Source organism: Rattus norvegicus, chromosome 5 (assembly GCF_021556685.1).
Source record: "Rattus norvegicus strain SHRSP/BbbUtx chromosome 5, alternate assembly SHRSP_T2T, whole genome shotgun sequence".
Lineage (NCBI taxonomy): Eukaryota > Metazoa > Chordata > Mammalia > Rodentia > Muridae > Rattus > Rattus norvegicus.
The window spans coordinates 37,934,037-38,510,752 of NC_141538.1; the positions used below are offsets into that span (position 1 = coordinate 37,934,037).

Consider the following 576,716-nt stretch of genomic DNA (forward strand, 5'->3'; position numbering starts at 1 on the left):
AAATAATAGTTGGTCCAGAATGTCTTGGCCAGAAATTTAGACATTATAATTTAGGATAGAGAGTAGCTGAGCTGATGGAATTAGACAAATGGTCAAATTTATGTCGAAGGATAGCTGCTTTTACTCCCATTGGCTTCTTCTGCTCTGTCATTGAGGGAAAAATTGGACAAAAATAAAAAAGAGTGTTACAACTGTTGGCTGTTAGTACAAGTTGTCAGCCAGTGCTACCCAAAGCACTTGCCCTTCCCCCCATTCTTGGAGGAAAAAAAATCACAGAATTTAAAATTAGAAGAAAATTTAAACATCTTGTTAAGGCAAAAGAGTTACTCCTATGATTCACATACACAGTCCCGATAATCAAAATTCATGTTCATTATCTCAGACCTCTTCAGAAAAGTTGTTTGTGTGTGTGTGTGTGTGTGTGTGTGTGTGTGTGTGTGTGTGTGTGTAGCAGATAGAAATTCACAATTTATCAAGACCCAAAGAGTAAGTATCTGTGGAGTGCTCAGTCACAAATGAGGTATCTATAATCCTCTCTTCCCTAGGCCTAGTTATCATGTCCTGAACAAGATTTGCACAAGGTCAAGCCAGTCAAAGTTCCAACATGGAGAGAGGGTGGACTCACGAGTTCCTTTACCTTAACTAAGAGGCTATTAACAGCTGATAGCTTCTGGAAAGAAAAGTCTGTTTTCTATAATGATGGGTTCAGTGCTATGTTGCCCACTCTCCAGTGGATGGCCTCACAATTGTGAATATATGGCCAGCAAAAACTGGAATCAATAATCAGTGGGCTATAAAAACAGGGAAAATGTTTCAGCAGACAAAATGCCTACTGCACAAGAATAAAGATCCTAGATTAGAGTCACACACAAAATAACCAAGCACATCAGCACATATCTGCCCTGTAACCCCAGTGCTAGGGAGGTAGAGACAAAATGGTTGCTGTGGCTTGCTTAATAGCTCCCAGCCTTGGTGAACCAAGGAGCTGCAGGTTCAGTGAGAAATCATAACTGAAAAAAAAAGATGAAGAGTGATTTGTGGAAGATACCCAAAGTAAATCTCCAGGCTACACATACTCGCATGCACACACACACACACACACACACGCACACGCACACACACACGCACACACACACAGGCATAGGCACAGAGAGAGGAGTAGGGGAGAGGGAGGGGGAGATAGAGAGAGAGAACAATTTTTACTCAAAAAGTAAGTGCTGACACAGGTTTGTAACATTCAATGGCACAAAACATCAAAGAACTTTGGGCTCTTGGTGGATAAAGTTTTTCTAACAATTCTTGATCATGAACTTGTGACTCTCAAAGGGTGGAGACCCCAGTCTACATCCAAACAGAGACTGGATTGCACAGATTTTCCAGCCAGTGATATGGAATCAAACTCTGGGTGAACAGATAACGGAAGTGTAATGGTAAAGTCGTGTTTCATCACTAGAGATGGGCACTTTGGCAAAGGAGACTACTTGCTTTAAATTACAACCTTCCTGCATGTTTCACTAGTTAATCATTCACATATATCCCTTTGTTTAAAATTGGGCACAGATAAGAAGGCGAGCAATTAGAAAGGAAGGAAACAAGTCAACAAGTCAACGGGCAGCATGATTGTTTTTTAAACAATTCGATTCAACTTGTTTAATCCTCTCATCTTAAATTATTCACAGGGGCATTTTGATTCTCAAAAGTTCATAAACAGAGTGCAAATCACCCAAGCAGAAGTAATTTACTGCTTTTAAGCCAAAGCCCTGTCTAGCTGGGGAGTCAGCTGTAGGAATTAACCAGAACAAAATCCTGATTAAACAACTAATTGGTTTGTCTACTAATGGAAAGAAAAACAAAGCACATCTCTCCTGCCCGAGATACAGGGTCATAGAATCGGAAGTCTTTCAGACCTGCCTCAGAGAAGATGTTAAAATCTCTGACAGTAAAATGCAACAAAGTGAAGCCCATGGAAGGGAGGACCGAGAAGCAACCCTGCCCCCACCTGAGCAGTGGGTCTCAGCCATCCATAGCACAGGTATGTTCTTTATGTTCCTTGTCAGTTACTCTTGAGTCTCATCCTTTGTCTGCTAATAAATGCTAATGCATGCTGCTGTATAGAAGATTGCTCAGTAATTTTAGACAGCAACATCTAGATTGGGTACTGCTAAGTTATGTTCTTACTAATTTATATATTCTGCATATGCATATTTAAAGGGAGCATAATAATGTCAGGAGATATATTTGGACTTGAAAGAGTTTTTGTTGCTAATTTTGTTTTCTCACAGGCCACACAGAAATTGCTAATAGGTCTTTTTCTTGAAGAGCATGAGATTTTTCAGCGCTCACTGTGCACTACGAAGTGTCAAAGTGTGCTGAGTCCTTTGCAAGTATTGACATCTGTGAAACAGAATCCTACTCTAACACTGCTAACACATAGCTAGAACATGACTGAGGCTGTATTAGATCCCACTTCATAAGCATTACAGCAGAAACCTCATCACCAGCCAGGCTGCATGGTGACAGAGGAGAGGGAACTATGAGTCACCCCTTCCAGATGAGTGGCCCACAGACTACAGGACACTTAAAGGCAAAGCAGAACAGATGCTTTTCAAGACCCATCTACCCCTGAAGCAGCCATGCTGGAAGAGAGTTTAGACTATGCCCAGGTAGGACAGCTCTTGGGTACTGCCAGTACCCTGTGGCAGCTGTGATACTGGGGTGTTAATTATGAGAAGACCGGCTGGCAACAAAGACTCTTAGCAGTTCTATCTGGGAATGCTTGGTACCTTTCCTTTCTAAGTACATGTGGGAAATAGGTGAAACAGGTTGTTTTTAATTTTTTTTATTTACATTTCAAATGTTATCCACCTTTTCAGTTCTTCCCTCTCCCATACTCCTCCCCCTGCTTCTATGAGGATGATCCCCCTCCCATCCACCCACCCACTCTCACTTCAACACCCTGGCATTCCCCTACACTGGAAAAAAGAGAGCCTTCACAGGACCAAGAGCTTCTCCTCCTACTGACACCAGACAATGCCATCCTCTGCTACATATGCATCTGGAGCCATGAGTTTCTCCATGTGTACTCTTTGGGGAGTGGTTTATTCCCCAGGCTCAAAGAGTTCCTGTGAAATTTCTGTTCATCAACATCAGATAGCTAAAGAAATACAAAGCCACCCCAATACAAACATGTTCCTTTTCTTCTGAACATGACATTAATCATATGAACAGATACAACATATATTTAGATGTTATATAAATATATAAATATATAAATATATTCACACAACATATAAAGACAAGGATGGAAATTTTTACAAATAACATCAAAACATGGTGCAAAAGAGTTGTTTTTATTATTATTTATAGATGGCCTTGATTCACTCCGCCTCTATGTACACATAGTTAGCCATTCAAGCAACTTTATAGTCTAGAGGAAATAACACCAGACTTGCCTAATACATGCGGTCACTGTGAATCTTAAATGAAGTCATCTGATAGTTAGTCTTCAGTGCTCGTACATAATGCCAAAGACTCCATGTTATAGCACACAAGTACTCAGAGTCCTTGCCCTCTTTCTCATCTACCATCACATCTACACCTTGGACCTTTGTTCATCTTCCACCCCGTTCCAATCCCACCTTGGGCTTCTGTTCTGCACCTTTTAATTTTGTCCCTTCCCCTTCCTTTCTACTGCCGAGCAATTTACTTTCAAGCACCATTTCTATTCCCTACAGGTATTTTCTCATCACCTACACTTCCTTTTGAGGGATGGAGGTTAGAGGTCAGCATTCAGGTGCATGTGTACGATCTTATGTATGCGTGCATGAAAGTCAGAGGCTAACCACAGGTGCCATTCTTCAGAAACTGTCCGCCACATGCTGAGACTTATGAACCACCACTTCAGCTAGGTCGCTGTCCTGGAACTCCAGGAATCCTGTGGAATGTAATCCCAGCATTAGTGTTACCCATGCCTGTCACCACACCTGGTTTTTTATGCCAGGTCCTCATCCTTGGGAACCAAGTGCTTTACCAACTATCTCCCCATCCTATTCTTTATACTCAGTTTTTTGTTCCCTCTACTAAAGTTTTCAGTCGACCTTCCTGCTCTGTAACCTTGGTTTTGTGTCAGTGGATCCCTATAGGAACACCATCATAACTGATCCATATCCAGTGTGACATAATTTCATCTCAAAGAAAAGGTTAGGAAAATGTTGATATGCAGACAAGAACAAACTCATGAAGAGAACAAAGTTAGTAATGATAGAATGGAACTGCTATCTTCTTTCTATTGTTTTCAATTCCATGTCTAAGGATACTGATAGGCCAATGCTAGGGCATCAGAAAGACTAAAAGTAAGAGCACCATGGATCAGGGTTACATTGACAAAAATATTTTGTGAATAGTGGGAGGAAGGTTATCAAAGCTAATTTAATAGTCAGTTCTTCAACAGTCAGGTTGAAAATATCTATTTAGGTACAAGTTAAGCATTTTAAGGAAATCGTAGATAGATGTTCAGCTTTACTGACTCAGAACAGTGATATTGCACATTCAACTTTATGTTGAAAAAGCTACAATCTCTATTTTGTTTCTCAAAGGGAGAAAACCAAAGTGAAAACGAATCTCTGATGAGCAGGACACCAGCCACAGTTGAAAAATCACACAGCAAAGAAGGTCAGAATGTTACCTATGATGGTGGTAATTGGAGGGTGGGGTAAAATACCAAGACAAAGGAAAGAATATCTATGACTGATGGGAATCAAATATGTCTTTGTCTAAACTATAGTATTTGATAAAATATGTGTCCTTGGCCCAGCAGATTGTCTAAACTATAGGCAGTTTGAAGAACTGAATTATTTGTGAAAATAATGTTTCTTCATTCAATCTCTCATTCATGCTTTCAGTACACTAGACACTGTATCTTTTATGAGATATGTGAATGCATTTGTACGTGTGTGTGTGTGTGTGTGTGTGTGTGTGCACATGCGCACTTATGTGGTATGTGTGTGTGTGTGTGTTGCATGTATTTGTTCAAGTGCACTTGACTGTATAGATGGTCACCAGTGGTGACCATCAGGTGTCTTCCTCAATTGTTCTCCATCTTATTTTGTGAGACTGGGTCCCTCACTGAACCTGTAACTCACCACTTACAGCTACACTGGCTGGAGAGCAGCCATAGGAACACACCTCTGACCCCCAGTTCTGGGATTCCAGCCTGACACCACCACGCCCACAGCTTTTATATAGGCGCTGGGGATCACAACTCAGAACCTCTTGCTTTCTTTTTTTTTTTTGTTTGTTTGTTTGTTTTTGTTTTGTTTTGGTTTGTTTTGTTCTATTAATTGAGTATTTCTTATTTACATTTCGAGTGTTATTCCCTTTCCCGGTTTCCGGAACAACATCCCCCTAACCCCTCCCCTTCTTTATGGGTGTTCCCCTCCCTATCCTCCGCCCATTGCCACCCTCCCCCCAACAATCACGTTCACTGGGGGTTCAATCTTAGCAGGACCCAGGCTTCCCCTTACACTGGTGATCTTACTAGGATATTCATTGCTACCTATGAGGTCAGAGTCCAGGGTCAGTCCATGTATAGTCTTTAGGTAGTGGCTTAGTCCCTGGAAGCTCTGGTTCCTTGGCATTGTTGGTCATATGGGGTCTCGAGACCCTTCAAGCTCTTCCAGTTCTTTCTCTGATTCCTTCAACGGGGGTCCTATTCTCAGTTCAGTGGTTTGCTGCTGGCATACGCCTCTGTGTTTGCTGTATTCTGGCTGGGTCTCTCGGGAGAGATCTACATCCTGCTCCTGTCGGCCTGCACTTCTTTGCTTCATCCTTCTTGTCTAATTGGATGGCTGTATATGTATGGGCCACATGTGGGGCAGGCTCTGAATGGGAGTTCCTTCTGTGTCTGTTTAATCTTTGCCTCTCTATTCCCTGCCAAGGGTATTCTTCTTCCCCCTTTTAAAGAAGGAGTGAAGCATTCACATTTTGATCATCCGTCTTGAGTTTCATGTGTTCTATACATCTAGGGTAATTCAAGCATTTGGGCTAATAGCCACTTATCAATGAGTGCATACCATGTGTGTTTTTCTGTGATTGGGTTACCTCACTCAAGATGATATTTTCCAGTTCCAACCATTTGCCTATGAATTTCATAAAGGCATTGTTTTTGGCAGCTGAGTAATATTTCATTGTGTGGATGTACCACATTTTCTGTATCCATTCCTCTGTTGAAGGGCATCTGGGTTCTTTCCAGCTTCTGGCTATTATAAATAAGGCTGCTATGAACATAGTGGAGTACGTGTCCTTTTTATATGTTGGGGCGTCTTTTGGGTATATGCCCAAGAGAGGTATAGCTGGATCCTCAGGCAGTTCAATGTCCAATTTTCTGAGGAAAGCCTCGTGCTTTCATAACCAGTCCTTTACCACCCAGTCTTTTTTTTTTTATTAACTTGAGTATTTTTTATATACATTTTGAGTGTTATTCCCTTTCCCAGTTTCCAGGCAAACATCCCCCTCCCCCCTTCCCTTCCTTATGGGTGCTCCCCTCCCCATCCTCCCCCCCATTGCCGCCCTCCCCCCAACAATCTAGTTCACTGGGGGTTCAGTCTTAGCAGGACCAAGGGCTTCCCCTTCCACTGGTGCTCTTACTAGGATATTCATTGCTACCTATGAGGTCAGAGTCCAGGGTCAGTCCATGGATAGTGTTTGGGTAGTGGCTTAGTCCCTGGAAGCTCTGGTTGCTTGGCATTGTTGTACATATGGGGTCTCGAGCCCCTTCAAGCTCTTCCAGTTCTTTCTCTGATTCCTTCAACAGGGGTCCTATTCTCAATTCAGTGGTTTGCTGCTGGCTTACCACCCAGTCTTATTTCAGGCCTCTCACTAGACAGTTCTTGACTCCCTACCATGCATCAGGTACCATTCCTGGGCCTTGAGGTATAGAGGTATACGATAGAATCCTAATCTTTGTTCATGGTGAAGTTCTGTTAGAGAAAACTTAAGCAGGTAGTGAAGAAGCTCATGATGAGCCCTTCAGGCACTGAGGAGTTATTAAGACAATAAGGCAGGTGCGGCAGCACGTGTTTGAAGCTTCATCGCCCCTGTCTTCTGCACCCTGTCAGCTGGAAAGCTCATCCGCCTAAGGCTGCACACTCGGTTCTACATGGATAACTCTGAATCCATATCAGGACGATTTCTTTTGTGAAACACAACCCAGTATTTTTCCATTGGCACTGCACATATATACCTGCGTGTTTTGAAAAAAATATTTAAAATTATAGCTGAATTAATCATATTCTTATTCAAATAAACTATCTTTCTTCATTGTCTTGCTACTACTATCATCATTTTGGTAAATTCTTCAAGCTTGCAACCTCACTCGTTTTAGTTCTCTACCATGAGTCCTCTAAGGGCTGAACCTTATCTGCCTGAGTAATACCATAGAACCTTGCTGACTTCCTTGCACCCTCTCCAACAGCGTCCAGAGCCAGGCCTTTACTAGTTAAGTCATACCTACACTGCACTCAGGCACAAGTGGCCTCTTCTCTTTAGGAGTCTGTTTCATTCAATTTCTCTCCTTTTCCCTCAAGCACAAATACTATGGGCATATTGCTTACCTGTAACTACCACTTTGACCGCACACCTCAGCTCAAGAGTTGTGAATGCCTCAGTACTGCCTACAGGACAAACATAAATACTTTCACTTGGCTTAATAGCACCCAGAGCATTCTGTCCTCAGCTCCTCTTGCCAACACAGCTTTCCCTGTATGAAACCCACATTCTAATGAAAAAAAAAGCAGCAGTGGCAAGGGGATCATTAGAGTGGAATACAGTATTGTTTAATAGAACAGCACAAAAGTTGTGACATAAATGAAGAAAAAAGGTTTATTTTACATCTATCAGACAATCTTTATAGTGATTTGAATCAAACCAAATATTTGAAGAGAAGTTTATTCAGTTTCTATTTCCTTAGACTTTCTGTCTCTGTGAAGAAAATAGATACATGCAAATCACAGACAGGGCTGCAAATAAAGGATTTGCAGGCTAAGGGCACAGTAGAGCGTCACAGGACTTGCCTAACATGTACAATGTCCTAGGTTCAATCCTTAGCAGTAAAGGAGAAAAGATAATATAAAGAAAGAAAGAAATCACAAAAAGAGTCATAAGTAAATAAATTCCTAGCAATGAATGCTGCTGCTGTCAGAAGCATCTCTTTGAAAACATGGCCCTATTCTTATATATGCAGATGTTCTTCTTTAAGAGAATCTGAAAGAAGCTAAGTAGAAAAAACTAATTTAGCAGATAAATATGCAACAATAATTGAAATGAAATAAGATGTTCCATCCAGAAGAATAACGTTATAAAGATACTGGATCTTTTCTGCTGGGTCAGTGTTACACTGTTACATTTTTACACTCTTCTCTCCATTTACTTTCATCATATATTTTTCAAAAATAAGGAGAAAGTCTCTCCAGATCTCTGAGCATGCTTATTTACTTATTTTTCTTGTTTTTTTATTGCTCAACTCAGACTATAGAGGATGTTTGTGGTTTTAAGCAAATGAGGTGTTTCCATCACTGACTTCCTTCTGGGTTTTCATCCCAGTCAAGTAAACAGGAATAATAGTCTGCATTCCTTACCTGAAGGCAAGCCAAGAAGCATTCCACAGGAAGTTATCCCTCTTGGATGTGATACACACTCAGTTCCTGTAGCCTATCTGACTCGAATGCTTAGATGATGTATTGACAAAAGGAGAAGGCTTCATTATGGATAAAAATTCACATAAAAACTGTCAAAAGTGAGAGTTATATTCTAGAAGATACAGTTAAAATGGAGAAGACATGATCTCACTGTTCTAAAATTGTGTCTGGTGTGATATGGTGGTGGGGGAGGTTTGGGAGGTGTGGTGTGTATGTGTATGCATGTGCTTGTCTGTGTGCGTGTGTCTGCATGTGTATGTGTTCATGCATGTGTATGCATTGTTTGTACTGTGATTTTATATATATGTATATATGTATATATATATATATATATATTCTATGTGAAGGGCAGTAGGCAAAATTTTAATTATGTGTTTGTTCTCTTCTTCCGCCTTTCATTCTGGAATCAAACTCAAGATCTGCTTGTGGAGAAGCTATCCATGCTGCTCCGTTTCACAAACCCACTCTCACTTTTAAATTTTTATGTGCATGCAATGAAATATGATCATATCAACCTCATTTCCCACTTCTCACACCCCACATCCCCCCAAGAATTCCTCCTCCTCACAATGTTTTATAAACCCACTAAGTCCCAATAGTCCTGCCCTTATGGGCCACTTGCTTTTTCTTTAATCAATTTTATGTCATTATTCAATGATCAAAATTCATGCGTGACATATGTGTTTGTATGGTTGTATGTGTATATGTGGGTGTTCATGCATGCATATGAGCGATGTCAGTGTGTGTGTGTGTGTGTGTACACACACCTAGAGGTTAGAGGCCTCTTCTTCAATTGTCTTCCACCCTATACATTGTGATGAGGTTTCTCACTGAACATGAAGCTCATGGATTTTTCTAGGTTAGCTGGTCAGTGACCTCCTGGATTCTGCTTGTCTCTGCTAACCCTCCTCCCTGACAGTGTTGGGGTTACAGATGCAGACAGACCAATTTTGTATTGGATGCTGAGGATACAAACTTAGGTCCTACGCTTGTCTAACAACCACTTTAACCACAAGTCCTTTCACCAACCCCTTCAATTCTCAAACTTTTAAAAATATGTAGGCTTTATTTGTCAGAATGAAAAGATTTGCCATGATAGTTATACATTGTAGTCTATTGTGAGGCCTCCAAAGAGGGAAAAATATTCTACTGCCTATCTGGAATAAAGAAAGTATCAAGAGCAATAAGCAGCATAGGACTTCATAGGAGAACAAGTCACTCCAAAGCCTACAACTATCCTTTCTTTAACAAAATTACAAAACATCAGAGAAAGACATGTACATGGTCTTATGTGCTTGGTCAGCTATAAAGCTTTCAATAATGTTTACCTCAAAACAGAAGGGAGGGAGGGAGGGAGGGAGGGAGAGAGAGAGAGAGAGAGAGAGAGTCCTCTACAGATAATAATACAAAGCAAAACATGATAGCAAGTATACAGACGAAAGTAGGAATATGGCAAAGCCTTCACGAACAAGGGAAGACAAGAAAATACAGACCAACACTGTAGAATTATCAAGGTAATTCAAAGGACACTTGTTTTACAAGAAGTAGTTAGAAGGTGTAGATTGTTTTAAACTAAAACTTCACACACAAAAAATGTATAAAATTTAGTAACATAAAGACAAGAATTGAAGCTTTAGGATAACAAATCCATTCTTGTCCTTGTTATGTGTGTATTTATAGGAAGAAACCTTTCATGGCTGGTACTGAAAACTCTTTGATGGAGTTTTATTCAACAGAGAAGCTATTTAACTGTTTCAGTTAAACAGGCAAACTTAGTAGAACTTCAAATTTTCTTTTTTTAAAGATATTTTTATCATTAAGAAGCAAATTTATTAGTATTTAAAGGTAACATATGATATCTTGTTGGTCTTTTTATTTTCTTCACTCAAAAAACACAGGTGCAAAATCTGCAGGTGTTGGTTTCTGATTTTAGAATTCTTATCTTCTGCAGAACATGATTCAGTTAATATCTACCAGGGAAATGAAGAATGCAATATATTTTGGAATCAAATAAACATAGCTTGCTAATGTCCTCCCTTGAGTACAAACATCTGTTTTAAGGCTTCTTATATTTATTTATATTAATTGCTTCTTTAAAATATATGTATTTTCACCCATAAAATATGTATATGACTTACCTAATAGTGATTTATCATTATTATTGTTTATATATTACATATATGCTTTAATGGAACCTTTTTGTGTAGTAATAGATCAAAATCTGGTGCTTATAATAGGTAGTGTGGTAGGTTGGATAATGGCTATTCAAAGATCATTACATCATCATACTCTAAACCTATCAATCTGGTTTTATGCATTGAATTTTGTTTCTTAGGCTGTTAAAATTTTTGAGATGGGAAAATCATTGCTAATCTGATATCCTCAATATAAGTAAGGGGTAATTGTGAGTAGACAGTGAGAAGGATAAATAGAGATAGAAGAAAGAGGTGATACAGTGAAAAACTCAGATTGAATGGATATATCCTGGGAGTGGAGTGAAGGACTACAGAGGACTGGGGAGAGCTCCAGGCTAAAAATGAGTAGGACTCTTTCCTGGAAGCCTCAGCGCCAAACAATACATCCTTTCACACATGCTTTAGACTTCTGACCTCTAGAACTAAAAGAAAATAAACTTGTTTTCCAAGCCATTGAATTTGTGGTAGTTGCTCCTACATCTGTATAAATCTTGTATAGAAAAAAGTAAGAATTCAAAAGCAAAATTAAATTGTGTTACGACCAATCATGAAAAGTAAGGAAAGCATGTGACAAAGAGCAGTTCAGGGTCTGACTCTCTGCTGCTTTCTAAATCCCAAGTGCAGATATTTAAGATATTTGAGTTCTGTTTGCTTGTGTGCAAAATAAAAGGAGAATATTAACATCAGCTGGCCATGAATGAGAATTATATGAGGTACTATACCTTCATCATTTTGCACTGTGGTTGATAAATTTTTATATTGATAGAAAGCAGATGAAAAAGACTAGCGAGGTCATAGACGTCCTGTATACAGTGGCAACTCCACTACTCTTGCCAATTGATAGGCATTGTGGGAGATGGAGACTATAGAGACAGTTTTTAAAATAAAATTTCTTAATTTTTCAATGACAATTTATTATTATTTTACACATTTAATTAAAATCACCACGTCTACCCTTCCCTTTTCTCCCTTCAAATTCCAATAACCTCTACTCACAAATTGGTAGCCTCTTTGATTCTTGTTATGTCTATGTGCAAATACATGCACAAATATATAAATACAACCTGCTGAATTAATTTTTCTTGTTTGTGTGTATATGGTTTCAAGAATGATGACTTCATATTAGATAACCAATTAGAGGAGGCTTAGTCCTGGAAGAGTCTAACTCTCTTTCAGCATTCATTGTTTCCTCTAGTTTTTGGCTATTGGTTGGACCCTGTGAGATTTTTCACCTTTCTGTGTTAGCCTGTCTGTTGACTTTGTTATTGTTCAGTTCTTCTTTACGTGGCCATTTCTAAGAGTCACAGTCTCACAGCAGACTTCTTGGTATTACAGATCTTAGCATCTTTCTGTCCTTCTGTGACATTCTCTTGAGCCATAGATGTGAGAGCTGTGTTGCAGAGTATCTACAAGTACTAGACTCTCCAAAATGCAGTGATCTTTGTGGTTTTCTGTAGCAAGAAAAGTGGAGACATTTGCTGGAGAGATGGACGCTTCTTTGATGAGAGGCAATAGCAGCACTTATCTGTAAATATAAGATTTTAAATGTAGCAAGGAACTACGCTGACTTAACAATGTAGTAATAGTAGTAGTACATTATTGTCTTCACTCTATGACTTCACTATCCCTAGAAACTGTTAGGTTCCTAAAACTAGTAGTGATTTCATTCCTGTTGAGTGGACCTCAAGTCCTATTAGAAAGCTGTTTGTTATCACCAAAACATAAGTATCACTACTGAACTTTCTTGTATATCCTACCACACTTGTCATTGTGGTGATTCACGGGTGTCACAGTTGGGTAGAACTATTCATTGCTTTGCTCCCTTGGCTGATTGCATAATACTTTCTCTGGAGGAACTATGGAAGCTAGATGCAGGAAAGAGACTTTCCGATTGTGTCTAGCTCAAATCACCCAAGTCTTATGTGTGGTGTCTTCAGCAATACAAGCTAAACTTCGACTTTTAAAAGACAAACAAGGATGAGAAGTATAGTCTATATTGTTTTGGGAGTCCTTTGGATTTCCCTGAGCATCCACACAAAAGAAGGTTCCTTATACCTGGTACTAGGTGTTTTATTGTCTGTAGTGGGGCATTCTTATCTCAAATGTCATAGTTTCACCATGTCTGCAAAATATACTATGACTCCTTGAGGCTTTAAACAAACAACCTTGCTGGGGTTTTTTACCCCTACTTCTCTCTCCTTCTGTATTTGCTTTCTTTGCCTTTCCCAGTTAGAACCCTCCTCCCTGTTTTTTCTGTTTACGCCCTTCGCATCACCTGTATCCTTCTAACCCCTGCTCCGTAGCCTTTTTATGTTTTCCTTGTTTCTGTGGTTACTCCATGTTGTATACTCACATCGTGAGGACACTTAGGTTGTTTGCATTCCTAACAGCAATTAACACAACTGAACCGGAATCTGTGGGGTGATGAATCCTTTGGGGATATACCCAGGGGAGGGATAACTGGGTCATATGGTAGATTTACTTTCAGCCTTTTGAGAACTCTCCACACCAATTTCCAGAGCGGTGGCAGCATTTTGCATTACTACCAAGAGTAAATTTGGGTTGCCCTCTGTACAACAACCAGTTTGTTGTCTGTGGTTTTTGTGGATAGTTAGACATACTGGCTGGTGAGATAAAATCTCAGTTGTTTTATTTTGAATTTCCTTAATCACTGAGGATGATAAACACTTCTTGATGTATTTCTTAGCCATTCTTATTTCTTCTGTTGAGAACTCTCTCTTTAGAACTATAGCCCATTTTTTAGTGGTTCATCTGTTTGTTTTACATTTTTATAATTTATCTGTATATTCTGGTTATTAACATCATCAGATGTATATGTAGCCATGATTTTCTCCTATATTCTGGGTCTCTACTGAATTGTTGTTTCCTTAGCTATACAGAAGGTTGTTGGCCTTTGTTCCTGAGCAAAGAGAGTCCTATTCAGAAGTTCCTTTTCTAAGCCTATACTCTGTAGAGAATAGCCTGTTTATCCTGTAGCAGCTTTAGTATTCCAGGTTCGAGTTGAGGTCTCTGATCCACTTAGAGTTAAAACTTTTGTTCAGGGAAATAGATATGGGTCAAATTTCATTAATTATAGTTTTGTCATTTTCTTTCCAGAGTCTCATAACTATGCTTATTCCTCTCTTAAGTTCTAAGCACTGCTTACAGTATTCTGTTTACTGCTTTGTCATTACTAACAAATAACTTTGGGTTTAGAGCTGTATTTTTGATTGTTTGTTTGTTTTGTTTTGTTTTGTTGTTTTGTTTTGTTTTGCCCTGAACTTTTTAGGCTAATTGAATCATGAAGTTTTTCTTTTCCTTTCAAAGACGGCAGATAGAGAAGCTGGGAAGAGTGATCTATGTTGGCAGTTATGGTTTTACAACTGGGAGTGCAGTATTCTGGGCCCTTTTGGCTTCTAAAGTTTCCATTGACAAATCAAGTGTTACTCTGATGGGTTTCCCTTTCAGCTCCTTTAGTCCTTCTCCTAACTCTTCCATTGGGGTCCCCAAGGCTCAGTCCAATGTTTGGCTGTATTTGCATCTGTATTCAGGTGCTTGTGTGTTTCTATTGTGACTTAGTTATTGTGATTTGGGTTTTTTCTCTTGCAGCTTTTAATACTTTTCTTTGTTCTGAATATTTAGGGTTTTAACTGTTTTAAGACTTCAGGAGATGCTTTTCTGGTCTGTCTACTTAAGATTCTGTATGTGTACAGTTATATCTTTAATTAGGAGATTGTTTTTTCTTCAATTGTCCTGAATTCTTCTCCCTCATCTCTACATGTAATTTGAAGATTTGTGACTTTGATGGTATCCCCTTTTCCTGCATCTTACTTTCTTGTATTTTTCGTATGTATTTTTTCATAGACTTTGCTTCTTTGGTCCCTTTTATCTTTGGTATCCGATATTCTGCCTTGTGCTTGGTTCATCCTACTTGGAATCTGAGTTTTCTAATAGAAACAGTAAGGTTTGTCGTTGTCGTTGTTGTTTTTACTTCTATCTTCATTTACACTTGCGTTTAGTTCAATGTTAATATCTTTTAGGGTTTTTTTCTTTTTCATTGGTTATTTTATTTATTTATATTTAAATATTGTCCTCCTTCCTGGTTTCCCTCCCATAAAACTCCCATTCCATTCTCCTCACTTTGCCTCTAGGAGGGTGTTCCTACACACACACACACACACACACACACACACACACACACACACACACACACACCGTTCCTGCCTCACCACTCTAGCATTCCCTTACACTGGGATATCAAGCCTCCATAGGACCAAGGACCTCCACTCCCATGGATGCCATATAAAGCTATCCTCTGCTATACATGTAGCTGGAGCCATGGGTCCCTTTATGTGTACTCTTTGGTTAGTGATTTAGTCCCTGGGAGCTCTGGGTTGTTGTTCTTCCTATGGGGTTGCAATCCCTTTCAGCTCCTTCAGTCCTTCTCCTAACTCTTCCATTGGGGTCCCCAGGCTCAGTCCAATGGTTGTCTGTATTTGCATTTGTATTGGTCAGGTGCTTGAGGAACCTCTCAGGAGACAGCTATACTAGACTCCTGTCAGCAAACACTTCTTGGTATCAGCAATAGTGTCTAGGTTTGGTGTCTGCAAGTGGATTGGATCCTTAGGTGGGGTGGTCTCTGGATGGCCTTTCCTTCAATCTCTGCTTCATTTTTTTTGTCTTTGCATTTCCTTTCACTGATAAGTAGATATTAGCCCAAAAGCTCATAATACCCATGATACAACTCACAGATCATATGAAGCTTAAGAAGGAAGACCAAAGTACGGATGCTTCAACACTTAGAAGGAGGAACAAAATAATCACTTGAGACAGAGGAAAAAAGAAACCTGGGAGAGAGGAAGGGGAGGGAAAAGAGGACGGTTGGATCCGGTATGGAAGAAACAGAAGAGAAGTACAGAGGGTCAAGAAATTGAACCGAAATATGTAGCAATGGGAGATGGGGAACTGGGGGTAGCCACTAGAAAGTCCCAGTACCACGGAAGTACGAGGTTCCCAGGACCCAACAGGGGTGACTTTAGCCCAAATACCCAATAAAAGGGAGATAGAACCTGTAGAGACCATCTCCAGTAGATAAGCACGGCCCCCAGTTGAGGATTGGGGCCACCCATCTCAACATTTCTACCTTATTATTGATTTTAGTCTTCAAATTGTAAATTAGCTCTGTCATTTCATTCAACCCCATAGTTCTACTTTCTTGGGTATGACTAAGGCTTTCATTGTTAGCCTCTTGGAGTTCAATGAAGTATTTGTTCATGTGTCCTTTAAATTCCTTGAATTATTTTTGGATCAAAATATTAATCAATTAATTAATTGACTAATTAATTTTACACCAGATTTTATTTGCCTCCCGGTCCACTCCCCGAGGGTTCCACATCCCATACCTTCTCTCCCAACACCCCACTCCACCCCGTACTCCATCTCCCCTGTCTTCACGAGTATGTCCCCACCTACCAGACCTCTAAACTTCCTGGGGCCTCCAGTCTCTTGAGGATTAGGTACATCTTCCCTAACTGAACTCAGAGCCAGGTAGTCTCTCCTGTATATATGTTGGAGGTCTCATCTCAGCTGGTGTATGCTGCCTAGTAGGTGATCCAGTGTCTAAGAGATCTCAGGGTTCCAGGTTAATTGAGACTGCTAGTCCTCTTACAGGGTTGCCCTCCTCCTCAGCTTCCTCCAGCTTTTCCTTAATTCAACCAAAGGGCTCAGCAGCTTCTGTTCATTGGTTGGGTGCACAGATCTGCATCTGACTCTTTCAGCTGCTTCTTGGGTCTTTTGGAAAGCAGTCATGGTAGGTCACGTTTTGTGAACACCCCATAGCTTCAGTAATGGTGTCAGGTCTTGCGGCCTCCCCTTGAGCTGGATTCTTGATAAAAATTTATTAGAGCTCTTTTAAATTCTGTGCTTTTGAGCTAATTTGGTAATTCTTGTTAGAGAACACCTCTGTAAAACTGGTAGATTTGATAGAAAACACGCTGTCTTGGCTATTCATGTTGCTTTCAGTCTTATGATTTGATCCAGGTTCTTTCTTTGATGGTGGATTTGGCATGAGAATTTGTCCTGCCTTAGACTGGGCAGTTCAGGAGCAATATAACTGGAGCTAAGGCAGATAACGCTGGTGGATGAGATGCTTAATTGGAGCAGGCAAATATGGCTGCAAAACCACACCCATTCAGAGTCTGCCCCAAATGTGGCCCATGCATATACAGCCATCCAATTAGACAAGATGGATGAAGCAAAGAAGTGCAGACCGACAGGAGCCGGATGTAGATCACTCCTGAGAGACACAGCCAGAATACAGCAAATACAGAGGCGAATACCAGCAGCAAACCACTGAACTGAGAATAGGACCCCCGTTGAAGGAATCAGAGAAAGAACTGGAAGAGCTTGAAGGGGCTCGAGACCCCAAAAGTACAACAATGCCAAGCAACCAGAGCTTCCAGGGACTAAGCCACTACCTAAAGACTATACATGGACTGACCCTGGACTCTGACCTCATAGGTAGCAATGAATATCCTAGTAAGAGCACCAGTGGAAGGGGAAGCCCTTGGTCCTGCTAAGACTGAACCCCCAGTGAACTAGACTGTTGGGGGGAGGGGGACAATGAGGGGAGGGTGGTGAGGGGAACACCGATAAGAAAGGGGAGGGGGGAGGGGGATGTTTGCCCGGAAACCGGGAAAGGGAATAACACTCGAAATGTATATAAGAAATACTCGGGAAGTCCCACACCCGCGGATACCGGCCCGCAGCAGCTCTCTGCTCCCAGACCCGGTGAGAGAGAGACCCAACCGCCTGGTCAGGTGGGCACTCCTGAGGCTGCAGAGCAGAAGAGACCACCAACACTGCTCACCCCTGCCCACATCCCTGGCCCAAGAGGAAACTGTATAAGGCCTCCGGGCTCCCGTGGGGGAGGGCCCAGGAGCGGCAGGACCCCTGCCAGAGACACCGCCGGAACCTGAAAGAAACAGACCGGATAAACAGTTCTCTGCACCCAAATCCCGTGGGAGGGAGAGCTAAACCTTCAGAGAGGCAGACAAGCCTGGGAAACCAGAAGTGACTGCTCCCTGCACACACATCTCGGACGCCAGAGGAAAAAGCCAAAGACCATCTGGAACCCTGGTGCACTGAAGTTCCCGGAAGGGGCGGCACAGGTCTTCCTGGTTGCTGCCGCTGCAGAGAGCCCGTGGGGAGCACCCCACGAGCGAACCTGAGCCTCGGGACCACAGATAAGACCAAATTTTCTGCTGCAAGAAAGCTGCCTGGTGAACTCAAGACACAGGCCCACAGGAACAGCTGAAGACCTGTAGAGAGGAAAAACTACACGCCAGAAAGCAGAACACTCTGTCCCCATAACTGACTGAAAGAGAGGAAAACAGGTCTACAGCACTCCTGTCACACAGGCTTATAGGACAGTCTAGCCACTGTCAGAAATAGCAGAACAAAGTAACACTAGAGATAATCTGATGGCGAGAGGCAAGCACAGGAACCCAAGCAACAGAAACCAAGACTACATGCCATCATCGGAGCCCAATTCTCCCACCAAAACAAACATGGAATATCCAAACACACCAGAAAAGCAAGATCTAGTTTCAAAATCATATTTGATCATGATGCTGGAGGACTTCAAGAAAGACATGAACACACTTAGGGAAGCACAGGAAAACATTAATAAACAAGTAAAAGCCTACAGAGAGGAATCGCAAAAATCCCTGAAAGAATTCCAGGAAAACACAATCAAACAGTTGAAGGAATTAAAAATGGAAATAGAAGCAATCAAGAAAGAACAAATGGAAACAACCCTGGATATAGAAAACCAATAGAAGAGACAAGGAGCTGTAGATACAAGCCTCACCAACAGAATTCAAGAGATGGAAGAGAGAATCTCAGGAGCAGAAGATTCCATAGAAATCATTGACTCAACTGTCAAAGATAATGTAAAGCGGAAAAAGCTACTGGTCCAAAACATACAGGAAATCCAGGACTCAATGAGAAGATCAAACCTAAGGATAATAGGTATAGAAGAGAGTGAAGACTCCCAGCTCAAAGGACCAGTAAATATCTTCAACAAAATCATAGAAGAAAACTTCCCTAACCTAAAAAAAGAGATACCCATAGACATACAAGAAGCCTACAGAACTCCAAATAGATTGGACCAGAAAAGAAACACCTCCCGTCACATAATTGTCAAAACACCAAACGCACAAAATAAAGAAAGAATATTAAAAGCAGTAAGGGAAAAAGGTCAAGTAACATATAAAGGGAGACCTATCAGAATCACACCAGACTTCTCGCCAGAAACTATGAAGGCCAGAAGATCCTGGACTGATGTCATACAGACCCTAAGAGAACACAAATGCCAGCCCAGGTTACTGTATCCAGCAAAACTCTCAATTAACATTGATGGAGAAACCAAGATATTCCATGACAAAACCAAATTTACACAATATCTTTCTACAAATCCAGCACTACAAAGGATAATAAATGGTAAAGCCCAACATAAGGAGGCAAGCTATACCCTAGAAGCAAGAAACTAATCGTCCTGGCAACAAAACAAAGAGAATGAAAGCACACAAACATAACCTCACATCCAAATATGAATATAAAGGGAAGCAATAATCACTATTCCTTAATATCTCTCAATATCAATGGCCTCAACTCCCCAATAAAAAGACATAGATTAACAAACTGGATACGCAATGAGGACCCTGCATTCTGCTGCCTACAGGAAACACACCTCAGAGACAAAGACAGACACTACCTCAGAGTGAAAGGCTGGAAAACAACTTTCCAAGCAAATGGTCAGAAGAAGCAAGCTGGAGTAGCCATTCTAATATCAAATAAAATCAATTTCCAACTAAAAGTCATCAAAAAAGATAAGGAAGGACACTTCATATTCATCAAAGGAAAAATCCACCAAGATGAACTCTCAATCCTAAATATCTATGCCCCAAATACAAGGGCACCTACATACGTAAAAGAAACCTTACTAAAGCTCAAAACACACATTGCACCTCACACAATAATAGTGGGAGATTTCAACACACCACTCTCATCAATGGACAGATCATGGAAACAGAAATTAAACAGTGATGTCGACAGACTAAGAGAAGTCATGAGCCAAATGGACTTAACGGATATTTATAGAACATTCTATCCTAAAGCAAAAGGATATACCTTCTTCTCAGCTCCTCATGGTACTTTCTCCAAAATTGACCATATAATTGGTCAAAAAACGGGCCTCAACAGGTACAGAAAGATAGAGATAATCCCATGCGTGCTATCGGACCACCACGGCCTAAAACTGGTCTTCAATAACAATAAGGGAAGAATGCCCACATATAGGTGGAAATTGAACAATGCTCTACTCAATGATAACCTGGTCAAGGAAGAAATAAAGAAAGAAATTAAAAACTTTTTAGAATTTAATGAAAATGAAGGTACAACATACCCAAACTTATGGGACACAATGAAAGCTGTGCTAAGAGGAAAACTCATAGCGCTGAGTGCCTGCAGAAAGAAACAGGAAAGAGCATATGTCAGCAGCTTGACAGCACACCTAAAAGCTCTAGAACAAAAAGAAGCAAATACACCCAGGAGGAGTAGAAGGCAGGAAATAATCAAACTCAGAGCTGAAATCAACCAAGTAGAAACAAAAAGGACCATAGAAAGAATCAACAGAACCAAAAGTTGGTTCTTTGAGAAAATCAACAAGATAGATAAACCCTTAGCCAGACTAACGAGAGGACACAGAGAGTGCGTCCAAATTAGCAAAATTAGAAATGAAAAGGGAGACATAACTACAGATTCAGAGGAAATTCAAAAAATCATCAGATCTTACTATAAAAACCTATATTCAACAAAATTTGAAAATCTTCAGGAAATGGACAATTTCCTAGACAGATACCAGGTATCGAAGTTAAATCAGGAACAGATAAACCAGTTAAACAACCCCATAACTCCTAAGGAAATAGAAGCAGTCATTAAAGGTCTTCCAACCAAAAACAGCCCAGGTCCAGACGGGTTTAGTGCAGAATTCTATCAAACCTTCATAGAAGACCTCATACCAATATTATCCAAACTATTCCACAAAATTGAAACAGATGGAGCACTACCGAATTCCTTCTACGAAGCCACAATTACTCTTATACCTAAACCACACAAAGACACAACAAAGAAAGAGAACTTCAGACCAATTTCCCTTATGAATATCGACGCAAAAATACTCAATAAAATTCTGGCAAACCGAATTCAAGAGCACATCAAAACAATCATCCACCATGATCAAGTAGGCTTCATCCCAGGCATGCAGGGATGGTTTAATATACGGAAAACCATCAACGTGATCCATCATATAAACAAACTGAAAGAACAAAACCACATGATCATTTCATTAGATGCTGAGAAAGCATTTGACAAAATTCAACACCCCTTCATGATAAAAGTCCTGGAAAGAATAGGAATTCAAGGCCCATACCTAAACATAGTAAAAGCCATATACAGCAAACCAGTTGCTAACATTAAACTAAATGGAGAGAAACTTGAAGCAATCCCACTAAAATCAGGGACTAGACAAGGCTGCCCACTCTCTCCCTACTTATTCAATATAGTTCTTGAAGTTCTAGCCAGAGCAATCAGACAACAAAAGGAGATCAAGGGGATACAGATCGGAAAAGAAGAAGTCAAAATATCACTATTTGCAGATGACATGATAGTATATTTAAGTGATCCCAAAAGTTCCACCAGAGAACTACTAAAGCTGATAAACAACTTCAGCAAAGTGGCTGGGTATAAAATTAACTCAAATAAATCAGTAGCCTTCCTCTATACAAAAGAGAAACAAGCCGAGAGAGAAATTAGGGAAACGACACCCTTCATAATAGACCCAAATAATATAAAGTACCTCGGTGTGACTTTAACCAAGCAAGTAAAAGATCTGTACAATAAGAACTTCAAGACACTGAGGAAAGAAATTGAAGAAGACCTCAGAAGATGGAAAGATGTCCCATGCTCATGGATTGGCAGGATTAATATAGTAAAAATGGCCATTTTACCAAAAGCAATCTACAGATTCAATGCAATCCCCATCAAAATACCAATCCAATTCTTCAAAGAGTTAGACAGAACAATTTGCAAATTCATCTGGAATAACAAAAAACCCAGGATAGCTAAAGCTATCCTCAACAATAAAAGCACTTCAGGGGGAATCACTATCCCTGAACTCAAGCAGTATTACAGAGCAATAGTGATAAAAACTGCATGGTATTGGTACAGAGACAGACAGATAGACCAATGGAATAGAATTGAAGACCCAGAAATGAACCCACACACCTATGGTCACTTGATTTTTGACAAAGGAGCCAAAACCATCCAATGGAAAAAAGATAGCATTTTCAGCAAATGGTGCTGGTTCAACTGGAGGGCAACATGTAGAAGAATGCAGTTCGATCCATGCTTATCACCCTGTACAAAGCTTAAGTCCAAGTGGATCAAGGACCTCCACATCAAACCAGACACACTCAAACTAATAGAAGAAAAACTAGGGAAGCATCTGGAACACATGGGCACTGGAAAAAATTTCCTGAACAAAACACCAATGGCTTATGCTCTAAGATCAAGAATCGACAAATGGGATCTCATAAAACTGCAAAGCTTCTGTAAGGCAAAGGACACGGTGGTTAGGACAAAACGGCAACCAACAGATTGGGAAAAGATCTTTACCAATCCTACAACAGATAGAGGCCTTATATCCAAAATATACAAAGAACTCAAGAAGTTAGACCGCAGGGAAACAAATAACCCTATTAAAAAATGGGGTTCAGAGCTAAACAAAGAATTCACAGCTGAGGAATGCCGAATGGCTGAGAAACACCTAAAGAAATGTTCAACATCTTTAGTCATAAGGGAAATGCAAATCAAAACAACCCTGAGATTTCACCTCACACCAGTGAGAATGGCTAAGATCAAAAACTCAGGTGACAGCAGATGCTGGCGAGGATGTGGAGAAAGAGGAACACTCCTCCATTGTTGGTGGGATTGCAGACTGGTAAAACCATTCTGGAAATCAGTCTGGAGGTTCCTCAGAAAATTGGACATTGAACTGCCTGAGGATCCAGCTATACCTCTCTTGGGCATATACCCAAAAGATGCCTCAACATATAAAAGAGACACGTGCTCCACTATGTTCATCGCAGCCTTATTTATAATAGCCAGAAAATGGAAAGAACCGAGATGCCCTTCAACAGAGGAATGGATACAGAAAATGTGGTACATCTACACAATGGAATATTACTCAGCTATCAAAAACAACGAGTCTATGAAATTCGTAGGCAAATGGTTGGAACTGGAAAATATCATCCTGAGTGAGCTAACCCAATCACAGAAAGACATACATGGTATGCACTCATTGATAAGTGGCTATTAGCCCAAATGCTTGAATTACCCTAGATCCCTAGAACAAACGAAACTCAAGACGGATGATCAAAATGTGAATGCTTCACTCCTTCTTTAAATGAGGAAAAAGAATACCCTTGGCTGGGAAGGGAGAGGCCAAGATTAAAACAGAGACTGAAGGAACACCCATTCAGAGCCTGCCCCACAGGTGGCCCATACATATACAGCCACCCAATTGGACAAGATGGATGAAGCAAAGAAGTGCAGACCGACAGGAGCCGGATGTAGATCGCTCCTGAGAGACACAGCCAGAATACAGCAAATACAGAGGCGAATGCCAGCAGCAAACCACTGAACTGAGAATAGGTCCCCCGTTGAAGGAATCAGAGAAAGAACTGGAAGAGCTTGAAGGGGCTCGAGACCCCAAAAGTACAACAATGTCAAGCAACCAGAGCTTCCAGGGACTAAGCCACTACCTAAAGACTATATATGGACTGACCCTGGACTCTGACCCCATAGGTAGCAATGAATATCCTAGTAAGAGCACCAGTGGAAGGGGAAGCCCTGGGTCCTGCTAAGACTGAACCCCCAGTGAACTAGACTATGGGGGGAGGGCGGCAATGGGGGGAGGGTTGGGAGGGGAACACCCATAAGGAAGGGGAGGGGGGAGGGGGATTTTGCCCGGAAACCGGGAAAGGGAATAACACTTGAAATGTATATAAGAAATACTCAAGTTAATAAAAAAAAAAAAGAAAAAAAAAAGAAATACTCAAGTTAATAATAAAAAAAATAAAATAAAATAAAAGAAAAGAAAAAGAAAAGACAATTAGACAATACTATAGTATGACTCTAACAAGTGCTGAAACAAGTTGATTTTTTTTTCACAAGATGCTTTTGTACCATTCTAAGTACCTGCAAAGAATAGGGCCAGTTCTAAGCTATAAACAAAGTAGTCAATGAACAAACATGGCATAAACAAAGGAGTAAAGAAATAAACAAAAAAAAAAAAACCACAGATCTGGAATGAGGTCAGATTGTAGAGGAGGCAATGCGTGGAAAGAAAAAGGGAAGAGAAAGAAGTTTTTTGCCAGTCACAAGTAGCTTATGAACAGTCCCATAAATGTAAGTAAGGACTATGGGTATAGCCACAGAGGGAGGATGGACCACAGAAGATGGGATAGCAAATTGCAACTTACTCTGCAAAGGTGGCTCAAAAATGATTAACATTCAAAGGCATGTCTGTGATGATGCTGGCAGCCTGCAGTGACAGGAAAATTTTAAACTTTTTCTTTTTTTAACTTGATTTTTTATTGAAAATAAAGATACTTTCACACAATACATTTTGATTGTGGTTCCAGTCTCTCGTTTATTCCCAGATCTTGCCCACCTCCCCACTCTCTTGCCTTGCCCCTTCTTTTATAAGAAAACAAACAGATAAAAGAAGAAAAACCAAATAAACAAAGAAGAAAAACGAAAGAAAGTATAAGAAATGCATATGGACACACACACACACACACACACACACACACACACACACACACACACACACCATCAAAGCTGTAAAGATTCAAAATGTAAAACAATAATGTTCAAATAAAAAACCAGTAAGGAGGGGGAAAGTCCAAACAAACCCAATGCTAATTTTGTTTTTTTCTTTGTATGTTTTATTGTATTGTTTTACAGTCCAGTCATTACCCGCCTCCTGGTCCACCCTCCCACAGTTCTCCATCCCAATCCTCCTCCTCCCTGTGTCTAAGAGGATGTCCACACACCCCCAGCCAACGCTAATTTTTTAAGGTTCAAATTCTTTTTTTTTTAAACCACTGAGACAACATTCTAGTTCTTGCCTGATTTAGTGTAAATGTCAATATAGTGAGCTCTTACCAAACACGTGGTAGGTTCTCAGTGTTGTTCAAAAGGGAAAATTGTCTATAGACAAAATTATGAGTCTGCCAATGTTGTCAGTTCACCTCTTATTGCCCCCTTCCTCTTTGCTAATGATGCCCACTCTGACTCTTGTGTTTTGTTTTGTTTTTTAGGAAATATGATTTATTTTATGTATTTTATTTTGGTTTGGTTTGGTTCCTTTACTCAAAATAGGTTTTTCTTCACCTAATGCATCCTGATTATGGTTTTCATTCCTTATATTCTTCTAAGTTATTTTTCCATTTCCCCCAATCCAGATCCACTTCCTTTCTCTTTCCAAGAAAACAGGCTTCTAAGGGATAATTAAATAAAGTAAGATAAAATAAAATTGGTAGGAGTAGAGAGAGGAGAAACCATAATCAATGTATTCTATGCAAGAAATTAATCTATTGTTAATAAAATGTTGAAAGAGAGGGAGGAAAAGAGATAGCAATCTTCAATATTAGCAATGATTAATACACACAATTTTATTTTACTTCTGTGTAATATAAAAATAAACTGACTACATTAAAATTTACAAACTCAGAAAAGCTTCCAACCAATCTGCCTGGAATCCATGAAGAACATTAAGGCTAATTTTAATAGTATGCCCACGTTAGTTATTTTCATCAACTAAGCAATAATATGTGACTGTATTTTTAACTATAAATTTTTTATTTGAACTGTCCCAGTATCTCATTGCTTCACCAAGCAAAGTTTAGTCTTACATAGAAAACAATTCCATTTACAGAACTTTCAAAATGGTATCAGATACAATGATAAACAAAATAATCTAGAAACAAAGAACCTGGCCTGTGAAATTTCTGAAAATAGTGAAACACAAATATGAGTGGTTTTTCTAGTTTTAAATGATGCAATTTGTTCTGAGTTCACTTTTAGACAGAGAAAAGATGTGGCATCCCAGGGTCAGGAGGTCATCCTAAGGAATTTATGAGTTAGTGACACGATGAGACATTTACAGATAAGAGCTAGCTGTGTCTTTCCCTTTCGCTCACAGTGAGTGTGGCTTTATTTCTAGTAAGCAGCTCCCTCTACCTCTTCACTCTTCACCTCCCTCATTTCCATGTACTTACCTCCAAGTCCCAATTGCAGTAAGAGCACTCCCAATCTTAGATAACATGAGAGCCCCTCATACCACCGTGGCTATTACCAACCGGCTAGAGGCAGGCCATACTCTTAAGGTCAAGTGTCCGGACACATGCACCATCTTTGGGTGTTCCTGCATGGGGCACAGAAGGAGATGCCTCACTGAAGAGGAAGAAGCAAACAAGGCGACATTCTGCTTGGAAAACAACGTGCTAGAAATAGTCACTGGAAGATGGCACTCTAAGTTGTATAATGACTATTACTACTAATCTCATCAACTCAAGAGAGCCTAACCCAAAGAAGTGGGATGTTTCATTTTCTTTTACATATTTTTGATAATTTTATATGATTTAAATATACTTGCAATTGAATTAAATTGTTGCCTTTTGTATTTTTTTTCTGCTAAGGAGCACAGCTGAGTCACGAGAAACTCCATGATGTTTTCTTGAGTCTGAAGCAGTTATTAACTAAGTGGAAACTCATGTGCGATCCACATATAAAACTGCTGAGCAGACCTGAAAAAGTTAATATAAGCTTTTTAAAGACAATTATTCACTCTGACTGATAGAACACTTTGTGTTTATATTGGATTTTTCTCAAATGGAGTCTTTATCTAATCCTCACAGAAATCCCCAAGACAAAAATATTTCTCATTTTATGGATGAAGAAACTGTTACAGAAAAAAATGACTTACCCAGCATCAGCCACAGAATTTGCGATGCAAGGATTAGAGTTCTTTATTCAATAGCTGGTGCTAGTAACTCACAGTGTTCCTTCATATCTACTCATAAAATGTGTTTTCTAGATGAATTAATTTCAAGAAAAGGCCAAGTGTGGCACTGAGACAAGATCCCATGATTCTTGTGTTACCAGAGCTACCTTACACTGAGTCAGCCACCTTTACCCTTGATTTGCTCTGTTTTGTACTTGAGACAATATGTTCCACAGGTTTAAAAAATTGGTTAAATATCCCTTTATATCTTGATGCTACTTTACCACTTTAAGACTTTTGAGAGGATGTGAGAGCTCTATTCTGCACTACCTCCTATAGCATAGTGTCCAGCTTCCTCCTAAATACCTCCAGGCCAGGATGCACATGGCCTCCCAAAGGAACATGCTATCGGTAGTCAAAAGAGTTACTAGAATGCTTTGTAAATCCATGGATAGATCCGTGTTCTGCCTTCACAAGAATTAAATCTTTTGTTTTTCTTTGTAAAAACATCTCGATGAATTTGAAATGATTCAGATCATTCATATATGAGTCACACACACACACACACACACACACACACACACATCCATATGTGGGGGGGGGACATGTATGTGTACTGAACTCATTTATAGGTGTATTTCTATGTCTTGTGTGTGTGTGTGTGTGTGTGTGTGTGTGTGTGTGTGTGTGTGTGTGTGTCTATACACCTGAATTAATCATCTCTAGTGTAGCTCCACGGCACCCCAGCTCTAACTGTAAACACAGACATCGTGGCTAGCTTTCAGTTGAATGCTGGAAATCTAAACTCAGCTCCTCATACTTGGAAGGCAGACACTTACCCGCCAAGTTACCTTAGATTTTAACTAAAGACCCCAAGTTTCTCAAACCATTTCCTTTTTTTTATTTAATCGTTTTTTACACTCCAGACCTCATCCCCATCCCAGTCCACCCTCCAACTGTTCCACATCCCATACCTCCTCCCTCTGTCTCCATGAGGATGACCCCACCGCCAACCCCTACCCCACCAGACCGCCCAACTCCCTGGGGCCTCCAGTCTCATGAAGGTTAGGTGCATCGTCTCTGACTGAGTTCAGACCCAGCAGTCCTCTGCTATATGTGTGTCGGGGGCCTCACATAAGTTGGTGTACACTGCCTGGTTGGTTTCTCAGTGTTCAAGAGTGTGGTGTCCAGGCCAGCTGAGACTGTTGGTCTTCTCATAGGGTCGTCCTCCCCTTGAGCCTCCTCCAGCTTCTCCCCAATTCAACCACAGGGGTCAGCAGTTTCTGTCCATTGGTGGGGTGTAAATATCTGCATCTGACTCTTTCAGCTACCTTCTGGGTCTTTCAGAGGGCAGTCATGATAGGCCCCATTTTGTAAGCACACAATAGCATCAGCAATAGTGTCAGGCCCTGGGGCCTCTCCTTGAGCTGGATCCCAATCTTGGCCTGTGGCTGGACATTCTTCTCGGGCTCGTCTCCATTTTTATCCCTGCAGAAGGACAGGAACAATTCTGGGTCAGAGCTCCTGACTGTGGGATGGCAACCTTATCCCTCCTCTTGATGCCCTGTCCTTCCACTGAAGGTGGGCTCTACAAGGTCCCTCTCCCTACGGCAGGGCACTTCATCCAGGGTCCCTTTCCTTGTGTTCCAAGAGACTCTAACCTCCCAGGTCTCTGGTACATTCTTGAGGGTCCTCCCATCTCCTACCTCCAGAGGTTGCCTGTCTCCACCCTTTCTGCTGCCCCCCAGGGCCTCAGTCCAGCTCCCTGCTCCCAATATCTGATCTACCTCTTCCACCCCTTTCCCCCTTCCCACCCAGGTCCCTTCCTACCCACTCTTGTGATTGCTTTCTTCTCCCTCCCTAGTGGGATTTAGGCATCAATGGATTGGTTCCCAGAATACTTACTGAGGCTCAGCCATTTAGATTTTCAAGACTTGCTTCTCTAGAGCTTGTATTTTACTTGTATATTTATGAATATCAGAAATGGCATTTTCCTCTTCCTGAGAATATTTTAGGGCACATTAAGTTTCCATTTTGTGTGCCTTGCTGTCATGTTTTTTCATCTTCTCTCCTGTCCTTTGACAGTAAGAAATTGTTCTAAGAATGTGATACAATTGAGAATCTATAACTGGCCACATGCTGAATAAACTACACAATCCTGGGTGCTGTAAAATAGAGAGTAGTTATGTGCTTTGTGAAACTGTTACTCATTACGGCAATTCCAAATGTCTGTTCACTGAGTAGAGGTAAAAGTATCATTCATGCATCTAATGACTTTATCTCTCTTGACTCACTCATTCACTCAACATAGTCACTCAAGTGCTAATAGTATATTTGTAATTTTTTCATTTTTTATTTTATTTTTTTATTAACTTGAGTATTTCTTATTTACATTTCGAATATTATTCCCTTTCCCGGTTTCCGGGCAAACATCCCCCTAATCCCTCCCCCTCCCCTTCTTTATGGGTGTTCCCCTCTCCACCCTCCCCCCCATTGCCGCCCTCCCCCCAACAATCACGTTCACTGGGGGTTCAGTCTTAGCAGGACCCAGGGCTTCCCCTTCCACTGGTGCTCTTACTAGGCTATTCATTGCTACCTATGAGGTCAGAGTCCAGGGTCAGTCCATGTATAGTCTTTGGGTAGTGGCTTAGTCCCTGGAAGGCCTAGTTGCTTGGCATTATTGTTCACAAGGGGACTCGAGACCCTTCAAGCTCTTCCAGTTCTTTCTCTGATTCCTTCAACGGGGGTCCTATTCTGACTTCAGTGGTTTGCTGCTGGTATTCGCCTCTGTATTTGCTGTATTCTGGCTGTGTCTCTCAGGAGCGATCTACATCTGGCTCCTGTCGGCCTGCACTTGTTTGCTTCATCCATCTTGTCTAATTGGGTGGCTGTATATGTATGGGCCACATGTGGGGCAGGCTCTGAGTGGGTGTTCCTTCTGTCTATGTTTCAATCTTTGCCTCTCTATTCCCTGCCAAGGGTATTCTTGTTCCCCCTTCAAAAGAAGGAGTGAAGCATTCACATTTTGATCATCCGTCTTGAGTTTCGTTTGTTCTAGGCATCTAGGGTAATTCAACCATTTGGGCTAATAGCCACTTACCAATGAGTGCATACCATGTCTGTTTCTCTGTGATTGGGTTACCTCACTCAGGATGATATTTTCCAGTTCCAACCATTTGTCTATGAATTTCATAAAGGCATTGTTTTTGATAGCTGAGTAATATTCCATTGTGTAGATGTACCACATTTTCTGTATCCATTCTTCTGTTGAAGGGCATCTTGGTTCTTTCAGGCTTCTAGCTATTATAAATAAGGCTGCTATGAACATAGTGGAGCACGTGTCTTTTTTATATGTTGGGGCATCTTGTGGGTATATGCCCAAGAGAGGTTCAGCTGGATCCTCAGGTAGTTCAATGTCCAATTTTCTGAGGAACCTCCAGACTGATTTCCAGAATGGCTGTACCAGTCTGCAATCCCACAAACAATGGAGGAGTGTTCCTCTTTCTCCACATCCTCATCAGCATTTGTTGTCACCTGAGTTTTTGATCTTAGCCATTCTCACTGGTGTGAGGTAAAGTCTCAGGGTTGTTTTGATTTGCATTTCACTTATGACTAAAGATGTTGAACATTTCTTTAGGTGTTTCTCAGCCATTCAGCATTCCTATGCTGTGAATTCTTTGTTTAGTTCTGAACCCCATTTTTAATAGGGTTATTTGTCTCCCTGCAGTCTAACTTCTTGAGTTCTTTGTATATTTTGGATATAAGGCCTCTATCTGTTGTAGGATTGGTAAAGATCTTTTCCCAATCTGTTGGTTGCCGTTTTGTCCTAACCACAGTGTCCTTTGCCTTACACAAGCTTTGCAGTTTTTTTTTTCCTTTACATTTTTTCGAGGCTGGGGAACGAACCCAGGGCCTTGCGCTTGCTAGCCAAGCGCTCTACCACTGAGCTAAATCCCCAACCCCAGGTTTGCAGTTTTATGAGATCCCATTTGTCAATTCTGGATCTTAGAGCATAAGCCATTGGTGTTTTGTTCAGGAAATTTTTTCCAGTGCCCATGTGTTCCAGATGCTGACCTAGTTTTTCTTCTATTAGTCTGAGTGTATATGGTTTGATGTGGAGGTCCTTGATCCACTTGGACTTAAGCTTTGTACAAGGTGATAAGCATGGATCAATTTGCATTCTTCTACATGTTGACCGCCAGTTGAACCAGCACCATTTGCTGATAATGCTATCTTTTTTCCATTGAATGTTTTGGCTCCTTTGTCAAAAATCAGGTGCCCATAGGGGTGTGGGTTCATTTCTGGGTCTTCAATTCTGTTCCATTGGTCTATTTGTCTGTCTCTATACCAATACCATGCAGTTTTTATCACTATTGCTCTGTAATATTGCTTGAGTTCAGGGATAGTGCTTCCCCCTGAAGTCCTTTTATTGTTGAGGATAGTTTTAGCTATCCTGGGTTTTTTGTTATTCCAGATGAATTTGCAAATTGTTCTGTCTAACTCTTTGAAGAATTGGATTGGTATTTTCATGGGGATTGCATTGAATCTGTAGATCGCTTTTGGTAAAATGGCCATTTTTACTATATTAATCCTGCCAATCAATGAGCATGGGAGATCTTTCCATCTTCTGAGGTCTTCTTCAATTTCTTTCTTCAGAGTCTTGAAGTTCTTATTGTACAGATCTTTTATTGCTTGGTTAAAGTCACACTGAGGTACTTTATATTGTTTGGGTCTATTATGAAGGGTGTCGTTTCCCTAATTTCTTTCTCGGCTTGTTTCTCTTTTGTGTAGAGGAAGGCTACTGATTTATTTGAGTTAATTTTATACTCAGCCACTTTGCTGAAGTTGTTTAGCAGCTTTAGTAGTTCTTTAGCATCACTTAAATATACTATCATATCATCTGCAAATAGTGATATTTTGACTTCTTCTTTATCAATCTGAATCCCCTTGATTTCCTTTTGTTGTCTAATTGCTCTGGCTAGAAATTCAAGAACTATATTGAATAAGTAGGGAGAGAGTGGGCAGCCTTGTTTAGTCCCTGATTTTAGTGGCATTGCTTCAAGTTTCTCTCCATTTAGTTTAATGTTAGCAACTGGTTTGCTGTATATGGCTTTTACTATGTTTAGGTATAGGCCTTGAATTCCTATTCTTTCCAGGACTTTTATCATGTAGGGGTGTTGAATATTGTCAAATGCTTTCTCAGCATCTAATGAAATGATCATGTGGTTTTGTTCTTTCAGTTTGTTTATATGATGGATCACGTTGATGGTTTTCCATATATTAAACCATCCCTGCATGCCTGGGATGAAGCCTACTTGATCATGGTGGATGATTATTTTGATGTGCTCTTGGATTCGGTTTGCCAGAATTTTATTGAGTATTTTTGCATCAGTATTCATAAGGGAAATTGGTCTGAAGTTCTCTTTCTTTGTTGGGTCTTTGTGTGGTTTAGGTATAAGAGTAATTGTGGCTTCATAGAAGGAATTCTGTAGTGCTCCATCTGTTTCAATTTTGTGGAATAGTTTGGATAGTATTGGTATGAGGTATTCTATGAAGGTCTGATAGAATTCTGCACTAAACCCATCTGGACCTGGGCTCTTTTTGGTTGGGAGACCTTTAATGACTGCTTCTAATTCCTTAGGAGTTATGGGGATTTTTAACTGGTTTATCTGTTCCTGATTTAACTTCGGAACCTGGTATCTGTCTAGGAAATTGTCCATTTCCTGCAGATTTTCAAGTTTTGTTGAATATAGGCTTTTATAGCAAGATCAGATGATTTTTTTGAATTTCCTCTGAATCTTTAGTTATGTCTCCCTTTTCATTTCTTATTTTGTTAATTTGGTAACACTCTCTGTGTCCTCTTGTTAGTGTGGCTAAGGGTTTATCTATCTTGTTGATTTTCTCAAAGAACCAACTTTTGGTTCTGTTGATTCTTTCTGTGTTCCTTTTTGTTTCTACTTGGCTGATTTCACCTCTGAGTTTGATTATTTCCTGTCTTCTACTCCTCCTGGGTGTATTTGCTTCTTTTTGTTCTAGAGCTTTTAGGTGTGCTGTCAAGCTGCTGACATATGCTCTCTCCTGTTTCTTTCTGCAGGCACTCAGAGCTATGAGTTTTCCTCTTAGCACAGCTTTCATTGTGTCCCATAAGTTTGGGTATGTTGTACCTTCATTTTCATTAAATTCTAAGAAGTCTTTAATTTGTTTCTTTATTTCTTCCCTGACCAGGTTATCATTGAGTCAAGCATTGTTCAACTTTCATGTATATGTGGGCGTTCTTCCCTTATTGTTATTGAAGACCAGCTTTAGGCCATGGTGGTCTGATAGCACGCATGGGATTATTTCTATCTTTCTATACCTGTTGAGACCCGTTTTTTGATCAATTATATGGTCAATTTTGGAGAAAGTACCAAGAGGAGCTGAGAAGAATGTATATATTTTTGCTTTAGGATAAAATGTTCTATAAATATCTGTTAAGTCCATTTGGTTCATGACTTCTCTTATTCTGTCTACGTCTCTGTTTAATTTCTGTTTCCATGATCTGTCCATTGATGAGAGTGGGGTTTTGAAATCTGCTACTATTATTGTGTGAAGTTCAATGTGTGTTTTGAGCTTTAGTAAGGTTTCTTTTATGTATGTAGGTGCCCTTTATTTGGGGCATAGATATTTAGGATTGAGAGTTCATCTTGGTGGATTTTTCCTTTGATGAATATGAAGTGTCCTTCCTTATCTTTTTTGATGACTTTTAGTTGAAAATTGATTTTATTTGATATTAGAATGGTTACTCCAGCTTGCTTCTTCCAACCATTTGCTTGGAAAGTTGTTTTCCAGCCTTTCACTCTGAGGTAGTGTCTGTCTTTGTCTCTGAGGTGTGTTTCCTGTAGGCAGCAGAATGCAGGATCCTCATTGCATATCCAGTTTGTTAATCTATGTCTTTTTATTGGGGAGTTGAGACCATTGATGTAGAGAGATATTAAGGAGTAGTGATTATTTCTTCCTGTTATATTCATATTTGGATGTGAGGTTATGTTTGTGTGCTTTTCTTCTCTTTGTTTTGTTGCCAAGACGATTAGTTTCTTGCTTTTTCTAGGGTGTAGCTTGCCTCCTTATGTTGGGCTTTACCATTTGTTATTCTTTGTAGTGCTGGATTTGTAGAAAGATATTGTGTAAATTTGGTTTTGTCATGGAATATCTTGGTTTCTCCATCTATGTTAATTGAGAGTTTTGCAGGATACAGTAACCTGGGCTGGCATTTGTGTTCTCTTAGGGTCTGTATGGCATCTGTCCAGGATCTTCTGGTTTTCATAGTCTCTGGCGAAAAGTCTGGTGTGATTCTGATAGGTCTGCCTTTATATGTTCCTTGACCTTTTTCCCTTACTGCTTTAATATTCTTTCTTTATTTTGTGCGTTTGGTGTTTTGACTATTATGTGACGGGAGGTGTTTCTTTTCTGGTCCAATGTATTTGGAGTTCTGTAGGCTTCTTGTATGCTTATGGGTATCTCTTTTTTTAGGTAAGGGAAGTTTTCTTCTATGATTTTGTTGAAGATATTTACTGGTCCTTTGAGCTGGGAGTCTTCACTCTCTTCTATACCTATTATCCTTAGGTTTGATCTTCTCATTGAGTCCTGGATTTCCTGTATGTTTTGGAGCAGTAGCTTTTTCTGCTTTACATTTTCTTTGACTGTTGAGTTGATTATTTCTATGGAATCTTCTACTCCTGAGATTCTGTCTTCTATCTCTTGTATTCTGTTGGTGATGCTTGTATCTACGGCTCCTTGTCTCTTCCTTTGTTTTTCTATATCCAGGGTTGTTTCCATGTGTTCTTTCTTGATTGCTTCTATTTCCATTTTTAATTCCTTCAATTGTTTGATTGTGTTTTCCTGGAATTCTTTCAGGGATTTTTTGTGATTCCTCTCTCTAGGCTTCTACTTGTTTATTTACATTTTCCTGTGTTTCTCTAAGGGAGTTCTTCATGTCTTTCTTGAAGTCCTCCAGCATCATGATCAAATATGATTTTGAAACTAGATCTTGCTTTTCTGGTGTGTTTGGATATTCTGTGTTTGCTTTGGTGGGAGAATTGGGCTCCGATGATGCCATGTAGTCTTGATTTCTGTTGCTTGGGTTCCTGCGCTTGCCTCTTGCCATCAGATTATCTCTAGTGTTACTTTGTTCTGCTATTTCTGACAGTGGCTAGACTGTCCTATAAGCCTGTGTGTCAGGAGTGCTGTAGACCTGTTTTTCTGTTTTCTTTCAGCCAGTTATGGGGACAGAGTGTTCTGCTTTCAGACGTGTAGTTTTTCCTATCTACAGGTCTTCAGCTGTTCCTGTGGGCCTGTGTCTTGAGTTCTGGTTTCCCAGGCGTGTCTGCCTCTCTAAAGGTTTAGCTCTCCCTCCCACGGGATTTGGGTACAGAGAACTGTTTATCCAGTCAGTCCCTTCAGGTTCTGGCGGTGTCTCAGACGCAGCGGATTTCCTGCTCCTGTGCCCTTATCCAAGGGAACCCAGAGGTCGTATACAGTTTCCTCTTGGGCCAGGGATGTGGGCAGGGGTGGGCAGTGTTGGTGGTCTCTTCCACTCTGCAGTCTCAGGAGTGCCCACCTGTCTTGGTGGTGAGCTCTCTCTCCCACGGGGTTTGGGAGCAGTGAGCTAGAGGCAGGGAGCTCGAGATTGGAACTCCTGCTAAAAACCGGAAGTGTCCGGTCCTAGAGGAATTTTGCCTCTGTGTGTCCCAAGGCCACCAGTCAGGTCGCTTGCAGCAGAAAAGTTGGTCTTACCTGCGGTCCCGAGGCTCAAGTTTGCTCGTGGGGTGTTGCTTATGAGCTCTCCGCAGCGGCAACAACCAGGAAGATCTGCGCCACCCTTTCCGCGAGCTTCCATGCACCAGGGTTCCATATGTCGTTTGGTGTTTTCCTCTGGAGTCAGAGGTGTGGGCCGAGTGTAGACTCTTCTGGTTTCCCAGGCGTGTCTGCCTCTCTGAATGTTTAGCTCTCCCTCCTGTAATGTTTTTTCTTTATGCAAGTGTTTTCTTTATTTTAAAAAACTATATAATACATTCTCAAAATGGTTTCCTAACTTCCACCAGATCCTCCCCAATTTCCAACCCACTAAACTGCATTCCCTTTTTTCTTTCTTTCATTTTAAAATTAGTTTTGTTGTTGTTGTTTTAAATATATGGCTATATGTGTGTGCGTGTATGTAGGAGCAAATACAAGTATGCACTCAAGGAGGTCAGAAAAGGGCATCAGATTTCCTGGACCTGGGATACCAGGAAGTTATCAGTGCCTGATATGAATACTGGGAATAAAACTAAAGTCCTCTACAAGACCAACAAGCACTCAACTTCTGAGCCATTTCTTCAGACCTTATCCTTACTTCTCAAGTCTTTGAAACAGAATCCACAATATGTTTGGTATTGTTGTAAGACCCCCAAAGTGCCCTACCTCAAGAGTGCCACCCACAGAGCACAAATTGACAAAGTGACCGCTGGAATAGCAAGAAGGTATAAGTTTTTTAATCCACATATGTGGGGTTGCTCATCCATGCAGGGAGAGGCAACCCTGAAACTGAAAAACACACAACTTTTATTCCTTACAGAGGGCAGACTTCAGCAAAAGGGTTAGCTGGCCTATTCTCACTAGTGGTACACAGGACAAAGGATCTGGTCAGGTATTGGCTGTCCTGCTCAAGGGTCTGTTCTAGGCTCAGATACTTTCCTCGTCCAGCCCTACCCCTGGCCTTGGAGAATCACTGGGAAAGGGCTAAGTTGTCAGTCTCTTAGAGGGGGTGTGAACTGGATGGTCAGGCAGGGTCAGGATGACATCTTGCAGTTGTTCTGGGAATTTACCACGGGGAGGGGTAGAGAGAACAGTTGTTATTGTTTTGTCTTAATTAGCTTAGTCAGAATTGCCTCAATATCTTGATCACCAAAACTTTATCATATCACTGGGCATCCTGACGTCAGATGTATCTCTCAGAAAGGTTACAACTTTGTCATAGGCATCCTGACCACCAGATGTGTTTCTCAAAACCTTGCTTTTATTACTTTGTTTCTCATATCTATGAAACTATATTTCTTCAGTATCATCCAATTAGAAATTCAAGCATGAGAAACCATCCCATGGTAAACCTTCGACTAAGGAAAGCATTTCAATTTTTCTGTTTTTATAAGCATCCAAAAGAAAACCAGTTGAGTACATTTATAATTGAAATCTTATTCCAAAAGAGGTTTTCCCATGAATCCTTTTCCAGCATCTAATTAATGCTACTGATAAAATGCAGTAGGTTAATGTCTTTTCACATCACATACTCCCTGACTTGAAAAGACAAGCAGATGTTTGACATCTTCTCTGATCTCCATGATGCACTGCTGTACTAAGCCCAGTAAAACTGGAAGCATATTATTACACTAGTCCCATGTGACATGCTGCCAGATTGGTGACAGGTGTTTGGAGGGGAAACCCAATAGCACTAACTTTTACACATTCAGAAAAGGCAGCCATGTCACATCACTTTGATTTTAAGTTTTGGTATCTGCTATGGACACACATTTAGAGTCAGAATTTGTGCAATTGCACTGATAAACAATAGGCAGATTTATACTATCCATATGACTTTGATGACCAGAGGGGAAGTTGAGGACAAGCTCACTGTGTAACTGACAAACTTCCCCTGGTTTTTGGAAGCAAGATTTACATTATATTTTATATTTCTCTTTCACGGGGATGATGAACCCCTTACCATCTGTTCCCACAAAATAGCATGCTGTGTGGATAAAAAGAGACCCTCCATGAACCACAGTTGATGAGCATCTTCTTGTTTTGATCCTCTTGATATTTCTCCTTTAAATCCAAGAACAGGCAATATTAGTGTCTCATCTCCATCAAAAAACTATTATGTACTTATTTTATAATTAATGGCCTAACCACAAATCAAATTAGGCTGTAATTAAATTCATGAATCCCTTAGAATTGTCACAAAATCAGTGTCATTTTAGAAGGGTGTGGTAATGACCCTGGAAAAATATGCCTAGGTGCTCGGATTTTCTGAGGAGTAAGCCAACATGGAATGGAGATAAATTTTAAAGGTCTCATTGAAAGAAAAGAACAGTCATGTATTTGCTACCAGCATAAGGCCATTCTGCAAATGCACATGCACTATAAAAGTGTGCGATGCAGCACATGTCTTTATAAAAAAAGAGTTAGAAGCAGATGAGATGGTTTACTGGTTAACAGTGCTTATTGCTCTTCCTGAGGATGCAAGTTCAATTTCCAGTATCCACGTCAGACTCAAAAATACATGTAATTCTAGCTCCAGGGGATCCAAAGCTCTCTTCTGCTTCTTTAGGCACCTACACACTTGTGGCATACAATCACAAGGACACATATACACATAACAAAAATAAAAATAAATCTTTAATTAAGACAAAATAGTCTATACACGTCATGATGCTTTACCAATTCTACCTGGTTAGTATATTAGGAACTTCTTAAAGTCATTTTTATGATCATTTTAAACATATTTTTCTTTTAAAAGTAATGTTCCTATACCCCATAGTCAATATGGTCCATTGACTATTACAGCCCATGACAACTATACGTCATGTGTGTGTGTGTGTGTGTGTGTGTGTGTGTGTGTGTGTGTGTGTGTGTTTTCAGTCTCCAGAACCCTGAGAACTCTACTTTGAAATAAGCAGTGATTGTGTCAGTGTGTATGGATGTAAGAAAGGATAGGCCACCACATTTTAAATACCTAGAATAAAATGACATTGCATTGGAGATAAGAGGGAAAAATTCATCCTTTTTTTGGATAAAGAAAAACAGTAAAATTCATAATGTCCTCGTTTTTAATAGCAGAACAGTTCTCCATTGTGTAAATGAATCACATTTTCTGTATCCATTCTTTACTTGAGGGACGTCTGGGTTGTTTCCAGCTTCTAGTTATTATGAAGAAGCCTGCTCTGAACATACTGAAGCACATGTCCTTGTAGTATAGTGGGGCATATCTTGGGTATATGACCAGGAATGGTATGGCTGGGTCTTCAGGTAGAACTATTTCTAATTTTCTGAGGTAGTTCCAGATTGGTTTCCAGAGTGGTTGTGCAAATTTGCACTCACATCAATAATGGAAGAGTGTGTTTTTCCTCCACATCCTCACCAGCATGTGCTGTCACTTGAGTTTTTATCTTAACCATTCTGACTGGTGTAAAGTGGGAGGGATCTTAGGGTCATTTTGATTTGCATTTCCCTGATGACTAAGAATATTGAACTTTTGTTTAAATGTTTCCGGGTTCCAGTGGGAGAGGGTACACCTAATCCTGTAAAGAATCCATGCCCCGGAGAAGAGGAAAACTTGGAGGACACCTCTAAGAGGGGAAAGTAAAGAACTCTAGGAGGGAAGACTGGGGAGGAGCAACAATTGAGATATAAATAAATAAAATAATTAATAAAAAGGCATAGTTGAAAACAAATAAAAATAAAATTACCCCCCCCCCAGAGAAAAATGGTAAAAACAGAAGATGCCTTGCCACAAGCACATAGGGAGCACAGATCCTTCTTTTGTGTTTCTATCAGAGCAATCACATGCCATGGAAAGTGCTGTTCCTTTACTCTGGAAGCTATTGGCTAGTGATAAACTAATTAATATTCCATACACATGTGGCAGGACCAAGAACATGCTGCACTGCAGTTAAAATATGTTTCAGCATCTCCTCGAGAAGACGGTCCTTAGGCAGACTTCAGCGTTGTAATTACACTGGTGCTCTTTAGCACTCAAAACAGTGTAAACACTTGAGGGAGTCCATTTAAACATAATGAGAATATATTTAGTACTATGTTTTCTATCTTGTAGAAAAGTACTTTAAAGCCAGAAGGAAAGTAATCTCCTGGGAAAACCAGGATTTCAGGCTTTCTGAGCCACAAACATTTTAGAAACAGTAAACAGTGACTCAGTTTTTACTCCCGTAATGTACTTCTGAAGGCATATTGTATTGAAAGAGTTTGAGGAATTTTTGAGAAAAATTTCGCGTTAAAGGTCTTATATAATGAAAACTTTTACAGTGTGATTTCTCCTGTTTTATCAATTTTGTACATCTAAATTTCCAATATTAAGTTGGTCTGCTTCTTTTCATTTGTTTTTGCCTTTTATTGAAAAGAGATTCTTTTCTCATACAGCAAATGCTGGTTATATTTTCCCCTACCCCCATTTCTCCCAGTTCCTTCCATCTCCCCTCTCATCCAAGTCTACTCCGTTTCTCTCTCTTATTAGAAAAGATCAGGCTTCTAAGATATATTAAGTCATAACAAAATAAGATATAATAAGATAAAACAAAAGCCATCATATGGAAGTTGGATGAGGAAGACCAACAGAAGGAAAAGAGCCCAAGAGAAGTAAAGTACAAGAATCAGAGACTCAGTTGTTCATACACTAGGCAAGCTGTACAAATATGAAACTGGAAAATGTAATATATACACAGAGGACCTGCAGAAGACCTATGTAGACCCTATGCTTACTGCTTCAGTTTCTGTCAGTTGATATGAACTTTGTCTGGGTAATTTAGAGACACTTAGTTTCTTTTGGTGTCTTCCATTTCCCCTTACACTCTTCCTGATTCTTCTTCTGCAGGGTTCCCTGAACTCTGAGGAGAGGTATTTGGTGGAAACATCTCATTTAGAACTATGTGTTCTAAGCACTCAATGAGTAAAAGCATTGAACAGAAACAAGGCATTGCTCTATGAGTATACCAGAATATATCACTACTATTTTTTTAAGACCAAGTAGTACTTGGCTTTACCTTTGATCTCTGGGCTATGTAGTCTCTTGAGTCTCTGAGTCTTTTGGCCACCCAAGTCGTATCAGAAATGGATTCTATCTCATGGAGTGGGGCTTAAGACAAATCAGACGCCATTATTCCCACGAACATTGTACCACCATTGCTCTAGCATGCCTGGCAGTGAGCATGCCACTGCAGGTTTGTGGCTAAGTTGATATTTACATTTCTGTCTTGTTAAGCTGCAGAGTACCTTCCCATACCAAACATACTAAAAGGTAGGATCTATATTGGGACAAGCTCTGCCTCTACATGGCCTCTACATGGCCTCTCCAAGAGATGGCCAGTAAGAACTCTCTATCCCCATTATTTGGAGACTTCTTCAGGATCACCTTCCTAATTTTAGGACCTTTCAACTGCCCTAGGCTTCCATACCACCTGTCAAGTGCCCATTAATTCTAACTGTCCCCCCCGCATTACCTACCTCAACATTTATCCCATACCTACCATACCTGATCCTTGCAGTACAATGATATTGATGATTTTGTCTTGTTTTAAATTTCCTAAGTATAGTATATATGCTTAAAAATATGTGGGATACTGTGGATAATAATCACTCAAATATGTATTACCCCTTTTATCTTTTATAAGTTTTAATATTCAATTATTTACTTTCTATAAAGCATTCTCTATCATTCAACTATGTAGCAATGAGTTGATTATTCTCTAATCAAATAGCAATTCTTAATCTTAATTAGAAATTATATTTGTAAGTCTGATGGAAAACTATTTCTGAATTGAAATTAGAACTATTCTGTACTAGTAGCTGGTGTAATTTCTATAGAAAGAATTCTCTCCAAAGCTACAAATAATCAAATCAAACTGAGAAATTTGATATCATAAAAATTAGAGTGTGGATTCTAAACTAATATCAAGGACAAAGAATGTCTGCCTTTTTCACTTGGCTGAAACTATCATGCATTAATCGTAGTCATAAATTGTGAGTATAGCAAAACCAACAATGACATTTGGATGCTGAGCGTTCATCCTGCGTTTTGCTAGCGTTATAAGGTAAATATATATGAAAATTTTGTCATGTAATAAACAAACTTTCAGTACACTTTTTTCTTGGCCTGACAGTATCTCCAAGTTAGTCCTCCTGTGTGAGGAATTCTACTGGAAGATTTTTCTAGAAGAGAATCAGCATCTCTGTAGATAATGTTTCCACATAAAACTGTGTCAAGAGTGGTGTGTGTTCTTCTATTTAGTGTCATTTCTTTGCCCTAGACAACAGCACTGGGGAGAACTCCCTCAGGGGTTCTACCACAAATCCTGACACTGAATGTCCTGCAGAACTCACGGGAACAATATCGGAGATGGAGCAAACTAGGACTAGGAAAGAAAAGCCAGCCAGGTAAGAACATGAGGCACATAGCACAGGTGGGAGACTTCATACAGACAGTTCGGGGAGGGGGGAGTAAATTTCCCTCCTGAAGTTAAGCAAAAGTTTAAGCAAGCAATCCACAGACGAATCTTAGCCAGGAAACTGGACCAGAAAAGGAAAATTCACTTCATCCAGCAGTTCATCATACATTATTGAACAGCCATGATACTAACCAATGTCCAGGCAGCCATTGGCTAAATGACAAATTCCATTCATACAAACACTACAGCCACATGTGTGAGTCACTGTATCATCATGGAAACAACCCACATACTTATGAGACATGTTTTTTTAAGACAATTTTCCATGTACAGGAAGAAATCACCATTTCAATTCTGTAAACATTATAATATTCCAAAAGACAGATTATGGTTTTCTTTGTTAGAGAAAGAGCTACATAACCAATGACAGTCAGAGAAGCAGGCAATCTATCAGTCACTGAAGGAACAGTTTTATAAATGCTGTGGCATAAATGACTTGAACTATCCCAAAGAAATGCCAAATTAAATGTAAATCTATGAATTCACATACACAGGGGTGGAGGAATGAGGGGAGCTGAGAAGATCTTCATTTTGCTGCCTGTCATGGTGTTACACGCCTGCTAACACAATTTGAATTGCTTAGCTATGATTAAGGTAATTGCAATGGGTGTATGAAACAATAAAACATAAACTTCTGTATCAGGCAAGAAGAATTGTTATTTAAAGAGAAGTAGGAATAATCTCTGTAACCTCATCTCTACTTTTCTTCTGTGTCCATTGCCCCAGGACATTGTTGTACCATCTACTTTACATGGGCATCCTTAGAATTATCTAAGATCAGAGTCCTGATTGAACTCTGAACTACACTGGCTGAACAATAGCTATTAGAGAATGTATTGTAGGTGAGAACAAACTTAGCTGTACATGAAGATAAACGCAATCTCACTCTCTCTCACACACAAACCAAGGTAAAAACAAAATCTGAAATATCACGTAAGCAGAGAAAATATGCTAAATTCTGAGTTTAGGGCTAGATTTTTACAATAAAATACATACGTGTTTATACTAGTTATTTAATTACTGATGTTTATAGAAGGATTTTCATTGCCATTAGTGCCCCCTCCTTATCTTCACCCTGCAAATAAGCAACCTAAGGTTAATTGGTTTCCTAAAGGAAAGGGGGTCAGTTCAGAATAAAATCACATTAAAGAAGACATGAATTCCTGAGTGGAATTTTTTCTTTCCACCAAACACTCTTCCCTTTAATCAGCACTTTAACCTCTGAACTAACTTTCCTTGTTAGCATTTATTTTTAGCATATTTAAGCTTTTTCAATAAGCTATGGTAACTTTGGAAGAATTTTAATCCAGCAACATGGCCGCTCTGGCAAGGGATCCCATGCAAAGACCTCGTAGGTCTTTGTGACCTGACTGGAATGGCATATCTCTAAGACCAAACAATGAAGCAGTCATGTTGAAAGTGACATTTAATTGAGGGGCAGACAGAAAGATTTGACAGAATGAGTAAGATATAGGATATGCCCAACTCTCATGAGAACAGGAAAGAGAGGCTGCTTAAGAGCAATGCAGAGTGAGCCAAAAGTAGACCGCAGGCAGTTCATTTGAGATCAGGCAATGCAGTGGAGTTAAATTAAGCTCAGTTGGGTGCAGTTAAGTTCAGGTGAGTTCATGAAGTTCCAGTCAGTTTGTGTAGTCAGTGCAGTCTCATTTTGGAATTCAGAGACAGTTTTTCCAAGCAGAGCAATTCAGTGAGAAACCAAAAGAAGCCAGATTGAGTAAGTTAGTTCTTGGAAGACAAGATTGTACATGGTTAAATGCTTCAAGGTCTAGGTCTAGGAATAGTTACAAAAATGAAAGAAGTGCTCTGGGTTCATCCTAAGCTATATATTTGCACAGCTTGAGTACAGTTCTCATCTCATCCCTCCATCTGAAGAAATATCTGTGATATTTACAAGTAACAGGGTCTCAGAAGGCTATATTTAACTCCACACTGCCTTTTCTGCTCATACAACTGTCTCTTCCTCTGTCAGTCCTAACAAACTCCTTACCCATTCCTCAAGTACCATCACATCCTCATGTCGCTGGAGGACCTTGCCTGAATGAGGTCACATTCTCACATGAGAGCTCTTCCTTGGTACATATCTCTGCAGATGTTCATGTGATTATCTGAAATCATCAGTCTTCTCCTCTTCCTCCTCCTCCTCATCTTCCTCCTCCTCTTCTCCTTCCTCCTCTTCTTCTTCCTCTTCCTCCATGCTTCATGAAGTTAGGAACAATATCCTCAGTACCCAGCTCAATAGCTGGCACAATATTGATTAAATTAATCATTAAATGCACACAAGAATACTTAATTCATTTCTCCAAAAATCCTAAATTTTCAAAACTATACAGCTCATCAGTAGGAGTAGGCTAAATATGAACAACACCCAAGATTCCCCAATCAACATCCTTGGAGAGTGTAAGCGTGACCATTACCCCACAAAGGTCTAGAGGGAGCGATGCTGTACTCAAAGGGCTCAATTCTTTACTCTTTACTAGACTTTAGTCAACTTAACTATTCTGAGCTGACAAAACTGTTTAATTCTAGATGACTTTTTTGCTGTCTTCCCGACAGCTCTCTCTGAACTGTAGGTAGCAGTGCAGCTTGGGAATTATTAACAAGCTATGTACTGTATCCAAGCTAACAGGATGCTTCTGCTTTCTTAGGGAAAGGCTGTCATGTATTTTCTCAGAATTAAGGGAAAATGAAGCTAAAAGTGACATACTTGATTAAAGCTAAGGGAACTAGTGTGATGATACCTGGGAGTTACAGAATCTCTCTGTCGACCTTGTGTGAACCAGTGCTACCTAACAAGAATCCTATAGAGCTAGTGTCTTGCACAACATCAAAGATAACTATTAAAGGGAAACATTACGTCACAATATTCCCAGTGAATCAAGAATCTTTAGTACCTATAGTAAATACAAAACAGTATCTTCAGCTTTGGGCAATATAAAGTTTAAAAAATTCTCCCTAGTTGAAAAATTAAGGGATTAGTTGATTATAGGCTAAAGTAGATCTATGAATGCCTAGTTCTTGCCTCAGTTTTTATGTTTGGAGGAAACATACTATTAATAAAATCTAAATATAAGATTTTTATTCGAAGTAGATTCACTTCATTGTCTGACCGAAACTTTGGGTCAAAAGGAGATTATTGGGTCTGAAAGAGTTAACAGGTATTTGGGGATGTTGTGCAATGTATATTCGAAATTTTCCTGTAAAAATTGCAGGGTGATATTACTGGTTGGATATTGATTTCCATTGTGTGCAGAAGATGGAAAGAGAAATATAGAGAGAAAACATGAACATAGACACTGCCATTGCATCAGTCACCAGAATAGAACCAACAACATGTACACATAGATGGAAACAGTTATTAAGGATTGACTCATGAAATAATAGAAGCTGAAGTTCCCAGTCCTTTTAGTCAGCAACCAGGTAACCTGGACAGTCAACCATGTAGTTCTTGTCCAAGGGAGACTCATGTAAGTTCCACTGTAAAAGCAACAAGCACAAAACTCAGCAAGTCAATTTTCAGTGTCCTGGGAGAAGACAAGAGAAAATAAATGTTAAAGCTCAAAATGTGAGGCTCCAGAGACCTTCTGCTGCTTCTGTGACCCACTGCTATTGAGAGAGGCAATCTGCTTTGCTTGGTCTTAAGATATCCTTGTACTTTTCAACCAAAACACACCAAAAAAGTCTTTCCATGTACTAAGGTCCCAATGGCCCTGTCAAGTGGATATATAGTGTGAATTTTCTCTCTCCATCTCCATCTCATTTATACATATAAAGGAATCGAAACTACACAGATACCTATTTTTCTGATTCTAACATAAGAGTCTTCTCACTACTTCACATTCTTCTCCTCTTGCTAATCTCATGCCTACTCAAAATTCTTCAACATAAAATTTTCATTCATTTGAACATACAGGCTAATGATCTCCATTCGGTCATAGAGAGAATTGCAAAGATAACTATTCAAAGAAGCAATTGTTCAATTAACAAAATAATCCATTGTGTCTTGGCCTCAAATACTGTTTTGTGAGGATAAAAAATATGGTTATGAATTTAAGTACAGTATATCTGCTTTCTAATTTATATAAAAACAAAAAACATGATAGCATATATTATATAAATTTGATTTTTATAAAACAAAAAATTTCTATGATATTTTTAACTTGTCTTGCATGTAATTTTAAGGGTAGCCAAATTAATTTTCACCAACATGATAACATTTATCTCAAATGTATGTCATCCAAGGAAGAGACTTTTTTAAAGATATCTCAGTATTACATGTTCACATTTCTGATTGGAATCTATTTGTATTAAAGTAACGTTCAGATATCTTTCCCCTTTTTTCTATATCTTTTCACAACATTTTCTAAATTGTCCATTTGAGGAAGAAATTCTCTGTAAATCTTCCTTCAAAAGAATCAACCAATTTGTTATCTTGTCAGAGAATCATTTAGCTTCTGAAAGACAGAGTTCGCCCTAGGAAGACCCATTGAAGCCATTTGTCCATTACCAAGAAAAAAAGGGTTTGTTTCTAGCATTCTATCTCAGCACATCCTTATTTTTTAATATAAAAAAGGTACCGTTTGATGGACACTAATGAATACCAAGCAAAAGATGTGTTTTGCCTGGAAATGTCAGATAGCTACATCTGAAAGAGAAGCCAGAGCTGGGTGCTGATAGGTTAAGTGGTTAAATGGCAAACGAGGAAGTGAGTAAAGTATTCATTGCCTGAGCCAGGGTGGAGCTGCTGCAAGCCTGACTTCTCCAGAACAGGATTCAGCCATCACTGCTACCCAGGATGCTGAGAAAGAAGGTTATTTCTATGAATAGCCTGCTCTGTTCATAATAGCAATCAGTCTCTATTTGGGTGGCTTTAAAATAAGCAATCACTTCACAGCAGGAACAATGAGAGGAGAGGAGAATTCAGAATCTCGTCAGCACTCATAAACACTGATGTTTATTGTTCTGTAACTAGCAAAAGCAAGAATCGCTGCAGGAAAGATGCTTTAACAATCCATATGTGACTTTATAGCTGAAATAGGAAGGGAATGTCAGCTATCAAGTTTATAAAAATAAAACGCAATTCATAGTGCAATGAGATGTAAGCTTGTGATTTAAAAAATAAATAAATAAATAAACATAGAGAAACCAGCCATGCTAGTTTAGCTTTGGGAAATATTTGGGGAAGTATTGTGAAAATTGCGGGCTATCACTTTTAGTCCTAAATTAAAACGGTAAACACCGCTTTTGTGGTTAAATATTAAAAACACTCAGGAGTGGTTGTAGTAGCCTATGCCTGTAATCCCAGCATTATGCAGGTAGTGCCAGAAGGATCCACAGTTGGGGAACACCTTCTGCGACATTGCAATTTGAAGGCCAACCTGGATTACATGAGATGCTGTGGCAGAAAACAAATGAAAAAAAAAAAAAACCGTAAAACACTTTGAACAACAGATTACTAATCCATTCTCAATAATGACTGCTGAGTTCTCTTACTAACCATATGACATTAAATATCTGTAAAGAAAATCCTTCAACGAGAATATAATTTAAATCACTAGCTAATCTGTAAGGCAAAGGACACTGCCATTAGGACAAAACAGCAACCAACAGATTGGCAAAAGATCTTTAACAATCCTACATCTGATAGAGGGCTAATATCAAAATATATGAAGAACTCAAGAAATTAGACTCCAGAGAGCCAAATAACACTATTAAAAAATGGGTACAGAGCTAAACAAAGAATTCACGGCTGAGGAATATCGAAAGTCTGGGAAGCACCTAATGAAATGTTCAACATCCTTAGTCATCAGGGAAATGCAAATCAAGACAACCCTGAGATTCCACTTCACACCAGTCAGAATGGCTAAGATCAAAAACTCAGGTGACAACAGGTGCTGGTGAGGATGTGGAGAAAGGGGAACACTCCTCCATTGTTAGTGGGATTGCAAACTGGTACAACCACTCTAGAAACCAGTCTGGAGGTTTCCCAGAAAATTGGACATTCCACTACCTGAGGATCCAGCTATACCTCTTCTGTACATATACCCAAAAGATGCCCCAACATATAAAAAAGACACATGCTCCACTATGTTCATAGAAGCCTTATTTATAATAGCCAGAAGCTAGAAAGAACCCAGATGCCCTTCAACAGAGGAATGGATACAGAAAATGTGGTACATCTACACGATGGAGTACTACTCAGCTATCAAAAACAATGAATTCATGAAATTCATAGGCAAATGGATGGGACTAGAAAATATCACCCTGAGTGAGGTAACCCAATCACAGAAATACACTCACTGATAAGTGGATATTAGCTCAAAAGCTCAAACTACCCAAGACCACACAAATATCCACAAACTACATGAGGCTCAAGAAGAAGGACAACGAAAGTGCAGATATTTCAGTCCTTCTTAAAAGGGGGAATAAAAATATTCATAAGAGGGGATATGAAGGCAAGTTTGGAGCAGAGACTGAAGGAATGGTCATTCAAAGCCAGTCCCACCTGGGGATCCAGACCACCAATATTCATCCACAAACCTAGACAATATTGATGAAGCCAAGAAGTGCATGCTGACAGGAGCCTGATCTAGCTGTCCCCTCAGAGTTACAGCCAGAGCATGTCAAATACAGAGGCAAATGCTAGCAGCAAACCATTGAACTGAGAATGAGATCCCCATTGGAAGGGTTAGAGAAAGGATTGAAGGAGCTGAAGGGGCTTGCAATCCCTTAAGAACAACAACACCAACTAACCGGAGCTCACAGGGACTAAAGCACTACCCAAAGACTACACAGGGACAGACCCATGGCTCCAGCTGCATATGTAGCAGAGGATCGCCTTGTTGGGCACCAATGGGAGGAGAGGCCCTTGGTCCTGCCAAGGCTGGACCATCCCAGTGTAGGGGAATGTCGGAGGGGTGGAGAGGTGGGAAGGGGAGTGGATGGGGAGGATGAACACCCTTATAGAAGAAGGGCAAGTGGATGGGATAGGGAGCGTATGGCCAGGAAACCAGGAAATGGGATAACATTTGAAATGTAAATAAAAAATATCCAATAAAAAAAGAAAAAAGAATAAAATTTTTAAAATTTTAAAAATGTAAAAAATAAAATAAAATTCTAAATGAACAAATATAGATGAAATAGGATTTGAACCATACACCTTATAGGAGTCAGAAAAAAATGAGAAGGCAAACACACAACTAAAAATAAAAATTACACTTTAATATACTAATTACATTTTAAACAAATAATGTAGTAAGCCAAGATAGAGATTCTTAGAGTAGATTACAGATCTCACTCACTAATATGATATTGAAATTCACTTCAAATTTAGTGGTATAGGAAGGCTAAAGTGAGAAGCTGGGGAAAATATATAATACAAATATTAATAAACAGAAAACATACAGAATTCAGATCAAAGCGACTTACAAAAGACAAAAAAAATGCATAGAGAGATGCAAGATTCAAGAAATGTCTTTAAAAATACAAAAATGAAAATAAGAGAGCCAGTTTTTTTTTTTTTTCAAATACGGTCCCTGATAGGCTCCCCATGCAGGGTAGCTGAACCTACACTTATTTATGCAGCAGTAGGTGGTCCTATGCTGAGTCGATCCATGTACATTACTGGGAGCATTAAGCCAACTTGGTACATTTTAAAATATTATTTCTTTTATTTTTGTGATTATAGTATAATTAGATCATTATCATTATCTCTTTTCTTCCATCCCTACAAATCTTCCTATAAACCTCACCTTGCTCCCTTTCAAATCCATAGTCTTCTTTTTCCATTACTACTACTCCTATATATTTACATTTCTAAATACATAAGTGCCGTTTGTTCAGTCTGTATACTGTTACTTGTGTGTATGTTTTCAAGTTGGAAGGAAAAGTTGGTAGGGTATGATAGGAGAAGTTAGAGGTAAGGGAGTCAACATGAATTTTATTAAAATATGTCACATTCACATATGAAATTAAGGAAATATAAATTTAAAAATAAGTAAATCACTAGCTAAAACGTACTTATGGCATAGCTAAACTGATAGAAAATAAATGAAATGGATGTGAATTTTTAAGAATCAAGGTTTGTTCTTTTGATTTTTGTCTTTGATTTCTATGGCATGGATGTGGATAAAACATGATAGTGGTGACGCATAGCACAAGGGATAAACTGGACCGGAGGGTAACCTGGAGACTCGTCTATACACTTGGACCCTGAAAAGCAAACCATTGAAAAGTAAGCTATCCCTCAAAACACACAGTGAAAAGAGAACTTGAGAGAGGCGGGCGCGCCTGGGAGGCCAGAAGAGACTGCACTCTGCACATGTCCAGACGCCAGAGGAAAACACCAAATGCCATCTGGAACCCTGGTGCACGGAGGCTCCCGGAAAGAGCGGCGCAGATCTTCCCGGTTGCTGCCACCGCGGAGAGGACTTAGGCAGTACCCCACGAGCAAACTTGAGCCTTGGAGCCACAGGTAGGACCAACTTTTCCCCTGCAAGAAACCTGCCTGGTGAACTCAGGACACACAGAGGCAGAGTTCCTCTGGGACCGTGCACTTCCTGTGTTTACCGGAAGTCCCACACCCGCGGATCCCGGCCCGCAGCAGCTCTCTGCTCCCAGGCCCCGTGGGAGAGAGACCTCACCGCCTGGTCAGGGGAGGGCCCTGGAGCAGCAGGACCCCTGCGCCTGGGACACCGCCGGAACCTGAAGGAAACAGACCAGATAAACAGTTCTCTGCACCCAAATCCCGTGGGAGGGAGAGCTGAACCTTCAGAGAGGCGGGCGCGCCTGGGAGGCCAGAAGAGACTGCACTCTGCGCACGTCCAGACGCCAGAGGAAAACACCAAACACCATCTGGAACCCTGGTGCACGGAGGCTCCCGGAAAGAGCGGCGCAGATCTTCCCGGTTGCTGCCGCCTCGGAGAGGACTTAGGCAGTACCCCACGAGCAAACTTGAGCCTTGGAACCACGGGTGGGACCAACTTTTCCCCTGCAAGAAACCTGCCTGGTGAACTCAAGACACAGGCCCACAGGAACAGCTGAAGACCTGTAGAGAGGAAAAACTACACGCCCGAAAGCAGAACACTCTGTCCCCATAACTGGCTGAAAGAAAACAGGAAAACAGGTCTACAGCACTCCTGACACACAGGCTTATAGGACAGTCTAGCCACTGTCAGAAATAGCAGAACAAAGTAACACTAGAGATAATCTGATGGCAAGAGCCAAGCGCAGGAACCCAAGCAACAGAAACCAAGACTACATGGCATCATTGGAGCCCAATTCTCCCACCAAAATAAACATGGAATATCCAAACACACCAGAAAAGCAAGATCTAGTTTCAAAATCGTATTTGATCATGATGCTGGAGGACTTCAAGAAAGACGTGGAGAACTCCCTTAGAGAACAAGTAGAAGCCTACAGAGAGGAATCGCAAAAATCCCTGAAAGAATTCCAGGAAAACACAATCAAACAGTTGAAGGAATTAAAAATGGAAATAGAAGCAATCAAGAAAGAACACATGGAAACAACCCTGGACATAGAAAATCAAAAGAAAAGACAAGGAGCTGTAGATACAAGCTTCACCAACAGAATACAAGAGATGGAAGAGAGAATCTCGGGAGCAGAAGATTCCATAGAAATCATTGACTCAACTGTCAAAGATAATGTAAAGCAGAAAAAGCTACTGGTCCAAAACATACAGGAAATCCAGGACTCAATGAGAAGATCAAACCTAAGGATAATAGGTATAGAAGAGAGTGAAGACTCCCAGCTCAAAGGACCAGTAAATATCTTCAACAAAATCATAGAAGAAAACTTCCCTAACCTAAAAAAAGAGATACCCATAGGCATACAAGAAGCCTACAGAACTCCAAATAGATTGGACCAGAAAAGAAACACCTCCCGTCACATAATTGTCAAAACACCAAACGCACAAAATAAAGAGAGAATATTAAAAGCAGTAAGGGAAAAAGGTCAAGTAACATATAAAGGCAGACCTATCAGAATCACACCAGACTTTTCGCCAGAAACTATGAAGGCCAGAAGATCCTGGACAGATGCCATACAGACCCTAAGAGAACACAAATGCCAGCCCAGGTTACTGTATCCTGCAAAACTCTCAATTAACATAGATGGAGAAACCAAGATATTCCATGACAAAACCAAATTTACACAATATCTTTCTACAAATCCAGCACTACAAAGGATAATAAAGGGTAAAGCCCAACATAAGGAGGTAAGCTATACCCTAGAAGAAGCAAGAAACTAATCGTCTTGGCAACAAAACAAAGAGAAGGAAAGCACACAAACATAACCTCACATCCAAATATGAATATAACAGGAAGCAATAATCACTATTCCTTAATATCTCTCAACATCAATGGCCTCAACTCCCCAATAAAAAGACATAGATTAACAAACTGGATACGCAATGAGGACCCTGCATTCTGCTGCCTGGAAATCAACCTTCCAAGGAAATGGAGGGAAGAAGCAAGCTGGAGTAGCCATTCTAATATCAAATAAAATCAATTTTCAATTAAAAGTCATCAAAAAAGATAAGGAAGGACACTTCATATTCATCAAAGGAAAAATCCACCAAGATGAACTCTCAATCCTCATCTTCGGTTGGTTTATATACAAGTGTGCAATTTCTAGGCTTGAAAGTAAAATGATGCTATCTGGTGCTGGATAGAGGAGCCTTATTTTTATTATGGCAGCTTGCTATTTTTGTAACATGGTGATTTGGTTGAACACAATAAAGTACAGTAGTAACTGATCTCCCCTTCTTCCTGGATGAGTGAGCAGATGATTAAATGTTGATGTCAACATCCTTGAGCATATTCAGATGAGCTTCTGCTTCTGTTGAAAATGATGCTGTGTTTGATTGTGGTCCGAAACTTTGATGCACTACTTGGCATCTCCTTCCTTGGAGGTCTCACTGTTTAAACATAACAGATTTGATAGCTTGTTGGTAAGGTGAGGTCCAGCTTGTCTCCACTAGGTCATCTTCATGTGAATCCGGTGGTTATACGGTTTTGTTTTAGGGATATTTCATTTTTTTAATAACGGTTTTAGCTGACATTCATGGAGAGAATGAATCCTTAGAACTGTGCCACTAGTGAAAGAAATCCTGTCTATAGTATGTTTCTTTACAAAGCTGTGTCACACCATCCTTTGGGCCCTCTGCTGGAAAAGTAGAATCAAGTCTCAAATAATGCCTTTTAAATTGTATCCTCTAGTATTATAGATGTAGGACAGTACTGTATCATACCTCTGTGGATATAAAATAGCTTGTACCTGCTTTATGATACGTAGTAGTGACCGTGCTTTATCAGAGCTGTTTTTAATGATGTTGCTCAGAATGTTTTCTTTCCAGATGATGATTGAGAAGCTAATTTAAAAAAAAAAAATGGTGCCAGGTACCACAAGAGTAACAGAACTGTGCTGTTTTCTCGGGTTTTGTTTTTTTACTTTTTTTTTTTAATGGAGTGTGCTGGATGTCTCTACAGTTTTGTTCAGATGACTGCAGAACCTGGAAAAGCTGTTGCTGCTGCTGATGCATAACACACTGCTATTATTGGTCTTTTTATATAAATATAAATATACATATACAGATAAAAAATTAAAATAAAAATATTAAACTTGTCTTTAAAACCTGCAAAAAAAAAAAAAAAACTCCATTAGGCTGGGCAGTGGATGTGGTTCAGGGTAAGAGTGCCTGTTTAGCATGTGTGAAGCCCTCAGTTCAATTCTCGGCACCCTTAAAATTCTGCTAGACTAGTTTTAGTACCATGTGAATTATTAGAGAAATCTCTCATTGCTGTTGTAATTAAACTGTGCGATTAAAATGTACCTTTCCAATAAGAGTCACCACCTCATCCACTTTTAAGTAAGCAGTTCGATTCTTCCAAATGTTTGCTATTACGGCATGAGACTATAGCAATAAGGAAAATATTTGCACAAATAATTTCTCTAAATTTTTAGGCAACAAAGATCTTTGTCAGACAATGTTGGTAATGTTGACTTAATGGGCTAAGTCAAAGGTTTTGGGTAGTAGCTGGGGGGCAGAGTCAGGCTGAATCAACAGTCAGACACCCTAATACCAGTCAGTCCGCTCATATATGCATCCAAGACTGCCCAAAAGAATAAGCAAGAGCTTCTATGTTAAAGAGGTGGTTGCAGGGGTGGAGGGTAGGCATGAGGGGAGAGGAGATAAGTGGGATTGGGATGCATGGTGTGAAATTCATGAAGAACCAATAAAACATTTTAAAAAAATAAAAAAATAAAAAAAAGAAAAGAGAACTTACGTTTGCTCTAGTTCTAACTCAAGGAAGGAGAGGGAAGAGGGGAGACAAGATGGGACTAGACAAGATGAAAAGAGGAAAAAATAAGATAGGCGTGGAGAGTCAAGAAAGTGACAAGGAAAAACCTACCTCCCTGGAGATTGTGTGCTGTGAGTCAGTATTCAAACCGACCTACAATAAAAACTCTGGATATCTATATCTTACCAAAAAAAACTAGTCTAGTTTAAAACACACATTTAGAATTATTCAATGGGAATATGCAAACATTGTCTCTATTTGGTGGGACTGGGGGGGGATCAAATTTTAAAACCAGTTTTCAAAGTATTCCAACAGGCAAAATCACAGTGAATATTGTAATTAATAATAAAAAAATTACTAAATGAGACCTTAGAGAGATGGCTCAACAGTTGAGAGCTCATAGTATTCTTACATGGGACTCAAAATGATTGGATCAAAAACTGGTATAAGTCTGGCCCCAGAAAACTCAGTACTCTCTTCTGACTTCACAGGCCACTGCGGTCACATGTACAAACCCACACATGAAGACATAAACAACATGAACTTTTGCAAATATGACAATAGAAACAGAATCTTGTGGTTAATGGAAATAATAAAATTATCAGGCAACATATAACATAAGTATATTTAAAGTCCCAGGATGGGGTGATAACCAAGGGGGCTCCCCCTTTTCTCAAGAGAGGAAAAAAAGTGTAAGAGTCATCCTGGGAAAAGAAGAGTCAGGAATGTTCTAATAGAAATATAAAAAATTAATTATTGAAAAAAAGAAATCAAGAGATGGTTGAAAATAAAACAAATATAGAAAATAATGAATACACCCATTTTTCACAAAAGAATGAAGCAGAATTTCTACAATGAAAGTATAGTCAGTAAACTTGTAACAGAGAAGATTACACAGTTGAAGAACCCACACAGTGGATGATGGGTCTGAAACATGGAGTACAGTGAGAGAAAACACCACACGCGTAGAATCAGAATTTCAGAAGATGAGCCAAGAGAGGAAAGAGATGAAAGGGACAATGAGACTTGGAACCTCAAATAAATGCAAATCAATGAAAATAATTTACCTTAAATGCATTCTAGTGAAACTTGAAAGTACAAAAGACAAAATTCTGATCTTCAAGCTAGCCAGGAAGTAAGCATAAAACAAGTATTTGATTCTCAACAAAATCTACGGACACCAGCAGACAGGAGAATGGCATGATTCAGATTTCATGATTCAGGCTAAAATTCTATACCTGGGAAAATTGTTTTTCAAAAATAAAGGGGAAGCTTGGCCAACAAGAACTGTGAATGAAAACCTCTGAAAAGAACAGAGACTCCCCCACATGTGGCCCATACATATACAGCCACCCAATTAGACAAGATGGATGAAGCAAAGAAGTGCAGACCGACAGGAGCCGGATGTAGATCGCTCCTGAGAGACACAGCCAGAATACAGCAAATATAGAGGCGAATGCCAGCAGCAAACCACTGAACTGAGAATAGGTCCCCTATTGAAGGAATCAGAGAAAGAACTGGAAGAGCTTGAAGGGGCTCGAGACCCCAAAAGTACAACAATGCCAAGCAACCAGAGCTTCCAGGGACTAAGCCACTACCTAAAGACTATACATGGACTGACCCTGGACTCTGACCCCATAGGTAGCAATGAATATCCTAGTAAGAGCACCAGTGGAAGGGGAAGCCCTGGGTCCTGCTAAGACTGAACCCACAGTGAACTAGTCTATGGGGGGAGGGCGGCAATGGGGGGAGGGTTGGGAGGGGAACACCCATAAGGAAGGGGAGGGGGGAGGGGGATGTTTGCCCGGAAACCGGGAAAGGGAATAACACTCGAAATGTATATAAGAAATACTCAAGTTAATAATAAAAAAAAAAAAAAAAAAAAAAAAAAAAAAAAAAGAACAGAGACTCATTGACTATCACAAGTGTCCAATCGATGTGATGTCTTTCATCTGGATCAGATGCTAATTAGATGCCCCATTGCCTAGCCTTTGACTAGCATTCTAGCCTTTTTTGGGCCCCTCTAACAACATCCCAATGCCAGTAGGAAGCAGTTACACAAAAAAAATATGACATCCATTAACCCACCTTACAGGCTAAGAGACTAAGTCAAGAGGCCCACATTTTGGCAATAACTCATGATTCTTAGATCCCAACTGACCCCATAGCCAACGACTCAGATCTTGTGAAAAAGAAAAGACGAATCAAAGGTTTGATTCAGTTAGAAATCAGAGAGGGGAGTAAGAGGACTCAGCCAGAGCCAGACTGACTCCATGACAGGCTGCAAACTGACAGTTTGGGAGACTAGGCCTAAGTTTCTGTTTCCCAGAAATAAGAACCCGGATCCAGGAATCTGAGGTCAGCCAACCACAGCTGCAAGCAGCTAATCTGGGGATGCCTTGCCCCGCTCGAACGTCCCCAGAGCCCTAACCAATCACAAAGGCACCCATAACCCCGGAGATAGAAGTCAACCAGTCCTATCCTACCGGGCTTTAAACTGACCCTTAAGAAGGCACGAACAGGATGACTCCTATATGCAGGAAATAAAGCTGAATAAATGCTCTGCTTTTGCAGGCTATTTGGGTCTAGCAATTCTTTCAGCCATTCTTGGACAAACACTGTGAAGATATTGGAATGTTGAGGGTTCACAGGCAAATTACTTTCTTCTAGACTAGTTCTAGCACTGTAGAGCAGCCCTTCCTCACCTACCTCTGTGTGTGAACTAACATCATGTGACTAATACATCAAGAACTTTACCAACTGAGTCATCTCCCCAACCCTTCTCTTATTTTCCTTCTATTGTTTTCAAAATTGAGACAGACATTTTATGGATTTGAGAGAGTAGAGAATGGTATAAAAACAGTACTCATATGTGAAATTCTCAATAAATAAAATATAGAGAAACAATTCCATTACAAAATAAAGATGTCTATCTATAGGAAAATAAGATTACTTGATGTTGCTCTAGATATAAAGCATTTATAGACAATAGAATCAAAATAAAAGAAGAAAAATTCATATCATTATGTCACATAATACATTTATATGTATTTTAGTAATTGTATTACATTTCATTTTTGTTGTTTTCAAAGTTTTCATTATCAGTATTTGTGCTTGTAGATATTTTATCTGGCTCTGTATGATAAGCAGTTCTGTGCTGTATTATTTATATGATCCGAATAGTTTCATTAGGGTTGCTTACAAACAGAAGGGCTTTTAAAATACACACAATTATAATAGTGTGTGTGTGTGTGTGTGTGTGTGTGAGAGAGAGAGAGAGACAGAGACAGAGACAGAGACAGAGACAGAGAGACAGAGAGAGACAGAGACAGAGAGAACAGAGGGAAGGAGGGGAGAGAGATAAAGAAAGAGGGAAGATTGAGAGAGAGAAAAGAAAAAGAAAGCATGTATGCATGATGCTCAGAGGACTACTTATTGGAGTTGGTTCTCTCCCTCCCAGAGATAGAAGTCAAGAGGTTTGGTAGCAAGCCTCCTTATCTGGTGAGCCATCTTCCCAGGTCCTAGAAGGGTTTCTAGTCACCTTCTTTAAAGAATTCATAATAATTTAAACAGAAATCAATATCAAGAGCCTATAAAAAGCATTTGGTTGATTTTATTTGAAGGTTAATTAATTGGTGAGAGTTGGAACAATATGGGTGAAATGGGCCCAAAAGATTCTTATGGGCTTAAGAATGCGAAAGAATAAATGAATGATGTATGTGTTCCTTAAAATCTACTTGAAAGGGGAGTGTTGCTCAAGCATAGAGATGGGGGAAGTGTGGGGAAACTTCCCTGTGAGAGTAGCAGCCAAGAGGCAGATCCTGTGCAAAGGAATGGGGATTTCTACACAATGAGTGGTGGTTTCTAGCAAGGCAGATGGCAGAACTGGTACACTGATTTACAGCATTTAGATTTTCAAGAAAACAATGAAGATGTCAAAGTAAGCTAGACCAGGGCATCAGGGTGAAACATGTCAGCTTGTAATTCACTATTTTCATCTCTTAATGAGCATAATTAGGACTTGAACATTTTGTCATTCAGCACCCAAGGTATTGGGAATTCGGTACTTGCTGGTGTGAGTGGATTGCCAGGCCATTCCATTTCAGACCTTTAGCACCAGGCCTGATACTGAGTACATGTAGTCAAAGACACCCACTGTATAAATAATGCATCACTTGTTTGGTACTAGATTCTTAAAGAAGTGATGACAATGTTAAGTGTGTGTTTGTGTGTGTGTGTGTGTGTGTGTGTGTGTGTGTGTGTTTAAAACTTCATGAGTACAGCTTTAGACTTAAATGTTGTTCTCATTTTAAATAAAGTATTTCTTTTTGTGTAAGACTCTTTTCATTCCCCCATGAAATGCCTCAGCTGTTCTTTTCTCACATGAAAGGTAATGTTTGTGGAGTCTTTGTTTGGTTTTGTCATTGTTGGATGTGAGGGCGATCTGACTGCGACATCTGTCACCCCATTGATAGCCAGGGTTGATTTGGCTGATCTGGCTGGCTAGGCGGGTGTCCCCTTCCTCCCTCACCGCTCCATGTGCGTCCCTCCCTGCCCCCTCAGTCGAAGAGGACGACCTTCCCCGAATAGAGGAGGACCCGTCTTCCGTCAAGGGTATACGAGTAGCTGCGCTCCCCTGCTAGAACCTCCAAACAAGCTCTCAAGGTTTTGTCATTGTTAGTTATTGGTTTGGTTTGGTTTGGTTTGGTTTTATTTTGTTTTTCAGAGTTCCATGATTCAATACAGTTCTGCTGTATAACGTGGTTAAAACATAAAACTGAAGCTTAAATACATAATAATTCTGAACCAGTGAGTGCCCAAATGGTGCTCAGACAGTAATAATCTATCAATTAGCTTATATGCCAATGATCAGCTTGATGAATGGCTTTACCTGGCTTAATGGTTCATTTCATTGTAACTGCATATTCCAGTATTCAGTAGTGCCCAAATGTGTGTGGCCAATTCACAGAATTGGGCTATTTGCACTGTTTACTGTAATATAGAAACAGACAATAGAGTCATTACTCTGCTACTCTGCAGTGTAGAAGAAGGCAGTAAGAAGGAATGTAGACACAATGGGAGCCTTTGGAAGAGAAGGACCACATGATTCGACCACAAGATGTACTATATGCATGTCTGCATGTCGTGTAGCAGTTTCCCCCAGCTGAATCCCTCCACCCTGGAGTGAAACTCAAGACTCAGCATGTCCTAAAGACAAGTTCCTTGAGCCTCGGGAATAAAGAGCTTGTAAGTCTCAGGGACGCAATGAAACTGACTGAATGCACAAGGCCTTTCCATTCCAAAGTTAACAGAAATATTAAGGACTGCTCATTAGATGTGGAGCAGCTGAACTTCCTAGGAGCCCTTTGACCTATCAGTATGCCAGTATGTCATGCAAAGAGTTTTGGGCTCTAACTTTCATCCATTCTGAGGTGGGCTTTTGGTGATGCAGCTGTCTTTGTGTCATTTTTGGACCTATAGATAGCCCCTCACATATACTCCTGTAAACAACCCCAATAAATGTATAGACTCTTTAAGTTTAACTTTGGTGCTCTCATTATTTTGGTCTGATCTTGATTCCTATCAAGAGTGAGTAGATGTTTGCTCCTGTCTCCCTAACAACAGTGCCACACAGCACTGTATTACAGTCTTCTCATCTGTGTTTACTTCTTGTTCTCTAAATAAGCTGAAATTAGTGTGTCTAAGTCTGACTCTCCCCTGGCTATGTCCATCCCAACAATCTTTCCTAATCTTTTATAATAACTAGATCTTTTTCTCTCCTTTGGATTTTTATAAGCATACAGCATTTCCTACACTTTAATCATGGTAGCAAAATGCCTCCCTTGGCACTATGCAAGTGGGTCATTTACTGCGCCATTTCTCTCTCCTGTCTCACAGAAAATTTCTTCAAACTATCTACCTATATTTACTTTTTCAAGTTACTCTCAAGCCATGCTCTCTTGAACTTTCTTAAACCAAGATTTTAACTGCTTCATGCAACCTTTGAAGAAAATATTTTTCAGGCACTCTTCCTAAAATCAAAGGTGTGGTCTACTCCAAGAGATCCAATGAGCTTAAGCCCTACAATGTTTCACCTATCAGCAGAGATCTATCAATCCCTGTCCTCCATTCCAAGGTGTCATTCTATTGGGTCGATACATTACTGGGTTCACTTTCTCACTGTTTACTAATGGCTCATCCTCAATTCCCAATCTCTAAATCATTCCAATTTGTTTTTATCATTTGACAACTACAACTCTCTCTCTCTCTCTCTCTCTCCCTCTCTCTCTCCCTCTCTCTCTCCCTCTCTCTCTCCCTCTCTCTCTCTCCCTCTCTCTCTCTCCCTCTCTCTCTCTCCCTCTCTCTCTCCCTCTCCCTCTTCCTCTCTCTCTCTCTCTCTCTCTCTCTCTCTCTCTCTCTCTCTCTGTCTCTCCCTCTTCCTCTCTCTCTCTCTCTCTCTCTCTCTCTCTCTCTCTCTCTCTCTCTGTCTCTCTCTCTCTCTCTCTCTCTCTCTCTCACACACACACACACACACACACACACACACACACACACACACACACACGTTTGTAATACCACCATTACCCTCTCCCATCTCTCCTCTCTCCTGAGGAAATTCTTCTCAGCAAGCCCCTTCCTAATTTAACGGACTTTTTCTGCTTTAACGTTCTGAGTTCACTTATTGATGTTTGCATGAATATGAGAGTGTTTTCTACCGGAACATGGACATCATAACAGTGGGGAATGACACTGAAGAGAATTACAACCCTTCTCTTAGCACTTATTAATGACCCATAGTCCCTCAATGAGAGTTGGGTCCTGATTAACCCTAAGGCTGTATATGATGAAATGGGGGTGAATCTAACCTTGTGCAAGTAAACACAGCTCTGTTGAGTGTATGAGTGTCATGCTGTGCCCTGAATAGAGCACCCTATTTCACATCATCCTCTCCATCCCTGGTCCTTACTCTTTCCACTCCCTCTAATGCTTCCTGAGCCTTGAAAGAGGTTTTTTACTTTCTTTATTAATCATGCATTCTCTCAATATATGGTTTAATCCAGTCCACCAGCATAAAGCCACACTGACGCACAAGAACTGGCACATGTGGGTATCAAACTGGATTTCTCACCAAAACACATTATTGGTTGAATTACCAACAGCCTATGTACTGTCTTCATGTTTCTATCAGACATATCAAAATGAGTGCATCCCAAACCAATCTTAATTTTTCTCAGATCTTCCAAACTTTTGCTTTGTATGAAACTTCCCATCCCATTACAAGACATCTTTATTCAGCCTTTGGTAAGGACAAAAATTTATGTTCTTTCTCCCATACTCTCTAGTCAAACTAAGTTATTTCTTTGGGATATATGAATAATCTATTGTGTTCTCCTTAGCTTTATCACTGCTATTACCCTGGCCTATCCTCTGCCACACAGCCATTGTTGTAACCTAGTAATGGGTCTAGCTTTCACTTTTCACCCTCCTATGGTCTATGGATAGGGCTGTCAGTAAAAAATCTATAAATCAACCTTATTCTCTCCAGATTCTCTGGTGGCTTCTCATCCTATGCTGAGTAGAAGTTATGCGGAGAAGTCTTTATGATGTCCCCCAGAGATCAATTATCATCTGCCCAACAGCTCACGACCTTTACTGTTTCTATGACCTAAGGTCCTTTCTCTCCTCCCCTTTCTCTCTGACCCAGCCACATTTCCACAGTCTTCCTGGAATGCCTTGCTCCTTTCAAAGTCTGCTCAAATGTCACCTTGTTGGAAGAGCCTTCTCTGAACTCTGTGAAAAATAAACAGCTGGACCTCTCTCGCCTTCCTCCTTCTGACCTGGTTTTCATTATAGCTTTTGTAATAACCTGTGTTCTGTGTTTCTGTAAATGTGGACATCATCTCTCTCCCTCCACTAGAAAGCAGAGTATTGAAGAATGAGATATTATTATGTTTATTTTTATATTCCTAGTTCTATGACTAGGGTAAGTAAATCCTACATGGATGAATGAATGAGATCCCCAAATTGCATAATTTTACATGGAAGATAACATGGTTTCTATACATCTTTGACAATTCTTAAATCATTCAAGTTAAGATATTGTCATATTAGTTTCCCTTAAATAACTTCATACACACACACACACACACACACATAAATAAATAATCTGATCAAGCTGTCTGTTTTAATAACATTTTGATCATAAATACCACTAAATGTTTCCCAATAAAGTACATCAAATTCACAGTTTAATGTACTTCTAAGCTATTTGGGGTCAAGAACCAAGTTGGACCCATGTGTTTTAACTGACTACACGAGAACAAAAAGAAGATATGTGATTGATTTCCTCTCTGCGACTGTTGGCTTCAGCCGTGGGTATTTTAATGACTCCGGTGCCAGCCAGGTTTAGAGGCAGCTCTGCAATCATCGGTGATCACACTAGGTGTTCTCCTCCAAAATCTAGGACATGATTTAGAACTGGAATGAAAGGAAAGCAATGGTTAAAGCATTATTACATACCACAAGGACACCGGCTGGTGCCAAACAGTGAGCCTTCTATTCAGGGCGAAGCTAATTGAAGGAAGATTTTGCTTCCCCCAGGATTAAGATACAAGTGTGGCCACATGAAAGAGTTCTGCAGGCCGCTCGACTTCTGCCTACCTAGGAGCTCAAGGCTGTGTTTTTCTCACACTAACGAGCAAGACCTTTACTCATGCTTTTAAAATTAGAAGCAGAGGGTATTACTTAGAGTAATGAATGTTTTGTCTGAGCCATACCAACATGTGTTTTGAGAGAAACTGAAAAAGTAACATATAGGTCATGTAGACTTAAATAGGTCTTGTTATCTGGTGAGAAGGACTATGCACCTCGCCTACCTCATTAGGAAATACAATCTTTATTCAACCATTAATATTTTCTGCTTAGATCAGATTTTTTTTATTTCAGCACCCTGAGAAAATGTACTTCACTTCCTACATTGAAAGATAATATTCACAGAATATTCTAAATATTCGCTGAAGAATATAATAAGAAAAATTATATTCTGCTTATCGATTAAGTACAAAAAAACTACAGTTGAGTTACCATAATTAGCTCACTACCAGTAGGAGGTACCAATAATAAATAAATAAATAAATAAATAAATAAATAAATAAATAAATAAAATTTTTTGAGCTAACAATCCTTATAATCACCAACCTGGTAAAAACCTAAGCAGATAAATAATATCAACAACCAAAGTGTTTTGTCTACTCAGTGTCTGAGTCTGCACTTCCTCGAGCCTGAGTCTCACTAGGACCAGAAACATTTGGACGAACTTCATGGGTTGGGACAGACCCAAATTTAGCATACTTAATGAGTACCAACTCCCGGCTCACCAGGCTATACAGTAAAGCATCTGCAGTGCTAGTCAGGAAGGATGAGACTGCTCTCCCAACTCAGGAAGGACGGGACTACTCTCTAACCCTCATCTTCCTGTCAGCTCTATCTATCCTTGAAATCTCCTCTACCCTGGGTATTCAGTTTTGGAGAGAAAAAAAATGTATGCAATTTCTCTTCTGCTTGCAGCCACATAAGGTTTTCTACTTTGGGGGGTTTACATGATTAGCTTGAACCCAGGCAGATAATCCAAGATAATCCCCCATTTGGAACACTGTGGCCCCCAGGTAATTTTCGCTGTGTATTCACAGACTGCATGGGTGAAAATGTGGACTTTGGGAACATCCTGCCGGTGTCTTCATTTTCCTCAGACCCCAGAGTGATTTGCTGTTAACAGTTTAGTCTGCTGACCCATATTACAGTGTGGGCTGGTAAGCATGGAGAAAGACTGGAAACAAATCTTAAAAGTGCTGAAAACTTTTCCAGACTGTAGGTTTAATTAGCCAAACGGAAAGGCTGCCTCCTCGCTAACAGAAATACATAGGAGAATTCTCCTCACTGTGAAATATTGGCAAAGGACTTGGACAGATAATTAGAAATCCTAGACAATGTGGTTCTTCCAAGGCAGTTTTGGGAAATCAGAGGGAACAGCTTATTGTCTGTGGACAGCTTTTAAATGCTTGGATGTGAGCTAGTTTACACTGATTTCAAGTCCAATATTTATCCCCAATCTGTTTCTTAAGTGACATTTCCAGTCCTGTATTTCTAACTCTCCCAAATAAAAGAAACACTCTAGCACTTCCCCAGTGTGTGCATGCGGATGATGCTTTTAAAAGATAGTAAGAGGAGGGTGGCCTTTTGAAAGTCACTAATTCGTTGAAACACCTAATGTATTTGATTTCTTGTTTATGCATGTTACAAGTGACAGATGCCAAAGTAGGTCTGCAAAAGTCAGCTTGGATTATAATTTTCTTAGGACCTGTGCTGCACACAAAGACCCATAGAATTAACTTCTTAGAAACTGTATTAAGTGCTAGCTTGAAGCACATCAATGCTACCCCAGATAGAATTCCTTGTCTCACTGAGCTCTCCCCTTCCTTGAACAATCAACAGAGAAAGTTCCAGGTCTAGGATGAATCTCCCAGGCAGAAAGTCCTTCAGAGCCTGGTTTCCGAAAAATGTCCAAGTCCACACGGCTTTTGTGAATATGGACCCACGTAAGTCAGAGCTTCCCCCGTAGGAATCCCATGGGACCCTGTCCCTGACCCTTTTCCTCTCCACTGACACTTGGAATAGCTCAAGTTTCTTTGTTTTTATTGGTTATTTTATTTATTTTCATTTCAAATGTTACCCCCCCTTCCCAGTTTCCCCTCCACAAGCTCCCATCCCTTCCTCCCTCCCACTGCCTCTATGAGGGTGCTCCTCCACCCACCCACCTACTCCTGCCTCAGCGGCCTAGCAATCTCCTATCCTGGGCCATCGAGCCTCCTCAGGACCAAGGGGCTGCCCTCCCAGTGATGCCAGACAATGCCACCCTCTGTTACATATGCAGGTGGAGCCACCTACCCCCTGTGTACTCTTTGGCTGGTGCTTTAGTCCCTGGGAGCATTGGTGGGGCCTGGTTGGTTTGCAGATTGTTGTTCACCATCCCTAATTAACGCCGTAGGAAAAGGCAGCCCCATACATTGCTTTATATCTCTTCGTCCCTATAATGAGCACTTTTTTTTTAATAATTTGCTGTAAACTTGGCTGCTAGAAACAATGAAATCGGACGCTATTCAGCCATAGTACTGCCCTCGTTTTTGATAGCTAGTTTGTATAATTCCACATAAACTCCAGACATCACAGTTATCTTTCCTGGTATACTTAATGACGACTTGTTTCATTATGTTGAGATTGAGCAAACAGTGGAGGGAGCCACTGGCTATAAAGATTGCAGCCTATTGGCTCCTGTCACCTCATACATGCCTGGGGCACATGTTCTGAGTGAGGCTCTCAATGTCAGTAACATACATTAGGGTAGCCGAGTTTTAGAGAGAAATGTAGAAGACCTGTAGACCCGACCTGTCCTTGGCATGGCTCTCCTGCTTTCCACTCTTTCACGTAAACACGTGATAACGAATCCGTGAAAACTCGTGCCCCAAAAAGAAGCAATGCAATTTTAAAGTTTTATCCTATTCATTGTTTCTAGTGGTGTAATTTCGCTCACGTACACTATCATAGGAAGTCTGAAAACACCACAGAATGAAAGTGAACATGCCTCATAATCCAAACAGCTCTCATTCTTTGCGGAAATGTACAAATAAGTTCACACCACAAGACCCAAACAAGGCTTAACTTGCTTGTAGTACTCTCTGGCAGCATTCAACCATCCGCCCAGCGCTGCTCACACTACACAGGGGGCTCCTGAACCAAAGCATGGATTAAGCTAAGAACCAGGCACAGTAGAAATCAGGCACAACAAAGCTGGAGTTTGGCTCAAAACCACCTCTAAGAGTCTCGCTTCCTTAAGTGCGCTTTTACTGCCCTCTAGCGTTCTTCCTCTAGATTCTATGCAGAACCGGAAAAGCTGGCGATCAAAGGGAAATAATGACTAAGGGGCAGGAAAGAGTGATTACAATAGAAATTAAATTCTCTGATCTTAGAGAACCATTATTCAGAAAAAAAAATGTATCCTGAAGCTGTTAAATTCTTGTTCTTCTCCTCAACTCCAAATTTCGTGATTTACAAAACATCGTCTTTATTTCTCTCCGACGGTGTTTTTCCCTGAAAGAAATGGTTACAGTGATGAACTATGAATAAACAGTTACAGGTTTGCTTTACATATTTGGGATTGTGAAAAATGCTCAAATAGTCTAATGGGAAGTAAAAATATAATAAATAAAAAGAGAACAAACTCATTAAAGAAAAACAAAGATGACATATCACAAATTATAAGGAAGATTATTCAAAAGAAAATAAAAAGCTCAGTGGTTCACCAATATTTTACCATCTTGCCTCACACAGAAGAGTCGAAAGGATCTCAGGAGAAGCTAAAAGTAAAATCAATTTGGCTATTTTCAAATTAAAGTGAATTTTCATCAAATACTCGAAGTTTTGAAGCCCAAAGAAATGACGAGAATTTTTGTGAATAATTAGCTTATCTGAGAACAATACTGTTTTAGCACCTACGTGACACATAAAAGACCTGTGAACAGATGAAAACAGCAGACAGCTTCAAAAGCAGCAGTTAGAAGGTGAGAATGAGTAAATGTGCTCGCTTTGGCCTCAGAGTAACCGAACACTCTCACCAATATTACTCCATGTTTTGGACAGCTCACATTAACAGAAAGGAGTCTATAACGCTAGAAAAAAAGAAGATATAAGGTCAATTTTTGCATGTTAATGGTTATTCTTTTATAAAAAATCAGATGATAGCAATTTTTTTAGAAATAGCCATACCCCAAAATAGACAATGTTTTTGTATTTAATAGTCTAAAAGAATACTCTGAAATTTATAAAATGTTCATTGTCAACGGTGTTTCAATGTATTATTAATGGTATAGGTTTGTATTTTAAATGCCAGTACTAGACAAATGTAGCAGAGTTGCAAGAGGAAACACACACACATACACACACACACACACACACACACACACACACACACACACACACCACTGGAACTAGGTCTCATTGTACTACAGATAGGAGAATCATTGATCCTCTCAACATTCAGAGGTGGTAATAGGATCTGCTTGTGCAGACAGAGCCCCAGGACACTTGCCTTTGGCCTCAAGCACTTTCTTCTATTCACCTCCAAAGCACCTTTAAAACAGCTACTTCCTAAAATCCATAAACTAAAAAGGGGGAAAGAAGCATTTTTCAGAATAATATTGACTTTTTCTTGTACTGAAAATATTCTTTACACAAATATCCTGATAATAGTTTCCACTTCCTCCAACTCCTCTCCTATATAAATCCATGCCCATGGTTACAAAACACACAAGTATATAAAAATAATAATAAAATAAGTAAAGTAAAAACAGGCAAATTGGAGTAGGACAAAACAAACAGAAAAAGAGGAGCCTAAGAAAAGCTCAAGAAACACATGTGGACACAGACACACACATAGACACACACACACACACACACACACACACACACACACACACACACACACACTACCACATACAGAAATCCAATGAAAACACAGACCAAAAACTATAGCATATAAGCAAAAGCCCTGTAAGGTTAAAAAAGGAAGGAAGGAAGGAGGGAGGGGGAAGGGAGGGGGGAAGAGGAGAGGAGGGGAGGGAAGGGAGGAAGGATTCGTCTGTTATTTTCTTTGATAGGCTTTTTTGTGGTTTAGGTGTCAGGGGAATTGCCTCCTCATAAAAAGAATCGGGCACTGTTTTTTCTGTCTTTTATTTTGTGGACTAATTTAAGAGTATTGACATTAATTCTTCTCTGAAAGTCTGATAAAAATCTGTGTTAAAGCCATCTCCCAATCTGTTGTTTGCTTGCTTGCTTTTCCTTTTATTGCTTGTTAGTGGGATTTGGGGGTGGGTGTTTGAAAAATTTTCATTACTGGTTCTATTTCATTAGGGGTTATGGGTTTAAGTGGCTTATATGGTTTTAACTTAACTTTGGTAGGTGGTATATATCCTGAAAAATATCTCTTGGATTCAGATTGGAAGCTGAGAAAACTCACTTCAGAGACAAGAGACAGTAGCTTAAAAACAAAAGCATGTCTGTGGATTGTCAAGCCTTCATGTTTAAGCTACAATCCTCAGATCACATAAAGTTCAAGAAAAAAGACGACCAAAGTGCAGATGCTTCAGTCCTTCTTAAAAGAGAGAACAAAAATATTCAGAGGAGATAGGGAGACGGAGTGTGGAGCAGAGGCTGAAGGAATGGCCATTCAGAGCCTGCCCCACCTAATGATCTAGCCCATATACATACAGTCACCAAACCCAGAAAATATTGCTAAGCAGTAAGTGCATGCTGACAGGAGCCTGATGTAGCTGTCTCCTGAGAGGCTCTGCTAGAGCATGACAAATACAGAGGCAAATGCTAGCAACAAACCACTGAACTGAGAACAGGGTCCCCACTGGAGGAGTTAGAGAAAGAATTGAAGGAGCTGAAGGGGCTTGCAACCCCTTAAGAACAATACCAGCCAGAGCTCACAGGGACTAAACCACCATCCAAAGAGTTCACATGGACAGACCCATGGCTCCAGCTGCATATGTAGCAGAGGATGGCCTTGTTGGGCACCAATGGGAGGAGAAGCCCTTGGTCCTGCCAAGGTTGGATCTCCCAGTGTAGGGGAGTGTCAGGGCGGGGAGGCAGGAAGGGGTGGGTGGTTGGGTAAGGAAACATAGAAGAAGGAGAAGGGAGGATGGGATAGGGGGTGTATGGACCGGAAACCGGGAAAGGTGATAACATTTGAAATATAAATAAAATAATATCCAATAAAATAAAATAAATTTTAAAATGAAAGCAGTGCAAGAAGGCGGCCAGTTCAGGATCGGAACCAGGATGCTGAAGCGAGATCATACGTCTTTATAGTATAGGAACACAAAGTAAGGGGGAGGAGGGTGGACTGTTGCATTGGCCGATCATATTTTTGGAATAAAGGGTTAAGCTTAACGTTGGTGACTGAGCCTTTTCCACGTCACCTGGTTTCAGGGTCCTTGATTCAGCTTTTGCAGTCAGGTCTCCTCCTGGACTCTGGTCCGGAGTTTAAAATGATACGGGGAACAAAGGATGGGCAAGCCGCACATGATGGATAGAGTCAAGACAGGCAACTTGGTGTCTCAGTTTAGATTATCGGCCACTTCCCTCTTTACATTGTCTACCAATTACACGAAACACCTGACGAACCAGGCTAGGCATTATTTCTGGGTCCTGGGAACATAATCTCAGTTTTGGCCCTGCCAGCAAGATGCAACTTGTACATCCTTTTGCTTGGTGCATAGATATTTAGAATTGCCATTTTCTCTTGGTAGATTTTTCTATCAAAGAAAACCCAAAGAGTATAGTTTCCTTATCTGTCTCTTCTGATTAGTTTTAGTTTGAAGATTATTTTGTTAGTTATTAAAATGGCTACACTATCTTGCTTCTTAGGTCCATTTGCTTGGAATATCTTCTTCCAGGCTTTTACCATGAGGTGGAGACTGTTCTTGATATTAAGGTGTGTGATGTGTCTATAAGAAGATAAAAAGAGGAAGGAATGTGTTTTGGTGGTGAAGTGTGGGGAAGGGAGTGCCTCAGCGGGCCCATGTTGAGGCTCCCTTCCCCCTGATGACCAGCCACATGATGGTATGCTATAGAATAGAGTTTATTCAGGGCATGGGACAGGGAGTTGAGAGAGTAATGGAGGCAGAGAAAGGCAGAAAAAGAGGGGGGGAGGTAGAGGACTAGAAAAGGGGGGAAGGGGAATGGGGAGAGAATGAAAGCTAGAAGGCAAGAGAGAGCAAGGGAGAAAGGAGGGGGCAAACAGCTCCTTTTATGCGAGTCTCACAGACCTGGCTGTTGCCAGGTAACTGTGGGGTGGAGCTTAGACAAAAAGCTGTGTTTTTTGTTTTTTTTTTTAATTTATTTAATACTTAATAATAATTCTTTGGTTTCCGGGCAAACATCCCCCTCTCCCCTCCCCTTCCTTATGGGTGTTCCCCTCCCAACCCTCCCCCCATTGCCGCCCTCCCCCCAACAGTCTAGTTCACTGGGGGTTCAGTCTTAGCAGGACCCAGGGCTTCCCCTTCCACTGGTGCTCTTACTAGGATATTCATTGCTACCTATGAGGTCAGAGTCCAGGGTCAGTCCATGTATAGTAAAAAGCTGTGTTTTTAAAACATGCAGCAGAAAATGGATCTTCTTCTCTTATGCAACCTTTTTGTCTGTGTCCTTTGTGTGTGTATGGGAGGGGTGTTGAGATGACTGATTAGTAACATTATGAATAAGTAGTATTTCGATACCCTATGTTATGATGATGTAAATTACTTTTACTTTCTTTCTGATATGAGGGGTTTTTTTTTGGTTTTGGTTTTTGGGTTTTGGGCTTTATTTTTGTTTTGGTTTTGTTTTCCTTCTGTTTTCTTGACTGTGGTTAACCTCTTGGGATAAAGTTATCCTTCTATTCCCTTCTGTAAATTTGAATTTGTAGATAAATACTGCTGAAAATTGGTTTTATCATGATGCCTCTCTCTTTCTATAATGATTAGAAGTTTTGCTAGAAATAGAGTCCAGGGTAGCCTATCTGTGAGCATTCAGAATCTCTAAAACATCCATACAAAGTCTTGTGGCTTTTAAAATCTCCAGTGAAAAATCATGTGCTATTCTAACAGGCCTACCTGTATATGTTACTTGTTCTTTTCCCTTGTAGCTTTTAATATTATCATTGTTCTGTACATTTACTTTTTTGATTATTATGTGCCAAGGGGATGATTTTCTGCTCCAGTCTGTTTAATGTCTGTATGTTTATTTCGTTTTGATAGGCACTCCCTTCTTTAGATTGAGAAAACTTTCTTCTAGATTTTTTTTAAAAAAGAATTTATGCTTTTGACCTAGATTTCTTCTCCCTCCTCTGTTCCTATTATTCATAGATTTGATCTTTTAATAGTTTTTCTGATTCTCTACTCCACAGGAGGGAGTCATGTTAGTCTTCCCTGGGGAGTGGGGGGGAAAGGTAGAGATAAAACTGAGGAATTGGACTTGGAGGACAGGAAAGAGTAAAGATTTCCCACCTGGTTCTGAGGCCAGCAGTTCTCCAGGTATAGTGTGCCTCATAAACATTTTACAAGAAGTAAAGCACCATTTTTAAAAATTAAAAACAAAAACTTTTTAAGGTCTGTAGTAGTAAAATCCTTAACAAAATAGTATAAAATATTAAAAGGAAAGTAGTGACTTCCCAGGGATTATGTGTTGGAATTTTTTTAAATAAAATTAAATAAAATGAGATGGCAGAATAGTGACTGGGCAGTGCTGCTCTCACCTGCTCCCTAACCTCTGAACTGTTTCACACAGCCAGCAGACGTCCCGCATTTAGAAATGGTACAGCTCTCTAAACTGGATACAGGGAGGATTCAGACATTCAAGAGTTTGTATTAAGAAATGTATGAGATATACTCTAAAAGTCACTGTGTGAGGTACAATTCATTAACACTGTGCATTGTTGTTTGTGTTAGAGTCTTACATATTTCGGGAAATACTTCAACATTGGAAGTAGTTAAAGCTCATGAATTTACTAGCACTATCAATGTTGATACATTTTACCAATTTACACTTAAAATCCTGGGGTCCCGATCCATGTTCTCTCTTTAGTTTGCCAAAGATGTGTTTCCATCATCACGGAGCAGCTGAATCTAAAGATGATGAGATGGGGGCTGGGTAGCATGTGAGCAGTATGAGCTCACAGAAACTGAAGCAGAAAAAAGCGATGTCTATTTTCACACATGCAAAAGTATTTTCATTTTAATAAAGTCCTTATTCTAGGCTAAGGAAGCAGAGGATTTAATGGGGCCTCCAGATGCTATTTGTGATATTACATATTTAAATGACATTCAACATAATTATGTTAAATTCAGAAACTACTGATCAAGATTGGAGATGATTCAAAAATTTTCCTTCTTGCCATTCTACTAATTCATTCAGTTGTGGACCTCTGGTTTTGATTCATATCATAAATTGGAAGTATTGAAGATAGGAGGAGAAAAGGGATGAGCCTACTTTTTATTGCTCCTGAAAGAGCTTGTTAATAGAAAATATCTGACAGAAAGAAATTTTACTTCAAGAAAAATATAAAGATGTTTTTTCGTTCTTTGTTGTTGTTGTTGTTATTGTTATTGTTGTTATTGTTGTTGTTTTATTTTGTCCTGTTACAGTTTTGTTTTTAAACATAACTACCCATTTAAAGGCAACTAGCTAAAAATGTGCATTACAGAAAAATGTACTAATTTCTTTTTGGTAAACTTATATATATATTTAAGCAAACAAATGGAAGACAATATTCTTTCTTTTAGAATGATTTCTAATAGGTTGCACCTATAAGAATAAAAGAAAGATGAGGGAGTAGCATCATAGCAGTGGGAACAAGTGTGTTTAGAAACAGATTTGAGAAGGACTGACGTCAGAGGTGAGAGTATGGAGAGGAAGGGTGAGAACACACTTGCCTCTGTGGCCTGCCATGTTCTCCCAGCATCAATGCCTTATAGTTGAGTTCATTCCTAACTAACAGCACAGCAAAGCAAAAAGCCAGGTTTACATCTTATTTAAATGATGAAACCAGTATAAATATTTCTGAAACATGGCAATTTAATGCCTTTGCAACACTAAATCAAGTTAGCATGTTTAAGCTTTGTGGAGACTTTTTCTGTTTCATTTGACTTGACAGAAAAGTGGTCAGAAGAAAGAGGAGGGAAGCAGGGAGGGGAGTGTTAGAGTTTGGGTTGAACTTCTCTGCTTATGTACTTGATCCCCAGCTCTTGGCACCGTTTGGGAAGTTACTGCAACATAGCTTGCAGATAGAGGACAATAGGGCAGGTCTTGAAGGCTATTTCCTACTCCTAAGTCCAGTCTAGCTCTCTGCTTCCAGGTCTACCATGAGGTGAAGAAAGCACCAATTACTGCATTAATTACTTGAAGAGCGCCAAAAGGTCATACCTAACCACCAGAATGCACTGCAGTCCCTGAAATCTTGAGCCAAAATAAATTCTCCCTCCCTAACAATGCCCGCACCACCACAGTACCAAGAACCAGGCATAGGCCTGCAAGGTTTAAGAGAAAACACATACTCCGGTCATTTGTGTTACAAAAATGCCAAAGCTTTTACTAAGGTTCACAGGATATATACCCCAACCACGGAGTGGAAGCACAATGGAGTTTACATTCTCAGCAGGAAAACAGAAACTGAAACTAAAGGCTGAAATCAAAGATATAGTGCCCAGGTGTTACCCCAGAAAGGCCAGGATGTTCCTTCAAAAGAACAAAGGCTTTCACATGCATCAGCAAGGCTCAGCAGGGGGCAAACACTGCCGGGGCCCAGGAAGGTCAGACAAATCCCCTTCTATTAATTTTTTTAAGTAGTGCCTGTCTTAGGCCACGTTGTGGGGGATAAACCCTTGCCCATCTTTGGGACTATTTGCCAATCTCAAAGCCCCTGTCTTAGGCAGAAATTGGTCCCAAAGAGTTGCCCGACTTTGGCTAACTACTTTTCATAAAGGCTAAGCCAGATTTGGGCAGAGGGATTGTCTCCTGCCAAGGAGAGCAACACCTGCTTAGTCACTGCCTGAGACTGGGAGACAGAGATGTGCTGTTTGCCCATGTGATAAGAATCAAAAGGCCAACTACTATGGCTTGAGGGGCATAAAACCAGGGGCCATAAGAGAACAAGCTGTTTCTGTAAAAGCACTGACTGTTGCTTTAAATTTAGAATTCCCAATTGTCAGCAAAGTCCTGAAAGTTTATTCACTGTGCTTGCTTTAACATCAGATTGGGAGAGGGCAATCTCAGACACTGTTGCCACAGTGACCACAGTAGCAATGGCTGCTACAATAGAAGTGATGATGTCTAAGTCTCTCTTATAACAGTTCAGGAGCAGCTGACCCTTTCCTGAATGACCAGCAGGCAATGGAACCATGCCAGAGGTCCGCACAACCAGGGCAGAGTTCCCCTGTCCCTAGCAGCTTCACATAGATAGCATTCCTGCGAAGAATAGTCAACACTATCTCCAGCATTAGCACCATTTGGGTAACATAAAGATCATCAATCCATTATTACTAATGCATAAATCTTCTTGAATACTCAAAACATTAACATTTTTGCTAAATGATTAACAAAAGTCAAAGCAATAGTGTTATTGATTAAATAGCTATACCACTATACCAGCAATAATCAAACCCACTATCCTATAGCTTCTGCTTAAAGACTGACTCACTTTTTCCAATATTTGTAAGCCTTTTTCAGAATATCAAAGACCAATAATATAAGCAATAAAACAAAACTGGTATATGCAAGATTTCAATACAGTAACAAAATTAGAAAGTGTACAATCGGGGAGAGAGACCTCACCGCCTGATCAGGTGGGCACTCCTGAGGCTGCAGAGCGGAGGAGACCACCAACACTGCCCACCCCTGCCCACATCCCTGGCCTAAGAGGCAACTGTATAAGGCCTCTGGGTTCCCGTAGGGGAGGGCCCAGGAGCGGCAGGACCCCTGCACCTGAGACACCTCCGGAACCTGAAGGAAACAGACCGGATAAACAGTTCTCTGCACCCAAATCCCGTGGGAGGGAAAGCTAAACCTTCAGAGAGGCAGACACGCCTGGGAAACCAGAAGAGACTGCACTCTGTGCACATCCAGACGCCAGAGGAAAACACCAAACGTCATCTGGAACCCTGGTGCACGGAGGCTCCCAGAAAGAGCAGCGCAGATCTTCCTGGTGCTGCCGCCGCAGAGAGGACTTAGGCAGTACCCCACGAGCAAACTTGAGCCTTGGAACCACAGGTAGGACCAACTTTTCCCCTGCAAGAAACTTGCCTGGTGAACTCAAGACACTGGCCCACAGGAACAGCTGAAGACCTGTAGAGAGGAAAAACTACACGCCCGAAAGCAGAACACTCTGTCCCCATAACTGGCTGAAAGAAAACAGGAAAACAGGTCTACAGCACTCCTGAAACACACGCTTATAGGACAGTCTAGCCACGGTCAGAAATAGCAGAACAAAGTAACACTAGAGATAATCTGATGGCGAGAGGCAAGCGCAGGAACCCAAGCAACAGAGACCAAGACTACATGGCATCATGGGAGCCCAATTCTCCCACCAAAGCAAACACGGAATATCCAAACAAACCAGAAAAGCAAGATCTAGTTTCAAAATCATATTTGATCATGATGCTGGAGGACTTCAAGAAAGACATAAAGAACTCCCTTAGAGAACAAGTAGAAGCCTACAGAGAGGAATCGCAAAAATCCCTGAAAGAATTCCAGGAAAACACAATCAAACAGTTGAAGGAATTAAAAATGGAAATAGAAGCAATCAAGAAAGAACACATGGAAACAACCCTGGACATAGAAAATCAAAAGAAAAGACAAGGAGCTGTAGATACAAGCTTCACCACAGGATACAAGAGATGGAAGAGAGAATCTCGGGAGCAGAAGATTCCATAGAAATCATTGACTCAACTGTCAAAGATAATGTAAAGCAGAAAAAGCTACTGGTCCAAAACATACAGGAAATCCAGGACTCAATGAGAAGATCAAACCTAAGGATAATAGGTATAGAAGAGAGTGAAGACTCCCAGCTCAAAAGACCAGTAAATATCTTCAACAAAATCATAGAAGAAAGCTTCCCTAACCTAAAAAAAAAGAGATACCCAAAGGCATACAAGAAGCCTACAGAACTCCAAATAGATTGGACCAGAAAAGAAACACCTCCCGTCACATAATAGTCAAAACACCAAACGCACAAAATAAAGAAAGAATATTAAAAGCAGTAAGGGAAAAAGGTCAAGTAACATATAAAGGCAGACCTATCAGAATCACACCAGACTTTTCGCCAGAAACTATGAAGGCCAGAAGATCCTGGACAGATGTCATACAGACCCTAAGAGAACACAAATGCCAGCCCAGGTTACTGTATCCTGCAAAACTCTCAATTAACATAGATGGAGAAACCAAGATATTCCATGACAAAACCAAATTTACACAATATCTTTCTACAAATCCAGCACTACAAAGGATAATAAATGGTAAAGCCCAACATAAGCAGGCAAGCTATAACCTAGAAGAAGCAAGAAACTAATCGTCTTGGCAACAAAACAAAGAGAATGAAAGCACACAAACATAACCTCACATCCAAATATGAATATAACGGGAAGCAATAATCACTATTCCTTAATATCTCTCAACATCAATGGCCTCAACTCCCCAATAAAAAGACATAGATTAACAAACTGGATACGCAATGAGGACCCTGCATTCTGCTGCCTACAGGAAACACACCTCAGAGACAAAGACAGACATTACCTCAGAGTGAAAGGCTGGAAAACAACTTTCCAAGCAAATGGTCAGAAGAAGCAAGCTGGAGTAGCCATTCTAATATCAAATAAAATCAATTTTCAATTAAAAGTCATCAAAAAAGATAAGGAAGGACACTTCATATTCATCAAAGGAAAAATCCACCAAGATGAACTCTCAATCCTCATCTTCGGTTGGTTTATATACAAGTGTGCAATTTCTAGGCTTGAAAGTAAAATGATGCTATCTGGTGCTGGATAGAGGAGCCTTATTTTTTATTATGGCAGCTTGCTATTTTTGTAACATGGTGATTTGGTTGAACACAATAAAGTACAGTAGTAACTAAAAAAAAAGTGTACAATCAATATAATTTATATTAAATAATGTAGAAGAAACAAAAGCAATTTTAACATGACCAATAAATAAAAGATTAGGAGTTTTAATACATGTACTAACATTTGTTCAAAATCTAGATCCTGTATCAATTTTTTCCGCTCCAAATGTAACTTCATACAAGACAAATGTGAATTTTTATATGTCTCTGAAAACGTTCAGAACCAATCTTCCAAATGAAAATTGTTATTTCTAATATTATATTGACCGGTCTATTATTTGGTCAGAATAACTTGTCACATAAAAGGAAAGAGAAGAGTCATAACTTTTCTTTGTTTTTCTGAAGGCATTTTCCACACTCTCTATGTTCTCTGTCCTACAAGGTCTAAAGGCTTGAAGCAAGGCAGCTTGTACAATCTGGGATATAGGCAAGTAAAGATGGGTCAGGAACATACGTCCAAAACAGCTTTCCAGTCACCATTGTCAGGGCACTCAGCAAGCTCACAGTCAGCATCATCCTTTGTCCCAGCATCAGCATGCTCACCAGCCACTCTGGCAGATAGCACACTCTTGTAGCATCCTGTATTAAAAAACACAAATATGCCCTCTTCCCCATATTAAATACCTGAACAGGATCATGCCATATGCCAAGATGTGGATTCTTCCATTTCACCTAGGCATAAGTATGCCTAGTTGTAGGGTGCCATAAACATTCAGAGAGTTCCCTGGCATCCAAATTTTAAAATTTAAAATATAAAGAGCATTATTTAAATAATTGTATGGCATACAGGTATATAAGTCCCCCCTTTTTATTTTTTAACATAATGTTTTAAAGTTTTATAACATCTTGTCCTTGAGAATTATAAGGAATCTCAATAATATGGGTAACATCTATTTGTCAAATATCATTAGGTTGTAACCCTCTTGTGTTAACTCTCAACTTGGGAAAGGAAAATAAATGAGGCACACTGGGGACATTGACTGACTATTTGGGCTGTTTGTTCTTTATTGTGAAACTTCAAAGAATTAGTATTAATATGAAGTTTTCTATGTATCTGTAAAGCTTTATCATAGGCAGTACTATTTATCTATTAGAAGAACCATCAGTATTATTATACTTCCACCTCAAAGACTTTAGAGCAGAGGCTATATACACCTGACACATAGTAGGACTATTGGCCATCCCCTGAGGTAACACAACCCAATGACAGTGGGGAGAAGGCTCCTGAAAATTTATGGAAGGAAGGTTAAAAGCAAATCTCTTACAATCTTTAGGATCTAGTAGAATAGTAAAGAGACAATCTTTTAAATCAGTAATTATCATATGTCAATTTTTTTCCTACAGGAGAAGGAAGACCAGGCTGAATAGGTCTCTTGGCATCATAGTTTTCTTAATTTCCCTTAAATCTTGTAGTAATCTCCACTTTCTAGACTCTTTTTTAATCACAAAAGTGGGCGTATTTTAAGGGAAAGTGGAAGGCACAATATCCTGTGTTAATTGATGAGCTGCCTCCAATTTTTCCTAGGACAGGGGACACTGTGGAATCCACACCTGATCATTTAACGTCCAGGTGATGAGCAAAGGTTTAACAGAAGGAGGCTTATTTTCTCAAGCCTGTTTTATCATGAGGATGTTTAATTACTTTTATCACTTCACTTACACTATAAGGTTTGCCTTGTAAATTTTTGCCCAATCTTCTTTCTGGGATGAAGCCTTGTTTCCTCATCATGTTTAGCATGAGCTGAGTTGTTGGCACAGCTCTCATATCATTGAGTATAGCTTGTCTCCACGAGTTGGTAGGTATTTGTTCTAAAACAAAAGGCTAATACCATCCCTCATGTCTTTCCTCGTCTCTCCATTTAAGAATCTTGCTGCTTTTTTGAGGAGCTGTAGCTGTCCCCACTCCTTGTAAAGTATGTAATGACTAATTACATTTTTAGTTGCTTCTCCTGTTAAAGCAGTGGCAACCAGAAAATTTGAAATAGTCACAAATAAATCTAGAAATATCAAATTATTGTCTCTGGCTATTACTATTTTGATTATATAAAAAATGAGATTGTCTAATTGTTCCTATGTAAGGCCCAAAATCTGCCTGGTATATAAATCTATTGTGATATTGCCATTGCTAAGGGGTCCAGGCAATCCAGTTTGAGTTCTTAAATGGCTTATAAAGGAACAGATTCTCTTAAATCAGTTGCATTAGCATAAATAATTGTAAAATTTGAGGGTTAGCAGTATCTATAAAAGAAAAAATTTTAATTAATTGCAAACAATAAGCTACACATTGGCTTGATTTTATTTAGCATTTTAAAAACAGTGGCTACAGCAAGTTATTCAATAATTTGTGCTGAAGCAGGGAGAAACTCAAGAGAATAAACATGTGATCCAAGTATATATGTTGCCTTTTCATTAGATGAGCCATCTATAAATACAGTAAGCACATTTTCAATGGGCTACATGCATAAATTTACAGGAAATACAAAAGCATGTATAGAGGAAAATTATCAATTTTGCTTGAAAAGTTTATATATATATATATATATATATATATATATATATATATATATATATATATATATATATAACAGGCCAAATATCAATATTCTGTAATAATCAATTTAATTGCTGTTTGGAAAAAGGTATGTTTCATCAGGTTCTTTTTCAAAATATTTCCATGATTCAATCTTACAATTCTGTATTAACACAATAACAGCTTCATAATAGGACGTTAAAACTTTTACTGGGAGAGGAAAAATGAGTCCATATTAATGGTTCCTTTTGCTAAAGGACTACTGTGGGTATAAACAACCAACAATTGATCATAGTCTATATAATTAATGTATCTGTTGTTGACACCTAGCTTTCTTTACTTTCTGTAAAGCTATTCAGTCCCTCCTCAGTTAATTGTCTAGGGGAATAGAATTTGCATCTCCCTTGGGGATATCAAACAAAGGCTTAAGTCCTCCTGTGGTGAACTTAAGGTGAGGTCTCAGCCAATTGACATATTCTAGAAGCTTTTAAAAATAATTTAAAGTAAGCTATCTTTTCTTACTTGAATTTTTTGTGTCACATTTTACCTAGGATATAACTGATATCTCAAATATTATAAAGAATATTGCCTTTGACTCTTTTCTGGAGCAATAACTACTCCCCAGATTTTAAAAGCTTGTTGCATAAGAACAAAGGCTTATAGTAAAACTCCTTTGGAGGGATCAGCCAATAAAATATCTGTATAATGAATAACGTGTACTAACTTCTTGTATTGAAGCAACGATATTTTTTTTACACAATGTAGGACTATTAGCCATTCCTTTGTAAACCTTTTCAATGATATCATTTCATGGGATCTCCAAAATTATAAGCAAGCTCACTAAATGAATGCCTTTTACAATCACCAGGATACAAAGAAATGGCATAAAAACAATATTTTAAATCTATAATAATTCTACTTGTATTTCTTGAAATGGCAGTTGGAGTGAGCAAACAGGCTGTAATGCTTTTATAAGTTCCATAGCCTCATCAACCCTTCATAAATCCTGTAACAATCTCCACCTGTTTGATTTTTTTTCTTAATATCAAATATGTGTGAGTTAGAATCCTGAACCTGTCTGTGATGGAACCGTAAACTGTGACCAATGTAACACAGGCAATCTTTAACCATAATCTTCAAGTTTTCCTTGTAACCCCAGAGCACAGCCTGTGAGTAGCCTGTCAGAAACAGCAAGTGGCCAGCCTGCCTGGGGTAAGGACAGATGAGAGGGAAGTGACTGGGGGTTGGGGGAGGGGGAGACAATGCCAGGAAATACCACAAATACCACAAGTACCTGGCAGGTCAGGGCCAAATAAAGGAGACAACCTTCCCGTATGAGTTGAACAATAATTTTAAACGTTGTTCAGGGTAACCAATCACAGTCATCTAACTCAGGCAAGCACTGAATTCCCTGCCAAAATGTTTATAAAAAGTGTGTGCTTTGTGAGCTTGGGGGTCTCCTCTTGCCTGCATGCTGGGGAACCCTAACGTACTTTGGAACAATAAACCTCTTGCGGATTGCAGCGATTCCAGTCTCTGTGGCCTAATTGAGTTAGGGTCTTCCGACGGACTCTTACAAACCACGACTTTGGAAAGCAAAATTCAACCTCCAACAAACAATCTAGTCTCCAAAATCTAGTCTTTCCAAAACACCAAGTCCATCCTTCATGCTATAAAGTTTGACTGCCAATTCCTGTATACGAATGCATGATGGTGCAGGCTCTAATACCTCAACAGAGAGACACTGCCCCAAATCCTTTTATAAGTCCGGTTTCTAGGATAAGAATTAAATAAAAATATTATCCTAATTTAGACCTGTTTCCCTGGGTTGGCTCATGCCACAAGTTGTCTAGAATGACTCCAATTTTAAGCCAAGTTTCTGTTACCAATGTTACAAATTTTTAACCATACCCAATAACTTAAAAGACAGTAATCTATAACCAAGACATGTGGAGCATATTTATATACTTAAAACCAATCTGAAACAAAAAAATGAAGTGACTACACATATCTTTAATATTTAAACACCATTTTTACTTTTTCTAGCTGTAATTTTAAGAGAAGCACCTTGTCACCTGTTGAATCCAATAATCACAATCAAAGATTTTTCTAAGAGAAACAGCCATCAGCTCCCTTACCATAGAGGCTGAGAAGCTGCTGGTGCCTTTAAGATCTGCTCGTGCAAACATTCAGCTCCCAGGGACCTCTCCAGCTGACCTAGGTTCCAGATGCAGGGCTCCAAAGGACAATTTAAACTGCTTTTTATTTATTTATTCTTTTTTTTGAAATGAGTTAAAATTAAATCAAGGGGTGAACAACCAGAACTTAAAGTTTTAACCATTTTTTTTCTTTTAAACATGAAACACAAAACATTCAAGCAATGAGAAGCAAGAACCAGCCATAAAATGACATACATAGACAGCTTGATGCACCAAGGACAGACAATAGACATAAAGGGAGAGAACTAGATGGTGCCCCACAAAGGGACTCAGATATCCTACCTAAAGGACCCAGAACCAGAAATAAGCATTTCTCCAATAGGAGCCAGCAAGGAGGCAGGATGTCTCTGACCTCCTTCTTTCCTAAGAAAAGCTCCAAAAAAGCTTAAGCTCATTTTCAAACCCATTCTCTCTCATGTCTAGGATGTATACTGTCTCTAGTCAGGGTCCAAAGACTAAAAGCAGCTGTGAGAATTGACTTCAGTTTTCTAGACTTTAGCAAAACTCTAAAAGAACACATTCACAAAAACACTTTATCATTACCTTGACTTTTTTTTTAACAAGGTTTACTCACCTCTAGCCCAAATCTTTATTTTTCTTTGCACGTGCTTTCAATTCCCACAGTGTCCTTCTGTATCCCACTTTCTGGGGCTCTTCGTGGCCCATTTACCCAATTCGTTCCTTCACTTCATCGGTGGGCTTCCTGGAATGACCTCGTCAGGTACTCCTCTCTACCTGATCTCAGTGGGAACTCCATTTGAGGACACCTGTGTGGCCACAGTACTGAGAAGCGGGCATAGACTTTCGAGGTTTAAAAGAAAACACATACTTGGGTCATTCCTGTTACTTAAATGCCAAAGCTTTTATTAAGGATCACAGAATATATACCCCAACCACTGAGTGGAAGCACAGTGGAGAAAGGAGTTTACATTCTCGGCAGGAAAACAGAAACTGAAACTAAAAGCTGAAATCAAAGATATAGTGCCCAGGTGTTACCCCAGAAAGACCAGGCTTTCACATGCATCAGCAAGGCTCAGCATGGGGCAAACACTGCGGGGGGGGGGGAGGGGGGTGGGGGGGGGGGAGGATTGGCTGGGTGGGAGGGTGATCCTACACCGACCATTGTTCCTGCCAGCATTTTATCACCTCAAGGAGAAAGAAAATAATGCAAAATGTGAGGTACAATGGAGTGCCTAGTTAAGAGGAGAGGAAGAATGAAAGCACACAAGGAGATAAATGGAATTTTTGGCTCTATTTAACTCCTGTCTTAGGGAGTCTGAGAAGAAAAATTAAGGATTAGCCACCTGCTGCTATGAGAAGACTATGTTTAGGTAAAATATTCTGACAGTCTTGTAAATTTAACCAATAGAAGCTAACACATTGAAAGGATAGGAAATTGAATTTTCACACAAACTAATTACAGTAATCCAACAATAAAAAGTTTGATCACTCTCAGCACCCTTTTTTTTCCATTTATTGATTGCTGGAAATATCTACATTTTTGTCTTGGACCAAGATCACATATAATGTCTGACATTAATCCATAAATACTAATGAGTAATTCACTGGAAATAGTATCTACAGTATGGTAACATCCTGCAATCTTGATTCATTTTTATCTATAAAATTAGGTCAATTTATTCATATTTAAAGTAGTAATCATTAAAGCAACATAACAGAATAATTTTTAAATGCTACCATAATTTCATATATATATATGAAATTATATATATATATATATATATATATATATATAATGCTTTTATAATAGACAAGTTTTTTAATGATTCAAGTTTGGTGAAACCTAAAAATTATGCTTTCAGAACAAAAATTGAATTGTGGGGCTACTCCATTAATCTTCTGAATATAAACATGAATTTAAATAGTCACCCAGACTGTCAGTAACTAATCACAATAGGAAAAGTGTTATTACGAAGCAAAACTTAAAGTAGAACCCAGGATAAGGAATTATACAGCCAAATAGATTGGCCTTGTGTTTGTTCTCTGTCTTTGGGTGCTTTACAAGGTAGAGGCGAACAGTAAAAAAGAGAAGAAAGCTAGACTGAAGAGTGCAGAACATGAGCATTCAGAAAATGAAGAGAAAGAAGAAATATTTCCCCCTGTCTATCTTCAGATCCTTAATTTTAACCACTCTGTGGTCTAGCCTAACCCACTAATGAATCATGAGTAGTCACAATTCATTGCCTTATCTCATGCATCCTTGGTTTCTCCCTGCTAATACTTTTCTTTCTTGTTTTCAGACCTTCTTTCTGCTCTTTAGTGAAATCCCACCTTCTTGTCATGCCCTCAGTCATCTCACCCCTGACCTACCAAACACCACTCCTTAGCCCAGTATCTAAGTCTGCAGCAGGAAATAAAAGCTCGTCAATATGTATCTTAATACCAATTACCTACTGCTTCTCCAAAACCTAGGTAAGCCTAATTCTATTTATAAAATAAAAGGCTTTTCTTCTCTAAGGGAATTTTAAATGTCACCACACACCTGAGAAAGTGCTGGAAGGGCTAGAATGGAATCAAACTCCACAGATAATTGTTTCCTTCTATTTGTAAAAACGATTTATTGCCCTAGTCAGAGCCTCCAACAGGAACAAGCTTGAAATGTAGTTTCTATTTCATTCCTGAAAGATAATTACCTTAGACTATAAAAGCACAATGGTGCTTGCTCACTTCCAGGTACAGCCAAGTGTACCTTTTTCCACGCTCCTAGAAATAATATTTATATTTGATTCCCAAAGAAGATTTAAACAATAAATAACATTTTTTGTTTGCAAGTAAATTTGAATCTCATGCATAAAATGAACAAATGCACTTTCAAAGAGGGAGATGATAAGTCTAGAAATTCTACATCATATAGTTTATGTTAATCCCTGGAACAACACGAGTCTGGATTATCAAACATGGATTTTGAAAATGTAAATAATAAAACAGTATCTCTACATGACAAACAGATTTTACAGATAGGTAATCCCTACTAACTTCATTTTTAAAAGATTTTTCAAACTTCTTTTGATACTTTTTAAACAAGATGAATAAGTAGGGTCAATAAACGAACAAGTATTAGATCTGAAAATCTAATTACAGACTCCATATTTCATAATGTAGGTCTCAATTTCTTCTAGTGACCAGGATAAAGTCCTAAACAACACAATTTAAATGCCCAACAGTAGAGACAGGGAACTGAAGAACCTACCTCTAGTAGAAAGATAGGGCATCAAGTGGAGGGATCCAGCTGCCATCCCATAGTCAAATTTTCTGACCCAAGTCTTTCTGTCTAAAAGAACTGCAGGGACAAAAATGGAGAAGGGACTGAGAAAAAGGAGATCCAGTGAATGGCCCAACATGGGATCCATCTCAAGAAGAGGTGTCAAAGCCTGGCACTATTACTGATGCTATGGCGTGTTTAGAGACATGAGTCCCCATTGCTACCCTCCAAGGCCCAACCAGCAGCTGACTGAGACAGATGCAGATACTTACACCCAAACATTGGACTGAAGTCTGGGACCCCTGTGGCTGAATTAGAGGAAGAGTGGATGAAGCTGAGGAGGAGGATGACCTCATAGAAAGACCAGCAGTCTCAATTAATCCTGACCGCAGGGAGCTCCCAGAGACTGAGCCACCAGCCAGGCAGCATACATAAGCTGGGCTAAGGCCCCTGACACATACACAACAGAAGACTGCCTAGTCTGGCCTCCTTGGGAGAAGATGCACCTAACTCTGGAGAGACTTGAGGCCCCAAGAGGGAGGAGGAACTTCATCTTGGAGGCAAGGAGGAGGGAAAATAGGAAGAGGAACTGTAGGAAGGAGGACAGGGAGGGGAACAATGGCTAGATTGTAGATAAATAAAACAAAACAAAACACAAACAAAAAAACTAATTGATCAAAAAAAAACCATTAGATAAGACAATACATATCTACTTGAAAGGTAAAGAACACAGACTGAACTAGTACATTGAAACAGATCAGCTATAGAACTTGACCCTATTAATCTCCTTCCTTTGATTGTTGGCTTTTCAAGCTTCAATAGATCTGTTATTCTACTAAAAGGTCAGTTTCCTCATTTGAAGTGTAAATAATCATGCACAAGCATCCAATTCATGGGTTCCTGTGATAATCAAAAGAAAAAAATTCCAACGAATAAATATACATCTTCAATGGTCATAATGATTCCAATAGTATTCAAAATTCACCACGAATAAAAGCTTAAATTAAAATTTAAAATATTCAATCACTTGACTATAAACTGAGAATGAGCTAGAAGGCTTTTTCTGGGTGGCTAAAGATTAACCAACATTGGAGCTTAACAAATTTAAAACATGATGATGAGGATGATGATGAGGATAATGGTGATGATGATGATTATGATGATATCAGAATATATAGTATATTTGTTATTTGGGTCCTAAACTTTATGCAACTAACTTCAAATTCTTGGTCCTCTTGCCTCCACCTTCCAAATACTGAGATTTGCAAGTGTTTTGCCATCATGGTCAGCCTCAAATATACGTTTATTAACTCTTCAAATATCAAATTTAAAATAATAGATCTATAGTATCTCTTTAATAGTTTGAAGATATGTTTCATGTACCCTGTTTCTATAGTTTGTTTGAGGCCGATAGGAAGATCCTATCATTTTTAACTAAGATGAATCAAAATGCATCAAAACTTACATGACTATAGATGTCCCTAATTTGCATAAAAATCTATGATGCCATCCATAATCTTTACTGGTGGGTTCCCTCAGCCATGCACACGTGATTTATATGCCAATTCTACAGCTATGACTGTTCTGCTCCTCAGAAATTAGGCTATTAGAATTGACTATCCCACGTACTACAGTGTGTGACAGACTATAAAAATTATTTTCACAAGACTTTGTAAGTAATTTTGACTGTAAAATTTGATGACAGCATTGATCAGGAAAGCAATCCACAGCTCTGAAAACACTTTGAAAATTTGTGTGAAGTACCATATGGTGTTCTAGGTTTCCTACATTTTCCACTCCAAAATGTTCTTTAAAGATGAACAAACACTGAGTCCTAAATATTTCTCCCTATTATTATTTGTTTATAACCTTTTAACACCTATTTTTATGTCTGGCTTCTAAATCAGATACACTCAATGGGAAGTCAATCCATTTCAAAAGGACATCGTAAAGCCCAGCTCATTGAGTTTTGTGAGACTCGTGTATCACACTGACAAAGCTAGTGTAAGAAAAAAAGTCAGGACTTCTGACTTCACAAAAAGATTCAGTGCTTCAACTTACAGAAAAGTGGAGCTCCTGACTAAGGTCTAAACTTATCTTACTACTATTTATTATTCATCTTATAATAAACTTTGTTGTTAATAAATCTTGCAAATAAATTAAAAACATCACACATCAAAATTAACCAGGCCCAAGTTCTATAGTACTTAACAAGCTTGCAAACAGTTAGAACTGGCCTTCGAACAGAAAGTCATGAAGCTTCACATTCAATTTTATACTCTTAGTATTGAATATATGTTATGTCTTATCCAAAAAATGAAAACAAGGTCTATGACAGAATTAGAAACAATTAGTTTCATGTTCTTCTTCATAACTCGTGTCCATTACCTGGATTCACTCCTCCCTCATCCCTAATATTTAGTCTTACTTGTTTTATGTTTTCATGTTGTTCTGTGTTCATAGGCACATTTGCTTACATATATACATGTATTGTTGGATAGATTCCACTTTTCAGAAAGAAAATGTCATTTATTACTTTCTGAGATTGTGTGACCAACCTAAATACATTGTAAGTTCATCCAGTTTTCTACAAATTTATTTAACTCCATTTTTCTTAAGCTGAAAAAATTTGTCTTATCAAACATTGTTCTTCAGCCTCTCATAAACATAGAAACCATTTTGAGGAGCTTCAGCAATAGAGATTCTCCTTCCACTTCTGTAACTAATGACAACAGCAATAGCCTCTGATGATTGGGGATCTCTTGGACAACCCTAATCAATAACTCAGCAATAGAGACTCTCCTTCCATATTCTGATTCAATAAGCAAAGGAGAAAGGGGTGCTGGTGCTGCAAGAAACAGATATCTCTAAGTTATAAAGTTACAGAATTCTATGTTCCCATTTAAGTATATTAGAAATGACTAAGGCAGTCCGACATTGGGTTAATACTGGTATCTGTTAACTGGATAATAATCTAGGAGAATGAAGTAATCTAGGAAAGATTGTATACTCTTTGCTCAATTTTCCCCAATGAGTACATCTTGCAAAACTATAGTTCCGGTGTCACAGCCTAAATATTGACATTAATAATTTAACACCCTAATTCCAATTTTCTTTATTTTATTTGTACTAATATATAAGTGTGTGTATTTAATGTGTGTTTGCTTGTTTTTGAAGTGCTGAGGATCAAGCCTGGGACATACTATGCAAGCACACTAAGTTACATCCTCAGAACTACTTTACACAATATTACCACAAATTCAGGTCCACATATCCACAGCAATGAACAGACAAGCAATCTCTTCCGTGTGCCCTTTTCTAACCAAGATCCTTCCCTATGTTTACAATCCACCCAAGCCTGACCTGACCAATGTAAACCTGTTATCCATGAGAGCATTTTGTCGCTTAAAAATAGTTTATAAATAGAAGCATGTGTTTGTACCCCTTAGATTATAATTAGATTAATTATAGTTTTAACTTTTAAGATTGTATAATATGGAATACTATTCAGCTGTGAAGAAAAATTGAAATCTTGAAATCTGAGGATAAATGGATGGAACTAAAGAAGATTATATTGATCCAAGTAACCAAACATAGAAAAAAACAAGTGTTAAATGTCTTTTCTCATCTGAGGTTCCTAATACAAATCTTCAGATGTGAGTATATAACCATGAGTACACAGAAACCAGAAAACTAAAAAAGAGGCTACTGTAACGAGTAGAGTGTGTAAACAATAGAAAAGAGAAAATCAGGATACACATGAAAGGGGTCAGGAAATAAATACAGAAGAAAGGAGACAGTAAAATAACAATAAGATGTCTAAGCAATCAAAAATACCTACAATACATGTAAGTCTATATATGCAGACATATATAATTGAAGTTAAAATTTCTCATTTGTGCTGACAGTGCCCCTCTCCAAGAACCATACACTGTCTAACAAAAACTTCAGCACCACGTATTCGAGTCCCTCTTTTCAGTTGATGGTTAGGGCCTCCAAGGGACTCCCAAACATTAGAGGCTATTGCTGTTGTTGTTGGTTATAGAGGTGGAAGAAGAATCTCTATTGCTGAAGACACCATGTACTCCATGCAAAGAACCCAGAGGGACAGACCTGGACCCAACCTGAAAGCTTCCTATTGAATGACTAGTTTTCATGATTTCAGAAGGATCCATGGAGATTTCCAAGGGAAGAAAGAAACGATAGTCCTACAGAACTAGACTGGTGTGTGTGTGTGTGTGTGTGTGTGTGTGTGTGTGTGTGTGTGTGTGTGTGTGTGTGTGTGTGTGTGTGTGTGTGTTTGTGCTTGTGTGTTTGTGCTTGTGTGTTACATGTGGGACCATAAATGTTGCCAGTGTCTACGAGAAGGTCAGAGAATAACTTGAGAGTGATAGTTCTCTCCTTCCACCATATGGGTCTAGGAGTGGAACTCAGGTTATTCTTGACACAAACACCTATATTCTTTGAGTCATCTTGCTGGCCCTAGACTTTTCACTTCTTCTTGTTAGAACACTAATTTTCTTTGCTGATTTGGGGTTAGATTTTGTTTCTCTGTTTGCTTGCTTGATTTTGGTTGTTTGGCTAAAAAAGGATTCTCTGGCATGAGTGTACAAATTTCCTCAAGCATTCACGAAGTGAAGAGCATCTGCATTACTCTCTCTTTTTCTTTTATTGCATATTTTTTATTTATATTTCAAATGTTAATCCTTTTCCTAAGCCCCCTATCCCATCCCCCACTGTTTCTTCTATAAGGTGTTCCCCTGCCCAACCATCCCCCCCTTGCCACCCTGCCCTGCACTGGGGGATCCAGTCTTGGCAGGACCAAAGATTTCTCCTCCCATTGGTGCCCAACATGGCCATCCACTGCTACCTATGCAGCTGGAGCCATGGGTCTGTCCATGCGTAGTCTTTGGGTAGTGGTTTAGTCCCTGGGAGCTCTGGTTCGTTGGTATTGTTGTTCTTTTGGAGTTGCAAGCCCCTTCAGCTCCTCAACCCTTTCTCTAATTTCCTCCAACAGGGAAACCATTCTCAGTTCAATGGTTTGCTGCTAGCATTTGCCTCTGTATTTGACAATAACTGTATTTGGAAATAATTATATCAGGCTCCTGTCAGCATGCACTTCCAGGCTTCATCAATATTATCTAAGTTTGGTGGCTGTATATGCCTATATAGCCATGTGGGGCAGACTCTGAATGGCCATTCCTTCAGTCTCTGCTCCAAATGTTGTCTCTATATTTTTCCCTTGAATATTTGTGTTCCTTCTTTTAAGAGGACTGAACCATCTTCAGTTTGGTCAACCTTCTTCTTGAGTTTCATGAGATCTGTGGATTGTGTCTTGGGTAATTCGAGACTTTGGGCTAATATCCACTTATCAGTGGGTGCATACTATGTATGTTTTTTGTGATTGGGTTGCCTAACTCAGGATGATATTTTCTAATTCCATTCATTTGCCTATGAATTTCATGAAGACACTGTTTTTGAGAGCTGAGTAGTACTCCATTGTGCAATTGTACCACATTTCCTGTATCCATTCCTCTGTTAAAGGGCATCTGGATTCTTTACAGCTTCTAGCTATTATAAATAAGGCTGCCATGAACAAGTGGAGTATGTGTCTTTGTTGTATGTTGGAGCATCTTTTGGGTATATGCCCAGGAGTGGTATAGCTGGATACTCCTGGCAGTAAGTACAGTGTTTTCTGAGGAATCTCCAGATACATTTCCAGAGTGGTTGTACCAGTTTGCAATCCCACCAACAAGGGAGGAGGAGTGTTCCTTTTTCTCCACATCGTCACCAGCATCTGTTGTCACCTGAGTTTTTGATCTTTACCATTCTAAATGATGTGAGATGGAATCTCAGGGTTGTTTTGATTTGCATTCCCTTATGACTAAAGATGTTGAACATTTCTTTAGGTACTTTTTAGCCATTTGATATTCCTCAGCTGAGAATTCATTGTTTAACTCTATACCCCACTTTTAATAGGATTATTTGAGTCTCTGCAGTCTAACTTCTTGAATTCTTTGAATATTTTAGATATTAGTCCTCTATCAGATGTAGGACTGGTAAAGATCTTTTGCCAATCTGTTGGTTGACATTTTGTGCTAATGACAGTGTCCTTTGCCTTACAGAAGCTTTGCAGTTTTATGAGGTCCCAACTTTCAATTCTTGGTCTTAGAACATAAACCATTGGTGTTTTGTTAAGGAAAATTTCCCCAGTGCCCATGTGTTCGAGGCTCTTCTTGACTTTCTCTTCTATAGTTTGAGTGTATCTGATTTTCTGTGGAGGTCCTTGATCCACTTGGACTTAAGCTTTGTACAGGGAGATAAGAATGGTTCAATTTGCATTCTTCTACATGCTGACCTCCAGTTGAACCAGCACTCTTTGTTGAAAATGCTATCTTCTTTATATTGGATGGTTTTAACTCCTTTTTCAAAGATCAAGTGAACATAGGTGAGTGGGGTCATTTCTGGGTCTTCAATTCTATTCCACTGATCTAACTGCCTCTCTCTGTACCTATACCATACAGTTTTTATCACTACTGTTCTGTAATACTGCTTGATGTCAGGGATGGTGATTTCCCCGGAAGTTCTTTTGTTGAGTATAATTTTTGTTATCATGGGGTTTTTTTTATTCCAAATGAATTTGCAAATTGCTTTCTAACTCTATGAAGAATTGAGTAGGAATTTGGATGGGGATTACATTGAATCTGTGGATTGTTTTTAGTAAAATGGCTATTTTTACAATATTAATCCTGCCAATCCATGAGCATGGGAGGTCATTCCATCTTCTGAGATCTTCTTCAGTTTCTTTCTTCAGAGACATAAAGTTCTTGTCATACAGATCTTTGACTTGCTTGGTTAGAGTCACACGGAGGTATTTTATATTATTTGGGACTATGGTGAAGGGTGTCATTTCTCTGATTTCTTTCTCAGCTTGTTTATCCTTTGAGTAAAGGAAGGCTACTGATTTGTTTGAGTTAATATCCAGCCACTTTGCTGAAGTTGTTTATCAGACTTAGTAGTTCTCTGGTGTAACTTTTGGGGCCACTTAAGTATACTATCATATCATATGCAAATAGTGATATTTTGACATCTTCCTTTCCAATTTGTATCCCTTTGACCTCCTTTTGTTTTCTGATTGCTCTGGGTAGGACTTCAAGTAGTATATTGAGTAAGTAGGGAGAGAGTGGGCAGCCTTGTCTAGTCCCTGATTTTAGTGGGATTGCTTCAAGTTTCTCTCCATTTAGTTTAGTGCTGGTTACTGGTTTGCTGTATATATATATATATATATATATATATATATATATATATATATACATATATATATTACTATGTTTAGATATTGGCCTTGAATTCCTGATCCTTCTCGTACTTTTATCATGAAGGAGTGTTGGGTTTTGTCAAATGCTTTCTCAGTATCTAGTGAAATGATCGTGTCTTTTTTTTTTCTGTGAGTGTGTTAACATAGTGGATTATATTGATGGATTGCAGTACACTGAACCATCCCTGTATCTCTGGGATGAAGCCTTCTTGATCAGGATGGATGACTGTTTTGATGTGTTCTTAGATTTGGCTTTCAAGAATTTTATTGAGTATTTTTGCATTGATATTCATAAATGAAATTGGTCTGAAGTTCTCTTTCTTTGTTGGGTCCCTGTGTGGTTTAGGTATAAGTGTAATTGTGGCTCCATAGAAAGATAGTGCTCCTTCTGTTTCTATTTTGTGGAATAGTTTGGACAGTATTGGTATGAGATCTTCTATGAAGGTCAGATAGAATCCTGCACTAAACCCATCTGGTTCTGGGCACTTTTTGGTTGGGAGACTTTTAATAACTGCTTCTGTTTCTTTAGGAGTTATGGGATTGTTTAGATGGTTTATCTGATCCTGATTTAACTTTAGTACCTGGTATTTGTCTAGAAAACTGTCCATTTCCTCCAGATTTTCCATTTTTGTTGTATATAGACTTTTGAGGTAAGATCTGTTGATTTTTAGAATTTCTTCAGATTCTGTTTTTATGTCTTCCTTTTCATTTCTGATTTTTGTTAATTTGGATACTGTCTCTGTGCCCTCTGGTTAGTCTGGCTAAGGGTTTTTTTTTTTTTATCTTGTTGATTTTCTCAAAGAACCAGCTCCTGGTTCTTTGTATAGTCCTTTGAAAATCTTGGTTGATTTCAGTCCTAAGTTTGATTATTTTCTGTCTTCTACTCTTCTTGGCTGTATTTGTTTTTTTTTTCTAGAGCTTTTAAATATGCCATCAACGTACTAATGTATGCTCTCTCCAGTTTCTTTTTGGAGGCACTCAGAGCTATGAGTTTTTTTCTTAGCACTGCTTTCATTGTGTCCCATATGTTTGGGTATGTTGTGCCTTCATTTTCATTAAATTCTAAAGTCTTTAGTTTCTTTATTTTTTACTTGACCAAATTATCATTGAGTACATCATTATTCAACTTCCATGTATATGTGGGCTTTCTGTCGTTATTGTTGTTATTAAAGACCAGCCTTAGTCTGTGGTAATCTGATAGGATGCATGGGATTATTTCAATCTTCTTGTATCTGTTGAAGCCTGTTTTGTGACCAATTATATGGTCACTTTTTGAAAATGTACCATGAGTTGCTGAGAAGAAGGTATATTCTTCTGTTTTAGGATGAAATGTTCTATAAATATCTGTTAAATCCCTTTGTTCATAACTTCTGTTAGTTTCTCTGTCTCTGTTTAGTTTCTGTTTCCATGATCTGTTCATTGATGAGAGTGGGGTGTTGAAATTTCCTACTATTATTGTATGAGGTACAATGTGTGCTCTGAGCTTTAGTAAGGTTTCTTTTACGTATGTAGGTGCCCTTGTATTTGGGGCATAGATATTTAGGATTGAGAATTCATCTTGGTGGATTTTTCCTTTGATGAATATGAAGTGTCCTTCCTTATCTTTTTTGACAGCTTTTGGTTGAAAGTCAATTTTATTTGATATTTGAATGGCTACTCCAGCTTATTTCTTTGGACCATTTTCTTGGAAAGTTGTTTTCCAGCCTTTTACTCTTAGGTAGTGTCTGTCTTTGTCTCTGAGGTGTGTTTCCTGTATGTTAGTCTATGTCTTTTTATTGGGGAATTGAGTCCATTGATGTTACGAGATATTAAATGATAGTGATTGTTCCTGTTATTTTTATTGTTAGAGGTGGAATTATGTGTGTGTCTCTCTTCTTTTGGTTTCATTGCAAGATTACTTTCTTGCTTTTTCTAGGGTGCAGTTTCCCTCCCTAGGTTGGAGTTTTCTCTCTTCTATCTCTTGTGTTCTGTTGGTGATGCTTGCATGTATGACTCCTGATCTCTTTCCTAGGTTTTCTATCTCCAGGGTTGTCTCCCTTTGTCCTTCATTTATTATTTCTATTTCCATTTTTAAATCCTAGATGGTTTTGTTCAATTCTTTCACCTGTTTGGTTGTGTTTTCCTATAATTCCTTACAGGATTTTTGTGTTTCCTCTTTAAGGGCTTCTACTTGTTTACCTGTGTTGTCATGTATTTCTTTAAGGGAGTTATTTTTGGTCCTTCCTAGAGTCCTCTATAATCATCATGAGATGCAATTTTAAATTCAAATCTTGCTTTACTGGTGTATTTGGATATCCAGTATTTGCCTTGGTGGGAGAACTGGGCTCTGATAAATCCAAGTAGTTTTGGTTCCTGTTGCTTAGGTTCCTGTGCTTGCCTCTCACCATCAGGTTGTCTCTGATGTTAGCTTGTCTTGCTATCTTTGACAGTAGCTTTACCCTCCTATAAGCCTGTGTGTCAGCACTTGTGTACAGCTGGATCTGGGTACAGAGGGCTGTGGGACTAGTTCAGCTCCAGGCAGAGGCAGAAACAGGAAGGATCCTGTCCCAGACTGCTCCTGGGTTTGTGTGTCTTGAGGTCTCCAGGTAGGTTGCTCAGAGCAGAAGAGTTAGTCTTACCTCTGTTCTCTGGTGTGTCAGCCTTCCTGGGGATTGGCTTTCAGCTCCAGACACAGGCTGAAACCAGAAATCCCTGACTGCTCCCAGTTTCTTGTGCCCAGAGGGCACTAGGCAGGTTCCTCTTTGGCCAGGAATGTGAGGAGAAGTGATGGTCTCCCCTGAGCTCTCAGGAATGTCTGCATTTCTAAGAGTCCATCTCTCTCCCCCATGGGATTTGGGTACAGAGAGCTATAGGTGACATTCATTCATTTACCTCTGAATATACAGAGAATACTTCAAAGTGTGCCATATGTCATATGAGCTATATTTACTTCTTTAAACTGTTTACACACACACACACACACACACACACACACACACACACACACACACACAGAGTCAACTAGTAGTTTTTTAGTGGTGACTTGAGTATCCTGCTTCAGATAAATGACAATAATCAAGAGTATGGCAGTGAATTAGTCAGGACAGATGTCTTCATGGAAACAGGACTACTAAAAAGAGAAAGTTATTACCAGCTGCTTGAATCTTTAGCAGAGTTTCAATACAGAGAGACAGACTTCCAGTAAAATTCTATCATTGAGCTTCAGCACTTAGCAGTAACTACCATAATTCCATCTTGCCTATTACTAACTCCTTTCAATAAAAGTTAGATGCTTCACCCTTTCACCAGTTAAAAGTCAAGAGTTGAAAGAAAGAAAGAAAGAAAGAAAGACAGGAAGAAAGACAGAAAGAAAGACAGACAGGAAAGAAAGAAGGGGGAGAGAGGGAAAGAAGAAAGAAAGACAAAAATTACTTAAGCTCTGCCATCAGGTACAGTTACCATCACCAATATTTGCACTTTTGTCCTTATGCTTCAGATTGACTCAGTGCCTCCTCTCAACTCTATTTAAAATAAGAAAAAGTGCAACCATGAATGGCTCTCTCCTTCGAATACACGCACCACTCTCTCCTTTATTCAGTATAAAATGGGATATTCATACCACATTCTTTATTGTCATTCACTCTCTATCTGGCATATAAATTATGTCTCTTATTCATCCTTTCAGAAAAAGAAACCGCAGGTATTCTCAAGCCAAATGAAGTCTACCACTGAAAACTATTTGCTACCCTCTTGCTTTTAAAGAAGAACCTGTCATAAAGCAAAACCCTCTGACTCCTATTGATCAGGCGCTGACAGACAGCCTGATTCTCCAGGAACCCAAAAGGTGACCACAACCACCAGTGTCAAATTCTCTCCAGCAGTCCTGCCCCAGTGTGCAGACTCGTGGCCTTATCTGCATGGCTGATTATCAACCACCTCGCTTCTTTTTCTTCACGGGTCTGATTTCCTTCTGTGCTATTTCTGGTTACTCTGAGGCTTACATGTGATTTTACTTCATTGACTCACACAGTCCTTGATTTCCTTCTTACTGCAAATTGCCTTCATTTGCATTTAGATTATTCAATTGCTCTGAATGGGTCCCCTCCCTGCCGGAAGCTCTTCATACATCTCCACTGGAAACCCTATGAATGAAGCCAATCTCAGCACGCTCAGCTCTGTTCCCATTCCCCAGACCTCAGTCCCACATACTGCTGCCAAGGCAATGGCAAACATGGCTTCAAGGCAATTCACATTTGGTTCAGGAGTTGAAGTTATTTTAAAATCCTCATGAGACCTATTTCTTGCCTCACTCCAGTTTACTCTCAAGCGTGGGTGGGGGGAACTTGAGTCAGAATTCAAGACAACTTCCATCATGTTTTAGCAACATTGGGGATTTCTGTGCCTTAACAACAGGAAAAAGGAGCCTTATCTTGTCTTTGACTGTTTCTTCCTCTGTGTAGTACGGGTTTCTGAACAGAGATTAGCTCTCAAGGAAAGTCGTGTAATAAAGGAAGGAGTAGACTCACAGCCTGAGATGACTCCATTAAGATCAGCTCCTACTCATGCTCTTCTGTGCTATCAAAATGCCAAGGTCTTCCATTGGCCTCCCATCCTGTTACAAGGCATTGCCTTTAAATCATTTTCATGCTGTAGTAGGTTTCTGTCACTGCAGTAACATCTGGAAAGATCAACGAAAGGGGAGAAAAGATTTATTCAGCTAATGGTTTCAGAGGTTCACCATATGACTGGTGGGACATTTATTTAGGGCCTTCAAGAAACATGCAGAGAAGCCACTCAGTTCATGACAGTGTGGAAGCAAAGAGAGCAGGAAAGGGCTAATGTTTCAAATGTCTCCTCTAGTGTATACCTCCAATGATCTAACTTCCTTCTATCAAACTTCTGTGCCTGAAGACTACACCACTTCCCAGCACTGCCTTAGGCCGGAGATCAAACCTTTGACAATGAGCCTTTGAAGGACACTTAAGATCCAAACCATAATACTCAGGGTCAATGAAAGAAGTTGCCCTATTCCCCTCCTGGAGGTTTTAGGGGTTTTCTTTTCCATTGTAATCTTCTGAGATTTATGGCACAGATTAGATTGTTTGAACAACAAAAATCTATAGTAGTACAGGTAGCAGGAAGGCTGAAAGCAAGGTATCGGGTTGGTTTCTGGTGAGGACTGTTCTCTGACTTAGAGATATTACCTTCTTGTTGTGGCTCAAGATGTCACTCTGTGTGTATAGAGAAAACATGCATTCTGCTGACTCTGCTCTTCCTATAAGATTGTCAATCTTGACACACTCGGGATGCCCCATTTAGGACTTTCCTTTTAGTTTCCTAAAGGCTTCACCTACACATAGAGTCACATTATGGGAAGGGGCTTCGATGCATGAATTTTTTTGGCACAACTTTCAGGCTGTAGCATATTCTAGTAGAACGAGGTTTAAAATTTATTTTTAGGTTGGCATGTAAAACATAGGGTTTAATCATAACATCTTTAGTCACATGTCACCAAAGCTACTTTAAAGAAAACATCAGGATACTTTTCACAAGTATATAAGAAAATCAAGATTTAGAGTGTATAAAATGGAAGAGAATAATATTAACTGAAGAAATAAAGTAAATATAGAGTGTTATACTTCTTGAACCAATGAAAGTATATAATTAATCTGTTTAATATATGCATAAGAAAGGCACCTCAGAACCTCTCTAAGACAGCACTTCTGAACACATTCAGAAATGTTTGTGAATACATTCTTTGGCTCTTTAAAGCAGGAAAAACAAATTTTAGTCACCTATGTGCCTCCTAATAGGCCACCCATGTTCCAGTAAGTGTACTTACACCCACATACATAAGACAGTACTAAATAAACTTAGTAGCTTTTATTCTTTGATTATTTTGTTTTATTCTATTTTATTTTTGGGGGGGGGGGTTCTTCTTTTTTCGGAGCTGGGGACCGAACCCAGAGCCTTGTGCTTGCTAGGCAAGCGCTCTACCACTGAGCTAAATCCCCAGCCCCTTATTCTATTTTATTTTGAATGTGCATGTGTGAGTGTTTTACCTGTATGTATCTATTTATGTGCACATGTGTGTGTCTGATGTCTATGGAAGACAAAAGTGGACTTTGGATACCCTGACACTGGAGATAGGGACCATTGTGGAAATGCCTTGAAAGAGCAACAAGTGCTCTAAACTGCTGAGCCATCTCTCCAGACCCCTCCAGTGGGTTTGGAAAAGAAAAGAACACAAAAGGAAAATTGGTAGGTAGCTAGAGGAAAGTTGAAAGGGAGGTGATGGGAGAGGGTATTTGATCAAAACACATTATATTCATGTATAAAATTCTCCATAATGATAAACAAATGGATTTTAAATTTTTATTGGATATTTTATGTGTTTACATTTCAAATGTTATCCAGGTTCCCCCCTCTCCTTTGTTTCCCCTCTCACCCATTCACTCTCACTTCAACATCCTGGCATTCCCCTACACTAGGGAAACAAGCCTTCACAGGGTCAAGGGCTTCTCCTCCTATTGATGCCAGACAATGCCATCCTCTGCTATATATGTGACTGCAGCCATGGGTCTTCCATGTGTACTTTTGGTTGGCAGTTTAGTCCTTGAGAACTATATTTTAAGTAAAATTTAAAATTAAAAAAACACCTACTTTTTTCTTGCCACTATCTGAAATTTAGCATATATCAAAATAAACTGTATCAGTAGGAACAATCTATGTGGCCATGTTCTTAATTGTCTTGTTACTTGGAAAGAGTTATATAACTTTTAATATGGTTAATCACATTCATGGGCCATTACTAATTGATTCACAAACAAAAATGACATCACAACCATAAAGCTCAGCAATTACAGTGTAATAGAAGGAATACTCTAAAATAGAGATAATTAATAAGGAGACAGGAGACAAGTCTTGAGGACATAAAAGTATCATGGTATGTTACAGATAGATCAAGAATCACTTAAGCTAAGAAATGATATGTCATCATATACATATGTATATGAGCATATGTACAAACCAATGTGTACCAACAGTATCATATGCAGATATGAAATGTGATTAAGAATCCAGAATCGTATAGCACTTAGGGTGAATGTGGAAAGAGATGGCTGTTACATTTATAGTCACAAAAATTGCTAAAAAACTTGAAGGTTTTATGGTAGACAGCCAGATCTTCTAGTAAAAAATCAGAGACTTGTGTCACTTCTAACTACTTTCATTTATAAGCATAATCTTTTCAAAGCAGGTGTTTTTAATCCAAATATAGCTTTTGAGGATGGCTATTTGAATTTATCTTATTACTCAAATAGTGAAAATGAAAAAAGATCTGTTCCTTTCTTTCCAAAATGCTTCCAAGTAGAGTATAATTCTGTTTGCCTAATTCCTATATGCAAATCCACAAGATAGAAATAGCAGGTTTAAAGGGAATTTAACCACATGGGTAATTTTTTTTTTAAATTTTTGATAAGTGAATTACTCTTGAGCAGAATTTAGCAAAAGTCAAAGTTTAGTCAAGATTTCATTGAAGAAAATAAATATTACTGTTAAATAAATCTCAGATATCAAAAATCCAAAATATTACTGAAAGAGCAAAGGCATGGGGAGAAAGTGACAAAACTTGGTGGCCTTACCATTTTTCTTAAATATCACCAATAAGAGCTTCCTTGATAGCAACTAAAGGTCTCCTCTCCCTGATTTGTATGCAGTGTAATACACCACTGACCCCCTTTTTCAAACTCTTTCTGTCTCCAATTTTGGTGACATATTTTTCTCTTAGACCTAGCTGCTTCCAAGTTACTTCTTTTTATGCTATTTTTAAAATGTCAACAAATTTCAAGGTGATAAATCCAATTATGTCTTGTTCCATGTATGTTCTTACAAGTAGTCTTACCCACAGATTAACTTCTATCATCTCTTCTAGCCAGTGACTCCCACATCAACATCTCTGGCTCAGCTCCCGTATCTGATAGTCAGATTCAAATTCTCAGATACCTGTATACTGAATGCACTTAAACAGCTCTTCATTCTAAATCCATGCCTCCAGTGCAACATACATTGAGTATATTTCTCTCTAACTCCATTCTACATGCCTATGTGGGGTCACAATGATCCCTCCTCCCAACTCAGTTTCCTAGAGCAGCCATAACAAATGAGCACCGAATGAGAGGGTTAAGATAACAGAACGAGGGGTTGGGGATTTAGCTCAGTGGTAGAGTGCTTGCCTAGGAAGCGCAAGGCCCTGGGTTCTGTCCCCAGCTCTGAAAAAAAAAAAAAAAGAACCAAAAAAAAAAAAAAGATAACAGAACGTGACAGTTCAGGATATAGAAATTGCAAACCACATATAATGGAAAGGGTTGTCTTCTTGGATGAAGCACTTGTAGGCTGTTCTGTATGTGTGTGTATGTAAGCTCCCCCTGCTTGTGGTGCTTCTTGGTTTGAAGACGCATCTCTCCAACTCCTGCTCCTGTCATCACATGTAAACATGGACTGTCAAGCCACACTCTTTTTCTCAACCATAGTTTCCTTTTATTTTCTTTCCATTTTTAATTGGATAGTTTATGTATTTACATCTCAAATGTTACCCCATTTCCTGAATCCCCCCTCTCCCATTCCCCTTCCCCCTGCTTCTATGAGGATGAGTCCCCCTCCTACCCACTCACTCCTACCTCAATACCCTGGCATTCCCCTGGACTGGGGAAAAGAGCTTTCATGGGACCAAGGGCTTTTCCTCTCAAGCATAATTTCTAACACAGCTGATGATGCCCTCTCTCCTTAGAATTCTGATATGATTCCCACACATGTCTATGGGCCTTTCAGTTATCTATAATTTGAAAACCAAGATTTAAATTTTTCTTTCACTCTACAAGACTACAACTATGTGTGCTCATGTTTTATTTGCCTGCCCTTTCTATAATGAAGTGGTATTTGTCTTCTAAAGTTCAATTTAAATATCTCCTCTAAGAACTTATTTGCGGGATTAAAGAAATGTTAAGGGCACTGGCTCTTCCATAGATCCAGAGTTCAACTCCCACCACATGATAGCTCACAACTGTCTATAATGAGTTCTGATGGCATACAGGCATACATGCACATGAATACTGTATACATTGTAAATAATTAAATCGAGAGAGAGAGAGAGAGAGAGAGAGAGAGAGAGAGAGAGAGAGAGAACTGACATGAGGTCAACCCATTTCATCTCCCCATAACACTGGTAATATTAAATAAAATGTATGTAGATAATATATATAGATATAGATATAGATAGATGCACATGTATGTATGTATATATATAACTTAGAATATTATTCTGCCATTTAAAACAAAATATTTTCATTTGTGACTATGTAGATGAAAAGCAAAACATAATGTTAAATAAAATCAGTGAAGTACATAAGGATGAATGCCACATGTTCTCACTCATGTGGAGAGTTCAGGAATTAATCTTATAGAAGTAGACAGAAGAGTGATCATTGAGTAAGTGACACGTGGATAGAGAGAAACTGGATGACAGATACCCAGACATAGTTATATCAGTTACAGTGGGAGAAACAAATCCTAATGATCTATACATAGTAGGACAACTACAGTATATAGCAATCTATTAACATTGCTATGAAAAATTAGATGTTTGAAAATTCTAAACAGAAGACATTAGAAGTGTTTAAAGGAGTTATAGTGAAAACCCTCTCATTTTAATCATTGCAAATTATATACACGCACTTTGTCATCGGTGTTCTCCATTATATGTACGATTTTACCTGGTAAAATTAAAACAAATAAATGAAACAAAAACAGATCTGAAAATACACCTTTAATCATTATTTTGTGATAAGCTACAACAGCAGCCTTAAACTGGAGACCTTTTTTAGATTTTATTTTATGTATAGATGTATGTGTGCATCTGAGCATGAGTAAGTACACATGTGATCAGACACTCAGAGGCTAGAAGGCAGCATCAGATGCCCTGAAGCTGCAGTTATAGGTGCTTGTGAACCACCCAAATCTGGTCCTCTGGAAGAGCAGCTAGTACTCTTAATAGCTGAGCCATCTCCCAGGCCTGTCTTAAATGTACCCACATCATCGACACATGTACCCACATATAAATGATAAGTGTTTATTTCCTATCTCATTTTTCACAGTTAGCTACTTCCTACATTTCAGTATTGAAAGCCTACATCCAACACACCCAGGTATTGTTATGATCCACTACCCAGAAGGCAAGGGCCTTACAAACCATGAAACAAGTGTCATTTGCTCAATTTTAAGCTATAAGTACACCTCTGATTGAATTATAACTAAAGAGGTAGTATAACTAAGACGGTGGTGAAGAGGGGTAAAATTATACTCCTGTAGCAATTCCACAGTCAGCTAGAGCTTAGAGATATTCACAAAATGAGAAATATTCTCCTCAGACATCAGGGTTTGAATTGGACATTTTGACAATTTAAGTTCCTGACTTTGTAATTAATGACCCAACAGCACTCAGCTTTGCTTCTTTATAGATCTTTAATGCATTGAAGTAAATCAAATAAGGTCAAGCAAAAGGTAAGAAGAAGCAGTTTTATTGAATACGCTAAAAGTCTGACTTGTCCTCAGTCCTCTGGGTTATAAAGAAAAGACTCTGCCCTTGACTTTGAGGTTGCATAGTCTATGATGATGTTATCCACATAAGTTCTCTAATATCCCTTTAAGGGATGACCATCAAGTTCTTGCCTTCAGAACATTATCTTCAATGTCTTCAGGGTAACATAAACATGACCCTATTACTTACCCGAGACACTTTGAAATGAATACATACACCAAAATAAAACCTCTTTTTATTCCCATGCACCCACTACAAACGAACATCTTTATTATGGTTTAAGTCTTAATGTGCCTGTGCTGGTTTGAATGAAAATGGCCCTGGTAGGCTCACAGAGAGTGTGCTTGTTGGAGAATGTGTGTCACTGGGGTTGGGCTTTGAAGTTGCAACTGCTCAAACCAGGCCTGCTCTCTACTGATCCAGATATAGAAATCCTGACTCCTTCTCTAGCACCATGTCTTCCTGAACACCACCATGTTTCCTACCATGTTAATAATGGACTGAATGTCTGAACCTATTAGCCACACCCAATTAAATAATTTTATTGTCTCTCTTCACGACATTAGAAACCCTAAGTAAAACAGTCCACCTCCCCATAGGTTCTTATGTGAAACCCGGGTCTCCAACTGGTGGCGTAGTTTTGGGAAGTTGTGGAACGTTTAGGATATGGAACATGGCTGGAAGAATTAGGTTGCGATCAGTAAGCCTTGAAGGTTACACTCTCCTTTAGTTTTAGTGTGAACTCTTTTTCTCTTGGTTACAGATACTTGAAAAAGTACTCAACGCTTTGATCTCTTGGGGGCTAGGGGGTATGAGTTGTAATCATAAGGAAGGAAGGAAAATAAACTGGGTATAGTGGCATATGCCACTATACCAGGACTCAGGAGGCAGAGCGAGCAGATCTCTGTGAGTTGAAGCTAGCTTGGACTGCATAGTGAATTCCAGGCCTACATAAAGAGACCCTGTATCAGAATTACCACTGAAGGAACAAGCTTGAGACAACCCTCAGCCCAGTGCCGCGTGGCACTGTGGGGGACATAGCACTCCTAAAACAACCCCAAACAGCCAGAGGACAGGGTACCACTAAGATGAGAGAGTATGTGGCGAGAGATGGAAGGGAAAGAAACACAGAAGGATGTATGAATAATGAAAAGAGGTGGGCTGGAGAGATGGCTCAGTGGTTAAGAGCACCCAACTACTCTTCCAGAGGTCCTGAGTTCAATTCCCAGCAACCACATGGTGGCTCACAACCATCTGTAAAGGGATTCGATGCCATCTTCTGGTATATCTGAAGACAGCTACAGTATATATATATATATTAAATGAATAAATCTTAAAAAGAAAAGAAAAAGAAAAGAAAAGAGGTGACTACACCACCTGAGATCCTGGCTTGGGCAGCTATTGAGGTCTGGATCCCAGCAGCAGAGGTCTGTTACCACCGAAGGCCAGGCAGACATCCCTGGTCTGGACTACTGCCTAGAGCCATGTTGATTCTTCTAAGACCTAGGCAGAGCTAGCCCCACCCCTTACCTGAGTATCCTGGGACATCTGGCCCTGAAGTCATGAGAGCATGAGAGCTATCCCTACCACGTGCCTGCTCTGAAGTGACGAGGGCACAGGAATATGCTTTCTCTCCCTCTCCACCTGAAGCACTGGGAAAAGCTAGCCCAGGAGTGGGGGGTGGGGGTCATGAGAGCTAGGGAGCTGTCCCTGCCCCTCAGTGGTCGCAGTATTTGGGACAGCATGCACTGCACCTTGCCTATGCAGTACAGTTGAAGTGGTCCGGGTGGCAAAGGCGAAGATGAGCTGTCTCAAAGAGCTTGAGAGGGACAGAGCTGGCCCTGCACCTCGCAGATGGAAAGCCACAAGATCTCCATGACACGGGGCAACAACAGGAGATCCAAGAGGAGTGCCCGTAAGGATCCAGGATTGATAGTGTAGCAGAAGCCAGAGGCCTGGAACTCGATCACTGGCTCACAATGGCTCACTGCAATGAACATTTGCAAGTAAAGATGTGTGGACAAACTGTGTACACACTACAACTTCTACAACAAATCTTCTTTCTTTTGTGGAGGAGGTTGCAAGGACAGAGGGTGGATATAAAGGAACAGTGAGCTTCTTCCTGCTTACTGCCACCACGGAGAGCTCATAGGCAACACCCCACGAGCAGACTTGAGCCTCGGGACCACAGGTAGGACCAACTTTTCTGCTACAAGCGACCTGACTGGTGGCCTCCGGACGCACAGAGGCAAGGTTCCTCTGGGACCGGACACTTCCGGTTTTTAGCGGGAGTCCCAATCTCGCGCTCCCTGCCTCCAGCTCACTGCTCCCAGACCCCGTGGGAGAGAGAGCTCACCGCCGAGACAGGTGGGCACTCCTGAGACTGCAGAGCAGAGGAGACCACCAACACTGCCCACCCCTGCCCACATCCCTGGCCCAAGAGGAAACTACATATGGCCTCTGGGTTCCCTTGGATAAGGGCACAGGAGCAGGAAATCAGTTGCATCTGAGACACTGCCGGAACCTGAAGGGACCAACCTGATAAACAATTCTCTGCACCCAAATCCCGTGGAGGGGAGAGCTGGGCCTTCAGAGAGGCAGACACGCCTGGGAAACCAGAAGAGACAACACTCTGCCCACATCTCTGACTCCAGAGGAAAACACCAAATGCCATCTGGAACCCTGGTGCACAGAAGCTCCCGGAAGAGGCGGCACAGATCTTCCTGGTTGCTGCCACCACGGAGAGCTCATAAGCAACACCCCACGAGCAAACTTGATCCTCGGAACCACAGGTAAGACAAACCTTCCATCTCCAAGCGACCTGCCTGGTGAACTCAAGACACAGGTCCACAGGAACAGCTGAAGAACTGTAGATAGGAAAAACTACATGCCTGAAAGCAGAACACTCTGTCCCCATAACTGGCTGAAAGAAAACAGGAAAACAGATCTACAGCACTCCTGACACACAGGCTTATAGGACAGTCTAGCCACTGTCAGAAATAGCAGAACAAAGTAACACTAGAGATAATCTGATGGCGAGAGGCAAGCACAGGAACCCAAGCAACAGAAACCAAGACTACATGGCACCATCGGAGCCCAATTCTCCCACCAAAGCAAACATGGAATATCCAAACACACCAGAAAAGCAAGATCTAGTTTAAAAATCATATTTGATCATGATGCTGGAGGACTTCAAGAAAGACATGAAGAACTCCCTTAGAGAAACACAGGAAAACATAAATAAACAAGTAGAAGCCTACAGAGAGGAATCACAAAAATCCCTGAAAGAATTCTAGGAAAACATAAATAAACAAGTAGAAGCCCATAGAGAGGAGACACAAAAATCCCTGAAAGAATTCCAGGAAAACACAATCAAACAATTGAAGGAATTAAAAATGGAAAGAGAAGCAATCAAGAAAGAGACATGGGGGAGTCACACACCTGCGGATACCGGCCCGCAGCAGCTCTCTGCTCCCAGACCCCAAGGGAGAGAGACCTCACAGCCCGGTCAGGTGTGTACTCCTGAGGCTGCAGAGCGGAAGAGACCACCAACACTGCCCACCCCTGCCCACATCCCTGGCCCAAGAGGAAACTGTATAAGGCCTCTGGGTTCCCGTGGGGGAGTGCCCAGGAGCAGCAGGACCCCTGCCTGAGACACCGCTGGAACCTGAAGGAACAGACCGGATAAACAGTTCTCTGCACCCAAATCCCATGGGAGGGAGAGCTAAACCTTAAGAGAGGCAGACACGCCTGGGAAACCAGAAGAGAATGCACTTTGCACACATCTCTGACACCAGAGGAAAACACCAAACGCCATCTGGAACCCTGGTGCACTGAAGCTCCCGGAAATGGGGGCACAAATCTTCCTGGTTGCTGCCGCCGCAGAGAACTCGTGGGCAGCACCCTGAGAGCAAACTTGAGCCTCGGGACCACAGGTAAGACCAACTTTTCTGCTGCAAGAGACCTGCCTGGTGAACTCAAGACACAGGCCCACAGGAACAGCTGAAGACCTGTAGAGAGGAAAAACTACATGCCTGAAAGCAGAAAACTCTGTCCCCATAACTGGCTGAAAGAAAACAGGAAAACAGGTCTACAGCACTCCTCACACACAGGCTTATAGGACAGTCTAGCCACTGTCAGAAATAGCAGAACAAAGTAACACTAGAGATAATCTGATGGCGAGAGGCAAGCACAGGAACCCAAGCAACAGAAACCAAGACTACATGGCACCATCGGAGCCCAATTCTCCCATCAAAACAAACATGGACTATCCAAACACACAAGAAAAGCAAGATCTAGTTTCAAAATCATATTTGATCATGATGCTGGAGGACTTCAAGAAAGACGTGAAGAACTCCCTTAGAGAACAAGTAGAAGCCTACAGAGAGGAATCGCACAAATCCCTGAAAGAATTCCAGGAAATCATAAATAAACAAGTAGAAGCCCATAGAGAGGAGTCACAAAAATCCCTGAAAGAATTCCAGGAAAACACAATCAAACAGTTGAAGGAATTAAAAATGGAAACAGAAGCAATCAAGAAAGAACACATGGAAACAACCCTGGATATAGAAAACCAAAAGAAGAGACAATGAGCTGTAGATACGAGCTTCACCAACAGAATACAAGAGATAGAAGAGAGAATCTCAGGAGCAGAAGATTCCATAGAAATCATTGACTCAACTGTAAAAGATAATGTAAAGCGGAAAAAGCTACTGGTCCAAAACATACAGGAAATCCAGGACTCAATGAGAAGATCAAACCTAAGGATAATAGGTATAGAAGAGAGTGAAGACTCCCAGCTCAAAGGACCAGTAAATATCTTCAACAAAATCATAGAACAAAACTTCCCTAACCTAAAAAAAGAGATACCCATAGGCATACAAGAAGCCTACAGAACTCCAAATGGATTGGACGAGAAAAGAAACACCTCTCGTCACATAATAGTCAAAGCACCAAACGCAAAAAATAAAGAAAGAATATTAAAAGCAGTAAGGGAAAAAGGTCAAGTAACATATAAAGGCAGACCTATCAGAATCACACCAGAATTTTCGCTAGAAACTATGAAGGCCAGAAGATCCTAGACTGATGTCATACAGACCCTAAGAGAACACAAATGCCAGCCCAGGTTACTGTATCCTGCAAAACTCTCAATTAACATAGATGGAGAAACCAAGATATTCCATGACAAAACCAAATTTACACAATATCTTTCTACAAATCCAGCACTACAAAGGATAATAAATGGTAAAGCACAACATAAGGAGGCAAGCTATACCCTAGAAGAAGCAAGAAACTAATCGTCTTGGCAACAAAACAAAGAGAAGAAAAGCACACAAACATAGCCTCACATCCAAATATGAATATAACGGGAAGCAATAATCACTATTCCTTAATATCTCTCAACATCAATGGCCTCAACTCCCCAATAAAAAAACATAGATTAACAAACTGGATATGCAACGAGGACCCTGCATTCTGCTGCCTACAGGAAACACACCTCAGAGACAAAGACAGACACTACCTCAGAGTGAAAGGTTGGAAAACAACTTTCCAAGCAAATAGTCGGAAGAATCAAGCTGGAGTAGCCATTCTAATATCAAATAAAATCAATTTTCAACTAAAAGTCATCAAAAAAGATAAGGAAGGACACTTCATATTCATCAAAGGAAAAATCAACCAAGATGAACTCTATGAATATCTATGCCCCAAATACAAGGGCACCTACATACGTAAAAGAAACCTTACTAAAGCTCAAAACACACATTGCACCTCACACAATAATAGTAGGAGATTTCAACACAACACTCTCATCAATGGACAGATCATGGAAACAGAAATTACACAGAGACGTAGACAGGCTAAGAGAAGTCATGAGCCAAATGGACTTAACAGATATTTATAGAACATTCTATACTAAAGCAAAAGGATGTACCTTCTTCTCAGCTCCTCGTCTTACTTTCTCCAAAATTGACCATGTAATTGGTCAAAAAACGGGCCTCAACAGGTACAAAAGACAGAAATAATCCCATTCGTGCTATCAGACCACCTCGGCCTAAAGCTGGTCTTCAATTACAATAAGGGAAGAACACTCACAGGTACATAGAAGTTGAACAATGCTCTACTCAATGATAAGCTGGTCAAGGAAGAAATAAAGAAAGAAATTAAAGACTTCTTAGAATTTAATGAAAATGAAGGTACAACATACCCAAACTTACGGGACACAATGAAAGCTGTGCTAAGAGGAAAACTCATAGCACTGAGTGCCTGCAGAAAGAAACAGGAAAGAGCATATGTCAGCAGCTTGACAGCACACCTAAAAGCTCTAGAGCAAAAAGAAGCAAATACACCCAGGAGGAGTAGAAGGCAGGAAATAATCAAACTCAGAGCTGAAATCAACCAAGTAGAAACAAAAAGGACCATAGAAAGAATCAACAGAACCAAAAGTTGGTTCTTTGAGAAAATCAACAAGATAGATAAACCCTTAGCCAGACTAACGAAAGGACACAGAGAGTGTGTCCAAATTAACAAAATCAGAAATGAAAAGGGAGACATAACTACAGATTCAGAGGAAATTCAAAAAATCATCAGATCTTACTATCAAAGCCTATATTCAACAAAACTTGAAAATCTTCAGGAAATAGACAATTTCCTAGACAGATACCAGGTACTGAAGTTAAATCAGGAACAGATAAACCAGTTAAACAACCCCATAACTCCTAAGGAAATAGAAGCAGTCATTAAAGGTCTCCCAACCAAAAAGAACCCAGGTCCAGACAGGTTGAGTGCAGAATTCTATCAGACCTTCATAGAAGACCTCATACCAATATTATCCAAACTATTCCACAAAATTGAAACAGATGGAGCACTACCGAATTCCTTCTAAGAAGCCACAATTACTCTTATACCTAAACCACACAAAGACACAACAAAGAAAGAGAACTTCAGACCAATTTCCCTTATGAATATCAACGCAAAACTACTCAATAAAATTTTGGCAAACCGAATCCAAGAGCACATCAAAACATGTTTTGATGATCAAGTAGGCTTCATCCCAGGCATACAGGGATGGTTTAATATACGGAAAACCATCACCATGGTCCATTATATAAAAAAACTGAAAGAACAAAACCACATGATCATTTCATTAGATGCCGAGAAAGCATTTGACAAAATTCAACACCCCTTCATGATAAAAGTCCTGGAAAGAATAGGAATTCAAGGCCCATACCTAAACATAGTAAAAGCCATATACAGCAAACCAGTTGCTAACATTAAACTAAATGGAGAGAAACTTTAAGCAATCCCACTAAAATCAGGGACTACACAAGGTTGCCCACTATCTCCCTACTTATTCAATATAGTTCTTGAAGTTCTAGCCAGAGCAATCAGACAACAAAAGGAGATCAAACGGATATAGATTAGAAAAGAAGAAGTCAAAATATCACTATTTGCAGATGACATGATAGTATATTTAAGTGATCCCAAAAGTTCCACCAGAGAAATACTAAAGCTGATAAGGAACTTCAGCAAAGTGGCTGGGTATAAAATTAACTCAAATAAATCAGTAGCTTTCCTCTACACAAAAGAGAAACAAGCTGAGAAAGAAATTAGGGAAATGACACCCTTCATTATAGATCCAAATAATATAAAGTACCTCGGTGTGACTTTAACCAAGCAAGTAAAAGATCTGTACAATAAGAACTTCAAGACTCTGAAGGAAGAAATTGAAGAAGACCTCAGAAGATGGAAAGATCTCCCATGCTCATGGATTGGCAGGATTAATATAGTAAAAATGGCCATTTTACAAAAAGCGATCTACAGATTCAATGCAATCCCCATCAAAATACCAATCCAATTCCTCAAAGAGTTAGACAGAACAATTTGCAAATTCATCTGGAATAAAAAAAACCCAGGATAGCTAAAACTATTCTCAACAATAAAAGGACTTCGGGGGGAATCACTATCCCTGAACTCAAGGAATATTACAGAGCAATGGTGATAAAAAAACTGCATGGTATTGGTACAGAGACAGACAGATAGACCAATGGAACAGAATTGAAGACCCAGAAATGAACCCACACACCTATGGGCACTTGATTTTTGACAAAGGAGCCAAAACCATCCAATGGAAAAAAAGATAGCATTTTCAGCACATGGTGCTGGTTCAACTGGAGGTCAACATGTAGAAGAATGCAAATCGATCCATGCTTATCACCCTGTACAAAGCTTAAATCCAAGTGGATCAAGGACCTCCACATCAAACCAGATACACTCAAACTAATAGAAGAAAAACTAGGGCAGCATCTCGAACACATGGGCACTGGAAAAAATTTCCTGAACAAAACACCAATGGCTTATGCTCTAAGATCAAGAATTGACAAATGGGATCTCATAAAACTGCAAAGCTTCTGTAAGGCAAAGGACACTGTGGTTAGGACAAAACGGCAACCAACAGATTGGGAAAAGATCTTTACCAATCCTACAACAGATAGAGGCCTTATATAAAAAATATACAAAGAACTCACGAAGTTAGACCGCAGGGAAACAAATAACCCTATTAAAAAATGGGGTTCAGAGCTAAACAAAGAATTCACAGCTGAGGAATGCCGAATGGCTGAGAAACACCTAAAGAAATGTTCAACATCTTTAGTCATAAGGGAAATGCAAATCAAAACAACCCTGAGATTTCACCTCACACCAGTGAGAATGGCTAAGATCAAAAACTCAGGTGACAGCAGATGCTGGTGAGGATGTGGAGAAAGAGGAACACTCCTCCATTGTTGGTGGGATTGCAGACTGGTAAAACCATTCTGGAAATCAGTCTGGAGGTTCCTCAGAAAATTGGACATTGAACTACCTGAGGATCCAGCTATACCTCTCTTGGGCATATACCCAAAAGATGCCACAACATATAAAAAAGACACGTGCTCCACTATGTTCATAGCAGCCTTATTTATAATAGCCAGAAGCTGGAAAGAACCCAGATGCCCTTCAACAGAGGAATGGATACAGAATTTGTGGTACATCTACACAATGGAATATTACTCAGCTATCAAAAACAATGCCTTTATGAAATTCATAGACAAATGGTTGGAACTGGAAAATATCATCCTGAGTGAGGTAACCCAATCACAGAAAAACAGACATGGTATGCACTCATTGATAAGTGGCTATTAGCCCAAATGCTTGAATTACCCTAGATGCCTAGAACACATGAAACTCAAGACGGATGATCAAAATGTGAATGCTTCACTCCTTCTTTAAAAGGGGGAACAAGAATACCCTTGGCAGGGAATAGAGAGGCAAAGATTAAAACAGAGACAGAAGGAACACCCATTCAGAGCCTGCCCCACATGTGGCCCATACATATACAGCCATCCAATTAGACAAGATGGATGAAGCAAAAAATGCAGGCCGACAGGAGCCAGATGTAGATCTCTCCTGAGAGACACAGCCAGAATACAGCAAATACAGAGGCGAATGCCAGCAGTAAACCACTGAACTGAGAACAGGACCCCTGTTGAAGGAATCAGAGAAAGAACTGGAATTGCTTGAAGGGGATCGTGACCCCTTATGAACAACAATGCCAAGCAACCAGGGTTTCCAGGGACTAAGCCACTACCCAAAGACTATACATGGACTGACCCTGGACTCTGACCTCATAGGTAGCAATGAATATCCTAGTAAGATCACCGGTGGAAGGGGAAGCCCTGGGTCCTGCTAAGACTGAACCCCCAGTGAATGTGATTGTTGGGGGGCGGGCAGCAATGGGGGGAGGATGGGGAGGGGAACACCCACAAAGAAGGGGAGGGGAGGGATTAGGGGGATGTTTGCCTGGAAACCACGAAAGGGAATAACATTCAAAATGTAAATAAGAAATACTCAAGTTAATAAAAAAAATAAATAAAAAATAAAGGGACAGTGAGATAAGTGGGGTTGGGGTACATGATGGGAAACTCACAATGAATCAATAAAAAGTTAAATGAATAAATAAATACACCAAAGAAGAAGGAAGGAAGGAAGGAAGGAAGGAAGGAAAGAAGGAAGGAGGGAAGGAAGGAAGGAGGGTGGGAGAGAAAGAGAGAGAGAGAGAGAGAGAGAGAACAGTAATCCTGGGATCTCGAGCTTTTACAGATACATACTTTCTCTCTCTCTCCATGATATTCATCATCCCTAGGGTTATGAAGTCATGGTATGTCATTTTAGATCCTGCCTGTCATACCAACTTTGCTTGTTGTGACATGGATTAATTGTAAAACCACATCCTAAGGTTCCATGGAGCAAGTAGGAGATAAAAATTCACAAGTGTGGGCTTACTAGAAGATTACTTAGAGGCTGTAAGAAGCCTGTACAGGTGTCCCAGTAGCAATGTGAAACCCATTGCCACACAACACAGGAGGATGGCACCTAAGCAGATAGTTACAAAATGGAGTTACTTAACAACTTTTACTCAGTAGTCATATGCTTGTGCTTTTTCAGAATAGAAGTTACTTAAGAGATGTCAGTTGGATTATTTTTCTTTTGTTGTAAAACAAATCACCACACACCTAGAGGCTTATACCATCACCTCTCCAGGTTTCCTGGATCAAAAGTCTAGACTCTCTACAGAAACTCTCACGTGGCTAAAATCAAGGGATCAGTCTGTCCAGGCAAGGACCTCATAAGGAGGTTTTGGGAAGAATCTACTTTCATATTATGGTCAAAACTCAAATCCTTGTAGTTAGAGGACTAAATCTTGTTTTCTTATTATCAGCTGTTCAGAAGTCACTGTCAGCCTAGTGGCAATCTCCTGAAATTCATTTTTTAAAAAAATTGGTATTTCTTTATTTACATTTCAAATGTTATTCCCTTTCCCGGTTTCTGTCCATAAACCCCTTATCCCTCCCTCCCCTTCTTCTATAAGGGTGTTCCCCTCCCAAATCACCCCCCTCTGTTACTGTTCCCCCTCTTATCAGTGACCATCTTTTTCTCTGAAGACACCATGGGATGGGGAATTTCTAGCCAATAACCTCCTCCCTACACTTCAAATCGCTGACTTCCTGTCTCTCCAGTCAGAGAATCTGTGCTTTTTTTTTTTTTTATGAGATTTTTTTTTATTAACTTGAGTATTTCTTTTTTTTTTTTTTTTTTAATAAGGAAGGATCATAAATTTGGTTTTATTCAAGTAATCATGGACGTTTTTATAATTATTCAAGGTGATAACTAATTTTCTCTTACTTCTTTTTTTTTTTTTTTTTTTTATTAACTTGAGTATTTCTTATATACATTTCGAGTGTTATTCCCTTTCCCGGTTTCCGGGCAAACATCCCCCACCCCCCTCCCCTTCCTTATGGGTGTTCCCCTCCCAACCCTCCCACCATTGCCGCCCTCCCCCCATAGACTAGTTCACTGGGGGTTCAGTCTTAGCAGGACCCAGGGCTTCCCCTTCCACTGGTGCTCTTACTAGGATATTCATTGCTACCTATGGGGTCAGAGTCCAGGGTCAGTCCATGTATAGTCTTTAGGTAGTGGCTTATTCCCTGGAAGCTCTGGTTGCTTGGCATTGTTGTACTTTTGGGGTCTCGAGCCCCTTCAAGCTCTTCCAGTTCTTTCTCTGATTCCTTCAATAGGGGACCTATTCTCAGTTCAGTGGTTTGCTGCTGGCATTCGCCTCTGTATTTGCTGTATTCTGGCTGTGTCTCTCAGGAGCGATCTACATCCGGCTCCTGTCGGTCTGCACTTCTTTGCTTCATCCATCTAGTCCAATTGGGTGGCTGTATATGTATGGGCCAAATGTGGGGCAGGCTCTGAATGGGTGTTCCTTCAGTCTCTGTTTTAATCTTTGCGTCTCCCTTCCCTGCCAAGGGTATTCTTTTTCCTCATTTAAAGAAGGAGTGAAGCATTCACATTTTGATCATCCGTCTTGAGTTTCGTTTGTTCTAGGGATCTAGGGTAATTCAAGCATTTGGGCTAATAGCCACTTATCAATGAGTGCATACCATGTATGTCTTTCTGTGATTGGGTTAGTTCACTCAGGATGATATTTTCCAGTTCCAACCATTTGCCTACGAATTTCATAAACTCGTTGTTTTTGATAGCTGAGTAGTATTCCATTGTGTAGATGTACCACATTTTCTGTATCCATTCCTCTGTTGAAGGGCATCTGGGTTCTTTCCATTTTCTGGCTATTATAAATAAGGCTGCGATGAACATAGTGGAGCACGTGTCTCTTTTATATGTTGAGGCATCTTTTGGGTATATGCCCAAGAGAGGTATAGCTGGATCCTCAGGCAGTTCAATGTCCAATTTTCTGAGGAACCTCCAGACTGATTTCCAGAATGGTTTTACCAGTCTGCAATCCCACCAACAATGGAGGAGTGTTCCTCTTTCTCCACAACCTCGCCAGCATCTGCTGTCACCTGAGTTTTTGATCTTAGCCAATCGCACTGGTGTGAGGTGAAATCTCAGGGTTGTTTTGATTTGCATTTCCCTTATGACTAAAGATGTTGAACATTTCTTTAGGTGTTTCTCAGCCATTCGGTATTCCTCAGCTGTGAATTCTTTGTTTAGCTCTGAACCCCATTTTTTAATAGGGTTATTTGTTTCCCTGCGGTCTAACTTCTTGAGTTCTTTGTATATTTTGGATATAAGGCCTCTATCTGTTGTAGGGTTGGTAAAGATCTTTTCCCAATCTGTTGGTTGCCGTTTTGTCCTAACCACAGTGTCCTTTGCCTTACAGAAGCTTTGCAGTTTTATGAGATCCCATTTGTCAATTCTTGATCTTAGAGCATAAGCCATTGGTGTTTTGTTCAGGAAATTTTTTCCAGTGCCCATGTGTTCCAGATGCTTCCCTAGTTTTTCTTCTATTAGTTTGAGTGTGTCTGGTTTGATGTGGAGGTCCTTGATCCACTTGGACTTAAGCTTTGTACAGGGTGATAAGCATGGATCGATCTGCATTCTTCTACATGTTGCCCTCCAGTTGAACCAGCACCATTTGCTGAAAATGCTATCTTTTTTCCATTGGATGGTTTTGGCTCCTTTGTCAAAAATCAAGTGACCAAAGGTGTGTGGGTTCATTTCTGGGTCTTCAATTCTATTCCATTGGTCTATCTGTCTGTCTCTGTACCAATACCATGCAGTTTTTATCACTATTGCACTGTAATACTGCTTGAGTTCAGGGATAGTGATTCCCCCTGAAGTCCTTTTATTGTTGAGGATAGCTTTAGCTATCCTGGGTTTTTTGTTATTCCAGATGAATTTGCAAATTGTTCTGTCTAACTCTTTGAAGAATTGGATTGGTATTTTGATGGGGATTGCATTGAATCTGTAGATTGCTTTTGGTAAAATGGCCATTTTTACTATATTAATCCTGCCAATCCATGAGCATGGGAGATCTTTCCATCTTCTGAGGTCTTCTTCAATTTCTTTCTTCAGTGTCTTGAAGTTCTTATTGTACAGATCTTTTACTTGCTTGGTTAAAGTCACACCGAGGTACTTTATATTATTTGGGTCTATTATGAAGGGTGTCGTTTCCCTAATTTCTTTCTCGGCTTGTTTCTCTTTTGTATAGAGGAAGGCAACTGATTTATTTGAGTTAATTTTATACCCAGCCACTTTGCTGAAGTTGTTTATCAGCTTTAGTAGTTCTCTGGTGGAACTTTTGGGATCACTTAAATATACTATCATATCATCTGCAAATAGTGATATTTTGACCTCTTCTTTTCCGATCTGTATCCCTTTGATCTCCTTTTGTTGTCTGATTGCTCTGGCTAGAACTTCAAGAACTATATTGAATAAGTAGGGAGAGAGTGGGCAGCCTTGTCTAGTCCCTGATTTTAGTGGGATTGCTTCAAGTTTCTCTCCATTTAATTTAATGTTAGCAACTGGTTTGCTGTATATGGCTTTTACTATGTTTAGGTATGGGCCTTGAATTCCTATTCTTTCCAGGACTTTTATCATGAAGGGGTGTTGAATTTTGTCAAATGCTTTCTCAGCATCTAATGAAATGATCATGTGGTTCTGTTCTTTCAGTTTGTTTATATAATGGATCACGTTGATGGTTTTCCGTATATTAAACCATCCCTGCATGCCTGGGATGAAGCCTACTTGATCATGGTGGATGATTGTTTTGATGTGCTCTTGAATTCGGTTTGCCAGAATTTTATTGAGTATTTTTGCGTCGATATTCATAAGGGAAATTGGTCTGAAGTTCTCTTTCTTTGTTGTGTCTTTGTGTGGTTTAGGTATAAGAGTAATTGTAGATTCGTAGAAGGAATTCGGTAGGGCTCCATCTGTTTCAATTTTGTGGAATAGTTTGGATAATATTGGTATGAGGTCTTCTATGAAGGTTTGATAGAATTCTGCACTAAACCCATCTGGACCTGGGCTCTTTTTGGTTGGGAGACATTTAATGACTGCTTCTATTTCCTTAGGAGTTATGGGGTTGTTTAACTGGTTTATCTGTTCCTGATTTAACTTCGATACCTGGTATCTGTCTAGGAAATTGTCCATTTCCTGAAGATTTTCAAATTTTGTTGAATATAGGTTTTTATAGTAAGATCTGATGATTTTTTGAATTTCCTCTGAATCTGTAGTTATGTCTCCCTTTTCATTTCTAATTTTGTTAATTTGGACGCACTCTCTGTGTCCTCTCGTTAGTCTGGCTAAGGGTTTATCTATCTTGTTGATTTTCTCAAAGAACCAACTTTTGGTCCTGTTGATTCTTTCTATGGTCCTTTTTGTTTCTACTTGGTTGATTTCAGCTCTGAGTTTGATTATTTCCTGCCTTCTACTCCTCCTGGGTGTATTTGCTTCTTTTTGTTCTAGAGCTTTTAGGTGTGCTGTCAAGCTGCTGACATATGCTCTTTCCTGTTTCTTTCTGCAGGCACTCAGCGCTATGAGTTTTCCTCTTAGCACAGCTTTCATTGTGTCCCATAAGTTTGAGTATGTTGTATCTTCATTTTCATTAAATTCTAAAAAGTTTTTAATTTCTTTCTTTATTTCTTCCTTGACCAGGTTATCATTGAGTAGAGCATTGTTCAATTTCCACGTATATGTGGGCATTCTTCCCTTATTGTTATTGAAGACCAGTTTTAGGCCGTGGTGGTCCGATAGCACGCATGGGATTATTTCTATCTTTCTGTACCTGTTGAGGCCCGTTTTTTGACCAATTATATGGTCAATTTTGGAGAAAGTACCATGAGGAGCTGAGAAGAAGGTATATCCTTTTGCTTTAGGATAGAATGTTCTATAAATATCCGTTAAGTCCATTTCGCTCATGACTTCTCTTAGTCTGTCGACATCACTGTTTAATTTCTGTTTCCATGATCTGTCCACTGATGAGAGTGGGGTGTTGAAATCTCCCACTATTATTGTGTGAGGTGCAATGTGTGTTTTGAGCTTTAGTAAGGTTTCTTTTACGTATGTAGGTGCCCTTGTATTTGGGGCATAGATATTTAGGATTGAGAGTTCATCTTGGTGGATTTTTCCTTTGATGAATATGAAGTGTCCTTCCTTATCTTTTTTGATGACTTTTAGTTGGAAATTGATTTTATTTGATATTAGAATGGCTACTCCAGCTTGCTTCTTCTGACCATTTGCTTGGAAAGTTGTTTTCCAGCCTTTCACTCTGAGGTAGTGTCTGTCTTTGTCTCTGAGGTGTGTTTCCTGTAGGCAGCAGAATGCAGGGTCCTCGTTGCGTATCCAGTTTGTTAATCTATGTCTTTTTATTGGGGAGTTGAGGCCATTGATATTGAGAGATATTAAGGAATAGTGATTATTGTTTCCCTTTATATTCATATTTGGATGTGAGGTTATGTTTGTGTGCTTTCATTCTCTTTGTTTTGTTGCCAAGACGATTAGTTTCTTGCTTCTTCTAGGGTATAGCTTGCCTCCTTATGTTGGGCTTTACCATTTATTATCCTTTGTAGTGCTGGATTTGTAGAAAGATATTGTGTAAATTTGGTTTTGTCATGGAATATCTTGGTTTCTCCATCAATGTTAATTGAGAGTTTTGCTGGATACAGTAACCTGGGCTGGCATTTGTGTTCTCTTAGGGTCTGTATGACATCAGTCCAGGATCTTCTGGCCTTCATAGTTTCTGGCGAGAAGTCTGGTGTGATTCTGATAGGTCTCCCTTTATATGTTACTTGACCTTTTTCCCTTACTGCTTTTAATATTCTTTCTTTATTTTGTGCGTTTGGTGTTTTGACAATTATGTGACGGGAGGTGTTTCTTTTCTGGTCCAATCTATTTGGAGTTCTGTAGGCTTCTTGTATGCCTATGGGTATCTCTTTTTTTAGGTTAGGGAAGTTTTCTTCTATGATTTTGTTGAAGATATTTACTGGTCCTTTGAGCTGGGAGTCTTCACTCTCTTCTATACCTATTATCCTTAGGTTTGATCTTCTCATTGAGTCCTGGATTTCCTGTATGTTTTGGACCAGTAGCTTTTTCCGCTTTACATTATCTTTGACAGTTGAGTCAATGATTTCTATGGAATCTTCTGCTCCTGAGATTCTCTCTTCCATCTCTTGTATTCTGTTGGTGAAGCTTGTATCTACAGCTCCTTGTCTCTTCTTTTGGTTTTCTATATCCAGGGTTGTTTCCATGTGTTCTTTCTTGATTGCTTCTATTTCTATTTTTAATTCCTTCATCTGTTTGATTGTGTTTTCCTGGAATTCTTTCAGGGATTTTTGCCATTCCTCTCTGTAGGCTTCTACTTGTTTATTAATGATTTCCTGTGTTTCCCTAAGTGTGTTCATGTCTTTCTTGAAGTCCTCCAGCATCATGATCAAATATGATTTTGAAACTAGATCTTGCTTTTCTGGTGTGTTTGGATATTCCATGTTTGTTTTGGTGGGAGAATTGGGCTCCGAGGATGGCATGCAGTCTTGGTTTCTGTTGCTTGGGTTCCTGCGCTTGCCTCTCGCCATCAGATTATCTCTAGTGTTACTTTGTTCTGCTATTTCTGACAGTGGCTAGACTGACCTATAAGCCTGTGTGTCAGGAGTGCTGTAGACCTGTTTTCCTCTCTTTCAGTCAGTTATGGGGACAGTGTGTTCTGCTTTCGGGCGTGTAGTTTTTCCTCTCTACAGGTCTTCAACTGTTCCTGTGGGCCTGTGTCTTGAGTTCACCAGGCAGCTTTCTTGCAGCAGAAAATTTGGTCTTACCTGTGGTCCCGAGGCTCAGGTTCGCTCGTGGGGTGCTGCCCAGGGGCTCTCTGCAGCAGCAGCAACCAGGAAGACCTGTGCCGCCCCTTCCGGGAGCTTCAGTGCACCAGGGTTCCAGATGGTCTTTGGCTTTTTCCTCTGGCGTCCGAGATGTGTGTGCAGGGAGCAGTCTCTTCTGGTTTCCCAGGCTTGTCTGCCTCTCTGAAGGTTTAGCTCTCCCTCCCACGGGATTTGGGTGCAGAGAACTGTTTATCCGGTCTGTTTCCTTCAGGGTCCGGCGGTGTCTCCGGCAGGGGTCCTGCCGCTCCTGGGCCCTCCCCCACGGGAGCCCAGAGGCCTTATACAGTTTCCTCTTGGGCCAGGGATGTGGGCAGGGGTGAGCAGTGTTGGTGGTCTCTTCCGCTCTGCAGCCTCAGGAGTGCCCACCTGACCAGGCGGTTGGGTCTCTCTCTCACCGGGTCTGGGAGCAGAGAGCTGCTGCAGGCTGGGATCCGCGGGTGTGGGACTTCCGGTAAACACAGACCGTGCCTCCTAGAGAAATTCTGCTTCCGTGTCCCAAGCTCACCAGGCAGCTTTCTTGCAGCAGAAAATTTGGTCTTACCTGTGGTCCCGAGGCTCAGGTTCGCTCGTGGGGTGCTGCCCAGGGGCTCTCTGCAGCGGCAGCAACCAGGAAGACCTGTGCCGCCCCTTCCGGGAGCTTCAGTGCCGAGTATTTCTTATATACATTTCAAGTGTTATTCCCTTTCCCGGTTTCCGGGCAAAATCCCCCTCCCCCCTCCCCTACCTTATGGGTGTTCCCCTCCCAACCCTCCCCCCATTGCCGCCCTCCCCCCATAGTCTAGTTCACTGGGGGTTCAGTCTTAGCAGGACCCAGGGCTTCCCCTTCCACTGGTGCTCTTACTAGGATATTCATTGCTACCTATGGGGTCAGAGTCCAGGGTCAGTCCATATATAGTCTTTAGGTAGTGGCTTAGTCCCTGGAAGCTCTGGTTGCTTGACATTGTTGTACTTTTGGGGTCTCGAGCCCCTTCAAGCTCTTCCAGTTCTTTCTCTGATTCCTTCAACGGGGGACCTATTCTCAGTTCAGTGGTTTGCTGCTGGCATTCGCCTCTGTATTTGCTGTATTCTGGCTGTGTCTCTCAGGAGCGATCTACATTCGGCTCCTGTCGGTCTGCACTTCTTTGCTTCATCCATCTTGTCTAATTGGGTGGCTGTATATGTATGGGCCACCTGTGGGGCAGGCTCTGAATGGGTGTTCCTTCAGTCTCTGTTTTAATCTTTGCCTCTCCCTTCCCAGCCAAGGGTATTCTTTTTCCTCATTTAAAGAAGGAGTGAAGCATTCACATTTGGATCATCCGTCTTGAGTTTCGTTTGTTCTAGGGATCTAGGGTAATTCAAGCATTTGGGCTAATAGCCACTTATCAATGAGTGCATACCATGTATGTCTTTCTGTGATTGGGTTAGCTCACTCAGGATGATATTTTCCAGTTCCAACCATTTGCCTACGAATTTCATAGACTCGTTGTTTTTGATAGCTGAGTAATATTCCATTGTGTAGATGTACCACATTTTCTGTATCCATTCCTCTGTTGAATGGCATCTCGGTTCTTTCCATTTTCTGGCTATTATAAATAAGGCTGCGATGAACATAGTGGAGCACGTGTCTCTTTTATATGTTGAGGCATCTTTTGGGTATATGCCCAAGAGAGGTATAGCTGGATCCTCAGGCAGTTCAATGTCCAATTTTCTGAGGAACCTCCAGACTGATTTCCAGAATGGTTTTACCAGTCTGCAATCCCACCAACAATGGAGGAGTGTTCCTCTTTCTCCACATCCTCACCAGCATCTGCTGTCACCTGAGTTTTTGATCTTAGCCATTCTCACTGGTGTGAGGTGAAATCTCAGGGTTGTTTTGATTTGCATTTCCCTTATGACTAAAGATGTTGAACATTTCTTTAGGTGTTTCTCAGCCATTCGGCATTCCTCAGCTGTGAATTCTTTGTTTAGCTCTGAACCCCATTTTTTAATAGGGTTATTTGTTTCCCTGCGGTCTAACTTCTTGAGTTCTTTGTATATTTTGGATATAAGGCCTCTATCTGTTGTAGGATTGGTAAAGATCTTTTCCCAATCTGTTGGTTGCCGTTTTGTCCTAACCACCGTGTCCTTTACCTTACAGAAGCTTTGCAGTTTTATGAGATCCCATTTGTCGATTCTTGATCTTAGAGCATAAGCCATTGGTGTTTTGTTCAGGAAATTTTTTCCAGTGCCCATGTGTTCCAGATGCTTCCCTAGTTTTTCTTCTATTAGTTTGAGTGTGTCTGGTTTGATGTGGAGGTCCTTGATCCACTTGGACTTAAGCTTTGTACAGGGTGATAAGCATGGATCGATCTGCATTCTTCTACATGTTGCCCTCCAGTTGAACCAGCACCATTTGCTGAAAATGCTATCTTTTTTCCATTGGATGGTTTTGGCTCCTTTGTCAAAAATCAAGTGACCATAGGTGTGTGGGTTCATTTCTGGGTCTTCAATTCTATTCCATTGGTCTATCTGTCTGTCTCTGTACCAATACCATGCAGTTTTTATCACTATTGCTGTGTAATACTGCTTGAGTTCAGGGATAGTGATTCCCCCTGAAGTCCTTTTATTGTTGAGGATAGCTTTAGCTATCCTGGGTTTTTTGTTATTCCAGATGAATTTGCAAATTGTTCTGTCTAACTCTTTGAAGAATTGGATTGGTATTTTGATGGGGATTGCATTGAATCTGTAGATTGCTTTTGGTAAAATGACCATTTTTACTATATTAATCCTGCCAATCCATGAGCATGGGAGATCTTTCCATCTTCTGAGGTCTTCTTCAATTTCTTTCCTCAGTGTCTTGAAGTTCTTATTGTACAGATCTTTTACTTGCTTGGTTAAAGTCACACCGAGGTACTTTATATTATTTGGGTCTATTATGAAGGGTGTCGTTTCCCTAATTTCTTTCTCGGCTTGTTTCTCTTTTGTATAGAGGAAGGCAACTGATTTATTTGAGTTAATTTTATACCCAGCCACTTTGCTGAAGTTGTTTATCAGCTTTAGTAGTTCTCTGGTGGAACTTTTGGGATCACTTAAATATACTATCATGTCATCTGCAAATAGTGATATTTTGACTTCTTCTTTTCCGATCTGTATCCCCTTGATCTCCTTTTGTTGTCTGATTGCTCTGGCTAGAACTTCAAGAACTATATTGAATAAGTAGGGAGAGAGTGGGCAGCCTTGTCTAGTCCCTGATTTTAGTGGGATTGCTTCAAGTTTCTCTCCATTTAGTTTAATGTTAGCAACTGGTTTGCTGTATATGGCTTTTACTATGTTTAGGTATGGGCCTTGAATTCCTATTCTTTCCAGGACTTTTATCATGAAGGGGTGTTGAATTTTGTCAAATGCTTTCTCAGCATCTAATGAAATGATCATGTGGTTTTGTTCTTTCAGTTTGTTTATATGATGGATCACGTTGATGGTTTTCCGTATATTAAACCATCCCTGCATGCCTGGGATGAAGCCTACTTGATCATGGTGGATGATTGTTTTGATGTGCTCTTGAATTCGGTTTGCCAGAATTTTATTGAGTATTTTTGCGTCGATATTCATAAGGGAAATTGGTCTGAAGTTCTCTTTCTTTGTTGTGTCTTTGTGTGGTTTAGGTATAAGAGTAATTGTGGCTTCGTAGAAGGAATTCGGTAGTGCTCCATCTGTTTCAATTTTGTGGAATAGTTTGGATAATATTGGTATGAGGTCTTCTATGAAGGTTTGATAGAATTCTGCACTAAACCCGTCTGGACCTGGGCTCTTTTTGGTTGGAAGACCTTTAATGACTGCTTCTATTTCCTTAGCAGTTATGGGGTTGTTTAACTGGTTTATCTGTTCCTGATTTAACTTCGATACCTGGTATCTGTCTAGGAAATTGTCCATTTCCTGAAGATTTTCAAATTTTGTTGAATATAGGCTTTTATAGTAAGATCTGATGATTTTTTGAATTTCCTCTGAATCTGTAGTTATGTCTCCCTTTTCATTTCTAATTTTGTTAATTTGGACGCACTCTCTGTGTCCTCTCGTTAGTCTGGCTAAGGGTTTATCTATGTTGTTGATTTTCTCAAAGAACCAACTTTTGGTTCTGTTGATTCTTTCTATGGTCCTTTTTGTTTCTACTTGGTTGATTTCAGCTCTGAGTTTGATTATTTCCTGCCTTCTACTCCTCCTGGGTGTATTTGCTTCTTTTTGTTCTAGAGCTTTTAGGTGTGCTGTCAAGCTGCTGACATATGCTCTTTCCTGTTTCTTTCTGCAGGCACTCAGCGCTATGAGTTTTCCTCTTAGCACAGCTTTCATTGTGTCCCATAAGTTTGGGTATGTTTTATCTTCATTTTCATTAAATTCTAAAAAGTTTTTAATTTCTTTCTTTATTTCTTCCTTGACCAGGTTATCATTGATTAGAGCATTGTTCAATTTCCACGTATATGTGGGCATTCTTCCCTTATTGTTATTGAAGACCAGTTTTAGGCCGTGGTGGTCCAATAGCACGCATGGGATTATCTCTATCTTTCTGTACCTGTTGAGGCCCGTTTTTTGACCAATTATATGGTCAATTTTGGAGAAAGTACCATGAGGAGCTGAGAAGAAGGTATATCCTTTTGCTTTAGGATAGAATGTTCTATAAATATCCGTTAAGTCCATTTGGCTCATGACTTCTCTTAGTCTGTCGACATCACTGTTTAATTTCTGTTTCCATGATCTGTCCATTGATGAGAGTGGGGTGTTGAAGTCTCCCACTATTATTGTGTGAGGTGCAATGTGTGTTTTGAGCTTTAGTAAGGTTTCTTTTACGTATGTAGGTGCCCTTGTATTTGGGGCATAGATATTTAGGATTGAGAGTTCATCTTGGTGGATTTTTCCTTTGATGAATATGAAGTGTCCTTCTTTATCTTTTTTGATGACTTTTAGTTGGAAATTGATTTTATTTGATATTAGAATGGCTACTCCAGCTTGCTTCTTCTGACCATTTGCTTGGAAAGTTGTTTTCCAGCCTTTCACTCTGAGGTAGTGTCTGTCTTTGTCTCTGAGGTGTGTTTCCTGTAGGCAGCAGAATGCAGGGTCCTCATTGCGTATCCAGTTTGTTAATCTATGTCTTTTTATTGGGGAGTTGAGGCCATTGATATTGAGAGATATTAAGGAATAGTGATTATTGCTTCCCTTTATATTCATATTTGGATGTGAGGTTATGTTTGTGTGCTTTCATTCTCTTTGTTTTGTTGCCAAGACGATTAGTTTCTTGCTTCTTCTAGGGTATAGTTTGCCTCCTTATGTTGGGCTTTACCATTTATTATCCTTTGTAGTGCTGGATTTGTAGAAAGATATTGTGTAAATTTGGTTTTGTCATGGAATATCTTGGTTTCTCCATCAATGTTAATTGAGAGTTTTGCTGGATACAGTAACCTGGGCTGGCATTTGTGTTCTCTTAGGGTCTGTATGACCTCAGTCCAGGATCTTCTGGCCTTCATAGTTTCTGGCGAGAAGTCTGGTGTGATTCTGATAGGTCTCCCTTTATATGTTACTTGACCTTTTTCCCTTACTGCTTTTAATATTCTTTCTTTATTTTGTGCGTTTGGTGTTTTGACAATTATGTGACGGGAGGTGTTTCTTTTCTGGTCCAATCTATTTGGAGTTCTGTAGGCTTCTTGTATGTCTATGGGTATCTCTTTTTTTAGGTTAGGGAAGTTTTGTTCTATGATTTTGTTGAAGATATTTACTGGTCCTTTGAGCTGGGAGTCTTCACTCTCTTCTATACCTATTATCCTTAGGTTTGATCTTCTCATTGAGTCCTGGATTTCCTGTATGTTTTGGACCAGTAGCTTTTTCCGCTTTACATTATCTTTGACAGTTGAGTCAATGATTTCTATGGAATCTTCTGCTCCTGAGATTCTCTCTTCCATCTCTTGAATTCTGTTGGTGAGGCTTGTATCTACAGCTCCTTGTCTCTTCTTTTGGTTTTCTATATCCAGGGTTGTTTCCATGTGTTCTTTCTTGATTGCTTCTATTTCCATTTTTAATTCCTTCAACTGTTTGATTGTGTTTTCCTGGAATTCTTTCAGGGATTTTTGCGATTCCTCTCTGTAGGCTTTTACTTGTTTCTTAATGTTTTCCTGTGCTTCCCTAAGTGTGTTCATGTCTTTCTTGAAGTCCTCCAGCATCATGATCAAATATGATTTTGAAACTAGATCTTGCTTTTCTGGTGTGTTTGGATATTCCATGTTTGTTTTGGTGGGAGAATTGGGCTCCGATGATGGCATGTAGTCTTGGTTTCTGTTGCTTGGGTTCCTGCGCTTGCCTCTCGCCATCAGATTATCTCTAGTGTTACTTTGTTCTGCTATTTCTGACCGTGGCTAGACTGTCCTATAAGCCTGTGTGACAGGAGTGCTGTAGACCTGTTTTCCTCTCTTTCAGTCAGTTATGGGGACAGAGTGTTCTGCTTTCTGACGTGTAGTTTTTCCTCTCTACAGGTCTTCAGCTGTTCCTGTGGGCCTGTGTCTTGAGTTCACCAGGCAGCTTTCTTGCAGCAGAAAATTTGGTCTTACCTGTGGTCCCGAGGCTCAGGTTCGCTCGTGGGGTGCTCCCCACGGGCTCTCTGCAACGGCAGCAACCAGGAAGACCTGTGCCGCCCCTTCCGGGAACTTCAGTGCACCAGGGTTCCAGATGGTCTTTGGCTTTTTCCTCTGGCGTCTGAGATGTGTGTGCAGGGAGCAGTCACTTCTGGTTTCCCAGGCTTGTCTGCCTCTCTGAAGGTTTAGCTCTCCCTCCCATGGGATTTGGGTGCAGAGAACTATTTATCCGGTCTGTTTCTTTCAGGTTCCGGCGGTGTCTCAGGCACAGGGTCCTGCCGCTCCTGGGCCCTTCCCCATGGGAGCCCAGAGGCCTTATACAGTTTCCTCTTGGGCCAGGGATGTGGGCAGGGGTGAGCAGAGTTGGTGGTCTCTTCCACTCTGCAGCCTCAGGAGTGCCCACCTGACCAGGCGGTTGGGTCTCTCTCTCACCGGGTCTGGGAGCAGAGAGCTGCTGCGGGCCGGGATCCGCGGGTGTGGGACTTCCGGTAAACACAGAACGTGCCCGGTCCTAGAGAAATTCTGCTTTCCTGTGTCCCAAGCTCACCAGGCAGCTTTCTTGCAGCAGAAAATTTGGTCTTACCTGTGGTCCCGAGGCTCAGGTTCGCTCGTGGGGATCTCCCCACGGGCTCTCTGCAGCGGCAGCAACCAGGAAGCAGAATCTGTGCTTTTGTGAATTTTACATAATTATATCAGCCTGACATACCATTTCATCTTGACATAAATCATGCCATATACTATTTGCTAACTCCAGGAGCAAAACACACATATTCATCATCCCTGGGGTTATAAAGTCATAGTGTCATCTTAGATCCTGCCTGTCATACTAACTTTCTTTATAGTGACAGGGATTATAGAACCAAATCCTAGGGTCCCATTTTCTCAAGAATGACCATTTGCTATTTATAGAACTGTAATTTTTCCAGTAGCCTATGTGCCACTGAAACAAGTACCTACTGTCTAATTTTTCAATGTCAATCTATGTTACACCAGAACTATTCCATTTTATTTTTGGATTTTTGTTGTTTTATTCTATTGCAAAACAGAGATATTAATAATCTTGAATACATAAAGGAAAAAACTATATGTATCTCCTCAGGGACTTATTATCATTTTTTCCTCGTTTAGCATTAAGACCAAAGTATTTGAAACTTCAATTATAAATGAATATACTGATGCCCATCTACACAACCTAGTGGAGAGAATGCGTGAAAGGACTGCTTTCTACAAGAGAACACTGACAGAGGGAGAGAACTCCCCCGAATTAGAAGCCAGCTCTCATACTGGTAAGCATTATTCCCTCAAAGTACTAGCAAGAAGGAAGTTATAAAGGAGCGAGTGTTTAGCCAATTATTCAGCTTAGAATGAGAAAGACAGCTTCTGAGAAAATAATTCTCGATAAATTATATTACTTTATTTTGAGAAAGATTTAGAAATCTGAGAATAGCAAGAGACAAATAAGGAAATTAAGGTGAGGGTGCATTAGTGTGTCCCTGTATGGCTGGATCTAGCAGAAAAATAAGTTACCCCAAGAAGAGAAAGAAACTGGCTGTGTGTGTGTGTGTCAGTAGTGATTTGAGTTCAATCAGCAGAACCCACATCATTTTTAAAAAAGCATTGTTTGGAGCATGCTCAAGAAAAATTGAGCTGGAGAAAAACATAGGGATTGCCCAGCAATCCTGCTATGAGGTCTATTGTTAATATCAAATTATACAAAATGCATTGTATGAGCATTCAAGAATAATTAGTGAAGAGAAAGAGATTTAAAAACATCACATAAAGGAGGGACAATTATTAACATTTTTAATAATAACAGAAATGTGGGTATGATAAAATAATAAGAACAAATGACCAAAAATAAAACATATGATTGATCCTTGTTTAGTATAAATCATAAAGAAGAGAAATGACTGCTTAAGAGCAGATGAACATCTTCAAGTCTAATTATAATGAAATGGCATAGATTGGAGGGAAGCTGTATTTTCAAAGGATACTGTGCATTATACAGTAGTTAATGTTTGAAAACATAAGGTTGAAATAAATCATAGTATGATATATATACTAAAAAATAATATTTTGAACTTTGATTATCCATAACTTAAAAGATATGTATGAAATAATTTTATTCAGTGTTTTTATACATAAGCCACTGTTTAATTTAATTTTTGTATATATTTAGGAAGCACAAGGTGATGTCTTATAGTACTTATAGAAAAACAAAGGTCATTAGTTTAAACATGACAGTTTTGTCTTGCTTGTCTAGATGGAAAGGAGAAGATTTTCATATATTCTAATTTCATCAAAACCAAATGTTTTCCTCATCAAGCCAACTTATTTAACCTAATAAACACATTTCTTTTTTTTTCATAAAGCAACGTCTACAGATATATCACCAAGACAAGAGATCAATTCTAAGCCAAAAGAACACCACCACAAACTCCAGAGAGTACCTGTGAAAGAGTACCTAAGAAGCATGAGACTTCCGAGAAGCATAGATTCCTACACAGGTACCATCGAAGGGGATCCCACTAGGATGGCCAGCAGTCACCAGAACCCCTTTGGCCCAGACATATGGAGACAGCTTCAGTTTTTCTCCAGTGTTTTCCATCTTAAAAGCCTAATTTAAAATGTATGATCTACAAAGGCTTTTCTTTCTCTGCTGAAGACAGATAAAATGCTCATTGCTGTTTTAAAACGCAGGCTAGGACTTTTTCTGGCCCAAATAATCTTTGAAAAGAAAGTCTCAAGGAATTTGGCAATATGTGTACACACACACACACAAACACACAGACACATACACACCATCCATATGTATGTATGTATGTGTATATATATGTTTACATTACATAAATAATTTAATATATATGTGTATATATATATATATATCCATAGCTTTACTAAGTTAATTACTCAAATCTAGCAAATTCTCTCCTAAGTCCTCCCAGAGGCAAATAAAAGCAACATGTGAAGGGACTCTGGTTCCCTCAAGAAACTGGTTCCCTCTTCTTTCAGAGCCAATTCTCTTCTAGTAGGATGAGCCCTTTCTCCCACTAGCCATGGGCAGACTTCATAACTAGATGGGAAACCAACGATCTTTTGCTTCAGGAAGACCTCGCCAATGACGCATCTAAATTTTCCAGTATTCCATTATCCTGAATCCAAACAGTGAAGGTGCACCCTGGAATAGACTCAGTCTAGCCAGAGAACTGTGTTAAATATTTAACAGAGGTTCTTCCTGACGTGCTTATCTCCTAAGTACCAGGGTTAGGGAGATGTTTCAGTCTACACCATGCCCACCTGCCCTGTAAGAATGGGAACCTGAGTCTGGATTCTCAGCATCCATGTAAAAGCTGCTCTTGATGCTTCATAGTTAATCCTAGCAACTGAATGGAAGAAGACAGATCCCCAAAGCTTGGTAGCCAGTCAGTCTAGCCAGTGGATGAACGAAGACATGAAATGAAAGTTATAAAAATATGGCAGAAACTGCAAGAGTTAGACACCCAGTGTCAGTCTCTATTCTCTCCACACCACTGCACACATGAACACGCCACACATACACTCAAAGAGAGTGCCTTAGTTTCATCAACCTAAGAAAGAAACACTTTAGAATGCTTCTGTAAAGCCATTGGCATGATATCAATTCTGTTTTGCTAGATCGGATTTATCTCCTGTGGCTCCTGCTTGTCACCATTGCCTACAACTGGAACTGTTGGCTGCTACCGGTACGCCTTGTCTTTCCATGCCAAACACCAGACAACAGGAACTACTGGATCATTACTGACATCATATGTGATATCATCTACCTTGGTGATATATTATTGATCCAACCAAGACTTCAATTCGTAAGAGGAGGAGAAATTATCGTAAGTAGGGTTTGGGGAAAGAAATTGATAAATGAACCATGGCTAATTGAACTACAAAGACATCTAAGTTTCCAAGAATGTTTCATTTAATATTTGACTGCCTTTCTGTGAATAGAGCTTTGTCTCGGTCTGAACATTCTAAGTCATCTATCTTGTCATCTCTATCTCAAACCGTCTTCCACTTGATCCATTCTATTGGTAAATCATTCTGCTGGGTTTCTGAATGACTAAATGAGCTTTACATTTCTTTTTTTTTTACATTTTATTTTTTTTTATTAACTTGAGTATTTCTTATATACATTTCGAGTGTTATTCCCTTTCCCGGTATCTGGGCAAACATCCCCCTCCACCCTCCCCTTCCTTATGGGTGTTCCCCTCCCCACCCTCCCCCCATTGCCGCCCTCCCCCCACCAGTCTAGTTCACTGGGGGTTCAGTCTTAGCAGGACCCAGGGCTTCCCCTTCCATTGGTGCTCTTACTAGGATATTCATTGCTACCTATGAGGTCAGAGTCCAGGGTCAGTCCATGTATAGTCTTTAGATAGTGGCTTAGTCCCTGGAAGCTCTGGTTGCTTGGCATTGTTGTTCATAAGGGGTCTCGAGCCCCTTCAGAGTTTTACATTTCTAAAACATTTTTTCAGTATTACTCTTTACTGAATTCTTCTTTCATATCCGCTATTGATTTATGTTTTGTTTCAACTGGTTCTTTGTATTCTCTTTGAATTAATTTATGAGTTAATTTTCTTTGATTTCATTTAAACAGTCTTATGATTATCTTTTTTAATTTTGTATGACATTTTACCTAACTCCCTTTCATTGGAATCCTCTTCTAAGGAGTTATTTTTAAGGGCTCATATTATCTTGTTTATACATATATACTTCTAGATTAGAATGTGTTCATCTAGAGTTATTTTGATGGTTGCCTTTTTACTATACATTTTCTTTCAGTTAAAGGGTTTCAATGTTCCAATGAGACTAGGTTGTGATAAAATCTAAGAACTGTTCATCTCCACTGGACTAGTAATGTTATCCAGTAGCTTCATTTACTCAAGGAACCTGGTAGAATGCCCTGTAACAGAGTGTTTACTGCAGAAACCGTAAGTGCTAGATACTCCCATTGTGTAAATATCCTAACATCTGACTTAAAACAGCATCTCTTTATCTTCAATAACTATTGGGAGACAGTGGAAGACGAGTGGTGTAGAATATGCTGAGATAAGGCTAGAGAGGGGAGGAAAATGTGGTAAGGACAGAGATTAGTGTTACGATAATTGAGGGAGAAAAGAAGAAAAGTAGATACAAGTGGAGAGTTGAGGTAGTATTAGGATGCAGAGTTTAAAGGTTGTTAATGCTATGGAATGCTAAGGTAAATAAGTAAAAAGAGGAAGAGATGAGAACAGAAGAAGTAGAGATGAGGTAAGAATGAAAAGGAAAACATACACGATGTTTCTGGGACGGCTAGAGGACTGTACACAGTCTGCCCTCACCCTTTCATAGCTGTAATTTCACTGCACTACCAGTATGTGTGGCTGCTGATCATAAGTGTATTCAAATTTTACAATTAAATAATATGAAAATGCAAAATTCCCAGCTGTACTTTATCCATATTTCTAGCGTTCAATATCATGGAGCTACTGTGCTGTATTGCCATGATTTGAAGCACTGTTCTAAGCTTTGCTTGTGGAAAGCCATGGAAAGCACTGAGAGGCCTTGGGCTCTCCTTCAGGAGTCCAGCCACAGGGAAGAAAACACATGCCTCACCATGAACAAATGAAAAGCCCATGGTTGTCTGACTTTGTAGTGAATGTCTTCCAATCTACTTCTTTTTGACTTTCCAAACCCATCACTTCCCATTTCTCAGGATCAAATGCAGCAGCCTACTTCAAAAGCCAAAATTCCTACCTTTGAGAAAGTATCTTCTTCTAGATTTATTTCCCATTTTGCACTTTCATAATCCATCTGCTTTTCAGACCCTTCTGAAAAAGGCCAGGAGGAAGGGTTTCCCCCACATGTCCCCTGTGACTCCCTTGTCACAAATTCCTACGAGGACTACATAAAATGTGCTTTCTAAGATCAGAGTATGGAGGGTCAACTGCCATAATGCCGAGCAACTCAGAATCATATGTATTACTGAATAAGAGACCAGGCTTCTTTAATTCTAAATATTTTCTTTTGAGTCTTCAGAAACTCTTATGTTTTCAAAATTATGAAAAGAGTACATTTATTAATTCTTATTTTTAACTTTTGGTTTTCTGGGACATGTGCCCTATATTTAATATTTTTTCACTGAAAAAGTTCTAATGGTAATAATAGCCAAAGCTGCAGCAGACATCTATTTATAATATTCTCAGTGAAGATTTCAGAACATGAGTTCACTCACTCCCCAAGCCTGGACCTCACAGCAGCTTGATAGATGATGATGATGGTGGTGGTGGTGGTGTACAAATAAGAAGTGACAACACCAAAAGAAATTTAAAACCCACTAATTTCAGCCTCTATTAGATGCACAAAATCAATGTTTGACAAGTGGAAAATGACAAAATCACTAAAAGGAGACTTTTATTTTCAATTTCCTAAGAGATGTTTGCACATGATAGAGTGTTAAAACCATGAAAAATAATCAATAAAAACACACTCGATGGGCTCTATTTAAAATGCATTACCACCAGCGACAAACACAGAGCAGGAACTAATTGCTGTGTTTGTTCAAAAGAAGCTTAATGGCTCCTTTAATTTGGAGTAAGTAGTTTTAGCCTTTGAAAGTTGATTACATTTGGTACAAAGTCTATGTACACTGGGTTCCCAACCTGAAGGTCTCACTATGCTCCCCTTAAGTGATACCACAGAAGTGTTCATCCATCTATTGAACAAATGTTTAATGCCTACATAGACTGGGTAGATATGCCTACCTGCCTTCTGTATACATATTGTATTTAGTTAACATATGTGGCACCAGAGCTGGAACATGGCAATATTAATTCTGCAAGTCTTTTAGGAAAAAGCCACCAGGAAGTTTACACATGTTCTATATTTATTAACATCTTCTGAAAATGATGCTACATAGAGAATGAAATGCCGACACTATAAAAATTCCCTTATATGTAGCTGAAACCAAGTTGGCAGTGGATTTAATGTTATTTACATGCTCATTTATTGTGTGTGCCTATGACTGTGTGCAGGTGCATGCACACAGGTACCTCGGTGTGTGTGGGAAGGTAAAAGGACAACTTGCAGGAGTCAGTTCTACCCTTCTGTCATATGTTCTAGCTTTTGTGAATGTGCCCTTACTGCTGAGCAAGCTCACGGGCCTAGCTCTGGGTATTGGATATGAGACATTACTATAACTTTTGATTGATAAAGTTCACACAAAGGGTCTATGGAAATGTTTAGTGCCAACTAACGGCCATGTCAGTTAGGTCCAGGAAACTGCTCGGCACACTCAACCTTCACAATTACTGTTTATAGAAGTGACCTGAAATTCCTTTGCACTCTAGACATTTTAATGATATTTATTTTATTTAACTTTGATAAATAAAACCTAGGCTAACTATAACACCTAGAAACAAACAGACCAGGATCAAATTTTACTACTAAAATTTACTAAAGGTATTATTTGAAGAAACTAGATTAACTCTTCTACTAAATTAAAAATAGTTTCAATTGTATAAGTCTATGGTAAAGGTTAAATAAGATGATATGTATCCCAAGATATGGCTGGCAGGAGTAAACTATCAGGTGAATTCAGTGAATAAACACATTTACTATTCCCTTGCTGTCTCCTTGGCTGCCTTTATTCAATAAGTAAGCATCCACACATTTCCCATTATATCTTTTCTGTGTCTTTAGCTGTCTTTCTCACCTGACAGTCAGTTCCTGAAAGGTGAGATCAGTGTTCTATCTCATTTTCTTATCTATCCTTAGAATTCAAGGATATTCAAGACATGTTTGTAGGAGTGAATACACAAAAGATTTTCGTTCTTTGAGTAATTCACTGCATGTGATATTCTTTTTTAAGTACTCTTCTTGGTTCTATATAAAATTGCAGAATTGTTGATCAGAGGAGGTAAATAATGACTAAATGTACTAGCATCTGAGAAGAGCATCCTCTAAGACTATTAGGATAGGATTTAGATGTAATTAGCATATCCTTCCTAAGGTAAGCCTCCCCTGAAGAAATGCCTTCTGCATAGTAAGCAGGCTTGAATGAGAGAAGGAATTAAATAGGGTGACATTTTAAAAAGCAAGGGCCTAATTGTCACTAGTAAACAGACTGATCCTCATAAGGCTGATGGTGCCAAATTTATTTAGCCCTCAAAAGAACAGGGATTTTAAAATTGCTAAATGCTACTTTCCTTTAATCAAGCATTTTTAGCTGTGTTCCCATTTATTCAATCACAGAATTATAGACTCTGAAAGGAAAGGTATAAATGTGAAAAGAAACTTCCTAGTTAGTGGGAGAATGCAGAGTTTTAACTTAACAGCTTGGCACGTGACTTGTGTCCATCTGTCTGCATTAGGGCTTTGATGGGGCTGACTGATTTTACTCAATCTTTCTTGGCACAAAGTTTATAAGATTACCAATGAAACCTGTCTATGTCTACCTGTGGATCAGTAATCCTTTTATCTTCATCATAGAAATTATTAAATTATCATATCATGCACATATTTCAATATATTTCTATAAAATTTACTGCGTCTATGTGGGTAAAGGGCATAACCAAAGTAGGAGGAGAGGGACTAGGAACTGAGCTGACTGGAAATTTGGGGGAAATGATGTGGTACATATGTGATGTATATGTGTGCTTGTGTTCATATGTGACCATGAGTGTATCTGTATGTGTCTATATGTGTGTGTATGCATGTCTATAATGTGTATCTTTGTGTATCTGTGTGTGTGTGTGTGTGTCTTTTTGTGTCTGTATATGTATATGGATACCAGAGGTTAATGTCATATGTTTTTCTTCAGTTGCTTTCCACCTTTATTTTGTAAAACAGGGTCTCTCACTAAATAGGAAGACCATAGATTTGGCCACAATGGCTAGCCACTGGGTGTTAGAGATTTGCCCATCTCTACTCACACCCACACATAGCACTTATTCTATAGATACGTTATTGTGACCACCAACTCAGGTTTTCCTGCTTGTGTGGCAGGTGTTTTAACAAATGGGCCATCTAACGAGCCCCAACTAATTGATCTTTAACATTAGTTGGGGGCAATTAAAAACTTCCATATTAAAGATCATGGATAATTGATGATAAATATTATTAGACAATGATGCTGCTTCAGTATGCCCAAGTTCCGATATTTAAATCAATTAAGAGTTTATAAGAAATCTCGTCCTAACAATATCAACCAACCAGAGCTCCCGGGGACTAAACCACCAACCAATGAGTAAACATGGAAGGAACCATGGCTCCAGCTGCATATGTAGCAGAGGATGGGCCTTGTCAGGCATCAGTATGAGGAAAATCCCTTGGTCCTGTGAAGCCTTGTTTCCCCAGTGTAGTATAATGCCAGTGCGTTGAGGTTGGAGTGGGTGGGTGAGAGTGAGAACATCCACATAGAAGCACGGGATGGAGGAGAGGGTATGGGAGAGGGCGGAAAGGGGATAGCATTTGAAATGTAAATACATAAAATATAAAAGAAAAATAAATTTTTTAAAAAAGATCTCTCCCGGCAAAGATTAAAACAGAGACTGAAGGAACACCCATTCAGAGCCTGCCCCACATGTGCCCCACATATACAGCCACCCAATTAGACAAGATGGATGAAGCAAAGAAGTGCAGACCGACAGGAGCCGGATGTAGATCGCTCCTGAGAGACACAGCCAGAATACAGCAAATACAGAGGCGAATGCCAGCAGCAAACCACTGAACTGAGAACAGGACCCCCATTGAAGGAATCAGAGAAAGAACTGGAAGATCTTGAAGGGGCTCGAGACCCCATATGTACAACAATGCCAAGCAACCAGAGCTTCCAGGGACTAAGCCACTACCTAAAGACTATACATGGACTGACCCTGGACTCTGACCTCATAGGTAGCAATGAATATCCTAGTAAGAGCACCAGTGGAAGGGGAAGCCCTGGGTCCTGCTAAGACTGAACCCCCAGTGAACTAGACTGGTGGGGGGAGGGCGGCAATGGGGGGAGGGTTGGGAGGGGAACACCCATAAGGAAGGGGAGGGGGAAGGGGGATGTTTGCCCGGATACTGGGAAAGGGAATAACACCCGAAATGTATATAAGAAATACTCAAGTTAATAAAAAAAAAATCTCTCCCATTGGGAGAATAATGGTAAGTTCAGCTTTACTGAACACAGCTCCTGGATGTGATGCTAGGGGAAGGGACAGAGATTTGGTGTGGTGGTCTTTGAAACTACAAACATGGATGAGATTTTTCAAGAGGTAAATATAATGAGAAGAGAACATAATGAAATTTTGAGATATGCTGCATTTTCAAATGCCAGCTGATAGGTTCAAAATAGACACGCAAATGCTAGACCTTAAGCAACTCAAGCAGGTAAACCAAAAGTGACATTTCTCCTTCCTTGAAGAAGAAAGTCTTAAAAAGAGTAGTCCAGAAAAATGCCAAATGCCAAATGTTATAAAAATCTCTTACCCTTCTCTTCATGCTCCTCTATATATATATCCACTCAATAATTACTAAGTTCTTAGACACTCGTTTACCCAAATGTCAAAGTCAGTCCTGTCCTCAAGAAGATTACAGTTTAACCAAGTGAAATGGCAAGATGGCGTTCCTGCACAAGCCTGGTGATGTGATTTTGACCCTCCAACCCAGGTAAGATGGTAAAGGAACACTAACCTCACAACCTTGTCCTATGATGTACACATACACACATATGCATACAGGTACACACACGTACACACATATTATATAACTATATATAAAATGATAAATAAAGATTTAAAAAAGACCCAGGAAATATATGCACTATATCAAAATCCCTTGAGTTTCACAACACAAATGTTAAGTGTGGAAGGAGTCCTGTGTGGACTTTGCACTGTTAGTTTTGTCAGGATGAAAGAAATAGGAAGACAAACTATAACCAAACACTTGTAGATGAGGGACGACTATGAAGAGAGTAGGTAGGGTAAAGAAGTGTGGCTGACTCTCCTGCAACTTCTATGTTAAAAAAAAGGACGACAACAAAAAGGAAGCAAAACAGCTTCCATGTTTGTTTGTGTGTCTGTGCCTGTATAGGTCTGTGTCTGTGTCTGTGTCTGTGTCTGTGTCTGTGTCTGTGTCTGTGTCTGTGTCTGTGTCTGTGTCTGTGTCTGTGTCTGTGTCTGTGTCTGTGTCTGTGTCTATGTGTGCATGTGCTTGTGCACACACTTTTGGTTTTGTGTGGTTTTTGTCTTACAGATTTTTATTTATTTTTTTGTCTATTTGTACTTTCATATTTGATTTTTGTTTCCTTAGTTTGGAGGGAGAAGAACATAAAATTAGGTGTGTAGAGAAACAAGTTGGATCTAGAAGGAACTTGGGGAGAGGAAAGAATATGATCAAAATATACTATATAAAACATTTTAGTGAGAGGTAAATAAATAAGTAGAGTTAGTGAAAAGGATAAAAGCATGGTGGACATCTGTGTGTTTTTAAAATGCAAAAGGCTGAAGCATGATTATAAGCTGGGGTTGAAGAAAACGAGTAGAGAGAAATAACTGTGAACATTCCAAAGAAAAAAATGATAAATAAATTTTCTGATCATAATCAAAAGTACAAATGTATTACAGGTAGATTCAAATGAGCTGAAGAGGCACTACAGGAGTTCTACAAAATTTCAGGTAGGTGACTCACAAGTAAGTCCAGAACGGCTTAAGCAGAACCAGCTTCATTTTAAGTCTCATTGCTACAAATATGATGCCTTCCTGTAACAAGCATCACCCAGACCCGAGAGTGTTTTATTCAGCAGCAGCAAGTCCTGCTAATACTTATCCTCCATACTTCATACTACATCCATTCCCCGTCTATGCAAATTTGGTGTTAAATATGTACAAGCCAAAGTCAGGGAATTCTAAGTTGGGGAAAATGGTGTGTACCTTTTATTCTCTACAGAATTCTAGTTTCCAATTCTTGCACTGTGGTGGTGTAAAGTCTGCAATTATTTCTATTCCGTCCTGAACTTCATAGAAGCAAAGTAAAGAAACCGAGAGAAGCAGTTACTTAGACAATAAAGCATCTTTCTTTTCTAAGATAAAAACGTGATCTTACCTCATACGCTTTTCTCTCAATCCAGCTACAAATCGAAAAGTAGGCAGATATGAGATAACCTAAGGTTACTTAAATCCATTTCGGTTATTTAGTTCCTCAAAATATGCTAGTAAATGTACTGCCAGCACACTCAAATATTGTTAACCCCTCCCTCTCTCATCCTCCTTCCCTCATCCTCCCCCTCTCTCTTACACACACACAGACACACACACACACAGACACACACACACACACACACACACACACACACACACAGACACACACAGGCTATAGGCCCCAAATCCCGTTCAATTTTTTTTATTTCCGATGAAATTTTTTTCACTTTGACATTTATATAACAGATCGATAATGCTTTAACAAATTGAACAAACATGAAGTTTATTCTTTGTAAAATCCATAGAACTCTGAATAACTTTTATGGAATTTGGAGATATGTAAAATCCATTTGTGCTTATAAATATAAAACTGTACATTTATTTAATTATGGTGACTCCTTTTGATTTCCCTTAGCACAATCCTAGAGCACTGCAATATAGTTAATTTTTATTACATTTATTTTGGTTTGTTCAGTGTATGTATGTACATATACAGAGACATAAGTGTGGAGGACAGAGGACAACTTAGAGGATTTAAAACTTTCCTTCCAGCCTTTGGGCCCCAGGTATCAAAGTCTGATCTTCAGATTTTGTGACAAGTACCTTTACCTACTGAGTCATCTCACAAGGCTGACAATATAGTTATTTTTGTCCTTGATTTTTATATCATTAGATTAATCCTTAGAAGTGGAAATAATCTTACTCTTTCAATACAAAAATGTCTTACAAAGCCCTAGGTACAGAATTTAAAGTTAATCCATACTTAATTCAATTTCCTACAATTCAGCAAGAAATAAATTATCTGTGTCTACACAAATCTACATGGGGAAGGTAAGATTATGAATGACTGAGAATTACATAGAAAAACCAAGTGGTAAGTTGAACAAACGGGGAGCATGCAAATAAAACTATAATTAGTATTTGAGGTGAAAACTGTGGGTTCTACGGTAGCACTAGACAAGTGCAAAAACTGTGTTCCTGCTTCCTTGTTTAAGACATTATTTTAATTAATGTCCTATACACGTCTCAACTTATAATGAGGATCAGTATGTACAGGGTAAAGGGGTGAAGGTATGTGAAATTTCTGAGCCAACACATTGAGAGAATCATTTGGTTATGACAACTAATCTGGTTAAGTAAGTGATATTTCTACTCAATGGTTGTTGGCTTTGAAATTGTTACTCACTTCCCAAAGCTTTTTATCTCATGTATGTGGTCTTACAACATGTTCCTATAACATATAGTTTTGTCTACTCCACTTTGTGTTCCCACATGCACACATGCACACACCTGCCCAGGAGCTATCTCATACCCACAGATGAAATACACACAAACACATTAGTTTATTTTTAGTACGCTTTTTAGTTTAATGGCTGGACACTTCTAAACAGATTCCTGACCAAAGCATCACAACCACCTCCCTACATGACCCTAACTGCTATTTATTATTTCTAGATAGTTTAGATTTTTTTAACGTATTGGTTAATAGGCTACTTATGAAAACAATTATTTTATTGTAATATCTTATTATTATCGCAGTCAAGGAAGTCTATAAGGGATTAGAGAGACAGACAAGTGGTAAAGAGCACTTGCTTCTCTTACAGAGGACCAAAGATCGGTTTCCAGGACTCATGTCCGGAAACCTCTTATAACTCCAGCTTCAGGGTAAATAGTGCTCTCTTGTATACATATGTGCGCGTGCGCGCGCGTGCACACACACACACACACACACACACACACAGAGGGGAGAGGCAAATATATAAGCACAAAATATACAAAAGTAGACAAAATTATGTTGATTCCTAAGGAATGCCATTTGATTATCAAGGTCTGAGAATAATGTAAATGTATGGAAAGTTTTAAAATGAATATTTTAGTGATATCATGGTGCTTCTCTGTACTTTTTCATCTGAGTTAATGATCTATTGTAAACAGAATTTATTTCTTTCTGTCTTTTAGCCTGTGTAGACTCTAATAGAAGCCTTCATAGCACGTTGTTGGTAGCACCACAACCCAAAGATAGTGGTGGAAATCACCAAGGAACCTAGATGAACAAGAACTATGTAATCCATGCTGAGCACTGAAGGAATAGATGGATCATAGAGCAATGTCATTGCGGTGAATTTACAAGAGTTTCAAACAAAATTAAAACTAGATTTGATTTGTACTCCACAACCTCATGGTCCAGACTATAAAAATATGTTAGCATCTGCTTCATCACTGAACTATACGGGACATGAAAAATCTGATCAAAGGTGATGAGTAAGGAGAAGTCAGACACATGAAAGTGAAAGAGAAATGTGTAGACTAGACTAGAGTACTAGTTTGTAAACTAGTACCCCTGGTTTTTTTTAAGTTTTTTTATTTATTTATATTTATTAACTTAACTTGGGTATTTCTTATTTACATTTCGATTATTATTCCCTTTCCCGGTTTCCGGGCCAACATCCCTCTAACCCCTCCCCCCTTCTCTATGGGTGTTCCCCTCCCCATCCTCCCCCCATTACCACCCGCCCCCCCAACAATCACGTTCACTGGGGTTCAATCTTGGCAGGGCCAAGGGCTTCCCCTTCCACTGGTGCTCTTACTAGGATATTCATTGCTACCTATGAGGTCAGAGTCCAGGGTCAGTCCATGTATAGTCTTTGGGTAGTGGCTTAGTCCCTGGAAGCTCTGGTTGGTTGGCATTGTTGTTTATATTGGGTCTCAAGTCCTTTCAAGCTCTTTCAGTCCTTTCTAAGATTCCTTCAACAGGGGTCCCATTCTCAGTCCAGTGGTTTAATGATGGCATTCGCCTCTGTATTTGCTGTATTCTGGCTGTGTCTCTCAGGAGAGATCTACATCCAGTTCCTGTCGGCCTGCACTTCTTTGCTTCATCCATCTTATCTAGTTTGGTGGCTGTATATGTATCAGCCACATGTGGGGCAGGCTCTGAATGTAGTACCCCTGTTTTAATGATAGGCCTTTACATGGCATCGTGTAAGTGAAAGCAATTTGGATTAAATAGTAAATAATTAATTATAGCATGACAACTTTCACATACTGTTGTAGTTTGAATGTGAACTATCTCCTGTAGACACATACGTGGTCCCGAGATGGTATGAGAAGATTGTATAGCCTTTAAAAGGTGAAACCTTGCTACAGAAATTATCTCACTGAAGTCAAATTTGAGGCGTTATAGCCCTCAGGCCACTACCTCCTATTCACTCTAGACATCCTGAGTTGGAATGCAGTTGACCGGCCATCTTCCTGCTTCTCCCCATCTCTTCCCTGCCTCGACCATGTCCTCTCCACTATGATAAACTGCATCCCCCTCGATCCATGAGCTAAAATGAATTCTTTCGTCCTTAGGTTACCTGGCAGGATATTTTATCACAGCAATAGAAAAGTAGCTTGCACATATGTTGGCATGTATGGGTTCAAATCCTAGCGTAGAGAGGCAGGCAAGCTCCACATGAATGTGAATATGCTCTGTCAATAGATGGATGTGGCATCTCTACTGCCATTTGAAGTTCTCTACATCTTCTTCGGAGTCAATCCAATATTCAGAACAAATCGGATATTAAAGGTAAAGAAACCGTATTCAGCTGCTTCTTTTTCTCCTGATGGAAATCTTGAAGTAAGTTTAGACATCCTAAAATTCACAGTGCTCAATTTATTCTAAACAGTGCTCCATTTCTCTGCCTTCATCATTGCTATTTTTGAATGGATAATGCCATAGATTCTACAGATGGAAATGGCTACTAACTGCCTATCTTACAAACAAGTACTTTTTTATAATCCAAAGTGGAATGTTTTTATACTTCTAAAGATGACGAGAATTACAAGTAAATATTTTTTCTCTGCAACCTATTTTATCAGAGATTTCCTGAATGTCTAAAATATCAGGTGATCAAACAAAGCAACAAATAAACTAAAAAAAATAAGAGGTTAAATTTCCTGAAGCCCTCAGACACATCTACAATTTACCTGGAAGGCAAAGAAAGTTTTCTGTGTAATAATATGGAAAGAGGTTCAAGATAGATTGTTAAGGAATATGGGAAAAGCTAAATAAAAAACACTTTACAGAACAATATTAATTTATATAAGCCATAAAAACTGTTAAATTTTCTAAATTGAAGTAAGTTACTAAATACTACAAATGTTTTTTCAAAAACTATTTAAAGCAGTTGCCTAAGATGGAAAGAAAAATCAAGATGAATAGAGGCAAGAAGAAGGACAAAATGTTGAAGTGATGTATTTAATATTGATTTAGAAATACATATTGCCTACATATATCCTAAGACATACATATTTTATAAACTTAGATTTGTTGGGTAACTTGTACAAGTGAGAGGCAAATCTGAATGAATTTTTTACATACATCTTTAAGAATAGCAGGAGTTAAGAGTACTGACTGCTTTTGCAGGATCCAGTTTCAATTCTCTGCATCCACATGCCAGCTAACCATGGTTTGTACCCCTATTTCCTGGGGATCTGGCACCCTCTCCTGTCAGCTGTCAACATCTTATGTAGAGCAAATAGACATACAGGCAAAACACCTATACACACATTTTTAAAGGTATTTTTTAGCTTTTTTTAAAAAATTGGTTATTTTATTAATTTACATTTCAAATGTTATCCCCCTTCCCTGTTTCCACTCCGCAAATCCCCTGTCCCCTCCCTCCTCACCCTCACTTACTCAAATTTTTGGAAGAATGCCAATGATACTTCTACTTCAAAAGCAATACTCTTAAAAGAAACTCAAAATATGTTATAAATTTGAATTGTGTATCTTTTGCATCCTGGGAAAACAAGTTGATTATATCTCCAGCAGGATCTAGCCACCATGATGGATCGTACAATGGCAATGATTACTGGGGCTAACTTTGCTACACACGTTGTTAAAGCTCAACTTCCTTTATCTATTTTATTCCTCCCAACAGTTTCATGCTACCACTGAGGAAGACGAGAGTCAGCATAGTGGGAAGTCTGTCTACCCTCACTGATAATGTTGACATTACTTATCTTACTGCAGATTATTTGCTATAATATTGGCAGATAGAGATCAGGCACAAAAATCTTTCTTTCTATGCTTATGATTTTTCTAAGTTTAAAGAATCCTGACCCTGTATTCCCATATGCCCAAGAAAACTCTAGAGTGTCCTGGTGTGATGTTGGAATATGAGTGTTAATCGAGGCAGAGCACTATACCCTATCTCTGAATCCATACTAGAGAGCTTTCTAGAGGCAGCATTTAATACAGAATATTATGTAAGTCAACACTGAATTTTTTTTCTTAGCTGAGTAGTCCTATCTTTCAGTTATTTATAAAGGTGTTATTGGGAGAGACAATTCTCTAGGGTAAATATTATCATGTACCTGTCTCCAGATTATAAATGGAAAAAAATGCTATGAACACAAATTTTCTCTTTGAACACATTAGTTTTAAAACATTGTCCTTTCAGCAAACTTCTAGTAAAGGCCAAATAAAGAAGTTATCAAAAATTGTACTTAACATTATCTGAGCTTTTGAAGGATATTTTCAGGAATTCCAGGGAAAGAAACGTTTGTGTATATTTCTACCTTAAGAGGAAACATTTCTATTTCACATATAAGATGAATGTATTGCACATAACAGTATTCTATTACATATACTATTTTTTAATCCAAAGGCTCGGCAGTCACATACAGATTGGGCGATAATTTGGAGTGGCTGAGGACTCTTCTCTGTGAGATCTTCCCTTTCTAAACACATTCAGTATGTCAATGCACACCTTCACACACTCTTTTCACTACATCATTTTTAGGTAAGGAGCCAAAGGATGACATAGACAATTTTTCCAGAACCACATCAACAATAGTGCTGGCGGTTAGTTCTGGGATCTATGGTGATTCCATGGTCCTATTCTGTGCCCTGTGTCCTATAGAAATGAAGGAAGAAGGAGAGGATGAGGTAGGAGTACCCCAAGGAACTGAGAGCTGAGAAAAAACTAGAAATGAAAGAGAATGTACAGCGTTTGTCATCCTGGGCCTGGGTTACTTCACTTGGTATTTTTCTCTAGTTCCATTCATTTACCTGAAAATGTCATGATTTCATTTTTCCTTACAGCTGAGGAAATATTCTTTGTGTACATCTGCACATTTAAGAACCTTGAGGGAAAGAGCAACTCTGTTTCAATTAGATCACATGAAGCCATTGAACCTTCAGATAGCACAGAACACAAGCCTCTAATAATGTTTAGTGGACTCTACATTTTGAAAAAAATATAGATTTACTGCCTCTTCCTTAAAAACAAAGTTAACAACAATTTTTTCTTCTTTTATTTATATTTGGAAGTATGATTTTAACCATTGCAGAGTAGAAATTTACTATATGCGTTAGAAAGAAACCCATTATTGATTATCCACATGCATCACAAATAAGACTGTAATAAATGGATAAAAATAAAACAAGACAATCATTTCTGTAGGCTTGGTACCGTGTTAAAATACTGTTTCAAGAAAATATCATTAAATATGACAGACATGGGATTTTTTAAAGGTGTGAACAAAATCATTTCTAATAAAACCTGTGTTGTATAGTTTTAACTAAATAAGCATACAGTTAACTTATTTTTTATTTCTTTTGCTTATTTCTTATACAGTACACTTCATTCTTTGAGTTTAACCATCACCTGGAGTCTATAATGGACAGAGCATATGTCTACAGGTGAGCTTCATTGGTAAATTTGGGGGAAGCAGAGAAAGTGGTGGCAGGACATTTTAAAAGGCATTTAGGAGACAATGACCACCCTGCTCAAAAACATGGGACGTTTTCTATCTTGCTATATAAAATGAGTGCATATTCTAAAGCCAATTGGGCTGTTTTGAGTACTAAAGTAAGGAAGAGAACCCATCATGTTACAGTTTAAACAATAAGAGAGGAGTACACTCTTGCAAGTCAGCTTTCCAACTCTCATGGCAATTTATGCATAGCCTAAATTTCACTCATTTGCCATTCTGAATTTCCTGAGTAGAAACCTTCGATCACAGTTCATCACAGCGTGAAGTCCTGTGAGCCTTTACGATATCCAGGTAAATCAGTGCGGCGTATTTTATGGGACTCAAAATGAAGAAGCGACCCTTGAGGCGTGTCTTTCACAGAGTTGACTCACACCATCTGTGCAAAGAAATGAAGACTTTCTTTACACTCCGTCAAGCCCACTCAAGACTCTGCAGGCAGACAACATGTGGTGTCACCTTCGCTTTCTACTGCACAAATGAGAGTTGACACTTAGCAAATCTAAAGCGAGAGAGCTCATTGGAAGCATAGAGAAAAAGAAAACGTTGAAATCAGCTGCTTTCCAGAAACAATGTTGAGCCTTACTTTCCATTTATTCTCTCTGACAGGATAATCCGAACAACTGGCTACTTGCTGTTTCTTCTGCACATTAACGCCTGTGTTTATTACTGGGCTTCAGACTATGAAGGAATTGGCTCAACTAAATGGGTCTATAATGGGGAAGGAAACAAGTGAGTTCTAATTTTGAAAGAGACTTTTCTTTCTCTTCTAAATTTTCAGTTTTAGTATGAGAATTTTCATAAGCCCCCATTTCTCCAAGCTTTTATAAGTATGTTAGTGGTACCTTGTGGGGCTCTGGTACTGTGAGCGGGGGTGGAGCTCTCCACGATGATCTCTCACACAGCTAGGTGCATGGATTCCGGCGAGGGGGAGAGAACTTAGGCAGAGAGGGGGAACAGCTTTTGCTAGTTCTGTTCCTTTCCACCACTGCTGCTTCAGTTGCTCCCCGGGGTAAGGGGTGAAGGAGAGCTTCTGGCTGCGATTTCAGTGAGAGCAGATCTCTTCCCCAAGAGACAGTGTTACAGCTCTTATGATAGAAGCTCTCAGACCATGGAATAATTCCTGCAGTTTTAATTCAGGACACAACATTTAAATACAGTTTTTGGATGGCTCAGTGTCTGACAGCAGGTACTTCCTATTTACTGGTTGGGCCTCAGAGCTTGGGAAGACCTCATCTACGTACTTGGGGTCGTGGTCCTGCTTCTACATCTGATCTGTCTTGAGCCTAAGTTAACTGTGGTCACTGTCTTCACCTCTGGAGGAGGGGTTTGGGGCATTGTCCTCTGTGCCTGATCTGTCTTGAGCCTATGTAACCTGTGGTCACATCCTCATCTGTGGAGGCAGGGCTTGAGGCATTGCTCTAAGTAACTGATCTGTCTCAAACCTCTCTACAGGGGTTGGGGGTGTGGAGCTAGCGAGGCCTTGATCTGGGAGGCTGAGAATGTACCTGCCTTCCCTATTAGGGTCAATTCTTGGGATTTGCCTTGTCTCAACCAGGAACCAGGGTACCTTTCACAGCTCACCGCCCCACAGTACATGAGTTTTATTGTGATATTTTTTCATGAGGGTACATAATCTATTTTAGCCATATTGACACCTCTCAATACCCTTGCTCATGCCCTTCCTACTCCCATTGGTTGCCTTCCTCTTCCCAAATTCCTCTTCTACTTTTAGTGTGTATGTATGTGTATGTGTGTGTATGTGTGTTTGTGTGTGTGTGTGTGTAAGCATGTGTATGTTTGTGTGTGGGTGTGTGCATGTGTGTATATTAATTTGTACTATTTACAGGAGCATAAATAGGAGGATATGGAAAAATAAGCAGTCTACCAGTAGCTACATCACTAAAGACAACTGTTAGTCACTGTTCAGCCATAAGTAGTAAAACCTCTCTTGTGGGTTAGCATGCTTTTAAGTGAAAAAGTATAAGAGAAAATAGAAACTGTCAGAGCAGGGTGTGGGGGAGGGGGCGTTGTGGGTGTATGCCTGTGTGTGTCTATGTGTGCATCTATGCATGGGGGTATATGTGTGTGTATGAATGTGTGTATCTATGTGTGAGTGTGTGCATGTGTGTGTGTGAATGTGTCAGTGTGTCATGTGTGGTGTATGTCTATGTCTGTGTGTGAGTCTGTTTGTGTATGTTTGTGAGGGGGTACGTGTGTGTGCATATGCATATGTGTATGTGTCTGTCTGTCTATGTGTGAGTGTGTACATGCATGGTATATGTGTGGTTGTGTATATTTGTAGATGTGTGCATGTGTATGTCTCCATGTGTGTGCAAATATGTAGATGTGTGGTGTGTAGATGTGTACATGTGTGTGTGTCTGCATGTGTATATGAGTATGTGCATGTGTGTGTAAATGGGTGCATGTCTGTGTATGAATGTATGTGTGTATCTGTTTCTGTCTGTGTGTATTATGTACGTGTGTGTGTAGTCGTGTGTGTGTGCGCGTGTGTGTGTGTGTATGTGTGTGTATCTAGGTGTGTGAATGTGTATGTGATGTGGGTGGTGTTTGTGTCTATCTGCATGTGTATGTGTGCATGTTGGTAAAGGTGTGGGTGTGTTTGTATGTATGTATGTGTAATGGTTTGTATATGCTTAGACCAGGGTGTGGCACTATTAGAAGTTATGGCCCTGTTGGAGTAGGTGTGTCACTGTGACTGTGGACTTTAAGACCCTTATCCTAGCTGCCTGAAAGTGAGAATTCTGCTAGCAGCCTTCAGATGGAGACGTAGAACTTTCAGCTCTGTTGCACCATGTCTGTCTGGACTTTACCATGTTCCTGCCTTCACATGGAGAGCAAAGAGAGTAAAAATATCTCAAACATTATATACTACCATAAGCAAGTCAGTTATGTGTAAAGAATTATAATTATCTTTTTTTTAACCAGCACTGATTTTCTAAATATTTTTGATAGTACACTAACTACATCATTGCCCCCTTCCCTTTTCTCCACCCAAACAATCTCACGTACTCCTCCTTTCTTTCTTCCAAATCATGGCCTCTTTTCACATTCATTCACTTTAGACCTGATTTTTTAAAAATCTTACAGTCAAAGACCACTGATTGTAAAACACACATGCACACACAGTAAACAGGGTCTTAGAAATCTAAAAATCGATCCTGTATAAACAAAATGAACTTAGAATGTGAATATTTACTTTAATATGAATAATTTTATGGAAAATTAAGATGCCAACTATATTTAGTACATTAATACCACAGTAGCTAATGGTGAAAGACTGGCGGTGCAAGTGTTATGTTAAAGTGAGTAGTATGTGTTAGTCAGGTTTCATTTCTCTGGAAAATGTCTGAATGAGGCAACTTATTAGGGAAAGAGGTAGTTTCGGCTCATAGCTTCAGAGGTTTCAGTCCAGTGTAAGCAGGCTCCCTTACAGTGGACCTGAGATGAGGTGGATCACCAGGAACAGCAACATCAGAACAGCAGGAAGCCTTTAGGACAGCAGATATCACATCATGGTTGGTACCCAGGAAGCAGAAAGAGAGCAAGCCTCTGAAGTTAGTGGACTTTCTCCTTTATCTGTCTCTTTCCTATCTGGGTTACAGTTCATGGGATAGTGCCATGAACATTCAGGAAAGATCCCCAACTTCTTTAATTCTCTCTGGAAATGCCACCCCAAGGGGTGTGCTTTGAATACTCTTCTAGATCCTTCCCAGTCTTGTAATGTAGACAATTACAACTTTCCATCATAAGTTACAGTAACAAGTTCTAACACTTGAGTGTTAGAATAAATTGGAACTTCATGGCATGGAAGGAAAATGATATAATGATTTTGAGACAGGGTCTCTATACATAGTTCTGACTCCCTGGAACTTTTTATATGGACCAGGCTGTCTTTGGATTCTTAGAGATTTGCCTGTTCCTGCCTTCCCAGTGCAGGGATTAAAAGTATGTGGCACTACACCCGAAGAATATAGCAGTTTTAAGAAAAGACCCGTTAATTATGCAATTACCCTGCAACTTAAATTTTGCACACATTTTTATTGAATAGAAATTAAAATATATATCAAAGTGGTAGGAATACATAAGAATTTTCAGAGAAAATAGATTCACAATAATCAGAAACTTTATATAGCCAAGGAATGTTTTTGATATTTTTGAAAGCTGTACTTATATACATACAATGGAGACTACTTAGGAATTTGTATAGATAAATTACATGTACACAAATAGCTCTCAATAGACTACACAAAGCATATGTACTTTGTGATGCCATTTGTATAAACCAATGGATTAAATGATTCTATTTACAACACCGTCAAGTGGAATAAAAAAACTAAGACGTTCAACAGAGGTACCCTGAAAGCTACATCAGGCAAATGAAAGCCTGTGAAACAGAAGTGATTCAACAGAATGACATCTGGGTTCATGGATTAGGTGAGTGATTATTGCTCAAATGTAACCAACTCAGGGCAAACTGTCAAAATCCCGGTGGAATCTTTCCCTGCCTTACATCACCCACAAAAGTCAAATAATTAGATTGAAGACTCAACTGTGAGACTCCCAGTTATGAAACTGCTAGAAGAAAACAGAGCGCGATAGCTCCATGACTGTCTTGAACAACAATAAGTTTAATGTGGCCCCTCAAACACAAAAGCAAAGGTCAATCCACGGGTTTCCCCCACACTAAAAATATTCTATACCAGAAACAAACATTGGTTTCCATCACACTAAAAATTGCTTATACTAGAAACAAAATGATCAACAAATCAAAGCTGGACAGAATATTTTCAAACCATACCTGCGATAATGGGCTAATGTCCCAAATATGAGAAATTCCGACAATTTAATAGCAAAATCTTTTAATGAACAAGGTTTGAAATGAGACTTCTTGAATACAGAGAAATGGCTGATAAAAACATCAAGGGTGCTCATCATTAATCACCAGAAAATATATATCAAATCTACAACATGTGAAGGAATCAGAGAAAGAACTGGAAGAGCTTGAAGGGGCTCAAGACCCCATATGTACAACAATGTCAAGCAACCAGAGCTTCCAGGGACTAAGTCACTACCTAAAGACTATACATGGACTGACCCTGGACTCTGACCTCATAGGTAGCAATGAATATCCTCGTAAGAGTACCAGTGGAAGGGGAAGCCCTGGGTCCTGCTAAGACTGAACCCCCAGTGAACTAGATTGTTCGGGGGAGGGCAGCAATGGGGGAAGGATGGGGAGGGGAATACCCATAAAGAAGGGGAGGGGGAGGGATTAGGGGGATGTTTGCCCGGAAACCGGGAAAGGGAATAACACTCGAAATGTATATAAGAAATACTCAAGTTAATAAAAAAAATGGAGGTTCTCTGGCAAAAAAAAAAAAAAAAAAAAAAAAATCTACAACATGGTTTCTTATTGCCACAGCTAGGATTACAATAATCAGAAAAGGAAAACAGGTATTGTGAAAAACACAGGGAAGGAGGCAGTGCAATGAGTGTCTCTATATGGCCAGGGACTTGGAAATCAATATAGGAAACAGAACATTGACATCTCACATTTTTTAAATGTCTTTTTAATTACGAATATTCTAATGAGTAAGATCGTAACAATATAGCTTTGATTTGCACTTCCCTGATGATCAATGATATTGAGAGATTTTTTTAATACTTTTTGTTTAGATTATTTTGAGTTTCTTACATGTTTACAGAAGCAAAATTTCCAGTTCACTTTTTCACGTCCAATGTTAAATTTTACCTTATTGTTTTAACTGGGAGTTATGTGTTGTCATGCATTAAAATTTTATAGAGAGTCTATGTATTAAATCAGTCCAATGGACTCTCCTTGAAAAGATTTATCTGCCTGGAGTGTAGATATTAGAGATAAGACACCCTTGACTAATTAAGCTAATCCTAGAAAATCAATATGATGCCATCTAATTAAATTACAAATCTTACCTTTGGTTGGGAATGTCTTGGTGTGTAAGACATGTCTGAGAAAAGAATCCAAAAATAAACCACAAAGCATCAGGGCAGAAAATTTTCCAATTACCATAGCATACTATTTAATTTTTTAAAAGTTCAAGGCTAACCCTTGAGACTTGGGAAATCAATGCCAACATTTCAGATTCAGCTGTCATTTTTAGCATTTATAAATAGGAAGGTGAATGAAGGTAATACTGTGTTTGTTCAAAAGTGATGTATAATAGAGCCAACCAATAGGAAAAAAATTAGCCTTTTCCCACTCTTTGGAGGTATTAAATTTTAAAAGCTTCCTTATTTTAAAGAAACCCAGAGGTGAGAACTTGTAACCAAAATAAATTAAGTGACAGTGTCCTTAAAATTTGGACATGAAAAGTTGAGATTTGCCCATAAATTTACTTTTGTTATTTGTTTCTTTGAAATCAAGTCTACTATTATAAGCCAAAGCATTCTGGACACTCAGTGACCGATTTACTATTTTGACACCATGATTCTAAACTCTCCTGAAAGTTAGTGGACTCTTTGTTACTAGTTTTGTTGTGGTGGCTAGTCCTTTATCTACCAGGTTAAAGATATCCCCACGTCCTGTGAGCCCTGCTTAGTTGATTCTGTGGACACATAGAGACTGGAGTGACCATCAGGGAGCCTGTATGATCTGAGCTAGGCCATTTACAGATGTGTTACAGTTGGGTAGTTTGGTGTTCCTGTGGAACTCCTAACAGAGGAGGGGTTGTCTCTGACTCTTTGCCTGCTTTGAGACTCCTTCTCCTTACTGGGTTACCTCATCTAGTCTTGATATGAGGCTATGTCCTTGGTCTTATTGTAACTTGACGTGCCATGCTCCATGGATATCCCTGTTCTTTCTGAAGGAAAATGGAGGGGGAATAGGTCTGGGGGAGAGTGTAGGTGGGAAAGGAGCTGGGAAAAGTGGAGGGAAGGGAAACTGCTGTTGGAATATAAGAGGAGAATTTTTTAAATTTCATATCCTTTAAAACATATTGAACTTGAAATTTATTACTTATAGATTTTACTTTAATAAATAAGACACCAGCATGTTTCGTTCTTTCTTAAACTCCATTTCTTGGTATTTGAAAATGGTTACCTTTGTTCAAAGACTAATACAGTCATAAAGTTCTAAAGTGTCCCTGCTCTGTGTGACCTGCCAGAACAAGAAATAGAGCCTGTTTTTAACTTATTGTTACTAGGAGCTGTGCTTCCACACATACGGAGGTCAGAGCACAACTTTGTGGAGTTACTTCTCTCCTTCTATCTTTACATGAAACCCAAGGCTTGAACTCAGGTTGTCAGACCTGTGAAACAAGGACTTTTCCCATTGATCAATCTCCTGAGCCCCACCTCTCAAAATGTTTTAATTTAACATTTTAATTGGCCTATTAAGGAGCAGTTTTCCTTGTGGGACTTTGGAACATACTTCAGTTTGGTTGGTTTCACAACCGCCCTCCTCATCATCATCTTTCTGTCCCTCCTCCTCACTGAACCTTGATGTCCCCAATATTTCCACTTTATTATCTCATGTGTTCTATTGACTTCTAAATGCTCTCCTTAAAGACTCTTTTCCATTTCATCGATGCCTTTCTAGTATCCCAGTATTTACCATCATTTATGCTATGTAGATCTGCATATAAGGGAGAACATACAGTATTTGTCTTTATGATTCTGAGTTGCCTCTTGACTAATTTAATATTTTCCAGTTCAACTCACTTTTTTAAAAATTTCGTGACTAATTTTTCTTTATGGTTAAATAAAATTTAACTCTATGTTATATATTTTTCTTAGCCATTCATCGACTAATAGAAATCCAACCTAATTTCATTTCCTGTCTGTTGCATATAATGCAGCAGTGAGCATGTGTATGACAGCCTCTGCAGTAGGATACAAAATTCTTTGGGAATTTACCCAGGAGTAGTATGACTAAGACATTTAGAACTTCTATTTTAAAAGTAAAAGCTTGACTAAGGCAGAATTCTGTAGAAAGTTTTAATCTACCATGAACACAAGAATGAAAGAAGAAAAAACAAATTGAGACCACTGAGTTCATTCCCTATCTAAAAATTATTTGGATTTTTAAAGTTTAATTTTATTAAGTCCTTGAGAATCTTATACAATTTGCAGTGGTCACTACTAATCTGTCACTCCTCTCTCTAAATCCTCACATATCTGCCTGACCTCCCTACCACCCCAAACTTAATGTCTTAAAAAGAAATTAGAAATCTGATTTGTGTTACCTGTACATTCCTGGGTGTGAGGCCATCCGTTGAACCATGGTGCACCCCCTTAAGCAAAAGTGACAATCTTTCCCCAAGAAGCTATCCACTGTCCACAGCTCTTGAGTCAGGAGTGGGTCTCTCTATGCCTTCTTACTCTCTGCTAAAGTAGTAACTGTCTTGATCTTGTGCAGCTGTTGTGAGGGCATCCACAGCTGCTGAGAGCACGAGAACTTAGCCATCTGGGTATTATAGCATGGTTATCCTGTACTTTATATATAATATTCATTTATAAGTTAATACATACATGTCCTTTCAAGACTGGTTACCTCACTCAGGATGATATTTTCTAGTTCGATTCATTTGTCTGAAAAATGCATTATGTTTTTATTTTAATAGCGATAGTATTGAGATAATACCCAGGGGGCTCCCCCTTCTCAGAAGAAAAGTAGAGGGGATAATGGGGGAAGATTTGTGTGAGGGGGAACTGGAAGGATGGGGGGCTGATATTGGGATATAAAGTGAATAAAAAATAAATGAAAAAATATTTAGAAAAGGTAGTGAACATATTTATGTGCTCTATTCTTCATATCTGGAAACAATTGAATCTAAATTATAAAGAGTTATCAACATGCTCCACATATTGCTGGTTTGATAACTAAAATTTTTGTTACATTTATTTGTTTTAGAGAGATTGAGGATAGCACAGTATGCATGCGTGATTCTCCTTTTCCAATAGTGACTCCTAGTTATTGGACACAGGTTATCAGGCTTGTTAGCAAGTAACTTTACCTGGTGAGCCATCTCAGCACCACTGGGTTGGCAAGTTAAAGATAGCCTCAAATTCTTTGCTATCCATTGAGAGATGGAGCCTAATATATCTTCTAATTAATTCAAGCTAGTCCTAGGGATTTGCTTGACAAATAGAACAAGGCAAGAGATTATGATATTATGGGGTTTCAGGATTATATCTTAAGCTACATATTGGGCTATGATCTAGAGGAAGTAGTTGCTATTAAGAAGTCCATAAACTTATATATTATAGTTTGATTTTATGTTCTTATGGTGTGTGTGTCTTTTCCTTTGTTTTTGTTTTGTTTTGTTTTGTGGTTTTGTTTTTTATCTGTCTCTTTCCTTGGGTTTCTTCTGGTTTGTTTCTTGGTTGGTCTGTTAATTTCTAAAAAAGACAGAGAGAAAAGGTATGGAGTTAGGTGGGTGAAGATGTGGGGAAGATCTCTAATGAGACAAAAGGAACGTGTATAGGGAAATATTTTGCAATTGAAAAAAAAGTCTACATACCTTGAGGCAGGCAGAGTATGAGGAAACGCAATCAAGTCTCATTAGGAAGTAAATAGGAAGGCTTTCTTCTGGCATCTGTTACCAACCAGACCAGACTTAGATTTGTAAGGCAAGAAGATAACCTGGGCATTTCAAGAAGAGATTATATGGAGAAAAACATGCATACCAAGCCAAGAGTAAGATTCAAGAGACAAAGCAGATGACCTCAAACTCATCTTCCCAGAAGTCTTCAAACATCCAAGTTGTTCCACGTTACCCATTCACTGTGAAACATAGAGAGTGCGTCCTTGTTAAATTTTGTACAAGTCTTTCACTCAAGAAATAGAAGCCTGATAAAGCAGTCTACTGATTTTTGGAAATAGCTAGTAAATACCCTCCTTGTGTTTAAGTGTTTAGTCATTTCCTAATGTTTGTTAAGAAGTATACTGTATTTCCTCACGTGAGTATTTTGTTCTCCCTTCTAAGAAGGAATGAAGTATCCATATTTTGGTCTTCATTCTTCTTGGGCTTCATATGATCTGTGAATTTTTTTAGGTATTCCAAGCTTTAGGGCTAATATCCATTTATCAGTGAATGCATACCATGTGTGTTCTTTTGTGGCTGGGTTAGCTCACTCGGGATATTTTCTAGTTCCATTCATTAGACTAAGAATTCTATGTAGTCACTGTTTTTGATAGCTGAGTAATATTCCATTGTGTAGATGTACCACATTTTCTGTATCCATTCCTCTGTTGAAGGACATCTGGATTCTTTCCAGCTTCTAGATATTATAAATAAAGCTGTTATGAGCATAGTGGAGCATGTGTCCTTGTTAAATGTTAGAGCATCTTTTGGATGTATGCCCAGACTGCCCCACCTGGGGATTCATCCCATATGCAGTCACCAAACCCAGTCACTATTGCTGATGCCAAGAAGTGCTTGCTGACAGGGGCATTGAGGTGGGAGTGGGTGGGTGGGAGTGGGAGCATCCTCATAGAAGTAGGGGGAGGAGTGAAGGGGTATGGGAGAGGGCGGAAAGGGTATAACATTTGAAATGTAAATACACAAAATATCAAAAAATAAAATTTAAAAGACTTTACAGTAGCACACATAGTGTTTGCCAGTTCCTGCATATACAAACTGTGCGTGGGAGCAAATTGTGTTACAGTGGTATGTACACGAGAATCTATGCATCTTTTTTTTACAGGTATCTGCGATGTTTTTATTGGGCAGTTCGAACTTTAATTACAATTGGGGGCCTTCCAGAGCCACAGACTTCATTTGAAATTGTTTTTCAACTCTTGAATTTCTTTTCGGGAGTTTTTGTGTTCTCCAGCTTAATTGGTCAGGTAAGCTGACAGTGAATCCCTATGTACAAAGTATGTCCATTTTTAAAAGGTGAACAAATATTTATAAATTTTATGGAGGAAATATTGAAATCTGTGGTTCTTTTGTTCCTATCTCTTCCTTGTTTTGCTAACTTTCATCTATTGAATGGTGTGGAATAGAATATTCTTGGATCAACATTTCAACATTTACTTTCGGTGATGTAACAGTCTTGCTATTTAGTCTAGGCTAGCCCCAAACTTACGGTTTTCTTTCATCTCATTGGAAAATGGATTCAAATTCTTAGTGCTAGAATTAAATATAAGTGCTGCCTTGCCCAGATGGTTTCCCTTTTTAGGAACTAAATCTTCCAACGACCTGCCAGCTAATTTTGTTAAGATAAAAACCCTATGAATTTACAGTAAAAACATTATAATTCACAATACACAATGGGGTCTAAAATTTGAGCCAGGTGTTTCAAGCATGTATTCTTGTGTAATGTGTTGCAAAGTACACAATTCAAAGTGGGCCTGTAGTGTGTCAGAACCAGGGCTACAGTGAAGCCATGTAGGACAGCCTGGGCAAACTCTATCAGAGACACCTCAGACTCATTAAATGTTTATTTAATTATTTTTTGGTTGTAAAGCATCAGAAAATGTTTATTATCTCGATTTTGCAGCCCCCACATTCGGTTATGCATGTCCATATAAGGCTGTAATGCATGATTTAAGAACCCAAACTAGGAAGTCCCACACCCGCGGATCGCGGCCCGCAGCAGCTCTCTGCTCCCAAACCCCGTGGGAGAGAGACCTCACCGCCTGATCAGGTGGGCACTCCTGAGGCTGCAGAGCGGAGGAGACCACCAACACTGCCCACCCTGCCCACATCCCTGGCCCAAGAGGCAAATGTATAAGGCCTCTGGGTTCCCGTAGGGGAGGGCCCAGGAGCGGCAGGACCCCTGCGCCTGAGACACCGCCAGAACCTGAAGGAAACAGACCGGATAAACAGTTCTCTGCACCCAAATCCCGTGGGAGGAAGAGATAAACCTTCAGAGAGGCACACACACCTGGGAAACCAGAAGAGACTGCACTCTGTGCACATCCAGACGCCAGAGGAAAACACCAAACGTCATCTGGAACCCTGGTGCACGAAGGCTCCCGGAAAGAGCAGCGCAGATCTTCCCGGTTGCTGCCGCCACGGAGAGGACTTAGGCAGTACCCCACGAGCAAACTTGAGCCTTGGAACCACAGGTACAACCAACTTTTCCCCTGCAAGAAACCTGCCTGGTGAACTCAAGACACAGGCCCACAGGAACAGCTGAAGACCTGTAGAGAGGAAAAACTACACGCCCAAAAGCAGAACACTCTGTCCCCATAACTGGCTGAAAGAAAACAGGAAAACAGGTCTACAGCACTCCTGAAACACAGGCTTATAGGACAGTCTAGCCACGGTCAGAAATAGCAGAACAAAGTAACACTAGAGATAATCTGATGGCGAGAGGCAAGCGCAGGAACCCAAGCAACAGAGACCAAGACTACATGGCATCATGGGAGCCCAATTCTCCCACCAAAGCAAACACGGAATATCCAAACAAACCAGAAAAGCAAGATCTAGTTTCAAAATCATATTTGATCATGATGCTGGAGGACTTCAAGAAAGACATAAAGAACTCCCTTAGAGAACAAGTAGAAGCCTACAGAGAGGAATCGCAAAAATCCCTGAAAGAATTCCAGGAAAACACAATCAAACAGTTGAAGGAATTAAAAATGGAAATAGAAGCAATCAAGAAAGAACACATGGAAACAACCCTGGACATAGAAAATCAAAAGAAAAGACAAGGAGCTGTAGATACAAGCTTCACCACAGGATACAAGAGATGGAAGAGAGAATCTCGGGAGCAGAAGATTCCATAGAAATCATTGACTCAACTGTCAAAGATAATGTAAAGCAGAAAAAGCTACTGGTCCAAAACATACAGGAAATCCAGGACTCAATGAGAAGATCAAACCTAAGGATAATAGGTATAGAAGAGAGTGAAGACTCCCAGCTCAAAAGACCAGTAAATATCTTCAACAAAATCATAGAAGAAAACTTCCCTAACCTAAAAAAAGAGATACCCATAGGCATACAAGAAGCCTACAGAACTCCAAATAGATTTGGAGTGTTTCAGAAAAGAAACACCTCCCGTCACATAATTGTCAAAACACCAAACGCACAAAATAAAGAAAGAATATTAAAAGCAGTAAGGGAAAAAGGTCAAGTAACATATAAAGGCAGACCTATCAGAATCACACCAGACTTTTCGCCAGAAACTATGAAGGCCAGAAGATCCTGGACTGATGTCATACAGACCCTAAGAGAACACAAATGCCAGCCCAGGTTACTCTATCCTGCAAAACTCTCAATTAACATAGATGGAGAAACCAAGATATTCCATGACAAAACCAAATTTACACAATATCTTTCTACAAATCCAGCACTACAAAGGATAATAAATGGTAAAGCCCAACATAAGGAGGCAAGTTATACCCTAGAAGAAGCAAGAAACTTATCATCTTGGCAACAAAACAAAGAGAAGAAAAGCACACAAACATAACCTCACATCCAAATATGAATATAATAGGAAGCAATAATCACTATTCCTTAATATCTCTCAACATCAATGGCCTCAACTCCCCAATAAAAAGACATAGATTAACAAACTGGATACGCAATGAGGACCCTGCAATCTGCTGCCTACAGGAAACACACCTCAGAGACAAAGACAGACACTACCTCAGAGTGAAAGGCTGGAAAACAACTTTCCAAGCAAATGGTCAGAAGAAGCAAGCTGGAGTAGCCATTCTAATATCAAATAAAATCAATTTTCAATTAAAAGTGATCAAAAAAGATAAGGAAGGACACTTCATATTCATCAAAGGAAAAATCCACCAAGATGAACTCTCAATCCTCATCTTCGGTTGGTTTATATACAAGTGTGCAATTTCTAGGCTTGAAAGTAAAATGATGTTATCTGGTGCTGGATAGAGGAGCCTTATTTTTTATTATGGCAGCTTGCTAGTTTTGTAACATGGTGATTTGGTTGAACACAATAAAGTACAGTAGTAACTGATCTCCCCTTCTTCCTGGATGAGTGAGGAGATGATTAAATGTTGATGTCAGCATCCTTGAGCATATTCAGATTAGCTTCTGCTTCTGTTGAAAAGGATGCTGTGTTTGATTGTGGTCCGAAGCTTTGAAGCACTACTTGGCATCTCCTTCCTTGGAGGTCTCACTGTTTAAACATAACAGATTTGATAGCTTGTTGGTAAGGTGAGGTCCAGCTTGTCTCCACTAGGTCATCTTCATGTGAATCCGGTGGTTATACAGTTTTGTTCTAGGGATATTTCATTTTTTTAATAACGGTTTTAGCTGACATTCATGGAGAGAATGAATCCTTAGAAGTGTGCCACTAGTGAAAGGAAATCCTGTCTAGAGTATGTTTCTTTACAAAGCTGTGTCACACCATCCTTTGGGCCCTCTGCTGGAAAAGTAGAATCAAGTCTCAAATAATGCCTTTTAAATTGTATCCTCTAGTATTATAAATGTAGGACAGTACTGTATCATACCTCTGTGGATGTAAAATAGCTTGTACCTGCTTTATGATACGTAGTAGTGACCGTGCTTTATCAGAGCTGTTTTTAATGATGTTGCTCAGAATGTTTTCTTTCCAGATGATGATTGAGAAGCTAATTTAAAAAAAAATGGTGCCAGGTACCACAAGAGTAACAGAACTGTGCTGTTTTCTCGGGTTTTGTTTTTTTACTTTTTTTTTTAATGGAGTGTGCTGGATGTCTCTACAGTTTTGTTCAGATGACTGCAAAACCTGGAAAAGCTGTTGCTGCTGTTGATGCATAACACACTGCTATTATTGGTCTTTTTATATAAATATAAATATATATATACAGATATATAATTTGAATTTTTTGAAACTTTACCTGTGCTGTCAACTTTCGAAAAAAGTATCCCCGTTTACTGTGTTGAGTTGGCACTGTACAGAAATTAACAGCCATATTGGTCTAGTAATGTTGAACTTAAGTTTTTTCCATTTGTACAGGGGTAACACACTGTATTAAATATGTAAGGTCTTATCTATGTGGGTTTGATTACAAAAACTAATAAAGTATTCTCTAAATTTAAAAAAAAAAGAAAAAAATAGAACAGAAAAAAAAAAGAACCCAAACTATATCACAAAATCAATAAACCCACTAGAAAAGCTATTGATTCCTAAAGACATTCACTGCAGTATAGATAAAATTCATTCTGTAACAATAAGAAATACTTACCATGATATTCGATACTGCTCAGAAATTGTCAGAACTCAAATAGTTCATCTATTAATGTTAAGTGTGTCTGCTAAATATGGCATATGGCAGAGAAGTTCAGACGCCATCTGCTACTCAGAAAAGGGAAGCTGCTCAGGTTCTATGGAACAGAATCAAGTGAGGCATTTTCAAGAGTCAGGTAGTATTTAGTTAGCACCAACAGGCAATTCCATTGATCATAATGAGTTTTGAAAAGATGTCAGTGGTAAAGCAGGAAATGTGTTTGAGATCCAAATAGCAGTGATGAGACAAAGGGCTTTTGAAAGTAAGAAACAAAGTCAAGAATAAAATACTTTAAGAATTTTGAATATTAAATCTGAGTTTTGCTTTGAGAGCAATGGGAAGCCAGTCAGGGAAGAGCACTGAACAAGATTATTCAATGTTAATTCTAATATAAACCAAATAGGACCTGCATTTTTTTTAATTTATTTAATACTTAATAATAATTCTTCGGTTTCCGGGCAAACATCCCCCTCCCCCCTCCCCTTCTTTATGGGTGTTCCCCTCCCAACCCTCCCCCCATGGCCGCCCTCCCCCCAACAGTCTAGTTCACTGGGGGTTCAGTCTTAGCAGGACCCAGGGCTTCCCCTTCCACTGGTGCTCTTACTAGGATATTAATTGCTATCTATGAGGTCAGAGTCCAGGGTCAGTCCATGTATAGTCTTTAGGTAGTGGCTTAGTCCCTGGAAGCTCTGGTTGCTTGGCATTATTGTACATATGGGGTCTCGAGCCCCTTCAAGCTCTTCCAGTTCTTTCTCTGATTCCTTCAACGGGGTCCTATTCTCAGTTCAGTGGTTTCCTGCTGGCATTCACCTCTGTATTTGCTGTATTCTGGCTGTGTCTCTCAGGAGCGATCTACATCCGGCTCCTGTCAGTCTGCACTTCTTTGCTTCATCCATCTTGTCTAATTGGGTGGCTGTATATGTATGGGCCACATGTGGGGCAGGCTCTGAATGGGTGTTCCTTCAGTCTCTGTTTTAATCTTTGCCTCTCTCTTCCCTGCCAAGGGTATTCTTGTTCCCCTTTTAAAGAAGAAGTGAAGCATTCACATTTTGATCATCTGTCTTGAGTTTCATTTGTTCTAGGCATCTAGGGTAATTCAAGCATTTGGGCTAATAGCCACTTATCAGTGAGTGCATACCATGTATGTCTTTCTGTGATTGGGTTAGCTCACTCAGGATGATATTTTCCAGTTCCAACCATTTGCCTACGAATTTCATAAAGCCGTTGTTTTGATAGCTGAGTAATATTCCATTGTGTAGATGTACCACATTTTCTGTATCCATTCCTCTGTTGAAGGGCATCTGGGTTCCTTCCAGCTTCTGGCTATTATAAATAAGGCTGCGATGAACATAGTGGAGCACGTGTCTTTTTTATATGTTGGGGCATCTTGTGGGTATATGCCCAAGAAAGGTATAGCTGGATCCTCAGGCAGTTCAATGTCCAATTTTCTGAGGAACCTCCAGACTGATTTCCAGAATGGTTGTACCAGTCTGCAATCCCACCAAAAATGGAGGAGTGTTCCTCCTTCTCTGCATCCTCGCCAGCATCTGCTGTCACCTGAGTTTTTGATCTTAGCCATTCTCACTGGTGTGAGGTGAAATCTCAGGGTTGTTTTGATTTGCATTTCCCTGATGACTAAATATGTTGAACATTTCTTTAGGTGTTTCTCAGCCATTCGGCATTCCTCAGTTGTGAATTCTTTGTTTAGCTCTGAACCCCATTTTTAATAGGGTTATTTGTCTCCCTGTGGTCTAACTTCTTGAGTTCTTTGTATATTTTGGATATAAGGCCTCTATCTGTTGTAGGATTGGTAAAGATCTTTTCCCAATCTGTTGGTTGCCGTTTTGTCCTAACCACAGTGTCCTTTGCCTTACAGAAGCTTTGCAGTTTTATGAGATCCCATTTGTCGATTCTTGATCTTAGAGCATAAGCCCTTGGTGTTTTGTTCAGGAAATTTTTTCCAGTGCCCATGTGTTCCAGATGCTTCCCTAGTTTTTCTTCTATTAGTTCTATTATATGTCTGGTTTGATGTGGAGGTCCTTGATCCACTTGGACTTAAGCTTTGTACAGGGTGATAAGCGTGGATCAATCTGCATTCTTCTACATGTTGACCTCCAGTTGAACCAGCACCATTTGCTGAAGATGCTATCTTTTTTCCATTGGATGGTTTTGGCTCCTTTGTCAAAAATCAAGTGACCATAGGTGTGTGGGTTCATTACTGGGTCTTCAATTCTATTCCATTGGTCTATCTGTCTGTCTCTGTACCAATACCATGCAGTTTTTATCACTATTGCTCTATAATACTGCTTGAGTTCAGGGATAGTGATTCCCCCTGAAGTCCTTTTATTGTTGAGGATAGTTTTAGCTATCCTGGGTTTTTTGTTATTCCAGATGAATTTGCAAATTGTTCTGTCTAACTCTTTGAAGAATTGGATTGGTATTTTCATGGGGATTGCATTGAATCTGTAGATTGGTTTTGGTAAAATGGCCATTTTTACTATATTAATCCTGCCAATCCATGAGGGACCTGCATTTTTAAATGTGTTTTTTAAGATGTATTTATTTTATGTATATGAGTACATTCTAGCTGTATTTACACACACCAGAAGATGGCATCAGATCCCGTTACAGATGGTTGTGAGCTACCATGTGGTTGCTGGGAATTGAACTCAGGACCTCTGGAAAGGCATCCAGTGATTTTAACAGTTGAGCTATTCCTCCAGCCCTAAATATATATTTTACTGTCACTTATGTGTGGTGACTAGTGAATTAAGGACACTTGCTATTGAAAAGTGGTCATGAATCTTAAGAGAAGGGCACACTCCACATCATGAAGATGTGGATATTGAACAAAATAATGAATTACTAGTGGTAGAGGTACTTCAGCTAGCTAAGCATCAAAGTTAGCTAATTCAGGTAATTTTATCAAGCTTTAAGATGTAGGTCTAGGGCTGCGTCTGGCTCCCGCTCTCACAGCCATTGCAGTACATTGACCTCCATAGAGACAGCGCCGGGGCAAGCGAGAGCCGGACGGGCACTGGGCGACTCTGTGCCTCGCGGAGGAAAATCAACTAAACATGGGCAAAGGAGATCCTAAGAAGCTGAGAGGCAAAATGTCCTCATATGCATTCTTTGTGCAAACCTGCCGGGAGGAGCACAAGAAGAAGCACCCGGATGCTTCTGTCAACTTCTCAGAGTTCTCCAAGAAGTGCTCAGAGAGGTGGAAGACTATGTCTGCTAAAGAAAAGGGGAAATTTGAAGATATGGCAAAGGCTGACAAGGCTCGTTATGAAAGAGAAATGAAAACCTACATCCCCCCCAAAGGGGAGACCAAAAAGAAGTTCAAGGACCCCAATGCTCCCAAGAGGCCTCCTTCGGCCTTCTTCTTGTTCTGTTCTGAGTACCGCCCAAAAATCAAAGGCGAGCATCCTGGTTTATCCATTGGTGATGTTGCGAAGAAACTAGGAGAGATGTGGAACAACACTGCTGCGGATGACAAGCAGCCCTGTGAGAAGAAGGCCGCCAAGCTGAAGGAGAAGTATGAGAAGGATATTGCTGCCTACAGAGCTAAAGGAAAACCTGATGCAGCGAAAAAGGGGGTGGTCAAGGCTGAGAAGAGCAAGAAAAAGAAGGAAGAGGAAGACGACGAGGAGGATGAAGAGGATGAGGAAGAGGAGGAAGAAGAGGAAGACGAAGATGAAGAAGATGATGATGATGAATAAGTTGGTTCTAGCGCAGTTTTTTTTCTTGTCTATAAAGCATTTAACCCCCCTGTACACATCTCACTCCTTTTAAAGAAAAAAATTGAAATGTAAGGCTGTGTAAGATTTGTTTTTAAACTGTACAGTGTCTTTTTTGTATAGTTAACACACTACCGAATGTGTCTTTAGCTAGCCCTGTCCTGGTGGTATTTTCAATAGCCACTAACCTTGCCTGGTACAGTCTGGGGGTTGTAAATTGGCATGGTAATTAAAGCAGGTTCTTGTTGGTGCACAGCACAAATTAATTATATATGGGGACAGTAGTTTGGTTTTTGGTTTCTTTCTTTTTTTTGTTTTTGTTTTTGTTTTTTTTCCTTTTGGTTTTTTTTCCCATCTTCAGTTGTCTCTGATGCAGCTTATAAGAAGGTAATTGTTGTTCTGTTAACTGAATACCACTCTGTAATTGCAAAAAAATGGCGGCTGTTTTGTTGACATTCTGAATGCTTCTAAGTAAATACAATTTTTTTTATTAAAAAGAAAAGATGTAGGTCTATTGTTCTGGTGCCTAGTACTATCTTATAAAACAGATAGATGGAGAGAGAATATGGTATCTATATAAAGGGTATGAATTATGGATTAGTTAATGTGAATTATGAAAAACACTCTCAGGAGACAGTCTCAGAGACTACATGACTATCCCTCAGAAACTGGCTACAGCTAGGAGGAGCAAGCAAGTCTCCAAGTACAAACATAACAATACGGACAATAGATAGGCAGCTATTGTCAATGCACGGGGGCAGGTCAGCTTCAGCTTAGACATGTTATTAGATTAGAAAGGGAAGTTGCAAAGACAACTCCATTGAGAAAACATTTAGGTATTAGAAAATGAGCTTCAAGAAGTTGAGCATTGTAGGTATAAATATCGTATTAATGGATAGGTAAATTTACTAACAGTTGAAATATAAAACGATTGGATATTTTTTATTGGACTTTTTAATTTACATTTCAAATGTTATTCCCTTTCCCAGTTTCCCATCCATAAGCCCCCATCCCATCTCCCATCCCCCTTCTTCTATGAGAGTGTTCCCTCTCCCCAACCACCACTCTTTTCCACCTTGACATTCCCCAAAACTGGGGGGGGGCGAGGTGTGCCAATATCCAATAAAAATTTTCCATTTTAAATGTTTATATATAGATAATTTAATATCTAATACCAGCAAAATAAGCTATAAAATAATTTAAATCAACCCTAGCTTATGCTTTGGAAACAATTCTAAATTTAGCACAACTTTTTTCCTTTAAAATGGAAAATGTACAATATGTCTAAACATTTTATACTTTACTTTGAAGGTCAAACAATATCTGTAATATCTAATTTGTCATCAAATTTCCAAAACAAATGTTCTTTTCCTTCAACATAGGGTGCCAATTCATCTTATATTTTGAAGAAAATATAAATGGATATGTAAATGATATGAAAAAGAGAAATATAAAAGTAATTGGAAAAGTTTCTCCATTTAAACTTAAAAGCAGTGAAGCAGTATACATAAATATATGTATACGTTATGTCATAATATACTATAAATTCACATGGGGTGCATTCACTGCTTTCCAACTTTTACAGATAAAGAGACTCAAGTTTAAAGAGATTAAGAGGTTAAGTAGTATATGATGGCATACATCTTTAATCCCAGAATATGGAAGGCAGAGACAAGAAAATCTCTATAAGTTTGAGGCCACCTTGGTCTACATAGTGAGTTCCAGGACAGCCAGAGTGATATAGTAACTCTCTGTCTCAAAAAGAGACAAGATGAAGAGCCATTGCAATTAATATTTTAAATTCATACTGAATCAAAATAGAATATGTGATTAAATGGACAGTTAAACTAAAATTCAATAATATAAGAACTTGGTGTGTGCAAAGCAATTTTGAAAAGACTAGAAACTGATGTCTGTGTCCTGTAATCTGAGCCCTTGGGAAGCAGAAGTAAGAGGAAGAGGAAAAATCAAAGCCAGCCTAGTCTATGTCGCAAATTCGAGCTCAGCCTCGACTGCATTGCTAGAATCTGTCTCAAAATCAATAAAGAGAGAAAAAATGAAAAAGATGGCTGCACAGCCTGAGTGCAATGTTTCCCTGGACAGCCACCGCTACATCACCTGAGACAGTCTAAACCTGGACTCTACTTTAGACCTACTGAATCTACAGCACATATCTTAAAAAATGTTTTTGTAGTTCTCTGCACCCAAATCCCGTGGGAGGGAGAGCTAAACCTTCAGAGAGGCACACACGCCTGGGAAACCAGAAGAGTGTACACTCTGCCGACATCTCTGACTCCAGAGGAAAAACCCAAATGCCATCCAGGACTCTGGTGCACGGGGGCTCCTGGAAAGGGTGGCGCAGGTCCTCCTGGTTGCTACCCCCATAAAGAGTTCATAAGAAACACCCCAAGAGCAAACTTGAGCCTCGAGACCACAGGTAAGACCAACTTTTCTGCTCCAAGCAGCCTGCCTGGTGAATTCAGGGCACAGGCCCACAGGAACAGCTGAAGACCTGTATGTAGATAGGAAAAACTACACGCCCGAAAGAGGAACACTCTGTTCCCATAACTGGCTGAAAGAAAACAGGAAAACAGGTCTACAGCACTCCTGACACACAGGCGTATAGGACAGTCTAGCCACTGTCAGAAATATCAGAACAAAGTAACACTAGAGATAATCTGATGGGGAGAGGCAAGCGCAGGAACCCAAGCAACAGAAACCAAGACTACATGGCATCATGGGAGCCCAATTCTCCCACCAAAGCAAACATGGAATATCCAAACACACCAGAAAAGCAAGATCTAGTTTCAAAATCATATTTGATCATGATGCTGGAGGACTTCAAGAAAGACATGAAGAACTCCCTTAAAGAAATGCAGGAAAACATAAATAAATAAGTAGAAGCCTACAGAGAGGAATCACAAAAATCCCTGAAAGAATTCCAGGAAAACACAATCAAACAGTTGACAGAATTAAAAATGGAAATAGAAGCAATCAAGAAAGAACACATGGAAACATCCCTGGATATAGAAAACCAAAGGAAGAGACAAGGAGCCGTAGATACAAGCATCACCAACAGAATACAAGAGATAGAAGAGAGAATCTCAGGAGCAGAAGATTCCATAGAAATCATTGACTCAACTGTCAAAGATAATGTAAAGCAGAAAAAGCTACTGGTCCAAAACATACAGGAAATCCAGGACTCAATGAGAAGATCAAACCTAAGGATAATAGGTATAGAAGAGAGTGAAGACTCCCAGCTCAAAGGACCAGTAAATATCTTCAACAAAATCCTGGAAGAAAACTTCCCTAACCTAAAGAAAGAGATACCCATAAGCATACAAGAAGCATACAGAACTCCAAATAGATTGGACCAGAAAAGAAACACCTCCCGTCACATAATAATCAAAACACCAAAGGCACAAAATAAAGAAAGAATATTAAAAGCAGTAAGGGAAAAAGGTCAAGTAATATATAAAGGCAGACCTATCAGAATCACACCAGACTTTTCGCCAGAGACTATGAAAGCCAGAAGATCCTGGACAGATGTCATACAGACCCTAAGAGAACACAAATGCCAGCCCAGGTTACTCTATCCTGCAAAACTCTCAATTAACATAAATGGAGAAACCAAGATATTCCATGACAAAACCAAATTTACACAATATCTTTCTACAAATCCAGCACTACAAAGGATAATAAATGGTAAAGCCCAACATAAGGAGGCAAGCTACACCCTAGAAAAAGCAAGAAACTAATCGTCATGGCAATAAAACAAAGAAAAGAAAAGCACACAAACATAACCTCACATCCAAATATGAAAATAACAGGAAGCAATAATCACTATTCCTTAATATCTCTCAACATCAATGGCCTCAACTCCCCAATAAAAAGACATAGATTAACAAACTGAATACGCAACGAGGACCCTGCATTCTGCTTCCTGCAGGAAACACACCTCAGAGATGAAGACAGACACTACTTCAGAGTGGATGGCTGGAAAACAACTTTCCAAGCAAATGGTCAGAAGAAGCAAGCTGGAGTAGCCATTCTAATATCAAATAAAATCAATTTTCAACTAAAACTCATCAAAAAAGATAAGGAAGGACACTTCATATTCATCAAAGGAAAAATCTGCCAGGATGAACTCTCAATCCTAAATATCTATGCCCCAAATACAAGGGCACATACATACGTAAAAGAAACCTTACTAAAGCTCAAAACACACATTGCACCTCACACAATAATAGTAGGAGATTTCAACACCCCACTCTCATCAATGCACAGATCATGGAAACAGAAATTAAACAGAGACGTAGACAGACTAAGAGAAGTCATGAACCAAATGGACTTAACAGATATTTATTGAACATTCTATCCTAAAGCAAAAGGATATACATTCTTCTCAGCTCCTCATGGTACTTTCTCTAAAATTGACCATATAATTGGTCAAAAAACGGGCCTCAACAGACACAGAAAGATAGAAATAATCCCATGCGTGCTATCAGACCACCACGGCCTAAAGCTGGTCTTCAATAACAATAAGGGAAGAACGCCCACATATATGTGGAAGTTGAACAATGCTGTACTCAATGATAACCTGGTCAAGGAAGAAATAAAGAAAGAAATTAAAGACTTCTTAGAATTTAATGAAAATGAAGTTACAACATCCCCAAACATATGGGACACAATGAAAGCTATGCTAAGAGGAAAACTCATGGCTCTGAGTGCCTGCAGAAAGAAACAGGAAAGAGCATATGTCACCAGCTTGACAGCACACCTAAAAGCTCTAGAACAAAAAGGAACAAATACACCCAGGAGGAGTAGAAGGCAGTAAATAATCAAACTCAGAGCTGAAATCAGCCAAGTAGAAACAAAAAGCACCATAGAAAGAATCAATAGAACCAAAAGTTGGTTCTTTGAGAAAATCAACAAGATAGATAAACACTTAGCCGGACTAACGAGAGGACACAGAGAGTGTGTCCAAATTAACAAAATCAGAAATGAAAAGGGAGACATAACTACAGATTCAGAGGAAATTCAAAAAATCATCAGATCCTACTATAAAAGCCTATATTCAACAAAACTTGAAAATCTTCAGGAAATGGACAATTTCCTAGACAGATACCAGGTACCGAAGTTAAATCAGGAACAGATAAACCAGTGAAACAACCCCATAACTCCGAAGGAAATAGAAGCAGTCATTAAAGGTCTCCCAACCAAAAAGAGCCCAGGTCCAGATGGGTTTAGTGCAGAATTCTATCAGACCTTCATAGAAGACCTCATACCAATACTATCCAAACTATTCCACAAAATTGAAACAGATGGAGCACTACTGAATTCCTTCTATGAAGCCAAAATTACTCTTATACCTAAACCACACAAAGACCCAAAAAAGAAAGAGAACTTCAGACCAATTTCCCTTATGAATATCGACGCAAAAACACTCAATAAAATTCTGGAAAACCGAATTGAAGAGCACATCAAAATAATCATCCACCATGATCAAGTAGGCTTCATCCCAGGCATGCAGGGATAGTTTAATATACGGAAAACCATCAACGTGATCCATTATATAAACAAACTGAAAGAACAAAACCACATGATCATTTCATTAGATGCTGAGAAAGCATTTGACAAAATTCAACACCCCTTCATGATAAAAGTCCTGGAAAGAATAGGAATTCAAGGCCCATACCTGAACATAGTAAAAGCCGTATACAGCAAACCAGTTGCTAACATTAAACTAAATGGAGAGAAACTTGAAGCAATCCCACTAAAATCAGGGACTAGACAAGGCTGCCCACTCTCTCCCTACTTATTCAATATAGTTTTTGACGTTCTAGCCAGAGCAATCAGACAACAAAAGGAGGTCAAGGGGATACAGATCGGAAAAGAAGAAGTCAAAATATCACTATTTGCAGATGATATGATAGTGTATTTAAGTGATCCCAAAAGTTCCACCAGAGAACTACTAAAGCTGATAAACAACTTCAGCAAAGTGGCTGGGTATAAAATTAACTCAAATAAATCAGTAGCCTTCCTCTACACAAAAGAGAAACAAGACGAGAAAGAAATTAGGGAAATGACACCCTTCATAATAGACCCAAACAATATAAAGAACCTCGGTGTGACTTTAACCAAGCAAGTAAAAGATCTGTACAATAAGAACTTCAAGACTCTGAAGAAAGAAATTGAAGGAGACCTCAGAAGATGGAAAGATCTCCCATGCTCATGGATTGGCAGGATTAACATAGTAAAAATGGCCATTTTACCAAAACCAATCTACAGATTCAATGCAATCCCCATCAAAATACCAATCCAATTCCTCAAAGAGTTAGACAAAACAAGTTGCAAATTCATCTGGAAGAGCAAAAAACCCAGGATAGCTACAACTATTCTCAACAATAAAAGGACTTCAGGGGGAATCACTATCCCTGAACTCAAGCAGTATTACAGAACAATAGTGATAAAAAAACTGCATGGTATTGGTACAGAGACAGACAGATAGACCAATGGAACAGAATTGAAGACCCAGAAATGAACCCATACACCTATGGGCACTTGATTTTTGACAAAGGAGCCAAAACCATCCAATGGAAAAAAGATAGCATTTTCAGCAAATGGTGCTGGTTCAACTGGAGGTCAACATGTAGAAGAATGTAGATCGATCCATTCTTATCACGCTGTACAAAGCTTAAATCCAAGTGGATCAAGGATCTCCACATCAACCCAGATACACTCAAACTAATAGAAGAAAAAGTGCGGAAGAACCTTGAACACATGGGCACTGGAGAAAATTTCCTGAACAAAACACCAAGGGCTTATACTCTAAGATCAAGAATCGACAAATGGGATCTCATAAAACTGCAAAGCTTCTGTAAGGCAAAGGACACTGTGGTTAGGACAAAACGGCAACCAACAGATTGGGAAAAGATCTTTACCAATCCTACAACAGATAGAGGCCTTATATCCAAAATATACAAAGAACTCAAGAAGTTAGACCACAGGGAGAAAAATAACCCTATTAAGAAATAGGGTTCAGAACTAAACAAAGAATTCACAGCTGAGGAATGCCGAATGGCTGAGAAACACCTAAAGAAATGTTCAACATCTTTAGTCATCAGGGAAATGCAAATCAAAACAACCCTGAGATTTCACCTCACACCAGTGAGAATGGCTAAGATCAAAAACTCAGGTGACAGCAGATGCTGGAGAGGATGTGGAGAAAGAGGAACACTCCTCCATTTTTGGTGGGATTGCAGACTGGTACAACCATTCTGGAAATCAGTCTGGAGGTTCCTCAGAAAATTGGACATTGAACTGCCTGAGGATCCAGCTATACCTTTCTTGGGCATATACCCACAAGATGCCCCAACATATAAAAAAGACACGTGCTCCACTATGTTCATCGCAGCCTTATTTATAATAGCCAGAAACTGGAAAGAACCCAGATGCCCTTCAACAGAGGAATGGATACAGAAAATGTGGTACATCTACACAATGGAATATTACTCAGCTATCAAAAACAACGGCTTTATGAAATTCGTAGGCAAATGGTTGGAACTGGAAAATATCATCCTGAGTGAGCTAACCCAATCACAGAAAGACATACATGGTATGCACTCACTGATAAGTGGCTATTAGCCCAAATGCTTGAATTACCCTAGATGCCTAGAACAAATGAAACTCAAGACGGATGATCAAAATGTGAATGCTTCACTCCTTCTTTAAAAGGGGAACAAGAATACCCTTGGCAGGGAAGAGAGAGGCAAAGATTAAAACAGAGACTTAAGGAACACCCATTCAGAGCCTGCCCCACATGTGGTCCATACATATACAGCCACCCAATTAGACAAGATGGATGAAGCAAAGAAGTGCAGACCGACAGGAGCCGGATGTAGATCGCTCTGAGAGACACAGCCAGAATACAGCAAATACAGAGGCGAATGCCAGCAGCAAACCACTGAACTGAGAATAGGACCCCGTTGAAGGAATCAGAGAAAGAACTGGAAGAGCTTCAAGGGGCTAGAGACAGCATATGAACAACAATGCCAAGCAACCAGAGCTTCCAGGGACTAAGCCACTACCTAAAGACTATACATGGACTGACCCTGGACTCTGACCTCATAGGTAGCAATGAATATCCTAGTAAGAGCACCAGTGGAAGGGGAAGCCCTGGGTCCTGCTAAGACTGAACCCCCAGTGAACTAGACTGTTGGGGGGAGGGCGGCCATGGGGGGAGGGTTGGGAGGGGAACACCCATAAAGAAGGGGAGGGGGAGGGGTTAGGGGGATGTTGGCCCGGAAACCAGGAAAGGGAATAACACTCGAAATGTAAATAAGAAATACTTAAGTTAATAAAAAAAAGTAATAATAAAAAATGTTTTCGTCATGGTATGCACTCACTGATAAGTGGCTATTAGCCCAAATGCTTGAATTACCCTAGATGCCTAGAACAAATGAAACTCAAGACAGATGATCAAAATGTGAATGCTTCACTCCTTCTCTAAAAGGGGAACAAGACTACCCTTGGCAGGGAAGAGAGAGGCAAAGATTAAAACAGAGACTGAAGGAACACCCATTAAGAGCCTGCCCCACATGTGGCCCATACATATACAGCCACCCAATTAGACAAGATGGATGAAGCAAAGAAGTGCAGACTGACAGGAGCCGGATGTAGATCGCTCCTGAGAGACACAGCCAGAATACAGCAAATACAGAGGCGAATGCCAGCAGCAAACCACTGAACTGAGAACAGGACCCCCGTTGAAGGAATCAGAGAAAGGACTGAAAGAGCTTGAAGGGGCTCGAGACGCCATATGTACAACAATGCCAAGCAACCAGAGCTTCCAGGGACTAAGCCACTACCTAAAGACTATACATGGACTGACCCTGGACTCTGACCTCATCGGTTGCAGTGAATATCCTAGTAAGAGCACCAGTGGAAGGGGAAGCCCTGGGTCCTGCTAAGACTGAACCCCCAGTGAACTAGACTGTTGGGGGGAGGGCGGCAATGGGGGGAGGGTTGGGAGGGGAACACCCATAAGGAAGGGGAGGGGGAGGGGGATGTTTGCCCGGAAACCAAAGAATTATTATTAAGTATTAAATAAATTAAAAAAAAGTTTTCGTGACTCTTCTATTTAATTATTATTAATTAATAATTAATTAATTTTATGTATGTATTTACATTCTAAATACTGCTCTCCTCCATCCCCCTTCTCCTTCTCCTCTCATAGGGTGGCCCTCCCGCTGGGTATCACTCTACTCCGGTGCATCAAGTCTCCGCAGGTTTAGGTTCATTCTCTCCCATTAAAGCTAGGCAAGGCATTCCTGTTACATATATTCTGGAGCTTGTGACCAGTCCACATATGCACTTTTGTTGGTGGCTCAGTCTCTGGGAGCTCCCAGGAATCCCAGTTAGTTGACCCTGATGGTCTTCCTGTGGGGTTGCCATGCCCTTCAGAGCCTTCAATCCTTCCCCTAACTCTTCCATAGGGGTCGCTGACCTCCAACCAATGACTGTATGTGGTTATCTGCAGTCTCAGTCATTTGCTGCGTAGAGCCTCTCAGGGGACAGCTATGGTTGTAGGCTCCAGTCTACATGCACAACATAGCATCACTAATGATGCCAGGAATTGGTGCCTGCCCATGAGATGGGACTCAAGTTACACTAGTCACTAGTCAGCCATCTCTTCAGCATCTGCTCCAATTTTGTTCCTTCATTTTTGTTTTTGTTTTTGTATATTTGTATTGGATATTTTTAAATTTAAATTTCAAATGTTATTCCCTTTCCCGGTTTCCTGTCCATAAGTCCCCTATCCACCCCTCTCCCCCTTCTTCTTTAAGGGTGTTACCCCTCCCCAACCACCCCTCTCCCATTCCCACCTCCCTGCCCTGATATTCCCCTACACCGGGAGGGGGCGGTGTCCAGCCTTGGAAGGACCAAAGGCTTCTCCTCTCATTGGTGCCCAACAAGGCCACCTTCATTTCTTTTAGACAGGACCAATTTGGGGTAGAAAGTTTTGTTTTTGTATGTGTATTGATGTACCCATCCCTTCACTGAGAGTCCTCTGTCTGGCTACTGGGGATGGTTTCTTCAAATGCCCATATCCTGTTGGGCATTTTGGCTAAGGTCATCCACACTGACTCCTGGAGGCCTCCCCCATCCCAGGTCTCTGAGACTTCCTAGATATTCCGTTATGCCCCCATCTCAACCCCAGCAGCTGTATCCATTCATTTTCCTGGCCCTCCGGCCCTCTCTCCTGTCTGTCCCCATACCTGATTCTGCTCACCTATTCCCCTTGCACTCTGCTCTCCCACCCAGGTTCCTCCTTCCCTCTGCTTTCTAGGACTATTTTGCTCCCCCTTCTAAGTGGGATTCATGCATTCTCACTTGTGCCTTCTTTCTTGTTTAAGTGTTTTGAACCTGTAGAATACCATGGGTATTCTGTATTTTTTTGGCTAATATCCTTTTATCAGTGAGTATATACCATGCATGTCTTTTTGGGTCTGGGTTACCTAATTACTTCAATCAGGATGATATTTTCTAGTTCCCTTCATTTGTCTACAAAATCATGATGCCCTTGTTTTTTACTGAATGGAATACTGAATAGTATTCCATTGTGTAAATGAACCACATTTTCTTTTTTTCTTTTTTTTTTTTGGATTTTTTTTTTGGTATTATTTGGTTTTTTATTATTCTTTAATTTTTTCTTTTTTCTTCTTTTTTTTTATTAACTTGAGTATTTCTTATTTACATTTCGAGTGTTATTCCCTTTCCCGGTTTCCGGGCAAACATCCTCCTAATCCCTCCCCCTCCCCTTCTTTATGGGTGTTCCCCTCCCCATCCTCCCCCCATTGCTGCCCTCCCCCCAACAGTCTAGTTCACTGGGGGTTCAGTCTTAGCAGGATCCAGAGCTTCCCCTTACACTGGTGCTCTTACTAGGATATTCAATGCTACCTATGAGGTCAGAGTTCAGGGTCAGTCCATGTATAGTCTTTAGGTAGTGGCTTAGTCCCTGGAAGCTCTGGTTGCTTGGCATTGTTGTACATATGGGGTCTCGAGCCCCTTCAAGCTCTTCCAGTCCTTTCTCTGATTCCTTCAATGGGGGTCCCACTCTCAGTTCAGTGGTGTGCTGCTGGCATTCGCCTCTGTATTTGCTGTATTCTGGCTGTGTCTCTCAGGAGAGATCTACATCTGGTTCCTGTCGGCCTGCACTTCCCTGCTTCATCCATCCTGTCCAATTCGGTGGCTGTATATTTATGGACCACATGTGGGGCAGGCTCTGAATGGGTGTTCCTTAAGTCTCTGTTTTAATCTTTGCCTCTCTCTTCCCTGCCAAGGGTATTCTTGTTCCCCTTTTAGAGAAGGAGTGAAGCATTCACATTTTGATCATCCGTCTTGAGTTTCATTTGTTCTAGGCATCTAGGGTAATTCAAGCATTTGGGCTAATAGCCACTTACCAATGAGTGCATACCATGTGTGTTTTTCTGTGATTGGGTTAGCTCACTCAGGATGATATTTTCCAGTTCCATCCATTTGCCTATGAATTTCATAAAGGCATTGTTTTTGATAGCTGAGTAATATTCCATTGTGTAGATGTACCACATTTTCTGTATCCATTCCTCTGTTGAAGGGCATCTGGGTTCTTTCCAGCTTCTGGCTATTATAAATAAGGCTGCTAAGAACATAGTGGAGCACGTGTCTTTTTTATATGTTGGGGCATCTTGTGGGTATATGCCCAAGAGGGGTATAGCTGGGTCCTCAGGCAATGAACCACATTTTTCGTCAACATTCTTTGGCTGCGGGACATCTGGGTTGCTTCCATTTCTGGCTATTTCAAATAAAGCTGCCATGAACATAGTGCAGCACATATCCTTGTGGTATGGTGGAATATATTTTGGGCATATGCCCTGGAATTGTATAGCTGGGTCCTTAGGTAGAACCATTTCCAATTTTCTGAGGAACTGATATACTGTTTTCCAAAATGGTTGCACAAGTTTCCCTCACTCTACATCCTCTCCAACATGGTGTTGTTGATTGGGTATTTTATCTTAGACATTGTGATTGAGTAAGGGTCATTTTGATTTGCACTTTCCTGATGACTAAGGCTGTTGAACATTTCTTTAAGTGTTTATCAGTCATTAGAGACTCCTCTGTTGAGAATACTCTGTTTAGATCTGTATCCTGTTTTTAAATGGGTCATTTGGTTTGTTAATGTCTAATTTCTTGAATTCTTTATATGTTTTGGATATTAGCCCTCTTTCAAATGTATAGTTAGTGAAGATCTTTTCCCAATCTGTAGTCTGCCATTTTGTCCTATTAGCAGTGTCCTTTGTCTTACAGAAGCTTTATAGTTTCATGAGGTACCATTTATCAATTGTTAATGTTAGAGCCTGAGCCATTGGTGTTCTGTTCAGGAAACTTTCTCCTCTGCCAATGTGTTAAAGGCTTTTTATTGTTTTCTCTTCTATTAGATTCAGTGCATTCTGTTTTATGTTTGGGTCTTTGACCACTTGGACTTGAGTTTTATGCAGGGTGATATATATGGATCTATTTGTATATTCTTCTGCATGCAGATCAACAGACCAACATAATTTGTAGAAATCGCTTTCTTTTTTCCATTGTATAGTTGTGACTTCTCTGTCAAAAATCAAGAATCCATAGGTGTTGGGGTTTGTTTCTATGTCTTTGAATCTATTCCATTAATCAACTGTTTCTGTGCCAATATTATGCAGTTTTATTACTATTGCTCTGTAGTACAGCTTGAAGTCAGGGATGGTGATTTCTCTAGTTCTCTTATCAGGATTCTTTTGGCTATCCTGGGTTTTGTGCTATTCCATATGAAGTTGAGAATTGTTCTTTTAAGATCTGTAAAAAGATGTGCTGGAATTTTGATGGGAATTGCATTGGATCTGTAGATTGCTTTCAGTAACATGGCCATGTGTACTATGTTAATCCTACTGACTCATGACCATAGGAGTCTCCTTCAATTTCTTTCTTCAGGGGCTTGAAGTTTTTTCATACAGATCTTTCACTTGCTTGGTTAGTTACACCAAGACATTTTATATTATTTGTGGCTATTGTAAAAAGTGCTATTTCCCTAATTTCTTTATCAGGCTGTTTTTCATTTGTATACAGGAGGTCTAATGATTTTTTTTGAGTTAAGTTTGTATTCCATCACCATCCTGAAGGGGTTTACAGTTTATCAGCCATAGAAGTTCTCTGGTAGAATTTTTGGGTCACTTATGTACACTATTGTATCATCTACCAATAGCTATACCTTGTCTTATCCCTCTCAAATGTGTATCCCTTTGATCTCCTTTAGTTGTCTTATTGCTCTAGCTAGAACTTCAAGTTTATATTCAGGCACTTTGCTGAAATTTTATCGACTATAACAGTCCCCTTCATGTTAAAATCTTTGGAGAAATAAGGGATTCAAGACACATGCTTAAACACAATAAAAGTAATATGCAGCAAGCCAATAGACAGTAGCAAGTTTAATGGAAAGAAACTTGAAGCAATCCTACTAAAATCAGGGACAAGACAAGGCTGCCCACTCTTTTCCTATCTATTCAATATAGTACTTGAAGTTCTAGCTAGAGTAATAAGGAGAGTAAGGGGATGGAAATTGATAAGGGAGAATTCAAGGTATCACTATTTGCAGATGATATGACAATACGTAAGCAACCCCCACAAGTCTACCAGAGAACTCCTACAGTTGACGAATAACTTCAGCAAAATTAATTCAAAGAAATCAGTAGCCCTCCTTGTGGTGGTTCTTATGCATTTGAAAATCTAATAAGTATAGTGTACTCGCCTTTCAAATTGCATTTGAAGCTGTAACCTGGGCAAGCAACACCTGAAACTGTGGTACTGATATACAAGACTGCAGATAAAGACTTGTACCTTAAGCTCTCAGAATGACTAAAAGATGCTAGGAAGGAAAACAGAAACAAAAGTAAGAGAGCCTCAAACAAAATTGCCATGTATTTAAAATACCAGTGACTGTGCCTCAAATTAATGATCATTGTTTACTCCTGAATTCTATTTTCTGATATAATCCCCAAACCCTGATACTTTCTAACTCTCTAACCATCACATGCTTCCCTAGACGAACTCCTGTGGAGTACAGATTGCCCTCAATTCCTACATGAGTGAAGCCCAACCCTGGTGAAGGATAGCACATAACATGATCAGATGAATACACTACACATTCTCGGACCCTCAAAACCACTTAATAATGTTTAACTTTGTCCTTGAGTCCCAGCTAACACCTTGTTAGATCTCTTAATCCAATCTCTAATAAATCATGCCTGACAGCCTTCAAAAACTGAATAATGCTCTTTGTGGCATGTGAAGATGGGAAGAGATGATCTAGGTATTGAGACCATAGAAAAAAGATTTGGAAAGCTGTTGAAGAGTAAGCCCTCTAAAAGATGGACAGAAAAGGACTGTCTGTAGAGCTCTTTGCAAATACTTTGAAGAAGTAGTATATTCTATTACCTCTAAAACTGTAAATTTAGGAGGCCATCACAAGGTAAAGTATTTGAGTTATATTTTTTAAAAAATCAAGAGGTTTTTTTCCCATAAGCAGAAAAGACTCCGCAGCTACTAGAATGAAGCAAAGTATTAGTGAGACCTGGCTTTCTTCCTATAATAAACTCACAGTCAAAGCAAATTTATAACCACTTGCTTCTCTCTATGTGAGAGGAAGAGCCGAGCAATATATCTTTTTTGTGCTGAGACCTTAAAGATCAGCTTTTAACCTAGAGTGGGTTTTTATGGCTGAGTTATAAACATCTGAGAACTAAACCTGACAGTTCCTTAAGGACTGTCACAGCGGCAGACAATGCTTCAGTAATTTCAGCACATTTCAACTTCTGCTGAATACTATGCCTTGAGCATGGGACGGTTTGATTTAATCTGTCTAAACAACACAAAGGGAAGAACAGAGGCTGAAATTGCATGACGAGTTGAGCTGATAGAGGTAACCACCCTGGCTGATCCATGAAAGGTACTTTAGCAAAGAGACTCTCAAAGCCGACTAGCCATTCTGCGGGATAATTGCTCATCTCTCTTTACACTTCCCTTGCATCTGCGCAGGGATTGCTTTAAAATGTCAACTATCATTTTCACAGTAATTCATAAGCATATGAAGATTGTGTGCAGTCACCTGCATTATGAGACCAAAGCCTCACAAAAATCTCACATTATTGGTCTAATGGGCCTTATTATCGTCAGCGAAATAATCTCATTTCCAACCTTTTATTAGGACCTGATGTCGGTGTGTTAAAATCAAGCAATCAGGGCAATAGACGGGAAATACTGTGTAAGGACAAGCAATTCAGATGGAATTTCTCTCCTGGGTGAGGATGACCGTATTTATGGTTTTAGATGCGTGATGTAATTGGGGCAGCAACAGCCAATCAGAACAACTTCCATGTCTGCATGGACCATATCATTGCCTACATGAACAAATACTCCATTCCTCAGAGTACGCAGCATCGAGTTCGGACTTGGCTGGAATATACGTGGCATTCTCAGAGAATCCTAGGTGAGCGTGACCAGTGATTGCTTATATTCCTCTAAACTTAACCACGTGATACAAATTGTGTAAGATAAAAGAGGAGATCTTTGGATTTGAATAACAGGTTGAAAAATGATCTCTTCAGCATTAATTTTTTTTATTAACTTGAGTATTTCTTATATACATTTCGAGTGTTATTCCCTTTCCCGGTTTCCGGGAAAACATCCCCCTCCCCCCTTCCCTTTCTTATCGGTGTTCCCCTCCCCATCCTCCCCCCCATTGCCGCCCTTCAGCATTAATTTAACATGAAGAAATTTTTCTTAAATGTAATTGCCAAATTCCCAGGCATGTCTTGGGAGAAAATGGAGAAATCTTACTCAGTGACTACCAGATGCTAGAAATTAGTTACACACACACACACACTGATACACACAAGCCACACACAGGCAAACACAGGCAACACACGTACATACTTACAGACATATAGGTGCACACATTTTACACACAGACCCAAACACATACACACACCTGAACACATGACATATAGACAACACACACATATGCACATACATGCACATCACACACACACACACACACACACACACACACACAAATTGGAGAAATAAGATGCCATTGACCCCTTTTCAGAAGCAAAGAAACAATTGAGGCTCCAACTGCAAAATTTGGCCAAGGACTCATAACTGGAACTGAGCTATGAATTTGTTATCCAAACTCTTATTCTGCCTCCGACAGCTCCTCTCCTCAGGATCACAGTGTGCATTGAAAGCTTAAGCCCCTGGCCATTCTCACTACACAGCATGGTTTGCAATTAGTTCTAAGAGACCATTATTTATCAATATTGCTCTGCAACTCCAGTACTTGAGCTCAAAAAATAATTTTTACTAAAGTACATAAACAAAGTTACGACTTGGTTGACAATAAATTCAATTTTATGTTTTTTTTCTGTAAAAAAAATAAGAATTAATATTACTGAGAAGTCAACAAAAAGCTACTTCCTTTAGTGAAAAAAGATTTTCAAATCACAATGTTTCCTAAGAGAAAAGGGTGTCTACTGGTTCTGGTTATAGGACTTTCCTTCACCAGTCTGCCACTGGTAAGGAACTACAACCCCAGAATCCTCAAAGCACTATGGATCTCCTTTTTACATCTACAGCTACTCAGGAGAGCAATTCTAGGGGCAAAGAAACTGCAAGGAGTGGCTCCTGGTAGCAGCTGTAGACACTGATTCAACTCTGACTGATTCAAATAAATAGCCCTCAGAAATAAAAAAAAAACTATTTTATATGTGAGGGCCTACATGCATTTATTATGTATGTGTGTATGCCTGTTGTGTGCATTTGCCAAAAGAAAATGGCTTTAAGCCCCCTGCAACTGGATTGACAGAAGGTTTTAGGGACCAATATATGGGTCCTGGGCATTGAACTTAGGTCCTCTGCAAGAGCAGCAAGTGCACTTTACAAATCAATCACCTCTCTAGCCCCTAAATTATGATTTTATGTGAAAGATGGTTATATTCATTATCTTTGTTGAAATCAAGTTAACAATATAGCACAGTAATTTTTCCTACTTAAGTAGATATAAGAAGATATCCAAAATAAAACTGAATCTAGTGAGATACACACACACACACACACACACACACACACACACACACACACATATATATACATACATATACATATATCTCACATCCTAGCACTTTGAAGACAGAGGCAAGTGAGTCTGTGAGTTGAAAGCTAGCTGGTCCACATTGCCAGTTCCAGGCCAGACAGAGCTATATAATGAGACTCTGTCTCAAAAGTTGCAAATTAAATTTTGAGAGAGAGAGAAAGAGAGAGAGAGAGAGAGAGAGAGAGAGAGAGAGAGAGAGAATAATCTAGATAATGCAACTTCATGAACCCCAAGTATAATTCATAGTAAGAGTGGGCGTTTTTGTTTGTTAAATATTTTGTCAGTCTGCTGGTCCATCATTTAATTCACATGTAAAAAAAAATCCACAATGTATTCAGGTTCATTACTGAAGTTAATAAGCAACTAAATAACAATAATTTAAATTTACTCACTTAGCACATTTCTTCATTAGATTATATTCCCAGCTGAGATGCCTACTAATTATGCTTAACCCAGCAAGTCATTTACAGCCTCTCTGAGTTTAAATTCTTTTATTCTTCTTCTATCTGCAAAGTAGAAACAAATTCCTGGTCCCTAGATTATTATAAAGGTCAAATAAAAATAATGGACATGACGGATCTCCATATGCCTTCAAACACCCCACCACTCATCATTGGCCATCCTTAAGCTGACAGGGCTGGCAGAAACAAGACCTAGATCATTTTTCCATCTAAGCCTCTTCACTAACCTTTGTCTCACAGGCATTAAATTTAATATCTTAAAACTTCTAAAGATGATGCTCCAGAATATTCAGTTTGCCATTTATAGTTAAAATACGTCTTTCCTCTCATGAGCAGAAGAGCACCATTGCGATGTGTGGCGGGCTGGGTAGGCTACTGCCTGTGATTCCAGCATCAGGGAGGCCCCAGAAGGAAAATAAATTGCGTAAAACCAACCTAGGCTACACTGCAAGGTCTTGAGTCTCAAAACAAGAAAGGGACACATCTGAAACCCCAGTGCATTAAAGGTAAAGAAGGATCTCTAGAATCTATTGGTGAACCAACCTAGATGAGAGTTCCAAGGTCAGTGAGAGCCTTTATGTCAAAAATCAGAGTGGAGAGTAATCAAGGAAGAGCCCAGATGTCCTCCTCTCACGTCCGTACAAGCACACATGGCACATGCACACATATGAGTTAAACACATACATGCACATGAGCGTACACACATATACACACATGCATACATACACACATAGCCTTGATGGTAGTTATCTAGATCTAATACTTAGACACACTGATTATTCAGATATATTTGTTCATACAACATTTGAATGTTGTTCATTTTCAATTATTTTTCTACTTACGCTTTGGTGAATTGTTTTCCTAATTGTTCATCTTTGGACATTGATATATTTATTTTTACAAAGATGAGTCCAACTTGCTTGAGACCCTCCCAACAGCAATGCAGTTGTCTGTTGCCATTGACATAAACTTCAATATCATCGACAAAGTGGAGCTGTTCAAGGCAAGTACTTTTATAATTAATAGAAAGATGCAGTATCAATTTCTCAAAACCAACCTAACTTCTTGCATTATACGGAATTCATGAGTTTTTTCTTATCTTTCCATTTTTATTGCATTTTATTAATTTGTTTTGTCTGTGCATGTGGACGATTTAGAATACGCATGTGCCAAGGTACGCATGTGGTTATCAGAGGGAAATTTATAAGAGTCCGTGGGTCGAGCTGAGGTCAACAGATTTGGCAGCAGTTGCCTTTACCTGCTGAGGCATCTCACAGGCCCTGCCTTATGCTTTAACAAAGTCAAAATAACCTGGACAATTTACAAGAATCAAAAGGATTATGGGTCCCTGCTCAACAGACAATTTGCTCTTTAGAAGCCTCTCTTTTCTAATTAGTGTCAAGGAAGAGGAGTTATTCAGACAAGTTCTTCAGACTCTCCTTGCATAAATTTAAATTTAATTAAACTCCACTGCTCTGTCTTTGCTAACAAGAGCATCACCTTCCATTATGAACGTGCCTTAGCAACGTATGATGAATCAAGTTCCAAGATCGGCTCTGCTTTGACCTATTCATGTAATTATTACTAATGCTTTAGATGTAGCTTTTTTACTTTAAGGAAAAGTCTTTCAATATAGCATTGGTCTGCCTAGAGTCTGCCATAATAAAAATAAACCAACTTTAACATGGTTCAGGTGATGACATCATCACCAAAATTAATGCTGAAATTCAATTCCTGTATTAAGAGACTTAGGGCTAGTGACTAAGTTATTAAAACTCTATCTTCTTGCTGTATGTCTTTTTCTAGGGAGACATGGATGTCTATTCACTTGAGACAGAGCAATAATGACAAAATAATTCTGCTCAAGTAAAGCAGTGAGTGTGTAGGGTTTGATTACAGAAGCATAGGTCAGGAGTTACCTACAGCAGCATGGGTAACTCAAAGACATGGTAGGAAAGCCCATCCCAGCATCAGTGATGTCTCACACAAGCTGCACCTCTGAAACTCTCTGCTCAACTTTGAAGCAGCTCCCCTTCCCCAGCAACTACTTACTGCTTACGTAACCTTACAGACAGCCCTGTGAAATTGGAACCTTTCTGAGCTTCCTGGGTCTTAAAAGTTCTGTGAATCTCATAAGTTTCATTACCTTCTTATGAGTTCCCTCCTCTCTCAAGGAGAGACTGTCTGAATTCAGACGAAAGAGCTACACCTCTCCTGAATACAAACACACAAACAGACTAAGATGTGTTAGCTTAGAGTGATAAAACTACTGCATGGACATGTCATGTAAACAACTTGATTCCAAATCTTCTGTTCCTGGGAGAGGTTTATGTTAGAACTATAATTTAGACCCCTCCATATATCGATGTATTTTAAGCCATAGCAACCATGTGAACACTGAGTTCCAGGAAAGACTGAAAAGAAAATGTAATCCATTAAGGAGCACATGACATAAAATACATAATTACCACCTGTGAACTGTAGATTGAAAAACAGAAGCTGTGTGCTGGATTGTTAGGCAAAGTTCCTTCAAATCCTGGGCCAACTGCTGGCTGACTCCGTATACTACTAGAAGCAAGACAATATCCAAAAACCCTTAATTGTTTTCTGATCTAGTTTTCCACCAGGATTTTGATAAAAGTATAACAGGTATGATATTAATTTGCTAGATGACATAAAACAGAAAAAATAATCTTGATTGTGCTGATTGTAAATTATAAATATTCAAAGTAAACATTTTTAAACAGTGAATAAAGCCAAATTGACAGCAACAAGCAGGAAAATAAGACATTTCAATGTTTAGAAGAATGCTACCTCTTTAAGAGTTCTTTTTTAGACCTAGGATCTTTACTGTCTTCAAACTCTGCAAATCACAGTTATAGATGAGATTTCTCTAAATTTTTACCTAATATAGGTTTTTCTGATTACGTAAACTACATGAAGTCTAACATACCATGTCATGAATAGTAAGTTTTAAGAGCGGCACTGAATTTGAATATTTTTTCAGCTAACATGAGAATGGGGATTGAGTAATAGGCCAACTGACAAGACAGAAATATGATCAACAATTGCTTCTAGGGGGGAGTTATGAATGGAGATATCAAAGAGGAATACGTCTGTAGGACAGAGTACACAGCACAGTTTCTGCCACAGAACAGCTGTGAGATCTCTCTCCCTCCCCACAGTATTTAAGCAGTTAACAACTGCTGTAGGGAGGAAGGCTACTTACTTAGAATTGATATATTTGATCCTATGCAATGACTCCCCTAAATAGGACAGTTAAATTCTGGACCTGAGATCTATGTGTCCTCCCTAGACCCCTCCCTCCTTTTTACCTAACCTCTCTGCATCTAACTATTATAGCTTGGCTATCATCTTCTTAATGGTTAATATCTACTTAGCAAGTGAGAACATACCATGTGTGTCTTTCTGCGTTTGGGTTATCTCAACTCAGGATGATGTTTTCTAGTTCCATCCCTTTGTTGCAAGTTTCATAAAGTTATTTTTTTTGAAACAGCAAAGTAACATTTCATTGTATAAATATGTAAATGTGTAAATATACCACAGTTTCTTTATCCATTTTTCTGTTAAGAGACATCTAAGTTACTTGTTTCTAGCTATTGTGAATTAAGCTACAAAGAACACAGTGGGAAGTGTTCTTATGGTAAAATGGAGCATCCTTTGGATGTAATGCCTGGGTTTTGATGTAAATCGATTCCCAATTTTCAGAGAAATGTGATATTGATTTCCATAGTGGCCATACAAGTTTGCACTCCCACCAGTAATGGAGGGGTGTTCTTTTTGTTCCATATCCTTGCCAGCGTGAGGTGTTACTTGTGCTATTGATCACTGCCATTCTGACAGGAGTAAATGGAATCTCAAAGTAGTTTTCATTTGCATTTCCCTGGTGGCTAGGGTTGTTGAACATTCCTTTAAGTGTTTCTAAGCCATTTGAGATTCCTCTATAGAGATTAAATCTCTACCCCATTTTGAGTAAATTTATTTAGTTTTTTGACATCTAGCAGTTGAGTTCTTTATATATTTTGCATATTAGATGTCTATCAGATGTGGAGTTGGTAAAAAATCTTTTCCCATTCTGCTACTTTGTCCAATTGATAGTTTCCTTTGCCTTACAGAAGCTTCTCAGTTACATAATGTCTCATTGGTTAACTGTTGATTTTAGGGCCTATGCTTTCAATGTGCTCTTCAAAAAGTCATCTCTTGTGACAATGCGTTAAAGGCTATTCCCCCACTTTCTCTTCTATCGGGTTCAGTACATCTGGATTTATATTTAGGTCTTTGATGCATGTGTTCTTGAGTTTTGTGAAGGGTGATAAATATGGTTCTTCTACAAGTAGGCATTCAGTTTTACCAGAACTATTTTTAAAGATGCTGTCTTTTGTCCCAGTGTGTGTTTCTCACTTATTTTAATCAGAAGTTAGGTGTCCACATGTATGTAGATTTGTGTCCTGAGACTTCAAAATTGGTTTCACGTCCCCAGCTCCGAAAAAAAAAGAACAAAAAAAAAATTGGTTTCACTAATCAATATGTCTGGTCTGCTTTTATGTCAAAACCATGCAATTTTTATTACTCTATTTCTGGGTACAAATTGAAATCAGGAATGGTGATACTTACAGCAGTTATCTTATTTTTTGGGTTATTTTAACTCCTCTGGCTTTTGTCGTTGTTGTTGTTTGTTTGTTTGTTTGTTTGTTTGTTTTGTTTTATGAGGTTGACAATTCCCCTTTTGAGATCTGTAAAGAATTGTGTTGAGATGTTTATATTACTTGAGGCTATATAAAAAGTGTTGTTACCTGGTTTCTTCTCCAATTTGTTTGTCATTTGTATATAATTTTTTAAATTAATCTTGAATCCAGCCACTTTGTTAAAAGTGTTTATCAACTATACGACTTCCCTGGCAAAATATTTTGGGTGACTTATGTATACTATCATATCATCTACAAATAATGATACTTTGGCTTCTTCCTCATAATTTATATCCCCATTGGGCTCCTTCAGTTGACTTATTGCTCATGCTAATACTTAAAGTACTATACTGAATAGATATGGAGTGTATAACCTTGTTTCCCTGATTATAGTGAAATTGCTTTAATTTTTTCTTTACTTAATTTAATGTTGGCTATAGGCTAGCTGTAAATTGCCTTTATTATATTTAGTATGTTTTTGTATCCCAAATCTCTACAGGACATTTATCATGAAGGGGTGTTGAATTTTTTCAAAGGCCTTTTTTTACATGAGAAGATTATATTTTTTCTTTTGTATGGTGGGATACATTTATTGATGTTGAGCCATCCCTGAATATCTGTGATGAAGCTTACTTGATAATAATGATCTTTTTCATATGTTCTTGGATTCAGTTTACAAGTATTTTTATTTTTTATTCAGTTTGCAAGTGTTATTGAATATTTTTGTGTCTATGTTCATAAGGGAAACTGGTCTCTAATTTGCTTTGTGAGTCTTTATGTGGCTTGAATATCAGGGCGACTGTAGCCTTATAAAAGGAATTTGTCAATGTTCCTTCTGTTTCTATTTTGTGAAATCATTTGAGCAATGAGCTATTAATTTTTCTTTGAAACTTTGGTAGCATTCTACACTAAAACTGGGCTTCTTGTTGTTGTTGTTGTTGTTGTTGTTTTTGTTGTTTTTGTTGTTGTTGTTGCTGCTGCTGCTGCTGCTGCTGCTGCTGCTGCTGCTGTTCAGTTTGCAAGCCTTCTGTTGGACCTATTGTTATTGGCAAACAGATTTACTCTGTGGTGGCCTGATAGGGTGCAGAATGGTATTTCAATTGCCTTGTATCTGTTGAGACTTGCTCTGTGTCTAAGTATGGAGTCAATTTTGGAGATGAGGTGCTCAGAAGAATGTGTTTGGAAGAGACATTTTATGAATATCTGTTAGGTTCACTTAGTTTATAATATCTGTTAGCTCCAATATTTCTCTGGATGACCTACCTCCCCACTATCAGTGTGTCAGGGTCTATATGTGATTTAAACCATAGTAGTGTTTCTTTTATAGACTTGGTTGTGCTTATGTTTGGGGCACCAATGTTAAGAATTGAGATGTCCTCTTGGTAGATTTTTTTCCTTCGATGAGTATATAGTGTCCTTCCCTATCTCTTTGGAATAATTTTGTTTGAAGTCTATTTTGTTAGCTATTAAAATGGCTATACCAGCTTGCTTTAAGTCCATCTACTTTGCATATCTTTTTCTAACACTTAATCTGAGGTAATATCTATCTTTGAAGTGTCTTTCTTGGATATAGCAGAAGGATGAATCCTGTTTTCGGATAAATTCTGTTAGTCTGTGACATTTTATTAGAGAATTGAGACCACTGATATTGAGAGATTGTCAATGACCAATGATTGTTGATTCCTGTTATTTTGTAGTTGGTGGCAGTGATAGTGATGGTATTGGTGTGTGTGTGTGTATTTCCCTTCTTTTAGTCTTGCTTGTGAGATTACTCATTTCCTGTGTTTCCACGGGTTTAAGTACCATCTTGAGGTTTGGGTTTTCCTTCTAGCTTCTTCTGTGGGGCTGGATTTGTAGATGGCTATTGTTTAAACTTTATTTTTATCATGGAATATTATAAAAATCTTCTCCATGTATGGTGGTCAAAACTTTTGCTGGGTATAGTAGTCTATGCTGACATCTGTGTTCTCTTAGAGTCTATAGCACATCTGCCCAAGTTCTTCTGACATTTAGAATCTCCACTGAGAAGTTGCGTGTAATTCTAACAGGTCTGCCTATATATGTTTCTTGACCCTTTTTCTTTACAGATTTAATGTTATTTATTTTTTGGCATGTTTTGTGTTTTGATTATTATGTGGTAAGGGAATTTTTCTTTTCTGGTTCAATCTATTTGGTTCTGTATCCTCCTTTTATCTTTATAGGAATCTCTTTCTTTAGGTTAGGAAAACTTTGTCTACGATTTTGTTGAAAAAACTTTGGGGCCTTTCATCTAGGATTCTTCTCCTTCCTCTAAATCTATTATATTTAGATTTGGTCTTTTGATACTGTCCCAAATTTCAAAATGCTTTGTGTCAGGAATATTGTAGACTTACCATTTTCTTTGACCGATGTATCTATTTCTTCTGTTGTAACTTCAGTGCCTGAGACTTTGTCTTGCAAGCTTCATATTCTGTTGGTGAAGCTTGCCTCTGAAGTTCTTGTTTGAGTTCCTAAATTTTTCATTTCCAGTTTGTGGTTTCTTTATTGCTTCTATTTCCATCTCTGGGTCTTGACAGTTTTATTTACTTCCTTCAACTGCTTATTTGTATTTTCTTGACTTTATTTAAGGTATTTGTCATTCTTTTTCTCCAATAATTTGTTTGTGCTTTCCAGGATTTCCTTAAAGTATTTATTCATTTTCTCTTTAAGGACTTCTATTTTCTTCATATAATTGGCTATCAGGTCTTTTTTTTTCTTGTGCTATTCAAGGTCTGCTCTGGTAAGATAGCTGGGGTATAGTGGGCACATGTTGTCCTCGCTGTTATTGATTATATTTGTACGCTGGCTTCTAGACATCTGGGTTCAGGATGATGATAGGTCTAGGTGCTGGCTTCTGGATTTCACTTTGTTGGATGAGTGTTTTGTGCCTTGGTGACTTTTGCTTCTCTGAGTTTTCCTAGCCTGCTCAGCTGGTGCATTCACAGAGAATGCCTGCTGCTGATAGAGGTACACGTTGGGGGAGGAGTGTTAGGAGAGGATGGTCTGTGGGATCCACAGGGAATATGGGCAGTGGAGGTGGAGGCTACAGCTGGTGATCTTCTCTTGCAGCATTTGGTTTACGACTGAGGGATGAGGTGTAGGTGAACAGACACCAAAGAGGACTGTGAGCAGCCTACCTGGTTTTCAGTCAGATGTGACCTGTTGCTAACTAATACACTTTGAAAGAAAGCTCAGTAGGCACTATCTCTGTTTTATCAGGCAGTAAACAATGTAGCCAACCAGGGTAAGGCCCAGAACTCTAAGCAATGCAGTAGAGTTTAAGCACGGGTCGTTCACATCACAGACTGGATTTAAGCACTGTGGGATGGTACATTTTGGTTTCCCACCAACCTCATCCTAGTAATTGATTGGACAATGAGTGCACCAGTCTGCCCTCAGTCAATGAGATAATCACCTTAAAAGACATACTTGTGCTTCATGTTTCAATAGTGTGACTGTTTGGCACTGTTACTCTGCACTTCTGTCAGTCAGTACAATACATGATGGTGGGTGGGAAGACTCAGGAGAGAGAGTGATCACCTCATGGTAGCTAGAAAACAAAGAGTTGAAGAGTCAGAGCTTGGGTCACAATATTCCCTTCAAGGACACATCCCAAATCATCGAATTTCCTTCCATTAAGCACTAATTACTATAGAGTCCAGCAACTCGGATCTCTCTGGCATGCTATCAACTGGGGTCCAGCTTTTAATATGTGAGCCTTTGAATGCATTTACTATTCAAACAGTAGCAGTTAGGATCGAGGAGAAGTTCCCTGAGAGTGCAAGCATTAAAGTGATCCTTTCTCAGCATTCTCCCGCTTAGATGGAGTGTACCAGTCAGAGACAAAGCCACACACACTTTTCCAATAGCTTAGTCACACATCTGTTATTCCAGAATGTGGGAGGTAAAAGCAGAAGGATCAGGAGTTAAGACCAGCCTCGGCTACACGGTGAGTTTTACACTATTCTAATACACAAGACTCTGTCTCAAAAATAAATTCAATAAATAAATAGATACCAAAATGCTATGTACTTTTTTCCCTCGTAAAGGTAGAAAAAAATTAAACTCACAAGTGTTTCTAAAACTTTGCTTCATTCAATCTGTGTTAGCCAGTAACTTTTGCTACACTTACAAGGAACTATTGGTTTTAACACAGCTTAATCATAAATTGTGCATTTTTTCCATTATAATGGCTCCTTGAAGATTCTTTGTTACTTCAGGCCCAAAAATGATTATTAATCTTATCAAGTGTGATTCATTTTCATTGTTTTGGGTAATTAATGTTCCCTATTTTGTGATGACTTATTATTCTTATTTTGATGTTTAAACGTATATATTTTTATTAAATTAAGCTGGGGAAATCACACTAGGCCATGAAATTACCAGAAATGGAATGAAATTTAATAAAAGTTCTGCCATGCCACCTAGTGGCTAGTATTAGAACCTCATTCCTAAAAAATCAAAATGACTGGGAGACCTTGAGACACCAAAAATGAAATCTGAGTATCTACTATGTGCCAATCAAAGGAAACATAATAAATCTGAGCATTTTCCTACTCTGGAAAAAGTGCAGACTCCATCCCGTGCAGAAGACTGTACTGTGACAAGTGACTCACTTATGACTAAAAGCTTCTCAAAAATCTGTGGCTTCCTCTGTAGGAAATAACAGGAGGAATTATTTGCATGTGAGTGACAGTCACACCAGGAATAGAATAGGAAAGGCAAAGTGACAGCCACACTCACACTGAGATCCCAGCAATGGGGGCCAATTCAAAGATACCTTCCCGCATTGCCTCACCAGGGCCTGAAATCTGACTACCCAGCATTTACACCACCTTTGCTATTACAGCAGGAGTGTCAGTTATGAGGTGCTGTGACTAAGCTTTTCTCAAAGCCTTTGAAAAGTCAGCTTTTAACTTAGATGAATCCCACACTTTCTGAGTGAGCCAGAAGTTGGGCAGTAGGGGACACCTCCTGTAGGGGTCCTTCCTGTAGCTGTACTCTAACTGTCTGCTCATTAAGGTCCCCTAGGGGGAATAGATTCTAAGTAAATATAACATTGTGTATGTGCGTGCGTGTGTGTGTGTGTGTGTGTGTGTGTGTGTGTGTGTGTGTGTGTGTACTCTATATACTCTATATCAATATTTAACACCTAGGAAAGTAGAGCTGTCTACCACTGAGAAACAAAGGGATGCACTAGCCAGGGAACTTTCACACTGCTAAATGCAAGTTCTTTACATGGCCATGACTTATCCTAGAAGGATGAGTTAGCTTTATCCACAGGTTTCCATCTAGCTAATAAGAACTTCTCACTTGGACCACATAAGGTTCCTGGAAAAACATACACTTATATTCCTAGAGTTATTGACAGCTCTCAAAGAAAGTTGATGAAGAAACCTATTTCTAGTGTTTGCAAATATTGAGTCTATGGCTAGGTCTGATGGGATTTAAGACAGTATTGATAAGCTATGAACCTATAACTCAACATTTCCTTTTTTCATGGGAATGAAGTTTAAGATAGAACAAAGTATTTCCCTTTACAGTAAGCAAAACCAAGTTGATAGAAGCCCTGAAGACCATTGTTAGTACTTAGGAGTTGTAGGATGATGTCATTATGCAGCAAGGCGAGTCCAGGATAAGCCATAGCCTTATGAGAAGAAATGGTAGGCGGGAAAAAATCTAGGAAGGAGGGAAGAGAAGAAGAAGCTGAGAGAACATGGCGGCAGATATTAAGATTCTTCTCTGTGCATAGTTACAAGTTGTTATGACTAATTTTAAGAGATGGGTGTGTACAGGATTTTGTGTTGTCTAGATGGGCAAATTATATCTTATCAATTGGATCAGAGGATATTGTGTGGTGTGTTCTTTCATGTGGCAACTTAATTGAGTTCAAAAGAGTGCATGGTGGCAGGATGCACTGGGCCCACCATGGAATTGGGATGTGTACGCATGGCAGGGTAATAACCCACCAAAGGGAAAGTGTGCTCCCAAGGGTCTATGCTGAGTGACAACGTGGTGAACCAGGTCCACCACTTTTTTATTTTTACTGCAACAAGGAGTCACAGTGAATTATAAATCACTGATATCTTAAGGTCTCTTTCAAAGAAGTCATAAGAAAAAAGGTGGGTGGGGAGCCTAGAAATAGACATGGATAAGTCCCACGAAGCAAAAAATGTAGAGATACTAAAGATAAACTTTATCAGCTTCACAATTGTGTTCCAGATTTGTAGATGCTTTTTTAAAAAATGAGTTTCCTGGAACCAGCACTCATCAATTTGGTTATGTTTTGAATAAAAATGGAATTTCCCACAACTCAATTCAGATCTCCAGAATCTTTACACAAACATTTAATACAATTTTTAAGCAGCACAGGATTTCTCATCATCTAAAGTGAAACGATTTGTATCAGTTTTATTTCATACATCAGCCCATAATCATTGAGGGTCTAGCATGTCCAGAGCCCTGGTGAGGAGAAGAGAGTGAATCTCACAGGCACATTAACCTGAGAATGCTCAGGAGGTGACGCCATCTGTATGGGTGACCTATGAAGGAGTGAAGAGGCTTCCTGAACTTCTATATCTTTGTCTAAAATACAACATTAGCTCCTAGTCTCATAGGGATGTTGGAAGACAAACAAAATGATAAAATGTAATATAAGTGCTATGTATTTCTACAATAGTCCTGTCTATGTCTCAGAAGTCATTCAATTCTCACTGTCTTATAGAAAATGAGAAAATTCCTGCCTGCTTCCCATTAATCTATACACTTGGCAACTTAGTTCCCACATAGTGATAGAGATAGATATGCCAATATTCCTAAGAGAGGTGCTCACTGGGGTTTCCCTGTGAGAATGTGGCTGTCTGATCAGGCAGGTTGCTTTAGTTCCTCTGCTTTCTCCTGTGAACCATGACAGATCTGACCCACATCCTTCACTGGTGCTCAGGTCAATGTGTAAAGGAGACAGGTAATCTTGACCTCTGCCCAGTAACACTGTTTGCCAAGTTTAACCAGTACAGCCATGCTGGAAATCTTGTGGATCAAGGAAATGGGAATCAAAGCAGACGACTCTGTTGGGGTGAACGCCGTAGTAGCAACATTCATGATCCCCTCTGTTTCCTGGAGATGCTTCAAGGAAATCTAGGAGACATTATCTGGATGACATAGGGCTTAAAATTTTAGATGCTTTTTTAAAGTTACCACATGTGCTTCATAGTTGTTTTGTCAAGTCGACACAAGTTAGAGTCATCTGAGAAAACAGAACCATAATGGAGAAAATGTCCTCCTCCTTCAGATTGGCATGTAGGAAAATCTATGTGCAATTTTCTTAACTAATTATTGATATGAAAGGGTCCAGCACACTGGGGGCAGTAGCGCCCCTGGTGAGATGTTTTAAATATGAATAGTCCCCATGGGCCCAGGTATTTGAGTACCTAGCCATCAGGGAGTAAGCACTATTTGAAAAGGATTCAGGGGTGTGGCCTTATTGGAGGAGGTATGTGACTAGAAGTGTGCTTTGAGGTTTCAAAAGCCCATGCCATGCCCAAGCTCAGCCTCTCTCTCTCTCTCTCTCTCTCTCTCTCTCTCTCTCTCTCTCTCTCTCTCTCTCTCTCTTCCCCCTGCACCCACAGGTATCTCAAACTGTAAGCATGCTTCCCAATTAGGTAACTTCTTTTATATGAGTTGCTTGGTCATGGCGTCTCTTCATGCCTAGGTAGGTGGTCCTGGATGGTAGGAAAGGTAGGAAAGCAAACCATGGTGAGCAAATCAGTGTGCTGTGTTCCTCCACAATCTCTGCTTCAGTTCCCACTCTGATTCCTGTCCTTCCTCAGCAACTGACTTGGCTTCCCTCAGTTACAGACTGTGATTATCACGAGAACACCAAATGAACACTTTCCTTCCTACCTTGCTTTTGCTCCTTGTCTTTACCAAAGCAACGGAAAGCAAAGTGGGACCCTGTGACATGGCACAGCAGTGGAGCTATGAGTCCACTTCCAAACTTGGATTCAATGGAGACTGACTCAGAAGCACCTAACCCCTGTGATGTTGACTGTCAGGTTCCCTAAATGATTGACTTACTCCATTTACTATTCAATAATACACGGGGGGGAAAGCCCATACATAGATCCACTGCAAGGCAGATGGAAATTGTAAGGTATTACGTCAGTGAGCAGTAACCTGAGCTACACAGAGGAAAAATCGCACAAAATTGTAAAAAAAAAAAACAAACAAAAAAAGACTGTGGTTTTAAAGGCCACATGAAGCATCCTCCTGGTTCCTCTGTCCTCCAAGTCCATGAAAACTGCCCTGATATGCCAATGGTATTTCTTATAGCCTTTGGAAACACATTGGTTCTACCCTGAAATTATCCATAAGTGAAAACAAGAATACACATACCGGCAAATGCCTGTTTTGACACCTGAGGGAATAAATGTGAATGTCCTTGATAGGTTATGTATGTCCCTGTTATTTCAAGAGTTTTTTTTTTAAATCTGTGTGTAGTATGTTTTCTTCAACCCTACTTTACAAATCTCAATGCTATTTAAAATAGAGGAATTTCGACAGTTTGTCACCGGTAATGAAAGACATCTGCTTTATGGATGCCTAAAGCAACCTCCTAAAAGCTACAAATGCATGTCTAATATGACCCATGGCTACACACAAAGGTTTTGTACTGCTGCCCAAATTGCCAAGTAACCTAAATAAAATTTAATTTGAGTACACATACAAAAAAAGAAAAAGAAAAGAAAAGAAAAAAAGAAAGGAAAAGGGGAAACGAACAGAAGAGTAGCTTCTCTTTAAATTTCTGTAACATCAAAACATCTAATGACTTTTATCAAAGAAAGTTACACATAAAAAGGAAAATAAGTTAATCCAAGATGCTACTCCTTTTAACCATAAAATAATGGAATGGAATAGGTAAATATGCTTGCCACAAAGCTACAGGACTGAAGCTTCATTCCCAGAACACATGTGACAGAACACTGAGTCTTGCAAGTTGTCCTCTGACCTCCACACACCTGTGAACACACTCGCATAAATAAATGAATAAATCCATGTGGAAGAAATAATTTTGTGGAGAAAAATAAAGTGTAGTAGTTCTCGGACACATCGTAAAACAGAATGAATTCTCCATGTAGGTATCATTTCCCTAGGCTGAAGTCTAGATGGGAAGGGTTGACCTCTAATGCACAGCAGCCAGACCCCGGGTACGTGACCATAAACAATCTGTCAGAGGCAGCAGTGCTTGGTTGGTAAAGCAAAGCTAATGTTTATTCTCTTTAGATTTTATGTTGAGTGTGCATGATCTGATTCAAGTTGTGTCCGAATGTGTTAATAGAAAGTCATATTTCAAACTGTCCAAATGCCCCTCTCTGGGGAAACCTAAGCAAGACCTTGTAAACTATTGATGGAAGTGCTCTGTGCCTTCCTGATGAGAAGAGGGCTAATTATCTGCTTATCTATTTTAGGGCTTATCTCCTAGGTTGGTCTAACAGCACCCCATTGATTTGTTCTCCTTTATTAGTGCTTTCTGTCAGTGAGCTCACCTGATGGCTAGAAGAGGAATAGTGAAATGCCTGTCTCCACCCAGAGAGAAATTCTTACTTTTATTAACATTTTAAATAAGAACAATTACTGATGTCTCATGTGTTCTCACAGCTAGGCTCCTTCCTCCTTCCCCAGACAGCACCACTAAAATAAATACTTCTAAGATATCTTTACAGAGATCATTTTCTAATAATTTTATTTGTTACACATGAATCTTAAAAGGTATTATTTTATATGCTTATTTTTATAATCTAATAGTATATTTAATTTATTTCATCGTGCTTTAGTGAAAAACCACATAATTTAAATAATTATATATAATCATACATGTACTTTATTTCAATTCTTTTTTATACTCAAGTCTAAAAACACATGTTATTTTGTTTGTATTATTTTATCCACAATATGGTGTTGCCTTTCTATTCAATAATGAAAACAATAGTCCCTATTTATCAACAGGGGAAATAGTCTGTGACCTTAAGCAGATGCTTAACATTATATAACTAATGCCTTTTCCATAAGTACTGTAAATTTTACACTTTTACGTACAACCGAAGAATTACCATTACACACACACATGCACATACACTTGCACACATACCACACAGAGAGAGAGAGAGAGAGAGAGAGAGAGAGAATGAGAGAATGAGAGAATGAAAGAATGGATGGCGGGAGGGAGGGAGGAAGGGAAGGAGGGAGAGAAAGGGAGAGAGAGTGCTGATATACTCACACGTATCTGTAAAGAGGGTAGTTCCAGGTCTGTGAAACATAGAGAAGAGTAAAAAAAAAAGAGGGAGAGCACTTAAAACAATGGAAGCAGCTGCATTACTTACAAATCCCAAAGTGAAGGGAGAACAGCTTACAGGAGCGGCCCTGTCCTCCAGCTCTGATCAGTTAGTGCAAAAGGAATCATGAAGGAGGAAGGCCAATGAGCCAAAGTGCAATCCAGAATTTACCAGGAAGGTTTCTTACAAGATGTTCTAACTGGTTGTTTTGTAGCAAGCAACTATGAGTTTCTTACAGTCACATTTTAAATGAAAAGTCATAATTCAAGACCTTCCCTTGTCGCCCTGTTATGCCAAATCCAGTCCTTGAGTCTTATCCCTAGTCCTACAACAGAATGCCAGCCTCAGCCTCAGCTCAACCCCTGCAACCCCGACCACATATCCTTTGAATCTCAAGAGATCACCTTTAGATCTGCTGTGGTCTCCTTATGCATTCAGACCTCATTCTCAATGAATCACAAAGATCTCCAAACTTTCTTCTCCCAACTACCCAACTTCCAAAAACACAGCTATTTCCTATGAACACACATTCCTGGCTGAATGGGCCAGGAAAACAGGCAGCATACAAACATCACACTCTCTGAAAATCTAGAAACCTAGAGAAATAGAAACCAAGGTAAAAATCACCCATACTACCAAAGTCAAATTCAGAGATTAGCATCTAGACCTATCATCGACCTATCATCGTCTGAACCCAAATGCCATTGCCAGCCTAAAGGCAACCGCCATGGCAATTTGTATCCACTAGAGCCCAGCTATCCTACCACAGCAGGCCTTGAATAGTTTAACCTACCTATAAAAACAGCTGATATGAATATGATAGAGGTCCTTAAAGAGGAAATTAATAAATCCCTTAAGAAAATAAAGAAAAACATGAACGGTGTAAGGAAATAAAATCATTCCCTAAAATTGGAACTAGAAGCAATGAAAGAAATCTGGAAAAAAATTTAGGAATTCAAAGTTACAAAGGCAAGCTTCACGAGCAGAATATACAGCATGGAAGAGAGAATCTCAGGCATTCAAGATATAATAGAATAAATGGACAAATCAGTCAAAGAAAATGGTAAATCTTAAGAAACAAAAAACAAAACAAACAAAAAAACTCCTGGCACAAAAAAATCCAGGAAATCTGGGACACTAGGAAAAGATCAAACCTAAGAATAATAGGTATAGAGGAGAAAGAAGAATCCCAGATCAAAGACCCAGAAAATGTTTTCAATAAAATCATAGAAGAAAAATTTTCTAACTGAAAGAGATGCCTATAAAAGTAAAAGGAGTGTACAGAACAACGAATAGATTTGACCAAAAAGAAAGCCCCATCACCACACAATAATCAAAACACATAGAAATAAAGAATATTAAAAGCTGCAAAAAATCAAGTAATATATAAAGGCAGACCTGTTTGAAATACTCCTGAGTTCTCAATGGAGACTCTATAAACCAGAAGGGCTTGGACAGTTGTGCTATAGACAATAAAAGGCCATAGAACTCAGCCCAGGCTACTATACCAGGAAAACTTTCAAACATCATAGGTGGAGAAAATAAGATATTCCATGAAAAAGACAGCTATAAATAATACCTATCTATAAATACAGTCTCATACCTAGAAGGAAAAACCCAACTTCTAGATGGTACCTATACCATAAAAGCATGGGAAGTGAATAATCTCACAAGCAAAACCAAAAGAAGGGATGCACATACACACACACACACACACACACACACACACACACACACACAATACCATCACTATCACCAACAACAAAATAACAGGAATCAACCATCGTTGGTCATTGAAATCTCTTAATATGAATGGTCTCAATTCTCCAAGAAAGTGTCATGGACTGACAGAATGGATTAGAAAAAATATCCCTCCTCTGCTATATCCAAGAAAGTATTTCAACATCAAAGAAGATGTTACCTCAGGTAAAGAGTTGGAAAAAGATATACCAAACAGATGGATCTCAGAACCAAACTGGTGTAGCCATTTTAATACCTAACAAAATAGAATTCAAACTAAGTCTGTTCAAAAGAGATAAGTAAAGACACTACATACCCATCGAAGGAAAAATCTACCAAGGGGACATTCTAATTCTTAACATTCTTAACATCATTGCCCCAAATATAAGCTCAACCAAGTCTGTAAAAGAAACACTACTATAGTTTAAATCAATTATTGATCATCACACACCAATAGTATGAGACATCAACATCCCACTGTCATCAATGGACAAGTTACCCAGACCCCCCCAAAAAAGTGTCTAACAGAGAAATACTGGACATACAGATGTTATAAACCAAATGGACATAACAGGTATTTATAGATGATTTCTCCCAGACACAAAAGAATATTCCTTCTTTCCAGAATCTCATGGAACTTATTTGCAGATGCTGTGATAGTATACATAAGTTACCACCCCCCCCAAAAAAATGCCACCAGGGAATTTTTTACAGCTGATAAATATGTTTAGCAAAGTGAATGGATGCAAAATTAACCAAAAAAATCAAATTAGTAGCCCTTCTATGTACAAAACACAGACTGAGAAAGAAATCAGGGAAATAATATCCACCTTCCACAAATGTCTCAAATAATATAAAGTATCTTGGAATAAAACTAGCCAAGTAAGTGAAAGACCTGTATGACAATACCTCCAGGTCACTGAAGAAAGTAATTAAAGAAGATCTCAGAAGATGAAAAGCTCTCACATGCCCATGGATGAGTAGGACTAACATCATAAAAACGTGCAATCTTTCAAAAGCAATCTACAGATTCAGTGCAATCCCCATTAAAATCACAACACAATTCTTTACAAACATTGAAAGGACAACTCTTAATTTTGTATGGAAAAAAAGAGTAGCTGAAACAATTCTGAATATTAATTTAAAAAAAACCTGCTAGAAGTATGAACATCCTTGATTTTAAGTTGTACTTCAAAGGTATAGTAATGAAAACTACATGTATTGGCATAAAAAGAGACAAGAGATTAATGGAATAAAGTAAAGTCCTTGACATAACTTACATCCACACGGACACCTGATTTTTTTAATACAGAAGTTAGAAATATGCATTGGGAAAAAGAGAGCATCAACAAATGGTGCTCATCTAATAATGATGAGCATGTAGAAGAGTGTAAATAGAACCATAGCTTTCACCCTGCACAAAACAAGTCCAGGTGGATCAAAGACCTCAACATAAAATGAGAGTCACTGAACCTGACAGAAGAGAATGTGGGGAATAGACATGAACACATAGGAGATGACTTTTTGAACAAGAAACTGGTCGCTCAGGCTTTAAGATAAACAATGGGTTTCATGAAACTGAAAAGCTTCTGTAAGGATGTCATCAGTCAAAAACAGTTGTAGCCTACAGAATGGGAAAATATTTATACCAAATCCTCACATGACAGAGGGCTCATATCCAAAATACATAAAGAACTCAAGAAATTAGATATCAAAAAAACCAAATAATCTAATTTAAAATGGGGCTTAGAGATCTAAACAGAGAATTCTCAACACAGGAATCTAAAAATGACTTAGAAACATTTTTAGGCTCAAAATCCATCAGGGAAATGCAAATCAAAACTACTTTGAAATTCCAATTTACAGCTGTCAGAATGGTAAAGATCAATAACACAAGTGACAGCTCATGCTGATGAGGATATGGAGCAAGGGGAGCTCTCCTTCATTGCAAACGCATACAGCCACTATGAAAATCAACATAGAATTCCCTCAGAAAATTGGGAATTGATTTCCCTCAAGATCCAGGTTTAACACTCTTGAGCATATACCCAAAAGGTGCTCCATCCTACCACCAAGATACTCACATGTTAATTGTGCCTTTACAGTAATCAGAAACTAGAAATGACCTAGAAGTCCCTCACTGTTGATAAATGTTGATTGATATTTTAAAAGTATACATTTACACAATGTATTATTCAGCTGTTTAGAAAAATAACTTTATGAAATTCGCAAGCAAATGTATAGAGCTAGAAAAATATCATCTTGAGTGAGGTAATCCAGACACTGAAAGACAAATATGGTATGTGTTCACTTATAAGTGGATATTAGTCACTAATTAAATGATAATCAACTACAATCTGTAAATGCAGAGAGGTTAGGTAAAGAGAAGGGGGGGTGTAGGAATATCCCTGGGAAGAGGAAATTGAGTAGATCTTACAGGTGTACTGGGGATGGCTGGGGATGGATTGGGAGATACCAGTCTGAGGAGGAAGGGAGAATGGATGGAGTGGTAGAGTACAGAGAGAACTGACTGGGACTAGGAAGTATTTATGGGGTGGTGTGGAAACAGTGCAGTGGAAACTTCCTGGACTCTATGAAGGCAGTCCTAATGACAACTCCTGGAATAGGGATAAGTATCTTAGAGTAAAGCAAGGCTTCCAATGGAGAGACTAAGTTGCATTCAATTGAGTTCTTAGCCAACAGAGTACAGTGGAAAGCTCAAAAAAACCCAGAATGGGGGCTGGGGATCTAGCTCAGTGGTAGAGCGCTTACCTAGGAAGCGCAAGGCCCTGGGTTCGGTTCCCAGCTCCGAAAAAAAAGAAAAAAAACCAGAATGGGGTTAAAACAAAGGGTTACTCTCAGAGAATTGACAGTGAGACCCCCATTATCAAGAGCAACTCCCACACAACTCACTGAACATGGAAACATCAAACTGGTGAAAACATGGAGCCTTCACTCCTAAGTTCTAGTCTCTTTGGTATAGGAAGATACTGTGCAGGCTACTGAAAGAGAAACATAAACACAAACACAGCCACAGAAACTTTGACCTACAATTTATCCTGCTTGCAAAATATGCTAGGGCAATAATGCCTCAGAACTTGTGGAAATAGCCAGCCTATGTCTGATTTGACTTAAGTCCCACTCTACATGAGTTGGAACTCGTATCCAACCCTGCTTGGAAAACTAGGAACCAAAGACTGAATACCCCAGAAACCTATGGTAAAACCAAACAGGACTGGTCAAATTAAAAAAAAATCAATAAAATGATTCCTAATGATATTCTATTATACTCATAAATCAGTGCCTTATCCAGTCATAATCAGAGAAGCTTCCTTCAGCAGCAGAGGGGATCAGATGCAGAGAGCCACAGGCAGAGAGTATAGGGGGTCTAAAGTAGAAATCTGGATCAAATCCCTCCCCTCTGAGCTCAGAGAATCCAGTGAAATTGGTGGAAAATATAAAGTTCTAGGAGAGATAGAGGACACCAGGAGAACAGGACCCTCTGAATTAACTAAGCAAGGCACACATGAGTTCAGAAAGACTGAAGAAACAAGCACAGGGCCCACAGGGTGTCTGCAACAGATACTCTGCATAAATAGATAGGTGATAGATAGATAGATAGATAGATAGATAGATAGATAGATAGATAGATAGATAGATAGATGAGAGATAGATAGATAGATAGATAGACAGTAGATAGATAGTAGATAGATAGATAGATAGATAGATAGATAGATAGATAGATAGATAGATAGATAGATGATAGATAGATAGATAGATAGATAGATAGATAGATAGATAGATAGATAATTAGATTAGTATTTTTATTAGATTCCTGACTTTGAGAACAACTGGGTCTCTGACTCTTGTGGCTGCTCTTAGAACTCTTCTCATGTTGGGTTCTTGTGTCCAACTTCAATTGATAGTTTTTGCTCTACCATATTGTATTTTGTCATGTTTGGTTGTCATCTCTTAGAAGTCTGTTATTCTTTAGTTAGAGATAGAAAGGGAAGATATCCAGAATGGAGGGGAGGTGTGGAAGAATTGGAAGAAATAGAGGTAGGAGAAATATAATTAGGATAAATTGTATGATACAAAAAATCTTAGAATCTATCTTCAGTGAAAGAAAAAATGTCATAGGTCATAGAAGGTATAAGCTTGAGTGAGGCAAATCGATTGTATTTATAGTCACCTGATAGACAAGAGATCACTAAAAGGTGACTATTTGAAGGAAACTGTCCCACCTCATACCTTAAATACTGCAGATACAGCCTTTATGTGTATTTTCCTACCTTTATGAAGGTAATAATTATGTTGGAGAGGAAAAACACATATAAGTTTAAAGAGTTATGTGATATCAAAGTTTTGATTAATGATGCTTTACAAAAGAAAACTCTTTATCAAATGCTGTAAATCATGTTAATCCAAACAAGTCTAAACATTGTCACTAATAGTTGTCATTAAGCACTATGTAAAGTTTCATTTATGAATACTTTTTCATAACAATTTCATAGTTTAGAAGAACGGGAACACGATTGAATGATAACAGGTGGGAGAGACGGGACTCAGTCCACGTATTTCTTTATTGAGTTCCAAGCTCCTAATATTGCTATCATTTTCTTATACAGTTTAGGTCACGGCAAGTTCACAACTGTTGTAAGTTAGCAGTTGGAGATGAGGACAGGTGTCTATTAAGTATCTTTATTGCTTTGCTGTGTCTGTAAAATTATTGTTCTCCTTATCAAGGGCTGTGACACCCAGATGATTTATGACCTGCTACTAAGACTGAAATCCACTATTTATTTACCTGGTGACTTTGTCTGCAAAAAGGTGAGTAAATACTATTTTCAAGTGCACAGTTAATAATGCATTGGAAGAATTTGTTCATAGGTCAATAATGCATTTTAAATAAAATCTGTCCAGTTTGACTTCCATATTATAAAATACTATGACATATACTTAGTTCTACAAAATGACAATGAATGCTTAGAGTGCAAAATGGAACAAGATAATATAAGTTCAACTGCATAGATCATTGAATAGACATGTAGGAGGTCCAAAAGGTCTTTGTACAAATGTAAATTACCAATCACAATTAACTATTTTAAATGAAAGATAAAATGTAAATGTGACTTGTGCTTTTGCCTTTTCTGTACCAGCTATCTGTTGCTTCTATTGTGTTCACAGTTAATAAATAATCAATGCCAAATTTTTTAAATATTGTGAATTTGATGACTACAAAAGTATTACATTTTATAATTTCTTAAATAGAAAACATGTAAATGACAAACATGAAAATAGTAACTATTCAAATATTGTCCCTGTCTCCTTTTTTTATTGGATATATTGCTTTATTTACATTTCAAATGTTATTCCCTTTCCCAGCTTCCTATCCATAAGTCCCCTATCCTCTTTGCCCTCCCACTCCCCCATAAGGGTGTTCCCCCCAACACTCCCCCTTACCGCCCCCAACATTCTCCTGCACTGGGTCCAACCTTGGCAGTACCAAGGGTTTCTTCTTCCACTGGTGTCCAAAAAGGCCATCCTCTGTTACGTGTGCAGTTGGAGCCATGGGTCAACCCATATATAGTCTTTGAGTAGTGGTTTAGTTCCGGGAAGCTCTGGTTGGTTGATATTGTTCTTACGGGATTGCAAGCCCCTTCAGCTCTTTCAATCATTTCTCTAATTCCTCCAACAGCGGTCCCGTTCTCAGTTCAATGGTTTGCAGCTAGCGTTTGCCTATGTATTTGACATGCCCTGGTTGTGTCTCCCAGGAGACATGTATATCCAGTTCCTGTCAGCATGCCCTTCTCAGCTTCATCGATTTTAATCTACTTTTGGTGACTATATACATATGCGTTACATGTGGGGCAGGCGCTGATTGGCTGTTCCTTCAGTCTCTGCTCTAAACATTGCCTAGATATCACCTCCTATGGATATTTTTGTTCCCCCTTTTAAGAAGGAGTGGAAGCATCCACATTTTGGTCATCCTTCTTCTTGAGCTTCCTGTGGTTTGTGGACTGCATCTTGGGTAATTCAAACTTTTGGGCTAATATCCACTTATCAGTGAGTGTATACCATGTATGCGTATCTGTGATTGGGTTACCTCACTCAGGATGATATTTTGTAGTGCAATACATTTGCCTATGAATTTCATGAAGTCATTGTTTTTGAGAGCTGAGTATTACTCCATTGGGTAGAGGTACCACATTTTCTGGATCCATTCCTCTGTTGAGTTACATCTGGGTTCTTTCCAGCTTCTAGCTATTATAAATAAGATTGCTATGAACATAGGGGAGCATGTGTCTTTGTTGTATGTTGGAGCATCTTTTGGGTATATGCCCAGGAGTGGTATAGATGAGTCCTCAGGTAGTACAAGGTCCAATTTCCAGAGGAACCTCGAGAATGATTTCAGAGTGGTTGTACCAGTTTGCAATCCCACGAACAGTGGGGGAGTGTTCGTCCTTCTCCACATCCTCATCAGCATTTGCTATCACCTGAATTTTTTATCTTAGCCATTCTGACTTGTGTGAGGTGGAATCTCAGGGTTGTTTTGATTTGCATTTCCCTGATGACTAAGGATGTTGAACATTTCATTAGGTGCTTCTCAGACATTCAATATTCCTCAGCTGAGAATTCTTTGTTTAGCACTGTACTTATTTTTAATAGGGTTATTTGGCTCTCTGGAGTATAACTTCTTCAGTTTTTTGTGTATTTGGATATTAGTCCTCTATCAGATGTAGGATTGATTGGTAAAGATCTTTTCCCAGTCTGTTGGTTCCCGGTTTTGTCCTAATGACAGTGTTCTTTGCCCTACAGAAACTTTGCAGTTTTATGAGATCCCATTTGTTGATTCTTGATCTTAGAGCATAAGCCATTGGTGCTTTGTTCAGAAAAATTTCCCCGGTGCCCATGGGTTCAAGACACTTCTCCACTTTTTCATCAATTAGTTTGAGTGTATCTGGTTTGAGGTGGAGGTCCTTGATTCACTTGAACTTAAGCTTTGTACAGGGCAATAAGAATGGTTCAATTTGCATTCTTCTGCATCTGACCTATAGTTGAACCAGCACCATTTGTTGAAAATGCTATCTTTTTTCCATTGGATGGTTTTAGCTCCTCTGTCAAAGAACAAGTGACCGCAGGTGTGTGGGTTTATTTCTGGGTCTTCAGTGCTATTCCACCGATTTATCTGCCTGTCTCTGTAACAATGCCTTACAGTTTTTATTACTATTGCTCTGAATTACTGCTTGAGGTCAGGGATGGTGACTCCCCCAGAAGTTCTTTTATTGTTGAGTATATTTTTCGATATCCTGGGGTTTTTTGTTATTCCAAATGAATTTGCAAATTGCTCTTTCTATCTCTATGAAGAGTTGAGTTGGAATTTTGATGAGGATTGCATTGAATCTGTAGATTGCTTTTGGTAGTGAGCATTTTTACTATATTAATGCTGTCAATCCATGAACATGGGATGTCTTTCCATCTTATGAGATCTTCTTCAAATTCTTTCTTCAGAGGCTTGAAGTTCTTGTCATACAGATCATTCACTTGCTTGGTTAGCGTCACACCAAGGTATTTTATATTATTCGGGACTACTATGAAGGGTGCCATTTCCCTAATTTCTTTCTAAGCCTGTATATCCTTTGAGTAGAGGAAGGCTACTGATTTGTTTGAATTAATTTTATACCCAGACACTTTACTGAAGTTGTTTATCAGGTTTAGTAGTTCTCTGGTATAAGTTTTGGGGTCACTTAAGTATACTATCATATCATCTGAAAATAGTGATATTTTGACTTCTTCTTTTCTTCTTCTTTCCAACTTGTATCCCTTTGACCTCCTTTTGTTGTCTTATTGCTCGAGCTAGGATTTCAAGAACTATATTGAATAAGTAGGGAGAGAGTGGGTAGCCTTGTCTAGTCCCTAATTTTAGTGGGATTGTTTCAATTTTATCTCCATTTAGTTTGATGTTTGCTTTTATTATGCTTAGGTATGGGCCTTGAATTCCCGATCTTTTTGGGACTTTTATCATGAACAGGTGTGAATTTTGTCGAATGATTGCTTAGCATCTAATGAAATGATCATGTGGTTTTTATCTTTGAGTTTGTTTATATAGTGAATTATGTTGAAGGATTTCCATATCCTCGAGCTAGGATCCCTGCATCCCTGCATCCCTGCATCCCTGTGATGAAGCCTACTTAATCATTGTGGATGACAGTTTGGTTGTGTTGGTGGATTCAGTTTGCGAGAATTTTATAGAGTATTTTTGCATCGATATTCATAAGAGAAATTTATATGAGATCTCTTTGTTGGGTCTTTGTGTGGTTTAGGTATAAGAGTAATTGTGACTTCATAGAAGGAGTTTGGTAGTGATCCATCTGTTTTTATTTTGTGGAATAGTTTGGACAATATTGGTATGAGTCTTCTTTGAAGGTCTGATAGAATTCTGGACTAAACACATCTGGTCCTGGGGACTTTTTGCTTGGAAGACTTTTAATAACTGGTTCTATTTCTTTAGAAGTTCTGGGGCTGTTTAGATGGTTTATCTGTTCCTGATTTAACTTTGCTTCATGATATTTGTCTAGAAAAGTGTGCATTTCCTCCAGATTTTCTAGTTTTGTTGAATATAGGCTTTTGTAGTAGGATCTGCTAACTTTGAATTTCCTCAGATTCTGCTGTACTTCAGATTCTCCCTTTTCATTTCTGATTTTGTTCATTTGTATATACTCTCTGTGTCCTCTACTTTGTCTGACTAAGGGTTTATCTATCTTGTTGATTTTCTCAAAGAACCTGTTCTTGGTTTTGTGGATTCTTTGTATAGTTTTTTGTTTCTACATGGTTGATTTCAGCCCTGAGTTTGATTATTTCCTGCCTTCTACTCATCTTGTGTATATTTGTTTCTTTTTGTTCTAGAACTTTTAGGCATGCTGTGCTGTCAAGCTGCTGATGTATGCTCTCTCCTGTTTCTTTTTGCAAGCACTCAGAGCTATGAGTTTTCCTTTTAGCACTGCTTTTACTGTGTCCCATAAGTTTGGGTATGTTGTGCCTTCATTTTCATTAAATTCTAAGAATTCTTTAATTTCTTTCTTTATTTCTTCCTTAACCAAGTTGTCATTGAGTAGAGCATTGTTCAACTTCCATGTATATGTGGGTGTTTTGTAGTTATCGTTGTTACTGAAGACCAGCCTTAGTCTGTGGTGGTCTGATAGGATGCATGGGATTATATCTTCCTCCCTGTATTTGTTGAGGCTGTTTTGTGACCAATTATATGGTCAGTTTTAGAGAAGGAACCTTGAGGTGCTGAGAAGAAGGTATATCCTTTTGTTTTTGGATGTAATGTTCTATAAATATCTGTTAAGTCCATTTGGTTCATAACTCCTGTTACTTTCTTATGTCTCTATTTAATTTCTATTTCCATGATCTGTCCATTGATGAGAGTAGGGTGTTGAAATCTCCTACTATTATTGTGTTAGGTGCAATGTGTGCTTTGAGCTTTAGTAAGGTTTCTTTTATGAATGTAGGTGTCCTTCCATTGGAATATAAATATTTAGTATTGAGAGTTCATCTTGGTGCATTTTTCCTTTGATGAATATGAAGTGTCCTTCCTTATCTTTTTTGATGACTTTTGGTTGAAAGTAGATTTTATTCAATATTAGAATGGCTACTCCAGCTTGTTTCTTCAGACTATTTGTTTGGAAAGTTGTTTTCCAGCCTTTTGTTCTGCGGTAGTGTCTGTCTTTGTCGCTGAGGTGTGTTTCCTGTATGCAGCAAAATGCTGGGTCCTCTTTACATATCCAGTCTGTATATCTTTTTGTAGGGGAATTGAATCCATTGCTGTTGAGAGATATTAAGGAATAGTGATTGTTGCTTCCTGTTATTTTCATATTTAGAGGTGGGATTATATTTTTGTGTCTCTCTTATTTTGGTTTCATTGCAAGTACTGGGTAGTTTCTCTCCTTGTGTTGGAGTTTTGTATCTATTATCCTTTGCTTGGCTGGATTTGTAGAAAGATATTTTGTAAGTTTTGTTTTGTCACGGAATATCTTGGTTTCTCCATCTATGTTAATTGAGAGTTTTGCTGGATATAGTAGCCTGGGCTGGCATTTGTGTTCTCTTAGAGTCTGAATGACGTCTGCCCAGGATCTTCTGGCTTTCATTGTCTCTGGTGAGAAGCATGGTATAATTCTTATATGTCTGCCTTTATATGACACTTGACACTTTTCCCTTGCTGCTTTTAATATTCTCTCTTTGTTTTGTGCTTTGGTGTTTTCACGATTATGTGACAGGAGGAATTTCTATTTTGGTCCAATCTATTTGGAGTTCTGTAAGCTTCTTATATGTTTCTCTTTCTTTAGGTTAGGGAAATTTTCTTCTCTAATTTTGTTGAAGATATTTACTGGCCCTTTAAGTTAGGAGTCTTCATTCTCTTCAAAGTTTATTATTCTTAGGTTTGATCTTCTCATTATGTCCTGGATTTCCTGGATGTTTTGGGCTGGGAGCTTTTTGCATTTTACATTATCTTTGAAGGTTGTGTCAATGTTTTCTATGGTAACTTCTGCCCCTGAAATTCTCTCTGTTGGTGATGCTTGCATTGATGACTCCTGATCTCTTTCCTAGGTTTTCTATCTCCAAGGTTGTCTCCCTTTTGCTTTCTTTATTGTTTCTATTTCCATTTTTAAATCTTGGACTATTTTGTTCAATTCCTTCACCTGATTGGCTGTGTTTTCCTGTAATTCTTTAAGAGATTTTAGTGTTTCCTCTTTAAGGTCTTCTACTTGTTTGCTTGTGTTGTCGTGTATTTCTTTAAGGGAGTTATTTATGTCCTTCTTAAAGTCCTCCATCATCATCATAAAATGTGATTTAAATCTAAATCTTGCTTTTCCAGTATGTTTACATATCCAGTATTTGCTTTGGTGGGAGAACTGGGCTCTGATGATGCCAAGTACTCCTTGTTTCTGTTGCTTAGTTTCCTGTGCTTGCCTCTTGCCATCAGGTTGTCTCTGGCATTAGCTTGACTTGCTGTTTCTGACAGTGGCTTGACCCTCCTGTAGGCCTCTGTGTCAGCACTCCTGTAGACCTGTTTTCATGTTTTCTTTCAGCTGTTTTTGAGAACAGAGTCCTCTGCTCTCAAGTGTGTAAGTGCTCCTGGCAACTGCCTTTCAGCTCTCAGAGCAGGCAGGAATAGGAAGGGTCCTGCCCATGACTGCTTCTAGGTCCCTGTGCCCAGAGGACACAGATGGCACTAGGCGATTCCCTCTTGGGTCGGGAATATGGGCAGAGGATAGTCTCCTCTGATTTCACAGAAGTGTCTGCACTTCTGAGAGTACAGCTCTCTCCTCCATGGGATTTGGGTGCAGGGAGCTGTTTGACCAGTTCAGTTCAGTTCTGGGCACAGATCAGAACCACAAGTACCTGCTGCTGTCTTGTCCTATATTCCTGAATTCAGAGGCACCATGCAGTTTCCTCCTGGGCCTGGGATGTGGGCAGAGGTGGGCAGAAGTGGCAGTCTGTCCTGTGGTCTCAGGATAGTCCACAGTTCTGGGTGTTCAGCTCTTTCCCCCATGGGATTTGGGCAGGGAGCTGTGAGACGGGATAAGTTCAATTCTGGGCACAGCCAGAAACCACTGCCTGTCTTTCTCTACAGATTAATGGGTCTCATTATGTAGTCCTGACTGCCCTGGCATCCACTATATAGACCTGGTTGCTCTGCAACTCATAGAGATCTGCCTATCTCTGCTTCTCAAATGTTGGGATTAGAGGTGTTTGTCATCACACCCAGCTCTGATGACTATCTTAAACATAATTAAAAGTATGCCTCTCAGGATGATCACAAAGTCACAACCAGCAAGAACTACATAGGGAGTTCTACACCACCTAATTTGCACAGCAAGTTCTTGCTTCCCAAAAAGAGAGAATGAGACTCTGTAGCTTTTATATCAAACTAACTCAACGATAAAGCTAATAATCAAAATTATTGTTAAAGTAACAAATTATAAAATTATGTGTTTATGTAACATTTAAAGAAGAAGTAAAAATATCTAGGAGAACAAAGGAAACTAACAAGTGAGACTTTAAAAAAGGGAAATTAGAAGGGTGTAGTTGGATATCAGCATACAATATACGCTTGTATGGCTATCTAAAGAGAAAATAAAAGTTTAAAATAAAGGAAAATGTACAATGCAAAAACATGAAGATGATATGAGGAATTGAGGAGTTCACAAATGAGTGTGCATGAGAAACACACGCTTCATCCCAAAACAGTGTGGAATAATCACCATGTTATAGGACATAAAGCAAGGCCAGCAGCTAGAAGACTTCCTGAAGAGGAAGGCTGTAGTAAGTCTTGGGAAATAAACTGAAGTGAACTCACTGTTATCTAAGTATGGAAAAGAACTAGCTTGAGCCAGGACAGATAGGAAGGAATTGTGACCACAGCAAGAATGTAGAGAACTACAGTAAATGGTGTTAAGGGTTGGAGAGATGGCTCAATGGTTAAGTTAAGAGCACCAACTGTTCTTGCAGAGGTCCTGAGTTCAATTCCCAATAACCACATGGTGGCTCACAACAATCTGTAATGGTGTCCGATGCCCTCTTCTGGTGTATCTGAAGACAGCTACAGTAGGCTCATTTACATAAAATAAATAATTTTTAAAGCGTTAAAATAGTGTTAACTTATTTCATAAACGAAAGGTGGTTTTGAATACTCTAGGACAATACTAGCCAAAAGACAAATGCCTATCCTTCAGTAGTTTTACAGTCTAGTGCTAAATTTGACAACTCACACCATGTCACCATCATACGAACACAGGAGACTGGGATCCACACCTAGTCCTGATGAAGCCCACATATTAGCATTCAAAGAAAACACATATGATTCTAAAATACAGCCATAAGAAGGGTAGATCTGATGGAAGAGAAAGAAAACAATTTTAAACAAATTACATAACTGTAAAATGTACAGTTATATAAGTAGAGGCAGAAGTTGTTAGTGGAAGGCAGGGTAGTAAAAGTACATATTCATATTAGAAGAGGAGAGAGAAGTTGTCAGTTTGACAGGAATGACCTTTTTAAAATCTAAAGATAAGTAGTCCTTCAGTAAAGAACAAAAGTAAAAGAAAATCAATAGGATAATACTTTTTATGAGAAGTTGCAGCAATGATCCAAGAAGCAAAACAGAGCCTGTCATATTCAAGTAATGGAGCAAAGGAGTGAGCAAAAGATGGGGAAAAGAAAATCACATGAGATATGAGACACAACAGATACATCAGATGGAGACACTGGCTTATAGGTGAAACCAATCAAATGAAACAAGGGGAAAGGGCAAGTAAAGGGTTTGTAACTGGAATGTAATGAAAGCCAGCTTTAAGAGATCAAGGCACAGTATGAGAAGAAAGGCTGAGGCTGTAACTCTGAAGACACCAATGGTATGAAGGAGATCAGTGAAGCCTATTATGAAAAGAGACAATTGAGAAGGATCTGGCAAAGACAAGAGAGGATTCTGGAATTCTAGAAAGCAAGCATACACATCCCACATAAAATGATCCTGGCAAAATACGGGATGTTCATAAGTGAAGTCAAACCATGCTCATTAAAATGGAACAAAAGAAAGAAACAGTGCTTGGGAGCTAATATCCACTTATCAGTGAATGCATACCACGTGTGTTCTTTTGTGACTGGGTAACCTCACTCAAGATAATATTTTCTACTTCCATCCATTTGCCTAAGAATTCATGAAGTCATGGTTTTTAAGAGCTGAGTAGTACTCCATTGTGTAGATGTAGCACATTTTCTGTATCTGTTCCTCTGTTGAGTTACATCTGGATTGTTTCCAGCTTCTGGCTATTATAAACAAGGCTGCTATGCACATAGTGGAGCATGTGCCCTTGTTATATATTAGAGCATCTTTTGGGTATATGCCCAGGAGTGGTATAGCTGGGTCCTCAGGTAGTACTACGTCCGGTTTTCTGAGGAACTGCCAGACTGATTTCCAGAGTGGTTGTACCAGTTCGCAATCCCACCAACAATGGAGGAGTGTTCCTCTTTTTCTACATCCTCACCAGCATCTGCTGTCACCTGAGTGTTTAATCTTAGCCATTCTGACTGGTGTGAGGTAGAATCTCAGGGTTGTTTTGATTTGCATTTCCCTGATGACTAAGGATATTGAACAGTTCTTTAGGTGCTTCTTGTCCATTCGATATGCTTCAGGTGATAATTCTTTGTTTAACTCTACCCCATTTGTAAAAGGGTTATTTGGCTCTCTGGAGTCTAATTTCTTGTGTTCTTTGTATATATTAGATATTAGCCCTCTATCGAATGTAGGATTGGCAAAGATCTTTTCCCAATCTGTTGGTTGCGATTTTGTCCTATTGACAAAACACAATTCACAGACCACATGAAGCTCAAGAAGAGAAGGGAGAACAAAATACTTATATGATGTAGAGGATGGGAGGGACTTAGAAGGAAGGGGAGAGGGAAGGGGGCCAGGACCAGGTATGGGAGGAGATAGGGATGATACACAGAGTCAGGAATTTAAACAGAGGTTTGTGGCAATAAGAGATGAGGAACTGGGGGCAGCCACCAGCAAGTCCCAGATGCCAGGACCCCGGGACCCAACAAGGATGAGATTAGCTGAAATGGCCAACAAAGCAGAGAGAGAACCTAGAGTCCATATCCAGAGTTATGCAAGGCCCCAGCTTGCGGGATGGGGTCACCCACTCATCTACCAACATTTAACCCAGAATGGCTCCTGTCTAAAGGAAATATGGAGACTAACTGTGGAGCAGAGGCTTAAGTAAAGGCCATTCAGAGATTGCCCCAGTGGGGGTCCATTCCATATACAGACACCAAACCCAGACACTATTGCTGTTGCCCAGAAGTGCTTGCTAACAGGAGTCTTGGAAATAGATGACACTAGAATGCTAATACTTTCTACATATATAATCATGCAGAGTTACCTTGTTCTACCTGAAGTGCTTGCCTTTCAACACTTTCTCCAAATTAGCACATGAAGCAGTCCTAAGTTAGGTTCAGTCTTGTTTTGCACATGCTGTCAGCCACTATTCTCTTAGAGTGATGTCTACTACATCTGAAAGTTAATTAAGCTTGCAGAAAAGGCTTAAATTAACCCAGAAATATGCAAGACATAGTGGAAGTTTGGGTTCGTTGATTATGCCTGATCTCCTTGGGAAATTATCAAAATGATCATTAAGAAATAATTAGAAGTGCGGAACTATATTTATGTACCCATCATGCACTTCTCCTTCCAGTCAGGTGTAATAACTACCTTTGAAACATCATTCCAGCTCCTTGAAATTTACTTCATGCTTAAAAAGTAATAATAATAGGAATATGACCCTTACCTAATGATCACTTCCTAGAATAAAAGAAACACGCTAATTTTCAAATGAGTTACATTATTTTTGATTCATTTATATTAGCTCATTCATTATGAAGATATCAGTCTTGCTAGCATATTCATTGTTAGATGTAGAATATGTATATATATACATGTCAGGTGACAAAGGTGCTGGGATTTTTTTTTTTTGGTTTTTATAGTATAATCTTTAATCATATATTGATAAGAGAGGAGAATAAAAATGTAAGAGGATGGGAGATAAGAATCTAAAACAAATATAACCTTCCCTAGTTATGTCTGTAGGGTCATGTCTGAGAGAAACTACATTCTTTGTACATTATACATATACAAATGATCTTTTCTAAGTGCATACTAACCATACCCACCAAGCTTAACAACAATCCTCACAAGTTTTCTTAGAGTAAAACAATTGGATGGTTCATTACTTTTTTTTTCATTTCCTTCTCTTTTTTTATTTATTTTTTTTACTCTTTTTTAAATTTATTTAATACTTAATAATAATTCTTTGGTTTCCGGGCAAACATCCCCCTCACCCCTCCCCTTCCTTATGGGTGTTCCCCTCCCAACGCTCCCCCCATTGCCGCCCTCCCCCCAACAGTCTAGTTCACTGGGGGTTCAGTCTTAGCAGGACCCAGGGCTTCCCCTTCCACTGGTGCTCTTACTAGGATATTCATTGCTACCAATTAGGTCAGAGTCCAGGGTCAGTCCATGTATAGTCTTTAGGTAGTGGCTTAGTCCCTGGAAGCTCTGGTTGCTTGGCATTGTTGTACATATGGGGTCTCGAGCCCCTTCAAGCTCTTCCAGTTCTTTCTCTGATTCCTTCAACGGGGGTCCTATTCTCAGTTCAGTGGTTTGCTACTGGCATTCGCCTCTGTATTTGCTGTATTCTGGCTGTGTCTCTCAGGAGCGATCTACATCCGGCTCCTGTCGGTCTGCACTTCTTTGCTTCATCCATCTTGTCTAATTGGGTGGCTGTATATGTATGGGCCACATGTGGACCAGGCTCTGAATGGGTGTTCCTTCAGTCTCTGTTTTAATCTTTGCCTCTCTCTTCCCTGCCAAGGGTATTCTTGATCCCCTTTTAGAGAAGGAGTGAAGCATTCACATTTTGATCGTCCGTCTTGAGTTTCATTTGTTCTAGGCATCTAGGGTAATTCAAGCATTTGGGCTAATAGCCACTTATCAGTGAGTGCATACCATGTATGTCTTTCTGTGATTGGGTTAGCTCACTCAGGATGATATTTTCCAGTTCCAACCATTTGCCTACGAATTTCATAAAGCCGTTGTTTTTGATAGCTGAGTAATATTCCATTGTGTAGATGTACCACATTTTCTGTATCCATTCCTCTGTTGAAGGGCATCTGGGTTCTTTCCAGGTTCTGGCAATTATAAATAAGGCTGCGATGAACATAGTGGAGCACGTTTCTTTTTTATATGTTCGGGCATATTTTGGGTATATGCCCAAGAGAGGTATAGTGGGATCCTCAGGCAGTTCAATGTCCAATTTTCTGAGGAACCTCCAGACTGATTTCCAGAATGGTTGTACCAGTCTGCAATCCCACCAACAATGGAGGAGTGTTCCTCTTTCTCCGCATCCTCGCCAGCATCTGCTGTCACCTGAGTTTTTGATCTTAGTCATTCTCACTGGTGTGAGGTGAAATCTCAGGGTTGTTTTGATTTGCATTTCCCTTATGACTAAAGATGTTGAACATTTCTTTAGGTGTTACTCAGCCATTCGGCATTCCTCAGCTGTGAATTCTTTGTTTAGCTCTGAACCCCATTTTTTAATAGGGTTATTTGTCTCCCTGCGGTCTAACTTCTTGAGTTCTTTGTATATTTTGGATATAAGGCCTCTATCTGTTGTAGGATTGGAAAGATCTTTTCCCAATCTGTTGGTTGCCGTTTTGTCCTAACCACAGTGTCCTTTGCCTTACAGAAGCTTTGCAGTTTTATGAGATCCCATTTGTCGATTCTTGATCTTAGAGCATAAGCCATTTGTGTTTTGCTCAGGAAATTTTTTCGAGTGCCCATGTGTTCCAGATGCTTCCCTAGTTTTTCTTCTATTAGTTTGAGTGTGTCTGGTTTGATGTGGAGGTCCTTGATCCACTTGGACTTAAGCTTTGTACAGGGTGATAAGCATGGGTCAATCTTCATTTTTCTACATGTTGACCTCCAGTTGAACCAGCACCATTTGCTGAAAATGCTATCTTTTTTCCATTTGATGGTTTTGGCTCCTTTGTCAAAAATCAAGTGACCATAGGTGTGTGGGTTCATTTCTGGGTTTTCAATTCTATTCCATTGGTCTATCTGTCTGTCTCTGTACCAATACCACGCAGTTTTTATCACTATTGCTCTGTAATACTGCTTGAGTTCAGGGATAGTGATTCCCCCTGAAGTCCTTTTATTGTTGAGGATAGTTTTAGCTATCCTGGGTTTTTTGTTATTCCAGATGAATTTGCAAATTGTTCTGTCTAACTCTTTGAAGAATGGGCTCGGTTGGGGATTTAGCTCAGTGATAGAGCGCTTGCCTAGGAAGCGCAAGGCCCTGGGTTCGGTCCCCAGCTCCGAAAAAAAATAACCAAAAAAAAAAAAAAAAAAAAAAGAATGGGATCGGTATTTTGATGGGGATTGCATTGAATCTGTAGATCGCTTTTGGTAAAATGGCCATTTTTACTATATTAATCCTGCCAATCCATGAGCATGGGAGATCTTTCCATCTTCTGAGGACTTCTTCAATTTCCTTCTTCAGTGTCTTGAAGTTCTTATTGTACAGATCTTTTACTTGCTTGGTTAAAGTCACACCGAGGTACTTTATATTATTTGGGTCTCTTATGAAGGGTGTCGTTTCCCTAATTTCTTTCTCTGCTTGTTTCTCTTTTGTGTAGAGGAAGGCTACTGATTTATTTGAGTTAATTTTATACCCAGCCACTTTGCTGAAGTTGTTTATCAGCTTTTGTAGTTCTCTGGTGGAACTTTTGGGATCACTTAAATGAACTATCATATCATCTGCAAATAGTGATATTTTGACTTCTTCTTTTCCGATTTGTATCCCCTTGACCTCCTTTTGTTGTCTGATAGCTCTGGCTAGAACTTCAAGAACTATATTGAATAAGTAGGGAGAGAGTGGGCAGCCTTGTCTAGTCCCTGATTTTAGTGGGATTGCTTCAAGTTTCTCTCCATTTAGTTTAATGTTAGCAACTGGTTTGCTGTATATGGCTTTTACTATGTTTAGGTATGGGCCTTGAATTCCTATTCTTTCCAGGACTTTTATCATGAAGGGGTGTTGAATTTTGTCAAATGCTTTCTCAGCATCTAATGAAATGATCATGTGGTTCTGTTCTTTCAGTTTGTTTATATAATGGATCACGTTGATGGTTTTCCGTATATTAAACCATCCCTGCATGCCTGGGATGAAGCCTACTTGATCATGGTGGATGATGATTTTGATGTGCTCTTTGATTCGGTTTGCCACAATTTTATTGAGTATTTTTGCATCGATATTCATAAGGGAAATTGGTCTGAAGTTCTCTTTCTTTGTTGGGTCTTTGTGTGGTTTAGGTATAAGAGTAATTGTGGCTTCATAGAAGGAATTCGGTAGTGCTCCATCTGTTTCAATTTTGTGGAATAGTTTGGATAATATTGGTATGAGGTCTTCTATGAAGGTCTGATAGAATTATGCACTAAACCCGTCTGGACCTGGGCTCTTTTTGGTTGGGAGACCTTTAATGACTGCTTCTATTTCCTTAGGAGTTATGGGGTTGTTTAACTGGTTTATCTGTTCCTGATTTAACTTCGGTAGCTGGTATCTGTCTAGGAAATTGTCCATTTCCTGAAGATTTTCAAGTTTTGTTGAATATAGGCTTTTATAGTAAGATCTGATGATTTTTTGAATTTCCTCTGAATCTGTAGTTATATCTCCCTTTTCATTTCTGATTTTATTAATTTGGACACACTCTCTGTGTCCTCTCGTTAGTCTGGCTAAGGGTTTATCTATCTTGTTGATTTTCTCAAAGAACCAACTTTTGGTTCTGTTGATTATTTCTATGGTCCTTTTTGTTTCTACTTGGTTGATTTCAGCTCTGAGTTTGATTATTTCCTGCCTTCTACTCCTCCTGGGTGTATTTGCTTCTTTTTGTTCTAGAGCTTTTAGGTGTGCTGTCAAGCTGCTGACATATGCTCTTTCCTGTTCCTTTCTGCAGGCACTCAGCGCTATGAGTTTTCCTCTTAGCACAGCTTTCATTGTGTCCCATAAGTTTGGGTATGTTGTACCTTCATTTTCATTAAATTCTAAAAAGTCTTTAATTTCTTTCTTTATTTCTTCCTTGACCAGGTTATCATTGAGTAGAGCATTGTTCAATTTCCACGTATATGTGGGCATTCTTCGCTTATTGTTATTGAAGACCAGTTTTAGGCCGTGGTGTTCTGATAGCACGCATGGGATTATTTCTATCTTTCTGTACCTGTTGAGGCCCTTTTTTTGACCAATTATATGGTCAATTTTGGAGAAAGTACCATGAGGAGCTGAGAAGAAGGTATATCCTTTTGCTTTAGGATACAATGTTCTATAAATATCCATTAAGTCCATTTGGCTCATGACTTCTCTTAGTCTGTCTACGTCTCTGTTTAATTTCTGTTTCCATGATCTGTCCATTGATGAGAGTGGGGTGTTGAAATCTCCCACTATTATTGTATGAGGTGCAATGTGTGTTTTGAGCTTTAGTAAGGTTTCTTTTACGTATGTAGGTGCCCTTGTATTTGGGGCATAGATATTTAGGATTGAGAGTTCATCTTGGTGGATTTTTCCTTTGATGAATATGAAGTGTCCTTCCTTATCTTTTTTGATGACTTTTAGTTGAAAATTGATTTTATCTGATATTAGAATGGCAACTCCAGCTTGCTTCTTCCAACCATTTGCTTGGAAAGTTGTTTTCCAGCCTTTCACTCTGAGGTAGTGTCTGTCTTTGTCTCTGAGGTGTGTTTCCTGTAGGCAGCAGAATGCAAGGTCCTCGTTGAGTATCCAGTTTGTTAATCTATGTCTCTTTATTGGGGAGTTGAGGCCATTGATGTTGAGAGATATTAAGGAATAGTGATTATTGCTTCCTGTCGTATTCATATTTGGATGTGAGGTTATGTTTGTGTGCTTTTCTTCTCTTTGTTTTGTTGCCAAGACGATTAGTTTCTTGCTTCTTCCAGGGTATAGCTTGCCTCCTTATGTTGGGCTTTACCATTTATTATCCTTTGTAGTGCTGGATTTGTAGAAAGATATTGTGTAAATTTGGTATTGTCATGGAATATCTTGGTTTCTCCATCTATGTTAATTGAGATTTTTGCAGGATACAGTAACCTGGGCTGGCATTTGTGTTCTCTTAGGGTCTGTATGACATCAGTCCTGGATCTTCTGGCCTTCATAGTTTCTGGCGAGAAGTCTGGTTTGATTCTGATAGGTCTGCCTTTATATGTTACTTGACCTTTTTCCCTTACTGCTTTTAATATTCTTTCTTTATTTTGTGCGTTTGCCGTTTTGACAATTATGTGACAGGAGGTGTTTCTTTTCTGGTCCAATCTATTTGAAGTTCTGTAGGCTTTTTGTATGCCTATGGGTATCTCTTTTTTTAGGTTAGGGAAGTTTTCTTCTATGATTTTGTTGAAGATATTTACTGGTCCTTTGAGCTGGGAGTCTTCACTCTCTTCTATATCTATTATCCTTAGGTTTGATCTTCTCATTGAGTCCTGGATTTCCTGTATGTTTTGGACCAGTAGCTTTTTCTGCTTTACATTATCTTTGACAGTTGAGTCAATGATTTCTATGGAATCTTCTGCTCCTGAGATTCTCTCTTCCATCTCCTGTATTCTGTTGGTGAAGCTTGTATCTACAGCTCCTTGTCTCTTCTTTTGGTTTTCTATATCCAGGGTTGTTTCCATGTGTTCTTTCTTGATTGCTTCTATTTCCATTTTTAATTCCTTCAACTGTTTGATTGTGTTTTCCTGGAATTCTTTCAGGGATTTTTGTGACTCCTCTCTATGGGCTTCTATTTGTTTATTTATGATTTCCTGAATTCTTTCAGGGATTTTTGTGACTCCTCTCTATGGGCTTCTACTTGTTTAATTATGTTTTCCTGGAATTCTTTCAGGCATTTTTGTGATTCCTCTCTGTAGGCTTCTACTTGTTCTCTAAGGGAGTTCTTCACGTCTTTCTTGAAGTCCTCCAGCATCATGATCAAATATGATTTTGAAACTAGATCTTGCTTTTCTGGTGTGTTTGGATATTCCATGTTTGTTTTGGTGGGAGAATTGGGCTCCGATGGTGCCATGTAGTCTTGGTTTCTGTTGCTTGGGTTCCTGTGGTTGCCTCTCGCCATCAGATTATCTCTAGTGTTACTTTGTTCTGTTATTTCTGACAGTGGCTAGACTGCCCTATAAGCGTGTGTGTCAGGAGTGCTGTAGACCTGTTTTCCTGTTTTCTTTCAGCCTGTTATGGCGACAGAGTGTTCTGCTTTCGGGCGTGTAGTTTTCCCTCTCTACAGGTCTTCAGCTGTTCCTGTGGGCCTGTGTCTTGAGTTTACCAGACAGGTCACTTGCAGCAGAAAAGTTGGTCTTACCTGTGGTCCCGAGGCTCAAGTTTGCTCGCAGGGTGCTGCCCACGGGCTCTCTGCGGCGGCAGCAACCAGGAAGATGTGCGCCGCCCTTTCCGGGAGCTTCCGTGCACTAGGGTTCCAGATGGCGTTTGGTGTTTTCCTCTGGCGTCAGAGATGTGTGCAGAGTGCAGTCTCTTCTGGTTTCCCAGCCGTGTCTGCCTCTCTGAAGATTTAGCTCTCCCTCCCACGGGATTTGGGTGCAGAGAACTGTTTAACCGGTCCGTTTCCTTCAGGTTCCAGCGGTGTCTCAGAGGCAGCGGTCCTGCCGCTCCTGGGCCCTCCCCCACGGGAACCCAGAGGCCTTATACAGTTTCCTCTTGGGCCAGGGATGTGGGCAGGGGTGGGCAGTGTTGGTGGTCTCTTCCGCTCTGCAGCCTCAGGAGTGCCCACCTGACCAGGCGGTCGGGTCTCTCTCCCACGGTGTCTGGGAACAGAGAGCTGCTGTGGGCCGGGATCCCCCTAATTTCTTGAGTAGAGTAAGGCTACTGATTTGGCTGATGCTGTTTATCAGGCTTAGTAATTCTCTAGTTCCAATCTCTTTAAAGGGGGAAATAAAAAGACACCTCTAGCTGGGATATTTGCAAGAATTAAATTAATTAATGTATACAAAATATTGTCCAGATAAAAGGTAATACACTCTGATTATGACTTAAAACAAAGAGTTATGTATCTGTTCCCTTGAAGATTTTTAAAGATTTATTTTTGTTTCTGTATATGTGTATGTTTCTGTTTGAATATATGTTATATGCATGCAGATGCTTCAAGAGACCAAAAGAGAGCATTAGATCCCCTAAAACTGGAATTACAAGGAATTGTGAGCCACCTGTTGCGGGAGCTAAGAATTAACTGCTGACCCATTTCTCCAGCACCCTATTTTGATGAATTTTCAAAATACTACACAAAGGCAAAGTATTATTGGCACTGATGTTATATAAGTAACTATTATAAAAATCTATATATATTACAATTTTTGCTTCAATCTACATTCTATATAAATATATGTTTAGTATAAATTTTTTCATTTTTTCAAGTATTGAAAGGAAAAAAGTTTAAAATTGCCCCCTAGATAAAAGTTGAAGCCAAAAGCGGGCCCTGTAACTGCCTGTTCCAGAAACTAGCTGATCACAAAAAGAGTAATTGCACCAACTGGTTCAGCCACTTTGTTCCAGAAACTAGCTAACCATAATAGCAGCTGACCATAACAGCAGCTGACCATAGTAGCAAGAACTGGTTAACCATAAAGTTAGATTAAAATCTTAAAGAACAATCATGAGAAACAGGAGGTTCTTCCTTGTGATTCAGTAACAATCATGAGAAACAGGAGGTTCTTCCCTGTGATTCAGTATGGTTTTTCCTTTAAATACCCCTTCTTCCAACCATTCGAGGTCGAACTCCTCTACCCCCTATCAATAAACCTCTTGTTGATTGCATCAAGATCGGTCTCTCGTGAGTTCTTGGGGGGTTGCGTCATCCCATGACTTGAGTGAGGGTCTCCCCGCTCTGGGGGTCTTTCAGTATGAATTAAGAAGTAAAAATTTATAATTGTATACTCCAACCTGATAGACAATTGTAAGCATTTGAAGTTCAGGAAAATAACCCTACATATCAATGGACTTTAGATTGTCCCTGAGACAGTAAATTATATTTCCATTATTCATAAATGAATGCCTTTTATACATCACACTTTTTACTCAGCACTGAAACACAGTAAACATTTCCAAAAAGCTTCTAAGGCAAAGGACACTGTAATAGGACAAAATGGCAACATACAGATTGAGCAGAAGAGCTTCAGTAATCCTGCATCCAATAGAGGGCTAATATGAAAAGTACATAAAGAACTCAAGAAATTAGACTCCAAATGACCAAATAACCCAATTAGAAATGGAGTACCGAGCTAAACAGAGAATTCTCAACAGAGGAATCTCAAGTAACCAAGAAGCACTTAAATGTCCAACATCCTTAGTTATCAGAAAAATGCAAATCCAAATCATCTTACACACATCAGAATGGCCAAGATAAAATAGCTCAAATGATAGCACCTGCTGGTGAGGATGTGGAGCACTCCTCCATTGCTGGTGGGAGTGCCTTCTTGCACAACCACTTTGAAAATCAATGTAGTGGTTTCTCAGAAAACTGAGAATAATTCTACTTCAAGATCCATATATACCACTCCAGGCATATATCCAAAAGATTCCCCACTATACCACAGAAACACTTGCTCAACTATGTTCATTGCAACTTTATTCATAATAGCCAGAAATTGGAAGCTGCCTAAATGCTCCTCAGTTAAATAATACAGTTAAAAGGTACATCCACTCAATGAAATACTATTCAGTCATTAAAAACAAATTCATTGTGAATTTTGATGGCAAATAGATGGAACCTGTGACTATCATCTTGAATGAGGTAACCTAGACCCCTCCTAAAAAAACATGCATGGTATGCACTCATTTATAAGTATATACTAGCCATAAAATATAGAATATCCACTCTACACTCCACAGACCCAAAGAAGCTAAAAAAGAAGGCCCAAGGTTGTTTCTCAGCTGTAGCAATTTTCTGTTATAAATTTTGGAGTAGCTTACATACTATTATATTATCTACAAATCATAATGCTCTGACTTCTTTCTTTCTAATTTGTATCCCCTTGTTCTCATTTTGCTGTCTTATTGCTCTAACTAAAACTTCAAGTACTATACTGAATAGATATGGGTAGAGTGGGCAGCCTTGTCTTGTCCCTGATTTTAATGGAATTGTTTTAAGTTTCTCTGAATTTATTTTGATGTTGACTATTGACTTGCTATATATTGCTTTTATCATGTTTACGTATGCATTTTGTACCCTGATCTCTCTATGATTTTTAACATGAAGTGATTACTTTTTGTCAACGGCTTTTTCAGCATCTAATGAGATAATCATGTGATTTTTTTCTTTCAGTTTGTTTATATGGTGGATGATATTGGTGGATTTTTATATATTGAACTATATACCTGCATCCCTGGGATGAAGCCTACTTGATCATGGTGGATGATGTTTTTGATGATGTTATTCTTGTATTCAGTTTGGGAATATTTTATTGAGTATATATACAACAATGTTCATAAGAGAACTTGGTCTGAAATTCTCTTTTTTTGTTGAGTCTTTGTGTGGTTTAGATATAAGGGTAACTGTGTCTTCATAGAATGAGTTTGGCAGTGTTCTTTCTGTTTCTATTTTGTGCAGTACTTTGAGGACTGTTAGTATTAGCTCTTCTGTGGAGGCCTGATAGAATTCTGCACTAAAGCCATCTGACCCTGGGATTTTTTTGGTCTGAAGACTATTAGTGGCTATTAGTGATTGTAACTTCCTGTTATGTTGATGTTGGTAGCATTAGTGTGTGTGTGTGTGTGTGTGTGTGTGTGTGTGTGTGTGTGCGCGCGCGCATGAGCTTCCCTTGTTTTTGCTGTTATGGAATTACTGATTCCCTGTGCTTTCTTGGTTAGTTTTCCTTCTTGTATTTTCTGTGGGAAGATACTGTTTAAACTTGACCTTGTCTTTAAATATCATATTTTCTCCATCTATAATGACTGAGAGTTTTGCTGGAAATAGTAGTCTGGGTTGTCATCTGTAGTCCTTTAGAGTTTGCAAAGTCCAGGCCTTTGGAACTTTTAGAATCTCTGTTGATAGGTCTGCTTTTGTCTGTTGCCTGGCCTTTTTCCTTTGCCTCTTTTAATATTCTTTGTTCTATAGATTTTGTGTTTTCCTTATTACATGGCAAGAGGCTGTTCTTTTCTGGTCCAGTTTAGTTGATGTTCTGTAAGCTTCTTGCATATTTGTATGCATCTTTTTCTTTAGGTTGGGAAAGCTTTCTTCTTTGAGTTTGTTGAATATACTTTCTAGGACTTGTCACTTTCTGCTATTTCTATTATTCTTAGCTTACGACTTTTCATGGTATCCCAGATTTTCTGGATGTTTTATGTCAGGAATTTTTTAGATTTAACTTTTTCTTGACTGATGTATCCACTTCTATTATATTTTCTACACCTGAGATTCTTTCTTCCAACTCCTGTATTCTTTTGGTGATATTTGGATCTGTTGTTCCTGTTTTCTCTCCAAAGTTTTCCATCTCCAGGATTCCCTCAGTTTGTGTTTTCTTTATTGCTTCCATTTGCTCTTTTAAGTCTTGAATAGTTTTATCTATTTCCTTCACCTGATTAATTGTATTTAAAGGAGTCTATTCTTTGGGGGAATTATGTGTCTTTAAAGGCATCTACCTATTTGATTGTATTTTCTTGTATTTCTTTTAAGTGATCTATTCATTTCCTCTTTAAAGGCCTCTATCATCTTTATAGAATTGGATTTAAGTTCATTTTCTTGTGCTTTGGTTGTGTTAGGATAACCAGGGCTTGCTGTAGTAGGGTAGCTGTCTCCGAAGGTGTCATATTGCTCTGGTTTTTGTTGATTGTGTCCTTTAGATGGCCTTTCACCATCTGGATGGGTTTAGTCCCTGGATGTTTCTGTTGTGGTAGGTATTAGGAGAGTGCCTGACCTCAATGATCCTGGTGTGGCAGTCCTCTGAAGTGTATCCTTGGGCTGTATGTTTCCAGACCTTTAGGTCTGATGATGGTGGCCTGAGAAGTAGTGGAAGAATAGGGGTCCAGTGGGGATAGCAGGTGGCACAAGGCAACTGGGGTGCCCCAGAGGTCTCAGTGAGCAGGGAAGATGGGTGCGGGAAGGGAATCTAACCTGTGTGCTTTCAGGCCAGCAGGTCTGATGGATGTGAACAGAGATGTGACAGGATAATGGAGAAAAGATTAAATTCTTAACAATTAAAATTTGAGAGAGATATTTAAACGACTGCAATAGCTCAGAAAATTATTAAAACCCTACTTATTTAGACTATTACCCAAATTATGCCAGTGTTATGCTAACTGGCCTATTTAGAATTTAACAACTTGTGCTAAAGGGGTGGCTTAGCAGTTAAGAATGTTTGTTGCACAATCATAAAGAATGGAGTTCAGATTTAAGCACCCATGGCTTTATCTCCAGCCCTGAGTGGAGGTGGAGACAAGTGAACTTCTTGGACTTGCTAATTTCCAGAAGAACAGAGAAAAGCCTGAGCCCCAGTTTCAGGAAGAGACCTTGCTTCAAAGGAATGCATGGGGAACAAAGATACTCAAACCCTTTTCTTGCATGAGCGTGTGCATGCACACACACACACACACACACACACACACACACACTTATATAAATAAACAGACAAACAAATAAATAGTAGAATTTAACAACCTACTTTGACTTAAAATGTCAGTGATGTTCTTGTATGGCATTTTTTAGGGAGTAGAGATTGGAATTATTTAACATTATTTAATATAACACTATATTTATAACAATGTTTTTTATTCAATAGCAAAGAATACAGAGAGGGATGGTGACAAAAAATATACATGTGAAAGAGGAAAGGAATCAAATACAGTCCACATCTCAAGGATTATGTGGATACATTTTAGTCAACCCCAAAGACAAGAACAAAGTATCTCCATAAGTCCAACTGTAACTTCAGTCTAGTGTTGGTTTCAGGTTGGTTTGGTTGGGAAGAGGAAGCTGGGAGAGCAGAAAAAAGATATATATGTGTGGCATACATTCATGTGTGTATGCATGCTGCTGGGTGTGGTTTCATGTTTGCAGGTGAGTCTGCATGTACGTATGCATGTATGGACACCAAAGGTTGGCATCAAGGCTTTTCATACATTATTCCCCATTCATTTAGTCAAACAAAGTCTCTTAGTGAACTTGGAGCTAACCTAGTCAGCTTCTCTAGTTAGCCAGGTTGCCGAGGGAACCTCCTGTCTCTGCTTGCTGAACTGGCTGATTCTAATGAAGCCATCATGTTCGTCTGGCTTTTATGTGAGTGTTGGGGATCTGAACTTCAGTTTTTATGCTTTCACAAAGAGCACTTGATTCACTTGAGTCAGCTTCCCAGCCTGTTTACAGAATTCTTAAATGGGATTGGACATATAAGTACATAAACAGCTGTAGCTCAGATTCTAATTTAAACAGTAGAAACTTATCTGAAAATCATTATACTTGCATTAAACATTTAAATTAGGTACCTATGTTTCTGTGAACTTCCCCACTTTATTTTATTCTATTCACATTTGAATATCCATACTGCCTCAGGAGTACAAAATAGCATCATTGATCGGAAACTATGTGAACATTCTAAGAGGTGAATCGTTAGTTGTTGCTCTGACCTTGAGACTCATCAAATACAAACAAGAACTTAATGAGAACTGTACGGGCATGGTGTTTCAATATGGTATAAGCACTTCAGAGTCTCCTGTTTCCTGGATCATACCTCAGGGACAAAGGCAGAAGATAGATTTGACATTAAATGGCTGACACTCAGGCTCTTTTGTGACACAAAGCACCTTCTTTAGACCAGAACAGTGGAGACCAAATTCATAAGACTCAGCCATCCATGTGGTCAGTTACTTCTTTGTCCATACCCATTCCTGAAATAATACACTGACTGTTGTATCTTCTCATGTCTCATGATGGTTTTCAGGGCTCCTATGTCTTCTCAGTCATTTTGCTTTATGTAAGATGTCTAAACAACATTCTAAAACTACCTATGATCTTAAAATAATTACTTTTGCAATGACATTCCCTGCTTTCTTTATTTGTATTTGCCCCTGTAGAAGACTTTAGATTTCTTCATGTGGGTTATAATCATTTTTTTAAAAAAATAACTATAGTTCCCTTTCTTCTGTATGGCATTTAGGGAGAAATTGGAAAAGAAATGTACATCATCAAGCATGGAGAAGTCCAAGTTCTTGGAGGCCCTGATGGTGCTCAAGTTCTGGTTACTCTGAAAGCTGGGGCAGTGTTTGGAGAAATAAGGTATCTGAAAGACACCTTGTAAATGTCTAAGCCCATTATTTGTCATAAAGTGACAATTGTAGGTTACAAAATATATCAGTTTCTACTCAAGCTTATCAAATGCCTGATATTCTGCTGAGACCATTGGAAAAATAAAGATGTTCACATTTCTTTCATTTTTTTTATCCTTTCCCTCAAAAGAGTAGAAAAAGAACAAGTTGTTATATTCTTTAGTACTAGAACCTAGGTCAGTACCTAGTTTGTAATTAATGTTCAGCATATGGTGAATTAACATGCACATGCCTAAATAAATAGGAAGAAGAAAGAGTAGAAGTGTTATCTAGTGGTCAGAAAAGGTTTGTTAGGCTAACAAAGTGGTTTTGAATAGGTAGTAATGCCATTATGAACAGGTACCAAATTAAACCCTAGTTCATACACTTGTTTTCCTTGTTCCTTACTTGACCCTATTTATTCTTCTTTGGTCTCATCACCTTAATAATTAGAGTTACAATAGCACAGATCAAAGAGGTTGGTAAATTAGCTTAATTTCTTTAAAATATTTTATGTCTTTCATTTAATATTTACTGACAAAGTATCAACTATTGTCTTTATTTCCTACAGGTGAGGAGAATGGGATGGGATAGGGTAGGGTAGGGTAGGGTAGGGTAGGGTAGAGTAGAACAGAACAGAACAGAACAGAACAGATAAAATGGAGCAGTCCCCAAGAGCAAGAATATAAACAGCAAATTTAAACACAATATGCACTAACACTTCCATGAATTATTGCATTTAAATTTATTTATTACTCATCAAGTGTTTACTAAGTGCCTAGCACATGCTAGTTTTGAGATCCCTCAAAACTCTGGGAATGCACTCTAGAAAGAATAGACAAATTATTGGCCTTCATTGAGCTTATGGTGAAGTAGGAAGAAACAGAATAGTCACATGATTAGCTAACAGGGTAAGTTCACACTGTGATATGTTATAAATGCATGAGATTGTAAGAAACTGATAAGGGCTGCTACAGTGGATCCAGTAGTGAGGATGAGCACTCATTATAAAATATTTGCACTGAGCTTTAAGGCAGTAAATAAACATGGAGTCATTCAGAAATAGGCAAAAGTCTAAATATAGAACAAACTCGTCTAGTGTAGGAATAGGTAAGTCACCACAGCTGGTAAGCAGTGGACAAAGACAAACATGTTGCAAGACGATTAAATGCAATAATGCGTGGACATGTTCGTGCATATTGCGTTTCAATTTGCCAAAGACTGATCAAGGGCCAGTTTAGTCTAGGCTTTTAGACCATGGTAGGAAATGTATATTTCATTCTCCCATATAAGTACTAACCTGACCATGCTTAGTTTCCAATATGAAACAAGATCAGACAGATGCAGAGAAGTATGGATATAAATGTATCAGTTTCAATATGAATGGATATCAGTTTAGGTTAAAAAAAACTGTATAGTTTGTCTGATTTAAAAGACTACTCCAATGGAGACAAGAGGGGCTGAGGATGCAACAGAGAAAACCAAGTGCACATAAGATGCAGTGACCCCAGTAGAAGATGGCAGTGTCTTGAACTACAAAGCTAATGCTTAAAGGCAGAGAATAACACACCGACAAGAGCTATTAATTTTTTTTACATTGAGATAACTGTTATTTCAAATTATCAAAGTTTTTCCTTTTACTTTTTTATTTTTTTTTAAATTTTGGGCATTGTTTTTCTTCATGTATGTTTGTGTGATTGTGTTGGATCCCCTGGAACTGTAGTTATAGATAGTTATAAGCTGCCATGTGCTTACTGGGAATTGAACCCAAGTCCTCTGCAAGGACAGCTAGTGCTCCTGATCACTGACTCATCTCTCCACCCCCAATTACCTAGTATCTTGACCATAATAATAACAAATATGAGTGAGAAAAAACCCCTCCAACCCAAGTCTTTGTGGTTAAGGGTTCGGAGATCTCATCAGACCACTGAAAGCATTTAACCAATCAGACTTCACAGCAACTTACACGCGTTTCAGAGATACAAACTGACTTCATATTAACATAAGAGTTTCCTTAGAATGTTGAAGCATATTACTTTTCTGTTGATACAACTGCTCTGTTTTTAAATATCCTCTTCCTTCTTAACAACTAGATGTGCATACCACTGACCTGTACTGCAGTAGTGGTAGGGAAAAACTTCTTAGAATGTCCAAGACCTGTATTCTTAGTCTATCTCCTGTTAGCTCCTTATGGGAAGCGCTTTCAAAAGTAATTTAATATTTCTGTGATTTAATGATCTCTGTTATTATCAAGGTAATAAAATATACAACAAATCTAATCTAAAACATTACAGAAATTAATTAGCTGACCTTCCCAAGGGCTTTATTCCCTGAAAAGTAAGGTCTATAAATACAAGCACATTAATTGCTGATATTATCATCACAGGAGGAAATAGCCTAAGAATAGAATGCAGGTGTTGCTGAGTTAGCACTAAAAGGAACCATGCACCCCAGACTTCAGTACCTTAAGTAAATCCCCTCTTTCGGATTTGGGTTAAAACAGTAAAGTCCTCATTCCCTAAGCCTGCAACAGTCTCCCTAATTCAAGCAGAGATTTTTGCCTTAATTCACTTCTTGGCTGTAGCTGAAAAAAGAAAGAAGAAAAAAAAAAGGATGTGTTTGCCTTTCCCAGATGCTCATGGACTTCACAGATCCACATCTGTCTCCCAGACCTAGGCTCCAGTCATTTCTTCCAAATGGAGGCACATCTGCCAAACGTCCAGACACTGGAAAGATCTTGTAATAGTGTTTACTACTCAGAAATGCTGTGACCTTTGTTAGAATGAGCTAAATCTAGCACTGTCACGTAGCTTTTTACAGATTTCTTTTTTTTCTTAGAAAAAACATAAGAAAGAAAATGGTGAAGAGATTTCAAGGACAATATATATTAAAGCAATAATACACAGCTTAAATGTAGATGTACAGCCTGTCATAGAGAAAGCAAGACCACATTCCCAATTAACATGTAAAAAGTACTAACACCTTATTCTAAAGAAGAGGAGGAGGAGGAGAACAGGAGGAGCAGAAAAAGGCCAATGCCTGTTCTGACTCTATTCTTCTCACAAGGGCAGAAACTTAAACTTCATACCACTCATACTTCAAAAACTAAAAAGCCACCTTTTCACCAACCCCAAACAGAGAGTAGCTCATTGTTCCTTGCTTCTAAGGTATTTCATGCACTGTGTTACAATTACTACTAATTTATAGTTAATTTGTTTATATGGGTTTTCAAGAGACTGTATACCATTAAAACACAAAAATTAGCAGTTATTCATGTGTACATTACCAACAACTATATGTAAATTATACAGTAATAATAGTTTTATTTATATCCTGTCTACATTAAAAATAATGACAGCTCCAGCTGAGTGATTAAATGTTCAAGTTCAGCTATAAGATTATTCACAGGAGGGTATGGAATACAAGTATAACACAGGGCCAATATGTCTTTCAGATCTGTCAAGTGTTTGAGGATAAACTTTGTGTTAACAAATACTTCACTTTAACAATGACAGGGGTAATTAACTTATAACAAGAAAAGATTGGCTTAGCCTCATGGTTTAGGAGTTCTGCTCCATGATGAATCACCCCATGTTGAGACAACACAACATATCAGAATCATATGACAAAGAAACATTATTCACTTTGTGGCCAAGGTCAAAAGAAAAAAAGAGAAGGAAGGGGTTACAGCCTGAAATCTCCTTCAAAAATACAACCTTAATGATCTGAAGAAGTCTATCCTGCTGCCTCTTAAAAAGTCTACAGCCCTCATAATAGTCATCTAGAAGTCAGGCCTTTATTGCGTGGACTTCTGGGGGACACTTAGGATCCAAACTACCAAGGACTGAACTTGACTTCTCAGCAGAGTATACAATTATGTGTACAATTGGTCAGTCCTGCAGTTCCTACTGTGGGGTATAACTGTGGCAGTTATAGTATGGTAAAGTATACTCCATAAAGTATGTTCATGTGTTAACCATCAAAATATTTGAGTACATCCTTACTTGGAAAAGGTATGTTTGCAGATATCCTAGAGGTAAGAAGCTTGCTGGGCACAGTGGTGTATTATATTAATCTCGGTATTTGAGAAACAAAGGGAGGCAGACCTTTATGAGCTCTTGTCTAGATAGTGAGTTCTAGGATAGCTAGGGCTATTTAATACAAAGACTCTGTTTGCAGAGAGAGGGGAGAGGGAGGAAGAGAGGGAGAGGAAGGGAGGGAGAGAGAGAGAGAGGTTGTCATCAATGGAGAGGAGGGAGCCACAGTTGAGTAAATGTCTTAATAAATCAGGCTATAGGCAAGCCTATATGAAATTGTCTTAATTAGTAATTGATGTGGGAGGGCCTAGACCATTAGGAGTAGTGACATCCCTGGGATGGTGGTCCTAGGTTCTATAACAAAGCAAGCTGAGGAGGTTGGGGATTTAGCTCAGAGGTAGAGCGCTTGCCTAGCAAGCGCAAGGCCCTGTGTTCGGTCCCCAGCTCCGGAAAAAAAGAAAGAAAGAAAGAAAGAAAGAAAGAAAGAAAGAAAGGAAGGAAGGAAGGAAGGAAGGAAGAAAGAAAGAAAGAAAGAAAGAAAGAAAGAAAGAAAGAAAGAAAGAAAAAAGGAAGAAAGAAAGAAAGCTGAGCAAGCCATAAGGAGCAAGCCAGTAAGCAGCACTCTCCTTGGCCTCTGCATCAGTTCCTGCCTCCATGTTCCTCCCCTTGAGCTCCTATTCTGACTTCCTTCAGTGATTGACTATAATTTGGAAGCATAAGCCAAATAAATCCTATCCTCTTAAGTTGCTTTCGTCATGGTTTTTCATCATATTGATAGAAACCATATCTAACACAGTTTCCAATCCAGTAACAAATATCTTTATGAAAGACAGGAAGAGAGACTGTCCTTAGACTGTGGCAAGAACTGCAGACGTGCAGTCACAGGCAAGAAATGCATATACATTGATATACACAAGAAATAATATCCCAGTAGCGTCACTGGCTAGAGCTCAGCCTAGCTGGCATAACTTTGACCATAAATTTGACCTTACTTTGTAAAGTAAGTTTTTATGGCTGTAGGGTGCTTTTTGGTGATAATTTATTACAGTATCTGTAGGAACTTAATATAATACCCAAACATTTATAATTTAATATTGGAAAGTTTGGTGGAAACAGAGAAAAGGTGTACCTGAAATATCCTTGTGCTTTCCCTGCCACGACTATTCCACATCCAAGACCTATCCACGTTTCCTTCTAAGTGTGCCTTAAATCACTGACATCTTACCTTCAGCACTGCCGCCATTTTGGGTAGTCCAAACCACCTCCACATCTGACTAGACATCGCCTAACCCCATTCTCCACAGTCCAGCCTCTAATCCGCAGTTGAATGATTGTGGAAAGCACTGATCTGATCAGATCTGCGTCTTCCTGCCCTAATGTGTCCCTGCTATTCTTAAGAATAAGTGCAGAGGTCTTAGAAGAAATCTTGCAGCATCTGACCTGTCTAGCTGTCTACTTCAGGTTTGATGTTTAATCCATATGTCTTGCTGATCTCTTCTAGTCCCTTGACTGCCCTGCACTCTGTTTAGCCACAGGGATTTTTTTTTTTTGTACTTGTTATTACTTCTGCCTGTATACCGTACCTGTCCACCTCCACCACCACCTCCCTTCTCTACACACCTCCAGGTGTGCAGTCTTTATGGATTCTCCACTGTAAGAACATCCCAAGTTTTCTTGCTATATTTTCTGTCCAACTATACTCACTTTTTGGACCACTTATCTTTGTAATTGGATGTTCATTGGTATATTTATTACTTCATCACTCCCTCCAATCAGGGCAACCACTCATGACTGCTCCAAATGTGTGCCCTACCTCACAAGTCCTGAAGGAGCTAGGAGAGCTAGAATCCAGCACACACTCCTGGAACCTCCTGGGTCATGAGCTCTGGCTTCCATGCTCAGTCATGCCTATGCTTTTACCTTGTAAAAAAGTCACTCTTCCACCTAAGGTTTCTACCCACTGTACTACCTTTCCCAGAAACATTGCATTTCTGTAGTTTATGCACACTGCGCAAACCCCCCCCCCCCAAGGTCCTACTAGACACCACATGTAGTTTGTCCTACATTTCTTCTGTGGCTGTTAAGACAATGTTTGGCCATAAGTGTATCAAAAATAGTTATTAAAGTCAACAAACCTTGACCCCTGGGAGCTCTCAGAATCTGAACCACCAACCAAAGAACATATAACAGCTGAAACAAGGTCCTCAGACACATATTTAGCTGACAGACAGAACAGTCTTCATGGTTGTCCTATCTGGCCTCAGTGGAAGAGAATGTGCCTAATCTGGCAGAACCAAAGGTGTCCACCTCTCAGAGAAGGGGATGGAGGATGGGGAATGGACATGTTTTTTTTTGTTTGTTTGTTTTGTTTTGTTTTTTATCTACTAAACTTACGTTTTTTTTGTTTTTTTTTTGTTTTTTTTTTATTATTAACTTGAGTATTTCTTATATACATTTCGAGTGTTATTCCCTTTCCCAGTTTCCGGGCAAACATCCCCCTCCCCCCTCCCCTTTCTTATCGGTGTTCCCCTCCCCACCCTCCCCCCATTGTCCCCCTCCCCCCAACAGTCTAGTTCACTGGGGGTTCAGTCGTAGCAGGACCCAGGGCTTCCCCTTCCACTGGTGCTCTTACTAGGATGGGAATGGACATGTTGAGGGAGGGACCATGAGGGGGAACAGTGTGATAAATAAATAAATAATAAAAAAGAAATAGTTGTTAAATAAGTAAGTGCATAATCTTTGTTTACAGTGACAGTTCAAATACTCATTATTTTGGTTGTGACTATTCATAGTCAGCCTTGTGGCCTTTGTCATTACTAAAAATAGCACTGCTGGATTTGTCTTTGTAAAATTACTTCATTGTTCTTTTGAACTCATTTCTTTCAGGTTTATTCCCCAAAGCGAAATAAGTAGGTCAAAAAAAGTAGAAGAATTTCTGTAATGCCTCATGTATATGAGCAGATAATTTTCAAAAACAATGAGCACATGTACAATCCAATTAACATTGTATAGCCCTTTTCTCTCAGCGTTGCTGACCTCGCTTTATTTTTCCAATTGTTTTGCATTTTAATAGATTGTTCCAATTTGCATTCCTCTAAATAGTATGGTGAAGAGAACAGGTAGTCAATAAATACTTGCTAAGTGAATTCCTTTCCTAGGAGCCATTCCATGTTCATAAATATGGTCATTTACCTTCCATATTTTGCTCACTCTCCACTCCTCTTGACAGCCACAATACGAGTTATTCAATAGACTGCATGGCCTAAATTGCTTAGGTCTCAGTCAAAATATTTAAGAACTGACTTTTCTGGCTGAACTGCACATTCTGATGAATTCTTTTTATTTATATTAACTTTATATCACTGTGAAAAGGTCAAACATTTCGAAAGCTAATATTGAGTTTGTCTCTTCCCTTTGTTTTTATTTTTCTGGAACAGTTTCTAAACACATACCAGAGAAACAACTAGTTCTTCAGACAATTCTCATTTATGTTCTTAGACTTAGTCCTGTTACTCTCTTTTGTAATTTTGTCTTCCTTTTATTAAAGACTGAAATAGTGAGTATATGAATTAGCAAGAATAGGAATACTTGATACTATGGAATAAAGCCCTACATTTCTAATTTTCTCTTATCTCAAATGTGAACAAACCCTGAATTTAAAATTTAAAGTAGTAAAATTACTTACTACTTTCACTATGTCCTCTATAGTGTGGTCTCTGTCTGTAGAGATCCGTTTGACCTCATCATAGACTTATGAACAATTATACAATCAATATCATTTTTACATGTGTTCAAATATTCTCAAGATCCCTTTTGAAATAACTCAATGTAATACTAAAGTAGGCTCTTTACTGCCATATGAAATACCGTACAGGCAGTATAATTTTTTATTTGGTGTGTCTGTGTGTGTGTGTGTGTGTGTGTGTGTGTGTGTGTGTGTGTGTGTGTGTGTGTGTTGTATAATGGATGACACAGATGCACAAGCGCATGCCCAGGTGTTATCAAACAGAGCCCAGAACAGGTCATTAAGTATCTTCCTTAGTCAGTTTCCCCCTGACTGCCTTGAGACAAAGTCTTTCATTTTCAGCTAGACTAGTTGGCCAGTGAGCTCTCGGGATCTCCCTATCTCTGAACCTCAGTGCCAGTGTTGCAGTCATTCCCAGCCATGCCTGTTCTTGCCTTGGGGTTTTTGGTTTTTAATGTGGATGCTGGGAATTTGAACTCAAGTCCTTATGTTTGCAGAATAAGCCACCTTCCTAGCCCAACTCCCTTTACAAATCCTAGCCATGGTTAGAAACCACTGAGACAAATATGATATAATTAAGCAAGAAAACATCGTGGCTTAGTTTTGAAAAGAAAAACACTTTTAAAATGAAAAGCTTTATATGAATAAATGAAATTGTTAACCACTGTGATTCCAAAGAAACAGACAAATGTACTCTCATTTGATAAGTATTTTCTTATCAAAGTACTTGTAAAGTATTCCTTTGACACTCGAAACGAGATTAATATTCAAGACATAAAGTGATGCGTGCATCTTGCTGTTTCCCTCCGCTCCTCCTTAGACCTTCACCCAGATTCCTCATTGCTCGTCCTCTTGTCTATGGCCAATTCCACTCTGAAACCAAGACCTGACCGAAAAAATAGAACCGGATATTTGACAGCTGTGAAATCTAAACTCAGACTTTGTTAAAAATTCAAGTGTACAGAAGTTCTTCAAATATTTAAAAAAAAATCTAGGCTACTATGTGCTTGCTATTTAGCATGTCCTTGATGAATATCAAAGCTTCTGCAAAGAGCAAGACACCCAGGCAGAGGTGACCCCAGAACATCCTCTGATGTTTGCTCACCAGCAAAAGTTTTGTGAGAATGTATTCTTAGTCAAGTTGGAAAGTTGTCAGGGAACAAAGTGTTTCCTGACAAGATTAACAACATCTCGGGAAAAGTCCAGAGGTGATCAGAGCTCCTGTCCCCAAATATAGCTCAGCTGGAAATTTGCTTAATGAGAACAAATATTTGAAAGTTTTAGTCACTCAACAATGGAGATGATGCTTTCTCACACATGACATTTAGAATTAGTTTTATTTCTATTGTAGGAAATACATGAGAAAATACATTTAAGACTAGGAAAGTCTTTATTTTAGAAACATTTCTGTTTCCTGTAGTTATCAAAGCTGATATATTTCTGAGTTGTGTAAGAGAGCCGACTAATTTTACACCTCATGCCAAGACTTGTGGGTAAGTTTTGTTTGAAAGTACTTGTCTGAAACTGCTCCTTTTTCCTCCACCAAATATGGCCACAGTGGTGCACAAGTGCCATACAGGACTCTAAAGCATTGATTGGATTAATTCACAGAACAACTCGTGAAGTTCTCTGACTCACAGTAAGCATTGGATAATGTTAACTAGGAATGCTCCTGCCATCAACAGTATTAACATTTGCTAGTCCCACTGTCTTCAAACACACTTGCTCTTCTCCTAGCTACAAAGAGCTTGAGGCTGCTGTTGATCCTCTTTGTACCTTTGCAACCAGCTCATTATGGTGTATGTCATGTCTACGTGTTCTTTTAGGGTTTTTCCCTTTTTGATTTTATACTGAGTTCTGTATCTTTTCCTGAAGGATTCCATGCAATAGAATATTTATTTATATGTGATCTCATACACCACAACCTACTTATCAAAGCTCAGTAGTGAGTTGGATCTGTAGTTCAGAGGTAGATTTCTTACTTAGCAAACTCCTTTAAGGTCCTGGATTCAATCTCCAGAATTGGACTAATAAAGAGATAATCCCATCAAAGGAAGTGCTTGAAAATTATTAGTTCTCAAAATATTGTAAGTGGTCTCAGGAATAATTGCAGAGCAACATGAATAGAGTTGGGTTTCTAGAATGCTCTGTTCTGAGTGATTGTGCTCTACCTAGCATAGTACTCTTACTGAATTGTGTTTGAAATATCGTGCTACCACTGATATTCTATTCTACACACCCTTGTATCTGATTCAGAGAATATGGCTCCATCTATCACTTCACAGGGTGGACGTTTTATTAAGTCCTTCGGGAGATAACTCTGCTTCTCTACAAAAAAAAAAATAATAATTATAGTATAAACGATTTAATGTGAAATTTTTAAAAACATGTGGCAAAGTTTAACCTTTACATAACTTTGACTTGTTCCTACTGTTTTCCTTATGTTTCTACATTCAGTGTCTGCTCTTTGTAGTATGTTTCCCCTATGAGTACTCCTAAATACAGCTATTCTGCAAGAGAGAGCTGGGTAGGTTGTATACTGCACAAATTCAGGGATCTCCAACCACACTGGACTTTGTTCAGCACACAATTTGTAATTTCATGTGTGGCATTCCTGATACAAAGCTTGAAATAAGTAAACGACTAATGACTATCTACATATTATCGCGCTTACTCAAAAACATATACTTGCACACACATACATGTGCACAGTGTATATGCCAAGACCTCTTACAATTTTTCTACCCTTTAGCCTATGACTCTTTTACACCACCAAATGTATGTAGGTATACAAAATAAGTATAAACATGAAATGTTTACTGGAAATCATAAAATATTATTTATTTAGACAGGGTCTCACTTTGCAATCCTTGCAGGCATAGGATTCTCTGTGTTGATCAAGTTGGCCTCAAACTCACAAAGATCCACTTGCCTTTAGTCTCTAACTGCTAAGATTACCAGCATGCACTACCATTCACAGTTTTGAATTGAAAAACAAACAAAACTGAATGTCTTTATACTTAGTATATTAATTCATCATCTTTTTGGTTATCTGCAATTAGACTTTTTGGTAAGAATGTCTTGAGAAAGCCCAAATAAGTAAATAATGTGGTCTAGTTATATGAATATATCTTTGGTCTACGTTTTCAGTTTCCCTGAACCTCAGTTACCTACTGTTTAAATATTGTAAAATATCACCTATGCTAAAACAAACAGTTCTTTGTTATACATATAATGTTTACTATTTATGAAAGTAGAGGCACATTTTCATATTTGTGAAGTAAATGTTCTTGTTCTTGTTTATTCCAAAGTAACATTAAATCCTGGCTGAATATTTGATACCATAACACAGAGAGCCTCTACACTGGTTTCAGAGTTGATAAATATTGTAACTCTATATTCATAAGTGCTTGAGAGTGAAGATTTACAGCAATACATAACATAAAATGACAAAATGTGTTTATGAATATTCTAAGAATTCTTGAAAATTCTGTCCAATTCCATATTCATTGAACAATTTTTATACAACTCAAACAGCAATTTTTAATCAAATATTCCAATGTAATTCAAAGATACTACTAATTTGATTCTTAAATACTTAGAAATGATGGTAGTAATGATGTTTTCTGGTTTTTAATTCTTATATTTTGATAGGCGCATAAAACTTCAAGCAGTTAAAACATGCCATTTCAGAACATACAATTTTGCTTTGAATCCAACAGAGATGTTGCTGGCAAGCACTTGTCAGTATTGCATGGCCTGACCAGTAAAGTTATGTGATTGATATATTTTCTGTTTGGTTTTCAATTAATTGGTGTTGTGTGATAAGAAAACATTTTTGGCTATCAAATTTTCACAACCATTCAATTCAGTCATGGGACCAAATATAGGGTCATAGGCCACAGTTTAAGATGTTAGGATATATACCAAATGTAAATGTGAATGTGAACATAGTTACATACGGTGTAATGACGAATCTTAGTCTTTTTTTTTTTTTATTGTAACAAAATTCCCAAACCTGGAATACTTGCAAGGAACAGAAATTCATTTTGCCTCTTAGTTCTCTAAAGCTCTTCCCAAGCAGTGAAGTCTTAGTAGTAGCATCTGCTGAGAGCTCTAATCATACGATGGCCAAGGTATCACATGATGAGAGAGCAAGCATGTTGGTGCTCATTAGAAAGCACTTTTTTTTCTAATTTTCTTTTGAGACAAGCTCTCACTATGTAGTGATGGCTAACCTTGAACTCACTGTGTACAGCAGGCTACTTTGCAACTCACAATACTCTATCTCCCTGGTGCTATTTAAATGTGTGATATCACACCCTACTGGAAGCTTCTTATTCTAATGGATGCCCCGCCCTGGTGACCTCATTAGCTCACCAAGGTTCCACTTCCAAATACTATTAATGTATCAATTTAGGGGTGTTTTCCTAATACATGAATGTCAAAAAATGGGCAACAGGTGTGTGTGTGTGTGTGTGTGTGTGTGTGTGTGTGTGTGTGTTTATGTATGTGTTTAAGTTAGTTGCAGACTGATAGACTCACAGAACTACTTCAGTTCCTGAACCTACCTCTGAATGTGTAATCACATATAACAAACGAGGGTTAAGAATTCATAGGCAGGGGCTGGGGATTTAGCTCAGTGGTAGAGCGCTTACCTAGGAAGCGCAAGGCCCTGGGTTCGATCCCCAGCTCCGAAAAAAAGAACCAAAAAAAAAAAAAAAAAGAATTCATAGGCAAATGGATGGAACTGGAAAATATCATCCTGAGTGAGGTAACCCAATCACAGAAAAACACACATGGTATGCACTCATTGATAAGTGGATATTAACAAATGCTTGAATTACCCTAGATGCACAGAACACATGAAACTCAAGACGGATGATCAAAATGTGAATGCTTCACTCCTTCTTTAAAAGGGGAACAAGAACACCCTTGCAGGGAATAGGGAGGCAAAGTTTAGAACAGAGGCAGAAGGAACACCCATTCAGAGCCTGCCCCACATGTGGTCCATACATATACAGCCACCAAACTAGATAAGATGGATGAAGCAAAGAAGTGCAGGCCAACAGGAACCGGATGCAGATCTCTCCTGAGAGACACAGCCAGAATACAGCAAATACAGAGGCGAATGCCATCATTAAACCACTGAACTGAGAACGGTACCCCCGTTGAAGAAATCTTAGAAAGGTCTGAAAGAGCTTGAAGGGGCTTGAAACCCCATATGAACAACAATGCCAAGCAACCAGAGCTTCCAGGGACTAAGCCACTACCCAAAGACTATAGGGAGCGGCGCGGCGAAACAAAGATGGCGCCGACATCCAGCCTCGTCTGGATGCCAACAACTTACCACGCATGTGCAGGCTTGTCCCCTTGCTAGGGCGGCCTACGATAATGAGATGTAGGGCGCCCTCCAGTGGTGAACAACGGTACTGCACATGTGTGGTTTTTGCACCTGGTGTCAGTTGGCTGTTAATATGCTAATGAGGGGCGGTACCATGCTAGTGAGGTGATTCATTCTCCGCCAATCCCTGGAGGACAAGTAGTGGGGTGATAGTGGGGTGACCCGTGCCCCACCAATCCCTGAGAGGTTATTAGCATACTGTTGTGTATATAAGGCAAGCGACTTTGCTGCTCTTGGTCCCCTGTCCCTGTTCAAGAGAGCTGTACAGTAAAGGCTTGTTCGCAGAAGAATCCTGTTGCTGCGCGTCGTTCTTACTGGCGAGACGTTGGGCGTGTGACAAAAGACTATACATGTACTGACCCTGGACTCCAACTGCATAGGTAGCAATGAATAGCCTAGTAAGAGCACCAGTGGAAGGGGAAGCCCTTAGTCCTGCCAAGACTGAACCCCCCAGTGAATGTGATTGTTCTGGGGAGGGTGGTAATGGGGGAAGGATGGGGAGGGTAACACCCATAGAGAAGGGGATGGGGAAGGTTAAGGGGATGTTGGCCCAGAAACCGGGAAGGGGAATAATAATCGAAATGTAAATGAGAAATACTCAAGTTAATAAAGATGAAAAAAAAGAATTCATTAAGGAGGTGAGAGGGAGGGACTGAGAGGACAGGAGAGGGAGGGGGAAGCTGTGATCAGGATGTAAAATAAATAAGTTAAATCATTTTTAAAAAAATCAAGAATCTCCCTGGTTGAAACTTCTTCATAACTGATTGCCATAGTCAGTTTCCCACACAGAAAAAAAGAGGTTTCTGTTTTCAGCAAAAGTGATTAGTAATATTTCATAAATGGATATATGAAGTGGTGATTTGGTTCTTAATCCTGCACCCTTTTCACATAATGGTCATAGGCCATTATGACCTATGATGGTGTGTCTCTTCCATTCTCTCTCATTGTCTGAATACACTGTGGGGTTTAATAGTTCCATGGATGAACAGAAGATCAAAAAAAAGTCCTTGAGCTATCTAAGGTAACGGCAATGAACAGTCCAGGATTAGAATGAATTCCTTTATTTCCTCAAGTATTACTCAGTGCAAGCTTCTTTTTAACCCGGAGACATTTAACTGTAGCATCAACTCTTTGTCCTCTGGTATGGAGTCTTTAGGAAACTCTACATGAAACTGTGGCTATTAAGGGAGGAGCCTTCTTACTAAGCAATTTAGTGAGTAAAACTTTCCACCCATGGACTGCTGGGGAAGCATTTTGTGGATAAGAGGGAAAAAAGATGCTATTTAAAACATTGCTGAGAGAGTTTGGGCAAAATCCATCTGGCAGACATACTATTTCTTCCGTTCAGAAACTCATCAAGCACTCCAAACGTGCAACCTGTAGGCAAGTTTAATTAAAGCTTGAGAACTCTCAAAATAGCCTGACATTTAAATATGTTATTTCCGCTCTTGCATAGTCTGGCATGCTCACAGAGGTTCTCTGGGTGTAGATTAAGCTCCCCAATGACATCCTGCCCTGCCTAACTACTTGATTACTCTGTATTAAAAACCACAGGAGTGTGAATGAAAACTACCTTATTGAACCCATGTTCTTCCACTTAATAGACAAGCAGGAAGGCAGATAGAAACCTGGGAAGATGAGTTAGTAAAATGATAGATGATAGCTAGCTAACTGGGTAGATAGATCATACATACAAATGTTAATGCATGGAATGCTACATAGACATATAGAGGGATGCAATCAAATGTGTTCCTTTTGTATTCTCTGGCAAAAGCAGTCACTGACTAAAGTAACCATGCACTAACCCAGTCACAATGAAGGATTCTAAATATGCATATCTTGTCCTGAAGGAGTAGTTTAGCTTTACAGTGGTTTGGAGAACCCTAGCCTTCCTTTCCCAGCCCCCAGCTTCACTGTTAGGTGGAGTTAAGTGGCCAACTTAACATTAGGTCCTCTTCCTCGCCTTTTTCCTTTTGCTTTGGTGTTTGTTTCTTGCTTTACTTTTGAGGTTGTTTGGAGACAATGTACTGTTATGTACAGTACTGATCTGGCTGACCTAGAACTCGTGGTCCTGCGGAAGCATCCCAAATGCTTAGATTATATGCCAAGTACCCAATCCAACTCAGCTTCAGCTGAGCATTTCCCATGATTCCTGTTTCTCTCCTTTCTTAACATAAGAATTATTCTTAGCCTGTGCATATCTCTAACCCTAGTTACCCATTCATAGTGTAGGAGTCAAAGCCAGCCACAGGTACCCAGTAATGCCCAACCTCAAAAATGAAAACACAAAGAATCATTAAAAAACAAACAAACAAATTCTTTCCCTAAAGTGTTCATGTATATTTTAAGCTAGGCCTAAGCTTGCCTTCAGTTAATACTTGATGTGTACAGTCCCCCTTATCACAGTTCCTCCTTGCCCACCTTGAGACACTACCATTCACTTGCCCATATTCTGTTATTAAACACACACGCACTGCTAGTTTGTCTCTCAAGTAATCGTCTCTTACATAAGAAGAGAAATACGTTTTCTTTCCCTTCATTTATTCCTCTCCCAGTGTGCTCTCTTTTTCTATGGAGACGTGAGTTTCTGATCTATGTTTTGTTTTTGCTTTTGATTTTTTTTTTTCTCCTTGGGAATTCTTTGAGCATTTCCTGCAGGGTATGTCTCTTAGGAAAGAATCCCCTCAGTTTTTGTTCATTTGAGGAAACTTTTATTTCTCCTTTACTTCTGAAGAATACTTTCACTAAACATAGAACTGCAGACCATAGACTTTTCTTTCACCATTGAATATTTCACTCCACTGTCTAGAGATGAGATTGCTTTGGGGTAAATCTACAGTGGTGAAATCTACAGTGGTCCTGGTCTACATGTAGCTCAAAGTATTTCCTGTTTTACATTCTTTCGCGATTTATTCTTTGTCTTTGGTTTCTTGTTGTTTGAATATGACATGCTACGAGTAGTTGAGGAGTATTTATTCGCTCATTTCCTTTGTTATATTTATCATTTATTTTACCTTTTTATTGTTTACATGTTCATACATGCACATAATTTATTGACCAAATTAACCTCCATCCAGGCCCCTTCCTACAGCCCTCCCCATTTTCCACTCCCAACTTCATGTGCTTTGTTTTAAACCTGCTGAGTCTTCTTACTGCTGCCTGTATGTGCATGAGTATGGGGCCATCTACTGGAGACTGAATAACATCTCAGAGACCACATACCTAAAAGAACCTGACTCTTCCTCTGCCGCTAGGCAGCAGTTGCCTTTAAGTCCTCATCTATGAGTGGGAGTTCATGAACTCCTCCTCATCCAAGCTGGGATTTTTGCTGGCTTATGCATCCAGTCATAGCCACTGAGAGGTCATGTATGCACTGGTCCTGTCATGTCCTCCAAACACTGTTTTACTAAAAATATTCACTACATTTGCCCCTTCTTAATTCCTAAACTTAGGGGGTATATATTTATAGCTGTGTGCTCCATAATCTCTTAGTCCCTGCACACTGACCAATTATGAATCTTCGTATCAATAGCAATCTACTACAGAAGAGAGTGTCTCTGGTGAGGGCTGAGAAATGCACTAATTATTTATCCCTATCGATGTTATCCAAGCTCTCAGCTTCTGTAGTTTGGGTGTTTGGCATTAGTTTTGGAAAGTTCTTGAATATTATGCCTGAAATGTTTTTGCTCCCCCTTTCTTTTGTCTCCTTCTGGTCTTCCAGTTAGGTATATGTCTCATATTTCAAAGTGATCCCTTGTTCTCTGTGTATGTAGTATAGTTCTACTTGTTCCTTTTGTGTGCCAGTCTGGAAGGCTTCTATTTAAGTTCACTGCTTCTTCCCTGGGCAACGTGGTGCTGGATCCATCAGAAGCATTCTTCCTCTCTGTTACAGCATTTTTTATGTCTTGCATTTCTTTTATAGTCTTTGACTTTTCATCTGTCTATATTATATACTTGTTCGTGCATGATTCCCCTTTTCGTTATATTCCTTACTGTATCAATTCCAGTTTTTAAACTTTTCTGTCTGTGAATTCTAACACCTGCGTCATCTCTTCTGTTTCTCGTATGTGCTTAGGTATGTAATTTGTAACTGCTTTAATTGTCTCTGCTGGAAGCTAGAAATGGGGTAATGAGAAGTGAGGTAGATGAACACTTAACATTAGGTTTCAAGCAGCTCTGGCAGGGAGCTGTGGTATGGCTGTTTGTCAGAGCTGCAGGTGACAAAGGTTCCACACTCTTGCGCTCTCTCCTTTTTCTCTCTTCATGACCACACTTCCTTAAGTATTCTTCCTCAGAGGGGTTATCTGTTTCCATTGCAATCACGCTATTGCATAGGAGTCCTATTGGGACAAAGAACAGAGGGGAGGAAATCATCGACAGTCACAGGATCGAGTCTCCACCTTTTGAAGTATGTGTGAGCTAAGGCCTTACAGGATTTGTTTTGCTTTCCATCCCTGAGATAAATGAAAAGGGCCGGAAGGGCTGCACTAGGGAAAACCTCCTTCCTCAGCAGGGCTAAGTTTCTAGCGAAGTGTTTTCCCCTAAATAGTAGACCAGATAAACACTGGGCATGAAGGATTGTAATCGTTGTTACCTATTTAAAAATATTTTTGAAGTATAGTTCTCAGTAGAAGAAGTATGTAACACAGCTATCTTCCAAAATTTCTTTGGGGAGAGGGCTTTTAAAATATTTGCAGTGGATGACTCTATCTTTAAGGTGTCTTTAGTGTGCAGAGTGCTTAAAGTGAAATGTTTTCTTAGTTTTGCTTCCTGCTGTCATGAGATATGTGTGTGTGTGTGTGTGTGTGTGTGTGTGTGTGTGTGTGTGTGTGTATCTTGTCAACAGCACTCAAGGAAGAAAGGGTATGGTTTGGTTCACATTCCATACAGCAGCCCATCATTGCAGGGAAGTCCAGGCAGCAGAAACTTAAAGCAACTAGTTATGCCAAAGCTGAGGTCAAGACTAGAGAGCAATAAACACATGCCTGCGAGTGTTCAGGTCTCTTAATAAAATGGAGGATCCGATGCTCAGAGAATGATGCCGCCCACAAAGAGCAAGTCTTCTGATCTCTATAGTCAAGATAATTCATCACTAGACAACGTCTCACTAAGATTCCCTTTCCCAAGTGATTCTAGATTGTGTCGTAATTTAAGATGAACCATGTGACAGCAAACACACACAGTTTGCTGAAGATTCTGTATTTCCCATTGGGAAGGACTTACTATGTTGACAGTAAATCGACATCTTACAAACTAGCCTTGTGATACCAAGTCTAAAATCTATAACTGAATAATTAAATTTGTAGTTCTGTTTGAGATTTTTAAAAAGAGTGAAATGAATGGAGGGTGAGTGAAACCAGTGACTGAAAACCTGCTTTCATGTCTCACAGCCTTCTGGCAAAAGGAGGAGGAAACCGCCGGACAGCGGATGTGGTGGCCCACGGGTTTGCCAATCTTTTAACTCTGGACAAAAAGACTCTCCAGGAAATTTTGCTGCATTATCCAACTTCTAAAAAGCTTCTCATGAAGAAAGCCAAGTATGACCTTTCAAGCCCTCACAGAAGCAGGTGTAATAGTGCGTGCATAGTGTCCCAGCACTTAGAAGGCTGAGGCAGGAGGATTGGAGTAAGTCCCAGGCCAAATGGAACTACAGAGTGAGGTGCTATATGTAGAGATTAAGGTGGAGAAAGTTAGATTTTTCTCTATAAAATCTAAGATGAAGGTAATTGTGTTATATGAAATAACAGCTTTCCCCAATGCCTAGCAACATAAAGACTTGAAGTGCCAAGGTGGGGCGGATACCTAGGGTGGCCCACACTGGCTCTGAGGAGAAGGGGAAGGGAAATGGGGATGGATTGTGTGATGGGTGACCTGCAGGGGCCATTGAGCAGGATGTAAAGTGAATAACTAAAAAACAATAAAATAAAATTTTAAAAATTTAATATTATTTAAAAGAAAAAAGAAAAATATACCCCAAAGTGAAAGTGAGTGCCCACTGAAAACTCAGGGGCAAAAAATTTAGCGCTTTTCAGGGAGACTCTTGAAGCTGTCACAGAACTACCAAAACAATGTTCTTCCTGTCACCAGAGTTCTTTTAAGCCAGAAGGGAAAGAACACACAGGCAATCCCTCCAAGAACAAGACCTGCCTTTCTTTTCCCACCAAAAGAAGAGACACCACGAATGCTTAAAGTCCTCCTGGGAAACACAGGAAAGGTGGACCTTGGAAGACTCCTTAAAGGAAAGAGAAAACAAACCACTCAGGTAACAAGGCTGACCTGAGGCAGGGACAGGGAGGCTCACAGGAGGAGTGGAGAGTGCCACAAGGCACACATCCAGGCCAGCTTTAGTTCAGAAACGGAGGAAATTTGGATGAATCTAACACTAACAATTGTGCTTTAGATTGCCATTTATTATTTAAATGTTATTATCATTACATGAAATCACCACTGGTTCAATTTAGATTCACGTATGTATTCATAAATATACTCAAACTTAACTGCTCATGAACTCTATATGTGTAAATAACCTTACTATAACTTATTGGTACCCCCCCCCCCAAATCAACGCATTTTTTGTGTCAGTCGTGACATACAAAATATGAAAGAAAAAATAAAAGGAGGAAATCTGGTAGGTGTTCTATCTCCTAAGTTCACCTCAAGTTTATGTCTCTTTCTTCTTCCAGCTCTTATGCAAACAAACGACCCAAAGCCTTCTGTTTGTCCTTATGGTGTTTTGTTTTGTTTTGTTTGTTTGTTTTAGCTTGTAGTTCTGAATTTTTAAATTATTTTTACTTCGTTGTACTAAGTTCAATACTCTAGTACTGTCCAGACTTCTTAAGTACAAAATTTTACGGTGTCACTGAGAGAGGAAGTAGAGTATTATATAATCTTCACACAGGCTAGTTGTTACAGTCAAATTATATATGAGCTCAGTGTGGGAATGCATAATTCATTGGGTTAATTTGTTACATTAAATCATGTATTTCTAAAGAAAAACATACAATTAATAAAGTTATATATTGATCAGCTGATAAAAACAAAAAAGGTCTGGTCTAAGACTCACAGGAAGTTGGCCTGGTATTTCTCCTAGAAGCCATGATTTTATTTGCTAGTCTGGTGTAACTTGATAAAGTAGTTCCAGTAGGGAAGTCACAGTGGCAAGAGAAGGAGACCAAATGGTCACAGCAATATCCCCAATCAGGAAGCAGAGAGTAAACTGGAGGAGGAACCAAGCTACAAAACCTCAGGGCCCACATCTAGAGACTTTTTTCCCCCAAACAAGGCTCAACACTACTTCGTAAAAGTTTCTACAACAGTCCCAAAAGGGGACTTTTCACAATACATGGTAACAAATACATACACATAAAAAGGTAAATATATAAACCATGTCAAAAACATGCCAGGAAACAATACGCTCACATTTAAGAAAACATGTAAAGACAAAAATAACCCTACAGATTTCATCAAGGCATCTGTGGCATAAATAGACCCAGTCAATGATGTTAGATTAGATCCCAGTGAACTAGGGTGCAGACTGTTAATCAACATTCGGAATTACACCTAGTCACCTGGTAATTCCATTGAATGTAAAGACAGGGAAAGCATGCTGCTTCCCCTCCTTCCACTGTTTCTGGCTTTCTTTGACGATCATAGTAAATCTGTGTGCACAGGAATTGAGAAATTGAAGAGGTATTCAGGCTCCTGAAGTTAGTTGTCATGCTGTCTCCAACACTGTTAGAAATGAGTAACCATGAACCTCTCAGCAAGAAAATGGGAAAAACAAATGTTGCAAAAAAAAAATCATCTTTTGAAGATTCTAAAAGTCAGATCTTTAGGTATTCTACACAGAACCACCATGGTGAATATTAAGGGTACAATGTAAACCAAGTGCCTCATTTACAGCAACCTAAAAATAATAATTTTGCCCAAGAAGCACATGTGCTAAATATGTGATATTTCTACAGTAATACTAATAAACAGGACTCGTTTCAAACCAATAGCATGGGGCTGGAGAGATGGCTAAACGCACCTGCTGCCCAGTCTGCCAACCTGAGTTCAATCTAATATCTATATGGTGGAAGATGAATCCATACAGTCAAATTCTCCTCCACCTTCCACATGGATGCCGTGGCATATGAACCTACACACGCACACACACGCACACAAACACGTACATACAAACACACACACACACAAACACATGCATACAAACACACACAAGCACACATAAACACACAAACACACACACACACACACATATACCAACACATACACAGGTAAATTAAGAAACAATAGCTCAAGTGCTTATGAACAAGATTAAGCAAGAAAAGAAATATGAGTTTCTTCCTAAGGTTCCACCATGACTGGAAAGGATGCCAAACTTTCCTTACTACATATCATATATATTTTTATTAAAATTAAACATTTAAAAAGTCAACTCCATAAAAATAAGCATAAAACAAACATTTAAACGCAAGAAACTTGGTAAAGAATGGCAGTGAGCAGAAAGGTAGACACGATTCCTGTATTCATTAATTCATTCATTTATTCATTTAGACCGTGTCTGTTTGGTGATGGTTCTAGTATCACAGTTATGATTACAACACTATTTCTTTATCGTGTCTTCTTCTAGAAATAAAGGTGAAAGCTCCAAAGGAAGAAAAAGAAGAGGAAAAGAATATGAAGATAAAGGAACAGAGCCAGCAGAAAGATAAAAACCATTGGACAGGTCAAAAGGCACAACAAGTTTCATTACAGTGGAGGAAATTCCCCAGTCAATTAAAAAGGCAGTTTTTCCCAACCGACCTGCCTATCAATCATTCTTCAGCAACATAGCCCCTGATGCTGGGACTGGGGGAGAGATTCTGATTATCAAAGTCAAAGAAAGGCTAAGCAATAAGTGATTGTCTTTTAAATATAATCTAGCTTATTCCCAAAGAGATTCCTGGAAATTGTAGCTTAAATTAATGAGGGAAACTCACCTCACTGGGACCCTGGGAAACTCCAGGCAAATCCTTAGCTTCACTTCCAGGACTTTGAATTCATCAATAAGATTATTAAAAACTGTCCTCTTACTCACTGTCAGCAGATTTGAGCAATTGCTATTTCTTTTAAATGTCTGCAGGAGGTAATTTTTTTTCTTCTTTCCTGGTGAATTTCCATGGTCCACCTTAGTAAACTTGATTTTAATGCTCCTGTGATTTACTGTCCTTTCTGCTTACAATTTTGTGGTACATAATTTCTGGCAAAACACTTTGGTCAAATGTCTAAAATAGACTCATCTGTCCAGGGTAGACTCATCTTACTTCTTGTGTATAGTGAAAGAGTGTGAATTTTTTAATAAAATAGGTCATAAATCAAGTGGTTTCTATTTAAATAAGAAAGTTGGGTCACTAAATCCAGCACCTGATGTTGACACAGGCTGACGTCATGGATGAAACCTTCTGAATGAGAACTGTGATTTTCACTCAAGGCCAATGCCAGTTAGCAAGATTAGCTAGCATGTAGACAAAAGGCCGAATCAAAAACAAAGTTCCCTCACTAACAACTGTGCCGCCAGCTTCTTAGAGCCTCACCCCTGTGACATCCAACATCTTACCGGAACCTTTCAAGCCTCACTCTGCCAACTGACGATTTCCTTTTCAATCGGCCCATTGCAAGAAAAAAAACTTGATCCAAAACATATCACAATTTAACAATTTATCCAGAATAAGACCCCATACAGATAGCACATGAGGTAAAATATAAATCCCCCTTAACTATTATAAAAAGAAGTCTCACTCCCTTATGGAGTCACCATCCTTTTGCACTTGAACAAATTGTCACTCGGGCTTTATATTCCCGTCACAGATTATTTTTATTTGCCTATGTCACTGGCACTGCAAACGCTATTTCGCATGGCAAAACCAGTTGGCAGCATCACATTGTGGCAAAAATCAGATTGCAGCAACATGCTGGGAAAAAAATGGATCATTTTCCAAATAAAATTTAAATGTTTCCCTCATAGTAACTTAAAGGACATCAGACTGACTCTGATGGCCCAACAGACACACAGCAGAGGCAGACTGTCTTCATTTTAATAGAGGCTAATGTGACATAAACAAGGCCATCCTCTGCTACATATGCAGCTGGAGCCATGAGTCCCTGCCACATGTACTCTTTGGTTGGTAGTTCTTAAACATTTCCTTAAACATTTGCTTTCTTCAAAAGATAGCAGATTGGAATTTCTATTGCTGCTTATAACTTTAGGATAAAATGGTAAGATTAGGAATGCATAGTGTATATGTCAGATTGACATATCGTCACAGTTATCAGAACTATATGCGCAGCAGTTTACAAAACCTTCAAGTTAGTTAAGTGCACTTCAGGAAGTTGTCCTGGGGCTTCACTCAGCACTGAGACAATTACTGAAATTGCATGCTGGGAAGAGGCCAATACCGCTAGACTGGTATTGAAAGTACTCATGATCCCAAAATTTCCTTCGAAAGAATGCCTTTAGGATGTAATGTCGAATTCTGTGTAATATGGCTGTTTTCAAGTCCCAGAAGAAGGCTATTGTAATATCATGTTGTGAAGAGGATTTTAACAAATTAAATTAACTCAAAACTGTACAACACCGGCGGATCCCGGACCGCAGCAGCTCTCTGCTCCCAAACCCCGTGGGAGAGAGACCTCACCGCCTGATCAGGTGGGCACTCCTGAGGCTGCAGAGCAGAGGAGACCACCAACACTGCCCACCCCTGCCCACATCCCTGGCCCAAGAGGCAACTGTATAAGGCCTCTGGGTTCCCGTAGGGGAGGGCCCGGGAGCGGCAGGACCCCTGCGCCTGAGACACTGCCGGAACCTGAAGGAAACAGACCGGATAAACAGTTCTCTGCACCCAAATCCCGTGGGAGGGAGAGCTGAACCTTCAGAGAGGCGGACACGCCTGGGAAACCAGAAGAGACTGCACTCTGTGCACATCCAGGCGCCAGAGGAAAACACCAAACGTCATCTGAAACCCTGGTGCACGGAGGCTCCCGGAAGGAGCGGCACAGATTTTCCCGGTTGCTGCCACAGCGGAGAGGACTTAGGCAGTACCCCACGAGCAAACTTGAGCCTTGGAACCACAGGTAGGACCAATTTTTCCCCTGCAAGAAACCTGCCTGGTGAACTCAAGACACAGGCCCACAGGAACAGCTGAAGACCTGTAGAGAGGAAAAACTACACGCCCGAAAGCAGAACACTCTGTCCCCATAACTGGCTGAAAGAAAACAGGAAAACAGGTCTACAGCACTCCTGACACACAGGTTATAGGACAGTCTAGCCACTGTCAGAAATAGCAGAACAAAGTAACACTAGAGATAATCTGATGGCGAGAGGCAAGCACAGGAACCCAAGCAACAGAAACCAAGACTACATGGCATCATCGGAGCCCAATTCTCCCACCAAAGCAAACACGGAATATCCAAACACACCAGAAAAGCAAGACCTAGTTTCAAAATCATATTTGATCATGATGCTGGAGGACTTCAAGAAAGACATAAAGAACTCCCTTAGAGAACAAGTAGAAGCCTACAGAGAGGAATCGCAAAAATCCCTGAAAGAATTCCAGGAAAACACAATCAAACAGTTGAGGGAATTAAAAATGGAAATAGAAGCAATCAAGAAAGAACACATGGAAACAACCCTGGACATAGAAAATCAAAAGAAAAGACAGGGAGCTGTAGATACAAGCTTCACCAACAGAATTCAAGAGATGGAAGAGAGAATCTCGGGAGCAGAAGATTCCATAGAAATCATTGACTCAACTGTCAAAGATAATGTAAAGCGGAAAAAGCTACTGGTCCAAAACATACAGGAAATCCAGGACTCAATGAGAAGATCAAACCTAAGGATAATAGGTATAGAAGAGAGTGAAGACTCCCAGCTCAAAGGACCAGTAAATATCTTCAACAAAATCATAGAAGAAAACTTCCCTAACCTAAAAAAAGAGATACCCATAGGCATACAAGAAGCCTACAGAACTCCAAATAGATTGGACCAGAAAAGAAACACCTCCCGTCACATAATTGTCAAAACACCAAACGCACAAAATAAAGAAAGAATATTAAAAGCAGTAAGGGAAAAAGGTCAAGTAACATATAAAGGCAGACCTATCAGAATCACACCAGACTTTTCGCCAGAAACTATAAAGACCAGAAGATCCTGGACAGATGTCATACAGACCCTAAGAGAACACAAATGCCAGCCCAGGTTACTGTATCCTGCAAAACTCTCAATTAACATAGATGGAGAAACCAAGATATTCCATGACAAAACCAAATTTACACAATATCTTTCTACAAATCCAGCACTACAAAGGATAATAAAGGGTAAAGCCCAACATAAGGAGGCAAGCTATACCCTAGAAGCAAGAAACTAATCATCTTGGCAACAAAACAAAGAGAATGAAAGCACACAATCATAACCTCACTTCCAAATATGAATATAACGGGAAGCAATAATCACTATTCCTTAATATCTCTCAATATCAATGGCCTCAACTCCCCAATAAAAAGACATAGATTAACAAACTGGATACGGAACGAGGACCCTGCATTTTGCTGCCTACAGGAAACACACCTCAGAGACAAAGACAGACATTACCTCAGAGTGAAAGGCTGGAAAACAATTTTCCAAGCAAATGGTCAGAAGAAGCAAGCTGGAGTAGCCATTCTAATATCAAATAAAATCAATTTTCAACTAAAAGTCATCAAAAAAGATAAGGAAGGACACTTCATATTCATCAAAGGAAAAATCCACCAAGATGAAGTCTCAATCCTAAATATCTATGCCCCAAATACAAGGGCACCTACATATGTAAAAGAAACCTTACTAAAGCTCAAAACACACATTGCACCTCACACAATAATAGTGGGAGATTTCAACACCCCACTCTCATCAATGGACAGATCATGGAAACAGAAATTAAACAGAGATGTAGACAGACTAAGAGAAGTCATGAGCCAAATGGACTTAACGGATATTTATAGAACATTCTATCCTAAAGCAAAAGGATATACCTTCTTCTCAGCTCCTCATGGTACTTTCTCCAAAATTGACCATATAATTGGTCAAAAAACGGGCCTCAACAGGTACAGAAAGATAGAAATAATCCCATGCGTGCTATCGGACCACCACGGCCTAAAACTGGTCTTCAATAACAATAAGGGAAGAATGCCCACATATACGTGGAAATTGAACAATGCTCTACTCAATGATAACCTGGTCAAGGAAGAAATAAAGAAAGAAATTAAAAACTTTTTAGAATTTAATGAAAATGAAGGTACAACATACCCAAACTTATGGGACACAATGAAAGCTGTGCTAAGAGGAAAACTCATAGCGCTGAGTGCCTGCAGAAAGAAACAGGAAAGAGCATATGTCAGAAGCTTGACAGCACACCTAAAAGCTCTAGAACAAAAAGAAGCACATACACCCAGGAGGAGTAGAAGGCAGGAAATAATCAAACTCAGAGCTGAAATCAACCAAGTAGAAACAAAAAGGACCATAGAAAGAATCAACAGAACCAAAAGTTGGTTCTTTGAGAAAATCAACAAGATAGATAAACCCTTAGCCAGACTAACGAGAGGACACAGAGAGTGCGTCCAAATTAACAAAATCAGAAATGAAAAGGGAGACATAACTACAGATTCAGAGGAAATTCAAAAAATCATCAGATCTTACTATAAAAACCTATATTCAACAAAACTTGAAAATCTTCAGGAAATGGACAATTTCCTAGACAGATACCAGGTATCGAAGTTAAATCAGGAACAGATAAACCAGTTAAACAACCCCATAACTCCTAAGGAAATAGAAGCAGTCATTAAAGGTCTCCCAACCAAAAAGAGCCCAGGTCCAGACGGGTTTAGTGCAGAATTCTATCAAACCTTCATAGAAGACCTTATACCAATATTATCCAAACTATTCCACAAAATTGAAACAGATGGAGCCCTACCGAATTCCTTCTATGAAGCCACAATTACTCTTATACCTAAACCACACAAAGACCCAACAAAGAAAGAGAACTTCAGACCAATTTCCCTTATGAATATCGACGCAAAAATACTCAATAAAATTCTGGCAAACCGAATTCAAGAGCACATCAAAACAATCATCCACCATGATCAAGTAGGCTTCATCCCAGGCATGCAGGGATGGTTTAATATAAGGAAAACCATCAACGTGATCCATCATATAAACAAACTGAAAGAACAGAACCACATGATCATTTCATTAGATGCTGAGAAAGCATTTGACAAAATTCAACACCCCTTCATGATAAAGTCCTGGAAAGAATAGGTATTCAAGGCCCATACCTAAACATAGTAAAAGCCATATACAGCAAACCAGTTGCTAACATTAAACTAAATGGAGAGAAACTTGAAGCAATCCCACTAAAATCAGGGACTAGACAAGGCTGCCCACTCTCTCCCTACTTATTCAATATAGTTCTTGAAGTTCTAGCCAGAGCAATCAGACAACAAAAGGAGATCAAGTGGATACAGATCGGAAAAGAAGAGGTCAAAATATCACTATTTGCAGACGACATGATAGTATATTTAAGTGATCCCAAAAGTTCCACCAGAGAACTACTAAAGCTGATAAACAACTTCAGCAAAGTGGCTGGGTATAAAATTAACTCAAATAAATCAGTTGCCTTCCTCTATACAAAAGAGAAACAAGCCGAGAAAGAAATTAGGGAAACGACACCCTTCATAATAGACCCAAATAATATAAAGTACCTCGGTGTGACTTTAACCAAGCAAGTAAAAGATCTGTACAATAAGAACTTCAAGACACTGAGGAAAGAAATTGAAGAAGACCTCAGAAGATGGAAAGATCTCCCATGCTCATGGATTGGCAGGATTAATATAGTAAAAATGGCCATTTTACCAAAAGCAATCTACAGATTCAATGCAATCCCCATCAAAATACCAATCCAATTCTTCAAAGAGTTAGACAGAACAACTTGCAAATTCATCTGGAATAACAAAAAACCCAGGATAGCTAAAGCTATCCTCAACAATAAGAGGACTTCAGGGGGAATCACTATCCCTGAACTCAAGCAGTATTACAGAGCAATAGTGATAAAAACTGCATGGTATTGGTACAGAGACAGACAGATAGACCAATGGAATAGAATTGAAGACCCAGAAATGAACCCACACACCTATGGTCACTTGATTTTTGACAAAGGAGCCAAAACCATCCAATGGAAAAAAGATAGCATTTTCAGCAAATGGTGCTGGTTCAACTGGAGGGCAACATGTAGAAGAATGCAGATCGATCCATGCTTATCACCCTGTACAAAGCTTAAGTCCAAGTGGATCAAGGACCTCCACATCAAACCAGACACACTCAAACTAATAGAAGAAAAACTAGGGAAGCATCTGGAACACATGGGCACTGGAAAAAATTTCCTGAACAAAACACCAATGGCTTATGCTCTAAGATCAAGAATCAACAAATGGGATCTCATAAAACTGCAAAGCTTCTGTAAGGCAAAGGACACTGTGGTTAGGACAAAACGGCAACCAACAGATTGGGAAAAGATCTTTACCAATCCTATAACAGATAGAGGCCTTATATCCAAAATATACAAAGAACTCAAGAAGTTAGACCGCAGGGAAACAAATAACCCTATTAAAAAATGGGGTTCAGAGCTAAACAAAGAATTCACAGCTGAGGAATGCCGAATGGCTGAGAAACACCTAAAGAAATGTTCAACATCTTTAGTCATAAGGGAAATGCAAATCAAAACAACCCTGAGATTTCACCTCACACCAGTGAGAATGGCTAAGATCAAAAACTCAGGTGACAGCAGATGCTGGCGAGGATGTGGAGAAAGAGGAACACTCCTCCATTGTTGGTGGGATTGCAGACTGGTAAAACCATTCTGGAAATCAGTCTGGAGGTTCCTCAGAAAATTGGACATTGAACTGCCTGATGATCCAGCCATACCTCTCTTGGGCATATACCCAAAAGATGCCTCAACATATAAAAGAGACACGTGCTCCACTATGTTCATCGCAGCCTTATTTATAATAGCCAGAAACTGGAAAGAACCCAGATGCCCTTCAACAGAGGAATGGATACAGAAAATGTGGTACATCTACACAATGGAATATTACTCAGCTATCAAAAACAACGAGTTTATGAAATTCGTAGGCAAATGGTTGGAACTGGAAATTATCATCCTGAGTGAGCTAACCCACTCACAGAAAGACATACATGGTATGCACTCATTGATAAGTGGCTATTAGCCCAAATGCTTGAATTACCCTAGATCCCTAGAACAAAGGAAACTCAAGACGGATGATCAAAATGTGAATGCTTCACTCCTTCTTTAAATGAGGAAAAAGAATACCCTTGGCAGGGAAGGGAGAGGCAAAGATTAAAACAGAGACTGAAGGAACACCCATTCAGAGCCTGCCCCACAGGTGGCCCATACATATACAGCCACCCAATTAGACAAGATGGATGAAGCAAAGAAGTGCAGACCGACAGGAGCCGGATGTAGATCGCTCCTGAGAGACACAGCCAGAATACAGCAAATACAGAGGCGAATGCCAGCAGCAAACCACTGAACTGAGAATAGGTCCCCCGTTGAAGGAATCAGAGAAAGAACTGGAAGAGCTTGAAGGTGCTCGAGACCCCAAAAGTACAACAATGTCAAGCAACCAGAGCTTCCAGGGACTAAGCCACTACCTAAAGACTATACATGGACTGACCCTGGACTCTGTCCCCATAGGTAGCAATGAATATCCTAGTAAGAGCACCAGTGGAAGGGGAAGCCCTGGGTCCTGCTAAGACTGAACCCCCAGTGAACTAGACTATGCGGGGAGGGTGGCAATGGGGGGAGGTTTGGGAGGGGAACACCCATAAGGAAGGGGAGGGGGGAGGGTGATGTTTGTCCGGAAACCGGGAAAGGGAATAACACTTGAAATGTATATAAGAAATACTCAAGTTAATAAAAAAAAAAAAAAGAAAAATAAAAAAAAAAACTGTACAACAAGGATGCAATCAACTTGCTTTGTAAAAATCAGAAATCACCCATCTCAAAAATATTAATCCAGGATTGCTCCTGTCAAAAGGAAATGCAGGAACAAAGAGTAGAGCAGAGACTGAAGGAAAGGCCATCCAGAGACTGCCCCACCTGAAAATTCATCCTATCTGCAGATACCAAACCCAGACACTATTGCTAATGCCAAGAAACACTTGCTGACAGGAGCCTGAAACAGCTGTCTCAAGAGGCACTGCCAGAGCATGACCAATAGAGGTGGATGCTTGCAGCCAATCATTGGACTAAGTATGGAGAAGTTAGAGGAAGGAGTGAAGGAGCTGAAGGGGTTTGTAAGCCCATAGAAAGAACTGCAATAACAAACAACCAGACCGCCCCCCAAAGCTCCCAGGAATTAAAACACCAACCAGAGTACATGTGGCAGGGACCCATGGCTCCAGCTGCATATGTAGCAGAGGATTACCTTGTCTGGCATTAATGGGAGGGGAGCCCCTTGGTCCTATGGAGGCTAGATGCCCCAGCACAGGAGAATGATAGAGCATGGAGGTAGGAGGAGGTGGGTGGGTGGGTGGGAGAGCACCCTCCTAGAAGCAGGAGGAACAAGGGAAAGGATAGGGGGTTTAGCTGGAAAGGAGGATAACATTTGAAATGTAAATAAATAAAATAACTAATACAATTTTTAAAATGTTGAAAAAAAGGGGTAAAAGGTATGGTCTAATAGAGTCAACATTTAAGTTTTAGAAAAGGTTGGTTGATACTTTTCAGACTTGAAAAGAATACGAACAAATTTTAAATAACAGTAAATATTATGAACTGGAAATATTGAGGTCCTGGAAAGAAGCGTGTCTATAAAAACTAAACAATTCAATAACTGTGGAGTGGTTGGAATGGCGTACATCCAGATCCTAATCACAAACTTTCTGAGCTATCTTACCTCCGTGATACCCACTCATTACCTACTACTGGGTCTGACCTAATATCCTTAGGAGTATTAGTTAAATCCCTTTGATTTGTTGGAATAAGTTCTTTTGCTTCTACGAGCCCCAAAGCCAAGAATGTCTTTTGATACCACCTAGGAACTCAACAGAGATTTCCCACTTCTGTTGTAATCAACATACCTTTCATGCTCAGCAATATATGTAAAAAGTTTGTTGGGGTTGAGGATTTAGCTCAGTGGTAGAGCGCTTGCCTAGCAAGCACAAGGCCCTGGGTTCAGTCCCCAGCTCCGAAAAAAAGAAAAAAAAAAGAAAAAAAAAGAAAAAAAAAAAGCTTGTTGATTTACAACTTTCTTCGTTCTGTCACTATAAAAACTTCATAAACTGCTGCCACCTTGGAAAATAGATTTGAGATTGAAAGAGCATACCCCTAAACAGGGAGCCGAGTCTCTCGCTCCAATCGCGGGGTGGGGTGCCCCCAGGAATCACGAGTAGCCAGTCTGTCTTGATGTAACAGCAAGAGGTAACTTTTATTAACGAGATCCCTATTAGCAGGATCCCGGGTGGATACGTATCCCACACAGGAGACAGTGGAATGGACCCCGAGCTTCCAAACTCAGGGCTTTATATACGGGAGGTTAGGGGCATTCGCGCGATTCACATGATTGGTCAATTCAAATGGTGCAGTTACTTTCGGCGCGAAATTACATCAGCAAGGAGTACGTGCTCTCTAGCAGCTCGGCAGGCAGGTAGGGTGGCTCATCTCACTCAGGGGGGTGAAGGAAGGGGAGGGGAGGGGGTGGCTACAGATGGTCAATGTCCTTGGGGCTGATAGCTGGTTTGGCAAGTCCTATCTCTGGCTCTCCCTCAGGCACGTCCGGCCCTGCACATCCGGACTCTGACAATGAGTAACCTTTTTAAAACTCTAGTTCTACAAGATGACCTATATCTGTGGCCTGGGACTCATATTTCCCCCCAGAATGTTGTTGTAAAAATATAAAAAATTAAAAATGTAATGTTGTCTTTTACCTTGCTTGGTCCGGCACCGCAGTGCCCCAAGATATCTGCTAGATATCTTGGCGGAAACACATCCCAACTCTGTGCGACCGAGTGTCTCCTACCGCTGCACACTTTCCTACACTCAAACTGTCACACAAAAGAACACACAACACAATAATCTTTGACCCAATTGGTAAGCTATAATTGCCCACCTAAACATACAAAGCCCAGTACTATCCATCCCTTAAGAACATTAATAACAACCTGTAAATACCCAAAGCGGAATCTTAACATCACCTGCCATGGCTTCTCGCCCTCTCCCTCCTGTCTCTTCCTCCTTTCCGTTCCAGTCTCCTCCTCTTCCTTCAAACTTTTCTCCCGCCCATCCTTCCTTCTCCTCCAATGACAGGCTTTCTTCTCTCCTGTACCTGCCCCTCACCTGTATTTTACAAGTTCAATGGGGAGAAGGTTCTGGTGAAGCCACCTGAGTCCTGAGCACATGACTATGCAGCAGTCCTTGGGGAAGTGGAATTAGAATCAAAATACAGATAACTCCAGGGCAAACCACAACACCAGAATAAACCCATCTCTTAACCTTTTAACCCAAGACTTGTGTTTTTGCACTGACAATATGTAGGAATTAGGGTATGTAAAAATCATATCAGAAAGAGTCTGCTAACAGGAAAAGAAAGAAGAAATGGTGATATTGCATACACTTTAACTCTTTGACTCTTTCAAATGAAAATTCAAATGCCACTGAAACTTATGCCATTCATTTGTGCACACCTTTAATCCTAGAACTCAGGAGTCAAAGATCTCTATGAGTTTGAGGCCAACCTGGTGTACATAGCATGTTCTAGGACAGAACTGTTATACAGAGAAACTCGGTCTTCTGTGATAGTCTCTAAGCCTTGGAAGGGATGGTATATAAGTCCCGTTTAGGAATAAGCATTGAACAGTCATTGATTCTCTGAGTTTTGATCAAAGCTGAGCATAATAATAAGGGAGTGGTTGGTTACCCCCATAACAGGCCTGCCACAGTTGTACCAGTGGGCACACATTTCCTAGCCAGTTGTTAGTATAGCATGCATAATTCACAGTGAGTAACACTGGTGGTAGGTATTCTAATCCAGTAGCTTGGTTAGCAATTTCAGACACTATGAGAGTTCACAGTAAGGGAAGAATCTTCTCTTTCAGTTCCAACCTGATTTCTCTATGTCCTAAAATCAGAGACTACAGTGTTCTGTTGGGAAAACAGCCACAGTGGCAATTACGTGAATAGTTTTGAGAGCCTCAAGGGTTACCTGATAAAAACTCATAGGAAGTAGCCCACCCTGGCACTGAGACTTTCATCTGATAGGGCCATTAAAAAAGTGTATCAAGAGGAAGAACCCTGGATGGCATCGCAGGTCCAACTCATACCTCTGAACTGCTCAAATCTCAAACTCACACAAGGATCAAGCACTCTATCTTGGGATTCAACCACCAAAATCTGTGCAAGGAATTTAGACATTAAGAGCCCATGGACGACAGCTATATGAGATGGACTAACAAACCATCTAGTTCAACCACCAGTTCTGAAACTGATCCTGGAGCCTCCCACCCATTTTGGCACCTCGAAAATGACACCATAAATCCCACACTCGACCTGGCCAAGAGTCAAAATCCAGACATCCAAATTCCCCAAAGATTTTTCTGTCTTTCTTCCTTTACCACTAACCCACATGCCTGTATTTTCTGAACACCTGTAGTCTGTGTTCATTAATTATTTGTCGAATTAATAAGTAGCCTGCTGACTCGCTGAATAACTGAGAATATATGAACTTACAGATATGTGATTGGCCTTCCCCACCTGCACCCAGACCCTACCTCAGAACAATGCAGAATGGGCTAGTTAACGGAAAGTTATAAAAGGATTTTCAGAGAGAAAAGAAAGCAATGGTGCCTTTAGCAGATTTTAAACATGAAAAGACTATAGAGGCAAAATAATGCTTTTTATTATTAAGTTTTGACTTATTTTATATGTATGTATGTGAGTGTATGTATGTATACTATGTGCATGTAGGTGCCCATGGAGGCTAGAAGAGAGTGTCAATGCCCTGGAACTGGAGTGGCAGGCAGGAATGATGTCGGTGACAGTACTAGAACCTCTGAAAGAACAGCAAGTGTTCTTAGCTGCTGAGCCATATCTCCAGCCCCTATACTTTTTTTTCTTTTACTTTGGATACAAATGTCTATCGTAACAAGCGATTTTGATTTACAGATGTTATTTCCATGTTCTTTGTTCAAACTTATAATAAAGAGTCATCCCCTATATTATGTTCATCTGCACCCCTTAACAAGATAGCATAACCTATAAATTGTTCTCTAGCCTTTGGCAATACCCAGATCAAGGCTAGGAATGTAACTCAGTAGCTGTGTGTTTTCCTAGTCTGAGTAAAGCCCTGGGTTCAATCCCCAGAACATCATAAAAATCCTCACTCTACCCTATGTTGTCATGTCTTCAGTCACTTTGGATAATTCAACCACCCTATCTTGGGCTTAAGGGAATTGGCTGGGGTGGGCTGAACTAGAACCATTTCAGATGAGAGGGCTTCTTTTTCTAATCTAAACAGTTTCTCATATATTCTCCAAAAGGTTGGCCTTGGTGTGGCAGTTGTACGGGGCACCGAAAGCACAAAAAAAGCAGAAATGAGAACAGTAGCCTACACTCAAAGTTGGTACACCAATCCTCTACCACAGGCTAGGGTAGTAAGTCACCAGTGTAGATCAAAACAATGAGCTCAGATTCAAAAAGGTAAAAAATAGTGATGTCTTCCTCGTAGGATAACTGAAGGACCCCATTGCAAAACAACTACATCTAGAGGGCCTGAGAGCACTTTTGCCCCTCTGGCACAGTTGTCATCAAACATAGAATCCCTACTTGATGAATAGTTTGGGCTGCAAACATGCCTGTGACACATTAGAGACAGGCCTACTTTTATAGGTTTATTTATGAAATTTAAATTTAATTTATGTCCTGTACTATTGTTTGCTAAGTTTTGCAATCATATATATATATATATATATATATATATATATATATATATATACACACACATACATACAGACCATATTGGGGAAAAAAAAGAAAACTCTGCATCTAAGAACAAAGGAACTTTGTCCTAGAAATTACTTTCTAGAATACTTCACATAAGTTAAGGTTAAAGAGGCCCAAATCTCTGAATTCTAATGGGAGGAGTAACATGGTCCCTGCTCTGTAGTCTATAGATTACTTCTGGATTAATACTTACATTAAATAATCCTAAACTAATATGCAACAGATTGATTCATCTTGGCTATATATTAGATAAAAAAGAATTGTTACACAGAACTTGTCACTTTCTATAATTTGAACCTATTCTACATCTGCAATAATCTGTTGTATTCCTAGGAGAATTCTTTGTAAATCTTTACCAGCTATTAATCACTACTCCACTCTGTGATTTATTATAGCTAATCAAACCAATGACACTTGAGATTCATGTTTTAAGCACCTTATCCATAACACTGTAGTAAAATTTGATGTTTTCCTCTGTGAAGTTTTATGACTGACCGTATTTTTCATACTATAACTTTTGTAACTAGAACAGATGGTAGAAAGGTAAATTAAATGAACATCATTAAGCAATACGAGCAGACATTTCTAGACAGAACCTCCCTGAAATGAGGAAAGGGGGAAATACCCAAAAGGTCACAACCCCTCTCTGTCCCTTCCCAGCTCCAGACATCTCTGCTCATTTTACCTGACAATGCTCTCTTACCTGTGTGAGAACTCTCCTCTTTGAAAAGTGTAGGAATGCAGGAAGCACATGATGCTCCCTAAGGGTTTTTAATCCGACCTGGGATGTGCTTTCTCACATCCAGTCTTAAATACACTCACCTGTGGCTTCTTTTAGACTCTGAAACTTGAAACGAATTTCAGATTCCTACTTGTATTCTCCTTTAATAAAATACGGAGTGAGATCCTGTGATCCTGTGATCCTGTGCTCTGGGTTTAAAAGAATATGGTAGGCTCCAAGGACAAAGGTACCCAATTCTCCTCAAACCTAAAGACTGAGGCTGGTAAAAGTAGCCCATTCTAAAAGAATTCTTTCTAGTAAAAACTTAGGAATATGTGTTTTTTGAATTCCAATAATAAAGCTTGCTGGGCTATGACTTCTTATTTTGTCCCATAGAAAAGAAATAACCATAGATTTCACCAAAATATTGGACTATATGAAAGACTTAATATACTTCTTAAATGTCAGATTTGTAAGAGTTAGTAGAGAGATTTGGTTCTTAAATAACAATTGTTATTACAGCACACACTTATCTTGTTATCTTGACAATGCCTAATCTATTCACCTACTGTCCTTTGGCACTGATAACTCTCTGAATGCTTCCCTTATATTTTCCACACTATAAAACCTTATACAATTGCCCACCCCCAGATGAAATGCCAAACACCAATGCAACTCTACCATACCTCCCTCTGTCTTCAGAGTTCCTGCATGAGAACTGGTTTGGAGATCCTAGAAAAAAGGATTTAAGATCATATACCCAGTGCAAGGAAGAGTCCTTTTGTATCAGGAGAAGTCATCCTCTTCTACCAAGGGCGCAGCTTCAGGAGGGACACACTGAATAATGAGGGAGGGTGGAGACAGTCACCTATCTGCTGATCAATGGGCTGACAGGCATTATGGCCAGACAACTTTCACATTAGGTTCCTGGGATTGAATTCAAAAGATGTTCATATTTTAAGACGTTAGGTTTCCTGGAAACAATAACTCATATCATTATTTATGTACAAGTCCCTGATGCCATTATTTTCTTTCTTTAAATATTTTGTCTATCAACCCTCAGCCCCTCTCTGTCTTTCATGAGACAGGCTCTTGTTATATAGTCTATGCTGTCTTGATAAGCTTAGAGGATCCAGACAACCCTGACAACTAGGTGGACAGACCAAAAGTTTTTCCATACAATGTGAGAGAAGACCTCTATTGATTTGTTAACAGAGTAATAGTTTCTTTCCACCCTTACCTAAATTTGTGAGAACAAGGTCTCAGTGCAGCAACACTGGAGGCAATGAGAAGGTATGGGGAGCTACATGGGTACTTTGGCATTTCCCCTAGGGGGTAGAAGGTTGTATAGGGTAATGTAGAAAAAACAAAATAGGCTTTCAGAGGGTTATCTGTGTCAAAGGCACAGGAGCCAAATCTGGGGGTCTCTACAAACACCAGGTCTGGCAAAAGAGCAATCCATATGAGACAAGATGGAAATATGGTTCACCATGACTCAGTAGCTGGTCTAGATTCGAACTTCTAGAGGCTGACACTGTACAGTCTATTTTTTAAATTTTTTGTATTAGATATTTGTTTTACTTACATTTCAAACGTTATTCCCCTTCCCGGCTTCCTGTCCACAAGCCCTCATTTCCTCCCCTCCTAGGGTACTCCCCATATTCATCCCCCTTATTGTCCCCCATATTCCCCTGCACTGGGGGTCCAACCTTGGCAGGACCAAGGGCTTCCCCTTCCCCTGGTGCCTCAACAAGGCTATTCTCTGCTACATATGCAGTTGGAGCCCTGGGTCAGTCCATGTATAGTCTTTCAGTAGTGGTTTAGTGAACAGTCTATTTTAGGCATATTTAAGCACAGCACAAAGTTTCCTCATAATAATTAACTCAGTTCTCCATGTACAACAAGACTTATAATATGAGTGCAAACACACATGACCCCTTCCATAAGGATGGGATGCTCCAGATAAAGTGTAGGGAGAATGACTGGGATAACTTAAAAGCCTTAGGGAGTCACATATGGCCTGGCCTCATACATAGCACAGAAGTCCACTGACTATCTCTACTCCATATGTAAAATACATATGACACTTTCCATAAAGATGGGTTCTATTGAGTAAGAAACAATGCTGAAGCTATAGGCCTAGAGAAGAAGAGTCTAAGGTAAATATGAAAATGTGAGGGAGTCAGGTATGGCCTGGCTCCTATAGATAGCACTGGTCCTCACATTATTAACTACATCCATTCCCGGCCTTCTGTGTGGAATACAGGTTACACATCTCTTCCTTCGAGGAGACAAGCCTGTGTGCATCATATTCTTGGTTTCCCTCGCACTTATCTGTGAGCACAAGGACCTCATGTTCTCTATAGGCAAATAGATTGGGCATTGTTAGGATAAGAAGGTGCTCTCAGGATCCTCCTGCCTCAGCATTCAGAGGGCTAGGATTAAATAAAAAAATCTAAACAAAGCAGGGTGGTGGTAAGGGTGGCGGTGGTGAAGAGGAGGAAGAGGGGGAGAAGGAACTGGAAGACTGTGATTTCAACAAGGTAATCAGCAGAGGTCTCAGTTGGTGATGGTAAATAAAGACTTGCAGAAAGAGAGGAAAGCAAGGCACTCATAATCACATGACTATCGAAGTTTGGAGGAAGGGGCAACAGCAAGCTGGGCACAGCCAAGTGGGAGGAAGGTTGGAACAGAAGTGCCAAGGGAATGGCTATTTGTACGTGAATTTAGAAGAGTAAGAGGCAGGAAGGCATTTTGTCTAGGCTCCGCCCCACAGTTACCTGGCAACAGTCAGGTATGCCTGACATTATAACGAGGGGCTGCTTGTCCCCTCCTCACTCTTTTGCTTTCTTGCTCTTGCTCTGTCCCCTTTCTCCTGCTCCCCCTTTCCCCATTCACCTCAGAGGGAAGGGATGCCTTAGCATGGGCCTGCTGAGACACCCCTTCCCCCCACACCTAGGTGAACATCCACCAAAACATTTTCCTTCACCTTTATTTTTATAATGCAACAGTCATACCAAGAGAAATGATGAAAATGAAAGCTGTGAAGGGATTAGTATACCGAAGGCCCAGATGGATGAGGATTCAGAAGAGTTGTGGCAGCAGAAGGAGTGCAAGGGGAAAGTAGGTTGGTGTTGGAAAATGGGATAGTTAACTTAAAAATAAGATTATTTTCCTTGGATGTGGGTGTTTGGGAATGGGGATTGGAGCGATAATCCCATGGTCAAGGGTGTGTGCAGCTCTTGCAGGGGACCTGAATTTAGTTCAAGCACCCATATCCAGCTCATAACAGGGCAACTCCATGTCAAGGGTCTTGACATCCCCTTCTAGCCTTGCAGGCACCTTTATTCACACAAACATACCCACAAGCAGACACGCATACGTACATGTAATTTTAAAATAAAAAAAATTTAAAAATATAGAGGGGGGCTACTGAATACTTTAGGTGAACTATAGAATAAGCGTATACTAGAAGAAGAGCTATACATACCTTGTGATTGTTGTTAAAGTTGGAGGCCTTAGAGAGGAGGGAAAAGCATGTCAGAGCAGAAGGGACAGCTAGAGGTCACACCACCAGTGGCAGAAACTCAGGGAGATAAACCCACACTTGACAGAACTACAGAAAATTTAACATAATGTTCTTTATGAAAGACGGGTTTTACTTTGGACGAAAAATGGGGGATTCAGAAAAACATCAATAGAAGGATTTTTACCAAGAAAGGACCTGGTTCTTGAGAGAGCAGGCATTTGGGGCACTGCAGAGAAGTGGGCTACTAGAATCAGAATGTAAAGTGTAAGAACTATCATTTGGGGGTGGAGGGAATGAGTCGTTAATCATCTGAGATCTGTGTGAAGGAATGTGTCAACAGTCTAGACGGTGCAAAGGATGTGCCCTGTCTTTCAGAGGCCATTAGTGGTCTTCATAAATGCCCGAAGGTGTGAAGAAACAGCCTTCCCCCTACTCAGAGAACCTCACTTATTCCTGCTGTTTTCCCATGCCACCATTTCTTGTTAGATCATAAGTCTGTGGATAATCAGAATTCCTTAAAGAAATCTTGTTGATTGCCAGTAGTAAGCTACTCAGTAACTATCTATGCAAGGGGAACTTTTTACAGGATGGTGGTTTGAATGAAAATTGTGTGTGTGTGTGTGTGTGTGTGTGTGTGTGTGTGTGTGTGTGTGTGTGTTTTCAGTTTTTAGTTTGTGAAAATGTTTGGGCGCTGGGCTTTTTTTTTTTTTATCTTTATTAACTTGAGTATTTCTTATTTACATTTCGATTGTTATTCCCTTTCCCAGTTTCCGGGCCAACATTCCCCTAACCCCTCCCCCTTTGAGGTCTGAAAAGCCCATGACGTTTTCCCATTATGCCTATGGATCAGGATGTAAGCTCTCAGCTCCTTCTCCAGTGCTTTGCCTGACTTCAGGCTGCCACCATGGACTCTAACTCACGGAACCCCGAGCCCTAAGAAACATTTTCTTTTATAAATTGCTTTGGTCATGGTGTCTATTTCCAGCAATAGAAAAAGTAACTAGGGCAGGGATGGTGGTTGAAGAAAAGAGATTATTTCCTACCCACTCATCCTCTTGATAGCCCAAGAGCTCCCCAACTCCTAGAATTCTGAGTCTGGCTCTGAAGGCCAGATGCTTTCTACACCTGGCGCCTTGTGAGTCTGCCAATGAATCCAAGATCCAACTCGCCTAGCCCAAGCAGTACAAAGTCAAAACTGCTTGAAATGCCTCATACAACATTTCTTTGGTGGGGGCGGAGGGTAGCTAAGCCTGTCACCAAGGTAATTTGCAAACTCCTGTGATTTTTCTGTGGAATTTGGCAAAACAGTGATGATTAGTGACAAGTGACAAGGGCAAAGATCTTGTCGTAAACAAAATTGATATTCTAAATAGAGATCGAGTAATTACCAGGCATGTGCCAGGCTCTCAGCCATTAAGAAACTGAGGAGATGGGTTTCAGCTGATGATCTGATACAGGTTTATAGCAAGACAAAAAAAAAATCTGAAAACAAACTCAGAATGAACTGTGTGATCTAACAGCTGAGTCGCACCAGAAGGCGACTGTAGGGAGCCATTCTGAGCTATACAGTCACAAAGGATGTGGGGTGTGGGTGTGGTGGCAGTCCCAAGATGGACTGCAGCTAAGTCTCATGACTAGCACCTGACTTCTTCACACACCTGAAATTAGCCACGTCCATTATGAGAACTGCGCAGGCGCACCATGACGAAAGATCAGGCCATGTGACGTGGACCTATGAACTGAGATTACGCAGTCTGGACCGAGGAGGCGGAGTTGAGGGAGGATATAAGGGAGTGTGCTGGGGGCTGGAGGGAGAATGAAGGGAAGAAAAGAGAGATTGCTGCTTGTATGCAGAAAGAAAGGTTCCTGAATAAACTGCTTTGAGAAGAACGTCGTGGTGTCACTCCTTTCTGTGGGACGAAGACAGAAGTGACAGGGGACACTGCTAAACCCCTGGCTTGTGTGTCACCATGGCCTGGATTGAGCTTGGCAGTAGGGTTCTTTAAAGTCCTTGAGCCTCGGACCTGTGTCAATGACTAAAATGTAAGTTCCTCTAAGTCCTCCAAAATCACAAATAAGCCACTCTGAAGCTAATTCAACACTACTCCGTTACCCTTCCCCGAAGACCAAACCCTCTGCTGTCCAGAGGGCCCCTAGGGTGAAATCCCACCAATCACTCCCCTTCTCTCCACTTCCTGACTACCTCCTCTCACACCTTATATTCAACAAATGCGTTTTTTTTTTTTTTTTTCGTTTTGCACACTTAAAACCTTACTTACCGCTTAACCTTTATCAGCTACCATTCGGTTCTTAGCACTCTTGAATGGGTAACAGTTGTAGGTCGGCTGCTGTGTCAGGCTCCTGATGCAAAGGGTGATCTCAGCCCAGTTTTGTCTCGAATGTGTCTCTGCCCTTCCCGCCACGTTGTGAAATAGCAGAGGCCTCTCTAGATGCCTGCATCTGGCTCTTGAAAGCCCAGGTATTAACTACTGAACTGTGGTTGTTTTTAATGTCACCCCAAATAAGACTAATTCCCTATTTATCTCTAACTTTCCTTCTTTCATGCATATGGTAATATAAGTTTGTGAACATGTGTGTGCATGATGCACACAGCGGAGAAAACCACGTCCTTCGGCTCTCGCCAGCAAGGCCCAGCAAGCCCCAGCAAGCTCCCATCTGTTCCCTCCAGTGCTGAGGTTAAGCCTGTGTGGCCATGCTTGGCTTTTATATGGGTACAGGGGTCTGAACTCGGGGCCCTCAAGCTTACATAGCAAGTGGCCTTACCCACTGAGCCACTTCCCAGCTCCACTTTCTACTGTTTTGTTAAGGTGTAGATGAAAACAAAACACAGTCATGTTACATCAAGAGTAACTTTATTTAAAGGGAACTCACACGAGACAATGTATTTAATATAAACTTAAGTATTTAGTAAGTTATGCACATACTGTGCTGTCCTCCAGAAGACAACTGCTCACAATTTCCACCCAGCTGCTAACTTACCTTACATCACCTCTAAGAAAATCAGCCTAGAGAGCCCTCTTGAAGATGGCTTTCTAATATGAAATGAAAAGGGCAAGGCACGTAAAAGGCAGCCCAACATCAGTGAGGCCCTGGGCCTATTCTGGAAAAGCTAACAAAGCGCTGTCTAAAGTGAACACTCGTAAATATCCCGCAGGTGATTTACAGGGTTAATGGTCTCAGACAAATCAATCTTCTACAGAAGATGAGGTGACTAGGCCAGTACAAAAACCATTCCTGAATATATGCATGAGAGAAATTGTGTGTCAATGCACAAGATGGCCATGTGCATACAAATTACAGAGACATGAAGGTCACTTCTGTGATTTTTATTTTAGATGTTCTTTAAGAGTGAACGGCATTTGTTGAAATCGAGGCACAACAGGAAAAAATAAACATTTGAGTACAAACCACTATAAAATAATATGGAATGAAGGTGAGTGCCGAGACGAAGAATTTCATAGCATAATAATCTAGAAGTTGGAAATGCTTTTATTTCAAACTGCAGACAGCTATGGATTATTTTAATTTGCCAGAATCACAGTTTCTATAAAACTGGATCAAGACGAGTCATTTAAAGAAAAGTTATCTCATCAGGAAAAAGTGATGGTAAACCAGAATAGAAAACTGTTCAAGACCAAGTGGCAGAAGCAAGATGGCTACCGGATGAAGAAGGGCCTTCAGTCCTGCGTACTCTCAGGGGCTGAGCAAGCCTAGTGAGCCTTGCTTCAGAGTCAAAAGCCACTCTCCTACCGAGTAACCTACAGAGAACCTGTAAGCCATTTCTGACCTGGCTCCCTCGTATGCAAAAGAAAGTCCTGAAAGCCACTGTGACATCTTCCCATCACAGAGAACTGATACTGAGACCGTGGAATAATAATGGTTTCAAAAGAGAGAAAAAAAGGGGGGGAGGGGATCAGATGTTGTCACCTCTACTGATAACTGAGTTGTTACTACTGAGTCATCCCACAAAGCTCACATTCTTCAACTGCAGGCCCTGGTCCCATAGGCAGTCATGTAACTGACTGGAAAAACCAGACAACAGTAAGGCTTTCTAATGAACGATGGCCAAAAATGGATTCAAAACGAAATGTGTAATGACTCTGAGGTGTTTCTGGCAGGGCTTGTCCACCTTGTATCGCTCAACTTCACTGCAGCCTTGGCTGTCAATAGACAGCAGGTGCATTCTGCACTACACGGCTGCCATGTCACCCAACAACAGTGAACACTGCCTGAACACCTCAGCTCAGACTCAAGGTTACTTTGTGCGTTTTATGTATACAGTGATTTTATTGTCCATACTCAGCTTTAGCATAAATGCTTAGTTACAGAAAAGAAAGACATCAATATTTTCCTGCCAGCCTGAATCAAGTCAATATCAAATCAATTTATGTCTAGATTGTATTGTGCTAGAAAGTTTGATTTTAAAAACTGTCAACATAAGCTTCATTAAAAAAAACTTTATATTTTGGCTTAGGATGAGGACAGAATTTGCAGCTTCTGAAATACCTCTAAACACTGATGGCATTTTGTACTATGTATTTATGTGAAAAGGGGTTCAAAGTATTGGCAATCACAAAATCAAAATATCAGTCAACTCTGCAGTACATTAAAGATGCTCTGTGTACTACAATACCAAATAGCTGAGAGTGTGTGCGTACACACACACACACACACACACACACACACACACATACACATGCGCACACGCACACGCACACACACACATACAAAAGTAGGTCCTCGTGGAGGGCAGAGGAGACCACCAGACCCCCTGAAGCTAGAGTTACAGTCAAGTAGTAGAGCTGCCTGACATACATGCTGGAAAGCAACAGAAACCAGCTGCAAGAGTGAATGTATTATTAACCCAGAGCCATCTCTCCAGGCTCCTGAAATAATTTGGTTTACTGGCAATGTTTGATTTGTATACCTATCTTAAGTATAACTTTGTATACCTATAAAAACTGGGGTTACATAAAATTTCTTGGGTGAAAGGACTCAAAATGAAAATAAATTTTAAGAAACTCTGCTATTCAGAGGTACACTGTTTCAGGTTAACAGCACAATCCAGATGCCAATTACCCATGTGGGAAGGAGGCGCCACTGCTCACTGAGCCAGGCAAACAAGACAAGTGGATCTTCTGCTGACAGAAGCTGTTCCTGAGAAGCCTGCAGGAAACAAAGACAGGCAGTGGCAGAAGGATTCGGTAACGCTGGCATGGATGCTCTCTGTGGATATATACTTGAGGATATGTGGTGGATACACAATGCTACTTGTTAAACTGTTAACAATAATTGGCCACTGCATAGATAGGCAAATATTTGACATCCAGATGCTCAGGCAAATGTTACAAAATCTATTCCAAAAATGTGTACTCACTGAACAGTATGTCCTACAGGATAAAGTTAAAATAATTCAATTCTTCAAAATAAGAATACTAAGTCCACTCTATGTAAATATAGCAGCTAGAACAGGGTATGTATATGTTGTTCTTTCTTCTCTTTTTTTATGTATGGGAGTTCACTGTAGCTGTTCTCAGACACACCAGAAGAGGGCATCGGATCCCATTACAGATGGTTCTGAGTAATCATGTGGTTGCTGGGATTTGAACTCAGTTCCTCTGGAAGAGCAGTCAGTGCTCTTAACCACTGAGCCATCTCTCCAGCTCTCTTCTCTTTTTTTAAATGTTATATCAGGTTTTGTGCTTAACAGAATACATTCTGGACTTTGGAAATAGTACGTTATTGAAATGAAAAAATGGAATTTTGATTAATAAATAACTAGAATTAGAAGTTTAAAGAAAAATACTATTTTTTAAAAAGACAAAAAAAATCTAAATAACTCTATAAAAATCAATACACAGGACCTTAGCAAGAAAAAAATACTAATGACCTTTTGCAATTATTCCATTAGATAGAAGAAATGTATTTCTCAATTACTTATTTTTCTTTGTTGTACTGAACCACACTCTCACTGGATAGCTGTCAGACCTGGAATTAACTATGCAGGTGGGTTGGCTCGTGCTGGCCTCATGCCTCTTCCTTCCAAGTGCTCACATGATGTGTCACCATGCCTGGCCTGCAACTGGTTTGAATTTTCATCTTAAATGTTTGGCCCTCAAAGCTTTAGTGAACACAGTTCCAGTTAAGTCGACAATGCTGATCTAATAATGTGGCCTCCGGGATGACCTATCATTGTGTGTCCACAGAAGTTTGAGTGTCTTGTTTGCTCAGTAAAGCAAAGACACGCTGTGTGCAAGAGTTCACAGTGAAGGGATTTCAAAAGGCAAAGAAAAATGTCTTGTCTACAAGGAGCTCTCCATAGGTTGATTGTACATTTTCAAAACGAAGTTAAGTCCACTGGTTTTCATAAGCAACCACATGAAAACAGTTTTATACACTGTAGCACTGCAGCACAGAAAGGGACAGAGTATAGAGTAACAGGTATGAACTCTGTGACTGACCTAAGCAGCTCTCTCCATCACAGTACCGACACTGGCTTGCAAAATATTTACTAAAACAGAAGAGCAAAACTTGTATACCACTTCATCCTGTAATGCCTCATTCACTCTACTGGCAACACTTAAGAATGGCATTTTCATTATAGAAAATATACAACAAACCAATTTTTCCCAAATTAAAATCAATTCCAAACCGCACTCTTGTAATTTCTATAAATCACTAACAGCCACTGAGTTCATTGGGCAGAAATGGACTTGCTACTGTCCTCTTCAGAAAGTATAAAATGTATGTTTTAAACTGATAGAATATATACAAAAAGCTGGGTTTGCATCAGAAACCCTGGGGGGTAAAAAGCGCAGATGGCGATACATCATTCTGTGTAAGAGATGGCGCTGCTCCACATGGCTTTGGACGTCCTGTAGCTCCCGGCTCCTTCTACTTCACAGCTGGGTTTTTGGGAGGAAGGAGTCTGTATGTGTTGAAGTAACCCACCACCTGCTGGGGGATCTCTGCCAAGACACACTGCGCAAGTGCTTCCTTTGGAGCCTTGAGGACAAACAAAATCTTAGTTACTATTACAAAATGGACATCCGCTGGCTTGCTTGTTTGCTGTTTGTCTCATGTAGCTCAAGCTGGCCTTGAACTCACGATGCAGTCGAATATAACCCTGAACTATCCATCCCCCTACCTCTACCTACGAAGTGCTGGACTGCAGACACACACAACTCATTTGCCTGTTTGATAAAAGACTAGAATAACTCAGCAGTCATTAAAAGATTAGTCTGTTTGTGCTTGATGACTTTATATGAGACACAGGAAAAGTTCCTAGTTATTCTCATGACTCCTAAACTTAATCCCCATTTTAATGACCTATAAGCTCTAGTAATATAAAACAGTTTTAGAAGAAGTTCTGGTTATCAGTCAACATTCTAAAAGTAGCATACAAAAAACAGTGGGCAGCATGGCCTGAGATTATATAAGTGACATAGGTTTAAACAAAATTGCTTCTGAATGCTTCTTTTCCTAAGCAATGTTCACATAAGTCTATCAGCCTTCAGAGAAGCACCAGAACTGCTTTTAAAGTCTGTCATCAAGTATCTCGTCATACCGATATACCATAGTTTTCTTAATCATTTACCTGTTACCTTAATCATTTACCTGGGTTATTTCCAGCTCTTATCTATTATACATAGACCTGCTAAAACATTTGCATATAGGTTTTTAATTTTTTGACTTTCTATAAGTGATTATAAGACTGCATTTCATACAGCAGTATACATTAAATTCTTCTATGCTCCTCTCAAAACAATTATCTTGTTTTAGCTACACTAGGAATTCCTGAGACAGCATCTAAACAACACATAAACTCTTTCTTCCCCGTGTTGCCATAGGTCATGGCATTCTATCACAGCAAGAATAAAACAAAACCCCAAACCCCTAACCCAGTACCCACATCCATCCCCTGTGCTTGACTGCAGATGTACTGTGACCAGATACCATAAACTCCTGCTGCCACGCCTTTCCCAGTGTAATGGGCTACTAACCAAAGTAAACTTTCCCTTCCTCAAGTTGCCTTTGCCAGATTATCTTTTACAACCACAAGAAAAGTAATTAATACAAAAGTAACAAAAAATCTTACATATGCATAACCATATCATTTTAATAGTTTGTCATACAAGTACAGCAAAAGCACAAAAGATGCCAAACCAAATTAGAACTTTCAATCAAAAACAATCTGTGTTTAAGTCAGAAAAAAGTGGTACTCACATTCTGGAACTGTCTGAAAGGCACAAACTGAACAATATCTCTTATGGCCACCTCCCCGGATGGGGCGCGGAGGCTTCCATTGTCACCGTCTAGAAATTCCATGGCACTGAAGTCAGCTCCCCCAACCCCCACAATGATGATCGACATGGGCAGCTTGGCCGCACTGACGATTGCCTGTCTGGTTTGATCAAGGTCTGTGATCACGCCATCCGTGATGATGAGGAGCACAAAGTATTGCTATCAAGAAAGAAGGCACATCTGCTCAGCAGGCCAAGGTCAGACAGTAAGAGGAATCATCTTATCAAGAAAGAAGCCACATCTGCTCAGCAGGCCAAGGTCAGACAGTAAGAGGAATCATCTAGGTTAATGAGCCACCTGACTCTTTCATTTTCCTTAAACCCTTCTTAGAATATCATCTGCATATAATATTTTGAATTCTCTGATGAAAAGGATCAACTCTTAAAAGCTGAAGATTCATTAGAAGTGCAGCACATCACAGAATACGTTGAAAAACTACACAGGAGACATCTAACTATTAGAGACAAACCTTTCAAGGAAGGAGAGGAGCAAACATTCATTAAACGGAACCACTAAACACGTCAAAGAGCAAGCAGCTACTCAGGTCTCAACAGATGCCAAACTTCTGAATGCTTATCCGCCCAGCTAACACACGTGCTTTATAATATTGTCTTCTTTGACGAAATTTCCAGAGTGGTAAAATGCCACCTAAAATTGTGACTTCATTCTTTGGGGGCCAGTGAACTGTAGGACAGGAATACGACTTCTGACAGTAACTTACAGATATGACGGTGTTTTCCCGGACCTGGGCACTGTGTACTTTATATGAATTATGTTGTTTAACCTTTTCAACACCTGCACAGGGCAGCTCCCCACAATGCCTATCTCTACTTCTGAGTATATTACAGCTTGAGAGATTCAATACCCAACATCTGACTAGGAGTATAGTAAGTGTTACATCACCAGCAACCGGTAAAAGTATTCAAAGGCCTTCATGTGAAAAGTGTTTCTAAAAAGACCGTCTTTTTTAATTTTTATTAGAATCTAAGCAAATTACTTCCAAGTCAGAGAATCGATTAGTAAAAGCAAGCATTCTTTTGTTTTGGTGATCATTAATAGCAACAGATACTGTTCCTAATTCAATGCTGAACACAGCATACTCCTTACTCTGGACAAACTCAATAAACAACAGTATGGGAACCAGGAAGAGATAGCACCCATTCCCTTCCAGCCCCCGTGCCTAAGCACTTACAGAAGCTGTCTGCTGTTGCGTGGCTGCAGCGGCAAACCTGGCCACATGATTTATAATCGGAGAAAAATTAGTTGGTCCATAGAGTCTTATCTGAGGAAGGCAGGTCCGATAAGCCTCTATAATGCCTTGGATCCCTAGATCAAAGAAAGCAGTATTAAAAACCCCAAGTATCATTTGTTAAGCCATAGTCCTGGGAAACACAGTCATGTACACCTCAGGTCTGGTGAATAATGGCTATCATCCCAGCTTGAGAGGGACTGAGCTGGAAGGACTGAATCACCTTGACTGCGCTGCGTCCATATTGTAAACCCAAAACAAAACAAAGAAACAACAGTAACAACAAAATCAAAATCCAAACAAGACAAAACAACACTTTGACTAGCTAAAAGTTTTAGTCAAGAGTTCTTCATGGCTGTGCTTCTTTATAAAGAGCTACAAACATAGCCTCTCCAAACAGAAAGCATTCATTCTCATCTCAGATAGGACTGCTATATTTGTTTAATTTTGATGCATTTTTGATGGGAAAAAGGTGCAGCAGCTTACAACAGATAACCAGAAAAAAAAATCACTGCTGAGAGAAACACTTATCTATACATGTGGTCAACATTCTATAAAAATATATGGTTATAAGACTGATTAATTCTAATTAGATGATAAATTACCTATTAATTAGGTCAGACAGCATGAATTAGTTAGCAGCATTAATTCTAAATATTCACACATAGGTAGTCTCCTGAATTTTGCCATTGAATTGTAAACAGTTTATGACGTACTGGACTTGGGCCTGTCAGTCTTATTAGTAGCAAGTTGGACAGGCTAAGAAACTTGGGCAGCTGGGTGCAGTGTTACATCACTAGTCCCAGCACTCAGGAGACTGAGGTAGGAAGATGTCAAGTTCATAGCCTGGGCCCTCGGGAGGGAGGGAGGGAGGGAGGGAAGGAGGGAGGGAGGGAGGGAGGGAGGGAGGGAGGGAGGGAGAGGGAGGATCTAACACAAGTCAAATGAGAAAGGAACAAATGTGCCATTCTAAGGCACTGAGGTGTAGAGACATTTCTGTGAAAACAGTACGGCCTGGTGAACTGACTAGTACCCAGGTGGAAAGCACTCTCTACGACCAAGTATCCTAGGCATACGTGTTGATTCTGTACACAGTGACAGTTTGGGATGCAGGCAAATGCTAGAAATCTTAAAAGAATTGCCTGCACTGCACTCTGAAACGACAGAAACTTTTCTATAGTGCCTTTTTAAAAGTTTTAAAAGTTTTCTTACTTAAGCATATTTTAACTTTTATTTACTTATGTTTGTGTGGTGTATACGTGTGGTACATGCCAAGTGAGTATGAGAGAATTTTGTGCAAGCAGCAAGACTGTGAAGGCCGACACGTTTTATCTGAGAGGAGTCACTGCCTCTCTGAAAGCTCTCTCCAGACTTTAATACAAAACTACTCACTTCATGGAGAGTTTACTTACAGTCAAGTTACATGTGGAAATCCCTTTACTTTTATGCTGATCTTTAGTGACACACTCCTAAGATGGTGAAGGGTTTGGGTCTACTGAGATTCCTAAGGTAGAAGGTTTACTTTTCATCTGCATGCTCCCCTCCCCACCCCCGTAATTATCTTCACCACTGCAGTCACCAACCTGGGCTGACTTTGGCACTGTTTATAGCAGAAGTAAAAAATGTCACACACTGGTATTTAAAAATGAACTATAGTTCTAAGCTGCAAGAAGGCAGGCTTACCATTACAGTACCATTTACTTACCATTACAGTAGGGGTTCGAGGGGTTAAAGTTCATTGGAAATTCATGAGACACCTGTCAAGAGGAGAAAGGGTAATAAGGCCTGTTTGCCAGTCCACAATAAAGCTTTCAAAGGAGCTTTCCTCTTACCTGCCACTGAGGAGGAACCTGAGCTCCAAAGCCAAAAGCTGGAAACATTTTATCACTAAAAAAGAAAAAAGAAAACAAGTCAAACAATGTTTGTTAAAGAAAGCACTTTATATTTTTTTCACAATAAAAGTAGTATGAGCTTATATTTAAAGGAATTCAAAGTCATAGAAAATTATAACAAAAATTACCTAGCACTACCTATACTAAATACCAATGCCATCACCGGAAAACTTTAAAGTTGAAAACTCACTTTAAAGGCTTTTCTGTGCATTAAAAGAAGAAATCTACACTAACTGTTTTGGGTGTGTGGAAGTGGTATGCCTGTATGATATCCGCCTGAGTGTGTGCCCCTGTATAAAAGCCTATGAAAACCAGAAGGAAGCTAGACAACGTCTTCCTCTACCACACTCCACCTTACTGTCTTGAGAGTGGGTCTCTTGCTGAACTAGAAGTCTGCAAATCTGGTCTCTGCCTGTCTCTGCTCCCTCATAGTATTGTTATCGCATGAGTAGCTACAGCCAGCTTTTTAGACGAATGCTAGGGATTTGAACTCAGGTCCTCATGCTTTCACAGCAGGAGGTCTTACTGGAGGTCTCACACTCTGAACAATCTCCCCATAGCCCTTTATATACATTTTATAAAAATAGAATTTATGGGGCAAGAGATGGCTCAGTGATTGAGAGAACTTGCTCTTGCAGAGGCCCTGAGTTGAGTTCCCAGCACCTACCCATCTGGAGGCTAGAAGCATCTACAAGTCAAGTTCCAGGGAACCTGATGCCTCTTTTGATGTCCATAAGCTCCTGCATACGTGTAGTGCACATATACACTAATGCACAGATATACACACTAAATAAATGAATGAGATAAAATTCATGTCTCATAACCTACTATTTTCTATTTAAACACTGTGTATTACTTCTTGTCAGATATGAACCACCACCATTCCCTGCAACAAAAAGAAAACCCAGTTTTCCTTTTCTTTTTTTAAAGATAGAAAGTACCAGAAACCTGAAAGGTGAGAGACTCAAAGGGTAGAACCTTAGATTAAATGCCCTACAGGGGGAAGAGGGAACTTTAGAGTCCACCTCCAGTAGAAAGACAGGACATCAAGTAGAGGGATGGGGTTGGATCCCACAGTCAAAAACTCTGACCCAGAATTGTTCCTGTCTACAACAACTGCAGGAACAAAAATAAAGAAGAGACTGAGGGGAAAGGTGGCCCAACTGGGGATCCATCTCAAGGGGAGGATCCAAGGCCTGACACTATTACTGATGCTATGGTGTGTTTACAGACAGGAGCCTAGCATGACTGTCCTCTGAGAGGCCCAACAAGCAGCTAACTGAGACAGAAGAACCTAACCCTTGGAAGGACTTGAGGCCCCAGGGAGGGTGGAGTCTTGGCCGAGGGAGCAGGGAGGGGAGAGAACATCCTCTTAGAGATAGCGGGGAGGCGAAATGGGATGAGGAATTATGGGAGGGTAGACCGGAGGCAGGTAATGACTGGACTGTAAAAAAAATAAAATACATTTTTAAAAATATTTTTAAAAATTTTTGATTTATATGAGCACACTGTACCTGTCCTCAGACACACCAGAAGAGGGTATTAGATCCCATTACAGATGGCTGTGAACCAACATGTGGTTGCTGAGAATTGAACTCATGACCTGTGGAAGAGCAGTAAGTGCTCTTAACCACTGAGCCATTTCTCTAGTCACATGTTTTTTGTTTTTTAAACAATATACTATTAGGCATAAAACTTGGATTCAAATAATAAGGTTATTTATAGCATTTACTTATGTCACTTGATGTAAATATGCATGCATCTGACCATAGAAACATTGCACAAAAAGTCAAATTGTAAAATTCTAAAGTTTCTGCAAGAAAACATATGTCCATGTGGGCCTATGGTTTTTGAACAGAGTATGAGCTGGATTATAGAACACGTGAGATAGCACTGAATAGTTCAGCGTTGGGGTATTCTCCATAGGCACACTGACGGATGGCCAACACAAACACCACTGAATCACTGAATGCACTGCTTTCTACTGGAGCAGTCTTTGTATGCTCACTCTTACTGATTACATTTATTATTTATTTACTTACTTACTTATTTATTATGTGTTTATAGTGGTTACATGCTTGCTGTGACATGTATGGGGAGAACAGAGGGAAACTCAGGTTTGGCAGCTGTGATGGTCTTTAAATGCTCAGCCCAGGGAGTGGCACTATTGGCGTAGATGTGGCCTTGTTGGAATAGGCATGCCATTGTGGGCACGGGTTTAAGACCCTCACCCTAGCTGCCTGGAAGTCAACACTCTGCTAGCAGCCTTCAGATTACTATGTAGACCTCTCAGCTTCTCCTGCACCATGCCCGTCTGGATGCTCCCTTGAGGATAATAGACTGAACCTCTGAAACTGTAAGCCAGTCCCAATTAAAGTTGCCCTTTATAAGAGTTGTCTTGGTCATGGTGTATGTTCGTATGCTGTTCCTAAGACAGCAGCAGGCACCTTAATATGTATCCAGTGCATCCATCCTGAATTAATTTTAATATTTAGGGTTTATTTTCTGTTAAAGATAGAATACATGTCATGTCAGAAATACTTTTCCTAGTCAGCAGTCTGTCTAATGCTGTTTAAAAACATTCAAAGGGTTTTTAATCACTATTGCTCTATAATATAGCTTGAGATCAGGGATGGTGATTCTCCTAGAAGTTCTTTTATTGTTGAAAATGGTTTTTGGTATCCTGGGATTTTGTTATTCCAGATAAAATTTCTCTTTCTATCTCTGTGAAGAATTGAGTTGGAATTTTAATGGTGACAACAGATGCTGGTGAGGATGTGGAGAAAGAGGAACACTCCTCCATTGCTGGTGGGATTGTAAGCTGGTACAACCACTCTAGAAATCAGTCTCGCAGTTTCTCAGAAAAGTGGACATAGTACTACCTGGGGACCCAGCTATGCCACTCCTGGGCATATACCCAAAAGATGCCCCAACATATAACAAGGACACGTGCTCCACTGTGTTCATAGCAGCCTCATTTATAATAGCCAGAAGCTGGAAAGAACCTAAATGTCCTTAAACAGAGGAATGGATACTGAAAACGTGGTACATCTACACAATGGAATACTACTCAGCTATCAAGAACAATGACTTCATGAAAATTGTAGACAAATGGATGGAAATTGAAAATATCCTAAGTGAGGTAACCCAGTCACAACAGAACACACATGGTATGTACTCACTGATAAGTGGATATTAGACAAAAAGAAGCTTGGAATACCCCCAATACAACTCACAGACCATAGGAAACCCAAGAAGAAAGAAGATCACACCAAAGTGTGAATACTACAGTTCAACTCAGAAGGGTTCAACTCAAAAGAAAATAATCTCTAGGAAGTAGAGGGAGAGAGGGACATGGGAGGAAAACAGGAGGTGGAGGAAAAAAGGGAGGCCAATTCAGATACGGGAGGAAATGGGGGAGAAGTACAGAGGGTCAGGAATTTGAAAGTAGGTATGGAGTAGTTGGGGAGGGGGAACTGAGGGTAGCCACTAGAAAGTCTCAGATGCCAGGGACCTAAGAGGTTCCCAGGACTCAGCAGGAAGGATATTAGGTAAAATACCCAACAAAGAGGAAATGGAACTTGTAGAGACCATATCCAGTGGATAGACAGCTCCCAGTTGAGGGATGGGGTCGCCCAGCCACATCGAAAATATTAATCCAGAACTGCTCCTATCAAAAGGAAATGCAGGGACAAAGAGTGGAGCAAAGACTGCTCCACCTAGGGATCCATCCCATCTGCAGACACCAAACCCAGACACTATTGCTGATGCCAGGAAGTGCATGCTGACAGGAGTCCAGTATAGCTGTCCTCTGAAAGGCTCTGCTAGAGCTGTACCAATACAGATGTGGATATACACAGAAAAACATTGGACTGAGTGTGGGGATCCCAATGAAGAAGTTAGGGCAAGGACTGTAAGAGCTGAAGGGGTTTGCAACCCTTCAGGAAGAACAACAATATCAACCAACCAGACCCCACAAAGCTCCCAAGGACTAAACCACCAAATGAAGAATACATAGAGGGGACCCATGGCTCCAGCTGGATTTGTAGCAGAGGATGGTCTTATCTGGCATCACTGGGAGGGGAGCCCCTCGGTTCTGTGGAGGCTTGATGATCCAGGGTAGGGGAGGCAAGAGTGGGTAGGTGGGTGGGGGAGCACCCTCATAGAGTCAGGGGGAGGGGACAGGGGTTTGTCGAGGGAAACTAGGAAGGGGGATAACATTTGAAATGTAAATAAATAAAATAACGAATAAAAGAAAAAGAAAAAAAAATTACTTTTCAACAGAATGTGGTGATGTGCTTCCTTAATTCCAGCATTTGCGAGGGGAAAGTAGACAGACCTCTGGGATTTCAAGGCCTGGCTAGTGTACGTACTAAGTTCTAAGCCTCGGAGGGATACAGTAAGACCCTTTGTCATCATGAATAAATAAAATTTCATTATCAAAGAGGACATGTATATATATGCTAGGAAACAATTCCTACCATTACAATATGACATCTAGATTTCAGTCACATATACAACTTACTCTAATGACTAAAACTCCAAGGAATCGGATCAAACAAATGAGTCTTGCTGAATTCTCTCAACCATAAATGAAGACGTCATATACAACACATCATAACTAGTTACAGCAAGAACGATGACACCGAAGGGAGATACAAAGAGATAAATAAAAAGGAAATCTGAGAAAGAACGCTATTCTCTCCTTCACATCCTTGAACATCTATTAGAACGCTAGCTGATGAACAGAAAGTGCCCTCTCTAAGGAATCCTGAAATGTGTACTTCAGTATTTCCAGTCATACTCACGCATCATAATCTTGAACTACCAATCCCACAGACCAGATGGCAGTCAGATACTCATTAACACCATTTGGGCTGATGTAATGCAGGGAGTCTGGAGAACTGGGGTCACCGTTGGAGCCAGTGAAGTCCACTCCCACCTACCAAGAAACGACAGCAGTTCTTACCAAAGAGAGGGCAGGGCTACCTATCTGAACTAGAGGTCCAAGAAAACTATAGGAGACAAGTCCCAAAATCATCCCAGAACCGCTACTACCATCTCCTAACAAATGCCTGCAGCCTTTCTACCAACAACTGAACAGGACTCATCATGAGAACAACCTGTTCTTCTAGACAGAAGACTCATGAATCATTTGTCAATGTATGACCCATTTAGGGGCTGTTCTTATATGTTTGTTTTCTATTCCTTAAACTACTGTAGGATAACCATTAGTTTATACACACCTATTTTCTCTAAAGAGGAGATCACTCATCAACTCACTAACTAAGTCAAACTTCCATGGTGAACCTAGATGATCCACAAGGAAGTCATACGAAACAGACTGTGTAAATTGCATTACAAAGTCAGTTTGGCAGTAAAGGAATGCTGCAAAACAGAGTGGGGAGGCACCATCTAACATCTGGTTAGAAAATTCAGTGTTACTTACAGTAAAATTCAGCTGGCACCCTCCCATGATGTAGTCAAGAAATGTGCATTCTACAGTAATCTAAAAACAAAAAGACACTGTTAAAACCAACCAACCTCACCACCTACACAAGAGAAATAAAAGGCCCCTTGGCATATGCATTTCAGAGTCTGTAAGCTGAATAGTACATGACATAAATATGTGGAAATCAACCTCACATGTGAGCATACAAAACTCCTCCCCTAAATGTCAGGACTCAAAGATTTTACTACAGCTTCACTACAGCAGTATTAAGGTTGACATATCAGGGTAAGGGCTCATAAGGTGAGGTCCCCCCCTGAGAATTCACAGGCTGCTAATGATTGCTGAGAAAGTGAGAGACATTTTCTTCAGGTGTCACTACTAGTATGCTGCCTGTGCATAACACTAATCAAACTTATTGAGACTCACAGACATACGCACACACACAAACTCACACACACCCCAGGGGAGGGACATGAAAGTAAAAGGAGACGAGTTGGGAAGAGGAAGGACAAACAGGAGTGGGAAGACAAGAAAAGGTAGTAGGGGAAGGTGAGCATGTACAAAATATATACATTATGAGAATATCATAATAAGAACTCATTATGATAAAACAATATGTACAAATAAAAACATCAAAAAATGCAGGTGACTAAAAACAAAAGGATTAGATATCAATGGCAAAAGAGGATATGTAGTCACTGTAGATTTTATATAGTCAGTGTAATATACTGACAGTTTTAACAAGCATTTAATAATCAAGATTTAGAAGAATTAAAAGTTTGGCCAGTCACTGGGTAGCCTTTCCTTCTGTCTCTGCTCCATTTTTGTCCCTGCATTTCCTTTAGACTGGAACAATTCTGGTTAAAAATTTTGAAGACTGGTGGGTGGCTCCATGCCTCAAATGGGCCCTATCTATGTACTATTTGTGGTCCCTGCAGGCTCCACTTCCCCACTATTGGGCATTTCAGTTAAGGTCAAAGTCATTGCATCCTGAGAGCCTCTCACATCCATGGTGGAGCAGGGACTGAAGGAAAGGCCATCCAAAGACCAGCCCAATCTGGGATCCATTCCATGTACAGGCACCAAACTCCGACACTATTACTGATGCCATGTTGTGCTGGCAGACAGGATTCTGGCGTGGCTGTCCTCTGAGAGGTTCTACCAGCAGCTGACTGAGACAGACGTAAACACTTACAGTCAACTATTGGACTAAGGTCGGGGACCCCTGTGGAAGAGTTAGGGGAAAGACTGAAGGAGTTGAAGGGGATTACAACCCTATAGAAAGAACAACAGTATCAACTAACCAGACAGGTCCCTCAGAGCTCCCGGGGACTAATCCACCGACTGAAGACCATGGGATGGTCTGCGTCCCCAGCTACATGCATAGCAGATGACTGCTCTGTCTGGCCTCAGTGGGAAAGGAAGTGCTGAATCCTGCAGAAACTTAATGTCCCAGAGAAGAGGGATGCTATGGGGATGAGGTTGGACTGGGTGGGTGGTTGAGGGAGCACCCTCTCAGAAGCAAAGAGGTGGGAGATGTGTTGAAGAACTCATGGAAGGGGCATAGGAAGAGGGGGCAACAGCTGGAGTATAAATAAATAAAATAAGAATAAAGAATAAATAAAAGAATTAAAACAAAAACCAAACATGTTTTCAGTGGGAGAAACCTGGCCTTTCCTCATCATTTGTAACAGCATATGAAGAAAATATAGCCAGGATAGATGTACTTGGTCAGATCATTTCCATCTCCGTTCCCTAAGACAATAGAGGATGATATTATTCTTTATCCTTTGCTAAGCAGTTAGCAATGAGCACACTCTACTCTTGCAGAAGATGTGGGCTGACTCCCAGCACCCACACAATGCTAATAACCATCTCTAAGTCCAGATCCAGGGAACCTAACACCCTCTTCTGGCCTCCAGACACTGTACATGCATGCACGCATCTCCCATACTGTACACATACCTACATACAGGCAAACATTCGTTCATAAATTTAAAAATATTTTTAAAAAGTTGTCAAACCTTTGAGGCAGCATTAGTTGAAAGATTTATTTACTATTTCATACCCTATTCTTTCCCCCAAGATAGTGTCAGCTCGTGTCATTTCCAGCTGCTAGAGCAAGTACTTACTTGATATAAAAGTATACTGGTACAAGAACTCACAAAGTAAACTCATTACAAGTGGCCAAGACCAACTGACCTCACAATGCTTCACAACGATAACACCTGAATTCTTGTAGCTTTTTTTCTTCTGTCTCTTTTTTTCATTTATGCATTCAAATTCAACCTGTTGGAGAAGAAGATGATTTAAATAAACAAACTTTTCCTTTAAAAACAAATCTTAAAAGAAAAAAAACTATGTTACATCTTTATTAGCAACATAAAATAAAAACTTGCTATAAAAAAATGAACAGAACAAAACAGAAATACAAGAAGCCCAATCCTAAGGCCACAAAACATTAAATAAACTTCTACTATAAATATAAACTTGACACGAATGGCAATTTCATGTACATGAATCTTGAATCTAAAATATTTTTTTTAGCAAAAACACACTCCGCACAGCATGTGGATGGTTTTGTTGTTTCTGTGGAAGTGTGGCAGGCCCCAGACCTTAGCACAACTGACTCCATGATAGAAGTACCATTTAGGCCATAAAACTTACCATGCAGACAGCACCATCAGCCAAAATGAAAACAGAGACCTAATCCATCACTCCACAGTTCTGAGAAAGTCTCTAAATATACTAACCTTGCTTTTTGGCTTCTGAAGTTTCATTTCTGACTAATCGTTCTTGTTACCTTAAGTATGTCAACCCAGGACATGTATTTTGGAGATTAAAAGTTCATCCCGAGAAAGGCTCATAGCTACATTGGGCTCCTGAACACGCACTGTAGTTCCCAGCTACCTACTAAAGACCTTCTATTGGTTTAAACACGTGTGCAATCAGTCTTCTCTGGTGGATACTCCACAAGAGAAAACCCTTCCAAGTTTCAGGATATCCTATGGTTCTACTTAAACTGTGCATCAGTGACCCTTGGGCTTACCCCTAAATTTCAGCATTTTAGACTTGCAGGGAGGGGTGAAGTCCTATGAAAACACAAGAAGGGTAAACATGTAGATCACAGGACATCTGCCCTGCTTAGTTAACCCTGGGGGACTCACATGCACTACCGGAGCTGATCGTTCTGTTTTCCCTATGCGGGCAAAGCACTGCTCCATCCAGTACTGGAGTATGATGTGTTCTCTTCCAAGACATGGGAAGGACGAGCTACTTTCTATTCCTAGAGATGATCTTTGCTTTCTCCCTGTAGTCTAAAATCCTCACCTGGTGCTGATTACTATTACATCGTGTCCACTCAGTAATACACATATCCTACGCAAGAAATTTTACTACATGAAATTTGTAGGTTATAGGGCTTTAAGCAATAAACAATAAAAACATGATAAACCAATTGCTAAACCAAAGAAAAACATATAATGATAAACAACCATATTGAATATATTCTCATAGCTGCAAAGATATAACTTACAGGTGAGCTCCTGGAGGCTTCTTTGAGTTTTGTCATGGTGGTTTGAAATGTTCCAATGAGATCATGTGATCCATCATTGTCATAATCATAACACTCTACCTAGAATTAAATATACGGAAAATCAATATCATCTTATTAAAAAGTATTGGCTACAATAAGCATACCTTTTTAATTAAAATAAGAAAAATCTCTGATATCAGTATCTAATTGGAGGAAGAAGAGCTAACTAACTAGAGAAGTAATACGGAAGCATATTCAAGTCAGAGCGATCCTGAGAACAGGCTCTGCAGCATGGACGATGAAAACCACAAATATGGAGTCTATTTCACACAGGAAGCAATTCGTTGCTCCTCTACTGTGCTCTCTGGAGATGCTGATAGAAGGCTATGTGCAACCATTTCTAGTCTTTCATTTGCTTTACTTAATTATCACTGTGTAAGAGCTAGAAGCCAGTACCCCAGCAGCTAATAATGATGTAACTAAGTCCTAGATAATTTAGTTACAGGAAACATGTCTCAACAGATGCAACCCAAGGAGGCTGGGCCTGTAATTATGAGTTAGACATGACAGTCAGATCTGCTCTAACAATTGGAAATCTTACAGCATGAAGGAAAACCAGTTTCTGTGAAATTTCCATGCTAGGTTGTTCTTAGCAGGGTGTTGTGGGTTTTATTTTGTTTTTGTTTTGTGTATGTGTTAGATGACAGAAAAGTAAGTATTTACCAGAACGCCTGTTCTAGTGGGAAGATGAGGTGCTGTGAACTATTATTAGCTGATGTATTCAAGGCAGCTGACAGATCGGTGACAGGGAGGTGAACTTCCAAGACAGTCTTAATCAGACTACAGAATCTCAACACATCATTTCATCTACATGGATATTTTACACATACATAGTTCATATATGTTCTTAAATAGACCCGAGAGGCACACAGAAGGGAAAGGAATGGTATTATTCCTATTTTGAAGATGAAACTTGAGGTAATTAAGAACAAGGCCAACAGATGTTGCATCTCCTGTGATGAGCAGCAGGGATAAAGTGAAATCCCAATGATACTTCTGGAGCCTGCTTCAAGACAGAAGCTTCTTTTTTTGTGTTTTCTTCATTTTGGGGATGGGGGTGTGGTTATTGTTTTGTTTTGATGGTGAGGTTTTTTTGTTTTGTTTTGTTTTGTTTGGTTTGGTTTGGTTTGGTTTGTATGTTTGTTGATTTTTGAGACGGGTTTCTGTGTATAGTCATGGCTGTCCTGGAACTCACTATGTAGATCAGCATGGCCTCAAACTCAGAGATCTGCCGGCCTCTACCTCTCAAATGCTGGACAAAGCACAGGCTTCTAATTCTAACAAGAAGCATTTTGCATTTGCCTCTGTGAGGGCTCCAACAGGCTTCCAGCTTTCATGAAAATGGAGTGACCACCAAGGTACAATACTCAGGACATGTTCATTTGGCAGAATGTCTGTTTTCTTCTCAGTTCTACATACTGATTGTCCTTACCTAACTGGATGTCTTAGGATTCCTATGCTGTGAATAAATACCAGGGCCAAAAAAAAAAAAAAAAAATTCATTGTGGGGGGAAAAGGTTCATCTCACGTCTACCCCCACAGCATTGTTCATAACCAAAGGAAGTCAGGACAGGAATGGAACAAGGCAGGAACCTGAAGGCAGGAGCTGATGCAGAAGCCATGGAAAAGTGCCCCTTACAGTCTGCTCCTCCTGCCTTGCTTAGCCTGCTTTCTTACAGAATCTAGGACCACCTGCTGAGGGATGGCGCCCTCTACAAGGACCTGAGCCATACGCCCTACCACACCATTCATCAATTGAGAATATGAGGCTAATCTAACAGGGGCATTTTCTCAAGTGAGATTCCTTCTTCCAAAATGACTCTAGTTTGTGTCAAGTTGATGTAAAACTAGCTAGTACACTGGAAGTCTTTCATCCATTACTTGTATTTTCCTTATCTTTCAGGAACACTTAAAAGTCAATCAATCAATCACTCAATCACTCAATCAATCAAAACAGGAACATTCAAGAACAGCAATGTACTTTATTTAAAGGGCCTTACATTTTTGTCTATGCAAGTCTGACATTTTGACTCCTGCCCAACAGATTCAATACCCAATCGTAAACCAATGGCCTTAATATATTAAGGGGAAAAATTAGGAATTCTTTTCTTAAAGGAAACAAAGTTTCAAGAAGGCAGAAAACAACCCATCTTAATGCTTAAATGAGATCACTTTTAGCAGACATTCCTAAATTATGGCAAATGAAGCTACTTTACATTTAGATTCCGTGGAAAGAACATCAATTTATATGTAAGTCAAATAAGCTTCAGTATGGCTAAGGCTAAGTTAGACCTTCGTAAGAACTAAAATGTTTAAGACTAAGTTTGGATCAATTAAAGGGTTAAAAAATAGAAAATACATCTTAACAGTCCAAGTTCTGATTACTCACTACAGGAAATAAAGGGAAAAGCTCCCTCTTGTCCTCTCAAAGGCAGACACAACATCTTTAATGCCAGAATATGGTCGGACCAAGGCTGAGGGAGGAGGATTCATACCATTTTCCTTTCTTTTCAAGATTTAAACACCAGTACTATTCACCAGCATTATTTAAACACCAGCAAGCATATCTAAAGAACTTGTGAAATTTAAATGTATGCATATACACATAAGAGCACATGTACACATGTCAAGGATTGTACACACCACACAATGCACCCCCACTTTAGGCAAGGTGGTAGCATGCATGATATTTCTCTTTTTCTCTTCATCTTATAAAAATAACACATGCTAGAGTGACAACACAATGAAGGAACCACAGAAGATTCTGACTTTATTCTCTGCTCTGTAATTCTTTCCCATGCCTTTATGTAATTTCCACATGGGAGGTGAACTGCAGATGTGTGACTGATACTGCAAAGAAGTACAGAACTAGAGAACTAAAGTGAGCAATGGTGTGGAAAACCAAGTGTGTATATCAAAAACAAACCGAAAGATTTAGTAATGGAAGACATTCATCAGAAAATCAGTTTACTTACTAGAACAAATTGGCCCTGCAAGCATGCCACTGTGAGTAAAAATGTTTTAGAAAGATGTTTTGTTGTTAATTTGTCAGAAACAATCAAACAGTCAAGGCATAGGCTTCTCTCTGTGTATTTGTCTTAAAATGAGAATTTGTAGCTACTTCTATAACATCTTTACAGAATTCATAGTATAGACATCTAAGTATATTTTCACTGCTTTTTGACACACCGTACAAATCACACTGAACATTGGTCTTTATTTCTTAAGTTCTCGATAAACCAAGGACAACTTCTTCCCAAGCTTCGAAATTAAGTGGCTTGCATCTCTGCTGCTGTTTCATCAGTTTACAATGCCTTCACCTTCAATATTCTATTTTTACCCTCTTGTACAGTAGAAATTACTATCTGCATTATTAGCTAAGAGATGAGGTGACCTTCTCAACTTCCTTTACCTGGCTAAAGAGCTAAACCAAAATAAAAACTATAGTCTGACTCTAAACCATGATGCTTCCTATCATCTTTCCTCGTTTTATTATATTAACTATAACAAGAAACATCAACAAACAAAACCCCTGCATTTGCCGAGCTGCAAACCTGAGAAAGCCTTCTATACAGAGTTGTCTTGAGACGTATTTTACTGCTGAGGAGACAGTTCAGTCAGAAGGACCTGAACTTGGCTCTGAGACAGACGTCACCGTAAAAGGTGAGTGTGTTTTGGAGTGATACACAAAATACACACACACAAAGTCTGTGTGTGTTTACTGGCTGGCTGGTTGGGGTTTTGTTTTATTCAGTAAATACCTGCACATGAAAACATGCACAGTAACTGTGGAGACTTATCTGCTTTCCCTTGCTCTTACAATGCCTCCACTGTTCTTCTGTACAATAAAAGCCAGGAAGACTCTGAGATATCAGAAGAACTAACATCTGCTTTCCAAAAGGTACCCTCTAGACAAAGAACATGGTCAATGTCTGTATTTGCCTAGCAAATGAACTATATTAAAATGATGACATTTAAATTGGATGTCTTATTTTTTAAAACCAGTTAAAATGAAAATTATGCTGTAGCCTTCAGCATTAAGTCAACATATTAGACAGCATAGTCTAACATGAATGCCTATAGTGTCATTTACTTTAAAAAATTCTTAGATATTAACTTTAGATGATAGGTAAACATGTATTAGTCTGTAGGAGTTACATACAGTGTCTGAGTTGTTTATAGGATGACTTAAGTTTTTTACTTTACAATGTTGTAAAGGTGACACCATTCAGTAGACACTGCATGGATTTTACTTTTTAATGTCACCTTGTGCTAGCAACATGCGACAATTCTCTTTTAAAGTTATACAGTGTGGCAAGCCAAACCACCCACAAGACCACCACGAATACCAACACTTAACTGTGTACTAGGGTGCTGTATTTGGTAAGCTACGTATATTAAATGTATGCTAACATCCTTTCTTCCCTCCCGTACTCCCTTTTCCTCTTTTCTTTCCTTTCTTCCTGTCTCTCCCCCAAATAAACACAGGGCCTCAAGATCACTACGCAGTGTTCTAACAAAGCTACACATCTAGCCTAACTTATGAGGATTTCTATTTATGACCGGTTTATCTGGTCATAATCCCACAGCAAACTACAGAGCACATGTGTGACAAGTTCGGATTACCTTAATGGTCTTGTCCATATCTCCATAGCACAGAGAGTTGAGAGAGATTTTAAAAGGCTTCCACATGGGATTCAGGTTGTTTTTTATAACCTGTAAAGAACAAAGCATCTATCAGAACATGCAGTTCATCAGTATCTTGTTCTTGCCTCTCCTGGGTTCCTGCTACATTTTCACCACTCATCCCTCAACTTCTCTCTCGAATATTTCCAAGAAAAGTTAGTAGAATAATGAATTACAGTCATCTGAAAAGTGTAATAAACTGTCTAACTGCAGTACATTCTGACTAAAGAAAAAGCTGATGGGAAAACAGCTGCTAACAATGGCGAATTACAATGGTAGTTTACAGATTCTTGGAAACCAGCACGTCAACATGGTCCCAAAGTACTAAAAGATGGAGCGGGTAAGAATGAGAGCTATGGATACTGGGGAAATAGCTCAGCAGTTAGGAGCACTGGCTGTTCTTCCATAGGACCCAGGTTCGATTCCTAACATTCCCATGGTGGCTGACAACTGTCTATAGCTCCTGTTCCAGGGCATCCAGTGCCTTCTTTCTGGCCTCCATGGGCATTGCATGCACATGGGGCCCAGACGTACAAGTAAATAAAACATCCATATAAATTTAAAAAGATGGTTCTTGCTCTGTTGAACAAGAATTGAAAACTTAAATATAATTTTGAATTTTTAGGTTTCTATTACATAGACAGACATATATAAATATTTTTTGAAATATTTATGAATATATTTTTCATCTATGACCACTGAAAAAGACGGAAAAGTATGATATCGTAATATAGATTAACACATCTAGCACTCGGATCTTGGTCTCTAAATACTTTGTATTGTAAAACTTATTTCGGAGAAATTGTTTCTTGTAACTCTGAAATAGAAGAAAATAGAAACATATTCTACCAATACTGAAAATCCCAGGGTTCATCTGAAGAATCACTCCCTCATCAAGTCTGATTTGAACTGTATAAATGATATTAATGTATCATAACAATTTGTGAGTTTACAATGATAAAGAAGAGTGCTTACTAATGTAGGCATAAGGGTGTGGTGGTTTATACATGATGTCTCCCAAAGTCAAGGGCATCTGAATCCGTATTTTCCTCTTGGTAGTACTGATTAAGTAGGTTTAAGAGGTGCAGCTTGCTAAAGGAAGTTTGTCACTGGGGGGTGGGCTTTGAAATTTCAAGGACACTCAACATTGCTAGTTCATTCTACTTCCTGTGAGATTCAATTGTAAGCTCTCAGCTTCCAGTTCCAGTGACCACACCTCCAGTCTTCCACAAGGATCTCTTATCCCTCTGAAGCTGTAAACCCCAATAAACCCTTCCTTTAATAAGCTGCCATTACCATGGTGCTTTATTGCAGAACTAAAAAAGTAATTAATCCAGTGGTAATTTGAGGAAAACAAAATCACTATTTTTTAGATAATAATCAAACTGACTCAAGCAAGGATCATCACTGGTTGATGAAATCACTGGGCAAAAGCCTAGAGAAAGTAATTCATTCAGTCTCAAAGTATTACACCATAAAGAACTTATAAATTACAAATAGAGAACATAGGACTTTATGATTCACAGGTCTTATGGTCACCAGCTTAAACAAATTGCCTGATATCACTGGAACTGTGCAGTCTGAGAATCATGATTACAGAATATGTGGAGTGTTCTTGACATGTGGAGTAAACACAAGAATCTCCTCTAGTCTCCATAATTTGAACCATTCCATGGCATGGGCAGGTAAAAAGAAGTGGGTAACTACCTGGAAGCCTATCAGGAAAAAGGAAAACAAGAGGCCTCACAGAAACCTAGACAAAATACAATCTATATAAAATGTATTTGACACTGAGGAAATCTGAGCATGAGTGGTACACGGAATGGCATTAGTAAATCAATGATAACTTCCTTAGGTAATTTCCCAGTGATGCAGCATGCCCTTTACTCTTTTGAGACAGGGTGTTGCAATATAGGTCTGGCTGGCCTAGAATTTACTATGTAGACAATGCTGGCTCACAGAGATCTGTCTGTCTCCAGAGTGCTGAGATTAAAGGTATGCATTCCTTTTCCTGGCTGCCTTTACTTACTCCTGAAAACTGCCTGATGTAATATTTGAAGGGAATCTAGATGCTTGTAGTTTACATAAGGATGGTTTTCCAAATGAAAAATAAATTGGCTTTGGCTTCACTACTGTGGTATGTGAGTGGGTGTGTGTAGGGGTGTGTGTGTGTGTGTGTGTGTGTGTGTGTGTGTGTGTGAGAGAGAGAGCGAGAGAGTGCAATGAAGAACATTTAGTATTTTTTATATAATTTAAAGTTTTTTTAAATGTAAATAATTAAGCATGGCAGTGTCTCTTTTTTAAGAGAAAAAAATCAAATAAATGAGCATTGTTTATAACTGACTGCATAGAAATCTGAATTAAAATGATTATTTTCTGTGTATTCAAGGCCAACATGGCTTATACAGTAAGTTCCAGGACAGTCAGTGCTCTATATAGAGTGTGTCTTAAAAAATTTTTGGATGTATGTGTGTATTAATTATTATTATAATATTGCCAAAGAAAACTATCATTCTACTTTCAGATTCAAGAACTTACCTCTGTTCGGTGAACCATCAGCCAGTGGCCATCTGATGTCTGCTTGTGAAACTCCAGGTATGGATCTGACTTCCCAAAGAGATCCTGCATTTGAACAGCATCTTTCATTATCTTAAACCCTATGTAAACACACCTTAAACATGTTATACATGTATATATTTTTATACAAGCACATAGGTCCAACTCCACAGTAATGATACACTGGTTGCAAATATCAATCCCATTTTCTCTATCACTAACTTTTATGTGTGAAAGTCTACCAGGGAGAACTATTAAAAGGCACTGTGATGAACAACCCTATGTTTCAAACCATGGTACTTTAAAATGTTAAGATGTGTTTTGGCTCCATGTCAGCATTTTAACTTTCCACTCACCTAGTATTTAGTACACAGATGATACCCCAAACATTAGTCATACCAACTCTATGAAAACAGGACAGTTAGCTAAAGGGAAAAGACTGCAGGCTTTAATAACTCCTGAAGTCATATACATTATCAACTGAGAGATATGGGCTTTAACTTGTATCTCAGAAAAAAACAAAACAAAACAACTTTTCCTATCTGGCACAGGGGCTCACACCTATAATCTCAGTACTCGGGAGGCAGAGACAGGAGGACTGTCATGAGTATAAGGTTAAAAACATAAGAATATTATCTTTAAAAGAGAAAGGGAGTTGGCGACATCTATAGCTCAGAAGTTACAAGTGCCGGCTGCTTGACATGGACTAATTCAGATCCCAGCATACACGTCTTACAGACATCTGCAACTCTGGCTCTGAGGGATCCAATGCTCTCCTCTTGCTTCTGTGTACACAATCACAAGTGCACAGGCACATAAATTCTCACACACACACACACACACACACACACACTCTTAACCTTTAAAAGAAAAGTTTTCTGTGTCTGTATATATACTAAAAAGACCCAGAAACAAACCCTGAGTAAGAGCAAGAGCAAATGGTAACACACAGCCACTAAAATGACACCCGGCTCCTTTTAATGTGTCAGTCTAGGATGGAGATTAGAAAACAATTAACACGGAGCATCATGTCAAGTGACAGAACTGGAACGAGGGGACTAACTACAGATACTTGTTACTGGTCTGCTTCAAACCTGAGACTGAGGCTGGGAATAATTTGAATATCAGCCAAAATTTGCCCATTGTAGCTAGCAGTTGTTAATGTTAAACATAAGCTTATAGATATTTAAAGACTGACATAGGACAACAAAAAATTCTTAGTGGTCACATCTAGAAGATGGTAGGGAATCAACTTATTCAGAAAAAAAAGAGGTATGCAGAGAATATCAAAGGCTTAGTACTTCCTGTCGAGAAGACCCTGTGAAACAGAGAAATGTGGGCATGAGATGCTCCAGTACTTGCTGCTCTTCCAGAGGACCCAGGTCAACTTCCAGGATCCACACAGTGATCCGAGCACCTCCAAAGGCTTCATGCGCACACATACACATAGGGAAAACATTAACATGCATAACAACCGCATGCATAAAATAAAATAAAAAAATCTAATAACACCCCTCTCAAATAAAAATGGAGAAATAGAGCCAGGCATGGTGGCACATGCACACCTGGGAGGCAGAGATAGGTAGATCTCTTTGAGTTTGAGGCTAGTGAGTTCCATTACAGCCAGGGCTGTTACATAGAGAAACCCTGCCTCAAGACACCAAAAACCAATCAATCAATCAATCAATCAATCAATCAGAGAGATTCAGTTTGGGGAAACATCTTTCTGTGGAAGCATTTCTTACTAAGAACATCACTGTTTTGCAGACCCGCAAGAATATAACATGTGCAGATAGCTATCATCAGTAGTCATTAAAATTACCAAAAAATACAGCACAGTATTAACTCCCTGATGGAGTTACATATCACAGCTGATGAAACTGTTTTGCCAACACTTTAAAATACCATCAGATCAGCTTACTAGAGTTAGGAAACAGAAAATAAAGCAAGAGAAGTGATGCCACCGGGATTTTATTAGCTACCTGCAGAATGTACAAACTTCCACAGAACAGAGGAATCTGTTTCCTAAATGTACAGACAGACAAATGAATAGACGTGGGTGGGGAAGGAAGAAGAGAGGGAGTGAGGGACAGATGGCAAGACAGACACAACAAAGAAGAATTTATAGATCAAATAGCATCTTAAGAGGCGTTTAAAATATTACACTTTAAATGGTCTTTAGAAACATCCCAAAATATTTGCATGCAAAATGACATGGTGTCTGGGAAGAGGGAAAGTGGCTATAGAGAAACAAAATTCACCACGAATCACAAGTGTTAGGATGGGTGATAGAACACGGTATTTCTTGGGTGATTTTTTTTTTTTTTTTGCTTTGTTCTGTTTTTTGTTTGTTTGTTTGAGATGGCTTATCATTATGTATTATAGGCTGGCCTGGAACTCACTTTGTAGACCAGGCTGCCTTTGTCTCCCACATGCTTAGATTTAAGGTGTACATCACCACATATGGCAATACAGTATTTTAAAAAATGTTATTGTATTAATGTATCTATGTTAATTTTTAAAGACTAGAAACTAGTCTTAAGATACTTTGAAACTAAGTTTTAAGGAAAACAAAAATTGTGAAGAACACTGTACACTGATGTGTATTCAAGTAGTGCAATGCAAGAGCGTTAGCTAATTTATACTTAATAAGCCACAGGCGTTTTACTTTTCCCCTAAAGGTTACTAAAATACTTTCTTAAACTTTACCATAATATTAATGCTTGTATTCTTTTAATCTTTAATTGCATCTTATTGAAAAGCTGAAGGGAACTGGGTTCTGTTTAAGCATAGTCAGAAAAGGAATAAGGGAGCAGGAGAAAGGGAATGGGGAGGGAGGAAGGGGGGAACAGCACTCTGCTCAGATGAACAGTTCATGCTAACTACATTGTGTTTTGTGGTGAGGGATTTGTTTTTTATTTACATTTAAAATGTTATCCCCTTTCTGGTTTTCCATCCATAACCCCCATCTCATCCTCCCTCACCCTGCTTCTATGAGGGTATTCCCCCACCTACCCATACCTTCCTGACCCCCTGTCCTGACATTCCCTTACTCTGGGGGTTTGAACCTTGGCAGGACAAAGGGCTTCTCCTCCCATTGGTGCCCAACAAGGCCATCCTCTGCTATAAATGAAGCTGGAGCCATGGGCCAGTCCATGGTTACTCTTTGGATGGTGGTTTATAGTCCCTGGGAGCTTTGATTGGTTGGTACTGTTGTTCTTATGGGGTCGCAAACCCCTTCAGCTCCTTCAATCCTTTCTCTAACTCCTCCAATAGGGACCCTGTTCTTTAGTTCAATGGTTGGCTGTGAGCGTCTGCCTCTGTATTTGTCATGCTCTGACAGAGCCTCTCAGGAGACAGCTCTATCAGGCTCTTGTCAGCATATACTTCTTGGCATCAGCAATATTGTCTGGGGTTGGTGGCTATATGTATATGGGTTGGATCCCCAGGTAGGGCAGGCTATGAATGGCCATTCCTTCATTCTCTGCTCCAAACTTTGTCTCCATATTTCCTCCTATGAGTATTTTTGTTCCCCCTTCTAAGAAGGACTGAAGCATCCACACTTTGGTCGTCCTTCTTGAGCTTCATGTAGTCTGTGGATTGTATCTCGGGTAATTAGAGCTTTTGGGTTAATAACTACTTATCATACCTGCATACCATGTGTGTTTTTCTGTGACTGGGTTACCTCACTCAGGATGATATTTTCTAGTTCCATCCATTTACCTAAGAATTTCATGAAGTCATTGTTTTTAATAGCTGAGTAGTTCTCCATTGTATAAATGTACCACATTTTCTGTATCCATTCCTCTGTTGAGGGACATCTGGATTCTTTCCAGATTCTGGCTATTATAAATAAGACTGCTATGAACATAGTGGAACGTGTGTTCTCGTCATATGTTAGAGTGTCTTTTGGGTATATGCCCAGGAGTGGTATAGGTAGTACTATGTCCAATTTTCTGAGGAACCTCCAGACTGATTTCCAGAATGGTTGTACCAGTCTGCAATCCCACCAACAATGGAGGAGTGTTCCTCTTTCTCCACATCCTTGCCAGCATCTGCTACTGCCTGAGGTTTTGATCTTAGCCATTCTGACTGGTGTGAGGTGGAATCTCAGGTTGTTTTGATTTGCATTTCCCTGATTAAAAAAACCACTGAACATTTCTTTAGGTGCTTCTCAGTCATCTGATAATCCTCAGCTGAGGATTCTTTGTTTAGCTCTGTACTCCATTTTTAATAGGGTTATTTGATTCTCTGGAGTCTAACTTCTTCAGTTCTTTGTATGTATTGGATATTAGCCCTCTATCAGATATAAGATTGGTAAAGATCTTTTCCCAATCTGTTGGTTGCTGATTTTTCCTAATGACAGTGTCCTTTGCCTTACAGAAGATTTGCAGTTTTGTGAGGTCCCATTTGTTGATTCTTGATCTTAGAGCATAAGCCATTGGTGTTCTGTTCAAGAAATTTTCCCAGTGCCCATGTGTCTGGTGCCTCTACTTTCTAACTGCATTGTTAATATCTCAAAAAAGAACCAGTGCTGGGAAAAAGTGATCCTTTTCCTTGCACAATATACAAAATGTACCTACCTTATTATCCAGTTTTCTGGCTTCCATTTCAAACAGTACCACTCTGTTATCCTTTATTTCTTCTGCTAAAATCTACAAGTACATAAAGCAGGTGAAGGAAAATGAATACATACAAACCAAGCACTTTCTTTTTATTGCATTGTATTTGCAGCTTGGGATTGACTCCAGGATGTGGCACAAGTTAGGCAAGCACCATACCATTGACAAAACTGTTTTTAAGTGTGGTTCCCTAGAAAGCCATGTTTCAGGTGTGTGTACAGCAGGGGTGAGGTAAGCAGTGCTTATCACACAATGTGTTTATAAACATATTTCCACTGTGGATATGGTCAAGAATGTTCAAGGATAAAACTAACGGCCAAAAAAAATTTTGGTTCTGTAAACTACATATTCCTAATCCATAGAACATTCAAAGTACAAGAAGACTGAAGGATAGATATCCTTTACACAAAACCAGCTAAAAATCTGCACACATTGATTGAGAAGGAATATTAAATAAATCCTTTCTTAGACCTCTAAAGTAAAATATGAGCCCAGCACTTTTCGTCTGGTATAACTGCAAGAGCCACTCTACCCTAAGTCAAATGCCAGGCTATCTCAACTCTCTTTGTATTAACTCCACTATAGCAAAGTCTACACAAGGGGTTGGGGCTGTCATGGGGGTAGGGGAGTTAAGGCTCAGAATTGCTCCTCTCCAAAGAAATCCTTAGAAAAAGGCAAAACACTTATTGATCTGAAATGAAGCCACAGTATCTTAACTATTAGTAAAGTTCTCTGTAGTACAAAGTCAGCACTCTCAATTGTCTAAACATTCTTGTCCTCGTTGGAAATCTAAGATAGAACTAGAAGCTGCTGAGGAAAATGTACTTGATAATTGTTATAACCAGATTCTATATCACAGAAAACTAGTTAGAATACTATCACTGATGAAGGAAATACTACAAGAAAAGGTATCCAAAAGCTTGTCATCATACTAACTGTAAACTTAGAGTATGGTAAAGCATACATATTCTTTGCTCATAGCTAAATAATGAGCCACGGAAACCCTGCGTGTGATGCTATGTGCAGATGCAAGGACAGGAAGCCAGGATAAAGAGCTTCTATGACTTTTTCATTGGTTCTGTCTGGTCTGCTTGTTTTTTGTTTTTCCTTTTTTTCCCCCTCCTCTTTTACTTCTGAGACACAAAATCATTTCCTAGTACTAGCTAATCAAGAACTCACTGAATAGACTAGGCTGGCCTTGAACTTTGGGTGATTCTCTTGCTTCAAGCTCCTGAGTGCTAAAATAACAGGAATACACCACCATGCAGTCTACACGTTTATAGGTTCAACGGTCCTGTTATAACATCCATTTAGAATAAGATCCACCATGGAAAGCTTTCATTGTAGTAAGAAGACCATGTATCCTATACAGAGAGCCAAAGTAATTCAGTACTAAACCTTTTCTCTCTAACTGAAGAACTGACACATTCATGGAAGATGTACACCTGAGCTTAACAGACAACTTATGACAACTGAAGGAAGGGATTCCATTGTTGTCTTTTGTTACCATGACAGTTGCCATTAGTGATGACAGGCCAGAGTAAATGGAACACAATGTTCAAGACCAACTGATCAGACACAGCTATAGAGTATTTGCTTAGTAGACTAGGAGACTCTATTTCTTGAAGCAAAAGACGATGTGATCTTTACCGTAATACTCCCTTGCCCTGCAGGTTTGCCATTTTTGAGCACCAGTGGTCGAGTCAGCTTCTTACTGGAAACAATCTGTTAAAAGTAGAAAGTAATACTTCATCACTTAAGTTGCTGAAATGCATACTTAAAAAAAAAAAGAACTTGAGTGTAAAGTTCAGTTACAGTCAGTAGAGGGACATTAAAACTGCATTCCTTAAAAACATTTAAAAGGCATCTCCACATTTACAACCCATTTGAAAAGGTTTCCAAGGCCTTCACTCTGGCAGATAGTATCTGTCCGGACATTAGGTTGTTCATTCATTACTTTATACATTAGCTCCTTCCTGAGAATGGGAGAGAGTCCAGCATTTCATCTCTCAACAAACTCTGAGTAGAAACCCGCCTGCCATGCCTTCCCTCCATGATGGACTCCAGTCTTGCTTGAAATGTGAGCCAAGATAAATCTTTTTTAAGCTGCTTTGCCAGGCATTTAGTCACAGCAATGAGAAAAGGGAAGTCACACAAATAACCTATTTATTTCATGAATAACCTTCAAAGATCTTATCACCTCCACTCCAAAAGGGAGCTACACGATGAAAGATCCACCCTGGCTCAAACAAGGAACTACAAAATAAACCTTCTCCGAAGAAAAATGAACTATTCTTCCTTAAATCCTTCGTCAGATATCTCATGACTGCCATAAGATACTAGCAAACACAGCACAACGGTGAATGAGAGGGGCTGCTGCTGGGATGAGCCTGGCCCTGTGTTCCTTACGTCTTTTGAACTACGTGGGAGGACTATAAAAAGAGTTTGGAATGTGGTGTTAGAAAAATCCTAGAATGCTAAAAGCAATACTCAGTGGGTCATTTGGTGGCAACTTAGAAAGCCAGAATGCTATGCTACAAAAACAGCAGAGACTTAGATCATGAGGTTTCAGAGGGGAACAAGGACTCTCACGAATGGGGCTATAGGCTAGCGTACTGGCTGGTTTTGTGTGTCAACTTGACACAAGCTGAAGGTATTACAGAAAAAGGAGTGTCAGTTGTGGAAATGCTTCCAAGAGACCCAGCTATAAGGCATTTTCTCCACTAGTGATCAAGCGGGGAGGACCCAGCCCATTGTAGGTGGTGCCATCCCTGGGCTGGTGGTTTTGGGTTCTATAAGAGAGCAAGCTGAGCAAGCCATGGGAAGCAAACCAGTAAGTAACATCCCTCCATGGCCTCTGCATCAGCTCTTGCTTCCTGATCAGTGTGAGTCCCAGTCCTGACTTCCTTTGGTGATGAACAGCAATGTGGACGTGTAAGCTGAATAAACCCCTTCCTTCCCAACTTGCTGCTTGGTCATGATGCTTATGCAGTACTAGAAACCTTGACTAAGACAGCTAGTGATGGCATATTTAGCAAAGAATTTGGCCACCTTCTGCCCATGCCCAGAGCATATGGATGGGGCTGAATTCAATAGTAATGGTCTAATTCGTTTGGTGGAGAAAAATCTCAAGACAGAGCATCCAAGCTGTGTAATGGTTACTGCTCTCCACTCTGACCCAGGTAGGTCTACAGTAGGAAAGAACTACTGGCAGCAAAGGAAATGTTTTAAAAAAAAATACATCAAGGAAAAATGAAAATTTAATGTTACAGATTAGGTAAATGCTGAGAAAGCAGACATAATTGTTTAAAGAGATTAGTATTGTTAAGGAGAAATCTTTTGCTTTGCAGTGAGAGAAAGATTTCTCACTCAAGACCCAAATCATCTTTTGAAAATTAAAATGCAAATGAAAGGAAAGAGCTTAAACCAAAACCACAACTGATGGACCTCTTTACAGGAGAACAACCCCTGGAACAGTGGTTTTCAACCTGGGGTTGCCACCGCTCTGGGAGTCACAGGACCCTTTCACAGGGCTAACTAAGACCATCAGAAAACACAGATGTTTACATTATATTCATGACAGTTGCAAAATCATAGTTACAAAGTAGCAATACAGATAATGTTACCATCGGAAGTTACCACACCAGGAACATATTAAAGTGTTACAGAATTAGAAAGGTTGAGTCTTACTGGGGTCAACCTAGAAAAGTACACTAACCAAATGCAACTGATGTCCAAGAGGGCTATTACAGTTACCAACCAAAAAAATTATACTAAGAACTTGTGGTGGTTAAAATAAAAATGATCCCTATCAGCTCATATATTTGAATGCTTAGACATTAGGGAGTGGTACTACTTGACAGGGATTACAAAGTATGGCTTTGTTAGAGGAAGTGTGTTAGGGGGTGGGGGTTGAGGGGTGTTGAGGTTTCAAAGCTCAAGCCAGGCCAAGCGTCTTTCTCTTCCTGCTGCCTGTGATCACGATGTATAACTCTCAGCTGCTGTGTCTGCCTGTGTGCCACCATCATGAAAATGATGGACTGACACTCTAAACTGTAAGCCAGCCCCAATTATATGTTTCTTTTATAAGAGCTGCTGTGGTCATAATGTCTCTTCACAGCAATAGCACACTTTCTATGACACAATGTTTTTCAAAAACACCCAACTCTTTGGTTTAAAATCTACATAAAATAGCTGGGTGTGATGGCATATACCAGTAATCACAGCATTACGGAAGCAGCAGCTCAAGGGTTACCAGAAGTTTAAGGCCAAACTGGGCTACATAGCAATGAGGTCGCCAACCATTGCTAGGTAGTGAGATGCTATAACAACAAAATAAAACAAAACAAACATTCAGAACAAATCAAACTAGATACTCACTTGTCCAAGGGTGACTTCACATTCTCCCAAGAAGTCATCATCACTCAGCTCGATAGTTTTGTTGTCAATATCATAGATTCCAAACTTCAATTTCTGAACCACTTCAAAGTAGTAATCAATGACAAATGTCTTAGAAAATTTGGGATTCAAAGAATTCTTAATCCTTTCTGTGCGTTCAACCTATACTCATCCCAAAAAACAAAAACAAACAAACAAAAAAAACCAAAAAGATTTTCAGATCCAAGTAGTACTTAGATTTTTAACATCTTTATGTACTGGATATAATTACACATAAGCATAAGACTAAATGTCTTTAAATGTATGTATATGTGGGGTGCACAGGTACTATATACCATGTATGTGGAGGTTAGGGTTCAACTTGCAGAGGTCAGCCAACAACTGTAAAGTCAGTTCCTTCCTTCTACCACATGGGTTCTGGAGATCAAACTTAAATTACCTGGTTTAGCCATCTAGTCACTGAGCCATCTCACTAGCCCACTTATTTATCTTTTGGAAATTTCTCTATGTACTTGAGGAATTGTACTATCGATGACAAATTTGTCAAAAAAAAAAATTGCACTAACAGATGAGATGGTCCAGTTAATGTGTGTGGTGCTTCCCCTGCAAGTACATCCGGGTATTACACAGGTACTGTGCCTCCAAGTCAGAGGGAGTGTTGGATCCCCTGGAACTGGAGTTGTAGGTGGCTGATCCACGGTGTGGGGCTGGGAGTAGAGCCTATGTTGTCTGGAAGATCAGCCAGGGTTCTTAAGCTAACTCTTCAGTCCTGTGGTATTATTTTTAACATTTTAAAGTAAGCTCTTAACATTGACAAAAAGAAATAAGGACCAGTTTTCACCCATATTATTCAGGATTACCTCATACCACTGTTGACCACTGGTGTTCAAAAACAACACACATAAAGGGTCGGACTTTGACGTTAGATCAGTATCCAAAAGGCTGTTACAGGAAATATTTAGCTCCACCTTCGTGACGCACTGCGCAGCCATGTCTTCAGCTATGGGAGAACCAATGAGAAACAGGATCTTTAGGAAACACTCTGAAGCTCTTAATGGAGATAGCTGAATTCCTAAGGCAAACTGTCAGCGGGGACTTACTGATCAGCTCTGCAGAATGGGACTGCTACTTGAGCCTCTTGGGAATAAAGGTCTTTAGTAGCTTAGTCCAATAATACTTTATTCTTCTGTAGAGTAAAGCTTACTCACCATCCAGCAGTAAAATATACTTTCAAGATAGCAATTAAGGAATTTCTGTGGCCGCTTACTTATCACCCACGATTCCCTCTTCCTTCTCTCTCCTCCAGCTGAGCAAAGAAAAGAAGGCCAAGGGGAAGAAGGTGGCCCTAGACCCCGCCATTGTCAAGAAACAGGAGGCCAAAAAAGTGGTCAATCCTTTATTTGAGAAAAGGCCCAAGAACTTCGGCACTGATCAGGGTATCCAGCCCAAAAGAGATCTAACACGCTTCGTCAAATGGCCCGGCGGCAGCAAAGAGCCATCCTCTATAAGTGGCTCACAGTACCTCCTGCCATTAACCAGTTCACCCAGGCCCTGAACAGGCTAACAGCGACTCAGCTGCTTAAGCTTGCCCACAAGTACAGCGCAGAGACAAAGCAGAAGAAGCCAAGACTGCTGGCCCGTGCTGAGAAGAAAGCTGCTGACAAAGGGGACGCCCCAACTGAGAGACTGCCTGTCCTCTGAGCAGGGGTCAATACAGTCACCACTTTGGTGGAGAACAAGAAAGCTCAGCTGGTAGTGATTGCCCATGATGTAGACCCCACTGAGCTGGTGGTTTTCCTGCCTGTCCTGTGTTGAAAGATGGGGGTGCCCTACTGTATCATCAAGGGAAAGGTCAGGCTGGGCTGCCTGGTCCGCAGGAAGACATGCACCACTGTTGCCTTCACACAGGTTAACTCGGAAGGCAAGGGTGCTCTGGCTAAGCTGGTGGAAGCTATCAGGACCAATTATAATGACAGATATGACGAGATCTGCTGACACTGGGGTGGCAACGTCCTGGGTCCTAAGTCTGGCTCTCATTGCCAAGCTGGAAAAGACAAAGACTAAAGAATTCGCCACTAAACTGGGTGAAATATACACCAAGTTTTCTGTACATAAATATAATTATAAAATTAAAAAAGATAGCAATTAAGGCATTAATCCTCTGCTTATATAATGTACTATAAAATATATTGGAAAACTGTCATGTTCTGTTTAGAGAAGACTCTGATAGCAAACTCTTAAACTCAAGCATATTTATCAAGTGTCCCCTGAGGTAATCTCTTGGGAAAGGCAGATACCTCACCCCAGTGACAGGGAGAAAAGAGAAAAGTAAATGTCCAATCGTATTAAAAGCATTCCAGACAAATGGGATCTCATAAAACTGCAAAGCTTCTGTAAGGCAAAGGACACTGTGGTTAGGACAAAACGGCAACCAACAGATTGGGAAAAGATCTTTACCAATCCTACAACAGATAGAGGCCTTATATCCAAAATATACAAAGAACTCAAGAAGTTAGACCGCAGGGAGACAACCCGATTAAAAATGGGGTTCAGAGCTAAACAAAGAATTCACAGCTGAGGAATGCCGAATGGCTGAGAAACACCTAAAGAAATGTTCAACATCTTTAGTCATAAGGGAAATGCAAATCAAAACAACCCTGAGATTTCACCTCACACCAGTGCGATTGGCTAAGATCAAAAACTCAGGTGACAGCAGATGCTGGCGAGGTTGTGGAGAAAGAGGAACACTCCTCCATTGTTGGTGGGATTGCAGGCTGGTAAAACCATTCTGGAAATCAGTCTGGAGGTTCCTCAGAAAATTGGACATTGAACTGCCTGAGGATCCAGCTATACCTCTCTTGGGCATATACCCAAAAGATGCCTCAACATATAAAAGAGACACGTGCTCCACTATGTTCATCGCAGCCTTATTTATAATAGCCAGAAAATGGAAAGAATCCAGATGCCCTTCAACAGAGGAATGGATACAGAAAATGTGGTACATCTACACAATGGAATACTACTCAGCTATCAAAAACAACGAGTTTATGAAATTCGTAGGCAAATGGTTGGAACTGGAAAATATCATCCTGAGTGAACTAACCCAATCACAGAAAGACATACATGGTATGCACTCATTGATAAGTGGCTATTAGCCCAAATGCTTGAATTACCCTAGATCCCTAGAACAAACGAAACTCAAGACGGATGATCAAAATGTGAATGCTTCACTCCTTCTTTAAATGAGGAAAAAGAATACCCTTGGCAGGGAAGGGAGAGGCAAAGATTAAAACAGAGACTGAAGGAACACCCATTCAGAGCCTGTCCCACATTTGGCCCATACATATACAGCCACCCAATTGGACTAGATGGATGAAGCAAAGAAGTGCAGACCGACAGGAGCCGGATGTAGATCGCTCCTGAGAGACACAGCCAGAATACAGCAAATACAGAGGCGAATGCCAGCAGCAAACCACTGAACTGAGAATAGGTCCCCTATTGAAGGAATCAGAGAAAGAACTGGAAGAGCTTGAAGGGGCTCGAGACCCCAAAAGTACAACAATGCCAAGCAACCAGAGCTTCCAGGGACTAAGCCACTACCTAAAGACTATACATGGACTGACCCTGGACTCTGACCCCATAGGTAGCAATGAATATCCTAGTAAGAGCACCAGTGGAAGGGGAAGCCCTGGGTCCTGCTAAGACTGAACCCCCAGTGAACTAGTCTATGGGGGGAGGGCGGCAATGGTGGGAGGGTTGGGAGGGGAACACCCATAAGGAAGGGGAGAGGGGAGGGGGATGTTTGCCCGGAAACCGGGAAAGGGAATAACACTCGAAATGTATATAAGAAATACTCAAGTTAATAAAAAAAAAAAAAAAAAAAAAAAAAAAAAAAAAAAAAAGCATTCCATCCTTACAAACAGCTAAAAGGCAAACCTTTACCAACAGAGTTACTTTGAGAATGAGAAGCCAAAATGGTCATACATGGAGATGTTCTTCCGGGATTTTCCAGGAGCTCCTGGGAACTCCAGCACGACAGGTTCTTATAGCTTCCCTTTTCATTCCTGCTAGATGTTTAAATGTCCAGTTTGATGATGTTTTGCTATTTATCTGTTTTTTCTACCTATGTTGTGTAAGGTACAACTTGGATATCATCTCTAGATGATTCCAATGAGAATGTTCCACCAGTAGCGTTCAGCGACTTATTGTAGCTGATTCGCCATGGTTTGCCAAGAAATACCAGTTAGTCTAACTTCTACAGACCTCCCTTCTTTAACCACCAAACACATGAAGAGGAATCAGGGTAAGGCAGAGAGTGAGTTCCACAAGAGCCAGGGCTATGAGTAGAGAAAGTATCTCAGGGCTAAGTGCAGAGAAATCTTGAAAAAAAATTCCAAAAAAAGAGGGGGCAGGGGTAGGAAAGCCTGCAGTACTGAGAGTGAGATGATTTCCTCCTTGGAGCTGCAAGTACCATGGTACCACCAAGAGGAACAGAGTGCTATATTCCCCAAAAGTATGCCAACAGACCAGCTGTCTAGCATAAAGCAGTCTACTATCTCAGCACCAGTTAGCTAGCTCCATGCAGTGTAAGCCTTTCTGATCCTGCATTTCCTGTACTTTATTATCACATTCCATGACGATTTTCCTGGTTATGTCAACACACACTAAACTGTCTCCCAATCCTGCTGCTTTCATAGCAAAAGACTGGAACAGTATTAAAAATTAATATCAAATTTTGAAAGTTGGGTGTGATATCACACACCTATCAATATCCATAGTATTCAAGATGCTAAAAAAAAAAAAAAAAAAAAAGGCAGATCACATGTACAAGGCCAGGCTTATTTAAAACCAAATCAAATATGGAGGAATGCACACCTCCGTTAAACTTAGCACCTAGATCCAGGTGTGTAAACACAGGTAAACCACACTTCAACTTCCTAAGCCTAAATTTCCGCACAGAAGCAAACTAAATCTGAAATTGCCAAGCGTATCACCTCGGACACAGAACCTATGCAAAAAGCAATTTTTATCAGAAGAGATTAGGTACAATCAGGGTGGTATGGCCCATACACTATGACAATGGAAACTCTCAGGACTCTATGAGGGTGACTCTAGCTAAGACTTGTAGCAATGGAGGATACAGAACCCAAAAGGGCCATCTCTTGCAACCAGAAAAGAGTTCCAATGGAGGGATTGGGACACCAACCAACCAATACCTGAGACCCACATTTTTTTTTAACCTGCCAAAAAGATATGCAGGGGGTACAGATGGAGCAGAATTTGGAAGAATGGCCAACCAATGACTGGCCCCTTGAGACCTATCCCATGAGAGAGTGCCTACACTGACACTATTAATGATGTTCCTCTATACTTCCAAAAAAGCATGTAGCGTAACTGTCATCTGAGAGGCTTCAGCCAGCAGCTGTTGGAAAGGGTGGCCCACAGCCAAACACTAGTCGGAGCTTAGGGAATTCTATGGAAGAGAGGGACAAAGGATTGAAGAAACCAAAGAGGTCAAGGTCACCACAAGAAAAGATACAGAATCAACTAGTGCTCCACAAGAGTGAACCACCAAACAGCACACATGGGCTGGGCCTAGGCCCTCAGCAGTGTATAACAGCTGTGCAGCACCATCTTCATGTGAGACTCCTAACAGCAGGGGCAGGGGCTGTCTCTGACTCTGCTGCCTGCCTTTGGATCCTTTCCCCTAACTAGGCTGCCTTGCCTAGCCATAATAGAAGATGCCCTTGGTCCTACAGCAACTTGATATGCCAAGGTGGGTTGACATCCCTAGCAGGCCTCCCTTTTTCTGAGCCTTTACTGAGAAGAAAGGGAGGAGGAGGAGGAGGAAAACGGAAAGGAGATGAGGTGAGAGGGAAAAACTGGGAGGAGAGGTGGGAGGAGAAGCTACTATTGGGATATAAAGTAAATACATTAATTTTAAAAACATATAACCATTCCCTGTATTTACCAAAGAACAAGCTTTATGGTTAGATAGATAGTAGTTTTAGAGCCTTGTTACATGCTCACATATAGGATGAGCATGACTGTTAAGGACATAGTTATAGATCACCATGTGCAAAGCACAGAACCAACACAACAAGCTTGTTTCTAAGGATGGGGTGAACTCAACCAAGAATACAAATATTTATGTGCAAAGTCATTCTCACAGCAGAGGCTCATTAGAACATTATTTTTCTCTCCCGAATATGCTCAAACAAAGACAAACAACATGACAGCATGGCAGATTATTTAATAACGTCCTGACAATGACATTACTACACTGTGGCCAGGAAGGAAATTCCCTCCAAAGCTGCACTCTCACCATTCCCCAGTGAGTCAGACCTCCGCCTCCCGGCAGCATTTACCTCCAGAAACCATTATACTTAATGGCCAATGCAAAAAAGTAAACAAACATCCTAGTATGAACATTCATACAAATACTTTCATTCCAGTAACTACTGAATACGTGTCTTGGGAAGAAAACGGTGTAACTCAAGAACACACTATACTGGGAGAACATTAAAAATGTTCTGTGTCCTGTGAGGACAGAAAATAGGTCGTTTTTCTGCAATAAATGATCAATCAAAAGGATATGTGGGCAACTAAAGAAGATTGTGCATGTTTTCTACAGGATCATAGAGATAATGCCAAAGGAAACACTTAGTATGCGGCGTTGGGCTACACATCTCTAAGCATACTGAACTTCAGCCTTTCTCCCCAAACCTTATCTTTCAGTCCAACATAACACAGACTATGCAAACCAAGTAAAATTAAGACACCAAGAGGGGCTGGAGATGAAATCTGAAGTATTCAGTCACTCCCATGCCCTGCTGAAATCCTATTTGTCCGTGTCTTGAAATAAATAATTTAAAAGGAGGAAAGACTTATTTTGGTAATGGAATTTTATTCCATTTGCCAGTCAGTCACAATGCATTTGTAGGTAAGAGAGGTTGCTAATCAGAGTTCTTTTTCAGGAAGTGGGTGGGTAGGACGGGGAGGGAGTAAGTGTGCTATTAGACCAAAATAAACAAAGATAATGGTTTTGGTCCCTGGTCCCTTAGGCCTGTTCCTTTGGTCTTAAATGGAGACACAGCACAGTGGCAGCATACATGGTGTAGGTGGCTGGACACCTCATGGTAGACAGGAAGCAGAGAGAGTAATGCCTGTGCACTCTACCCCTTCCTCCCATCATTACACCTGGTCCATCTACGTTCAGGATGGGTCTTCCCACAGTTAATCCTTTCTAGAAATGCCCTCAATCACCCAGAAGTGTGTTAAGAGTACAAAGGCACCCTGGGCTCAAAACCCCCAACCAATCAAAACAAAACAAGGCAGAAAAAAAAAAAAAAGAGTTCCTTGAAAACTTCGATGAGGGCTGGGGATGCAGCACAGTTGGTACTGCACTTGTCCGCCATGCATGGAGCACTGGGTTTAGTTCCCATCGCCACATAAAACTATGCATGGTGACCTACACCTGTAACCTAGCACTTAAGGAAGAAGCAGGAGGATCAGAAATCCAGGGATGTCCTTGATCATACAGAGAATTCAAGATCAGCCTTGGCTACATAATAAACACAAATACACAATACTTTTTACCCTAAGGTTATTAGTCTAATAAATACAAACACCAAAGTTACAACCCAAACGATTTATTTCTTTATGACAAAATGCTCCCAGGGCATTAAAATACCTCTAATTAATGTTTGCTTAGTGTAATAATAATTTGATTCTGTAATTGTTAGCTTATCAAATAAAATATTTATCATGACACAAATGAATAATGAAACAGATCTTTATAAAACTATAATGCTCTAACTGGGCTGCCTCATCTAGTCTCAATATGAGGAATGCACCTAGTCTTATTGGCACCTTGATGTACCAAGGCTGGTTGATATTCGTGGGAGGCCTCCCCTTTCCTGAGAAGAGAGAAGAGGGGTGGGTGGAGAGGGAGGTGAGGTGAGAGGGAGAGATTTGGAGGAGGGCAGCGGAAACAGCAATCTGAATGTAAAGTAAATAAATAATAAAAATTAAAAATATAATTAACATTTATTAAATATATTAAATAGATAAACTGAATTAATATTTAGGTTGTAGTTGTTAATACATTCTTGAACCATAACCAGAAAAGCGTGAGGCTGTCAAAGAGAGGGGTGGCTTACATTTATACGGCCGTTCCTCTTTACGGTCCATTAGTCTGTAAGTTGCTTCATGCTAAGAAAGGCTTTTCTCCTTTCTACTTTTTATGTATACATGAGTGTTTTGTCTGCATGTGTAAGTGGATTATGTTCATGCACTGCCTGTGGGGACCAGAAGAGGGCATCAGACCCCAGGAACTGCAACTGGAGGTTGTGGGCAATCACGTGGGTGCTTGGAGCCAAATCTGGGCCCTCTGCAAGCATAGCCCCTTTGTCTCTTTTCTAGGGTATGTCTACATTTACATGTGTACCATGCACGCAGAGCTGGACCATCTGAGAGCAGCAACACGGATTCTCAGAACTATCACTTAGCTTTTTGTCCCTGTGACAAAAATACTTGAAGAAACTCAACTTTAGAAGGAAGGGTATATTTTGGCTCACGGTTTCAAAAGTTATAGCTGATGGCTGGCTAGTCTTGTGGGTCATTTGTTTACTCGGGGTGCATGCCTGCAGGAGGGCATGCATGCATGTGTTGAGACATTCCATCCAGGCAGAAACAAGTAGCAGAAGAATACTGCTCATGTAATGGCTTCCAGGCAACAAAGAGAAAAGGCTTGCCTTCCAGCTAAGCCCTCATAAGTGGGCTGGAGAGACAGATTAGCCAGTAAAGTGCTTGCCACGAGAGCATGAAGACAGGAGCACCTCAATTCCAGCCCCAGGAAGCACCTGAGAAAGCAAGGTGCAGTGGCACTAGTTTGTAATCCCATGCTGGGAAGTAGAGACAAGTGGACTTCTGGTCCTCCAATTCTGTTAGCTAGCTCCAGGCCAGTGAGAACTGGAATAAACCAAGGCAGATGGCACCCGAGGAAAAACACCTATGGTTGACTTCTGGCTTCTATACATACCGTGTATGAGCACCTGCACATACACAAACATGTAAACACACACATGTATACATATACACAGCCCCATTAAGTTGTAAATTATTACATGTATAAATCCCTCAAAAGGCAGAGGCAGGCAGTCTCTGTGAGTTTGAGGCCAGCCTGGTCTACATAGTAAGTTCTAGGATAGCCAGAGCTACATAGTGAAATCCTGTTGGGAATAAATGAATGAATGAATGAATAAATAAATAAATGTATAAACCCATTTAGAGACCATGTAATCCAACCATCTCTTTTAAAGTCTCTCCTGTGAACACTGCTGCCCTGAGGACCAAGCCTCTAACATATGAGATCCTGGCAGACATGTAAGATCCCATAACACATACTGCACTTAAAAGCCAGATCTGGCTATGAGTGTAGCTTAATGATAGAGTTCAGTTTTTGTACGCCCAGAATCTAAATAAATAAGCAAGTAGCCACACTCTGAGACTAAGAGTCTTATATCAAAAGAAAAAAAAAAAAGCTAGGTATCAGTTCTTGAAATGCAGTGGTGAAAGGATCAGGAGTTCAAATCCAGCCTCTATAAAGTAGTTTAAGTCAAGCCTGGGAAACATAAGGCCTTGTCTGAGAAGGAGGGGGAGGGGGAATGAGGGGGAGAGGGAGAGAGGAGGGAAGGGGAGAGGGAGAGAAGGGGGAAAGAGAGGGAGGGAGGGAGGGAGGAGTGATAGAAAAAGAAAAAAGAAATTTGATTTCATAAAAAGAAAGTGACACCAAATGTTATTTCTGTTTGGTTGCTGTTTCTATCCTTGCCACAAGATAAGAGAAACAAAAATGAGGAATGTCAGATATAAAATCACACAATACAGAGAAGAGGATAGTTTTCACCTTAATGTGAAGCAAGCCAGAAGGATCACTGGGACAACAAGGAAACCAGACCCTGGCTCTGAATCAGACAAGTGATGGTGGCCATGTGGACAGAGGCTTAACTTCTGCTGGCCTTGCTTTCTTCCAGTGTGAATGATAACTCACTCAGTATCTTCAGGTAATGCCCAACATCTCTCCTAGTTTATGTTCTTTTACTTTAATGTTAACTACAGTGAATATATAACTTGTAAAGGAATTGCTACTCAAGGACTCAAAAGAAACAGTAAATACCAAAAATATAGAATAAAAAGGAGAAATGGTTGAAAAAGAATAGGGTTGTTCAAACTCAATCTCCATTAACCACTAGCCTATCTAAAAAGCTATAAAAATGTACATCTGAAAGCTTTCTCACCTGTCTGAGAGCCTTTTCTGAAAGTGACTAAACTCACAAACTATGTAAAAAAAAGCAGTACACCCCAACAAGAGACCAGTCCCTGCCTCCTAGGCTAATGCTGCATAAGGAAGTGAGTTTTACTACATCCATGGCATCTCAGTCTGAAACTCTCAAGACACATCACTACAGAAAAAGGAACAGGAAGCTCACCGCTACTTGAAACTCCAGCCCCATGGAATCTGACACCCTTTTCAGGTCTCTGTGGGCATCTATACTTACACGGTAGACACACAGACACACACACACACAGACACACACACACACACACACACACACACACACAATGTCAATAAATCTAAACATTTTTTTCTGAAAGATAGTAGAACATGTCCTTAGCATGTTCAAGGCCACCTCCCCGAAAGGCTTCCAAATTCTTGATGTAAACAGTGATGTTTAGATTTGCTGATGGCAGCTGGACAGAAAGAACTCAGGAAAGCCAATTAATAATAATAAAAAAAATGTTAGCAATGTACCAGTAGTTTAAGATGTACACATGAGTTTTACCTTGCTTTTACTACCACAAAGTGAACCACCAACCCAAGCCCTACTAAATTCTCTAAAAAAATTAAATTTTAATTAAATTTAAATTCTCTAAAAAAAAAATCCTGAAAACATATTATTCTGATTGATTGAGAACAAGAAGGAAACTTACTTAAGGTTTTAACTTAATACATATTCCAAGCTTGGCTACTGTTCTAACCTCTTGGTCAATGTACATACATTCTAGAAATATCACTGACTATACATTGAAGTCCACTGAAGGAGCAGATCGCCAGATGTCCACCTAGGAGATCGATAGTTAGTACTGACTGTCACGTTGACGAGATGTAGAACACTACGAGACAAGCTTCTTGGCTATGAGTGAGTTTCTAGAATCCATGCTAAGTGGGGATGAGACCATTCCATGGGCTGGGGTCCCGGACTGAGTGAAAAGGAGGAAAGCAAACAGAGTACCAGTATCCACTGCTCTCTCAATACAGCCAGGTGTAAAGTGACCGTCCACCTCCCATGCCTGGGCCCAGACTATACCCTTCCTTGATTTGCTTTTGAGCAGTAATTGTTCACAGCAGCGAGAACAGTAATTAATGCAGGTGTTTGAACAAGCAATACCAGGACCCGGATATCATCTCCCTTTAGGAAACAAGATCTTAACACGCTTGGCTATAAAATACAGAGCAACAATGCAAGTCACCTATGTCAATACAAATCAGGGTAATTAGCTGACAACAATGTAAGGGAAAGATGCAGGAAAGCTGTGGGGCAGCTGTGGGCATCTGTGCAGCAGAAGCAAGCGAATGTATTCAGGCATGGGATCCACTGAAACTCAAGTCCTTTAGGAATCTCCCTGCCTGGAGCTGTTACCTTTCGGCCTCTAGTTACTTCTCTGTGTTGAACCAACAGAGCTTCCCACCTGCCCAGTGAACTATGTGTGAACTCTACACCCCTGCTTTTTAAATATGGCTCCCTGTCTTCACTTCTTAGCTGAGTATGCAAACTTCTGTTGGCTCAGATCAGCGTTTCATTTGTCACATAGTGCCTCCCTAATTCATAGTGAGTTCTTTTTGGATGATGGTCTTACATGCCAGGATCCCAGCACTCAGGAGGCTGAAGCAAGAGGAAGTGAGTTCAAGGCCAGCCTGGGACTTTACCCCAAAATAAACAAACAAATTCTTTCAGTTCAAAGGTAAAACAACTACTACTTTCATTCTCAAAGTTTGAAAGTTTCTAGCACTCAGTGTCACTCAGTAATAGAGCATATGTTGGCATTCCCAACATAAATAAACGGATATATATATATATATATATATATATATATATATAAACTATATGTTTACACATTCTCCAATTTCTAGAATATTCATTTCAGCATTAATTACCATAAACATCACAGCTGTTTTTAACTTTCTGGCAAATCCTTTTACATTTCCTAATCATTAATATTTGATAACACTATTACTCATTTAATATCCATTCAACCAATTCCTGAGGATCACCTGCCCTGTATCAGGCACTCTTCTGAGTTGGTGGGGAACCAACAGTGACAGAAGGAGAGTCTCACCTTAACATGATTACAGGATAGAAAGGTAAGTGAGCTGAGTAGAGTTAACAGCAGCATGTTTCATGGTAATCAATGCTGAGGAGAAAAGCAGAGCAAGAAAGTCGACAGGCAGGCATGCTTGTACTTCTAGGAATTTCAAAAATTTCTAGTGACAGTCCCACCAGGAAATATTTGTTTAGATTTTTACTTCTTTTTTTTTAAAAAAAAAAATGATCCTAAGCCAGGCGGTAGTGGCACGAGCCTTTAATCCCAGCACTTGGCGGCAGAGGCAAGAGGATCTCTGAGTTTGAGGGCAGCCTGGTCTACACAGTTCCCAAACAACTAGGACTACACAGAGAAACCTTGTTTTGAAAGAACAAAAAAAGATCCCTAGCCAGAGGGAAATAAACTTCCACTCTTTTTTACACTTGCAAATAGAAATTTTAATGTAAAGCGATTATCATCTTAATGTTTAGAGTAATTGTAAAACAAAACTTCAGTCTTTAAATACATGAGTGTGATTACACACACCAGCAGATAATGCCAGCACTTGAGAGGTGGAGGCAGGAGATGAATGCCCTCCTTGACTTTACTGCTCTTGTCACAAGGCTGCACAGACTATATGAAAAAGGAGAGGGAGAGACGGAGAGAGGGAGAAAGGAAGAGAGAGAGGGAAGGCTAGGCAGTTGTGGACACAACTTTAATTCCAACACTTAGGGGAGGCAAAGAACAGCCCGGGCTACACAGAAAAATCTTGTCTCAGATGGATAGATGGATGGATGGATGGATAGATAGATAGATAGATGGATAGATAGATAAAAAGGAAAATAAAAACTGTTGTAAAATATAAAAAATAAAAATGTTATCTTTTATCCCCACTAGGTCCGTCACCACAGTGCCCCAAGATATCTGCTAGGTATCTTAATTCTCAGTCAGCAAAGCGTCTCACCCGCTCTGCTCCATCCCCTATCACACTGCTGAAGGCCTCTCTCTGAGCCCGGCAGCAATCTCTCTACCTACCTAGTTCCCAAGGCAGGTTTTCATGCCAGACACACACATCCCAACTCCGTGGTGGCCCAGACCAGCCGCCCCACAGTCCATTACACTTAAATTAACACATGAAAGAACACACAACACAATAACCTTTGGCCCAATTGATAAGATATAATTGTCTACCTAAACATACAAAGCCCATACACATCTATCCCATATAGAAGGGGAGGGGGAAGGGTTAGGGGGTTATTGGCCTGGAAACCGGGAAAGGGAGTAACAATTGAAATGTAAATAAGAAATACACCCAACTTAATAAAGATGGAGAAAAAAAAAAAAACATTTGTAACATCCTGTCAAGGTACAGCGTGGAATCTTAGCGTCACCCGCCATATTGTCCTGCCACAGCTTCTCTCCCTGTCCCTCCTGTCTCTTCCTCCTTTCCACTCCAGTCTCCTCCTCTTCCTTCAAACTTTTCTCCCTCCCATCCTTCCTTCTCACCCAATGACAGGCCTCCTATCTTGTACCTGCCTCACCTGTGACATCATCCCACAAAAAACCAGAGCAAATCAGAAAACTGAGGTTAATATGATGACACTATAAACCACACCACCCATATTGTTGCTTTGGTAATTTTTACAGGAAATAGACACAATATATCCATTTCATAAGACAATATTTCACACTAGTTTACTAAACTGACTGTATAATATTCCTTCCTCATAGAGAAATTGTATTAATGTACTAGCTACCTAATACAAACTGGTGTGACCACAGTACCGTTAATTTTCATGTCTTGTTAAAAGTTATGATTCCTTTTAGTTAAGCTGTTATATATAGAAAAGCCTCTCCAAAAAAAAAAGAAAAAGAAAAAAGAAAAAAAATCCCTGTACCCTACTCCCAGCCTTCTTTAGGTACACGTAAACCAGCATAAAACATAGCTACACTGTGGTTTAAATTTAGTTATCAGAAGGTTATCAATATGTGTATATAAGTTCCCTTCATTACCAGTGTAAAAACTTAATGTCAAATAAAATCAATGATAAGTGGTCATTTAAATTCTTTCTTGGCAACTCTTTTTACAAATCTACAAGTCTTCTAGGTTTAAGCTTTAGCCTAGGCAGCAGTATCTACAAGACAAATTAAGAACATTAAAACAGAACAAAACCACTTTCGATAAAGGCCTTAGAAAGGACTTGACAACAGTGGTTTGGACTCCTCAAGAGACTGAGAAGTGGCATTGATTCTTACTAAAAAGACCCACCAGCAAGATTGTGCTTCGACAAAGAATAGCTGCGTTATGAATATTTAAAGGTCAAAATGTCGTGAAATCATTTTCGCATCCAACATTATCTTTCTTGACTTGGCTGCCAGGTTTACTTAAGTCATCAGTGAAAGAAAAGTTTGACAATCATGAATGGAATCGGAGAACAGCACCAAAAGATGGCAAGAAACAAAACACCAGGTACAAAGGCATAAGAAGAGCTGAGAAGGCACAAGGACAGTATAAGCTGAATGCTTGAGCAGATGCAGGTGCAGAAGAAATTTCACTGTAAAGAAAGTTTATAAATATTTTATTTAACTATATGTGTTTATTTCAGTGTTGGGGGGACTAAGACCAAGGACAAGCCAGACAAGTTCCCTTACGCTAAGCTTGGCCAATAGCCCCACAAAAATATCTTATATAATTGTTAGTTTTCTTTTCTTGTTTTGTTTGTTTGCTTTTGTTTTTTGAGCCAGAGTTTCTGTGTGTAGCACTGGCTGCCCTGGAACTCCCATTACATATCAGGCTGGCCTCAAACTTAGAGACCTAGCTTGCTCTGCCTCTTGAGTGCTAGGATTAAAGGCTTTATTTTATAGCTCACTGTCTATAAATGTTCACAGTTCCAAGAAAAGTTAAAGGACATGTCCAATTATCAACATGTCTTTGGAGGTAATGAACAATTTTGCTTCCCCCAAATCTAGAACCTCAGCTTTAGCGGTCAGATCAGAGAACAGATTCTGAAAGACAACACTTCCTTCTCTTCCTGTGCCAGGCATGTTCTAATTCTTTAAAAACCAGAAATTCAGTTTTGTCTCATTAAGAGAGCTTCTGCATGGTCCAATCTTGGAGATGGGCTCTGAACTATCAGGCTAGAGTGGGGTGCATTTTTTCAATTTATCACCCAAAAGGAACTGCTTTTTAAAAGAATTCTCAAGGTGGGGGGGGGGGGGGGGGTGGACCGTTGAAAAACAGATTGATCCTGAGAATCCACTGTTGTCACTACAACTACTATCACAAGCATCTGTTTTGTTACCTAAGCTTTGCTGTTTCCCTGTACCTGTGTTTGAGGCCTGAACAGGTTTTATTTAGCTATGACTGACAAAACTCAGATCTGATATCTAAGAACAAGGCATGAACTATATATATATATATAACTATATATATAGTTATTTATGTACCATGCACTTTGCTGAAGATCTACAAACATTTTATTTAATCCTCACAACTCTATGACATATCAATGCTGTATCTATTTTGCAAATGTAGAAACACACCTTAAAGTATTAGGTATCCCACCCAAAGGTTAGACAGCTAACAAACCTCAGATCATACTTGAAAGTACACAGATAATCACTGCCTTACTCATGAAATAATGTGCATTTACTTTTGTAAATCATATTCTATAAAAAAAAAAAAAACACACAGAGCTGAATCGAAACCTAACACTACTACCTTTCCAGGTGCATAGTTTCATAAATTAAGTTAATTCCAGTTTTCTGAGGCGTGAGAGAGATAATAGTCCCATTTAAGCTTGTTGTGAGCTAACCACGAATAAAAACTGTCTTAACACAGTGGCTTTGGGTCACTGCAGTCCACTGGTATATTTAACCCTACTTTACCCTCTATTTGACTATTCTGAGGCAGCCATAAACAGACAACAGAAAGAAGCAAGAGCTGATCACCACCGTCAGGTGCATCAGGGCCAGCACTAACGGTCGGTCACTATGCTTGGTCAAGTTTGTGACTGCAAAACAAATGGCACACTGCCCTTCCTCCGCGTCCCGTGTGCAGTGCGCCCAAAGCCCTGGGCAGTCTTTCGAAGCTGGTACAGGTGCAGGAGCGTCTTGGACTTCACGCAGTCCCGGCTTTGCACCGAATTCAGTATCACCTTTTCCCACAGCATGCAGCCTTTCCTCCACCGTTCCCCCACACGACCGGTTCGTCTGGTTCACCAATCTTTCCCCGCTGAGCGGGACCGAGATTTCGGGGCTGTAACCCTTCGCCCCACCCTGCCCTTCCACTCCAGGGCCCATGGCTGGGTTGTCCAGGTGCGCGAGCTGCAGGCCCAGGAAGCGCTCGCGGCCCCAGGCTGACCCCCAGCCCCGGGCCTCAACCGGCCGCGGACCCAGCACGCGACACTTGGGAGTCCCCAGGGTGGGCACCGGAAACCCACGGAGCATTCCGGCGCGCTTGGCCCGGAGGGCCGAGCCGCGCGAAGCCTGAGGGCCCTAAGTTTTTCCGCACCGGACCAGACCGCTTCCCGGGAGGCTGCAGGCTTGGGCTGGGCCACACAGCTCCCGAGCTGGGAAAAGTCACGCACTCACCCACTAGGTCGCCGAGGAAGTACAGTGAGGGTGGAGAGCCAGCAAGGAGTACCGCAAGGCGGTGGGACCGCAGGGGCTTTACTGGAACCGGAGGGGCGGGGCTCGTGGGCGGAGTCCTGGCGCGGCCAGGGCGAGGGCGGAGCTTGTGGGAGGGACCAAGGTGATTGTGTGTGTGTGTGTGTGTGTGTGTGTGTGTGTGTGTGTGTGTGTGTGTGTGTGTGTGTGTGTGTGTGTGTGGTGTGTGTGTGGTGTGTGTGTGTGTGTGGTGTGTGTGGGGGGGTAGTGAGTTTGCTACCCGACCCATTTTCACTCTCAGTTTTCTTTGCTGCCCCTCAACCCGCTGACCTTTTAAGAGCCCATAATTGACTTTAGGCATTAAAATATCTGAACAGAAGGACTCTGAAGTTAAGAGCACTTGTTGCTCTTGCAGAGTTCCCGGTTTGAAGCTCACAAACATCTAGAACATCCAGAGGATCTGATACTCTCTTCTGACTTCCAGGCGTATGCATGTGTGTGTGAGTATGTGTGTGTGAGTGTGTGTGTGTGTGTGTGTGTGTGTGTGTGTGTGTGTATACAAACATGCAGGCAAAACATACATGCAAAACAAATAAACCTTAGAAAAAGAAAACAGATCTGAACAGGGAAATAGTGTGAAATGCTAGCCTTTAGCCATCCTTCTGTAGAGTGGTTCAGTGTACACCTTCCCAGAGTCATTTTACATGCTTATTTATTTATTATGCATATTTATTTTATTTAACGTCACAAAAAGCTTTGTTATATGTTTAGTGCCATAAGAACAGTACAAGTGAATACCGTGAAATGTGATAGGTAGATAGTTGTTCAATTTGTCTAAAGTCACCAGGCTATACTAATCTCAAAAATGCCTATGGTGATGGATACAGTCACATCTTCTATTGCATGAAAATTTAAAATTTCTGATGAGAAATAGGGGTTAAAAATTGGCAAAGACAAAAGAACAATATTACCACAAAACTGGCAAAAGTCATTCACTTAAATTGGAAAAAAAATGGGTGGAAGGAAGCACTTAGTAGAAATGACTAAAGAGTGGATTGTGATATGTATGCTACCAGAGGAGAAGAGTAATCTCAGTCTTACCTGGCAGTGACCCCTATGAGCTGCAGTGATGAGCAGCCTAGAAAGACATACCTTTTGGGCAATAGTGGCAGAAATATCATGGGAATAACCCACCACTTTCCAGTTGGATCTAAGTTCCACTCCACGAAATGAAGCCCACACCTGGCACCATTATCAGGGCAAAAACCAACAGCTAACAGGTCATAGACCCAGGGAAGAACCTAGTACAATTTTTCTACTAAACAGAATATTAAACCAACTCCTAATGACTTACTGTTAGCCCAATAGATTAATGCACTTCTCAATTCTCACCAGAGAAGCTCCTGTATGCAGCAGTGATGAGCAGAGTCCCACAAATGTCCTAAGCACAGAGGACGAGACTAAGGAAAGTTGACCCCTAAATGGGATATTTGCATCACACCCCCTCCTACCAAGATCCAGAAGTGATCATTAAAGAAGACAGAAAGCAAAGAATGTAAGAGGCAGAGGTTTCTGGGCACTTATAAATATGAGCTCACAGTGACTTTGGCAGTATTGAAATACCTGCAAAAGCTCAGGTCAGACAAAAATCTCAGCATGGAGAGGGGCAATGCATATGGTCTCACTCAGCTATATATTAGCAATGTAGTATCAACTGATTATTGCTGGGAGAAAGGCAGTAGTTTCCTTTAAGAGGGTTGCCCCTGGGGCCTGGAGCGATGGCTCAATGGTTAAAAGCACTGACTTCTCTTCCAAAGGTCCTGAGTTCAATTCCCAGCAACCACATGGTGGCTCACAACCATCTGAAATGGGGTGTGATGCCCTCTTCTCCTATGTCTGAAGACACCAACAGTGTATTCATACATGTAAGATGAATAAATAATTCTTTAAAAAAGGGGGGGGGGTTGCCCCTGGCAGGCCAACCATGATCCCCTTTAATCTACTCTTGACATTAGACGAACCCAAAATAAAATGTAAATTAGATATGACCTAGTCATACAAAGCAAACATTCAAAATCCTCACATTGTCACCTGCCTTATCACTGATCTTTATCACTTACTTCCTCCTCCTGCCTACTGGTCATAGATTTCCATTTCTTTTTGAGGGCAAAAATTTACATGTTTCTTTTACTCTACACAAAATGCTGTGTCCCTAACAGTCCTCAAAGACTCACTTCTTTGGGTATTAATTCAAAAAAGTTCTGAATGAAGTCTTCTCTGGCCATTGTCCAGTTTAGGATTGCAATGTTGGGCTGAGGTCATAGCTCAGTTATAAAGTATTAAATGTCTAGCATGAACAAGGCTCTGTGTTCAATACTGAACACTGAAAAGGGGGGGGAAAGAAATAAAATCAAATTGCAAAAGCTCACAGAAATACATCTACAGCCCTTTCTTTTTCACCGTCCTAGCTGGCATTTTGAACCATCTGTCAGTATATATAGTTAAGTATTTTACAAGTGATTGTACTTCTCTTGTTACTAGAAGAGTAGAAGGCATATTACATAGAAAAAATGTTAAAAAGGGGAGGAAGCTGCGGTGGGGTGGGAAGGACATGATGCTCCTAGGTATGGGTGGAGAAGGCTTATTGTATCTATGAGGGAGAGCACAGCAGGAGACATGGAAATGTCTAGACTGAAAAGGACCTTGAGAGAACGGGTGTGGTAGGGAAGCTAGAGTGCATGAGAGAAAAACCAGGAACCTAGAGGCCCATTGCAAGCCAGGAGACCTAGAAAGAGGTGTAGCCAAAATGGCCGGGTTATATAGGAAAGAGAAGCTGAGGGTAGGGGTCCAGCCCAGTTCCAGTCCCTGGGCTGTAGAATTTAGGGAGCAGGGTATGCCAGCCAAGATGGCCAGTAACAGGTAGTTGCTGAGAACTTGGCTACCAGCATCTGCTCTGATATGTTAAACAGGCATCTCAGTTAGCCATTTGTCCAAGCTTTGAGACCTAGCATTGCAGACACACAATACATATGGAATGAATGGAAAAAGTGGGTCATGCCTATTATTAACTGAAAAAAAAAAATCAGTCATCGAGATGACTGTATAACGAAGGCTTATGTTACCAATTCCTCCAAAATATATTCCAAACAATTATAAAAGTCAAATTATGAGTTAATAAATGGAAATATATTCAGGAGGAATAAGGAAAAGTTTGTCTGAGGAAGTGACTTACTGATAATGGAAAGAGAAATTGAAATTAGCCAGGTAAGAAATATGAAGTTATATGAGAAAAGGTGTCTGATAGTGTAATGTGAAAGTCTACTGACAGACAAAATATCACACAGTGAAGCCTTCAGCTCACTGTAGCGCAAAAACAGGCAGTGGACTGGAGTCTTCTCGAGTGAGGTACATACATGTGGTATGTAGGGAGGAGGACAGGTGTCAGGGAATGAGGCCACAAAGACATGGAAAGATAGCAGATAGGGGCTGGGGATTTAGCTCAGTGGTAGAGCGCTTACCTAGGAAGCGCAAGGCCCTGGGTTCGGTCCCCAGCTCCAAAAAAAAAAAAAAAAAAAAAAAAGATAGCAGATAATGTAGTCTCTGTGTGCCAGGATCTACCTTTTCTTTCCTTTTCTTAACAGGGTTAGGGATCAAACCCAGGCCTCTTAAATTTTAACACTCTGCCAACAAGCTACATCACCAGCTCTTTCAATCTATGTCTTAAACAGATACCATTTCATGCTAGGGATTATAGCTCCTGCTTTCAGGTCCTGAAAACAAGCACACAAAATAATCGTATCTTGCCAACGATAGGACAAAATTATATCTAGAGCCTCATTATGCAGAGCTATTGTAGGATATTTGATTTCATTGTGACCCCCAAGAATGTGTTATTTCCTGAAAAAAAAATCTGTTTCTAGATGTGGTGTGGTTCTGTCCTTAGCACACAGGTTTAATCCCAAACAATGAAGGTAAAGTTAGTCTGTAGAAGGAAGCACCATGTTTGAAAGAGGTGTTTAACTGAGAGGCAGACAAAGTGATGACTCAGAGAAAGATTTGACAGAATAGGATATGCCCAACTCTCACCAGAAGAGAGGGGAGAAGAGACTTTCTTTTCTTTCTCTACTTAACAGAGCAGCACAGAGACAAAAGGAGAGAAGTTAGTTTTACTGGGACAGTTATAGAGAGACAGGTTGCAAAGAGTGATTAAGCTAGACACAGATGAAGACAGAATGAGCCACAGAACCAGAAGCAGCCAGAAGATTAGAACATATTGCCAAAGTTAGTATGAGGCCACACAAAGCAATTAATTCAGTAAGAAGCTGAGAGAAGCTAGATTGATTGAATCAGTCAGCTTGAAGATAAGTTTGAGCCAGGACAGCTGAATTGAATCAGCCAGCCAGAGTTCAGAAAGAATAAGAAAGGGTGAGTTTATTCAGCAGTAACTCTCAGAAGCTGAAAACATTCTAGACCTAAATAAGATTATGGAAGCTAGGAGCTTCCAAAACTAGGCCCAGGTTAGCAATCTGAGGCAGTAACCCTCAGAGATGACAATTATGACAGGAGAATTAATGTTGCATTTAAGCAAAGGGAAAGGATATATTACATATAATGTTTCTGACAAAAATTAAAGTACACAACTTCAGTTGGCTCAAGGAAATTGCAGGAGATTGAAGCTATGGTCTCATTCAAGCAAGGCAAGCACGCTACCAACAGAACTCTATTCATAGTCTCTAAAGTAGCATTGCCTAGCCATGGAAAACCAAGTAAGATTGCCAAATTTAAGCTGAGATAAATCTAAGTTTCAGGTAAACAACCTTTTCAGCCTAAGTATAGCCAATGAAATCTATTATTGGTGAGGTTTATAGAGATTACAGAGAACGTTCCTAACATTCACAAGGTTTATTCAGCAAAGCACATATAAAACCGGAATTTGTTGTAGCTGGTTTTAGAAATGGAATCTCAGGATGACCATGGCATCCATATTATTTAACAGTATTGAACTAGCTTGCATTAGAGATATGGAAAGTGGTTCCTTCTGTGGAAATTACTTGGATTCAATAAAAGTTAAGGAGAATATACATATTATAAATATAATGTATTTTATCATGTATTTAATGTGTAAAAATTGACAAATACAATTCTTATATTTATTAAATAGGGCAAGATGTTATAGCCTAAATGCATGAGTATGCTATCATCATAAACTTATAGTTGGTCTTTGAGACAACGAGAGACCAACCCAATAAAGTATCAAATAAGAACTAGAATGTGGGGACTGAAGAGAGTGCTCAGTAGTTAGCCCTTGTCACTCCAGTTCCAACTCCCGATTCCTGCCCCCCACCTCCTTATAAACAAACCAGTGTGTGTTATGGATTTGCAAAAGTTTAGTGCAATCTTTATAGGCATATTTCTCCATCACCATCGAAATGAACATATATATATATATATATATATATATATATATATATATATATATATATATATATATATATATATTACCAAAAGCAATGTCTCATGCCTTTGCAGCTGGGAAGCTTGCCCTGAATATCTCTTCTATCCCTTTTCTCATGAGTGGTTCTTGTACTAAAGCAAATCTTTCTCATTTATAGCTTGCAGTTACTATCTACACCTAACAGTGATTAAATGAGATAATAGCATAATCGTTAAAGGACATAAAAGGTCCCAACATCACATAGCACCTTTAGCAAATGGGTATTTAAACAATTTAAGGCAATAAATGTAAGTTAAGTTGAAATCTGATTTCTCTCTCTCTAGGATATAACCTGTGTTTTGTTTGTTTGTTTTTAAATGTGTTCCTACCCAGGAAAGCACTGGGGTATCAATCTAAATTTTTAAAATCTAGAATCTAAAAGTCATATCCAGTAGTTCAGACTAGACTGGAATTCACTGAGTAGTTCAGGGTATCTTTAAAATCATGGGATTACAACAATCAGCTTAACTTTTTTCTTTTTTGAGACAGGGTCTCCCAGATTCCATGCTAGCACCCAACTCATTATATAGCCCTTGAACTCCTGATTTATGTGATCACCTCTCCAATGCTGGCTTTCGTTACAGTCATGTGCTACCACTGTAGTCTTATACAGTGCAGAGAACTGAACTCAGGATTTCGTGCAAGCTAGGGAAGCACTTTGAACTCTGGATATGGTATGACTTTTTTTTCTGTTATTTCTTGACTAAGCCTCTTCGGGCTTTGCTTTCCTTCTCTTTTAATTCCCACCATCTCCAGGCTCTAGATTTTTTTCCCCACTCTCCTCCTTATGTAAGACAATCTAATTCATTTAAGCATCTATTTATTTTCAAAAAGGACCATACGCGTCAGGTTCACTTTACTGTTGAAGACTTTAGAACATTATAGAAAAAAAAAAGCTTTTAAAGAAAGCTTCCACAAAAGCTATAACCAATAGATGGTCGCCTATAGTCAGAGGAGGGCTCGCTTCTCTTGTCTGAGCCTGTTGTGCGCATGCGTAATGGTCCCCACCACCCATCTCCCACCCGGAGCTATTTCCGGTCTTTGGAAACCGAGGCCCGGAAGCTGAGGGAGTGAGGGAGGTGGTGCAGGCGGGCCTTAAGAACTCCGCTCCAGAGTCGACTTTCGCCCCGCCCCGTTCTGTCAAGTTCGGTAGCTAGTAGTTAGTCAGGCTGGGAAGCTGTCAGTCATGGCGCTGTCCTCGCGACTGTGGCGTCTTCTCCCTCTGCTACGCGGAGCGGAGCAGAGCGTGTGTCAGCTGGCGAGGAGCTGGGGCAGCGGTGGGCGCTGTGGCACTTGGGGATTCCGCGGTTCCGAGGTAACCCGCTGTCCTGGTCCGGCCCTCACCTTCGGCAGGGCGTCGGGGGTGCCCCCCTCTCCAGGTCTGGAGGTCGGGCATCCCGGCCAGAGGGTCCTGGAGCTTCCGCTTTGCAAACCTCTGCGACGGCCTTGTGACAGAGGGGTGCGTCCTCTCTGCCCTTCCTGTCCGAAAGTAGAACAGGAAGGTGAAAGAACGTTGGCCGTTGAGAAGGCCGCTTCCAGCAAAGCCACCGACGGTATCTGGACTCAGCTTGTCACCTCAGACAGCTCTGACCGGTGACTCAGTGCTGTAGTTCCAGCCGCTAGAGTCCAAGGATTGCAAATTCAAGGTTGGCTTTGTATGTCAAGCCAGTTCAGGGCTAGTCTGGGTGATTCAGTGAGTGCTTGTCCCAAAATAAAGTTTTTAAAAAAGTAAGTTCAATGTCAATAAACCTTTGCCTTACACCTAGAGGCAAAAATGTTTGTGATGTAACTTTGAAATTTTGAATAAATATGAGAATTTATTTGTACAGTACTTATCCTTGAATTTTTTTGGTTTTTTAATACATGTTAAAGCTGTTGAGATTCTCTTGTTTGTGTGTGTGTGTGTGTGTGTGTGTGTATGTATGTGTGTGTTTATTATCTCAGTTCTGATGTTTTTATTTGACAGTCTTAGGACTGTCTTTATTCTTAAAATGGGATGGCATCTGTCCCTAAGATATATTTCTCCTAACTGTTTTATTTTAAGCCCCAAAGTACTGCCTTCAAATACCGGCTTTATACAATTACTATCTGTGGTGTGTAGGTCAGGAATCTAGATATGGCTTAACTTGGTGTCTAACTTAAGATCTCTCTTGAGGTTTAGTCAAGCTTTCAACTGTTGAGGTCTCCTTTAACATCTCAGGGTTTTGTTTTGTGGAAATATTTACTTGTTTGTGTTGACAGGGCCTCCCTAGGTGACCTTGAGTTTAACATGCAAGTTTTCTTGCCTTAGCCTTCTGAGTCCTAGTATTCCAGGTATGAGAGTTCAACAACAACCTACCTTCCTTTCTCCATTTTTTAAAAATTCAATTTAATTTATGTGTATTATGTGTTTTGCCTGCATGGATGTATGTGTACCAAATGCATGCCTAGTTACCATATCAGTGGTCATGAAGAGCTAGTAGTGCTCATAAACAATGAGTTATCTCTCCAGCTTCTCGGGTTTGTTTGTTTGTACATTTTGGCTTTTTGTTGTTGTTGTTGTTGTTGTTGTTATGTTTTGTTTTGAAAGCTGTTTCTGAGGCTAGAAGGAGGAAGTTCTGTTTCCACATTCTCTTGTGGCAGTAAGCAGATAGTTTCTCCACAATGCTGCTGTTGCCAGCAGACATTGCAGCTAACTTTCCTCAGAAGGGGAAAGTTTCCCCTGGGCAGGGGGTGGAAGAGAATGCTGAGAGAGTGTGAACTTTGTGGTCTTTTAACCCCTTCCTCTTGGAAAGTAAGGAGGTCAGTTATCCACAGTACTTGTGAGGGAAATTGCCTTCTGAGACTCAGATTCAGAAAAGCTTACAGCCTGCGTGCTTACTGCTCTAACCCAGAGTGGAAGGAGAGAAGGGAGTAGCCATTACTCAACAGTTTTAACAGGTCAAGACATTCTCTGACCTTTACAACCCACCTACTTACATTACACAACAAGTACAGGATTTAACACCCGCGGGCACTATTGTGCGCGTCTCTGGCTTCAGTCAGACTATAGGAACCAAGTAAGGCATTCAAACAAGGAGGTCATTTGAACAATTTTCACTGAAAAATAACAGTGTGCGGTCGGAATGGATATGCAAGAGAGAATGCTAGACAGACCTTGGTGTAGGATAGGTGAGAAATATGGCTTGCACTTTAGTGGGAATGTAAGTAAGTGGATGGATTCAGAGAGTTGTAAGGGTAGAGAATTATAGTTTCATGGAAGAGATTAAGAAGACTCAAGTAGAAATATTTAAGTTCCTAGCTGAAACAGCCTAGGGAAATTTGAGGAGTAAAGGGGAAATGTCTGATATTTTGGACTGTATTCAGAGGGCCAATTGACTTTAAATAAGTAAGTAGCTCAGGAGGTCTGCAATTACTTTTTGAGTTCTGGGCTAAAGAAAGGAACTTGGGAACTTTTAGCACAATGTTTACTTTTGCTTTTGAGGCAGTTTTGTCTCGGCGTGTCTGGTTTGCCTGGAACTTAACTATGTAGACTGGGTTAGCCTTGAACTTACAGAAGTTTACCTATCTCTGCTTCCTGAATGCTGGCCTTAAAGGCGAATGCCACCACATCTGGTTCATATATATTTGTATTTTAATGCCATAGTAAAATATTGAAAGTATTTAATATTACTTGAAGAAGAAGGCCTTGTACCCATCACAGATGAATTCTAATATTTAAAAGGAAGACTTTGGCAAAAATTAAGAAAGGGGAAGAATGGTAACACATTCCTTTCCCTCTACTGATTTTATTTTAATTTCTGGCTCTAAAATTGGTAAAATTAATGTTGAGGAAAAGTACGTCTGAGAGCAATACTTCCCTTTACATAAGAAATACTTGTAGGAATTGTTATTACATTTCACTTTCTGTGAATCGTTTGGATCCATGCTAGAGTGCACATGTGGAGGTAGGTCAGAGGATAACTTGTGGGAATCTGTTTCTCCTCTCATCATGTGGGTCCCTGTGATTGAACTCAGGCTGGAAGGCCTTGGCGACAGCTTCCTTGTATCCACTGAGTCATCTCTATGCTCCCTCTAGAGGTTTGTTTTAAAGAACTCATGATAAAAAGCATTGCATTCTAAGGTAGAGGTACAAGGTGAAGTGGTATCTTCTAGCTGTTGGATACATTCTTAAAGTTAACACTCTTGGAGGTGTTCTAGGCCTTTGATTTTTAAGTATAGAAACATCATTTTCATCTAGTTTCCCAGAGAGGAATAACAGGTTGCTTCATATTAATCAAACTGATAAGAAATCAGGTGATGAGCTGTCAGCTTATGAATTTGCAATGAGAAATATAGTCATTCAATGGCTATGCATCCTCCATTTAAGAAACATGTGTATTACTTAAGCACAAATTGTTGGACATTCTAAATGTGACATTTTCTCAAATTACAGTACTATGTACATCCTTTCTACTGTGTCATTAGTTGTGTTGATTAGTAAGCCCCTAAGATTTAATGTTAAAAATCTTGGTCTTTCCCTCCGTTTTTTTCTAGGCACCAAAGTATACCTATGAGCCTGCAATACCTTCTCCCTAGTCGAACATTTCTCCTCTTTCTCCTCCTCTTTCCTCTTTCTTCCATTTTCTTTTTTCTTTTCTCTTCTTTTCTTCTTCTTCTTCTTTTTTTTTTTTTTTGACAAGATCTTTTATGTCCCAGGTATATAGCCCGGGGTGGCCTCAAACTCCTGAGTCTCTTGTGCTTACCTCCCTTGCTCCCTGGCTGGTACTGTGATGATAGGAGCACCACCATGAAAACCAGTTAATGTGATGCTTAAGATCCAACCCAGGGTTTCTTACATGTTTAACAAGACTCTATAAACTGGTCTGCACCACTAACCTGTTTTTAGAAAGTAAGAATGCATTCAGAAAGTAAAATGCTGTTTTGATGTTGATTTGTTTTTAATTCACTGGTATTAATATCCTGAGTCCTCAGTTTTACCAGAACATTCAACAAATTGGAATGTGTTGAATGTTCCATTTTCTGGTCTAAGACTACATCAGAAGTTTAGATGCGTATTAAATATAGATTGGGAGAAAAATCTAGATGCATCAGTGGTTTTCTGTTTATGTTTAAAAACTGAACGACTAATCTTAAGAGATCGCCCAGTAGCACTTGTTAAGAACTCTGATGCTCTTTTAGGGTACCCAGTTTCCATTTCCAGCACCTACATGGTGGCTCACTCCCTTTGGTAACTCCAGTTCCAGGGGCTCTGACACCCACTCCTATCCTCTGCAGGGACCAGGCATGCGCATGATACACATACATGCATTCAGGCAAAGTGCTCATGCACATAAATATAATAGATGAGTCGAAAAACAGAAAAGGGAACAACTAGAAGACAGCTCCCATTTCCCATCACAGGGACAACTGAGAGGAGATGAAATTCATAACAGACTTCATGCAGAGACAGATGTTGAATGATTCTCAAGCTTAGGCTAGAGACAGAATGGGTCAGATCTGGTATTTAAGACTGTGAGAAGAAATAAAGTCACTAATAAAAAAATAAAAGAGGTCTAGGCTTAAGCTCTAGACACAAACAACAAACAGGCAAGAAAACATTAGAGATGAATGAAGACAAGGAACAGTCACGAGACAGGAAGAAAACCATGAGAATATTTCAAAAACAAACTGAAATGTTTTAACCATAACAAACGGTGCTGGGAAAGCCATTACAAAGAGGACAGTTTTGGGTTGATGAATATGCTTACTGCCTTGATTATGGTGATGAAATGGTTTTCACCAGTTTGTACCTTGAATATCTTCCTGATCCTCCTGCTTCTACCTCCTGAGTGATAGGCATGTGCTACCATACCCATCTTAAATATGGTTATTATTCAACATCTATTTAAACACTGTGGGGTCTTTGGACAATATCCTTACTGAGAGCTGTATATTATTTTCATGTGTAGTAATTGTTGCAGTTTTCAGCTTGCCTATAATTAGTATTTATTAAGTGTTGGTTTAAAGTATCATTGAATTAATTGATTAACTTATTAATAATATTATTCCATACAATTTTAAAGTACATATGTCTCTGTAAAAAGATTTTCATAAATATGTAAGCCATTTTTTGCCATATTTATTCACTCATTCACTCATTCATTCATCCTTTTTGAGGTTCTGTGTCTTGAACTAAGTGTCTCTTGCATGATGTTCTACCCCTGAATTACATTTCTAGTCTACAACTGACTGTTAGACCAACTACTGCTTCCATTACTAAGATTTACTGAATGCAGGGTTTAAACAGTTTTAGTAAAGAATTGGTAAACTATTTCTTTTGCTTGTAGCATTCTATAATAACTTGCTTTGGAGGTGAGAGAAAATGGATAGGTTTTGAATGGGGTAAAAATTTCTCTACGATTTCTTGAGTTTCATAATTTTAATATATTGTTTTCTATAGGTGACAGGAAACACAAAACCTTTCAAGAGAGGCCTTTTGTTCTCAGCCTTGTCTTATTTGGGTTTTGAAACCTATCAAGTCATTTCTCAAGCTGCTGTGGTTCATGCCACAGCCAAAGGTAAGCATAAGCTAAAGATCCTGATTGATTTTTGTGGGTGAGTGAATGTGTACCTGTGTGCGCATATGCGGGCATCAGAGATTTGTGCCATGGACTCTTCTTTGGCCCCATCTCTATTATATTATTATTATTATTATTATTATTATTATTATTATTATTATTATTTTATGTATATGGGTGTTAGGGTCTGCATCTAACGCCACATGAGAAGAAAGCATAGATCCCATAAGGGTACCGGTATAAACTGTTGTGACCCACCATGTGGGTACTGAGGATTGAACCCAGGACTTCTGGAAGAACAACCAATGCCCTTAACTGTTGAGTCATCTCTGCAGCTCCTCCAGCTTTATTTTCTGAGACAAAGCCACTGAACCTGGAACTCTGCTTCCCAGTGTTGGGATTACAGCTGTAACCTGTAATTATACAATCAGCTTTCTATATGGCTGGTGGGGATTTAAACTCAGGTCTTCATGCTTATACAATAAGCTCTTTACTTCTGAGACAGCCTCCTATTTTTGATATTTTGATATTTTGTCATGAGCTTATTTGAATACATAATGGAATTAATAGTGTTATCTGTTCTTCTCTGTCAGAATATTTATGTTTTAATTTACATTTTTATTTAATTTGCATGTGTGCTGGTGGAGGTGCCCACAGCATGGTAGTGGACAACTTTCAGAAATTCTTTCCTTTTACTGTGTGGGGCCATGGAATAGAACTTACCTTGTCAGTCTTGGCAGGGAGTTCCTTTATCCACTTATCTCAGCAGCCCTCGTTGTAGGTCTCTTGAACTAAGAATTTTTGTTTTACATTTTGAAAAATGTGAAGGTGCATTGTGTGTGTAGAGAGAAACAAGACAGCAAGACAATGGATGGCCTACAGACTATAAACTCTAGAGGTATAGAGGGCAGAAGTTTGTCACCCTCTTCTTCATATTTTCAAAATGATTGTTTACTTCTCTCATGCCAAGGAGATCACACACTCCTCTATCCTCTAGTCTAGAACTCAGAGAGGGGACTATTTTATTTACAGATAGAATGCAGCTTGATATCAGTTATCAGATAACATTGAAAAGTGGCAAAATTTCATTATCTTTCTTCTCTGATATAAAAGAAACTAAACACTTTAAGACTTTCCCATCCAAAAAAAAAAAGTCTCCTTAATTCAGTTGATATAGTAAATGACATACTTTTAGTATATAAGAAAAATACCACTTCAATTTAGGGGTTGATACTTTCATAACCCTAAAACAGAACATAATTGAGGAAGGAAAATACTTAATAATGAACTGATATTCTTTTAAAGTTCTGATACAAGAACCTGAGGTTGTTATTAACTAGTTGGCAGGGCCAGGCATGACAGTACAAGCAGATCTCTTCTACGTAGCAGGTTCCAGGAGAGCCAGAGGTACATAGTGAGATCCAACAACAAAAAACTGAAAAACAAATAAAAAGAACCTAGTCGTTTATTCCATTTATATGGGACTATCTCGTCTTTAACAAAATGGCCAATTGAAGAATGGTGTGCACACATCTTCAGTCTAGTACTCAGGAGGCAGAGACAGGTGGACCTTCATTAAGTTCAAGCCAACTTGGTCTACCATGGTTACACAGTCAGATTCTGTCTAGGGTGAAAAAAATCCTGTATACATTTGTTACATTAAAAATACATTTTCAGGAGATTGGCCTTCTTGAGGTTTCATGCATGTGTGGTAGCAGGGGCGAAGGTATATGGAATGATATGTCATTCCTGTCTTCCGAGGGGCAATCAGGAGCTAGGATGTGGATAGTCCTACATATATCCTCTTACGATTACAGCTGCATGAGAGTCATCCTTCCATTTTTCTCCCTTGCAGCATGCATGCATGCATACATACATACATACATACATACATATATACATATATATGTATGTGAAAGGCTATGTCAGCTTTTTGTGTTTTGTTTCATTTTGTCCATATTTGGGGGATTCTAGTTTGTTTGTTTGTTGGTTTTGAGATAGAGCTCACTGCTTAGTCCTGGCTGTCCTAGAACCTGCTATGTAGAAGAGCCTGCCCGGGCCAAGCTAACCCAGCTTAAAGAACAGCAGTAACTCACTGGGGCACGATAGCGCCCACGTTCAGCCCCAGCTCTCAGGTGAGGCAGGCAGGGTGCTTTCAGTTCCAGCTTAGCCAACTCACTAGTTAACACCCTGCCTCAAAAATATAAAATTAAAGAAAAACCGGATTAAATAATAAAGCACATGCAAGGACATAGGAACTTGGGGCAACACTATGGTGATGCACAGTGTACATGATGGATAGGCATTAAGAAAATCCATTGTTTACAAGTTCCTGTTTAAAAATAGTGCACACTTGTACACAGAGTGGGTCCATTCCTCCCCTCCAGCATCTCTGAAACCCACATAACATTCTGGACATCGTAGGACTGATTTCTTTTTTCCTTTTTGGTTCAAGACCAACTTGGGCTTCTTATGAAGTCACCTTAAAAATAAACACAAGAGGAACGAAAAGGTAATCTGTGCTTGATAGTAAAGAAAGCCAACTTCTTCCCGAATAATCAGCACAAGGCCATGGCAGAGAGGTTATTTGATGTTGATCCTGAGTTCATTCGCCAGTACTACTAATAAAATTACTACCACTAATTCATATTTTTCAGTCCTAACATAAGAAGAAAACGTTGGCCAAGGAAATCCAGTATGTTTGAAAGCATAATTAATTTCTAAATACTTCACAAAGAAAGATAAAACATGGAATAACAATAAGCTAAAATGGAAATGAGAGGATTCATAGCAGAAACTGTTCTTAACATGGAACTCTGAAGGAGTAAAGCGTCCAACATAAATACTAGGAAGAGACTACCAGAAACCTCCATTCAGTGAAGGGAAGGAAATAATAAAAAAAAAAAAGAAGCAGAAATTAATGGTCTGAAAATTAGGATGATTGTTTTTAAAGGCTTCATAAAATACAGACTACTCAAGTAGTGAGCATGGAATGAACTCCTCAGGGAGTAAATCTTGGAAGTAGTAGTACGGTGAGCCACGAGTAAAAGGTATTATATGTAAAATTCAAGCAAGCACAGACTGTATGAGAGAAAAATATTTAATAGTCAACTTAAAGACAAAGCAGTAATCCCCACACTTGAGAGGCTGGGGTGGGAGAATCTGGTGTTTGAGTCCAGCCTGACCTACACACAGAGACTTTGTGAAAAAGCAGAAGATCTGGGTGGGTAGCACCGTGGCATTGCCCTGGCCTATCACCTGCAAGGCCTTGGCTGATCCCCAGGATGTTAGAACAAACAAAATCAGCAAAGGCTGAAAAACTGAACACAAGAAAATGAGCCTCCAGAAGCTCTGGCCAGAGCTCAGAGGTATATTCCACAGGGCAGTGATTAACTTCCGCCATTGTTTCTGTCTTCTTATTGTGAGGTGGAGTTTTACTTTGTATTTCTGGCGGGGCTGGAATTCATTATGTAGAGCAGTTCCAGCGGCCTCTACCTCATAAGTTGTAATTAAAGGCAGTGGTGTCTACCCTAACTTCAAACAGTGTCAAATATATTGTAAAGGTAAAAAAAATTTAAAATGATTGTTTTTGCCAGTGTTCTATTGCTGTGAAGAGACACTGTGACCCCATATAATTTTAAAGGAAAGCATTTAATTGGGAATTTCTCACAGTTTCGGGGTTCTCACTGTAGTGGGAAGCCTGGCAGCATATAGGCAGACATGGTGCTGGAGAGGTAGCTTGATCCACAAGCAGCAAGAAGATACTGGGACCTGGCTTGGGCTTTTGAACCTTCAAAGCCCATGGCCAGTGACACTTCCTCCAACAAGGCCACATTTCCTAATCCTTTTAAATAGTGCCACTCTCTGTAGACTAAACATTCAGATATGTAAGCCAAATATATAGGGACCATTCTTACTCAGATCACCACAGATAATTAAAGAACAAGCAAATATAGAATATATTCCAAGCCAGTTAAAAAAGGAAAGAAAATTAAAATTCATTCAGCACACCATTGGGCAGGAAATAACAAGGGAAAAAAAGCAAAGAAACCAGTGATGCTGGTCTCTGAGGTGGCGTCCCTTAGACCTCTGCCCACTGCCCAGGATGCCTGCCTTTGTGTAGTGTTCTTCCACAGTGAGCTGTGTGGGCTTCATGGCTAGTTTCTGTCCTGTGCATTTTGGTAAAAGAGGGAGATAGTATGTCATTTCGTAAGTACTAGGACCGGTTTTCTGGGCCTCGTAATATCAATTTCTCTTTTCTTTCTCAGCAAGGTGCTTGACTTTTTGCATGCTAGGTACACTCAACCATTTAAATTCCTAAGACTGAGTTTTTGATTTTTTTAAGTGGTAATTTTTGTGGTTACCACAAGATGGTAGCAAATACCCAGTATATGGCGAGAACCAAATAAACAGTAGAGCTTCGAAAACTATTATGTATTTTAAATGGATGTGTTTAACCTGTGGACGTCTGTGGCCTCGGTCAGTATATTCCACTCCTGCAAGTGGAAGCTCACCCGTAAACTACCTTTAAGATGAGTTAGTCACAACCGAGCAACCTAAATGTTCTTCTTGTATCACTTCTCTACCCTCCTTTCTTCACCTTTGAGACATTCCTCTTCAAGGATGAGTGAACCCACAGATAGATGTTCAATATCACTTAAGTCCTATTTCCTAGTATTTTTAATAACACTGTTTTCTGCACTACTGAGACACACAGAATTACTGGTGTGAAAGATTTGCCTTGGCTCTGGGTCATGATATTATATTGATCCTTGATTGTCAGTGTACATATTTTTCATGTATTAAACCCTATACAAGGCAAACACAGGTGTATGGAAATTTTGATTGCCCGAGAAAAACATAAGGGCTATTTTAATTTTGTCCTAATGACTCTGATGTGACTGCAGTTTATTTCAAAAGAATAACTAGGAAGCCAAAGTGAAAGTGTGGAGTGTTAAATAAGACAGCTAACTTTCATATTTGTACCTGGAGTGGGCTGCATGCTCCTATCAGAGTACCTATGGAAGCCTTTCGTATCGTAACTGCGTTTTTTCTTACATATCACACACTGTTTAGTTTTCAAAATTCCTCTTTAGAATCAGAAGAGATTATGCATATTTTAAAGCCAGTAGATATAATGTATTACACTATAATAGATTAGAGTTAAATGGTGGTGTGTGTGTGTGGGGGGGTGTGGTATGTATGAACGTTTACCTAAGCAGGATAGGAAAGGGAGTCTGACACTCAACAGCTAGAGATGTAGGTGGTTGTGAGCCACCAGATACACTGGGAACCAAACTCCAGCCTTAACCACTGAGCTGTCTGTCCAGTCTGTATCATTATTTCCTACAGTGCATGGCACTCAATCAGCAGCAACAGCAAAGAGATTGTACAGACCTCTGTGCCATAAGTACCCCATAAGAAGCCACCTTTTCATAGTTTTAAGGATGTACTCATCAAACTTAGTGTGTTAAATTCTCCGGGTTGTATCCCTGTGGTTTCAGCAGATCACTTACTGTAATCACTTCATGCTAGGCACTGGAGCATCCTTATCTACATGGTGCGGATGTCTCATTTAAAGGTGGTTTCTCCGCCTGGCTTTTTAAACATGTATACAAGTGATTCTTTTTTCGTTTCATGATTTTGGAAGTTGAAGAAATACTTGAGCAAGCAGACTACCTCTATGAAAGTGGAGAAACAGAAAAGCTTTATCAGCTGCTTACACAGTACAAGGAGAGGTAAGCAGGGTACAACTGGCCGGGGCTTGAGGTTAATGTGAACAGTTTTGTTAAAAGTAAACTGGTTCTTGGTATTAAAACTTTTATATAACAAGTTTTCTGCTTTAAAGTAGATTATCTTAGAGTTAGTTTATAGTAAATCATCATTAAAAGTAAATGACTGAAAAGTGCTATTTAAATCTCATTGGTTTTTAAAGACTGCTCTTTTCTGTAATGTGGAAACACCTTTTTCTATTTTGCTTTGGTTGATAAATGTGTCACTAAATATATACATTTTTCTCATCACCCACATTCTGAGTTTTAAAAACAGTAATTCCCAATTGGTATAAGATTGAAATGAACTGACTGGAGTTTAGGCTGGTTCTGAATGGCAGTTATGTTTAGAAAGAGTTTTCAAAGAAACACAGATATGTGTGTTTTCTGCTTTTAGTTCTAGACTACAAGCTTTGTGGAGAATGTCAGTGTGTACTCTTTCAAAGGGGAGGTGGGGAAGATGACATTTCCAGGTATTTACTCCATCCTCCTAATCTGGAAATATTGAGTTGCTTTTCATCTCCTTTTGTTAGTAGTTTCAAAAGCCCCCCACCCCCATTCCCCTCAATTTTGATAGATATCAGTAGTCAGTCTTTACGTCTTCAGTCTGTCTTCATGAGTTAGCTGCTTTGGCATTTTTCCTTGCTTCTTTGAGAAGTAAGCTGTGAGGTGTAACTGAGTAATAAATATACTGTCAATACCTTTAGCTTCAACATTGTAAAGTGAATGCATATTTTATTAACAAAGAGAAATATAAATTCAGCTTAAATACACACATTTAATAAAAAGTAATTCCAGGTTAAAAAATTCTATCAACTGTGACTTTTAATTTGTTAGCCATTTTTTTGTTTTATATGATTGCATCTGTATAACAGTTCCTCAAGGAGTCCACTGTCTGTCCTTGATATATGCCATACAGAATCATGGCACTGGAACTTAGAGTTTAGTTCCAGATTGCATTGTTTCAATCATTCAATCATGTACAGTAAGTAACTATCACATGCCTATTGTTTGGCAAATGTATTTGGGGCAAAGGATTTGGCAGTATCATTTCTATAGAGCATGATCCTGTCCCTGAAGCTAATGTCATTTATGGTACTCTCTGAACCACGCTGGAATTGAATGAAATAGTCAATAATAAATCCAGTCTTGTGTTACATACATTTTGAGCTTGAGGCCAAGTGCTTAGAGAACCGAAATACAAAAATATTTTCCAAGTAAGTCAATGTTTTAGATATTATATATTGATAAGTTAATATTTGCAAATAATTTGTGAAATTTCAACAAATTTTAATAATGGTATTGATAGTGTCTTATATGATAATTGCTATATCCTCGTTAAGCTGAAAGAACTGTCATTGTGGTAGGACCTTTAGCAGTTTTTCAGTGTGAAGTAAGATGTTTCTATATCTTGTTTACAATTAGTGAAGATGTAGAGCTACTGTGGCGGCTGGCACGAGCATCACGTGACATAGCACAGCTATGTAAGACTTCAGAAGAAGAAAAGAAAGTGTTGTTGTATGAAGCTCTAGAGTATGCAAAAAGAGCACTAGAAAAAAAGGGGTCAAGCTTTGCTGCTCATAAGGTGAGTCGGTCAGCGACAATGTTGTCTGATGAAGGCTACATGGGTCTCTGCTTACCTATTACCAGCAGGTTGGAAGAGAAGGAATGTCAAGTGCTTGGTGTACTACTACAGACATTGGTAACTTCTACCACTTGTTTACAAACAGGCACTTATAATCATCCACAACCTAATTTATCAAACATAATAAATGACTTAGGCTACCTGATAAAACTCATAATTGTACCCATTCTGTCTCTCATCCCTTACAATACAGGAATTCCTTCTCCTTCCATAGCTTGCTGGTAACAAGTGCCACCTTTTTCCAGTAAATATGGCAGAACACAAAAAGCTTCTGTGAAAACTAGATTTAGGTAAATTTATATATTTTTATTGTGTATATTAACATCTTATACAAATAGCTCATACAAAGGAGAGAAATATTTATAATAACAAACTATTGTAGATACAGAATCCAAAGACAGGTCCCTCTGATACCCAAGAACAACTATCCCAATTAATCTGAGGCTTCATAGACATTTTTTACTGAAGACATTTTTCCCCCACTCCTACCCTGAATCTGGTGGGTCTCCAAAGCACCTGATTTTATGAAGTTTAGATATTTTACATTTAGGTTTTGGTAGAGATCCTCAGATTGTCTCAGTTTGGGTCTATTATCCAACAGTGGCTATGAAGGTGATGCCACAGTTGACAGTTGTGGCTGTTTCCATCGCAATACAGATGCTGAAAAGGGAGATGAGCCGGTAAACGAGCCATTCAGTTACAAGCCTATGTAAATAGATACTCAGATGTGATTTCTGTATCATATTGGCATGGTCTTAGTTGTCACTACTTTCCTACCTTGTATTATAGGTCACTGTAATTAATGTGTCTACCTTCTTCTTCCCAGATAGCTATGTCTGCCTTTTTTTTTTTTTCTTTTCTTTTTTTCGGGGCTGGGTACCGAACCCAGGACCTTGCGTTTCCTAGGCAAGCGCTCTACCACTGAGCCAAATCCCCAACCCCTATGTCTGCCTTTATTTGTATCTTTTCTTCTTAATTATGCTCAGTAACATTTCACTAAACGAGAATAACAATTGAGTACTTATATAACTTTTTCTTTGTATTCGATGAAATATTAAAGGTATTCCCACCCTGTTTTTCCTTTTAGTGGTATGCAATCTGCATTAGTGATGTTGGGGATTATGAAGGCATCAAGGTTAAGATTGCAAATGCCTATGTCATCAAGGAGCACTTTGAGGTCCGTACTGACTTAAGTTCATGAATTTAGAAAGTCAATGTTTTTCTGAGTTGCTCTGTTTTACTTACCAATCATTATATATGGAACACATTACTACATGCTTCTTGGAAGCAGAGGCATGAAATTATTTGAGCCTAGGAGTTAGAGACCCATTGGAGGAAACAGAACAAGACCGATCTCATTAAAGAGTAAAATCACAAACCAAAGCCCAGTGGTATAGAGTAGTAATAGTTCATTATTTCTGCTTTCCTCAGCTAGGACTGGGAGGTTCAAGATGACTTCTCATCTGCCTTACCTCCGCTTTACTTACGTTAGTGTTTAGTGGACTAGCCAGAGCTTCTCTACAATATAGGAATTGGCCTTCAAGAATGAATGTTTCAAAAGAAATGTTCTAATGTGCAAACTCTTCAAAATTTGTAGCACAACTGATAACATCCTATTGCATTAAAAAAATGCTACATATAATGGCACATGCCTTTAATCTCAGTACTTAGAAGCAGAAATGGGCAAATATCTGAGTTTAAGGCCAGTGTGATCTACACAGAGAGTTCCAGGACAGCCAGAGTTACACAGAAAGACCCTGTCTAAAAACAAAACAAAACAAAGACCAAAAACCAAACAAAAAACCCCAAAACGCTGGCTGAGCTAGTTTCTGTGAAAGGTTTGAATGCTGGTGGCTAATCTGTAACAGTGTAACACAACTGAAACAGCCCTCTCAGACTTGTGTTTAAGATTGGGCAATGTGTATTTTATGTTGTTTCAAATTCTCCCTAAAGTTGATCTACTTTGTTCAATGATAAAAATTACAAAGAAATCTATAGATTTCATACTCTACATGCACACCATTTCATAGTTCTCAGAGAACAAACTAGCACAAAAATATTCAGCATTCACAAATCTTTTATTGTTGTAGATTACTCAAAACCACACATGGACCACAGCACATGTAGGAATTGGCTGGGTATGCTACTCAGAACTCTTTAGGAGCTTCCCGACACAAGTCCGGGTCTAGCTTACATAACTACTAGAGAAAAATAACACCGGACTAGCAATCGCAAAGCCTAACCTGAAACAAACACATTGTATTTTACAATTACATGTTTATATGACTCATAAAGTTTGAAATTCTGTTCTTTACACATCACCAAACTATAAGTGAAAGTGTGGGATTAAATTGGGAAGTTTTAATAAATAACCAGAAAGCAATCTGTGAGAGTTCCTTAGTGATTTTCAGCAAACTAGCAGAGAGGAGCATTGACTTCTTTGAGGTTATCCTGCAGTGTGTGCTTTGTAAGAGTTGGTGCAGTAAACTCCGAGGTTTATCAGCACGCTGCTGTTAGGTATAATATGTTCTATAAATAGCACCATTCTTACTTCTATTTTGGATATACATGGGAGAGTTTAACACAATTGTTATATGTAGAAAAGTACCTATTTCTAGGTGAAGTGTTTTTGGGCAGGTAATAATAGGAAGACATTTCTTTAATATTCATTTAAAATTTGACAAAAGTGTCATATTTGTCTTTCCTTTTATCTTAAAAAACCAGTGAAAACTGTACTTCACTAAGTTAGTTCTAGAATTAGATTAATTTGTATGTGTGTATTTTTCCTCACCTCCTATATTAGTTTCTGAAATGTATAAAATATATCTTTAAGTCTTTAGTAATGTATTGGAACAAATTTAAGCAATTAAGAATATAGGTTAGGGACTGGAGAAATGGTTCTGCAGTTAAGAGCACTGGCTGCTCTTCAGGAGAACCCAGTTTGTTTCCAGCCTTCACGTGACAGCTCACAACTGTCTGTCATTCTAGGAGATCTGACACCCTCACAAGGATGTACGTGGATGCAAAACACCAATACATGTAACAAATAAAATCATTACAAAAAAAGAGTATGGAGCTGAGGAGATAGATGTCTATAAAAGAATTGACATGTAAGCATGAAGACCTGAGCTTAGCTTCAGTATCCATATAGAATGTTAGGCATGGAGCTGTGCACTTCTAATTCTAGTGTGGGCTGAAGCAAAGACAAAAAGGTCCTGGAGACTTGCTGGCCAGCTAGTCTAGCCAGTCTGTCAGCTCCAGGTTTGGTTAAAGGACCTTATGAACCAGGTGGAAAATGATTAGGGAGACATCTGGCTTTAACCTCTCACCTACCACATGTAAATTCACAGGGGAGCGGTGGGGGCAGGGAAGAGAAGGAAAGTGGATCATGAGGAAGAAAGCTGTTATTGATGGTTATGCAGGTTTGTGGCTAGAGAGATAACTCAGTGGTTAAGGGTGTTGAGACTGCTTTCCCAGAAGACCTGTATTCAGTTCAGCACCCACATTAAGTGGCTCACGCTACCTGTGGATCCAAGTCCAAATGACTTTTCTAGCCCCCATGGGTACCTGCACATATGTGACATTTATTCACACAGACATATACACACCTAAAAATACATTTTTAAAATGCAGGGTTGTAATTTTCTTTTTAACTCACTGCTTCTTTGGTGGTTTTTTTTTTTTTTAAGATTTTCCCATGTCTTTTTTTTCTTAAGATTTATTTATTATATATGAGTACACTGTACATATTATATATGAGTATCTGTCTTCAGACACACCAGAGAGGGCACCAGGTCTCATTACAGATGGTTGTGAGCCACCATGTGGTTGCTGGGATTTGAACTCAGGACCTCTGGAAGAGCAGTTGGTGCTCTTAACCACTGAGCCATCTCTCCAGCCCACTTCTTTGGTGTTTAGAAAGGTTTTCTTATTTCTTAACAGAAAGCAATTGAACTGAACCCTAAAGATGCTACTTCAATTCACCTTATGGGTATTTGGTAAGAAAATTTCAGTTATGTTTTTGTCCTATTTAGTGCGATTTTATTTCATAGTATGTATAAGCACCTTATTTAAAATAAATTATTCAAAAATACTATTTACCAGAGTTGAGTACTAATCATTAAACAGCACTTGTGTATGTATCACTAGAACATAGTAAAAGTAGTCAGGCATAGTGGTGCATGTCTGCAATCCCAGCAATTAGATAATGCCAGAAAGATGAGGAGTTCATGTTCACTGTCACCTACATAGGGAGTTGGAAACAACATGGTTCTCATGAGACTTGTCTCAAAACCCTCTTTTTCACCACCAGAAAAATAAAAACCCCAAGAAAACTAAAAATACTTTAGGATTCTTTTGTAGACCTCTCCTTTCCTTTCTTGGGAAAGACCCCCTTTCCCATGCTTAGCAGAGCTGCAGTAGTGTAATTCAGTAGGTTGTCACAGGACATCTTCGTATCTTCAAAATATGTCAGACTGAGATTTGACTAATCTGGAAAACTATGTAACCTTTCAATGTGATCTTGTGTCCAGTATGAGGAATTATTTTGATGGTATAAGGGTATAAAAATGCTTTAAGTATTTGCTGGTATAAAAGTTCATCAAACTCTTTTACAAAAGAAATATGTACTTTTCAGATTAAAAGACCCAGTGTAAATTAATAATTATCAAGGACAGCTACTTAATCAGTAAAGTAAGCAAACATGTGATACAATCTGTGGCTCAAGGAGTTCACCCCCTAGTCAATGAACCCAAACAGGTTTTCACCTGCTTCAGCAAGTTCTAAATATTTTTAGATATTAATCATCTACTTCACCCTTTTTTAAATGGGCATAAATTACTGGCCACTATTGTTATCCATCCATAGTACATTAGTTTTATCATTTAAATGAATTCTGAATTTCCTTATGTCAAAACTACTAGTAGTAAGCCAGGTATAAGCCCTTTGATAGCAAAGATAAGGCAGAAGGATTAGGCGTCCATGGCTAGCTTGGGGACATACTAACATAACTAAATCTCAAAAGAAAACATCAAACAAATTGTAATTGCAGTGCTGTATCACTCAGTTGTTCTAAGGAACAGTTAAAGAAGACAGTAATATTACCCTATACCTGGTATGAAGGGACCACCATTGCTTATAGTTAATCACAAAGTAGACCCAACTCCTGAATCAGGTCAGTCTCCAAATTATTAATTCAGTAGGAATATTAACAGAAATATTTAATATATATTAAATATATTAATTTATTATATATTTCAAATTATTTGAAGATATAAGATTTCCTTTATAATGTCTGTTGAGATCTTAGGTTCTCTCAGTAAAAAGGTACAATTTGAAAGCATAATGCCGTCTATTCCCCTGCAGGTGCTATACATTTGCTGAAATGCCTTGGTATCAAAGAAGAATTGCTGAAGTGCTGTTTGCAAATCCTCCTAGTTCCACCTATGAGGAGGTATTATGATGTCCTTTCTTAAGTTAGTACCGATTTCTTAACTACAGTGCTATTCTACAGAGTCCACATACATGGAGATCTGATTCTGTGAGGGACTTGAGCAAGTTTCTAATGATCCAATTCAACAATATCACAAAGGCTTAATACTTACTGTCCTGGACGTGAGTGCTTTCTTTCTTGTTGTTAGGTGAGTGGCTGGTGATTCTGGTATGCTGTCAGCTAAACAGACCTCAGTTTTCTGTTTGTAATTTGTACCACACAGAAGCCAAAAAGTAGAATAAGAACATAGTGATTCTTACCCAGCAAGCTTTGGGGGTAACATATAGAGAAAGTCATTTAGAGAATTGAAGGACATGTAAGAAGTAAGGAAAAATTCCTGAGTGTGAAAGGCTCTTCCTATTTTAAAGTGTTTGCTTTTTTTATAAAAATAAAATTAAAAAAGAATTTGTCCGTAAGCTTTACAGTACACCCTCCCATCCTTTGGGTGCCGGGGTTTGGAATCACTTCCTATCCAACTGGATGAAAATCCTGAGTTTATTTAGTCACCTAATTTTCAAAACGTAAAGAAATTGACAATTGAGAATTTATCCTGGTATTTTCCTCTCATATTAATGTTTGTTGTTGTTTGCCCCTGGGGAATCTATGGTATACAAGCGGATGTTCTGGGATCTGGTTTCTTTCCATTTCCAGCCAAACCCAAACCCAATCTCCCCCGCCCCAACACACACACCCTACTTCTTTCACAAGGTATAAAATGGGGTACTATGGATGAATTCACCATTTAATTATGTTTAGTTTGTGTTAAAAGCAACTGTTGTAACTTGTAAGAAAGGTAATAGCTGAATTACACATGATCACTTTCTGAACTTTGTGTCAGGATAATTTGATACTACCTCTGTGTAGCAACCAGAAAATTACAGGAAGTGAGCCTCATTCTGAAAACCCCAGTCTTTGATGATTCAGTAGTTATATTCAGCCCATGTTCCTCTCCCTGCTGATCGTATCATTTGTTTCATAATCATTTACTTTGTGAAACCTTTAATTGTAAGAATAACTCTTTGACGCCTTCTAAGTTATGGAGTCTAATTCTATTCTGTTCTGTACTCTTTAACAGGCCTTAAAATACTTTCACAGGGCAGAAGAGGGTAAGTACGTTTACTTCAGCTGTTAATAAACTATCGTCTAAGTGTTTATGTCATAGAGCATTTTAAACAAGAATTTGCTCTATCTTTCACACTGGATAATGTAAAACAAACTTAAACAAAACCTTTTTATGTATTTGGGTATTTCTCTAGAATGTTTGTCTGTGTGCCACATGCATGACTGGTGCCCTCTGAGACGAGAAGAGGGCATCCTCTCAGGACTGGACTTAACACAGTTGTGAGTTGCCATGTTGGTGCTGGGAATTGAACCTAAGTCTACCGGGAGAGCACCCAGTAATCTTAACCAGTGAGCCCTCTGTCTTGTCCCAAATTTTACGGTTGTTTGTCTTTTTATAATAGGAATTGCACTTAAATTCAGAGTTCCTATTCTGCAGTGTTCCCATGATTTAATAGAATTCTTTATATCAGGAGGCTCTGGCAAATTGTCTAACTTGATATTTTATAGTTAAAACCAGGTTGCAGAATATTGTATTCCATTGTGAAAGAATTTAATGTTTTCCTTATTGTGATTAAAAATGGCTCCTCCTATAACACTGTTGCTTGCCTGTCCTACACATTTCTGGACCCTTTATAAAATAAAAAAAAAAATACTGACACTGGGGTTGTATCTCGATGATACACTGCTTTGGTGACATGCACAAAGCCCTGAGGTCAGTCCCAAGGACTAGAAGAGACAGTAATAAGAGACACATCTCTGACCTCGAGTACTGTAAAGCCACTCCAAATAAGTTTTGTTTTTCCTTTTTGATAGTTGTTAACATATAGCTCCAGCTGGCCTCAGAGTATCAATTCTCCTGCCTTGGCTTCCAAACACTGGAATTTTAGGCATGTGACACACACACACACACACACACACACACACACACACACACACACAAATTCCTTATAGCAGAAATCTAAGACATAGTCTTTATTCATCTGAGGTCCTATATACATAAACTTAAGCAATTTAGTGATAATTTTTTAAAATTTCAAAGACCTATGGCTTATTGTTAAGTATCTAACTCAAAGTTTTGTTCGCTGTTTGCTTTTATTGATACTTTTTCCTGATCAAATTATTTTACATATCATGAATGTGAAATTACATCAAGGGGGTTTAAAACTAAAATTCAAAAGCAAAAACTGGACCCTGAGACATTTAAGAGTTGGCAGTCCTGAAGAAAGCAGATGAAGCTGTGCTTGCTCTTTTGCTCATGGAGTTATGACCTTGGTGATTCCACTCACATCGGATTTTGTTCGAGCAGTCACCTTCTCTAAGCAAAAGGCTGCCCTAGTTCTAGTGCAGGAGCCTCCCATAGTCTCTGTCATTCACACCTCCAACACCTGCCTCCCGATTCTGAGGTCTGTGTGTGTGAGCCTGTAAATATGGATGAGGTGGGGTTTCTTCTTTTGGCTCATGATTATATTTCTATCGCATACATACAGTACTTAGATGACTTCCTAGATGAGGAACTGAATACATAAATTAGTATACTTAACCATAAAATGTTTAAATCAACAAAAGTAAAGGACTTTGATTTTAAGCAAATGCAATTATCATAAACTGTATTCAGGAAAAAGTAGGCTTTATTCTTTTTTAAACTTATGTGCTAGGCATGTGCTCTATTACTGAGCTCCACTCCTGGCCTCAGAAAGTGTGCTTGGCATACAGAAAGACTAAGCTTACTAGGAGGAAACTATGTGAAGAGTTGGGAAGGTCGAGCTGAGTGATGGTGCGTCTGGAGTCCTTAGCACTCAGCAGGCAGAGGCACTGCACCACTGACTTACATGGAGTAGTAAGTTCCCGGCTTATTTGAACTACACTGTAGAATCCTGTCTCAAGAAAAACTAGAGGAATCTTTTGTACTTTATACACAAGCTTCTTAAAATTTACTATTTAACACACAATTGTACATATTTATGGCACTGCACTACATGATGGAAATCAAGTCACAGCAGCTATCTCCATGTTCATTTTGGGAACCGCTGAAGTCTTTAAGTCTTCTAAACTGTTCAGGAAGTTGTCATAGTTCCCTACTGTGCTGGAGTTTGTGGCTCCCAATCCAGCCTTCATCTCTTCCTCCCCCTTCCCTGCTTCTGATAACACCATTCTACTCTCACGTTCCTGAGCTTTGTTTGCACTTTCCTTTTAACTAAGAATATTTCTGTTCAAACTCCTGTATCCTCCAAGATACACACATAACTCTTAATTGTTTTCTTATGTAGCTTCTTGTAGCAACTTCTGCCTGGTAAGCCATCTAGTTGTGTTCATGTTCCCCTCTCTGTGTCTGAGTACAGGACATTTTAGCAAATAAAGACCAAATTGATGTTAGCTATGACCTCATTCGTGCACTCACACACTCACTCACTGAACAGATGTTATTTTCCCTACACTGTTGTAGGCAACTAGAATGTCATGATGATGGGTGGATTAAAAAGAAAATAGTTCTTATATAATTCACGCTCTATCAGCATGAAGATACTTCAAAGTGAGACCTGCAGTCCATATGTGCATTCAATACATCATAATTATTTTAGGTTTTTTTTTTGAGATAAGAATATTTGAACAAAAAGAATTGTATTAGCCTAATCATTGTTTAATCACACAATTTTATTAGAATTCAGACCAAAATATTAAAACTATAAAAATAAAGACACTATTTCTCTGGAGGTAACTTTGTTTCTCCTTTTTATGTACAGTGGATCCAAACTTCTACAGCAAAAACTTGCTGCTTTTAGGAAAGACATACTTGAAGCTAAACAACAAAAAGCTTGCTGCATTCTGGCTGGTAAAAGCTAAGAGTTACCCAGCACACACAGAAGAAGATAAACAGGTAAGATATTTATGATAAAGTAAGGCAGATAGGCTTTCTTTGAGGCATTAGTAAATAAATGAACTTAGAACTTCTTTAAAAGCGTAAGTGTTTAAATGCATAGTATTGTGGAAAGCACAAGCGCTCATTTGCATATTTACCTTTATACTTCACCATGAGAACTCCTTAGTGACTGTCAGCCAATGTCGTAAGCTGCTTCTGCAGTGTAGAACTGATGTACATCTATCATGTATATGTCATCGAGGTTATTTCTAAAACAGACGGCAGCTTGGCCCTAGGTACTTACTAACATGCACAGGGAACTGGTTCAGTTTCCGACACTGCAGGGTAGCACTGGGGGCACAGTGTGGAGGGTTAAGGAAATGAACTAGTGCTCTCTTCGAATCTCATCTAATCATCACTATCAAGAGACCTTATTCTTACCATATCCTATCTTTGTTATCTTGAAACTCTTAGAAGCCAGTCTATTTTATAAACTCAAGCTTTATAAATTAGGCTGCACTATTTATATGTAACATGTGTTTTCCACTTCAGATACAGACAGAAGCTGCTCAGTTGCTTACAGGTTTGTGACAAGAACTGAGAACATTTTGGAGAAGGCAACAACATACCCAATACTTTGTATTTCACTGATTTATAAACATGATACATTAACCATCACAATGATTGTATGGCCTTTTTCCCAGTTCTTGTATGTGTGACTATTTTTCAGAATAAATGTAGAATTTTCTGGGTTTCTTCACAAGTAAATAAAAACTGCCACATTGCCCTAAGAGCGGCAGCAATACAGTCCTCTGCTTCAGACAGACGTTTGGAAAACAGTGGTACAGGGTATGTAAATACTGGTCACTTCAGGATGAAATGTTTCAAAAGGCTTTGTGAGCAGCTGGCACACAAGGAGATGGCTCTCATGTTGTAGTCTACTGAAGGCTCTCTTAGAGAAGCCAAGTGTTTATGATGGTGAGGGTTCTGGGCATAAAGAACTTAAGTGATGTGTATATTAGAGGCACCCTGAATAAGGGAAAAATCTGCAGAACATCTTTTTTAAATGTGGTATATCTCCACAGATGGGTTGGATTTGTCACTTGACAAATTGTAATCCTTTGTAGAATGGACGGACACAGATTTCAGGGTGAAAGGAAATATTTACCAGGCAGAGTACTACAACTGTGAGTCTGATGTGCCACCACTGTAAACTTACATTTTGCAACAACTAGAGCTGAATGATTATGAGACTGTGTATGGGTCTATTTTCCCCAAGACATGAGAATTGTAATGTTTTAATAAATTATAGCAAAATGTGTAGGTGTGTGCTGTCCCTGTTTTAAACTTTAAGACACAAACATTGGAAGTACATCCTGTACTTGGATTTAAGGTATTAATATTTTATATCATTCTCATATGTGTATCTCTATTCATATATAATGTATCTTTAAACTTTTGAAATTGCAGATTTTACCATATCCTTAACTCAGCTGCTTTTCAAAATCTTTCAAAGCAAATACAAGTACATTACCACACCTATTATATCACTTCAAACAAGACATACTCGGATTTCCTTAACTGTCCCCAAAACCGTCTGCTCTTGGAGACCAGAATTTGATTTGCAGCACAGTTGGTTTTAACACAGAAAATCTCTCCCTTTTACGTTTTTGAGAGGCCAATGCACTGTTATCAACTGTCCTTCAGTCCAGAGCAGCGCTCCATCTTGTCTTCTGGGACTCCAGTAAACTATGTTCAGTCTTCTTTGGCTTTCATATTCAGGACTTTATTAACTACTGCTCCATCTGCTAAGTTCATTTCCATTTTGATACACTTTGTTTTGCTTTAGGTGGTTTGATGGCTTAAAAGTGTCTTCATAATTGTTTCTCTTGTTCTTCATTTCCCCCTCCTGACTGCTGTCAACAGCTGCTTCTTATCTTCAATGTCTAGGCATGAGCTTCAGCTACCTTTCATCCGCACTTCATCTAATTTGTATTAATGTGATTATGCTGAAATACTTCAATTTTTTTATATTAAGATCTAGGTCCTTGCAGTTCTTCTAAGTAAGGGCTTTACCAGATGAATATGCCAGGTGCTTCTGTGAATTTATATGTTAGAATGGCTTTTCTACAATTTTTGTTACCAGCACAAAGTTCTGGAATTATTTCTTAGCATTTCACAAAAAAATTTTCTCTGAAGTTATTTTTGTGAAATGAGGTACTTTCCAGTAATATAGACCTTCATGGATGGGGGAATCTGTCTTTTGATACTTTATACAACTTTATTTTAAAATAATTACGCTTCATAATGTATTACATAATGTAGTATGACTGGGTTCTAAATACCCATCTTTCTCTTTGCCCTTGGGTGACATGAAACCAAGGTATAATACTGAACTGAGAAACATCTACAGACTTTAATTCAAATTTTAGGACTTTTAGATGTCCTCACTTTATGTCTAGGTCTTAATAACGTTATTTTATAGATTTTTATAACTACCACCACAGGCAAGATATAGATTTGTCTCATTTCAGAGAACTAGTGCTCTTTATAGTCATACCTAGCCTCTCTCAGTCACTCTCATGGTCTGGACACACACTACAACTAATCTGTTATATATTTGTCATTTTATGACTCTTAGGCAAATGTAATCTTATAGAATAAGACCTTTTGAGATTGTGCCTTTTCACTTAGCCAGATCCTCCAACAACTAAGTTCAATCAATAGTTTTTCCTTTTAGTGTTATTATTTTATTACATAAATATACCGTTTTATCCATCTTTTGAAGGTATTTAGTTTTTTTAACCTGTGGCTATTAAAAATAAAGGCATTTTACATTGATATTTATTGTGGCATTGTTTACAAACAAGTTATGTAATCAGTGTAGACATCCACCAAGTGGATAAACAAAATGTATATATTCACAAACCAGTTTTATTCAGTCATAAAAAGTGAAATTACTTCATTTGCAGTCAAAGGATGGAACTGAAGAAGATCTTGTTAATCCACTATAGGATCAGGTAGATACTGCATGGGGATCCAAATTGAAACAAAACAAACAAACAAAAAACATCAAAGTAGAAGGCAAATTACTTGAGAACGGGCATTGGGTGATTTCCTCTCTGAAAGTGTGTCTGCTGTCTTTGAGGATATGTGAAGCCTTAATTCAGGTTTGTTTATTGGTAATGCAGTAGATAGGGGAGCCCAGGCCTCTCAGCACACCAGGGGAAAGCTGGGGCCTTTTTGGTTATTTTCACTTTCAGCTGAACCTTTGTTACTTCTTGATAACAAAATATTCCTATGTGGCCTACCAACAGGCAATGGATGCTACAACACAACCTGGCTTAAGACTTGTCTCCTTTTTTAAAAGGATAATGAAAACAAAGACAGGATGTTAATCACAAGGAGCAAGAGAACTGTTCATGAAAATTAGACACAGAATTAGTACTAAAAAAGAAATACCATCATTTTAATTGCATTCTGTTGAATTTTGGAGTAGAGCTTTGAGAATTTAGGAAATAGCACATTTAGATTGGTGTCAAATTCCTAGTTAACTTTAAACTTGATTTCTGTGTTCAACAGAGTAAAAAAAGTTGGCCATGTTACAGGAGAACTTTTATATCATGTTTCAACGACGGATTTCTTACGTCAGAGTTTACCAGACTATCTTATCTTCGTTAAATGTTAGGATCCAGTAGGCCTGCAGTAGGTGACATTTATCTGGCCTTAGTTTACTCAGAATACTGTAGTGCCAGAACCATGTTAGCTACCAGTGCAAGGTTAGGCCTCCTTTGAGAAAATGAACATACAGGAGTAATGTAGCAGGAATATCACATAGTTCTCCAAGAACCAAAGTCTCCTGATCCTAAAGTGACAGTGTAGGGCATGCCATAGTAAGGTTTCAGATTCAGGGGAACCCAGTTACAGCTCCCTTCTGTGTCAGGAGCTTTCTCAGCTCAGAAGCAGCTTACTAGTTAGGGTCTTTTTGAACCACAAACACAAGCTAGGTTGTCTGCTAATGGAGTGGATATACAAGACCTAATTTAGAACACCTAGAACTAGGAGGATAACTGAAGTCTGCTGGAGAAAATAGTAACATTTTCATTTTCAACTGCCTAGGAAGTACAGAAAAACAAAAAAGACAAAAAAAAAAAAAAAAATAGTAGCTTCTTTCCCAAAGACAGGTGGCTGAGCTGATTGGGAAGACTGTTTTAAGCCTATAATCCATTCCCTAAGCTCAATTTATTGGTGATGTTGGGAACTGTCATGATAATAAATTATTATTACTCACTTGTCTCTCTGTCCTCCTCCCTACCCACTTTCTCTGTGTTCAGTGAGCTGGGTGTAGAGGGGTCCAGTTCACAACATGGATGGGAAGGAGAGACACCAGGAGGTGAATCAAATTTCTTTTAAGACTTTATGTTGACTACTGAGTAGGTAAACAAGTCTACAGGTCTAAAATCTATAACTTGCATGAAAGATACAAGAGTCTGATGAAGTCTGGAAACTAGTCTTTCCCAGAAGGCTGCTTTGATCTTGTGGGTTCTGTTACTCCTGTGAGGTAACTTAACAAAAGGGACTAGCTCCCTGAAGTCGTACCTGAAAGCCACTTTGAACCACATCTGCAAAAGGATAGTCTCAAATAACCTCCACTGAATGAAAGCCAATACTTTCTGTCATAGCAAGTTTATTATTTTACAGAATAATTTATGCAGGACTTTTGAAGACTGGCCATCATTTACTATATAATTTGTCATATATTAGAATTAAAAAATTCTTTAAGCTTGAGAATAACCAGATTTTCTATAGTTTATTCAACTAAGTGACTACTGCTTTTATTTTTGTATTCTGAATAAAACTGAACATAATCTAAAGTAGAAAAATAAAATCTTAGCAAAACTAAACTAGTGGATAGAAGTTATAATTCTAAGTGAACTTCATAGTTACAAAAACTTTAAGTTAATGAATTTTGCAGTGTATATTGAAAGGATAAAAATGGAAATTAATGTTTTAATTAATTAGGAAGCCCAGTTTGCTAAATGTAGCAGTATCATTCACATTAGATTTTAATCTTTTTTATACACCACAAATGCCCTTATAATGAAAAAAAAAATCAGTGTTATTTGGAGAAAACTTGCTCTATACAAAATAGGGGGCACAAAGGAATTTTTAAGATACCTACTGAATTTAGAAACAATTTTGATTTTGGAAGGAAGGTGTGGGGATATTCAAACACTAATAAAAAGTACTTAGTGTGAGTGTTTAATTACTTCTGCATCTTTTCCATCCATTTATTAACATCTGATTTCATAAAAGTAAACCTTGAGCACAAAAGCAGCAAAGTTCAGTACCTTTTATGTATCCCTAAGTATTAAACTATCAGTTTATTATTAATTAAATTTGAAGAACATTACAAGTTTAAAAATGTTAAGTATAGAAATGCCTGATTCTTTAAACGTCCACAAATACCCAACATCCAAAAGTCACATGTAAACAGACCTCTGCTGTTCAGCAAATCAATTCCAGCTGCTCCTAGATGCTACTGGATCTATTACACGACCTCTGTGTTTACTGATATAACAATGATGGGAGTTTCTTTTTAAACTATTCATTTAGTACAACTTAGTAAGTTGAAGCACTTGTCTTCAGAAACGCCAGCAGCATTTTAAAAAATACAAAGAAAGAGTTGGCTTAAGCCCTAAACACCTTCCTGAACAGCCATGCAGCTAAACACAATCCAATGTCACCTAGGGAGAAGAACGTGGAACATCTGTACTTTTTCCCTGGATAACAGAAACAAGGCAAAGCAAATTCAGAGTCTTGTGAATGAACGAACGGTTGCCATGTTTAATACACCTGGCGCTCTATAAAACTAGAGCCACTGTCATATATGCTTATATAGATATATTCTTTTTAATAAATTCTCTTACTTGCGTCAAAATTTAAGGATGATTTTTTTTCCTGGTCAGTCATTTCAAGGGAACAATAAATAAAGTAGAAAATGATGAAATGTTTTGCATATTTCTGTGGAAGAACGGAAAACATTTATACTTTGAGAGATTCAGAAAATTAACTGTACAGAGTGAACAGCTTATATACACTATCTGTGCAATTTTTCTTGGCTGGGGTATTTAAATGCAAGAGCTCCTCCAAGACAAGTCACATTCATTCTTGTCCAAATCCCTCTGTCTCTTCTATTGCAAAAAGAAGTTTTTCCTTTAGTTGTTCATAACTCTTATATGGTGGTAGATCCAAGCGATTAAAACTGAACAAAAACAAAACAAAATCAGAAGTCTTCAATGAAATAAACTTAAGATACTTCTAATATAGTATTCTTTAACAGCACATTAAAACATGACATGTAAAAACTTTGCCAAAGGTATCCAACAATTTAATACAATTAGTATGTTAACACATCTAAATTAAATAAAGGAATCTATGTAAAATTTAAGACATAAAACATCTATATATTTGCCAAAGAATAATGGAATTACAATTAATGTCAACATTATAAATACTAGATTTAAAAATGGGTTTCCTTTTGCTATTTTGTTGTAATGGGTCATATAAATGTCTCTTTAAATCACCTTAGATTAATTTCATCCATCCATTCATTTATTTTCTGAGCTTTGTGTGCAAAGTGTTCCAGAAAACTCATGAAAATCCTGTCTCTTCGCTCACAGAATTTTGTTTTGATAGTCAGATAGAGAGATACTTTTGTCTCCTTAAATAATTTCACCATATTAGATTGTAATCTATAAACTGACCATTTTCTAATCCTTCCAACATAATTTCTTTTCTGAGACTGAATTATTAAATGAAAAATATTAAAACTTAAAAACATTCCTTTACACCATTTACTTATTGTAGGTACTTCTCACCAGTCCTTCTCAAACTTCATTGTGTTTGCTTCTATTTCATGGCTTTCAGTCTCTTATAATCTTAACTCTTTATTTCTTGCCATAACTGACATCCAGCAAGGTGGAAACATGTCATTTCCTCAGAAGCCAATAAGTAAAAGCATTCATTTTCTGAGGCACACCCTGTTCAGCTATGCAACCTTTCTGAATTCTTAACTATATGTTCTTGGTTATATTTCATCCATTTGAGGCTTTGATGTAGAGGACTTACTTCATGGTATTCGTTTGGATGATAAACAATGCTATGGCCTTCTACTTCCTTGCCCTCGATCACTCTTGAGTAACTTGTTCCTCTATTTTTTACAGGTACTGACCTCAGGATCTTATCTTTAATATTTTCACCACCAGTGAAAAGCTCTCACTTAATATTGTTTCCTGATCATGTCTTTCAAGTTTATTTCAATGAAAATGCAAATCTGTTAAACCAATACTCTTACCAAAATTACACTTAGAGGCTATAAACAACTTAAGTAGATTAAAACAATAACCAACGTTGCCTAAAATTTAAGAAGGTTTAAGTGAACTCACTAATAAATGCCACCAACCTTTTAAGGAAAACTAACACTAACACTAACACTCCTCAAAATATCCCATCAAAGAAAGATTTACCAAGTTCATCTTATGAGGCTAGTATTACCCTAGTACCCAAAGTGGATAAAGCCAAAAAAGAAATTAAAAAGAAAATTATAGGTCTTTATTACTGATGAACATTGATATAACAGTTTTCAAGAAAATACTGCTGAATCAAATTAAAAAACACACCAAAAGGATCATTCAGGAGGATGGAGAAATGGCTCAACAGTAGAGAGCACTATTTGGTCTTGAAGAGGATCCAACACCTACATAGTGACTCAGGACTATCTCTAATTCCACTTCCTAGGGATTCAATGCCTTCTGGCTGATCTCTAATGGCAAAGACATGTTGTGCAGACATGCATACAGGCAAAAACACTCATGTAAAAATGGGGCATGGGATTTATTCATCATGACTAAGTTTCATTTCAGGAATTCAAGAATGATACAAAATATGTGAATCAGTCATTTAGTAACTCATAGTAATACTCCCAGGGTCAGAAACCACCTGACCATATCAACAGATGAAGAATGGGCCAATATAACAACAGCCTTTGACAGCAGAACATCCCTTAAAGATAAAAGCTCTGAAGAGCCTAAGAATGTAGCAATGACCTCACATACGAAACTATGTAAGACAAACCTATTATCAACACTGCTCTAAGTGAGCAGGAAACCAACAAACACAGCATTTCCACTGAACCAGAAAGAGAAATGAATATCTACTTTCTCTACTCCTATTTCATACAGTTCTTCTAGTCTTAACTAGAGCAATAACAGATATAAATAGGAAAGGAAAAAGTCAAATTACCTTTATTTGCAGAATATGATTCTATATGTCAGAGACCATACACTCGACCAGATGTTTTAGAACTAATAATAAACACTTTGAAATTAGTAGGATGCAAAATTGACATATAAATATTGGTAGCTTTCTTATATATGCTAGTAATGACCTTGCCAAGATTGAACATAAGCAAACAGTCAATTCACAATAGCTTTAAAACAAAACAAAAATCCACCAATGGATAAAGCTAGCCATAAAAGTGAAAGACTTCTATGTTGAAACCATTAAAAAACACTCAAGAAGACACTCTTAAAAGAGAGGCCACTAAAAAAAAAAAAAAAAAAAAAAAAAAAAAAAAAAAAAGAGAGAGGCCACTGACATTCACGTATTAGTAGGATTAACATTATAAAAATGACCATACTACTGAAAGAAATCTACAGATTCAATGCAATCCCCACTAACACTCCAATGACATTCTACAGAGAAATGAAAATTCCGTCTTAAAATCCTTCTGAAAGCTTAGTTATACCTTCCCTTAGGTGTCTACCTAAAGGGCTTATAAGTGATTCTTATAGTCTATGATTTAAAAGATCCCAGATAGCCAAGGAATCCGGAGCAAAGGAAATGATGCTAGGATATCACCTTACCCAATTTCAAATTATACTAGAAACCTAAAGAATCAAAATAGATCATCACCATAAAATAAAGGACCCAGAAATAAATCTATACCAACTAAAGCCATTTGACTTTTAACAAAGATTCCCGAAAGACGTGCTAAAAAAGAAAACATCCTTTTAACTAATACTGCTGGAAAATGGATATCTATGTACAGAAAATAAAACTAGATCTGTATTTTTCATTCCTTACCTACTATCAATTTAAAGTTTGTCAAGTATAATATTTGAAAATACTCCAATATAGAGGAGTCTCTGAAAAGGAGTCCTATAATTCAAGAAGTGAAACCAAGAATTGATAAATAGGTTTACATAGATTTACAAAACTTTGGCACAGCAAAAGAAACAAAATAATGACCAGGGCAAGAATCTGCTAGCTATACATTTGACAAATGTTGTTTATTAGGAACAAAGAAAAGAAATAACAAAAACCAAGCAACTGAATCAAATGGATGAATGAAATAAACAGAGGCCCCAAAACAAAAATGTGAAGAGAACAAAGTACACTGCCCTTAGCTATCAGGGAAACACAAATCAAAATACACTGAGATCCAACATCATCCCAGTCAGAATGGCTACCAGGAAAAAAAAAAAAAAACCCACATAGGAGGGAGGATGTGAGGAAGACAGCCCTTATGTACTGCTGGCAGGAATGTGAGTTGTCCATCTACTATGGAAATGACTATGGAGAGTTCTCAAAAATTACAAATACAGATTCCACACAATGACATACTTATGCCATTCCTAGGTATATACTTAAAGGACTCTAAATGAATACATGGTGATACCTATAGCCTATGTTTCAACAGTATTCACAAAGGCAAACTATGCTATCAGCCTATGGCTCAAAACAGATAAATGGATAAAGAAAATGAGGTGTAAATATATACTAACAACCTTAATTTGTCACAAAGAATGAAGTTATGTCATCTGTAAGAAAATATTCAGATAGTCATATTAAGCAAAAAAAAGATGTAGACAAACATCACATGTTCTCCCCTATTTATGGGTTCTAGATGATAATACATGTATATGGAACATAAAAGTAGAAGATTGTGGAGGAATGAATAGAAATAATGGGGGAGGGGAGAGGAAAGGGGAAGAAGTTGACCTTTGTCAAAGGATTTGATGTATTTACGTGAAGATGTCTGTACCAAACCCATTACTGTATACAAGAAACAGATGCCACTAAACTTGAGTAATGTTAGAAAAGACATAAATTCAAACACCAAGCTTTAACAAACTTAGTATTTACTGCTTCATAAAACATGGGCTTTAGTTTATTTTTGACAAGTGCATGTTGTTGAAGAGTATCAGGGAACAGCTTGGCACGCCTGCTTTTATTTGTCCTGAGGCACTGCCAGGTTTTAGCCATTATTGTTTCTGCACATGTAGAAATACGAAGGCAACACAAAGCTTTGAGCTCCTGAAAGAACAACTTCTCTCTAAGCTATCAATTGGTAGGGATAATGGTAACATTTCCCTGCAATCACTTTCATCCACTTGTCACACCCTTACTAGATGATTTCTCTTAAATACCATTACTTGTTATTGATAGTTCTATAAACCTTTAGGTTTCCTTATAAGGAAGTCCAAATTACAATAGTAGTATGTATTAAATCATATTCTTCCAATCATGTTTACTTTTGCTGCCTCAGTAAATTCTGATTAGATCAGTCAATTATGTTCACATTTGCTGATTCACTCTGTTCCACTCACTTGAGTCAAATTCCAGTTCTTTTTTTTTTTTTTTTTTTTTTGGTTCTTTTTTTCGGAGCTGGGGACCGAACCCAGGGCCTTGTGCTTCCTAGGCAAGCGCTCTACCACTGAGCTAAATCCCCAACCCCCAAATTCCAGTTCTTAATTTGGGGCTTTCCCTTCAGCCTCTTTAGAAGAATATTCTACTCTTCCCCATAGCATGCCGCTTATTAAACTTAATCTAAACACTGTCCTTTCCAGGGATCTGTCTGATCATCTGAGTCCATAGAAGACGCACTCCAGTTACTACCCATTCTTTTCCTTTTAGCTCTTTGTTCCTCTTTTCTGCCCTACCAAGATCTCCTAAGAATACAATGAGTAATTCCATCCTACTTGCTATGAGTACTCCAAATATTCGCTGAACGAGCAGACACATTCTCAAGTATTTCTAGTAAAGCTATACTAACTTCTTGTAGAGCACTTGGTTACAGAACACTATATGATTCTGCTCAGCAAGTTGAAATTCTATGTAATGAATGAGTAGCTATAATGGCTCTTACCTGCAACGAATAACAAAATAAAACAACAACAAAACCCTCTGTGGCCTTCACCTTTCTGTTTAGGAGTCTTGAACTTACCATGTATGGCTTCTTGGTAACCAGGTGTCTTTGCCAACTTTTTCAATACAGAATTTTTGAGGCCCATTACTTCCTAAATCAGGAACATAAGATAAGATGATGTTTATTTGGTTGGTCCTCTAAAACTATCAGAAGCATGTCACTCTGTCATATGAATGATCCAGAGGAACCTGAAACTTTCCTAAGACCTACACTGAGAAGTTTGTGGTGTTGCAGAGATACTGAAGTAAGAACGAATTACAGCATGGACAGAGAGGTGACTCTTCTTACATGGTCTTGGTTCCCTAGCAATTATCCTATGGAGTGAAGCAGTGGCCATCTCATCTTTGATGACACGTTCATTTTCTCACATACCATCGTGGTTGGGAATGGCCCCCACAGGCTCATAGAGGTGAATGCTTGGTCACCAGGGAGTAGCACTATTTGACAAAATTAGGTGTGGCCTTGTTGGAGGAAGTGTGTTAGTGGGGGTAGGGTAGGTTCTGAGGTTTCAAAGGCCCTTGCCAGGCTCAGTGTCTTTCTCTTCCTGTTGCCTGTGGATTCAGACGTATAACTCTCGGCAAGACCCAGTAGAATGCTTTCCTTTATAAGAATGGCTGTGGTCATGGCGTATCTTTCCAGCAATAAAGTCCCAACCAAGAAAAATGTTTTCAGTATCAATAGCTCTTTCTTTTCTATGGACCAACTTTACATATAAATAAGTCATTCCATTTAATTCTACTGAATGTCTAACACATACTCTTATCACAAAATTAACTTCAGAGAAACTGCAGTGAATCTGCATTTACCCATGAGCTCAGCAAATCCTCCTAGAGGCAAGCGACAGGTTCCAGTGACGAACTGCAGGAGTCGCATTCGTACTTCATTATCAGTCTCTTTCACAAACTGTGTAACAAAATCAGATGTACTTTAAAATAAATTAATGGCCAACATCCCATCAATGAGACTAAACAGGTGAAAATGTTAAAAACAAACAAAAAAAATCACTGAAACTGGTTCAAACAAAGGTGCAATAAAAAGTATTTGTAGTACCACATGGGTATAGCTGTGGTATTGTCTATGCCCTTCACTAGTACCTGAAAAACTACAGATGCTCCAAAATTAACAAGTTTGCTGACAAGTTCTCCTGAAAGAGGAATGTTAATGGATAATACAGTAATGAATATGTTGGTCTGAATATGGCCGGAAGCCAGCAAACCGGCAGTGTGAGGAAAGGCTTCTTCAAATAGGGAATGCACATGGGGTGGCATTATGGCCTGACTGGGTTAGTAAAAGCCTCAGTGAGGAGTGTGTCTGTGAGGTGCCTCCAGACAGGACTAACTGAAGAAAGAAGAATCCCCTGACCGTGGGAGTGACCTCGTCACTGGGCTGAGCCCCATCTAATAAAAGCAGACGGGAGCCGGCCGTCTCTGCTTCTGATCTGCAGAGCTCTGAGGAAGCTCCAAGGTCAAAGCTGTAGCTGTTCTTCCACCATGCTTTCCTGTCATGATGGCTGCTACTCTTAAAACTGTTAGTCAACTTGTTTCTTGTCAAGAATTTGGTTATAGCAATGCGACAGCAGCTAACAAAACAGCTTAGCTAAACATAAGGCTAAATAGTTTTCTAATCAGACTAAAACCTTGGATGAACTGTAAGTATACAGCCAGCCAACCGGAACCTGATGGTCTTTTGCTTTTTGCCTGCCCAGAAATGAACTCCTCTCTCTCAGCCATTAGAGTGCTCAGACCTGAGTAGTAAGTTACACAGGTCCCTGTGATGACTAAAGCCTCTTACTATGGAGCCAGACCTCCCTTGTAAGGGCCTCTGACCTTTAGCTCTGGAATGCCTGGGAGATCCTAGTGGCCTGAAGGTGAGATAAGAATAGGACAATGTGCTGTGAGTATGAACAGCTGCCTCTGCTTCTGTGGAAGAGGGATGCGTGCTCGTTTTATTACTCTAGAGTGGGAAGGAAGGAAGAACTGAAGGAAATGAAATGATGTTCCTTCGAGGCTGTGAATCACATGACAGTTGTAAAACACACCTTCCTAATAGATGCCTTAAAACCTCAGAAGGGGACTTAAGGCTGCCCTCTACTAGCAGTAGGAAACATTCACTTAATCTAAATTGGAATTGCATCTATGTCTCTGGTTTCTCCAAATAGATCCAAATGTCACAACACCAAATGACATGGGAAACACATTTTATTATCAACTATGACATAAACCTCACCATTTTACCTAAGGCCAACAGAACAGTTCAGTAATATACCTTTGGTTTATATGAATTTAAGTCCCTAAGTTATCTAGACACATTTTGTGCAGGTTGATGAATATTTTAAGGCAAGTTTCCAGAAGGGAAAATATTATGCAATAAACTAATGGGATTCATTGTTATGAAAAGATGTATCTTTTGGAAAATCTCTCCATGATAATATAAAACCTGGCTTTTCACATAAATGTGAAAATTACCAGAAGTCCAACCATTAAGTTGCTCAAGTAAGTTGTAGTTAGTAAAATACTTATGGAAAGAAATTTAAAATCTTTAACACGTAAAATAAAGCAAACATATCTCTTAAAATGTACTTAAATATTAGTACGGTGCACTTGGATATTGAGACCCACCTGATCGCAGTTAAAGCCAAAACACAGAAAGAACAAATAGTCATTCTTGTATATCACTGAATTATTCCAATTCTTCAGCATATTATCACCTTCAGATGAACTAAACCCAGCAGTGACCTTATCAATAAAAACATACATAGACCTGGCTGGATGTGATGGAGGATAACTAGAATCCTAGCAATGAATAAGCTGATTAAGAGAGGAAAGCAAATTCAAGAGCTGCCTGGGCTGTCCACATAGTGCCTATCTCGGGAGAGCCGAGGTAAATCTAAAAGCAGCAGAGGACACCCCATACTCCTTCACTGCTCACAGTGTGCAGAATTCATACAGTATGTGATAACACTGAACACTATTCATACCTCCATCGAGAAAATACTCAAAGTATTGGAAGGCTAAATTACAGGTCTAAAGTCTCAAAAATCATTAATAAATTACATAAAACTACTTTTTAAAGAAAATTCTTCAAATGATTGCTCTCAAAACAGATGAAGCAACTACCTGCCAAAACCAAATAATCTGCTTGCTGTTTCTCGTGTAATGTCGGTAAACAGTGTTTCTCTGCCAGTCTGCCAGGTCAACCTCTTGCATGCCACACAGCATAACCTAGGGATGAACACAGGATCAGCCATCGCGAAGATTACAAAGACTATGGGTTCTCGGTGTTGTTTCTTTGCTTTTTAATTACTTATAGGGGTTTCTAAAAATACATTCTGAGTAGAATAGTTTGTCACACTGGTTTCTGCCAGTGTGTTGGTACTTTCCTTCCCCTCCTTCCTGAGGCAGGGTCTCATGATGCAGTCCTGGCAGGCCCAGAACTCATCATGTATACCAGGCTAGCCCAAAGGCCTAAGAATGGCAATCCTGAGCCTCAGTCTGGGAATACAGATGCCTACCAACAAGTCTAGCTTTTCTTTCTTTTCTCTCCTCCCGACCCCCGTAATGATATCTTTTAAAGAACAGAATTTTTACTTTTGGTGAGGTCAGACTGTTTTCTTTACAGTATTGAAAATACTCTGAATATTATGAATATGTACATGTTTGTATAAACATGCATTTCATTTCTCTGGGTAAACACCAATGGGAAGATTTGCCAGAATATGAAGAAGATATGCATTTAATTTTATAACCCGAGAAATTACCAAGATTTTCCAAATTGGGATTTCATTTAGGCTAGTATTCTTTTGTTTAATCTTAGGCATTCATGTTTATGCTTAATATTAATTTTAAATTAATCTTTCTTTATGGCCTGAGGTAGCAGCCAAAGTTAATTTACTTTCCTGTGGATAATCCTGTTATTTCAACTTTATTTGTTGAAAATGTTGTCCCCCTTTCTACTGAAAATAATTTGACAATACGTATTGGGCTCTGTTTGTAGCTTTGTTTATATACCATAAATCAAAATGTGAACGTCTCTCAAGTTTGTCCCTTTAAAAATTATTTTGGCCATTCTAGAGCCTTTGTAGGTTCCTATAATAAAGTCATCATTGACGGTATTAACTTCTTTTGGGACACTGACTGTTGCTGTGTTCACAGATCACCCGGGAGAAAACTGACATTCTAACAATATCAAACTTCCAATATATAATACACTCTGTGTATTATTATTTAGGTCTGTAATTTTTTGAGCAGTGTTTTGGGGCTTTAGTATAGGAGAGTTGTATTTAGTTATATTTTTCACCGTTTTTTGACGTATTTATGACAAAAGTATTCAGTTCTAAAAAGGAAAAAGACAGGAAACATGCCACATTGAGGATATTATGGTAAATTAAATAAACATTCACAAAAACACAAATACGGGCTAGAGAGATGACTCAGCATTTAGGAGCACTGACTGTTTTTCCAGGGGGCCTGGGTTCAGGTCTCAGCACCCACATGGCAGCTCACGCCTGTTTTTGTGTCTCGAGTTCCAGAGGAGCTGATATTCTCACACAGATATATATGCAGATAAAACACCAATGTACAGGAGATAAAAATAACTTAAAAAGAGATAAATCAGTAAAAATGGAACCACAAATGATATGATCTGTTTATAAGGGATTTAAAGTTAATAAACATGAAGTAGAGGGACGTGAGGGCTTGTGTTTAAGAGTTTCAGTTTTCTAAGATGGAAACCTTCCCAAGACCTGAAGTATTACAGTGCAGTCCTATGTAATACCGCACTGAACTGCACACTTAAAAATCATTAAAATGGTCAATTTTATATTTCACTTTATATAAACCAACCTACTTCTGACATATACCCAGTTACCTTCTTTACGTGCAGGTGGGACCAGTAGTAACTCATTTAAAAATCTCATTTGTCAAGAAAGTCACTATCAATTAAGATTTCTGAAACTTTCTTAAATTATCAATAGTGATTGAATTCCTCTTTATGACCCCTAAAAGATGACAATGATCGATGATATTCTCTTTGCAATAATATCATTGTTCTTAAAACATTACAAAACATAAAATCCAGTGTCACATACTTTTAGATAGATGAGAAGAATCAATGTTATACTAAACTGTGTGGACACTTGTGTAAAACAATAAAACAAACTACACATGGAGCACTGCTGGCACATCAAGACTAGGGAGGCTGAAACAGGAGGATCATGACTTCAAGGCCCGTCTGGGCAGAAGTAGACCTTGTCTTAAAGCAAAAGAACAGACCAGTGAGTGTGGAAACTAGAGAGGAAGTGAGACTGGGAGAGGAAACCCAAAGCCCAGCCATTTCAGCAACAGCATTCCTACATAATAATCATAATAAAAGAGTCTAACCTCCAATTCTTTTTCATCAAAGTACTGTAGCCACTGAAGGGGGACAACTTCATTAAACCCATCAAGGAAAGCTTTGGTCTGCTCTTGTACTCCTCGTGAAAAACGCCATTCTGTCATTAAACTGAAAATAAAGACAGTATTTCAAAATAGGTCATATATATAAATACATAAAGCTAAGGGATAAAAACACCAAGAACATTTCTTTTTCTAAATATACTAACCAAATAATGTGCACACAAGCATGTATGCATGTATACCTCTGTTATTTTTAGTTAACATTTTCCATTAACAAATTCATGCTATCACTTTTAGTTACTTTTATTTTTGAAATTACATTTTTTGCCTTTAAAAAAAATAGTTTTTATTTATTTACATTGTAAATGTTGCCCCCTTCCTGGTCCCCCCTCCAAGAGTTCTTCACCCCATCCTCCTTCCCATTCGCCTCCGAGACACTGCTCCCCCACCCACCCACATGCACCTCAACCTTTCTCCCTTCTCTTTCTTCCCTCCAAACCCACCTATATATACCCTTCCCATATTCCAACAAAAGGAAAACCCAGAAGAAACAATACATTTCTTGACATAATTACATGAAGAGAGTATAAATGACCTATAAAAAGCAGTGACATCAAAACAGGAATAAATTATCTTCCAAGTAATATGGCACAGACCTATATTGACTCACACTTAGAGAATTAATATCAGTGCTCCTCAGGGTAGTCCTTAAATTCAGAATGAAGTTCATCAAAGTCATTTTATAAAGGTTATCACCTGATACCAAAAACTCACAAGGATAGGCTGACAGATACACAGATATACATATGACAGACAGACTGAGGGAGAGAGACTGAGAGTCAGATTATAAAATAGAAATCACATGGGATCTCAGTGGATGGAGAAAAGGCGTTTGACAAAGTACAACCCTTCAAGACATAAGCACTTGAAAACCTAGTATCAGATAACAACATAATGAAGGCTGTATCTGAGTAACCTACAGCCTTTGCAGTAAATGGGAGAAGCCTCAATGCGTTTCCTACAGGACTGAGACAAAGTGCTTACTAAGTATGTGAACTGAAGTAAGAAGAGTACTAAGGCAAGGAAAAAACAAAGGCTATAATTACTCTTGTTATAGTAACTTCTAATTCTCAACTGGTACCCCACCTTTGATCATTCAGTTCCCAGATAAAAGGCACACAACCTTTATATTTACACTGAAGGTTTACAGCACTAGAGCTGGTGGGGGCAGGTACCTACCTACCCTCTGTTATTATGTCTACTTCCTTACCAACAACCCTGACATGTGACTATCTAATCATCTGCGCTACTCTTTAACTCCAGTTGGCCAGCAGCCCTCATGGTCATGGTTTCATGATTCACCTACCCCAAGATGTCTTTCCCTCGCTCCACCTCCTTTTCTTCTTCCCCTCGTGGTCCTCCCTCAGACCCCAAGCATGGAAACCCTAACCCAGTTTTATCTCTCTTCTGCCCAGCTATAGGCTGTTGGTATCTTTATTCAACCAATAGTTTTCAGTTAAGAAGCAAGTCCCCATAGTAGTTGCTCCTGTCCCTGGAGGCAATCAGGTCTTGTGGGTCAATATCTACACTACATAGTATTTAACATTATAATTCAATTTCTATTAGCAGAAAATATGATTCTGTATATGACAAATGTTGAAGACTCCACACCAAAAACCTCTTGGAACCAATAAACATGTTTAACAAAGGAACAGGATATAATCCATACATGTATTTATCAGCTCTTAATAATTTTTATAGAAATTAGTTAATAGCTTTTCTAAAACCAGTAATGAACATGCTGAAAAAAAATTAGGAAAACAGTCACATTGGTAATAGCTAGAAAATAAAGCTTTGGAATAAATCCAATCAAGAAAGTAACAATAGTAAAACTACTAAAACACTAACGAAAACATCTGAAGAAGACAAAAGATGAAGCCACCCATGCTCTTGGAGCAGCAGAAATAGTAGCACGAAAGTAGTTACACCATTAAAAGCAAAGATACAGATTCAATAGAAACTCTGTCAAATTCCAATGACATTCTGCAAAAATATTAGACAGAAGATCCTAAAATTCGTAGGGAAATACAAAGTATCCCAGAAAGCCTAGCAATTGAGAACAAAAAGAACAATGCTGTAGGTATATCACCATGGTGGTTTCAATTTATACAGAACCACAGTCAGAAAAATAAATGGTCTGGCTCAAAAACAGACATGTGGATTAATATGATAAAATACATGCCCTAAGTTAAATAGCCAGGTGACTTTTGTCTAATGAATGGGCAGTTGTTGAAAGATGAGGGACAAATGGCAAAAAAACAAAACCAAAAATGTTCAACATCACTAGTCATCACAGAAATGCAAATTAAAACTATGCAGAGTCCATTTTACCCAGAGTTGCTACCTCAGAGAAAACAACAACTGCTAGCTGGCAAGGAAGCAGAGAAAAAAGTATTTATGTACTGTCGATGAGAATGTAATCTGGCTTGCTTCTATAACTACTAAAAATCAAAAACAGGAAAGAATATGCTAGTTGTTGTCTAATACCATATACAGCCCTGAAAATATACAATTATCATATTTATATTTATTATATTTAGGAACATATATGCATATACATATATACATATAACAACAATTAATGGAAAAAGGGGGCCATGAATTTGAAAGACAGTACAGGAACATGGGAGAGGGTTTGAAGGGAGGGAAGAGAGGAAATGATCTAATTATATTTGTAATCTCAATGTGATGAAATGCATAAAATCAGATATGATTATATTTAGTGAAATAAAGCAGACAGAAAATCAAATATTTGATGCTTCCATTTACTTCTTAAAGATATATACTCATTACATTTTTCTTCAAAGATGTATTCTTATTTTAAATGGATAAATATTTGTTTGCACATATATTCTCATGTGAATGCCTGGTGCCTGCAGAGGACAGAGAGAGCTGGATCTGGAACTAGAGCTACAAATGGTTGCAGCTACCATGTGAGTCCTGGGAACCACATCGGGGTCTAGTACAGGACCAGCGAATGCCCTTAACTGCTGAGCCAATTCCCTAGCTTCCTGTGTAACATGAAAACAGAAAGGGCCTGGGGAAAGGATGAGAGTAGCAGAAGGCAGTAAGGCCAGAGGAGGAAATCCAAGTCTGAACATACTCAAAGTCCACAATGACGTGAGATTTCTTTAATGCAACCCAGCATCATGCACACTGAATATATGCCAATAGAACATTTATTTAACATGCACATAACATGTTAAAAATTGGGACTGTGGGCCGTGTGTATTGGCACACAGCTTCCCAGCAGAGGCAGGCGGGTGCAGTTGAGTCTGAGTCTCAGCTAGTCTGTAGGACGAGTGCCACAACAGCCAAAGCTACATAGGGAGCCCTTTCCTGCAAAGCCAAAGTAAGTACGGAATAGAGGCGAGAGTGCAGTGTGGCATGAAATGACAGTGAAAGGGGCGTTCCTGGACACAGTTCTGTCCGTTCCTGGCATAGCTTCAGTCCCTTCATCTGTAAATGAAGTGGCTATACGCTGTCTTTGCAAAATATCCTTTTAAGTTAAATTTTTATTATAAAGAACTTAAATATAAAATATTCATACACCAAAATTAACCAGACCCCACATCTATACATCACTGCAAACTTTCTACACAGACAGAATAGCCATTCTAAAGCTGTGAAACATCACACTGGATTTTATATTTTCACTATTGAATACTGGCATGTATTTATCCACCATCAAAAATGGCAGAATTAAAACTAGAAAAAGAATGTGCTTTATATCCTCTTTTATGAATCAAGTTTCAGTTACCTACATTCAGTGTCTTTCATTATCATCTTGATAATAGTTACTCTTTCTTCTTCTCTTTTCTTCATGCTATACTGTACCAGTGTGCACTTTTACACACACACACACACACACACACACACACACACACACACACACCATTATAGTATATATGTATATGCACAGTAGGCTAGGATTGACATATGAGGGACAACATACAGCTTCTTTCTGAGACTGCACACTGGAAATCCCTTTTCAGCAGGAAAGCTTCATGGCTTCTGATCTAACAAGGGAGAATGCCTGTTGCTGACGGGAAAGCGAATGATGATGTGTGTTGTCTAACCTCAAGAAAACTGGAGCACGAGGTGTGGGTCAGCTGTAGAGCAAAGGATCTGACCCAGCAGAGAAAGAACCTGATGAGAGTTTCCTAAGTGCTTTGTAAAAACTAGTAAGCTGTGAATACAGGAGATTTCTAATTATATTCCATAACTACAGAATGAATTCAAGCAGCTCTACCAACCTACCCAATATATTCATCTTTGTTTTCTTCAGTCACCAGGATATTGGAACCTCCCAACTTTAAATCATGTGAAGTAACTTTTCCCAGAATCTCCATGTCTACAGAAAAGTACATTTCTAAGCCACATTCTTCAATATTGTTATCTCTGGATAAAACAAAAGTGTGTGAGTATGCATGTAAACACAATATACAAATGGGTTTCAAGTAAATACCTCAATTAAAAAAAAAAACAAACTTCAAACCTTATCCAGATTAGAGAATTGTAAAATTCAGTATCGATAGATTCCAAATCCTTGATAGTAAGTTTTTTACTTAGCATACGCTTGTAGAATGGTAAAGAAAAACCAGTATCAATAAACTTTCCGTGGAATAGCGCCTGTGAAAAAAATAAAACATTTTATTTAAACTTACAAAGTAGTAATCTTTAGAGCACAGTGACAAAAATAGAAATCATGCATCTTTACATATTCAAAAGCATATTCATATGTAATGGTATAAACTGTGAAGGCTAGCAAAGCATAGAAACTTGAATGAAAAATTTAATTCATAGGTCAAACAACGTACAATAAACAATAGAGTTTAAAAACAATAGTTTTTAAACTATAAAAAGATGAGACTTCATTACCAACTTCTTCCACATGTAAATATTTTAATAGTTAACGTAAACAGAAATACCAAGCCCCATTCCTTTCTTCCATTCCTTTCTTATGGGTACGACCTCTGTGTCTTCATGCCTACACACAGCATGAATACGGGAGAAGCACCAGTGACTTTTGATCCCATGAATATCTAAAATTACTCCCAGCCCTTACCCCATGTATACCCAATTAGCAAGTCATTTATATAGCTTCACACTTCCCCACTATTCTCTAACAAACTCCCAGCCTACACCAAATCAACTTAGAACTGACTGTGCCTAGACATTGGTAGAGCATGCTGGAAGATCGCACACCAAGCTATCCAGCTGTGACCAGCAACCTCATAGGAAGGATTGTTTACTTTCTACCCTCAGTTTCCCTCACTGCTCACTGCTGCTCCTCTGTCCTCAAATACTTACCAAACTACTGCACATAGGAAATGGCACCCAGGAGTGCTTTGTGTGCTCTACCCACCTGCTCACCGCTAGCATCTCAACTCTCATACTCCTACTGCAAATAAGCTTTTACCACTTTTGTCAACAGTACAGACTTCTCTCCTTTATTCAAGGTCATTGCTCCAATATTTCTTATATTATGGGGTTCATCAATTCTTTGTCCTCAGCTGGGCTTGGTGGCACATGGCTATAATACAGCACACAGGAGGTGGGGGCAGGTTATCAACCTGAACTACAACAACAGAATACTAGGTTACCAAATTCTGATACTGCACTGTGAACTTTTCTTAAGCAGGTGCCTATGTCTGAATACACACTAATCTTCCCGTGCCAGCATTCATAAATGTTTTTCACCTTGCTAAATGGCTGATGCCAGACATATCAGTAACACATGAAAGGGCTATGGTATCTACTTTGAAATACCCTTCCTTCTACCATTTTCTTCTGAGAACCACTTACTTGATTTTCTAATCTCAAGTGGTTTTTTTTCACTCCTTTTCATTGTCTCAGTTTATAAAAATCCCTTAATTCCTCTGTCCACATTATTCCTTAACACAACCATGAGAGTTTGATATTCTCCATGTACTTTGAATCCCCAAGTGCCCCTGACACATCTCCTTCTCACCAGACTTGGATACCTATCTTTTGTACACCTCTACCGGATACTTATGGGCATCCTGAATGCAGAAGCAACCCAACATTCTTGATTTTCCTTATTGCCAGTATTGGTTCTTGTGGCCAAAGCTCCCTCTTAGAAAATGGTCATTTCAAACAGATGCACAAGCCATGCGTTTTTGGCGCCTCACTTTACTCTTTTCTTTCAAGCTTTTTTTTTTTTTTTCTTTTTTTCGGAGCTGGGGACCGAACCCAGGGCCTTGCGCTTACTAGGCAAGCGCTCTACCACTGAGCTAAATCCCCAACCCCCCTCACTTTGCTCTTCTGCCTTGCTCCCAATCTACCAGAAAACCTATTTCTTTTAAACCTCAGAATATAGTCTGAATCCAAACCACTTCTCACATCTATTACTACCACACAGATGCAACATCTCTATGAGGTCTCATTATGACCTCTACAAATGGTCTGTGTCTCTGCCTCTGTTTTCTGCTGCCCACAGTAGAGGAATTCTTGTTGGTGTTACTTAGTTCATGACACTCAACTGACCTACTCAAAATCCTTACATGAATTCTCTAAAAAGTCCTACATGGTATTTCTCAATCTCATTTCTCACCATATTCTCCCCCAGCTGAGTCATTTCTAAACCCTGCAAGCATTGTCTTGCTGTTCCATTGAGTCCAAAGTTTTCTTCTCCAAGGTATCCATGTGACCCAGTCTCTTGCCTTCTTCATATTTCCATTCGTGTTCAGACTTTAGAGGGCTGCTTTAACCACTTATATGAAAAAGCAATGCACAACCCCAACCCCGTGTTACCGAATTTAGATTCCAAGAGTAGAAACTGTAACATTTTGTTGTTATTCTTTAATACCCACTGCCTAGAAATGGGCATGGAATTATTATATACTCTCAACAGATACTTGATAAATGAGTTAATAGATAATGTAGTGTAAAACTTATAGACCCCTGTGTCAAAAGACAGTTCACAAAGGCAACTGCAAAGCTCTGAAAATCTGAAGACTCTAAGTGTACTTACTCAGTAACTCAGATTTTCCTTGCGTTAAATAACACCGTCCCCTTTTCTCCACATGAAGTAACAAAGCCTTTTATTTTTTCTTAATTTTATTCATTTTCCCGAAATTTAATCCATACATAATGTACTTCTTTAATCATATTCCCATTATCACGTTATCCCCCTCCCTCTCTCAGTGCATTTTTCTTTGCAACAATTCCTCCCTTCTATTTTCATGTCAGTGTGTGTGTGTGTATGTGTGTGTACGCACGCACTAGCACACACATCTCATTGTCTTCAATTTGGGTTGCTTGACTGAGCATAGGTGGATTACTGTTTACTTAAGGACAGGGAAGTTTACTGATAATGCCCACCACTGAGGAATCTGACACTCCCTCAGCAAGTGTAAATGAGTTATAACTACTCAGGGAGGATATAAAGTCTCTCAAAAGATTTTTACAAAGTACACTTTTTGCACATGTCTGTGTATATGGTATGCACATGTGTATGCAGACCCAAGGCTGGTATTGACTGTCTCCCTAAATTATTCACCACCATATTGAGGAGAGTCTTTTAATCAAACAAACCAATCCTAAAAGTTGTAGTTCGGCTAATTTCCCAATTTGCTCGGAGGATCAAGTATTGCCTTCTAAGTATTGGAATTACACGCAGGCCACTGGGGATCAGAATTCCAGTCTTTGTGACTACTTGGCAAGAAACTTACCCACTGAGCCACCTCCCCAACCCCTAAAACAGTTTTGAAGTAAGCAATATGTAAATAAGATAACTGAAAGTTGGAAACTCACCATTGCAATAAAGCGACCAATAAAACAGAAGTATGAAAGATGATCAGGATTTATAGTTGACGCTGGGTTTATCTGTAAACAATAGTTATTCTTGCCTGCATACTCAAATAAGCAATACATTGGGTTCAAAACTTCATGGGAAAGCAAGAAAAACCATTCTCTATAAAAAAATAAGTCAAGATTACTTTTAGTATTCATATATATATAGATTTAAAAATGGTCTTAAATAGATCCATAAATAAATAAATAAATGCATGCTCGCACACACATACAGAGGCACACGCACACCTACTCATTTCTTAGCTCTCTTCCATCTCTACTTTATCATCTGGCTTTCCATTCCAAGTCCCGTAATTCTGCTCAGTCAAATGGCAATCTCACTGTTCTTCACATGTATGTGCTTTTCTATACCACAATATCATTTGGGTATCTTCCTGCACATTTAATTCCACCTATACTAATGACACTTTTTCTGAATTTACAGTTCATTCCAATTTTAGCAAATTTTGAAGCAACGTCAAGAGGATGGTATGTATATGCCATTGTGTTTACTGTGTAATATCAATCTGAAAATATATTTTTATGCACATTAACCTCAAAGGTAAAAGCCATGTCGATGTATTTTTAGTATTCTTAACTCTTACAGGCATTCTGTAATATCTACCTAACGAGCTTTTTATTTTGTTTTGGGTTTGTTGTCGGTGATTCTAGGTATAGAATCCAAGGTTTCCTTCGTGCTAAGTCATGGATAAGGCACTGCGCTATTTGTTGGTGACATTATAGCACATAACATTGCTGCTATAGAACGGACGGTGTTTTATCTTGTCTTTTGAGATAAGGTCTTACTCTACTGCTTAGGTTAGTCTGGAATTTGATATGTTGCCTAGGCTGGCTGTGAGTCTATAGCCATCCTGCCTTAGGTTCCTAAGAGCTGGCACATCTGGGTTTAATAGAACAGTTCAAATTGCATAGAAAATGTATTCAAAATGATCCTAAAACTGAAAAGAAGTGAACTCTTGAAATGTGCTAAGTACTTACTTTTAACCACCTGTTTTACTTCACTTTAATAATTTTTAACACAAAATAAACATGTACAAAATGTCCTACAGTGAGAGTACAAACTCAAATATTTACTGTGATCAATGAGTTCATGGGTCTTTGCCTTGCCAAAACCCCATTCCTCATTATGAACCTGCTAATATATATGATAGACTTTAAGGAATGAAAATTTCTAGGCACATTAACCTAATCTTTTTTTTTTTTTAATACAGAGGTGGGAACTATCTATCATGATGACTGCATGCTATCTTAACAGACTCACCAGTTGGTGCCAGTAAAGCAGAAATTTGGGTATACTCTTTTTAAAGAAAAGCCTGTATTATTATCATTGTTTGCTTGTTTTTGTTTGTTTGTTTGTTTTCTTGTTTTTTTTAAAGACACTATGTAGCTTTGACTGTCCTGGAACTTACTAGGTAGACCATCCAGCTAGCTTCAAATGAAATCTGTCTGCCTTTGCCTGCTGCATGCTGACATTAAAGCTATCACCACATTTGGTCAAGAAAAGACACGATTTTAATTCTTCATTTCAATCTGGTAACACCATCAAACAATTTGAAAAACTTGAAATCATCATGGTTCACCTCTATGGCAATTCATATGTTCTTCTACTTTATTTATATATGATTGATACAATTTTCCCTGAAACTGCCTGAGTGATACAGAGCAGTTACAAAACAAAATCAACTACGAATCAGTATCAACTCATATAACTAAATCAGGTTCAAAACAGTAAGTGAACCAAGTTAGTTTCACTTTGTGGTTGGGCTCAATTAAGACATTTTCCTCAGAAAAGAGAAATAAGTAAATTCTAGTAAGAATGTGTTTACATGTACACACACACACACACACACACACACACACACACACACACACACACTCATGCACACACTCACACGCTAGGAATAAAATTTCCAATTGCTTCAGATCACTTTTATAAAACAGCAGACTGGAGAAAACTGCGCTGATCCAAGAGAATGGCTACTGATGACAAAGCCTTTACCCTAATACCACCACAAAGAGAAGCTCCTAGCTAGAAGGAGCCAGAAGAATCACCCTTTACCACAGCTCAGCTTCACTCTCTCAAACCAGACATATGAGGCTGAAAGAATCATGAACCACACATAGGAGCTAGCAGGGCCTAAGGAAGAAAATGAAGGAAACAGTAAAACAGCAAATGAAGAAAAATCACATGAGAAGCAGCAAAACATAGGGCAATCCTGCAAACAGTGACATGAAGACAGGCTTCAGAGAACCAAACAGGAAAGCACTGGGATCAGAATGATTAGAGAAAAGGTGACAGACGTGTTGACTGACAAAGGAGATTCCACATACCCATGACTGATGTTCCTGAAGAAAGAAAAGAACAAATAGAACAGAAAAAATATTCAAAGATAAAATAGAAGAAAACTTCCCTGAAATTAAAGTTCTTAATATGTTCCTTAAAAAAAAAAAAACTAAACAATCTGCAATGAAACTAGTGAACTTTAAAGAACAATGTGTGCACTCAAGAGAAGATTTTCTGACAAAGGTTTGGCCTCATATTTCATAGTACTCACATTCAATGCTGAAACAACAGTGAAGCGGTCCCTAAGAATACTGGATAGACAGTGCTGTGCAAGACATTTCTGTCCAGTGAGGTTTTTTATATAGAAAACCAACAAAGAAAACATTCCCTAACATGTAACAACTATAGAAACATATTGCCCAATGAATTCTTAGATAAGCACCTCAATGATGAATCTAACCATCTAATGCGGGAATTGAATAAAAAATTAGAAGAAAATAATGATACAGAAGAACAGTTTAACTGTTAAAACATAAAACTGGAACCAAATAACTAAGACAAACAATAGTTTAAAAAGAATGTGAATGTTATCAAAACAGACAATGAGGGAAAAAAAATACCGTGTTGTCTCACTTCTAAGACGTGTCTTTTCAATGACTGGGCATTTCTGAAACTGAGAAAAACTCAAACTACATACACTATGAATATTTCTTGGATAGTAGTTGAAAACTGTTATAATGTTTTACATAGAAACTGATGCTAATAAAAACACTGGCAAACCCACAGCAATTATCTACTTCTACCAAGTGTGACCTGGTCCTGCTTTTTGTCAGAAAAATTGAAACTGTGATTGTCTAATTCTGTAAAATTCTATAAAAATCTGAATTCTTAGGAGGTCTTAATGGAACTGTTAAATTAAAAAAAAAATGCTGCCAGGTGTGCCAGGTGCCTTTAATACCAACACGCAGGAATCAGAGGCAGATCTCTGTGAGTTCGAGGCCAGCCTGATCTACAGAGCGAGTTCCGGGACAGCCAAGGCTTCACAGAGAAATATTGTCTTGAAACAAAACAAACCAAATGCTAAAACAGATTTGTGTGAAGCAATTAAAGGGGAAAACGAAGAATTTTCACTAACTACTTCACAAGTATCCAATCTATTCAGTAAAATGAAAAATTTCATTTTCCAAGTAAACTCAGATCAGAGCAAGAGCACAAATAAAAGTGACATGCAACATTGAAAAAACAAAATTAATAAATAACCTTCTGTGAATCTGTTAATTATGGTACACTCATATGGGCATACTATACAACCATTGGGTAAAAGCATTAGGCTGTACAGAAGAGTAACCCTAATGGTTGGACCCTGTGAGAGCTCAGTGCTTAAAGCACTTGCCATGTAGGCAGGAGACCCTGAGTTCTCTCTTCAGCAGACCCTGTGTGCTCTGGGTATGTGGTCATGATGACCCACCTATAATCCCAGTACATGGGATGTGAAGGCAGAAAATACCAGAAAAAGTTGGCTAATCAGACCAGCTCAAATGTTGAATGCTAGATTCACCAAGACACAATGCCTAAACATATAAAGGTATAAAGGAAGACACCAGATGTCAACCTCAGGCCTCCACACACATGTGCACATATACCCATACACACATGTGTATGCCACACTCAGGCAAGTAGACATACACACATACCATACACATTTACCTATGCAAAAGATTGTAATAATGGTTATCCCAAATAACTCTGGTTGCTACTAAAAAGCATAATTTAATACATTCATACATTTTTTAAAAGAATAAATCCACCGCAGATAACAAAATAGATTTATTCCAAAGCAGTACGTTTTAAGTTTACCTTGCAAGGCCACCATAATCGAGGCCTTCTTCTCCTCTAAATATTACATATAATCGCCTCCTCAAGTCATACGGTTTTAATGCCATAATCTAATTAAAGACAAAATAAGAATGTTTATTTTAGATACTTATAGACAATATAAGTTACTTCCAAAATAATTCAATTTGTATTTTCAAAAGTAAACATTTCCTCATCTCATATTTAATTCTGCAGTTCATCTGGTTTGTTCTATAAACCAGCTAAAAATGGACAATCCCTCAAGTTTTCCCTGACTCGCTTTCACATAGTTTTCCCCATTCTAGTGTTTAATAGTGGTGTACTTTGAGTGAGTGGTAAGCAAGGATAAGTCTATCAACTGGTGCCTGGTAACCTTTTCTCTGTAGCAATACTATACGGTGAAAGTACTTTGGGAGTCCTCCACACCACCATGTACACCACACCTATCTCTGGAGGATAGAAATCCATCTGCAATCCTTACTCCATGATGTATGTTTATACAACAGCATGTCTTGAAATAAGATCCAAATACATTCTCATAATCGGTAAGTTTGTATCAAAGTTAATCATAAGCATGTTTCACTTGTGGATAAGAATTCGTATCTACTACCATCCATCAGAACCACAGGCAAGTCAGGTCTGGATCCTAAGGCAGCTCACTACTAGGCTTCCCTAAAAGGCAGCTATGGTCTCAATCCATATCTGAACCCCATATCTTAACCCCATATCTAAACAGACAAGAGAAAAACAAAAGTAACAACTAACATAAATATAGATACACACTTTCTAGAGCAACTCAAATGTAGCTCTGAATAAGCCATTTGTAAAAACACGCTTAAAACACTAAGTATCATCTGACTCAGGATTACTCACTCACACAAAAGCAGTTTTGGTAAAAGCTACATTGGCTATCTTTTCTAAAGCTTAACAGCTAGTAAAATGAGGCTATGCTACAAATATCTCTAGGCCTTCAGTATTACTAGTCCATTTAACCTGTTAGAACAACAGCAGCAGCAGCCAGCATTGCACCACAACTCTAAGGGTGCAGCAGAGGCACTACACATTGGCCGTTCATGATCTGTAAGAGACCTAGGTTCGCCTCAACAAGAGGGACAGCATGAATGGTACTGGAAAGCGAGCCGACTACCCAGCGTTAAGGAAGTCAGAGATCTTGGAAGAGAACCTATTACCACTGCTTTACTAAACCAGCCTCATCCCTAACTACACTCTAAATATTTGTCCTTAAACCCACAGATGTGTAGTTCTCATTCCATATCAAAGGATGGTTCTCTTTGCGACAGACAGCTATGAATTGTACTAAACACAAAGATATACTTGTCTTATAAGAGAATGCAGAAAACAACCAAATATAAGACAATGTAATAAAATTGCATCATTTCCTCCCTCTACACTCTCTCATATACCCCATCTGGCTTCTTTTCAAATTTATGGCCTCTTTTTTCACTAATTTTTGTTACATATGTGTGTGTGTGTGTGTGTGTGTGTGTATTCTTTTTACATGTTTCTTCTCTATATTTCTTCTGTATAACGTTACTAGTATGCTTATGTTTTTATGACTGCCCACTTGGTTACAGATAGGCAATATGTCTTATATAATCCTAAAATATAGTTGTGAAGCCCCACTGATACATCTACAAAACAACTCCTATACCTAAGACTCAGAGAACATATCAGAAAAGAGGCAGGAAGATTTTACAAGCCAGAGGATCAGGGAGTTTGGTGTGAGATTGTTACTCCTAAGAATGCTAGAAGCCCCCCCCCCCCCCCATGAAGTCTCACAACATGATTACCTAACCATGGATTAAGACAAGAATACTGAGAGACATGCTAAGATGGACGGGGAAGGTCCCCAAGGTCTCAACCCGATATAAAGAACTAATAATGAATGCTGAATCAGAAGAAATAATCATCCAATTGGCTAACACCAAAGAGCAAGCCATAAAAACATATATATTCTAGTAACATTATACAGAAAAAGAGATTATATTTATATATTCATGTAATAGGGATATAAATAAATATACATACATGTATGTAACAACAATTGGTGAAAACAGAGGCCATAAATTTGAAAAAAACCCAGATGGACTATATGGGAGAGTATGTGGGGAAAATCATGTAATTTTATTTTAATTTCCTTGTCTTTTTTCTTTTTTAAAGTTTTAATAAAACTTAATACAAAGTACAAAAAGAAAAAAAAAAGAGATTAGGTTTACAAAACAGGACCCATTATTCCTGAAAATATTTTACCGGCCCCTTGCTACTCTTTCCTTCAAGTAATTCAGTGTTTTATATATATAGCTATTTGAAATCACCATGCCTTTCACTAATGCTCTTTCCTGTAGTGTTCTGAAACAATTCACCTTTGCTTTAGATTTTATTTTGGGTGAATTCTAACTTTTAAGCTTAGTAATATTTTTTCTTTAGATTTATCTCTTTATTTACATTTCAAATGTTATTCCCTTTCCCGGTTTCCTGTCCATACGGTCCCCCTCCCCTCCCCATATGGGCGTTCCCCCCCACCGACCCCCCCTTACTGCCCCCTAATTTCAGTAATAAAAGAAATAATTAATAATTAATAAAACATTTAATTACAAAGAAAGTTATAGTTATTACACTGGAAGACAGTGAAAGGTCATGAAAAATTTCCCACTTCATTATAAAAAAATGACATTAATGTTTTCAAAAACATTCTGCACGTGACTCCAGAAAGGCAGCCATGTTACATTCATGTATCATTAAGTATTTCCTGAATGACTGTTCATTAAGAGCACTATTCTAGGTCCTGGACACAGGAGAAGTAAACCAGTAATCCATGCTCTCATGCAGCATTCACTCCAGTAAGGGAGATAGGGAGGAGCAGTCATAAGAATGATGAAGTATCCTAAACGGTTAGAAATATGTCGGGAGCCAGGCAGGGTTATCATTTAAATAGCATGCTCATCGTGACCATAACACAGTGAGACCTAGAGGTCAGATGAACATAGGTCACTATTGGAATACTCAATGCATTACACAATCTACCAATATGATATGATCTGTTAAAACAAGACATCTTGACTATCTAACACCAAATGGCCATCACAGAGATGCTGTGATGAGAAAAGAAAAGAAACAAAAAACTGTCACTAATTGGTCAACAGTCATGACTTACTAGGTTGTGAAGTTTATTTTTATTTAGGCATATGAATGGTTTGCCTCCATGTATGCCTCCGGCCTACATAACAGTTTAATATAATTATTAACATAGTCACTCAGGGAATGAGGGTTACTATAAATGTTTAAAGAGTCCAAAACTTTTAACTCTCTTCAGAAATTCAGAATAAAATGAGACAAAAAGTACTGTTTCATTCTGGTAGTTTCCTTACCTGTTGAAAGGAATCTTCAAATAATGTCTGTCGGGACACATTGATCTTTACATGACTGGGTAGTGCATTAGACTAAAAACAAAAACATCGCATCATGTAAGGCACAGCATATGTATTATTAATGATCAGACTAATGATTATATGACTAATGATTATATGATTGATGACTAATGATTGTAAAGGAGATTGATTTACCACTGTAGTACCTGGCACAAGTAACGGAAGTGGGCCAGTTTCCACCTAAAGCTGCGCTCATAAGCGATCTGCGGACCACCTTTAGTTCTAAAGAGAACAAAACGAATACAGCTGTAATACCAGTGTGGATCAGAGGACACGACAGCATTGTGACGAAGGAAGTTACTGCAGGCAAAACAACAGGTCTGTTTGCTAGGACATTGGTGGCCTGAGTCATGAAGGTTGCCACAGCAGCAGCACATGTGTACAGAGGGAAACCACAATTAAGGCTAGGTTTATTAATAAGCCTTTAGTTTACTGAAGTCCTGAGCTCTACCTCAGACTCCTAAAAAGAACCTTTGATAATACTGAAAGCTGAAGAAGTCAGGGATTCTCGATAAGGGAACCTTGGGGGTGGGGGTGAGAGGTGGGGGTGTGTCTGTTCCTCGTCTTAAACCTGATCTGTACAAAGACAAAGCAAAGCAAAATTAAATTCCTCAGAGCGAGGTATATGCAGATCATGTGACATAACTGGACAATGATACAAGAGGCAGATACAAGATGTAGCTCAGAATGCTTCTCCTGCCTAGAAAGTCTTTAACAGATGGGAATAAAGCATTTTCATGCCAGAGTGAACACAAAATTCTGTCCTCTGTTGTCACATTCAGGGGAGATCATTCTGTCCTCTATTGTTCATTCATCCAAGAACATTTACTAAATTCATAGCAGGAGCCTAACATTCTTCTAAACAATGAAAGTATTAGTTGCCAATAACATGGACAAAGTGATAGTTTTGTGTAATATACGCACCAATGAACAACCAAACTATAAATTGTTCATTTTAAGAGAATAAATGGCTTTCATTTCTTACAGAAAAAAAGGGCCTTATTGAAAGAAAAAATAAACAGGAAAATAATAATAATCTTTTTCAAAGGTTATTAGAAGATTAAAAGATGAACTAACACATCTAAAATACTTAGAACAATCTTTGGCATGTAGTAACTATTACACACATATATGGATATGGATATATATATATATATATATATATATATATATATATATATATATATGGAAATGATATACCACAAATCAATTCTGGAATAATATAGAGCAAAAAGAAGTATAGCTGGGTATTACCTGTGTGTGTTTTCTTGAATGAAAAATAACTTGTTTCTAAGTCTAGGGCTACATTAAAGACTAAACCTGTCTTCACTAACAGTTTTAAAGTTCAGATTTCCACTTACACCGATGACTTCCCATTGCGGGGATCTTTGAATGTTGTTGTTCTTGTGTTATGGTCAACAAAGTACCTGACACCTTCCCGAGTATACCTAATTTCCCAGCCTTCTGGGAGGGGTTCTTCATTTGGTAACCTAAAAGACAAGAAACACAATCATAAGGTGAGCATGTTTTAGGCCCTTACAGCCCACTCATTCTATCTATACCTCTATCCTGCATGATGATGTAATACTGTAGTATACACATACCCTTGAGTTCTTGGATCTTCCCACTGGGTTGTTTTTGTATTATGATTCACAAAGTAAACTCTGTCTGTTGAATCCACTCTTTTTTCTAAAACAAAGTATGACATTTAATAACAATTTGATACCTATATAGCTAATACATATTTTTATCAATGTCTTATCAGCTTACCCCAGCCTGGTGGTAAGGGTCCATATGGGTCATTTTCTGCAGCTAACATTGAAGCCTGGTTGAAAAAGAGGTTAGGGACAGAATAAGATAACATTGTTAGCCAGAAATACATTAATATACTGAGCAACTTAACAGCCATATCTTAGAAGTTTTTTAAAAAAATAAATGACAAATATGAATATAGCAAATTCAAGAAACAAAGTTCAAAAAATATTATGAAGTAAAAGCAAACCAGCTAATATCATTATTAATGACTTATGATAAATGACTTGAAATAATGTGTTAATATTTAATTTCCTGGTCCTTCTAAGGGGTAAGAGGAGATGGGTGAAGAGTATATAGAGAAATATGCCATTTAAATGAGACAATACTATTTGCACAAAAAATAGAAAATTATAACTATTCTGCATAATATTTATTCAACGGTAATAAACATACATCTTGATGAATACTGATATTACTGTCACAGACAGTGCTAACTGTACTCATTATCCATCTTCATCTTGCTTCTCTTGATAATCAAATCACTAGTTTTGTTTAGGTACCAATGTGTCCATGTGGATTAGTGCACTGAATCTGGATTAGAAAAGTATAAAGTGATCAATTCTGCCCAATGAGGTAGACGCAGAAGGTCTTGATGAAGGTATACTTTGCTAAGAAAGTGTGTAAAAGTATGTGAAAGCTCTCTCCTTTCAGTTTACCCTTCCCTTTCTTGACAGAGACTCTGGAAACCAGACCAAGGGCAGCAGCTCTTTAAAACAGCTGGCAAGATACATGAGGATAGATAAGGTGTGTGCAGGTAAGGTGCAGGTAAGGTGTGTGACAACAGGAGGTGCAGGTAAGGTGTGTGACAACAGGAGGTGCAGGTAAGGTGTGTGACAACAGGAGGTGCAGGTAAGGTGTGTGACAACAGGAGGTGCAGTAAGGTGCGTGACAACAGGAGGTGCAGTAAGGTGTGTGACAACAGGAGGTGCAGTAAGGTGCGTGACAACAGGAGGTGCAGTAAGGTGTGTGACAACAGGAGGTGCAGTAAGGTGTGTGGCAATAGGTGGTGCAGGTAAGATCCAGGTAGGAGGATGCCCTAAGAGACAGAACTCAGCTGCCTGATGGCACTAGAAACAAGAGAGTGATTAGTTCTCATCCTAGCACTGGGATTCTACTGGTATCTAAACCTGCATCCATTTAAGAGGACAGCAGAAAGCTTGACACATACCCAATACATAATTTTCTCATTTCCAAATTTTCATGCATACAAAATCCTACACAGAACCACAACAGATCTCATAATACAACTTTCCTGTTTACTATACACAGGATGAGCATCCAATCCAAAATACTCCAAAGCCCATAAATTTCAGGAATGATTATTTATTTATACATACTAGAAATAATATTTAAAATAACCAAAATCAAATACACAAACAAACCCTTGAAATTAGTCTACATATTTTAGAAAGCCACCAAAGAAAGAAAAAGAAGACATTAACACCTCGTAATTTGCTACTTACCGAATAGAGGTATCGTTGGTTGAATTGTTGCATAGCTCCCTGCAATTGATTCCGCTGAGACTGCCACTGTTCAAAATTCCGAACAGACTCCATGGTAGGTCGCTGCCAGGTTGTTGTTCTGGTGTTATGATCCACATAATAAACTCTTCCACGATCATCAACCCTTCTTTCCCAACTACAATAAATAATAAAAACGAAGTAATGAGCAATCGACTGATAACTAAAACAGACACGTTTACTTATGCAAGTTCTCTACCTGTTTAGCTACATCCAAGTCTTGATCTTTTGAGAGAGAGGGTGAAGCTGTACAGACCACAGTAGTCTTGTGTTCTCCACAGCCCAAATGGGTTTCAACTCACAATTCTCCTGCCTATCCCTCCCAAGTGCTAGGAGGCTGGTTATTTTTTATTGTTAATCACAGCACGCAAGTCTATGAAGCATTTATCTTTCCTAAACAACCTTACTCTTCTATCTCAGACTGACTTACAGCTTGTTTCTTCTTGAGAAACAGCTTTCAGTCCTGTCCACAGAAAAAACATTCACCATTTCAGTTCCATTTCCCAGAGACCTTCAGAGGCCCTACATAGAGCCAAACCTGGGAGCTGCTGGGCCCAAGTGTACCATGCTGTGCCACACCGGTCTTGTGACTTCAGAGGATCGGAGGCCCTGTTCTCCATCTTAACAAGGATTCTACTCAGGCTCCACCTTCTGCTCACTGCTTGTAACTTTACAACACCTGGGATCTATTAAGCCAGTTTCTGACATTAATAGGGAGTCTTTTCAGGAATCAATTTGGAATTCTTCCAAACTTATTACTAACAAATGAGGTTCAACAAAAAATATGTGATTTTCCATAAATAATGATGCACATTATTATATTTCATGAGCTTTAAGGTATGTCTGAGGTAGTAGACTGGTCCAAAATTAAGATCTACAAACTTTGTTACATGTAAGCTCATATCACATCATATCAAAAATTAAAAAGTTTAAATAAGCAAAAACATACTACATTTGGAATATATTTCCTTCAATCTTCAATACTACATTTGGGATATATTTCCTTCAATCTTCAACACTCTAGTGCCTGGCTCTTCAGATCACTGAAAAAATTATTTTTTAAGAAAGGCTCAGCATTTGTTCCTATTGAAAACTTATCACTGGAAAACATACATGTGGTGTTTCAATACAGCACATCCTAAGACTCATTTTAAATAAGCAAGTTTACTATACTGTCATGCATTTAATCCATAGATTGAGAACCATAATATAAAATCTATTTCACTAAAACCACTATCCAAGAATGATAAGGAGATTATTTTAAAATTATTCATGATAGCATATCAAATAAATTTAAAATTCACACTTAATAAAACTATAACTAAAGACAAATCAGAATGCTACATTACCCTGGGGGCAAAGGTTGTGGTCTTTCCCATGTAGTAGTTCGAGTATTATGATCCACATAATAGGTTCTACCATGAGGATCTTTTCTCTGTTCCCACCTGCAATAAAAGTACAAAATAGAAATAAAAAAACCAAAGATTAGGACCTCAGAAAATGTTCTAGAATTGGGAACATTATAAGCAGGCTTTAAGGCCCAGACATATATAATACACACACACACACACACACACACACACACACACACACACACACACACACACGAAAACTATATAAAGGTGTTTTGATTTCTTAATTATTGCTTATTTATAACAGAACTGGAAACTAAATAATGTAGTTAAGAAAGAAAGCATAGAATAGTTAATCTTTTTATTTACCAATTTATACTCTTCCAAATTAGCAGAAAAGAAAAACAATCAAGAGTTAAAGAACTGCAGCATAGAACAAGCCTGAATCACTAAATGCTATCCAATTAAACATCTAAAAGATTTTTAGCATACGCATCTCAAAGACATGTTCCTGACAGTTCTGCCATCTTTGTGCACACAGGGCTGGACTGTGCACATCTATTCTACTCTTCATTTTGGTAGTCCTTTTGATGAACATCACTAATTTGTCTTTTCCCAAAAGCCTCTTAATCTCTTGTTTCCCCTCCTTTGATTTTCTTTTATTAGTTCCCCATTTCTTCTCTGAAATTTTCTCAATATGATATATGGGTGTTTGTGTGGGACCTTTACAAAGGTATAAGCATAATCCTAATAGCTATCTTTCACAGTGCTGGTGAGTGTTAAACAGGCTGCTTAAAGAGAAAAGACATTGACAGTCTTACCCAGCACTGGACCCTGCATTCTACAATAGTGACCTGCCAGGCAAAATGTGCCCACTGGTCAGTGATTTGACTGGTAATCAGCGTGATTGGATTTGAGGCTTGTTCCACTGGAGAGCTGGTGCTCTAAACCTGGCCAAAACCCAGGGCTAAGATAGTTACAGGCCCTACGGGAGAACCCATTAATGCTGTTTGTGAGAGGGTTGTGTTGTCCACTAACATTTATATTGCACTCCTGTGTTTGTGCTGATCTCAACTTCGGTCAGAGAAGTTTCTTAATGCAGAGGTTAGCTGTTAAAGCAGAGCCTTCTAAGTGCTCAAAGCCCTCAGAATAAGTGACTGTGACTGCTCAATTATGTATATACAGACATTTCTGTCACACCTCACCCCAACCCCCTGTTAAGGCTTGGGGAACATTATGGAAGAGGGCACGGAAAGAATGTAGATCCAGAGAGTGGGGAGGAGTGCTGTGACGAGTTGTCCCCTGGACAAGGTATGGCTGTTGCACTCATAAACTCAAGTGGCAAAGCTACCTGCTCTAAAGCTGTACAAGATCAAGCCACTTAAGACTTTAACATTGAATGAAAAGGAGTTTCCAAGGTCCCCCCTCCCCAGCTCGAGAGCTACCAACAATTGATAGTAAACTGAGAGTCACCTGTTGGGGCACAAGAACTAGTGGGTTCCCCCTGCCTCGGTGAATGCACCATGTGCTTGTGAACAGCATTAACTGAGCTCAGCAGAGTTATGGGGTAAAAAGAGGACACAAAGTTAGGAGCAAGCTGTACTACAGGGATCGGGTCTCATGAGTCTCAAGGGTGGCAGGCTGCCAGGCTTGGTGGCAGTTATCTCTGAAGTCCTAGTGTAGCATCTTCTATACTAACTGTTTTGTCTCTTTTCACACTACAAGGTTTTGTAGATATTAATGAGTAGGATTCTAAAACAGGGCTAATGGGTTATAGTATTAATTGAATGTTGATATAAACTGTATTATACCTTTGTTAATAAACATAGTATTTATAGTCTTTTGATAGGCAGGGGCAGGGTATCTTGAATAGAAGTCACTTTCAATTCCATGGGTAGAAAGGTAAAATTCCTAGTTCTCAGGATAGGACTTCTCTGAAGAAGACAAGAAGCATGTTTGAAAGAGTTCTATTGAGCCTCTCATCAGCTAGTTTTATATATATATGAATATTTATATATATATGAATTATTAATGTAACAGTCTGCTCATCCTACCCTATCACTCTTTTTTGTCTTAAAGATTGCATTATTTATTCAAATGTATGTTGTTTGTGTTTATGTACATATATGTGCACATGTGTGCCAGTACCCAAAGTGACCAGAAGAATATGTTCATGACCTGAAGCTGGAGTTATATAGGCGGTTGGGAGATCCTTGATATGGGTGCTGGAAACTAAACTTGGTCCTCTGGAAGAACACAAGTGCTTGTAACCTCTGAACTACATCTTCAACCCCTCTGTCCCCCCAAATCATTTTTTAAACATTTATTTGTTTATTTGTATGTGTGCGTATGCAGATATGTATGTGTGGCTTTACCCACTATGCTATCTTTCTCTCCCAGTCCTTTCTCATGGGTATAGGGTACATGAGAGTAGACTATCAGTGTGAGTGACGTAGACAAACCCAAGGCATCCTTCATTTCTCTACTCTACCTCTAATAACTTCTTTTCCATTGCTGAACACCCACTCTGGTCACCAGCTGTAGAGTTCCCTGTGGGCAACTCTCAGGTTCTGTTGTAGAATCTTACCCCAAAAATGACAGCTCAACAAGTTGCCTCCTCTTGGAGCAGCTGACAGGGGAGGACAAAAGGGCACAGTAGGATCTAGGATTCTCTGGGCAATTAGTGAAACCAGCCAGGAGCTTTCTGACCTGAGAATGTCATTGGAAAGGGGCAAAGAAGGCACCTGATAGCCAACATGCCCATAATATGCAGTGTTCTACCCAAGGAGAAGGGTTGAGGCAGGTAAGCATTTTATCTTTTTTTAAGATAGTAACTGAATAATATTCTTAATTTTGCCTCCTGGGCCAGAAATCTGAAACAATTTTCTACTGAGCACTTTATTAGTTTGCCCCTGATGCAATACATTGATACAGAAAATTGTAAAGAAAACATTCAAATGTAGTTTTCCCTGTTTTGTGTTCCAAACAATTTAGCTTATACAAGATGAACTACATTGAGAACACTTATTAATTTCAGACCTTCTGGTTGTTCTTTCTCTCTTCTCTAAAACAGTAATGCCCCTCTGCTGCCTCTCCTTCTCCAGACAGAGAGAGGCACAGCCCACATTACTAATACACTCTCTCCTCATCTTGGGAAGCTAAGATAGGTGGCCTTGTGTTTGAGGTCAACTTTGGTGACATGATGAGTAAATTACAAAGACAGGAGACAAAAGACAAAGCTTTCTGAAGGAGAGAAGGGTAGTGTCTGCACGAAATACAAGAGGACTGTGCAGAAAGCAGCAAACCAAGTTCAGAGCAAGTTCTTCCCCACATGTAAAGGTACAAAAACTAAAACGATAAGATCTACTTGGGAAGCACAGGCAGATAGACCACAGTCTGAAACCACAACTACATAGTGGTGAAACCAGATGAGCCAGCAAAAAACCTGAGGGAAACACAGCTTCAAAAGCAAGAAAATCAGAACATAATTCTGAGATGAGCAATCAAACAAGTAAGATAAACCAGAGCCCTCTAGGGTAGTTGCAAAGGCTACAAGTCAACATTCTAATTACTGTAGGCGGTATTAAACAGTGCTGTGGTGATCTGCAGGAGAATGGCCCAGAGACTCCCATGTGTGACTGCTTGGTTTCCAGTGAACTGCTTAGGAGTGGCTAGGAGGTGTGGCCTTGTTGGAGCAGGTGTGACATGGGTGGTGGGCTTCCAGGTTTCAAAAGCTCACATCAGAGTCAGACTCATTCCTTTTCTGCCCATTGCCTGTGTATCAGATGTGAGCTCTCGGCTATTGCTCCAGGACAATATCTACCTACAGCCATGCTCCCCAATGTGATGGCCATAGATCAACCCGCGCAAACTGTAAGGAAGCCCCCAATTGAATCTTTCTTTTATAAGTTGCCTTGGTCATGGTGTTTGTTCACAACAGAATAGCGACACTAAGAAAAGTGTCATATTTTTGTCATAGCACTTTCAAACTACATTGTACATACATGGTATCAAGTCTAAGCTAGTGTCTTAAAGGTAGACAAAATGAATCAATAGTTAATAATGATAGTAATATCAGTAAAAAAAAGTATAATATATAAGGAGCAAGAGATATTTAAATAAAGATGAAGAATCATTCTTTAAAGAAAAGCATTGGGAATTAAAATATCCATACAAAAAAACTTAAAGATTAGGGAAACCAAGATTAAAACAATCCAGGCTTGTAAGAGAGTCCTTTGGAGACTGTCCCCTGCATTCACTGGCACCGGGAATGGATGGCTAGCGAACATCATGGATGCAGATCACAATGAGAGCTAGAGAACCAGGGTAAGGAGAAGTGTGTCATGGTCACTATTGTAGAAAATGAAAATGAAATCAAAAGGTCTTGCAGATTCACATCTGGTTGGTCAGTTCATACAATACACATTTCAACCAGATAATTGATTGCTCTTAACTCTAAGAAGTAGTTTCACTGGAGCAAATAAATTATATGAAGGATACCACTTAGGGTTAAATTTTATGACTTTTTATTATTTTTAATTAAGTGTATGTGTGTGTTAGTGCATGGGTGTGTGGATATGTATGCACATGAGTGAAGATGCTGACAGAGATCAGAGGCATGGTATCCTAGAGGTGAATTTCTAACCTTGTGTCATGTACACGGGAATGAAATTTGAGCCTTCTGCAAAAAACGTGTACTTTTAACTGCTAAACCACCTCTCCAGTCCCTACCTTAATTTAAAAAAAAAAAAGAAACATTTCATATAGATATCTAATAGTCATAATTCATAAGAAAATTTCTAATTAAATGGAAGTCAAACATTAAAACCATTTTCTGGACATACCCTGATGGCAAAGATTCTGTGTTGGTATTTCCCGACTGTGGCCGGAGAGGTTCCACACACCCTTCTGGCTGCCTTACTTTGTCAAAACCAGAATTATTTCTAGAATCAGAGTCAGGGTCTATGAGGCTCCGAGCTTCTGGTCCCACTTCTGCACTGGCAGAGGGAATACATTCACTGTGTTCTGAGGATGCTGGGGGTTCTTGTACAGGAGGCTCTTGGACGGTGGTGCTAGTGCAATTGGAAGTCGAGGTGGAGTCTTCAGATGGTAGTGAAGTACCCATGGCTGAAGTACTATCAGCTAGGACAGATGATGATTCTCCATTAACTACAAGGGAAAAATATCAAAATGACCTGTGACTCAATTATCTAATCAATTTACTATACTTCTTCAACACCTATTCAAACATTCAAACTGAATAATGTACCAGATATTCAAGAACATAAAACAACAAGAGATAATTTTGGATCAATTTTTAGGAATAACATAAATATATAATAAAAATTTTAGGAACTGTAAGTGAGTTGGTAAATGATAAAGATGTAAGTATATATACTAATAACATTAATTTCAGGAAAGAGACACCAACATTAGGAAAACAAATGTTTTCCTCCCAATTACCAACTTTAAATCTCCTCTCGTATGTAACTGGTAGCCAGTCTCAAAGCATAACAAACAAAAACCTCTTTCATTATGTTGTCCAGTCATACATGATTGCATTACTTCTTATGAAAGTACCAAAGGGGACTAAAGTAAAAACATCCAACAGTCCCAGCTAAACCTTTTTTTTTTTTCTTAAATTTGGCATCTTCTTGTATTGGGCTGTTGAGTTGCTGAGATTGGAGGCACACAACCAAGCCCAGCTTCCTTCTACATTGACATAGTAAATACCCTACTCCTGACATTTCCTGACAGTCTCAATAGCTATGAGACCTGCAATATATTTGTGGTACTACAGGTATTTGAGCCTGCTACCTGATGAAACAAAACACTTTCCTAGAAGCTTGGAAGAACATGTGTGTACTGCTTCCATGAATGTCTCCCTAAGATGTTCTAGTACCGTGGAGTATCCCTGAAACAATCCATGGCCTCTATCCATGTGGTGGATTCGTTGTGGCAAGGGAAACCTTATTTTCTAAGACTGGTAACTTGGGTAACAAGCTTTGAGAGAATGAGCAGTCATCAAGGTTATGCAGGGGAGCTAGGGCACGAGTGGGGTTTACAGGATTGTCAATCACCAGTGCATACTGTATGGGATCTATACATCTCTCCACATCCTCCAAGTGGATTCACAAATGGCTCGTAAAACACAAATATGCTGCAGTGTCTAGCATCAACCAAGTCCCAGGAGTACACAGAGCAAATTTCTCTATTAGGAATCTCTGCTCAGTGGGGTTTTGAATCTGGCACCCTCTCCTACAGGATAGTGTGGTGGCTGAGAACAAGAGGAGTGGCTTCAGTTTGAAACTAGCGCACTGCTACCTGACGATGAGCAACCTAAAAGTAAGAAGCTTGGAGTGAATCAACTATTTTTCTTTTTTGAACAAAGTTATAAGGAACTGTCTGGAAATCTAAATTTTAAACATATTACCCAATGACTTATGATTAGGAAAGTATGAAAAACCACAGCAAGGTTTGTAAAGAATAACAAATTTATGAGTAGAATCAGAAATAGACAGAACTTAATCACAGTCAGAATATATTAAGCAAATGAATGAAACTTTAAATAAACAATAAGACTTGAAATGGAAAGGCAATGGAAGAAATATTTTCCCCAAACACAAGGAGTGCACACACAGGGTATGGAAAAACTCTCTTTTAAGCTTTATAGATAATTCTTGCATTATTTGAACTGTTATATTCCATTGGAAAAAGGATCTTTCCAACCCACACAAAACATTATCCCCAAACCATACATAGCCCATCATGATGCATAATCAAAGCTAACTCAATATTAGCAAATTCTGTTAGGAACTGTATCACGGTAATTGCGCAAAGGTTAAAAACATGGTTATTTTTGATATTAGCTATGAAGTATTCAATAAAATACTAACAAACAAAGATAATCATAATCACTAATACAACTTAATATTGCTGATTATACTTGACAATTAAGGCTGGAAAAAACTCACATATAACTAGAGATGAGAACTAATAAATTAATGTAAGTGTAATAGACTGACAGAATGAGAGCCTTAAGTTCAGCCAAGATCATACTGAAATTCTATAAGAAAATATAATACTAAGAGTTTGTGTTTTTGTTTTTGTCGTTCATTTGCTTGATTTTACTCTAGACAGGCCTAGAAATTGTAATTCCACCAAGTGTTTGGGATTATAGGCATGTACCATCATGGCTATACTAAGGTTTTTGTAGAAATAAAATGACTTAGGTATAGATAAAAAATATCTTTGGGTGAGAAGGTTGGAAAATGTAACTGTTAAATAGAAATGTTTGTTAAGAATTGTTAGAATGTTAAGAACAACAATTCTCATTCCTTGTTGGTGGAAATGCATCGCACAGCTAAGGTAGAAAATGACTGGGCTGCTTTCTATCAAACTATCATATATTCTACTGATCTCTCTCCTCAACCCAAATGAGTCCAAAGCTTATGACCACACTGAAAGCCTGAACAAGACGTGGATTGAATCTTTATTCCTAACTTCTTGCAATTCAAGAGACTCAAGTACAGAACTGAAATGACAATATGCATTTCTCAGAACGTACATAACTAATACACCACAGAAATGAAATGTAATTAATTAGACATTTCGGTCCTGGGATTCTAACGGATACTACTTTCAAAGTGATACTGTTCCATAGTTTCTAGTTATTTATGTTTATAACTCATTGTCACTCTTCTTCATTATTAAATTAGTTTGATATATATATATATATATATATATATATATATATATATAATTAGTTTGTTATATATGTGTGTGTGTGTATGTGTGTGTGTGAACATTTTGGTCATAACAATTTATTCATAATGGGTTTGTGGGCTGTAACAAATATATAAGATGTCACTGGAAAGCTCTAAATACAGTAGGAGGAGCAGGTATATGAGAACCTTATAGTATCTAAGTTGTTCAGACCCTCAAGTTCTAGATTGAGCATATGTTGTCATCATCCAAGTAGCGAGGTATCCAGATACGTGATATCTGCCTCCAGTTTGATTTGGCTTGATAAACATATATATATAATCACTTTTATCCACTAAGATATTGGGGTTACAATTCTTTCAAATAAAGTAGAAAAAAGGTATATAAACTAACTAGTTGTTATGACTATTATGGTTTGAGTACACATATATAAATTTATTTCTTTTTAAGAGAAGTAATTAGGCCATTAGAACCGCTGCCTCTGGAAGGACTGAGGTGGTTCTCACAGGGCACCATGTCAGTTCCTAAGAGAGTGAGCTATTACAAAACATTCAATCTTACTCCCAGTAGTTCTCTGACTTCCTGTCTCACACATGATCTTTGTCTTTCATATATATTCCAGCCATGATAACATCCAACATGAGGTCCTCACCAGAGGTCCAAAGGAACTGAATGACCTTGAACTCACAGACTACAAAGTGCTGAACTGAAGTTGTAAACTAAATCTCTCCAATCATTCTTTACTTCCTTCCTTCCCAAAGCCCTTTGACAGGGTATCTACTATGTAGCCATGCTGGCCTGGAATTTACTATATAGGTAAGGCAGGCCTTGAACGTACAGTGGCAGCCTGCCTCTGGCTCCTGAGTGCTGGAGTTAAAATATCTTTTTTTTAATAAGTTATACAGTCTTGAATATTTTGCTATTTGAACATAAATAGATCATGATATCATTTTACTACTTTTAGAAACTGCCACATAAAAGTGTGTGTTTTCCTCTACAATTTCCTTACAGGTGAGCCATTTTAGGGTGGCTATGACTATACAGGGAGAGACTGTTAGGCCATCCTGTAGGAAAGACTCAGCTCTGTATGTGAGTATAATGAGAGTTAGATGGACCACACTTCTGAAGAAATTAGGCATTTAAACACAAAGCGAGTAGGCCGAACTGCTTACAGTGGCAAGTCTGAGTTCGTATCAGTGCCAGTTTCCTGATAAAGGCCAGTACACAGGACTTCCTGTACATTTCTCTGAAGTTTTCCCAGTGTTTATAATTCCCAGTAAGTGAAAAATGTATAATATAGCTACAGAATCCATTTGTCTGATCCATATCACCCTTATCTTTTATAAATAAGTAATAATTATATATTAGAAAAAGTCACTTCATACTAGGTTAGAGAGGATTAAAGTGGAGGAAAAGTATAGTATTCTCAAATACCACTTTCCAAGAACTATGATAGACATTTTTCATTTATTATCTCATTTAATTTTTACAAATGTTAAACGGCAATTAATTAAGAATATCAGTCCCCTTTTATATAGAGAGACGCTAACTTTGATATTTTTGTCACATTAACATGTTGACTCTTTTAAGTCTATTCATCACTGTCTCATCTTCTTAATGTAATATATAATAAATATTTATGGCAACTAAACTTCTCAAATGAATCTTCCTAATCAAGAGGGAGAAAAAAACCTTCATGTACAATACTACCTCTGGTGAGAATTTATCATTTCTCTGGACTCCTTAGTATTGGCCCACATCCATTATTTGAAACCCATGGAGACAATGTATTCCAGAATTCATGGTTTGGAATTTAGAACAGTTATATGGCATATGTATTATATACCATTCCAATACCAAACAGATTAGAAGCCAATCACGATGGGAAGTGAAAATAGCCTCCCGCCAGTTCTTTAATATTGCTAACAAATGAATTTGAAACACACACACACACACACACACACACACACACACACACACACACACACACACACCTTTAGTGATTTGAGAAGCTTTGAAATGAGGTATATTAGTTTGCTTTTCATACTAAAATGGAGTATAAGGCTGAGTAACTTCTTGGAGGCATAAATACATATACCTCTTTAATTTTTATTCAAACAGTATGACAGTCAAGGTTACCTGTGTCACTGGTGGGCTCAGACGTGAGTGGTTTTGGAGCTGGAGTATTTTGGGGTCTGGTAGCAACCTGAGGCGGGGATGAAGGTGTGTTTTCTCCATTAACTATATGTGAACAGCATGAGCTCGGAACAACAGTACTTGTTGATACATGATTATCAATTCCAATAGTACCTTCAACAGCCAACCTTTAAAAAGAAAAAAAGTCTTACTTCAATGAGTAAAGTATAATAAAACAATTATCAGCAGACTTTACATTAAAAACCTACTGACTTCCTAATATTCATGTGGAGTGCTAAAGCAGAGATCAGAGATACACCTGCTGCTGCTACGTTAAACTACACTACTTCAGTGCACTGGCAGACAAAACGAGGACACTGAGTGCATATGGGCCTTCAAGTACGGTTCCAATTGTGTATTTTAGATTAGAATACTGGGCTACTTTAAATGTTCTGAGAGTAGCTTCAGAGGTTCTTGAAATTATATGAAATGTCCACAAACTAATTCTGAATGTGGAAATATTTTTAATAGTGAAGTAAGGTCTGAACGAAAACTTTCTAGAAATTCTGAAGCACGCGTCACTCCTCGGGCTCTGATCCAGAGTCTGTGATGTAGAAGTCTAAGTGTGAGAAGTTGCTTGAAAGTTCCCTGACATGATACAACTCATTTTAAAAAAACAAGATGAGCTATCATAAAGGAAAATAATCATAGATTTGGTAGTTTTGTTTGTCTTCCTAGATGGGCCAGGCTAGCTGAGAACTTGACTATGTACCTCTGGGTAGCCTCAACGTCAAACCAGTGCTCCTGCCTCTGCTTCTCAAGTGTTAGCATTACAGATATGAGCAACTACGCTCAACACAGGACTAAGTATTAAGTCATTTAAACTCCTTCAAAGTCTAAAATTGTATTTTAAAGAATGTAAACATGTTATACAGTAATGCACTTTAATCTACAAACTGCTCGACTGTTTTGGTCATTAATTTTTCTCAGTGTAAATTATAATCTCGACACTGTTTACTTAAAGCAAATAAGCAACTTGAAAAGCATAGTTTCAAAAGCTTTTTAAAAACAGTACTGGAGGTTGGGGATTTGGCTCAGTGGTAGACCGCTTGACTAGCAAACACAAGGCCCTGGGTTCGGTCCCAGCTCTGAAAAAAAAAGAAAAAAAAAAGTACTGGGTGGGTTGATGTGTCAACTACTAATAGCGAGGCCTCCAACCAAAAGGCAGCACTGAGACTCAGACCCATTTCTCTGCACATGGTAAGCAAATGCTCTACCAAGGAATTATCTTCAGCTTTTGTTTTGAGAGATGGTCCCACCGAAGTAACCAGACTGCACCAAGCTTGCTATCCTCCTGTTTCAGTCTCTCAAGTATCTCAGACTGTGAGTAGGCCACAGTGTATCTAGCTTCTTCAAGTGCTTTGATGAGAAGCACCCAACAGAAAATAAGAATATATTATTAGTAACTCTGCAGAATTCAAAAGTTACACTTTGTCTTATATTGGCATATCTTTTTCAGATGTACCAAGTCAATTTTATAAGAATATTTTTATATTTTTGACTTTTAAATCCACCATATTTGAATTATATATTCTTACTTCATTTACATGTTTCAAAAGAGAGCCTCTTTTTTTAAAATTTTATTTATTTACATTCGTGTCGTTGACCCTCCTTCCCCCCAGTTTCTCATCCCATTCCTCCTCCCCCTGCCTCCGAGAGGGCCCCCCACCCCACCAGACCTCCCCTGTTCCCTGGGGCCTCAAGTCTAAGAGAGCCTTTTTGAATCATCACAAAATATGAATGTCAGGGAGCTTTTGAAATGGCAGGATGAATTCTGTGGCCATAATCGTAGGGCATTTAGCTTGCGACCTACAGAAGGATAACGAATGAAGAAGGGCTCTTCCCACACCACAGACTTAGTAACCAGCACACTGGCAATGCTGGCTGTGAAAGGCACTTTGAGTAAGAAGCACTGCCACATTCCACAGCATAAGGGAATACTTGAAACACTATGCTATATAAGACAAGCATTTCTGGTTACAGAAAATGGCCAAAGCAGTAATTTTCTTATGTGTTAATATAAAAAAGCTGTTATGTTAAAGCTTCTTTCCCAGGTACTCAGCAAGTAACATCTTTATATATAAGCTTTTAAATTGTTATCAATATATTTCTGTTATTTTTTGATCTAGGGTTTTCAATGTAGCCCACACTAGACTTTTACATTTTATGACAAATACTAAATTGAGATTAAGAATTGAAATTCGTAAGTTGGGTGTGGTGTGTGCCTGTAACTCAGCACTGGCATCCTGGGAGCAGGAGGACCAGAGCTAAGAGGTCATCCTTAACTGCACTGTAAACTCCAAGTCACTGTACACATCCACCCACTGCCACCCAGTAATGCAATCCTGCCAACCAAGAAACTGAAGCAGAAGGGTAATAAATTTGGAGATAACAAAAAAAAAAAAAAAAGTAAATTAAAACACAAACTTCAAGCTTGGGAACTACTGTAACGTGTTACAAAAATAATAAAGCACTGTACCTGGGAGTTGTCCTTGTCAAAGGGTCTCCATTCTCATGGACAGCATCCCCATTCTGCTGAATTTCTACTAAACATCGGGAAAGAAAGCAACTCAGTTTCTACATACTTCTTGCCAAATTTCTTTACTTAAATTAAAAACACATCAGCACAGCTTACTGGGTGGCGAGGAGCTGCGGTTTGTCACAGCTTCTGGCTCAATCACTAATCCATCAAGGACAACTGTCAGTTCCCCAGTTTGTACTATTCCATTCTTGTTTTCCAAGGAAAGTTTTAGTTGTTCTTTCACTTTTTCTACTGGAAAAAAGAAAATTCTAATTTAAAAACATTTGTCACATACAAAACCATGTTTTAGAGATACCTCAGTTAAAGACCAGCTGTACTTCAGACCTGGAGAGCAGCATTTGGCAGTCATCTCCTGCATTAATATCTGTAGACCCTGTATAGAACACAACAGGCATAACTCCAGTCCCGGTTTGCTGAGTGACTCTCCTTCCCAAGTTGCACGCCACTGACAGCATCTTTCATGGCTTCTGGGCACAGTACAGCCTTCAGAGGACAAGCTAATACTAGCTAAATAAGCACACCAGCCCTTTAAACTTGTTCTTGAGCAGAAGCCCAAAGATCCTGAGGATGATGCAATGTCATCCTGAGTCGAGCATCTTAGTTACCAAGTCCATCTCTGCCACTTACTAGGCTACAAATTAAGCTATTCAAACTTCATTAAGTCTCAGTTTCCTCGACTTTCGTAACAAAGTAGACCAATAAGAATAACAAAAAGGAAACATAAGGAACTCAAACCCAATGGAAAGTCCTACACCACATCAGACACAGTTGGTGCTCCATAAATACTACAGACTGTGTCAACAATTTACTGTTTCTCTTATAGCAGGCCAAATCCCCTACTAAATCTATTCTGATTTAAATGCAGAGTCCCTTGGATTCAACTTCCATGCCACAGAGTCTACATTAAATTTACTCAGGTGTGTGAGAAATTTGTGAAGAAAACAGTGAAGAGCCTAACACGTCAAATATACAAAACAAATATGGAATTTTCATGCTTGAAATACATTACGGTATAGCAAACTAGGAATTATGTAAAGTTTGAAATTACTGAAAGTTTAAACATATCACAAAACAGGGTACATGAACAGATTAATTAGTTTGTTTTAATTATTCCATTTTATATGTAAACCACAAAATGACTTTTTACTCTGTAAACATAATTTGTCAGTTAATAATCTAGAAAAATAATACTCTCTAAAACTCATCAGTGATTATTATTCAATATGGAAACAATTCACTTTTATTTTTTGTTGTTGTTTTGGGAGATAGGGATCATACAGATGTAGACCTGGTTGTCCTGGAACTCACTCTGTCCACAGTTGGCCTCAAAGTCATAGTGATTCACCTACTTATGCCTCCCAAGTGCTGTCTTAATTGGTAAAATTTACTGACATAGACACATGCAAAGGGAAGCCATCTGAAGAGACAGGGAAAGGATGCCTATCTACAAGTCGAGGTAAGAAGTCTCAGAAGAAAACAACTGTATCAACACCTTGATCAGATTCTAGCCTAAAGAGAAGTGAGAAGAAAGCCTCCACTTGTTGAAGATCTGGGTAAGGTAGACTAAGTCTAGCTCTCAAGGGGCTGAGATAGGAGGATCAGGATCTGAAGGACAGTCTGGCTATAGAGTAAGACCCTGACTCCAAACAAAATAGATAGAACAAACGTTTAATGACTGCCTAGAGTAAGGTATGTAGGATACTACTGTTGTATTTTCTAAAGACCTCTGCTTACAGTAGAAATGTTTAAAACATATGAAAATATCTAAACACATTCTGTTCAAGTAGATCAACTGGATACCTAAGTTTATGCAATTTGCAAGGTTTTTTACCTCAAATTACATTGATATTACAAGTTTCTTAAAAGATGACTGCATAAGATAGATACCATTACATGGAGGTTAGGTGACTGAATATTTATATGGGGAGGGAGGCTGAGTACAGACTAACTTCAGGACAGAGTCAGAAACCATCCGAATGTGCTGCAATAGGGACATAGATAAGGACATCCAGATAAGATACTACACACCTGAAAGGCTACTAATTTCTGTACCAGGACAAATGGCGAGGCCAAATAAGTCATGCAATAGCAGATAATTAAATTAGCATAAGCCACAGGTAACACATTTTCTTCCTTAAAACTAGTGTTCAACAAAATATTCACAGGAGAAAATATAGAGACAAAGTGTGGAGCAGAGATTGCGGGAAAGGTCATCCAGATATGGCCCCACCAGGGCATCCATCCCATATACTATCACCAAACCCAGACACTATTGCTGATGCCAAGAAGCCTGATATAGCTGTTTCCTGAGAGGCTATGCCAGAGCCTGAGAACCAAACCATTAGACTGAAAACAGGGCCCCAATGGAGGAGTTAGAGAAAGGACTGAAGGAGCTGATGGAGTTTTCAACCCCATAGTTAGATCAACAATATCAACCAACCAGACCCCCAGAGCTCTCAAAGACTAAACCACCAATCAAAGATTAGACAGGGATGGACCCATGCCTCAGCCACATATGTAGCAGAGGATGGCTTAGTAGGGCATCAATGAGAGAAGAGGCCCTTGGCACTGTGAGACTCAATGCCCCCGTATAGAATAAGGGGACTCCAGCAGGAAATCGGGAAGTGTAAGTAAATAAGATATCCAATTTAAAAAAAAAAACTAGTGTTCAAAAAATGTATCAAGCCCTGGAGGTTCCACTACTGAGCAGCAGGCCAAGAAGGTACCTTACCGCTGAATCCCCAGGGCTGCCCACCAACTCAGTCACGGAAACCACCAACACCTCTGAGGCCATGGGGACAGGCAAGTACATTGCCTCAACACAGAGACCTGACAGGACATGGTGGAAGCAGCACAGGGTCAAAGGATACGTGCCCCAAGGGGAGGTCCCAGTCTATGAAAACAAGTATGTGAAGTTTTTCAGGAGTAAACCACAACTTCCCCCAGGGCTGAGCCCTGAGGCTACCACACAGGTCACCCTGTATATATATATGTACATGCAAAGTTTTTTATATACTAACAAGAGGCATAACATTACTGTAGTCTGAACTACTTTAGAAACTCCAATGCTAGAAAATTTTCAATCACGGAAAACTGGTACTTATAGTATAGTGTTGTTTGTTTTTTTTTTCTGGGTTTTTTTTTAAGAGCATTGGATAAGTTCAGGGCAAAGTATGCTTAAGAACAAGAAAGGAGAACAAATTACTGAGTGGTTATCTTTGGATGGAATTATAATTTCTATACTCCTCTGTGATTTTTCATTTCTTCATATTTTTAACAGTGAACTGATTATCACCGAAAAATTTAACACTAGAATATTTAATCTAAATAAAGATATCACTGTTAAGGAAAATAATATGCTCAAGGGGCAGAGAAACAGTGAAGAGGAAAGTCAGGCAGTGAACTGGGTTTGGGCCCCAGCACTCGAGGGAAGGGGCTGTCTTGTTTGAGGGGGAAGGAGAGAGATGCTATTTATTTATTCACTCTAGGCCAACGTGGACTTCACAATTCTTCTGCCTCAGCCTACTGACTCCCATAATTATACACATATACCACCATACTTAAATCAGGTCTAAGTACACAAGTAAATAATAAATGAGTGGTGGTAACTATTATTGGAGTACTCTAGATGATCTACAGCACAGAGAAAGGACAGGAAAATATTGCCAACAGTTTATTATGACAGAATTCTAAAGCAACCGTTGGCAATTATAAGATCATTTTAAGCACAACACTACACTTTACTTCTGGACTTTAGAAGGATGTGTTTAAAGTCTCATAAATGATGTATAAGGAAACAAAGATTAGAAAGCCACTTACATTTTCTGTTGTGTGTTAACAGCACTTGTTTCAAGTCCACTGTTGCTTTTCCTAATAGAGCGTCTGCCTTTAAAGTGTGATGACTCCAAACTCGGAACTCCAAGGTGGTCTGTGGGGCCACATTTCTGCGTGAATAACATTATAACAAGAATAAGCATGTCATCACTGTGTGCTAACTCTTCTAAGTTACTTACATTAACTACTATGTTCTCTAAAACCATGAATTGAGTTCACTACTGTATAAAACAGTAAACTGGATCAGAAACAAAAATAACAAATATTTTCAAATAGATTGTGACCTTCAAATACAATGACAACTACTTCAGGATTATGGTAGTTAGCAACCACTGAGCAACACAGCACGGAGTGCCTTACTGAGACCTCAGAAAAACCTCTCCCGTAGGAACGTTATTTCTAGAGATGTTTTGAATGGCTGAATTAATTATAATGTTTCTACTAAATGCATATTTATACTTCATATTGCCAAATTTAAGAATAGCTGACTTTCTATACAAAACAAGGCTATACAGACATAATTTATAAAATAAAAATACAAATTACTATGTTTGCTCTTTGAGAAAAATGAAATAAAAAATTTCTTCATATGTTAAATTCATTCTTAGATAAAGAAAAAACTTCATCACTTGAAGTTTACAAAATACAAAACATAGGGCATATGATTTGACAGTTTTCTGTTCTTACACATAATACTCACACAATCAGCTGCTCATCCCATTTTGGATTAGAAGAACTACTGGATTTTGCTGTTTTCTTAATTTCTCCATCTACTATGACTTCAGTATATATTGCTGTTCCAAACCAGTTCTTTTTTCTTTTTAGTTTGGCACTAGAAACTAATAGAAAATGATAATTACTGGTAAATATATATAAACACACACACACACACACACAAAACCAAAAAGCTAAAAGAGAGCATTACCTACTAGTAAACCAATAAAATCAGAAGTGTTCTTCCACCTCTAGTAGATGTTCCACTGGCAAAAGGAGAAGCTACTGATATCTAAAGCCATCTAATTTCTCAGTAACCAACTTATTTACATAATACATTCATTAGAATAAGATGCTTCATTTAATAGATCTAGACTAGTACAAACATATCCAAAGTAATTTTAAGATATTATTGTTACTTTACCCAAGAGGATCTGACCATTAAGTAGCAATTTTCTGTTTTCCCCAATGTCCCTCACTCTGTCTCTACAGACTGCCTGTTCTGAAATGTCTGTGTAGTGGGCTCTTTCATGGTCACCTTCTTTCACTTAACATGTTCTTGGGTTTCATCAGTGTTGTACCATGCCTCGATACTTTACTCCCTTTTCTGCCAAATACTAGTCTATTATTGTTATACCACATTTTATTTATCTGTTAGTTGACAGACATTTAAATTACTTCCTAGCTGTTGTTCCCACGACTCCATAAACACTTGTGTGCAAGTTTTGCTGTGAGCATGTATTAATTTGCCTTGGATATATTAGAATTGCCAGGTAGCCCAGTAAGACCCTGTTGAATAAATATCAGGCTATTTTTCCAAAGTGGCTCTACTATTTTACACTCCTGTCTAACCCAGCAGGATCTGATATCTGCGTATCTATTGATGTATAAAGATGTCTATTTGAGATAAAGTTCTCCTGTAGTTCATGCCAAATTTAATTTCCCAAGTCTCCCTTGCTTCCCTTGTGCAGGAGCCATCAGTGTGAACTATCATACTTGGATGGTTTCTATGTTTACCTGCTATTTAAATATAAGTTCAAACTGTACCAAAGATTGTGAGAAAAATGAATGCCTTCATCTAGATGGTATTCATTATATAACTGTGGCCAATTTATTATAAATTATTTAATGTTTACCTGGAAAAAAATAGTTTCGCACAAAAAATGTATCTGATTAGTAAGGAATTAGCCTAAGCATGTGCCATTAATGATTGCAACTGGTATAGCAAACACAGAACTGTACATTTTCAGAGTAAATTACTAACTACTAAGCAGCAAAAATAGCATGTTACAGTCACTTTTACAACCAGGTCACCATAACCATTCTGGATCTGAGATGACAAAAGAAAAGACTCTGTGTCACTAGATGAGAAAGAACACAACCTAAGCTTTCATTCTACCCAGAGAGATTAGTCCAAAAAACCAATGAAATACGAAGTGAAAGTGACTTGACAGAGGTGAAGAATCTGAAATAGTTACCCCTCTATTAATATGTAAAGAATAATGGGAAAGATTATAAGCTAATGTTTTTTGAAAAGCTAACAGAGTGGAACAATGTTCAACATGATGCCTCAAGTGCTACTATGAGGTCTTAATAGAACTCATCCAAGATGACCCAAGTTGCTCTGAGTTCACCACCAAGGGAAATTGCTCACACGGAAGGTTTCATTCCAAATAAAAGTTACTGCTTTGATCCACACACACGTCCTATCTATCCACACACTGTAGGTAAAGAGAGGGAAGAGAAGGCAGTACTGGGTCATATTAAAAGCATACAAGTGTAAAATGTCTGGGTTCGTGTTTTAGCTGTGCATCCCTAGAACCCTGACCTGCAGGAGGTCAATTAACAGCTCTGCCCCTCCATTTTCTACCTGAAAAACAGGGGGACAATAATACCGGATTCTTAGGGTTGGTGAGTGAAGGCATGCAAAAGCACTATCATCATCGCAAATCCCCTGCATCCAATATGGTGACTGAGCCTGTGAGTTAACTGCAGACCCACTCAAAAATTTTCTTTTGCCACATACCTGGGCAAAGTGCTTGATAACACTAAAAGCTGATAAAGTGACAGATTCCCCCCACCAATAGATTTTTTTAAAATATATTTTTTAATCTCATAAAAATTTGCAACACAGCAGCTCAATAGTACATATGACATCAGTGATAAGGTTTTTAAATAACTGAATCTACTATTTCAATAGGAGCTCTAGTTAGTGGAAATAAAAAATAAATCCCGTTTTCTGATTTATATTTGTTGTTATATTCAAAATACCCTTCACAGTCACACTATGTAAATATTGAAAATTTGCAGACATGGGATGGGAGAGTGCTTAATCAACAGTTACGTCCCTAAAAACATTTAATAACAAATTATGTGGTCCACATGAAAATAAGCATAAAAGTTGAATGAGGAAGAAATGATTTGATATATTCTTAGATCTGGGAATTTTAAAATAAAAGCTTAAAAACATCTTCAATTAATATATAATTTTTCAACAAAAACACCAAAAGTTTGCGTGTTTAGGGTGGGCACAGAGAAAAATGGTTGGCTCAAATTCAAATAAGAGATAAAAGAAAATAGACTAAAATATGCATAAAATATGATCTAATTAAAGGTTTCTCTAATATATACTATAAAGTCAAAATAACTAGACAGTTTGAGAGTGATGTAAAAAATATGATTAGAACAAGTAAGGTGGTAACACCTGAAATCAACAAGAAAACCTGTTTAGGCCATGTACGATTAAATACTTGAGATGATTACCTATAGTGTACATCATAGACACTAAACGCACTCACAACTTAAGTGAAATGAAGGGCCCCTGAGGAAGCTCTGTGGGTAAAGGCACTTGCTAACAAGTGCAATGACATGAGTTCAATCCCTCAAATCCTAATAATAGAGAGTGATTCCCACAGGCTGTTCTCTAACCTGTCCACATACCATGGTGCATGTATGCATGTGTACATCAATATAAAAATCAGTGTATTTTAAAATATAATTCATGTACTATAAAACACAATAGCTTCAAAAATGACAAGTTATATAAGTGTATATGTACACATACATATACATATATATGTATTATACATATATACCTATTAGTTTTTTAGCCAAGTACTCTTTATATACCTTGCAAACTTTGCTTCTGATCCTTTCACATTGGAAATCTTAAAACCTATATTACTGAAACTTACTATCTCTGCATGCTTGTGATATAATGAATTACCACATTAGAGTGGTCTATCTTTTGTTTAACTTTTAGATCACTATTTTTCTATTTCTAGGATATTTACTGGTTAACTGGCTGGTTGCTTTTTCAGGCCCTGAGCTCCAAACCACTGCCTCAGACACACCAAAAAACGCACAGTACCTAGAGCTATGCCCACTGCACACTGTTCTTATATATCTGTCCCTCCACTCAACTACAGATTAAAAACAAAGAAGATACATGGGCACAGTGTTACACAGAGGTACACACATGTAATTCCAGTGCTTAAGGGGCTGAAGGAGAATCATGAAGCAACCCTGGGCCCTACAGAGAGACTCTGTCTCACAAAAAGGAAAAGGAAATAGATTATGACAGACATGCCTGTAGTCCCAGTACTTGGGAAACTGAAGCAGAAGGATCACAAAGTCAACACTAATCTTGGCTACAGTTAGTTCCAGGATGATATAAGCTACAAAATAAGACCTTGACTTAAAAAAACCTGAAGGAAACTAGTTTGCTTTGTACTTGTACTTAAAGATATACGATCTCACTTCTTTCTCCTGAGGTCACATCAGCCACTTGCTGCTGTGCTTTTCTCACTGCAATGGATTCTTACCTCTCAATAACCATAAACCCAAATAAACTGTTTTCTGTAAGGTCTCTTGGCCAGGGTATTTTATCACAGCAAGAGAAAAGTGAAGTTGGTACCAGAGAGTCAACTATTGCAGTGAAGAACCACACCAAGTTGTTTTTGAAGAAATGTAGAAAAGCTCAGAACTTTGTGCAGATAATGAAAGCCTTCTCAAAAGCTGTTTCAAAGGGGAACAACATTAACCAATTATGCATATGGCCATTTGTGTCAAATTCTGGCAAACAATCTATCTGCTTTTTGTCCTTGTCCTAAGAACTTGCCTGAGGCAAAAATTAAATAGTAATTGGCAAATTTCCTTAACAGAGGCCATTTCAAAGCAGCATAATAATGAATCTGGGATGTGATTGTTATTTAGAATGCTTACTCAAGTCTACAGAGCAACAGAGCAAATAGGCAGAAATAAATGTAAAATGTGCCATTTGGAGAGAAAAACTACAACAGGAGATCCAAGGATGCAGCCAGGGCTTGTGTTGAAAGAGACACAGAGAATAACATCATTACGACTACGCTTCCTACTTAGCACTAGATAGAGGGAGGTGTGCACTCAGGGCAAGACCCAACCCAGTCAAGCTTCCAATTTGTGAAAGACATTAAGTCATTTCCTGCTCCTAGAAAGCAATGGAATAAAAGCTACTGTGACGTCACCCAAAGATGGCAGACTGACCATTCATTCATTTATTCATGAGCTTGTGGCTTTGGAGTCATGACTATGCCAGAATAAAGGGGTTATTCATGGGTTGCCTCAGTTTATAGACAACTGCCAGACTCCAATAATAGAGGGAGCTTGGCATGATGATACCTAATAATTTAAAAAAAGGACTACTAGAATAAACTGGACTAAGGATACAGTTCAGTGGTGGAATGCTTGGCTAGCATACACAGGCCCTGGCTTCAATCTCCAGGGCCAAAACCATGGAAAAAAGGGCACCACCAACCAGCATCCTCATAACTAAGACAAGGAAGGTACTGGTTTCTCTGGACCTGTCTCCTTCCTTATAGTCCAAAGTAGTATTTTTTTATTATTCAAGATATTGTGAAATCAAGATCATGGATTTTACGAAGTGATTTTTACTTCAAACACATAGACTATATAATGATAAAGTCAAGGCAAGAAAAAAAGATAGACAGAGGGCTAGAGAGATGGCTCAGAGGTTAAGAGCACTGACTGATCTTCCAAAAATCCTGAGTTCAATTCCTAGCAACCACACGGTGGCTCACAAAACCATCTATAATGGGATCCAATGAACTCTTCTGGTGTGTGTCTGAAGACAGCTATATGTACTCATATAAATAAAAATAAATAATTTTTAAATAAGAGAATAGACAAAGCAAGTCACTAAATCCCAGTGCTGCCTCTAGTCAGTTCAACATCATTCTGTCTCAAGAGCATCACTTACTAAACATTTCAGCATAATTATACATGCAAAATCCAATTTCATCTAACCATCACAATGCTACATTATTATTAAAATCACTTACCTGTTACCTTTAACTGTAACCTTCCACTGTGGTTATCACTAGTGTCAGATCTTGGTGAAGCAGTGGCCATGTCCCAAAATTCACCTTGATTCTATAAAAAAAAAAAAAAAAAAGATAACTTGTGCATGTGTCAGAAAATTTCAATTTTCAAGATAATTAAAACGGGTCATTTAAATCAATGAAAATTCATACTATCATGAGTTCTCAGTTGTCTTTCATTTAAAATTAGGGCAGTATAGAAACATTAAATAAGAGTGTGACCAATTAACCATATCTGAGTCAATCTGAACAACAACGTGAATGATAACACTAAGAATTGAGGATCATAAATTGACATAAAAATGAATGTATACATAAATATGTTGATACTTATTATATATTTATATATTATTGAAATCTCCTGAGTATGTAGTCTAAATAATTATTCTTGATTATTTCAGTATGTATTTCCTAAGAATAAAAACATTCTCCTATACAATCACAGTACAATAATCATAGTCATGTTAAGGAAAATTTAAACTGTACATTTAACCAAGAATTTCTGTTTAAAAAAAAAAGCGAAGATAACTACAGCTTTCTTCTACATACCCAATATCAAGGCTTAATTAACCTTTAACCCACTTAAGATAAAATGGGATATTCTGGGACGTATTGAGAAATACTAACAAATATTAATATTTATCTTGCTTTTCTCATAATACTTCATATTTTCTCTGCTCCGATTAGATCCTTTCCCTAAATTTAGAGACCAAAGTTCTAAAATCATTCCACCCTCTTCCCTTGCTTGGATTTGCATATATAGTGTGTTGGGATGCACTCAGGCATATGCAGACACAAACGCCAAGGTAAGAGTCGCTTAACCTACGATCAAGACCTCATTCAGGTCAATGCTCTTATTCTACCGATGAGAAGACAGGCTTATGAAAGGCATCTACTTGAAAGCAATCAGCTGTCACGTTCATGTAAGAAAACCAAAGAGTCAGCCCTGAAAACAAATGTGCAAGTAACACTACATAGACAGAACAACACAATCTCTCTCCCTCCCTCCCTCCCTCCCTCCCTCCCTCCCTCCCTCCCTCCCTCCCTCCCTCCCCCCTCCCCCCAACACTTAATTATTAACCAAAGGAGAAAAAGCCAATGGAAATTAAAGGCTTTTTCAACTTCTAGCAGTCTGGTCTACTAGACATTATGAAGTTCCTTCCCCCTGGTTTAACATAAACATTTCCCACACAATTCAACTGCACGACTATCTGTTTTCCCAGTTCTGTTATGTTTTTAAGTGTGAACATTATCAGTTCTACACCACACTTATATAATGACAGCCTTAAAAAAAAAAAAAAAAGATAATAGCACAGTAAGAAATGGATGGGCCAAATGGTTCAGTGTATCAAGGCACTTGAGGCCAAAGCTGACAACTTTAGTTTAATCCTAGTATCCCATGAGTAGTCTTCTAACTTCCACATGTACAGCGTGGCATGTGCCCCACCCATACATAAATAAATAAAAGAAGTGGAGAATATTATAGACAAACAGACATGTTATCCTGATGTGCATACTGGTAGTGGCAAAAAATGGTCAAGGGACAAAAACTAGGCCTGCTACAAAGGTAAAGGGAGCTCACTGTGGGAACCCATGACAAAATTACATGGGAGCACCAGTAAAAAAGATCAGGCCACATAAAAACACAACAGGGTTAGGGAGATGATGGCTCAGTGGTTAAGAATACTTGTGTCTCCTTCCAGAGGACCCAGGTTCAATCCCCAGCATCCACCAGCCAGCTCACAACTGGCAGTAACTCCAGTTACAGGAGATCTAATGCCATCTTCTGGTTTCAAAAGGCACAAAGCAACATTTGGGACACAGACATACATGCACGCAAACACCCATATACATAAAATAAATTTTAAATTAAAAAATAATATAATAATAATATAATGCTTACTTGCTGTGTTTCCTTGTTTGATTGGGTATTTTTGTTTGTTTTTGTTTTTTTTTTCTGGCTGTATCCATTTATTGAGACTTCTACTGTATTTGTTTGTTTGTGGTACTAAGAATTCAATCTAGAGCCTACACATGAGGCTAACACTCTACCAGTAGGCTACATTTTCCTTGTATTTTATTTGGTTTTGTTTTATGGTTCTGAATGTGTGAATCAAGAGCTTTGGCACATGCTTAACCACTGCTTTTCTTATTTTTGGTGGGTCTGATTCTTATTTTTTAAATATCTTATGAAAGGTCCCTAACTCAGACCTGCTGATCTTTCTAACTTTTAAATTAAGGCTGCAGGATTGGAAGAAAAAACAACCACAAAATATGTTTATTACATATCATTGTAAGATTTTCTTATATTATATATCAAGGACATACTTTAGAAACATGATTATGACTATTCATGCTGACCTTGATCATATGCCTAAGGAAATCTGTCTTATTCCATTATGTGCCCTCTCTTTTCCGTGCTTTGGTGTGGAGGAACTCACTATGCACAAAGTGCACCAGAAGTATTGAGTTAGTATTTTCTACATTCTTGAAGGCAGAGAGTTGACAAACATATTCTAACTGAGAAAGACTTTTAAATGAACAGTCAACAGCTTGGGCTGTATCATGGTAAACTATTTCAAAATGAACTACCCCCCAGAGAACAAAACAAGAAATGGGAGGAGGAAGAAAGGGAGAAAAGATATCAGAGCATAAAAACTTAAAAAACAAAATGATAGCTCATATGCATATTCCCAGAAAAAATTACAAGACAGAAAATGACTTTAGTTTTCAAAACTAGTGGAAGACAGGTATTTGGAATTTCAAGAAACACTGCACTGTTTTTAAAGACAAACAGTATAAAGAAATTCACAGCAATAAAACTTTAGATTATCAAAAGATTTACATTAAAATTACCCAGAGAGACTGTAAGAGATTACAATAAAAATGAAAATAACATAGCACTCTCAATGGCAGCCAGAATGCTTAGAAGGCAGACTGAACACTTTCAACACCCTGAGTTGATCTACAACTAAAAGTTACAGGAGCTGCAAAGACGACTTAGTGGTACAGATCCAGATTCTATTCCCAGCGCCCACACAGTGGTTACAACCATCTGTAGCCCCTGTCTAAGGAAATCTAATGTCCTCTATGTCCTCCAGTGGGCCCCAGGTACATACAGTGTACCTATACACATGCAGGGAAACCCTCACATGCATAAAATAAAAATAATTATTTTTAAAATAAATAATGTAACCACGACAAGTCCCTTTGGGGAACACATATGGCATAGAAAATCTGCTGAGATAAAACAAGAAAGTATTGCGAACAGAAAACCTTTCCTTCAAGAAATGAAAAAGGACACGTTTCATAGAACTGTCAGAAGGATGATCTCAGGAGTTGGAAGTATGAACAAAGATGCTAAACATACAAGTATATTTATAAAGACTGCCTAAAATTTAGGAAACTTTCATTATAATTTTAATTATAGTTTAAATGTAGAAGACTAGAACAGAGATAAAAATCACTGCTCACCAGAGGTACTATAATCTGGTTCAATATTATACAATAAAGATTTCTTGACAGATTTTCAAGGTTGGTCATAAAGAAATGGAATAGTAGTTTCCAAATTATAAAGGAAAATACAGAATGAAAAAATTCAATCAAGAAGGTATAGGACATAGGGGTTGGGGATTTAGCTCAGTGGTAGAGCGCTTGCCTAGCAAGCGCAAGGCCCTGGGTTCAGTCCCCAGCTCCGAAAAAAAAAAAAAAAAGAAGGTATAGGACATGACTGCTACATCCTGACTGTTATTCTACAGGTCGTTTAAAAGTCCAATATTAGCCAATGTCATCTTCACAAATTTATACACTATACTGCTTTCCAGGCAATTTAATTTGTGATGGGATAGATACCTCCATTAAAGAATCCTTTGGAGCATTAAATACCAATCAATTAACTACATGAGACCAGCAACCTAGAGAGTCAGAAGGCTTTGACTGCTTCAGTGTTCTCTTCTGAAGGACAAGGTATCACTGCGAGGGAGGCTCTGGCTGTCCTGGAACTACTATGTAGACCAGTCTGGGCTCAGACTCAGAGGTCCATCCACCCCTGTCTTCTGAGTGCTGGGAATAACAACACTGACTTTAAAGGCCAGGATTCTATACTCACTGCCCTTGGTATCAATGGAGTCTTTAAGCGAGTAAGTGGATACTGCTTATGATGTACAGGAAAAAGACAGGGACAATGATTGTTCTTTTGGCCATGATTGAATTCAAGAGAAAGATTAAGGGGCTGGAGAGATGGCTCACTGATTGCTCTTCCAGAGGTTCTGAGTTCAATTCCTAGAAACCACATGATGGCTCACAACCATCTGTAATGGGATCCGACGCCTTCTGGTGTATCTGAAGACAGTTACAGTATAGTCATATAAATAAAATAAATAAACCTTTAAAAAAAGGATTAAACAAATAAAGAATGGAGAGTCGATCCTGCCAAAAATAGTTTTGATAAGTCTCAAACCTAGAAGAGGCAATACTCTCAAAACCTTGAAGTCAAATATGAATGTCATGGAAACAACAGATACACAGATTGCTTCCATGACTGAGGCAGTAAATACTAAGATACAGGGGTTAACTCCAGGAAAAGCACTTAGCAGGTATCTCCTGAAGCAAGAGCAAGTGTGGCAGATGGCACAATCAATTCTGAAGCTCCAAAGACAGTGACCCATGGAATCATTACAAGAATGGTAACATTTCAAGGTTCTTATAGTGACAGGCCCTCTCACCACACAGTTGTGTTTGACACAGGTAGGATGCCAGACACTCACTGCTACCTACCAGAGACCAACCTGGAACAGTAGCTTCTGAGTTCACTCTCATACCAAATATCACTAAGGACTTGGACACTCATAGGAGTAAGCAGAGCAAAAGCAAGCTTTATTAAAAGATATAAAAGACAATTAAGAAAATAAGGGAAAGTAAAAGAACGTTCCAAAATTGGAAGAGTTGCCAAGAGGGGAAATGTTGAACTTCTTTGTCTTGTGGTTTTTATAGAACTGTGGCAAAAACTGGGCTATCACAGGCTGAGCCACTGGAGGGCTCACATGCTCTAGGCATATCCCCTGTCTCAACCAAAGAGATGACCATAATCTGTTCACATGAAGTTCACCAGTGACAGGTAGTTGAAGTCCCCAATCCTTCTTTGTCCATCCCTGACCTCAGCATTGAAAGTTGTTGACTGTGACTGTTGGCTATCTACTAATCACTGGCTACTGTTGCTGCCTCCAGTCTTGTAGGTGTCTTGTAGCTGTTAATTATACTAAGCTCATTTTGCAACTCAGAGCCATCAGAAAATAGCTATAGATGTTCTTACTAACTTCTGATTGATAAATCAGATCTGGGTCTCTTTTCTAAAATAGGTAGAGGCTTTCTTAGAAACTATTTTACTTAGTCTGTTATAATTGGCTACATTAGAAGTAAGAACATGTAAACAGCAATTGTGCCCGGCATTCATTCTCAGGAGTCAGGACAAGATTCACAACGATAGCCGCCTGCCAGTCCTCCAACACTAGCCTGTCTGTCTGTTTTCCTCTTACAGCTCCTAAGCTATCTCAAACTCGATTGTAGGCTCTTTGTTTTTCATCCTTTGCATTTCTGATTAAGCTATTTAAACACCAACCTTCCTTCCTTTTAACCTCAGCTCTGTTTTTCATTACAACAGTTACGAGCTACTTGCAGTTTTCACAATGGGCCCTTTTCCCTACAACCTACAAAAACCCAGACCATGAATCAGTACTAGCCATCCCTTTCAGAACCTCAAATGTGAAGCTTTGGATTACCCTTAAGTGAAATTGACTCCTGCTGACACCTCCCAATCCAGCCCAGCATCCAGGGCTGGAATCCAGGTATTGTGAAAGACAACAGCTGATGACTAAGTGGGAAGACAGAGGCAGAAGAGCAGCTACAGAACGAGCAAGAGAACTGAGCTACTTCACTGGCTTTTGTTTGTTTGTTTTCTAAGAATTCTGGTCATTGAATAAAATAATGGCAATTTTCAAATAAAAAAATGAATGCAAACAAAAACATTACACATAAAAGTTTATGGAATACCAAAACAAAAAGTATGGTCACAAATAAGTATATATAGCATTACCAAGTGATCTAGGGAAAGGAATTTGAAGTCCTGAGTTAATTATACAATTAACCTGAAGAAACCAATAAAGAGATGATACTGAACTAGATAAATAGTAATAAAAGTGTCAATAAAGATACAAGCTATTTCTTAGCAAACAAACCTGTTGCTTAGCTGTTTACTCTGAACTGAACTATTCCCTACTGGAGGGAAGAGGGGGCCGATTAAGACTCCAAAGGCGGGGCTGGGAATTTAGTTCAGTGGTAGCAAGCTCAAGGTCCTGAGTTCAGTCCAAAGCTCCGGGGGGGCGGGGAGAGCCTCCAGAAGCTAAGAAAAGTTGGGCATAGAAAATAAGACACAAAACTTCAGGCATTTTTAAGATCCTCGAGGTCCCTCCCCAAGATTATGAAATCAGTAAGCAATTGCTGAGAAGAACTGCTTGAGAATCCGTCAGGGATCCAGCTCTAGGAATGCAGTTTTTAGAAGTTGTCACCTATGCTGAGGTGATGCAACTACACAGAAATTCATGTTCTTCAACCATGCTCTTAAAAGTAACTACAGTGAACCATTGGCTCACCAAGCTGGACTTGGATGCAACTGTCTCTTTGGTCTGTTGTCAGCGTTCTGCCTAGAAAGAATGAATATTCATGCATTTCTCCCAGGAAAACTAACAAAACAATAGGAAATGAATGGCTGGCAGAAACAGAGAGCCCAACAACAGAACAATGCACATAAAACATACTCACGTGACAGATGGAGTAATAACTGAAACAAGTTTGAAGGGCCCAAAACTGGAACTCTGTGAGGGTCGGAAGATTAAAGTCAAGGGTAAGAAACCAAGTGGTAGGCAACCAGGACTGACTAGACAGCCCCAAAGAATAAAACCCAGGCTATACTGAAAATGGTATGAAAAAAAGCTGTAGAGAAATTTTAATTCAGCGATATGGCTGCTCTGGCAAAGGATCACATCCAAAGACCTTCTAGGTCTCTGTGATCCAGCTGGAATGGTACACCTTTAATACGTCTGGTTGGAATACAGACATACCCTAGTACACACTGTTAGTTCCAAACAATGAAGGGAACATTAGTTTATAGAAGAAAACAGCCAAGTTTCAAAGTCATGTCTTATTGAGGGGTAGACAAAGTGATGAAATCAGAGAAAGATTTGATAGAATGAGTCAGAGATAGGATACTCCCAACTCTCGTGAGCACAGACAAAAAAGGGGGGCTAATTAAGAAAGAAGTACAAAGAGAGAAAGAGAATCAGAGAAAGACATACAGAAACAGAGAAGGAAGGGGGGGAGGGGCAGAAGGGACAGAGAAAGAGAAAGAAAAAGAAAGAGGCTGTTCTACCAGGACAGGTTGCAGCTGAAGACAGATAAACCAGAGAATGCAGAGCCAGGAGATTAGAACAGATTACCAGTTAGTCTGAGGCCAAGCTAAACAATTCAGTCAGAAGCAAGAAGCCAGTTTAAATCAGTTAGCTTAGAGAGGATTTTGGGCCAGAACAGCTGAGTTGAACCAGCCAAAGTGCCAAAGTTCAGAAAGAACTAGAAACCATGAGCTTATTCAGCAGTAAGACTCCTAGAAAACAATTACATCTGGAAAAAAAAAAACAGCAAAAAACAAACAAACAAACAAACAACACTTACAAAGAGCAGGACAGGTTACAGCCCACAATGATGAAAATGATTACCTGCCCTGTCAATGACTGTCTATGGAGCCTGACAGAACAACTACACATAGAAATCACAACAGAAGACAGAAAATTAAATGGTCCTGAAAGTACCCATGAGAAAAATATGAAAATGGATCTCCCTTATTCACATGTAAATAACCAATTCAGGATATATTAACAATGCAAATATGAAGTACAGCTAGCAAGGTAAATATGAAAGGGTTTCTTAATCTTTTGATTACATGTAAGCTGAGAACTTCTATGCATCATAGAAAGAAACCACAGTAACTAAACTTTCAGGGCTGGCAAGATGGCTCAGAGTCTTTCTATCAAGCCTCATGGCCTGAGTTTAGTCTCTGAGATCTACATGGTGGATAAAAAGGAACAATTCCTGCAAGTTGTCCTCTGACCTACACACACAGGCCTGGACATATGAATGTAATAAAAAAATTTAAAGAAAATAAAGAACACCAAAGACAAGCTATAAACTGAGAAATGCCTGTAAACAAAAACCTAATTAAAGATTACTATCTAAGGTATGTAAGAATGCTTACAAGGGCTGAGAAGATAGGTCAGTCAGTCAAGTATTTGCCTTGCAAGAACAAGTACCTGAGACTAATGCCTAGAACTCATGGAAAAAAGTCAGATATGATTATGCAGCCCCATGTGCAGTAGAGGCCCATGAAAGAACAATCTCAAAAACAAAACCAAAGAAATGGGGTTGGGGAGTGGGTGAAAAGACAGAGCCAAAAACAAGAGCTTAAAATGTGCTCTGGTCTCTACTCAGGCACACACAACACTTTAATGCATGTTAACACATATTTACATGTACACATAAGACACAAACACTGTACAAGTAATAAGAAAAAGATAATTCAACAAGCAAACAGATAAACTCTTGACTGGAATTTCACAGAAGGAAATGGATACAATGGACAAATAAATGGAGAAATGCAATATGTCATTGTCTACAATAAAACACAACTTCACACCACAGGATTCCATTTTAAAGTTCTTAAAATACTAAAAACTAGAAGATCAGCATGAGATATTGGCAAGAAACACAGAACGGGAACATATCTAATAGATTTCACATAGGTATACAAGTGGTAAAGTCCTCCTCAATACTAAATTGATATTACCATGTGAAGTTGAACACTCATATGCTCCTCTATAGGCAATTCTCAGTTTTATAATAAAATTACTTTTATACGTCTACTTTAAGAATAACCATCCTACATAATAAAAACAAGAACATTAAACCTATTCAAATATACCTTGACAAAAACAGTTATATAAACTGTGCTAATTTACATAATGAAGTTATAGAGTAGTGAGAGTGAAGGAACTGTAGCTGTAGGCAGTGGCATGAATGAATCTTGGAAATGTACCAGTGACTGGGGCTAAAGCGAGACTTCTGAGTAGTAACATCTTCCTCACACTCAGCCCCACACTAATACTTAGTATTGTGTCACCAAGAAATTCTCCTAATCCTATCAGCAAACTAAGAAAAAAGGTTTTTGTTTGTTCAGTGGTTACTACGACCTCATCTTTTGCTACTAATTTTCTTTGAAAATACCATGATTTCTATGACTGAAAAAGAAAATAAAAAATGTAATTTGGCTGATGGATCTCAAAAGCTTATAAAGCAAACAGAAAATTAAATGGTGCACATCTGAGAGCCGCTAACATCCAAGGAGGCTACCAAATGACAAATCGTCGCTGGACATTTTTGCAATTTTCTGTTGTAAGTCTGAATTTACATCATTTACATAATGTGAGGCTTCCATGTGGCCTTTGTGTTCTAATACATTTGGCCTTTAAATGTGTAAATCTGGTATTTCTTTAAAGTAAAATACAAGTTTATTTTAAAAATCACTTTGAATAAATATCATAGTGCTCTGAATGAGAAATGGCCCCCACAGGCTCATGTGTTTGAATGCTTGGGCTCCAATTAGTAGAACTGTTTAGGAAGGATCAGGAGGCGTGACCTTGTTGGAGATGTGTCTCTGGGGGCAAAAGACGTACGCCATTCCCAGTGCCCTCTCTCACTCCCTAATGGGACAAGATGTAGGTTCTCAGTTACCACTCCAGCCACCTACTACCATGCCCTGCTCTGCCATCACACATGCTGACCTTCCTGAACCGTAACCCCAATTAAACTCTCCTTTATATGTTGCCTTAGTCATGGTGCTTTATCCCAGCAACAGAAAAATAAGTAAAACAGATAAGAAGTTCAAAAGAATTCTCCTTATGTATTAAAAAAGAAACAAAGTCAGGCATGGTGGCATATACCTATAATCCCAGCAGAGGAAAGATGGAAGCAGTAAGAGTTTGAGTTCAAATCTGAGGCCAGGGGGTTGGGGATTTAGCTCAGTAGTAGAGCGCTTGGCAAGCACAGGGCCCTGGGTTCAGTTCCCAGCTCTGAAAAAAAAAAAAACCCAAAACGAATCTGAGGCCAGACTGAACCACAAAGCAAGATCTTGTCGGGGGAAGCGTGGTCAGGGGAGACAAAAACAAACTCAATATGGTAGGCTGACCTGGGATGGGAAAGAAAGGCATGCACAATATGGGAATCCATCACAGTTAGCTCCTTAACCTTGTTAGCAGTGATCTAGGTTTAACTTCTGAAATGGTTGGCTCATAAACATTTATGTTTACTACTAGTTTCCAAATGTGACATATAAGCTGGCACGTTCAAACTATATATATATATATATATATATATATATATATATATATATATATATATTCTCTCTCTCTCTCTCTCTCTCTCTGTGTGTGTGTGTGTGTGTGTGTGTGTGTGTGTGTGTGTTAAAAGATGGTACTATGTATATGGCTGCCTGAAATTGACTTCAAATGTTTTCCTCAGTTACACCCATTTTACTTTCTGGTAGTCTCTCACTGGACCCCAAGTTCACCAATTCTTGTTAGTCTAACTGCCTGGCTTACCCTGGAAAATCCCATCCCTGCTTCTCTAGTATTAGCAATAGGCAGGTGGCAAGTCTGCCCAGCTTCTACACTAGTTCTGGGGATCCACACTCTGGTCCTCATGCCTAGACAACAAGTGCTTAATTTACTGACCTATCACCCCAGCCCCAGCAATTTAAACAAAACATGGAAGTCAAGAAATAGACAGAAGAAAGTGTAAGCCACTAATCTACCAAGTGTGGTTTCTAAAGTCTATGGTGAAAACAAAGAGAGTATTAGAGCTCTCACCCATTGAATTAGTCTTCAATAAAGATACATTTCCCTGGGCATTAAATGAGACATGGGCTAAAAGGGTTTTCTGTTGTTGTTTTTATTTAAAGGTGGACTTAAACTCAAACAACTGAAAAAAAGGACTTCATGATTCCATTAGACAGATACTTGCCAATATGTAAGACAAGCACGCATCAGATGTTCTCTGAGAAGAAATTTGTAAGTTTAGAACACTACACAGATGGGAACTGGATGCCAGCCTGTTGAAAGACTGCTCATTTTTCTGTATCTTGACTTACCTGTCTATTTTTTCTTTGGTTTTATATAAACCCCTTATACATTCTAACCTGCATACTCAAGAACACACAAACAATACTAGAAAATATGATGAGAGAATTAAAAAATTGAACCTCAAGAAGTGTGTAAAATGCAGAGCTTCAGTTTTTAATTTTTTATTTTTTTCTTTTGAGACAGGATCTCTCTATGAAGTCCTGGCTGGCCTGGAACTTGGTGTGTAGACAAGTCACGGTTCAAACTTAAGAAAGATCCACCTGCCTCTATCTTGTAAGCACTGGAACAAAAGATGTGCACCTTGCAAATGCCTTATTTTTATAAAAATGCATTAATTGATCTATATAGGCATAAGAATTAGTAATCAATGTACACTTAGTTTGAAGACTAGCTACATAATTTTCACTTGAAACAAAAGGGTTAATCACTCACTGTGTACCAGGAACTGTTCCAGACACTGAGGATACGAAGATGAAGACGACGCGATTTCTTCTGTCAAGGAGCTCATAGTCTGGTGAAGAGACAACCCTGCAAACACAAACAGTTTTCAGTGTGACACAGAATGCCAAGTCCTTCCTCTGGAACGCACGAGAGAAGCAAAGAACCTTCAGTCAGAGAGCAGAGGCATCACAGCAAAGTAGCCTGAAAAAAGGTTTGTGTCAGACACAGTGGCATAGATCTTTAATCCCAGCACTCAACAGGCAGAGACAGGCAGATGAGTCTGATGTTACCAAGTCCCCAAAGAGGGAAAAAATTATGTGTGGGGGTGTTTTGCCTGCATGTACATCTGTTATGGACAAATACATTCCTGGTGCTCACGGAGTCGGAAGAGGGCAGTACATCCCCTAAAATTGGAGTTACAGAAGACTGTACAAAGAGTAGAACCCGAGTCCTCTGTAAAAGCAGCTATTGATCTTACGGACTGAGCATGTATCCAGCCTCACGATTCTTTAAAAATATCTTTTTATGTATGTGTGCATGTATGTCACATGTATGAAGATGCCTGCAGAAGAAGTACTTCAGATGCCTGAAACTGGAAGGAACTACAGATGGTTGTGGGCTGCCCCATGTTTGGAATCAAATCTGGGTACTGTACTAAAGCAGTAAGTCGCCACCCAACAATTTCTCCAGCCCCTCAAGTAAAATTCTTTAAGACAGAATTACAGACAGTTAACAGTATGTTTTAGGCAATGGTACAAGAGGTAAAAAAGCTAATAGGGAAATAAAATTCTAGTTATATTGTGCGCCAAACTATAGTTTTATCCTCATATATACTGAGGGCTTCAATAATGAAACTGCATTTGGAATGATACCTTTGGCAGCTCTAAGGCTACTACAGTCAAAGCAGACTGAACAAGCGCATTGGCAACAAGAAAGAAGTGGGTACTCAGACCACAGGACCATGCCATAAAAAACAAAAACAAAAACAAACAAACAAACAAAAACTTCAATGGGAGTAGGCAATGGTGTCCTAGCAGCAGAGGGAGAAGATGAGCAAACGTGGAGAGACAAAACATCCCAAAGTTTATAAGAGCCAGCTTGGTGGTCAAGTGACTAGGACTTCATTTCCAGTGCTGCCACTTAAGGGCTGTGTGCTAAGCTCTATTTTCCACGGCTGACCGCCCGTATCAGCAGAATAAAGAGAGCAGAGCCATCCCCTCCATGCTATAAGGAGCAGTACATAAAACACAGGATACTGGACTTAGCTCTTTGATTCCATGGTGCAAAGTACCCACTATCAAAAGCTAGTTGCTATTCTAATTTTGAAAAGTTACAAGTATGATGTTCAAAGAAAACCTGTCAATATCCCTGTATCAGAAACAGCTAGGTTTAGATTGATGGGGAAGAAATATTTGGAATCAGTTTTTCAGAGGTAATAAACACAGATGGTAACAGGCTGGCTAGTGGAGTAGAAATTCTGGAACAATTATTGAGAGGACTAAGAAAGGGTGCTAATCAACTATCACTGAGCAATACTAAAACTGTTTTTCATAACCTACAGGGACAACATTCTGCATGTTAGTATGACTATTCCTAGACATACTTGGTATGCAGCAGATAAGAACAGTGAAAGACTGTAGGGTCAATTCTGATGCAAGAACTCAGAGATGCAAGGCAAGGGAAACAGAAGTTTAATGTCACCAAACTCTTTAACAAAGTAGATATTCAGCCAAGTGAGATTAGGTTAAAACCTACATGTAGAAGAGACAGAGAGTACATCTAAGCCGATTTTGTCCAGTTCAACCCTTCGAAATTTCCACAGGGTTGTTATTCAGCTGCAGAGAGTAAAAGAGAATCCTATATATAAGCAATATACTATATTTCTATCACTCTGAAATTATAGACCTATCAAACCCTCATGTAGAAGGTTTGGAGGAAGAAAGCTGGGCATGGTGGTGCATGCCTTTAATCCAGTATTGAGGAAGGAGAGGCAGGAGGATCTCTGTCAGTTCAACATTAACCTAGGCAACTTCAAGAGTTCCAGGACAGCCACAGCTACATAGTGACACCCTTTCTCATAAAAATAAATAAGTAAATAAATAAATGAATAAATTTGAAAAAATAGAATAGAGAGTGGGTGGGGAAAGTGTGTTTGCTGTTGTTTCTGAGAATGAATCTCACTTGGTAGCCTGACTGGCTACCTAATCCTGAGCACTAGAATTAGACCTTTCATTGCCAGCGCTGGGAGAGCTATCTAATTGTTTGATATCAAGATGCTCTGATAAAGTCAAAGCAATAAAACAAAATAACAAACAGCACTCCCCTCCCCCTCAAAACATCCCATCGGATTAGAATGACCTGAATTGTCTGTACACTTAGCATATACTCAGCACACAGTACTCAGCTTTAGAAGGCCAGTGAAATCCTGTCACAGCTCCATAGGCCTGGATCAGTGAATAGGCATTCACATTGATGGTTTAATCTGTAAGAATGGCAGGTATAAAAAATAACAGAAGGTGACGTCCAGATTCAACAACAGGGAATCTAGTTTTGGGAACAACATTAAGAGAAAGGAAGTAACTCAGTAATAAGATAGGGAAGACACATCCAGTGCTAGAGAAGCTTGGCCCAAAGGCAGGGAACGAGAAAGTTACAAATCCTGAATCATTACAAAATTTCAAACTCAGAGAATATAAAAATGATAAATGTGAATAAACCTATCAGCCTCCCTACTGAATCTAATAGAAGAGAAAGGAGGAAAGAGTCTAGAAGGGACTCATTGGCAAGGGGGAAATTCCCTAAACAGAACTCCAATAGCTCACGCTCCGAGATCAAGTTAGCAACTCTAAAGCAACAAAAATTATTTTATAAAAAGATAAACTATATCCAAGAGCACATCAAAACCATTGTTCACCACGGTCAAGTAGACTTTGTCCCAGGGATGCAAGGTTGGGTCAATGTACAAAAATCCATTAACATAATCCACTATCTGAACAAACTCAAAGAAAAAAAATCACATGATCATCTCATTAGATGCTGAAAAAGCATTTGACAAAAAATACAACACCCTTCACATGTTAAAAGTATTGGAGAGATGAGGAATCCAAGGACCATATATAAACACAGTATATAGCAAATCAACAGCCAATATCAAATTAAATGGAGAGATACTTGAAGCAATCCCACTAAAATCAGGGACAAGACAAGGAGGCCCATTCTCCCCATATCTATTCAATATAGTACTTGAAGTCCTAGCCAGACCAATCAGATAACAAAAGGAGGTCAAAGGTACACAAGCTGGAAAGGAAGATGATACGACAGTATATGTAAGCAACTCCAAAAATTCTACCAGAGAACTTCTACAGCTGATTAATAACTTCAGCAAAGTGGCCAGATATAAAATTAACTCAAATAAATCAATACCCTTCCTTTATGTAAATGATAAACAGGCTGAGAAAGAAATTAGGGAAGCAACTCCCTTCACAACAGCCACAAATAATATAAAATACCTTGGTGTCACTCTAACCAAGCAAGAAAAAGATCTGTATGACAAGAACTTCAAGTCTCTCAAGAAAGAAATCAAAGACCTCAGAAAATTGAAAATTCATGCTCATGGATTGGTAGAATTAACATGGTAAAAATGGCCATCGTACCAAAAGCGATCTACAGATTAAACGCAATCCCCATCAAAATCCCAACATAATTCTTCAAAGACATGGAAAGAGCAATTCTCAAATTCATCTGGAAAAACAAAAAACCCAGAATATTGAAAACAATTCTTAACAATAAAAGAACTTCTGAGGGAATCACCATCCCTGACCTCAACTCCACTACAGAGCAATAGTGATTAAAAACTTAATGGTATTGGTACAGAGACAGACTGGTTAATCAATGGAATAGAATTGAAGACCCAGAAATAAAACCACACACTTATAGACACTTGATCTTTGACAAAGAAGCCAAAAATATACAATGGAAAAAAAGAAAGCATCTTCAATAAATGGTGCTGGTCTAACTGGCAGTCTGTATGTAGAAAAATGAAAATAGATACACCCTGCACAACGCTCAAGTCCAAGTGGATCAAGGACCTTAATATAAAACCAGTTATACTGGATCTAATAGAAGAGAAAGGAGGAAAGAGCCTAGAAGGAACTCATTGGCAAGGGGGAAATTTCCTAAACAGAACTCTAAGAGCTCACGCTCTAAGATCAAGAATTGATAAATGGGACCTCATGATGCTGGAAAGCTTCTGTAAGGCAAAGAACATAGTCAAAAGGACAAATCAGCCACCTACATATTGGAAAAAAATCTTTACTAACCCCACATCCAACAAAGGGCTAATATCCAAAATATATAAAGAACTCAAGAGGCTAACCACCAAAAACCAAACAACCCAATCAAAAAATGGGATATAGAACTAAACAGAAAATTCACAACAGAGGAATCTCAAATGGCTGAGTAGCACTTAAAGACCGTTCAAAGTCCTTAGTGATCAGGGAAATGCAAATCAAAACGACCCTGAGACTCCACCTTATACCAACCAAAATGGCTAAGATCAAAATCCCAGGTGACAGCACAGGTTGACAAGAATGTGGAGAAAGAGGTACACTCTTCCTTCCATGGCTGGGAGGATTGCAAACTGGTAGAACCACTCTGGAAATCAATCTGGACGCTCCTCAGAAAATTGGAAATAATCTTCCTGAACACCCAGCTATACCACTCTTGGGAATATACCCCAAAGATGCCCCACCATGCCACTGAGGCATGCGTTCCACTATATTTATAGTGGCCTTATTTGTGATAGGCAAATACTGGAAACAACCCAGATGTCCCATGACAGAAGAATGGATACAGAAAATGTAGTTCATTTACCTATAGAATACTGCTCAGCAATTAAGAACAAGGACAGCCTGAGTTTTGCTGGCAAATGTATGAAACTAGAAAAAAATCATCCTGAGTGAGGTAACTAAGACCCAAAAGGACATGCATTATATGTACTCACTATTAAGTGGATATCAGCCAAAAAAGGTACAGAATACCAAGGTACAATCCACAGAACTCAAGAAGTTAACAAGCTGAAGGGCCCAAGTGAGAAGAAGAGGAAACCAATCACAGGGGACAGAGGGAGGGAAGAATCTGAGTGGGAAAGGGGACAGAGGGGAGGAGGGAGAACATGATCAGGTATGGGGGGGGGTGCACAGGACTGAAACCCTGAGGGCCAGCAGAGAGAATGGAAACAGGCAACCTTGGGAGGGAGGAGGTGGGGGGGGGGGCCCTTGAAAATGTACCAGAAACCTAGGAGGTGAGAGACTCTTAGGACTAAAAGGGTGGGACCTTAGATGAAATGCCCTACAGTGGGGAAAGGGAACTTGTAGAGTCCACCTCCAATAGAAAGACAGGGCATCAAGTGGAGAGATGTGGTTGCCATCCCACAATCAAAAACTGTGAGCCAGAATTGTTCCTGTCTAAATGAACTGTAGGGACAAAAGTGGAGAAGAGACTGAGGGAAAGAGGTCCAGTGACAGGACCAAACCGGGAGTCCCCAAGGCCTGACACTACTACTGATGCTATGCTGTGCTCACAAACAGGTGCCTAGTATGACTGCCCTCCAGAGAGAGTCAGACGCAGATACTTACACCCAATCAATGGACAGAAGCTGGGGACCTTTGTGGTTGAATTAGGAAAAGGCTGGAAGAAACTGAGGAGGCTGCCAACGCCACAGGAAGACCAGCAGTCTCGACTAACCTGGACCCCAGAGATCTCTCAGACACTGATCACCAACCAGGCAGCATACACCAGCTGAGATGAGGCCCCCAACACACATACAGCAGAGGACTGCTGGGTTTGGGTTCAGTCAGAGAAGATGCACCTAACCCTCAAGAGACTTGAGGCCCCAGGGAAGTCTGGTGGGGTGAGGGTGGGGGACATCCAATTGGAGTGGGGGAGGGGGGTCAGGAGCTGGGGGGCAGGAAATATGGGATGCTATTTTGTATTCCTGCACAAAACATCATGACCAAGAAGGAAGTTGGGGAGGAAAGGATTTATTCACTTCCACATTGCTGTTCATCACCAAAGGAAGTCAGGACAGGAACTCAAACAGAGCAGGAACTTGGAGGCAGGAGCTGATGCAGAGGCCATGGAGAGGTGCTGCTTACTGACTTGCTCAGCTTACTTTCTTATAGCACCCAGGACCACCAGCTCAGGCACGGTACTACCCACAATGCCTCCCGCCTTGATCACTAGTTGAGAAAATGCCTTACTTTTAGACCTCATGGAGGCATTTCCTCAAGGGAGGCTCCTTCCTCTGTGATAACTCCAGCTTGTGTCAAGTTGACACACAAAGCAATCAGCACAGATGAGGAACAGTCAGAAGGCAGACGAGTAAGGGGAACAGGGGTTGGGGGTGGGGGGCAAGGGATAAATACTGGACTGTAAAAAAAGATTAAAGAATATAAAAAAAGAATGCAGGTGAAGCAGTAGTTCAAAGTTTGAGACTTGCCTTTGCCACAATTTCTGTCAGTTGTAAAGCGCATGGCTATTTCCGGGTTTCAAATGTGACAGTGTAGTGTGATTGCCCATCATAGAACTATGAGACAGTGCTTGGTGGAATGAGTTGGGTGGAAAAGTATTGCTCAAATGAACCACTGCTCCGTGGCATGCAATTCTGTATTTGTATTATTACATCTACCACACTGGTTTTACAAGTTGGAATTTGACATTCTTTTTAAGAATGTAGGCTTCTTCCGTCTGTTTCTATTTACTCACTAGACCCCAGCATGCTGTCTTCCTCACTTGCCTGAATGAGCCTTCAAAACAAATGAGTTCATAGCTCACCTTTTTTTCTAAACACCATAAAGTTAAAGATTTTTTCATCTCCCTCTCAGCTTTATTAAGGTATATTTGGCAAGTAAGAATTATGTGCTTTTGTAATATATACCATGATATTATGATGCATGAAATCTTTGTGAAATAATTAAATCAATTATCAAAAAATATAAACCAGAATATAATTTAAGTTAAAGAAAGAATGTTACTTCTACATAGAAAGATAATTTATAAAAAGATATATTGCTAGGTATTTTAATAGCTTTATAAATCAAAATGACAGGGAGGTAGCACATGGTTAGCACAGGACCGCCCATCTACATTTTAATTGTCCATCTTTGGAAGTTTCTCAGTTGTGTGGAAATTGGGACAGTCAATAGACTTATGGCTCAGTGTAATGAATCCATCTGCACTTAGCTCTTCTTATGATCTCAAACTAACAGAATTCTGCAAAAAAGCAGTTTCCTACTTACCTGACTCAAAACTGTAGAAAGAACCAGATCACTTATACAGAATAAAGCAGGGCACAAAATCACACCACAGGGACTGTGTAAGAGAGGCAGGGGGGAAACACCCAACATCTCTCTTAATTCTCAGAAACATTTTCAATAAACTCTAAGTCATCAGTTTGACTCCTAAAGATCTAAATTCTGCGTCAGCTTCCTAATGTTCAGTCCCATTCCAGGCTTTTGTTCAGTCCCACTCTTTTGTTCCCATTCCAGGCTCTCATTTCCATGGTAATCCCCCTTGTCACTGTAAAGCCTTCACCGCCACACCAGTACCACACCATCTTGTGGCTTGCCAGCCTTCAACACTGTTGCAGAGATGACCCTCATCCTAATCTGATGGGCCCTTTTCTGCACACAACCCAGCAGAAGCTGTCTCCTCCACTGTGCTTGTCAGGGATGCCCCTCTAGGTCTTCTTTGTCTAGGGATATTAGCAGCAGAACCTTTGAGCCTTTACTTGCATGCATTTTACCCTTGGCTACATTTCCAGATGGCTTTTAGGTGGCTTTTGTATTGCAGCATTGCTTTTTTGTCCTTTTACTTTTCTTCAATACCATCATCAGAATGACCATGTGCAGGTCTGCCTCCCTCCCCTAGTTGTCAGCTGAGTTAAAAGAATCACTTGAATCCAGGACTTCAAGTGCAACCTGGGCAAAATGAGATATTACATGAAGGAAAAGAAATAAATTGTCATAATTTTTATAAAGTATACAAATAAATGCAAAAAAATCCTCCTCAAAGAGATCAGTTTAGAAAGCACTATTTTACATTAAAATAAATTTAAAATCCTGATTAAATAGCTGAGACAGGGTACTTAAATAAGAAATGGATGACAGAACACAGATTTTTTTTTTAAGCTTAGAATTACTTCACTGAAAGTATGACTTTTCTCATAAAACAAGGAATATTAGTAAATGAGCCATTACTGCACCAATTTAAGTCATAGCTGTTTCGTTTTATCCTGTTGTCTTCCTCAATCACACTTTAATTTTTTACTCCACAGCCCCATTTACAGAAGTTGCCACAGAAAGGTCTGCAGGAACCCTTGGCTGACACCAAGGCACTGAGTATTTAATGGAAGCTCATGTTTGCAAACTCTGAAGACAATATTCTACAACACCACAAGATGGTGATCTTGCACCATAAAAAGAATGTTTTAAAAAGTCACTCTTTTTTTTTTTTTTTTTAACAACTTCCCCAAAATAAAATAGTTTGCAAGACAGGACATAAAAAGTATGCATGCTCTGTTTACTAGAAAACACTAGTTCAGAAAGGAAAACGTACTAAACTTAGCAGCAATCCTTCCAGCTTTTAGCGCAAAGGAGTATTTTAAAAACTCAGGGCTGGTGGCTATACCTAGGCTGACTTCCTCCCCTGACCAACCCTACCTTATCATCCACATAAAACCGTTCAATTCAGCCTATGTTTTTTACTAGTTAGGCCTAACAATTTCCCCTCTAGTTAATTAAAGAAGAAGTGACTCCTATTTTTCCTTCTTTCTTTTGGTATCATTCTTTTAAGACAGGGTCTCAAGCTGAGGCTGGCCCCAAGCTCAGTCAGCAATCTTCCTCCTATTTCGGCCTCCAGAGTACTGGGGTCATAGGTGTGAACCAGCATACCCAGCTCAAATGCCTTCTTTTTTTTGTTAATCTTAAAAATGCTGATGGTAAGTTTCAGTTATGTCAACAGGAGATTACCCCTGAATGGTGTTCAGCACTGGAAGCTAGGAACTTTGTTTTGTCCTAATGTGTTATTTCTCAATATCTTATAACATGCAATATTGTTTTCAAAATGGTTAAAAACTAACTTTAAAGAAAAAAATTGCACATTTAGCAATTTTTATTCTTGCCTTACTGAGCATTGTAGAAAAATTTCCCACTCAAATTGCTACCTGGTAACAATTTTAAAAATGCTATTCAAGACTAAACACATCAAAACTGTAGTACAAACTCTGAGACTAAATTAGTCTCTTAATACTATTATTCTTGGGTACCTGTGGGGAATACCTATATCCACAGATAACAGTGTCCACTAAATGCAATGGAACAATATCTGTATAAAATTACAGACATCCTACAATACACTCTAGTCACTTGTAGATTTCCTATTAAACACAATGTAAATCCTATGTAAAATACTTGTTATGCAGTATTGCTCTGGAAATATAGGGTGAGGGGGATCACAAATATGTTCAACGCACTAAGAATTTTCTCTGTAATATTCTCAATACAAGGTTGCTTGAACCTGTAAGGGCAGGACCTACAAACACCGAGGGCTGTCTGAATTTGCTGCATCATGAAGCAGCAAAATGCTTGGTCATGAGGACTTGGAGCAGCAAAGAGACTCAGGAACACAAAGCCCTGACTATCCACCGAGCCCACCCCTGCTGACTAGGTTAGTATTCTTCCACTGTGCACCGGGACCCTCAGCTATGAACACCAAAACTAAGTTCCCCCAACTATTTCGTGATTATTTCTAAACGTATTACAAATTCTAATTTACCACAATTTGCACAGCCATGATCACAATTTATCACAAAATTCACAGCCTAATCTGGAATTCCAAAGTGACATTTTTTTAGATTTGGAAAAGCATGTTGGGGGAAGTTAACACAGAGAAGAGTTTTCAATTCAGACATACCTGAGCCCATCCTCAGCTCTCCTATTTGTATATATTTAACCTCAGTTTGCTTTATCTGAAAAATGAGGTTACCAACGTGAAACAAGGGAAAAAGCAAAAGAGTGCTAATACCAACCCTAGGCAAGTGGAAGAAGAAACTCTTGTTGGAGCCAAGAATCCAGGAAATACCTAGGAGGTGGAGGAAGTGAGATCAAGGCTAGCCTGGACTATAGAGCAAAACAAACAAGGAAACACAAACAAAGCAATCTTAAGGTAATTAAAAGCCATCAAATAAGATACATGCAATATTCTTTACTATATATAAATACTCTCCTTAAGAGTTTCAAAACACACAGTAAGATATAACTTCTTACTAAAGAATCTTCACTCTTAGAGAAAATTAGACAATTATATAACCAATTAAAAAGCTAAAAATCTGTTCCAAGAAATAATGTAATCTTTATTAAGCTTAAAATATAGTAAAAATACAGTTCATTATACACAGCGTCAGAAGGACTGAAAGTCCCTCTTACTTACTTGCTTGTCAGAACTTATTTTAGTAGTAAACTCTGAATACTTATCATCATTGCCGATGCACACCTCCCAGTTTCCTGTAGCTCAGGTGCTGCCTCAGACTTTCACTGCAATTTTATATAAAGTGTATGTGGAATGCTTGCTTGGTCGATTGCTTGCATGCTTTGGGGGTTGGGGAGTGTATGGATGATGTGTACCATCTGCATGTACATGTGCACCCTTGGCGAGAGGGTTCTAGTCGTCACCGTCTGCAGCTCCTCTGCCTTATTCTCACTGCTGTTTCGGACGAGGCTGGTAGACACAGCTGCAGTCCTTCTGCCTCTCCACCCCCACCCCACACACCTAATCCTGGGGCCAGAGATGCAGACAGAGGTCTTTTATAGGGGTGCCTGGGATCTCAGTCTACGTCTCATGGTTGCACAGGTAGACTCTCATCTACTGAATGGTCTACCAGCCCATCTTCTGAAACTAAATTTGAAGCAGATCTGAATCAGTGAATGAAAATATAGTACGAACATCCCAGTGCGTGCTAAATGTCAAGCTTAAGTCAGCATACAGTTCTATAAATCGGATGCTATCAGTCTCACTTTTATATGAATAGCTAACACACACAGTTTGATAAAACTCCCTAAGTCAGGTTTACAGAAGCACTGTCATGAGTAACATGAGTACCAGAACTCAAATCACGATTTGTATTTCCCTCTGTAAGATCTGGGCTTTTATTAGATCACCCTTTAAATAAAAATTTAGATTACAAAGAAATTTTAAAATGTAAGGTTACCAAATTTTTCAACCTAGAAAAATAAAATTTTCAAATATAATGTATACCTCGCATTCTCGATAGTCACATCTAAATACTAACATATTTCACACACCACAGGACAAAAAGAAATGGTCTATTGTTGCCTTCTTCGCGGTGAAAACAAACGCAAAAACAATGGGCTCCTCGGAAGAGAGGCCAGGTCGCCCCAGCTTACAAGGCAGCAGGGCTTGTTTGTCGCCATGAGGAGTGCTCACAGTAACCTCTGCTTATGTCCCTCTCCACCATACTTTGGTTTTTCCCAGGAACTGCTCCCAGGGTAAAAGTCTAGAAGATCTGACTGGGGCTGGAGGTTTGGTTCTGCAGTGAGAGCACTGGCTGCTCTTACACAGGTCCCAGGTTCAGTTCCCAGCACCCACGTGGTGGCTCACATCAACTATAACTAGGTTCCAGGGGATCTGTCATTCTTTTCTGGTTTCTGTGGACACCAGGCGGACACCAGGCACACATGGTATACACACTGATGCAAGCAAAACACTCATACACACAAAAAAGGTAAATAAATTTTAAAAATTAAAAAAAAAAAAAAGGTCTACCATGTGTGGTGGTGCAGCACTAGGGAAGCAGAGGCGGGCAGGTCTCTGACTTTGAGGGCAGCCTGGTCTACAGTGAATTCCAAGACAGTCAGAGCTACAAAGTGAGAACCTGACTCCAAAAACAAACAAAATTGTTTTTAAATCTGATTGAATTCTGTTGGTCACAGAACTAAGGAACATTTAAATAACAGAGAAGCATGCAGACATCACCAGAACGTAAAAGGAGTTTAAAGTTTTTTCCATTTTCACTGACTTGAAACTTAAACCCTTTTTCATGATTTTCTTCCCAAGTTAATGTCCTTATGCTAAGCAATGGCTTTTTCCCAAAAGACATACCACGCCCACAGTTAACCTACTTTCTATCCAAAAGCCCAAATTCCAAATGTGACACACTTCAATCAATGTATCTATTTCTGAGTTGCCTTGTCTAAGCTAAGTAAAATGCAGTAAGACTATCTAACAAATCATTATAATATCTAATTTAACTCCTTCAAGATTACATTTAGAAAAAAAGAAGAAATATCTTCACAGGAATTCTTTGGTAGAATGGGGGAATGTTTTCAACAAGGAAGCCAGGGCCATTTTACTTGCCTGCTCAGGGCTCTAAGCCCTGGGTATCTGTCTTAAGTCTTTTAAAAATCTGGAAGGTTCAGATGTTAAGCTCTTTTTATTTTTACTTTTCACGTGGGTAGGAAGGAACATCTTACCTAGAAAAACTCATATTAGGGCGCCAAATTAGAGTCAGTTTCTGACAACGGGTTAAGGTTCTCAAACAACCTTCTCAAGACAATACACCCTGGAAGACAGGAATAACTTAATGCTTAGGAAACATCCCGCACGGCTGTTACGCAGAGACTACACCTTGACCAACTGGTCCATACTGCATTAACCGAATGATTATGCTAACAAATTGTGGCCCCCATGTGTGGAGCCTAATCATTACCAACTGATACATTGCCAGCCTGTTGAGTAGGGATCTTTCCCACAACAATCCTTAATCCTTTCATCACTTATCTGTTCACCTGAGAGGAGAGATCTGATACTTTTGTATACACCCAAACTAACCTCTCACTGTCCTTATAAAATGTCTACTGGCTTGAACTATCAACTTAATACTTAATTACAAAGAATAGCAATCTATGGGCTTATAACATTGAAGCTACTATGATTTTTACTTTTTGAGTATCCTTTCAATTATTCCTAACAAAAACTGAGAAATGAAGACATTCTTTCTGTTTTGCAATTGAAGGAATAGAGGCAACACTGCCAGTAAACAGCACAGGCAGAGATCAGATCTGCCTAGCTCGAGCTCTTAACTCTAGGTCAAGATAGCTTCTGTTTTTAAAGACTGCAGGGAGGGAGCAATCTACTGTGCCCTGCCTCTGTGGCTGATTTGTTGTTAGCCTGTCTTTTTGTCCCCCGGGATATGACAATATATGCATATACATATCACATGCTGGCCTCAAACTGGAAATCCTCCTGCCTTGGCCATGCTTAGTTTAACTTGTCTCCATCTACAGTAAAGAAGAGCTTACAAAAAGAAGGCTCACTTACCTAACTCTCCCCACCCTAACTTAGCACATACAAAGAGCAGTGCATATTGGCAAGTCAGGACGGATTTATGGCCAAAGTATCCTGCTTCAAGTCAGGACTCAACTATTTGCTTCCACCCACCTTAATAATTATAAGTGTACCAAACAGCTCTCCAAAGAACCTGTTTTCCTTAGTTAAACAAAGCTACAATCCCTGCACTTCTGTTAGTGCCGGGACAGTTTTTAACTATCCAAGTAATTAAGGGGCAGGAAGAATGCCAAAAAACACCTTAATGTAATTCCGCCCATCTCGCCTGACTCCAGCCTAAATCGTATTTCTCAGCACACTCAATCACCAAACTCCTCCAATGTACTGTTTAGTGAGAAACATTCAAGTTTATTTGCTGTAGGCTGTAGGGGCTGGATTTTGAGGATAATTGTGTCAATGAAATGCATTACCTCACTAATCTACAAGAATACAAAGTAATAAAAACTAAACCTTCATTTCCTTCATCTGTTAATCATGCCATAACTTAGTAGCTAATTTGAACAATGCAGAAAGATACTAGGAAACTGAGACAAAGTGCCTGGAAGATTAAAATAATGAGAAAAATCCAGCCAGCAACTGATCACTTGTGTGGCGAAGAAAGGTATCTACTCCTTCAGAGAAGACTCCAGAAACTCTAGGATCCTACAGAGTATTTTCTCCACTATAAAGGCCTCCCTCAAAGGTTCATACCAAACTTTCTTAAAATATTAAAAAAAATTTGTGAGGTACACATGGTTCAAGAATGGTCAGGCCACTTTGCTCCTTTGTGATTACAAGGGGTGAAGGGATAGGTCTCTGCTTACCATAGATCACTGTCTATATGGGGTAATGTCTAACCAACAAATGAAGCTGGTTATCCAAACTGAATCAATCTGGAATCATGGGGCATGTTCTTTCTTAAACCCCACTATCCTCGAAAACAAGTGGTCAGCCCTCCGTGCTACCCTAGCATGTCAGATGTAACTGCAGAGCACCCCACTTCTAGGAAGCCCAGCCTATGTATGCTTCACAAATGTTCACACAGACTGTGCTACATTCCGACCTCTATTAGTTACTTTCACAGGACACAATACCTGAAAAAAGCAATGTAGGAAGACAACTGTCAGTTTGGGGCACTCCTTCAGAGCAGAGGTCACAACAGCAGGAGCATGAACCAGCTGGTCACATCACACCCAAAGTCAGGAGGCAGAGAGCCCAGCTAGTTTTTTCCTTTTCAGTCAGTCCCAACTCCCCCAACTCCAGACTCTGAAATGTGCTGCACATACTCAATGTCCACTCTCTACAGTTAAACCTTTCTAGAACATGGTCAGACACAGCCAAAGGTGTGATTCTAGACTCAGACAAGTTAACAAGATTAACTAGCACACAGCTCTTACATTTCTAACCAAGGACAGAACCAACTGTTCATTCTACCTATGCAGTCAGCCACAGGCACTGTCATTTGCACTTTAGACTCAACTTTCTCTCTGGCAGGCCCAGCTCAAAGTTTAGATTGTGGAAGGGGGGAAGCAGTCCTTAGAAGCTTCAGCTTCCATTGTTCTAGAAGATGTGTCTTTACAGAACTGATGTTGTTCTTATGTAAACCCTGCCATCATCCATTACAAAGTAACCCCAAATGGATCCAAGCGCTCCCTGTCCCATTCATTGTAGACCAACCTATGATTTCACCAGAACAAGACAGAACTGATTTCCTGCCAGCCCCAGGAACATGCCATTCTTAAGAAGGCCTGGTTCCTTCAGCATTTGTACTCCTCATAGTTCTACTCTACAATGTAAAGCTCACACCATGTTGCAAAGGCCACATGGAGATAAAGGACTATGAAGAGAGGGGAGGAGTGTACACAGCCCCAGCTGAAATGCCAGTTGATGTAGTCACTGTAGCTATGATGTACAAAGCCAGAAAGAGCCCCAAGGAAGGGCAACCTGAAGGAAAATAAGGCAGTTGCTTTCAGTCACTTGGAGTTAGGGTTGTTTGTTACAGAGCAACAGAAATCTGAAACGATCTGACTGGGTTCCCTGTGCTTCTGCATGACTTGCCCAAATACCCCAGGAAAAGAAGTGTCATTAATGTTACTTTCCCAACATCAGCAGATAAAGTCTGGGTATATCTTGATGTCAGTGACTCTATTGAGCTCTAAGCTCTAGAGGATAGGTTTCTGTATTTCGTCTGAAAACTCGGCCCCAGCAGCTAGCACAATGCCTGACATACAGTAACACACAGTGTATGCCACACTTAAGAAAGGTCAAGGCTAAATCCATACACGCTGTTCTTAATGTAACTTAGAAATTGTCTGACATATTGCTTTAAAAACCCATACACCAAGAATGTTTAAATATGAATTCCAAGTGAACTTAGAGCCTTTAAACATGGAAGGGATAATATCTAAAGTTGAGTACACAATGGTAAAAATCATGAAATATCAAAATATCACTCTGGAATAAGATTCTGACTTATATGACACCCCCACAAAATAAAACAAAAACTGAAACTTTTCTAAGACTATGCTTTCATATACAAGATAATCAAACAATCTTCAAGACCAGAAATAAAAATCAACAAATTTTCCAAAGTAAATTGACGTCAACATTTTACCAATGTTTCTTCCAGGGAGGATAGCCATCTTTGTGTAGTTGCTTCATCCTTGACTAGAGATTAACTATTTGGTGGTAAAACATTTATAAATTTCCAAATTACCAGCCAACAGCCACATCAAATGAAGTTACCATGACAACAAAGACGGCAACAAACATTTCTAAAAGGTAGTCCTCAGACATCTTATAACTTCAAAGTTCCACCGTAGGCACATGATCAGAAATTTGATAGAAAAATTAATGAATTAAGAACAAAAATGTTTTAATTAGTTTAGGCTTTAGTTCTAATTCTAATTTGGACTGTTAGCTAGTTTAAATTTATTAAGGTGTCAGTGAACCACTAGATTAGAACAGGATGGTTTTCTCTCTACCCACCTAATTCTCAAATGCCACAGGATAGGGTGCAGAAGCTATCATGAAAAGAGTGAAAAGCATCACGGCTATTCTTCTCAATGCCAGCGAACTGAGGACAATCCATGTGTGTCCCTGCCAGGCATTCTTCCACTTGGGTTGGTGACCAGCTCCTTGGACACCATTTATAATGGGAAGTTTTCTGGGTTTTCCACTGCTCATTATAATTACATCATACTTTTATAGGAAAAGCAAAACAATTCTGCCAGGTAGACTGACACAGGCCTTTGGGCCCACTTCCTCAGAGGCAACACAGATCTCTGTAAGCTCAAGGTCCACACAGGGAGGTCTAGGCCAGCTAGGGTTGAGAGTGAGACCCTTTCTTAAAAAAAAAAAAAAGGAAAATGATTCCAGGCTTTTCAATAAGTTTCTATAATTTGAAAAGAAACCAACTAATAACAAGGAGACATCCCTTCCCCCGCATGGGTGCACAAAAGTTGTCCCTTTACTATAACCAAACTAGCCCTTAACTACCCTCATGAGAATTAGCTATTTAATTCTTTCTAGAAAAATGACTGAAAATGAATGCTTATTTGACTCCTCCTGTCACACGCCACCTCCTGAACGAAGGACTGGAACATTCCTAAGGCAGAGAGGAACAGAAAAGACTAAAGTGCCCTCCAGGTTTCTTCTTCTACTGTACAGCCTCTGTAATCTTTTCCCAGATCCCCAATCAGGAGTCACACAGACAGCAATAATTAACATGTCTGACCTGATACTGCTATCTGTTCTCTGCCTACCCATAGCATCCCCCAGCTTCACCACTCTTCAAACACACAAAAGGAAAGAAAGATGAGTGCAGATGTTCCAGTGAAGACCTATGTGCCAAGAGCCACAAAACCTTAACTGGGAGGAATCTCTCGGAACCACTAATTCTTTACTTAAAAGACACCAAACTAGAGCCGATCAGCAGCAAATCAGTTATGCTCTTCTCTTCACAGAAAAAAGAAAACCACCACTGTTCACAAACTCCAGGCTCTATCTGACCACTTGCAAGGAGCCTTGGGACACATGAACTAAACTCTCAGGCAAGTTTGTTCCATGATACAACAACAAATTAAAGACAATATAATAGAATAATATTACCTGTGGGGTGTGAGCCACAATACAGTGGATTACTGTCTCCAGCTACTTACACAGTATACCTACAGTCAGGGTTATTAACTTTCCAGTAATTCTGAAAGCTGCCCCCAGCACGATAGACAGCCCATGGGTTTCAGGCAGGAGCTTCAGGTAATTCATGGACTCCCCTAAAATCACATCCACAAAGCATGGGTGCACGTGACCTGTTAGTTTCAACAAGGGTTAGTAGTCACCCAAGTCTATGAGCATTATACAGGCCTGCTAAGGATAATGCTTTTACACTACCATTACTTTCCCTATGGACATGGATCCGAATCATTATTTTAACTTTTTAAAAAACAATTATTTCAGCTGGGCATAGTGGTGTATACCTTAAACCCAGCACTCAGAAGGCAGAGGCAGGTGGATCTTGGTAAGTTCAAGGCCAGCCTGGTCTACAGAATGAGTTCCAAGACAGCCAGAGCATTAATTCGTGGAGGGAACAGGGTGTGCTTGTGTCTACTTTGAAGAGTAGACTACTTTCCTACCAAGGGGCGGGGGTGTTTATGATCAAACTTCGGTCACCAGGCTTGGCAGCAAGCACCTTTACCCATCTTGCCAATTATCTGAACTTTAAACCTGCTTACCAAATTCTATCCTACTTTCCTGTCCTTTCCACTTGTTCAGACCCTTGCTGTCTATAATGACAGAAATCCTGAGGTAACTTATGAATTTCCATTTTCTTCTGACCTCAATTCATACTACACAATGCTACTAGATTAATTTTTCTAAACAAAGGTGTAAAACTGTTCCTTAAACTCAAAAATCATCTGTGCGCCTGACACTGCCTAGTAACCTGAAATTTATCTAAATTTAACAATAACTCTTGTGCCAACAGTAGTGACACATTCTTTAATTCCAGGGTTGGGAAGGCAAAGAGAGATAGACCTCTGAGTTCCAGGCTAGCCTGGTCCACACAGCAAGCAAGTTGGAGGCCAGTCACACCTATATAGCAAGATCTGTTTCAAAGCAAAACAAAGGAAAGAAAAACAAAAAAGAAGAATAACTTTGTTACTGGTCTTGGTTTTTACTTCAAGTTTTCTTCTCCTATATCCTAAGAACAAACCCTGCAGACTCTGTCCAAACCCTCTTAGATCCTTCTACTAGAACGATCTTTCCCTGCTGACTTCTCACCATCCTTCAGGTCATAGTTTATCGTCCTTCAATCCAGCTTCTTCGAAACAAGAAACTCCTTAACCCATCTGAGAACTACCCTCTCTGAACACAACTTGAGAGAATTCTTATATTTATGAAACATACACACGTACACACAAAGGTATTCTGGACATGGTGCATAGGCCTATGATCTCAGAGGCAGGAAGATGGCAAGTTCAAGGCTAGATTAGGCTACGTAGTGAGATTCTGCCATTTATTCCCCAGAACATGAAAGGAGCATCTGTATATAATCCAACACACAGACCTCCTCCATAATCTGTAGACAGAAGCTGCTAATCATTTGATCTACATATACCCCCAAATACCTCATTCTCTCATGCAGTTGATGCTTAATAACTGTGCAAGGATGTAACAGAAATTTCAGCCAATTTAAGAGATTACCATCTCTTTGAAGGCAAGAGACCTGATCAGCCATGTCCGGGGTTTCAAAAGCACAGTGTCTTAAAAGCAGCTCAACATTTTATGTGAAGAACTGTTTGGAAATGTTAATAATCTATGTCTCAAAGAGCTAAGCCACATTTTTCAAGCATCTCAATTTCAACAGCTCCAACACTTGGCCATTATCTTCGAAATTGAAAGGTTAACTAGTTATTTAAAAATGGTAATTTTCAGTCAGTTTAAGTATATAGTCTTATGGCTCAAGGAAGTCAGATAAATGAAAGAATGTCTTTCTTAAAAGGAGAGTTTTACTAATAGTTGCACACAGACTTGGTGAGACATGTCAAGTGGATTTATACACAAGCAAAAACTCTTGCAGAAACCTACAGACAACTGTGAACTGGGTATTTCAACAAGAAAAAAAAAAATACCAAATGGGAAGTGGGAAGATAACTCTGGCATTATTTTTTCCCCGTTACTTTAAGAGTAGAAATTCAATTTTATGCACACAAAAAGATAAAAATTTAACAGAAAAATACCTGACATTTGTGAATTATTTCATGGTGGGAAAGTAAAATATTTCAAAAGCATAATAGATACACCTTTTTGGCAATAATGAAGAGGAATCGCTTCGAGCAAAGGAACTTCAACTCCAAACCGATGAGTAAAGAAAGGAGAGAGCCACACAATCCTAAACCACAAAATTGATCATTTAAAGACTATAAAGGCGACCGGCAAAGTACCAACCCTAACAATACTAAATTTTAAAAGAAGACTTAAAGGAAAAGGGCCCAAATCACGAGACGAGGATTAGAAGATTTTGCAAGGTCACTTGAACCTACCAGGTCACCAAAGGTGGAGATTGAGACTGTTGGTGAGAGGAGGTGCGGAGTCAGTGAAAAAACGCTAAATGCTAAAAACATGTCAGAAAAGGACAAGCTGAGGCTGGAGTCCGGGCTCGCGCCGGTGGGATCCGGGTGAAAGTCAGGGCAGCAGTTCTGAGGCAGGGAAGCTGGAACGCTAGCAAGCTGCCGGCCAGGAGCCTGAGCACTGCAGTCACCCAGACACTTCGCCGGGCTCCGGTGTCACCGGCACAGGCCGGTGCCAGGGCCAGCTCGGGGCAAGCCCGGCGACCCCACCCCAGCGAACTCCGGCCCGGCCGCCCTCCAGAGCCCCGCTGTGCTTACCCGCGCGAAGCTGCGGCTCCCGGGGCCCGCGGCCACCGCGGCGGCGCCTCCTCAGCCCTCCGCGCCCAAGATCGCCATCTCGCAGCAGGCGTCGGCCGGGCAGCTCAGGCCGCCCGCAGCCACTCCGATCCCGCACGCCAAGCGCGCCGACACCCGGCCCTCCCCCCACCCACCCCGGCCTACACCTCCCTTCCTCGGGAGCGCGCAGCGTACTCGCGACGCCCGTGCCGCGCACAGGCGCGCCTCCCCGCCGGAGCCGCTCTGAGCCTACGGTCCAGACCGGGAATCCAGCTGCTCTCGAGCATGCGCAGCGAGCGCGCGCCCGGCCCGCCTCGGGGCGACTCCACTCCTCCGGGTCTTCGCGACGGTCTGGCGGAGAGGCACGCCAACCAATAGGAGGGAGGGGGCGGGGCCAGGGCCGGAAAGGGGGCGGGGCAGTCGCCGGGAAGCGGGTGGTGACTTCTGAACAGCAGCTACCTGGTCTGTTCAGGCATCTGCAGAGCTTCCTGCATAACCCCAGGGAAGAACCTCCGGGCACGTCTGTGCTTTAGTTCAGCACGTCGCAGCAAAAGTAGGCTGCGAAGGAAAGCTCCTTGACCTCGCTTTAATATTTAGGGTCCACTAGTAGTGGTCACAGGAGACCATTGTGTCGGTAATGAAATTGTCTTGGCACCACAGTGACCAAATAACAAAGCTACTACTGATTGAGCAAGTGCATATATCCTTTTTCCTACAGTTAATGGTCACAGTAATTCTGAAAGGTAGCGTCTCTTGACTCCATGACACAATGAGTCAACTAGTTTAGAAAAGAGCTGTTGGTAGTTTTACGTTACGAGAAAGGTCACACTGCAATGTAATGACCACATTACTCACCATATGGCCCGCTGTTTTACTTCAGAGAAAGAACAAAGTTCTTCCAGCACAAATAGTACAGTTACCTAAACACCTCACCTAGGCACCACAAATTATTTAAACCCACCCCATAGCCGACTAGTTCTCTTGTTAGAAAAGTTCAGAAATCCTGGTTTCTCTTCAAGGATGACCACTCCATTGTTGCCTGTAACACCTTTAACTTCACTGCTCCATAGGTAACAAGTTCTCAGCAAAATCACCATGTAACAACACTTCTGTTCTAAATTGCTTGTTAACCTTAAACCACCTTTCTGATTCACTCTGCTGTTGTTGTAACCTTTGAAAGAGTAGTATACCAAGAAGAGCAAACACTGAGACTCCATGAATATTTGTAGGATTCAGTAAATACCATTTGAATGAACAAATGTACAGTCACTTCCACTCTGGCACGTTAGGTACTAGTCCCTAACTTTACATATAAGTAAGCACATGATGCAAAAAAGAAAGAAAGAAAGAAAGGAAGGAAGAAAGAAAGAAAGAAAGAAAGGAAAAGAAAAGAAACCTCTCGAAACGTACATGACAATTTTGTGTGCCTTCGTTCTTTTCCTCTTGCTGTGGTAAATTACTGGACCAAAACAACTTAAAGGAAATGGAGTTTATGCTGGCTTATATCTGGTGACTGGAGCTTGAAGCAACTGGTCACAATAAACCAGACCTCAGGAAGTAGAGAGAGAGTTATGCTCACGCAATTTTGTTGCATATAGTCCAGGATCCTCTGCCCATGGAACCACCCTGCCCACGATTCAGATTTGCCTTCCCACCTCAGTTACCATAATCCAGATAATCCTTCCCAGGCAATGTCAACAGGCTGTCTCCCAGGTGATTCTAGATTCTGTCAAGTTTCCAGTGGACACCAACCATCGTGTCACTCTAATGCTTAAGGTCATTGACTTCACAGGTTTTATGACAATGAGCCTTTCAAAGCAACTTCATGCTCATGTACTGTTTGTGGTACTAGGAGATTACTGAATGTGCCCACTTGGCTGTGTGTTTAAACCATGTTGCCTCTACATTTCCTGGACCTTTTTCCCTGTAAGATCTCTTTAAATAAATGTACTAGCTGCTTCAAAATGCCCTTCATAGGGGACCGCCTTTCTCCGGTGCTTGTACAGATTTCTCCCGCTGCCTTCTCTGCCTCATTCTCTCACTCCACCAGTGGTTCACATTTCCCCCAAGGCCCTAAAAGAAGTTTCTAGGTTCTTCTATGCCCCCTCCCCCAAGTTGATGTTTAACATCAAATATGTGGTATTGTTGAATATTGCCTTAGTTTCTGGTGACCACTGTTCCTTGTATCTCTCCATCAATCATTGCCCATGCCCTTGTTTACTGTCTCATGTTCAATGTGCCAAAGTAATCACAGAGTGTGAATTAAGTTTAGCCCTTTGGAAATACATTGGCACGTCGCCTCGCAGAGAGAGTGTAGGCTTGGGAGACCCATTGCTGGGATCAAATCACAGCTCTGCCACTGTGGACACATTCTCACTTTCACGATCTTAGAAACTACCTGTGAGGCCTCTTCTTTCGTTTAAAGATCAAGCAGAGCGCTCTGTAAACTGTATCTTAGGATTGCACTGATCCATGAAAAAAAATGTGTTGACATTATACTTTAAAATATTATATTTGATATTTACATTTTCACTTCAATCTTCATAGGAATTAAGCTGGCTTTGTGGACTCTGAAAATATTGTGAGCCAGAAGCATTGCATTCTGTTGCCATGATGTAGTAAAAAATAAGTGATTCGCTACATGTACAGTACTTACAGCCATTTAACTCATAGGGTAGTCAACAGACTACTGCTGCTGTAATATAATACTACCAATTTCCCCACATCGCTGTCTAAGATTACTGTGCCCGGGTGATCATGCTATATTCTGTGTGTGCAAATATGTACTTATCATTGATCTATAATTATCTACTTTCCTACAGAACTATTCACTAGTTCTTTACCTACTATAAATATCAATTAGGTGAAACATTTGCCTTTGCCAGTTTTGTTTCTTTTGCCTTCACTTCAGCCTCTCAGCATACGATTTGTCTGTTTTCTAGTTGCTTAACAATTGACCCTTTCACTAAACAACCTGTTAGCATTCATTTTAGAATAGTTCATGGTATTCTCCAATCTATTTGTCCATAGACTTTTCTCTATCAATAGTAGTCTTCAAAACTGGGTTCACAGATTTGTAGGTATTTCTTTCCTCACAAAGCAGAGCCTAATTTGCTTCCAAGAGGGCCCACAGTTAGCGACTTGGTTGCAACATATGTAACAAAGCTGAATTGTCACTTCTGACATTGGGTCATAAAAAGACATTGTAAATCCATGCCTCCGTCCCCTCAGATCATTAACAGCTGCCAAGTGGCAAGAACATGCTTAAGCTTCCTATGAAGGACCACATTGTAAGAAACTATGGCATCTTGCCTGAGACCAGGAGGGACCGGAGGCCCCCTACCAATTACCACTTGAGCGACGCAAAGCAGTGGATCCTCCAAGACTTCAGAGGATGTCATCTTGACCACAGCCTTACAGAGATATGAAACCAAAACCATTCAGTTAAGTCTTTCACATGCCTGAGCCACAGAACAATGAATTTAATGGAATGGCTTTGTTAGAGTTCAAAGTCACTACATCTTGGGACATAACTTGATATCCAGTTATAGAAAACAAGTTCCCTAATCCAGGTTCTCAATCTGGGACAATTTTGCATGGCAGAGGAATTAAGTGATGTCTTAAAGTTGCTCCCACCCCCATCTTTGTGTGTGTGTGTGTGTGTGTGTGTGTGTGTGTGTGTGTGTGTGTGTGTGTGTGTGTGATGGTCCTTTTATAGGAAAATGGTTTTGGCTACCATCTAGAGGGTGGTGTTAAACATCTTTTAATGCACAAGACGGCTTCCATGCTCCCACAAGAAACAACCAAAATTGCCCAGCACTGTGCTGAGGTAACTGTACCAATCTGTCTACTTTTCCCTGTACCTTAAATGTTTTCTCTTCCCTGTGCGCTGCTGAGTAAGGACAGCCTTGCTTCATTCCATTCCATTACTCCCTTGAGTGTTCTTTGCTAGCCTTTCCTGGTTTTCTCGGGCTCGATGGCTAGTAAAAGCCTGAACTCTAATCGACAGTGCCTCATAAAACAACCTGCTGCTTCCTTCGGGTCACCTTACAAAGAGAAATTAAGATGATGGCAGACTACTTTTATTGTTAGAGAAGACACAAGGGTATCAAGAATGGTAGACTTGAGAGTTGTTAAGAGCCAGGCTTAGTGGTGCATATCTTTAATGCCAGCACTTGGGAGATAGGTGCAGGTGACTTTAAGGATGGCCTGGTCAAGATAATGAGTTCTAGGACAGCCAGTGCTACATCATGAGACAATGAGACCCTGATTTGAATAAATAAATAAATAAATAAATACATACATAAATAAGAATTAGGAATAAACTGAGGCAACTGTATCTTACAAAGCTATCTTATTCCTATTCACTGTATCAGGGTTCTTCAGAGAATCAGAATTAGTGTATTTATGAACATGCATGTGCATGCACGCACACACACACACACACACACACACACACACACACACACACACACACAATTGGCTCATACAATAACAGCAGCAGGAGAAAAAACACCTTATTCAATGAAAAAGAATCAGACAGCAGTTTACACATCTCTCATTTTCTGTCCTGTTTGGCCTCTAGCCAAGGATGGGACTCCTTCACATTCAGACTAATTCCCTGCTATGCTTGAGACACCCTCATATATACACTCAAAGGGACTGATCGTCCTAAATTCCTCCTCCTCTCCTTCTTTCTTACTCTTTCTCATATCTTTCTTTTTCTTCCTTAGTTTTTTTGGGTTTCACGGAAATAGAATTTTATGTAACCTAGATTAACCTTGAACTCAGTAGGTAGCTGAGGCTGGCCTTAAAGCTCTCATCCTCCCAAATGCTAGGATTATAGGCAAGACTGAGCTGTATCTTGGTGACTGAGATACGGTTAGCTCTCTGCTATGGTCAAAGTACAAATTGATTATATAAGTGTGAGAACAAAGAGAGCTTAGTTTAATTAGCCATCAGCAAGGCACCTGCACAGTGGATCAAGGGAATGCCAGCCACAGCTAGCAGCCAGCAATAGTCTCAAGGTCACCTGCTATGCTAGTCAGTGTTCTCTAGACTGGCAGAACTAATGGAATGAATCCCTTCATTGATATATAGATAAATATAGATATAGATAGATAGATAGATAGAGATATATAGAAATAGATATGATATAGATATAGATATAGATTAGATAGAATAGCATTTATTAGACTCACTTACAGGCTATGGTCCAACTAATCCAGCAATGGTCAGCTATGAATGGAAAATTCAAGACTCCAGAAGTCTCTCAGTTTGCAAGTCAGAATGTCTTAGTTGGTCTTTAGTAGATGCTGGAATCCTGAAGAAGTAGGCTCTAATGCCAGCGAGGGAATGTACTTTCTAGCAAGGTGAGAGCAAGGAGGCAAAGACAAAAGTGTCCTTCTTCCATGTTCTTCTAGAGGCTGCCAGCAGAATGTATGGCCCAGTTTAAAAGTATGTCTTCCCCTTGTGAAGATTGGGATCAAAGGTGTGTGTCTTCCTACCTCAAATGTCTAGATTAGAAGGGGATTCACCCACTTTAGACCAAGCCCCCCCCCAAAAAAAAGTTTACACAGACGTGACCTCCATTTCTGGATGGTAGTTTATTCCAGATAGAGTCAAGATAGCAATTGAGAATAGGCATCATAGCTGCTTATAAAGCGAAAGTCAGAGACAGACCTAGGGAAGTTTTGCTGCTCCTAACTGAGTGGATAGAGTATGAGCGAGTTATCTTTCTGGTTGGGCCAAGAGGGTATGCACAGAATGTGTGGGTCCTCCTTTGTCTCAGCCCATTGTAATACAAAGAACCAACAATTTCATAGTTAACTTAGCCTTTGTCCAGTTTCTGTTAGAACCATATAAAAATGTAAGACAAAGCAAATGAACAAACAAACACACTCTTGATTTTTTTTCCTCTTAGGCACCCCTCCTATTCTTAGGAGTTTAGTTTGCCTCCATTTCTCACTTTTCTGTAATTCTCATGAAAAAAAAAGCTTCCTTATGCCTTACTTATGCCTAGAGTGTTGATGACCGTAAGCTCTGATGGAGCCATGGTCTCAAGTCAATCTTTGGTTTCTGTGTCTGACGTCCCAGATTCCTGGAGTAAGCACAACTGGACCCAACAAGGTCCTGCCTCACCCCAAATCCCCAAATGACGTCTAATGCTTTGTGAATTTCCATACACTGTGAGGAGGCAAAGGCTGAATTTATCTTACTCACCCCTGCATCTTATAAGGCAAGACAATGCCTGGCATTCTGTGTGGATCCCATGCATACCTGTTAAACAGATTACTCAGCCCCCCAGACTTTTCCAAAACCATTATCATCTAATTTACTCTTTTGATTTACTTATAAGAACTCATTTTTCTTGAAAGAGTTGCCTTGTCCAGATTGTCTTCTGTGAATGATTGCTTAGTATATGTTTTAAAATTCTCCCTACTAGGAGGTGCTACTCTTCCAAAAATATCTTTATTAGTGATAATATGTGTATTTGGAAGAGTAGATAGGTGGGTGCACATTCATATGGGCCAATGTGCTTATGCATGGAGGTCAGAGATTGACATTTCTCTATTGCTCTACCTTGCTTTTTTGAGATTGTGTCTTTCACTGCTGAGAGCTCACCAATTGACTAGAGTGCTCTCCAGCACTCCCAAAAGGCCCTCCTGTTTCCACCTTCCCAGCGCTAAGAATACTGACACATATCACTGCACCTGGCTTTTTTGAGTGGGTGCCCAGATTCTAGACTGAAGTCCTCTTGATTATATGACAAGCATTTTGTGGTCAGAGCCATCACTCAAGACTCACTTTTACTACACTACATTTATAATTAATGTGAGGCAAATAGTATACTATCAATACTGATAGGTTGAATAAAAGAAAAAAAGTGAGAGTTGCTTTTCATGTTTTATTATTTTGATACAGTTGCACAAAAGCACCTATTATTCCTTATAGACATAAGGAATCTTAACAATACATCTGTTAATTGAGAGACGTAATCATGGAATAATGCAAGTGATCACATTGTGGATGTCTTAAAACTCACCTGCACCATGGACCATGTGCCATGATCTATAGATTTTTGCCTTAGTTTCTACATAAAGTGAGACTGTTAGCCAGCAGACTTGGTTATTTGATTTTTTTTATTCTATAATTTTATTTATTTATTTATTTATTTATTTATTTATTTATTTATTTATTTTTATTAACTTGAGTATTTCTTATATACATTTCAAGTGTTATTCCCTTTCCCGGTTTCCGGGCAAACATCCCCCTCCCCCCTCCCCTTCCTTATGGGAGTTCCCTTCCCAACCCTCCCCCCATTGCCGCCCTCCCCCCAACAGTCTAGTTCACTGGGGGTTCAGTCTTAGCAGGACCCAGGGCTTCCCCTTCCACTGGTGCTCTTACTAGGATATTCATTGCTACCTATGAGGTCAGAGTCCAGGGTCAGTCCATGTATAGTCTTTAGGTAGGGGCTTAGTCCCTGGAAGCTCTGGTTGCTTGACATTGTTGTACATATGGGGTCTCGAGCCCCTTCAAGCTCTTCCAGTTCTTTCTCTGATTCCTTCAACGGGGGTTCTATTCTCAGTTCAGTGGTTTGCTGCTGGCATTCGCCTCTGTATTTGCTGTATTCTAGCTGTGTCTCTCAGGAGCGATCTACATCCGGCTCCTGTCGGTCTGCACTTCTTTGCTTCATCCATCTTGTCTAATTGGGTGGCTGTATATGTATGGGCCACATGTGGGGCAGGCTCTGAATGGGTGTTCCTTCAGTCTCTGTTTTAATCTTTGCCTCTCCCTTCCCTGCCAAGGGTATTCTTTTTCCTCATTTAAAGAAGGAGTGAAGCATTCACATTTTGATCATCCGTCTTGAGTTTCGTTTGTTCTAGGGATCTAGGGTAATTCAAGCATTTGGGCTAATAGCCACTTATCAATGAGTGCATACCATGTATGTCTTTCTGTGATTGGGTTAGCTCACTCAGGATGATATTTTCCAGTTCCAACCATTTGCCTACGAATTTCATAAACTCGTTGTTTTTGATAGCTGAGTAATATTCCATTGTGTAGATGTACCACATTTTCTGTATCCATTCCTCTGTTGAAGGGCATCTGGGTTCTTTCCATTTTCTGGCTATTATAAATAAGGCTGCGATGAACATAGTGGAGCACATGTCTCTTTTATATGTTGAGGCATCTTTTGGGTATATGCCCAAGAGAGGTATAGCTGGATCCTCAGGCAGTTCAATGTCCAATTTTCTGAGGAACCTCCAGACTGATTTCCAGAATGGTTTTACCAGTCTGCAATCCCACCAACAATGGAGGAGTGTTCCTCTTTATGCACATCCTCGCCAGCATCTGCTGTCACCTGAGTTTTTGATCTTAGCCATTCTCACTGGTGTGAGGTGAAATCTCAGGGTTGTTTTGATTTGCATTTCCCTTATGACTAAAGATGTTGAACATTTCTTTAGGTGTTTCTCAGCCATTTGGCATTCCTCAGCTGTGAATTCTTTGTTTAGCTCTGAACCCCATTTTTTAATAGGGTTATTTGTTTCCCTGCAGTCTAACTTCTTGAGTTCTTTGTATATTTTGGATATAAGGCCTCTATCTGTTGTAGGATTGGTAAAGATCTTTTCCCAATCTGTTGGTTGCCGTTTTGTCCTAACCACAGTGTCCTTTGCCTTACAGAAGCTTTGCAGTTTTATGAGATCCCATTTGTCGATTCTTGATCTTAGAGCATAAGCCATTGGTGTTTTGATCAGGAAATTTTTTCCAGTGCCCATGTGTTCCAGATGCTTCCCTAGTTTTTCTTCTATTAGTTTGAGTGTGTCTGGTTTGATGTGGAGGTCCTTGATCCACTTGGACTTAAGCTTGGTACAGGGTGATAAGCATGGATCGATCTGCATTCTTCTACATGTTGACCTCCAGTTGAACCAGCACCATTTGCTGAAAATGCTATCTTTTTTCCATTGGATGGTTTTGGCTCCTTTGTCAAAAATCAAGTGACCATAGGTGTGTGGGTTCATTTCTGGGTCTTCAATTCTATTCCATTGGTCTATCTGTCTGTCTCTGTACCAATACCATGCAGTTTTTATCACTATTGCTCTGTAATACTACTTGAGTTCAGGGATAGTGATTCCCCCTGAAGTCCTTTTATTGTTGAGGATAGATTTAGCTAACCTGGGTTTTTTGTTATTCCAGATGAATTTGCAAATTGTTCTGTCTAACTCTTTGAAGAATTGGATTGGTATTTTGATGGGGATTGCATTGAATCTGTAGATTGCTTTTGGTAAAATGGCCATTTTTACTATATTAATCCTGCCAATCCATGAGCATGGGAGATCTTTCCATCTTCTGAGGTCTTCTTCAATTTCTTTCCTCAGTGTCTTGAAGTTCTTATTGTACAGATCTTTTACTTGCTTGGTTAAAGTCACACCGAGGTACTTTATATTATTTGGGTCTATTATGAAGGGTGTCGTTTCCCTAATTTCTTTCTCGGCTTGTTTCTCTTTTGTATAGAGGAAGGCAACTGAATTATTTGAGTTAATTTTATACCCAGCCACTTTGCTGAAGTTGTTTATCAGCTTTAGTAGTTCTCTGGTGGAACTTTTGGGATCACTTAAATATACTATCATATCATCTGCAAATAGTGATATTTTGACCTCTTCTTTTCCGATCTGTATCCACTTGATCTCCTTTTGTTGTCTGATTGCTCTGGCTAGAACTTCAAGAACTATATTGAATAAGTAGGGAGAGAGTGGGCAGCCTTGTCTAGTCCCTGATTTTAGTGGGATTGCTTCAAGTTTCTCTCCATTTAGTTTAATGTTAGCAACTGGTTTGCTGTATATGGCTTTTACTATGTTTAGGTATGGGCCTTTAATTCCTATTCTTTCCAGGACTTTTATCATGAAGGGGTGTTGAATTTTGTCAAATGCTTTCTCAGCATCTAATGAAATGATCATGTGGTTCTGTTCTTTCAGTTTGTTTATATAATGGATCACGTTGATGGTTTTCCGTATATTAAACCATCCCTGCATGCCTGGGATGAAGCCTACTTGATCATGGTGGATGATTGTTTTGATGTGCTCTTGAATTCGGTTTGCCAGAATTTTATTGAGTATTTTTGCATCGATATTCATAAGGGAAATTGGTCTGAAGTTCTCTTTCTTTGTTGTGTCTTTGTGTGGTTTAGGTATAAGAGTAATTGTGGCTTCGTAGAAGGTATTCGGTAGTGATCCATCTGTTTCAATTTTGTGGAATAGTTTGGATAATATTGGTATGAGGTCTTCTATGAAGGTTTGATAGAATTCTGCACTAAACCCGTCTGGACCTGGGCTCTTTTTGGTTGGGAGACCTTTAATGACTGCTTCTATTTCCTTAGGAGTTATAGGGTTGTTTAAATGGTTTATCTGTTCCTGATTTAACTTCGGTACCTGGTATCTGTCTCGGAAATTGTCCATTTCCTGAAGATTTTCAAGTTTTGTTGAATATAGGTTTTTATAGTAAGATCTGATGATTTTTTGAATTTCCTCTGAATCTGTAGTTATGTCTCCCTTTTCATTTCTGATTTTGTTAATTTGGACGCACTCTCTGTGTCCTCTCATTAGTCTGGCTAAGGGTTTATCTATCTTGTTGATTTTCTCAAAGAACCAACATTTGGTTCTGTTGATTCTTTCTATGGTCCTTTTTGTTTCTACTTGGTTGATTTCAGCTCTGAGTTTGATTATTTCCTGCCTTCTACTCCTCCTGGGTGTATTTGCTTCTTTTTGTTCTAGAGCTTTTAGGTGTGCTGTCAAGCTGCTGACATATGCTCTTTCCTGTTTCTTTCTGCAGGCACACAGCGCTATGAGTTTTCCTCTTAGCACAGCTTTCATATTGTCCTATAAGTTTGGGTATGTTGTACCTTCATTTTCATTAAATTCTAAAAAGTTTTTAATTTCTTTCTTTATTTCTTCCTTGACCAGGTTATCATTGAGTAGAGCATTGTTCAATTTCCACGTATATGTGGGCATTCTTCCCTTATTGTTATTGAAGACCAGTTTTAGGCCGTGGTGGTCCGATAGCACACATGGGATTATTTCTATCTTTCTGTACCTGTTGAGGCCCGTTTTTTGACCAATTATATGGTCAATTTTGGAGAAAGTACCATGAGGAGCTGAGAAGAAGGTATATCCTTTTGCTTTAGGATAGAATGTTCTATAAATATCCGTTAAGTCCATTTGGCTCATGACTTCTCTTAGTCTGTCGACATCTCTGTTTAATTTCTGTTTCCATGATGTGTCCATTGATGAGAGTGGGGTGTTGAAATCTCCCACTATTATTGTGTGAGGTGCAATGTGTGTTTTGAGCTTTAGTAAGGTTTCTTTTACATATGTAGGTGCCCTTGTATTTGGGGCATAGATATTTAGGATTGAGAGTTCATCTTGGTGGATTTTTCCTTTGATGAATATGAAGTGTCCTTCCTTATCTTTTTTCATGACTTTTAGTTGAAAATTGATTTTATTTGATATTAGAATGGCTACTCCAGCTTGCTTCTTCTGACCATTTGCTTGGAAAGTTGTTTTCCAGCCTTGCACTCTGAGGTAGTGTCTGTCTTTGTCTCTGAGGTGTGTTTCCTGTAGGCAGCAGAATGCAGGGTCCTCGTTGCGTATCCAGTTTGTTAATCTATGTCTTTTTATTGGGGAGTTGAGGCCATTGATGTTGAGAGATATTAAGGAATAGTGATTATTGCTTCCCGTTATATTCATATTTGGATGTGAGGTTATGTTTGTGTGCTTTCACTCTCTTTGTTTTGTTGCCAAGACGATTAGTTTCTTGCTTCTTCTAGGGTATAGCTTGCCTCCTTATGTTGGGCTTTACCATTTATTATCCTTTGTAGTGCTGGATTTGTAGAAAGATATTGTGTAAATTTGGTTTTGTCATGGAATATCTTGGTTTCTCCATTTATGTTAATTGAGAGTTTTGCAGGATACAGTAACCTGGGCTGGCATTTGTGTTCTCTTAGGGTCTGTATGACATCAGTCCAGGATCTTCTGTCCTTCATAGTTTCTGGCGAGAAGCCTGGTGTGATTCTGATAGGTCTGCCTTTACATGTCACTTTACCTTTTTCCCTTACTGCTTTTAATATTCTTTCTTTATTTTGTGCGTTTGGTGTTTTGACAATTATGTGACGGGAGGTGTTTCTTTTCTGGTCCAATCTATTTGGAGTTCTGTAGGCTTCTTGTATGTCTATGGGTATCTCTTTTTTTAGGTTAGGGAAGTTTTCTTCTATGATTTTGTTGAAGATATTTACTGGTCCTTTGAGCTGGGAGTCTTCACTCTCTTCTATACCTATTATCCTTAGATTTGATCTTCTCATTGAGTCCTGGATTTCCTGTATGTTTTGGACCAGTAGCTTTTTCCGCTTTACATTATCTTTGACAGTTGAGTCAATGATTTCTATGGAATCTTCTGCTCCTGAGATTCTCTCTTCCATCTCTTGTATTCTGTTGGTGAAGCTTGTATCTACAGCTCCTTGTCTCTTCTTTTGGTTTTCTATATCCAGGGTTGTTTCCATGTGTTCTTTCTTGATTGCTTCTATTTCCATTTTTAATTCCTTCAACTGTTTGATTGTGTTTTCCTGGAATTCTTTCAGGGATTTTTGTGACTCCTCTCTATGGGCTTCTACTTGTTTATTTATGATTTCCTGGAATTCTTTCAGGGATTTTTGCGATTCCTCTCTGTAGGCTTCTACTTGTTCTCTAAGGGAGTTCTTCACGTCTTTCTTGAAGTCCTCCAGCATCATGATCAAATATGATTTTGAAACTAGATCTTGCTTTTCTGGTGTGTTTGGATATTCCATGTTTGTTTTGGTGGGAGAATTGGGCTCCGATGACGCCATGTAGTCTTGGTTTCTGTTGCTTGGGTTCCTGCGCTTGCCTCTCGCCATCAGATTATCTCTAGTGTTACTTTGTTCTGCTATTTCTGACAGTGGCTAGACTGTCCTATAAGCCTGTGTGTCAGGAGTGCTGTAGACCTGTTTTCCTCTCTTTCAGTCAGTTATGGGGACAGAGTGTTCTGCTTTCGGGCGTGTAGTTTTTCCTCTCTACAGGTCTTCAGCTGTTCCTGTGGGCCTGTGTCTTGAGTTCACCAGGCAGCTTTCTTGCAGCAGAAAAGTTGGTCTTACCTGTGGTCCTGAGGCTCAAGTTCGCTCGCGGGGTGCTGCCCTCGTGCTGTCTGTGGCGGCAGCCACCAGGAAGATCTGCGCCGCCCCTTCCGGGAGCTTCAGTGCATCAGGGTTCCAGATGGCCTTTGGTGTTTTCCTCTGGCATCCGAGATGTGTGTGTAGAGTGCAGTCTCTTCTGGTTTCCCAGGCGTGTCTGCCTCTCTGAAGGTTTAGCTCTCCCTCCCACGGGATTTGGGTGCAGAGAACTGTTTATCCGGTCTGTTTCCTTCAGGTTCCAGCGGTGTCTCAGGCAGGGGTCCTGCCGCTCCTGGGCCCTCCCCCACGGGAGCCCAGAGGCCTTATACAGTTTCCTCTTGGGCCAGGGATGTGGGCAGGGGTGGGCTTTGTTGGTGGTCTCTTCCGCTCTGCAGCCTTAGGAGTGCCCACCTGACCAGGCGGTTGGGTCTCTTTCTCACGGGGTCTGGGAGCAGAGAGTGGTTATTTGATTTTTGACCAATGAATATTAACTTAAAAAAATCCATTAAGTTTTGTAATAGATGTGGAAAATCCAAGGAAGAATTAAATGTGATTCTTGACTACATGGACTTCCTTCTTCAATTATACGTACCCAAAGAGAAGGACGATCATCTATGAGTATCAAACTAGACTCTTTCAGACAAGACTTTCTAGATACAATTACTAATGTAGGTCTTTAAGAGTGACTATAGGCGCCGCATTGCCCTTCGCCCCACATCTGGTCCCATCAGGCCCATCGTGAGATGCCCTACAGTTAGATACCACACCAACGTCCGGGCTGGCAGGGGCTTCAGCCTGGAGGAATTCAGGGTGGCTGGTATCCACAAGAAAATGGCCCACACCATCGTCATCTCTGTGGACCCAAGGAGGCGAAACAAATCCACAGAGTCACTGCAGGCCAACGTGCAGCGCCTGAAGGAGCACCACTCCAAGCTCATAGGAAGCCTTCTGCTCCGAAAAAGGGAGACAGTTCTGCTGAAGAACTTAAATTGGCCACACAGCTAACAGGACCTGTGATGCCCATCTGGAATGTGTACAAAAAGGAAAAGGCCAGAGCCAACACGGAAGAGGAAAAGAACTTTAAGGCTTTCGCCAGCCTTTGCATGGCTCGAGCCAATGCCCGGCTCTTTGGCATCTGAGCAGAGAGGGCGAAAGAAGCCGCAGAGCAAGACGTTAAGAAGAAAAAGTAACGCGCGGTTGGAAAGTTGTAATAAATTTTCCATAAAGAAAAAAATAGAGACTATAATCTTGTAGAGTAAGGCAGCTTACAAAAAAAGCAAGGGACATGCTGGAGAGAAGCAGTGTGTGTATATGTAAGACAGACTGCCACCACTCTGGTTCTTATAAACTATGTTTGAAGTATGTCCATGTTTCCTCCTGCTTCCCACTTTGCTAGACTACCAAGTTCACACAAGATGAAGCTTTGCCACCCACCCCACAAAAAGAGTTGCCTCCTTGGTAGCTGTGGGTGAACCCACTGAATATCATGGCTTTACCAAGCCTTTGTAATTTCATCATATGTCAATCATCGCCTCGCTTCTAACCCGGCCCACTGTCTAAGAAAAGCACCCCTCTTAACCTACCTATGGCTACAATTTACACCACGGAGTCATGAGCTCACCATCCCCAGAGCCTTGGCATGTGGAAAGCGGGGGAATAAAGTCAGACATCATCGAGTCGATCTCATTATCTTTCATAAGAATTTGAACGTAGAGATCTGGAGCTTTATTCACTGATGGCTTGGGGTATGGAAGTGGCAATATCTGACCAGGCTTGAGTCAAATGGCGCTGCTGCAACTCTGAGTTCTCAGGTTACCTGGACATCATCCAGGAACAGAAACCAAGGACCTTGTAAAGAAGCCCAGCTCCATAAAGAAATTAACCAGAGAAGATCAGAGAAGGAAAATGGTATTATCTGAAGAGAAACAGAGAGAGTCATTTTTCTGGAGATTTTTCAACGTTTATGAGGTGCTACAGTACTATTTGTAATTGGATAAAGTAAGACTCTCATTTATCCTTTAAGTAAATTCTCTTTTTACCTTACCTATTGGAGTACCCATTGGAGATTCTCAAGCACCTGATTTTGGAACATACATTGACATTAAGCGTCCTCATGTGGTATTCCTCCAAAAGTTTCATGCGTTAAAGTGGTAATATAGACAAAAGGAATCTTAATGATACATCTGTTAATTGAGAGACATAGTACTGGGGATAATGCAAGAGATCACATTGTAGATGTCTTGAAACTCATGCACACCATTGACCTTGTGCCCTCATCCACCCTCAGGTTTAGTCACTACCCTCAGTGTTCAGGGAATATCATGGAAGAGTAGGCAGACAGAATGTAAGTGCAGGGGAGTGGAGGGGAATGCTGGGAGATGCTGAGTTCTGGGTATAGCACAGCTCTGCACTCATGGACTCACAGCAACTGTGATCACCAGCATAAAGTTGCATAAGAGCAAGCAGCCCATATCCCACCACAGAGGCTAAGAAGACGTTCCAGAGGCTCCATCCCTTTTAGGAGCTTAGGGGGCAGACTCGCTTTTATTTGGGGGCGTGGCCACTGGTTGGTTGCCAATACCCCAGTGGCTGGCCCCACACTCGTGCATATATAGGCAGTACTAATTATATCCTGTCCGTTAGATTTTTAATGTTTCAAAGACGACAGGAAATGTAAAGTTGGGAGGGGGAGTGTTTGGGAGGTTCCAGGGAATTAGAGAGGACAGTTAAGGTCAACATTCATGGTGCACACATATAGAGCTCTCAGAGAATTATAAACGTAGTATATTTAAAATAAAATGTTAGCATTTTACTATCTTCTGGACATCGAGCTGCACCATGACACAAGTTTTAAAAAAATTAAAAATTTAAATCTATGGGGAGAAAAAGGTTCTGTTTCCAGTTAGAAGATCCAATCTCTGAGTGGAGATTGGATTATCATGGCTTCTTGGGAAGATGTGACTTGTCTCCTGACACTTCCTGTCTTCTGCTGGCTTCCTGGTCTACTCTGAGGGGAGCAGTTTGTCCATGATGTACTTGCCTTACCACGGCTCCAGAAACAATAGAACTAGCAAACATGGATCGAAACCTCTGATATTGTGAGGAAAATAAACTTTGTCTCTATGAAGTTCCTTTTCTCGGGTTCATTGTCATAGTGATGAAAATTGCTTGATACAGTCATTCAAATTCTTGGCTAGCATGACCTCAAAACTGGCCTCATAGGTTTTGGTCAGGTATGTATCCACACAGCAGCCTGTGTTTTTCCTACCTTTTACCACAAGTATACCTCCTAGATACCTGACACATTAGAGCCAACTGATGAAGTTTTCTTGGCAAATAAGCAGGCCTATAATTTATCTATTTCTCTTAAGATCTTTTACAACCAATGCTTAAAGCATAATCTCTTACCTTCAGTTGGCAAACCTTTCTAATCCAATACAGATTTACAGGATACCACGGGGCTAGGGCACACTCAGTAGTTGAGCATGTGTGAAACCATGGATTTGATTCTCAACACTGGAGAGGGAAGATACACGAAACAAAAACACAAGAGCATTTTGCCAGCATTTGTCAGAATAAACATGCTGACAAAAATTCCTGGCACTGACATAGGGAAGAAAAAACCAAGTTCTGCTAGAATCACATTTTTGTGAAACGTGGTGCCAGCATGTGCCATTCAAGTCTCAACAATTAGAGAGGGTTGAGATCCTGGGTCAAATCAAGCAGATTTGACTTGTTTCAGAAAGCAAGCAGAATATTCCAGATCTGGTAGTGCAGAGAGGTAAGACTCGAGGTTAAATGGAATCTGATATCAATGGCATTAAAGCAATCAGAAAAAATAAACAAGCAGGCCATAAATCAGGACATGTTTGGAGCGAGCAGTTATTTCAGTCAAGGAGTGTCTGCTGAGAGAGGCTCAAGCTACTGGAACAGCCCCAAACTACTAGACAACATCAGTGTTCATGGATCATAACAAACCTTTTGTGGCCAGAAAAAGCTCCAGGACCAGTCAGAGAACTTCAGAGATGTTGCCCCATAGGAAGACTGCACAGTTTCAGGCTTTGACTGTTTCACAATTCCCTTAATGGCTCTAGGGGGTTCACTGGAGCCATATTGGCAGCTTGGAGAGGGATTTTATTATGGAATAACAAAGTCAGTCTGTATCCCACTGTTCTGGCTTAATGTCTTCACAGCACTTATCATCATCTGAAAAAACGTATTTATTTGCTTCTTATCTGCTCCTCCACCAGGGAAACTCAAGTTTCTTTAGAACAGAGACTGATCTACTTCTCCCTCCTGCCCCATTGCTGTGTTCTTAATACCTTGAACAATGTCTATCTCTTGTTCCATTCTCGGTAAACACCAACCGAATAAACAAAGACTGTGAATTGGGCCAAGGGCATACACTGCAGTCGCAGTGTGATGATTCCGATAGTCCTTGGTTAGAGTGACTGCTTATTAAACACTTCTATAAAACAAGTGGCATTGATCTTTACCTCATTGTGTTCTCAAGTCTGATAATGCAAGCTTTCTAAGGATAATTTATGTAACTGTCCTCATTGTTTGCTTTTGCTTTGCAAGCCCTTAGCCATAAATGTTTACCTCCTCCCATCTGCTTCTGAGATGTTTCTTCAAGGCTCCTTAATGCCAGCTTTTATCTAATTCTTCTCAATAAATAAACTCCTCAGTCCTCACAGCTAGTAAAGCACACTTCTCAGGGAAGAGTACATGGGTGCTATTTTAGAAAACATGCAATTGCTCATGTACTTTGCCCTTTGAGTAACAGTCACCTGGTCCAATATGTATACAGGGCTTGTTTACTAATTAACAAGTTACCTTCCACTGAGTCACTCACCTTTCTGTAACTTTATTTTTTTTCAAAACCTACTTTTAATGAAGGTTCTTAAATGCTTTAACCTCCCTTTTAACCCACCACCCACCAGAGGTAGTGGAAAAGAAAGGATATGATGGGTCTGTTTAGAAAGGTTCTTTGGAGCGGCTCCCATCTGTGTTTTCTGGAAATCGGTAGTCCAGTTCACAGGATAGCAGTGGCAGCTTGACCACTCGAAAACACTTCAAAGGTACATCAGCCATCCAGTTGGGTAGAGAAGGGTTAGCAAACACAAATCAGCTGTGGTAGCACTACCTAGCAAAGATAGCCAGCTCTCGGCCTTAGCTACAGTCAGCAGGAGCGACCAGGAAGAATGCCAGTTCTCCGTGCCACTCTCAGCAAAGGGAAGATCAGTGAAGACTCGAGACCCACAAGTGTCACGCGCCCAACATCTCGACAGCAAGAATGACGCGCAGACACCAGGATCCTTCTGCAGCAAAGCGTTTATTGCATCTTGAAAAGGAGAGAGCGAGCCCCAGAATGGCGCTGCTTATATACACCCTAATGTGGCGTGTCCATGCCTGAAGGTCGCTTACCCATGATCTCATTGGCACACCCCGGGGTGGGCAAAGACTTGGCTCGAACACACTCTTACACATGTGCACACAGCTAGTTTCCTGAAAGGAAGTCGGGCTGGCACAGCCATCTTATAATGGCGAATGCTATCGCGGCTTTCCACACACAAGTGTTGCACAGCTAGCTCTATAAGCGAGCCTAGTTCAGCCTCATCATTATCTGGCAAGTTCTACTTATACCCTCTAAACATCACGTGTCCTCCGCATATCTTGCCTCAGCACACATCTCTGTCTCAGCTGACATGTGCCAATTAGTCTGAGTCCGAGGAAGCAGCAAGAAACTGCAGCACTCCACCAGAGGCTTTTTAGTACTCTTTATGGAGTCCTGACAAATGGAGCTCAACTATGCAACGTAAGGCAGACCAATACATGCATGACATGTTGTTAGGGAAGAATCCTACATCATGTGTCCTTTCAAGTGATTGCTTTAGCAAAACATCCTCTCTCGTGTGTCTGCTTCAGACAAACGTTCCTTCTAAAGTCTGTCTTAGCCTTTCATACCTGTGTCCACTTCAGGAAAACTCTCCTTCACGTGTTATCCCCAGCAAAATCCCACACAACTGACTCTCCAAAGAACCCTTAAGTTTCCACCTCACTTTTCCTCTCTCTATTTCCTTTCCATCCTTAGAAAACACTATGAGTAAGTAGAAATTTGGCCCAGCTCTTTCCAACATGTGTTATGATTTTACTTATTAGCTCAAATATCACTATGTGTGAAATACATTTCTTTAATGGTATAATCAAAGCAAAGAAAGCATTCTGGTAGCAAAGATAAGATCTGCCAGTAGAGTATAGTGATTGAGCACTTCCCTAGTATGTACGAGGGCCTGAGTGTTTGATTCCTGGCACTCTACACTCACATACACCCTGAACAACACACACACACAAACACACACACACACACACACACACACACACAAGTTTTGAAGATATTGGAATATATACACTTTATAAGAAAACTTGATCTTGATTATCTGCAGCCTCTCTCTCTCTCTCTCTCTCTCTCTCTCTCTCTCACACACACACACACACACACACAAAACACTAGAACAAATTTTATGAAATTGAAGAACAAAATAATGAGCTTTAAACAATGGTAACTACATTTGCATTAATGGGTAAGTCCACCATTTATTGAACATCTATTATCTGCAATCTTCAGAGATGGATGATCCACATAATACAAGGAAGCATAGCTAAGACTCAGACTTGTTGGATCTGTTGGGTAAGATAGGATGTAAGCAAACCGATAAGAGGGTGGGAATGGAAGGTCAGACTTGTCTAGAATAGTCACTAAAGATTTCAGAGAGGGGGTAGGATTGAAAAGGGCTTGTGGATTAGATGAAAGAACTAGTCTTAAGAACTTCCTTCTAAATCCTGAGAGGTTCACAAAAATATAGAGCTGACTTGCCTGTGATTATGACAAAAACTTGGAAAGATCAGAGTTTCAGCTGGAAGAAAATTTTAAAATTTTAAGATCTTTAAGAAATTCATCATTTTCATTTGAAAAGCACCTCTTTCCCATCTTTTCCATGACATTTGGTTATTATTGTTGTATAAAAACTGCACCAACTCAGAAGCTTGAAATGCTGTGTAAGACTGCGGAGATGGCTCGGTAGGAAAGGTGCTGATTGTGCAATCATGAGGATCTGAGTTCAGGTCCATTTCACCCAAGATGAAGCTGCCATGGCTGTGTAACACCGGTAGCCCTAGAACCAACATGTAAAACAGGCAGATCTTAGCGGCTCACTGCCCAGCCAGTTTAGCTGAAGTAGTGATCTCCAAGTTCAGTGAGAAACTCTATACCCAAAAATAAAGAATGGAGATTGGGTCGAGGAAGACAGCTCCACACACAGCCTCTGGCTTCCACGCAAACCCTTCTATAGCCCACATGCATGAACGCAACCATACACCACACACACAAAACACCCCTACCAATGTATTATAGATTATTGCTTCTGTGACTTAGCAATAGGAAAAGGGCTCACGCTAGTGAATGGCTTGTCCCTGCTTCATTCTATCTGAAGCGTCAGCTAAAAAGACATGGAAGTCTAGGCTGATTTAACACCTCAGTTCTGGAACTGCTTGTACAAAGGTTCATTCATGTGTCTGGTAGTTGATTTTTTTTTTTTTTACTGGAACTTAGCAAGATGTTGAATATCCCTCTTAACTTTAGGTTTCCACATGTGGCCTGAGCTTTGAACTCCCCCCTCCTCCTCATCCTCCTACTCCTCTTCCTCCTCCTCCTCTTCCTTCTCCTTTTCGTCCTCCTCCTCCTCTTCCTTCTCCTTTTTGTCCTCCTCTTCCTCTTCCTCCTCCTTCTCCTCCTCATTTTCCTTCTCCTTCTCCTTCTCTTCCTCTTCTTTCTTCTCTTCCTCTTCCTCCTCCTCCTTTCTTTCTCCTTTGTCCAGACTGTACTGGACTTCCATTGTAGACCAGGTTGGCCTTGAACTCACAGAGCTATGCCTGCCTCTGCTTCCTAAGCACTGGGATTAAAGGTCTGTGCCACCATGCCCATCATAAAATCTTAACAGAAGCAACTAGAGCTGTCTTGAAGCTTCACTCTTCTCTCTGTGTTACACAATTGATAAAATAAAGCTCTTACACAAAGCCTGTGCCATGTGAGTTGACTCAGAAAACTGATTCTGTCTGTCTTCTCTGAACTCTGTAGCTTGAAGCTGACAATGCTACAGAATCTATAGGAACTGGCAAGTGCTGCCCACCAGGATTTCCTCCAGCATTTAAAGTCCCTAATATTTGTAACTGTTCATTACCACGGCATAACTCAGCCTGTCAATTTGCTTACTATGCCACTCATTTTATATTTATAAGCCTTGCCATTCTATTTCTAAATAATAAATCTTTGATACAAATCACTAAGTTGGTCAGAGGTGGTAGTGCATACCTACAATTCCAGCACTTAGAAAGAGGAGGCAGGAGGACCTAAGCTCGCCCTCAGCTATGTGGTGAGCCTGGGCCATATGTGACTATAGCTATATAAATAAATGCAAAATAAAGGCACAGGGTGAAACAGAGTAACTGCCTAGTAAGAATTATATTAAAACAAGAACAGGGGCTGGAGAGATGGCTCAAGGGTTAAGAAGACTTCTTTCAGAGAACCCAAATTGTGTTCCCAGCACCTATATCATACATCTCACAGTCAACTATAGTCAGCCCAAGGGGACACAATGCTTACTTCTGGTTTCTGTAGACACCTGCGTACACACACACACACACACACACACACACACACACACACACACACCAGTAATATAATAATAAAATTAAAATAAAAAAACTTGAATGTGTGAGATTTCATTCTACTGGAAGCTTGCATTAGCTTTCTACAGTTTTCTGGACATTGGTGGGCATACTGGACTCCTGGGCTGTAGACTTCATCAGTTACAGTATAAAATCAGCATTAACTTCATGTTTCTATCTGTTCCCCAAGCATCAAGGAAACTGGAAGATTATAAAAACATTCTGAACATGCCATAGGTTTATGTCCCTCCTGAGGCATCTTATCATTAAGGGGCTGAATTTTAATGCACTGCAAGGAAATTTTGTCCCAAAGGGAGGCAGTGTTCTTGTTACATTTCATGACAACGAAGCTGCCCTTTCCTCAAGCAGGAGGTACTAACATTTGTGAAGAGTCCAGAACAAAAGGTGATCAGTACCCCTACTCCCTGGTGCTAAATTTCAAAGGAATGAAAATTCCCCATAAGAGGATATTATTATAGATAGACACGACATCCTTAGGTTCATCTCTGTTAGTCAGCAGCTCCATTATAAGGGTTCTGAAAACTTATGAGACAGGCCTGCCTGGAATAATGGGCAAACAGGAAACATTAACCCTGGCCCTTACCTGTTGTTCTCCGTGATTCCTGTCCTCCATGATGTGAATAATTGTCCTCTACCACAAGCTACTGCTGCCACCCTGCCATGTTCTATCCTGGGACTCACATTGAGTAGCTGCAGACTGAACTTTCTCAAGCCACGAGCTGAAAGAAAGCCTCCTTCAAATGTTCTTGTAAAGTATTTTGGTCACAGTGACAACAAAAAGTAACCAATACAGAGAAAACCTCTGAGGAATTCTGAACTTTAACACGACTGCTTCTAGGGCACCCATATTAGTGTCTTCCTGGTCTTTTTTGTAAGAGGAAATATGATAGACTTTTTTCCCTCTATCATCTTTTCTGTCTTCTGGACCTTTGCTAAATCATGAAATTTCATCATTTTATAGAACTTGATCAGATAGGACCCAGGTTAATAGTGCTTGGGTTTGTCCAGCATGTTACTGTTGTAGCTCTCAGTGACACGATAAATGAACTTGAGAGCCCAGGCTGTGTAATAATCAATCAGTCCCCTTTGAGAAAACCCCCAGACTTCTACTCCCTAAGATTTACCATTGGCCAAGTTTAGGAAAGATACTGCCGTGTAGCAAGAGAATCTTCGTGCAAACTTGAGGCAACTTTCTTCACTTGTGGGATTTTCCTTCTTGCTCTGCAGCCATGCTCTTCCAAACCAGAAACAGGTAGAGAATTCAGCTAGAACCCCACAGCTACTGCTTCCTATGAGTTTCCAAGTGGAGAGTGAACAGCTAGGATAGGTACAGCCTGAAAAGTGGTAGAAGGGATATTTGAGCACCAGAGGAGGGCACTGGAGTGTGTCATCCATTCCGAATGCCAGGAGACCATATAAACACTCCACCTTCTCCGAACTGTCTTCCTCATCTCGTATTACTAGCAAAAAGAAAAGACTACACCCAGGTGGAATTTGAAAGTTTTCACTGAGACTAAGTTTGCCTTTTAAAATCAGAAGTGCCTGGATCATTTAGGCAAACTTCTGTTTGTTACTTAAGTAGTAGACACCAGTACTCCTAAATTATCTGTGATCAGGCCTAGAGGAGTGAAAACAGGCTTTTTGGAATATCTGAGAGTCACCTGACTCTTATTTCCAAAGCTGCTATCCAAACAATCATGTTGGCCCTAGGGATGCCTGAGAAGTGTCTGGAATTTTCTCAGGTACACTTTCTTTCCTAGTGTGTTCTCTGTGGCTTCAGCCTCTCACTTCCCGATTTAGTAACCAATTCTCCTCACAGTGTTAATTGTCGCATTGCTTCCCTCAAGAGTGTTTCCCAGTCCCAGAAGGCAAGCAAACACAAAAGCTCTTTAGGGGGAAGAGAGAAATCTAATTATGGGGTGCAAAATCGGAGACTGACTGTAGAGATATTTTGGGGTAGTAGAGAGGGTTTGCTTCTCTCAAATTATATATCAGAAATATCTGCCCCCCCTTTTTTTCCTTTTGCCTAAGTTGCATGCTTTAGCACAGACTCCCCAGAGGGCTAAATCCAGGAGAGAACAATGGTGAAGATTTCCTTGTCTCCTGGCAGACTTTAAGGAGAATTGCTTGGCTAGGTTTTCAAATTCCCTCCATAGTCTCCATCCCTCCACAAGCCCGGAAGTGCACTATTTGGTTTCTATCTTTTTCTAATTGTAAATAATAATCAGCTCCAAGACATTACTTGTGCCTTTTATTGGTGTTTTCCCACCTTGAGGTTTGTCAAATGGAGCACTGATGACTGTGTTGGAAGTTGACACAACTCGCTCTGTACTTTGCTCAGAACCTGGTTCAGCTTTTACACTATTGTTCGAAAAGTAGGTCGTTGATCAATCTATCGAATTCCTGCATAATAAGAATGGGCTATATCCTTTAAGGAAAAAAGCCTACAAGCCGTCCTTGACAATTACGAGTGCTCAGTGACAATCAAATTGGCTAAACACTTAATTTTAGCACATTTCCTTTTATTAACTTACCTTCCATTTCCTTGTTTCAGAAAGTTGTGTCAAACTTTACCTGCATTTTATAGGTACGACTTAAAAACGCTTCTATGCTATTGTTCAAGCAGCCTCGATTTGTGTTAGGCTTTGATCCTAATGATCCTAAATAATCCTAACAAACCCAGATATATTTCAACCAATGTTTTTCATTTTGCTCGAAGGGATTGTGTTAAAATTAACTTGAATGTTTCTTCAATTTCTTTTAGGTACGTTGTAGAGGGCCGCAATAACATTCGCCACCACTAGATGGCGCTGGCTTCCACTGTGCCCCACGTGGAAGTCCAGGATAGACTCCGCCATTACAAGATGGCGCCAACCTTCGCCATGCCAGCCGGCCCCCCTTTCAGGAAGTTAACTGTGCGCATGTGCAAGAGTGCCTTCGTGCCAGGTCTTTGCCCACTCCGGGGCGTGCCTTATGAGATCATGGGTAACAACCAATTAGGTGTGGGTGTGCCGCACTAGGGTTTTATAAGCACGCCATATTGGCGCGGCGGGGCTTTTCCTCTTCTAAGATTAATAAAGTTGATCACAGTAAGGATTTCTAAATGTCCGCGTGCTTCTTGCCGGCGGGAGGTCGCGCACGGGAGGTCGCGCACGGGACAGTACGTAAAGGAAAAGACTTAACGTTTGAATTTTCCCACTGGGAAAAGCTCTGTGTTAACACAGTTAGGCACGCGTTTTCTTACACACTATCTGAGGCAGGAAGGAGGAGTGGAAACACAGCTGCACAGGACGATATTATCGTGACTTTCCTTCATAGTATCAGAGGTCTTCAGATACCGGCACACTGTGTGGGCAATGTTTGTGTTCCTTATCGTATCCCTCTGAAGAAGACACACTAGTTCCTATTCCCCTAACAAATACGACAATAGATTCCAAGAAAGCCACATAATCTCATTTACGTGTCATCAGAACCAGGAAATGAGCGGGCCTATCACACAAGCCTATTATCTCGCCACATAGAGGTGAGCAGAAGGATTTGTAAGCAGAAGGCCATTCTGGGCTACAAAAGAAGATCCTGCATCAGGGACCAGGGGTGGGGGAGAAAAAGATCCTGTGTCAATAAAATAAAATAAAATAAAATAACTATTTATTTTATTTAAATGCTTCTTCTCAGAGGTGTCAGAACAATGAGTTTTCAAATTCTACATAATGATGAATCATTGACAAAATTATCAATATGAAATTTCTGTGTATCTTTTAGGGATATATCTAAATATATGTCTACATTTACGATGGATACATAGTGCATGGCATATGGTAACAGGTGTTGTTTATAACTACATGTAATTTACCCTAGAAAACGGGTTCCTTTGTGAAAAAGAAAATCAAGTTTCTTTAGCCACCAGAACTTCTTAAAGGTGTGCAGGTCAGCGGATACGCCCCTCTGGTCCTGCTTGGTTCCATGCCCACAGGAGAGCTCCATCTGCCCAGAGCGGACATCTTTTATAGTGCACAGCTGCTTCTCATCCATATCCTGACAAGCTATTTGTGGCTTCTCCCACGTCTCCATTATTTCTGTTTAATTTTCTTTTGCTATTAGCTATGCAGCATACTCTTTATAAAACTTATTGAAAATATTCTTTTATCTCTCCTGAAATGTATCTGGAGCCCTACTTTCTAGTTAAGAGGATAACCCCATTTACTCTTCATAAGAGTGAGTTCCAAGACAACTAGGGCTAGTCAAAGAAACCCTGTCTTGAAAAAAAAAATAAGCTAAGGCAAATTTTTATTAACATGTGTTATAATTACAGAACCAGATGTATTTGCAGTAAGAGATTAAAAACATTCATGAGTTAAGTTTAAAATAACAGTAAAATGCTTATTAATAGCATGCTTATAAAAAAAGGTATCGTTTTCCCAAACAAAAGTCATTTCACATTTTTGCGAACACATCTAATATTTATCTTGGCAGTAGAAAGCTGAACTGTCAAATCTACTTCTGTATTCATTCCTTTGTAATTTTGTCTTCCACTGAAGTATATGAAGAGAATCTGGCATCAGACAAATACACATGAGCAAAATAGCGGGGCGTTGTAGTCCCCTTATAGGTGATCATGGAAGAATTGTACTAAGTGTGAAACAGAGGCTTCAAAGCCTGTGGATGTGGCTGATAGAACTGCATCTCAGTAGAGGATGGAGAGACCAGGAGGTCCAGGGGAGGGACACTGTCTCCTGCCTCTCTGCTACATTTTCATCTCACACTTCTGAAGACAAGATAAGATCAAGAGGGAACTTAAGTGTCTACTGACTAAGTTCTGAATGAAACCCCTTTATGTCTGGAGTTTTCTGGAGAGGAAACTCAGAGGGTTCTGAGCTGTCTACAGTAATCCTTGAGTCTGCACACTCCGTTCCCTCCGCTAAGTTTCCATGACATATCTGACGCCTATGCTTTGTTTAATGCAGACCTTGTGTCCTTCTAATCTTCCAGGACTGACTACAGTAGCATCAGGACTTGAAGTCTTGTGCTGTGAGAGTAGGTCTTCCATATTTACAGATTTCCTCTTAATCATAGGTTCACAGTCCAGAGTTCCTGATCCTTCTCTTTCTAGGCACATTCACTTTCTCAGTTTCTGGCACTGAGGAACCTAGGCAAACAAAGTTCTGGGACCCTGTGGCAACTCAGAGTAAGGAGACATAAGCCGTTATCCATGGTAATAATATTTAAACAACAGAACAATATGCACAAATTCCTAGAAGCTTTGCCATCGTTGACACCAAGTACTGACAGGAAAGTCTCTGCCTGATGATCTATGCATCCCAAATTTTGAAAGATTATCACATTTGGAAACAGCTTCTACCTCTACTGTTTTATTTTATTCCCATGTAATTGTCATGAACACCCCTGCAAAGGTCTTGAGCATGTCTGAATGTTACTGTATAAAAATTTATAATGTTCTTTCACCTAGCATGATGGCCTTTTCCTCCAACACATTAGCAAACAGTAGAGAGACTTCTGCGCTGGAAGAACTCTATGGAATTCTACAGTAATATTTAATAAACAAAGAACATCGTTTCTTTCTTACATTCTCTTCTCCCTTATCCCTTCTATTCTTTGGACTCCCTAGTTAATGGTCAGTCTTAGTTCAGTGTACATACCACTGTAGCCAATTTTTCCCTTACATTTGCTTCCTTTCTGGAACCATCCATCTTTGGGTCGCATGGGTACTTCCCATATACATTTAGGGATTCTAGTTAGTATGCTTGGAGCAGATTGGAAAACAGACGGATTTCCAGATTTTCAACTTTTAAATACTTTTTAAGACTATCTCCCCTGGAGAGAAGTCATTTTTCTTGGGAACATATGCTGGCTGCTACGATTGTGAATTTTTAGCCTAGTCAAAAGGAAATAAAAGAAAGAAAAATGAGTAACCAAACTTTTATCTGGGAGAGCTTTTCCCTAACACTAAACAAAATCAGTCCCTTGCTGTAACGCTATGATACGGTCTCTCTTTCCTGGGGCTGTGATAACAAAGCATCAAAATTCAGTCTTTTAGAGATTAACATTTTGTTCTCTAGAGGCAAGAAATCTAAGATAAAGATGTGAACAAGGTTGGTTCCCATTGAGAACAAGAGTGCTGTTGGCTTGGGGACAGTCGTCTTTTCCCTGTATCCTTGCTTGGCCTATCTGTGTTCCAGTCTTCCCTTACAGGGACTCAGCTACCCTGTGTCAGGGTCGGTTTTCCTGCTTTCATTTAAACATAATTAGTCCTTTACACATTCCACAAACGTGTTCTTTCTCTGAGAGACTGGGCATTGACTCCAGTATCCTCAGATCATGCTGAGAAAAAGTCTTTGTATGATTCTATGATCTATTCCAATGTTTTAAAACTCTACACAAAGGATGTCTACTTCCGGGGAGAAAGAAAAAACATACTTTTTCACACTCTTCTTAGTGACTGTGACAATATGAATTTCGTACTTAAAACAACAGAAAAGTTCTGAAAGGCACAGAAAAAGTTGGACTGGCTAGGGAGCTCTATAATTGTCAGACCTCTGGAATGACAGAAAAAATTTCCTGGGTTATTTGCTTGTTTGTTTTGGCTTATATAGTAATCATCCACTATGTGTGAAGATTATGTTTAAAGAAAAAAATCCTGAAAGATGTCCGAGTCCAGCAATGATGGCATATATACTATGCTTTTCATACACACACACACACACACACACACACACACACACACACACACACAAGAATATATATTATTTATATGTTAGACACAGTAAGACAGTAACAGCAACAATAAAGTAGAAAAACTATAATGATACATTGTAACAAAAGTTGTGTAAATGTGGTTTCTCAAGATCTTATTGTACTTTTACCTTGCACTTGAAGCATCCGACGGCTTCTCTGTAACATGTCTGAATTGTCAGCATCACTATTCATGCACTCTGTGGCCATTATTCTGTAAATGTAAGGGCCAGTTGAAAACAAGTTCTATGATGCTATGAGAGCCTGAAAATCATGCTGGCTCCTAAGTGTATAGTGGGTGTATACAGCATGGATCTGCTGGACAAATAATTCCTATCCTAGATAGGCTGTGCGAGATGTTACCTTATATTACATATAATATCAAACATTTCAAATGATCTGGGAGCAGAGGCACACTCCTGTAGTCCAGTTCCTTTGTAGACTGTAGACTGAGGCAGGAAAGTCCCTGGGCAACATAATTGGATCCTGTCACTTAACATGTTCTGCATCATGTGGCTCCCAGAGTATAATCCCTCAAATCTGTATAGTGAAAGTAGAGAACCAACCCCCCAGGGTTGTCCTCTGACCTCCACATATGAGCCACAGGCCTCTACCCACATATTAACTAAAGTTTCCTATGTAATAACTAACTGGATGGTTAATAGAGTGGATAGGTAGATAGATAAGTTATGTTACTTTTTTGTGTGGAATGGAAAGACTTTTATATGGATGGGTAGTGCTCTAGTATTGAACCACATTCCCATGGATAGATATTTAAAAGAATTGGCTCGTAAAATAGGGCAGGCTCTCAACTTTTACATTTTCTGAGGTTGCTGTTAATATTGAGGCCCTCCCAATGAGCCAGTGCTAGGGGTGTGTATTTATTTTCTCTGATGAGGAAGATTTAAAAAACCAAAAAGCTCCTGGATAGAAGGATGAAACAGGACTCATAAAGATTTTCTACACACACACACACACACACACACACACACACACACACACTCTCTCTCTCTCTCTCTCTCTCTCTCTCTCTCTCTCTCCCATGCTGACATCCTGGGCTTTTTCGTGATGTGTGTTTTGGAGTCATATGTAGGTGACCTCTCACCCATATTCTTGTAGGTAACACCATGGACTTCCTGTTTGTCTTGAGTGGAATCTTGTCCCTCAGCTCTCATCACTGTCCTATCCAGGAAAAGAAGAGATACTTATCTTCCAGAAAAGGTCCCACAAGAGCTGCAGTTCAAGACCAAAGTTGGCACGATAATAATGTTTTGATGTGGGGAACTCAGTTTTCTGTTCCTTTTATTCTTTCACCTTATGGGTAAGGTCCACCTGCATTAACAAAGCTAATTGGTTTGACTATTCTCATTAGTTTTTAAAGCTTGCATAGAAAAGAATGGATTTTATGATTAAATGTTCATGTACTTTTTCTTGTTGATCCTCATCCCCCAGCCCCTGTTGGACCACTTCTTTCCCTTATGGATCCCCTTTTGCTTTCTGTATTCTGTTACTCTCTCACTATTCCCATGTCCATGCCGAGATTTTCCTTTCTCATGAACCCTTTTTGTATTTAATCATTCCTGTCCCATGCACACATACACACATGTATAAATTAAAATCCAATATGCACATATGAGAGAAAAGTACATGGTTTGTGTGAGTCTGGATTATTTCAGTTAACATAATGGTTTCCAGTTCCATCCATCTTATTTCAAGTGTGATGATGATATTTTTTATAGCTGATTAAAGTTAATTGTGTGTATGTATTACCTGTTGAATTAATTTACCTACATTGCACTCTCTTGTTCTTTGCCCTTCCCTTTAAGCTGATTATTCTCATAATCTTCCTTCTACTTTCATGTCCTATGTACATACACACACACACACACACACACACACACATACCACACACACACACACACACACCATATGCAGGATCTATGTATAGATATATCTTATATTTATATTATATTTGTGAGTTGAATGTCAGGGAAGGCACTATACACATAAGTACAGAAGTTTCACAAAAATTAAAAATAAAACCAGCATGCAACCCACCTATATTAGCCCTAGGTTATATCTACAGAGTTTTAAATCCTTCCATAGAGATATCTGTACATGTTTACTGTACATCTGCACTATTCTCAAGAACTAAGAAATCCTACAGAAAAACACAGTAAGATGAACACAGTGTATTTATATAAAACATAAACTGTGAAACTTTTAGAAAATAACTGAAGTGAAAAATCTCATAGCTAAGACCTTTATAGCGATTACACAACATACTATGAGCATGAGTCATAAAAGCAAGAATTAATAAATTGCTGTATCAAAAGTAAAAGCCTTTGCTCTGTGAAAGACATTGTTGAGAAAATGAAAGGGCAGTTTATACACTTGGGGAGAACCACTCACATTCTGCATATCTCGGAGATACAGAGAATTCGCGAGTGCCAGTAGTAGAGAAACCAATTCCCCCAACAACCAAAGAGCATACACAGGCTGGTCCTGTAGAGACCTGATTCCTCAGGGTGGAAACATACTTGGGGGTAGCATGCTCTCACAGCTGAAGAGAAGAGGGGATGGGGTAAGAATTCCGTTAGTAGGGACTGGAAGAGGGCAGCATTTGAGATGGGGAGAGAGAGAGAGAGAGAGAGAGAGAGAGAGAGAGAGAGAGAGAGAGAGAGAGAGAGAGAGAGGGAGGAAGGAAGAAAGAGAGAGAGAGGAAGACAGACAGACAGAAAGACAGAAAGAAAGAAAGAAAGAAAGGAAGGAAGGAAGGAAGAAAGAAAGAAAGGAAGAAACCACTTCCAATGTGAAAATAATTCAGATATAGGAAACATTTCTTGAGAAGATACATAAAGGCAATGAACATATAGAATGTGCTCAGCTTTACTAGACCCTTGGGTAATGCATGCCTTCTAGGACAAGATTTTCTCTGATCATGGAAACAGTAACTGATACGTGTAAAATGATATAGCCACTGACAAAAACATTAGTTGTCTGCTAAAACATTTAAGCGTTCACTTATGAAGTGATCTGGCCACTACATTTCTCATCATTTGCTCCACAGAAATGAATACTTACTCAGGCTAAATTTGTGCCAGTTATTCAGAGCAGCAATTGTTAAAACAGGCAAACCAAATGTCTATTTATGAGTTAATAAGTAAACAATCTATCTCCATAGAATACCATGATTGATTACAATACATACCATGTATAGTACTTAGAAAAAGGAAATACAGCAGAACACAAAATTTGGATAGATTTAAAGAGCTTTATGCTAAGCAAACAACCATGTCAGGAAGTCATATGCCATCTGATCTCATTTACATGCATAGACAATAATCTGTAAATGAACCAATTATGGGGTGGAAGGGACTGATTAATGACTATCCAGGAGAGCTATAGTGAGGAAGAAAAGGGAAGTATGTGCTATAAAGATCACCACAGGTAAGAGCTTTGCATAAAGTCTTAGTTCAGGGTTAACCCAGACAGGAATTTGCAAAATAAATACCAAAACTGTTGTCCGATATTAGTCAGACAGGAATAGTTTATTGAACATACACCTCAGGAATGATTGCTCATGGCCACCATTCAGCTCAGGAGCTGAACATTGAGTTAAGATTCTACATAGCTTTTTTTAAAGCCTGATATCTACAAACATCTGTGCCAAGTTATTCCACCAATCAGGATTTAGGTATAGGGGATTTTCTAGGAATCTGTCTTCATTGTACAGTTTTCCTGGTCTCCTGGTTGGGGTATTCAAATGTGACAGAGGACAGCTTGCCTTGTCTAACATTCATGTTTTAACTTGCTAACCAGGATATGAGTTATCCATGTACATGTCTCTTTCTGACAAGTTAGGATGTCAGTTCCCAGGGAGATCTTGGAAACTTAAAGTTGACTCCACCCCTACTCAAAGTGGAAACCTTGTTTCTTATATTGCTGTAGGTGTCTCTCTTATGTTGTGGACAATCCCAGGGCAACTTACGAAAGCAAATACCATAAAAGCTTATATATAGGTGCAGAAAACTCTGAGTTCGTGTCCAAGTTTATTGTAGGTAACTCTACAAGACAGTAGACTTCTATTGGTTTCCCAGGGTACAGAACGTAACAGAATATGTAATCAACTTGGGCATGAGAAAGTTTCTTAGTAACACCAGAAACAGTATATGAGAAAATTTCCTTATAATATCAGTTACAGCACAAAATGGCAGGCTAGCCAGGTAACAGTTATCTATGTCTCAACATTTTACCTAGACCTTAACATTCCATCTAGGATTTAATATTTTACCTGGACCTTAACAATAATTTTAATATAATATGATCACTTGTTGATGTAAAAATTTATCCTCAAACTATGAATTATTACAAAAGGAAAACCAATCACTCAAAAACCTGCAACTAGTCACCTATATTTCCACTTTTTTCCAGTTTTTCCCAGTGGTTTGCTCACCAAGTTGTGTCACTAATTGAGGCTGGTAGGAATATTTTCATGTTTCCAAAGATTATGGAGAGATTAAAGATTTGTCTAACTCTTGTTCATTTTTTTTCTTTATTCCCTATGCTTTAAAATTAGTGACTCGGGGGAACAAAATACTCACAGGAGGAAATACAGGGATAAAGAGTGGAGCAGAGACTGAAGGAAAGGCCATCCAGAGACTGCCCCACCTGGGGATCCATCCCATATGCAGCCACCAAACCCAGTCACTATTGCAGATGCCAAGAAGTGCTTGCTGACAGGAGCCTGATATGGATGTCTCCTGAGAGGCTCAGCCAGAGTCTTACTGATACAGATGAGGATGCTTGCAGCTAACCATCAGACTGAACATGAGGACACCAATGGAGGAGTTAGAGAAGGGACTGAAGGAGCTGAAGGGGTTTTCAATCCCATAGGAAGAACAACATCAACCAACCAGAACCCACTCCCCCCCCCCCCAGAGCTCCCAGGGACTAAACTACCAACCAAAGAGTACACATGGAGGGACCTATGGTTCCAGCTGCATATGTAGCAGAGGATGGCCTTGTTGATCATCAACAGGAAGAGAGGCCTTTGGTCCTGTGAAGGCTCGATGCCCCAGTGTGGGGGATGCCAGGGTGTTGAGGTAGGATTCGGTGGGTGGGAGGCGGAGCATCCTCATAGAAGCAGGGTGGGGGATGGCAGAGGGGAACACTGGGAAAGGGGATAGCATTAGAAATGCAAATACATAAAATATCCAATAAAAAGAATATAATTGGAGAAATAAAATGTATAATAATAAATGTCCTGGATTATATATTAAAAAATTCATGGCTCATTCCATATTTAATTTTGGTGAGAATTTTCTGACTTTGGTAACATCTGCCCACCCGTGACTCTGCACTCAGGAAGAACGCAGAGCAGATACTGGGATGCTGGCTGTCCTGCCTCATCTGCTTAGTCATTTAGTCATTTAATTAAAAGACTAATATTTTTTATCATCTATTTTTATGATACAGCTGTGATATGGGTTGTCTGTAATGCCGTAAAATGACTAATTTCATTAAAGGAAAGAATTTATAAAGAGAACCAAAGAGAAGTTTGACATAAGCCCAAAAAATTTCTACTTGTTTGGTCACACAAAAAAGAGGATCCAGTCAAGAATCCAGATCGTGTCCAGAGAGCTCTGGGAAACATGGAGAAAGCAAGCATTTATTAATTGAATCAGAGCCCACAGAGAAGTGGTAGAGAGTAAAATGAAATAAAATAGACTGCTTTTGAGGTTACTGACGATCACCCAGAGGGAAGGAAAGATGAAACCACATCAGATTGATTCTGCGGTACCAAGAGACAGCTCTTCCTGTGGTGGTGAATAGAAGAAAGGCGTGAGAGGATGGTGATATGAACCAAAGGCAGAATGTAACTTCCGCCTGCAGAAATCAGCCTGCTTCGTCGCGTTCCTCTGTGGCGTAGGAAGAACACCGTTCAGTATCAGACTCTAACAGCAGGTTTCGTAGTGTTGGTGCTTGGAAAGTTCTCCTCCAGGTCTCTCACCACTACTGGTACTTCAGATTTCAGTAAGAATGGGGTTTAAAGTTAGGGAAATGTCACTTGTGGGCTCACACAGCACTCTAGCTTGAAATAAGTGTTTCTTGTTCATGAGCAATTTAAACCTGCTTAGTTGACTCACATGAAAAGTATTTATTCTACTCGCTCGTGTGTCTAAGATGATAAAAAGTATCTTATTGCTTTTTGTTAACATAAATTCTAAATTTTATTTCTTGGTACACGTTTTATTTCTCGTGAGTGAAAACAAGGATGTCAGAAAGACACCAATAATCTAAATTAGGTGGTATTTTAGTGATTATGTTGGAACAAAGAAATGTGGGCAAAGAATACATTATATATTACAGAAATCTCAGACAAGGTGACATGTTGAACAGGAATAGCACCTCCAAGGATGATGAGAACAGTTATAAAAGACAGGGCTAGAGGGTGTTAGTAAATTTTTAAATAAAGCAATAAGCTTCATTTACTTTTTATCATAAATACCGAAAGCAAATTCCTTCTGTGTTTATGAATATTGCCTCTGTAATAAATGGCTAAGGGGTCTGAGAAAGTTTCTGTGAAGCTTTAATTATTTCTATAGCTTTGTGTGCTTTAAAATTGTACTGAATAGATAGATGGTATTGGATTTTTAGCACCCTAGCTCTACTAGACATGTGTTTTCCATACCACAGCAGGATTTCTTTTAAAGTATAGAGTAAGCCAATTTGAAGGCATTTATGTATGAATAAGAAATGATTAACTCACCCCCAGTATGAAGTATGCATACATTGTGGATAATGTACCTTGTGCCTTGACTTAGTTTTTCTAAACTGTTATCTCTAATTTTCAGAAGTTAAAATATACTTTTCGACTCTATATCTATGTATTTATTAACTCCGAATTGCTATTGGATACCAACCATATGCTAAGATTAACTTGTACTTGGAATGTATAGTGAGAAAAAGAAGATTAAAATTAGTTTTCATGGAGCTTAGCTTTTAGCAGAGGATGACAATAAGAGGACTGTAAGTATGAAGTGTGTTAGATGTTCTGCTAGGAACACGGAAAGAGGAATAAAAGCAGTGGGAAAAGGACAGTGTACTCAGGAGTTCCAGAGGAACGAGCATGAAAGGCTTCATTGTGGACCTGAAACTTTAGCAAAATTTCTAAGAGGAATAAAGTCATATCATAGGATGGCTAGGAGCAGAGGGCATTCAAGAGAGTAAAGGCAAAGTTGCCGTCTTACTGTTCTGTTGCTATGAAGAGACACAATATCCAAGGCATCTCTCATTAAAAAAATATGTAATTGGGTCCATGGTACAGTTTTTGAGGGTTAGTCTAGGATCATCATGGTGAGCGGCAGACAAGCATGGTGTGGGGCAGTAGCTGAGAGCTTTACATCTTGATCCTTAGACAGCAGGCAGGAAGCAGAAAGATGACAGATAGACAGAGACACACAGACACATAAACACACAGAGACAGAGACACACAGAGAAACAAACAGAGATAAAGGCTGAGACTAGTGTGGGCTTTTGAAACCCCCAGGCCTATTCCTAGTGACACATTCACCACCAATCCACACCTGTAAAAAAATGAATTCACCAACCCCCACTATTGCTGGCACCGGTGGCCCACGTGGCATCTGCAGGATATTTTCATCGCAATCAGCAAATCGTCTCCACCCAGCTTGTTAAGTTCCCAATTTCCATCCCATGTTGCTGGTGGCTACTCTCTGGGCCCTGCAATGATCTCTCCATTCATCTAGTTCCCAAGGTGGGTCATTGCCATGCCAGTTCCATACAAAGACTGCCTATCTTGTGGCTCTCTTGTTGTGGACTCTGCTCACATTCCCAGCATCTGCCCTCTGTGGTTATAGTCACAACTCCTAGTAATCCGTTAACATCAAAACTCAATAAGCTTGTAATTTATCAATCAGATTTATATCTTAAATTCTCACTCCACAAAACGTCCACACAATAAACTCAGAGCCAATTAATATTGTTATAAACTGTCCACCTAGACAACTGCCCACCTTAATTGTCCTGTAAAATTCCAAATGAAATATTCATTAAGGCCGCACAGATCTGGGTCGTCTTTCTCTGCCTCCATCTTGGCTCTTCTTCCCCTTTCTCCTTTCTCTCTCCTCTTTCCAAAACTCTGTGCCTACCTTAGTTTTCACAGCCCAATCACAGGCCTTGCCTTATCTTGTGCTTGCCTTCACTGGCATATAGACAACAATTCACAATCCCCTAATTTTTACCAAACAGTGTCACTAACTGGGACTAAAGATTCAAATAAATGAGCCCATGGGAGCATTCTCATTGTAATCACCATAGTCTCGAAGGTGAAAATACCCAGCAGTTTTCAGAAGCAGCAAGGAGGCATGTGTGGCTGGAACAGAGACACAAAGAAGATACTGAGTACTAAGGAAATAATTATAGGCACTCAGAAGACATGTATGCTGATCTACAGTGATCAGTGATGAGTATTACTAAATAAATTAGGGTCTTTCCGTATGAAGGCATATCATACATTCCATATCCATGAGGAATATTTAATGATCTAACAAAATGCTCATAACTCAGTGGCAGCTGAGACAAACGTTTATAAAGTATAATATACGAACACAGATTGGAATGGAGTAATTTAGAGCTGAAGCTAAGCTCGGTGACACAGTTCCTGCTTATCAGTTCCCTAGCACTGCTACATAAATAAGAATATATTTATTGATTGATAGGTAATCATATAAACTTTAGAATGGATCATTTGCTGTTTATGCTATTAGGGCTCAGTTTTATACTTTCATTTGTACTCTATTTTTAATTACTCATATATGATTTCATCTTGTAAAAAATGATTTCTAATCTAGAAATCTTTCCCTAAAGAAAGAATGAAGAGGTGGGGTAAATGGGAAGGAAAAAGAAAAGAGACGAGGAAGCAGGAAAGAGAAGGAGAGAGAGAGTGGCACAGAACAGCTTCAATTTATCATTTGTATATAGGTGCCCTGATTTTGTATTCACAAACCCGAGTGGATGAGATTATGATTATGTGGTGAGTGTCCAGAAAGTTTTTATTCACATTACAGGTGAGGTATAATTCATCAATCTCATGATGTTGAGCTTGATCTTGTGGTTTGCCTTGACCAAGTAGTCATGAGGTGTGCAGAGACTTTAAGTAGGATTGTTTCTTAATTTGGCTTGGTCCTGGCATGCTATGAAAAAAGAGCATGTTTTAGGCAAAATAGTATGTATACACCAAACCTGAAGCTAACCCATAGAGTCATCCAGCAGAGCGCAGTTCAAACAAATAGATCTGTAGCTGACCCATATCCTTGAGTAGAATATTTCTGTAAGTCACTGAGTTTGGTTGTTCTTGTATGCAGCATCATTGCAGCAGTAGCTTATGTGTAGACAGTACTTTTACTATTGTTGGAACAGGCTCCTACATATTTTAGACTGGCTTCCCATCCTCTATATATGGGAAGATGACCGTGAACTACCAAGTAAGTCTCTTGCTTCCCTCCTCCCAGTGCACTGATTACTGTAGTCCGTCACCACACCTAGTTTTATGCATTACCCAGGCAAGTCTATCACCAACTGAACCACAACCCCAACTCATAAATTTTCTTGAATAACATCTGAAAAAAACCACACACACACAAAACTATAATAAAAATACAGGAGATTGGAGAGAAAGGATTTAAAAAAAAAACAGCTAAAAGATTAATGATTCATATGGGTCAGGATGTAAGTTACGATTTGTTCACACACTGTTTACCCAAAGGAAGTGGACATTGATCAAATTCCAAAGAAAATTCTGGTTGCAAATTAGTGGGCTAGATTTAGTTAGGACAAAGACATAGAGAACTTGTGGTGCTCTTGAGATTATTTTCCCATAAACTGTTTGCGGATCTCCATCTTGTGTGTATTTCCCAAGAAGAATGAATTAAGACAATGGAGCATATGTAGAATTATATCTTTCAAATACTGTTTTTTTTCATGTTAAATATTTTATTTATTTATTTTTATTCTTCTTTTTACTGGAATTTTTTATTTACATTTCAAATGTTATTCCCTTTCCCAGTTTCCCCTCTATAAGCCCCGTCCATCCCATCTCCCTTCCCTTCTTCTATAAGGGTGTTCCCCTCCCCAACCACCCCACTTCCCGCCTCCCCACCAACATTCCCCTACACTGGGGGTGCTCCAGCCTTGGAAAAACCAAGGGCTTCTCCTCCCATTGGTGCCCAGCAAGGCCATCCTCTGTTACATATGCAGCTGGAGCCATGTGTCTGTCCATGTGTTCTCTTTGGGTAGTGGTTTAGTCCATAGGAACTCTGGTTGGTTGGTATTGTTGTTCTTATGGTGTTGCAAGCCCCTTCAGCTCCTTCAATCCTTTCTCTAACTCCTCCAATGGGGACCCTGTTCTCAGTTTAATAGTTTGCTGCTAGCATTCACCTCTGTATTTGTCATGTTCTGCCTGAGCCTCTCAGGAGACAGATATATCAGCCTCCAGTCAGCATGCACTAGATTTGGTGGAGATATATATAGGATATATATATATATATATATATATATATATATATATATATATACTGATAGGTGGATATATATATATATATATATAGGATATATATATATATCCTATATATATATATTGAATCCCGAGTTGCGGTAGGTTCTAAATAGCCATTCCTCAATCTGTGCTCCAAACATTGTCTCCATATCCCCTCCTATAAATATTTGTGTTACCCCTTTTAAGAAGGACTGAAGCATCTGCACTTCTTGAGGTGCATGTGGTCTGTGGATTGTATGCTGGGTAATTTGAGCTTTTGGACCAATATCCACTTATCCATGAGTGCATTCCATGTGTGTTGTTTTGTGACTGGGTTACCTCACTCAGGATGACATTTTCCATTTCATTCCATTTGCCTATGAATTTCATGAAGTCATTGTTTTTGATAGCTGAGTAGTACTGCATTGTGTAAATGTAACACATTTTCTGTATCCATTCCTTTGTTGAAGGGCATCTGGGTTCTTTCCAGCTTCTGGCTATTATAAATAAGACTGCTATGAACAGAGTGGAGCATGTGTCTTTGTTGTCTGTTGGAGCATCATTTGGGTATATGTCCAGGAGTGGTATAGCTGGGTCCTCAGGTAGTAAGTACTATGTCCAATTTTCTTTTTTTTTTAAATTTATTTAATACTTAATAATAATTCTTTGGTTTCAAGGCAAACATCCCCTCCCCCTCCCCTTCCTTATGGGTATTCCCCTCCCAACCCTCCCCCCATTGCCGCCCTCCCCCCAACAGTCTAGTTCACTGGGGGTTCAGTCTTAGCGGGACCCAGGGCTTCCCCTTCAACTGGTGCTCTTACTAGGATATTCATTGCTACCTATGAGGTCAGAGTCCAGGGTCAGTCCATGTATAGTCTTTAGGTAGTGGCTTAGTCCCTGGAAGCTCTGGTTGCTTGGCATTGTTGTACATATGGGGTCTCGAGCCCCTTCAAGCTCTTCCAGTTCTTTCTCTGATTCCTTCAACGGGGGTCCTATTCTCAGTTCAGTGGTTTGCTGCTGGCATTTGCCTCTGTATTTGCTGTATTCTGGCTGTGTCTCTCAGGAGCGATCTACATCCGGCTCCTGTCGGTCTGCACTTCTTTGCTTCACCCATCTTGTCTAATTGGGTGGCTGTAAATGTATGGGCCACATGTGGGGCAGGCTCTGAATGGGTGTTCCTTCAGTCTCTGTTTTAATCTTTGCCTCTCTCTTCCCTGCCAAGGGTATTCTTGTTCCCCTTTTAAAGAAGGAGTGAAGCATTCACATTTTGATCATCCGTCTTGAGTTTCATTTGTTCTAGGCATCTAGGGTAATTCAAGCATTTGGGCTAATACCCACTTATCAGTGAGTGCATACCATGTATGTCTTTCTGTGATTGGGTTAGCTCACTCAGGATGATGTTTTCCAGTTCCAACCATTTACCTATGAATTTCATAAACTCGTTGTTTTTGATAGCTGAGTAATATTCCATTGTGTAGATGTACCACAGTTTCTGTATCCATTCCTCTGTTGAAGGGCATCTGGGTTCTTTCCAGCTTCTGGCTATTATAAATAAGGCTGCGATGAACATAGTGGAGCACATGTCTTTTTTATATGTTGGGGCATCTTTTGGGTATATGCCCAAGAGAGGTATAGCTGGATCCTCAGGCAGTTCAATGTCCAATTTTCTGAGGAACCTCCAGACTGATTTCCAGAGTGGTTGTACCAGTCTGCAATCCCACCAACAATGGAGGAATGTTCCTCTTTCTTTGCATCCTCGCCAGCATCTGCTGTCACCTGAGTTTTTGATCTTAGCCATTCTCACTGGTGTGAGGTGAAATCTCAGGGTTGTTTTGATTTGCATTTCCCTTATGACTAAAGATGTTGAACATTTCTTTAGGTGTTTCTCAGCCATTCGGCATTCCTCAGCTGTGAATTCTTTGTTTAGCTCTGAACCCCATTTTTAATAGGGTCATTTGTCTCCCTGCGGTCTAACTTCTTGAGTTCTTTGTATATTTTGGATATAAGGCCTCTATCTGTTGTAGGATTGGTAAAGATCTTTTCCCAATCTGTTGGTTGCCGTTTTATCCTAACCACAGTGTCCTTTGCCTTACAGAAGCTTTGCAGTTTTATGAGATCCCATTTGTCGATTCTTGATCTTAGAGCATAAGCCATTGGTGTTTTGATCAGGAAATTTTTTCCAGTGCCCATGTGTTCCAGATGCTTCCCTAGTTTTTCTTCTATTAGTTTGAGTGTGTCTGGTTTGATGTGGAGGTCCTTGATCCACTTGGACTTAAGCTTGGTACAGGGTGATAAGCATGGATCGATCTGCATTCTTCTACATGTTGACCTCCAGTTGAACCAGCACCATTTGCTGAAAATGCTATCTTTTTTCCATTGGATGGTTTTGGCTCCTTTGTCAAAAATCAAGTGACCATAGGTGTGTGGGTTCATTTCTGGGTCTTCAATTCTATTCCATTGGTCTATCTGTCTGTCTCTGTACCAATACCATGCAGTTTTTATTACTATTGCTCTGTAATACTGCTTGAGTTCAGGGACAGTGATTCCCCCTGAAGTCCTTTTATTGTTGAGGATAGTTGTAGCTATCCTGGGTTTTTTGTTATTCCAGATGAATTTGCAAATTGTTCTGTCTAGCTCTTTGAAGAATTGGATTGGTATTTTGATGGGGATTGCATTGAATCTGTAGATCGCTTTTGGTAAAATGGCCATTTTTACTATATTAATCCTGCCAATCCATGAGCATGGGAGATCTTTCCACCTTCTGAGGTCTTCTTCAGTTTCTTTCTTCAGTGTCTTGAAGTTCTTATTGTACAGATCTTTTACTTGCTTGGTTAAAGTCACACCGAGGTACTTTATATTATTTGGGTCTATTATGAAGGGTGTCGTTTCCCTAATTTCTTTCTCGGCTTGTTTCTCTTTTGTGTAGAGGAAGGCTACTGATTTATTTGAGTTAATTTTATACCCAGCCACTTTGCTGAAGTTGTTTATCAGCTTTAGTAGTTCTCTGGTGGAACTTTTGGGATCACTTAAATAAACTATCATATCATCTGCAAATAGTGATATTTTGACTTCTTCTTTTCCGATCTGTATCCCCTTGACCTCCTTTTGTTGTCTGATTGCTCTGGCTAGAACTTCAAGAACTATATTGAATAAGTAGGGAGAGAGTGGGCAGCCTTGTCTAGTCCCTGATTTTAGTGGGATTGCTTCAAGTTTCTCTCCATTTAGTTTAATGTTAGCAACTGGTTTGCTGTATATGGCTTTTACTATGTTTAGGTATGGGCCTTGAATTCCTATTCTTTCCAGGACTTTTATCATGAAGGGGTGTTGAATTTTGTCAAATGCTTTCTCAGCATCTAATGAAATGATCATGTGGTTTTGTTCTTTCAGTTTGTTTATATAATGGATCACGTTGATGGTTTTCCGTATATTAAACCATCCCTGCATGCCTGGGATGAAGCCTACTTGATCATGGTGGATGATTGTTTTGATGTGCTCTTGGATTCGGTTTGCCAGAATTTTATTGAGTATTTTTGCGTCGATATTCATAAGGGAAATTGGTCTGAAGTTCTCTTTCTTTGTTGGGTCTTTGTGTGGTTTAGGTATAAGAGTAATTGTGGCTTCGTAGAAGGAATTCGGTAGTGCTCCATCTGTTTCAATTTTGTGGAATAGTTTGGATAATATTGGTATGAGGTCTTCTATGAAGGTTTGATAGAATTCTGCACTAAACCCGTCTGGACCTGGGCTCTTTTTGGTTGGGAGACCTTTAATGACTGCTTCTATTTCCTTAGGAGTTATGGGGTTGTTTAACTGGTTTATCTGTTCCTGATTTAACTTCGGTACCTGGTATCTGTCTAGGAAATTGTCCATTTCCTGCAGATTTTCAAGTTTTGTTGAATATAGGCTTTTATAGTAAGATCTGATGATTTTTTGAATTTCCTCTGAATCTGTAGTTATGTCTCCCTTTTCATTTCTGATTTTGTTAATTTGGATGAACTCTCTGTGTCCTCTCGTTAGTCTGGCTAAGGGTTTATATATCTTGTTGATTTTCTCAAAGAACCAACTTTTGGTTCTGTTGATTCTTTCTATGGTGCTTTTTGTTTGTACTTGGTTGATTTCTGCTCTGAGTTTGATTATTTCCTGCCTTCTACTCCTCCTGGGTGTATTTGCTTATTTTTGTTCTAGAGCTTTTAGGTATGCTGTCAAGCTGCTGACATATGCTCTTTCCTGTTTCTTTCTGCAGGCACTCAGCACTATGAATTTTCCTCTTAGCACAGCTTTCATTGTGTCCCATAAGTTTGGGTATGTTGTACCTTCATTTTCATTAAATTCTAAAAAGTTTTTAATTTCTTTCTTTATTTCTTCCTTGACTAGGTTATCATTGAGTAGAGCATTGTTCAATTTCCACGTATATGTGGGCATTCTTCCCTTATTGTTATTGAAGACCAGTTTTAGGCCGTGGTGGTCTGATAGCACGCATGGGATTATTTCTATCTTTCTGTACCTGTTGAGGCCCATTTTTTGACCAACTATATGGTCAATTTTGGAGAAAGTACCATGAGGAGCTGAGAAGAAGGTATATCCTTTTGCTTTAGGATAGAATGTTCTATAAATATCCGTTAAGTCCATTTGGCTCATGACTTCTCTTAGTCTGTCTACGTCTCTGTTTAATTTCTGTTTCCATGATGTGTCCATTGATGAGAGTGGGGTGTTGAAATCTCCCACTATTATTGTGTGAGGTGCAATGTGTGTTTTGAGCTTTAGTAAGGTTTCTTTTACGTATGTAGGTGCCCTTGTATTTGGGGCATAGATATTTAGGATTGAGAGTTCATCTTGGTGGATTTTTCCTTTAATGAATATGAAGTGTCCTTCCTTATCTTTTTTCATGACTTTTAGTTGAAAATTGATTTTTTTGATATTAGAATGGGCACTCCAGCTTGCTTCTTCAGACCATTTGCTTGGAAAGTTGTTTTCCAGCCTTTCACTTTGAGGTAGTGTCTGTCTTTGTCTCTGAGGTGTGTTTCCTGTAGGCAGCAGAATGCAGGGTCCTCGATGCATATCCAGTTTGTTAATCTATGCTTTTTTATTGGGGAGTTGAGGCCATTGATGTTGAGAGATATTAAGGAATAGTGATTATTGCTTCCTGTTATATTCATATTTGGATGTGAGCTTATGTTCGTGTGCTTTTCTTCTCTTTGTTTTGTTGCCAAGACGATTAGTTTCTTGCTTCTTCTAGGGTATAGCTTGCCTCCTTATGTTCGGCTTTACCATTTATTATCCTTTGTAGTGCTGGATTTGTAGAAAGATACTGTGTAAATTTGGTTTTGTCATGGAATATCTTGGTTTCTCCATCTATGTTAACTGAGAGTTTTGCAGGATACAGTAACGTGGGCTGGCATTTGTGTTCTCTTAGGGTCTGTATGACATCTGTCCAGGATCTTCTGGCCTTCATAGTTTCTGGCGAAAAATCTGGTGTGATTCTGATAGGTCTGCCTTCATATTTTACTTGGCCTTTTTCCACTTACTGCTTTTAATATTCTTTCTTTATTTTGTGGGTTTGGTGTTTTGACTAGTATGTGACGGGAGGTGTTTCTTTTCTGGTCCAATCTATTTGGAGTTCTGTAGGCTTCTTGTATGCCTATGGGTATCTCTTTTTTTAGGTTAGGGAAGTTTTCTTCTATGATTTTGTTGAAGATATTTACTGGTCCTTTGAGCTGGGAGTCTTCACTCTCTTCTATACCTATTATCCTTAGGTTTGATCTTCTCATTGAGTCCTGGATTTCTTGTATGTTTTGGACCAGTAGCTTTTTCTGCTTTACATATCTTTGACAGTTGAGTCAATGATTTCTATGGAATCTTCTGCTCCTGAGATTCTCTCTTCCATCTCTTGTATTCTGTTGGTGAAGCTTGTATCTACAGCTCCTTTTCTCTTCTTTTGGTTTTCTATATCCAGGGTTGTTTCCATGTGTTCTTTCTTGATTGCTTCTATTTCCCTTTTTAATTCCTTCAACTGTTTGATTGTGTTTTCCTGGAATTATTTCAGGTATTTTTGCGATTCCTCTCTGTAGGTTTCTACTTGTTTATTAATGTTTTCCTGTGTTTCTCTAAGGGAGTTCTTCACGTCTTTCTTGAAGTCCTCCAGCATCATGATCAAATATGATTTTGAAACTAGATCTTGCTTTTCTGGTGTGTTTGGATATTCCATGTGTGTTTTGGTGGAAGAATTGGGCTCCGATGATGCCATGTAGTCTTGGTTTCTGTTGCTTGGGTTCCCGCACTTGCCTCTCGCCATCAGAATATCTCTAGTGTTACTTTGTTCTGCTATTTCTGACAGTGGCTAGACTGTCCTATAAGCCTGTGTGTTAGGAGTGCTGTAGACCTGTTTTCCTGTTTTGTTTCAGCTTGTTATCGGGACAGAGTGTTCTGCTTTCAGGCGTGTAGTTTTTCCTCTCTACATGTCTTCAGCTGTTCCTGTGGGCCTGTGTCTTGAGTTCACCAGGCAGGTCACTTGCAGCAGAAAAGTTGGTCTTACCTGTGGTCCCGAGACTCAAGTTTGCTCACGGGGTTCTGCCCATGAGCTCTCTGTGGCAGCAGCAACCAGGAAGATCTGCGCTGCCCTTTCCGGGAGCTTCCGTTCCCTAGGGTTCCAGATGGCGTTTGGTGTTTTCCTCTCGTGTCCGAGATGTGTGTGCAGAGTGCAGTCTCTTCTGGTTTCCCAGGCGTGTCTGCCTCTCTGAAGGTTTAGCTCTCCCTCCCATGGGATTTGGGTGCAGAGAACTGTTTATCCGGTCTGTTTCCTTCAGGTTCCGGCGGTGTCTCAGGCTCAGGGGTCTTGCCGCTCCTGGGCCCTCCCCTACGGGAACCCAGAGGCCTTATACAGTTTCCTCTTGGGCCAGGGATGTGGGCAGTGGTGGGCAGTGTTGGTGGTCTCCTCTGCTATGCAGCCTCAGGAGTGCCCACCTGGCCAGGCAGTGAGGTCTCTCTCCCACGGGGTTTCAGAGCAGAGAGCTGCTGCGGGCCTGGATCCGCGGGTGTGGGACTTCCGCTAAACACAGGAAGTGCCCGGTCCTAGAGGAATTTTGCCTCTGTGTGTCCTGAGTTCACCAGGCAGGTTTCTTGCAGCCGAAAAGTTGGTCCTACCTGTGGTTCAGAGGCTCAAGTTTGCTCGTGGGGTACTGCCTAAGTCCTCTCCGCGGCGGCAGCAACCGGGAAGATCTGCGCCGCTCTTTCTGGGAGCCTCTGTGCACCAGGGTTCCAGATGGCGTTTGGTTTTTTCCTCTGGCGTCTGGATGTGCGCAGAGTGCAGTCTCTTCTGGTTTCCCAGGCGTGTCTGCCTCTCTGAAGGTTTAGCTCTCCCTCCCTTCGGATTTGGGTGCAGAGAACTGTATCCGGTCTGTTTCCTTCAGGTTCCGGCGGTGTCTCAGGCGCAGGGGTCCTGCTGCTCCTGTGCCCTCCCCTACGGGAACCCAGAGGCCTTATACATTTTCCTCTTGGGCCAGGGATGTGGGCAGGGGTGGGCAGTGTTGGTGGTCTCTTCCGCTCTGCAGCCTCGGGAGTGCCCACCTCACCAGGCGGTGAGGTCTCTCTTCCATGGGGTTTGGGAGCAGAGCTATGTCCAATTTTCTGAGGCACCTCCAGACTGATTTCCAGAATGGTTGTACCAGCTTGCAATCCCACCAACAATGGAGGAGTATTCTTCTTTTTCCACATCCTTGCCAGCATCTGTTATTACCTGAGTTTTTGATCTTAGCCATTCTGACTGGGGTAAGGTAGAATATCAGGTTGTTTTGATTTGCATTTTCCTGATGACTAAGAATGTTGAATATTTCTTTAGGTGCTTCTCAGCTACTCGATATTCCTCAACCGAGAAATCTTTGTTTAGCTATGTACCCCATTGTTAATAGGGTTATTTAGCTCTCTGGAGTCTAACTTCTTGAGTTCTTTGCATATATTCAATATTAGCCCTCTATCAGATGTAGGATTGGTAAAGATCTTTTCTCAATCTGTTTGTTGCTGTTTTGTTATATTGACAGTGTCCTTTGCCTTACAGAAGCTTTGCAGTTTTATGAGATTCCATTTGTTAATTCTTGATCTTAAAGCCTAAGACTTTGGTGTTTTTTTCAGCAACTTTTCCCAATGCCCATGTGATCAAGATTCTTCCCCACTTTTTCATCTATTAATTTGAGTGTATCTGGTTTGATGTGGATGGAGGTCCTTGATCCACCTGGACTTAAGCTTTGTACAGGATAATAAGCATGTGTCGGTTTGCATTCTTCTACATGCTGACCTCCAGTAGAACCAGCACCATTTGCAGAAAATACTATCTTTTTTCCATTGGATGGTTTTGGCTCCTTTGTCAAAAATCAAGTGACCATAGGTGTGTGGGTTCATTTCTGGGTCTTCAATTCTATTCCATTGATCTACTTGCCGGTCTCTGTAGCAATACCACACAGTTTTTTTTATCACTATTGCTTTGTAATACTGCTTGAGATAAGAGGTGGTGATTCCCCCAGAAGTTCTTTTATTGTTGAAGATAGTTTTCACTATCCTGGGTTTTTTGTTATTCCAAATGAATTTGCAAATTGCTCTAACTCTATGAAGAATTAAGTTGGAATTTTGATGGGGATTGCATTGAATCTGTAGATTGCTTTTGACAAAATGGCCATTTTTATTATATTAATCCTGCCAATCCATAAGTATGGAAGGTCTTTCCATCTTCTGAGATCTTCAATTTCTCTCTTTAGAGACTGAAAGTTCTTGCCATACAAATCTTTCACTTGTTTGGTTAGAGTCCACCGAGGTATTTTATGTCATTTGTGACTGTTGTGAAGGGTGTCATTTCCCTAATTTCTTTTTCAGCCTGTTTATCCTTTGATTAGAGGAAGGCTACTGTTTTGTTTGAGTTAATTATATACCCAGCCACTTTGCTGAATGTGTTTATCAGGCTTAGTTGTTCTCTAGTGGAACTTTTGGGGTCACTTAAGTTTACTACCATATCATCTGCAAATAGCGATATTTTCACCTCTTCCTTTCCATTTTTGTATATCTTTGACCTCCTTTTGTTGTCTGATTGCTCTGGCTATGACTTTGAGTACTATATTGAATAAGTAGGGAGAGAGTGGGCAGCCTTGTCTAGTACCTGATTTTAGTGGGATTGCTTCAAGTTTCTCTCCATTTAGTTTGATGTGGGCCACTGGTTTGCTGTATATTGGTTTTACTATGTTTAGGTATGGGCCTTGAATTCCTGATCTTTCCAAGACTTTTAATATGAAGGGGTGTTGAATTGACAAATCAACTCTTCTAGGTTGGTTTTTTGGCAAGCCATAAGAGATAACTATAACACCGCCTCCTCGGTGATGGATAGAAATAACCATATGCAATCATGCCTGTGTTTTTACTAGTATGCTGAGATCAAACTCAGTACCCTCTGTTTATAGCAACTCATTTCATTAAAGGATTTCTCTCCTCAGCCCCAAACTGGTACTTTCAAGAGACACTTTGATATTTTCAGGTCTTCCAGTTGGTTAGTCTAAACAGCAATAGCATCTTCAGTAGTCTTTAATTTTTTTTTGTTTTAAAAATTTTGCAATAATTTTAGTATCTCTAGATCTAAATTTTATTATTTTCACTGTCAAATCTGTCGTATACTCTGTTGTTGTTATCACTTCTCTAAAACTCTCACTTCTGCCCAAACTAATGTTCTTTAATCCCCACTATTCACAAATTCCTTCTCAACATCTTTTACTAGATTAACTTACTATGTCCACACTCACCCTCTTCCATGTGCCTTGCTACTTGTGCTTTTCTATTTTATTACTAAATATCCACATACCTGTGAATAAATAAAGTGACTATTTCCTTTACAACTAGAGCTAGAGTACAAATTCCATTTCTGACACATGCTGTGTTTGACATAAGTTTCTTTCATGTGTTTGAACTTCAGGACCCCCAATAGAACAATTAAACACAAGAAAGTTGTCTTGATTAGGATTTCACTACTGTGAACAGACACTATGGCAAATACAACTCTTATAAGGACAACATATCAGTATCACCAAGGCAGAAACAAGGCAGCATACAGGCAGGTATGTTGAAGTAGGAGCCTTCATCTGAAATCTGTTAGCAGAATACTGACAGAATTCCAGCCAGCTAGGATGAGGGTTCTAAAGCCCACACCCACAGTGATACACCTACTCCACCAGGGCCACAAATACTCCAACAGGGCCACACCTTCTAATAGTGCCACTCCCTGGACTGAGCATATACAAACCATCACATTCCATACCCTGGCCTCCATAGTCTTATTCAAACACATGAGTCTATGGGGGCCTCAACTAAACATAGCATATGAAAAATACATTTAGTTCAACTTCCAGAATTCCCATAGTCGATAGCAGTCTCAACAATATTACAAGTTCAAAGTTCAAGGTCTTTTTGGAGATTTATCAAATCACTTAACTGTAATCCCCAAATCAAGACAGAAAAACCACTGGGGAAACTCCAAACTCTGCATCTCCATGTCTGATGTCAAAGTGCTCTGGATCTCCAACTCCCTTTTTATCTTTGTTGACTGCAACAAACTTCTTTCTGCTGGTCTGCTTCCAATCCCTCTTAGCAGCTTTTCTCAGCAGATAGCCCATGGATCTGGCATCTCAAACATCTTGAGGTCTCCAAGGCAACTTCAATGTTACAACTTCTTGTTTCAGTGTCTGGGATCCACACATTATCTTCTGGACTCCTCTGAAGGGCTGGCTTCACTTCTCCAGCTCTGCCCTCTGTAGCACTCGATCAACTCCATAGCTGCTGCTGTCCTTGATGATCATCCCATGGTACTGGCATCTCCAATACCTGCTCCAATACCTCCAACATCTGCTGCAACTAGGCTTCACCAGTAGCCTCTCACAGGATCTCTTCATGGTGCCACGCCTCAAATCTTTTGCATGACTCCTTCAGTCCTGGGTTATCAACTGCAACTGGGGCTACACCTTCACCAATGGCCTTCCATGGTCTCTTCATGGTCTCAGCTGCTCTTCATGACTCCTTCATGCAGGTTCAGAAGTTCAGTTCATTACCAAGGCAGGAACATGGCAGCACCCAGGCAGGCATGGTGCAGGAGGAACTAAGAGTTCTATGTCTTTATCTGAAGGCTGCTAGCAGAATACTCTCAAATAGCTGTTTTTAAAAAGCTCTTACGTACTTTATAAAATTATTTATTACCTGACCAAAGTTCTACTTCTTCCAATATGTCACCATGAAAAGATGTATGTTACAATATTATCAGTGAGCAATATTAATATTTTGAGAATAAATTTTAGTACTGTATACTTTTAGCTAAAGCTCATGAAACTCTAAATGTAAGTAAAATGCATTTTCTAAGGGTATTCATCATGCAAGAGACTAAATAGACATTATGTTTTGCATAACTTAACAGATCGTTAGTGATGTGGTGGAGAATTATCTTCGTCATTAAATCAAAAACTCTTGCTCTCAGGGTATAGTTGACCACTTCCTTGTGCAAGAGCTGGACTCATGAAAAGTCACAAGCAAACAGAATTTTGAAAACATTGATTTATTGGTTTTACTTTATAAGGAGAATCCTGATATAATAAAACTGTAGAAAGAAATGTTACAGTGGAAATAAGAAATGGGTGACTATCATTGAAACGATTTTACTTTCTCTTGATATTTTTTCCTTTGAAAATTTCTGAGTAAATTTTTCTAGTAAAAAACTTTTAAAAGGTTTGTAAAAGATAAAAACAAATGTTATTTATGTCATTTATGTTTAATATGTCATATTAAAAAAAAAAGAGCTCTCCTAGGCTCTACTAAGGGAGAGGGCCATTAGAAGAATTACCAACCATAAATGACCTAGCTTGGCCAAGGAAGTAGTCTTAAGCTCTACGAAGTCCCTTAATAATTAATGAGCAAATACATGTCTCAGTTTCTTTTCGTTTTGCTGCAATACAATATCCTCACAAAAGAAGCTCAAAGGAGAATGCATTTATTCTGCTCACAGTTCAGGGACACTACCCATTATGATGAAAAAGTCAAGGCCATAGGAGCTGATGTTGCTTCCAAAGTCAAGACGCAGGGAGCAGTGAATTCATCCACTCAGTCCCTTTCTTCACTTACGCGAGACAAGATCTCAGTCAGGGAATAATAGGGCAGTGCCACCCACTATAGGCAAGAATCAAGATAGTCCTCGACAGTATGTCCAGAGGCCCATCTCCTGGATGATTCTGCCTAGCTGACAGCAATATCATGATACCCAAGGATATAATTCTAAAATACACAGTGTAAGGTATAGCATATACAAGTTTTCTGTAGTGGGAAATATTTAGGAAAGGAGCACAATCTCATGCTAGTGCCAGCACCGACAGGCCACATGGCACCATCGAGGTGTTTCCATCTCGGCAGACTCTCAGGCCCAGAGCTCTCAAAACGTCTCCACCCGACTCACTAAGTTCCCTTGGCCGGTCGCTGCCACATCAGCCCCATGTAATGACCACTCATTTTGAAGTCTGCTGTCACAAATCCTGTAGCCTGGTAAAATCAAAACTGTTGAGGCTTGTAATTTATGTATCAGTAAATTCTCACCTCACAAAATGTCCACACAATAAACTCAGAACCAATTGAAATTGATATAAACTGCCCACCTAGATAAGACAAATTGTCTTAAAATTATCCATCCCTTATAAAATATTCATAGCTACCTGTGGCTATTTAAAGCCACATGGATCTGAGTCGTCCTCTTTCTCCCTCCATCTTCCTTACTCTTTATAAGCTGCATTGTTTCTCTTCCCTCCTCCAACCTGGAAGTCCCGCCTTCTCCTCCCCCAGTGATTGGCCCCCTGAAATCTTTATTCATTGCTGGAAGGTCTTTGCCACAGTTTTCAAGTATTATTATTCTTTGTTTTAATGTTACAGAATAATATAAAGATTTTAAACAATGAGAAAAATTCAAAAAACATTTAAAAGTTACTGCAAACTCACAGAGAAGAAACTATAAATCAACCTATCATCTATCTATCTATCTATCTATCTATCTATCTATCTATCTATCTATCTATCTACATGCTTACCTATCATTTATCTACCCATTCATGCACCCAAATGGAAACATATATTTATAAACTAGTGAGAGTAATTTTAACAAGATCGCATTCAAAATAAGAACTATTGGATCTAAATGCATTTAAGTTCAAGGCAGATAAAACTGGAAGTGTATTATGTTCTAAAAGATTTCACTTAGTTATAAAGAAAGGAGCAGTGAAAACCATTAAAGAATAGAACCCTACTTAGTTGGGCAATGTTGGCACATGCCCAACTCAGCATTGAGGAGTCAGAGGCAGATGGATCTCTTGAGTCCAAGGTCAGTTAGGTCTACAGAGTGAGTTCCAGAACAGCCAGGGCAACACAGAGATACCCTGTTTTAAAGAACAGAAAAACAAAACTGAAACAAAGAGGGAGATGGTTTGAGTTATTCTTAAAAATTCCTTCTTTCCCTGAACTCAAGCAGTATTACAGAGCAATAGTGATAAAAACTACATGGTATTGGTACAGAGACAGACAGATAGACCAATGGAACAGAATTGAAGACCCAGAAATGAACCCACACACCTATGGGCACTTGATTTTTGACAAAGGAGCCAAAACCATCCAATGGAAAAAAGATAGCATTTTTAGCAAATGGTGCTGGTTCAACTGGAGGTCAGCATGTAGAAGAATGTAGATCGATCCATTCTTATCACCCTGTACAAAGCTTAAGTCCAAGTGGATCAAGGACCTCCACATCAAACCAGATACACTCAAACTAATAGAAGAAAAACTAGGGCAGCATCTTGAACACATGGGCACTGGAAAAAATTTCCTGAACAAAACACCAATGGCTTATGCTCTAAGATCAAGAATCGACAAATGGGATCTCATAAAACTGCAAAGCTTCTGTAAGGCAAAGGACACTGTGGTTAGGATAAAACGGCAACCAACAGATTGGGAAAAGATCTTTACCAATCCTACAACAGATAGAGGCCTTATATCCAAAATATACAAAGAACTCAAGAAGTTAGACCGCAGGGAGACAAATAACCCTATTAAAAAATGGGGTTCAGAGCTAAACAAAGAATTCACAGCTGAGGAATGCCAAATGGCTGAGAAACACCTAAAGAAATGTTCAACATCTTTAGTCATAACGAAAATGCAAATCAAAACAACCCTGAGATTTCACCTCACACCAGTGAGAATGGCTAAGATCAAAAACTCAGGTGACAGCAGATGCTGGCGAGGATGCGAAGAAAGAGGAACACTCCTCCATTGTTGGTGGGATTGCAGACTGGTACAACCATTCTGGAAATCAGTCTGGAGGTTCCTCAGAAAATTGGACATTGAACTGCCTGAGGATCCAGCTATACCTCTCGTGGGCATATACCCAAAAGATGCCCCAATATATAAAAAAGACACGTGCTCCACTATGTTCATCGCAGCCTATTTATAATAGCCAGAAGCTGGAAAGAACCCAGATGCCCCTCAACAGAGGAATGGATACAGAAAATGTGGTACATCTACACAATGGAATCAAAAACAATGACTTTATGAAATTCGTAGGCAAATGGTTGGAACTGGAAAATATCATCCTGAGTGAGGTAACCCAATCACAGAAAAACACACATGGTATGAACTCATTGATAAGTGGCTATTAGCCCAAATGCTTGAATTACCCTAGATGCCTAGAACAAATGAAACTCAAGACGGATGATCAAAATGTGAATGCTTCACTCCTTCTTTAAAAGGGGAACAAGAATACCCTTGGCAGGGAATAGAGAGACAAAGATTAAAACCGAGACAGAAGGAACACCCATTCAGAGCCTGCCCCACATGTGGCCCATACATATACAGCCATCCAATTAGACAAGATGGATGAAGCAAAGAAGTGCAGGCCGACAGGATCCGGATGTAGATGGCTCCTGAGAGACACAGCCAGAATACAGCAAATACAGAGGCAAATGCCAGCAGCAAACCACTGAACTGAGAATAGGACCCCCGTTGAAGGAATCAGAGAAAGAACTGGAAGAGCTTGAAGGGGCTCGAGATCCCATATGTACAACAATGCCAAGCAACCAGAGCTTCCAGGGACTAAGCCACTACCTAAAAGACTATACATGGACTGACCCTGGGCTCCAACCTCATAGGTAGCAATGAATAGCCTAGTAAGAGCACCAGTGGAAGGGGAAGCCCTTGGTCCTGCCAAGACTGAACCCCCAGTGAACGTGATTGTCGGGGGGAGGGCAGTAATGGGAGGATGAGAAGGGGAACACCCATAGAGAAGGAGAGGGTATTAGGGGGATGTTGGCCTGGAAATCAGGAAAGGGAATAACAATCAAAATGTAACTAAGAAATACCCAAGTTAATAAAGATGAAAAATTGCTTCTTTATACTTAAAACAGTATTGATTAAAGTTGGTGCTATGGGATACAATAATGCTTATTGAGTGATTACAGTTTTTCAAGTTCAATTCTAAATGACTCACATGGATGAAACCATGTTATCTTTAAAATGCTATTCAGGAAAAGCCCTTTCTCCCCCCTTTTCAAGTAAAAACACCAAGGTACAGAAAACTGACATGCTTGCTTAGGCAAAACATCATTAAGGACAGAGAAGGCCAGATTTTCAGATCTGAACTCAGAAGGTGGAAGGCTCCTGATGTCACGACACAACTTCTCTTTACAGTGCTTGCCTTCATCCTCTCTGGTTAGCTCACCTATTTTCATACACTCCAATTGTATGTTACTTGACTGTTGTTAGATCATATAATTTTATCATTTATTCGATTCTTGGGTGGATTTTATGCCTACACACAGTTTTCTTGCCTGATTTTCCATTTAGAATTCTTCATTTTTGCCCCGTGTTTTATCTCTTCTAGTAAGAGCCCATGAGTCTTGTTCTATCTGAGATCTGTTTGGCATACTGACATCTTGCTTGAATATAATCTTCATGAGTTCTATACTTTTTTTCCTATTGGAAATTGACTTTATGTATTTCTCTCTGTGCACTGTTTTACACTGTGAGAAAGCAGCCTCAATTTTGTTTCATTTATAGCAGATTTTTTCAGCCTGATTCCTGATGAATATCTGTCTTTTCCTTACCTCTTTCTTACACTCTTCTTTTGATTTTTTTTTTCAGAATTCTTATTGGGGGCTGGAGAGATGGCTCAGCAGTTAAAAGTGCTTGATGTCCAACTGTGAGAACTGGATTCCAGCACTCATGTGTAACCATCAGTCCTGCACACACCTTGTCTTAGTCTTTCCATTCCTGCACAAATATCATGACCAAGAAGCAAGTTGGGGAGGAAAGGGTTTTTTTCACGTTATACTTCCACATTGCTGTTCAACACCAAAGTCAGGAATGGAACTTAAGCAGGTCAGGAAGCAGGAGCTGATGCAGCGACCATGGAGAGATGTTACTTACTGGCTCGCTTCCCCTGGCTGGCTCAGCTTGCCTTCTTATAGAACCCAAGACTACCAGCCCAGTGATGGTACCATTCGCAATGGGCCCTCCTACCCTTGATCACTAATTTAGAAAATTCCTGGATCTCATGGAGGCATTTCCTCATGGGAGGCTCCTTTCTCTGTGATAACTCCAGCTTGTGTCAAGTTGACACACAAAGTCAGCCAGTGCACACTTATAGTCCCAATTTGGGAAGGGATGGAGTTGCAAGGGGAATTTTGGCAATGGTGGCTTCTAGCCTTTTCAAGAAAGTTTTGTAAGGCTCCAGGGTTCTGAGAAAGGCTTTGTCTCAGAGAAATAGGTGACGATTGATATAGGAGGACACTAGAGCCACCTTTTGGCCTCTGCCATGCACATGCATGCAGACGTGCTGACGCTTGCATGCACACAGGTATGAATACATTCACATACACAATGAATTAATCAAGATATATTCCATCAGGATTACAACTGCTGTGATGAACCATCATGACCAAAAATCTGGGAAGGAAAGGGTTTATTCGGCTTAAAGTTCCATATCACTGTTCATCATCAAAGGAAGTCAGAGCAGAGCACTAAAACATGGCAGAAGCTTGGAGATAGGAGCTGGTACAGGGGCCATGAAGGGAAGGGATGCTGCTTACTGCTTGCTCATTATGGCTTTGTTCAATATGCTTTTTTATAGAACCTAGGACCAGCCCAGGGATAGCACCATTTACCTCCTCAATCAGTCACTAACTTAAGAAAATGCCCAACAACTTTATCTTCTGGAAGTATTTTCTCAAATGAGGTTTCCTCCTTTTAGATGACTCTAGCTAGGTCAATCTGACATAAAAATAGCCCTAATAATATGTTTCATGATTTTAAGAGTTCTTTTATTTTTTTAATTGTGTGTATGTGTGTATGTGTGAGTGTGTGTGTGTGTGTGTGTGTGAAAGAGAGAGAGAGAGAGAGAGAGAGAGAGAGAGAGAGAGAGAGAGAGAGAGAGAGAGAGGTGCAAAGGTATCCACAGGGGCCAGAAAGGGCATCAGACAATTTGAAATGTGAGTTAGTGGGCAGCTGTGAGCTGCCCCATGTGGATGGGAGTTAAACTTAGGTCCTTCACAAGGGAAGTACAATCTCTTAACTACCAAACCTTCATGATTGTATGTCTAAAACGTTATTTTCACCAATGTATTCTTTAGTGCTGTTGGCTCAATGAAGCATTGTCTTCATGTTTGTATGGATGCTCAGTCTACTGGAATCCTTATTTGAAGAGCATTCCTTGGTGGTAATTTCTTGGGGTTGTTTGTCAGGTGTGGATTAAATCTACTAGTTTAAGATTGATCTCTATGGATTTGTGAAGAGTGTGTTCTGTGTTTATTTGTTTAAATTTGAGACTTTTAGTAACCAACTCCCTTTCCAATATTTTCATTTAGTGACTGATTTTATTGGTGACCATTTAAAACCTTTCTTTTATATTTGCAATTCAGTTTTCACCTCTATTGTTATACTTCTATGTAATATATGTATATATGTTTGTATAAATGTATGTATGTAATGTAAAAGGTGAATGTAAATCTTTTTCTGTAATGTTTGGGCCTTTGGGTGATTTCATATAATTATAAATTTCATTTATTTTCTTTATGTTCTTTTCTATCACACTGTGTACTGGGGGGTTGTTTTCCTCTTTTTTATTTAATTTGCTAATGCTGTGTTATAACTTTTCCGGTGAAGATGTGAATGGGCATCTATTCACTTGATACAGAGAAAGTAATGACAGAACAAAAACCAGTTAGTGAACCTTTCGATCCACTGCAGTTCCTACAGGGTATAGGTGAGAGTTAAATCAGGATCATGGGTAATTCAAATGCAGATGGATTATTGAAAAGCCGATCTTAGAATGGAAAATGACTCAAGAAAGCTGCATCTATAGAGATCCTTCCACAACGTCCAGACAGCTTGATCAGGGAGACTCTTCTGCTTCTATAACCTTGAGGAGGAGCCTTGTGAAGCTTATGAGTTTTAGGAACTTCCTGAGCAGAAGTTTTACATCCTGAGTCTTACATGCTTCCTACCTCTCTCTAATCTCTCCAGGAGGAAAGGAAGAAATAGCTAACAATAGCTAGCATAGTAAATTATTTTCCTATTCCCTTTCCCTTTATTTCTCACTTTCCAAACCCCTGCTTTCTGTAACACAATCTAAAGATGTTATCTATGGCATAGGGTATGATAGGAGGAAAGAGTTACTCAAGAGAAAGTGTGTATCCTTTTTGCAACCATGCCCAGGCTATCCTGCCATGTCTGAAACCTAGGATCATGTATTTCTTATAACAAGTGACTCTCAAACCTTGGAGATTTTAGCGCAGCCTCTTAAATCATCATGGAAAAAGAAAACACATGGCCTATGTGGATCTGAAAGAGATATTTGTAACCTGCTAATATTTTTTGGCTGAAATTCAGTTTCCTGGCTTCAGCATAGTAATAAAGTGGCTTAAATACGCAGAGCAAAATTGTACGCAGAAGAAAATTTATACGGATTTCCCCACAGAGATCATGGTTTCTATTAGCAGTTTCTGTGTTACTGCTCATGAAGAAAACCTAAGCACCCACTGCTTTACTCCTGTATCAGTGATCACAATGAAAAACTGAGTACCCCCTGGCTTCAGACTAGTTCTAGGGCTAAGTGAGACTCACTGAAGCAGATTCAGTCCCATGTTAGTTTTTTCTTATCGAACCTGTTTTGTCCATCATTCATTTCTATGACAAAATATAACAATTCATTTCCTTTCAATCCAAAATCTAAAAAGTAGAGTAGCAGAGAATTCTTGTGAATTTGTTTGACTCTGCAGAAAAGAGGAGTAAGTCCTAACACTTCAAGATCTCCTGTAGCATCTTTGAGCCTTACCATATCCTAATGCACTGACTGTGAATTCTCTAGCTCTTCATAGACATGGTCATCGTGTAGGTCTCTTCACCTGGTCAATTCCTCTTCTACCTAGATCAGATGAATCCCTACTCAATGGATATTTCTCTATGTCAGTCTGCAAAATTGTGGAAACAAAGAGACCACATCTTTAGGTGGAAGGCCAGAGGCATCCCATCCCTTTGTACCGATCCTGACTCCTCTCCACTACAGCTCTTGCTCCCCTATTCTCTTCTGTGTGCAGTCTCGTGAGTACTGTGAGGCACACTGAGTCTTCTTCCCTGGCCCAGGAGTGCATGTGAGTAGCAAACTGCTGGCGTCTCCTCTAAGCAGTGCTGGGTGCACACATTTGCACACACTGTGCTACTGTGAGATACTTTCTCAAAACAAGAGACTTAAGGGCCCTTACCACACTGCATTACCTAACTTTGTTTCTAAATTTTTTGGGCTTTTTTTCCCCTCAAAATTTTTGTTAAAAGCATATTAGCTGGTATATCACTTAAATGTTATAGGAATACAGTTTTGGAGTAATTTTGTTTTGTTCTAAAGTGATTTCCAGTAATTTGTAAAAAAGAATGGAGAGACAATATGTAGAGGTGTTTAAGAACTGCCAGCACCAGTTCTTAAACCAGCATAGGAATAAAGAAAAGAGGGGACTTGAGGGTGAGTGATCTACTCAGCAGATAAAGTGCATGGAGAACAAGCCAGATAGCCTGGCTTCAATCCCTGGGCTTATGAAGGAAGCTGATTGCAGAAAGTTGCTCTCTGACCCTCAAAGTTGCTCTGTGTTATATGTGTGCTGCATTCGTGTGCGCGTGCGCGCGCACGCGCGCACACACACACACGCGCGCGCGCGCACACACACACACACACACTCTTACTTTAATTTAAGAATGAGGCTAGTCGGGGTTGGGGATTTAGCTCAGTGGTAGAGTGCTTGCCTAGCAAGCGCAAGGTCCTGGGTTCGGTCCCCAGCTCTGAAAAAAAAAAAAAAAAAAAAAAAAAAGAATGAGGCTAGTCGTAAAGTGACACTTAAAATGGAATAAAAAATAACCAATAAGCTATACAAAGTGGACTCAAAGAAGCTATTAAAGAGCTTAAACTGCAGGATGTCATTCTAATTTCATCATGCTGAAATTCTCATTGCTTTTGAGAAACCAATAACTTTTCCATCAAAGATAAATTACAGCTACTGAATTCCAGAACAAACTCATCCACAAGGAGACTCTATTTTATGGCTTAACTTTCCTTTTAAAGCTTAAAACATCTTCATTTAAAACTTTTAAATGTGTGTGTGTGTGTGTGTGTGTGTGTGTGTGTGTGTGTGTGTGTGTGTGTGTGAAAACAAACTATGGGAGTCACTTACCTCATCATGATCGTCCCAAAAATTGAACTGAATTTGGATCATAAGGCTTGGTGGTAGCAAGCATGCTCCTTTGTGTGCTGAATCATCTCATTAGCTTTATTTTTCTCTTTTAGATTTTTGAAACACAACCTAAGTTCTTTTAGAATGTCTAATTTCTAACACTAAAGTAATCCTTACTTTTTTCTTTCCATGCAGCTTAGTCTCAAATTCTAGATCTTTCTGCTTCTGCCTCTTCTGTGCTGGGACAACTTGTATGAGACATGGCCCCAGCTACAATGTTGAGGTTCTGTCTTCATATACATCTTTGTGACAAACTATGGATTCATTAGTGATCTTTTGTCTCTACATAATTCCCTCAATTTGGCAATTACAAAACCTTTCTTTTCACCTATACTTTTGATTGGTATTAATGTGAGAACATGCCCTAATTCATCTTTCATCATCTCTAGTGCCTTTTACTCCTTCTCATCGAAGTTGTATGAATACAGAGATATGCTTCCTCCCCTTTCACTATTCTGTATTGTTCATCTTTGTCTTCCTCCTGGTAGTCAAGCTTCCATTATTTTCAACAGTTTGCTTTGAACTTTCCCTTGGTGATTCTAGTTATTCTATAAGGTCAACAAACCTCAGAAAATATTAACCTATCCATAGTTTCAGTGAATGATTTTAGATTATCTATTCAGTTAGGTGCTTTGGGTTCTGGTGACCAAAAGCACAAGGAAAACAGCTTATAGGAATAAAGATGTCTTTTCATGGTTTCAGAGGGTTTATCAAAGAAGGGAGGGTAAGACAAAACAAGTCATTTTGTGACAAAGACACAAATAGGGTTATAGGAAGAGATGAAGGCCAAAATGATAGTGTCAAGAACATCTTCCCAACTACTCCTCTGATTAATCCCCAACTCCTACTCTTAACCATCACTTATTAAGGGTCACATCTTATAAAATTATCAAGGGATTGATCTATTGAGAAGAGGGAAAAGTTACAGTCAAATTGCCTTTCAAAATCTAACCCAGACACCTCAATGCACGTCACTATTTTCCTAGTCATTTCTTTTTTTTTTCCTTTTTGTAGATGACATTTGCCTAGGATGTTCTGACTTTCATAGTCACTGGTGAGAATTCTGGTGTAATTCTGTTAGGTCTGCCTTTATATGTTACTTGACCTTTTTCCCTCACTGCTTTTAATATTCTTTTTCGGTTTTGTGCATTTGATGTTTTGCCTATTATGTGATGGAAGAAATTTCTTTTCTGGTCCAATCTATTTGGAGTTCTATAGGCTTCTTGTATGTTTATGGACATCTCTTACTTTTGGTTAGGGACGTTTTCTTCTATAATTTTGTTGAAGATATTTACTGGCCCTTTAAGTTGGGAGTCTTCACTCTCTTCTATACCTATTTTCCCTAGGTTTGATCTTCTCATTGTGTCCTGTATGTTTTGAGTTAGGAGCTTTTTGTGTTTTACATTATCTTTGATGGCTGTGTTGATGTTTTCTATGGGATGTTCTGCCCCTGAGATTCTCTCTTCTATCTCTTATATTCTGTTGCTGATGCTTGCATCTATGACTCCTGATCTCTTTCCTAGGTTTTCTATCTCCAGAGTTGTCTCCCTTTGTGCTTTCTTTATTGTTTCTATTTCCATTTTTAAATCCTGGATGGTTTTGTTCATTTTCTTCATGTGTTTGGTTGTGTTTTCCTGTAATTCTTTAAGGGATATTTGTGTTTCCTCTTTAAGGGCTTCTACTTGTTTACCTGTGTTGTCCTGTATTTCTTTAGGGGAGTTATTTATGACCTTCTTAAAATCCTCTATCATCATAATGAGATGTGATTTTTAAATCCAAATCTTGCTTTTTCTGGTGTGTTTAGATACTCACTATTTGCTTTTGTGGTAGAACTGGGCTCTGATGATGCCAAGTAGTCTTGGTTTTTGCTGCTTGGGTTCCTGTGCTTTCCTCTCACCATCTGGTTATCTCTGTTGTTACCTGGTCTTTTTGCCTCTGACAGTGGCTTGACCCTCTTCTAAGCCCATGTGTCAGCACTCCTGGAGACCAGATCAGCTTTCTCCCAATGGGATCCTGGAACAGAGAGCTGTGGGACTAGATCAGCTCTGGGCACAGACAGAAACTGAAAGGGTCCTGTCCCAGACTGCTCCTGGGTTCGTGTGTCCTGGGGGCTCCAGGTGGGTCTCTCAGAGCAGAAGTAGTGGTCTTACCTTTGCTGTCAGGTGTGTCAGCACTTCTGGGGTCTGGCTTTCAGCTCTGGGAACAGACAGAGCTCCTAGTTATTTCTTAATCCAATCAGTTGACAGTTAAGATTAACTACCATGTCAGAAAACCAAGACAGTTACTGAGTTTCCAGAGACTATAATAGTATAACTAGACTTTAAAATGTTCAGAATATATAGCAGGGATCATACATGAGTGAAATAATGGATATAAATAAAGATTTTCAAAATGATACAGAGAGAAGTATTCTTCACATTAAAATTTGGTAAAAAATACAACACTATATTTAGTTGTTCACAGGAAAGCTATAACCATTTTGAATCAATAAAACATTTCTATGTCTAGACATTCCTCTGAAATGTATCATCTGTATTATGAAATTCTTGTAAAATGGCCTGGCCATGCTATTTCTTAAGTAACCTTCACCTTTAGCCACCTTTCTGAACAAAGTTGTGATTATTTCACCTTAGCTAGCTAAGAGGACCAGGCATCTTTGCTATTCCGGATTCATGATGCTCCAACTCTCTAGGTATGAATGTGCCAAGAATGTTGATTTCAATAAAAATCTTCTCATACAAAACTGAACTTTATTTTTCTAGAAAGGGAAACTACAATCAGGAATACCAACAATGAAGTGTGTCTTAGGCAACTCTGCCATCCTCCCTGAAGGGAAAATGCCGCCATTTTTATTGGATAGATGCTTAGAACATCAGTTTGTTAACTTAGTTCCCTGAGAAATGATTCAACAATAATGTCTTCTATCTTTCTAGTTTGTTACTTTCATTCTTATCTTGCAGGCTCTATGATAATCAGAACATTCAAGGTGTTCTACCGCGGAATGATCTGTTGTTTAGGGACATGGCAGATAGCTCTTACAGACTATTACTGAGTTGAGAAAATATAGTCTGTTGGAGTAATCATGCAGCTAGTCAAGTTACTCGCTTTGAAACCATTAATGGCTCATTTATAAACTAGCACTCTGGCTTTCTTCTTAATCAAATAGCAAATGGCTTCTTAAAGTGGTTCTCTGTGGGTGCCCATCCTGAAGTGTCATTCCAGCATTTACAATTTCCTTTTTAAACTCCTTACCCTTATTCCTTTGGGATTAGTTTTTTAACATGTCAAAGGAGAAGATGGACTTTACAAGAAAGAATGAGCACACAACAACATTATCTGGTCAGAGGACCATTTGTCAAATATTTACTTCCTTAAAGGATCATTACAAAAAAGATGCTATGATTTTATGTGCTGGTGATGATGAATAGCAATTAGCATTCATGAAGCACATTTCTAAGAAAGCAACATGGATTATTATCTGTACTCCTCACATCACAAATATCATATATTTTTATTACTTGTGATTTACAATTGTGTTATAAAGATGTTGAGGATTAGAGAACTTGAGTAGAGACTCACTGGTGTACACCAACACGCTGATGAGAGTCTAACCAAACTTGCAGTCTACCATCAAAGCTCTTAAATGGTTTGTTAAATGCTGAGACTCCAAGGAAGAACATTTGGAATAAGGACTACAGGGACTGATTGTCTTATAATTCTCTTCCCCTTTCAGCCTTTTAATGATTTATTTGGGGGCTTCAGATGTAGCTCAGCATGAGCACAGCTCTGGGTACAATCCTAGTCTCTCTCTCTCTCTCTCTCTCTCTCTCTCTCTCTCTCTCTCTCTCTTTCTCTCTCTCTCTCTTTCTCTCTCTCTCTGTCTCTCTCTCTCTTTCACACACACACACACACAGACACACACACACACACACACATACACGCGCGCGCGCGCACACACACACCAAGTTTTTTTAAATCTACTTTAATAACTACCTGTAACTCATAATCCTACTGCATTTTGGAGGTTGGATGAATTAGAAGTATGAATCCTGATACACACCGTTTGAGATCATAGCCTGCATTCAGTCTTGCTTTATAACTTGATATACCTCCATTGTGGGGTCATTAGTTCATCTTTTGTTTTCTGCAGCATCAGAGAAATATGCTGCAATGCTTTATGGGGCTTCAGTAAACCATAACCCAGCACTGTCATGATCACAATAGATCATGTCATCTTTCACACAACTATACTGTTTTTCCCCCACAGTGGGATATCTGTTTTACTGGTAACATTCTTTGACTTATGTTTTTTGTTCATTTGAGAACTACAGATTTATAATTATCACTGGGTGTTTTCACGTGCGATGTATGTGATGAATAGATACAGAAGCAGGAAACTATAAAAACAACAGCAATGTCTTAAGCATATTCCAAACAAAGACATAGTTCATATAAGACAATAGTGGTAAAAATACTGTAATACCTTTATTTCCAGGGCAAAACGCCACATAAATATTTCTCAATTTAAAAGAAATATATTAAAGGTTGATCCCGTTTTATTTATTTTAAAACTTTTATTGTATTTTATTCTTCCTGTCTGTGTGTACATGTGCAGTTGTGCACATGTGGAGGTGAAAGGACACAGTGCAAGCATTCACTCTCCTTTGCTACCATCTGAGCTCTGAAACGAAGACTGATAATAAAAGGGTCTTCATGAAACAAAGGCAAAAGACACTATCACTCTGGTGAAAAGGCAGCCTACAGTATCGGGGAAATATTCCTAGCTATACATGTGACAGAGAGTTAGCATCTAGACTATGTGTATAACTAAACCAATATGGGAGGAAAATCCGAAACCAAGAAGGAAACTTCAAAAACCAAAACCAAAAACCAAAAACAAGGGCTGGAGAGAGATGGCTCCGCAGTTAAGTGCACCAACTGCTCTACCAGAGTTTCTGAGTTCAAATCCTAGCAACCACGTGGTGGCTCACAACCATCTGTCATGGGGTCTGGTGTGTCTGAAGACAGCTACAGTATGCTCATATACGTAAAATAAATAAATAAATCTAAAAAAAGAAAAACCCAAAACAACAACCCACTTTTAAAAGTGAAGCATAGAGCTGGACAGAGAGTTCTCAAAAGATGAAATATAAACACAGAGAGACTTTCCCTGTGTTTCTTGTGTCAGTAACATTTGCAGAATTTTCAGAATTTGTGTTATGGTTATAAACACAGATTTGAACACTTTGTATTTCCTCTCAACTCTGTTTCCTTCCTCTACAATCCCTTTCTCCATTCCTCCCCTCTTCTTTCCAATGTCCATTCTCTCCCTTCTTAGCTTTCTACCTTGTCAAGGCCACTCTGTATGTAGCTCCTAGTGGCCTGTAACTTTCCAAGTTGAAATTTAACTAACCCTCCTGCCTCTGTCTGGCTATTCTTTTAAACTTTTGTATAACTTTGAAATTACCTTAAGGTTTTTCTCAAGTAGTCTGAATTGGCTGGCTTTTTGTGCAGCCATTTCTTCTGAATTGAAATAATTTACTTGTAGAGGTGGTATGGTCTCACAGGGCAGAGGAAGCCTCAGGATGCTTCAAAAGTGATGATTCCCAAGGCCCCTCCTCAAGGTTAGAAGTACAGTCAGCAATTGCTGGAGAGAGACTATCTGGTGGGGCTGAATGAGAGTCTGGTAGGGAGCTCTATGGATGTAGCTTTTCATCAGCACTTATATTGGTGGGTTTTTCAAGAATGGTCTTGCCTTCGAGTCACTGACACATCTGTGCATATACTCTGCAGTCCTGTAAGTAATCTTTGTAAACTCATTGATTCACTAGCCTTGACTCAGATGAAATTGTTTCTTTGATGTATTTGTTGGCATCCAATCTGGCTCTAATAGATATTTATTTATATTTTCTCAGGAAAAGTCATACGATACAATTGATGACCAAACAAGGACCAAATGACATAACCAAAGATGAGTTTTGAAGACAGTTTCATAGCATTTGGGACGAGTTATAACGCATGAAACTGAGGCTGAACACAGATGTAATCACAAGGCGGCTATAGCTTTCTTCATGTGAATGTGATGTGAGAAAGTTCTTCTTTGTAAAGACAGTTGAATGCTTTCTGGAGTGAACTTCCTGAGAGCAGAATGTCCTTTGAGAGAATCCCAGGTGTCGTTCATACTCTATGTAGTGTCATATCTCCTTCATAAATTGTGGTCATTTCACAAAATGGGGATGCTTCCCCAAGTGATTGATGGATTAAGGAATGTATTTTAACCTTTGGAAATAGTACTCGGGATAGGATTGTAAGCAGTTGGGATTGGCTCTTGGATGGACTTGGCTGTGGGAGTGACATGTGATTAAGGCCTTGCTCTCTGAATTTGCTCATGTGAGGAAAGAATTCAAAAAGGAAAAAAACATATCATTCACCTTTGATTTGCCATGAAAACTGGAAAAAAGGGGGGAAGATGACATGGAGGTAAATATTAACCCACAACTTCTTATCAAGTTTTTGCATGGATGCAAAAAAAAAGGGGACAAATCAGAGTCTGAGGATATAGCTCAGCTCAGTGGGAGAGCACTTCCATAGCATGCACAAGGCCCTCAGTTTAAATCCAAGTACCTCAGAAACAAACAAAACAAGAAAGAAATAAACAAAAATAACACCATTAGGATAGCACACATTTAGTCTGTGTGGAAAAAACTTACTGGGGGAAAATTCAGAAACTGTGTGTCTTAGAGTTTCCATTTCCATGAACAGACACCATGACCAAGGCAACTCTTATAAAAAACAAAAAACATTTAATTGGGGCTGGCTTACAGGTTCGGAAGTTCAGTCCATTATTATCAATGTAGAAAGCATGGCAACATCCAGGCAGGCATGATGCAGGAGGAGCTGAGAATTCTACATCTTGTTCCAAAGGTAGACAGGAAAAGTCTGGCTTTCAGGCAGCAAAGAGTAGGGTCTCTGAGCCCAGCCCAACAGTGACATACTTTCTCCAACCAGGCCACACCTACTCCAACAAGGACACACCTCCCAATACTGCCATTCCCTGGGCCAAGCATATTCAAATCACCACACCATGGGAAGAATTGGACAGCAAAGAGGAAAAGAGATAGACATACAGGAGACTCTCCTTAGCTCCAACTTTTAATACAGAAGATGGGAAAGTCAGGGGCACAATATACGTGCAAGGGCATCAATCATGGCATGGAACAGGAAGCTATGATCATTTGGGATACTCTGTATATGATCGCCTTAAATTGAGGAAGACTATTCTATAAGGAATAAAAGAGCCTCTCACAGCCCAGTTCATAATGCACAGGGGCAGATAGAACCAATCTAACCGCTCTAGAAGCAGAGAAAAAGAGCAACATAATGACCCAGATTCATCTTTGGGACAAAGGTCGCATAACTGGAGGAAATACAAGGCATTCCAGTCCCTGAAGGGGTGGCTCACGCAGTTCATTAGGAACACTCAGTAACTACTGACTGAAGTCCCTACAAATACAAGAAAAACAACAGAAGTGCGGCCCATCACTGACAGAACTAGCTATGGGGATAGGCAGTGTTGAGGGCCAGTTCATTGAGCAGATAGGACTGTATTCATGAATCAAAGAGGATTTTGATTTGTGAAAGACTGAAGTCTAGCATTCTAGTAGTTTTCCCAAGTGCCATGATATGAGATCTTTATAAGATAGGGCACCTGTTCTGGCAGATGTCAATGATTTCAACTGGCTTATAAATCATGTTCATAAAGTTCTAAAGCAATGGACAAGTAATGAGACTAAAGAAAGCAAACAAAGGGACTCTTCAGGGCCACTTGAAAGAAGATGTAGGTTTGGGATCAAGCTGGAGATAGTTGGGGGGGAAATTAAAAGACAACTGAGTACTGTACTAATGAACTTCTGGGTCTTTGAAGCTTGAACAGACTTCACGAAAGGCAAATGATAAAACAGCGCAGATCAAAAGGATTAAGCTTGCCCTAGGATTAGGCAGCTATCTCTCATAGTATCCAGTGTATATATTTCCCCCACAAAATAGTACATTGAGGGTGGAGACTGTTTCTTGTTCCTGAGCCCTTTCAGCAGAAAGCCCTCTAATCAGGATTAGTTCCTCTAGCAACAGCCTGATCCTCCGTGTCATTCATTTGCATAAACTCAGTTAATGTTGAAAAGAGCTTCTCATACTTAAAGAAAAAGGTGGTCTTCTCACTTCTCACTTAGGATGCCCTGTGTACTTTAGAAGCATTTGTGTCACTCCAACATGTGACCAAACATGCTTCTTCTCTCATCTGCATCATTTGGTCTTTCGGAACTTTGGGCCAAAGCTTAGACAATCACTTCTCATTATGATACCCTGTGTCATGCACCTGTTCTGAGGATCTAGCAAGTTAGTGTATACAGCACCCGATTTCACACTCACCCCTAGCCCTTAGATTAGCTATCATTATTGTAATTCCTAAATGGAGTTTCTGAGTTCCAGATGCTTGAGAGAGAAAAAAATTATGCCTATACGGTGTTACTTTGATCATCAGTGTGATAACCAAAGATAACTTGACAAGATATCTGAAGGGATAAAGGATATACTCTGGCTCATGGTACAGAGTGTATAGTCCATGATGGGTGCAGTCAAGAGGGAAAGCATGAGGTAGAACTGCTGCAGTGGTGCCTGGGCAGAGGGCCACTTTGTATTAGCAGATAGAAATCAGAGATCTGGACTGGGCTATAAGTCACACGTCTAAGTGGCCCATAGCAGTCACCTACCCTTAAAGGTCCCTCAGTCCCCAAAACAGTGCCAACTTCTGAGGACCAGTTATTCAAAGATGTGAGGTTGAGACAGATTTTATATTCAAATCTTAACAGTTATGCAATAAGAACCAAAGCCAGGTTTATCATTTCCCACATCCTGTCCAAAATTTGTTTTCATTTGATTTTTCAGGCCCAGAGAAATGGTTCAGTGGATAAAGGTTAAAGGTTCTTGCCATACAAAGCTGCTTCATATTTCATGCTTAGATGTAGAGTATATCCTCTGAATTATATAATGTTAGACACCACAAAATCATGAGTGTGTGTGTATATGTGTGTATGTGTGTGTATGTGTATGTGTGTGCATATGTGTGTGTCTGTGTGTGTGTATGTGTGTGTATGTGTGTGTGTATGTGTGTGTATCTGTGTGTGTATGTGTATGTATGTGTGTGTGTGTGTGTGTGTGTGTGTATGTTCACTATACTTAGCCATGATGCTCTTGAGCAGTACATACATCCTTTAAAGGAGGTGTTACTGTTCCTTTCTTATATATTTGGTTGTGAGCCTAGCCTTTAATGGCTGAGCCATCTCTCCAGCCCTACTGTTCCTTTCTTAAGCATCTCTTAATGCCATTAATAAACTGAAGCTTGTACTACCTTTTTCTTCATAAGACTTAACTTTGTTTTATGGTAATTAAATCCTTCAAGTCTTTTTTGCGATACAAGTCAAGGTTTGGACTGCACTTGAATAGAAGTCTCTGGAAAGAACTCTTTGCATACTTTTCAACATCTAACTGACTCTTCTGTTGCCAATGACGAGATTCTCTAATATATTTTAGGTCAATTATCCATATTATTCTACCATACAACTTTGTGGTGGGGATCAGTATCTTCATTTTATATATGAAGAGTTCGCAATAGAAACTTCCCAGAGTTATGTAGTTAATACATTTGAAATAGAAAAAGAATGCAGACAGTACATTCCAGAGTCTATATAATTTCTGATGGGTTTGGGGTTCAGAAAGAAGGACTTGTATCTCGAGTCTCATTTGGAAACTATGAAAAAAATAGAAGCTTAATGACATTCATATGAATGTTTGCCTCAAAGACACCCATGGCGATGTCTTCCTTCTGAAGCTAATATTCTTATGTGGTCTTGCTCAGTGAATGCTGTTGTGGTAGATATGATGAGAGATAATATTTAAACTTTAGGATCCAAAGCTTGTTCCTGAAAGACAATGTGACTTCTTTGTGCTGTTTGTCTGATATGTAGGAAGCTAGCTGCCTTCAGTAACTTGGGAGAATAGCCCACAGGAAAGGATTTGAGACCTTTGGTCACTTGCCAGTGAGGACTCTGTGTGCTTGGAACTTGACCTTCCAGTGGCTTCTAGATTTTCAAATAACCATAGTCTTGACTGACATTTTAATTGAAACCTCATAAAAGATCTAAATTAGAGCCACCCAGTTGAACTCCTTCTGAATTCCTGAGTGGCAAAATAGATAATTTGTGTTAATCATTTTAAATTACTGGTATTAGTCTAATGTGTTACGCATTGATAATTAACAATACAGCACAAATAAAAGGTATGTTTAGTAGAAATAATGGTGTTTGAGTAAAATGAGCAGGAAGTAGTCAGCCTCTCACCCTACCTCCTTCTGGCTAAGAATTAAGTTTTACCATGGAATTCCAAGGCTAAGCTTATAGAATCCAGTAACAGGATCTCTCTCTCTCTCTTTTTTTTATAAGTTACTTAATAAAATTTTTTTATTATCTCCACGTTAAACCCACTGTAGAAAATTTGGAACATGTAAAAGAATTATACAGTGAAAACAAGTATCTAGAAATACGCCTTTTCTTTTCTTTTTTTTTTTAACGAGTATTTCTTATTTACATTTCGAATGTTATTCCCTTTCCCGGTTTCCGGGCCAACATCCCCCCTAACCCTTCCCCCTCCCCTTCTCTATGGGTGTTCCCCTCCCCATCCTGCCCCCATTACCACCCTCCCCCCAACAGTCACATTCACTAGGGGTTCAGTCTTAGCAGGACCAAGGGCTTCCCCTTCCACTGGTGCTCTTACTAGGATATTCATTGCTACCTATGAGGTCAGAGTCCAGGGTCAGTCCATGTATAGTCTTTAGGTAGTGGCTTAGACCCTGGAAGCTCTGGTTGCTTGTCATTGTTGTTCATATGGGGTCTCAAGTCCCTTCAAGCTCTTCCAGTCCTTTCTCTGATTCCTTCAATGGGGGTCCTGTTCTCAGTTCAGTGGTTTGCTGTTGGCATTTGCCTCTGTATTTGCTGTATTCTGGTTGTGTCTCTCAGGAGAGATCTATATCCAGGCTCCTGTCGGCCTGCACTTCTTTGCTTCATCCATCTTGTCTAATTGGGTGGCTGTATATGTATGGGCCACATGTGGGGTAGGCTCTGAATGGGTGTTTCTTCTGTCTCTGTTTTAATCTTTGCCTCTCCCTTCCCTGCCAAGGGTATTCTTGTTCCCCCTTTTAAAGAAGGAGTGAAGCATTCACATTTTGATCATCCGTCTTGAGTTTCATGTGTTCTATGCATCTAGGGTAATTCAGCCATTTGGGCTAATAGCCACTTATCAATGAGTGCATACCATGTGTGTTTTTCTGTGATTGGGTTACCTCACTCAGGATGATATTTTCCAGTTCCAACCATTTGTTTATGAATTTCATAAAGTCATTGTTTTTGATAGCTGAGTAATATTCCATTGTGTAGATGTACCACATTTTCTGTATCCATTCCTCTGTTGAAGGGCATCTGGGTTCTTTCCAGCTTCTGGCTATTATAAATAAAGTTTCTATGAACATAGTGGAGCATGTGTCTTTATTGTATGTTGGAGCATCTTTTGGGTATATGCCCAGGAGAGGTGTAGCTGGATCTTCAGGTAGTTCAATGTACAGTTTTCTGAGGAACCTCCAGACTAATTTCCAGAATGGTTGTACCAGTTTGCAATCCCACCAACAATGGAGGAGTGTTCCTCTTTCTCCACATCTTTGCCAGCATCTGCTGTTGCCTGAGTTTTTGATCTTAGCCATTCTGACTGGTGTGAAGTGGAATCTCAGGTTTGTTTTGATTTGCATTTCCCTTATGACTAAGAATATCAAACATTTCTTTAGGTGCCTCTCAGCTATTTCATATTCCTCAGCTGTGAATTCTTTGTTTAGCTCTGTACCCCATTTTAAATAGGGTTATTTGGCTCTTTGGAGTCTAACTTTGTGAGTTCTTTATATATATTTTGGATATAAGGCCTCTATCAGTTGTAGGATTGGTATACATCTTTTCCTCTAACCACTCATTACAGGACAACCCATACCAAAGTAATAGATTATTTGGATAGCAGGGGTCATTTTTGTGTGGCATGAAGAAAGAGGCCACTCTACATACAACTAGGCCTCAGAAAAGACAGTACTGGATCACAGATCCTTCATCACCAAAAAATATACATGTCTCTAAAACCTAGAACAATCTTAGGAATTTTAAATAGGTAGAAAACGTGAAATAGGGAGAGGAAAGAGAGTTATGTGTCTGTGTTTTATAAACAGTAAGCGACTAAGATATCTTGAATAGGTGAGAACATATTTTCAGCACAGATAGAAATTCGAGTTAAAGAAGCAAAGTTATTTCAGGTATAGAGAAGTGAAATTCTTTACAAAGTTTTGCCCATCTAATATTTGCAGCCATGAACTTCATACTCATTTCAGGTTTTATAGAAACCTCTTCATTATAGAGCAAGAGAAAAGAAATGGATCAATGATGACAAAACAGTAATGTCAATTTTTTTATTAGAAGTTTAGCTTTACATTCTTTAGAACATATAGAAATAAGTATTTATGGAGGATAGGATCTCTTCATTACACTAATGATGCTGACTCCTCTGGGCACACTCTCAGTGTCCCAGGGAATGTTTCTTACCATTTACAAACTAGTAAACTCATTTGGTTCTCATAGCAAATCTTAATACCATCAATGCAATACCATCAGTGCTTAATACCATCAATGCAATATCAAGACACATTGAAAATGGTGTACAGTGTCACAGACAGTCTGGCTCTGGAACTCATGAACTTAAGAACTTCCTTCTCAAGACAGCTCAGGTGATATCTTATATTTTAAATATTTCATTTCCAGTAAATCAAATTCATCCAGAAAACCATGACTACACTGAGAATATGTTATATAAAATTTGTAAGCAGATTTCATATATGTTACCTAATGACAGGAGACAAAATCTCCATGCATAGTAATTCTGGTGATTATTCTGTTCTACACGGTCTCGCCTTTCAAATTGACTGGCATTGGCTGTGAATCAGCTGCCCTGGCTGTGGAGTAGGAGACTTGCAAATATGTTACTGGAAGAGCTGGTGTCATCTGAGAATCAAGAGCAGGTTTTAAATAGCTCTCAGGGACCAAGCTGACCCTTTCAAGGCCAAGTTATCAAAAATAGTTTCTTGGTTTGTGTGTTTGACCTTTCCTGATCTCAGAGGTTGAACTTTGAAGGCTACTTTACTTTTGATTCTCTCTGGAGGCAGAAAGAAACAAGCTCATGCAATTCTTGTATATGAACTACAAGTGAAACAATCTACACAATGTCAGATATGATGGTTACACAGTCCTTGGAGGACAATGAGTTTCCATGAATTGGAGAGAATCACCTTTTCTACCAAATCTTACTGCACAGCAGGACCTTAGAGCTACATCTTGCCTTTCCTAAAATATTCAGCCAGAAGCACATTCTGTTGGCTCTGCTTCCTTCTTTCCATTAAGCCCAATTTGAAAATCTCTAAATCTATTTAATGAAGTTTCATTTAAGAAAACAATTGACACTTGTACATAAAGCCAGTAGAGAAGAAGAGAAATGACTTCTATGTAGTGACTTCTATTTTCACCAGTTCTTATGTGAGAATGTTTGGACCTGTGAAAAGTGAATTAATATAGCTAGCTAGTATACATTCAATGTAATTAGGGAACAAAATTTTAGCATGACTTTTCACTTAAGTAATTGAGTAGCTGGCCAAGAGGGTCCTATGGAAATTCTCAAGCAACTCAATCAGTTGCTAATACAAAAGATTTCTCTCCAAAATTGACATAAAGGCCCTCACCACCAAGGAGACCACCTAGACAATGCACTGAACACAGAGAAGTTCACCTGGTGCCTGTATGGAGCCCTCACTCTATATCCTAATCTTTTCTATGAGAAGGTATTATGTAGGCTACAGAAAGAGAAATGTGAACACTCAACCCACTACAAAAACTTTGACTTACAACCCATCCTGCTTGCATAATATGCTAGGGCAATGGTGTCACAGAATTTGTGGGAGTCACCAACAAATGTCTGATTTGATCTAAAACCCATTTCACAAGAGGAAACCAGGGACCAGATAGCCCAGAGACCTTGGGTAAAACCAAACATGACTGGTCTTAGATAGATAGATAGATAGATAGATAGATAGATAAATAGATATAGATAATTGATTCTTAATGATATTCTATAAATAAATAATATTGTGATTCTTAATGATATTCTGCTATGCTTAAAGATCAGTGCCTTATCCAGGTATTATCAGAGAGGTTTCCTCTGGGAGCAGAAGGGAAGAGATGTAGAGACCCATAACCAGACATTGTGTGGAGAAAGAATTTAAATTGACTGTTTCAGTCAAACTCCTCCTCTCAGAGTTCAGGAAATCCCACTGAAAAAGAAGAACAAGTATAAGGACCAGAGGAGATGGAGGACACCAGGAAAACAATACCCTCTGAATCAATTGAGCAAGGTGCATGTGAGCTCAAAGAGACTGAAATAGTTAAGTACAGTGCCTACAGGGATCTACATTGAGTCCTCTGTATATATATTATAGCTACTAGTTTAATAGTTTTATAGAATTCCTGACTATGAGAACCAGTGGGGCTCTGAGTCTTGTGCCTGTTCTTGAGAGTCTTTTCCTCCTGATGGGTTGCCATGTCCAACTTCAATATAATAGTTTTGCTTCATCTTCCTATATTTAATTTTGTCATGTTTGGCTATTATCTCTTAGAAGCTTGTTTTTCTCTATTGAGAGACAGGAAGGGAGTAGATCTGGAGGTGAGGTGGGGGTACTGGGAGGAGTAGAGAGAAAGAAAACTATAATCAGAGTATACTGTGTGAGAAAAAAATCCATTTCCAACAAAAGAAGAAAAATGTTAAACGAACAAATGAACAACAACAAAATGCCACAAACCAACTCTAGCAAGAACAGTAGACAAATCACTCTGTGTTTCTTAGCATCTTCACAGAAGTCTTAGGTTTTTGTTCTACCTAGAACTCAACTAAGTTTATTTTGTTTAAATTCTTTTTCTGTAGAAATAAAGAGGAAGGGTGATGTTATAAGTTCACAGATGTTAACCTGCTGCATAATATCAATATAAATAGAACTGTATCTATACCATGAGTCATCATATGCAAACAGATGGATTCTCTAATACTTTAAGTTTCTTTTCCTGTAGGGTATGAAAATAATATTGGTTTTAAATATGCACCTGTCCTGGTATTACTTGTATTTTCCCTCTTACTTGACAGGTATGTTAGCTCCTTTTTGGCCTTTGTAGCAATTAAAAAAGAAGAACCAAGTTTTTTTATCTTAAAAATCCCTTTGCCAGAAATCAGATTTTTTTGTCTTTTTCAGAAAATTTCTTACTATATTAATAATTCATAATATCTACTCATTTAAAAAATATCTCATGGAAAAATTGTGGTAGTTTGAAAATGGGCCCCAGATGTCCATAGGGAGTAGCAGTATTAGGAGATATGGCCTTGTTGGAGGAAGCGTATCACTTGGGGATGTCTTTGAGGTTTCAGATACTCAATCCAGGTTCAGTATTCCTTCCTGTGACCTGTGGATTCAGTAATAGAACTCTTATTTACCTATGAAGAACCATGTCTGCCTGTATGCCACCATGCTCCTTGTCATGATGATAATAGACTAAGCCTCTGAAATTGTAAGGCAGCCCTAATTAAAGGTTTTCCTTTATAAGAGTTGCCATGATCATGGTGTCTCTTCACAGCAATAAAATCCCTAAGACTGAAGGTGGTTACTAGTGTCTTGGGCATTCCTGTAATAGGCCTTATGGTGTTTTTGTTTAGAGGAATGTGGACTTTGGAACTTTGGATTAGAAAAGTAGCTGAATGCTTTAAGTGGGTCTCAACAAACCATACTAGTAGGAATCTGAGAGTAGTGCGTAGGGTGATTTAACTATGGGGGGCCTGGATCAAGAGACCCCAGAGAAAAGACTATTAGTATGTGGCCTAAAGATTGCTCTTACGATATTTTGGTGAGGAATGTAGCTGCTTTCTGCCCTTGTTTAAAACACCGGCCTGGGCATATAATGAAGAGTTATAGCTCAACAGCTTGTCCAGAAGCCATTTTCAAACAACCTAGCATGAGTGTTGCTTGGCTATTAATGGCCAGTGGCATGTACATCTATAATAAAAAGGAGCAAGCTAGGAAAGGAAAAAGTACAAAATATATAGTCGAAGGTGGAAAGAAGCACCAGGAGATATAAACAGATTAAAGAAAAACCTGATACTAAGTGGGGCAAGTGGAACACTCCATGCAGATCAAGACCCATCCAGCTAAGCTTCCAACTTGTGAAAAGGAATTAAGAAAGGTGAAGAAGAATTAAAGAAAAACTTAGTGCCAGGCATACTGGGACACACCTCTAATCCCAGTACTCAGAAGTCAGAGGCTGGGAGATCTCTGAGTTCAAGGCCAGCCTGATCTATATAGTAAGTTCCAGGACAGCTACGCTTAGGCAGTGAAGGAAACGATTGAGAACAGAAAGCTGGTGAAGATATTATAGAACAATGGGGTCATGTTCCAACCCCAGCATGCTTGACAGTTTCAGCCACATTGTTCTGGCTTCATAGTTAACGATACAAGAAATGGGAGGTGGACTCTCCCTTCTGCAACTAAGAAAACCACTGAGGCCCTGCATATGTCATGGAGGCTGAGAGAGGCCATTGTGTGAAGCTGTGAGGGTGAAGCCTGGATTGCCTTGAAGACCCCAAGAGATGACACAGTGATGAGATCCCTGCTCAGGAGAGCTGCAAACAGAGAGTATAATCAGCCTAAGAGAAAGAAGTGTGTTGCAGGCAACAAAACTGAAAGGAGCTGGAGATCTGAAGAGCATTTTGACATCAAACATGGAGATGCAGAGTTTGGAGTTTGCCCAGCTAATTTTTGGTCTTGCTTTAGTCCAGTATTTCCTCACCATGCTCCCTTTCCTCTTTTTTGGAATGGTGATGTAGATATCATGTGCCATTATATGTTGGAAGTATTTAGTCTGCTCTTTGATTTAGATTTTTACAGGGATTTCAGTTAAGAGACTGCATGAGTCTCTGAAGAGAGTGATGTTTGGACATTTAAAACATGCTGATTCAGTGATATGGGGACTTTTGAAGTTGAACTAAATGCATTTTGCAACATGATATGGCTATAAGCCTATGGAGGCCAGGGAGTGAAAGGTGATAGTTTGAATGGCAATGGCCCCTTTAGGCACACACAGAGTGGCAATACTGGGAGGTGTGGCCTTTGGGAATTGGTGTATCATTGGGGGTGTACTAAAGTACTTTAGTACTTCAGATACTAAAGTCAGATCCAGGATCACTCTTCCTTCATGCTGCCTGTAGATGCATATGTAGAACTCTCAGACACCTATCCAACACCATGTGTGCCTGTGAATTGCTATGCTTCTTTCCACAATGATAATGAATTAACCTCTCAAGAGAGCCCCAATGAAATGTTTTTTTCTTATAAGAGTTGCCAAGATCATAGGGTCTCTTCGTGGCAATAAAAACCCAGGCTAAGAAAAAAAACAGAGCCTTCTTTCTTTAAAAAACAAAGAGACTATTATGTAACTGTATTAGTTACTTTTCTTGTTGTGATAAAATACCTGCTGCAGGCAACTTAGGGGAGAAAAGGTTTATTTTGGCTGCTTGTTTCAGAAGATCTCAGTTGACCACAGTAGAAAAAGCTTCGGGGAAAGGACTGTATCTGTGGTGCCAGGAGCACAGCAAGGGTTTCCTATGGTGCAGTCCAGAAGGCCAAGCAAGCAGGCTAGAAACAGTGGCCAGTACAACCTCCAAAGGTCTGTTTCTAGTGACCTACTTCCATCAGTCAGGCTGCCCATTCTAAATGTGCTACAACTAGGTTTCAAACTAGTGTCACACTTTGAGGAAATAAGTGTTTAGAACGTAAGCCTTCTGGGAAAAGCTTAGATTCAAACCCTAACAGATATTTTGGTCCAGAAAGAAAAAAGATATGATTTATTGTATTCTTTTCTGTGTTGAGATTTCCAAGTTTCTGTCCAGTAGAATTTCTTATAGTTGTACAGACTATTTAGTCATGACCTTTATGGTAGTTTGAATAAGAATAGTCCCAGATGCTCACATATTTGCATGCCTGGTTATCAGGGAGTAGCAGCCCTTGAGAGGAATTAGGAGTATGATCCTGTGGTCTTGTTGGAGGAAGTTTGTCACTGGAGGTGAACTTTGAAAACCTCAAGTTAGGCCTGTGCTTCTATCTTCCTGCTGCCTGAAGATTCAAATGTATAACTCAAAGCCACTATTCACCACCATGTCTGCCTGTGTGCTGCCATGCTTCCTGCCATGATCATAGTGTACCAAACCTCTCAAATGTCAAGCAAGCCCCACTAATGCTTTTTTTAAAAATGAGTTTCCTCCTTCCCATTTGCACCTATGCCCTGGAGTGGAGCCTGTGCTCTGGCTCCCCACCCACTTTGCCCATACCCAGAGACAGTTTGACCCCAGGAATTCTGACACTGAAAGACCCCAGCTTAGCAGCAGTAACGCCATTTTGCAAGGCTGTACTTAAGATGACTGGTTCAGGGAAAGGTTAGAACACTGAGTACACAGCGGCTGCCAAACAAGATGTGTTTGGTTGAAGGCCTGGCAACAGGAGGACTGCCGTTGAGCACCTGACAATGAGAAAAAGCCCCGGGAGAGGTCCCACACCCTGGTGGGGGGCCGAGTCAGTCGTTATGTTCCAAGAAGGTAGCTAAGAAACTTGCCCCCGGGCTGAACCCTTGGGGGGCCGAGTCAGCCATTATGTTTCAGGAAGGTAGCTAGGAAACTTGCCCCCGGGCTAAACCCTTGCCATATTAGAATCCACCAATTATATCCCTGTAACCATGCATCTGCTTCTGTATGCTTGCTTCTGCTCCCCAAAATCCTATAAAAGCCCATCCTTGGTTCCGTGGGGCGCGCCAGTCCCCCGAGTGACTGAAGCGCCCGCAGGTGCCTGTGCCTGTGTATCCCGACAATAAACCAAATCCTCTTGCTGATTACATCCTGTGGTGTCTCGGTCTGGTCTTTGGAGTTGGAGGGTCTCCACCCCGAGGGAAAGTTCTCCCTGAGAGCTTTTCATTTGGTGCTTTGGCCGGGAAAGGAGATCCTCCACCCAGGGACCACCGACCACCCACTGGGAGGTAAGCCGGCCGGCGTCTGTCTGTCCGTCTGTCTGATTCTGTCTCGTTCTGCCTTGTTCTGTCTGTTCTGTGAGCGCTCAGCCAGGTCTGTTCTGTGAGCGCTCAGCCAGGTTCTGTGAGCGCTCAGCCAGGTTGTTCTGTGAGCGCTCAGCCAGGTCTGTTCTGTGAGCGCTCAGCCAGGTCTGTTCTGTGAGCGCTCAGCCAGGTTGTTTGGAATTTGGGCGGGACGAAGAAGGAGCTGACGAGCTCGGACTTCTCGCCCCGCAGCCCTGGAAGACGTTCCAAGGGTGTTAGGGGCCCGACTTTTCGGGGCCCAATCTGGGAGAGGAGAAGGATCCGGACTAACGGCACCTCTGTCTGTATTTTTGGCTTTCAGAGGGCCCCGGACCTTTGCCACCTCCATCTGACTTTTTGCTTTCAGTTTGGTACCAAAGCCGTGCAGCACGCCTGTCTGTTGTTTGTTTGACTGTTGGTGTTGTTTGTTTTCTCTGTGTTCTAATCTTCCTTAGAACTAACATGGGACAGTCCCTAACAATGCCCCTAAGTCTCACTCTTGATCATTGGAAAGACGTCCACGACCGGGCACACAACCAGTCCGTCGAGGTTAAAAAAAAAAAAAAGGGAAAATGACAGACTCTCTGCACATCCGAGTGGCCCACTTTCGGAGCGGGATGGCCAGTGAATGACACATTTAATAAGATCATTATTTTACAGGTTAAAGATCGGGTCGTCCATGGACATCCTGACCAGGTTTCTTATATTATCACTTGAGAGAGTCTCGCCTTAAACCCCCCCCCCTGGGCGGAACCCTTCGTGGACCCGAATTGGCCTCCCCTCAACCCCCAGCCTGTCCCCTCGGCCCCGCCCGGTCCGCCGGCCACGTCTTCCTCTCTCTACCTTTGTGAAATCAGAGCCTTCTAAGAAACCTGTCCTCCCGGCAGACCCAAACTCCCCTCTCATAGATCTTCTCTCTGACAGGCCCGGCTGAAACGGAGGAGGCAGAGCCGCCGGCCAGATCAGTTGCCGGGCCACAGTCTGATAAAGGTTTCTCCCCTGTCGCAGGGAGATTGCACAATAAGCGCGAGGTGATGCCAGATTCAACCTCCCAGGCTTTCCCACTTAGACAGGGAACCGGTGGCCAGACCCAATACTGGCTGTTTTCAGCAGCTGACATTTACAATTGGAAACAACACAACCCTTCTTTCTCCAAAGATCCGGTGGCACTCACCGACCTAATAGAATCTGTTTTACTTACCCACCAGCCTACTTGGGATGACTGCCAACAGCTCTTACAGGCCCTCTTAACCTCAGAAAAAAACAAAGAGTGTTCCTAGAGGCCAGAAAGCATGTTCTGGGAGATGATGGGCGTCCCACCCAGCTGCCTGAGGACCAAACTGGGATTTTAATACAGCTGAAGGTAAGGGACACCTACGCCTTTATCGCCAGTTGCTTCTAGCGGGTCTCCGAGGGGCTATTCGACGCCCTACTAATTTGGCTCAGGTAAAACAGGTATTACAGGAAGCAGGGGAAACTCCCTCCGCCTTTCTAGAGAGACTTAAGGAGGCCTACCGTATGTACACTCCCTATGACCCAGATGACCCAGGACAAATGACGAGTGTCTCTATGTCCTTCATCTGGCAGACTGCTCCAGATATCAGGACTAAGTTACAGAGGTTAGAAAATTTGCAGGGCTATACATTACAGGATTTACTTAAAGAAGCTGAAAAGATTTTTAATAAGAGAGAGATAAAAAAAGAAACTAAGAATTGAGTCGAATCTTGGCCGCCGTAGTTCAGGGCCAAAAAAAGGAAGGGAGATAGCGGGGGAGCTCGAAAGGGGCTGAAGCTGGATAAAGATCAATGTGCCTATTACAAAGAGAAAGGGCACTGGGCCAGAGAGTGCCCCAAGAAGCCTGGCGGACCCCGAAAGCCTCGACCACGAACCTCCCTCTTGGCTCTAGATAAAGATTAGGGAGGTCAGGGCCAGGAGCCCCCCCCTGAGCCCAGGGTAACGCTTAAAGTTGGGGGGCAGCCGGTTGCTTTCCTGATAGACACAGGAGCCCAGCATTCAGTCCTCACTCAAGCTTCAGGACAACTCAGCGACCGGACGGCCTGGGTACAAGGAGCTACTGGTGAGAAACAATACCGATGGACTACGGACCGCCGGGTTCAGCTGGCTACTGGTAAGGTGACCCATTCCTTCTTACATGTTCCGGACTGCCCGTACCCTCTGCTGGGCCGTGACCTGCTCACCAAACTAAAAGCACAAATTCATTTTGAGGAAGGAGGGGCCCAAATAACTGGCCCCCACGGAACTCCCCTTCAAGTTCTAACCCTATGAACCGGGACAGGACACTGGCTTGGACAGAGACTGGTGGGATGGGGTTGGCGCTCCAACAGCCCCCCTTAATTACAACTCCAGTCTCCATAAAACAATACCCCCTGTCACATGAAGCTTATCAAGGTATAAGGCCTCACATTACGAGGCTTCTAGATCAAGGCATCCTAATCCCCTGCCGGTCGCCTTGGAATACGCCTCTTCTGCCTGTTAAGAAACCCGGCACTGGAGATTATAGGCCAGTACAAGACTTGAGAAAGGTCAACAAGAGGATAGAAGATATTCATCCGACTGTTCCAAACCCTTACAATTTGCTCAGTAACTGTTCATCGATGAGAAACAGGGGTATGCTAAAGGGGTCCTAACACAAAGGTTGGGACTCTGAAAACGCCCTGTGGCCTACCTGTCTAAGAAATTGGACCCTGTGGCCTCCGGCTGGCCACCGTGCCTAAGGATGGTGGCTGCTATTGTTGTCCTGATCAAGGATGCTGGAAAATTGACTTTGGGACAGCCACTCACCATCCTAGCACCCCATGCAGTGGAGGCCTTGGTAAAGCAGCCCCCAGACCGCTGGCTCTCTAATTCTCACATCAAGCCTTGTTACTGGATGCAGAACGGGTTCAGTTTGGGCCCGTAGTCGCCCTCAATCCTGCCACCTTGCTTCCTCTACCAGAGGAGACAGAACAGCATGACTACCTACAAATCCTCGCAGAAGTACATGGAACCAGGCCGGACCTATCGGACCAGCCTCTTCAGAATGCTGACCACACATGGTACACGGATGATAACAGCTTCTTGGCAGAGGGAGAGCGAAAGGCTAGAGCTGCGGTCACTACAGAAGACAAAGTGATTTGGGCGAAAGCCCTGCCTGCTGGTACCTCCGCACAACGGGCTGAACTCATCGCCTTGACTCAGGCGCTCAAGACGACAAAAGGTAAGAGGCTAAATGTATATACAGACAGCCGTTATGCCTTTGCCATGGCACACATCCACGGGGAGATCTACCGGAGGCGGGGGCTGCTCACATCTGAAGATAAAGATATTAAAAATAAGGCTAAAATTCTGGCCCTCTTAGAAGCCCTATTCTTGCCCAAAAGACTGAGTATTATGTATTGTCCAGGACACCAGAAAGGGCACAACCCAGAGGCACGAAGAAACCGGCTGGCCAATGCCATGGCTCGAGAAGCGGCCATGAACAAACAAATCTTGCCCTTAAATAGCCCAGACCAACCCACGCCCCCACCAGTGGGACAAACCAGTTGGGTTTATGCCCATGAGGACATAGAGCTCCTAGAAAAAAAAATGGGGGCCATCTACCACCCTCAACTAAAACAGTGGGTCTACAAAGGAAAGACAGTTATGCCAATAAAAATGACTTTTAAATTGATCTCCTTTTTACATAAATTAACCCAATTGGGGTTTAAGAAGATGAAAACCTTACTAGATCGGGAAGAGATAAATCTGTGTTTTTTTTTTTTTTTGAATCGGGACAAAGCGATACAAAAGGTGACTGAGAGTTACAAAGCGTGCGCTCAGGTTAACCCGGAAAGGACCATGATTAGACAAGGAGTTCGTCCTAGGGGACACCGTCCCGACATCCATTGAGAAATTTATATGGATACAAGTATCTCCTAGTGTTTGTAGACACCTTCTCAGGATGGGTCAAAGCCTTCCCCACGAAACACGAGACTACAAAAATGGTCACCAAGAAGCTCCTCGAGGAAATCTTTCCCAGGTATGGCATGCCTCAAGCGTTGGGGTTGGACAACAGGCCCGCTTTCGTCTCCCAAGTAAGTCAGTTGGTGGCCAAATTGCTGGGGATTGATTGGAAATTACATTGTGCCTATAGACCCCAGAGTTCAGGTCAGGTAGAACGCATGAATAGAACAATTAAGGAGACTTTATCCAAACTTACGCTTGCAACTGGCTCAAAGGATTGGGTGGCCCTCCTTCCCCTAGTTCTATATCGGGCCCGGAATACCCCGGGCCCCCATGGTCTAACTCCTTTTGAAATAATGTATGGAGCACCACCCCCATTTGTCCATTTCTTTGATTCAAACATTGCTGATTTTGCTGACAGCCCTTCTCTGAGGGCCCATTTACAGGCCCTACAGATTGTACAGAGAGACGTCTGGAGACCTTTGGCCGCTGCTTACCAGGACAAGCTTGAACATCCGGTGGTGCCACACCCGTTCCAGATTGGAGACACCGTGTGGGTGCGCAGACACCAGACCAAGAATCTCGAGCCACGGTGGAAAGGACCCTACACCGTCCTCCTGACTACCCCGACCGCCCTAAAGGTAGACAGAGTCGCGGCTTAGATCCACGCACCACACATCAAGGCAGTCCGGTCTGAGGAATTGACTAATCACAACACTACACCCCAGACATGGAGAGTTCAGCGCACTCCAAACCCCTTAAAGTTAAAACTCCTACGTGGCTCCTCCTAGTCCTTTTGTGGCCTAGAGTCAGTGGGGGAATAAGCCCCCACCAGACAGAAATTTCTTGACCAAGTCGAGTGAAAGAGTTCACTCAAAGTTAGCAAAAAAAAAATGGGGGAATGAAAGACCCCAGCTTAGCAGCAGTAACGCCATTTTGCAAGGCTGTACTTAAGATGACTGGTTCAGGGAAAGGTTAGAACACTGAGTACACAGCGGCTGCCAAACAAGATGTGTTTGGTTGAAGGCCTGGCAACAGGAGGACTGCCGTTGAGCACCTGACAATGAGAAAAAGCCCCGGGAGAGGTCCCACACCCTGGTGGGGGGCCGAGTCAGTCGTTATGTTCCAAGAAGGTAGCTAAGAAACTTGCCCCCGGGCTGAACCCTTGGGGGGCCGAGTCAGCCATTATGTTTCAGGAAGGTAGCTAGGAAACTTGCCCCCGGGCTAAACCCTTGCCATATTAGAATCCACCAATTATATCCCTGTAACCATGCATCTGCTTCTGTATGCTTGCTTCTGCTCCCCAAAATCCTATAAAAGCCCATCCTTGGTTCCGTGGGGCGCGCCAGTCCCCCGAGTGACTGAAGCGCCCGCAGGTGCCTGTGCCTGTGTATCCCGACAATAAACCAAATCCTCTTGCTGATTACATCCTGTGGTGTCTCGGTCTGGTCTTTGGAGTTGGAGGGTCTCCATCCCGAGGGAAAGTTCTCCCTGAGAGCTTTTCAACACAACCAGGAACAGAGATCAGGCTTCAACACCCTCCCCCTCCCAACACCTGGCCTAACTGGGACACTCCAGGACCCAGGGGACACAGGAAATACCTCCCAGTCAGAGACACACATTCCTTCTGTCTTGCACCCATGCCTGGAAACAGACCCTGTCCTCTGGCCTCCCCCAACCCACCCACACCCAGAGGCAGCTTGACTCCAAGGAGTTCTGAGATACTCAGGAATACAGGATCATGGGAAGGGTAGGCTCCAGTCAGAGACAGCAAGACCAGTTAACACCAGAGATAGCCAGATGGTAAGAAGCAAGCCTAAAAACGTAATGTAAACAAGTAGAAACCCGTAAAGAGGAAACACATAAATCTCTTAAAGGAATACAGGAAAACACAAAATGAAACAGTTAATGGAATTGAACAAAACCATCCAGGATCTAAAAATGGAAATAGAAACATTAAAGAAAACACAAAGGTAGACAATCCTGGAGATGGAAAAACCTAGGGAAGAGATCAGGAATAACAGATACAAGCACCACAAAAAGAATAAAAGAGATAGAAGAGAGAATCAGAGATGTAGAAGATATCATAGAAGACATTAATAGAACAGTCAAAGAAAATACAAAAAGCAAAAGGCTCCTAACTCAAAATATCCAAAAGAAATCCAGAACACAATGTAAAGACCAAACTGAAAAATAATAGGTATAGAAGACAGTGAAGATTACCTACTCAAAGGGAATATCTTCAACAAAATTATAGGAGAAAACTTCCCTAACCTAAGAAATAAATAAATAAATAAAGAAAGAAAGAAAGAAAGAAAGAAAGAGAGAGAGAAAGAAAGAAAGAAAGAAAGAAAGAGTTACCCATACACATACAAGAAGCCTAAAGAACATCCAAATATATTGGACCAGAAAGAAAAAAATTCCTCCCATTACATAATAATCAAAAAACAAATACACAGAACTAAGAAAGGGTCAAGTAACATATAAGGTCAAATAACATGTGAAGGGAGACCCATCAGAATTATACCAGACATCTCAACAGAGAATCTGAAAGCCAGAAGATCCTGATCAGATGTCATACAGATACTAAGAGAACAAAAATGCCAGCCCAGGCTAATATACACAGCAAAATTCTTAATTACCATAGATGGAGAAACCAAGATATTCCATGACAAAACCAAATATAAACAATACCTTTCTAGTAATCCAGCCCTACAAAGGATAATAGATGGAAAACTCTAACACAAGAAGGAAATTACACCCTAGAAAAAGCAAGAAATTAATCTTCTCACAACAAACCTAAAAGAAGAGAACCACACAAACATAATCCCACCTCTAACAACAAAAATAACATTAAGCAACAATCGTTGGTCCTTAATAGCTCTCAACATCAATGGACTCAATTCCCTACTAAAAAAGACATAGGCTAACAGACTGGATACAGAAAAAGGACCCAGCATGTTGCTGCTTATAAAAACACACCTCAGTGACAAAGATAGATACTACCTCAAGGTAAAAGGCTGGGAAAAATTTTCCAAGTAGATGGTCCCAAGAAACACGCTGGAATAGCCATTCTAATATTGAACAAAATCAGTTTTCAGCCAAAAGTTATCAAAAGAGATGGGAAAGGACACCACATGCTCATCAAAGAAAAAAATCCACCAAAATGAACTCTCAATTCTGAACATCTATGCTCCAAATGCAAGGGCACCCACATTTGTAAAAGAAACTTTACTAAAGCTTAAAGCACACATTGAGCCTCACATAATAATAGGAGACTTCAACACCTCACTCTCACCAGTGAACAAATCATGGAAACAGAAACTAAACATAGGCACAGTAAAACTAACAGAAGTTATGAACCAAGTAGATTTAATAGATATTGACAGAACATTTCACCCTAAAACAAAAGACATCAACAAAATCAGAAATGAAATGGGAGACATAACAACAAAAACTCAGGAAATTAAAAATAATCATATCTTACGTCAATAGCCTATACTCAATATACTCAATAAGACTGGAAAATTTAGATGAAATGAATAATTTTCTAGACAGATATCAGGTACCAAAGTTAAATCAGGATCTAATAAACCATCTGAGCAGTTCTATAACCCCTAAGGAATTAAAAGCACTCATTAAAAGCCTCCCAAGCAAAAATTCCCAGGGCCAGATGATTGTTATGCAGAATTCTATCAGACATTCCAAGAAGACCAAACCCCAATACTTCTCAAACTATTCCACAAAATAGAAACAGAGGAAACGCTACATGATTGGTTCTATGAAGCCACAGTTAAGCTAATACCTAAACCACACAAAGACCCAACAAGGAATGAGAACTTTAGACTAATTTTCCTTACGAATATCGATGCAAAAATACTCAATAAAATTCTTGCAAATCTATTCCAAGAGCTCATTAAAATGATGATTCATCACGATTCAGTAGGCTTCATACCAGTGATGCGGGGTTATTTCAATATACAGAAATCCATCATTGTAATCCATTGTATAAACAAACTCAAAGAAATAGAACCATGATCAACTCATTAGATGATGAAAAAGTCTTTGACAAAATGCAATATTCCTTCGTGTTAAAAGTCTTGAAAAGATCAGGATTCCAAGGCCCATACCTAAACATAATGAAAGCAAGATACAGCAAACCAATAGCCAACATCAAATTAAAGGAACGAAATTTGAAGCAATTCCACTATAACCAGGGACAAGACAAGGCTGTCCACTTTCTCCCTCTCTGTTCAATATAGTCCTTGAAGTTATAACCACAGCAATTAGACAACAAAAGGGTGTCAAAGGGATACAAATTGAAAAGGAAGAAGTCAAGAAATCACTTTGTGTATTCTATGATAATATACAATAGCGACCCAAAAATTCTACCACAGAACTCTTAAAACTTCAGCAAAGGATATAAAATTAACTCAAACAAATCAATATTCTTCCTCTACTCAAAGGATAATTGGGATGAGAAAGAATTTTGGGGAATGACACCCTTCACAATAGTCACAAATAGTATGAAATATCTTGGTGTGACTCTAACCAAGCAAGTGAAAGATCTGTATGACAAGAACTTCAAATCTCTGAAGAAAGAAATAAAAGAACACCTCAGAAGATGGAAAGATCTCTCATGCTCATGGCCATCTTAACAAAAGCAATCTACAGATTCAATGCAATCCCATCAAAAGTCAACTCAGTTCTTCACATAGGTATAAAAAGCAAGTGCATCTGAAATGACAAAAAGCAAAACAAACAAACAAAACAAACGAACAAAACAAACAAACAAACAAACAAAAACCACGAAAGCAAAAACTTTCTCAACAATAAAAGAATTTCTGGGGGAATCACCATCCCTGACCTCAAGCTGTACTACAGAGCAACAGTGATAAAAATCACATGGTGTTGGTACAGGTAGGTAGATCAATGGAATAGAATTGAAGTTCCAGAAGTAAACCCACATACCTATGGTCACTTGATCTTTAACAAGGAAGCCAAAATGAAACAGTGGGAAAAGGGACAGCATTTTCAACAAATGGTGTTGGTTTAACTGGCAGTCTTCTTCAGAAGAATGCAAATTTATCTACTCTTACCTTCTTGTACAAAAAACTCAAGTCCACATGGGTCAAGACTTCCATATAAAACAAAATATGCTGAATCTAATAGAAGAAAAAATGGGAAAGAGCCTAGAACACATTGGCACAGGGGAAAATGTCCTTAACAGAACACCAGTCATTCATGCTCTAAGATCATCAATTGACAAATGGTACCTCATAAAATTGAAAAGCTTCTGCAAGGCAAAGAACACTATCAATAAGACTAAAATGGCAACCTACACATTGAGAAAAGATCTTTACTAACCTGACATCTGATAGAGGGCAAATATCCAAAATGTCCAAAGAACTCCAGAAGTTCGACTCCAGAGAACCAAATAACCCTATTAAAATGGGGCACAGAGCTAAACAGAGAATTCTCAACTGAAGAATATCAAATTTCTGAGAACCATCTAAAGAAATGTTCAACACCCCCAATCAGCAGATAAATGCAAATCGAATAACCCCAGATTCTACTCCACACCAATCAGAATAGCTAACATTAAAAAAAAATGCAGGTGACAGCAGATGCTGGAGAAAGAGGAACACTCCTCCATTGCTGGTGGGACTGCAAGTTGGTAAAACATCTTTGGAAATCAGTGTGGTGATTCCTCAGACAATTTGAAATTGTTCTACCTAAATACCCAGCTATACCAGTACTGGACATATACTCAAAAGATGCTCTAGCATATAACAATGACACATGCTCTACTATGTTATAGCAGCCTTATTTATAATAGCCAGAAGCTGGAAAGAACCCAGATGTCCCTCAATGGAAGAATGGGTATAGATAACATGGTACATTTATACACTAGAGTGCTACTCAACTACTAAAAACAATGACTTCATAAAATTCACAGGCAAATGGATGGAACTTGAAAATATCATACTGAGTGAGATAACCCAGTCACAAAAGAACACACATGGTATGCATTCACTGATACAAATATATTAGCCAAAAAGAAGCTCAGAATACCCACTATACAACCCACAAACCCCATGGAGCCTAAGAAGGAGGAAGACCAACCTTTAGATGCTTCAATTCTACATAGAAGGGTGAACAGAGTAATCACAGGAAGTAGAGGCAGGGAATGTCCTGGGACGGAGAGAGGCACCTGAGAGGGAGACAGGAGGGGGAGCAAAAAGAGAGGGCTTAATTTTCTTGGTAGGTTGAATGTAACCTAATACTGCCTATTTTACTTAGTCAATTTTTATTCAAAGAATGGAATAAATGTCATTTTCCCCTTATAATAGCTATAGAAATAAGATATCTATTTTTAGGAGTCTTGCTATTTAAATTCATGACTAATGTAGGTGAAATCATTGGTTTTATAGTTTGGATTTAATAGTTATCCAAGGGAAGCAATGAAAAAGTCCCCCAAGGAACCATGTGTTAAAGTTAGAACTGCAGTTCGATGCTATCGAAAGGTGATGGAAACCTTTATTTCATGACTAACTGCAAGACACTCCACAGATACTTAATTAGAGCAATTAAGTAAAGAGAAAGAAAGAACAGGATAACAAATAGGAAAGAAAGTGTTTATTCTCCCATGGAAATGACATGACCCTAGGCATGAGACTTAAAGACTCCATCAGAAGACTCTAACTTATTAAATGTTTCCAGCAAAGTAGCAGGATATTAAATTAGTGTTAATTTAGTAATTTTCTATGTGGCAACAATTAGATAAATGATCATATTCATAATGGCTTTAGAAGAAATCATAAATACCTAAAGACAAATCCAACCAAGAAGGTGAAAGATCTTTACAATGAAGACTTTGAGACACCAAGGAAAGAAGGGGAAGAGGACACTAGAAGATGGAAACACTCCCTGTACTTATGCTTTGGTAGAATTAATATTATGAAAATGATTATCTTGCTGAAAGCAATCTATATAACTCAAAGAAATCTCAATGACATTCTTTTCAGAACTACCAAAAACAACACTAACAATCTATGTGAACGCAAAAAGGACTCTGAATTATCCAGAAAATCCTTAGCAAGAAAAGAAATGCTGGAGAAATAAAAATGTTTGATCTCCAACTTTACTACAGAGCTATAGTAACTAATATTGGCTCAAAAATGGACATGTAGATTAATGAGATAAAATAGAGGACCCAGAAATAAAACTCTCAGCTATAGATGCCTAATTTTTATCATGGTTTCCAAAATGCTTTTTGGAGAAAGGAGTCTCTAAACTAAATGATACAAGATTTCCTGCATGTAAAAGAAAGAAATTAGATAAAAATATTACTATACACAAACATCAATTCAAAATGGGCCAAAGGTATTAATGTCAGAACCAAAACTTTGAAACTGGTAGGGAAGGATAGCTAAACATTATAGGTGAAGCTTGAGAGAGGCCTTAGCGGTTACCAGCTATTGCTGCTCATGAGAGATCCATGTTACCATGGTTGAGTGGCTCATAATTTCCAATTATTCTAGCTCCAAGTGATCTAATGCCATTTTTCTAGCCTCTAAGCTACTTGTACATACATGGCATAATCCACATGTATACATACACATAAATAAAAAAAATAGAAACACTTAAAGTCATGCACAAGACAAATACTTTCAGAAATGGAAGAATTATAACAGAATGGAAAATATTTCTAAGAATAGACAAATCGTATTACATGAAATTAAAAAGATCTGTAACAAAGGAAGCAGTTGCCTGAATGAAGAGATAGCCCATGAAATAGGGAAAAATCTTGGCCAACAAAAATATACAAAGAACTACTGCAAACATTAAAATGAAACAAACATCAAATTATCCAACAAATAAATGGGCCAGCGAGCTGAGTAGACAATTCTCAAAAGAAGTCCACACAGCCAAAAAATACTTTAAAAAGTGTTTAACATCCTTAGCCATCCAGAATACATAAGATAAAGCTATCTTATGATAGCTTTTGACATTCTACTTCACTGTAGTCAAAACAGCTAGCATTAAGTAAACAAATAAAATTCTGGCAAAGCTGTGAGTAAAGATAGCTACTTATTTATTGCTGATGGGAGTGTAATGCCTGTGGTGTGTGATGTCATTGTGTACCATGTTGGTCTCCATGGTTTATGTTGCTCTCCCTGGTCTGTGCTACCATTAGCAACCACATTGATGTCTATGGTCTGTGCTGGACCCTAAGACCATATTGGTGTTTGTGGGCTGTACTATCCCCATAGGACATGTGGATGTCTATGGCTTGGGCTTCTGCCTAAGTTCATGTGGATGTCTGAGTACGGTGCTGCTCCAGAGGCTATGTTGGTATCTGTAGTCTGCTGGAGACCATGTGGATGTTGGTGTTTCATGCTGCAGCCTGAGGCCATGGTGGTATGTGTGTGACCTGTGCTGCTGCCCAAGTGTCATGCTGGTGTCTGTGGTCTGTGCTGCTTGTAAAGGCCATAATGAGGTCAGGGGTTGGTGCTGCCACCAGCAATCACATTTAAGTCCAGTTCCATGCTGCCACCAGAAGCCATGTTAATTCTCTGGAGACCATGTTGATGTCTGTGATCAGAGATGCTCAATGGGAATTCATTTATGACTGTGGTCAGTGCTGCTGCTGGCTGTTATGGGCAAGTGTTGTTGTAAACTTAAATTAATGGGTCTGTCTTTTACCCAACTGGGTCCGTCACCACAGTGCCCCAAGATATCTGCTAGACATCTTGGTAGAAACACATCCCAACTCCGTGGCGGTCCAGTGTCTCTAGCGCCACACATGCTCCCAACTGAAATCACCACAAGAACACACAACCCAATAACCTCTTATCCAATTAATAAGATATAATTGCCTACCTAAACATTCGAAGTCTGGTACACATCCATCCCTTAAGAACATTCACAACAAACTGTAAACGTACAGCATAGAATCTTAACATTAGCTTCCATATTGTGTCTGCCATCATTTCCTCTACTCCTGCCTGCTGTCCTTTCTGTCCCAGTCTCCTCCTCTTCCCTCAAACTTTTCTCCCACCATCCTTCCTTCTCATCCAATGATAGGCCTCATTCTATCTTGTACCTGCCTCACCTCTGACATCATCCCATAGGTAAGGATGCTTTTGTTGCAGTGGTGTCAATGACTTGAGACTCATAATTAAGATGAGAGACATTGAAGGCTTTTTAAACACCACACACACACACACACACACACACACACACACACACACACACACACACACCCCACACACACACTAAAAGAAACAGTCTAGAAAGGAAGCCATTGAAAAGTCCTTAAAAATCGTGATAAAGATGATGAAATATAGCTCTTCTCAGTGATGGCTTGTGATGGGGGAATCTAAAAAGGCTCAATTATCATTAAGGGGCCAGCTACTGGAAGTTTGATCATGCTCCCAATGGGACAGGATATATATTCAGGAGGTCACAAGCTAGGGAAGAAATGGGAAATGAGAGTGATCAAGATACATTGTATGGAATTTCGAAATGATTAATAAAAGACATATGTTTTTGCCTCTCATTGCTGTAAAGAGACACCATGACCATGACAAATCTTGTCAAGGAAAGCATTTAATTGAGGTTGGCACACACTTTCAGAGGTTTTGTCCATTATTTTCATGGTAGAGAGCATGGCATCATAGCAGGCAGACATTGTGTTGGAGGAGCTGAGAGATCAACATCTTGATCTGCAGGCAGCAGAAAGGGACTGTGGCAATATTGGGTATAGCTTGGGCATACAAATATAACCTCAAAGCGTTCCTCAACAGTGGCTCACTTTCTCAAACAAGGTGACACATCCTTTAATAAAGCAATACTTTCTAATACTGAAAATCCCTATGCCAAGCATTCAAACACATGAGACTGTGGGGGGGGGACATATGTATTCAAACCAGCACATTCCACTCCCTGGCCCCCATAGACTTGTAGCTATAGTGCATGTGCATATATACAAACATAATACAAATAAGCACTCAGTCTCACTTCAAAAGTTCCCATAGTCTATCACAGTCTCAACAATATTAGTTAAAAGTTTCTGCTGAGATTAATTGATGTATTGTCAAAATATAATGGTACAGGATATACATTATCATTCCAAAAGGGAGGAAAAGGAATAGAATGAAGAAATGCTGGACCAAAGCAAGCTTGAAAACCAGACAGACAAACACCAAATTATGCATCTCCATGACTGATACCAAAACATTCTTCAGATTTCCAACTCCTTTTGACTGCAACGTACTTCTTTCTCATGGGCGGGTCCACTCTCTGTTAGCAGCTTTCCTTGACAGGTAGCCCCTGGATTTGGCACCTCCAACATTTTAGTGTCTCCAAGGCAATCTAGGTTTCACCTTCCCAGCTTCACAAAATGGCCTCTCTAGGCCTCCATGCAGGGATAGCCCTGACACATTCCTGGTCTCAGCAACTTTCCCTAGTCTCAGAGGAAAATTCCATAACCCCTTTCTTATGTCCTTGATTCTAGAGCCAGAACCAGTTGGCTGAAGCTGCCAATTTCTGCTATTGATTGGGATTGGAATACAGACTTCTAGTTCTACTACATCTTCACCAGTTTTCTGTTTTTAATGACTTCTTTCACTGATTAAGCTTGGGTGTCCTGGAACTCATTCTGTAGAAGGACCTTGAACCGAGAGATCTGCTTCAGAGTGCTTGGATTAAAGGTCACCACACCTGGACCTAAACTGTTTTTAATTCCCTTTCACAAGGTAGACGCTTACCTGGGTAGCCTCTTGCCCTGAGGACACCTCTCCCCTTATTTTATCTTTTCTTTAATCTGTTTATTTCCTTGAACATGGGATTTAGCTCCGTTTTTCTTGTTATCCATTTTCATTATAGTTCTCTGTAGATGTGGCTATTAATAACCATAGGACACAGTCCACACTAGGCTGTTTTGAAATCTCCTTTGCAAATGAAATTAATCTAAAAACTTCTTCACTTTAGCCTCAGGCAGATTTTTTTTTTGAACAAGGTCAAAGAGCAACCGCATTCCTCACCAAAATATCACAAGAAAACCTCTAAGACACATATTAACATTCTTCTTCTAGGAAACCTCCTGATTCATGCCCCCACAGTTCAAATCACTCTCAACACCACTGTCTTCTTTGTTCCTACTAGGATGGCTCATTGAGAAGCACTTAAAGGATTCCATAGCTTTCCTAATTCAAAGTTCCAAAATTTACATTTCTCCAAACAAAAGCATATTATCATAGCAATATCCCAATCCCATACCAACTTCCATTTTATTTAGAGTTTCTATGGCTGTGAAGAGACACTATGACCAAGGCAACTCTTACAAAAACAGACACTAATTGGGGCTGGCTTACTTTCAGAGGTTTAGTCCATTATCATCATGGTAGAGAGCTTGGTGGCATACAGGCAGAAATGGTGCTGGATGAGGACCTGGGAGTTCTGCATCTTGATCTGCAGGCAGCAGAAGGGGATTGTGGGCCACACTGGTCTTAATTTGCTCATATATAACCTCAAAGCCTGTCTCCACAATGGCTCACTTGCTCCAACATGGCCGCACCTCCTCCAATCAGGTCACACCTCCCCATGGTGCTACTCCTTATGGCTAAGAATTCAAACTCATGAGTCTATAGACATCAGAACCTATTTAAACCACCACAGTATGCTTAAAAGATCAAAATATAAAAACTACAAACAACAGTTAATATTTTATTTATCCATGTTTCCAAAATTAGAGAGCATTTTGTATTTTAATATTATGTCTACCAACTGAATTATGTCTCTACCAATGTCTGAAAAATAAGGTGGAGTTAAATAGCATAATTTAGTATGTAATAAACCTTTTAAACTGATAGGATTAGAAAAAAATGGTTACTGTTGTGGCAAGCATATTGAAAGTAGACATAATCTTTTTCCTCCACAAGATGGGGCACAAAGATGGTATGCAAATGATACAGAAAAATTAGAACTTTTTTTTCTTAATTTGGAAAGTTCTAACCAAAAGCATGAAAGAGTGTACTAAAGCAATATTTATTTTCCTGTAGATGCCTGAAAAATCTAAATGCACATTATTTAACTAGAGTCCAAAGTTCAGGGCAAGTAGCCAAAAGATCCCTAATTTTAAAATTATTGTTTATCAAAAGTAAACCTGTGTCCTCAATCTGTGAATTATTAAAATAAGTAAATAAGCTTCTAGGTAGGTCTCCTTGTCAGTTCTTCTCATGTGAAATAATTCTTCATTTGTATTGCCAAGGACTGGGAGTGGAGCTTAGTCATGCAGTAAGTGCTTAATATGCACAAGGCCCGGGTTCAATCCCCAGTACAGAACAAAGAGCAAACAGGAACAAGAAGGAAAGAAGAGAAGGGAAGGAGAAAAGAGAATATTTGTAGGGTAAAGGGAATGTTTTTCTCTCCTAATAAAAGTTTGAAATTTTAAGACTGCTAAAATAAATAGGCAATAGGTTGATTAAAAGGAGAAAAAACCCATGGGTTTATTAACAGTCACATGTATACAGGAGCCACATAAAATATGAGGCTCAAAGAGGCCCCCAGTGATTGACTCTTACATAGGAAAGATGGAGGTGAAAAAGCTGTAGGCAAATTTTACTAGGATAGTAAACGATTTATAGGGAGGAATGAATGAACTCACAGTGGCCAGGGGCAAATTCCTCTGGGTTCTATGTGAAGGGGTGTTTAATTTTCAACCTCTGTCTGTAGTGTGAGTTTAATCTTTCTTGGTTAATGAAATTTCTCATCCTTAGTAACTTATATTCTTTGTTGTTGTTGTTGTTGTTGTTGCTGTGAAGAATGTGAAGTCATTTAGAAGAATTTGGCTCTTGGTTCTGGACACTGAGCAGTCTAAGAGCATGGACCTGCTGTCTGCTCAGTATTTAGTGAGGATATGCTTACTGTATCCTAGAACTGGAAGAAAGACAAAACAACCATCCTGGGTGTCTCTTTCTCTTCTTATGAAGCCACTAACCTTGTCATGGTATCCCACCTTTATGATCTCACCTAACTCTAACTTCCAATAGTTCTCTCCAATACCATTGACCTATAACTTTGGGAATTCATTTTTTTTTCAGTACCTGAACAATTTTAGAGAATACATTCAAGCCATAATATTCTTTCCCAAATATGTGTCATAGTCTCAGGTAAAATACATTAATTCAATTCCAATAATCTCCAAGTATCAGTCCATTTAGCACCAACTCAAAAGATTGATCATCTGACTTGAATATGGGTCAGATTTAAGTCCTGCACCATCCTGGGAAAAATTCACTGCAGTTTTGAAAGTATGAAATGAAAGAAAAATCTACTTCCAAAATGCAGTGTTGGGATAGACATAGGACAGAAGAATTAATTCAAAGGGGACAATAGGCAAGTACAAAGGAAACTGTCACCAGTCACACTCAAAACCAAACAGAACACATGAAGTTTTAAGCCTGGAGAAGCACTTCCTTGACTCCCATCTTACCTCCAAGGTGTAGTGATCCTGTTTGCATAGCTACATTAGACAATTTTCCCATGGGGTCACACTTCATTTTTGATTTCTTGATGAAAATTTCAGCCACACTTGGGGAAGCCAGCAATGCTGTGCCTTGAATTGATCCTTGTGTGTCAGCCTCCTGAGTGGCTGAGACTATAGGCACTCTACGTCTTGATTCCCTGAAAATGCTCTGTATTCTCCAACATACTTTCATTCTGCTTCCTTCCTAATCTCCTCTCTTATCTCACTGCAAAACATTGAAATCTGGGTATGGTGATGTATGCTGGTGAGGCAGAAGTAATGTGTAGGTTTAGTCCTGCCTTGTGTATAAGGCAAGGTCCAGGGCAGCCAGGGTTATATTGCAAGACCCAGTCACAGACAGACAGATAAATACCCACAGAAAAGCCCACTTGTTTCCCAGTTTTGAAATTTCTTCCACCTCGTATCTTTCTTGTGACTTTTCAGTTGTCCACCTAATCTTGGCAATTGTCCGTGGATGCAGTGAACACAGCACAGACAAGTTCTTAGCAACTTTAACAAGAACACTCTTTATTCCCGTTTCCTAACCTTGATTCCTTTAAAATTCCCTTTTCAATTGAAATGCCTGATTCTGATAATTATTAAAAGAAAGGTCAGACTAAGTCCTTACAGGTAACCAACCCATTTTATTTCACTTAAATGTGTCACACCTACTTTGTTAATTATTGAACATAGATCATATTTAATAGAGGTGGAATAAGAAGAGAGCTGTACATTCAGAGCATCTATATAGGTAGAAACATTCACAGACTAGAATTTTGTTGAGCGTAAACTACTCTCAATGGCAATGGATATAGAGAAGAAAATATATCTCAAGAGACAACTTGGATATTTCTGGGGGACAAATTTTTTAATTATCAATATAATTGGTGCAGGGATATTTGTGTCCCCCAAGGGAGTGCTACAGTACTCTTCCATGAATGTGGGAGTCTCCTTGTGTGTTTGGGTTTTCTGTGCAGTGCTGTCCATGACCAGTACTCTCTGTGCTGCAGAGATTGGAATAACCTTCCCATACACGGTGGCTCACTACTATTTTTTAAAGAGATGCTTTGGCCCTTTTGTGGCATTCCTAAGACTTTGGACTTCCTTGTTTACGGGCCCAGGCGTACTGGCTGGTCAAGCTCTGCTACTCGCCGAGTATGGCATTCAGCCTTTCTATCCCAGCTGCTCTGCCCCGGCTGTACCAAAAAAATGTCTGGCCCTGGCGATGCTGTGGATTGTGGGAATTCTGAATTCTCGTGGTGTGAAAGAGCTGTCATGGCTTCAGACAGTGAGCACGGTGCTGAAGATGGGTATACTTAGCTTCATTTCCCTCAGTGGCTTGTTCTTGCTGGTGACAGGGAGGAAGGAGAACGTGCGAAGGCTTCAGAATGCTTTTGATGCCGAGTTTCCAGAGGTCTCTCGGTTGATAGAAGCTATCTTCCAAGGATACTTCGCATTTTCTGGCGGAGGAAGTTTTACATACGTAGCAGGTAATTATTAATCTGGAGGGGGGGGAGAAAACATGGCTGATATGTTGTATGTGAAGTGAGAATCTTTCATTATGCATTGACTATCATCTTAGCGATCTTATCAAACTCTATAGCGATCTTCATTCATTAAGTTCCTAAATCACCTATTCTTAATTTTTCTCCCCATTCAATTCATTTCAAACTAACATGAAAACAAACAAAACCCTTCTCTTTTTCATCTTAATTTTTCTGGGACCAGAAATATGAGACCTCCTGATTTAATGCACTTTTTCTTTCTGTTAATGCATAAATGCTCAGAGGGTGCAAAAAACTCAGTCCTGTGAAACTGTGGATCCAGGAATGTCGTAAAGCCAGACTGGGTTGTGTTGCAAGTGGCTGCACTCTTCGGCTCTTCACTGATTTCATTTATTTAGTTTTGGAATCGTGTTTTTTAATTATAAAAATTTCTTCTTCCATGGATGAATGTGTTGCTAAAGGTTCATACGAAATTACATTTGGGAGATGGGGTGGGGTCATACACAGCTCAGTATTAGAGCATTTACTTAACATGCTTGAGGCTCTGGGTTTGATTCCTAGGACAAGAAAAAAGTTTTGGATTATTGCCAGTACCAACGTTCATCTGAGAGAGGTTTCCTTTTCCTCACCCCTCAGCCTGGCCCTCCTGGACACATGAAGTGGACGCGCTCCTACAGCTTCAAGACCTTTCCTTACCATGGCAGCTGTGCGCTGCTGTAGCCCTTTCTTGTGGGGCATTGCTTCCTTGTTCGCCTCAGGGCATTGCTTCCTTGTTCGCCTCAGGGCAGGGGCTTTGCTTTGCACCTGTACTAGGTCCTTTAGGTTTTTTTTTTTTTTTAAACATAAGAGAATCATGAATCATAGCAGTCTTGACAGCTCTCAGGCAACACTTAATACCTCCCTTTCTTTTCTTTTTCTTTCTTTTTTTCTTTTTTTTAACTTTCTTTATTAGATATTTTATTACATTTCAAATGTTATCCCCTTTCCCGGTTGCCCCTCTCTCCCATCCCCCTCCCCCTGCTTCTATGAGGATGCTCTCCTTCCAACCCAGAATTGCTCCTGTCTAAAGGAAATACAGGAACAAAAAGTAGAGCGGAGATTGAAGGAAAGGCCATCCAGAGACTGCACCACCTGGGGATCTATCCCATATGTAGCCACCAAATCCAGACACTATTGAGGATGCCAAGGCGTGCTTGCTGACAGGAGCCAGATGTAGCTGTCTCCTGAGAGGCTGTGCTAGAGACTGACCAATACAGATGTGGATGCTTGCAGCCAACCATCAGACTGAGCATGGAGACCCCAATGGAGGAGTTAGGGGAAGGACTGTAGGAGCTGAAGGGGTTTGCAAACCCCTAGAAAGAACAACATCCACCAATCAGACCCCCCAGAGCTCCCAGGGTCTAAACCATCAATCAGAGAGTACATTTGGAGGGACCCATGGCTACAGCTGCATATGTAGCAGGCAGCAATGGTAGGGGAAGCCCTTGGTCCTGTGAAGGCTCATTTTGCTGGTGTAGGGGAATGCCAGGGTGGCAAGGCAGGAGTGGGTAGGTAGATGAGTGCCCTCATAGAAGCAGGAGGGGGAATGGGATAGGGGGATTGTGGAAGGAAACCAGTAAAGGGAATAACATTTGAAATGTAAATAAATAAAATATCCAATAAAAATACATTTAAAAAAGTTAGTTTATATTGGGTCCAAAAGTGAGGAATGAAGAAAAAAAGACTCGAATAATTCTTTCGAAGTTTGCGACTTAAAGAGAGTCTTTATGTCTGTGAGTGTGTGAGTGTATGTGTGTGTGGTTGTGTGTGTGTGTGTGTGTGTGCATCGTGTGCATGTGCACTTGTGTGCACACACCTCAGAAGAATGTACTTTGAAGTAATTTAATCTTGTTCTGCTGCTGGAGATGCATCATTTTCATGTAATTATTTCTGATTAAGAAAGATCTAGAACAGTTAATAATCTTTAAACTAATACAGAATTTCTCTCAAATGGCTGATGGTCAACAAACAGTTGAGGATGTTTCAATATGTCCTGTCCCTATACTCCATAAAACCAGGTGTCATGTATTACACCTATAATCCCAGCACTCAGGAGGTATGAGAGGAGGACCAGGAATTCAAGGGTAGTGTTTGGCTACATAATGGATTCTAGACACTGTGTCAAAAAGCAAAACCAGATAAAAAGCCATTTACTTATTCCCTAGCAAGTTAGTAGTTAGGATTTGTCACTTTCTTAATTTGTGCTGTGGTAGCTAATTTACAAAATAAGTTTTAAGATTCCTAAACAGCACTTCTACTTATTTATTTTTAAATTTCTGTCCTTTTTGTTTATTGGATATTTTCTTTATTACATTTCAAGTGTTATCCCCTTTCCTGGTTTGTACTCCAGAAACCCACCATCCCACCTCCCCACCCCCACCTCCATGAAGGTGCTCTTCCCATTCTCTTCTGGCTCCCTGCCCTGGCATTCCCCTACATTGGGGCATTGGGCCTTCACAAGACCAAGGGTCTCTCCTCCCATTGATGCCGAACAAAGCCCGTTCTCTACTACATATGCAGCTAGAGCCATGACCCTCTCTATGTGTATTCTTTGTTTGGTGGTTTAGTCCCTGGGAGCTCTGGGGTGACTGGTTGGTTGTTATTTTTCTTTCTATGGGGTTGAATAGAAACCTCATTTACTTCAATCCTTTCTCTAACACCTTCACTGGGGATCCTGTTCTCAGTCCAATGGTTGGCTATAAGCATCTACCTCTGTATTTGTCAGGCTCTGACACAGCCTCTCAGGAGATAGCTTTATTAGGCTCCAGTCAGCCTGTACCTTTTAGCATCCCTAATAGTGACTGGGTTTGGTGACTGCATGTGGGATGGACCCCCATGTGTGGCAGTCTCTAGATGGCCTTTCCTTTAGTCTCTGCTCTACATTTTGTCTCTGCATTTCCTCCCTTGAGTATTTTGTTCCCCCTTCTAAGAAGGACTGAAGAACCCACACTTTTGTTTTTCTTCTTCTTGAGTTTCGTGTGGTCTGTAAATTGTATCTTGGGTGTTCCAAGCTTTTGGGCTAATATCCACTTATCAGTGAGTACATGTCATGTATGTGGATTTGTGTGTGTGTGTGTGTGTGTGTGTGTGTGTGTGTGTGTGTGTGTGTGTGAGAGAGAGATTGGGTTACCTCACTCAGGATGATATTGTCTAGTTCTATCCGTCTCCCTAAGAATTTCATGAAATCATTGTTTTTAGTACCTGAGTAGTATTCCATTGTGTAGACGTACCACATTTTCTGTATCCACTCCTCTGCTAAAGGACATCTGGGTTCTATGTTGGAATATCTTTTGGGTATATGCCCGAGAGTGGTATATGTGGGTCCTGAGGTAGTACTATGTCAAATTTTCTGAGGAAGTGCCAGACTGATTTCCACAGTTGTTGTACCAGCTTGCAATTCCACCAACAATGGAGGAGTGTTCCTCTTTCTCCACATCCTCACCAGCATCTGTTGTCACCTGATTTATTTACCTTAGTCATCCTGACTGGTGTGAGGTAGAATCTCAGGGTTGTTTTGATCTGTGTTTCCCAGATGATTAATGATGTTGAACATTTTTTTAGGTACTTCTTGGCCATTCAATATTCCTTAGTTGAAAATTCTTTGTTTAACTCTGTATCCCATTGTTTAATAAGGTTATTTGATTTTCTGGAGTGTAACTTCTTGAGTTCTTTGTATACATTGGATAATAGCTCTCTATTGTGAAGATCTTTTCCCAATCTGTTGGTTACCATTTTGTTTTATTGACAGTGTCCTTTGCTTATAGAAGCTTTGCAATTTTATGAGGTCCCATTTGTTGATTTTGATCTTAGAATATAAAATTACATGATTATCTCATTAAATGCTAAGAAAGAAGTTGACAAAATTCAGCACCCTTTCCTGATAAAAGTTTTGGAAAGATTAGGAATTCAAGCCCCATACCTAAGTATAGTAAAAGCAATATACAGCAAACCATTAGCGAATATCAAACTAAATGGAAAGAAACTTGAAGCAATCCCAATAAAATCAAGGACTAGACAAGGCTGCCCATTCTCGCCTACCTATTCAACATAGTACTCAAGTTCTAGCCAGAGACAACAAAAGGAGGTCAAAGGGATATAAATTGGAAAGGAAGAAATCAAAATATCACTATTTGCAGATGATGCGATAGTATACTTAAGTCCCAAAAATTCCACCAGAGAACTCTTAGAGCTATTAAACAACTTTATCAAATTGGCTGGATACAAAATTAACTCAAACCAATCAGTATCCTTCCTCTACTCAAAGGATAAACAGGCTGAGAAAGAAATTAGGGAAACGATACCCTTCACAATAGCCCCAAATAATATAAAATACTTTGGTATGACTCTAACCAAGCAAGTGAAAGATCTTTATGACAAGAACTTCAAGTCTCTGAAGAAATAAATCAAAGAAGATTTCAGAAGATGGAAAGATGTCCAGAAGATGGATTGGCAGGGTTAATACCGTAAAAATGGCCATCTTGCTGAAAGCAATCTATAGAGTCAATGAAATCAAAATTCCAACTCTATTCTTCATAGAGCTAGAAAGAGTAATTTGCAAATTCATTTGCAATAACAAAAAACCCAGGATAGCAAAAACTATTCTCAACAATAAATGAACTTCTGGGGGAATCACCATCTCTTACCTCAAGCTGTATTACAGAGCAATCGTGGTAAAAACTGTATGGTATTCATTCAGAGTCAGGCAGGTAGATCAATGGAATAGCATTGAAGACCCAGAAATGAACCCAGACATCTATCTTTGAAAAAGGGGCTAAAACCATCCAGTGGAATAAAGATAACATTTTCAACAACTGGTACTGGTTCAACTGGAGGTCAGCACGTAGAAGAATGTAAATTGATCCATTCTTTTTGCCTCGTACAAAGCTCAAGTCCAGTTGGATCAACGACCTCCACATAAAACCAGATACACTGAAGGCAGTAGAAGAGAAAGTGAGGAAGTGCCTCAAACACATTGGCACAGGGGAAAATTTCCTGAACTTCTACTTATAAAATGTGGTTTATCCCATCTCCAGAAATACTAGGCATCAAGTGATGGATAGGGTTGCTATCCCACAGTCAAAACTCTGACCCATAATTATTCTGTCTTAAAGAAATGCAGGGATGGAAGTGGAGAAGAGCCTGAGAAAAAGGTTCAGTGACAGGCCCAAAGTAGGATCCAGCATTAGAGGAGGCCCCAGGACCTGATACCATTAGTGAGGGTATTGGGCCTTAACACAAAGGGACCTACCACCACTGTCCTCCAAAAGACCCAACAAATAGCCGAAAGAATCAGATGCAGATCTATGCACACAACCAATGGACAGAAGCTGCTGACCCCTGTGGTTGAATTAGGGAAAAGCTGAAGGAAGTTGAGGAAGAGGGCAACCCTGTTGGAGAGGACCAGCAGTCTCAACTAACCTGGACCCCTGATATCTTGTAGACACTGGATCACCAACCAGGCAGCCTATACCAGCTGAGATGAGGCCTCCAACTCATATACAGCAGAGGACTCCCAGGTCTGGGTTCAGTCAGAGTAGATGCCCCTAAGACTGGAGGTCTCAGGAAGTTTAGAGGTCTATGCGGTGGGTGGGGTGGGGACATCCTTGTGGAGATGGGGGATGGGGCAGACAGGGAGGAGGTATGTTATGTGGAAGAGTCAGAGGGTGGACCGGGAGGGGAATAAAATCTGGAGCATAATAAATAAATAAATAAATAAATAAATGAATGAATGAATAAATAAATAAATAAATAATTTTTTTAAAAAAGAAGAGGCAGTTTAACCGTATATTGTGGAGAAAGTATCAGTTTACATTGTTTGAGTTTCTCTGTAAGGAACATTTTTCTTTTAACTATGAACTGTGCATCCTGTTCTATTTAACATGTGCATTTACATATTTATCTTTATGTTTTACCCTCCTGCAGTGTTTCTCAAAAGATTCAAACTTTGATATTTGAGATTCCCATCTGCAACGTTTGTTATGATTGTCATTTGATGAGATTACAATTCCTCTAAGATTAAAAAAAATGTGGTTTATCAGCATCTGATAAATAGTACTAGAATAATCTGACTTTCAAGATCAAGGGCCAAGGATATTTACTCTCTGTCTGCCATGTTATTATAAACTGTCATCAGAATAACTTCTTATTATATAATCTGCTTATAAATTAAGTTTTTAAAAATGTTTTATAATATATATTTCTTTACTTACATTTCAAAGGTTATTCCCCTTCCCAGTTTCCTGTCCATAAGCCCCCATTCCCTCCCCTCCCCCTCCTCCATATGGTTATTCCCCCTGTACATCCCCCTTATTGCCCCCCATATTTCTCTGCACTGGGGATCCAACCTTGGCAGGACCAAGGGTTTCCCCTTCCCCTGATGCCCCAACAAGGCTATTCTCTGCTACATATGCAGTTGGAGCCCTGGGTCAATCCATATATAGTCTTTCATTAGGTTTAGTCCTTGGAAGCTCTGGTTGGTTGGCATTATTGTTTTTATGGGGTATAAATTAAGTTTTAATCTTTGTCACCTTACTACAAACCATATATGTAATGAGAATAAATAAAAGGCCAAGAAAAAAAGTGTAGTTAATTTTAAAAGTTGCCCTCTTGTTTCAAAGCTTTAACTAATAACTGTATCTATTAACATAGCTTGTGTGTGGGAGACACATGTGCGTGCTGGAGATCAAATTTTGTCTTTTAACATGCTTGGCAAGTATTCTACCACTGAGATATAATCTAGCCCAACAGTAACCATCTTCAAAGGTTTTAAAGGCCCCAGGATTGGAATTTCATTAGCTCATAATTTCTTTTTTTGGTGGTTTGAATGAGAATGGTCCCCATAGATTGATATACTTAAGTGTGCAGTCACCAGGCAATGAAACTGTTTGAAAGGATTAGAAGGCTTAGAAGGTGTGGTCTTATTGTATGTCACTGGGGTGGGCTTTGAGGTTTCAAAAACCTATGCCAAGCCCAGCCTCTCTCCCTCCTCCCTAGCTACCTTGTCTCTTCCCCCCTCCTCCCCTTCCCCTCTTCCTCTCCTCCCCATCTCAAAATGTTAAGCTCTCAGGTACTGTTCCAGTGCCCTGCCTACCTGTATGCCACCATGCTTCTTGCCTTGATGATAATCGACAAACTCTCTGAAACTGTAATCAACCGCGCGGTTAAATACTTTCCTTTATAAGAGCCGCCATGAGCATGGTGTTTCCTTACAGCAATACAACAGTAACCAAGACATTTCTGACCCAGGATTAAACAATATGAGGCATCATGAGCAATAACTGGCAGGCAGAATTAATATCAGATCTGCTAATTCTTTACTCCTTTTCTGCTACATCATTCATATCAGTTCTATGATGGACAAGCACTTGATTAGTGAGCTACATCTTCAAGCTTTTTTATTTTTTTTAAATAAAAGGTTGGTTTAATGATTTAAAAATCATTAAAACAACAACAAACCAACAACAACAAAGAGAGGGAAGTTAACTCCTTTCAGTACTTGCCTTAATACATTCCTGAGATGATCTTGCTAGCCAGGGAGTCTCCTCTGTTACTTTCTCAGAGGTAATGGTCTTGCTGAATCGAAGGAGAAGCAAAGTCGTCAGCTAGGAAAGAAGGAATTTTTCACATAAAACAGGGACTTTAGCAAGAAGAGGCATGATGTGTTTTTTAAAGGACCAGGTTACCAATTAGAGATAATAAAAGGGCCCATCAACCTGCCTCCTGACCTGTTTCTGCACAGTCACGTAATATATTCATGATTTTCACTATATGGTTGCCTAATGTGGAGCTCCTCTTCTTTTTTTCTTTTTTAAAGATTCATTTATTTTATGTATATGAGTGCTCTCTCTGTGTGTACACCTGCAGGCTAGAAGAGGGTATCGGATTTCACTATAGATGGTTGTGAGCCACCATGTGGTTGCTGGGAATTGAACTTAGGACCTCTGGAAGAGCAGCCAGTGCTCTTAACCTCTGAGCCACTTCTCCAGCCTGGAGCTTCTCTTCTCTACGTTCACTCTCGTGAAGTTTCTGTTTAACATTCTATTCCTATGATTTGAACACAGTGCCTACTTCCCACTTAAAGAGTGTGAAGATTGGGGAAGGTTACAAACCGTACAGGCACCTTAACCCCAACCCCAGTGTCTTAAGAAATGCATCAGTGTTCAGTAGTAGTTTGCCTTTGAGTGTGTGAGGGTGTTGTGGCAGAATGAACAGAAAGAATCTTGTCTAATATTTGACACATGTACAATTTAAAAAATTAAGTTTAAGGATTTATTTTTAAAATTCCCCAAGTCTGATGCTGCTATTTTGTGTGTTATAGGTGAGCTGAAGGAACCCAGCAAAACAATTCCTAGATGCATATTCACAGCGCTGCCTCTGGTAACTGTGGTGTACTTACTGGCTAATCTTTCCTACCTGACAGTTCTGAGCCCCCAGGAACTTCTCTCTTCAGGTTGGTATACATAAACAGTAAGACAATAAATAAATAAAAAAAGTTCTTTTGGCATAGTTGAGTCACGTTGCCAGTCAGGATGGCTGTGCATTGTTCATTATTATAGAGAGAGGTGCAATTCATGATGTCTTAATAACAGGGTGGTGAGAGTATGATTTGACTTAAAAGGGAGATTTGTTTCAAGTATAGCTATGTACTTTCTGATTATGTGGAAAAGGTATGGAGTGACACAGATTCAAAATATTAGCTACCGTTTGCAGGAATTCAGTCAGAGCGATGATGAATAACCAGTAGCCATGGATACCTGCAAAGGCTGGATGGTCAATAGTCTATGTGACGCTGAGAGTTGAAATGGGGGACCTTACCAGCTGAACAAACAAACACTAACTGCTGCTTGATGCCTAGAGTCAATATTATTAGTATGTAAAATAGACATTTATTTATCTTAAATAGCCCTAAATCTTGTGCTGGCTAATGACCCTAAATATATTGAAAATTTGATTAAAGTGACAACCGAAGAATATTCCAGGGATATTTTCAGTATCTTAGGACATGAATATTTTCTACCTGATGGCTCTGACACCCAGGGAAGTCCTCTCTTGAGGTTTGTATACACAAACAGCAAGACAGAAATACAATACAGCTCTTTCAGTGCAGTTGTGCCCCATTGCCAGTCAGGAGGGCTGCGCACTGTTCGTTATTATACAGAGTCCCAATTCATGGTGTTCTAGTAACAGGCTGGCGAGGATGTGCCTGTGTTTTAGACTATGCTAGAGCATTTGGAAAGCTGAGACTGGAGGATCTCTAGGTTAGAGAGACCCTTTTTAGAAAAGACAAAAAAAAAAGACAGAGAAAGAAATTCTCAAAGAGAGATCAACAGTCAATTAAAGATGAATAACAGAGTCAAGTTGTAAAAGGAAGTTTGAAAAAATGGAAGACTAGCTCTTTCACACACCAATGCCACACTTCAAGTTGTCACCTCTTGAGGTAAACTGTTACTCAGTAACTTTGAACTAAGCAGCATTGAACGACTCTTCTTGGTTTGGTGAGTATTTGAGAACTGTGGGGTAAGTTTCCTCCTGACCTAGAAATTATATATATATAAAATCAGATTGTAGCTCATCAGAGTACACACAGTGTGCAATGGTAAAATCTGGATTTCCAACACCTTCATCATGATCATTTGTTTACTTGGGGAGATTTCAAACCTCGGGGTAGGTTTAATTAAAAACCTCATGGAATTGCCTCCACTGCCATGTGACTGCTGTCGCATGCTGCCAGGTGGTGTGCCACAACAGAGTTGGTTCACTATAGGTCTAGGAAGACTTGGTATGAGAGAGGAGATAGAAACAAGTTTCTGTGGGAACTAATCAAATGCAACCTTGGGAAGATACACTGCCTCATGAACTAACCCAGCTGTGTCAGGGACCATTTATAACAGTAGCTCTCAACCTTCCCAATGCTGGGAACGTGTAATACAGTTCCTCACGTTGAAGTGATGCCAATATAAAATTATTTTTGTTGCTACTTCATAATTGTAATTCTGCTATTTTTTTGTGAACTGTAATGCAAATATCTGATATTCAAGATATTTGATATATAAGACCCCTGTGAAAAGGTCTTTCTTAGGGCTTTTATTGATGCAAAGAAACACTATAACCAAGGACCAAGTTGGGGAGGAATGGGTTTACTCAGATTTCACTTCCACATTGCTGTTTGCCAGTGAAGGAAGTCAGGACAGGAACTCAAATGGGGCAGGAACCTGGAGGCAAGAGTTGCAGAGGCCATGGAGGGATGCTGTTTATTGGCTTGCTCCTCATGGCTTGCCTGGCCTACCTTCTGACAGAAGTCAGGACTGCCAGCCCTGCACTGGAACCACCTACAATCGCCTGGGTACTCCGCTATTGACCACTAATTAAGAAAATGCACCTCGTGGAAATATTTTCTTAACTGAAGCTTCTTCCTTTCTGATGATTCTGACTTGTGATTCACTGAATCTGGCACTCTTTATGACTATAGGCAGTACTCTGGCTATATTGGTTACTAGAGAACTCTGGAATAGCATAGAAATTGCAATAATTTTATAGGTATCCCAATAGTTTGGACTTGTGTGAAAAACTCAGGAAGCTGCTAACTGTTGTTTGCAATTTGTTTTTTGTTTTTGGTTTTTTTTTTATCATTGACTTTCTCAGGCTTATAATCTTCAGAATTGATTTAAAATATGAATGATTACTTTAGAATTTTAAGACATGTACTCTTACTGCATTGGAATTTCAAGCTGAGAAATAAGACATGTACATTTAGGGAAGACTGTCATATCATCAGTTACGGTAGCACAAAATTAAAGACCACCAACATATCCAAAAAGTTGGAAGTAAATCGCTTACCTAAGTCTACATAAGGACTTTCCTGGGTTTTTGTTTAAATATTTAAATTGCACTTACTTATTATTTTGTGTGTGTGCATGTGTGCTCTGTTGTACGTATGAAGGCCAGAGGACAACTTGCAGGAATTGGTTCTCTCCTTCTGCTATGTGGGGATGAAAGTCAGGTCTTCAGGTGTGGCAGTATGTAGCTGCAGAGCCCTCTCACTGACACCATGAGGTTTTTAGAAGCTCATATTGTTGATGGACTCTTAAGAGGACAATGGTTACACGTGTTAATGATGGAAAAGTTTCTACATGCAAGGTAGAAAGGAACCAGTGAACATTATTTTTTTGCTTTATGAACTACATGATTTATATAACTACAGATATGTTTGTAAACAAAAAGAGGTAAGCTATTAGGAGTTAGGAACTTGAGGGCTGGAGGTTGTCAACCAAGCATATGGAAATATTTCAAAGGGGTCTGGAATTTTTTAGAATATAGTGTGAATTGGTGTTACATTTTTTTCTCGAGACACACTGGAATCTATGATCATACTAGTTTCTACACTTTATATAGAGAAGAGCTCAGGCAGTTCGGTCACATGCATGGTGTTTAGTCTGTAGATGTCAGATCTCTGTCTTGTTTCCACACTTACTGTTCTCTTAAGAAAAAAGCTTTTCGTTTTCTTTTAAATCTTACTTTAAGATTTTCATTTCTTTTTGTTTCATGTCCATTGGTGTTTTGCGCACATGTATGTGGGCCTGAGGATGTTGGATGAACAGAGGCTGGAATTACAGACAGTTTTCAGTTGCCATGTGGGGGCTGGAAAGTGAACTTGAGTTTTCTGCAAGAGCAGTCAGAGATCTTAACCATTGAGCCATCTCTCCAGCCTGAAAAAAAGTGTCCTCATCTGGGTGTGGAGGTGCATGCCTTTAATTCTGTATCTTTAGAGGGAGAGGCAGCTGCACCCCTGTGAGTTGGAGGGAGGCATAGCAAACTCCCTGAAAGTCAGGACTACGTAGAGAGACCTTGTCTCAAAACAAAAAAGAAAATGAACCAAAAAACCCAAACAACTTCCAAATTTTTACTGTGAAAGTTCTATACAGGGGGAAAGAAGTGCTCCTTCAGAATTTGGAGTATAGGAAAAGTGTGGAAGGAATTTCAGCTCCGGCATTTTCAATCTGAAAATCCAGAAGCCCTGCTGACCGCGTGTTCAGAGTGCTTACAAATGTTCTAGAGGTTTCTGAGCCACACTTAAAATATGGGATATTAACATAGGGCCAGATAATCTAAATGGTTAAGAAGTGATGTGGAAACAGTATTAAGAAAGTTCCCTTGTTCAGACCGTCTACAGGAAGTTTGTCTCAAACACCTAGCTGCATTAGGAAATTTGAACTGTAAGTGGAAATTTTAGAATTAATTACTCACAAATTGACACAACCATTTTTGGATGAACTTTGTAGTGTTTCTCTTATTTAAGACATACACGTTTATGGGTCAGTGAGATGGCTCAGTGGGTCAAGCACTTGCTGTGTAACCCTGGTGACCTGAGTTGGATTATTGGAACCCACAGTAGAAGAGAGCTGACTCTTAAACTCAAAGTTGTGTTTAAATCTCTCTCTCTCTCTCTCTCTCTCTCTCTCTCTCTCTCTCTCTCTCTCTCTCTCTCTCTCTGTGTGTGTGTGTGTGTGTGTGCATGTGTGTATTATGTGTGTGCCTCCTATACACATAATGATGATGATGATGATGATATGAATTGTAAAAACGGTATGCTCACAAGTTGTACTTTTAAAAATATACTCTGAACAGAATTATATAAATAATAAGAAATTAAGGCACAGAAGTCATGCACAACTGGTCTACATAGGTAGTTCTGTGTCATCCAGAGCTACATAGTGAAAGCCTATTTCAAAGTAAATATAAATAATAAATAAGAAATAAAGAATTTTTATGAGTGATTTTTGATGTTTTAAAATAGTTTCTTGTTATGATCATGCAGTAAATGATTTCACATTCTGTTTTGCGTGTTTTTTTTTATTAAAGTACATTTTTTTTTGGAGGTCTAGAATCTTGCTCTATGGCCCAGGTTGGTTTGGAACTCTGATCTTCTTTTCAGCCTTCATTTTTCAGAGACATTGCTATGAAGCTCAGATTTAAAGCACATTTTCCATTAACAAAAAATAGAAAACAGCCCGCAAATCAATCAATTCAGAACAAATGGAGAATTTATGGCTATATTACAGAGTACTGAGAAGTACCTAAAATAATTGTATGAATGTATGTGTACCAATATGACCAAGATACATGGGAAATGAACAAAAGTAAATGTAAATATTCAGTCACAAGAGAACCTCCACACTCACACATGTGCACACACATGACTCAAGCATACACCCCTTATAGGCTGATATAATATATAATATATAATTATAGGAAAGGCAGGAAAGGGAAGCAGCCAGATGTGAACAGCATTTACATCTGGAATACATGAATAAGAACTTGGTGAGGACAGGGTTTTTTTGACTTTATAGGCTTCACTGTTTATTTTACTTTATATATATTGTATATATCACATGCATAATAAAACTAAATGAAAATGGAGAAGAGTTGAAAATGAGACAATAACTTGTGGACTAGTGATAAAGATCATACAAGAATATGATCTTTAATTTTTATTAAAATAACTTTAATTTTTGAGACTCAGTGTGGGCAGAGCTACGTGAAGTCATCTGGTTGTAAGGAATTGTGGTTGTAGAATGTTCACTGAGAAACTGGAAATTTCCTGTGCAGTACGGGATGGAAGTATTTTGAAATGAAGCCGAAAAGATGTAGTGTGTTGAGGTCTGGGTGGCCGATAGGAAGACCTTATTTGGAATGAGCAAGAACTGTAACAGTATATATTTAAGTAACACACAGTACTGTCAGATAACAATCAGGAACAGGTAATGTGGCAGGTAGGGCTATTTAAAGTGGATTACTAGCTGAGCATGGCACCTCATACCCGTAATCCCAGCATCTAGAAACAGTGACAAGATGATTATACATTGGTAGCCAGCCTGGGATACATAAAAGATCTTGTTTCTAAACTAGCAAGCAAACACCAGTAAAGAAGTAAGATCTTGCATGGTGGTCCATATCTTTACTCCTAGCACACAGGAAGCATTGGTAGGCAGATCTCTCAGTTTGAGGCCATCCTGGTCTACATAGCCAGTTCCAGGACAGCCAGAGATAGAGAAACCTGTCTCAACAAACAATTGAGATCTTAAGGACAAGATCCATTGATAATATTTTTAAATTGGTTACATTAAAAAAAGTCTTATTGATTATCATACATCAAAATACTGATGTAATGGTGAGTCATCTGGAAGCCTGTGGACAAAATTAAGAGCTCAGAGGACACCTACCTCCTCAGGGACATTAGGGTCTGGTCTGTTCAGTTCACAGAAAACACAACTTATTTCTTTGTGAAGGAATGATCTGCCTTACCATATATTTTCACAATATGAATTGGACTCAAAAGAATTTCTCTGAATAATGAGTATTTTTGTCTATTCGTGATCCCTTTAAACAGCATATATTCTTCATACAAGTACACAATGTATTTCGATCATCTTCACTCCCTCATTTCCATCATTCAAATCCTATTGGATTTTATACTGACTGTCATATTGAATTCCTAAGGTCTTTTTTTTTTTTCGGCCTTCAAACACAAGTAGCAATTTCGGAATATACACTAATGCTTTCTCTAATGCAAAGTTTCTGAATTTCAATACATCAACATTTCGGACCACTTTGTTTTGGAGTGATCAGTCTTGAACCCAGAACCTCACATAGGGTGAGCAAGCAAATTGCTGTAGGCTTCAATTTTTCGGAACCTACTTTAGTAAGGGTCCTTAAACACTTTAATCTCCCTTCTAGCCCACCTAAAAGAGGTGAATGAAAAGAAAGATTAATAGGAAATGTCAATGCGGACCTATATAGAAGTAGTACTTTGGGGAGACTCCAATCTTTGTTGTCAGGATATGAGCAGTCCAGTCCAAAACATCAAACATGAGTCAGTAACAGCAGCTTGATCCAGAAGAAACTGAGAGGCTCCACTGAATCATCAGGAGTCCACAAAAGCTACAGGTAGCAGCCAAAATCCCACGAGGTGTATTTCTCGCTATGAAGGCATGCCAAGTGAAGATCGGTGAAGACCAGAGAAGTGTTGCAAGGTGAACCAATGCAAGAGCATCCTCTCACTCTCTGTGGGGTTATATTTACATTCTTTCTAAACATCCTGCGCCCTCTCAAGTATCTGTTTCAGCAAAATATCATATGCCTTCTCACAAGACAGCTTCCAGAAAACCATGTGGTGACATGTCTATTGTCACCAAAACATCCTCTCACATCTCTGGTTCAGCAAAACAGCTTTTCATCTGTCTGCTTCAGCAAAAAACAAAACAAAACAAAACAAAACAACAAAAACCCAGAAAACCTCTCACATGACAGCTTCCAGAAAAACATCACATGACACAACTGAGTCTCTAAAGAAACCAGAAATTTCCACTTCACATCACCATTGCACTGTATCCCTAGTCCTAGACCACATGGTTCTTTGAAGCTGTCCTGACCATAGTAAGATGTTTATCAGCATGTCTGGTTACTACCTACTAGAAGGTCAACAGCAAATGCCTACTTCTCCAGTTATGGGAAATCAGACAATTCTCCAGACATTGTCACATGACCTCTGAAGATTGAAGTGATTTGCAGCTGACAACCATTGGTCTATACTTAGAAAAGTCTCTAGCATCATAAATACTTTTGATCTGTGTAATTTATGCTCTTTTTTTTTTTTACATTTTACATTGTGCTATGGTTTGGGCGAGCCTCAGACTCTCTCATCAGTGTTGTGTTTTGCTTTTTCTGACACTGGCTAAGTGTGTCAGCATTCTCTATGCTAGTTGTAGTCCATAAGCATACTTTCAATCGCATCAACACATCTAGTGCATTCCTCAACTATTTATTGAAAGCTCATTATTACGGAGTCTGTCTGTGAATAAGTTACTTATGTTATAGACAAGACATGAGGGGTCTTTGCCTTCAGTAAGTTTCTGATTTTTTTTGGAAAGACATAAACTCAACTATTTGTGGTGCAGTATATGATCCAAAATAAGCACAAGCACAAGATATGACTTAAATGTGAAAAAAGAAATAACAAAGCTCTGTTTGTAGATTTTATCTTTTGGATTTCATGTTTTGTCTGTGAAGTATTTCTATAAAGTTTTGTCATTGGATTCTCTTTTCGTAACACTTCTTTTTGTGTGTATCTTTTTTCCTCTGCAGATGCTGTGGCTCTTACATGGACAGACAGGGTCATTCCCCAATTAACATGGAGTGTCCCTTTTGCTATTTCTGCCTCACTGTTCAGCAACCTCGTGACTAGTGTATTTGAGACATCAAGAACGTCATATATTGCAAGCCGGAATGGGCAGCTGCCCTTGTTGTGTAGTACCCTAAATGTTCACTCCTCTCCCTTTATAGCTGTGCTACTAGATGTCAGTATGGGGTCCATTGCAATTGTCTTAACAAACCTAATTGAGCTGATAAACTATCTATTTTTTGTTTTTTCCATTTGGACTGTCTTATCAGTAATAGGGATCTTGAAACTGAGGTACCAGGAGCCTAATCTACACAGACCATATAAGGTAAGGGTGGGTTGGGTGAATTTGTTCCATATGAAATATGATACATGTCTGTATTTGAATGGTATATTCGGAAGATCTACACGATATGTGTTACTACTTAGCAAACTGAGAAGCAAATATGGATAACGTGCTCTTTGTTTTCATTTTGTTCATGATGAATAGATTTTACTTAACACAAAATCTCTTAGGTTTGATCTAAGGCAGATAATTTTGGATGGTGAGACAGATCATTGGGGGTCCTTTGAACTGAGATTGCTTGATTTACTTACAGAATTATTACACAAGTTGTATCTTTTACAGTAAGGAAAGATATACCAAGTGATAGACAGAAGATGTAAAAAGCATGATGATATTTACTGTTATGAAATATCAGCTCAACTAGATCAGCAGCAGATTTCTTCTCTTGAATTTTATCACCTGTAACCTTGCTTTTAGTTGAGAGAAGAAAATATGTCATGCAAAAAGAAAGCATTCTCTCATAGCAGAAAAAGTAACAAGCAAAAGCTTGGCAGTATGAGGGTATTATCGGGGGAGTCTATGCACACAATGGAATAGTCTCGATTGGTTGATGACCAAAGCTTTGTTGGAGGATTACCTGTCCTACAGAAGTTAGATACCCCTTCCTGTTTCCATCCTTATGAGAGAAGAGAAAATGGGTTTATAGAAAGTATGTCGCTCGTCAAGGCTCATATAGCACAGAATGAAGTCAAGATTCAATTCTCAGCAGTCTCTATAGAGTGTCTGACTTTTGCTAAGTATAAACTATCAGAACCCAGAGAGAAAGGAAGCAATGTTCTCATCACTGACTGTGCTGATTTGTCACTGCCTTCTCCTTTCAGTCTTCCCTTCTGATTCTTCCATTCGACCGTGACTAACTCTTCTTGGTTATTTGGGAACCCATTATAAGGTGGCTATATTGCAAGTGCCTTGCTAGAGTCTCTTATCTAGCAAGAAGCCCAGCCCCCATCCTTAGGCAGGCTATCATCTCTCTGGACACTCACTGAATGCCAAGTGATGCCCTGACAGTGACATCCAGGGTATGATCAGAGGACCCCCGGGTATATACGACTGATGTCCATCCTCTCCCTGGATGCACCTCCAGTGTTTCCTCTCCTCCTAATCTCATATCTCTATCTTTTAAAATCTTTTGCTTCTTTGCTGTTTTCAGACTCACAAATACTGGTTAGGTATAACTGAGGGGAAGTTATGAATTGTTGATAGAGTTCCAAAACATCAGGAAATACAAGGTAATCATTAAGAGTTTAGACTCAGTCTTTTACCACTGATTAGATATGGAAGGAAGTTATGAATTGTTGATAGAGTTCTAATAAATCAAGAAATACAAGGTAATTAAGAGTTTGAGCTCAGGTCTAGTTCCTACCTTCTTTTCTTTTCTTTTTTATTGGTTATTTTGTTTATTTACATTTCAAATGCTATCCACTTTTCTGGTTTCACCTCTGGAAACCCCATCCCATCCAATCCCACCATTCCCCCACTTTTATGAGGCTGCTCCCACTTCCACCTCACCACCCTAGCATTCTACTACACTGGGGCATCAAGCCTCCATAGGGCCAAGGGCCTCCTCCTTCACTGATGCCAAATCAGGCCATCCTCTGCTTCATGTGCAGCTGGAGCCATGGGTCCCTTCATGTGTACCCTATGATTGGTCCCTACCTTCTTTTCTAAGCTTTCTCTTATTTCACTGCTGACATATCATTCATGTTTATAATGGACACAGTCAATATTTGTCTCTTTAGAATCTTGGCAGGATTATATAAGTAAAGGGATGCAAAAATTCAGTGTATAGCATTAACAGTTACCATTGTACTATTATTGGACTTCCATTTGCTTTAAAAGGAATTTTTTTGGCCTGACTTCATGAATTCTCACATCCTTTATTCAATTATTTGATGAAAAAACTGATCTATGAGATACTTATTTTATTAAGGCCTGTAAACAATTGAGAGGAATCTGTTATTTAGGATTCAAATGAATTAGCCACTCACTAAAACGTTTAATAATTTCAACCACTATATTATATCAGTAGAGTATAGATTCATGTCTTCTACAGATATCTCGAAATTGGTTGTCCAGAAGTAGATGGTATATGTCTATAATTCAAGTTAATCTAGAGGCTTTGGGAGGCTGAGGCAGGAAAATTATGAGTTTAAAGATGACCTGATGTACTTAGTAAGACCTTCAAGGGAAAAAAAATCAAGGGTAATATTGTAATATTAAGTGTGGGATGTTTACATTTCTAGCACAATCCTGGTACCAAGAATGATGTTTTGGAATGAATCTTTTGTCCAAACAAAAGTAGAATTTCAGACAAAGAATTTTTCTGTCTTAATACATTTCTTCCTTCGTATGTGAAATCTCTACAACCTAATATTTAACTGTCGATATTAATTTGATTAGCAGATGGTAAAAATAGTTTTTCTCTTAACTTGACCAGTGACTTGAAATATTTTATTTGGAAGGTTGCCCAGATCCCCACCCCTCTACCCTAGCAGGCCTAGACACTCCTTCTGCCTGCAGGTAGTCATAATAATCAGCATATGCTTATGACCGTCCCCACTCATGAAGCATCAAGGCTAGCTTCTGATGTCCCCTTAACTAGCATTTTCTCTTGGGAATCTTCATGTTTCCTTTCACTGTGGCATTACAAGCCTTGAGCCCATTGATCTAACTCTAAGGCTGACTTAGCTTGTTCCCTATCACCAGCTTCCTGTTGTTTTTACTTATGGGACTATTCAGCCATCATACATGGCTTTTCACATCTAATTACTTTCCTCAATTTTATCTTTTCAGGTGTTTTCTCCATTCCTATTCATAACAGCTGCCATCAGCCTGAGCATGGTTTTGATTCCACTTATCAAGTCTCCGAAGATGCAATATATCTATGTGTTCCTCTTCTTTCTCGGTGGACTACTGTTTTATGTGCCATTGATACACTTTAAATTGAAGTTAATTTGGTTCCAGAAGTTGACTTGCTATCTGCAGTTACTGTTTAATATTTGCATCCCTGATGTGTCTGATGAGCATGTGGCGGAAGAAGAAAGTTGAGAAAGAATAGCCTTTTGTAACCGTATCATGTTCCAGCAAAAGGTTAAGTGTAGGCTAGAATAGTAAAATGGCAACCCTAGAAATGGAAATGGTGTATAGAAAAGTACACAGGAAGTTCCTGGTTTTGACAATGACAAAGAAAGTGCCTGGAGAGATGGCTCTGCTTTTAAGGGTACCAGTTGCCCTCCCAGAGGACTGAAGTTCAATCCACAGGACCCACATAGACGCTCATAACTTTCTAACTTTAGGCACAGAGGAGCCAATATCCTCTTCTGGATTCTGAAGGCATTGCACACATGTGGTGTACAGATAGACATGTAGGCACCCATGCACATTTACAAAACAAAAAGAAAAAGAAAAAGAAAGAAGAATAGCAAAGAAAGTATTATACATAACTAAACATTTTTAATACAAATTAAATTCCTAGTTTGTGTAGCTTCACATATTAACAATGTCTTTCTCATTCTTCTGTTTGTTTATCTCATCGATTTTCTACTGAATGTAGTCTTAAAATAAAAGTTAATGATTGAAATTAAAAATTTTCTCAATATTTTTTTCTCTTTTAGGAGCATCAAAAAAAAAAAAACACCCAAAAACAACAATAACAATTAAGAAAAAACTACCACCAACAAAAAAACCCAAAGAGAAAAAAAGAAAGCAAAAGCCTAATTGGTATTTTCATTGTTGTTTTGTTTATTTTAGAGACAGATTCTCACTCTGTACCTAAGCCTGCTTCCATTAATAACTCCCCTCCCAGCATCCTTAGCACTGGATTTATAGAGTTGATTTCAGTTCCTGCCTTAGCTCCCCAATGATGTGCTTTAACCTCTAAGTTATGATAAACCCCTTTCTTTTCCTAGTTGGTTTTTGCCAGTGTTTTATCACAGCAACAGAGAAAACTAGTACAGACTAGTATACACATATTTACCAGCTTTTCACCTTCAAACCCAAGGTACATTAACCAGGAAAAGTGGTCAAGTGAAGTGTTCTTAGGGACTGTGTTAGTTACCTTTCCTGTTGTTGTGATGAAATACCCTGACAAATGTAGTTTTCAGGAGAAAGAGTTTATTTTGGCTAGTGCCAGAAGGACAGGTTCATTGGTCAGGAAGACAAGGCAGCAGGCAGGAAAAGCATGGCAGCAGGAGGAAGATGCTGGCTGACACAATGTACTGTCCAGGAAGCAGAATGTGAACAGAAGCCAGGTCATGAATGGAGCCTCAAAGCTGGTCCCTAGCAACCTGTTTTATCCAGGGAGACTCTACTTTTTGGAGGCTCTACATGATTCCCAAGTGGCGATTCTAGGTTGGAACCAGACTTGTGAACATTTGAGCTCAAGGGGCCCACTTCATACCCAAACCTCAACAGCGATGAAAGATGGTAGCCATTCCCTTTAAAACCAATTAAACAGTCCTGAGTTGGGTTGGTGTATTTCCTTTTTGACTGGTTCTCTCTGTGGACCCCACGCTGTCCTCACACTCAGAACACTGCTGTCTCAGATTTCCAAGATCTGAAATTATAGTCACGAACCTAGCTATGAATAAGCTTTTTCAAAATAAGAATTAAAGGAAATAATAGACGAAAATATAGTTAGTGATTGACACAGGGTAAATGCCAAATATCGTGTTAAACTAAAGCCCCTATATTATTTTATTTTTTAAATAACCATACTAGTAACACACATGATTGAGCCAGTGGAGGGTATGCAAATTAGAGACTTCACGATTATAAAAGAATGTTCTACAAAACTGATAAAACAAAACAAAATAGGTGAACAGTAGACAAGAAACAAGCCTTTATCAAATGATTGGGGAAAGAGGATGAATGAGGGAAGTCAGAAGTGTTAAGAGTATGTAGTGACTATTTTTTATTCTAAATTGCTAGAAAGAAAAGGTATAGGGCCCAAAAGAATGCTGTGGAAAACTCAGCCTCTTAAGATAGCATGGAGAATTCTAGGATATAAACTTTTCACAGAACACGGTGTGTGTTCCTGCTGATAAAGGACTCTGTTGTTCCCTGGGAAGTCCCTGGAGCCCCTTGTAGGAAAGTTCTTTGCATTGAATTAATGTTAGGGCTTGTCTCACCTTGTCTGGAATTTTATCTAATAATATTGCATGCTTACCTAATATCAAGTTTCAATTTATGTAATATGCATTCAGTGTCTTGCCATAAACAGAACTCATTAAAGCAATGAAATGTACCAGAACAAGTTGTTCCTCATAAAAGCCAGTGGCTTCTGTAATTCTCTTTCCTTTCTGAGTTCTCAAGGCTCTGACTGAGTCTAAGTGGAATTCCACCTAGAATTTCATTGACTGCTGATTCCAATCTTATCATAACAGCTTTGTGTTTTTAAAGGAAAAGTGTATCATTGAAAGATAATATTTTCTTTTGCTCACAGGAAACATGCACAGTGTTTTTCACTGAAAGATTCTGGCTTACATACTTACTGACATCACACACACCCTCAAAGCCCATTCTCCTTTAGGGCTTTTAAAAATCTGGGTGGCAAGTTCTGCAGATGTTGTACTTTATAAAGCAGAGTCCAACTGCATGAGATTATGTCTCCTGGAAATGGCAGAGAAGCTTCATCTGTGATAGCTCACCAACAGGGCTCCCCAAACAATACCTGAACAAGCACAGCAGCAATAGACAAGCAAACTAGAAGAGGGAACTCTCGTGGAGTCCAAACCCCTAGACCAAGAACTACTGGTGACTAAGGGGTGCTGAGAACCAGACAGTTTTCCCTAAGACAACTCGCCTAATTGATTATATAATACCTACTTGTCAGCTTTGAAATCATTTATCTAACAGTAACATTAAAGACATAGGATAGGCACATCTATCTATCTGTTTATCTGTCTGTCTGTCTGTCTATCTATCTATCTATCTATCTATCTATCTATGTATCTAATCTATTATCTATCATCTACCTGTCTATTTATAAAGAAAGAGGGGGCCATGATTTTGAAGGGGAGCATGGAAGGCACATTGGAGGGGTTGAGAGGAGGAAAGGGAAGGAGGAAAGATCATACCACTACATTTTAGTAAAACAAGCAGTAGTTGGAATCACTGGGATGTTTTTACGCTTAGTCAGCAGAAAGTTACTTCAGATGACATAAAGTAATTATTGTACTTGTAGGAAGCCCTCTGGAGAGAAGTAAACACGTTCTGTTTAAATATTTTGAGTTGAAGGCTGAATCTTACAGATAGGGCTTTAAAGGAATTAACCTTGTAGCTCCTTACACTGCTCTTCATGAAAACTGTTGAAAGATTGTGTGCATGACTATGCTTGAGGCGGAAGCTGTTCATGGAACACTGCTATCAGAAAGGACAATCATTGTGTCCCAAGGGACTTTGAGGGTCATCTACACTGTAACATGTACCAGGAAATTCTCTTTCTCCTCTCCTCTCCCCTCCTCCCCTCCTCCCCTCCTCCCCTCCTCCCCTCCTCCCCTCCTCCCCTCCTCCCCTCCCCTTCCCCTCCCCCTCCTCTCCCCTCTCTCTCTGAGACAAGGCTTTGCTATTTTTCCCAGGGTCATAGGGCATAAGCCAAGGGTACCCATTCTCTCCACTCTTATTCAATGTGTTGTTGTTTTTAGTAAGTTTTCTATAAATATTCATTAGTTGGATAACTTATTCACAGGGATAAAATGTCTTTCTTTTACCTCTCGAACCACAGTCATCCAAATCTCACTTTTCAAGGAATTTCTTCCCAGAATCTTCTTGAGAGTCCCACGAGGTATGTGATGTCACAGTGAGGACAGGTCTGCTGAGGAAGCAGACCCTTCACCTGGGTTGTGTGGCAATGGGAAAGAATGTGCCTGCACCGTCAAGGATGTTTAACCATAACAGTGCATTCTGTCCAAGAGACAGCTTCCAAGATAAAGCTGAAGTGTTCCTTGGTACCTTGTAGCTAATACCTTGTCTACTCATTCTCACTATCTGCATCAAAAATAAGCAAACAGGTAAATTATGAAATGTTGACAAACTGTCCCAGAAAACAATTACTCATTCATCTTGTTTCCTTTTCTGAAAAATAACAGTGTCTTTTTTCCTGGTCTGACATTTGTCAACTTGTGTGTGTGTGTGTGTGTGTGTGTGTGTGTTTGTGTGTGTGTATGTGTGTGTGTATGTGTGTGTGTGTTGTATATATGTGTGTGTATGCTTGTGTGTTTGTGTGTGTGTTGTATATGTGTGTGTATGCGTGTGTGTTTGTGTGTGTGTATGTATGTATCACCATGTTATAATTAATTGCTCCACCTTACATGTTTGTTTGTAACATTACCACCCGGGATGCTCTGTCCCTATTACCAAAAGGTAGCAGTTGGAGTCCTCCCTTTAAATCTGCTCTCTAAGCAGTAATATTTCTGTCTAATAAACTGAGTCAAGCTGAAAGCTGATTCAGTCTGAGCATGTAAATATATGTTTATGTTCTTATTTGTGATTATAAGATTCTAAAATGAAGGTCTGCATTTTGTTACAAAGGCATAATTTTCAAAAATGGTAAAAATATGACTCTTACACAAATGTAAAAATGAGTGTGTATTAAAGATAATACTTATATCATCAACCAATTAGAAAATAGTTAAGATGGGGTTGGGGATTTAGCTCAGTGGTAAAGCGCTTGCCTAACAAGCACAAGGCCCTGGGTTCGGACCCCAGCTCCGGAAAAAAAAGAAAAACAAAAAAACAAAACAAAGAAAAGAAAATAGTTAAGATGTTAAAACTTAATCAAGATGTGTGTGTTTCCTGAAACAGGGTCTTATGTTTTAGTCTATGCTATATTCAAACTCACTGTCCTATTGACTATGCATCTTAAGTTCTAAGATTTCAAATGTCTATTATTGTGACTCTTGAACTTAAAATACAAAGTGTAATATAACAAATTTGGATTGACATAGTGCTACTCCATTTTTTATTACTGCAGTAAAATACCCAACACAGGCTATCGATTAACAAGAGATTGTTTATTATAGCTTATAATTCTGGAAGCTCAAGAGGGTTCACATCTGTGATAGCTCTTTAACTGGTGGAGGCTATAGATGGTACAGGACACTATGTGTGAAGAAGAGGAACTACGCATTCCTGTGTGTCTTCTAGTCTCTCTCTCTCTCTCTCTCTCTCTCTCTCTCTCTCTCTCTCTCTCTGTCTCCCCTAATCCAGGATGGAAACATGGATGATATAATATACCCTGATGAGCTTATTCAATTCTAATCACCATTCACAGCACATACATACATACATACATACATACATACAAAATACACACAACATACATACCTACATACAACATACATACAACATACATGTATATAACATACATACATACACACACACACAAACACCCCTCCAAAAACTATGGTCAACCAAGTTTCTATCCTTTTAATAATTAACAATAAGAACATACTTGGAATATGTTTCTAATATAGTGACCATGAGCAATGTAATTTATAGTTTTTTTAATCTTCATGACTTCTATCCACCCAGAGTTTTAAAACTCCTAGGTAATCAAATAACTAAAAAGTCAGTAACTTTCTCCTAATATATGTGGATAGGATTTCCAAATTGTGTTTAATTTCTTTTTTTTTTTTTCGGAGCTGGGGACTGAACCCAGGGCCTTGTGCTTGCTAGGCAAGCGCTCTACCACTGAGCTAAATCCCCAACCCCTAATTTCTTTATGAAAGGAATTACTGTGAGGTCAAATGTCTTTTAGAAGCTGACAGATAAGATAAAGCTTGACCTTTCCTCCCTTTTATGAATCATTTGGGAGTAGATTGTTTGGGTTCTGTAAGTACTACCAAGTGTTCCTCAAATTGACTTTCCTAATATTCAGTGGGGGTGGAGAGAGGAAGAGGAGGGAAAGAGGAAAGGGGGGAGAAGAGTTAAGAATGCAGGAAGATCCCACCTTGGGCCTGTCTATGTCCTGAATCTGTCTCTTATCTACCCCATGCTTCTTTTTCTGACTTTTGCTTTGCAGATCTCTCAGAGAATGTGGTCCTCTGTGAGGAAGCAGACTTTAGAAGAGAGCAGATTTGTGTTTGGTCTTGGAGTTCCCAGACACGGAACCACAAGATACGTTATGTCACTGTTTATACGTCAGAGGGTTTCATGGCTTCTCATGCAGTGGCCTCAGACAGTCTAAGATAGGACACACATTGCTGATACAGAACTTGATCCTTTCCACCCTCTATTGTCTGTGGCAATACTTTTTCCAACTGTGTCACCTAGTTTGAAGGAACATTCTTGGGGAGGGTGGGAAAGATTAACTGAGGTGCAAAATAATCCATGCTGGCACTCCCTAAGTAGTTCGGCCAAGTTCCGGTTGCACATGAATTTTCCTGGATGGAAAGCCCCGGAAGTTGAGGACTTGGTACTTTGCCTCCATGTAGTAGGGATCCTACATGCACACATATGCTCATCTTATAAAACTATGCATTCGTTTTGACAGATTAGTGAAATTCAGTTCTGTAATAAACAAAGAAAAATTTTCATGTTCACATATGAATCACTGCTTTGTTTGTTTTTTGTTCTAGTCTAAGCCAGAGCCTTGTCTTTTCCCCCTTTTCTTAGTTCCAAATGTTCCCGTTAAGTGACAAACTTCTGTATTCCACAAATGCCTTGCCAGGGGCTCTAAGATGACTCTAATTTCTCTCGGGGTGGTGGAGAGAGGAGGAGTATTAGTCTATGTCTTAGTCAACATGACCATGGCAGCTCTCATAAAGGAAAGCATTTAAATGGAACTAGGTTACAGTTTCAGAAGTTTAGTCCATCATCACTGTGGCCAGCAGCAAGGCAGTATGCAGGCAAACTTGGTGCTAGAGAGGTGGATGAGCATTCTAAGTCTAGATTTAACAGGCGACAGGAAGAGGAAGAGTCGCTGGCCTGGTCTAGGGCCTTGAAACCTCAAAGCCCATCCCCAGTGACATATTTCTTTTAACAAGGCTATACCTACTTCATTAAGGCTGTACCTCTTAGTCTCTGTCAGGGAGTGCCACTCTCTAATGACCAAGCATTCAAATGTATGAGCCTATGGAAGCCATTCCTAGTCAAACCACCCCATACTAGTTACTTCTTGTTCTGTAGAATGACTCATCCACCCATCACGTACTTATCCACTTGTCCATGTATTCAATAGCACTAATTGACTATTACTGTGTGCGACTTGGTGCTTCAAGGAAATATAATTATAGTAACTATATATATTCAGTCTATAAATACCTCGCAAAATAATGAGCTTTAATACTATGTGAAAAATATCAAGGAGAGTAAGGCAGAAACAAAGACCAGCACACATGGTTGTCAACTTTCAGTGACTTTGGGTGGGCTCAGGATTCTTCCTCTCCCCCAACCAGGATTGTTACCTCCTCCTCCTATTTTTCCCAGTTCTTTGACTTTCCAGGGACTCCTACTCTCTTCAGAGGAAGAAGCCTGAAAACCTCAGAGCCTTGCTCCTAGGTGACTCACTCAATGCAGAGAGACTTGCTGGGGACAGACTCTTGTCCTCCACCAGAGAGATTCTTTCCTGCTTTAGCCTCTAAGAGTTCTTCCATAACTACAAAAGGGAATTCATCACTGCACCTACTCTCAGCCTGCAAGACCTGCCACTACTGTGATCGTCAAGGTCCCTGCTTAGAGTTGGCCCTCCTGTTCTGGAAGCTCCCTGCCTGACCTGCAGACTGCATGGGGCTGCTCTCAGCGGGCACCACAAAACCCCTCAGAGCTCTTGAGTTAAAATATGTTCTCAGAAAGCATCTCACTGCCACTGGGAATCCAAACTTTTTAAATACTGTGCAGCAGTCTTGTCACTTGATGCCTGTCCCTCCTGAATTGACGTATAAAATAGTGCCTGTTTGTTCTCTTTGCTGTCTGTGCATCCACTCTTGGAGAGGGGGGGGATAAGGACCTGGAGGACGCAGAAGGTCTCCACTGACCACCTCAGTTTGAGAAACTTCGGTGCTAAATTCTGTTAAAGGTCTGACCGAGTTTGAATCTCGGTCTGGACTGTTTAGATGGGAAATTTTATTTTTATTTTTGCTTCAATCTTACGACAGGTTACAGGTCCGTTTTTATTATTTATCTCACTTCAGGTTAATTTTGGCATATCATAACCATGTAGAAATCTATTCCTTTTAGCTTTCCCAATTTAGTCTACAATTAAATAAAGATACGTCCTAAACTTTTCTCGATTTCTTTCATATTTAATTTCATATTTAGTTTTATTAGTTTGTCTTCTTTCTATTTTATTTAATTTTGTAAGCTGATCTTGTTTATCTTTTCCAAGACTCAACTCTATTTCAATAATTCTTCGTAGTTTGTTTTATTTCATTGATTTCTACCATGATCTTAATTATTCCTTTTTGTTTACTGATTTCAGATTTGTTTTGCTCATATGTTTTCAAGGCCATTTTTGGCATTCCTTCTAGGTTTTGCCCAACAGTTACCTGGCTATCATCAGGTAGACCTTGAAATAAAAGGAGCTTTTTGGCCTCTTCTTTCTCTATCCCATTTCTCCCTCTTTCTTCTTCTCCCTCCTCCCTGTCTGTCTTTCTCTGCCTCTACACCTTTCTCAACTCCCCTTCCCATGCCCTAAATAAACTGAATTGTATACTATACTCATCTTATGGCTGGTACCTCAGGGGGAAAGAATGCCTCAGCCTTGGCCCCCCCCCCCCCCGTGGTATCCTTCCCACCTCACCATACCTGGCTGGACCAAAACTCATCCTGGCTCTCTTTTTATAAAACACAACAGCCATTATATGCATTGTTATTTATTTGAAAATCTCCTCCCATCTTTTAAACATGGGGGCTTACACTGATAAATGTCTTTCTTACACTGCTTTCATGGCATAGCATTGGTTTCAGTATGCTGTTTTCATTCTTAGCTGATTGTAGGGTTTTTTTTTTTTTTTTAGTTCTCTTATTGGTTCTTTCAATAATTCATCAGCATTGGAAAGAATGTCATTCAATCTCCATGACTTTACACACATTCTGCATTTTACCTAGCTGTTGATTTCTATTTTTATTCCATTGTGGTTAGGAAAATTATCTTTAAAAAAAATCAATTTTCTTATATCTGTCAAGACTTGCTTCGTGACCTTTATGTAATGTATTTTTAGACAGTTCCATGAGCTGCTGAGAAGAATGTGTACATAGTTTGTACGGTACGTTCTGTCAATGTCTCTTGTGCTCGTTCAGTCTACAGTGTCATTTAATGGAGATGGTTCTCTGTTGGTTTTTTTTGTTGGGGTGATTTGTCCATTGGTGAGACTTGGGTTGGGGTCTCTCACCTTTAATGTATTAGAGTGAATCTGCATCTCTGTGAATCCTTATTTGCTGAATGAAATTTGTCGTACCTACATTTGGTGTGTATGTTTACAGTTGTAATGGTCTCTTGATGGACTCACGCCTTAACAATGTGGACTGAGCTTCTTCATCTCTTCTTGCTAATTTTTGGCTTGAAGTCTTAGTCAGGATTTCTACTGCTGTGATGAAACACCATGGGCAAAGCACCTTAGGGAGGGAAGGCTTATTTGGCTTAAACTGTTTACCATTAGAGGAAGTAAGAGCAGGAACTCAAACAGGGCAGGAACCTGGAATCAAGAATTGATGCAGAGGCTGTGGAAAAAGGAATGCTGCTTACTAGCTCGCTCTCTATGGCTTGCCCAGCCTACTTTCTTCTAGAACTCAGGACCACCAGCCTGGGCTCACCCACAATGGACTGGGCCATTCCACATCAATCACTAAGAAATTTCCCTACAGGTTAGCCTGAAGTCTGATCGCATGGAAGCATTTTATCAATTGGGGTTCCCTCTTAGATTATTATTGATTGCATCAAGTGGACATAAAGCTAGCAAGCATAAATCTCATTTGTCATATGCTAGAACAAAGACTCCTGCTTGCTTTCTAGCCTTCTCCAGGGCTGGGATATAGAACTCAGGATTTTTTGACCAGTAATTGAAGTTTTAGCTTCCAGGTTATTGATTATGGGTTAGAGGTCCTGTCCTGTGCCATTCAAACCTCCTTATAAACCACCTCTAGCTAGGTGCTTCTTGGAGTCCATTAACCTTTTCTCCCTTAGTGAAACAGAGCTGCCTACACTTCCTGGCCTCTACTGGCATCATGTGAAGCCCAGGATGAAGCGCTGACAACTGTTAAGTAGAGGAGCTGTGTAAGGGTCTTTAAAGGGATTGTTGCTCCTTACACGTGGGTTGCATCTTCAGAAGCCATCTTAACTTAAGACGCAGAGTAGAATGTAAAAGAATCAGATAATAACAGAGCCTCATGCAGGGACCAGCAGCCTAACTCCACACCAATTCTATGAGAGGAAGAACTGCCACCTCTTGCTATATCTAATCCTAGCTGGTGGATACATTTTTGAAACCCCCTGTCCATTCTTCTGCTTGCTTCTGTGTCTACTCCTCACTGTTCTTTGTATTATTCTTGACTTTCCAACTTACATTTCTTTTATCTGTTCCATATTGCTGTCTCCAAGGATCCTCCCACCATCTGTGCTTAATCTAAGTGTAATCAGTGCCCACCCCTTGGACGGCTATATTGTACATTTGATTCAGAAATACATAACTCCATCTCTCCTTTCTTGACTACAAACTCACTCATATACCTGGCCTCTGAATGGCTTCAGCATTCTCCTTGTTTCTTTAACTGAGTTCATGATATCACTGTGAAGTCTGTTACCTGGAAAGGAAATTGGAGTTCTCTTTTCTCCATTTATTTTTTCTTCTTTTTCTTCATTTATTCAAAAACTCCTCCACACTGCTCTTGCCATGGTTATTCCAAAACTAGTTTTGACCATATCACTTATGCAGGTCTGAAATCCTGTAAAGGCTTGGCATTGTGGAGAACACCAAGCCCGTTCGTTCATTTTTCATGGGACGTAAATATAAACTTTAGGAAGTGTTTCACGTCTCCCTTCAGGCTCATAGTTTATGATCTTCAGATTTCAAAGCCCCCAGCAGCACTGAGTTATTTAAGGCCCCCAATTCAGTTGTCTCCTTTCCTGATAGGTCGTGCATGCTCTGTAATGTACCTTTTCCATAGGGCGTATACTCTCTCCTTTTTGGAAAAAAATCCAAGTATCCTGAACTCAACCCAAACAATACTTCCTTTTGGAAAATTTCCACTATAAAGCCCTTTAAGAGTAGGCATATTGGCATCAAAGGTTCTAATAACTTCTTAAATATACATAAGGCCTCATATGCCCACTTTAATGCTCACCAGTTTTACTCCTGCTTCTCCCACTTGACGGGAGCTTATCTTCCTATACTAGGAGTACCATCGTGAAGAGCATTTACGTAGTTACATAGAATGTTGGAAGTAACCATTCAAAAAAGTGTCACTGTGAGAAAAACCATTGCTCTGCGTGCAGCCACATGCAGCCAGAGCAGAGTTTATGAGCTCACTAGTAATGGTTAATCCGAATTGGAGTTGCTTTGAGGGTGCCATCACTTTTTGACAGGCTTTGTTGATATTTTCTTCCCTTTTATGCTCTGCTCATGTCCTTGGCATTTAATCCAAGGGCAGAGATTTTAAAGGTGTCTGGGCCAATAGGATATTCCCTACCCAGGCATTTAAAGATGTGAATTGAGATGTGAAGAAATGTAAGGTTTATCTGAGCTGAGTCATTGATGTCCAACCGAGACGTTCCAAAACATTCAATCCTGATCAAGTCTCTAGATCTACTTCCCTCTCTCTTCCTTGGCTGCATATCCTGCTTTTTAAAAAGTGTTGCTTGGTTCCTTTAGAGATTGTAATTTAATTACTAAATTTCTTCCTTTCCTCTCCTCCCTCCCAACCCTCCCATACATGCTCCCTCCCCACTGTCCTTCAAATCCATGGCCTCTTTTTCATCAATTGTTATTTTCATGTAAATACATATTCCCAAATAGGACCTATCAAGTTCATATACTGTTATTCGTATGTATATTTTCAGGCCTGACCGTTTGGTAGTGGACAGACAACTGTTTTGAAAGCAGCCCCCTTTTAAAGCACAATCCTTCCTTTCCCTGGGTTGAGTTAAAATCAGTTTCTTTGGCTTACAGATAAGTCTGTCTTAACCTAAGCACTAACTATAAAAGGACTACACATTAACTCCGTGCGGTGAAGATTAGTGTTAGAGTCTTATTAACCTATACCATGAACCTCCTTGAGTAAAGACAACTTCATAAACAGTATTTCCCACAAACGACATGGATTCAAGTTGAATAGTTTACTCTTTAAAAAAAAACAACTTAGTTTTTTCATTCATTCTTTCTCTAGTTTTTTCAATTTAACTTTTTATTCCTTTTAAATTTCACACCAGGCACCCAAACCCTACTCATCTCCCTGTTTCTTCATACCCACGCTCCACCCTTGCAACCCCCCACCCTAGGAAAACAAAAGCTCTTATTGTGTAAGCTGTAGTGTGTCACAGTGTATCCACAGTGTATCCTTTTGTCCATACCTCATAGCTTGCAAATGTTCTCTGAGACATTGGTCTAGTTCCAGGCCTCTGGCTTCTGCTGGTGCTATCACAGTACTGGATTCTCACTGGGATTCCTCTCAGATATCCTGTTGTTGCCCTGTGTCATGGAGATCCTGAAGCTTTGGATTTTCAGGAATGGCCTCTTCATGCCTTCCAGCAGTTCATAGATAGGGTAGATGTGGGGTGGGCAGCACAAAGCCCTGGGTGGTAGCTGAGTTGGTCAGCCTGCCAGCTCTTCTGCACCCACGCAACCAGGGTGAGCTCTCTAGCACTGTCCCATCTGGCTCATCCAATGTGGCAGCTGGCAAGAGGCAGAGCCAGCTCTCCCACACTCACAGATTCGGGGCCTCCTTACCTGCCCTTGCCAGCAGGACTAGCTCTACTGTGCTGCCCAGGTGAGGTCCAGTGATGGCTCTCCTGAGTCCTGGAGCTAGTGAGGGTCAGATCCGTCACTAATGCTCTCATGACCCTGAGGTGAGCTCTCTTGCCTCTTGCAGGTGGCAAGGGGTAAAGGGTGAAGAGGGGGAGAGTCAATAGTTTATTCTAAGTATCCTTGTTTTCACAAAAGAATACATTTTTTCCCTTCAAAATATAGTCTTTCTGTTTGGACACTTCAGTACATCCCTGCAATTCTCCCACTGAAGAGGGAGGTTAAGGCAGTGATTTTTGAGCTTGAGGCCATTCTGTGGCTACATAACAGAGATCCTGTCCAATAAAATAAAACAGAAACATATGCTAGTAGACTTTCCACTTCAGATTTAAAGTTCTATGTAAACTTAGCAAAGATTTTGGCTTATTGTTTCTTCAATAACAACTAGGACAACTCAGTCTAATTGTTTATACAGTTATCTGCTGTTTCTTTAAGAGTCAGCAGTGAGTCCTTCCTTATGAATTAGCTGAACATTTTTTCTACACAATAAGGAGAGGTTATAGAATATAGCTTTTTTGGGTAAACATCACCTTGCATGATAGCGTATGTATTGGTATCCTCCAAACTGGAGTCATCTAGGAATGAGGTAATCTCTCTTGAGAATATGTCTCCACCAGACTGACTTCTAGACCCAACAATGGGGGTATTTTCTTAGTTAATAATTGATGTTTGAGGGCCCAAGACACTGGGTACTCTGCCGCCCCTTGACAAGTGGTCCTGGGTTGTATGGAGAAACAAACTGAATGAGCCCTGTAAAGCAAGCCAGTGAGCAGCATTCCCCCATGGCCTCCACTTCACTTCCTGCTTCTGGCTTCCTGCCCTGCTTGGTTTCCTTCAGTGACTGACAGGGACCCAGGTTGTATATGCCACATAAACTCTTTACTCTCTAAGCGGCTTTGGGTCATGATCTTTATCAAGCAACATAAAGCAAACTGGGCAAACAGAAACCTCCAACCTTATCCAAATAAAAGAGAACGGAAAGGCAGTCAGCCAAATTGCGAACGTCAAGCTGAGATTTGGCAGAACGTTGGGGGAAAAATATATCATCTACTCTTTTGATACCACACACGTACTCAGCAGACAGAAGCAGTCCAGGGGGCTGTAATACAGTTTGCAGATGGGGACGCCCAGCACTCAAGCTTCCTATGTATTGTCACAAGGCATTTTGAAATGCCTATTTAGAGGACATTTCTGTCTGCTGATTTAGCTCCACTGCGTCCTGTCAACAATGATATAATTCCAATCCTTCCCATACTCAGTGGTTACTTAACAAAGTAATTGCAACTTCCAGGAGACAGAATCATCTATCCAGCTAAAAAGCGTACTGAGAATTCAAAGCATGTGACAAAGTGCGGGTGCTCTAGCTTGCTCTGATCCCCATTCGCTCTGGTTTTAGAAATGATTCTAAACACAGGTTCAATCCTACGGCTTCCAGTAAACAACACCAAAGGGGCTGGAAGAGGCAAAGGGTAGGAGAAAACTTATAAACCATTAACCACCATCACACCGACAGGTGAGGAAGCAGCAGTAAAATAAAATAAAATAAAAAAGTGCTCACCAGACTAACTGGCTGCTTGTCTGCAGTCATTTAGAAAAGAGCAAGCAACCACAGCTTAGAAGCAACCATGTCTTATCCGTTATGAGAGTGGGGCATACTGATCTTATTGGGAAGACTGTATTCTGTGAAGCGGCTTCTCTTTAAGAAAGGAGCTGAAAACACAGCTTCAGCATCTGTCTGAAGTCCTACCAGGTGTCTAGGGTCATAGACTTTGGTCTTGCCAACCCCATAATCGGATGCCAGTTTCTAAAAATAAACCTGCTAAGCTATAGATAAACCAAGGATTACATTTATTTAAAAAAAGTAGTGAGATAGTCAGGTAGGTAAACTTTTATAAAACTGACCAATGCTTAGTGGTTAAGAGCCCTTGCTACTCTGCAGAAGACAACATTTGGCTCTCAGCACCAATGTCTGGCAGCTCACAACTGCCTGCTACCCCAGCCCCAGAAGATCCTATTTCCTCTGTGCACACTCACACACATGTATATTATATACATATAAGTATACAAATCTTACATTTCTATGGGAACACACATTTATTTAAAAGTCTGTTAGATTCATTTGAGTCATGGAAGGGGAGGAGAGTGAATGAAAAGGAATCATAGGTCCCGGGCAATAAAACAGATGTGACTTACAGCTTGGTTGTCATGATAGCACAGAGCATGCTGAAGGACTTGGGGGTGCAAAGAGGAAGGGAAGTTGAAAGATAAGACACTGAAATTTCAAGAGGAGCTCATACAGCCACGAGGGTATTAGGGAAGGGAGGCCTCGACCATGAGAGAAGACCTCGCTATGCAAAGGAAGTGAGGCAATGTGATACAGGAAGATAAGGAAGATGGGGTTCTCACTCTTTATAATCAATCTGCAATACCTATAAGTGTGGAATAAACTGAAATAATTTTAGTCTAAATCAATCAACCAACCAATCCTACATATCTGTGTGTCTACATGCACTATCAATATCAAAGTTACCATTTTTCTTAACAGGCAGGTATAGTGCTTTGAGCAATGCCATGCTGTGACCTAATGTACATACAGACCAGAAAGGAGGTGATGCTCCCTTTCTTGGTACTTTCAACTGAGCGGTGGGATTGCCACGTGCACAAGGCTGTGCCAAGTAGGTACAAATGGCCCTTTATTGAGCACCTATTTTATGTCAGACTGTGTGCTAACCTTAAACATATTACTTAATTCAGATTGGTTAAAAAAATTCTCAAAGCTATACATACTTAGGTCACTTCTACAGATGATGAACCTGAATCCAAAAGACTTCAATAACTTGCCTTACATCTCATGGCTACAGAAATCAGAAACAACACATCCAAAATCCTTCGATTCATAAACTACTTTTACTTTCTGTTTTAATCAGTTAACTTGTCACCGTTTGATTGTATTTATTTGCCTCATAGCCAACAAGAGTTGAAGTATTTATTTATAAGGACTTTACCAGCTAGCCTCTGCCTAGCGAAGTGGGGGGAATCTACTTTGGAAGATAGATAAGTAAGAGGCTGAGAAGAGAGAGGCTGCTGTGAGAGGAGACACTTTCTAGCTACCCAAGGTAGACTGTGGAGAAAGGTTCTGACCTCTGAGAAATTAGCCCCTGGTTCTTCAAACCTCTGTTATTTTATGTAACAAAGAAAACAAGATTTTTTAAAAGTATCCCTATAGGGATATTTCTCCATGGCTACCAAGTGGATTCTAGAGAGTACATGAATAGAGATGGTTGAAAAGAGGCAATAAATGAATAAATTGAATTTCTAATTCACACCTAAAATTCACACTAAAACCCACACTTACTTGTGCTAAGGACACATCCAAAGTATTTTCATCTTTTATTACCTAGACTCTATTTCACAGGCCTTTCTGTGTATGTTCACTACAGAATTGGAGCCATTTGACTGGTTCAATAGGGAAGTGCTTTTGGGAAGCTCTTTGTTTGCAAAGAGGCATATAGATCTGGTTCATTATTCCACTGCTTGAGCAGAAGATGCCACTGAGAAAATGGTGATGCAGGTGTGTGCGAGCTTTCCTCACCCTGAAATAGTGCAGTTTCAGAGTTCACAGCACTACATTAATGTGGTTTTCAGCTTGAATTGGAAGATTGTTTCTTGATCTTAACCTTTGCCCAAATGAGTCCATATTTAAAATCTCTCTCTCCCCTACCTCCTTCTCTTTACCTCCATCCCTTGCATTCTTATCCAATAATTTCATATTTGAGTGATGAAAACCATTCATTGATTTGTTTCTAGCTAACATATCTTTCGACTGAATCCTATCTGGCAGTGCGACGTCAAATGTTACTGCAGACGCAGAGCAGTCTGATTATCCCACACACCCTCCATCACCCTGCTCAGTGACTACTGTGCTTAAGAGATCCAGAGTCCCACTTTTACGTCCTCTGGGGCAGTGGTCAATTGCGGTGCTGACAAAGTTATTGCCCAGATGGGATTTGTTCACTCAACAAACAAGCAAACAAAAACAAACAAAAGATTAAATGTTACCTAATAATTACGAGAGATTGGCAGACACAGTAAACATGAGACTCCCTGAACACTTATTTGTGGAGATCTTGATCCATAATTCTCTAGCTCCATAGCATCCTGTCTCTACATCTGTTCCCGATGGGAGGAAAGGTTAGTGGCTTTGAGTGGTGCAGAAACATTGGGGTAAGTTAATACCAAGGACTTTGATGCCCTTGCAAATGTTTGAAATAATTTCTATCCTAACTCTTTCTTTGTCATCTGTCTTTTGCTCC

At 39.6% G+C, this 576,716-nt stretch overlaps 5 protein-coding genes and 2 pseudogenes across 26 annotated transcripts; 5 read left to right on the plus strand and 2 right to left on the minus strand.

The window, feature by feature from the left end:
- The first annotated feature begins 1,551 nt into the window (after positions 1–1,551).
- On the plus strand, positions 1,552–251,072 carry Cngb3 (cyclic nucleotide gated channel subunit beta 3). 2 transcript variants are annotated; one of them, NM_001271238.1, is made up of 18 exons: positions 1,922–2,032; positions 4,596–4,671; positions 42,071–42,197; positions 128,079–128,236; positions 129,323–129,457; positions 130,605–130,813; positions 138,566–138,616; positions 142,620–142,706; positions 145,765–145,829; positions 146,510–146,632; positions 156,608–156,749; positions 180,233–180,392; positions 183,424–183,521; positions 204,060–204,143; positions 228,082–228,200; positions 246,806–246,952; positions 247,503–247,677; positions 250,048–251,072. In NM_001271238.1, exons 1-18 carry the CDS (start codon positions 1,922–1,924, stop codon positions 250,051–250,053), a joined length of 2,073 nt encoding a protein of 690 aa, NP_001258167.1. In that variant the 3' UTR covers positions 250,054–251,072. The 2 variants fall into 2 exon arrangements, with proteins under 2 accessions (XP_087406559.1, NP_001258167.1); XM_087550433.1 differs by lacking the exons at positions 142,620–142,706; positions 180,233–180,392; positions 183,424–183,521 and having other exon boundaries at positions 1,552–2,032; positions 250,048–250,615.
- LOC134478941 (high mobility group protein B1-like) lies at positions 164,094–165,026 on the plus strand (annotated as a pseudogene). The gene has a single exon (XR_015620162.1). The product of XR_015620162.1 is annotated as a high mobility group protein B1-like (transcript).
- Positions 251,073–270,603: 19,531 nt separating the features above from the next.
- Positions 270,604–321,561, minus strand: Cpne3 (copine 3). 2 transcript variants are annotated; one of them, NM_001107917.3, is given in 17 exon segments: positions 270,604–273,275; positions 273,450–274,773; positions 275,995–276,231; positions 277,265–277,398; positions 279,027–279,078; positions 279,154–279,208; positions 284,022–284,155; positions 284,663–284,722; positions 286,868–286,954; positions 288,201–288,299; positions 292,887–292,976; positions 295,485–295,568; positions 300,086–300,157; positions 301,775–301,849; positions 304,505–304,684; positions 305,383–305,522; positions 321,479–321,561. In NM_001107917.3, coding segments are annotated over 15 exon segments (1,602 nt in total). In that variant the 5' UTR covers positions 305,515–305,522; positions 321,479–321,561; the 3' UTR covers positions 270,604–273,275; positions 273,450–274,662.
- On the plus strand, positions 305,577–306,671 carry LOC148005696 (large ribosomal subunit protein eL8-like; annotated as a pseudogene).
- Positions 321,562–328,142: 6,581 nt separating the features above from the next.
- Rmdn1 (regulator of microtubule dynamics 1) lies at positions 328,143–385,738 on the plus strand. Of its 15 annotated transcripts, XR_015619968.1 has the most exons (12): positions 328,143–328,302; positions 333,409–333,526; positions 339,177–339,264; positions 340,723–340,882; positions 342,030–342,119; positions 344,885–344,940; positions 346,307–346,394; positions 347,509–347,539; positions 350,237–350,370; positions 375,341–375,384; positions 376,128–376,206; positions 384,993–385,738. XR_015619968.1 is itself a non-coding variant. In XM_087550436.1 (11 exons), coding segments are annotated over exons 1-11 (939 nt in total). In that variant the 5' UTR covers positions 328,143–328,173; the 3' UTR covers positions 376,129–378,002.
- Positions 350,127–441,703, minus strand: Wwp1 (WW domain containing E3 ubiquitin protein ligase 1). Of its 4 annotated transcripts, XM_087547885.1 has the most exons (27): positions 441,549–441,703; positions 421,252–421,347; positions 416,396–416,448; positions 415,813–415,976; positions 409,541–409,631; positions 404,188–404,326; positions 403,473–403,597; positions 399,747–399,884; positions 399,591–399,657; positions 397,055–397,239; positions 392,035–392,359; positions 387,188–387,283; positions 385,782–385,956; positions 384,274–384,328; positions 384,108–384,192; positions 383,865–383,993; positions 382,650–382,725; positions 382,444–382,515; positions 379,058–379,146; positions 374,857–375,016; positions 371,576–371,709; positions 371,338–371,478; positions 367,003–367,123; positions 364,741–364,845; positions 362,431–362,527; positions 361,643–361,715; positions 350,127–356,617 (listed from the first exon to the last, which is right to left on the minus strand). In XM_087547885.1, exons 5-27 carry the CDS (start codon positions 409,608–409,610, stop codon positions 356,518–356,520), a joined length of 2,757 nt encoding a protein of 918 aa, XP_087404011.1. In that variant the 5' UTR covers positions 409,611–409,631; positions 415,813–415,976; positions 416,396–416,448; positions 421,252–421,347; positions 441,549–441,703; the 3' UTR covers positions 350,127–356,517.
- Positions 441,704–539,111: 97,408 nt separating this feature from the next.
- Positions 539,112–559,925, plus strand: Slc7a13 (solute carrier family 7 member 13). Of its 2 annotated transcripts, NM_001012100.2 has the most exon segments (4): positions 539,122–539,873; positions 548,245–548,376; positions 556,068–556,429; positions 559,241–559,925. In NM_001012100.2, coding segments are annotated over 4 exon segments (1,440 nt in total). In that variant the 5' UTR covers positions 539,122–539,182; the 3' UTR covers positions 559,496–559,925.
- Positions 559,926–576,716: the final 16,791 nt, after the last annotated feature.

Bases quoted from the DNA above. Each gene is read 5' to 3' on its own strand.
- Cngb3 (NM_001271238.1), top strand. From the start codon at position 1,922: ATGTTAAAATCTCTGACAGTAAAATGCAACAAAGTGAAGCCCATGGAA. The intron at 130,814-138,565 runs GTAAGTAGGGTT...AATGTATTACAG, and splicing joins TAAGAGGAGGAGAAATTATC to GTAGATTCAAATGAGCTGAA. The intron at 246,953-247,502 runs GTATGACCTTTC...TCCTGTCACCAG, and splicing joins CTTCTCATGAAGAAAGCCAA to AGTTCTTTTAAGCCAGAAGG.
- Wwp1 (XM_087547884.1), bottom strand. From the start codon at position 421,327: ATGAGCTCCTTGACAGAAGAAATCGCGTCGTCTTCATCTTCGTATCCT. The intron at 403,598-404,187 runs GTGAGTATTATG...TTATTCACGCAG, and splicing joins TGGGATGAGCAGCTGATTGT to AAATGTGGCCCCACAGACCA. The intron at 356,618-361,642 runs GTAAGTTCAAGA...GTTTTTGTTCAG, and splicing joins TTACCAAGAAGCCATACATG to TTTTAATCGCTTGGATCTAC.
- Cpne3 (XM_087548809.1), bottom strand. From the start codon at position 305,514: ATGGCTGCGCAGTGCGTCACGAAGGTGGAGCTAAATATTTCCTGTAAC. The intron at 300,158-301,774 runs GTAAAGATCACA...ATGTACTTGTAG, and splicing joins CAGGGCAAGGGAGTATTACG to ATTTTAGCAGAAGAAATAAA. The intron at 286,955-288,200 runs GTAAGTTATATC...CTTCTCCAACAG, and splicing joins AAGCCTCCAGGAGCTCACCT to GTTGAATTTGAATGCATAAA.
- Slc7a13 (XM_087548810.1), top strand. From the start codon at position 539,183: ATGGCAATGGATATAGAGAAGAAAATATATCTCAAGAGACAACTTGGA. The intron at 539,874-540,524 runs GTAATTATTAAT...CTCACCCCTCAG, and splicing joins AAGTTTTACATACGTAGCAG to CCTGGCCCTCCTGGACACAT.
- Rmdn1 (XM_087550435.1), top strand. From the start codon at position 328,174: ATGGCGCTGTCCTCGCGACTGTGGCGTCTTCTCCCTCTGCTACGCGGA. The intron at 340,883-342,029 runs GTGAGTCGGTCA...TTTTCCTTTTAG, and splicing joins CAAGCTTTGCTGCTCATAAG to TGGTATGCAATCTGCATTAG. The intron at 347,540-350,236 runs GTAAGTACGTTT...TTTTATGTACAG, and splicing joins CTTTCACAGGGCAGAAGAGG to TGGATCCAAACTTCTACAGC.